The sequence below is a fragment of the Cynocephalus volans genome, chromosome 1 (assembly GCF_027409185.1).
Source record: "Cynocephalus volans isolate mCynVol1 chromosome 1, mCynVol1.pri, whole genome shotgun sequence".
Taxonomy (NCBI): Eukaryota; Metazoa; Chordata; class Mammalia; order Dermoptera; family Cynocephalidae; genus Cynocephalus; species Cynocephalus volans.
The window spans coordinates 18,768,398-19,201,309 of NC_084460.1; the positions used below are offsets into that span (position 1 = coordinate 18,768,398).

The window sequence follows — 432,912 nt, forward strand, 5'->3', positions numbered from 1 at the left end:
TCGGACCCCAGAGCAGCAAGGGGACACAAGCCACGGCTCCAGCGAGGGTCACCTGGAGGTCTGGAGCCCCGGCGGCTGCCGCTGTGCGGTTACTCCCGGGTGACTGTGTGGACGCGCGCAGATGGGGGACGCCTCCGGCCGCGCATTCGGGGCCAGCTGGGGCTCCTGGGGGCCTGGCGCTGATGGATCGTCTCATTTCCCGGCTTGATGGGCCGGAACCTGGCATGGCCGGGCTGGCGGGGAGAGAGGGTGGGCGCCGAGACCCAGCCGGGTGGGCGGCTCTTGGACCTGGGATTTGGGTTGGGACGGGAGGTATGTATCTTAAAGAAAAATCCCGAATCCCCTCCGAACGCGAGGTTATCCCTTCTTCCGTCTTCTGTTCCGGGCACACGCGCTGCACCCCCTGTCTCGGTAGACTGCGGGGCTGTGAGTGCGGTGGCGGTTCCCAGGAGCGACCCGTGCGGCGCAGTCCCCGCGCCTGGCGCCGCGGCGTCCATCGCACCGGGCCTGCCACTTGGCATCGTTGCCCGCGGGAGGCTTCGGGAAAACAGGACTCGCCCTTCGAATGCCCGGAAAGAGCCCTAAGGGAGGCATGAAATCCGGAAAGAAAGAAAGAAAAAAAGAAAAAGCCCTCCCTCCGTTCTCCATTCCGGGTCCATCTAAAGTCCTCTGTTGTCATCGCGCCGCGGACGGGGAACTTGGGCTCCCGTACGGTGCTCGCCTGGAGCGCAGAGGCGCGGCCCAGCGAAGCGCCAGCTCCGTGCGCCCGCCCTGGCTGCCGCATCACCCAGGATGGAAGAAGACAGAGGGACCGAGGTTGGGTCGGGGCACCGGTGAGGGAGGGTCGTGGAAGGGTGTGTGGGAAATGCATACTGAACCGCTTAAGTCCCATGAGTGCGACTCTCCAGCCAATCCAAGAAAGCCGTGCGCCCCGGGCAGGGCAGCCTGCTTGTCCCAGTCCCAGCACCTTGCCTGGGGCTCGGACGGGGAGTACGAGGGGTCGAAACTCCCAGGAAGGAGCCCAAAGTTGAGCTGAAGTGAGAGAAGAGCAGCTGAGCTGGAGAAGGGTGGGGTCACGAGGGGTTTCTGCTTCTGCTCCATAACTGTGGGTTTCTTTCTTTCAGCTTCCCGGAATCTTCCTCCAGGTCTGGGGAACTCGAATTCCAACTCTGCTCCAAGACGTTCATCCTAGGTTGGGCCTTGGTGAGCGCTAAGTGCATCAGGCCTGGTGCCTCAAGGAATTCCTAATCTGGGTGTGCACCTTGACAGAATACACCTGCCCAGGCCTGGACAGCCAGGAAACCTGCAGCTTTATAGAGAGCCAGGAAATAACACATGATTCAAATGCGCAGCCCAGGGCACAGAGTGTCGCTCTTGGACTAGTAGCATCAGGGTCACCTGTAGACTGCAGAATTTCAGGCCCACTTAGCCCTACTGTATCAGAGCTTTAAAAGATATCCAGCGGACTTGTGCCAGTTTAGGTTGGAGAAGACCTGGCCTAGTTTAGAGAGCCTAAGTTTAGCCATTGCCAACCTGTTCAACCTTGTGTTTCCCAGCCTCCTTTTCATCATCGTCCAACGGGAGTTGTTTTGGAGGTCCTGGGGAGCTCTTAGGCACTCCTGGACACACTTCAGACCAATGAATTTAGAATCTCTAGTTAGTGAAGCCCAGGCTTTAAGTGTCTCCAGGTGATTTTAATGGCAACCGAAAATGACTAGTGTAGAAATATGCACTTTACAGATTAGTTGGGATTAGCTGAGATAAATCCTGGGCTCTATGCAAGACAATACTCACAATGGTTAAAGCCACATGACTCTGTAGCCCTATTCATTCTGACTCCAGTGTATTTGGCCTTGAGCCAACAATTACCCTTGCTGTGCCTCAGTATTCTTATCTGTAATGGAGTGATAATAGTGCCTATCACAATGAATGTTGTGAGGATTTAGAATCAAATTCAATAAAGGTTAGTTAACAAGCCAAATACCTCGATCTCTCATTTTAAGCCAAATGGCAGAGGGGCCTGACTAATTTATCTCACTTCATCCATTCCCTCTCCTCCCAAGCAGCCCTTTCCAGAGCATAACACCTTGTTTTTGCTTCAATAGTCATGTCTATTTTTCAATGTTTTCAGCATAAGAACCAATATTTTAAATCACTTAGCAATTCAGTAAACTTGATCTTCTACGAGGCTTGATTTTGCCACTTCCAGTAATTCCAGTCCCAGTCCATCAGTTTTAGAAGCGCTAGTGTGAAGTGTGCTCTTAGCTCTGTGCCTTACCAGGGCAGCCACATGGGGAGCTGATTTTGCAGGTTTGGGCTCGGGCCGAGTATTTGCCTATCTAACAAGTTCCCAGGTAATGTTGATGTTTCCAGTCAGAGGGGACCACATTTTGAGAACCACAGTGCCTCATGAATGGTTGACTCAGAGTATCTCAGAAATCTCGACAGCAGCACTGTCCAAGAGAAATGTAAGGTGTCACAAGCTGGACCAGAGTGGCAATCTGCATTTGTTGGGTATCTTGTCTTAGCATTCAAGCCCTTTGATGCATTATGGAATACTACTCTGCCATAAAAGGGAATAAAATTCTCCTATTTTCTTTTTTTTTTTTTTTAAAGATGACCGGTAAGGGGATCTAAACCCTTGGCTTGGTGTTGTCAGCACCACGCTCAGCCAGTGAGCAAACCGGCCATCACTATATAGGATCTGAACCCGTGGCCTTGGTGTTATCAGCACCACACTCTACCGAGTGAGCCACGGGCCGGCCTAAATTCTCCTATTTTCAACAACATGGATGAGCCTGGAGAAACTTATGGTGAATGAAATAAGTTTAGCACAGAAGGATAAATACCACATGTCCTCACTCATAAGTGGGAGCTAAGAGAGAAAGAAGGAAAGAAAGACCACAGTGGTGTGTTGAACTTGGAAAGGGAGAGAACATACCCTGGGATACAAAGTAAAGTGGGGGTTACTGGGTGGGAGGCATGGGGTACAAATGTAATTCTTGGTAATGGGCATGCTGCCAGTATGGATCTGGCCTTCACATCTTGGGCACGAGGGGTGACAATCAGCTTTGTATCTTATGAATATTCATAATCAATAAAAAAATAAAAGTAAACATTAATAGCAGGATATGTAACCTTTAGGGTAGCAGCCCAGTTTCTGGATCCCATCTTTTAATAATGTCCTGTGTATGACCTGCAATGTAAAGTACGTTGGCAGTTGGAGATTTGATAAAAGATCAAGATCTGAAAAGAATATAGTAGATGAACTTCTCACAGCCAAGTAGTTCAACCCAATTGCTGCTAAAAGGCTGCTATTACTTCCCTCCAAGAGAATGAAATTTGAAATAGGCCTTGACAGGAGAATAAATGAACACAGGCACTGCTCCTTCTTATGTGGCTACAATACATTTCACACACTTGTTACTGTATCTTCACAGTATTATATTATGGTTATTTTTCTGTTTTCTCTGCTAGTTGAGAACTCCTTAAGGGTAAAGACCACATCTGATGCATCCCCAACACCTAACGCAAGGCCTGGAACACCACAGATGCAAAATAGTGTTTCCTGAATTTACACTTTATCACAGTACTTTGTTATTTTCAGGAGTCACTAATGTCAGCATGCACACGAAGTTAAAATGCTTTGTAATCATCACGTTTTAAGAGTATCACTGCATTATTTTCTTAGTCTGTTTTCTGCAGCTATAACAGAATATCAGACACTGGGTAATTTATAAAGAAAAAATATTTATTTGGCACACAATTCTGGAGGCTGGGAAGTCCAAGGGGCTGCATCCTGCAAGGGCCTTCTTGCTGCATCTTGCCATGTCAGAAAGTAAAAAAGCAAGCAAGCACACAAGACAGAGAGAGAGTGGGAACCAAAGTCATCCTTTTATCAGAAGCCCACTCCCGTGATAATGACACCAATCCATTCGTGAGGGCTCTTTAATCACCTCTTAGAAGTCCCACATCTTAATACTGTCACAATCGCAATTAAATTTCAACATGAGTTTTGGAGAGAACATTCAAACCATAGCATTTACCAATGGTTGAGGTCCATTATAGAAACATTTATGGGTATTATCAGACAGCAATCTAAGCTCTGTTCTAAATAGGCTAACAAGACACTGGGCATTTTCCTTACCCTTGGACCTTTCCCTTGCTATTCCTTCTACCTGGAATGATTTTCCCACACTCTCCTCTCCATATCCCCATGACTCTGTCACTCGCTCCCTCAGGTCTGTCTTCAAATGTCACCTTCTCAGTGAGGCCTTTCCTGGCCATCCTATTTCAAGTGATACTCTCTCTCCCCTCTCCCCCCACAGCTAGACTCCCCATCCTCTCTCCAGGCTTTTTGGGTTTTTTTTTTTTCTCCTTATAATATATCACTTTTTAATAGTCTTTATTTCATAAAATCTAAGGTGTCACGTTATTGTAAGACACAACCTTATTTTATGTACTATTAAGAACATAAAACTTGCTATCAATTAAACCATGGCATGCCATGGATTAAGACTCATTCAGAGTGTCAAAAGATAAAAAAAACCTACATGGCTTAGAATTGATAAAATGCATTATTTACATTATTTATTGTCTGAGCCTTTTTAGTAGAATAAAAATTTCAATCATTTTTTAACTTCTGATTCTCCAGTGCTTTAAAGCACAATAGGTATTTAAAATTTTGTTAAATGTGGGAGGATAAAATTCATATCTTCAGGAGTGAGACCAGAGTTCAAGTAAACAGTTATGAAGCAATGTAATAAATGCTCAAACAGAAGATAGCAGAAAGTTTTCTTTAGAAGCAGAGAAGGGCATGTCTCCCTCAGCCTAGCTGGGTAGGGCCTCTCAGGAGAGGTGATGACCATGCTGATTTAGAAGGATGTAAGAAGCAGACTCTGTAGAGCAGGACTTTCAAGCAGCAGAAGAAACAACACCTAAGCTCAGGGATATAAAAGTATGAAAATTTAGGAGAACTGGAGGTTATTCCTTATGACTAAAATGTGCATTGCATCTAAAGCAGTGATTCTCTAACTTGGGTTAGCAGCAGAATCACCTAGAGGGCTTGTTGAAATAGATATTGTTGCCCACAGGGATTCTGATTCATTAGGACTGTAGTGCCACAGAAGCATTTGCTATTTGTCTTTTATTTTCTGAACCCTTGATGTTTATGTTATCAGCAGTGAACTCGAACCAACTGAGCTATTCTAATAGGTTTGTAGGTGATGCTGATGCTGCAGGTCCAAGGACCACACTTTAAGACTGGTCTAGAGGGAGGAGGCTGGATGATTGGGGAGGGGACCACTCATTTCAGCTCGTGTCCTATTGCATGCTCAGCGTTGGTGCACAAGCTGAGGTGAGGCATGGAGACAACTGGGGGCAGAGGGCAGCAAGGGGCTTTGAATATCCTCAGTACAGTGTCCAATAAACAGAGTCCAGAGATTTTTCTATAGAGTCCCAAGTCCAGGGGGAAGTAAGTACCTTTCCTTGTGCCTGAAGTTGCCCTCTTATTCCTTAATGGAGCCTGTTATAGATGAAACGTGTATTTGGTCTCTTTTAATCTTATCATGGGAAGAGGCTATATAGTTCATTTTCTGTCCCTGAGACTGGGTAATGTATAAAGAAAACAAAATATACTTCTTACCTTTTTGGAGGCTGGGAAGTCCAAGGTCCATCAGGCACATTTGATGAGGACCTTCTCCTTGGTGGGAACTATACAGAGTCCCGAGTGATGCAGGGCATCACAGAATGAGGGCTTGGTGAGAGTTCTTGTTAACTGCTCACTTTCTCTCCTCATAAAGCCACCAGTCCACATCCATGATAACCCATTAAACAAGTAACCCATTACTCCATGAATGGATTAATCCATTCATAAGAGCATAGTCTTCATGATCCAATCACCTCTTAAAGGCCCTACCTTTTAACACCACCACACTGAGAATCGAGCCCCCACATGAGCTTTGGAGGGGACAAACATTCAACCTATAGGAGAAGCCAGGAAGGTGTAAAAAGCGATTTTGACAAAGGCTGGCTAAGAAGTTGCAAAAAATGAATGTTCTGAAAATCAAAAGTTGATGCCAGACAAAAGTTATGGAGCTGTTTTAAGTACTGATCTAGAATTAGTGGGTAGCACAGCTGGAAGGTGAAAGGACAAGTCGACACCAGTTGACGATCCACTGGAGAGAGCTCGTTTATTAGGCGGCACACACACATGTATATAGGGCTTTTAGGGAAGGCTGATTGGCTTAAAATACAATCCCTACGTAGCATACCGCATGGGGCTTGGGGTGAGCTGATTGGTGTGTGATTTGTGCCGGCGGGAAGGAGAGGGGTCTTTTAGTTTCAACCAGCGCCATGATGGGGAGTGGCCAAGAAGGACTTATGTGATCAGGGTGTGATCCCTTGGGACATTTGGGTTCTTACATTCCTCAGTGTGATCCCTTGGGGCATTTGGGTTCTTACAGAAGGAGCTATAGAGAAGAACTTCTCCAGCCCAATTATTGTTCTGATGAAGAAACTGAGGCCTGAAGGGATTAAGTGCTGGGATACAACTCCCCTGCTTCCAGCTCTTATGTCGCCATGAGTAAAAGTGAAAACAGGGCTCAGAACTCATTGTGCTACTGGCAAGATGTCCCCTATTCTTACCTGCTCCTCAACACTCAGCCTCACTCCCACCATCAGGAAACTATGGAGACTACTCTCATGTGTCTTTTATCCCTATCTATGTCAGGGACCCCAGGGGCCCAGGTCCTCAGCTGTTCCATATACAGCTCTGAAAGTCCCCATCAGGATATCATCTCCCACCCCTCCTAGCTTCTGAAATTCCCAGTCAGTCATCAGCAAAATTCCCTAAATTGCCAAGCTCTTCTCTGCAAATACCCCCACACCTGCTTGCTCTAACTCGGATCTGGATCTCAGATGAGGACACTGCTTTCTGTGCAGCCCTCTCCAGAGGAAGCTGTTACCTCCTCAACTCCTCCTGCTGGGTCTGAAGGTGGGTGTGTGTCCCCCCTGTTCCACATTGCTGTTTTCTCAGACTATTTTCTTCTTCCTCCTCCCAAAGCCCCCACTCTCCCAGCTTTGAATTTGATGTCATCAGGCTGTCCCTCCACTATTCTTTCTTGCACAACTACTATTGTACTATGACCACCACCCCAACGCCGGGTCACTACTCATTCTCTGCATATGTTGGCTGCTGACTCACTGTCATTCTCTGTAATAGTCCTCCTCTTCTTCCTCCTCTTGGTGGTTTCTGTATCCCTAGAGATGACTTTCTAACACCATGGCCTCTAGTTCCTCAAGATCCTCTTCACTAATGGTCTTGTCTTACCTCCTACCCCAGCCGCTTACTCTGTGGTCTGATTTCATTCCAATCACTGCTCCATTTCTCTGCTTCTCTTTATAGCATGGCTCTTTGAAATAATCACCTACACTCCCTGTCTCCCTGTTCTCTCCTCCCATTCTCTTGACCCATTCAGTTGGGCTTTCAGTCCCACACTCCACCCAAGCTTGTCTTGTTCAGGTGTGATGGTCTTTGATATGTCAAGTTGGTTATGATACCAGCACCCAGGTCTTGCTGCTCTTCGCTCAGAAATAAAAGACTCGTCAGTCCCAAATGTTGGTGCTAGGCAGGAAGTTTATTATCAGATGTCTGAAGAAACAGACTACAACTGTCTCCCCACTTTAGGGTTTCAGGGGGGTTTTAAAAGAGAACTGAGGGAATGGAATGTGGGAAATAAAAGCAGGAGTGAGGGGGACATGCAAGGGGCCAGGTGCAATCTCACCAGGATTCGTCTAGTTTCTGCTCCTGTCCTTGCTAATATCTCAGGTCCTGCTGGAGGGGTGGAGTCAGCATAGCTTCGCTGATGTCTTCCTTGGTATCTCAGGGTCTGGATAGTATGTGCAAGTCTGCAGCTTCATGCTGGTTGGAAACCGACTTTACATTTTTGTAAATAACATCATCTTGCCCCATAACCAAGCTTCAAAATATCAAATAGCCATGAAAAACAGGGGACTCAGAGAAATGAATGGTGAGAAAAAAAAAAACTGTCCTTTAAAAATCTTTTAGAACCCATGAGGTTTTAGGTCCAAACATGGCTTCAGTCCTGCTCACTCCAACAGTTAGGGGAGATTATTTAATCGAACAGTAATTTGTGTGACTTTTTCTTCTTTTAATGGCTGATTTTCTGTCATTATTTCAACCTAAAGCCTGTTCAGTATAAGCCAGAGCTCAGTTTTCATTTAGTTACTTTCAGAAAATCTTTATCTAATGAGTGGTGTTTTTTTTGTGAATTTCCCATGTGTCATAAAAATGAGGCCAGTTCCTTATTAAATAAGGCTTTTCAAACATCTGATTCTGTTACGCGCAGTGCATGTCGTTTCTTTATTATGTGATGCTTAGTATAACTTAAAAACCCTATATTATTATGTAACACATATGTGCTACATCTGTTCTCCTGTTCATTCAATAATATACACTTTTTATATATTTTTTTTTTTTGTATTCAGAGAATGAGGTGTATAATCTAGACGTTATTGTAAACATATCTTGTAGTCGTGATTGAAGTAAGGGAGGGAAATATTTTAGATAATCTTGGAGCAAGGGAGATATTTTAAGATATCAAGGGAGATGTTTTAGATGATCTGGTGGGCTTCATCAAATCAGTTGAACATCTTAAGAGCAGAGCTGAGGATTCCCTAGCATAGAAGACAATCTGCCTATGGACATGAGCTTCAGCTTGTGTCTGATAATTCTGGCCTTTCTGATGGCTTGTCCTATGCAATTTGTACTTACCTACCTAGCCCCCATGATCACATAAACCAATTCCTTGCAATAAATCTCTTAATAGATATTTCCTACTGGTTCTTCTTTTCTGGTTGAACCCAAACTGTTACATGAAGTTATTATTGGTTTCCAAGTTGCCAAATTCAATGAACAAATTCTCAGGTCTTATGTGACCTGTCAGCTGAATTTGAGACATTCAATTATCCCCTCATCCTGGAAGCCCTTTGTCCATTGGCTTCCAGAACACTGCACTCTCTGGTGTTTCTCATGGACCCCTGGCTTCTCCACAGCTCTCTTTGGTGGTTCTTCTTCACCTGTCCTGACTTTTAAGGTTGGAATGCCCAGTCCTTAAACCTCTTCTGTTATTGGGCCCAAGTCTGGCTGCTTGCCTCAAACAAAAACCCTGGTTTGGCTTGCCAAAATCTGTTACCCCAGGGCATTCAGCTCCTGGCTTAGGCTTGTCAAAATCTTGTTACCAAACCCAAGTCTGGCTGCCTGCCCCAAACAAAAACAAACAACTCCAAAATCAAATGTTGGTGAAGATGGAAGTCAGCTTTTATTCAGTAATACAGGTGACCTGAGGAGAGATGTTAGGCTAACCCATCTTTCTGGTAAACTTGAAGGAAAATGGCCAGATTGAAGCCATCTCCAAGACTCAGATTTACTGAGGGGTTTTGAAAGAGGGGGCTGAGGGAATAGAACGTGGGAAATGGAAAGCAGGAATGAGGGGAATGTGAGCTGTGAGAGCTCCACGCAAGGAGCCAGCTGCAAGGTCTTACCAAGAATCCATCTGACTTCTGCTCCTGTCCTTGGTGCTATCTCAGGGTCCTGCTGGAAGGGTGGAGTCAGCATAGCCTTATTGATGTCTTCCTTGTTTTCTCAGGATCTGGAGAGTATGTGTCTCCTTGCAAGTCTGCAGCTCCAGGCTGACTGGAAAACAACTTCACATTTATGTAAATAATGTCGTCTGACACCATAACCAAGGTCCAAAATATCAAATAACCATAGGAAAAGAGGGAACTCAAAGGAATGCATGCCAAGAATAAACTGGGTCCTTTAACATTTTCTGCAGCCCAGGAGGTTTTAGGTCCCAACATGGCTTCAGTCCTGCTCATTCCAACACTTCTATTCTCTTCCTATTGTTCTGTCTGGCTGAACCCATAGCTGGAGTTGCCCCCAAAGTAGCAGCAGGTAGAGATCCTGCAAGGGACTGTTCCGAACTGTTCTGAGATGGGATTCCAGGGATTGAAACACTAAATGCCAAGATGATCGGCACAAAGAACTTATTATGAGAACTTACATACGGGCAGTGGGGAGCTGCAGCTTGCTTGCGATGGACAGTGAGACAAGAGTTGTTCTACCCACGTATGTTCACAATGAGGGCCTTGGAATATGCAGTTTATATGAGAGTTAAGGAATTTGGCTCCAGGGCTAGTTTCTATGTGTTTAATCTTTCAGCATTTCAGGCAACAACCTAAACAAGTTTATCAGTACTTGGGCATGTTCAAGGTCCCAGGTTGGGTTTAAGCCTTCAGGGGAAAATATGCAGCTGGCGAGGTCACAGAGTGGTCAGGACATAGAAAGAAAGTTGGGGGGGATACTGGGGGCCTACATTCTGCACTCACTTAGTTCGCTGTGTCATTCAGTTTTGTTTCTTTAAACGTGTATGTTCATGATCTCAAATGTTTGCTTCGGGTATACTTAAGTGCTTACCCACATCCCCACTGGGATATATAAATATATTTAGAACTTAATGTATCTGTGATGGTTAATTTTATGTGTCAACTTGGGTAAGCCGTGGTGCTCAGATGTTTGGTCAAGCACCAGATTAGATGTTGCTGTGAAGGTGGTTTTTAGATGTGATTAACATTTATATCAGTAGATTTGAATAAAGCAGATTACCCTCTATAATATGGGTGGGTCTTATCTAATCAGTTGAGCCTTAAGTGAAAAGACTGAGGTTCCTCAAGGAAGAAGAGCTTCTGCCTCCAGACTGCCTTCAGACTTCAGCTACAAAGTCAGCTCTTCCCTGGGTCTCTAGTCTGTTGGCCTGCCCTGCAGATTTTGCACTTGCCAACCTGCATAACTGTGTGAGCCAATTCCTTAAAATAAATTTATCTCTCTCTCTCTTTCCATATGTGTAAGTATGCATGTATTTGTGTATGTACACACACACACATATTCTATTGGTTCTGTTTCTCTGGTGAACTCTTATACAATGTCCAAAACCAAATTCCTGATGTTCTCTCTTCCCCCCTCAAAAACTCCTGCTTCTTCTCGACCTTCCCGTCACTGTTAGCAGCAACTCCAGCTGCTGAGACCAAAAGCTTCTAGACCACCTCCTCCCACTCCCTTGTATCCCACATCCGATCCATCAGCAAATGCTGGCATCTCTCCTTCAAACTAGATCCACGTTTTCACCACTTCTTACCATCTTCATTGCTCCCTCCCTGGTCTATGCCACCCTTATCTCTCTTCGAGTTAAAAACCTCCTAAGATTGGGGCGAGCAGGACTGAAGCCATGTTGGCTAAAACCACATGGGCTGTAGAAAAATTTTTAAAGAGCAGTGTTTTTCTTGGCATGCATTTCTCTGAGTTCCCTCTTTCCCCATGGTTATTTGATATTTTGACCCTTGGTTATGGGTCAAGGTGACATTATTTACATAAATGTAAAGTTGTTTTCTAGCCAGCCTGAAGCTGCAGACTTCTGTGTACTACACAGACCCTGAGATAACAGCAAGGACGGAAGCAGAAATCAGACAGAGGAGCACTGGTGAGAATTTGCACCTGGCCCCTCGTACATCCCCCTCCCTCCTGCTTTTCATCTCCCGTGTTCCATTCCCTCAGCCCCTCCTCAAAAACCCCTCGACAAATGTGAGTCTTGGAGATGGCTTTAGTCTGGCCATTCTCCTGCAGGTTTACCAGGAGCCTGACATCTCTCCTGAGGTCAGTATTCCTGAATAAAAAGCTGACTTCCATTTCCACCAACATTTGTCTTTTGAATGGTTTGTTTTTGAAACTGGCCAGGCAGTCACCCCTGTGCCCTGTAACACTAATTAGCCCCCTGCTTCTGCCTTGGCCCTCCCAGGGCCTTTTCTTCATGTGGGAACAAGTGATTCTCCAGTGCAAACAAGACTTTGTCACTCCTTCCTCAAAACTCTGCAACAGTTTCCCATTTCATTTGGATGAAAACACAAAGCTACAAGGCATATGATGTGGCCACCACTGTCACTTCCACAATCCCTCAAGCCCTGCACCCTGCTCACATTCTGGATGAGCTCCAGCCTCAGGCCCTTTGTTCTTGCTCCTCTCTCTGCTGGAAATGTTCATCAGTAAGATTAAGTTTGATTGAGAAAGATGGAAAAATCCAAAATAACTGGCTTAAAAAAGTTAGCAGTTTATTTCTGTTAAAGAAGAGTCCAGGGATCATCGCTCCATGATTGGTTGGCTGTTCCATGTCCTCAGAAACTCGGGCTTCTTCAACCTGGCAAGACATTTATTCTCCATGACCCGTCATGGTCCAACAAGCACAAAGAAGCACAAGGTGTGGGAGGAAAGGGGCCAACAGAGAGACAACTGCTGTCTTTTAAGAATGCTCATCCAATCTTCCATTGGACACTTGCCCTGACATCCCATTGCTCAGAATGTCATCACATGGTCATACATGGCTTCAAGGGAGCCTGGGAAATATAGTATTTATTCTGAGAAGCCACGAACTTAACTGAAATTCAGAAGGTTCTTTTCCTGAAGAAGATGGGCAGGATAGTGGGGGAAGCACTAACAGTCTCTATACAAGCATTTTTAGAATGACAAAGATGCCCACTGTGGATAGAGCAGAGCAGAGAAAGGCAAAGTAGTATGAGATTAGATTGGAGAGGTGGGTAGGATGGGAGATTATTTCTAAAGTTGGCTGCAAAAAATCCCTACCTTTCTTGTATATTAATGTCAGTCCTGTTATCAAGAGATGGGTCTGTTTTTCCTGCTCTTGAGTCTGGGCTGACTTTGTGACTTGCTTTGATCAATTGACTGTAGTGGATGTGATGCTGTGTGTTTTGGCTCAGCCTTTAAGAATCCTGGCAGCTTCCTTTGCTTTCTTCTTGAGATTCTGCTTCCAGGTAATGAAGCTTAAACTTGAATACTAAATGCTGAGAGACTATGTGGAGAGGGAGAGGCCCAGGCAGCCATCCTGGCTGAAACCTGACATGTTAGGAAAGCCACGTTGGTCATTCCAGCCCCAGCTGGGTTCCCAACCAAGTAACCCCAGTCAATAGCAAATGGATCAGGAGAATGAGCCAGCTGAGTCCAGCCAACCCAGAGCACCATGAGAAATAAATTATTGGTGCTTCAAGCACTAAGTTTTGGAATAGTTTGTTATGTAACAGTAGATAACTGAAATAGCAGGGGCCAGATCATGTGAAGGTGTATAGGCCTGGGAAAGGAGTTTACCTTTTATTTTTAGTGCAGAGGGAAGCATTAGAGAATTTTAAGCAGATGAGCAACACAATCTGATTTATACTTCAGGAGGATCACTCTGCTACTGTGTGGAGAAAGGGCTGTAGGTTGGGCTTAAGAGTGGAGGACAAGGAAAGCAGGACGCTGTCTCAGTAGTCAAAGTGGGAGATGCCAGCAGCTACAACCAGGGTGGGAGCTGAGGAGTATTGAGAAGTCGGTCCATTCCAGAAATATTTTGGAAGAAGAACTAGTCATACATCTTTATTGGTTATACCAGGGAGACAAGAGAAAGTGAGGAATCAAAGATTATTCTTAGAATTTTACCCTAAGGCTGGGAAGCTGGTAATGCCATTAATAACTGAAATACAGAAGAGTGGGCTAAAAAATAAAAAAACAAAACAAAACAAAAATACCCGCAGGAGTTCTAATTTCTATAAGTTTGAAATGCCTATTAGATAACCAATGGCAGGTGTAAGTGTATTTGAATATCAGTAAGGAGGACATTGCTGGGTGTGTCAACTTGGAAGTCTGATTACTAAGTATCCTTCTTGCTACTTCAAGGTCGGGCTGTGTTGCTTTGCCCTGCAGCTTACAGCGAGGTCCACTTTAACCTGCAAATGCAAAATATTAGTGAACCCAAATATTAGACTTTCACATTGAAAAAGTAAATTTAGAAAAGCATTGTCTTTGAGACAGAGTCTCATGGTTGTCTTGGCACCTGGCATGCATAGCTGGTGGATTTGGGATGATTCATCCCAAGATTGTTCATGACCCACTTATAGGCTGTTTCTTGCATTATAAACCCTTTGAAATCTGGAAGGCTGGCTGGATTCCATTTCAATGGGAAACACTACTATCTTTTTTTTAATCATAAAAAAAAACAAAACCCACAACCCAGTCACACCTCTAAAGGTTTTGTTTTTACTAAAATATAGCACATATTATAGTATCTGTGCATCTTTGTTTTCTGTCCTACTTGTTAAAATATTTACAATGGGAAACAAAGATCCAGATCGGATTAGCTCTCATTGATTTTGATAATCAGTTTTCATTATTCAAAAGTAACTTACTGTGGATTATTTTGGGCTTTTGTTGTTGTTGTTTACATTTCTTGCCAGTAGAATCCATGCCAAGGATAGGCAGTGAATGAGAAAAGAGGGAGCAAAACACTCTCAATAGTTTTTCCTGATTGAATAATCCATTAAGCAAACTTTAAGTCTCATCTTTTGCATGACATTGAGGAGTCTACCATCTAATAGAAACATTGAGACACATACATGGACATCTGGTACATTTTGGCATCTGGAAGTACCATTTCTTTCTTTCTTTTTTTTTTTTTTAAGCAAAATAAGCCAAATTTGAACGTCCTCCCCAATGCCACTAATTCTCCCAGGTTGAGGGAAGCCCTGTGCAGCAGATGCTCTTGGTGCCCCACTCACACTCCTTTGCCCCACCCACCACGTGGCTTTAACATACCAGCTTGTCCATGCCTATGGCTTCCTACCTCAAGCACTTCCCATGAAGCTGGAAGTGCTGGCGAGTTACTACCGTCAAGAGCAGCTCTCACCCAGCAAGAAGAAAATGTTGGAGGATAAATGCCCCTTGTCTTCACCCCTGGTGAAATAGTTCTGAAGTGCATGCTGCACTGTTCCTCAGAGTCCCCAGCCGGATTGAACCATTGCCCACAGAAGTAATATCTTTCATAATCATACCTTCATTGATTGACCCTTACCCTGTAATATCACACACTGTTTCCTGGGATTATGGCCCAAATAAAATACTTGTACTCAAATTCTTGTCTGAGGGTCTGCTTTTTGGAGAACACACGTGGAGGCATGCAGAATTGTTTAATCATCTTCTTCAGAAACACACAACAACACTAGGGTTTGCAAAACTCTGGGCAGTGTGGAAGGTGCCCACTCCACATCCCAAGGGTCAGTGTTGTCATCGTTTCTTGTCCAGGCCAGCAAGGACATGAGCTTCATGTCCAAAGCAGCCTTCTCTTTTGGCATCTCCCTTCCTTCTATAAAGACTTGTACAGCAGCAGAAACTGAGACTCATAAACAGTCTACAGCCCTCCCATCTTAGGTTCTGCCACTTCCTGTGTCTTTCAAGGCTCCAAGGACCCTTTATCACTTCTCCTCCCCAAAAGCTGGACAGCTGAGTTCTGGCCACTCTACTCCATCCTCTTTAGATTTAGATTTTTAAATTCTACTGAACTCTTTTTTGATTGACATTATTTCAATGAAATTTAATTAATGTTGGGAATGGGTGAGGTTTATCCAGTTCTGATATTGTCAACAAATAAATGCTTCCAAGGCGGGGGTAATATCCTTCTGCATTGTTTTCATAGCACCTCATGTGGTAGTGCACATAAATTCATTTGTAATAGCGCCAAAAGCAGAGAGCTTGTTATTTGTTCTTTACTGTGTTGAGTGCTGTGCCATGGGATCCAACCAAATCATCTCTCATTTGAAGAAGAAATGATAAAGACTACACTAACAGGTTGCCATGACAATTAAATGACATTGTGTCTTTGGTAATGTGCTTTGTTCACAGTAATTGTAAAATGTCAGGTTGTATTGTAGTCACAGTATTCAGGTAAAAGATAAGATGATCTCTGTCACAGTGTGGTGGCTCTGTAGAGAAGAGAAATTTGGACACTGGAGAATAAACAGCTTCTGTTCTTTAACCTCCCACTGTGTGGCTTTGTGACCTTGAATTCAATACCTTTAAAATGGTGATAATTTTCTCAACTTGCCTACAGCATGGATAGAGATTGTTAAATGCCATAAACATGCTAGATTTAACTTTAATATTTGGGGATCAGTGCTAGGGATGTGTGTGTGTGTGTGTGTGTGTGTGTGTGTGTGTGTGTGTATGTGTGTATTTAGGCAGAAATCAAAAATGACCCCTAATATTCCTGCCCCCTTTTACATATACTCGGTATAATCTCTTCACTTTGAGTGTAGACAGGATTGTGAATATGCTGGATTTCCCTTCTTCGATCAGGTTATATTACTCGACAAAGTTGGAAAAATTTTGCAGATATAATTAAGGTCTTGACTTTGAGCTAATCAAAAGAAAGATTATCTTGGGTGGGCGTAACCTAACTGAGTGAGTCCTGAAAAGGGAATGGACCCTTCCTGGAAGAATTGTGATTAAAAAGAGTCTGCTGGCCTTGAAAAAGTAAGCTGCCATATTGTAAAAAGAATCTGTATGTAGGACTGTGTGGCAAGGAACTGTAGGCAGCTTCTAGGAGCTGAGCCCTACCCCTGACCAAAAGCCAGCATGGGAGTGGGGACCTGAGTCCTGGAACTGCAAGAAACTGAATTCTGCAAATAACCACTTGGATCTGGAAGAGGATCCTGAGCCTCAGATGAGAACACTGCCCAGCGACACTTTATTTCAGCCTTGTGAGATTCTGAGCTGAGAATCCAGCCATGCTGTGCCCAGGCTTCTGATCTTCAGAACTGTGAGATAATAAATGGGTTTGTGGTCATTTGTTAAGCAGCAATAGAAGACTGGTACAGTGTGCACTTACAGTCTAAATGAGGTGATGAGAGTAAGCATGTAAGAGTAAAGAACAAAAGGAAATCGAGAACTATTTGCTAACAGATGTGGTCTGGATCCTAAGTTCTGCATCCCATTTGGAGAAGGGCAGAATGAGCAAGGCAGTGGCAAGTTGGAAGTTTCATGGATGGGAGATTTCTAAAGTCCACCTTCTCTCATGGAAGAAAGAAGAGAAGGAATTTCCTTGGAGAAGATGGGACCGGGGTATGGGAAGTTTGTGCCTCAACATGGCATGAGGTCATAAAGACAAAGGAAGGAGAGTATTTCCAGAGTGAGGCAACGGTGGACTGTGTCAAACACTGCTGAGAAGTTGGGATGAGCAGGTAGAAGAGACCCACAGGATTTGGCTAGGTGAAGGTCATCCATGTCTTGAGCAATGCATCGAGGGAGTTTGAAAGTGAGTTTGCCTCCACGTTTACAATTCACTGATATTTGACAGATATGCCAAAACAATTTACTAGGGAATGTACAATCTTTTGAGCAAATGGTGCTAATACAACTAGCTATTCATATGCAAAAGAATGGAGTTGGACCTTCACCTTAAACGATATACAAAAATGAATTCAAAATGTGTCTTGGACACAAGTGGTGATGGTCAGCTTTGTATCTCATGAATATGCATAACGAACAAAATAAATAAATAAATGAATAAATGAGCAAACAAACAAACAAATAAATTTATTTGTACTCCAAATGTGGGGAAAAAAATGGTTGAAGGATCTAAATGTAAGAGCTAAAACTATAAAACTCTCAGAAGAAAACAAGCATAACTCTTAGTGACTTTGGATTAAGCAGTGGATTGTTACATATGCTACCAAAACCACATGTAACAAAAGCAGAATATGACAGATTGGACTTCATCAAAATTAAAAACTTTTATGCTTCAAAGTACATCAAGAAAGTGAAAACACAGAATGGGAGAAATTTTTGCAAATCATATATCCGGGAAAGGACTAGTACCTAAAAATGTGTAAAGAACTCCTACAAGTCAGTAATAAGAAGACAAATAACCCAGATTAAAAATGAGCAAAGGCTCTGAATAGGCATTTCTCCAAAAAATATATACATATGGCTAATAAGCACGTAATAGATGCTTCATATCATTAATCCTCAGGAAAATGCAAGTCAAAATCATAATGAGAAAGTGCCACACATGTGCGCGTGTACGTGCACACATGCTGGGTTGACTACAATATGAAAGACACATAACAAGTGTTGGCAAAGATGTAGAGAAATCAGAATCCTCATACACTGCTGGTGGGAATGTAAAATGATGCATCCACTTTGGGAAGCAGTCTGGCAGTTCCTCAAAGGTTAAACATAGAGTTACCAAGTGACACAGCAATTCTACTCCGAGGTATACACACAAAGGAAATGAAAACATACGTAGACAGAAAAACTTGTACATGAATGTCCATAGCAGCATTATTCATAATTGCCCCCAACTGGAGACATCTCAAATGTCTATCAAGTTATAAATGGATAAATAAAATGTGGTATCTTCCTTTAAAGTTTAGTATATTGAAAAATTCTTCTCTCCAAAGAATAATATGTTATAATACTGAATGAATATTAGATAATATCTAATGAACATTATTAAACATCTTATCGAGATGAACTTTACTAACCAATAATTAATAATACATCAACTCAATTCACTTGTTTTCAAAAATTGAAAATGTGGGCTGGCCAGTTAGCTCATTTGGTTAGAGCATGGTGCTGATAACACTAAGGTCAAGGGTTCAGATCCCCATACTGGCTAGCTGCCACAAAACAAAACAATAACAAAAATTTAAAATCATATCTTCATCTGCCATGCAAAAATAATGAAGTGATATGATTTAATAATTCCTAAAAGGGAATTTATAGATTACGTATTACTGTGAGGAGGAGTTCTGCCAAAAAGGCAATAAACACAGCCATGAATGATCTTTAAAAATACCACACATGGAACATTTAGGATATCTCTGGAACTGCACACTCTTTGCATTCAAAAGCTCATTTAATTTTCACAGCAGCCCAATGAGGTAGGTGGCATTATGCCCATTTTACAGTTGGAAAGGCTCAGATTCAGTGAGATTGAGTAGCATGGTTGAAGTCTGCAGCTAGTAAATAGCAGAGTTAGGATTTAAACCCTGGTCAGTGTGATCCCACATCAGACAGTTCTGTGCCACACTGACCTCTACAGGTAGAAAGTTACATCTATATTAATTTTATCCATCTCTACTTTGCTTTCCACTGTACTTAATGTTACTGCAGAATCTTGGGGACTATTGCGGTTCAATTTATTTATCTTATAGTTTCTATTTAGTCTGACAGCTGTCTCCTTTTCTAAGTGAATCTTTCTGTTGTTTTCCTTGGGTGTGTCAGTTCCTGTCCCTTGTCAGAGTCTCTCTCTTAATTAGTCTTGTATTGGTTCAAGTTATTTCCCATTCCTGACTTGGAGAGCGGGCATAGAAAAAGCTGGAAGGGAGAAATAAAGAGAACAGATTCTGCATTAGAATCTCTGCCTCCCTCGCTTAACACAGGCTTTCCAGTTCTTTCTATCTATGAGAGGTGTGGAGTAGTCTCTCCCTAGAGGAGAAATTCTTGCTGTTTTGATTTTATACTCAGAACTCTTCTAGATAATTATGCCTCTTAGCTGGCTCCCACTTAGCAGCAGGCTGCAGAGGTAAGCTCTGTTACTTTGGCATCAGATCCTACCAATCTTCTGAATGTGTATATGCATTTTTGTATACTAAATTACATTTTAATTTTTCCCCAATCTACTTTATACCAGGGGCAGTTATCTGTTTTCCTATATATTTTTAAAACATGGTTTTAATCAAGATATATGAAGGGCCTTCAAAAAGTTCATGGAAAATGTGTATTATGAAAAAACTATGCATGGATTGCAATGTATCTTTTTTCACCAAAACAAACTTATACTAACTTGTTATAACACGTCTGAACAGGATCTAGTTTGAGGCACTAAGAAGGATTATAAGATATCAGCTTGAAAAGAGCCCCTATCAGAGCAATGTGAATTCTGCTAAAATTGAAGCAGGAACAAACATCACATTTATGGTGAAGCTTGGGTAGAAGAATGCTAGAATCACTAATCCTTCATGAAAAGTTTATGGGGACAATGCACCAATGAAATCAGCAGTTTTCAAATGAATCATCACTCATTTTAAGAAGGGATGAGGTGATGTTGAAGATGAAGACCACAGCAGCAGACCATCCATATCAATTCGTGAGGAAAAAAATAATCTTGTTCATGCTCTAATTGGAGAAGACTGATGATTAACAGCAGAAACAGTAACCAGCACCGTAGACACCTCAACTGGTTCAGCTTACACAATCCTGACTATGAAGTTACAGTTGAGCAAATTTTTTGCTCTGTGGCTGCCAAAACTGTTGTGCCCAGATCAGCTGCAGAGAAGAGCAGAGCTTTCAATGGAAATTTCTAACAGATGGGGTCATGATCCTGAGGCACTTCTTCAAAGAACTGTAAAAGGAGACGAAACATGGCTTTATCAGTATGATGCTGAAGACAGTCAAAGCAAAAGTAGATTGGTCAAGAGCAAAGGTCATGGCAACAGTTTTGGGGGATGCTCAAGGCATATTGCTTGTTGACTTTGTGGAGGGCCAAGAATGATAATGTCTTCTTCTTATGAGAGTGTTTTGAGAAAGTTAACTAAAGCTTTAGCAGAAAAATGCCCCGGAAATCTTCACCAGAGAGTCTTTCCCCACCAGGACAATGTTCCTGCTCATTCTTCTCATCAAACAAGGGCAATTTTGTGAGAGTTTCTGTAGGAAATCATTAAGCATCCACCCTTACAGTCCTGATTCAGCTCCTTCTGACTTCTTTTTGCTTCCTAATCTTAAAAATATTTAAAGGGCACCCATTTTTCTTCTTAAATGCTGTTATTCTTGCTTACAAAAGTATCTTGAACTTGATAGAGCTTATGTTGAGAAATAAAGTTTATATTTTTTTGTTTTTATCTTTTAATTCCATTTTCCATGAACTTTTTGAAGTCACCTCATACACACACAATAAGGTACACAAATCATAAATGTATAGCCTGATCAATGTTTATCTATGTAAACACCCATGCACCCTCCACCAAGCTCAAGTTATAGACCAGCAGTTCTGAAAATCTTTGGTCTTAGGACTCCTTCACTCTTACATTTTTAAGAATCTAAAAGAGTTCTTTCTTATGTGAATTATACCTGTAAATATTACTATGTTAGAAATTGGGACAGAAATTTCAAAATACTTATCAATTTGGTAAAGATAATAATGAACCCATCAAATGTTAACATATAACTAATGTATTATTAATTTAAATAACATATTTTTTTAAAAAACTGTATTTTCTAAAAATTGGTGAGAAGAGTGTCATTGTTTTACATTGTTGCAAATATCTTTAATGTTTGGCTTCATAGAGGTCATCTGAATTCTGGTATCTTTTTCTTCCTTCAGTCTGTAATGATATATGATCTTCATTGACCTATAAAGACAATATGGCCTCCCACAGAGATGAACTTGGAAATTTAAGAGGACCTCATAGACCCTCTGACAGGCTCTTGGGGACACAATGGCCCATCCAGGGGTACTTCGTGCACACTTTGAGAGCCATGTCTATTGACCATTCCCACTGTCCCAGAAGTTTTCCTCCAAGGGAACCACTAATCTGACCTCCTCCTTCAAAATTAGCATGGCCTTTTCTCGGTCTTCACGTATATGAAATCATAAGGTAAGCACTTTTGGGTGTTCCATTGTGCAAAGATACCATGTTTTTTTAATCCATCCTCCTATTGGTACACATGTGAGTTATTTCTAGTTTTTTTACTATTACAAATGAAGAACATGTTTTTTGGCGAACACATACACTCATTTCTTATGGATCGGAATTGCTGGGATATAAGATAGGCAGATGTTTGGTGTAATAGACTTTCAAGCCTTAGAAAATATTTTTCCTTGCTGAATTTTATTTCGAAATACATTATTTAGCATAATTATTTAACATTTCTCCTATTATTATCTAATCTATGCCTGTAAATTTTTCTTTTTAAGTTGTTGCTTTAAAGTCATATATTTACATTGCTAGACTACTTGATGACAAGACCCATGTCCTCTATTTTATGCAATTGGACAGAGTATGGTAAAGTAATTCCCCATTTATCTGAATGTCTTCCATTTTTTTTGGCAACTTTAGTCTAGGACCCATGACTCAAACAAACAAATCCAAAAGCAACTAATGTACATCAGCAGCCAAGGCTGGGACATGATGTAATTTGATTGACCAAGGAGCCCAAAAGAGGGAGAAAGAAGGTTTAAAAATAAGAAAAAAAATGAAAAAGAGGGGAGAGGAGGGAATGGTAAGTAAAAGAAGAAGAAGGTGTTTGTCAAAAGACAAAGCTACTTGAAAGCATCAGCAGTCCAGGTTGGAAGTGAACAGATCCTCAGAAGTTTATGAAAGACAAGACCTGGGCACAATGAGATGCAAGAGACATCAGACATGAGGTTTAGTAGTCCAGGATCACTCAATGGAAGAGAAAACCACTTCCCATTTATATCAGTGAGTCCAGTGGCTGTTTTTTGTTTCTCTGTTTTATTTGAAGTGCAGTCTCCAGGGCTCTGAGATGGGACTGTTTTATCCTCTTCTTATTCTCAGGGCTTGGCTGTATCAGTTAGTTACTGCTGCATAACAAACCATCCTAAAACTCGGTGGCTTACAACAATGTCCATTTACTATTTCTCATGAGTTTACAGGTTGGCAGGGTGGTTCCACTGCTCTGGGAAGGGCTAGGCTGATCTCAGCTGCATGCACATGCATCAGCCATCAGCTAGTGGGATAGACAAGATGACTCAACTCTCCACAATCTCCCACATCTGCGAGCAGTCCAGCCTTCACTTGTTCTCATGGCAGTGGTAGAGATCCAAGGGGAAGAAACAAAAATGTGCCTCTGTTGTCAAGTTTGTTGCTATCCCATTGGCTAAAGCAAATTACATGGTCAAGCTCACAGTCAGACCAGGAGGGCAATACCAAAGAACACGGGAACAGGAAGGCATGAAAAACTGGGGCCATGAATGAAATCTATCTACCGCATGGCTAATGCCTAAAGCTACAATTCCAGATAATTTTTATAAATAGTGAATTACTAGGAATAACTAGTTGAAAGTTATTCTGGTTCTAGAGAACTAGAGTAGGTTCCTAACAAGTATTTGATCAATGAATAAATAAAGTCAGTTAAATGCTGAAAACATGTCCAATATAACCATTTGTGTGGCTAATTAAGGTAGAATAAGTGAATCTATAATATGGTGTTACAGCCTGTGGAATTCAATATGCTGCATTATGAACCCTAAACCCTATCAGAAATACCAAGTTTTTTCTATGTAAAAGCAAAAGATAGAAGTGTAAAAAGCTGTGTGTGAATTTTGAGAAAATTAAACACATGCATTGCTTGAAAATGGTAAGCAATACGCATGTTGATGGATCTTTATGGTCAAATTCTACTCCCCCACCCCCTCTTGTTTTCAGTACATTCTGATTCACTTACAGCTGTTGGGTCATGGTGTGAGTGATTAGGTATGCAATATTAAATGGGCCTCCTTTGGAAAAATCTTCCAAATTTTACCCTGGTGGAGACTCAAAAATTTCCAGGGTGAACCACCTCAGGGACTGCCCCTTACTGCGAAATCACTAGAAAGTAATGTTAGGAGAGGAGAGAAATGGGAGACGCATTACATCATTTATCGAAGTAAGCGCAGACACCCTATTTTTTCTTTTAATGTAAAGCAAGATGCTGCTGTTTTTAAACATCTCCCCACTTCCTCCCCTAATATCTTTTCATTATTTTCACCTATGGAGCAGAATGCTTTTCATAAAATATTATTAAAGAAGATGGCTCATAAATACTCATCCCCAAGGCACTACCTTGGATTTATTATGAAATTAAAGATGGGATTATTAAAGCGTGGGCTTGAGAGTCTGTTAAATGCAAAACATCAAGGGGAAGTTGTACGAAAGTGTGGTCTTCTGTTAAATTTACACAAGTGATAATGAAGGAGAAGCTAGTTAGGATTTGGAATAAGGCATCCGTAAAATAACCTCAACAATGAAATAATACAGGTAATCCCTCATCTCTCTCCACAATCATTCTTAAGGCTGATATGTCCACACTGTTAAGTGCTTGAGGGCCATTGTGATAGTCGTACTATTTTAAAAGGGTACTAACAATAAGCATCAAGAAAAATTGTTTTTCTTGGAATTGAGAAGACACAGAAAAACAGCTTATTTTAGCCTTTCATTCAGGTTTTTAAAGACATTTCCTGCCCAAGGGACCACACAGACAGTTACAATTCCTTCCTTTTATCTCGCAGAAAATAATTTAGTCATTTGGTAGTTACTGACTACTTGTTCTTTAAAAAGCAAATGAACAAAGCCTGAAAAGAAATTTGTCTGGACTGGTAAGAAAGTCTTATGCTTAAATAGCTTTTAAAGTATAAATGGACAAATTAAGAAGGGAAGATTATCTCTTGCTTAGGAGAACTAGAGAGTTTTTTGGAGGTGGCATTTTTGGAAGTTGGTTTAAGGACTGATGGACACCACTACGTAATATGGCTAGAAAAGATGTGTGCTACGTGCAGGTGAACAGAGAATAGTGATAAATTCAGATTGGCTGGGTGAGAAGGCAGGTTGAGGCCAGAAACTGAATGCTGCTATCAGTAATTTCAACAGTCTTGTTTAGGTAGTGGATAGGGATTCCATATTTACAAGCAGAATGGTGATATGGTTAGAGCCGTCATTTGGGGAGACTAATCTGGTTGTAGAAAGGATTTGAAGGGCAAAGAAATTGAACAGGAAGTTTAAAATTCTGGATGTTAAGGAATGAGAGAAGTTGTAAGGGAGGAGAGGGAAGCTTCTGAGACAGGGTAGAATTCATAAGTTTTATCAACAGATTGGGTGCGGGAGTAAATGAGATGGAGCAGAAAAAGATAGCCCCAAGGCTTAGCACTGGTTATGGACTATTAAAATAAATGGGGAGGACAGATGGAGGAAGAGCCTCTATTCTGTATTAATTACATACAATGTGCACATAGGCCATTTATTTAACTCTTGCCAATCTGAAAGGAAGAACCAGAGCTTGGCTAAAGTTACAGTTTCTTTCCCTTTTTGAATTGCTTTCCAAGAAGCTTATTGCTAAATTTGAAACCCAAATGCAGAATTGCTCTTTAGGTTTTCTGATAAAATAATTCTTTTGTGCCCTATCTTTAAAATTGCCCCCCTCCCCCAGTCCCAAGTCTTGGTGTTTGAGGAGCTTGTGTAATATTTTTGGAATACTACATATTTCATGAGTTCCAAGATGCACATTTTTTTTTCACATTTTAACATCCCTAAAATTGAAATGTGTTTTAACAGTTAATGGTGCAGGTTACCATCAATGGTGCCTTAGATTTGATGAAACACTTCCTGATATGTTTTCCTATCTTGGCAATCCGGCTCTTTTTCCATGAGGCTTTTTATGCTCCCCAAAGGGGAAGAGCAATCTCCTTAGGAAAGGAGCAGTACAGTACTACATGTGTATTCCAGTCAGTCAGAACAGGCAGTTGAATATCCTTCCTAGGCTGACAAGAAGATAAAGGTAAGGATCAACACTCAAGTGTCCTGGCTCCCAATGTGTAACAAAAAAACCTAGGGGTGAGAGAAGCAAGATGTAGGAGAAACCTAGAGAATCTTGGGGCCCAGAATAAAGCAGGCTCACTTCTTGCCTCTTGGAGCACAGTTCTAGAAAATTCAAGCCTCCTGGATTTCAAAGCCTCTGTGGAATTGAAACAACATGGCACTAGTAGCTAAAAAATGATCAAAGGATGATGGATGGACCTGAGCTGGCACCTCTGGTCTCCCCATAACCCAAAAAGGTCCAGAAAATCTGCATATCCCAGAAGAATGGTGAAATAAACTGAGGCCAGGATGAGGACTTGGCTGAGCAGAGACCTGAACCCTGGGGTGGAAGGGCCTGCTTTGCAGGGCTGCAGTAGAAGGCGGTTAGGACCAGTTCAACAGCAGGAGACCTGATGCTCCTCCCAATTGCCAGAAGGACACAGGAGCTTCTCTGAATATCCACATGACCTCTGGGGAAAGAAGCTAGGAGGCCTCCTGAGTGGGGTGGGATTTGACTCTAAAGTAACTGAGTATGTCCCTGAAAGCTTTTCGTTAAGCTTAAAGACAGAGTTATTTTAGTTGGCAAGATTTTTTTCTTCATAACAGGTGAGAATGCAGGATTTGAATGCAATTTGAATTTAATAATAGCAAGTAAAAGACATCTTTTTGTTGTACCTTTGAGCTGTGTGTACATTTTAAACCCCTACAATGGGTCCTTTGTGGTTGTGGGGGAGGGTTGTAAGATGTCTCAAATACTGAAAGTAATGTGGAATAAAGAGAAAAGTAGTTCAGGATATAGCACTGGAAAATATATTTATGGTGCTAAAAGAGGATAAAAAGCCAAAGAAGAAATGATCAGAAAATGAGAAAACTAGTCATACCTCTCAAAAGTAGAGACAAGAAGAGGCAGGTGATGGATTCAGTCAAGTGTTACAGAATGTGAGCTTAGTTGAGCTCTTGGAAGAAGCCATTTGATTTGATAAAGAGAAGCCATTCAGAATCTTTGAAAATTGCCAGTCAAAAATGTGGTGATATTAATCATTTTTTTTCATGGGAAGGCAGTTCAAATCAAAATATGAGTAAAAGAAAAACAAGTACATTACATTTGGGAATCAACCAGAGTCTGTATATTTTGTGTTATTTCAGGGAGAAACACGTTGACAGCATGAATATGGCCCCTCTGAAAATAATGAAGAGATCATTTGTGAAAAAGGCAAAAAGTTTACTATAAAGCATCTTGAGAGCGAATACTCTGACGAGCGTTAAATGTATTTTAATTTTTTATTAGAGAAGTTGGAAGTTTAATTTCAATATTGATGGTATCATTTTCTCTGCTTTGTTCAGAGGAACACACAGAATCAGTTTGTACAAGCATATACAGCAGTTCCGTTGGTGTTTTGTGTCATAAAATCAGTAATCTGTACTTCTAGACTACCAGGTCACCATGCGCTCCTCACGGCTTCGGTGGCACGGCTCAGTTCCCAGCGCGATACTTTTCCATGCTCTGTGACACAACTACAGCAGGCTTGAAGACCATGCAGATTAACATTGTAGCAAATTGTTTTGATATTTAACAGACATAAAAAGGTTATTTCCTCATATGAAATTCTGAAAATCTGCATAAATATTTCTGTGTAAAATTAAATTAGTTATGTATTTTTTTCAAACTAGAAGTATCAAGAATGCCCACATAATTCATATACACATATATATATAGATTTTTTCATTATGCTAAAAGTCTTGACAGTCAAATTATATTCTGTGCCATATATGTATTTAACCAGTATTTATTTGGCATTAGGCTAACTGCGTTTGTATGGGTTAGTCTTAATTGGTGCTTGTGCATCATGCAAACATAGTGCTAGTATTCCTGTTTACTAATCTTGTCATGTGGCAATACTTGGATGATTTTGCTCTATAACAGTGTGAATTAAGGAGTATAAATAAGTTACACATGGTCACATTTACAAACGTTTTCCAATAAGCACTTCACAATCTTTATGGTGTAATAGTGAACTGTAGTTATCTGGAATTTGCAGAAGCAATTCCTATAAAGGAACATCAGATGTAAACGTTCTTAAACGTGCCTAACAGAGTTCCCCTTTGAGCACTGATGAGTTTTGGCACAGGTACATGGTTCTGTTCTATTTTTCTATTGTTCTAATAATTTTCACAACTTTTATAGGAAATTAGCTTCTTATGGCATGGTAGAGACATGGCACTTACTGATGAGGTAACTTAGATGTAGAAAAATTCTGCAAAATTATTTTTCTAGCAGACCACCACTTCTGCTAATGAATTTGCGGGAGTTTTTTGTTTGCTTGTTTGTTTTTTCCTAGTGCATGCACTTGCCGTGAAATTGCTAATGCACTGTGTTTGCTGCAGCTCAAACATGTCCTAATGCATGACAAAGCAGAGTTGATAACACCAAGCTCATGGACTTGTGATGGTGTTTTACAGCATGTTTAAGTTGTATTATCAGTGGTGAAACTCTGTCTTACTGAATAGTAACTTTTTGTGGATTTGTAGGTACTTTTGGTTGGCCAAGGAAATTCAATATTCAAACTGTTAAACTGAAGTATGTAAGTCATCCCAAGTCTCTGTGGTTTCAGGTAACATCTTGTCTACACATAAAACACAAAAGAAAACAGCTTTCGTCTATGGCGTTTGTGTTTGGAAGTTTGGGAGTGATCTTCTGATACTTTGCGGTTTTGCTGTGTCAGTTTGCATTTTGGAGTTTCATACTACTGTTGCTGGTCTGCGGTCCATCTCGGCTTCCAATTTCACCATCTGCTGCACCTCCTTCGCCTACAACATCAGAAACATGGCCTTACATGTTGAAATCCTCTCCTGAAGGCACTTACCAACCCTGGCCTCTCTCCTCCCATGAATCTGATGCTCTCATTATAGCCTTGCTACTCAAAGTGTGGTCGGTCCATTGACCAGTCACATCAGCATTGTCTGGGACTGTCTTAGAAATGCAGGATCTTGGAGTCAACCCCAGACCTACTGAATCAGAATCTGCACTGTTAACGAGCTCCCCTGGAAATTTTTATGCTCTTTAAAGTTTGAGAAGGATTGGTCTACACAGTACCAGGAAAACCACTTGAAAAGAGGTTGAGCCAATCACTTGATACTTGGACTATGTCACATCAAACTAATTTAGTTTCTAGAGACTGACATGCTGATTTGACTTTGAGAATAAGTTCTGCTTATGTACAATTTATCCCCCAAATACCCCATAATTTAATTAAAAGTAATTCCCCAAGAATGTAATTAATGGAGAATTTAAGGTGAGAGCATATTACATTGGTTCGGCTGGAGTGTCTTACAAATGAGATGTTACAGAAATATGTAGGGGTTCCAGGAATCCAGTTGTCCAAATTCTATCCCTGTGGGCTTACTTCACTAGGGTAATTCATTTTTTACAGACTACGAGGAAGTAAGTGATGGTGAATTTAGTCTCATAAATTAAGATTGTCACTAAGATAACCAGCTGGTTGAAGAGGTTGAAAGGGGTCCAATGGGAGTAGGGTCTGGTGACAATTACTTTGCAACCTAGGGAAAATCAAATAGTTTATTTCAACTTTTGCTTTCCAACTGATAGCCTGGATGCTTTTGCCCAACCCAGCACATGTATATTTTGGATGAATAAGTAAAGAAAGCACCCCTTTCCTTTTTTTAGGACATACCACTTTGAAATAAAAAGCACTTAAAAATGGAAACATGATGTATAAAGATATAAGTCAGAGGAAGATTTGAAGTGCTCTGATGTCACTCTTCATGATTGCTTAGGTATTCCAACTAAATGGAAGGTCAATGTGAGGGTTTGGTCAGCTCTATAGATCATATTAGAAGCATCTAAATCTCTCAAATGAAGTCCTGTGACAAAATTAGTTTAACTCACGAACCATATAGTGATTTTCTTCTTATTATTATTTTTATGTTGTGACTTAATTTCATTTTACTGAGATGGATATAATAACACCATCTTCCTGTGTAAATTTGGGATGGATTTCCTCTATCCAGATATACATATATATATATTTTTATGCCTAAAGTAGAGCAATACTCTAATAGAGAAATGAAGAAATGGAGAAAAATATACAAACATGAAACTATGACACAAACAGTATTCGTAAGAGAGGACAGTGAAACATTATCAGCACTGGAAATTAAATACTTCCATGTTCAGTAAACAGTAGTAAAAGACTCCATACACTTCTCTCCCTTTAGCATTTAAAGACAATGTTGCACACAGTTTAGAAGTAAGAATTATATGACATTAAAAGATTATTCCAAGAGCTTTTATGAGCAGGGTGACCATTCATTCCCATTTGCCTGGGACAATTCCAATTTATTCCTGTAGCCCAGGCTACGAGGAACAGTGCTCCCCTTCCCTCTCAAAACTATCCTGGTTTGGACAATAAATTATATGGTCACCTTACTTATGAGAGGTGACTAGGGTCCTTGACAGACTGGACTTAGCAGAGAATGTGACAGGAGTCACTATATAACGTTTCTATATGCAGACCCTACTTTCTGTCATTAAAAACCACCAACAACTCTTAGTGGGGTACTTTAAAAATGACTGGAGTCATATGAACATTTGTGAATGATCTGACTCTGTGACCCAGTCTCAGCTGTGGTCAGTCCACATGACACAACTGTACATCACTCTTGTGTTTGATGTCTGGGTATGTCTTCATTACCAGGATCTGTTTCCCAGATCTGCAGTTGAAAATGCTGGCTAAAAATGCCATCAGAAATAATTCTCTAAAGATTTGGGGTATTTTGGTTTGAATATTACATCAAAAATCCAAGGATGAAATAGTCAAGCTTTAAAATCCAAACCCTTAAGATATTTGTTAGTTATGACCAGATGTGAATCATAAATGGGAACTGCACCGAGAATGTGGATGTAGTCGAGAAGGAAAGCAACGTCTTGCTTTGAGAGTTTCAGTCCTACCTTGCGTTTGGGACACTGCATGACAGGATTTCAAAAGCTGTTTGTACAAAAATAGTAATGTCAAAATTGAGTCATACATACAAAACAAAGAAAATAAATGAATATCGAAGTGAATTTGAAAAATGAATGCAAAACCATATACAGAAAAGCAAAAAGCTAAGAATAAAACATGTACATGCCCATCAGTGACAAACTTCCCCCAAGTTGATCTCAACAGAAAAAAAAAAAAAAAAAAAGAACAAAACAAGCAACCGATGCCTATCAGCCCAGATAGCACCTCTCTTCTGTGGCAGCAAGTGGAGAACCCGACTTCTAGCAAAACCTTTTGCCTTTCTTTATTAAAATGATAAGATTGATGACAAAAATCAATTTTTAAGACTTGAGTGTGACAGTAATGGAGTTGTTAATGTTTGAAATGGTACATGTCAAGACGGATGAGATACTGTGTAGCTGGGAGGTCTATGGGAAAGCTGAAGTTGGAAAAAAATCCTGACCTTCAGAGTTTTAAGTGAATAATTGCCTGACCAAGTAGACAAAGCCATAAAGTGGCTTACGAAGGAGATACAGGCTTAGGATCCAGAAACATGTTGACACTTGAGTTGTTTCTGCCAGTTGCCTCAACACTGGTCTAGTTAATAAGTAGATAATCCCATGGTTTTCTCTTGGGGTGAGGGTGAGGGTTGTAGGAGTTTACAGGAGTAGGGTCACAGGAAAGCACTAAGAAACCTTAAAGAGGAATATTATGGGAGAATGTTTAAATTAATTTATCTTTGGCTTAGAAATGGAAAAAGAAGTCTTGGGGTTTCACAATCATCTGGGAGATTGTTCTAGAAGTTTGGAATTGTCTGGAGACTGGAATCAGTTTTTGCTAACAAAATGTTTAATTGGCTATGAAGGGAGCCAGGTCTGGTCTTGTATGAGGGAAGAAATGGAGTCACTCTATCTTTTGCATTGTGCCTATGATAGGGTTTTACCGCTCAGAGTAACTGTGAATTGAGAGCTTTCTGACCTTTAAATTCCAAAAAATATATGTACTAGAAAGATCTGGGATTGAATTTGTTATTGAACATGCCATATTTGTGTAGGCAACTTAACGCAGAAATTCAAGTCCAAATTCTACATTTGCCAGAAGCATCAATATGATATCTTGAATTTCTTTTCCTTGAATTTTATTAAATCTTCATCAGCTCTCAAGTCTTTTCATGTTCTGTAGTTTCCTTAGCTTTTGTGACTCAAAGTATCAGTTGTGGGTGGTAGACATTATTCGTGACACATTATAAGACATTATATGAATTTTTGGAACAAAAAGCCAGCATCTTCCCAACATGCTCCAATTGACACAGCTATATCTAATCTAGTATTTTAATGCAAGAACTCCGGTGTGGTTTGAATTACCCATCTATTAGCATAAAAGCTCAAAGTGATTTTTTTTCATACTTTGGCTCTGAAACTAGAAACACTAGACAACTGTATTCTCTAGCTCTGGTATACACCACTATTGTAGTGATGAGTAATTTTTAGCACATTTAAAGTCTTTAGTCACACTTGTTGCTAAGCAACACAATAATTTCTAAGTAGTTTCTTAATTTAGTTAACTAAAACATAACTGTGCCTTACCTTTCATTGTGCCCTCCTTCTAAGGAGGATTTAACAAAAAACAACCTTCTTATCCCCATCCATCCCTGAATCCCTGAAGTGGATTCTAAGGCTTTGGAGACAGTGGCTTTACCCTTTCATATTCCCATTCTCCCCCCCCCCCCCAGGAACACTTCCTGAGAAGTGCTTTAAGAGCAAAAACATAAGGTAGGTAGCTTTTACCAGAATGTAATATGTCTATGAGTTGGTGAATGAGTTGAACCTAAGGGAAAATAAACATGTACTGTTCCCCTTGGGGTTCAGTGGACTGTTCATGAATAGGAGCATTTAGCTGACAAGTAAATGTGAAACATAACTCAGAAGTATATTAATGAATAACATTTCTGTCCACCAAAAAGTAAAAAATCTGAAGCCAGAAGTTGGATTTATTTGTTACCCAATTGCAATAATACAAAAAAAAAAAAAAAAAAAAAAAAGATTTTATGGTTTTATTTTACTTTCTCAAAGTTACTTTTTAGTGTAATTCCTATTTAAGTATTCTTCAATGGAAACCACTTACTCTGAAAAAAATATAGCTTAAATAGGACTGCTTTACAGATGGGAGGAAACAGGGAAGAACAAGGTAGTACAAGAATATATTTCATCAAAACCTCTTTATAGCTTCTAAATTGAAGTAAACTACCTAGAAATAGCAACTTTCAAAGGAACTACACCTAAACAGTGAAATCTGAACTGAGAAAGACTGAAATTTAAACTACTACTGAGGCTCATGTTGCCATATAAGCTACCAGTATTTTATCAAGTTGAAATGACAGTGTTGGAAGGCTGATGGCTGTAGCCCATTTGGGATGGAGCCCACTCTGCTATGTGGCAGGTAAAAATACACTTATCTTGGTGTTGGTGAGGCCCAATGGCCCTCCTAAACAGTTGGAGTTTGGATAACTCTTTATTTGTATGTATTTCTTTACTTAATATTTTTTCTTGCTGAGTATGGTATCCACTCATGTTGAGTGGTTTGTAGAGTTATGGAGGCTCATGACTTTTGATCCCACTTGTAAGCTCTAGGAAGCTTTTATACCTTCATTTGTAGATTGAAGTTGAAAATAAGTGTTTTCTCTCATTTGCTTTTAAATATAATATCACTTGCCTGTAGGTTGCAAATTATAAAACTCTAAATGAAAATAGAGAAATATTTTTGTAACTTCTCTTTTTCTCATCTTTCACTTTTAATAATGTCATTCTTAGAATCTTCATAATATATTTAAATGTTGACTTTTTATTCTTTTTTTCCCTATAGCCACATTGCTCTCCTGCTCCAAAAAAGGTACTGTCTGTTCTTTTCAGATGAAATGGAGAAAATACAGTAATAGGCAGCAAATCCTTTCAGCCACCTTTCCATTACACTATCAGGCCACTGGCTTTGGTACAAGGGTCACTATGAGCTATGGCATTTGCGTCCTGAAGCTGGCTGGCTGCCTACATCTTTTTACGTATTTTAAGTAAAATACCTGCTCATTCTGTTTCTCTAGGAATTCTAGGTGTTCAAGCTGGACTTTTTTCAACTGATCCATTTCTTTGGACTGCTTCATTGCGAGCTGCCAAAAACAGAAAAAAAAATTCTGATAAACTTTAGGTTGTAATCTTAAAATTTATGGATGAGAGATGACTTGTAACTTTATAATTTAAATGAGGAAGATCATAATTTTAAAAAAGAAAGAAAAACAGCCTGAAAACTGGGAATTCTTACTGGGGAGATCTTTCCTGCTAAAATCTTAGCAAATAACAGAGGATTTATGCAAGACCAAAACTTAGTCTTATTTTTTGAATAAAATGATGCCAAATAATTCCCTTAAAGATTTTAGTGAGAGATTACTTAGCTTCCAGGGAGCAAAGAAGAGAAGCTGGAATGTTTAATGTACACAAAAATCAAATTAAGCAAATTAGCTGGATGTCTGGTACCTAAGCATGAGTCATTGTTTATAGCTTTTAAAAAGAAGAATGCCAAGAAAATTAAAAAGTACTTACTCTCTTTCTTTCTTCCAGAAACTTTTTAGTGTTGCAGCTGTTTAACTCCCTGACTCGCCTAAAAGTAATGGGTACAAATAACAGTTGGCATGACATTGACTGGAATTAATATTATAGCAAATAAGAAAGTTACATTCCATTACATTATCTGGATGGGATTATTTCTCCTTTTCCCTAATTTTTATTGCAGCATCTTTCAAGCATATAACGTATAGATAAAAATATAAAAAACACTTGTGTACATATTACTTAGATTGACCAGTATTAATGTCTTGCCATGTTTATCCCATATTTTTAAAGGAAATAAATTATTACAGATATAATCAAAACCCCCTTTGTACTCTTCCTGATTCCATCTCCCTCCTTCCTCTCTCCTCAGAGGTAATCATTATTCCAAATTCGGTGTGGACCTTCTCATCTATGTTTTAATATTTTCATCTACATATGAGTGTGTCCATGTGTGATATAGAGTCGTCCATCAGAGTATCTGGGGGATTGGTTCCAAGACCCCTACAGTGTACACCAAAATCCGTGGATACTCAAGTCCGTGGTCAATCCTCTTGGAACCTGTGTATATGAAAACTTGGCCCTCCGCATACATGGGTTCTGCATCCCACAGGTATTGTATTTTCAATCTGAGGTTGGTTGAAAAATCCTGCATGTAAGTGGATCCATGCAGTTGAAACCTATGTTGCTCAAGTGTCAACTGTATATATAACTGCTTCTCAAACTTTCCTGTGCATATAAATCACCTGGAAATACTATCATGTATGCAGATTGCTGGGCCCACTTCCACGAGTTTGATTCAATGGATCTGGAGTGAGCCCAAGATTCTGCATTTCTAACAAGCTCCCATGTGAGGCTGATGCTGCAAGTATTGCTTTATGTGTTTTCAAAATTTACCCAAATAGTAACATATTCTTTTTATAACTTATCCCTTAGTTTCACGTTTGAGAGATATATCTGAGTTTCAGCCTACTCCATTATTTTCATCTGCTGTGTTTTTCCATTTATGAACAGACTACAGTATTTCCATTTACCATTAATGAAAAGTAGGTTGTTTCCAAATAATGCTACAGCGATCCGGTGCTTAGGGCCCTGCAATGCTTGGCACAGTGTCTGTGGAATACATAAATGAATGAATGAAGTTTGGTACATATCTTCTTGTGCATACAGACAAATATGTCTCTAGGGTGCACACTAGACTTGCCAGTTGGTGAAGTATGAACAGCGTCATCTTATTGGTGAGGTGGCATGTTTTTCATGACTGAATAGACCTATAACTGGTTGAATTTCTGTAATAGTTGCAAGCTTGCTCAGGTTTTCTCTATTTTCATCCGTTTTAAATATTTACATTTTTCTAGGGAATTTTCCATTCCATTTCCATCTAACCTTCCATATTCATTGGCGATATTTACAGTAGCCTTGGCTTTTAGAAATGTTTATAGGGCTGGCCCCCTGGCTCACTCAGGAGAGTGTGGCGCTGGTAGCGCCGAGGCCGTGGGTTCGGATCCTGTATTGGGATGGCCGGTGCGCTCACTGGCTGAGCGTGGTGCAGACCACACCGTGCCGAGGGTTGCGATCACCTTACCGGTCAAAAAAAAAAAAAAAAAGTTTATAGTCTCTGTAGTTATTTCTCCTTTTCATTCCTATTATCACTAATTTTTACTTTCTTTCTTTCTTCTTGATCAGTCTTACTGGAAGTTTACTGATTTTAGTATTTTTCTCAAACAACAAGTTCTGTTTTTGTGGATGTTTCACTCTGTTTTTCTAATTTTATACCCTTTTTATTTGAGTGGTTAGCTCATAAATTTTCACGTCTTTTAAAAAATATATACACCTAGGTTATAATTTTCACTGTAAATATCACTAAAAATACCTTCTACATACATTGATAGTGTTTGAATTGTCATTCAGTTATAAATAGTGTGTAATTTCTGTTAAAATGTCTTCTATGATCCAAGAATAGATGTATGCTTCTCAGTTTCTATATGTATTTCTTAGTGCTATGATAAATTAATTTTATTTCTCAGTAGTTTGATAAAGTGGACACACATAGCATACACACAGTGTGTGGGTTTAGAAGGCTAACTAATCATATGGCATAAAAAATTACTTTTTTAATAAAACAGCCATTTGTAGATGTCTTGAGACCACCTATCAATGAATACAAAGTTATAATAAGTACATTAAGTCAAAATAAGAAAAATAAATGTAAAAACCCCTTGCTAATTAAGTTAACAGTATCTCAGAATTAAAGATAATTTGACCTCAAACTGAAGTCCACTTTACAACATATTTGAAAAAAATGATTGAAAGCTATTTAATAATTAGCACATTCATCATGTTGAATTCTATATTTCACTTTGGATAGTCCAAAATAGTTCAAATTAATGAAATTTATCATGGCTGGAATATTTGATGTTTTGAGCTGAAGACAGTGTCATTTTCATGTATATAAGGCCCTTAAAAAAGTTTCTTATCTGAGAATAACATCCAGAGAATTGCACTTTTTAAAAATATACAAGACCCAGAGAGATACTACAATATGATGGTGCAAATAAGCATCTATTAAAATGATTAATAATCTCCCTAGAGACTTCTTTTTGTGAGGCACAAATAACACTCCATGCTGGTTGGAAAATGTTTTGGCCAAAGTATGGAAAAGGCAATTCGTTTATAGGTCAAAAATACTGTGGAATTCCACATCCCATTGGTGGCCCACGATTTCCAAACAGTATTTAACCCAACAAAATTTCAGCACTAAAAATTGTGCTGGATGGTGTGATGCTTTCTATTTGATCATATCTTGATTTTAACTTTACTGTTAAATAATTGAAATGCATTTTAAAAGTCAGTGACATCAAGGTAGTTGGACAGCAGTCCTGCTGTGTTCAAAACAAGGAGGAAACACCAGGTATCCAGTGAGCGTCTGCAGAGGGCCAGGTAGCCGGCGGTCGAAGCCTGGATGCTCTATTTTGTAGCTGCAAGTCCTCTCATGCTCAGTCTATGGTTAAGGGAGAGATCAGTGACCTGAAGCCGTAAACTTCATGTTCATGTTTTAACCCTAAGAACTAATCTTCACTTTACTCTTTATTTTGTGGGGCATAAAACAGTCTTTCTGTGGGACATGACTTCAGCTGGAGGGCCACCTTCTAGCCAGGTATTATTCTTCTGAGGGAAGGAACCCTGCTGTCCCTAACTACTGGTGAGCTAACCTGGGCTCTTGGTTATGAAGCTGAAAGCATTTGATTGTCAGAGGCTTCCAGAGCTGGACAGTGAGCATTTGTGATCCCAGGGAATCAAGTGCTGTTAACTCCTTTTCTTGGGTAACATGACCACTGATGCCTTCTTAGATCCCCTTTACCAGCAATGGCTGAAGGGCTTGCACCTGGCACCTTCTCTGGAAGCCACACAAATCTTACTGCCAATCCCAGACAGCCAATGACTGACTAACACAGAAATATAAAAGCTAGACACCCTTGCCTCAAAGAGGGAAAAATCCACAGTGCAATTTATACTCCAGAGCTTGGGATCAGGCTAAAGAGAAACGCTGTCTGAGACTAAATCCTTGCTCAGGCCTTGCCCTGGCCCCATCTTGCTTCCTCCACTCCCCTTCTCTGAAGATCCCTTCCTCAGTACATGACAGGCACCTGAATTCCTGTCTTGGTCTGTTTCCAGAAAACCCATATAACACAAAGACAGACCAGAAAAACTAGGTGGGGTCTTTTAAGATGAGCCTTGGTGTCAAGGACTGCTTGAACACATCAAGGGAAGGAAACTGCCTTCCTCATTCATTCAGAACCATTGCTACCATTCAGAACTGACCCATCCAGAATGGGCTCACACCTGAGCAGGAGAGATGTTTGCAGATGACCCAACGGAATGTGGGAAGGATGTTTTGGAATTACCTCGATTATGATGTCACATTTTAGACAATTTTGTCTGTAAATGAGCACATATATATTTAATGTAAATTTATTTTTCTGGTGGTAGTAAACAATCAGAAAACTTTGGAAACTACTATAGCAATAATAATAAATCTTCCTAGCAGCCATGATAGCAGAATTCTTACTCAAAGCCCACACAAGTGCTTTTATATCTCAGATGTAGGTGTGTGTGTGTATACACAGATAAACATTGTTGAGACTATGTCCCCAAGTCCATGCCATAATCCCACAGTGAACATTCTCAGACTTACCTCTCCCGTTCTGCTTTATTCTTGATAGATTTATCTTGGCTAATGGCTTTGCTGTTTTCCATAGAAATCTTAGCCTGGTGTGCTCGCATTTCCTTGCTTTCCCTGTGTATTAAAAATGAACAAACAAATGAGGGGGTCACGGAGAGTTAGTGTTTAATGGGTACAGAGTTTCGTTTGGGGAGGACGGAAAAGTTCTGGAGATGGGTGGTGGTGATGGGTACACTTAATGCCATACACTCAAAAATGCTTATAATTCTGTATTATGTACATTTAACCATAATTTTAAAAAACAAAAAAACAAAAAAACAAATCCCATATGTAACAGCAGGACTAGGTTCATTTATGGTTTTTTCATTACTGAGCTCACTGTGTTATTTTGTATTTTGGAAAAAGGAAGCAAAGAGCTCCAGCTCATGCAGATGCTGATCCCAGAGGGGCACTGGGCCACCTAGTGGTGAAGTAACAGTGATGGCTTGTGAAGAAATGATTTTGTCCATAAAAGGATTTCCAGCTTTGCTCTACTTTATTTGGGACCAGACGGGCTGGAAGAAAGAGGATGTTCTAACACTGACAGGTGACTTTCCTGTTTCTGACAACCCACGGGAATGAAAGGGACTAAATGGTTTCAAGTAAACAGAGAAAGAAGTAGCAAAAAGTATGCTCACAGGTGACGTATCACTGTGTTCAAATGCATGTGTGTGCATGTGTACATGATAAATACTGATATCTTTATTTATGTGTACATTAGAGGCATAAAATTTAGCATACTGAGATGAATATGATCAACAAAGAATTTTTTCTGGAACTATGGAGCTTTCCTTAAAGCACTGCCTGGAAAAGAGTACTGAAGGAGTCGTGTTACCTAATTACATTTGCTAGCTCTATATCAAAAGGGGTGAACAGTGCTGAAATGTGGAGATCTTCAGTCAGTTACCCTAGAGCCACAGAAGTAGGAATACTTAAAGAAACTCTGGACCCAAGTGTAGATGATTAGAAATCTTGATTCTCATTTGATTTTTAGAATAGGGTTTTGAAGTAAATGCCTGTATGAGACAAAAGTCCTCAATTAGGAGACAACAGTCTACAGATAGCGTGGCAACAGCCCACCTATTCACCTCTAATCACTGCTTAGGTATGGGATTGTATACGTCAATGATTTTAGAACTAACAGGTGGTTGTCATACAGATCTTGTTAAGAGACTTTAAAAATTGCTGAAGGGAAAGATGTGAAAAAAATGTTTGCTAGGGGCAAGTTGTCTGTTGGTGGAAACTTTAGAGATAATTATACTTAGATTTTACCATAGGAATACAACTTTTGCTTAAATCATTTAAAGAGAGGTTATATTTTAGATAATGATCACAGTTTGATCAACTTAGCTTTTCACAAATTGTACTTTGGAATGTCACATTGTTAATTTTACTGTTACTAGTTTCCATTGTTTAAGCTATACTTAGCCATAGATAACTTTTGTCACACTGCCTTGTCTTTGTGTCCTTTTGAAATGATTGTATCAACTGATTTTTCTTGTGAAACTTCCTTGTCTTTACAATAAAAAACAGAAGCTGGGCCGAGCCCGTGGCGCACTTGGTAGAGTGCGGCGCTGGGAGCGCTGCGACACTCCCACCACGGGTTCGGATCCTATATAGGACTGGCCGAGTGCCGGTCACGAAAAGGACAAAAAAAAAAAAAAAAAAAAACAGAAGCTAACTTTGAATCGGGGCTGTACCCAGTTTTCTCCTTCTAACGGAGGAGTTGCTGAGGTGCAGTCCCCTTGGGCTTCTCATTGCATTCTTGGTCCTTTGAGTAATCCTTTTTTCATCTCTGTTAGTGAGAAGTGTAAGACCCAAGAAAGCCACTCTCAAATTTTACTTATTAGTAAATTGACCATTTCTTCATTCATCCATATTCATTCATTCCTTCCATCAACCAACACTTTCCATGACCAAATTGCTGACAAGTGTTAAGAAAGCAAGGATTTTAAACCAAGAACAACAGCTGTGATGGTAAAAAAGGAAACACAACCACCACTTGAGAAAAAGCTTAAACACTGCTGTTGCTTTGGAAAATGCTCCTGCCATGGCTTTATTTTTTAAGGTAAATTAGTAACTAGGTTATGGTCTCTTCAAATGACTTCCTAACCAAGGCAAGAATTAGTTTACTTTGTTTTTTTCTTTCAGACAATGCATACTGTTGTGGGCTAATACACTCTTTATTCAAAAAAATTTTTGATTAGAAAAATGTCTTATTCTGTGAAATATCTTTGGATCAGAGTAGATACCTAAAATCTGGTATTGTAGCTTGGGTCAAAGGCAGAATGATGAACTTTCTGCATACTGAATCTAAGGAAAAAACAAAAAGACAACTGCTAATCCTATAGAACTAAACAGAATGCTTTAAAACACATGAGGTGTAGGACATTATCCAGCAGGAAAGATAGCATGGTTTATCATTTAGTTGCCTCATATGAGAATTTGGAAATATGGAAAAAACAATTAATGTTCTTATGGCAATATCTATCACTCCAAAGTAAGACTGGTAATTTGGGCATGCAAACAGATAATTTAAGAAGTTGGCATTTAAAAAGTTTTTTGTTTGATTTATTTGTGTAATGCTTCTATTTCCTTCTCTTTTGTGTGTGTCAATAGACCCTAACTGTGGCATATAGTAGGCACTAAGTAGGAAGCAGGCAAGCTGCAACCAAGCTGGGATGAAAAGACATAATTAATATAAACTCTCTGCTGCCCAGGGAAAAGTCCAGCTCATCATTTGCAGTTTTTCAAATACAATATTCACTTTGCTCAAGTGAGAAGAGGTTAAAATATACGATACTTTGCTGTTTCTCGGTCAGGCCTGTCTTTCAAAAATTCATAGGAGTCCTTATACTGTAAAGAAGGGAAAAGAAGGCTCTCTCCACAGCTAGCTAGTGAATGATCAGAACTGAATCACTCTAGGAGTTGAACTGGTTGGTCTTTATCTTCCTCTGCATCTTCTCTCCTAAGAGACTACAGATCATTTTTCAAAGGTCAGTTCCAGCCCTACCATTGTGTCATATGCTACTTCTAATTTGACTTAACTTTTCATGTGAATGTAATATCTTGCCAACACCTGTAAGCCTTCTGATAGCAGAGGTCATTTCTTTTACAGTTCATCTTGCTTACATTAATTGTATGATAAGATACACACACACACACACACACACACACACACACATACATGAGCTTAATATTATGTCGATTTGATTTTATTTATTACCTTGGCTCACACATCACACAAAATCAGGCTTTTTAAAAAACCAGGAGTTTACTCTGGGGATGGATGACTCTCCTACCGGTCGTGGGACAGTTTAAGCTGCTGGGTCTGCTGCTCGTGGGCGCTGATTAGTAGCTTTTTCAGCAGCTCGCACTGCTGGCTCAGGTGCAGGTCCCGGATTTCTTGCTCCTCAGCACTGTGGGTGTTGATCATCTCTGACCACTCCTTTGTGTGTTGTGCCACAATCTCTTTGACCTGTTCGGGGAAAGGGGGATAGTGCCACCTGGAGTCCTGACAGGGCAGGAATTAACTGAAAGCACTATATTATTCGTGCATTTCTGACCCCTCCCACCAATTTACTTGGCAAATCAGTAGATGTCTATAACCTACAAAAAAATCATATGTATGAATCAATGGGAATCAGGAGGTCATTACTTATTAAAATAAATTAATCACTTTGGCTCCAAATATTTAATCATAACCTGTTATTTCACTGCCTAACTTGCCCACACTCTGGTTAGTCGGGCCCTTGGGCCATTTTCCTGATTACATCAGAATTCTCCTCATCACCTTGTGCTTTTCTGGCTTTACTTCCATAAGGCCACAGGTCTCAATAGAGAGCTGTGCATTCTCTTATTCCTGGATTGTGCCTTATTGCATCAATCCTAATAGATGCTGGGGTAGAAAGTCCTCCCCTCCCAGTATCCACACTCTTTGCAATGTGAGTTTGCAGCTCCTCTTGCCAAGAGCTAGAGTTCATTTCTCCATCTCCTTGAATCTGGCTGACTTGTGACTTGCTTTAGCCCATGAGACAGTCGCAAATGGGATGCAAGCAGAGCATCATGTTTGCTATGCTTGGAACCCAGAGGCTACCCTGTGACTAAGTCTGGGCTAGGCTGCTGGAGGTTAAGAGTCACGTAGGAAAAAACAACCAGCAGCCAGCCAGCCACCAGATACATGAATGAGGCCATCAAAGTCCAGCTGACTGCAGATACAAGAGAGAGACCAGCCAAAATCAGTAGAAGAACCACCCAGTAGAGTACAGCCCAAATTTCTGACCCACTGAATTGTGAGCTAATAAATGGTGGCTGTTTTAAGGCACTAAATTCTGGCATAGTTTATTATGCAACAAAAGCAAACCGATACTGTTACCAAGGTTCCTTCTTTCCTATTATGCAAAGCATCTAAAAATCATGACATGTTGCACAAGCATTAGTTCTCAAACATGCCAGTTAAGAAGAGAGTGGGGACAACTCTCAAAGACACATGGCTTACTGCCCATAGAGAGTTCATGCCATACAAAATATGTAAGGCCAAGAACTTTATCTTGAACAGCTTGGCTGGTCCATGTACATGGCAAGGTCATTGGGCTGGACGACAGAGCTGCATATAAACATATGGAAGCTGGCTGGTTTGAACAAAGGCTGTAGTTGGGAGCTTACTTTAAGAGTTTTGTTTTTTGTTTTTTTTTTTAAACTATTGTTGCTGGAAGAATTGTTTGTGTTCTTGACTGGGACTTAGCGCTTAGTTCTCCAAATGCCCACAAACTTAATTAAGATTTCTCGAGCTCCTACTTTCTCCTGTCTTTGGGTAAATGTGAGTAAGAGGGCTCATCCCTTAGAATACCAAGTCTTGACTTTTTCTCACCTTGATTTTTTCTTTGCCACAGCAAAGTTAGGATAGAGTAAGTATCAAACAGTTACTCAACCCCCAGTTTGGGTGTTTTTCTGGCATGGTTAATATTACTTCTATAGGGAAGAATATTCTGTATTTTATACAGTATTTCCTGTGAGTCTCTTTATTTATTATATCACTTGATGCCTCTAAGGCAGACAACGTAAATATTATTAGCATATTTCTAAAGACAAGACAAAAAATAGGTTCCATAAAATGGCTCTTCCAAAAGCCAGTGAGTCATGGGCAAACATGAACCCTCAAATCTCCTGACTTCTCAGAGCAGCCCCAGGTTACTGTCATTTCTGATTTATACTAGGAACTCCTTCTAAAACTTTACAAAGTGTCTTCTGCAAGTCATTGCTATAAAAATGGGCATTTTCTTACCTTAGATTTGTGATCTGATGTCAGTGTCTGAATTTTAATTTCTGTTTCTTTTTTCATTTCGAGACAATTACTTCCCCTGAAAATGGAAAGTTAAAAATGCATGCCAGAAATTAGATATCTTCCCATTCCTATGGGCCCCTGCTACACGGCTTTCTGATGAAGACAACAGATTCATCAAACGTGGGATGCCACAGCTCACTGGGCAACATCAGATTTTCTGGTAATAGACTCACACCTTACAAAATATTTTCTGTATCATGATGGCTCAATTCAATCACAACACAAGGAAACACTTTGGACCTAACAATTATTTCATTGTTAAGCGTCTGTTGTCAGAGTTTCCATTTTGGTTCCTATTTTTCCTCAAGCTATTTTTTTATTCAATAAAATATTATTTGGGATGAAAACTGGAAAATAGGTCCTCAGCCTTGAACTGAATTTTTAATTCTTCTGTTTTGGTTGTAAAGCCAGATTTTTGTATTTTAAACATGCCAAGGAGGGAGAAAATAGCATTTCTTGGCATCACAGGGTAATTTTTGCCTCTTATTCTGTTGTAAATAGGAAATATATAATAGGCAATTGCCCAGCGACCATTACAGCTTATTTCAGTGATTATGTTTTCCTTCTGGAAGATCCACAGCACTGCTGAAACAAGAACAGGTTTCTGCATATGTGCTCTGGTTTATTACAGCCCAAGTCAGAATGCTTCATTATATTACTAATTTAGAGCTCCTCTGAAAGAAACATTACTCTAAAAATGCTAGGTCTCTCATCAAACCGATCACTTCTCAATGGCTGGCACTGAGCATGTTTCTTCTCTATTCTGTTTTTTAGTGAGCTTGTAGCTGAAATAGTCCTCTGGCTTAATTCTAGCCAGGATCTTTCACCATAAATACAATGATAGGTTTTATTCAGTAGTCTTATCTGTTGGCCTAAGCTAAGGACTCCTGGGATATATTGAAAATCAAGAGTGCATTTTTTTCTTCTAGCACATCAACATTACTACTTATTTTCTGACTGTGCAAAATAATTTCTGTAATTTTGAATTTTCCCAGCTTTATCTTGTCCTCCCTCTCCCTCATTCATTTCTCCCCATCACCTTACAGCTACTTCAGTGGAAAACACATGCGACACAAAACAGCTGGAGAGCACTTGAATAAAATTTCTCTTTTCCACTTCAATCATCCATCCCCTTCAGTTGAGTTGGTAAGAATAAAAGGAAACCTTTTATTTGTTTTAGAAATGGATCCTGCTTAAGAAATCCCCAAGGACTGTAGCCAGTTTCCCTTTTCACTGACTTTTTAGCAACTTGGTTGGAGTAAGAATTCTAGGCAATCTTGATAGCACGGTTAGTATTAACCATGAGAAACTCTCCTCAGATATGGCTGAACAGAAGGAAGTATTTGATGTCAGATTTTGGAGTAACTGTTAATATATTGTTAAAACATCAATTGCTTAAAGTATTTGGAAAATTCTCTCTGTGGAGAGCCTGAAGGTAGTGTTGAGTCTAACAGTACAGACTCAGGAAGAACTCTGTAGGTTAGAATTTTTCAGTCTTATCTACACTTAAGATAAAATAAGGCTTTATTTGCTGAGAGACCTGTGAGTTTGCTCAATAGCCTGAGTAAGGGGCTAAGTTTCTCACCAGGAACAACTTACAATAACTACCCTTCTGACCCCACTTTACCTTTGAGAGTAAAAATAACAATGAGGTAAATATATCTTTTATCCATTCTTGATTTCTAAATGTAGCACTTACGATTTATTGATTTAGAAAATTGTAATGTTTTTAGCAAAGAAACTTACTCTATGGTGCTTGAGTCTGAAATCTCCTAAGTAAATATTTTTGGTTTGGTTAAAAACATGGAAAGAAAATTTCAATGCAGCCATCCACGAAAATACATAGAACATTTTTTTGAAGAGGTGACTTGTGAATAAAAATCTTATTCTTTTTTTTTTTTTTAAATTTTATTTTGTCGATATACATTGTGGCTGATTATTGCTCCCCATCACCAAAACCTCCCTCCCTTCTCCCTCCCCCCTCCCCCCCAACAATGTCCTTTCTGTTTGCTTGTCGTATCAACTTCAAATAATTGTGGTTGTTATATCTTCTTCCCCCCCCCCCCCCCGGTTTGTGTGTGTGTGTGTCTGTGTGTGTGTGTGTGTGTGTGTGCGAATTTATTTATTTATTTTTCCTGTGGGTCTCTCTTTTTTTTTTTTTTAATTTTATTTTGTCGATATACATTGTAGCTGATTAATGCTCCCCATCACCAAAACCTCCCTCCCTTCTCCCTCCCCCCCTCCCCCCCAACAATGTCCTTTCTGTTTGCTTGTTGTATCAACTTCAAATAATTGTGGTTGTTATATCTTCTTCCCTCCCCCCCCGATTTGTGTGTGTGTGTGTGTATGTGTGTGTGTGAATTTATATATTAATGTTTAGCTCCCTCCAATAAGTGAGAACATGTGGTATTTCTCTTTCTGTGCCTGACTTGTTTCACTTAATATAATTCTCTCAAGGTCCATCCATGTTGTTGCAAATGGCAGTATTTCATTCGTTTTTATAGCTGAGTAGTATTCCATTGTGTAGATGTACCACATTTTCCGTATCCACTCATCTGATGATGGGCATTTGGGCTGGTTCCAACTCTTGGCTATTGTAAAGAGTGCTGCGATGAACATTGGGGAACAGGTATACCTTCGACTTGATGATTTCCATTCCTCTGGGTATATTCCCAACAGTGGGATGGCTGGGTCGTATGGTAGATCTATTTGCAATTGTTTAAGGAACCTCCATACCATTTTCCATAGAGGCTGCACCATTTTGCAGTCCCACCAACAATGTATGAGAGTTCCTTTTTCTCCGCAGCCTCGCCAGCATTTATCGTTCATAGTCTTTTGGATTTTAGCCATCCTAACTGGGGTTAGATGGTATCTCAGTGTGGTTTTGATTTGCATTTCCCGGATGCTGAGTGATGTTGAGCATTTTTTCATATGTCTGTTGGCCATTTGGATATCTTCCTTAGAGAAATGCCTACTTAGCTTTTTTGCCCATTTTTTAATTGGGTTGCTTGTTTTCTTCTTGTAAAGTTGTTTGAGTTCCTTATATATTCTGGATATTAATCCTTTGTCAGATATATATTTTGCAAATATTTTCTCCCACTCTGTTGGTTGTCTTTTAACTCTTTTAATTGTTTCTTTTGCTGTGCAGAAGCTTTTTAGTTTGATATAATCCCATTTGTTTATTTTTCCTTTGGTTGCCCGTGCTTTTGGGGTCATATTCATGAAGTCTGTGCCCAGTCCTATTTCCTGAAGTGTTTCTCCTATGTTTTCTTTAAGAAGTTTTATTGTTTCAGGGTGTATATTTAAATCCTTAATCCATTTTGAGTTGATTTTAGTATACGGTGAGAGGTTTGGATCTAGTTTCATTCTCCTGCATATGGATATCCAGTTATCCCAGCACCATTTGCTGAAGAGGCAGTCCCTTCCCCAGTGAATAGGCTTGGTGCCTTTGTCAAAGATCAGCTGACAGTAAGTGTGTGGGTTGACTTCTGGATTCTCTATTCTATTCCATTGGTCAGTGTGTCTGTTTTTATGCCAGTACCATACTGTTTTGGTTATTATAGCTTTGTAGTATAGCTTAAAGTCAGGTAGTGTTATGCCTCCAGCTTTATTTTTTTTGCTGAGCATTGCTTTGGCTATGCGTGGTCTTTTATTGTTCCATATAAATGTCTGGATAGTTTTTTCCATTTCTGAGAAAAATGTCTTTGGAATTTTGATGGGGATTACATTGAATTTGTATATCACTTTGGGTAGTATGGACATTTTCACTATGTTGATTCTTCCAATCCAAGAGCATGGGATATCTTTCCATCTTCTTGTATCCTCTCTAATTTCTCTCAGCAGTGGTTTGTAGTTCTCATTATAGAGATTTTTCACCTCCTTGGTTAACTCAATTCCTAAGTATTTTATTTTTTTGGTGACTATTGTAAATGGGCAGGCTTTCTTGATTTCTCTTTCTGCATGTTCACTATTGGAGAAAAGAAATGCTACTGATTTTTGTGTGTTGATTTTGTATCCTGCTACTGTGCTGAAATCATTTATCAATTCCAGTAGTTTTTTTGTAGAGGTTTTAGGCTGTTCGATATATAGGATCATGTCATCTGCAAACAGGGAGTTTGACTTCATCTTTTCCAATCTGAATGCCCTTTATTTCCTTCTCTTCTCTGATTGCTCTGGCTAGTACTTCCAACACTATGTTGAATAGGAGTGGTGAGAGTGGGCATCCTTGTCTAGTTCCTGTTCTTAAAGGAAAAGCTTTCAGCTTTTCCCCATTCAGGATGATATTGGCAGTGGGTTTGGCATATATGGCTTTAATTATGTTGAGATACTTTCCCTCTATACCTAACTTATAGAGGGTCTTTGTCATGAATGAGTGCTGAACTTTATCAAATGCTTTTTCAGCATCTATAGAGATGATCATATGGTCCTTGTGTTTGAGTTTATTCACATGGTGTATCACATTTATTGATTTGCGTATGTTGAACCAACCTTGCATCCCTGGGATGAATCCCACTTGATCGTGATGAATAATTTTACGTATGTGTTGCTGTATTCTGTTTGCTAGTAATTTAGTGAGGAGTTTTGCATCTATATTCATCAAGGATATTGGCCTGTAGTTTTCTTTTTTGGTTATATCTTTACCTGGTTTTGGTATCAGGATGATGTTTGCTTCATAGAATGAGTTTGGGAGATTTGCGTCCGTTTCAATCTTTTGGAATAGTTTGTAAAGAATCGGTGTCAATTCCTCTTTGAATGTTTGGTAAAATTCTGCTGTGAATCCATCTGGTCCTGGGCTTTTCTTTGTTGGGAGCCTTCTGATAACACCTTCAATCTCCTTTATTGTTATTGGTCTGTTCAAATTTTCTACGTCTTCACGGTTCAGTTTTGGGAGCTTGTGTGTGTCCAGAAATTTATCCATTTCCTCCAGATTTTCAAATTTGTTGGCGTATAGTTGTTTATAGTAGTCTCGAATGATTCCTTGTATTTCAGATGAATCAGTTGTAATATCGCCTTTTTCATTTCTAATTTTTGTTATTTGAGTCTTCTCTCCTTTTTTTTGTTAGCCATGCTAATGGTTTGTCAATTTTATTTATCTTTTCAAAAAACCAAGAAGACATAACAATCATAAATATGTATGCACCCAATGTTGGAGCAGCCAGATTTATAAAACAAACTCTATTAGACCTAAAGAAGGAAATAGACACTAATACCATAATAGCAGGGGACCTGAACACCCCACTGTCAATATTAGACAGATCATCTAGGCAAAGAATCAGTAGAGAAACACAAGATCTAAACAAGACTCTAGACCAATTGGAACTGGCAGATATCTACAGAACATTCCACCCAACAACCTCAGAATATTCATTTTTCTCATCAGCACATGGATCATTCTCCAGGATAGATCACATATTAGGTCACAAATCAAGTCTCAATAAATTCAAAAAAATTGGAATTATCCCATGTATCTTCTCAGGCCACAATGGATTAAAACTAGAAATTAATAACAAACGAACCTCTGGAAACTATACAAACACATGGAAATTAAACAGCATTCTACTTAATGACATATGGGTCCAAGAAGAAATCAAGCAGGAAATCAAAAAATTTATTGAAACTAATGAAAACAATGATACATCATACCAAAACCTGTGGGATACTGCAAAAGCAGTATTGAGGGGAAAATTTATTGCATTAAACGCTCACTTCAGAAGAATAGAAAGATGGCAAGTGAACAAACTAACACTTCACCTTAAAGAACTAGAAAAACAAGAACAATCCAAACCTAAAGTTAGCAGACGGAAAGAAATCATTAAGATCAGAGCAGAACTGAATGAAATTGAAAACCAAAAAACAATTCAAAAGATCAACGAATCAAAAAGTTGGTTTTTTAAAAATCTTATTCTTGAAGAGTACCATACAGTTGTCAAAATCTGCTTCCTAAAAACATGGTGTTAGGGTCTATGTCTACTATGCTCTTTCAACATTTTGGTCTAAAATGTAATTAAGTGGGAAAAAATTATTTACCAAAAAAAAAAAAAAAAAATACCAAAGCTGCTGAGGTGGTCAGAAGTCTGGAAGAGTCATGGCTCCTTAAAATGATTATTACCATCGATATTGCCACACGAGCCATGAAATGCGTTGCTGAGCTTTGCCTGGCTCACTCATGTAAAATACTTAACAAAATGTCAAAGTAATGGGCAATGTTTCTGCCTCAGTGGTACAGTGAAAACGATGGGGAAAATAAAGGGCAGACTGTACTGGCACGTAATAGCAAATGCTCAATAGTTACTGCCTGGTTTATATTTTTCTGAAAAAAATGTCACTTTAAAAATGAAGCAATCTCTCAAATAGTGAGGACTGAGATCAGGGTGGGTGTATGTAATTACCCACCATTTATTCCTCAAGCAAATTACATTGGTTTCACGTCATGAAACTGGATCTTGGGACCTGAAATTTCAGCAATAAGAAAGGATGTCCAAGAAAATTAACAAATTTAATCTGTTCTGTTTTCACAGCCTTAGTTTTCTAGGTATATCTTGAGTGAATGTCCAAACAAAAAACAAAAAACAAGTAGGAAAATGATGTACTTCCTTCATCCTTTTCTCTTCTCTCACACTAAAGGCTGTGGAAGGTTAGAGGAAATCAACAGGGATTTAAGAAAGGAGATAAAAACCAGAGAGAATACAGTGAAGGAGGACAAAGCTAGGCCAAAAGATAATTTCTCAGATAAATAGAATATATGCACAGTCTCACATATCTTCCCCAAGATATTTTTTAATTATAAAGAGAAAAGCAGTAACTGTGCAGTGCAAAACTGGTCAGATACCACCTTAGCCAAAAGATTCAGGTTAACATCACCAACAATGAGACACACAAACATTAACATCACGTACCCCCAAAATCATGTGCTCAGAAGGAAGCAGCTTCACTTCTGTGGTGTGCTTACCTAAAATGCATAACCTCACTGTAATCATGAGAAAATATCAGACTAAACCAAAAGAAGACACATCCTACAAAATAACTGACTGGTAATCTTCAAATGTAAAAAAGTGATGAAAGACAGGAAGAAATGGAGGAATCATCAGAGGCTGGAGGAGATTGGCAAGACAACTAAATGTAATGTGTGATTCTAGAGTGGATCCAAGAACAGAAAAAGAGCATTAGTGGAAAAACTGATAAAATTTGAAAAAGCACTGTAGTTAGTTAATGGGATTATACCAATGTCAATTTCCTGGTTTGATAACTGCACTACAGTTACATGAGATATTAACATTTAGGGATGGTGAGTTAAGGGTATAAGGGGAACTCTCTGTACTATTTTTGCAAGTTTTCTGTAAGTTTAAAGTTATTTCAAAATAAAAAGTTACCATCTATTCTTACAGTGGGAAAGTATTTTTTTTCAATTATTTGTGGCTAATATTTCTTTTTCATATTAGAACTAATTACAATGAATTAAAGGATTTCAGTACATCTGATGAGAACCTTCCCTAAACCTTAAATAACTGGACTCCCTGACCTGTTATGGTATTAGACCGTTTGAAATAAGTGAGTCTCTTATTTTCCAAGAATAATTTTTAATGATGAAAACTGAGTCAACACTGAGTTCTCTCTTGGCCTAAAAAGGCAGCTGACTCATTCAAAAAGACAAGATATAAAAATGGAGAAAAGCTTCAGAAGGAAATAAACAGTATTACCCCTTCTTCTTCATTGCCTTCTCTAGGATCTTCTCATGCGTCGACTTCTCTTTGTCGTACTGCGCCACGATTTTGTCAACTTGCGTGCAATGTAACTTCTGCATGGTACTGTGCTCCTGAACAAGAAGAAGGTGCAGCTAAGAATTGGGCTTTTAGTGTAGCTGATAAATTTTACACTATTTTGGGCTAGCATAATTTTCACCAGCTTTCCCAGAGTCTTTGTTTGGAAAGTCAAGGAGTAACCGAGCCTGAGAACTATGCAGACTTCTTATCCAAGGGCATCCCCAACAAGGGCCTCTCTAGCCTCAGTCTAATGAACATGCCCACCTCAAAAGGCATCCCTGCTCAAGTGTGGGCAGTGCCAATCATCCCCAAGTCCTTTCTTCTATACATATAAAGGTACTTTAAAAAGATTGTGGAAAAATAGAATTAAATGATAATATACATCTTATGACAAACTTTTTGAAGTACCCTTGTATATCTCCATAGAGTTTCCAGCCATTCATCTTTGTTCTGCTGTCTGAGACACCTAGTCAGTCTACTGCCCCTTCTACACATTGGTCCTCAAACACTCAAATTCAGCCACCGTATTTCTTCTCTTTTACATGCTAAATACAGATGCTTCTCACCTTATGATGGGGTTATGTCCTGATAAACCCACTGTTAGTTAAAAAATATTGTAAGCTGAAAATGCATTTAATATACCTAACGTACTGAACATCATAGCTTGGCCTAGCCTACTTAAAATGTGCTTAGAACACTTATGTCAGCCTATAGTTGGGCAAAATCCTCTAACACAAAGCCTATTTTATAATAAAGTGTTGAAAATCTCATGTAATTTATTACATGATGAACCTGAAGTGAAAAACAGCAATGGTTGTGCGGGTGCTCGAAGTATGGTTTCTACTGAATTCCTACTGATTTTGCACCATTGAAAGTCAAAAATTGTAAGTCAGGACTATCTGTATAACTTCATCATATGACATAATTTCTAAGTACCTGGCACATTTTGGAACATCTCGAATACCATCATTACCCAACATAAATATAGTCATTACCAAAGTGTGTGCACCTTTGTGTTATAAACACATTTTAGAGCTTCTGCAATGTGGCATTGGGTTAAGAACATGGGTTCCTCATCTCAAATCATCTACCCTCTCAGCATCTCCTCATCTTTCTATTTGGGATAGTGATACTTCATAAGTCTGTTAGGATTAAAAGTAAATCTAATATAAATCATATTTCAAGTGCCTATTATACATTATTCAAAATACAGGGACATACAAACCTGTTTATACTATTTAATAACCATGATAATACATAGAGAGTGACTTGGGATAAGGGACACCACTCAGATTAATTAAATCAATAAACCTTTCCTCCAAGATTTCTATATGGCCCAGGAAGAGAGTAACACACTGAGGTATACTTGAATGTGTTTAACTTTTCTTGCAATGTCTTGGAGGAAGAAAAACCCTACTAAAATGCCCTACTCCTAATCTTCTTGCTAAGGTTTAGAAGGTATCATGCTTGGCTAGCACATGTGTTAATTTTCCTGGGCAAATCAATGAGGGGCTTTCTGTAGGTCTCAATTAAAACATATTAGAGGTGCCACATCCCTATGTCTCTTGCAAATAACATTGAAAGGACGGTAGAGAAGACCATTTCTTTAAATATTCTAGTGTAGCACAGAACAAGTAGAGGCTTTAAGCCTTGGAAATAAGCTGACACAGATTATTTCTTAAGAAAATGTTCTGGTGAACCTTATTAACACAGTAAGATATGAGGACTGAAGCTGTTTGTACCATAAAGTTGCTTGTGATGGATTCAACTCTATGAGATAACACTCTACAAGGGCAGGGAAAGTCTTTGTTTACCAGTACCTGGTATAATGTAGGAGCTTAATAAATATTTGCTGCATGAATAAAAAATTAGCATAGGAAAGGAGCCAGAAGACTTGGATTCTGGTCCCAGCTCAGTCAGTAATCACCCAAGCGGTCTCATGTAACATATATATATATATCTTTATAGGCCTCAATTTCTTTATTAAAAAATTGAACAAAATATCTTTGCCAACCTAATTCAGGCAGTGGTTATGAGCTGCAAAGTTACCCAAATGTATGTAGAAATTTGAAAAATTAGAAGCATATGGAATTAAAATTATTACAGTCAATACAAATAACAAGAAAGCTGGTCTTGTAAAACTGTCTGTGTTTCTCTCTGTGATCAAAAAACTCCATTCCTACATGGTAGGCAGTAACTACTGAAGTGTTGGATAATTTGGTTCCTAGACTTCACCTCTCCTTTCAGAAAGGAAGGGGAATCCTAATTATTGATCTCCATTTGACTCCTGTCAAACCTCAGCTTCCTGTTCTATAAAATTAAGGGGTCAAAAAATGCTCTCTAAGCCCATTTTAGCTCAAAGCCTATAACTGATTTTATTCTTTTGGTCCCTAATTAAATAAAGAGATGTTATGGAAGAAACATAATTTTTTTCATTAATTCAGGTCGAGTACCAAAATTAAATGTGTTTATTTTAAGTCAATCTTAATTGGGACTTTTATTTGAAAAATGCATAGTTTTTGGCAGAATTTATATATGTTTCATATCCAAATTAAGAGTAACTTCAGCTTCTTTTGGGAAAAATTGCTGTTGCAATTCATTTTTATGACTATGGGAATGAATGATCACAGCACAGATGGTGCTGAAAATCTGAGTAAATCATGTTTTCCCAGCATGTAACTCTGAGATTAGCAACGGGCTGACTGGCGGCTGCTGTGTTTTTGTCTCTTTCTACTTTCCAATGGAGTTATAGGTCTATTCTTGAAGTCTTAATATGAATTACCATTGATAAGTTTAACAGCAGCCATGGTGTTATCAGCTAAATTGTTTGCATAGCAAAGAGCAAACTGTCCATTGGTAACTACTAAAATGTCAATTTTCAGTAGGTTTCTTAGGCATTTTATTTGACTCATTTAATGGTGCTGCAAACTAATAGCCCAAGGACTGCATCCAGCCCACAGATAGAGTTTTTATTTTATCCATCTATCCATCTATCCATCTATCTATCTATCTATCTATCTATCTATCTATCTATCTATCTATCTATCTATCTATCTATCTATCTATCTATTGGACTACATGGTATTTCAAGAAGAGACTGAATTAGAGGCTAATATTAAAAGATCAGGAACTTAAAAAACGATTTGAATTTTATGATTTTCCTTTAGGGAACACAGCTGGCTGTTATATTCTTGAGGCACCCATGGTGGGAGCTGAGTCTGACTTGTCCTTTGGACATTTTTCTGGAGTCTATTCGTGGCCAATTTCCCTCTGTTACTTTCTGCTTGGCTTCTATAAGCGTTTGAGTTGTCATTCTTCTTCTGACATGTTACTGGGGATATTTATCCAACTTTGGGTTTTAAATGTTTTGCTCTAGAGATTTGACCACAATGGACCAATAAAAGCATGCCTGTGTCTTACTGAAAGTAACCCCAGCTCTGGATCCTGATGAGTTGTGTGCTAGGGTGGGAATCACTGTTGCTTAGTTTGGCTTTTATGTGTCTCATCGAACGGACACTGGAAAACCATTCCTCTAGTTTCCATTTCAAATTGAAGAGGTTGTTCTAGAAAGTGAGAGACAAATAGAAGTCTGTGTGCAGCTGCATTCAGAGGGTCAAAACCAATGGACCATCACCATTTTCCAAAAATAGGCATTTTTATCAAGTGTCTTCACTGCATTTGGCGTTCAACTGGTCATTACCCCTATCTTCTCAATGTCCTAACAGCAGATCATACACCTATTTCTATGGCTCTCTTTTGCAAACAGCAGATCCTTATATGCTCACCACTAGTTCTTTTCCTCCTTTAATTTACCCTTGGAAATAAGCTGTCTTTTGAACTGTACATTTCTTTCTTAAACCACTGAGATTTAGTTCATGAATTCTCTGCTTCCCTGTAGGTCTGAAAAGTGGAATTATTTATCTAGGCTGATAAGTAAGAGCTGAGATCTCCCTGCAGTCACTGAATATGAAATAAGTATTGGTCCCTGCTCTTAGCTACCAAGTGCCAAGGCTGGGCCATGGGCACAGAAGGAAAGGAGAGTACAGCCCAGGCTACCTTCCCTTCTCAGTAGGCAATTTTATAATGCAAGGCTTTCGTGTGGTAAACCTTAGCCCCATCTTAGGTGACTTCAGAATTGTTATGAAAGAGTTATAGATGTTGTTTCACAGAAAGGATGGGAATTTATTCTCACTACTGCTTGTCAACAGGGTAAAACCTCTGTTTCCTTAAGGAGGCTTGATCTGCGTCTTGCGGAGAATTGGTAGGGTTTCCACTAAGGGGCTGAGGATTAGTAAAGAGTGCTAAATAATGTTCTAAAGAAAGAGTTCTCAAAATTTAGTACACACAGGAGAGGAGCTTATCTAAAATGTATTTCCAAGATCTCTCCTTGGAAATTATAACTAAGTCTCAGGTGGGCACAAGAATATGCATTTTTATGAAACCTCCAGCTCTTGGCCCAATGATTATAGGAAAAACCAGTCCTGAAGGAAGCCAAGATATTTGTACACTGACAAGCACATGAATGCTCTTAAAAACTTGTTACTGAGACCATCAAGAAGAAGATGTATGGAGAGAAGAAAAACTGGTGTGGGAAAACTCAGAGCCAGCTGAGGACAGTAGTTAAGAGCTTGGGTTCAGATTCGGACTGAATCTGGTTCAAATCCTGGCTCCACCATTTAAAAACTGGGTGATTTAGTCAGGTTGTGTTTCTTTCAAGTGTAAAGGATCTCATCTGTCAAATGGTTGGTTGATTGTTTCCAAAAATGGCTGCAATTATTCCCCTTTTTGTATCCACCCTGATTTGTAAGTGACATTGTCACCTGTCAAGAGGCAGAGTCATCTCCTGAATCTGGGCCGGACTTATGACTTGCTTTTGCCAACAGAATGAGGTGGAAGTGATGGTGTGTCAATTCTGAGCTGAGCCCTTAAGGAACCTTTTGATTCCTGCTTGGTCTCTTGGGACCTGTGCCATGTGAACACACCTGGACTAGCCTGCCCAGAGATGAGAGACTACATCAAGCAGAGAACATGGTTTAGCAGAGGTCTCCCTGAATCAGACAGCCCCCCTTTCTGTCCACTACCTGCCAAACTGGCAGTGACAGCAGATGTGTGAGTGAATCCAGCTGAATCCAGCCTAAACTGCTGGCCCACAAAATTGTGAGCTAAATAAATGGTGGTTGTATTAAGTCATTACATTTCAGGGTGGTTTGTTACCCAGCAAAAGCTAACTGATGTATGTTAGTGTAATTATAGTACTCCTTTATATAATTGCTACCTTGGGCCGAGCCCGTGGCGCACTCGGGAGAGTGTGGCGCTGGGAGCGCGGAGACGCTCCCGCCGCGGTTTCGGATCCTATATAGGAATGGCTGGTGCACTCACTGGCTGAGTGCCGGTCACGAAAAAGACAAAAAAAAAAAAAAAAAAAAAAAAACTAAGGAGTATATAATTGCTACCAGAATACCTAAGGATAAATGCTAACCATCAAAATATATTAGCTAGCATTACATTACCATTGGTGTTGATAGAAACATTAGTGTTAGGATAAACAAGGTCAAATGGAGACCAGGCACTAAGTGTGCACAGTGCTAACAGGTTCACCACATTCTTCTACCTCCTTCACCTTTTTCATTTTTCAGTTTTAAAGACAAGCATGTTAGCGGAACAGGTGTTGACATATATTAGACAAGTAAATATTCATATATATTCCTCATCTTAGAAGTTAGCTCAGGGCCGGCCCGTGGCTCACTCGGGAGAGTGCGGTGCTCAGAACACCAAGGCCTCGGGTTCGGATCCCATATACGGATGGCCGGTTCGCTCACTGGCTGAGCGTGGTGCTGACAACACCAAGTCAAGGGTTAAGATCCCCTTACCGGTCATCTTTTAAAAAAAAAAAAAAAAAAAAAAAAAAAAAAAAAAAAGAAGTTAGCTCAGATAAGACAGTGAAAAATATGAGAGTACTTCAGAAGATTTGTGGAGAAGTAGAATTAAAAGATAATACAAATCTTTCCGTAAACTTTTTGAAGTGCACTAATATCAGGGAAATATTATAGATTAAAAAATTACAGAATATCTACAGACAGAAAGGCCTAAATATTACAAAATTATTTGTAAAGCACTTGAACAATTAAAGTAGACAAGAAGCTTCCTTCTCTTTTCTTTTTTTTTTTAATAAAAGTAGGCGATGTGGTGAGCTGTAAAGGATATCGTGATAAGAGGAGGCAAACAGGGCTTGTAAATCAGCATTAATCAGTTGCATTACTCTGGGCAAGGGACTCACCTCTCTGAGTTTTGTTTTATTCATATCTAAATTGTGGAGAGTATTATTTAGGTTTCAGGAATATTGTGAGGATTTGAGAATGTATATAAAATGTGTGACACAAAAGTGCCACTAAATAAATGTTAGCCTTATTAGCAGTAGTAGTTTTATATAAAAGACTCTAGAATTCAGGTTTCATAAATTATATTCTCAAAGCAGGCCGAATAAAAAAGCTGGTCTCCCGTGTACTTAATGTGGGAGAAGGAATTCATTCCTTAGCTTATAATCACATACTTGTGACGAGAACTTCTGAAGTGCATGAGAATATGAAAAACAAGCAGCAAAATGCAGTCCCCTGCTCAGAAATACTCCTGAAAAGCAATAGGTAAGTACTACATATTTTACTATGGCACTTTAGCTCTGTTACTCGACTTAAGAGATTTTAAAGGCTAACACTTCCTCCAGAAAATGCACACTTAAACTGTTATGAAAGTCCACACAAATTCAGACAGTGAGATTTAGGGTGATTTAAAAATCTTCTTTTAGGTGCTATTATAACGTGGAGTCTCCTAGAAACTCAGGATTATTTTCTGCAAATGAAACCAACAATTTATTTGGCCATATGGGATTTACTGGTTATTGAATGATATGAAAATTTCTCTGCCAACCAGAGAGAAAACTGAATAAAACACAAGGCATCTTGAGTTGGAAGGGAAGATCTGAAAAGCCACCTCTAAACTGTCTCACAGAATAATCGTTTCCCATCTTTGCTGCTTTTCTGATTAAGCAGACAGGCAAGTTACTTGACCTGAATCATTTTGGACTCGAAGGTTTAGCAAATAAATCAACAGACAGCTCTGCTCAGTATGGTGCAGGTGACATTCTAAAGAACCTAGGAGCATCCTTCCTTAGTAACTGCCCAGGTAACCAGTGTATCAACACCATCCAAAGTAGACAGAGGTTTTCCTTAATGTCCCATATGCTGTCCCTGCATTTGATGCGGTGAGGGGAACTTGCTTACTCAGTGAATCACCCAATGTCCTACACAGAATAATACAGTAAGAAGAGTACAGGGTCTGGACTCAGACGATTTGGGTTCAAATATCAGCTCTGCTGCTCCCTAACTCTGGGATATTAGTTAAATTGCTTAACCTCACTAACTCTTAATTTCCTCACATTCAAAGTAGTGACTGAAAAAGAATTTACCTTACAGATTAGAGAGCACTAAATGAGACAATACATGTAAAGCGCTGAGCACAGCATCTGGAAATTACTGAGCATGCAAAAATTCTAGCTGCTATTATTGTTTTTGTTGTTATCAGTCACAATATATTTCCTGGTCATGCCTCAAGGAAATATCACATGAGGCCCCAAAATTTATGTTTCCAACTAGCCCAAAGGCCAATGAGGTGTCTGCTCAATGACAGAAATCCAATTTAAAAGCAAGGAAAATCTGATAGATAATGCCGTGGCATATGGGCACCAATTCATTCCTAATAACTAAAGTCTTTTAAATTGCATTTTCTGTTATTTCTTTTTCTATCTCTTTTTCTGTTGCCTTTGCATATTCCAGCTTGTTGCCAATAACCAACAAACTTGACATCCCTACTATGAAATAGCTCTGTCTCCACTAGCTCCATTAGGCCACGTAAGGAATTCCACTGAATGTAATCATGAAACTTAGGAACAGTCTTTGAAGTGACCTCTGTACCAGCAAATCCACTGAGCCATCAGGTCAATACTACAGGGAACACTACTGGGCCAAGATTAGGCCCGGCTTGTCAAAGGAGCACAAACTGTTAAAGAAATGAAAGGGTTCCAGGGCAGGCTCTTTGCATCTTAATATCTGTAGTGCTTCAAAGGTACATGGCCCAAGCCCAGCTCTGCAGGACGTGCCTTGGTTTGATGCTTGGGTTAGAGTATAAAGAAGTGGGAATGCAAGACTACTTTAAAAGAACTCACACATCCTTTCAAACTGAGAAATTAAGTTTCTCTTGCTCTCACTACCCTTAATGGAAGACACCACTATCCTTCCAGCAGCAGCAGTTGTTACACATCTCAGGGAGGAAAGAGGTTGTACCTTTTTCTCGTTTCCCTGTGAAGGGAGACTGGAAAGAAGGACGTTCTTTGAGTGCTGTGAGTTTTTCAACAGACAGGAGAATTCCTGGGGCCATCTCCTATTATTCTCTAAAATTTGCAACTAGCTCTTATAATTTCTTGCAATCACTATCAAAAAAAAGACCACTTGTTATGGGTAAAAAGGAAAAATAAATATATTTCAGAAGTAGGCCACTGGGCAGGATTTACATAACGGGGGAAAACGGAGAAGCATTCTTTCTCTAGGTGCCATGGGTGGGAAGTTCAGAGCTTGCCAGCATCTCCCTGTGTGGCAAACTATCTGACAGTGACTCACAGAACTTAGGTAACCAGTGGCGAAGATCGTGAACTGGTCTTCAATAGTCAGTCTATGGCCCAATATTTTATATAAAGTCATATTATTAGTGAAACAATTTTTAAATTGGTGAAGCTTTACTATGCTTTTGAAATAATTGTTAGAAATGCAGACTGCAAATCAGTGACAACCAATCCCAAATGGATTCTACTTTTTATTTTCATTACTAACCGGTTAAAATGAAGGTACTGCTGTCCAGTTGGCTGGTATTAGCTTCTAAGTAGGGTTTTTGGCTGTGAATGAGTCATCAGCACAAAACACAAAATAGTAGCTTTAGGTTTACATCGAGAGCTAAAAGTAAAAAACAAAAGAGCAAACACAATTACACACACTACACAAAAACACCGTACCTTTGCATGTTTCTTCTTTAAAGAGTTTAGCTCTTTCTGTTGTTTCTTTAAATGCTTCAAGTAAGCCTGTGGAGGAAAAAAGAGGATCCAAAATAAGTTTTTTGTAGTCATAATGATTACAGAAACAAAAATACACTGTTTCCATCAATATGCATAATACAAAAGAGGTTGCAAAATGATCAAGAAATTTTACCTTCATCTGCTTTAAATCTTCTATCCTCACCTGAGGGATAAGTTCAATACCTAACAACAACAACAAAAAGTTCAGGTCGCTGTGTACATTAAAAATTAGAGACAATAACTGATAATACAAAATTCCCAGTTTCAAAATCTTATCTAAAGACTCTGAAGCAGCTTTACATGTAATGTTATGATATGAACATCTTAAATTCCTATTGCAAAGCAATTAACCAGACAATGAAATGCTTAGTGTCTTACATTCCCTACAAGCAGAGCCTGAGAAGGGGATTCATGTGCACATGATTTATTGAAGGCAAACCCTCAGGAGAAACCTCCGAGGGAGCGAGAAAAGCAGGATGGGGCAGAGGAAGAAGGTAGGGTGGATTTCTAGCTGAAATCCACCCTCAGCCTGATCCAACAGGGAGCTCCTTAGCAGAAATGATCCCCAAGAGTTGTTCTACCTTGATGAAAGAAGGCTGGGCTTTTGTAACCCTGCACAGCTTCAGAGGTTTTACAAAACTTTTCAGGCATTTCTAGGCAAGGGAACTCCCCTGGCCTCAGGGCAATTCTCTGGAGAAGGAGAAGCTGTAATTCCCACTGGACCAAAACTCATAGCAGCTGGGGGATGGGGCAGTGACCCCCATCAAGGGGATCTGATCAGGCACACAGCACCTATTACAGTTACTGTTATCTTTGTATTTCAAGGCATGTCATACCAGTCAACTAACTCCCAGCTCTATTCCCAACTTAATCATCATCAAAGTACAAAATATTTTTTTCAGCTTCTCTCTTTTACCAGATCTTTAAGCAATTTGATATTCCGTACAGCAATGCCTTTAACATACAGAAAATAATGAAATCAAATCATTATATAACAGGATGCTACAGTAATAGACCAAATCATTCTGCCATGTGAGTTATGCTAGGTGTTGTCATGGCAACCCCAGTTGTAGAAGAATCCCCAAACAGGTTCTGTTTGCCTGCAGATTTTCATCTTAGGCAAACAAATGAATGTGCACTCTGTACTATAAATGATTTCTATTAGAATCCCAAAGGCTAGATATGATATATTCAAGAGATAAGCATCAAACCCCAGGCTCTTGTTTTTCAGTTTTATTCATTTTAAGATTTGCGCATCCAGTGTGAGGGTGGAAAGGCCCCAGAAGGAGAGTTTTGGCTGAGAGAAATAAGTACTGTGATCTACAAGATTTTAGGATCATGGTGTGAAAGGTATATGGGGTTCTTCTCTGATCTCTTGAGTCTGAAGTCACAGCTGCCTCCCTGCTTTATTGCAGACTGTGAGTGGGAGGCCGTGTAGGGCAGGAGATCGACTCCTGGCATGGCTAAGACCTCCCTACCTGTGGGAGCTCTGTTCTCTAGTCTGTAAAATGAACATACAAGATTCAGGGGACACGAAGGGTCCTCCAGAGATCAAGCAAATATTAATAGCTTGACCCGGACTGATGGGACTTCCTTTTTTTTGTTTTGTTTTGTTTTTTTTGTCTTAGTTTGACAAAATCTTGATTAACAGGAACCTAAGAAAACATAAACCTCTCTCAATCACCTGATTTTGTATTTTCAGAGAAAGACACAAATAACTTGTAAAACTTTTGGTTCCTATATGTGATTTAATTAGAAAACCCCCCACACTGCAGCACAGGAACTTGTTCTCGCTTAGTTCCATTGATATGCCTAGTGTGTCTAATGAAACTTTGAGTGATAATGGAAATATTCCATGTGTGAGCTGCCCAGTTGACAGCCACTAGCTACACGTGGCTCTGGAGCACTGGAAATGTGACTCGTGTGACTGAGGCACTCAAGGTTTAATTTTATGTTTAAATTAAATTAAATAAATTTAACTAGCCACATGTGGCTAGTGCCTGCTATCGCAGCTATAGCACAGTGCAGGTCTACACATTTTCCTGGTATTTCTGTAGACTTAAGAAGCACATTTTGGGCTCCAAACACTCTGGCTCATTGAAGTTTCACTACATAAAGTTTTTGTTCTTAACACAGCTTCTTAAAAATAACTTCTTTTCTCTCAAATCCTAATTTGGAGATTAACTAGGAGCTGAGTTTTCTTAATCCCTTTTCTTAAAATCAAAAAGAAAATCAAGCAGCATTGGAGCAGTCACTGCTGTTTGGCTGCATGTCTAGGAGACATAGTTTAGAACCTTGTGAATCTGACCTCATGGATGTTTGTGGCAAACACTGTCCACTCCACCCACACACCAAGCCCTCTCCACGCCAGCTGTTCTAAGTGACTTCCCTTGCCAGCACCTGCCTTTCCTTGCCTGAGGACTTTCTCTGTCCTCCAGAACATGCTTTCCTACCCTTTAGTCAATCTAGAATTGATGGGGAATTTATCCCTCTCACAGGAACTCTCAACAAAAGACTGAGTGGAGTCAGGGTATAAATTCCCCAGCTCCTTCAACCCTCTAGGAGAATACCCCTGAGGCATGTGTCCAATACCAGCCTCCAGGGTTTCTCCAGGGGCGTTAAGTTTCAGGTGCCTCACAACTGGCTTGAAAACACTCAGATTGTTGTCTGGCTCACATGTTTGGAGTTCAGTTTGCATACTCTTCCAGCTCCACTGCCATGGGAACAAGCCCAAGCTAGCCTAATGCAAGATGAGCGTCCACTCGGAAGAGTCACTTGTCCCAGTCAATGACATCTTAGATCCAACTAAAGCCAAGTGAACCCCAAACGTGAGAAGGAGCACAGCTAACATTAGCAGAGTTTCCTATCTACCCCACTGATACTAACCCAGCCATAACCAGAAAATCCACCCAGACAACCTCATGAGGAATAGTAGATGCTTACTTATTTAAGTCATTGCTCTTGGGGTTGCTTGTTATACAGCAATAGCCAAATGATGCAGTCTCCCATCCTTTGGTCCCAGACCATACACACATGACAATCTCAGGCTTGAGACCCCCTAAACTCTACTTTGTCTGTACTTGTTGCTGAACTTCTGAACACTGCTGAAGAAGTAATGAAATCAAGTGACAGCAATTTAATTCATGCCACCAACCCTCACCTGGGTCCTATTTGTTGTGAAGCAGATCTCCCCCTTATTTCTTGTGGATTGTTCTATTCCAGCCAGGGACAACTCCAAAACTTTTTCATATTCCTACTTTTCAATTCTGCCTCCACCTTTCTCACCAGAGGACAGTCGCCTATCCAACTTCTCAGTTCAGATGCAATCTATCTGTGATACGCTACAAAAATGACCACAATTTCTTTCCCTGCTCATGAAGAGGTAGAATCTATTTCTTTAACCCTTGAATATGGGTTAGTCTTGTGACTTGCTTTGGCCAATGGGACAGTAGCAGAAGCTGGAAAAGGGCTGCTCTTGAAACTCTGGGATACCATACGAACAAGTCTGCTTAGGCTTCTGGATGATGTGGGGACAACTTGCCCAATGACAGACATGTAAGTAAGGTCATCCCACATCTAGCTTCCAGTTGACCCACCAGCTGACCACAGCTGCATGAGCAAGAGACAGAGATCAGCCAAGACAGCTCAGACCAAACAACCCAATGAAGCATGATCTCAGTAAACAGTGGATATTTTAAATACTAAAATTTGAGGTTATTCATTATGCAGTATAAGCTAACTGATACATCATCTGCCAGAATTCTTCCTTTCCACCCTGAGAAACTTCTTTTCACTAATCCTTCTTCCGGACTCAGACAGAGCATCTCTCTTCCTTCCCTATGCAGCAGGATTTCACCCTTTCTCTTGATTCTGTTCTTCCTCAGAGCCTTGTTTCACTACATATACCTCTCTTCCACTTTCCTCTGGTTTCTCTTCATTAATTCATACAACATGCTACTACCCTCCAAACAAACATTTTATGTCTTAAATCATTACATTTTTCTAACTAAGTTTCTACCCTCATCCTCCAAGCATCCCTGGTTCAACAGTAATTTCGTAGTCCTACCTTATCTGGACCTGTCTACAACACCTTCACAAAATGAGCTCTTCTTGTAACATAGACTTCTCCTTTTTTCTTTCTTTTCTACATTTGTTCTGTCCTTCTCATTATTCTTATCTCTTTATCTCTTTCTGTTCCTCCTTCTTTCTCCCAACCTACCATAGATCTGCGTTCACAGGTTTCTGTCCAGATGTATCAGAAACAGCTTGAAGTCAATGATGTCTAGGACCAGAATCATCTACCTTACCAAAACCAGTTCCTCCTCTCAACTCTTTTACTTCTCTCAATGGCACCATCCATCTCTGGACCTGTCCTTGAAGTCTCAGGGTTACCACTGAGCCTTTTTTCACTGAGGCTTATATCCAGGCTCCCAACTTATTTCTAGCCTTCCTTCCCTTTCTTCCTTCCTTTTGACTACCTCTAGCTTAAACCATGCCCTCCTTGCCAGTATCATTCATTTGTGAAAGTTTCAGAATCAAAAGGAGTAGCTTGTGTTAAAACAAACAAACAAACAAACAAACAAAAAAACCTTTTTTTTTTTTTGGCAGCTGGCCAGTATGGAGATCTGAACCAATCCCAGGACCAGATGACGTCACTGCTGAATGCTACCAAACATTTAAAGAAGTATTAATACCAATTCTTTTCAAACTTTTCTAAAAATTGAAGAGGAAGGAACACTTCCAAAGTCATTTTACATGGTCAGTGTTACCCTTATACCATAACTGGAAAAAGACAAAACAAAAACAACAAAAAGAAAACTACAGATCAATACCCCTAATGAACACAGATGTGAAAATCCTCAACAAAATACTAGAAAACAGAATCCAGCAGCACATTAAAAAAATCACACAACATGATCAAGTGGGATTCATCCCAGGGATGCAAGGATGGTTCAACATACACAAATCTATAAATGTGATACATCATATCAACAGAACAAACAACAAAAATATGATCATTTCAATAGATGCAGAAAAGGCATTTGATAGAACCAAAACTCCTTCATGATTTCATGATAAAAACACTCAACAAATTAGATACAGAAGGAATGTACCCCAACACAATAAAGACCGTATATGACAAATGCCCAGCCAATATCATACTAATGGACAAAAATTGAAGGCTTTTCCTTTAAGCGCAAAAACGAAACAAGGATGCCCACTTTCCCCACTCTTATTTGACATAGTACTAGAAGTGGTAGCCAGTGCAATAAGGCAAGAGAAAGCAATAAAGGGCATTCAAATCAGAAAGAAGGAAGTCAAACTATCCCTATTTGCAGATGACATAATCTTATACATAGAAAATCCTCAAGATTCCACCAAAAAATTAATAGAACTAATAAATAAATTCAATACATAGCAGGATACAAGATCAACACACAAAAATCAATAGCCTTCCTAGTCACCAATAATGCAATAGCCAATGAAGAAATTGGGAAAGTAATCCCATTCACAATAGCTACCCAAAAATGAAATATCTAGAAGTAAATTTAGTCAAGGAAGTAAAAGAATTCTACAATGAAACTATAAAACACTGGCAAAAAAAAAATTTAAGAGGACACAAATAAATGGAAAGATTTCCCATGTTCATGGGTTGGAAGAATTAACATCATAACATGCTAATATTACCCAAAGCAATCTACACATTCAATGCAATCCCTACCAAAATACCTATGATATTCTTCACAGAAATAGAAAAAAAATCTTAAAATTTGTATGGAACCACAACAGACCTCATATAACTAAAGCAATCTTGAACAAAAAGAACAAAGTTGGAGGCATCACACTCCCTCACTTCAAAATATACTATAAAGCTATAGTAACCAAAACAACATGGTACTGGCATAAAAACAGACCAACTGACCAATGGAATTGAATAGAAAGCCCCCAAATAAACCCAAACACTCATAGTCAAGTGATTTCCAACAAAGATGACAAAAATATACAGAGGGGAAAGGACAGCCTCTTCAATAAATGGTGATGTGAAAACTGGATATTCACATACAAAAGATTGAAACTAGACCCCTATCTCTCACCATACACAAAAATCAACTCAAAATGGATCAAAGACCTAAATTTAAGACCTGAAACTATGAAACGACTAGAAGAAAACAGAGGGGAAATGCTAATGAAATGGGAGTGGACAGCACTTTTCTGATTGAGGTTATAAAGGCACAGACAACTAAAGCAAAAATACGTAAATGGGACTACATCAAACTAAGAAGCTTCTGCACAGCAAGGGACACTATCATCAAAATGAAGATTGACAACCTGCAGAATGGGAAAAAGTGCAAACTATACATCAGACAGGGGGCTAATATCCAGAATATATAAGGAACTTAACTCAACAGCAGAAAACCAAATAACCTAATTTTTAAAAATTGGCAAAGGACCTGAACAGACATTTTCAAGAGAAGACATACAAATGACCAACAGGCACATGTAAGAATGTGCCATAATTTTAGTATATATTTTAGTTTATGGCATATTAGTGTTCCATAATCACTAATCATCAGGGAAATACAAATTAAAACCATAATGAGATATCATCTCACTCTTGTTATAATGGCTACTATCAACAAGACAAAAAATAGTAAATGTTGGCAAGGATGCGGAGAAAAAGGAAATCTGCTACATTGCTGGTGGGAGTGTAAATTGGTACAGCCACTGTAGAAAACAGTATGGAGGTTCCTCAGAAGACTAAAAATAGATCTACCCTACAACCCACCTATACCGCTACTAGGTATATACTCAAAGGAAATGAAATCAATATATCAAAAAGACACCTGCACTCCCATGTTTGTTGTAGCACTGTTCACAATAGCTAAGCAATGGAATGAACCTAAATGTACATCAATGGATTAATGGATGAAAAACTGTGGTATATATAAAGAACAAAATACTACTCAGCTATTAAAAAAAAAATAAGATACCCTATCATTCACAATAACATTGATAGAACTGGAAACCATTATGTTAAGTGAAATAAGTCAAGTACAAAAAAACAAACACTGCATGCTATCATTCATATGTGGAATCTAAAAAAAAAAAAAAGTGGTTCTCACAGAAGTAGCGAGTAGAATAATGGTTATCCACGGCTGGGAGGGGTGGGAGGTAGAGAGGAGGAAAAGTAGTAAACTAATGGGTTCAAAACTATTCTATCTACCCTCAGTGAATCCTTGTTCAGTATATGCATGTATTGAAGCAAGATAATGTATCCCACAAATGTGTACAAGTAAATATTAAATATTTTGAATAAAGAAAAGAAAAAATCCCTGACAAGTACACACAGAGAAAGGCCATGAACTGGGGACTGCTCATACATAAATGCATGATAACAAGAACTATCACAAAGGACTCTGCAAAACCACAATCTTGCACAAAGGTCATCACAATCTTACACAAAAAATTTCTGGAAGGGCATCTACCCAGTAACTTTCTGTCTAACCTCAGATGGTGTCACCTCTGTTATTGATCTTTGTAGCCAAGGATAATAATTCCAAAACAATTATGTAATTCTCCATCATTTTTCCTTTAAAACTCTTTGTCTTTACCCCCCTGAATATGCACATAGTTCACTATGGCATGCATATGTCCACTGCAATGTTTTATTCCCAATTAAACTCATCACTCTTTTAGTGAGTCTCTGTTTGTTATTTAGGTTAACACATTTATCAACCACTTACTTCCTAAGAAAAGAGACTGCTAGATCTTTACTAAGCATGGTTCCAGGGACACATTGATGATGAGGTGTGGTCTCACCTGCCATAACATCTTTCCCTGGATGTTAACAATTTATAAATATAATGTGATGACTGCTATAATAGAAGCATGAATGTCATAATTTTTAACTGGCCCTTAGCATCCCCCCCTTTCAATAGATTTTTCTGCCAAGACTATATAAATTTTCTTAAAATACTCCTTTGATTGTCATTTCCCCATTGCCTTCTCAGGGTGATCTCAATCCTTCCCAGACCAGGAAAAGTGAACTACTTGCCCCTACCTCTCACCATTGCCCTACCCCCCTTCCCTACATGTACATTGCTTCTTATGATGTTTCCTCCCAGGCTGCCTTCCTTGGGCTCCTCCACCTTCTCTTCCTGATCAAGTCATACCTGTGTTTCAAGGCCCAGCTCAATTGAGATCTCATCCCTGAGTCTTCTCCTGGACTTTGTTGGAAAGGATGCCCTGCCCCCTCCTGTTTCTGAGTAGCCAGCCCTCACTGTACACTACCTGGACCAGCCATTGTGTGGGAGCCTGTCCTGTCTTGCCCGCCCAGTCATGTGAGGTCCCTGAAGGTAAGTAGGCATTTCTCAGGGAATCTAGTACTGTGACTTAGAGTAGGCTTCCAAGTCTCCTGAATAAAATGCTAAAATGAAAAAGTGTGTAGACCCTTTCTCAGGGCATCTGCTGAAGAGACAAGAGGAAAGTGATAGCTGCCTGGTGCCTTCAAATGCAGCTCTGTTTAGAACCAGGGGTGAGGAAGCTCTAATCACAGCATGTTCCTTTCTGGAACAAGGATCACTTTTGTCTTTTGTGAGCTGGTCACACCACATTGTTTTTCAGGCCACTTAATGCACTGTAATTACTAATGTCTTTATGTTCTAGCGGGTGTGATATAAGAACTAACTAAACATGAACTCTTCCATTTTCCACTGTGTCTCTGTCTGAGTGGCTAATGATAACAACAACAATAATACCAGGGCTGGCATGGAATGCCCGAAGCCTGATTATTACCTTGCTTCATGTTTGTTCCAGGGAAGAAAAGACAAACAGCTGTGGGCAAAGTACAAATTGGGCTACTTTTGTGCAGTCTCATTTTCCAATTTGTTTCACAAAGCTCAATGCATACTTAGTTTCCTGCTAAATTACTATGCTTCTTTGGTTTGGAAAAGCCAGTCTTACCTTAAACTGCAGCACTGTGTGCACTAAGTGCATGAACAACTTAATTTCCTTATGCTGAGGACACTGAATTCACTGAATGAGAACTATATATACTGAATAAAAAACCATTAGGAGAAAGAAAAGTTCTTATTATAGTAAGATGAGTGAGTTTAGTAAATGACTCATGGTTAAGAAGAATATTTAAAATATTTAATTACCAGTATGGGATGGGTGACATCCAATGAGAACGAATTCCCGGCCAGTTGGAATGAAAGCCAACTTTATTTATATATTTTTATTCATGAAAATTGTCAATTTATTCTGGAACTGTTCAATTTCCCCTTGATAGGTTAGGCTGAACACATTAACATTCATTGTGATATATTAAATATAGATAGAAGTCTAAATTTTGTTAAAAAGGCATTTTAATACTTAACATCCCCCCCCTGTTTTTTGTGAAGAACTTTATTAATTTATTTATTTTAGAGCCAAACTGGCTTTTTTTTTTAAGGAAAAATGACAAACTAATTTTAATTTGCATTTTTTTTTTTTTGTTTTCTGTTTTATTATTACATGAAGTAAATCTTTTTTTGTGACCTTTTACCAACTTTTCCCTAACCACTCCCCTCCCGTTTTCCCACCTCTGGTAGCCTCAGTTCCATTTTCTCCTTTTGAAATTTCAAGGAATTATTGCGATTGCTGTATCTTTTTTCTTTATTTTCATTTCATTTCATTTCTTTTCTTTTCTTTTTTCAGCTCCCACTTACGACTGAGGGCATGCAGTATTTCTCTTTCTGTACCGGGCTTATTTCATGTTACATAATTTTCTTTTCTTTTCTTTTCTTTTTTTTTTTTTTTTTGTCGTTTCTTCGTGACCGGCACTCAGCCAGTGAGTGCACTGGTCAGTCCTATATAGGATCCGGACCCGCGGCGGGAGCGTTGCCGCGCTGCCAGCGCAGCACTCTACCAAGTGCGCCACGGGCTCGGCCCATGTTACATAATTTTCCCTAATTTTGTCCAAGTTGCTGCAAATGGCAGAATTTCATTTCTTTTTATGGCATCGTTGTGTATATATACCACATTTTCCATATCCAGTTGTAAGCTGATGGACATTTTGGTTGGTTCCAATTCTTAGCTATTGCAAATAGAGGTGTGATGAACATGGTGGGAGTGCAGGTATCCCTCTGACATGATGATTTCCATTCCTTTGGATATACACCCAGCAGTGAGATTGCTGGATCATATGGCAGTTCTATCTGTAATTGTTCAAGGAACCTCCATACTGTTTTCCATAATGGCTGCACTAATTTACAGTCCCAATAACAGTGTGGGAGGGGTCCCCTTTCTCCTCATCAGCATTTGTTATTCTCTGTCTTTTTGATACTGTCCAGTCCAACTGGCAAGAGATGATATCTCAATGTGGTTTTAATTTGCAATTCCCTGATACTTAATGACATTGAGCATTTTTTTGTGTGTCTCTTGGCCATCTGTATATCTTCCTTTGAGAAATGCCTATTCCACACTTTTGCCCATTTTTAAGCAAGTTACTTGCTTTTTTTACTGTTAAGTTGTTTCAGTTCCTTGTATATTCTGGATATTAATCCCTTGTCAGATGCATAGTTTACACATATTTTCTCCCATTCTGTAGGTTGTCTTTTCACTGTTAATTGTTTCTTTTCCTGTGCAGAAGCTTCTTGTTTCGATATAATCCCATTTGTTTATTTTTTCTTTTGTTGCCTTTGATTTTGAGGTCTTGTTCATAAAGTGTTTGCCTGGTCTTACTTCCTGAAGTGTTTCTCCTATGTTTTCTTTCAGTAGTTTTATAGTTTTGGGTCTTATATATAAGTCTGTAATTCATTTTGAGTTGATTTTGGTATATGGAAAAAGGTACAAGTCTAGTTTCATTTTTCTACATATTGATGTCCAGTTTTCCCAACACAAATTATTGAAGAGGCAGTCCTTTCCCCAATGTATGCTATGGTTCCTCTTGTCAAATATCAGTTGGGTGCAAGTACATGGATTGATTTCTGGGTTCTCTTCCATTGGTTCCACTGGTCTGAGTGTCTATTTTTTTGCCAGTACCATGCTGTTCTAGTTACTATCAATCTGAAGTATAATTTGAAGTCACGTAGTGTAATGCCTCTGGCTTTATTTTTTTGTTCAGGTTTGCTTTGGCTATACAGGGCCTTTTGTTGTTCCATATGAATATTAGGATACAGTAATTCTCAAATACCAGACCCTATAGAGCAGACTGAGAAGAAATTCCAAGCAACTATCTTAAGGAAACTCAAGGAGATAAGAGAAGACTCAGATAACATAATGAAATGAGAAAAAAATAATCCAGGATATGAAGGAGGAAATTTACAAAGAGATTAATGCCTTAAAAAAGAATGTAACAGAATCATGAAACTGAAAGATTCATTCAGCAAAATAAAAAATACAAGCAAGAGCTTAAGCAGCAGGCTAGAAAAAGCAGAAGAAATAATTCCTGATATCAAATATAGCCTTTTTGACATAACCCAGGTGGACAAAAAAGAAAAAAAAGAATTTAAAAAAATGAAGAAAATCTAAGAGAGCTAGTACACAACCTTAAGTGAACAAACATTCAAATCATGGGTGTTTGAGAAGGGAAGCAGAAACAAAAAGGCATTGAAAACCTGTTCAACAAAATAATAATGGAAAACTTCCCAGGTATAGGAAATGACACGAACCTTCAGATCCAAGAGGCTCAAACAGATTCAACCTAAGAAGATCTTCTCCAAGACACATTATAGTCAAACTGGCAAAGCTCAAAGACAAAGAAAGAATCCTAAAAGCAGCAAAAGAAAAGAATCAAGTCACCTGTAAGGGAAACCCTATCAGACTAATAGCAGACTTCTCAACAGAAACTCTACAGACCAGAAGACAATGGATGATATATTCAAAATAATAAAAGAAAAAACCCGCCAGCCGAGAATATTATACCCAGCAAAGCTATTCTTCATAAATGAGGGAGATAGTGTATTTTCTAGACAAGCAAAAACTGCAGGACTTCACTATCACACAACCAGCCCTACAAGAAATTCCCCAGGGAATCCTGCATCTGGAATCCAAAATGGATAATCCCTACCATGAATACATTAGAAGGAACAAAACCCACTGGTAGAACAAAAATGCAAAGGAGAGAAACTAAATCTTACCACCTCAAAAAACCAACAAACATCAAAGACAATCAATAAAAGGGGACGAAAGGAACAAAAGATATTTAAAACATCCAAACAAAAATTGATAAAATGCCAGGAGTAAGATAATACCTCTAAACAACAACACTAAATGTAAATGGATTAAACTCTCACTGAAAAGACACAGACTGATGGACTGGATTAAAAAGCTAGATCCAACTATATGCTGTCTTCAGGAGACTCACCTCTCCTGTAAAGCCACACAGACTAATAGTGAAGGGATGTAAAAAGATATACTATGCAAATGGAAACCCAAAATGAGGAGAAGTAGCTATTCTTATATTGGATAAAATAGAGTTTAAACCAGAAACCATAAAAAGAGTTAAAGAAGGCTATCATACAATAATAATGAGACATATCAAGCAAAAAGACCTAACAATCATAAATATACATGGACCCAACACTGGAGCACTCAGATATATAAAGCAAATACTATTAGGCCTAAAGAAAGAGATAGATTCCAATATGATAACAGTAGGAGACCTGAATACCACTCTCTCAGCACTGGGCAGATCATCTAGGCAACAATTCAACAGAGAAACACAGGATTTAAACCACTCTTTAGACCAATTGGACCTGGCAGATATCTACAGAACATTTCATCCAACAATTATAGAATATACTGTCTTCTCATCAGCACACAGAACATTCTCCAGAATAGACCACATGTGAGATCACATATCAAGTCTTGACAAATTTAAAAATATTGAAATCATTTCAAGAATCTTTTTGGACCATATGGATTAAAACTAAATATCAATAACAAGCAAAACTCAGGAACTATACAAATGCATGGATATTAAACATGTTCCTGAATGACCTATGGGTCAAAGAAGAAATTAAGCAGGAAATCAAAAAATTTCTTGAAACTTACTAAAATAAAAACACATCATACCAAAACCTGTGGGATACTGCAAAAGTAGTACTAAGAGGGAAATTTAGTGCAATAAAAACTTACATCAAAAGAATAGAAAGATTTCAAATAACCTAATGTTGCACCTCAAAGAACTTTTAAAAACAAGAACAATCAATCCCAAAATAGACAGAAAGAAATAATTAAGATCAGAGCAGAACTAAATGAAACAGAGATCCCAAAAACAACATAAAAGACCAATGAAAACAAAAAATTGGTTTTTTGAGAAGATAAACAAAATGACAAGTGGTTAGCTATGCTAACTAAAAAAAGAAGAAAGAAGACTCAAAAAAAGCCAGAAACAAAAAAGGAGACATTACAAACAATAACAGAAATACAATCATTAGAGACTATTATAAAAAAACTATCTGCCAACAAATTTGAAAACCTGGAGGAAATGAATAAATTGTTGGACACATACAAACTACAAAGACTCAAACAAGAAGAGACAGAAAACCTGAGCAGACTAATAACAAGCAACAAGACTGAAGCAGTAATCAGTAGTCTCCCAAGAAAGAAAATCCAGGACCAGACGGCTTTACTGCTGAATTCAACCAGACCTCTAATGAGGAATTAATACCAATTCTCTTCAAACTGTTCCAAAAAATTGAAACAGAGGCCATTCTCCCAAACACATTCTGTGAGGTCAGCATCACCTGATACCAAAACCAGACAAAGATACAACAAAAAAAGAAATCTACAGGTCAATATCTCTGATGAACATAGATAAAAAATACTTAATAAAATATTAGTAATCAGAATACAGCAACATATCAAAAAAATAACACACCATGATCATGTGGGATTCATCATAGGGATATAAGGATGGTTCAACATATGCAAGTCAGTAAATGTGATACATCACATCAGTAAAATCAAAGAAAAAAACCATATAATTATCTCAACTGATGCTGAAAAAGCATTTGACAAAATTCAACATTGCTTTATGATAAAGACACTCAGCAAATTAGGTATAGAAAGAATCTCAACACAACAAAAGCCATATATAACAAACCAGTACCATCATGAATAGGGAAAAGCTGAAAGCATTTTCTTTGAGAATGGGAACAAGAGAAGGATGCCCACTCTCACCACTCTTATTTAACACAGCTGTGGAAGTTCTAGCCAGAGCAATTAGGCAAGAGAAAGTAATAAAGGGCATCCAACTTGGAAAAGAAGAAATCAAATTGTCCTGTTTGCAGATGACATGATTGTATATATAGAAAAACCTAAAGACTCCACCAAAAAACCTCTTAGAGCTGGTAAATTCAGTAAAGCTGCAGGATATAAAATCAATATACAAAAGTCACTAGCTTTTCTATACACCAACAATAAATTAGCAGAAAAAGAAATCAAGACTCTACCAAAAAACTCTTAGAGCTGATAAGTGATTTCAGGAAAGTTGCAGGATACAAAATCAATATCACAAAATCAGCAGCGTTTTTATACTCCAATAATGAACTAGTAGAAAAAGAAATCAAGAAAGCAAAAACGTTTACAATAGTCACCAAAAAAATAAAATACCTAGAAATCAATTTAAACAAGGAGGTGAAAGATCTTTACAATGAGAACTATAAATCACTGTTGAAAGAATTAAAGTGAACACAAAAAAATGGAAAGACATTCCATGCTCTTGGATTGGAAGAATAAACATTGTGAAAATGTCCATACTACCCAAAGCAATCTACAGATTCAATGCAATCCTCATGAAAATACGAATCACATTCTTTGCAGAAATTGAAAGCCAATTTTAAATAATCAGCAGAGTTGTTTCCCTACATTTCTGCTAAATATTAGCACACAGGACACATCATTCTTTGTAATGACACTTTTTGGGATCTTTGTTTCATCCACAGGTAACCACATGGAATTGACCTTCAAGTGCTCATGTGATAATTTTACAAATAAATGAACCATGGATGCTAAATATCTACATATGGGGCTAAATTATCAATAAGGGGATTTAGAAATGTCTAAATAGTCAAGACTCTTACGGTTCATGAGTCTATTCCCTGTCCAGATAAGTGCTTGTGGCAGTATGCGGAAGAGAGTGGGGATAAGGTAGCAAAATAACTGTGTGAGAGGTCTTTTTTTTTTCCCCACAAAAAGCACTGAATTTAAATATTTTCTAAAACTATGTGTATGGTACTCCATGTAATTAAGGTGCAGGGGTTCTAGCAGATGAAACACAAATGTGGACTCTCTATTAAACACTCAGGGAAATGAAGCAGTTCGATCATCAAGAAAACATGCTGCTTTTGAGTTTTATGGGGCAATGAAAATTGGCAAAATAAACAATTCTAAATACCTTCATAATCATCATGTTGAAGGGATACCTGTACTCCCATGTTTACTGAAGCACTATTTACAATAGCCAAGAGTTGGAACCAGCCCAAATGTCCATCATCAGATGACTGGATAAGGAAACTGTTGTATATCTACACAATGGAATACTACTCTGCTATAAAAAAAGAGTAAAATACTACCATTCACAACAACATGGATGGATGGACTTAGAAAAAATTATATTGAGTGAAATAAGTCAGGCACAGAAAGAGAAATACCACATGTTCTCACTTATTTGTGGGAGCTGAAAATAAATAAATAAATCATATACAAACAAACAGTGGGGGGATGGGGTGGGGAAGAAGACACAATAATCACAATTCCTTGAACTTGCTAAGACAAGTGAACAGATATGATGTTGATGGGTGGGAGGGGGGAGAGGGAAAGCGGAAAGAGGAATCAGTAAAGGGACATGAAAATCAACTACACTGTATATTGATAAGTTAAAATAATGATAAAAAAAAAGACTGAACAGGGAAGGAGCCCAGTGACTCTCCCTTACCTTTCTTGGTTTCCATGCCAGATGCCAGTGCAGCTGTGGTGGTTGGTCTCAGCTCAGAGCTACTCTGAGGGGTCATGTTTGCTTTGGCAGTATTGGCCTTTCCTTTCTTGTCATTCTTGGAAGTGTCACTAGGCACATCAGCTATGTCACTCTGGGACAGAAACATTTACATTGACCCAAACGAATGCCACTCAAGGTCAAATATCTTGCAGACTCTTTATTTTACTGAATCCAGTCTCTACCACTCAACCTCTCCAATTCCCTTTCCCAGACTTCCACTCTCTGAAAGAATCTTTGCCTGGAAGGAGCAAAAATTATGTGGGTGCCTTGGGCTCAAGGCAAAGGATCAAGCCAAGGAAAGACGATCCATCTCCTGAACAAGTGGAGTGTATACCTTTTCTTTTCCTAGCTACTGGAGAGATTGCTTGCTGCTTCCACTCCAAACTGAGGAGTTTGGTAAAGGGAACATTTAAAAACAAAGAAACAAACAACACAAGTGTGCAATGGAATGGGAGAAGGTTGGGATGCAAACTGGTAAAAAGTGAAGAAACAATAATAAATGCCACTTTCATTAATTCGCTGAACTGGGTTAGTTGATATTTCAGTGTATCACAAAAACATCCTACAAAAACTTACCTACAAGAATCATGGATGTTTTCCATTTCATTTCCAATGGGGCAGAGGTTCCCAGATTTGAGTTAAGCCCCTGGTGATGAAGTGGGGTTTTCTGATGGTGGTCACATTTTATTAAATATGCTACACTCTTGAAGACCCTTGGCACTTTGGTTGAACTGATAAACTCAACTTTAAAAACTCTCTTTAAACTTACTATATTAATTTATTACTTTATCTTGGTTTTGAAATCACTGTTTGACAACCAAACTTCCCCAACTCAGATGTCTTTAATCAATCATTTCTACTTACAGTTTCAATGCCCATAGCTCTCATTTGGTCTGCTCTTTTTTCTGTAATTGAAAGAAATTTCTTTGGATCTGATAAAGCATCCACAATATCTGGAAAAAGAAATCAATGAGCTGTTAATTCTCTGTTTTACTAAAAATATCCAAGAATATCTAGCTAATAAACTCTCCATACTCCTGGACACCTCTTACGCTTTTTGTTAAGCATTTTCTCCTAGGACATAAGACTCAGTGAGGAAACTACAGTTAGTTGCAGAAAACCAGAAACAAGGCAAGGGTCAAAAACCAGATGATTTTCTCTTGTTTTCACCTTAATTCTTCCCCAAATAAAGAAGACAGCATGGCAGGGCAAACCAAGTGAACTGCCTTGGGTTCATGACTCTTCATTTAATTGGGTGACTTTGAGCAGTTGATGAATGTTCTCAGCCTGAGTTTCTTCATCTGAAAATTAGGGCAGATACTAGCTACTCTGCCATGTTATTGTGATAATCCAGAGATGATGAACAGTAAAAGTACTCGAAGCATAGTAGGTGCCACCAGCACTAAGTCTTATATTTAGATACAAAAGGCTAAAGCATATTTAAAGCCAATTTTGGCTCCGTGGTAGATAAAATACTTCTCCAGTGTTTTCTCAGCTACAACTTGCACTTAAAAAACAGTAAAATTTCATCTTTTGTACTGTTTGAAGAGTTCCAAGTGCTTTCAGAGTTTCATATAATTTTGCACAATTAACCAATATTACAGAAAAAAATAATTATTCTCATCAACTTAAAACACTACATAATTTACAAATTTTAAAAATTGTGCCAGTTTATAAATTTTTCCCTAGCAGAATCACCTTCCTCGTTATATTCTTAAGATAATTTTTCTCAGAACACAGGACACATACTTCTTTTTTCTTTTCTATTTTATGTGATAGAAGATAACATATGCACATAAGTAAACATTCAAATACGTAAAACAAAAAGTTAAAACTTCCTCTCCTGCCAATCCTACACCTGACAGGTAACTGTTAACCATTTTTTTGCATCCTTTTAGATATTTTTTAGATTCCAAATGGGTTCATAATTTTCTGCATCAAATTAAGAAAAAAATTGGGGGAGGGGGAAAGGAGGAATTGGTAAAGAGACATGAAAATCAACAATATAGATCTACCATATTAATTATAAGAGCTAACTAAATATTACATTTTCTGAGTGGTGATAATTTCTTTAACCAGTACCCTATTGATAAGCAGTTGGAGACTTTCCAGTTCTTTGCTATTAAAATATTGTTGTAGTAAATGTCCTTGAACATTTCATAGCATACCTTTGTATATGTTCATGGGATAAATTCATAGAAGTTAGAATGATGGGTAAGGGTATTTGTTTTATGGTAGTTATTGCCTCAAAAATGCCATATATTCTCTTCAGGCCCCTAAACTGATTGTATGTCACCAAAGATAAACAAGTGATTATTTCCTAACAGTCTAGCCCTCACTAAAATGTACCAATGGGATTGAATATTAGGCAAAATTTATATATCAATTTGGGAGGCTTAGAACAGGTAGAGGTAGGTCTTTCCCAATTATAAAATCAATAAAGCAAGGCATTGAAGAATGAAATGATCCATAATCCTTCCATCTTAACTAAACTACTTCCATTTTTGTATATTCTTGTGTAATTTTTTCATATAAGTACATAAATTGCATCAGGAAGTCCTGATATTATACCCCAGGAATGGCATTTTAATTAAGGATGTTCTTCCTCTGGAAGTATCTGATGTAAGAAACAGCCAACTATCTTCATAAAGTGGTTAGAAAGCAACCCTGTTCTGACGCTGGGTGGTGTGAACAAGAAACACTTCCCCCATCCCCCACCCCTGTGACATATCTTTAATTGTGGAGAATCCTAACATTTATAAAGCAAATGTATTTCACAGTGCCTAGCTTCCAAAGCCCAGTTTCAGGTATAGCCTAACTTTTTAAAATTACACATAGAAATCTTAAGCTTGCAAAAGACAGGAAACTTTCCCCAGGCTAAAGTCTCTGTTGTAGATAAAGAACTGTAACACAGCAAAATTGCTGGCTCCAAGGGCAGATGTCCTTGGTGCAACCAAACCTAATGATTGTTGCAATGACAATTATCTTACTGTTCTTTTGTAACTACCTATGTTCCTTTTCTGTAACTTTCCTGCCTGAAGAATAAATACAGAGAGACGACCAGAGTTCGGTGTTAATTTTCTGAGGAGGAATGCCTCTCTCTTGAGGGTTCCTGGAAATTAACCCCTTCAGGGCTTCTCACTGCTCAGAAGAAATGGGCTTTGAATAACCCTTTGCATCTCCATCACCCTGGGGGAGAGGTGACATTTAATCATAGGGAAGACCAGAAAGGGAAATGGGCAAATAAACAAAGGGTCATTCCTCTTTGCTTGGGTAAAATAGCATAGATGCAGAAAAAGAGATGAAATCTACAGTTATAGAAGCAATGATATGCACTTATCACTGAAGTGCTGAGAGGAATGAAGTGCTGAGAGGCCCATGAAACACAGCTCCTAGTGACATTTAAACACAATGCTAATGCTCCACCTATTCCAGAAGTGTAGACTCAACTCTCTTATTTGCTTTCCTCCCTACCATTTAGTAACAATAGAAGGAATACAAAAGAAAACCCACCCAAAGCAACAGAGAGGTGGGAAAAAAAGAAATACCAACACATTTAATTGTCATTAGCCCTGGAACTCTTTCTTGTCACCAGGAGCAGTGGCTAACAGTGATAAAGCTGTGCAATGGGCAACACCATCATCAGTGGTGTTTGCACCTACAGATAAAGCAGCAAAGTCAAGCCTAGTAGTCCCAGTCTCTGGATTTGACAAAGGAAGAATGTCGCTTAGCCCCCAGCCTACTACTTCTATCTGGTGTATGAGTATGGGAGTAAAAGATAGAACTGTTTCTCTTTACATAATATTGAAAAAAAATTAAATTGAGGCTTTTTGATTCATTCTCAGTCATCTCTCTCCTATATGTAACCATTTTTTTCAAGTCAAAATTTAGTCTCCAACAGTTAAGAGATTTCATTGCTGTTTTTCAGCCCGACCTGCTTAGAAACAGAACTATGAGTTCAGAAGCTCATCTTTGCCCTGTTATTTCTTTGAGTGTTTGGGGAGTTATTATAGTATAGTAATGAGAAGCAACCACACTGAAATTCCTGCTTCTGCTCCCTGAAGGGCAAGGAAGGGAAACAGAGAACTACTGCAAGTGGAAGAGAGACGGTAGGAATAATGGGCTCGAGACCTAGCTCATGCCGGGAGGGAACTGGGCAGCCCAGAGTCCAAAGTCTCTAAAGACCACCAGATGCAAGGGGGTAGACTAATTATGAACAATTGCAAAAGAAGCAAATGTTCTCATCAGTGGGATTCATCATCATATGATGACCTCACAGAACAGGACCCCAATAAATAGGTGTCCAGAAGCTCCTATAAACACCCAAGCCCTACCTAAGGAATCATCTGAACTTGGAAAAGCCTTAGGAACACTTTTCTTGTTTCTATAAAATGATGCCACCCACCTGACATTACTGACATTTAAAATACATTTAAAAATCACATAGAACACAGAGTTGTTGGTACTTAATGACAATCATGGTAATGTTATTAAGTATTAGAATTCTGAAATGTCTTAGCACAGGATTAAGAGATTTTTCTGAAGATGAGGAATTGCTTATGACACAATCATTTACTATGGCATTTTACAGAAACCAAAGGGTAAGTTAGGGAGAAGAAAATACTATAACCAATAGAATTTTCTTTAGCTTGTTAAAAATGAATAGAAATTTAAAAATTAATGGAGGGGTTTCTGTGGGTGGGCATTGTTCCAAGAGCTCATCTGATCCTCACCTATGAGGAGGGGACCACTGTTATGCTGTGCTGCAATGAGAACACTGAAAGGTGAAAAGTTATGCATAAGTCATGCGAAGTCAGACAACCAGTAGTCAGTGTTTTTATGTACCTGCTAGGTGGCTGCAAAGAAACAGCATGCTATTAGCCAGAAATAGACAGTTTTTGAATCCCCAACCATTACTTACATAGTAATTTATCTAGATGTCAGAATGTACTTGAGACCACTTTGGAAATTATTAGAGAGATCTTTCAAGGAAATTAAAATTTGATTTAAAAAATTGCCTAAGAAAAAGAGGAACAACCCAATTTAAAAAAAAACGATAAAAAACAAAGGATGCTAGAGGGGATTTTTTAGGAAAAGGAATACAAGTGGCCAAGAGACATATGAAAATATGTTCAACCTGATTCATAATTATAAATATGCAAATTGAAATGATGAGGTCCCATTTCCACCCTTACTGACAAAAATTAAGAATTTTTTAGAAGCCAAAATTGGCTATTGTGAGTGAGAATGGGCAGCCTGTGTATAAGTGTGAGAGCACATATAGATCCAATCTAAAAGGCTAGATAGAAACAGTGGTATAGCCACCTAATGGAATACTATACGATCTTTAAAAAGAATAAAAAAGCCTTTTATGCACTGACATGAAATGTTCTCCATGATATATTATCCCTTTTGGTTAAATTTAAAAGCATGTGTATATACACACACATGTGTATGTGTATAGATAAATACACACACTTTATATTTATGTATGTACATACTTAGATATACATACCTATATATGCAGTATGTTTTATAACCTTCTATTGTTTTAAGACATTCATTTTATTTTACATTAAATTACATTACAATAGTCCCCCCTTATTCGTGGTTTTGCTTTCCACAGTTTCAGTTACCCACAGTCAACTGTGGACTGAAAATATTAAATAAAAAATTTCAAAACTAAACAATTTATAAGTTTTAAATTGCACGTTGTTCTGTTTAGCTTGATGAGATCTTGTGCCGCTGTCCAGTTCCATCCTATCTGGGCCATGAAAAATCCCTTTGTCCAGCATATCCATGTGGCATACACTCCCCACCTGTTAGTCACTTACCTGTTTCAGTTATCAAATTGAACAAATGTACTATATGTACGGTTCGGTACCATCCACAATTTCAGGCATTCACTGAGGGTCTTGGAATGCATCCCCACTAGGTAAGGATGAACTACTGTATAAGACATTACTTTATTTAAAAATGTTATCAAGAATTATCTAGATAGCAGGCTTACAGGAAGGGTTGCTTTATTTCTTTATTCACTTCTGAGTTTGAAACAAATATTGACTTAAAACATTTCTCTACTTGTTATTTTCATATTACCTTGCAAATACAATTAAATTTGTTCTTTAAAATCTGATTAAAGAAATTAATAATTATTAGTATTTGGTGAACTATAAGAGTTGGGACTTAATCATATTAACATGATTAAGACATAAGAGGGCTTACTGGATCCAAACTTGGGGAGTGATTTTGGACAATCTGACCCACCTTGGAAGAAGATATAATTTGCCAAATTATTTAGTACCCTGAAAATGTGAATATTTTCTTTAAGGTGCCAAAATTATTCAATAGGAACCCTTGAGGGTAAGCTACATGACTTTTTCCATTTTACATCTTTTACACAGGCCATTCATAAAGTAGGTACTAAACAATAATGGTTAAATAAATCTTTTCCTGTGAGAAAAAACCACATTTTTAAAAATGAATACATCAATAAAATACTATTTTTCCTGATTAAACTAATAACTGTTAAAAAAATTATATCTCAAACATTGCTGATGGGTTATTTCACAATCTGTATCTAAAGCTTTCAATACATACATATTCCTTTATTTAACAAATCCACTTCAAAGAATTCATCTTCAGGAAATGATCATGAATATTTCCAAAGCTTTACATTTAGGGTTCTCAGATGCATGCAATGTTGTTTATAAGAAATAAAAATGGAAATGACCTCAATGTCTATCAATAACTAAATTATAATATACAGAAAATGGAATCCTATGTGGCTGATAAAAAGATGAAAATATTTCATGTGAGAAAATATGATATGAGAAAATATTCTCCTTTAAGTGAAAAAAAAAGAAATTAGGATTTCAAATAAGTATGCATAGTAATATCCAATTTTATTAAAAATGGAATAGAGAAAAGAAATGAGATCAGAAGTAAACAATAGTCCTCTCTGTGCAGGGGATTTATGGGTGACCCTTATTTTATTCTTTCTGCTGCCAGAATCTCTCTCTGATACATATTTTGGCTACCCTACCATTTACAGAATAAACCTGCTACATACCTGTGGACCAAAGTAACGAAGACACATTATCTTTCTTTAGCTAAATAAACATCTGATGACGTATACTGACAACGTCCTTTCTTCTTCCTAGGAAATGCTGGAGAGTGATTGTGCAGTTTCACTTTGAACTTGTTCCTACAGAATCAACTGAAAACATCTATATTCTGGGAAACATGATCTCTATAGATTTCCTACCCCACTGGTTCAGCACATAATCACTCAGATCCAAATGTAGGTTAGTTTAACAGATAAAATATGAACATATCATATAAGTGAAGAGGCTGTACAGAAGATCAGAAATTTAGAAAAAGACAGTTCTGGTTGTGTTTTTTTGTCATCTTCAGGTAAGACCCGTACACCTCATAATGTCTGCCCTCGGTTTCTTCGCATATAAAAGAGACGACCAGATAATTCTGAATAAACTGTCTTTGAATGTCAAATCTGAGATTGACATCAACTGCACACAGTACAGAAATGTCAAATTCTTCTGATAAAAAGTAAGCAACCACAATGACATGCTAAAAAGAACACTTGCAGGACTATTATTAAAGACATTAATTTGGATCCATACTTGAATGTTGACATTGGTAATAAACTACATTATAAATTCCGATATTTCTTCAGCACAGATCTACATATCGCCCACATCCCTTCTGAACAATTTCACATTTTTAGACTCTTTATGTAAAGTGCTTGGCACAAAGTTCAGCAAACAATTTCATTCCCTTTTCTATTCAAATGGCTTATTGCCCAGGAATGAATTACAGAGTTTCACTTGAAATTTAACTCATGCATAGACAAAACTTTTAAATCTTCCACCACATGGGTTTATACAACTATTTCTAAAATGTGCTAGGTATTTATTTCATGCTCCCTGCTTCCTAAGCCCCAGTATGTGGAACACGATTTAATTCACGGGCTGATGTCCTGTGGCCATCCCTGTGCTGCAGTGCAGGCAGGTGTCTGGTTTGCACATGCTGCAGCTCCTGCACATGCTTACGGTCTGCAATCTCCTTTTCTGATCCACTTACCCAGTCCCACAGCACCCCCTCCAGCCTGCTTTATGGGTTCTTCTGTTACTGGATGTTGTAGCTGCTAACGTGCTTGTTTTTATGAAAAATGAAGAGGAAGGAGGACAGAGTCTTTACTTTGCATTTTGTGACTGAAAAATCCTCATAGCTTAATTTACTTTTTGAACCTGTAATCAGGTTGTTAAAGTTGAGGATTAATTGCAGAAAATCTGCCTTCCAGAGAAGTATAAGTTACTAAAAACAAAAAATAAAATAACACCATATTCCACATACCAAATAGTGATGTGTTTCCTGTATACTGCAGGAATTATATCTGTATCTACAGACACACACCCCACCAACACCCATGCGCATACACATTTTTGAGCCTTGCTACGTCACATACTGTAAAGATGAGGTCTTGACAAGAATGCTGCGGAGGAAGGTAGTATTATCTTTACTTCCCACGTGAGGAAATGAGGGGGTTGAGAGGTTACATCATGATCCCGAAGTCGCCCAGCCAGCAGTGGAGAGTTAGGATTTGAGTCCTTCATCAATTTGATGCAGTCACTCTGCCATACCGTTTTCTTATGGTTCGACAGATGAGAATATAGGGGATCTTTGTTTTCTTTAAATGTTCTTGGCTTAGTTGGGGGTTATAAAAAGTTAACATGTTTGGGTGTAAGCAAAATCCTATGACTTAATTTAGCTTTTGATTTCTTCTACTGAGTCCCTTAAAGCCAATGCGGATTGATGACTGGGATTTTTTATGATATTGAACTCTCTTGTGGATTTGGAAGACAATTCAGGAATGTTGATAGCTGAGATCAATTTAAATCTTTTAGTGATGCAAATTGATAACACTTCTATGGTTTCACACTTCTAGTGTCTTTTCCCCACTTTGATTGCCAGTATAAAGTACATCCTGTACAAAACATACTTGTAAAAATTGATAAACAACATAAGATTACAGTATTTTAAAATAAGAAAGGACTTGAAAGATAATTGAGCCTTGCCCTTTCATTTCCCATTATGAAACCTGAAGTTACTATTTATCCTTAATTTCTTCAAGGCTACTAGTGTTTGCAGCACTGGCAGGAATAGACATTATTATTATTATTTGAAGTATGGGCAAAATGTTTTGTAATTTAGAACAAAATTTATATCATATTCTGTACCTAGATGTTTATCTTACCTCCAAATCCATCAGGCACATATGTTTTAAGAACAATATTGCAGAAAATTGTTGGCAGTGATAATGGTTTATTGCCCTCATTTCGAAGGGAAATGTGTCGATAGCCTGCTTGGAGACCATCCAGTGGAAGGATCCTCTGGCCAATCAGCCTGTTGTTGTCATCATACACGGCTATTCTCAAGACAGCCAGGTCTGGCAGGATCACCTGCAAGCAAACAGCAGGGCTTTTCACCGAGTTTTGTAATGCAGCTCCCAAGCACCAAGGCTCTAGGAATCTGGACCAGATCCATACTACTCTTAAATGCTCCTTCATGGTAAAAATAAGCCCATAACCAATTTGTACTCCTAAAGTGTATGGTATAAGTTACAATGCCCAAGACATTGAGAAAGGCAAATGGAATAGTTTTCCTGGAAATTGCCTAATCAAAAATGTTAAATGAAATAGATGTTAAAGATTACTACTCCAACCGTTCATCTTTCTCTGTCCCTACCCATAGAATTGGTGAGCAAATGGAGACCCTGAGAAATAAAGTGACTTTCCTTAATCTTGGAGACTGTCAGTGACAGAGTGGGATCTGGGAAAGAGGGATCCTGACTCCTAATCCTGTGACCTGTCTACTACCTGGGCTGCATCTGACATCCAGCTCTGCCTGTTTTTAAGAATATAGAAAGTGTATTTGAAGAAATGTTTCATGTATAAAAGACAATTGATATGTAAATTTGGATTCTCCTTGTTTCCTGCACTCAGTTTTCAACACATTTTGGGATATTAAACAGAGTAATATGGGGCAGCTCGAAATATTAATACACTTTGATCCCAAGACATCTACTCCTGCCAATAAGATGGGTTGGCTATTTACAACTGGAAGTTATGATTTAATTCCAACTTCGTGAAGATGAGGAGGAGATATCAAGCAACAATTCAGTCAACGTGCCTCACTCGTGTTCCTCACGCAGTGATCAGGGGCCTTAGGCTTTGCCACCTTTACCTTGGGAGATTAGTGCAAAAACAAACAAACAAACAAACAAACAAAAAACCCAACCATAATAACTGGAAAGAAAACAAAGCTAAAGAACTTGATATCAATGAAAGGCAATTTGACTTCTGAAGAACAGGGAAGGATACAGAATTGGCATCTTGTTTCTGGAGCCAGAAATATTACATATAAAAATCAAGATGGGTATCGTGTTACTCAGCAAAAACAAAGAACGCCTGAGTCAACTTTCAGAATTTCTAAGAATGTGTGATGTGAGGGGCTGCTCATTATGCCAAAGAACACTAGCCATACCAGCAACAGATCGAGCTATGACAAATTGGAAAAACCAGGGAAGAAAAAGAAGACAAATCACAGCTGTGTAAGCGATTCACACCACATCCTCACAAAAGTAGACAGAGTGATGTTGGGGTTGGTGTGGTAATGGTATTCACATCACAGGGGGAACCTAAGTTTCAAAATGGCTTGTTTTATCAAACCTACGTTGATCTCCCTTAATTTGGTTTCTGTAAGACAGTTACTCTATTCTGAAAAGGATAATCCCTACTTTGTTAAGAAGCCAATTATCTGTGTCTCATGACAAATAAACGGAGCAGAGGGGCGGAGTTTCAAGATGGCGGCGGCTGCGGCGGCTGGCGCGGAGTAGCTGAGGTGGAAAAGGTGGCCACTGGGCCTCAGGCAGCCGGGAAACTTGTGGACCTTCCTCTGGCCATCTCTTAAGGGAGGACTGCTGCTGCTGGCCGGTCGTGGGGGCTCAACGCCACTTTGCCCCCGGGAGGAGAGGCTGCTTCATTTACAGGCAACAGCTTTGAAGTGTGCAGCAGGAAAAGAACTGATTCTTAGCTGCAAAAGCAAGTCTTGAAACAGGGAACACGGCGCCAGGGCTGCGGTGGATGCAGCCAGGATCCCGGAGGCCGGGGCCGCGCTGAAGGCGGCCAGCTGCCCTATTCAGGATTCGAGGTTTCAGGCCGGCATTAAAGAAGATTCCTGGGAGCGCCCGAGCGGCGCCGCGACTGAACAGCCCGAGGCGGCAGCGCCGAGAACACGGAAGGCAACAAACCAGAGACAGAGCGAGCGCCCGACCTGGCACAGCACTGTGAGTGATCCCTGGCACAGCTCTGTTCGGGGGGTGGATGCCCACGCGGCTCCCGCCTGCACCACCAGGCCACTCACTGCCAAGGTGCTGCCTCCATTTTCCCAGGTGCGGGCAGCTCCGCCCTGCTCGGCCATCACTGAGCCCATTTGCTTGGCCTGGCGCGGGGCTTTCCGGACCCTGCGGGCCGACCTCCTCTCCCACTCCCTCCGCGGTTCTCTGGCAGGGCTGGGGGTGTGGGGCGTCCTGACCAGTTTTGGGAGGGCTAGGAAGTAGGGGCAGGCCGACTGTCACTCCACCACACCCTGGACTCCGCCCCGGTAAACTTCCTGTTACTGGGAGGCAGATACCATCTCTGCGACCACCAGTTTGGAAAAAAGCCTAACGAATTTCTGGTTGGGAATAGTGTGGTAGGAGAGTTCCCAGGTCCGCTTGAACCTGCCGGAGAGCAGGCTGCAGGCGGGCACTAGACTCGGTTTATACCGGGGGGATACAAAGGTGAACAAGACCCGAGAAAGATCTACACAGTGCTACAAAGGCACCCAGAGAGACCGGTCGTCTGTGCCTAGCAGAAACCTGGTAGACTTCCTGGGCGAGGCGGTGCTGAGCAGGGTCTTGAAGGCCCAGCTGATAGACGAGGGGTGCAGAAGACACGCCCCAGCCCAGCACAGTGTGCACAGAGGGGGGAGACGTGCGGCCAGGGAGGCGGAGACTCGACAGGAACCACACACCCGGTGGGGTCACCACTGCACGATCTAACAGCCTGGGCCAGAGCACACGGAACGGGGAGAAGTCCTGTACAGAAAGCGAAAGCTCAACAGAGATCACACACCCTGTGGTACGTGATCCACCAGCCCAGCAGAGTACAAGCTGACCAGAAAGGTGGCTCCCCGGAGAAGCCCAAGACCCGAGGCAACCACACACACAAGACACTAGAGGCCAACTGAGCAGTCACGGCGGGAGCCATACCAAATTGGCAACCACAGCAACATCCTAGTTAGTCATTAGTCTTAAACCGGTGGACTGTGAAACCCCCTGCAACAATGAATAAACACCAAAAAAAAGACACCAGAAATACAAAAAATCAAGAAAGTACACCACCAAAAGTTAATAAATCTCATACTCTAGATCCTATAGAACAAGCCCTTGAAATAACTGACAAGGAATTTCGAGTGATAATTCTAAGGAAACTGAATGAGATACAAGAAAACTCAGCTAGACATCATGATGAAATGAGGAAAAGTATACAGGATCTGAAAGAGGAAATATACAAGGAAATCAATTTCCTGAAAAAAAATGTAGCAGAACTTGCTGAACTGAAGAAGTTATTCAGCGAAATAAAAAACACAACGGAGAGTTTAACCAGCAGGCTTGTCGAAGTTGAAGAGAGAACCTCTGAACTTGAAGATGGGCTGTTTGAAATAACACAAGCAGACAAAAAGAAAGAAAAAAGAATCAAGGACATGGAAGAAAATCTGAGAGAGATATCAGACAACCTCAAGCGCTCAAATATCCGAGTCATGGGTATTCCAGAAGGGGAGGAAAATGGAGATTCCATTGAAAACATATTCAACAAAATAGTGGCAGAAAACTTCCCAGGTATAGGAAAAATCACTGATCTTCAGATCCAGGAAGCTCAACGATCTCCAAACGTATTCAACCCAAAAAGGCCTTCTCCAAGACATGTCATAGTCAAATTGGCAAAACTCAGAGACAAAGAGAGAATCTTAAAAGCTGCAAGAGAGAAGCGTCAAATCACCTATAAGGGAGCCCCAATCAGGTTAACATCAGACTTTTCATCACAAACCCTAAAAGCTAGAAAGGAATGGGATGATATTTTCAAAATACTAAAAGACAAAGATTGCCAGCCAAGAATACTCTACCCTGCAAGGCTATCCTTCTGAAATGAGGGGCAAATAGTATATTTCTCAGACAAACAAAAACTGCGGGAGTTCACTACCACAAGACCACCCTTACAAGAAATCCTCAAGGGAGTACTGGGTTTGGTTCCTGAAAAATAACTACCACTGCCATAAAAACCCAAGAAAAATCAAAACCCGCTAGTACAATAAAAATGGCATTCATGAAGAGAAAACAAGCTAACAAAAACACTATCTACAACCTAAGGAACCAACAAACAAAGAAACCAAACAGTAAATCAGAAAGCAAGGAACAAAAGACACCTAAGACAACCAAACAACCAATAAAATGCTAGGAATAAATCAACACCTTTCAATAACAACTCTTAATGTTAAAGGCTTAAATTCCCCAATTAAAAGACACAGACTGGCTGACTGGATCAAAAAGCAGGACCCAACTATATGCTGCCTACAAGAGACCCAACTCACCCATAAAGATTCACACAGACTAAGAGTGAAAGGATGGAAAAAGATTTACCATGCAAACAGAAAAGAAAAACGAGCTGGAGTGGCTATTCTTATATCTGACAAAATAGACTTTAAACTAAAAACCATAAAAAGAGACAATGAGGGACACTACTTAATGATAAAAGGACGGATCCATCAAGAAGACATAACAATCATAAATATGTACGCACCCAATGTTGGAGCAGCCAGATTTATAAAACAAACTCTATTAGACCTAAAGAAGGAAATAGACACTAATACCATAATAGCAGGGGACCTGAACACTCCACTGTCAATATTAGACAGATCATCTAGGCAAAGAATCAGTAGAGAAACACAAGATCTAAACAAGACTCTAGACCAATTGGAATTGGCAGATATCTACAGAACATTCCACCCAACAACCTCAGAATATTCATTCTTCTCATCAGCACATGGATCATTCTCCAGGATAGATCACATATTAGGTCACAAATCAAGTCTCAATAAATTCAAAAAAATTGCAATTATCCCATGTATCTTCTCAGACCACAATGGATTAAAACTAGAAATTAATAACAAACAAAACTCTGGAAACTATACAAACACATGGAAATTAAACAGCATTCTACTTAATGACATATGGGTCCAAGAAGAAATCAAGCAGGAAATCAAAAAGTTTATTGAAACTAATGAAAACAATGATACATCATACCAAAACCTGTGGGATACTGCAAAAGCAGTATTGAGGGGAAAATTTATTGCATTAAATGCTCACTTCAGAAGAATGGAAAGATGGCAAGTGAACAACCTAACACTTCACCTTAAAGAACTAGAAAAACAAGAACAATCCAATCCTAAAGTTAGCAGACGGAAAGAAATCATTAAGATCAGAGCAGAACTGAATGAAATTGAAAACCAAAAAACAATTCAAAAGATCAACGAATCAAAAAGTTGGTTTTTTGAAAAGATAAATAAAATTGACAAACCATTAGCATGGCTAACAAAAAAAAGAAGAGAGAAGACTCAAATAACAAAAATTAGAAATGAAAAAGGCGATATTACAACTGATTCATCTGAAATACAAGGAATCATTCGAGACTACTATAAACAACTATACGCCAACAAATTTGAAAATCTGGAGGAAATGGATAAATTTCTGGACACACACAAGCTCCCAAAACTGAACCGTGAAGACGTAGAAAATTTGAACAGACCAATAACAATAAAGGAGATTGAAGCTGTTATCAGAAGGCTCCCAACAAAGAAAAGCCCAGGACCAGATGGATTCACAGCAGAATTTTACCAAACATTCAAAGAGGAATTGACACCGATTCTTTACAAACTATTCCAAAAGATTGAAACGGACGCAAATCTCCCAAACTCATTCTATGAAGCAAACATCATCCTGATACCAAAACCAGGTAAAGATATAACCAAAAAAGAAAACTACAGGCCGATATCCTTGATGAATATAGATGCAAAAATCCTCACTAAAATACTAGCAAACAGAATACAGCAACACATACGAAAAATTATTCATCACAATCAAGTGGGATTCATCCCAGGGATGCAAGGTTGGTTCAACATACGCAAATCAATAAATGTGATACACCATATTAATAAACTCAAACACAAGGACCATATGATCATCTCTATAGATGCTGAAAAAGCATTTGATAAAGTTCAGCACTCATTCATGACAAAGACCCTCTATAAGTTAGGTATAGAGGGAAAGTATCTCAACATAATTAAAGCCATATATGCCAAACCCACTGCCAATATCATCCTGAATGGGGAAAAGCTGAAAGCTTTTCCTTTAAGAACAGGCACTAGACAAGGATGCCCACTCTCACCACTCCTATTCAACATAGTGTTGGAAGTACTAGCCAGAGCAATCAGAGAAGAGAAGGAAATAAAGGGCATCCAGATTGGAAAAGATGAAGTCAAACTGTCCCTGTTTGCAGATGACATGATCCTATATATCGAACAGCCTAAAACCTCTACAAAAAAACTCTTGGAATTGATAAATGATTTCAGCACAGTAGCAGGATACAAAATCAACACACAAAAATCAGTAGCATTTCTTTTCTCCAATAGTGAACATGCAGAAGGAGAAATCAAGAAAGCCTGCCCATTTACAATAGCCACCAAAAAAATAAAATACTTAGGAATTGAGTTAACCAAGGAGGTGAAAAATCTCTATAATGAGAACTACAAACCACTGCTGAGAGAAATTAGAGAGGATACAAGAAGATGGAAAGATATTCCATGCTCTTGGATTGGAAGAATCAACATAGTGAAAATGTCCATACTACCCAAAGTGATATACAAATTCAATGCAATCCCCATCAAAATTCCAAAGACATTTTTCTCAGAAATGGAAAAAACTATTCAGACATTTATATGGAACAATAAAAGACCACGAATAGCCAAAGCAATGCTCAGCAAAAAAAATAAAGCTGGAGGCATAACACTACCTGACTTTAAGCTATACTACAAAGCTATAATAACCAAAACAGTATGGTCCTGGCATAAAAACAGACACACTGACCAATGGAATAGAATAGAGAATCCAGAAATCAACCCACACACTTACTGCCATCTGATCTTTGACAAAGGCACCAAGCCTATTCACTGGGGAAGGGACTGCCTCTTCAGCAAGTGGTGCTGGGATAACTGGATATCGATATGCAGGAGAATGAAACTAGATCCATACCTCTCACCGTATACTAAAATCAACTCAAAATGGATTAAGGATTTAAATATACACCCTGAGACAATAAAACTTCTTAAAGAAAACAGAGGGGAAACACTTCAGGAAATGGGACTGGGCTCAGACTTCATGAATACGACCCCAAAAGCACGGGCAACCAAAGGACAAATAAACAAATGGGATTATATCAAACTAAAAAGCTTCTGCACAGCAAAAGAAACAATTAAAAGAGTTAAAAGACAACCAACAGAGTGGGAGAAAATATTTGCAAAATATACATCTGACAAAGGATTAATATCCAGAATATATAAGGAACTCAAACAACTTTACAAGAAGAAAACAAGCAACCCAATTAAAAAATGGGCAAAAGAGCTAAGTAGGCATTTCTCTAAGGAAGATATCCAAATGGCCAACAGACATATGAAAAAATGCTCAACATCACTCAGCATCCGGGAAATGCAAATCAAAACCACATTGAGATACCATCTAACCCCAGTTAGGATGGCTAAAATCCAAAAGACTATGAACGATAAATGCTGGCGAGGCTGCGGAGAAAAAGGAACTCTCATACATTGTTGGTGGGACTGCAAAATGGTGCAGCCTCTATGGAAAATGGTATGGAGGTTCCTTAAACAATTGCAAATAGATCTACCATACGACCCAGCCATCCCACTGTTGGGAATATACCCAGAGGAATGGAAATCATCAAGTCAAAGGTATACCTGTTCCCCAATGTTCATCGCAGCACTCTTTACAATAGCCAAGAGTTGGAACCAGCCCAAATGCCCATCATCAGATGAGTGGATACGGAAAATGTGGTACATCTACACAATGGAATACTACTCAGCTATAAAAACGAATGAAATACTGCCATTTGCAACAACATGGATGGACCTCGAGAGAATTATATTAAGTGAAACAAGTCAGGCACAGAAAGAGAAATACCACATGTTCTCACTTATTGGAGGGAGCTAAAAATTAATATATAAATTCACACACACACATACACACATACACACACAAACCGGGGGGGGGGGGGAAGAAGATATAACAACCACAATTATTTGAAGTTGATACAACAAACAAACAGAAAGGACATGGTTGGGGGGGAGGGGGGGGAGGGAGAAGGGAGGGAGGTTTTGGTGATGGGGAGCATTAATCAGCTACAATGTATATCGACAAAATAAAATTTAAAAAAAAATAAATAAAAAAAAATAAATAAATAAACGGAGCAGAACCACCTAGAAAATCTGTGCCTAAAGGAGCAGCAAGAAATCATTTTGGCCAAAAAAAGGAGAAAAATGGACATTCTTGGAAACAGCACTGCCAATGTGTGGATTTTTCAAAGCACCTTCAATTGACAAAAAAGAAACGAAGGGGAAAATGATTAAGAGATTACAAACTGAATATTAGAGAGAACGTCTGATTGCTCTTAGGATCCAGCACACAGTACTGGGAGAAAAGGATAAAACGCCAAAAACAGTACATGAAGCACAGAATCTGTAAGTAATAACAGGTGCTGCACTTTCCTGGCGGGACCGGGAAATACTGACTCACCCATGTAATGACATTTATTGACCTTAGTTTGGGGTGCAGCATTTTACCTGACCTCTTGGCTAAAGGAACAGTGCAAGCTACCAGCTACTGCCAGGGCAGGGAAGAACTCACCATGTAGGATGGTGTCCACAATAGAGGACATAATCTAAGTGCATACTTACTGCAAACCTGGAGCTTGGGCTTTGCCACGTAGAAGTTGGGCTCCTCCAAGGATGAAAGGAGGACCAAAACCAAACAGTGCAAACAGAAACAACAATCGTATAATAGCTACTGAAGTCATCCATCAGAAGAAGGGGAAAAGAGACATTGCGAGTTGAGTAACTGTCCCTCTATCATGTAGTGTCTATACACTAAAACACGGCCCCGAGTTAGCAGAGTGAGTTGGAGACACTGAAAATGTCCTACCTTCCGAAACACAAATGATTCTTCATTGTAAACTGGATTGAGTCCATTATTCATAACCATGCGAGTTCGGAATTCCTTACGTATTGTGTCAGTTGGCAGTCCATACATATCCACTTCTACATATGTGCCAATTTTCTTATCTGATAAAAATTGACCTGATATGACCTGCAGCAACACAGAAACAGGGCGAGAGAGAAGTGTAATCATCAGAATAATCAGGAAGTAAGAAATTCTGTTTATTGGGGGAATTTCAATTATCTGTGGAAATAATGTATTTATTTCCTTTTAAACCAAAACATTATTGAGCAACTACTATATATAAAAAAAAATTGTTCTAGGCAGAGGTTCTACCTTCTAGAACTGTCTAGAAAAAGAACAAGAAAAAATATACTTGAATCATATAATGAAAAGAAATAGTGTTTACAGCATCTTCATCTCACCTAAGTGCCTGCACTTATAAAATAAAATGATGAATTCAGACCTAAGATCCCTTCATAGCTGTGAAATTCTATCACATTGTACTTATTACTGAATTATTTTAAAAGTCTGTGAAAGAGACACACAGTAAGAAAAGGATTGCTAGAATTTGCCAGTTATTCTTTACTGACGTTAACATTCATCAGCTATGACAGTGTTATATATTTGCAAAGACCAGTGTTAAATTATATCTACTATAAAGCTACAGAAAGACTATTTTTCATTTTCTTTCCAAATGACTGTAACAATTTATTAGTTTTTTTCACAATATCTAAAGCTAATAATTTTGAAACAACTTTTTTGAGGTACAATCGATATACAATAAAGTGTACATATTTAAAGTGTACAGTTAGGTCAGTTTTGATATAAGAGCACATCTGTGAAGCTATCACCACAGTTAAGGTAATAAATGTTTCCATCTTCCCCCAAAGTTTCTTTATGCCCTTTTACAAATCCATCCCTCCTTCCATCTCTCTCTAGAGGCAACCATTGATTTACTATCTGTCACTACAGCTTGCCTTTTGTAGAATTTCGTATAAATTGAATCATATAGTAGGTACTTTTTTGATGATGTCTTTCATCAAAATAGCTAATAACTTTATGAGTGACATAAAAGTGTCTCGTAAGAAAAAAGAGGGCATTTAAAGTCAAAGTTGAGAGCAACACATGGATCTTTCAATCTGACGTTAAATGTTTTAGTAGTGATTTCTTTCCAGGATCATTTGCATTCACATTTCTACTACTCCATGATGAGGAAGGCCCTCACCTGCACTGAGCACGTAGCTGCAATAACCCCGTCAACAGGTGTCTCAGAGAAGGGATCGAATGTTCGATCAGGCCGCCTCATGAAATCTGGTTTGAGAAGGTACCTGCCAGAACAAAAGCATAGGAGGAGTTTATTTTACTAAAGACTAAAATAGCTTTTACAAAGACTAAAATACTCAGTATCTGAATCGCTGAATACTTCCTTTTCCCCATCTGTGATTTAGAAGCTAGGCTTTTAGGCATAGGGTCCTAAGGATTGACGAGAACGTGCCTGCCCTTTTGGATAATCCTAAAGAGCATCAGTGAAGAAAGAACGTTCTCTAGATTCCAGGATCAGTGACACTAGTAATTCCTGATACTGTCATATTTTCTTGAGCTTTTTTGTGCCATTGGTCTCCTTTAGAGATGTCCTCTTACATGCATAAAATAAAGTATAAACAAAAACAATGAAAAATCAATTATATTAGCAAGTTATCAAAATATGGAAAATACATGTAATAGTCTCAATATTTATTATCATTTTATTAATTCATTGAATTATGAGATTTAATGGTAAATCTGATGATGACCATAATTTCAAAGTACTAATGTGCATAAAAATATTTTGACAGATCTAAAACAAAAGTAATGAAATATGAAAATGTCTTTGATTTATATTATGAGAGTCACAGGCACCCCTAATATTACTGTGAATTACTGTTTACATTCATAATTTTAAAAATGTAAAATTTCAGTTATAGGTAGGTGAAAATAAAGGCTGATTATTTCCAGATTTCTAGTAAAGGCGATTAGGCAAAAAAAAATATACATAAAACAAGACATCAGATTGTAAAGAAAGAAGTATAAATATTTTAAATCACAGATGACATATCTTGTACACAGAAAATCTTAAGGAATGCACTAAAAAACTATTAGAACTAATAAATGAGTTCAGCACAATTGCAGAATACAAGATCAATACATAAAAATTAAATTGTATTTCTATACACCAGCAATGAACAATCCAAAAATGAAATTAAGAAAAAAATTCCACTTATAATAGCATCAAAAAGAATAAAGTATTTAGAAATAAATTTAACAAAATAAGTGCAATACTTTGAAAACTACAAAACATTGCTGAAAAAAATTAAAGATCTAAATAAATGAAAAGACATCTTGTATTCATGGGTTGGAATACAATCGTTTAGATGGCAATACTTCCCAAATTAATATACAAATTTATTGTAATCCCCATAAAAATCCCAGCTGGCTTCTTTGTAGATATTGACAAGCTGATCCTAAAATTTACATGGAAACTTAACAGACCAAGAATAGGCAAAACAATCTTAAAATATAAGAACGAAGTTGAAGGTCTCACACTTCTCAATTTCAAAACTTATTACAAAGCAACAGCAATCAAGACAGTCTAGTACTACAGGACAGACATATAAATCAATGAGATAGAATTGAAAGTCCAGAAATAAATCCATGTATCTAGGGCCAAATTGATTTTTGGCAAGAATGCCAAGAACATTCAATTGGTCTTTTAAAAAATGGTGCTAGAACAACTGGATGGGCCTCATGCAAACATAACAAAACAAAACAAAAAACCGACCCTTATCTCATACTATATACAAAAATGAACTCAAAACGCATCACAGAACTAAATGTAAGAGCCCAAACTATAAAATTCCTAAAAGAAAACATAGGAACAAATCTTCATGACTTTGGATTTGGCAATTGATTCTTAGATGTAATACCAAAAGCACAAGCAACAAGAGAAAAAATAGACAAATTGGACTTTCTCATAAAAACTTTGTGTTTCAAAGGACACTATCAAGGAAGTGAAAACACAAGCCACAGAATGGGAGAAAATATTTGCAAATCATATATCTGATAAGAAGCTTGTATCTAGAATATATAAATAACAACCCAGTTTTTAAAATGGGCAAATAATCTGAATAGACATTTCTCCAAATAAGATAAACGGCCAATAAGCACATGAAAAGATTCTTAACATTAGTCACGACAGAAATGTGAATCAAAACCATATATACCACACACACACACACACACACACACACACACACACACACACACTGTCTCTCTCTAGGATAGCTTTAATCAAAAATTCAGATAACTGTAGTGTTGACAAGGATGTGGAAAAACTGGAACCTTCATACATTGCTGGTAAAAGTGTATCCACTTTGAAAAACAGTCTGGCAGTTCTTCAAAGAGGTAAACATAGTTACCAATTCCACTCTTATGTACATACACAGTACAGATGAAAACACTGTCTACACAAAACTTGCACACGAACGTTCACAGCAGCATTAATCATAATACCGAAAGATGGAAATAACCCAAACGTCCACTGATGGATGAATGGATACACAAAATGTGGTATATCCATACAGTGGAAAGTTATTCTGCAATAAAAAGTAATGAAGCACTGGTACGTGCTACAACATGAATGAACCTTGAAAACATTATGCTAAGTGAAAGAAGTCAGTCATAAAAGATCATTATATGAATCTATTTACATGAAATATGTAGAACAGGCAAATATATAGAGACAGAGAATGATCAGTGGTTTCTTAAGGCTGGAGGTAGGAGGTACTTGAGATGATAGCTAAAGGATATGGATTTTCTTTTGGAGGTGATGGAAATGTTCTGCAATGTACCCCAACTACACAATGTCTGTCCCTTATGCCCACTGGGCAGTAGTGGTCATGTAATCACACCTTGGATTCCATAACTTCCCTGAAACTGGTGTAAAAAGTCTTCATCTCTCTAAAACAAATAAAAACCCATTTTTTTTATTTATCAGAATTGAGTATAACCAGAGATAGAAAAAAATCCACAATAATATGAGCAGTATATAAAGGAAAATAAAAGCACTTCTTACAAAACTATAGGTTTTTTAAAAATTTATTTACTTTTTTGCTTCCAATATTTGCCAATATTTATTTATTTATTTATTTAAATGTTTTGTCTTGTTTTTTTATTGGTTATGAATATTCATAGGGTACAAAGCAAATTGGTACCACTTGTGCCTAAGATGTAATGGTCAGATCCATACTGGCAGCATGTAAAATAATTAAAATTGAGGGGAATAAAAGTTCTCACTTTCTTTCTGACTATAACTTGCAAGAATTTTGAGTCTAGATGATGTCAAATTTATTATTATCTTTAAAAACACAACCAAAAAGGGATCCTGAGGCATGATATTTTTCCTTAAAGGGAAGTTTAATGGCTTGTGTTCTAGTTGTGACAAAATTACCATTCATTGTTTTCAAAGTCTGAACAGAAACAAATTATTTAAAAAGTAACCCCACATTTGATAACCCCAGAAAGTACCCTGAAGGACGACACTGGTTATTTGATCAAGTATAGAGTTTCCAGAATTTTTCAAATATTAAAGATGATTTTGAGCATTCTTCTGTCTCCAAGAGAATGAAACTCAAAATATTAATACAAAAGCTATCTAACATGCAGAAGAGATTGTTTTCTCTATTCAGAGTTTTAAGATTTGGGTTTTTTTTGTGGCTCGTGTTAGCAACAGGATTAGAAAATATGATAATACAGCAGAAGCTAAAGAGTTAGGATGGAAGGTAGATGGGTAGCTACGGTATGACACACACTTCTCTAATGGCAGCCCACCAGCCTTGCTGGGGGGGGGTGACTGGCGTAGACCATGAAGGGAGGTCACGAAGGATGTTCTGGCTCTCACAGAGGGGCAGCATTTAGATTCTAGTTGCGTGAAGTGAGGGATTCTGCCTCCTGAGGGAGGCAGGGACTCTGAGATGCATACAGCACCCGAGTCGTCTTTCCAGGGCAGAGTCTCCTTGAGCAGTTGCTGTCCAGAGACACAGCATTCCAACATTCTCCCTGCCATTTCTTCAGGGACAGGAGCCCTTTCTCACCCACCAAAAAATGAGGAACATGATACTGAAGATGTCTCAGTGTCAAAACATCCTTCATAGTCCTTCCTTTCGGATCTGCTTAGAAGAAAACTACTGTGTGAAAGAAGGAATTGATCCAAACTAGAAATGTCACCAGAAAAGGGCAAGAAACCTAACCCAATTCTCCAAAGCAGGCAGGCTTCGGGCTTCAGTGAAATGAGTTCATTTTGTTTACTCAAAAAGAATAAAACAGAGTATGTAGAAGTTTGACAGGTCTGGGATACTGGAATAGGACACTCAACAGGCTTGTCTTTTTTTTTTATTGAAACATAATTTATGGTACATATCTATGGGGTATTGCGCTGAATATCAATACCTGTGTGCAATATCTGATGCTCAAATCAGGATTAGTACATTCAAAATTACACAATGTAATCATTTTTTGTGGCCTTTTACCAGTTTCTCATAACCCCCCACCCTCCTCCCGGTGACCTTGGTTCCATTCTCTCCTTTGGAAAGTTCAACGAATTATTCTGATTGTTGTAATTTTCTTTCTTCCTTTCGATCTGAGCTCGAGGCAGCCTCAGGAAGTGGCAGAGGCTGCCACTCACATAACTGGTGGCCGTAAAGGCCCAGGGCCCGGGCACTGACGGGGAGCTGAAGGCGGATACTGGTGGGTGCTGGCGCTGGTTTCTTGCATGTGTGCCTTGCACAGCTGCACAGGGCCCTGACCTTGGAACTTAGAAGGGCCTCATGCTAAGTTCCGTGCTTTGCACCACCATTTCAAAATTCTCCAAATTCTCCATACTTCATTTTCATTTTGCATTAGGCCTTGCAAATTATGTAGCCAGTCCTGTCTGGTGCTTTTGGTACAGGAAATGAACTCATTCCAGGCATCCAGGTCTGTGTGGGGGCCATGGGCATAGGCCAAAGCCTTTGGCAAGGGAGGGACCCAAGGATTATGTGTGGACTTTGCAGGGCCTTGGAAGGCAAAAGAGGGAAAGAGGAAGGGTCTTCAGCCAGGAAGGTGGACAAGAGCCACAAGAATTAGAATATGGGGGTCCTAAGGAAGTACATCCTATTTCATCAATCTTTTAAAAAAATTTTTCAGTGCTTATTTTATTTTTTAATTTTTTAAATTTATTTTTTATTAACATATTCATTGTTACAAATCATACTTATTCTTTATGCCCCTTATCTAATCTTCCCTCTTCACCGTCCCTATTTCATCCATCTTAAGATGCCATTGATTGCTAATCACACTATAACTTTTATTTACCAGCAACAAAGCAAAACGGCTGCTGATTACAACTGTAAGATGCCACGGATGATAAGTCACATTCAAATTTGAGAATGTTATATAAGTGTGTGCCTTTGAATTATAAAATATCATGCTATGTCAATATCAATCATACAATTTCCTATGAAAGCCTGAAAAGATTTATTAGTTTATTCTATTTTGTTTCGTAAGGATTAGAGAAATGCCTTTCATTTCTCCATCTTTAAACATGAACCTGTTATAAACTACTGCTTACATTCCTGGTAAAACTCACACATATGGGGCCAATAGTGTGGCCTCCAAAAAGATCAGCCCACGGAGCAGAGAGGGTATTCCCAGGCGGGTTTCTGATGTTTTGTTACTGTTGCTAGATCCTGGGAGTGTTTGTGTGCTTTGCACACTGGTGTTCTATATAAAACAGCTATTGTTTGCTATGCTGGAACTAAAAGGCACAGAATGCCTCTTTACAGAAACACAGTCCTCAGAAACAGCCCACAAGGATTTTTTAAAAAGTCCCTGTAGGTGGGCAGAAAATGACAAAGGTAACACAGTGAGAGGCATGCAGTGTCCCATGACTTTGCGACCTGGACCCGTGCTCCTGCCCCCGGCTCCTGCGCGATAGAACCGTGCTACTGAGCCCCGGCACTGTGCTCCTGCACCCCGGCACCGTGCTCCTGCACCCAGGACTTGTGCTCCTGCGCCCTGTTCTTGTGTGTTGCTGGCCCCCAAGGGGCACATTAGCATAGGAGAGGATGATTTCTTCTCTTCTCTGTTGGTGACAGCCTTTGCCTTAAGCTGGGTGTGGGGAAAAAGGAATCAAGGGACACAAGACTGAACAATACCATCAGTGCCTCAAGTTGGGCTGTGCCACTGCACGGTGTATTTTTAACCCTCTCTGGTGGCTTGTATGCTTTTGGTCACATGGCCTCAAACTCATCAGCACAGAATTCGGGCTACAGTAGCATCACTGCCCTTTTTTCGGAAGGTATTTCACATTACACGAATGCACTTAAAATGAACAGTTGTGCAGAGTTAGATGCTGACCATACTAACGATGGCAATGCAGAAACTCCTCAAAAGAAACGCAGAACATACAGAACTCTGTTGGGACCTTTTTAATCTAGAAACAGTTCTTCCTGCATCATGACAGTATGCCAGGATCAGCTGTCGGTGATCCTGAGGTTTGCATGGAAAGTCATTTAAGTACATTGTCACTGGGCCACTTGCAGTGTTCCTAGAAGTGAGCACAGCCAGCCCTGGCAGGTCTTGTGGGAACCACAAGTGCTGCAGCTGCCGCCCAGGCTCCTTTTGTTGGCCGCTGGTGGGTACACATGGATCGAGCCCTGGACCTTGGTGTTATCAGCACCAGCTCTAACCACCTGAACCAACCAGCCAGCCACCTAGGCTTCTTAAAGGCCCATTTTCAGCACAGTGTTCATTGAATTTTGCATGGTCTTTGTGTGTGACCAATAACGTCTTTAAGCTTTTCTTAAATCTCCCTTTTGCATAGATTTGCAGTTCCTACAGTACTTCCACACTCACTCACTCATTCAACACTACTGAACTGTCACAACTATTAAAGGAAAAATTTATCCAAAGTAAAGATGGGAAGGCACATTTTATTCAAGGGGGTCATGGTGATAGGTATAGGGCCTCAATTCTGACTCCAATGAGGACAAGTGGGGATTTATTGCCAAGGAGCAGGGTGAAGGGTGAGTGGATGGAAACTTACTAAGGGGAAACGTCAAGGATAAGGGGTTTCTGGCTAACCTGACTTGATAGCATTATTGCTAAAGTCAGGCCAGGTGATAAGATATCCAGAGGGGCCAGATACCAAGGGTGGGGGATTTTCCCTAAAACTGACTTAGCAGGATTTTTGGTCAAAACAGTTTCTACAAGGATAGAGAGGAAGGGCCAAGGTTGGGCCTAGTGAAAAAGAACTTGGTTATAGTCAAAGGAAAGAGTCTTTGTCAATTCCCCTTCATGTTCAAGGAAAGAGACATTCTTCTTTCCTTTGAACGAAACCCCCATGTGGCAGGTGTTACTGTCGTCATTCTATCACGCAGAGAATCGAGGCTCAGAGCCTAACATACCCGCCCAAGGCAGCAGAGCTGGTACTCTAAGAAGCGGGATTCAACCTCAGGTCTGTGGACTCCCAGCCTCTGGGGCTTCACCGCCTGAGCCCACCACTGGGGGTCTATCAAGCCATTAATGTGCAAAATCTCCTGGTTCTGAACACCTGGCATTAAACAACAAAACAGCTTAAACAAAATTCTGAATATGTGTTTGGCCCTTTTCTTCCTAACAGTATAATTTTTATTTCTTTCAAAGCACACAGCAGAGGAAGCTGTTGTGTATATGCTCAGCTATGCATGTGGTGGGTGATTCATGTGACAGGGCAGTCACTCACGTGTGTAGTCACACTGGCAGGGAATCAGCCGTCAGGCAGGCAGAGGTAGGGAGTGCGTGCTTTGAAGAATCATACCTAACACACAATGGCTAAAAAATTGTATCTTGACCAGCTATCTTCAGTGATGAAAATTAAGATATCCAACCAGAGGAACCACCATGAAATGAAGTACTTCCTTACAGTAGCATTACGGGATGGGACGGATCCATCCACTAGATTAGTCTAGAGGCCTTTGGACTGTGGTCTGGGATTATTTACTTGTAGTGTTGTTTGGGGACAGATGGGTGGGGAAAAAATGGACACGCACCTTTTTCATCTCTATAGAATCCTAACTTTGTATTTCATTTAACCTTTTAGCATTTCAGTGGATTAACATTTCCTATTTCACTTCTTGGTTCACAGATTTTAAAGAGTGTTATGTAGGTAAACTAGAATGACATTCATTGCATTATTCTTTGATAACTGTTATTACAAGATATACAAAAGGATAAACAGATGATGAAGGTGTATTCCCAGCTGAAATAAATTCAATTTGACACCCACAACTTCATTATATATGAAATTAACTTCATTCCTATGTTTTTCCTAGGGAAAATACACATATTTAATGTCTGTGTTTCCAGTTAATGTCCAAATGAGCAGAGATCATTACCTGTACTGATATAAACATCTCCACTATTAAAGTGAGAGACTTAAAGTCTAGAGTGTATATGATAAACTGCTTAACTTCTGGTTAAAAAAAAAATCTTGCTTAGTAAAACGCAGATGTGAAGAATGTATATTTGCAAATATAATCTATCTAGTAATTTCGTTTGTTTCTAACCTATCCCTCAAATCCAGCATAAATTCAGCAGCCCCTAATTAAAAATGACATGGTTTCATTATAGCTGTAGCATGGAGTTCTGAAACTAGGTGACAATAGTTTAAAACACATTACTCACCCGCACGATCCATTATACTCAAATTTTCCCTGATTCAATTGCATCGCTAAATCTGTCAAGAGACAAAAATAATTTAGAATCCTGTCTCCCTGGACAAAGAAGATACTAATGGGGTGATTTTAAGCAATGGAAATCAGATACTGCTCCTAGGCCCAAAGGCCCTTTTTAACACCATGAGATACCACTAGTTCTATTTAAGGCATGCAACTCTCTTCCATGTTGAAATGACCTTGTGGTTAATTTAAATTAAACATAAAATGTGTTTTCATAAAGATCATGCTAGGATTGCTTTAAAAAGCGGATTCAGTATATATGAGTCATATGATTGTTCAGTTAGTGTTGAGAATAAAGATGTCCAACCTGCTATACAATTGGAGAGCAGGTGCCTCATGATTCCAGAGGAAGGGGACACCAGAGATACCCAGTAGGGCCAGCGTGAATATAACACCCAATAAAAAAAAATAAAAAATGAACTAAGTAAGTATCACGTAAAAACTGGTGGCTCATTCCCAGTGTGAGACTTTACAGAGAATTCTTCTAGTGAGATATACACTGGCAGGGCATGGCTTATGATTTTTCTCTTGCACGTGTACACAATCTTCTTTCTTCTCATCAGCAAATGAAATGGGGAAAATGATAGATTTTTTCCTTCTTTTTAAAAATGTTATGGCTAAACCTAGCATAGAATAAAACATAGGCTGGCCTGGTGAATAAACTGTGTTATGATCATTTGATCTACAGAACGGACTCACTGACAACCGAGAATACAACCTAACCCCTTTTTAAGGAAGTAAAATCAGCAGTGCCTTTTTATTGTATTGGTAACTAGTCTAATCTGGCAAGGACTGTGGGGACACCATGCAGAATGATGACCCCAGTGGGATGTTCTGGTCACTGAGGGGACTCCACCAAGGGGTGGGAAATACAGTCAGCTCGTGCTTATGCCAAAGGGATGAATGTCAGAGGAACTTTCAATCAGTTCAGATAATAGGAACAAAGTGGACAGGAATTCTCAAAGTATGGTGGATAGACCAGAAAAGGAAAAGGTCCCAAATTGGGAAACATTAGAAGTACCTTCATATAGCAAAGGACTGAAGAACAAAGGGTTTTTGTTTTTTAGGTTTTATTTTGTTTGACCAATTTTAAGAACCACGTTAATCAACTGTTACAGGGAATAGGCTTTGCAGCATATTTCTATCGATTTTGCTATCTCTCATCTTAACTCTTAAGCAAACCTCAAAAACTTAAACAATTTGTTTATGTATTTCTAAAAAATTCATTCTCTTTTCAGAAAAAAAAAGAATAATTATATATTGGAAACGCACTTTTGAATACACTTGGGAAAACCAAGTTATATATTAGTATTTCTAAGAATATATTACTCCTTATACACCATTTTAGTGGAGTTTGCTCCAAAATATTCTGTACTTTTGTGGTGAGGTGCCACTGTGTTACTGATATTTGCTGAATGTTCACAGTGGTCAGGGTACATCAAAAGAGAAATGAGTAGTTACTGTATAAAGATATTCAAATCCTTCTCACTTAATTCTGCCTCTGGAAATCAAGAAAACAAGTTTGATCCAAGAAGAAGAACAATTAGAAATATTTCAGAATAGGGGATAATGTTTAGCAGAAGAGTCATGGCATTTATGAAAGGAATTTAAATCAAAACATTTTATTTTCTACCATTGTTTTACTGCTCTATTTTGGGTTTTTAATTTCTCACCATTATATAAATACAACACATTGTTTTGCCATATGTCTGCTTCCCTTAAAAAATGCCCACAGACAACTGATGGCAACTGCTTTGCACCATCCTGTCAAAGCGTTCTCATGGAATTTGGGGTCACTGGACATCAGTTCCTACCTGGGGTTTGATAGTTCAGTGAAACCATCTGGCAGCCAGCGTTCCAGAAAATCTGAGGCATGTAATTACTGGAATCGACTCGGCCTCCCTTGGGGTAAATGCGACTCATTTGCCGTTTGTTATAACTGTGTAATTTATTAAGGAAAACAGAAAAAATCGTTCTACAGCAGAGATAAATAAACAGAGCTAAAACAAAGGTCTAGGCCAACAATGACAAACATGTAGACAACACAGAGCAAATTTCACATTTATAAATGATTAAGAGGAAAAAAAATCACAATTCACGTGTGGGTTATAAAAACAATTCCCATTTGGGCAGATTGTCACAGCTGCCGTGATCTTTCACACATATTCTATTAGCTCTACAAACTTATTTATATATTAGCCATTAATCTATTTCAGACTCCTGCCAAACCAAAAGCACACTCACTCCACTTGATACATTAGGATACTTTACAAATTCAATCGCATGTGTCTTCAAGTAGCCAAGACCCACCGATTCATTAAAAGAAGACATGTTATAATGAATGTTGCGTTCTGTAAAAGAAAAGCAAAGATGCACTCAGAAACCCTGCCATCAAACCCTCACAGAAAGACAAGCAATAAACATAATTACATCCTGAATCACTAGGCTTTGGAGGCCAATGTTACATTATCCTGTCAGTAGCTCCTGTTTCATTAACATCCTGTGGATGGAGACTGCTGACTTTAAAAAAAAAAAGTGTGCTGGATTAAATTTGAAATCCCTAAACAAATTATGTGTACCCCAATTGCCATGGCCACCCTTGAAATATGTATTTTTGATGATGATGATGATGATGGCTTCTCACCCCAGAAATAATTATGAAAGGTTTTTAAACACTTCATGTTTTTGAAGACCGGCTTTTGATTAAAAGAAGTATTCTAAAAGCACGCAGAGCACCAACAAATCCATAGTCTCCAGAGCCCCCCAGTGGATGATGTGGGGAATGACAATGCAATGTCACCACATGCCAAGGACACGTGGCTGTTATGGTCTGTGAAACAAAAATAAGGTGAGGTGGAACTGTCCCCATGCCCAGAAAAGAAAATGGCAACAAGCCAGATCAGAGCTCATCAGCACAATAAAAGAAAAGCAGACAAAAAAGGCTATTGCATTTAACCTTTGGGGTTACCTTCAGCCACATGGAAACCTTGAAACTTTACGGGCTGTGCGTAGTTGATCATTGTGGACAAATACGGGTGGATATTAGTGGTAGCACCTACATATTTATAAGATGCCATCCACGCCTGCTCATCTTCTACAGTGACCAGGCCCTACAAGCACAATGAAGAGAACGTGCATGTCGATGACTTCAGCGGGACTCAGATACATGCTGCAAACTTCCTTACTAAAGATCATTTGACACATAAATGAAAGAACAAGAGATTTTGCTTCCTCCGTTATGCTAAAGGATAATTTAAAAAGTTAATGACTATTCTAGTTCCAAATAATGCAAAAGGAGATAATCATAAAATATTAAGCTTATTCTTACATTTTTAAGACAGCTCTTGATTTGCAAAGGACTTCAAAATATTTAAGAAACCATAGTGGGCCTCTCATATGTACAGCGAGTATTATCATTCATATTTTCACAATTTGAGGCATAAAGGCAAAAACGTGACTCTAAAACTTTAGTGTGCATTAGAGTCACCTACAGTGCTTGTTAAAACACAGATTCCTGGGCTCCATCTTCAGAGTTTCTGATGAAATGAGTCTGGGATGAGGTCCCAGAATGTGCATTTCTATCACTAGCTAGTTCCCAAGTGCTAATGATGCGGCTGGTCTGGGGATCACAGTTCGCAGGAGCACTGCTCTAGAATTTAAGCCACATACATAAGTGGTTTATTGTATTTTGAAAAAGGCACTCAATCTTAAAATAATCTGATAACTTGCTACATAGGACATATTGAAATTGGCACTACTTTCCACAGAGGGAAGAAAACCAAGTTATTTTAATTTATTTCTTGATAAATCAGAACAAAAGCAACCACAAAAATAATGCCTTCAAAAGTGATCAACATTTTGTTGAAAACTTCAAAAAGCTAAATTTCCTGCATAGAGTGAATCTACATGGACAAATTGCTTAATCATGTAGTGTAATCCACGAGGAAAAAAATGATTGGACCATGTGTTTGTCTTAACTGATGACTTAACCTGAGCATTGTAAATCATCAAACTGATTTCGCCAATAAAAGCCTGAGATAAATAATCAAATAATGTAACTTATTTTTACATTGATCATTTTTTCATATGTCCCAACACACTCTTTCCCCCAAATAAGGTCTGTTCCTTCCTTGTGTGTTTCATGATAATAAATAATGTCACTACTCTCTGTTCGGCACCAGGATGAATTTTTGCACGTACAACCTCCTCACTGTCAAGATGCTTAGTGAAGATTAGAGTCCTATCCACTGACCACCTGAGAAACCTAAAGCTTCAAGGATTAAAATAATTTAGCTAATAAATGACAGTGACCAAATTCAGTCAATCTGTGCACTGTTGATTCCAATACCTTATAAAATTCTAGTATAAGAGAAGAGTGTACTCCTAAACATTTTTGGAGAGGACTATGATCAGATTTATCTATAATTCTTTCAAATTTAATATTTAAATAGTAAGAAGATAGGGTCTCACTCCAAATAAGGCAGGGCCCCACAGACAGTAAGGCAGTATTTTCTGAAGATCTGAAGTGTGAGATACAAGGCAAATTTTTGCCTGTGACTGTCATCAGTCTCACTATTGTGTAATAAATAAACCATACACATTTACTAAAAAAGGCCACCTTGATCACCATGAAGAACTTTAAAGAGGATAAAAAAAACTGAAAATGTAACTTTACTTTCCTTACAGTAAGGCCGATATCTAATAACATCAAATAAGAATCCTAGAAGGTATACAGTGTGAAATTAACTAATGATCTTCCAGAATGTCATTGTAATCGGAACAAACATCATCTTTCTGTTATGCTGTAATATGAATTTAATGACCTCTTAGGCCATTTTTATTTTCAAACTCATTATGCTAATGATTATGTAACCCTATTCTAGGAATGAAATCTCTAATTCCATCTAAGAAAATGCCTTACTGCATTAAACATCTACTTTTAGAGAAATTGTTCCCACCTGCCCTAGTTTTGTGATTTTTACCAGGATTTAATCATTTTATCACTATGATTAATTCTTTCCTTTGAAGACTCTTATAATTAGATGCCTCAAGCATGTAAATATTATACCTACAAACGGTAAGCCTGACATTCCATGGGCCAGAGGAGAGAGCTTATCAACAACACTGAGGACACAATGTTCCATTTTAGAGGTCACATATGGGTGTCTGGTAATAAAAACAAAATGCACGAGAGAATTATTTTGTTACCTTTTTGTTGTTTTCATGTTCAAGGTCATCAGTGGCCTAAATTAGAAAAAGAAAATACTTTGGTTATTTTCTAAGGGGCAAAATTCCAAATTTATTAGTCATAAATATCTAAATATTTAAATAAATATCAGCTTGTTATTCTATTTTTGTTAAGACAGGAAATTATTGATGGCATAAAACCATGGATGACAGCAAGTACTGAAAAGATGTGATGGCCTGTTTTATACACCAGAAAAGCAAATTTTAATGCTATTTCTCTCCTTTGTTGATGGTCTTTGCCTATTGAGATGTTTCATTGTAATTATTTAATTAGTGATTTAGTCATGGTGCTTAGGAAATAAATAATCAATGTGGCACCTCCCCTGATATGTACGGAGAGTAGCAAGCATCAACGGCTACCCTTCAGTAATTCAACATTCACGTCTGCGTATCTGCTATGCACTGAATGTGTCCCCCTCCCTCACCCCACCAATTCATGTGTTGTAAACCAAATCCCCAATGCCACAGTATTTGGAGATGGGGCCTTTGGGAGGTAACTGGCTTACGAATGGGATTAGAGCCCTGTAAGAAGAGATGAGAGAGCTTGCTTCCTCTCTCTCTCTCTCCACCATGTGAGGACATAACCAGAAGGAGAATCCTCTCCAGGAACCCACTGTCTCCAGCATTGTGAGAAATAAATTTCTGTTGTAAGAAATATATTTCTGTTAATAAATTTCTGTTGTTAGCTTAAACAACAGAATGTTGAACTGAACAACAACATTCAGTTTACAGTAGTTTTGTGATAGCAGCCCAAATTGATTAAGTATTGACAAAGGCTTTATGGAGCAAAGCAGCATTCTTGAGTCTTACTTAGTAAGTAATCTGATGTTCTAAAAGTAGTCACAATTCCCTATGTCAGAAAAGATAGGATACAATGGCAATATTCCTTTGGCTTTGCTCTCCCATCTTCCTACCACCCAGTGCACCCACCTACCTGTGTCTTTGTCCACTGCCTTCACTGACAAAGTATCCCTGCTCCCATCGCATCATCATGATCCCATCCACTCTCACTTTCTCAAGGAATTCCCGGGCAGTCATCCCTTCTCTCTCCTGCAAGACTAAGCTCTCTCTCTTCTACTGCACCATTTGCAACAGTTTGCAAACACACTCCAGATTGATTCATCCTAAAAATAACACTCCCTTGACTTCTCAGGTTCCCTTTAGCTACCAGCCTGTCTCTTGTTCCCCTTCACAGCAAAACTTCTCAAAAGCACAGTCTCTACTCATTCATATCGACCTGCCCCAGTGCCCACCTGCCCCAAGCACTCCACCAAAACTTCTCTTCAAGGTCACCAATGACCTCCATGCTATCAATCCAGTGGACACTCAAGTCTCTCAGCAGCACTCCACAGTCAACCACTCCTTCTGTTGACACCGTTCTCTTGGCTTCCTCGGTGTCATTGCCTGACTCCCTCCTACTTCTTTGCCCATACTTTCCTCTTGTTTTCTGGCTCCTCTCCTGTGAACCCACCTTTAACTGGGGCTCCACTTGGGCCTTCTTTTCCACCTCTCCTCCTGAATCATCTCCATTATTTCCATGATCTCCTGAACTCCCAGTTTATATCTCTAGCTTAACCTGTCTTCTAGATAAGGTGATGATGATGCTAGTGTGATGATAATCACGATGATGATGAAAACAATGACACAGACACAACTAATACTTTATAGGGATTGTGCCAGGCACCATTCTAAAGTCCTTATATATTATAGCCCACCCACTCTTCACAGTGACCCAATGAAATAATTGTTATTATCTTCACTTTATGGAAGAGGAAACGAAGGCACAGAGAGCTTAAGTAACTTACCCATGGTTAGACAGTTAGGAAATAAACCCAGAGAATCAGATGTCAGTGCTATATAAACACCTGCTTGGCACCTTCCCTTGAATCTCTCTGGGCATCTCAAATAGCTTGTCCCATTTAAAGCTTCTGAGTTCTTTCCTTCTCTTCCAGTCCTCCACTCCAGTAACAAGTGCCACTGTCTATGCAGTTCCTCATGCAGGGACTCTACAGTGTCATTTACTTCTTCTCTCTCCCTCACTCCCCACATTGAATCCAGCAGGAAGTTGAGCCATTTTTTGTCCCTCCGTATATTTTGAAACTATTCAGTGCTCTGCTTCTACTGTCCAGTTTCACAATTGGGGACTCTTGTCCTAACTGCTCTGCCTGCTCCCACTCTTGTTTCCTCCTAGTTTCCATATGGTAACCACAGTAATCTTTTAAAACTCCTCTCAGTCTACTTTGTCCCCCTCTTAAAGAAAGTTTTTCAATGGCTCCACATTTCACTTAAATTAAAATTTGAATTTCTCACAATGGCTACCAAAGTCCTGTGTCATCTGTGCCCACCTACCTGCCCCATCTCTCTTGTTTCGCTCTCCCCTCATTCAACCCACGCTACCCACACTGTCTCTGTTGCTGCTGTTGAAGCCCCTCGCATGGTAAGTCATTCCTCTGTCTCTGTGCATGGCTGATTCCTCTTTCCCTTTTGCTTCTGGTTTCCTTATTTCCTCCATCTCATTATTCTCCTTTTTAGCACTCATTTTCATTTTCCTAATAGTGCTTATTGCAAGTTGTAATTATGTAATTATTTGAATGTTTAGCTATTTGCTGTCTGTTTCCCACACCCTTCCCTAAACTATAGGGGACTATAAGTGGACAAAGGGCAGAAAGCAAGTGTGTTTTGATCCTTGTAGATCATTATGACTGAGACTGTGCCTGACAAATAGTAGGTGCATAATAATTATTTTTCTTGGCTGAATGGTTGGAAATAGTCTTACGCTTACTCTATATTAGGAGGGAGAACTCTAACTAGTAGGACTGGTTCTCTAATGAGGGATTGACTTGGGATGTTCAGGCGTCATTTTTCTGATAATTTCAACAGGCTACCTTTAGTCACTGGGATGCTGCTGTTGTCTCTCCTCCCACCTAAAATAATGCAACAAATGACAGCATTTACAGGACACTGGCCAAATGGGTAGTGGTCAACACGGGGCATGACTAATGAGCAACTTTGATGTCCTTTTTAACTTGCTATTGTGTGTGCATCAAGTTCTGGTCACCCAGGAGAGATTTTTATCCTAAGCAATTTAGAAGGGGAATTACAGGCCACTACATTCTCTTGTGATTGTCAATTTCCAAAATTTCATTAATACAAGGGTACTTCAAAACGTTCATGGAAAGATTTGTATTATTATTTAATTCTATTTTTCCACGAACTTTTTGAAGTACCATAGTAACAACTGCCAGCTCTTGCGATTCATGAAAAAAAAAGGGACACAAAGACTCTGACCTTCTTGACGCTGTTTGCAACAGCTTCCTTGTGACCCAGGTCATCAGCAGAAAGTTCATTTCCAAATTTGAATTCAGGGTGAGCTTCCTCTTCTTGGTCAGCTGTGTGAAAGGTACAAGGAAAATCCATGAAGCCAAATTACTGCCAAGGAGACAGACCTTGCTCGTAAGCTTGAGTAGAACATGAGCACTCTTAGACAAAAAGGACGCTAAAAGAAAATGCGGTCATTTAAATACGCACATTTTTCCAAGTAAAGCTCTCACTAAACTCTTCAGTATTGAAGGCCAAGAAACACATCTTTTTATTTATTGTTTCTCCTGAATCTAACATGACGTTTGACATGCCTGATGCTTAATAAACTTTCTTTAAGTGAATGGCTACTTCCATCCAGTATGCTAACTAAAAATTAAAGCTTCAAACACCTGAGGAATATCTGTGACTCAGAAAAGAGCATTTTGATCTTTCATGACACTTAAAGAAAACAGAAAGATACAAGAAAAGAAAATACACTGGATAACTTTGAAAGAGACTAAAGTGTCTACTTGAATTTTATGAGCACTAATGACTTGTTACCTGGAGTGGTGTGATATAAAAAAGAAAGACCTTGGAAGGACTGTACTGCTCCTGCAAATCATTTGTTAAACCTAGCTTAGGTTTAAAAGACTCAGACTTATTTGTCAGGCTCATGCTAGGAGGGGAGCTGGACGTGGATGCTAAATAAAGCTGGTACCCCAGGAGCACAGCCCAAGCTGAGAGAGGAGGCACAGACATACTCTGTCCATTGGTTCAGGAAAATGACAAGAACTCTGGTATCTTCCCAAAGTGTTGGTGAAAAAAGGATCACGTGTTAGAACATGAGCCACATGCTGGGGTGAGATCTGGAGTCACACAATCACCATTTACAGTAACTCCCAGATGAAGAATTTGCCTCAAATCTCTCCAGGATCAGAAGAAACCCAAAGGCCTTAGGACAAGGCCCACACAAATCCACACTCACAACACAAGGTAGGAGGAACCTTATTGCTAAACAAAAAACAAAACAGTGAAATAATTTCTGAGAATGAGCTTACAAGTAGGGAGGTGAGCAGATCCATAGGAAAAAGAGATTTTTTATATTTTATTTATTTATTTATTCTTGAATTGGAATTTGGCATTTTAATTATTATTTTTATTTTCTTTCTTTTTTATTGATTATGAATATTCATGCGATACAAAGCTGGTTGTCACCTCTCATGCCCAAGATGTGAAGGCCAGATTCATACTGCAGCATGCCCATTACCACAAATTATGTTTGTACCCCCTTTCTTCCACCCAATTATCTTCAACAAAAAGCATGTTTAAAATATGTAAAGGAGAATGCAAGAATGGAAGTAAGCAAAAAACTATTTCACTGATTCTAAGATGCATTTCTTTCTCATTTTAATATTTCTGATGTAATGTGTCTTTCAATTGATGGTATTTTATAATTAATTGGAACTATTTTTCTTTCTTAGTCATAAGAAGAAGTGGTGTTTTTCATCTTAGATTCGGAATTTCTTGAGAGATTACTTTTTACAAGGTACTATTCCAGGCATGAGACGAGGGTGGCAGTAAGAAACAGACACCCTCCTCTTTGGAGCTGATATTCTGATGAGAGGATATTCTGGAGGCAGATGGTTAAAAAGCAAAGAACCCGGGGACCAGGCCACGGCTCACTCGGGAGAGTGTGGTGCTGATAACACCAAGGCCATGGGTTCGGATCCCATATAGGGATGGCCGGTTGCTCACTGGGTGAGCGTGGTGCTGACAACACCAAGTCAAGGGTTAAGATCCCCTTACCGGTCATCTTTAAAAAAAAACAAAAAACAAGGAAAAAAAAAACCAAAGAACCCTCCCCCAAAACAAACAAACAAACAAAACACCTGACAGTAAGTAGGTCATATAAGCCTTGGGCAGGAGAAAAAGGATTTGAAGAGCTGAAATAAGTCTTAAAATAATCTACTCCAGTGTCTGACATAGCTGAGGAAATAGACAGAGAGATATGATCTGACTCATCTGAGGTCACAGAGCAAGATATGGACCTGCATGTCTCCTGATTCTTAGCACAATGCTCTTTCTGCAACATTAGGTTTCCATGACCTGCAGTCTGTAATCAAGATTTGGAAACCTTCCATTTCATATATGTCTAGCCTCACCTGCCCAACCAGATGTAAACTACTTGAAGGCAAGGGGTGTACCCCATACAAGAGGTAGAGACTTACAACTACTTTAAAAGAGCTGTATGAACACACGTTATCATCTCCAGAGTATGCACACGTGCACAGACACACTCACGACCACATACAATTTTGGTTCCCACTGCTCTTCCTAGTCCTGGCAGCCACATGTCCTTCCAAATCTAAACCCAGCCTAGTGACTGGGAGCATGCTTTCACTGCCCGAGAGCCTCTGCTGTTTTCCTCAGCCTCCAGGCAGGCCTGCCCTCTTGTAATGCCTGGTTTCCCCTGGGCTGTTGTGTTGATGTATTTCAATTAGACTCTAGTCCCACATGTATAGTAAGACCATACTTTGACAACAAGGTAATTACAGACAACTGGTTGACCAGAACTAAAGCCAAGTATTCCTGAGGAAACCTAAGGATCATATACATAACTGGTAGAGTACTCTGTGTCTTTAAAGAGAAATTCAGGTGGACGATTCTGTCCTCAGGTACTTTCCTGCTTGTATACTATCTCGTGTGGTTATTTTTGTCAAAATATAGTCAAAGTCTCAAGAATATTTTGGAATAACATGGGAGTCACTAGAGGCAAATATTTTTCAGCCTGGAGGAATAATTCTGTATAGAAGGCGGGAAAGTAGCCTTAAGAATAATATGTGGAATCATTCCAACCCTCATTTTACATTGCTGCATGTTCAGGAAATATCATATTTTTTACTTTTATCAGTTATATTCTTTCTACTTCTTAAAAAAATATTTTAACAACCATTTTGCATATTGTGTTCTCTTCATATTCCCGTATATTACAGGGCAATACTGCAAGGTACAAAAAGACTTGACCCTGGAGCCAAGCAATTCTGGAATTAAATCTTAATGCCATTGCTTACCAGCTGTGGGATCATGTGCAAAATATATCACCTCTCTAAGCTTCAGTTTCTTCATTTGAAAAATGGGTGTAACAATACCTATTTCATTGAGCCGTATGAAGATTACACAAGGCAGTGATGTAAGCTGCCTGGTCCACAGTTGGTACAACCATGGTAGTAGTTATTATCATGAATATTTTTTCTTGTTAATTTATTCCATTTTGTCTGCAGTGCACTTTACCAGATTATAGTATCACTAATGCCTTACAGGCTTTTTAAAATTTGTTTTATTTTAATTTATCAATATACAATGTAAATGATTTTCATGTCCCTTTACCAATTCCCTTTCCCCCCTCCCCACCATCAACATCATATCTGTTCACTTGTCTTAACAAGTTCAAGGAATTGTTGTGATCATTGTATCTTCTTCCCCCGCCCCCATTAATTTATTTGTATATTTACTTACAGCTCCCACAAATAAGTGAGAACATGTGGTATTTCTCTTTCTGTGCGTGGCTTATTTCACTTAATATAATTTTCTCTAAGTCCATCCATGTTGCTGCAAACCAGCCCAGATGTCCATCATCAGATGAGTGGATAAGGAAAATGTGGTATATCTACACAATGGAATACTTACTCTGCTATAAAAAAGAATGAAATACTACCATTCGCAGCATTATATGCTTTTGATCACTATTTATGAAACTTAACCTAAATTAAGGAACTGATCTTAATATATTCTTCTTTTTGCATTTTAGGAGTATTTTGTTGATCTTCTGAAATATACTTCTTTCAATACTTTATTCTCAAATCTTGTTTATATCTATTATTTGTAAAAATGTAAAATAATATAATAGGCATGTGGTTGACTGTATTTTCCAAAGACAGCTGCAACAATATCTGCCTTCCTCTGTTTTCTTCTACAATGTGACCTTGTCATTCACCCACCCTCTTGAACTTGGGGGGACCTTAAGACTGCTTTGATGAATAAAATATAGAGAGAGTGATGCTGTGCCAGTTCCAGGCATAGCTCTTAAGTGATTTAGCAGATTCTGCTTTCTGCCTCTCAGGACACTGGCTCTTAGATTCTCCATCTAGGAACTTTGCCACTATGCTGTGAGAAGCCCAAAATCACACAGAGAGGCCACAGGGGGGTGCTCTGGCCAGTAGGCCCAGCTGAGCTCCCAGCAGCCAGCCAGCATCAACTGCCAGCCATGGGAGTGAACCATCCTGGAAAACCCATCCAATTCAGCCTTCAGATGACTCTAGACGCAGATGTCATCTGCCAGCAATTGCATGAGAAACCCAAGAGAGGACTACCAACCTGAGCCCAGATGACCCACAGGACTATGAGAGATGATAACAAAGTACCATTTTAAACCTCTAAATTTCGGGATGGTTTTTCATACAGTAACAGATAACCATAACAGACATCAATTGAATGATACTAGATATCTTTGTCTTCCCAGACCCTCCCTGCCACATAAAACATATCAAAGTAAGACATTATGACTTTTCTCTGGGAGTAGAGTCAAACCCATGGTTTGGACATGCAACTGAGTCACTCATGAAGTCTGTTCTACCTTTAGGAGTCTTTATTAAGGAGTCATGAATAAAATTAGTTAATTCTCACAGCTTTCAGGTTTTTACCTATATGTCTAACTTTCTTAAAATCGTATTTCAGATGTTTGGATAATAAATGAAGAGTTTCTCGTAAGTATTTCTAAATTATGTAGCTCAAAGCCATTATATAAATCCAAAGCACCCTCTAAACAATACAAATCCAAGCCAGTTTGTTAATCATTTCTCATGATACACAATGAACAAATAATCTAAAAACATCCCCAAATTCTGAAATGACCCATTTAAAACCAAACATGCTTATGGTTACATGGCCAAAGTAAAATAGAAGGTAATGGCAAATATTCAAATATTTTAAGCAAGGCTGCCTTTGCTGAAATATCTACCCGTATAGCTAATTCTGGTGAGCTGGTTATTTGAGGGAAGTTGAACTTGAAATTTTAACACTGGCTTTGAGCTTCCAGTTCACTTTGTACATACAAACCAATCATTTACCTGAGGTTCTCTTACCCTTACATTCCTTGCCTTACTATCATCATTAACAAAACTGAAGTTCATGTTTTTGTTTATAGGAAAGGATTACAAGATATTCTTTTTCTACCAGCCCCTGCCTACTACAGCAAGTGCTTCAAGGATTCTCTGGCTGTGAATTTCTGCTGAACAGCTGAATGCACAACAGGAAAGGAGATGACTCCGCCACTAAAATCTAATGCCTGGGTAGTTGGAAGTAATAATGTTTGGAAAAATACTAAAAATACAAAAGATTAAGGTTGATCCATGAATACATCACCTGACTGTAAAAATTAAAATGTCCTTATTATATAAGTGGGTCCACGGAGAGACATTCATGTTTTTCTTATTTTAAAAAGTATTTTTGCAACAGTAACTTACAAACAACAACTCACCACTTTCTATCTCCTCTTCATTATCGTCTTCCAAGATGTTAGCTGGGGCAGCGGATTCTCCAGCTTCCATCATGCTTTTCAAAGCTTCAAGCTGTTCTGTTATTAAAAACAAGCAAGAAGGAGATAGAGACAGATGTCAGATCACTTACAAAACCTGGGCTCTATGATCAACATAAAGCCATTATGAAGAAAAAAATGAAAAGAGAAAGGAAGTATGTTGTTGAGGCAAGTACTGGCCAAGTTCCTAAGGTTCAGCAGTGGTCACAGTCTCACCCGTTCCTGGTGGTTTGGGCTTTGTAAAGAATGGTTAGCGACCACATTGCAGACACATGATGAAGAACTACTGGCACATGAGCAAATTGCCCCAAATTCTGGTCACCAGATTTGAGAGGGCTAGATAAGAAAAGCCCACAATTTGGAGGATCTGGCACAGATCAAGGTTTATGAACAATTACGGTGAAGTGATAGTAAAGAGAAATACATGTACATTGGAGATCAACAAAACTTCAGGAAAAATGTATTTGCAACTAATGTAACCTGGATTATTATCCTAATAAATGAAAAGTTCTTATAAGTTATTAAGATAAAGACAAACAAAATTTTTTAAATGAGAAAACATGTAGAGATAAATCACAGATAATAATACATCAAAGAAACTAGTTATCAAAAACATACAAATAGAAAAATTAAGGTATTATTTTTCTTCTGTTAATTGGACACACATATAAAAGACGGCCAACAGTCAGCATTAAGGATTTTGCTGGGAAACAGGCACTCTCATATATTATTGGAGAGAGTGTAAATTGGCACAAATTTTCTCAAAGTATCACAGATATATCACAATATAAAATATGTACATGCTTTGGCCAAATAACTCTACTTGTACTGACTGATTCCAAGGAGAAGGTGGCACAAATGCAGAAAATGAACACTCAAGCATGTTTATCATTGTTGCTTTTATAAAAGTGAAAATGGAACTTGGGACTGAATTATACTAAAATGAGTATATATATTTCTATGTAAAATATAATAAATTCTCTTTAGTGTTCTATTCATTGGAATTAAAGTTAGTAAATAGATCTATATTCTTTTTTTTGTTTGTTTGTTTGTTTGTTTGTTTTTGTCTTTTTGTGACCGGTAAGGGAATCGCAACCCTTGGCTTGGTGTCGCCCGAACCGGGCTCAGCCAGTGAGCACACCGGTCATTCCTATATAGGATCCGAACCCGCGGTGGGAGCGCCGCTGCGCTCCCAAGTGCTGCACTCTCCCGAGTGCGCCACGGGGCCGGCCCCATAGATCTATATTCTACTGGATATAAATATACTTAACTGGTAGACGTTAAAAAATTATTAAATTAGTATAGTTAACAATCTCAGTACTGCTAAAAATGTATGTATATGTCTAAACACATACATGTGTATACTCATGTCTACAGTACATGGATATATGTGTATAATAGATAATTTAGTACTATTTTATTATTTTGTTATATTTTTCCTTGTTTTAATTTTCCTATGATATTATTGTTTTTGTAACAAAAATAAACTGTCTTCAACTTAACTCTTAAATTTTCATTTAGAATAGTTGGAGAAAAAAAGTACAGTCATACCAATATTTGATACCACTAATTTGATGAACTGAAGATACTCTGAAAGAAAATTTTTTCAAAGAAAACATCCTGAGAGAATAAAGGGAAAAGTGTCTATATAAAATTTGTCTCTCGATCTCAATTCACATACACACACGTTCATATTTACCTAGGATTCCTAGCTATAAATGGTCACACGGGCAAACTGCAAAGGGAAGCTTTTAAAGAGGACTTTAGAGTGCATAAAATTATAAAGTGATTGTTCCTTGTATCTTGAGAAATCCTAAAATGCTTCTTCAACTTTCTTTTCATTTTTCCTTGAGACCCCCACACCCCCAAATTCTGGTATATGAATATGTGAACATGCTTTTCCCACTGCAAGAACGAGTTGATAAGGAAACTAAATTTAAATGGAAATGTGGCAACTTTGCTCTGAGAAATACATTACAAACATCACCACTACATTCTTTCCTCCCCAAATCAGTGGTTTAAAAATAAATTTCATTCTAGACAGCTGAAGTATCCAAACACATTATATAGGCTACTAATATATATATATATATATATATATAGTATATTTGACTTACTTTTTTCAACTTCAGGTTTCAGCCGTTTATTTTTGATGAGTATTTTTCTTTTGAGGTCATTGGGAGATGGCAAGGTTCTGCCTGGTTCGAGCTAGAGGTATATAGAAAGAGCTGAATTAATGATGACTTGGGCTTCTCCATTCTCTTTGCCATCCCAGGTAAGCCTGGCAGGCCTGAGAGTTATGCAATCCAATATCCACTAGATGACAAGACAGTTATATGTTTTCATTCCCCAACTCAAATTAGCTCACCATATTCCAACAACTTTGCCTTAGACTAATGCTGCAAACCTAATGTTTGCACCTTAGGTATCCGGTAAAATACAAGGGATCATTGTGACAACTTGGGTCAGAATTAGCTTTCCTGGGTTAGAGGCTCCCCAGATCCCCCCAACTGTCAGGCTGTATGCTCAGTAGGTTGATCCAAGGTCAATTCACTTGCCTGGATTTATATCTGCAAAGGAGGTGTCCTTTGATGCTACTACCTGTGATCCATAGACAGATCTGTCCTATAACTAGTGGACCATTCCCCATCCCTGACACATCCACACGTATACTTACCCATCCAACTTTCCACGCATCCCTTCATTTTCAAAACTGATTTTATACTACTTATTACGTGCTAGGCACTGTGCTTTCCTAGCACTGTGTATGTCTTGCCTCAAATGAAACCTGAAATTGCTGAAATGCTGCTTCCTGCAGGCAGCTGGTATAACTAGTCTATTCCCCAAAATGTCTCTTGTACACCTACAACAAATATTCAGTGTTTCACAGACCATCTTCTTTTCTAATTGTGTGTTTATATTTGTGTCCTGTTCCCATCACTGCCCTGCCGTCCAAGATTGAAAGCTCTTTAGTTCAGGGAGCAGGTCGTACTGCCACTTGTATTACCTGTGCTTCCCTTAACTCCTTTCATGTATGTTAACATCACTTCACTAAGAATACAATGGTCTTTCCACAAAAGCAAGCACCTTAACTCTACCAGAAAAATAAACGGAGGGCCTAGGTAAAAAATAAACAAAGTAAATCAGGAATATTTCTGAGTTTGGATTCCTTTAGACTCAGTCTCTGAGATAAGAATTATTGCACCAGTAGTTTACCTGGGAGGTAGACTCAGGGAACATCAAAAGAGGAGTGGGAAAGTGAGGAAAAGAAGCTGGGCACCAATCAAAGGTGTGTTACAGAGCAAGTTATCACTGTGGGCAGCTATAGCTCAATCCTTCCGGGGAACCCTGGGAGACACAGGAGAACAGGTGCTCAGTTACCCCACTACCAGCATGGTGGAGCATGGGGTGGGGATGTTAGTTGTCTGGCACTTCTGGCCTGTCTTTCACATGTGGGCAGAGGAGGCTCCAGTGACCAGAGCTCACTCTCAGGCAGAAAGTTGCAAGTGCTGCAGCTGAAAGTTGGGCCAGTGTGCAGGGAACCAGGAAGCGATGCAAAGATACAGGCAGGGCACCTGCAGCAAAGGTAGGCTGAAGAGAGTCAGGAGTTGAGAGCAAAGGAGGCAAATACCCTTGTCTCCCATGTTCTTTTCATTGTTAAACCACCCAAAGTATTCACATGTAGCACAAAGCACCTTCCTCATGTCGGTTACTGTGACGTTCTTCCACTACCTCCTGCTACCATGTTTGGGCTTGTCAGGAGCTGCCTGTCAACAGCGGGGTAAACTATTTTACTACCATACAGTGTTCTGCACTCTAATTTCATTGGCTATTGTGCTACTTATAACATCCGTGACAGTGGACCTCTTGGAGGTCATGGATTCCTACAAAAATGTGATGAACTCTCTGGAATGATTATATACAAGAGATTGTATTCAATTAGAATGAATTCATTGATCCCATAAAGCCTACCTGTGGGCTATAGGTTAATATCCTTTGCTTTCTGAAGAAATTAGCAGGTATAGAATGAAGTTCAAAATGTATATATAACATTACTGTAGTGGATTGAATTATGTCCCCCCAAACTCACTGAAAGCTTGAATTGCGTCCCCCAAGTTTTATGTATTGGAAACTTGGTCCCCACTGTGACTGTTAAGAGGGTAGGAAATCCTGTTATGGTAATTGAAAAGTGGGGCCTTGAAGAGGTGACTAGACTGTATGACCAGGCAGTAGTGAATGGATTAATAATGGTGGTCAGGGGCATGGTTTGGAGGGCTTTAAAAAGAGAGTGAATGAGGAGGTTAGTCTCTCTCTGCTCTCTCTGCTGTGCCATTTCAAAATATGATATCCTTTGTCACTGAAGTCACCACCAAGACCCTCAACAGATGTGTTCCCTGGACTTTGGATGTCCCAGCCTCTGAAACTGTATGCAGTAAGTTTCGTTTTCTTTATAAATCACCCAGTTGCAGGTATTTTGTTATAAGCAACAGAAACGGACGAATACAATTGCCAAAGTACTTATTTTGAAGTTGGGAACTTGAACTTCAGGATCCTGTGACTTCCGTCTAGGGCACTTTCCATTGCAACAGGCTCCCATGGGTTCTGAACCCTGGATGCACATTTGATCAACATAGAGGACTTTTAAAAAACACCATGCTCAGGCCCAACTCTAGATCAATTAAATCAGTCTGAGTGGGGGCCCTAGCATAGGTGTTTCTAACAGTTCTCCCAGGTGATTCTAACATGTAACTAAAGTTGAGAACAACTGTGGAATCTAGACTCAGCCTGAGTATCAAATTTTAGGATTGAGATCTGAAAAACCATATGACCCCAAGATCTTCCATATTAAATTGAACCAGATGTTTATTTTATGTCTCTCTCTACATCCTTCTGAAGCATAATGAAAGTTTTCTGTACCAAAGAATTTAAATAAATACAAAGATCTTCAGCATTAGTCCTCCAGTACTACTTGACCCTTCAGAAATGAATTTCAAAACAAATCCATTCATACTAGAAATATGGTTTGCTAAAAATACTTACTGGATGCGATTCAAGTGCTTGTTTCAACAGGAGATCCCCAAATAGATCTTCACAGTATTTGGACATCTTGTACTGTTGATATTTGCTGAGAGAAAGAAGTGGCATTTGTAAATTCAAACATCTAATGGATCCAAGAATAAGAAACACCCATTCCTGGGCAATTAGACTCCCACTCTGCAAAATACACCAGTGTCCTCTTAACATTAACATGACACATAGCTCTAAATACCACAAACTTTAACTGATGTAATTTAAAAAGGAGTAGTTTCTGCCCCAAAACTATGAGTTGGTAAGAAGAAAAAAATATCTCTCAAGTTAACAAAGTATGATTTCAAATATAATGCCAAATCTTCCAACTCAAGGGAACTTTAAGCAAGCTGTGCCAACCTCTGACCTCTAGTTTACAGCAAGCATTTCTAAAACACATTAAGACACCTGTTTTATTTTTTTGCTAGAGGTTCCGGGGTAGTGGTGGGTATTTGTTTGTTTTTGGTTTTTTCATAAGACTACGTCTTTATCAGAGAATTATTTTGTACTTAGGACTTCACAAAACAAACTATTCAGTTATTAAAAAGGATGTAGAATTGGTAAAGGGACATGAAAACCAACTACATTGTACATTGATAAGATTTTTTTTAAAAAGGGATGTACAGCAGGAGTAGGGAGCAGGAGTCAGGAAACAACAACACTTCTAGACTGGGAATCGAATGAGTCATTATACCTGCAGTGATTTTCAAAGGAGAGAATTACAGGATATTCTGATGTGACAAATGCCGTTTCCTTGATGGCCTGAATTACATCCTTTAAAGATAAAGAATGTTAATGAGAGAAAAGAGCAAAAAATTTAAGGCACCTGAAACTATTCAGAAACGTTCAGAAAATCCATTCTGGTGAATCACATCTGGAGAACCCATCTAGTGTAATACCTCGACAGGTTGAGTTCCCTCTGGTTAGACCCTGGATGCAGTTAATGATTAATGACAATTTTTTTCAGAGCAGTCTTTTACTTCTCTAGAATTACGGTGCTATCAATTTACAAGAGATTTAGTCTACATGGCACGTCGGTTCCTTACTTGATAATCTGCCAAGCCAGGAGTTCAGAGTTCATGTTTCTCCTTAAAGAGCAGGCAAGCTTTGGGCACAGTGATTTCACTACAAACCACTCTTTGACTCCTCCACCTCATGGAGAAAGGTGTTGGTAATAATTTAAGGACTGTTGGAAGCTTTTATTGACTTTCCTCTGGGAATCAGTCTTGGGCTGCATTCCATTCATTCGACGTAGAGTCCTATGTACTGATGTTACATCTGCAATATCCCTTGTTTCATATTAGCCTGGCAAAGAGGGGATAGTCCAGGAGGGGGTTCTGCTCGGTCAAGGAACATTTGAGGTAGAGCAGGGAGGTGCTCTGGGTCCCCTTCTCTGTAAGGTAGAGCTTGATGGCTTGAAACAAATTCTGATATGCATGAAGTGTTACGGGTATAGGGGCTAGGCATCTGTGTTTTTGAAAATACCCCTGGTGATTTTTCACATGTAGGTAGAGAACTGTTGCTCCAGATGTTGTAATATCTATCCTGAGTCACACCAAACTGGCAGAGACCGATGTATCTGACCTACTGGCCAACCGCAGAATTTCATTTTTTTGACTTGTCTTTTGGCAGAATATCATGGGCCTATTGGGGAGTGCTCTAAGAAACCAGCCTTCAAATCCGGCTTGAGGCACCAAAAGACCATTACTGAGATGCCTGTTTGTAAAACTTAAGACTCCTCTTATGAAGATCCTTAAGACAATTTCCCACTGGTGTCAGTACTGGGAAAAACTGTGCTTCTCTGGACCAACTGCTTTGTTTGTATATTATGAATCCTGTGAATCATTATGTTTCTCTACCTGTGCCGAATTCTAGAAAGTCTGGAGTCCACTTTGTGATATGGCTTGCAAGTTTATAGGATTTCTTGACAAGTATTCATAAACTCGAACCACATTAACTCACTCTCTTATTCTTACAGGCTCTATTTACAATCTATTTTATTTTCTGTATTCTACTTATTTTATGCCACCTTGAAGTCCTTCAGGAATACTGCAAAGTAAGGAAGCAAATAAGTAGATAAGGAAATGAAAGACTGTTAAATAAGTAAAACTAAGTAGACTCTGCCAGAGAAACCTCATTATGTAACACAGTCACCACTTGAAAGGAGGAAAAATAGCATGAAGGGGACATTAAGTGCAGAAGACTTTTGTTTTGATTTTCTCCTCAAAAGTGAAAGAAGGAACATGAAGGTAAAATGCTTGAGACAATAAATAATTCCTTTTCTCTCCTGCATCTCCCTATTTCCTGCATTTTCACAATAATCTGGAAAAGGCTGTGGCTGTGTAATTTTAAAAGTTACCTTAAAAAGGATATCTGTACACATTGCTTTTCCATGAGTTATTATTGGTTCTTGGTCTTCGCCTTTTCCATCCCAACAGTCAAGTTCAACACATCTAGAAACAGAGTGAAATTACAGTATTGGACTCTTACAATAAAATACTGTGTCTAAATTAATGAAAAAACATTAAAGTAAGTTGTTTTCTTACAGAACAGAAAGTTGAGTGCATTAAGTAAGCTGATTATTTCGTGGTGTACATGGGTTAAAAGCACATCATACCCTGCATCATGTTGGTATCATCAAAAAGGGACTGAGTGAGATTAAAAGATACTTAAGATATATAATGAGGATCATGGTTCTGGATGAAATCTTACCTGGGACAAAGCTGCAATAAAGGACAATTTGGGGACAACTGGGTAAATGTGAATGTGGACTAGGTTTTAGATAACATTAAAAATTATTTTTAAAAATTTTGTTAGGTGGACTAATGTTACTTTGGCTATACTTAAAAAATTTGTGTATTATTTCAGTGCGTCATACTCAAGTATTCAGAGGAAGCATGTGAATAGAAGTAGTGGTGCAGTTAATTTCTTTTAAAGTATCTCCATATACAAAAAAAAGTGAGCTAAAAAAATATTGTTTAATTGGTATCCAAGAAAAAAGTCATAATGTAACTATATTATTTTTCATTTTCAGCATTTTTGCCATATTTTAAATCTCAAATATTGTCCAGTTTATGTAGAAAGAAAACCATTTTCAGCACCGCACTCTCCCGAGTGAGCCACGGGCCGGCCCCTAGAAAGAAAACCATTTTTAATAACCTCTGTTCTCAGAGAACTAAATTATTGAAATTTTAACATAATTTTAAAGCTAAATTTGCAAGTGCCAATAACCAAGAGAAAACTTAACATGACTTCTTAAAATATGCATGTTTTCTTTTTTGCAATTTTTGGGGTATATTTTAAATTCACAGTAAAAAAAAAAAAAAAAAATCTTTTGACCCACAGGAGAGCTCTAGACCTTCCTGGAAGAGATATTGTCCCTCCTTTCTTGAGGTTAAATGACCATCACAATCAATTAAAGAGAATGGCTCTGATTACTACATCTTATCTCGAAGAGAAAAGTAAATCAAAGAATATCATATACAAAAAACACATTGCCATGTTGTTTCTGACCTGCAACCAGCCAGGAGAACCTGTTTGTACATTTCTACTGAAGACTTCCCGCCAAACTGCCGGCCCGTAAGATAGGTGTTATGAGAAGAGCTGATGAAGTAGTGAGCCAGAGGATGGTCCATTTCTTGGTAAAGTTCTAAACGATCTAGGAAGACTGGGGCATTTTCATCTGACATCAGATATCTGCAAAACCCATCACTTGATATGAGGCCTAGGGGAAAAAGAACATCTTAGTAGCACTTGCAGCTCTGAAGACGCACATCTCGTTTTATTCATGGAAGCTGAGGCAGTTTACACAGTAAGAGTAAAAACTTCTTTAGTCTCTTTCCCAAGGACTTTCATATTTCAGAACTTGAATGAAATAATAGAGTCGCACGCTGTAAGTAGCACAATGCATTCCAAAAACAGGTGCATTCTGCTTTTGTACCCTTCATGGTAGAAGTACATAGCTCCCTAAGTTCAGAAGCTAAGGTGACCAGGGTCAAGGGGACCGTTATCTAGTTCTGCTTCTGCCACTCACTCCTTACGCTCCTGAGTCAAGTGGGAAAAAGTACTGGCCCTGCCTGCTTTCCAGGATCGTCATGAATGGTAAATAAGAATACATATGACAGGTGCTCTTTAAAAAATGGAAAATGTATTAATTGTAAGGCATTATTGCTGTCACTGGATTAAAGAAGGGTTTTTTCTCAGAGATGCTGGCATCTCTGACTTTAAACAATTGAATTTTCCTGTTTTATCTAAAAGTCAGAGTATGGGAGTGGTGAGAAGAGTATATATAGTGGTCACTGAAGTGTGGCCCCAAGAGCCACCGTTCATTTCAATCACACCTTTCTGATTTGGGGTAACTGCAGGAGAGGCCAAATACTTACGCATCTTCTGCTCTATCAACCATTGACAATCTCAGCTTTTTGCTTTTTTATTTAAGCATTTACAAATTCTGAACTGATTTCAAGCTTACAGAAAAGTAAGATGATAGCATAATAAGTAGTGAGCCTACACCCCAACTTTGTCAGATCTTAACATTTTGCCTTATTTGTGTTACATTTTTTAAAGGAATACATAATCACAGATGCCACTGAAGCACCCTTTGTACCCCAGCTCAATTCCATTCCATTCCATCTTTCAACTGCTGCATAGACCACCACTACCCTAGCTTTTGTGTTTAACAGGCCCATAATGGTTTGGCAACTTCAGTGCATATGCATTTATCCAAACAATATATAGTTGAAATGTTTTCAAATTTGTAGAAAAGCTATCCCACTGAGTGCATTTGCAAATTGTTATTTTTACTCTGTATTTTCTTGGGACATATAGAGTTGATATATATAGCTCTTCTTCATTTATTTCTTAGTGTATGTATAGTAGTCCATATATGAATATGTCATAATTTATCCATTATTCTGTTGATGAATATTTAGGTCATTTCTACTACAATAAACATTTGTGTACTTCTGTCCTTGGGTACATTCATTCATTCTAAGATGAAGTATTTCTTGAGGTACTGGGATAGACATAGTGTTAGAAGAAATAGACAAGCCCTGCTTTCATGAAACTCGTATATTATCAGCAAGAGAAACAAATAAACAAACAAATAAATATAATGTTATGAAAGTGCTAGAAGGACAAAGAAAGCAGGAAGGAAGGTGATAAAGAGTGACCAAGATGCTGTGTTAGACATGTGACAAGTAAAAGCCCTTCTGAGGAGGTCACATACCCGCATGGGAAGCAAGCCACATGTACACCGGGGGACCCCACTCCAGGTAGAAGGTTCAGCAAGTGCAAAGACCTTGATGCAGGAGTGTGTGTGCCAAGTACACTCAATGACAACAAGACAGAGTGAGTGACCAAGGAGAAAAATAGCTGGAAACAAGGTTGCAGAGGTAGTCAAAGGCTACAACAGTTGGTCTTTAGTCCTCACTAAGTTCTTTGGATTTTATTCTGTGTTTGAAAGCCTTTGGAGGGTTTTGAAGAGTGGAATAAGATGATTGGATTTGGTTTTGTGCATAAATTGTAGGGCACTGAGTAGAAAGAAGACGACCTGTGAGAAGTCAACTGGCATTGTCCAGGGAGAGAAAATGTAGTCTTGGAAAGTCTAGTAAGGGTGGAGATGGTGATAAGTCATTTTGGGGGATTTATTTTGATCTTTTAGATTTTGCTGATGGATCAGATGTAATATGAAAGAATGAAACAAGTCCAGAATGATTCTAAGGATTTTGACTTGAAAAGGTGGATGAATAATGGTACCATTTTATAGGATGGGAAAGGGACAAGTCTGGAGGTGGGAAGAATCTAAACATGTACATGAATACTAGAAATGCCCATTCGACATCCAAATTGAGAGTTCTACTACAGGTCTGTAATTTAAGTTGGAGGTTAAGAATGGAGATTTTAATACAAAAGTCATATGCATATAGAGGAAACTTAAAGCCATTGGCCTAGATGAGCTCACCTAAGGAGGGAATACATACGGAGCAGAGGTCTGAGGACTGAGCTCTGTGCCACTCTGACATCCAGAGTTTAGGAAATGTATGAGAGATTCTCTCATACACACCTAGAAGTGGAAACGCCTGGCTGTGTGAGAGGCACATTTTGCCCTTTACAAACTACTGCCAGTCAAGGTGGCTGCACCAATTTACACTCCCACCAGAAGTTTATAAGAAGGCCTTCTGCACTGCGTTCTCACCCATACTTGACAATGACAATTTTAAAATTTTTGTCATTTGTGAAGTGGTGAAGCTACACTTTTTAGATGTGTCAATGGTAATTTCATAGACTTTTGGGTCGTAGAAGGACTTTAGAAATAACCAAGGACACACCCCCATACAACTTTTATCACACTGCCAAGGAATTGCTGAGTCACTTGTCTTTCTCCTTAAACAGATCACAATTGCCTGCAAGGCAGGGGGCATATCTTATTCAGTTTTGAATTTCCAGCATCTGTCACAGTGGTGGCACCCCAAAAGCCCTCTATAAAAGTTAAGGAACAAAGGGAGGAAAGAGAAATACTGCAGCTCCCTTTGCTTTAATCACATGCAATGTGGAATAAATTACGATGTCCAGAATATTGATAGAGAGGTAAGCAATGAAGCACTCTTGCTGAAATTAGGTGTCTCAGGCCCTAGCAGAAAGTGTCAATATATGACTACAACCAAGTTAGAAAACTGTTGGTCTTGGAAAAACATCAGTGGTGATGGTTGTGGGGTATGGAGGGCCAGGCACACCTATACACAGATTCTATGTGGATCCAGAGACTGTAGAAACCTTTCAGCCACTTTTTTCACAAAGAAAAAAGAATCCCCATTCTAAAGAAGAGGAAACTGAGGCCATGAGATTCGTGGGCACATGGGACAGATAGAACTTGAACCTGGATCTTCTTTCATTCTCCACTGAGACATAAGGACAGAGGCTTCAGCTCACGTACCCCTGCACTCCCCATGCAGTTTATGGCAGCAACATCCCTCCCACCATCTGCAGGTGCTTTCCCACTGCTACAGGACTGATGGATCTTAAAATCCCTCTCCATGCCTTTCCTCTGACAAACACTTGAATGGACAACGCATTATTTCCAAAGTTTCAATGAAAAGGGCAAAGGTCCAGAAATGCCAACAATTTGCTAAAGTGATTCATGACTATTTAATTTCATATCAATTGTATTTATCTTCCATACCAGAGGTCAAATAAGGGGTAAAAGGGCGCACCAAATCATATGTTAAATTTATTTGGCTCGACAAAACAAAAGGGAGAAAAAGAAGGTATGCATTTTTATGTGACAAAAATTCTTTTCAAAGACTGTAAAAATTGGCATTTTTACATTTTAAGCAATATGCATTACTATAATATAAGAAAATACCTGGGGAAAATATCACTATACTGTGTTTAATAACAATAAATTTAACAGTATACTTCAGGCAGCATGGACTAATTCTACTGCAAGGTGAAATTTATACTAACTTAAGAGCAGGGAATAAAAATCAGTCATCAATCCCTGGCTCTAGGGAGCTCCAAAGCATTTACAGACACCTTTAACTAAAAATCCAAGAGATTTAAAACTTGCATATTTTCTAGTTTTAAAGAAAAAAAATTCTTTTTTTTTTTCATTTTTATTACCTTTCTTCTTCAAGTCTTCATCAGGTTCATACATTTCAATGATCTGCATTGCCCTTTTAGCATCATAAAATGGAAATAAAATTTCATTCAGTCGAGGATCTCGTTGATGCTATGATGAGAAAATAACTCCATTTAGGTTGACATTTCTTGCTCTTGAGGCATCAAACATGACTAAGGATACAATTTCTAAAACAAGATCTATCTAGACTATCATGTTTATAATTACAAAGATAGGATTTCACTGCCTTCCTGTCCTTCTCTCTAAAATATACTTCAAAAAAGTCCAAACTTGGGAGTGTTTTGTTGGTTCCTCTCACTGAACTAGAGAGAGAGAGAAAATACATTTTTCTCTTTCAAAAGTTGAAGGATACGTAATAGAGTGTGCATGTCACTTGCATTGTCTTCTAGTTCCCATGCCACAGGTAAGCCATTTGGCATACATGTCTATAAAAACTGAGGTCAAAATATTCTTTTAAAAAAGAAAAAACCAATCCCCCCAAATAGTTCAAATAAGTAAATAGATAACATACTAATTTAAGTGACCCCGCAAATCTCAAAAAACAATAATTACAAAATCTCTTAGCAAACATCATTTCATTTTCATTAATATCTTTCTACATCAATGAAAGATTTCTTGGGCACTCTGCAAACTTCATTTTCTTGAGTAAATATTTTTCAAAATGAACCAATTATAAAGATGAAAATTAGTCAGCACAAGGATATTTACAAGCTATAAACAATATAAAGTCTGTATTTGAATACTGGTAGTTCAGAAATGTCTTTTTCACTATGAAATGTAACTCAGTTTGCTCTGAGAAAACTCTCTGGGCAGATAGTATGTGAATGATTAGACCCTTAGAAGGTTGGTGACATCATGGTTTTCAAATCGGCACCTAAGGCGCCCCTAGTACTAATGCTGCTCCTGCAGCGATGTCATTCTGACTTCACAGCAATGGTGAAGAGTCCAATTTACTAACTGATTCAGCTTCAGTCTTGGGTGTGTGTGTTTGTATGTGTTTGTCTAGTGTATTTGGAGGTAGTGGGTCCATTCAAATGTTGTTCACTGTGGATTAGAGGACTGCACTGTGTCTCTGGTCATTCCTCAAATAAATAAATAAATAAAGCAAACTTCAGTGTAATAATGACTGATAAGCAGATGTGAGCAAAACCTGGTCAATAAACAGGACCTCGGCAAAAACTCTTTACCCAAATATATGCACAGACTTTGAAAAACATTATCGGAAAGGTATTTAAGAAGCAATTGTTAAAAGTTCATATGGATTTCCCTTCCCCATTTGTTTTGGAATGATCATTTGAAAAGTGGGCTCTACACAGAACAAATGCCTTTGGCCAAAAAAACACTGGATGTAACTTCCTAAGCATATGTGACTTAGCCTTTTCTGGTTCCCCTCTGCTCCCCCACCGAGTTAAGAGTGTTAACTCATAAGAAATCAATAGCTTTTTGTCAATTTATCCCAATGAAGCATGCTTCTGTTGTAATCTAAGAAATTATGGCTCACAACAGCTCACATCCATGCATATGCTCAAGGGGAAACTGCTGTATTAATAACAAGTCTTGAGTCCATACAGAACAAAAAAGTATGGGATACGCAGAGAAATTGAAACTGTGAGGTGGACCATGGAATGCCAGGCAAGTGAAGGCATGCTACACCTTTTTCCGGAAACGGATGCCAACATGCAATAGAACCCACTATGCCAGGGAACAAGGATCTCCAACCCCAGTGAAAACGCACTGTTTTAAAAACAAAGAAACTCTTTCTAGGCACATTCCTTCTTCTGTCTGCATAAATAACATCATGGAAGAAGATGGATGTGGGATGAAAAAGGTCCTTTTCAGACCCCAGCACAGTTAATGTTCATAGTTGGCCACTATGTTTCTCTTCCTTATTAGAATTAAGTCTTTCGATTTAAAGATATGCTCATTGGTAAGTATTCTGAACTCATGAAGGTGATGAGGCAAATCCATATGAATTAAACAGTGAGAAGAAGAAGGGATTCAGCTAAAGGGGAAAGAAGAGATAAAGTTAGAGAAAGGAGGAAAGAGAATTCAGACATTTTTATGTGTTTTGTTTACATTCACATAAGTGTATATTCTAACATGGTGTGTCTTGAAGTGTGGTCTGTGGATGGCAGCATCTGCAACACTTGGGAGCTCGTGAGAAACGCAGATTATTGGGCTCTTCCCTAGACTTACCGACTCTGATTCTCTGAGATGAAACCAGAGAATCTGTGTTTTAAGATGACTTCCAGGTGATTCTGATGTGCTCAAGTTTAAGAAGCACAGCACTGACCCATAACGGTATGCATTTTAACATATTTGCATATTGATTTTAAAAAGTACTTAAGTCCTACAAGGAAAGAAGAATGCTAATCATTTGTTCTCCCAATTCAACCTCATTAAAATGTAGTTAGAGGTTGTGGCATTCATTAGACCATCCTGCCTATAAGAAGCAATTAGCCAGGAAAACCAAATCCTAAAATGGATGTATCCTAATCCTCCATTTTGAAAATTACGTTCTCAGCAAATAAGCATTAAGCACAGACAACATAAAATTACATCTGTCTTTGTATCTGCTCCACTAGATAATACAATCTTTTGCTTTCTCAAAAATTTTCACATTTAGCATGGTGCAATCTGGATAATAAAAAGACAAGGAAACCAATAGTGAGGTGTGCATGAGAGTCACAAAACTAATTTTTATATGAAAAAACAATGAGGAGAAAGATCAGGTCCAGCTAATCTCAGAGGAATATGGTTGCAGAAGAGTTCCACCTAGACACAAGCACAGGGAGGCAAATGCTTCACAGCTCTGAGGGACTGGCAGTTTTCAGTCAGGATTTGGGGAAACAATGTACCAAGGATTTCCCTCCATGGTACCCAGTGCTTTGTAAAATAAGATTCTAAATAGCTTCCAAAAAAACAGGTCACAGAACTGTGCAAAGTAAATGAGGAGAACATGGACCGGACTCCAAGGTGATGTCCTTACTCTTACTGAGAAAAGGCATCAACTGGCATCAATAAAAGTAGCACTGAGAAATATGGATGTTGACATAATTAATATTAAAAGAGAGACACAAAAGGGAAAGGCATAAACGGCAAGAGTAAGCCTACTCATAAGACTAAATTCCTCCTTCTCTCTCTTTTCCTATGAACTAAAGAATAAGGATATTGTAAAAGGAAAAGGAAAAAAGGAAAGAGATTGTGGGCCCTTTCTTAGATAAAAATAAAAAGAAATAAAAATAAAAATAAATAAAAAATTTTTAAAAACTTTAAAAATCAGATTTAGCCTTACTGGGATCAGGGATCATATTATATGTGCGAGGTGGGAGAAAGATAACCAGCAGCAATAAAACTCATCTTTGGTTACTGTGGCCAGCTGAGACCTTTTCCCTCTTTTCCTATTTTAACCTTCTTCTCTTGCCCTCCACACGTCTCCCATTTCTGCAGGTCCTTAGTTGTTATCATCTTTGTAAGAAGTCAAACAGAGAATGAAGGTACACCTAAAATCAATTTAGCTTTTCATTAGGAAGAGGGAAAGAGAGGTGAAACTAGCCGAAGTCCAGAGATTTTAATCAGTCCTGCCACATAGGAGCAAATGAGTTGGAAGCACTATGTAACCACGTGGCAACTCAAAGTGAGTGCCTCTGCTAGCTCTCCTATGGTCTAATTTGCTATTTCTATAATTTAGGCAAAGGTTTCCCTCTTTTCTTCAGATGACAGCAAGAGACATGGCTCTGGCAAAATTTTAGATCTGAGTGGCTGATATCTATGACTAAATTCTTTACCGAGAATAACAGAATGTATATCCTGCTCTCATGTTCTTCCCACTCACATTAAGCATCCCAAGGAGGAATCCAGTAATCCACTAGGACAATGCTTCACAAATTTCAGTGTGCAGACAAATCACCTGGAGATCTTGTTAAAGGCAGATTTCAAGTCAGCAGGTCCGGGAGGACCTGAATTTCTGCATTTCTAACAAGCTCCCAGGGGATGCTGATACTGCTGGTCCACGGATCACACTTTGGGGACGAACGACTAAGGAGAGAAGAGAAGCAGAGAGAAGGCAGGTCTCAAACTATTACTGAAAAGCTAGTAAGTGTTGATGGCATGGGTAGGGAGGGGGTGGTACATGGTGACCAAGGCAGTAAACGGCTAATAGTCTCTCCTCTCCTCCCAGCCTCCTGGAGATACACATTAGGACCCCAAATGGAACATTTCATAGGAACCATAAAAGGATTTACAAGTTGGAAGGTGGTGGAAGCCAGCATGGTTTTTGCTAATATAAGTGGGATTTTTTTCCTTTTACCTATTCTAATTGGTTAATGCTCATGTACATGTGTCTAGTCTATTGGTTTTTGCTTTGCAGATTGTATCTCTGGTTACCTTGCTGAACCCTCTTATTAATTCAAAGGGTTTTTCAGTGTATTGTTTTGGTATCAGGCTAGACAATCAATATATGCAAATAATGAGACTAGGGCCTTGTCCTTTCCAGTGTTCATGGTACTTGTTTAGTTTTCTTTCTTATTGCATGATCCAGGGTTTCCAATGCGACGTTGAATGCTCTCTTGCTGAGACTACATGGTTAAGGCATTTTGAAAATGTTTAGGTCCTTTGTGTTCCAATGCCTATTCCTTTCTGGAGTGAGCTCTCTCTGTCTCCTTTCATTATGGGTTTTGAAGTCCCTCTGCTTAAGGGATGTTTTTGATTTCGGAGAAATGAGAGGGGCAAGGGTAGGACTCAAAAGAGGGGTACAAAGACCTGGTAGAATGTTTTCCAGGTTTGACAAATCTTGTTCAAGGGGATATTTAAATTTTTGTCTAGTCCTTCCAGTTGAGTTCACTAGGATAGAAAAGAGATTAAGGGTACAAAGTTTGGTTCAAAATAAAGGCTGTACATATACTTTCTTGGACTGTCTTATAGTCTATGATGTAAAGAAATCCAGAATCATACTGATTCCATCAGTCTCACTCAATAAGTACTTTCATGTTAATGAGAAGCCAAATAGAAGGAAACATAAAAAAGAAATGAATACTAGTATCTACTGTAATAGTGATGGATTAAATCTTGACAAATAAGTATTTTACGAAAGAATTTGGATGGCAGAGCAAGAAAGTATGGGTAATTGTATTTTTTTTAAATTAAATGTCATGTCTTAGACTAATAAGAATTACAAGAGTGACCTTTGGGTAGGTCAACAAAAACAGCCCAAAAAAGGAAATGCATCAGATAATAGTGTATGAACGCACTATCTATCCTCAGGGCTTAAGAATTGTTTCTTTCTTTGAACAGTGCAATGCAGAATTAAGGTCTCAGTAATGTTTAATAGATGGCGAGGTGCCAGCTTCATTCCAAAGCACATGAGAGGCCTTATTTTAGAAAGTGCCATATTGAGCATGCGGTAGACTTTCTCCTCTTCACTAAACTGTCTTCTCTCCTTAGTTGGAAGCAGAATTCTTGCCCATCACACCAAACTTAAGATGATTGATGAACCAAAGTGCATGAAGAAGCTGAGGGAAATTAAACAAAACAAAAAACAAAGGGTAGAAGAGAGGGAAGGGGTTAGGGAAACAAACAAAGCAAGGCGCTTTAACTTCTGAGCAAGGGTGGCATAATAATGTGGATAATATCTGGGTAAAGATTATGAACACAGTATCTGAGTGACTAAAAACTACCAGAGTGGAAAAACTTGAAATGTTGTCAAGTAAAATAAATATCGTACTGTACTGAAAGGATTATTTAAAAGTGGAGGCATCTGTGTGGATATATGACGTACCTTCCCTTTCTAGCATCAGTGCACTTAGACTTCAGTTAACGTAGTTTCCAAAGTGCAACCCTATGAATTGAAATCCACTTTTCCTCACAAGGAAAGAAAAGAGAAGACCTTTGCAAAGATGTGGTTTGCATACAGTAAGTGGCAAATAACAGTCTGCATTTTGTCTTTTCTTAAGGCAACACCTTTTGTCTGGCATGGTGCTGTCTTTTCTAAAATTTTCTCTTTATATGGTGTAGTGATAAACTTACATTAGTTTGAAACAAAAATATATGGTCCATCCCTCACTTAAATTCTTATTATTGGGTTCAAAAAAAGAGCAAATTTTCCTTTTTAGATCAACAAGAGCCTTAATGGATTTCGCTGAAAATACTTTTATTGTTCATGTAAAGAAAAAAGAAGTGCATCTTAGTTGTAATAATAGTTGCAATCTCTACTTGTTATAAACTATTTTTCTCTTGTGCTTAACCAAATTTTGTTTGGGTTGTTAAGTAAATTCTAAAATTACCTCCGAGCTTGTTATAAAAATAAAAAAATAAAAATTTAACCTGCAATCCAATTGGCCTAATACTCACTATATTTTCACCCAGGATCTCAAGTGTTTTGCTTGTTGTCAAAACATTCTATTTGAACCTACATTTTTCTTTTACATGCAATCCATTAAAAGACAAAAATAAAGCTTTCCAGTCCATGCAAAGGTATGAGATAAAGTTAGCAATGGAGAATCTAACTACAGCATGGCAAACTCAGTCCATTCTCTTTCTATTTAATGAGATCAGTAGAAAAAAAAATAGCTTAAATACCATCTTGCAAAAACATAAAGACACATTTAATTAAATGAATATATTATAAAATTCACACATACACACAGAACCAGAGCTACACATCACAGCAAGAAACCAACATAAAATAGTGTGCAAAGCCAATGCATCGGAAGCACATGGACACATGGGGCAGCAGCTGATTTTTGCACCTGGTAAAGCCATAATGGAAAGATCAGCAGGTCAGAAGCAAAGTGACTAAGGGCATATGATCTGGACATGCAATGAGGACACTGGAGGAGGTAAGCCACTGCACACAGACTTTATGGAGTTAATGTATGAAAAAGCTTACTTCATTTAGAAAGCTCACTAATTGGTCTACCGTTAAATAATCAGTTTTGTCTCCATTGCTGAAAAGAAATTTATTAGAAAAAGTAAGTTTTTGTATATGATACTACAGTAGGTACGATTTACATGTTGACATTTGCTGATGATAATTCTAAACTTATTTTCTAACCCTGAAATAGTGGTGAATTCTCAAAATGGCCAGAGACTGTTTGTAAGGGTAAAAAACCCAACAACAACAAAGGAAAGAAAACACTCCCGCTAGGTCACAGAAAACATCTGCAATTCTTCTTTAGCATCATCGAAAGACATTATTTCAAAAACAACATGTAAGTCATCCATTTGTAATAACTGGAATGAATGAACTTTTCAACAACATATTAACATTCCAAACTGAATCTAGTTAGTTCACATAATGGGTTAATACCTAAAGGAGCAGGTTAAAATTATAGGTAGTTAGTAAAGCCAATGCAAGGGGGGAAAAGTTCCAGGTGCTGCAACTAACTTACGTAAAAGTTTCTCAAAAACTGAGTGAACTTTTACACTGATAAACTAAGGGGTGAAAATGTAATGCTGACTAGATATTCCTAGATACTACCAACATACTATATTAAAATATTATGACAAAACTGCTTTAAAAATCTAAAAGGACAATAATATTTATATGATACTTTCTCATAAATAAAACTTACATTTTTTTAAAAAGATCTTCTATGTCTGTTCGAGGACAAATCTTTTGTGTCAGTTCATAGAACTTTTCATAAGTAAATGCTGCAGGCTCAATTTCATCATTCTGTGAAGAATAAAAGAGTGTCATTGATTGATATCATAGCACTGTTTTCCTCTGTGGAGGGTGAGATCTACAGGGTCATGAAGCAAGGTGATGGTCACTTGGAATCCCAGGGCCTCCGTCTCTAATTCTTGCTGATAGAAGCCAGGAGGCCACCTTCCAGGCACGGCCAGGCTATCCTGCTAGAACACAGCACATGTAAATGAGCATTTCTAGTTCTCATGCAGCCATGGTTCATGTGTGCAAACATTTGGCTACAGCTGAGCTTCTCTGGGAAACACCCCAAAGGACAAACAGAGAAACATTTCCTCTATCTCTCTTAGAGGGAGAAAAGTAAGTGACAGAGTTTAGATATGTTGTCCCCCAAAGCTCATGTCAAAATCCGATCCCCAACATGGCAGTACTGGAAGCTGTTCAGGTCATGGGCAGGCAGATTCCTCATGAATAGATTAACACCCTCTGGGGCAGGGGTGGGGGGCTGGTGGGGACTCTATGAGTTCCTGTGAGAACTGGTTGTTTAAAGGAACATGACACCTCCCCCTTTCTCTCTCTTGCTTCCTCTGGCCATATTATCTGCTTTTACCTGCAGGTTCGTCTTCCGTTTTTATGCCATGAGTAGAAGGAACCTGAGGCCCATGCCAGATGCAGCTGTCCCAGAATCATGAGCCAAATAAACCCCTTTTCTTTATAAATGACCCAGTTTCACATATTCTTATAGCAACACAAAAACGGACTCATAAAGTAAGTGCCTGCCTAAAGGATGTGGAATAAATCAAGCCCAATGTTTATGATTATTTTGTGAATTTTCACAAGACCACATAAAGGGGCTTAGGATGACCATATAAGATTTTACTTTTCATACTGAAATTTATATTTCAAATAGGACTTGTTAAAGCAGGTACAGGCTTAAATCTTTCTTGCAGTCAACACATCAATTTTCATTGTTTTAAATCTGAAGGGCAATGAACACAAATGTTCTGGGGAGAGAAGATTCATAAAATATTGCACAGGCATCTTGAAGAATTAAATTTATTAGTTAATTATTCGTGCTGACATTGTGCTTGGTTGGGGAAGTGTTGACAGATTTCTCTAAGATAAGCTCCATAAGCAGCCTGTAAAAGAGCAGCCTGGCTTTCATTTCCTTTTCTAGATAAAGTTGACAAAAATCATTTTGAAGTGAATTATTTGAATTTTAAAACACTTGGGTTAAAATGCCCAGAAAACAAAAGGAAGAAAGGAAGGAGAATGAACAGAAAATTAACTGTACTATCTGTCACTGAATCTAATTCTGAATCTAATTGAGATCAGTTTAATATCAATAATCTAGTTTATTACATATGAAACCATAAATAAACAAAATGGTTTTAGAAACACATGATTAAGTTAATGAATACCTTTCCACTGGGAAGACCTAATTCCTTGAGTGCTTGAAAGATCACCTTTTCTGTTTTCCCCGATGCAAAGGTTCTGGTAATGCTAGGGCAGAAAGGAAACAAAGAAAAATTCAAGTTACTGTCTAATCTGTTTTCTCTGCCACAAAGAGCAAAGTAATATCGGGGATGGTGGGACTAAGGGAAAAGAAGAAGAATGGAGAATAAAATTAATTTTCATTTGTAGGTGTTTTTTCATTTTCCAAACTAGCTCCTCCAATGACCTTCTGGTTACCAGAGCTGGTTATGCTAGTGATTCTACTTGATTCTAAGACAAGTGGTTCCCTTCTGTGCTCCAAAAACAAGGGAATCTGTATGGGGTGGGGGGAGGGAGATACATGCTGTTAGAGAAAAGCAATGATACATTTTGGTCCTACCAAATTACTTCCTTAGGAGAAAGGAATGTGGCAGGTGGGACAGTTGCTCTAGCATAAAACCTCATATTGACTCTATCAAGGCTTGGGGGAAATTAGGAGACCAGCAGAACTCAGCCCATGCCTGCGACTGCCCTTAATCTGGCTTTCACACTTTCTACAGTTGACATACCTTATCAGACAGGTTTTGTTTTTGCTTTCAAGGTAAGCACACTTGAGCCACTATGAAATGTCAGCTGCTTCAAGGATTAGGAACTTTATTATGAAAGTGGTAGGTTGGGGGGGTGGTGGTAAGGGAAAAAATTATCCAATGTTTCAACAAGATCTTGGCACTACTCTGAGACATAGTATTTTTGAAATGCCTTTTAACTGGTATGGGGAGCATCAAGGCCAGTCAAATGGATAACACCTATTAATAAGCATGTTTCCTGGTGTTCATAAAAGTAGGAAAGAGAGACTCCCCGTACAAATGCGTTGCTGACACTCAACATGAAAGCTATCTAGGAGAGGACTGAGTACCCTGGAACCCCATCCTTGGCTCTCAGCCATGCCTTAGCCACCAAAGGAGACTTCATTTACTCCCTGATTGGAAGCCCAGATAATTTGTTGCCATGATAATTTAAACTATAAATCCAGAAGTCCGGCCTTGACTTGAAGATAAAGCTTACTTTTGTCTTTTGGCTTTGGAATACCTCCTCTGTAAGCACCAGACGATTTTTAACACCATCTCATGCCCGATCTTTTCATATATTCTGCCATTCGTGTTAAGTGGAAAGCAAGCTCCCAATGTAGGCATGACAGCCAGTTAATCTTGAGGAGTGGGAAAAAGCACCACTACGACTACAGGGTACGACTTCCCAAAATATACTGGGAAGAAGGAACTTTAGGTAAATGAATTATTATGTGTTCATTCAAAGCTTTATTGTTTCGTGCTAAGTCCAAGAATACTTCAATAAGTACATTTTTAAGAGTTCATGAGACAATTGTATTCAAATACAAGGAGGCCTATGAATTCTCTTTAACAAATTTTACAGCATGGCAGAGACAAGTGTATGATGTCACATAAACTGGTTAACAGGTTTCTAGTAGACAAGGTGCTATGTCTTTATTTTCTCACTTCTCAAGATTCCATGCAATTTTATACATTGAATTTGGATGAAATACAATTTATCTGATCTTTTTAATTTAGGGGAAAATAGCTATTCAGTGGTTTTTTTTTTTTTTTTTTTTTTAAGTGTGTCTTAACAGGAGAACTACAGACCCTGGCAGGATATGGGATATCTGGCATCTGTAATCAGGAGGAAAATCTTTGCGTAGCAATCTCAGAGGTATCCCAGTTAACTCAAGCCTCTGTTAGGTTTGGACAGGCCTGGTATAATGAGATGAAAACTGATGGACATGTTCATAAATACAGCAGGTATGGAGCCTGAGCCCTTCTGTTGAAACAGAACCTGTGTGCCAGTAAGAAGGGAAGAATGTATAGGAATAGAATCTTTTGGCTAGGGCTTGGCCAAGTGTAAAAAATAGGAATCAGTACCAGAATGTCTCAGGAGGCAGAGAGAGGGGAGAGGGGCTTCACTTTTCAGGCCGATCTTTTCATGAGGGGGCTTGGGCTGGGCAACCTCACCACAGACGTGCTCACCTCATTCTAAAACTGACCAAACCCAGAATAGAAAATGCGAGCACGGAAGTCAGACCATTTTCCTGGGGTGGTGTCTTTCTTTCCTTTGTTCTAGGCACCTTTCAGAATCATTCTCCTCGGGCCTTAAAATGGATTTGCTCAGGGTTGGGGTGGGGTGTAGAGTGAAGGTGAATTCCTTGTTTCCAGCAGGATACCAGTTAACCAGGACCCTGAGAGAAACACACTTATCACAGGCTGGGGACATTTCAGGCAACATCATGGAGGTGTTTCATGGGAACACAGAGTGTTTATAAAGGAACTGTGATTTATTCAACTTTTTATATATAGCCCCATACCCACAATGTTCAGCTTAGTGCTACATAGCCAACAGGTGCTCAATGGGTTTTTGTTGAATCAAAATAAACTGCCAACCCCTCCCCCCCAAAATGCTACATAAGGAAATACACTTGAGTTGTGTCCAGTCCTGTTAGTGTCCTGGTTAAATATTCCAGGGGACTTTGCAGGTGACGAAGACAGCAATGATCCTAGAAACTAAGGGAGTCCCACTCTTTGCTTGCCTGCACTGGGTCTACAATTTACCCAGCGGCTTTAACACCACAGTCACAGAGGACTCCTGAGGTGAAGAGATGAGGCTCCTGCCCCAGTGGGATCCCACCCTCCTGAAAGGCTGCTGGGCCTTCAGGACATGGATGGATGATGTAGAAGTTGGGCTGCCATGGCCATACCTGGCCGTAATTTCAGCCTTCTATAACACAACCGTCTCCTCCAGTCCCTGCCTACAACCTTTGCCAGGCTACCCATTTTCCAATTCTCTAGCCATTGGTCCCACCCCAGGTGACACGGGGTGGGAGATGGCAAAAAGAAAGAGTGACTTTCAAAGCTTCAGTCTGAGTGGGAGGATAAACTGAGCATGAGTTCATAGGTGTGAGAGAAGGACAGACTGCATAAGATTATGTACATACAAAGAAAAGAGAAGCGGGAGTAAGGAGTGAGACTTTCTTCATTTGTCATTCCTGCAACCTGCCCACCCCACCCCTGCTATTAAGTTTTGGGTTAATGCTAAAGAGCAGGGGCCATTCCCAAGCTACATGATGGCTATGAAGCCAGATCCCTTTTAACTACTTTATGCACACTATACTAACAGTTTCCATTTTTAAATCTCCAGAATGAGAGTGATGCAATAACATTTTAAAAGTGTTTACTCTTCATATCCATTAAAACATTCTGAACAATTTCTTTCTTTTTTTTTTTTTTGTCTTTTTGTGACCGGTAAGGGGATTGCAACCCTTGGCTTGGTGTCATCTGCACGGCGCTCAGCCAGTGAGTGCACGGGCCATTCCTATATAGGATCCGAACCCGCAGCAGGAGCACCGCTGCACTCCCAAGCGCCGCACTCTCCCGAGTGCGCCACGGGGCCGGCCCCTGAACAATTTCCACCTAACCCTCGGCAGCTCATCCACCAAAAGAGTTATCTGGTTTTGGGGGGTTGGTATCTATTCTCCATCAACTCTAACAAACTACTCCTAAATCATAGATGTCTTGTTTCAAACACCTGTTAATACTTGCAAACACCAAAGAGTTCAGGTCAAAGAGAACTAAAGACGACAAAATATCTAGGCTATTTCTATAAAAAAACTGGTAGTACTTTTGTATGTGAACATGCTGGATAAAGATCACTGGAATCAGAAAAGGCTTTGAAGGCTGTACGACTATGTGTTGATTAGTGAGATCCATACAAATGAAGCCAGAACTGTTAGGTAGAAGTGCCTGGATCACAATCTATGTGCTTCTACTTGGTCTATTTCCTGAATCTTATCTTAGTAGCAAAAGCAGGACAATAAGGCATGTAAAAACAGGTCCAATTTACATTTCTGTTCTTCACACTGCTATCTGTGCTCTCCAAAGTTTGGATTTTTTATTTCAATACTGATTTTAAATAAAAATGCACTGTATATTTCACAATGACTGTAGAATGCAGAGATACATTAAAATAATCGTCCTGCTATTGCTTAACTGAGCAAAGGTTTTGAATAAAATAAGGAACAGTGTAAAGTGTCTTTGCCAACAATCATCAGTCAAGGGTGCTAACAGGGGTTTTTTGAACTTCTAAAGTAGGTGTAAAATTGACCTGTTAGTAAGTTATTAAATAAAAGCAGGGAATCCAGTACATAGATTTATAAAGACCCCAACAAATGCCTGAGGCCTATGACCTGGTAAGTCCTCAATACAAGGTTAAGTAAAAAGAATACTGCCCAAGGTCATCTTCTATGCTTATATTTTCTCATGAATATTTCAGTCATGCCACCTGGGTACTTTCAGTTCACGATTGTCAGAATACATGGAATTAGGAAAAGTAATGACTTCTAGGACAACTCTGTTAAATGTGAAAAGAGAAATGTCAAGGGAGTACGAAGACACTCTCATAGGGATGCAGAATGGAAGCTTCAGAGCAGAATAAAGCCACTGGGCAGGGAGAGAGGCAAAGAAGATTCAGAAATGGCCAAGAGTGACCAGGATGCCACTGCCCAAGTGCAACTACACAGGGGTATGCACTTGGTGACCTGTTTGCCTCATCTCTGAAGGATAGATCGGTTCTAAGACAGGATTCTACCCAGTAGTTCTGGGGTTTTTTTGTTGTTCTTTGTCAGTTTGTTTCTTTGCTAAAGTGGCATCTAGAGAAGACACAGACATGAACTTGAGTCTGGAGAAGCCTAAAAGAATGAGTAGGCATCTGGGGAACCCACGTGTGATGCAGATTGTGGGCTTAGGTTCATGCACCCTAATACACTCCTGGTTTTAGGTAGAGAGCAGATGCTCTGGGGTCCAGCCCAGCTTCCGGAATTTCCATAAACGTTTACACAAACACCAACCAAAAAGATCCTGGAAGTTGGTAAGAGTAACCATCACTACTATGGCAAGTTTCCAGCTGTACCTACAGACCATTAGCAAACCCTAAAATCTGAAAGAAAGTAAGGGATGCATGAGAAATCCTCAGAGGGTGAAATCTGTCATCACAAGCATTAAAGAACACATGTGGAGGATGTATCTGGTTCTTGTTCCCTTCATTCTTGATTCCACCAAAGCCTTACTCCTTTTTTGTTTTCTTTGTCACTGTTATCTGGGGCAGGGCAAGGGAGGAAGTGGTGGCTCTGAAGAATGGTAGTGTCAGTTACAGTACACCTAGAGAATAGGCAGCAAGGAGCCAGAGAAGGAGCCCCATTGCCCTGAGCACCAGAGCAGCAAAGCCCAGAACGAGAACACACTGTCCAGAGGCACTTTCCAAGACACAGTCCACACACGTCCATGTTAGTACACAATATAAAGTTCTTCATGCTCAGCTAGTAGTTGCTCAGGGTAAGCAGGTAAAAGAAATTTAAATCCTAAGAACTCACTTCTTTGAATTTTTTTTTTTAATAATGCTATATTTTCAGATATTCCTTAATTTATCAAATGCTCCCTACTCTAAGGAAAAATGCAGCTTTACTTCCATAAGTGATTTTTATGAATCAAATATAGTATTTGGCAAAGTAATTCAAGCTAAGCTTCTAGAAATATCTTTAAGACAATTAACACACAAGTACTCGTGAAGGGCTCTCTCTTTGGTTTGTGTCATGAGGATTGATGCAGGGCATAGATGGCAGACAGAAATGATTTACTTACCTTCTAACAGGGATTTTACCATTTGTGTTGGTCATAAACGCCAATTTCATCCAGCTGGAAAACAATAGCAACAGCATTGTTTTAATGTTTCTTAGAAACAGCTTCAATTCGGTTACGTACTTTAAAAGAAAGTTAATCCAAACAAAGAACATGTATTCTGAAAGTCAGAGACAATTATGTCCTATAAGATGAATCCAGAGTTATCAGACTTAGCAAATAAAAATATATAACTCTCAGACAAATCTGAATTTCCGATAAAGAACAGATAATTTCTTACTGTAAGTATTCTAATTATTGCATAGGACATACTTAATACTAAAATATTGTTACTTATCTGAAATTCAAATTTAACTAAGAGTCCTATGTGTTTTCTGGCAACCCTGGATGAATTAAAAAATTGGGTGCCTGCATTGAGCAAAACACATCATCAATACTTATTTGTGATTGGTCCTGCTTTCGATTATTGCTCCTTAGTAATATATGACAGTGACAGAAAATGAAACTGCACGGTGACACCAGCCAGCATTATCTTGAGGACCTATGAGGACTCATCACTCCCAGCTCCCATGCTGCAAAGTGCAGGTCACATGGATTCCTTCATTTCCTACGGTAAAAGAAGTTCATCAACTCAAATGGTGGTGAGCAATTCCTTATGTTCCCCAGGACTTCAGAATACATGGGACTCAGAACACTGATCTGTACTTTGGAGGTAGGACGGCCCTTAGTTAATGACTCCCATTCTCATTGTTTGCAGTCAATAATATCCTAACAGCACAAAGAACATGATGATTTGGTAAAGTTTCTGTCTTAAGTCAAGGTTCCTAGAAGCACAAGTGACTACTTATTAAGGGGATGTCTTCAGGATACAGGGAGTGAGGAAAGTGGATTGGGCAGGGAAATCATTAAGTAAAGTTGTGGTCTTGGCTGAAGCTTTAACCTGATCTCATGTGATCTTCACCAGACTTGGTGGCAATAGCGCTGGCCTTTTGTACTCTGTTTCAGCCCATCATTGGCTGTGGGCTTTCCCCCATAAGCGGGGGAGGAGTATAATCTCCCAGGCACGGAGGTTCCCCTTCAGTAGAGGACAGTTCTCTGGAGAAGCTGGCAGGTCTGGGACCTTGGTGAGGCCACCCTCACAGCAGCAGGTGGCTGGGTGAACACCATGAGATCTGGTATCCAGATACAGGTATTTGGGTCACTCAGGTATAAGCAAGCATTCCCAAAGTCTTGGATCCTTTGGGACTATCAGTGCCTGAAGTAATGCCATTAAAATATCTACTGGGGTTCTCTTTAAGAAGACATGCCACAGCAACTGCAGAGGAAAAGGAAAAGCAGCTGCATAACAAACAGGAATACACAAGACTAAATAATTTTCCTCCACTAAGCACAGTAATAGAAAACTAGAGGGATACCATAAAAATTAAGATAACTGGTACTGAATGAAGAATGACTGGGAGCCAGGCACTGGGCTAGGTGCTTTCCAATTTCATCTGCATTGTAGTTTTGATTGACAGATGAGGACAGTGAGGCACAAGGCTAAGCATTTGCTGAGGGTCACCCAACGCAACAACTACTAAGTGACGAAGCTGGGACTTGGGATCCAGAGCCCACACTCTTCAGCACCTGCCAAACCGACCAGGAGGCAAGGAACAAAAGTGCCTAAAGGACTGACCTCTTGGCCACAAGTCATCCACTCTTGGTGCTGGGCCTGTATTTGAGAACTGCAGGCTTATCCTGCACTGTCTCCATGTGGCCCGTCAGGACCTCAGAACTGCCTTGCGATGGCCCTGTGAAGGCAGGCAGCCTCATGCCTTCAAGGATCACTGCTTTTCACATAGGCTGATGTTTGACTTTGACTAGGATTTCTACTTGGATAACTTTCAATGTCACCTTGAAACGTTAACTTGGGCAGGATTAGTGAGTGGGGAGGGGTAGTGAGAAATCAGTTAATGGGCACAAAATAAGTAGTCAGGAAAAATAAGTTCTGTTGTACAGTTGAGCTAGGCACCTATAATTAACATTAATTTACTGTGTGTTATCAAATGGCTAGAAAAGAAGAAATCAAATGTCCTCATCACAAAAAGATGATTAAGTTTTGTAATGTTGAATATGCTGGTTATCCTGATTTGATTATCCCGTGTTATATACAGGTATTGATATTTGACACAAATATGAATAATCAATTATGTTTCAATTTAAAAAAAAATCTAACCCTAGCAATGGGTGCTTCTGCAAGCACTTTTCCTGGCCAGGCTCCCCATTTCTCAGTTTCATGTGGTGGAGAATCAAGCTACCCCCACTGACTAGATACAGCCCCAGGCGTGCAGAGCTATCTATCAGAAGACTCAGTCTGGGGTCACAAAAGCCAGAGCTCACAACCCAGAGCGTATGGGGTGACAGGTGCCAGCACTGTTTGGCCATTAACTATTCCTTTCATGTAAGTTTCAGTCTGTGGGTTCATCATGCATTCCCTGCCAGGACTCCTCCGAGGTTAGGAGCATGGAGGAAAAGGCAAGCAGGAATGTGCCTGACCGTATGCTTAGCCTTCACCTCTGAATCTGACCATTTGCTTGATAACTGCTCAGAACAGAAGGTGATGCAAACTCACTGTTTCTTGAGGCATGTCATTGGACTGACGTTGTTGGCCCTGAAGTTGTGTATGATTGATCTCAGGCCTTCTACCCATTGCTGGAAGAGAAAAAAAAAGTTCTTGGTGAGCATTTGGCAGGAGCCAAATACGGTGTGCTTTAATTAGATAGCCTGTTTCCATTTTGTGTAATAAAAACATAGACTCTTCTTCCATCTCCTTCCTGCCGCACAGCCATCTATATTTTGCATGCTCATATTTTATCCTTTGACAAACAGCTTTCATTCTTTCCATGAACATAAACATGGCATCTATAGTGCCATTAAACACTGGGTTGCCACAAAGGAATGCTACCCACTGATTGACTTATTAAGCTTTCTATTTGCAGCCTTTTTATTTATTTCACTTATTTACTTTTTGGCAGCTGGCCAGTACAGGGATCCAAACCTTCAACCTTGGTGTTGCGACACCACACTCTAACCAACTGAGCTAACCAGGCAGCCCTATTTGCAGCCTTTTAAAAATATAAGACCTTTTTCAGTTGCTGGCAAACTTAGTTATTTCTAGGCAACATTATACAATACATGATGACATATTTGGCTTTAGAGGATAATGCACTCATTAATTTTCATTAATTTTATGGTGTGATTCCTTCAATTTAAGCGTTTGTTACATATCTTACTTGCCTGTGTTTTCCAGCAAAGCCTTAAAAAGTAAAACATTCCTTGATTGCCAAGGTACACAAACAGCAATGGGTTCACATAATTTCTGTGTAAGAACTTGGACCTCAGTTGTAGTTCATACCATCATTTCATGGATTTACAAGGAAAAGTGAAGAAAGATTGTACATGGCAGTAAAGGAATTTTGGTTTCTAAAAGGGCATTTTATTAGAAAAAGCTAGTCCATGAGTTAAGGCCAACTCTATCCTAGGGTCCAATAACTGATGCCAATGAATCCATAAAAGAATCACACCCTTTGCAAAATGCTTTGTAGCAAATTGATACCGTGGGTTAAACAAAACTATGGCTCACACACAAGCTGATTCCATAACTTCTTAGGTTAATAGCCTGACTGCTTAGGTTTATGGCTAAGTGCTTTTGGAAGGGAAAATATTTTGGGGATAGTAATATAGATGTAAACTCTACCTTCACTGTCCAGTATGGCAGCCACTAGCCACATATGGCTATTTAAATTTAGATTGAACAAATATAAAATTCAGTATCTCAGTTGCACTAGTCACACTGAAAGGAAACTTAGCCAGAGAACAGCCATCTTTGGGGTAACTAGAACCAAGCAGAAAATTTTAGTTAGCCATTAACTTGGGAACTGATAATCATCAATTCCTTGAGGTTAGCAGAGGAATTGAGAAATTGACCATATGACTGAAACTGCGCGGAGATGAAATCAGGCCTCAAAAGGATCCTTCTCAAAAGTTTATTTCTGTTTTTCTCCCATTACACCCTCTTACGCTGATTTACTTTAGATGTTGTGCACCTATAATTAAGGATTGAAACTAAGTTTTCTTGGTTTTTTTTTTTTTTTTTTTTTTTTTTTACCTCTCCAATCAACTGCAAACAAAGGAAATCCAAAAGAAAGGCAAAACACCCTAGCCGATTATTAACTCACCTTCTTGCTTAAAGGAAAATTGCATCCACATTGTTTAGAGGTACAAGTCAGGTATCTTTATGTTCCAGTGATGCTTTACTGAGGTTATTGTCTCTGAGTTCTCCCTAAGAGATAAGGATTCCAACCCCGAAAAAACATCAAGGCTTGAAGCTGACCAGTCCACCAACTATAGACTCCATGATACCAAAGTACCCATTGTCCATCATGGGACCCTCACATCTGACTCAGGGTCCTCTGATAATCCCATGACCAGCCTCCCATATTTCCTGCAGAACAAAACCCTTACCTCACCTTCCCACCTCTTCCTCTTTATAAATCCCAAAACAGGTATCAGAAGGTATGATGACTTTAGCCTGGTCATCCCCCAGATGCTGGTTATCTGAATAAACCTTCCAATCCTTGTACCAACTTTTGGACTTTCTAGTCATTTGGTCAGTGTGAGAGGGCAAGCCACAAGTGCTCAAAAGCCAGCATGGAGCTGATGGCTACCATACTGGATGGTGCACATAGAAAACATGTCCATCATCACAGAAGGTTCTATCAGACAGCACTACACAGCATTACCAGGTGTAACACCATCAAGCAACTTAATCCCTGCAAGGGCCAGAGGTGATGACTGCGTTCCAGCAGGGTATGTTTTTGTTTTTGTTTTGTTTTGTATTTTTGCTATGTAATATTTCCTCTAATTTTAATTGTGGTAAAATAAGCATAACATAAAAGTTACCATCTAAAACATTTTTAAGTGAAGAATTCATTGGCATTAAGTACATGCAGATGGTTGTGCAACTATTATGGTCATTCATCTTGCGGAACTCAAACTCTGCACTTTAAACAATAACTCACCGTTCCTCCCTCCCCTCAGCTCTTGGTAACCACCATTCTGCTTTCTGTCTATGATTTTGACTATTTCTAGGTACCCCACATAAGTGAAATCATACAGGTTTTGTCCTTTTGTAATTGACTTAATTCACTTAGCATAGTATACTCAGGGTTCATCCATGTTGCAGCCCGTATGAAATTTCCCTGCCTTTAAAAGGCTGAACAATATTCCATTACATGTGCATACCAAATGTTGTTTACCCATTCATCTCGCCATGGACCTTTGGGCTGCTTCCACTCCTTGGCTATTGTGAATAATGCTGCTATGAACACTGGTGTAAAAATATCTTCTGTCTTCAATCCTTTTGGATAAAGACCCAGAAGTGAAATTACTGGATCATTTGGTAATTCTATTTTTAATGTTTTGAGGAACCACCATACTGTTTTCCATGATGTCTGTACCATTTTGTATTCCCACCTATAAAAAGGGGTTCCAATGTTCCAAATCCTCACCAACACGTGCTATTTTCTGGGGTGGGGGGGGGTTGTTTTGTTTTATTTTTATAGCAGAGTTTTTACTGCCTCTCTGTGCTCCAGTCATACCTAATAGACTTCTGAGGGAAGACCGAGGAGCTACAGGAGGTAAATTTCCTTTTACAACTAGCAAAGGCCGTTTCCTGAGAACCGCAAATAGCATCGAAAGCCTCAGCAAGCATGATGGTGGAGTGGGGATTCTGAAGGAGGAGGGAGAAAAGACATAGGAACATTGAAGAAGCACCTCATTTATTTTTCATCGTCAGACGACACTTCCTCTGTCAGGCTAAATGTGGACTATCACTCCCTGGGGATTATCAAATATCCTGTTATTGGCCTAACAACCCACAGACCCACAAAGAGTTTCCCAAGACACAGGCAGAAAAAGCACAAATGATTTGCTTGGCATTCACTGGGAAGCATTTCCTCAGCCTGAAACCTTGTGACGTGGCAAAGTCCATAGTTTCCTAGGGCAAAAAAGTGGACAGTTTCTGCCACTGTTCACTGGCTTTTTTTAGGTCATTCTAATTTAGCTGTTTTTAAAAGTAAATTACAGAGCTGGTGGGCTTGGAGGAGGCTTAAACAACACACAGCCATCTTTTGAAAAATATAATGCTGGTGCACAATATTGTTTATTGTGATGGGAAGGTCACTAAGAGTGACCTTTGAGGTCATCACTCCAGTGACAAAGGCCATACTTCAGTTAGTAGGAAATACTACCAGAATCCTCCCTCAGAAGGCCTACGGGCACTGGGAGGAAAGGTTTCTGCTTTTTTCTCCTTCTGATGATAAAAGTGAGGTCAAAGGACTTGCCCAAGGTCACAGAGCAGCTGGCGTAGGGCAGAGGGCTAATGAGAACTCTGTGGTCAGTCCTGCAGGTTGGAGAGTCTCACCCAAGGGCTTGCCCACACTTCTCCCTCCATGACATGGAAAAGGTCCCTTCAGACCTTTCTTTCTCTCTATTATCACTCAGGTAAAGTACACTTAGCATAACAAGGCCAAAGTACTGTAGAAAAAAATGTTAATGCTTCTATGTCTTGTTTCGTTGTTTTTTTAACATAAAGTAGATAAAATGCCAGCAGGTGTCAGTAGAGTCCTAGAATTTTGTTGGAAAATTATGCCAGGAGTGAACTAGATGTCTGTCCACTTCTTTGACCATTCTCAGATTAACAGAGCAAACTAACAAACAAACAAATATAACTTAAATATGTCTTTTGAATTGCTGAAAATAAGCTTGTTAGGGAATGGTTTATGTAATGCTCTGGACGTCCATCTTTGAGCCTGGGGCTGCATGCTTCTAGAAGGATCATCCCCTGACACTAGTTGAGCACATCACTGGCTCCATGGTGACATGCTCTGGAGATGTTTCCTTCCATACCAATTGCCTTCCTTCTGGCTTGGGCATCCTGAGTGCACACATGTAGCCTGGGTGCCAGGGAACTAGACCGTCACAGGAGGGAATTGGTTCTGATGTCCAGATCGGCATGGTTTTCCCACTTCCCCAGCATGTTGTAATTGTTACTGGTCTCTCGTTTTTTCATCTTTTCCAACTTTTTCTAAATTAACTTAAAGCTTATTTCCGTCTTTCAAAGGAAAAGGAGGAAAAAAATATTTTTTAAGAGGGTCTTGAGGGCTTGTGCTGGATCATTTGGGAAGGAAGGAGAGGAAGAGGAGCTGTCTTTAATTCTCTTGCAGGAATATTTGACTTCTCTGGATCTCCTTAAACTTACTTTCTCCCTGCAGGCAGTGTCTGACTTCCAGGCAAGTGTTTGTACCTTACTCTTATCTATCTCCTTTGCTCCCAGAACACGAGAACTATCATGGGCAAAATAATCTCTTTCCCATGAAAAAAATGTAGAGAGACATAGATATAACAAAACAAAACTGAAAAGATATATGAACTTTCACTGAGCATATATCTCACTTTTTTCCTTAAAAACATTGGTTCTGGTTTTTTCTTCCAGGTTATGGAAGCAGTATTTAAATGCCTTTTGTGGGAAAGTGTAAAGCAAAGAAGTATGCAGCAAAAAGGAAACAACATCCCAAATCTCATTATTTGTATTGAGACAGCCAATGTCAAGATTTTGCTATCTGCCCTTCTAATTTTTTTCTATGCACGTATTGCAAAATAACCAGTCCCATTTTTATTCAGTCAGCACCACTTCATGCAGAGTGCTTTTTCCTTCAACTCAATATTATCTCTAGATTTTGTTCCAGAAGTACTTTTTTTTAGTCTTTAGTCCTAGAGGCATATCATCAATGCAAAAAAGAACAGAGACCCTGTGATACTCTCCACATTTGCTAGGTAATTTTCTCCAAAGGGATGACTGAGTAGCGTCCTCAATCTTTTGGTGTTTGGCTCTCTGTTTACAAAGAGGAGATTAAGTGGATGTGATGAAGGCTAAGACAGCTTAAAAGTTACCTAGGAGCCTACAGCATCAGGATCACCTGGGAAGTTGTTACAATGCAAATGATCAGGCACCACCCACCGAGTCAGGCTCTAAGGATGGGAAACAGGAATCTGTATATTAATGAGCTTTTTGGGTGATTCTTTTGCAAATTCTCATTTGTTTAAGAATCACAGTTCTAAACCCATACTACTCAAAGGGGTAGCTCTTACACTAACAGCATCAATATCCTCTGAGGGCTTGTTAGAAATGCAGGGTCTCAGGTCTCATCCCAGACCCAATGAATCAGGACTTATATTTTAACATGATCCCCAGGTAACTCCTGTGCACATGACAGTTTGAGAAGCACAGTCTACAAGAGTGGCCCCTCCCAACTTGGGGGTGTCCTTCCATTGCCCACCTAGGAAGATCTGGGTTTGACTTCTGTCTTAGTGTGTTTAGGCTGTTATAACAAAATATGAACTAGGTGGCTTATAAACAACAGAAATGTATTGCTCACAGTTCCGGAGGCTGGGAAGTCCAAGATCAAGGTGCTGACAGATTTGATGTCTGGTGAGGGACCTCTTCCTGGTTCACAGATGTCACCTTCTAGCTGTGTCCCCACATGTTGGAAAGAGAGTGAGGGGCCTTTCTTATAAGGGCACTAATCCTATTCATGAGGGTGAGGCCCTCATGTCCTAATCACTTTCCAAAGGCCCCATCTCTTAATACCATCATCTTGGAGATTAGGATTTTGACATAAATTTTGATAGGACACAAACATTGAAACCACAGCAGTTTCCCAAGAGAGCAGATGTTGCCTAGAATGCCCTGGAAAAAGAGCCCCACAGTTCCTGACTGGCTGGCTCTTTGTTTTTGTCATATCTCACCCCACCTGGGCTGAACAAATCTGTGTTCACTAGAATGGAAATTCTGACCTGCACATTTAGGGGACTGAAGTTCACATTTCTTGTAGGTGGAAATTAGAGGAGGCAAGATGCTACAGGCAGTGCTTCCATCTTTCCTATGTCTGAGCTGTGAGAATAATCAATGAATGGGGCCAACAGAAATATTTAATTTCTTGGTACCTGCAACTCATAAATCTTGATCCATGCAGTTGTTTTATAGGTAAATGGGGATAAGAAAAATCAGGGCATATTTCAATCTCAAGGTGCCTAAATGCTCTATCAATTAGTTTTCATCTGCTCAAATAATATGTCAGGAATTTATATAATTTGAAACACAACTTTTGACTCCTCTCTACTGTGAGTTCTGGTGAGAATAAAGGGAATTCAAGAAGGGAAACAGAGACTTTTCCATGCTCTTGGAGCAAATTATGTAGGTTTTTAAGTAAAGATTTCCATGGGGTATAATCTTATCTAAGGCAAGATTCTTTATAAGGTGCTTAGAACATAAAATTGTAGCATTTCACAAATCTCCAGATGAATAGTATTCAGTGCAGTAACTACACCTTAATATTAGACTAGAAATTTAGTTTTAGGAAGGCATTTGAGCTTTAGACTGCTACAAAATACAGCCAGTGGCTCAGACTGTAAAATAAATGTGGATAGAACATCAACATGTTTTCTCTTAAAAAGGTCTATAAAAGCATGGTGAATGAAATCATTTCGTTTCAATTACAAGAAAGGATTGGTTGGCATTAAGTTGTCAGTATTTAAATTTGAGGGCAGGATAAGGGGAAGAGATTTCCAGCTGGTACACTATTAAAGGAAAACTATGTGGTTAGCACCTAGGGACTAGATTAGTAGTTCCCAGCACCTGTTATATTTAGAATCACCTTTCAGAAGCCTGGGTCCCGCCCCTAGAGATTCTGATTAACAACTGGAGTGTGCTTTTGCCATCAATCTACTTTTTAAACACTGCAGATAATTCCAGTGTGAAGCTACAATTGAGAACCATTGAACTAGATGATGTGAGCTAAATCTGGTTTAGGCAAGTGTTTCTCAAACTTCAATGTCCATTGAGATCACAGAGGGGAGTTAAAGGACAGATTTTGATTCAGGCATCTGTGCTGAGATTCTGCATTTCTAAAAAGCTTCCAAGAGATATCATGTAGGCATGTGGGCTAGCTTGATTCTTGTGATCTCTTCATGCAAGGATAGTAGGGCTTGTACATTGTTTACAGACAAATCATGAATCTTGAACATCACTAAGAAGTCCAGAAAGGAAAAAGCAATATGGTGTCCCAGAACGTCAGCTTGAGCATCACATAGGAGCTTATCAGAAATGCCAAACCTACAGAAGCAACAACTCTAGGGGTGGGGCTGAGTAATCTGCATTCTACCAAGTCCTCCAGGTGACTCTGATGCAACAATCACTGCAGCATGCTAGTATAAGTGCATTTGGTGCTAATGAGAGAAAAAGATAATTGAAGAGGATATTTAGGTGGCCACTGGACAATAGGCTTGTCTTATTTTTAATCCATTTTACTGAGGTATAATTTATATATAATGAGTGACCTTTAGACTTTTGATTCAAGTTTTTCAAATGCTTATTAATCTCAAATGCTTAGGGTGAGTACTACCAATTGGGGTGCTTTTCAATTTTCCTCACTGGATTAAAATTTTGGATTAAAATTCACACCCCACCCCCCACACACACCCCTCTCGCTGTATGTGCTGAAGTATTTTAAAGAAAGTTGCAGGCATTATAAAAGCAGTGAAGGCAGCCATAGGGAGGTTGGCTGAGAGGCTGTTTCACACCCACAGGAAACCCAGGAGCTGCTGGTTTCCAGGATCTCATCAGGCAGCAGGGAGATGGCCCTGAGGTTGCCTGGGAGAGGTAATAGCTCCTCCTGCTTGAGAGTGTCCTGATCTGGAAGGCCTGGGCTTCCTGGGAGAACACTTACTAAATAATTTAGTACAGAAACCCAACTGAGATCCACTTCCCAGAATTGGGGAACACGATCAGAACATGACTGAGGCCACTACATGTCCAGGCATCAGACCTGAGGACAAAGGCTGGAGCAACTGGAGGCTGAGGCCAGCGTTCCCAAAGTCTTGTGTCCCCTGGGCATTCAGCCCATGTCTAAGGCCCAGGAATGATAAAATCCCAGGGGTAGAGGCAGACAGTGGAGAAGCTAGTGATACAGGCAGGACTTGAGAAATAACACTAACATCTTATCCTTCAAATGTACTTATTTAAGATGCTAAATCCATCCTAAAATTCACTGGGAGCAGAACTACCGATGTTTGTTTGCATATCACAGATCCACTTCTAAATCATGTTAAGAAGAAAAAATGAAAGAATGTCTCTCTTTCATGAAAACGACTTTCTCCTTGTTCTACCAAGGAGAGAGAAGTGCAGCTACTAAGTGTACTAAGTGTTAGTCTCGCAAAATACTGATGTCATTGTTGGAAACTCCCGCATGCCCATGAGACAAGAGGGCAAACAGGCAGACTGTGTAACAGAGGTGATAGTGAGAACAAACCAGGCAAAAAAACCTGAAATTCACTGTAACCGTTGCTGCAAGAAATAAGAGTACGAGATAACACAGACAGTGAGGAATTTCATGCATAATAAACGAGCTAAGCTGCCATCCTAGAGAAGTCCAATTGATAAACCCAGGATGAAAGTTTTAACTAATGAGCCTACTATGATAATGACCCATGACAGACTACTTCTGCAACTGGTGGCCAAACAGCAACAGTAGTTTTGCCAAGTCAGTAGAGAGACAACCTAACAGTAATCTCAAAAGCCCTTGGGAAGTCAATAATAATTCTTGTAAAAATTTCAGATTCTGAAAGAGAAGAATTGGGGGGCTGGGGGTGGAAAGACAGAGCATCTGGGGCCTTTCTTTCTTGACATGGTCTGAATGTCTTCCAGATAATACAAATTTTTCATGTGTTATTCTCTGTCCACAGAATGAAGGTGACAGAAGTTAAAGGAGGAACATATTAAGTGCCATCTGATTCTCCAGCCACCTTCAGAGCATGGTGAATGAGTATTTGGGCAGGAAACAAGCTGCCATCTATGAGTATGGGTGGCTGTGTTTGGAAGATAGAATTGGATGGGCCCGGATAATATTTGCACATTCCTGGGCAAAATTAGTTTAGTCACTCACAGATAGTCAAAACAGTCTGTCAGCCTGGCTGTTATGACAACCATACTGGGTAGTTAGGTCCAAAATGACCTCAAATAGTCACAAGAAAGGAGAGGACACCCATGCTGTTCTTGGTCATCACTCAGAAGCTGAAGTGTCAAATTCCCATCCCAAATGGGTTTCTGCTCATTAGCATTCCTAAGAGACAATTTTTTTATCGCCCAAGCCTGGTTCTATAAATACTCTGAAACAATGTCCTACTGAATCTATAGAATCTTGTCCCAAATAACTGCATCTAACTCCAAATATTTACTACAATATATATAATGTTATGCACAAAACATTCAGGAGGAAGAAGACATAGACATACATAAATTTGGTATATATTAATGATTTATATTTCCTTGTGATATACTAACTTTAGATAAGCAATATATGATGTTCTTCAGTGCCTCAAATTTCACACAGTAACTACATTCCTACAAACCTCAGAAATTGTTCAAAAAGAAAATGAGATACTTGGTGGTTTATTTTATGTAACACTTATTTGGCATCCATATAGAGAGCTGCAAAATAATAAAGAGTTTTTAAATTTTGAGAAAATCAAGCGCATCATCCTATGTCAGTAAGAGATTATCAGTTTTTTAAAAGTGTATTTTTGGTCACAAATGTCAAATTTGCAAAATCCTAGTGGTAAGCACTAGAAACAGTTGGTAAATTAAAAGGTGTTCGTAAAATTGTTTCTTTGGTTGATGACCTGTATGCACAATCCCCAAGGTCATATTCCTCCTGACATGTACCAGTAGACAACATTAGGAATTAAGTTATGCCAAAATAAACAGTATTTCAACCTGCAGACAAGGCTGCCTGCTGAGTCTCTGATAAATATAACCAATCAAAGAGCCTCTGGCTGACTCCTATCTGGGCAGCATCAACCTGTTTAGTTCAGGAAAACCAAATCTATAGGTAATCCGGTGAACTCAATAAGACTTACAATGTAAGAGGTACTAAAAATCTAAATCAGAGGGCTTGAGTTTCATTATCTTACTCTCTTTCCTTTAAGGAAAAGTCCTACCCACACACATCAAAAAAAAGTGTGGGGAGATGGTATGGAGAGAGGGAAGGAAGAAAAATGGTGGTAGGAAAACAGGAACAATAAATAAAATATTTATGATAAAGACACATTAATGAATGCCTAGATTACATCACTGTGTTGACATTTCTGGAAAAATATTGGTCTGAATAATGCCTCTATGACATCATTTGCTGACTATTTCCTCTAAAACAGAAGTTCTGAAAGATTTTAATTGGTGTCCCTTCAATAGAAAAAAAAGGCTTAGGAAACAGCTGAACAGCGCCCCCTCTCGGTGAGATTCACATAAGAATGATAATACTTCTGAAAGTGCTACAGGAAAGACACCTGTCTAAGCAAGGCTTTCTCATGCTTGTGAATATTTAACCAGGGAACCCTTTATCCTGGAATGTGGACTTTTCTGAAGAATCTGTTTTGCAGACCACCAATTTGGGAAGTGCTGCTCAATGACCACATCTCCCACAGATAATGACAATAAAACATTTACCTAAAAAGAACATTAAAATCATACAGGTAAAAGGAACTATTCCCACCCCAGTCTTCATACGGGTGAGAAAAATGAGTCAACTTGTGAGCTGCTGCGCAAGGCGGTGGTAGAATTCAGGATCTAGAGTAGACTTGCTGCTTGAGTTCAAAACTCCACTTACTGGCTGTGTGACCTTTAGCAAGTTATTCAAGCTCTCTGATCTATTTGGCAAGTTATTCAATCTCACTGTAAAGTGAGGACAATCATAATACCCATCCCATGGAGCTGTTGTGAGAATGAAATGAGATAATATATGTGAAGCATTTTGAACAGTGTCTAGCACACAATATAAACTAAAAAAAAATTGCTATGCTGTTGCTATTGTTATTATTATTGTTGTTGTTGTTATTATTAGGGGTCAGCAAAAGAGCCAGATAATAAACATTTTAGGCTTTAGGTGCCACATATGGTTCTTTGTTGTATAGTTTTTGTGTTTTTTTTAACAATTCTTCTAAAATGCAAAAGCCATTCTTACCTCACTGGTTATGCAAAATCGGGCCCAAGGCTGTGTTCAGTCCGTGGACCTCGCCCGCCAACCCCTGATTATAATTATTAAATTGCTTGCTCACATCATAGAGGTCATAGGCAACAGAGTCTCATGTAAGGCAAGATGTCCTACCCACCTCCTCAGCTATTCCATTTTTCAAGCATACCATATAGATGAGAAAACATGTAGGCCCGTGTTATGTATACATTATGTTTCCAATGCCAATTTTTGCTAACAGTAAAAACTAGAGTCACGTGGAAAATAGAGAAGCAATTTAAAGCTAGTGACATTTTTCTGTTCCAGGGGCCGAAAGGTGAAATCCAAACTTCACATCATGCTTCTGCTGCAATTAGAGTAATTCATTTTGCATTCCCTTGGTGGAGTCATTGGCTAACACTTGCAATTAGGGCAAAATGAGCGGCTCTAGGCTGGGCCTAGAATCTCTTCTTATGAAACCTGTCAAGTTCATAAAACACAATGGTGAGAGAGGTCCCAGGAATAAAAAACATGCCCCCCATGAAGACCATAGCATTCCAGACAGAAGTGCCCAGGAAGCTGGAAGATTCTAGAGAAGCAAGAGCTGAGAACACCAAGAAAATTCACCTCAAAGATCAGGGGGATTTACAATTACATTGAAGCCTGAGAAAAAGTTTTAAAGACTAGAAAAATGAGCATGATAAAATGCAGTATATTAAACTGTATAAACAGCATGAGCCTAACTGCATATAAAGGAAAATTGTGCACGTGCAAAACGTACATCTGACAAAGGATTAATATCCAGAATATACAAGGAACTCAAACAGCTTTACAACAAAAAAACAAGTAACCCAATTAAAAAATGGGCAAAAGAGCTAAATAGGTATTTCTCAAAGGAAGATATATGAATGGCCAACAGACATATGAAAGAATGCTCAACATCACTGAGCATTTGGGAAATACAAATCAAAACCACACTGATACCATCTCACCCCAGTTAGGATGGCTAATATCCAAAAGACTGTGAATGATAAATGCTGGCGAGGTTGCGGAGAAAAAGGAACTCTCATACACTGTTGGTGGGACTGCAAAATGGTGCAGCCTCTATGGAAAATGGTATGCAGTTTCCTCAAACAATTGCAGACAGATCTACCATACGACCCAGCTATCCCACTGCTGGGAATATACCCAGAGGAATGGAAATCATCAAGTCAAAGGTATACCTTGTTCCCCAATGTTCATTCAGCACTCTTTATAATAGCTAAGAGTTGGAACCAGCCCAAATGTCCATCATCAGATGAGTGGATGCAGAAAATGTGGTATATCTACACAATGGAATACTACTCAGCTATAAAAAAGAATGAAATACTGCCATTTGCAATGACATGGATGGACCTAGAGAGAATTATATTAACTGAAACAAGGCAGGCACAGAAAGAGAAATATCACATGTTCTCACTTATTTGTGGGAGCTAAAAATGAATAAATAAATACACAACCTGGGGGTGAGGGAAGAAGACACAACAATTACAATTCTTTGAAGTTGATACGCATAGCAAACAGATATGAGGTTGTTGGGGGGCGGGAGGGAGGTTTTGGTAAAGGGCCACAATAATCAACCACATTGTATATTGATAAAATAAAATAAATTCTTTTAAAAAAAAGACATTAAGGTAGTTGCCAGGACTGTGGGGAGGGGAGACGTGGAGTACTTAACGGGCACAGGGTTTCCTTTTGGTGTGATGGAAAAATTTTGAATCTAGAGTTGCACAATGTTGTGATGTACTAAATGGTATTGAACTGCTCACTTTAAAATGGTTAATTTCACGGTATGTGAATTTCACTTGAATTAAAAAAAAAAGACACAGGAGAGAGAATGCACTCTAGGGGATTTTTACTTTCTTCTTTTTACTCTTCTGTACTTTCTACATAGAATGCTGTGCAAATATGTGCTCTACCATGAGCAGTACTCCTTTTGCATTCACGAAACTCCAGCCAACAGTATAAAGACACACTGCCCAAGCAAATGTTTAAAACGACTTTGCCAGTATGGTCAGGGTAATTGCAGACGACTGGGAAGGTAAGCCGAGGCTCAAGGCTTCTTTCTCTCTTTGCCATTCTCACTGCTCTGAGGGGTCCTTACTATGTGACAATGCCCCCTTGAAAACAACAGCAAAAGCAAAACCTCTTCCAGTTCCAGTGTCTATGTTCCTGAAGACACATTTCGACAAAGAGCTTTACTTTAAGTAAGTCCAGTGCTAAAAAAAAAATGACAGTTAAAAATCCACATTTGACTCCTTAAGAAATAGCAGGTTTCAAAAGAAAACGAACAGAGACGTTTTCAGAATATCAAGGGGCTAGAGATGTGCCACATTGGGACAGTGAGGCCAGGGCTGGCCCTGCAGAGAAGCCCCTGAGGGTCCCAAGTAGTGTGTGATCTCCTCATTGTCCGATCCACAACAGGCCACATGACAAACAGGTTCCACAGAGAACATAGTTTTAAACAAACTCATTGTCCCTGCCCCTCTGACAAGTTAATCTCCGATTAACTGTATGATCCCAGTCAATCATACTTAAAGTCTGGTCCCTACCTTAGCTTCTTCTCTAACTTCACCCAGGACCAAACCTTGTGAATGGATTCCACATGCAAACATTTCTCAAGTCTTTCCTCCGTGGGTAACTGGTTGAATCAGAACTGCTGATTTTCTTGTATTTGCTCTAAATACCTCTCAAGTTTTAATGTGTAGGAGGTACATAGAGATCTTGTTCAAATGCAGGTTATGATTCAGCAGATCCAGGGTGGGGCCTCAGACCTTGCATTTTGAACCAGCTCCCAGGTAATATGACCCTGCTGGTCCCTGGCCAGACATTGAGTAGCATGGCTCTCCCCAACATGCTAGAACGATACATGAATCTTCTCACAATGTAAAGCTCATGTGGTACCTCTCCTCCAACACATGTCATGACCTTCCAAAACCTCAGTAGACTCTTCAGGATAGATTCCACAAGCCTCTTAGCTTGGCACTCCAAGCAAGCCACAGTCTTAGCCAAACTTTCCAATTTCTAAATAAAAAATGTTCACTGCAGTCTTCTCACTGGAGCCAACATTGTGGGCCCAACATTTCTCTGCTTCTACACCCTTGCTCACATCACATCCGAATGCCCATCTGCACAGCCTTCTCTCTTCTAGTGGACTGTCCGCTATGATTGGCAGACCCTGCCTTTTCTGGGTACAATGTCCCACTTCTCTTATGGAACAACTTTTTCCCCTCCCCTCTCCTCTCACAGAGCCTCCTATCCTGGTAGTTTGACTCCTGGCCTCAGGGATAGAAATGTGGTCCAGGTTAGGCTAATCTAGAGACTTCCATGTGTATACAGGCGTCTTGTGAAAACAACTAATCTGGACCCTCCTTGGCTCCTAGTACACTTTCATTTGTAAAGAAATGACTTAAGTCTTATAGGAAGGAGAAAGTGACTTCAAAGTCACATGGTACAATGAATGACGATAAAAAGACTAATATAGTTGGAATGATTTGCCCAAGTTTAGAAATCATCAAAAAATAATTCTTGGATGAATAGCAGAATGAAGGAGGAAATAAAGGAAAAAATGGGCATCTTCCTTTAAAATGCCAATAAGGTGAATATATTAAGTAAATATCAGCATTTACTTAGTGCAAGTGTGTTCATTTTGCATGCTGCCTGATGTCTGCAGCTGAGATTATAAATGATCTACAGACATGTTTGTCATTTGGGAAAGTTTTAAAAAATGAACTATTTATCAACATTTTCACATCAGGAGCTTTCATGTAAAAAATCCAGATGTTTAGTATCTCATGGAAAAAACATCAACAATAACCTAGGAACCTTGGGCCCATGTTTCAGTGGTTGGAAAACTGGTTGGAAGTAAGTGGATGCTGTCTCCCTCAAAAGTATACATGCACTCCAACTTGCCAAAGCCCACACCATCCCTTGTTTGTCTTTGCCTGCACTTTTTCATTATTCACATCATCTCCCTGGCTCTTACCGGCATCTGAGTTCACAAAATCTGGTGTAAAGAAACTATGGCTTTTGGTGATACACAGACAAAGAAATCACGCAGAGTTCAGAGACAGCCATCATGGATGAGGCACTGAGATGGTGGGTTTTGGGACAGATGGTCTTGCAATAGCAGAATGAGAACACAGAGAGCAAAAGGAGAGATGAAGGAGGTCTCCAGGGAGACTAGTTTTACCCACTTGCCCCGTACACTCACGGATGAACACAGCCCTCATAAAGCAGAGTCTGTTGGTGTCCAAATTCAACCCAGCAATAAAAACAACAATAAGCCCCATTATCTTGATTTGGCAGGAACAAAACATCTAGGAGTGATGGAGCATTTAAAGCTTAAGAATACACGCCCATTCATTTGCTCTGATTCATAGCCCTGACCTCGAGAAAGGTTTTTATGCCCCTCATTGATCAAAAAATAAGAAAACGCCAACTTTCATTCTTGGAAATATGAAAAAAACCAAAACACAAAAAACCTAACACACACACACACACACACACACACACACACACACACACACACACACAATTGGGCCACACACACACACACACACACACACACACACACACACACACACAATTGGGCCTCAAAAAATGTGTGAGGCAATGTGGTAAAGAAACTTTAATCAGTTAGTATACTGGGGTCTGGATGATCAACATTTACAACTGAGGGCCGATCCCGTGGCGCACTCGGGAGAGTGCGGCACTGGGAGCGCAGCAGTGCTCCCGCCGAGGGTTCAGATCCTATATAAGGATGGCCGGTGCGCTCACTGGCTGAGCGCGGTATGGCCGGTCACAAAAAGACAAAAAAAAAAAAAAACATTTACAACTGAGCTGCTGCAGCATTCAGCAGGCATTGGCTCAAGTTAAGTTCTTCCAGGCTTGCACAGGAAAAGCAGGATAGGAACACTGGTGATTGACCTTTCTCGCATGACAGTGGTTCTCAACTTGAGTGTGCATAAGAATCACCTGGAGGGCTAGTTAAAATTCAGGGATTTTGATTCAGTAGGACTGGGACAGGGCCTAGGAATCTACATCTCTAATAAGTTCCCACAAATTGCTGGAGCAATACTGCTGGTCCAGAGGACTACCCTTTGAGAACCACTGGTCTATATAACAATTAAAACTGCATTTCAAGAAATAGCACTAAATTTAGCATGGGGTGTTTTGAAAAACTTATTTCTAGGGCCATAGAAACTGATTTACCTTAATCACTCCTTTTGTGGTTCTTAGTGAATTCTAATCAATAGCTAGGCCAGAGGAATAGATAACTCTACAGGTCTACCAACGCACTGTAGTTAATCTGATAAACATTTGTGTTCAAAATAGTGGTGATTTTTGATCTAAGTCTATGGGTATGCTAAACCAATGGGTTTCAAACTTCACCTACCATCAGAAACCACCTATGTAGCTTGTTAAAACAGATTATGGTATATTTTCAAATGGCTAGAAGAGAGTAGTTTAAATGTACTCAGCACAAAAAATGATAAATGTTTGCTATGATGAATATGCTAATTACCCTGATTACTCCCAGAGTTTCAGATTCATTCAGCTGGGGCAGGACCTGAGAATTTGTATTTCTAAGAAGTCCTCAGGTGAAACTGAAGCCTCTGGTCTGATCCCTTGAGCAGCTCTGTACTTGACTACCAGAAGAGGAACTATGTACTTCGGGGGCGGAGAGGCTCTTCAGGATGTTAGCAAAGTTAGTAGTAGGTAGGGGCTGACTAAATAGAGAACTTGATTTTTTTTTTTTTTCAGCAAAACAAGGAATAAATCCCTTCTCCAAGAATTATTGCCGTAAGCCTTCCAAGTCAACATGATTCAAATTCAGCAAAGCACTTTAGACATACAACTGAATTTGTTAAAATATTTTATTAATTAATAAATTTCCTGAGTGTACCTTTTTGTATACCAAGAGAGCACATATTTTTTGTCATTTAATTTCTATTGTAGTTATTCACACACTTATTTGATGACTTGGTTACAAAGCATAATTTATGGAGTCTGCCAAATATTTACAACCTGCATAAAGTATAATGAGCAGTCTGGTAATTCTCTAAACTCAACCCCAATCTTTGCATTTTGAACCTCATGATAAGAGTGTATTTTTGTAGTCAAAGGAAAATTCATCTTGGTATAAAATAACAGACTTATTTTGGGGGATTTTAAATGAGGGTTGCATTTCAGTCTCATGCACAGTGACTGTGTGATTTCAGTTCACTGTGCAGCACCAGCTGTAACTTAATGAAAGACATCTGAACTCCCTTCAACTCACTAGAGACCAAAATCCTTCCCAGCTAGTTGCATTCCGAGGGAGAATAAAAATACATAACAAAAACTGGAGTTGCTTTTCTAACTAACTAAAGTTATTATAATGCTTTTTATTAAATTATTTGTATAGTTTATGGTAAAACAGTGGGCAAAGAGAGAAAAATGATTTAAGGAAAAAATGAGCTTTATTTAATTTAGAAAAAATGGGAAAAGGCCTTCCTCGTGTGGCTGCTTTTATTCTTAAATGTACACGCCATATAAGACTCCCTTATTAACCAAAGGCACTGAGGTTGGGGTAAAAGTAGCAACAATTTGTTAACAATTCTTTTTAACAGAGTGTTCTACAGGAGAGGAAATGAAAGTTAAATTTTCTAACTGGAACGACAGGAAGGAGTTAGGTAAGCAGGATATAATGATCCAAACTGGAAAGAGTCCAAGACACCAGGGTCAAAGCCTCCAGTCTTGTCATGGATTCTCAGAAGCAGCAGCAGCAGCAGCAACTCCGTTATATCCTGAAAAGAGATTCTAAAAATAACACCACGGGATCCCAGATCTTTTTGTTCCCTTTAGACTATCATTGAATCACATTTTCTCAGTCTTCTGATCAAAAGATCATTTTCTTACCTTTTCTTACAGCTAAACTGAACAAAATTGAGAGGTGCAACATTAAGGGTTATACATATTTACCAACTGGGTAAGAATTTTTTTTAATTAGTCAACATAAATACCTCTATAAAACAAGTATTTATTGAGAATTTACTAAATGTTGGGCACTGACTGTTCTAGATGTTGGGGACACAGTTGTGAACAAAGCATTGCCCTCTGGCAGACGGAAGAAGCGAATAAATGAATGTATGGTATGCAGACAGTGATAAGTGCTATGAAGAAAACTCAAGAAGGATAAGTACCTAGGAAGCACCGCAGGGTGGCAAGATGCAGGAGCTCCTGCTAAGGTGATATTCCAGCAGAGACCCGAGGAATAAGAGAGAGGAAGCTCTGCATGGAACTGGGCAAAGAGTGTGTTCCACGCAGAGGGAAAAGCCAATGCAAAGTCCCTGAGGCTGGAAGGAAGCAAAAAAGAGGAAAGGGAGAGATGAAGGCAGAAAGGGGAAGGGAGGTGAGGATGGTACCTTATAGGGCCTTGGAGGGGCCTGAGCAGCAGAGTGATGTATCTGAATTACATTTTTCAAAATTTCCTCCAGGTGCTATTTTGAGAATAGACTAAAAGGGCAAGGCCAAGGCACAGAAAGCAGTTAGAAGCCTCTTGTTGCACCACAGGGGAGAAATATATTAGCCTGGACCATGATGCAGTGATGGTGGTGGTGAGAAGCAGATGGATTGAGCTAAGAGTGTTTGCTAATGAACTCACATAGGACATGAGAGGAAGGTGTTCGTGGTCTCAGCAACTCAGAGGGTAGAGCTGAGACAAAGACTTTAGGAGGGTCAGACAAGAAGGGTGAAAGATTTGGTTTGGGACTTAAGTTTAAGACACTATTTAGTAGAAAAGAAAAGTACATAGAACTGGAAAATCTAATAGGCAGAGTGGCAAGGCAAGCTTATTCACTCTTTAAGCAGAGAGGGCAGCTGAAGAAAACACAAGCTGAGCTACAAGATGTCTTTTATCCTCTTTCACTGCAAAAAGCACAATCTTATTTTCAGAGTCACATGCACTAGAAAATATTTTGTATTTATTGGAAACCTCAACTTTCAGAAACTCAAATTTCATATAAAATTTTATTGACTCTTAAAATACCCATTTGAAATAAGAAGAAAAAGTATCAGAGTCCCTCTTTGAGAAGTGGGAGGACAAAGAAGGTCAAATGGCTTGCTCAAAGTCACGAAGGGCTCCTCTATGGGCAACTTGCTTCTCCATGCACAGTACATTAAGTTGGAAGTTGGCCCCTCTGCCTAGATTAGATGTTTGGTTAAGTGAGTTCTTCAAAATGATCACATTGCAAGTGTGACAAGAGCCCAGGAATTAAGAATAGACTCAAGAATTTCATAGGATGAATACTCAAAAGCAAGCTCTAATAGAAACTCTCTTAACTTACACCTCACTGGTCAGGCTGAGAGTCATCAAGTGTTCATAAGACAAGCAAAACACACTGACCACAGCAGGGCTGAACTCCCACAGTTAGGAAGCCACTTTCCAGTATATTGGACCCTTTGCTCTCAGCTCCCGTGCCCACAACGAGTTAGTTATGTTTGTTTGCAAACCTGTTTATGTCAGGTGTAATAAAAAATTACAGAAACCAACGAAATACTCTTGTGCAAAGATGGTTGTTCTTTCTTTAGTTGAATATTTAAGGAAGGTTTCTTTAAAGGCAAGCTGCTAAATTTTTTTTTCTCAAACTCTGTATGGACAAGATAACTAAAAAATTAGAGAAAGAAGCCATATAACTAGCATTCTGCATTCAGTTGCACTGTGCTCCACTTTAAAGAAATCAAAATGGTTATCTGAAATGTTACATTAGTGGGGAGGTGTAGGCAAAAAATACATAAACCACAATCAGCAGACCCATACATGAAGAAAAGGCTTTGGCCCTAACATTAAAAGATTGGACAACAACTGAACAGCATTTATATGGTTTAAAATAAAGTGTTTAAAATATGTATGTATTGATTTAAAAAGTGAATACTTGCCCTAATGACTTTTGTAATAAACTGACCAGGAATATGGCTTCTCTTTACATGGCCTAAGAGGACTTAGTGCATTTTATGACTCATGATTCTAGACTCCTTTGTAGTACTCACATTTGACTGGAACCATTATCTGAATCACAAATGTCATTTCAGGTATGCTGGGAGATCTCCACATTTCTCACTGGCCTGATTTAGTTTATGAATTCTGCCATCATTTTGACCTGAGATAATTACAACTGTTTGTATTTTGTATAAATCTTCTCACTCTGATGGCTTGTGTGTTCTATTATGGATGGTAACAAATACAGAAGAATAGGAATAAAATGGTGGTGACAGAGAAAATACTATCGATGCTGGGGGTGAGAAATATTGTGATCTGGATTAATATAGTTAAGTTTTGAAATCAGGAAGTGGTACACACATATACCACATACACACATATCTGGTGAAAAAAATTACTCAATATCTTCTTCTCCAAGTGTCAATCAACCAAAAAGGACATGCTCTAATAATCATAGACAATGAGATTCATATTTGTATATTATAATATTAATTGAAATATAAAATTCTAATAGCTCCCAGAAGCTGAAACACTTAGTTTCTTCAATAAGATCAGGCTTAAATGGTATTGATGTTGAATTGAAAATCCAGTATAGAATTATTTTACAGTCCTTACTTGTCTGGCTAGCTGCTCTTAAATTTCAGTGGAAATGCTAAAAAAATCTTATCCCGAATCTTATCTCTAAGTATACATCTCCTCCATCTCCTACCCCTCAAACATATACATATACACTACCTACTCATGAGTATATGTTTTAGAACATGGTTCTTAAAACGGGCCAAGACTGACAGTAATCAAATTGTGGAAGGCCGTTTTGGGATTTACCAAGTTGAGCCATCTTCCCAGGACTGTACTTGCTCAGGGCATGACGTGGGGTGGACATCATCATGTAGGCGATCAGAAAGCCTGAGTTTTAGGCTAGACGCTGGTCTCAGCTGCTGTGTGGTCTTAGAGTTCCTTTATCTCTCTGGCTTCATTTTCCTCATCTGAAAAATGAGGAAGTAGGAAGCCCTTCCTAAGATCCATTGCCAGCTCTAAATTTCTGTGGCTCTGAGATCCTAACAGCGAGCATATATCCACGGCTTTCAGTGAGAAAGACATACAATAAGCACTGTCCATGTCATAACTCAGGTAATCTTTGCAACATTCCTAACAGCAGATATTTTTGTACCATTCCCATTTTACAGATGAAGAAAATGAGGCTCAGAGAGGTAAGTTGTGTGTCCATGTCACACAGCTGATAAGTGGAAGAGCAAAGATTAGCACCCAGGCACCTGGCTCCAAGCCCAGATTCTTGAGCTCAGTCTGAGTCATGCTGTGTCTTGTAATATGAATTGACAATACAAGCTGACAAAAACCAGAAAACACAGGTCTACAGAACTTTTTGCAAACATTCAGGTAGCTAAATATCTGCATCTGACTAACAAGGCTTCTTCTTTGTAGGTAGTCAGGATGGATTTCTAGGATCGAATGCTTCCATGGCAAATGGCAACAGAAAAGCCCTCTGTAGCAAATATGCAGGTTTGAACTATAAGAAGCAGGAACAATGCTTATTTAGTTCAGGCTTAAAGAACCCATTCAAACTAGGTGTTGATGGGAACAGAGTAATGAAAGAATGTGAAGGCACTGCAAAATCTGTTGTTTTAAAGAGAGGTGACTTGGAACAACAGTACAAAATCAACCAAACCACCAAAATAAGGATAGAACCAAAGGCTCTTACGTGACACAGAACATACATTCCTGGCTCCAAAGCCACAAGGCAGGGAGCGTCTCAAACTTCACCACATATGTAAGTCACCTGAGGGCTCTGTTAAAAGTGAGCGTTCTGGATCAGTCCATCTAGGTGGGCCTGACTCTAATGTGAAATGAGCTGCCAGGTGAAGCCTATGCTGCTGGCATGGGGACCATACTTTGTGAGTGAGGGTGAAAGAGCCTTGATGGTCTAGGAGGCAGCAGAGTTCAATTCTGCCACCAGTTAGCTCTGCATCTACGGTTTAATTTTTTAATCTCAGTGTCCTCAAATGATCTCACCTGCACATATCCTCCTGGCTCTAAAATTTGATATTTCTTTTTTTTTTTTTTTTGACCTGTAAGGGGATCGCAACGCACGGCACTGTGTTGTTGGCACCATGCTTAGCCAGTGAGCGCACGGGCCATCCCTATATAGGATCCAAACCCACGGCCTCGGCGCTACCAGCGCCGCACTCTCCCGAGTGAGCCACAGGGCCGGCCCTAAAATTTGATATTTCTAATGATGCCTTTCTCACTTAACCCTATGCTGAACTTCTGCTGATAGAATTAATGGGAAAATGAAATGTCCTCCTTCCCCTCAACCCTACATCTGTGCCATGGGAGAGTAATGGCTCAGTCCTCTTCATGGATATTAAAGAAAGATAATGGGAGCCCTGTTCAGAGGTAAAACCACCCTGAAAACCAATGATTTGCCAAAAAAAGATTTAAGATTAAGGCTTTCTACTGCTTTGGCCAAAATCTCTTTGAGACTTGCTTGCCAGGGCAATGGTATGTTGAGTATGGTATTAAAAGATGGATCTTAACCCAATATTTTAATAACTTATGGGGGGAGGGTTTGGATTTCTTAACCATACAGACCTGCACTATTTAATATGGCAGCCATTAGCCACACGTAGCTACTGAGCACTTGAAAAGTGGCTAGTCAGATTTGAAAATACACACCAGAATTCCAAGACAGAATATAAAAAAAACAATGTAAAATATGTCACTGCTATGGTCTGAATGTCTGTCCTCTCCAAAGCTCATGTGGCAGCTTGATCCCCAATGTGGTAGTGTTGAGAGGTGGGGCCTTTGGGAGGTGACTCACCTTTGGGAAGTGAGGCCTATGCCTTCATGATGGGTTAACCCATTTATGGATTCATGGAATAATGGGTTAATGGTTAAATAGGGTAGCATGGGAGTGGCACTAGTGGCTTTATAAGAAGAGCAAGTAAGCACGTTAACAATCTAGCCCCTCTTGTCATGTGATGCACTCACTACCTCAGGACTATGCAGAGTCCCCACCAGGAAGAAGGTCCTCACCAGGTGTGCCCCCTCAACCTTGGATGCCCCAACCTCCAAAATTGTAGGCAATGAATTTCATTTCTTAATAAATTGCCCAGTTTCAGGTATTCCAAGTGACAGAAAACCAAGTAATACAGTCACTAATAAAATTGACATTGATGTCATGTTAAATATATTGACAATATTTTGGCTATATTGGGTTAAATAAAATATTTTACTGAAATTAACTTCACCTGTATTTTTTACTTTCAAAATGTGCTACAAGGAAAATTAAATTATATATGTTGGCTTGCATATATAATTTAAACTTCTGCTAGGTAGTACTGACTGACCTAGACCCTTGCTACTCAAACTGTGGTTTTCAGACAAGCAGCATCTACATCACCTGAGATGTTGTTAGAAAAGGAGTCGTGTCCCCACCTCAGATCTATTGAATCAGAATCTCCATTTCAACAAGATTCCAGAAGATTATTCCTGTACATTCAAGTTTGTGAAGTGCTGGGCTAGTTTTTCCCACAATGTATCTCAGTAGGTATTTAGGTTATTGGTCTACATGAGTGACATGCTAAAAGGGTATTGTGCTTGATGAATTTTCTATACAGACATGCTAGCAATGGAAATTTTTAAAAAATTACATTATCATACAATTCAAATTTATATATTAAAATTACATTCTACATAAAAATTACACATATGACGTATATACTTATAGGTGGGAAGAGAGGGAGGTCATTTAACTGAGGCTACCTTAGTTACTTCTGGATTTTCAGCCACCATGTAAGTGAAACTAATGTTCACCAGATCTGTACCACTGCAGACACAAACTATCCGCCCTTCCAGATCATTTTCTGATTTTCCAACAGCTTCAAGAGCAGCCAAAATTTTGAGATCCTGTTAGAGGTGTACATATAGAAAAAACATGTCAGATCATAGAGCACAGAGGAAGAAACGTGGTAAAAGGAAAAGCACATTTGATATAAAAATATACATAAGGGTAAATTTTTTTTTCTATCTAAAACGCCCAGATATCTAACATTATTCTAAAATCTGTAGAATTAAAATTTAGGACACTACATATTACTTGAAATTCCTTGGTAAGAAAGGTATTATAAAATTTTTTATTAGAAACCCAGCTGTAAGGGTCTTTGTTTAGGTTTTTGGTTGTCAGTATTAGAGGACATAGAATGCAGCAATGAGATAGGAAAGGCTCTGATTGGGGTTTGCTTGCGCCCACAAAGATCAAAGAGGCCTCTCACCAGAGGACAATCATGAAGGTTTCACATGAATCAACATGGCATTACCATGACCAGCAACCACAGGTTATTCTCAAAAAATGAGATTAAGTCTTTCAAGTAGCCTGGATACAAAGAGTACATTCATCTCTGGAAGTCATGACATCCTCAATTGGAATGAAGGCTGTGCAAGTTTACCCTAAATAGTAAATAAAATAGTGTCTTTGTTCTCCAAAGAACTTGGGAGGAAATGCCAACATATAGTTACACAGAAAATTTAACTAACATAAAAGAGGACAGCCTCATAAAAAAACAAAAAAACAAAGTCAGGAAGGTAATTTTGTTTTTAATAGTTAAATCCTGCAGGGTTATTATGATAAAGGGAATAAATACTGTCCTAGAATATTCTAGAATGAAACATCTTTTAAATTCCTAGCATCACTATGCAAATAGCTTCTTATTCAAACAAATCAATCACTGTGAAGAAGACTGATTTATGTGCTGGTTTTTTTTTTCTTTCAGAGGCAAACAGAGCCTTTTAGGTGAGCCAATGTCTGCATGCACAGGTGCACAAATATGGAACAATCCAAGCCATGTAAATTTCCACATCAACCACAGATGAGAATTGAATCACCATTTGATTAAAAAAAGGGGGAGGGAGGAGCTTATCAAATTAATTTCTGAGTTAAGGGAACTGTTTCTTTGATGCTGCTACCATGCAAGAGGCTTAGTTTTCAAGGGTAAGTCATATAACTAAAGATAACGCAATCCAAATCACCCAATGTTTACAGACGAGAAGATTTTTAAAATTGTCTGTTCTTAATTCCCAGCTGATGATTTTGGGGCAGTAACATGTTAAACAGCGTTCTGGAGGCCATTTCCAATCTAAGTAAATCTGCGTTTAGAAGAATGGCAAACACCAATCACGGGTACCTTCGGTATGGCTCCCAGCCGAATGCTGTTGATGAGGGAGCATTCTAGCACTTGTCCTTCCTGAAAAGAGAGAACACAACACAGCAATGAGCTTAAATTCTGCCGGACCTATGGCACAGACAACATGCTCAGCAAACATTTCCGACGATGAAGGCAGTGATGATTAGAGTGAGGGAGAAAAGGAAGTGAAAACCAAGTAACAATAATTATTTCCAATGACCAGAAATAATCAAGAGCCCAAACATTCTATTTCAAATATGTATATGAATGTAACTCTGAATAATTATTTATAAAATGCCATTACTTTTATACATATAATGTTGTTAATAATATCCTGTATCATTGAAGATATGTGTACATAAAATATTAAGTGGAAATAATGCTAACTTTTCTGTAACTCCAATTCTACGTTTCTTAAATTCAGTCCAAATGCTCATTAAATGTGTACATTGTGCCACACACCAAATTAAGTCCTAGGGCATAAGGAGATGAACACATTTCTCATGCATCTTTTAGATTTCAACTTGAGCATGTCTTCTGGGAAATCTTTCTAATTCCCAAGATTAAATCAGACTTATCTTGTAACAATCTAAAACTTCTCTTTCACAACACTCAATACACTCAATGACTTTGTAACTTTTTTTTTTTTAATTGCCTGACTTTGCTCCTAGACTGGAATCTATAAAAGCTAACATAACATCCTTGATCGCCAATGTGTCTCCAATGCCTGGCACATGGAAGCACGTCTTCAAAAATTTTGAATGAATGAAGTGTAGGGTCTTTGCCCTCAAGAGGCACTCAGTCTCCCTGTTGAGAAATCAAACGATATAAACCAGAAAGCAGAAGAAGAGCGTGCTGATCTTGTGCCATACCTTGCCTTCACTTTTCCAGGTCAGAAAGAAGCCAAATTCATCCACTTTGAAGAGGCAGTTGGGTTCAAACACGAAGGATTCCTGTTAAAAAGAAATGCGTTGATCTTCATGACTCATACCATTTTGAATCTGATAAAAATGCAAATATATTTGAGCCTCTAAAGAAGGGAAAATGAGAAATCACCCTTTTGCATCCTGATTCTAATAACCACATTTCTTATTATATTATGGAACTTTTTAATTTTGAAAAGTCTTTGCATTCATTTTTGCATTGAAAAATTGACCAATTTAATACAGCATCTTCCTCTGGAACAGGCTTAAGGACAAACCACACTGATGTTGTAAAGTTAATCGAGAAGAAATTTTCTCTAAGATCCTGGAAGAAGAGCTCCTGGAAGAAAGAAGGCTCCCAGGTTCCAGCCCACTGGTCTCCCTCCATATAAGCAGAACCATTGGCTATATCTAACATAACACCTGCATCATAACATAACATAAATGCCTATATCTAACATAAACTCAGGTGAAAAATTTTTTTTTAGAGACACGGTTTTTTGGTTTTTGTTTTGTTTTTGCCTGTACAATTCAGCATTCAGATGTTTACTCAGAAAATTGCTGAGATTTTTGCTTTTATATCCAACCTCATTTGTTGTCTTGTAAAGCAGGCCTTGAGCAGCACTTTCAGCTATTCAAACTGCAGTCCTTGGACCAGCAGCATCAGCATCACTTGGAAGACTGACTGAATTGCAGAATTTAGGGCCCCAGCCCAGATGGACTGATTCAGAGTCTTTGGGGATGGGGCCCAGCAATCTGTGGTCCAACAAGCCCTCCAGGTGATTCTAATGCACACCAAAGTTTAAGAACCACTGCTGTAGACTTTGATATCAGAAACTCAGTGAAAACTACAGAATCAAAGTTTGAATCAAGAAGGAAGGTTAGTCAAACTCAGGGCATCAGAGCAGCCAAAGTATTCCTGATCGTTAGTAAGAGAGAACCAATTATGCTTAGGAACCCCAGGACAATTCTATGTCAACAAGAGAAAAAGGGTGTTCAGGAAATGAACCCAGATGTCCTATGCCTTCCATTTGCAATACACCAAGACATGGCATCCACACTTCAACAAATCTACATGCTCTTTCTATCATCAAAAGAAACTGTCCTCCTAGATCATTGCAATGCCAGCTATTAGGAACCAGCCTGGCAAACATGGACCAAGGCAGTGACTTAAATAAACAGTAATTACAGGATTAAGATTTTAAGGGTAGTTCAGAATTAGTTTCACCTGTCAAAATTTGTCCTTCTAAATTCCAGGAAGCAGAAACATTAATCAAGGTAAATCCAATGTGAAGACCTGGGAGCCCTGAAGCCAGCCCTCAAATTATCTGGGTGGTTTTATGGCAGATGAAGAATTGTCATATGTATACCAACTCAGTACCAGACGTATGCGAGGCATTGTAGACACAGCAATGACTAAGACAAAAGAAGGGGCCTTGTGTGACCTTTGCCTCTGGGGTCAAAGTCCAGTTCCACCATTTATTATGTACCTTCTCCAAGAAAGAGCCTTTCTAAGTCTCAGAATCCTTGTCTAATAAATGAAAGTATTTACACCTATCTTTTGGTTTTGTTGTGAGAATTAAATGAGATAGTGAATGTGAAACACATAGAATTCAGCAAGTAGTAGCTCCTACCAATAATGTAAGGTCCAAATCCATAATAGTGGTAGCAAATTACTAACAACATGGAATTGCCAATATGTGACATTTTTTGAGCCCTCAAAATGACATTTTTGGACAATTCAACCTTTTAGAAAAAGCTTGACCTGGAAGTTGATTTTTTGCAGGTGGCCAGTATTAAAGTTGATAATTTAAGTGGTCATGCCAGGCAGAGAAAGCAGCATTTGCAAAGACATGTGGTCTTGACCTGACACTGAGGACTTCTGAGCTGTCTGATGTGGTTAGAACACCTTGAGAAAGTGGCAGGGGATGGCAGGGGACACAAAAATAAGAGCCAGGTCATTGGAAGCGTCCTGTATGCCACACAAAAGGCATTAGACTTTACTCAAGAGGCCAAGGGGAGTCTTTTATTGTTCCTGATTAAGAAATGAGAATTATCAATGAATCAAGACATGAGGATTAACATATTTTAGAATATTTCCCAAGCAATATTGTGATGATGATAAAGAATTCTAGTGCACAGCTTTCAAAAGTATGTCCTAAAATGGTGTTTACAGAGTAGACGCACAATGAATCAGCTACCATCACTATTTATGCACACCATATTATCACCTAATTCCAAACAAGGATTTGAGATGACCCAAGAATAGTTTTCCAATTTATTTTGTGGCTGAACTTTCACTTCCTTGACCACCTTAACAACAGTGATTTTTTTTCCTTCCTTCCCCTCTGGGTGCCCCCAGACCTTGTCATCACCACCTTGAAATTTTGATCCCTAACGTCCCCTTGGACCATTTCATATGATCCACCTAGACCCTAGCTCTGGAGTCCTCACTGTCCTTTATTACTTAACTTATTTGCAGCCTCCTGCCAGTCTCTCACTATCCATCAGACTCCTCCTGCTTTTACTTCCATCCTTGTCTAGCTTATTTCCACAGTCCAATATTAAAATCACTCCTTCATCAATGCTTTCAACTCCCCTATCTCATTTTCTGTTCTGCTGGACAAAAAACCAAGTCCGTCCTATCCATGTTTTATCACTCAACTTGATGAAGAAAATCACAAAATAAAATTGTCTGCCTTTAGTTTAAACTCAACATTATAAACCTCAAGTGGATAGTCAACAGCGACTTTCAATCTTATATATATATATATATTTTTAATAGGTTCTCCACTCTTTGAGAGGACTATTTCACTGCTTTTTCTAAAACTTGTTTACTTCTAGCAATTACAGTGCTCCACTGAGTAAGGAGATGCATCAGCTGCAACGCCTCCTCCTTCCCTACTCACGAAGCATGCTTTTTCCTATCAAAGGTCAACTCCCCCACTTCTGCTCTGGACTCAATCCTCTTCCACCGACACCAAAACTTCAATCCTTTATCACCATCCAACACACATTATCTTTTTTTTTCCTTTCCTTTTCTATTCAATCATTCCTATCAGTGTACAAATATGTTCTAGTAGTTCCTACTTCTACTTTCACGTACTACCCCATGTCTCTGATCCCCTTGGGCATATCTTGAAAAGTCTGTCTACATTCACTGTCTCCACTCTCTCTCTTCCATACCATCTTTGACCAACTCCATCTGGCTTCTGTTTCTTTCACTTTCTAAAACTTCTCTGGCCAGTTCATCATGCTGCCAAATGCACAGTGCACATTCCTTTCCTCACTGATTTGATCTCTGAGGAGTTGACTATTCCCTCCTTCCTGAAACACTCTCCAATTCTGATATCCCTGCCTTTTAATGTCATTAATGTCATTTCCTGCCTTTTCTTTCTGCATCCACCTTCTACATGTTCTCCAGTATTTGGTTCTGGGAATTCTCATTTCTACTTTGTTCCTAAATCTCATTTAATCTCATAGCTTCAATACCATCTGTTTGCTGATGTCCCCACATTTATAATTGCAGTCCAGTCCTCTGTGAGCTCCAAACTCAGACATTTAACTCCCTGCTTGACATCTCCACTTGAGTGTCTCAAAATTAACATGTCCATAACTGAATTCTTTATTCCCTACCTTCTCTCCTAGCTTCTCCATCACAAGACTTCCTTAGTTCAATAAACGTCACTAGCATCTACTCACTTAATAAAACTAAAATTCATCCTTGACTTTCCCTCATCCCTTCCCCTCTCCTCCACTAACAAATCTACTTCCATAGCATTTTCCAAATATGCCCACTTTACTCCATCTCCATCACCACCATTTGGTCCAAACCATTATCATTATGGATTGACCTTCCCACTTGTACTCTGTCTTCCCACAGTGGCCAGATTGATTCTTTAAATAAGTTCATTAAAACCATTCAATAGATTCCCATTATATTTAGTATAAAATCTCAACTCCTTACCATGGCCTAAAAGGTCCTGGACAATCTGGGTCCTTCAGACCTTATCTCATGCACTCTCTGCTCTTCAATTTCCTTCTGTTCTCTACAACCATCAGAGCTCTTATCCTGGAACCCCTCATCCTCTCTCCAGCCTCAGGGCCTTTGCACTTGCAGTTCCTCCTGCCCAGAAGTCTCTTTTCCTGCCTTTAGTATAACTGACTCCTCTTCATCCTGCAGGCTTTGCCTTAATTATGCCCTCTTCAGAGAGGCTTTCCCTGATAAAGATCCATGATCTTTATCATGTCTCTTTATTTTCTATGATAGTATCTTGATTATTTCCTTGCTAACACTGATAAGTCTATAATTATTTCATTTCTTTGCTTCCTGACTTATTGACTGGCTCCTACACCAGAATATAACCTTCCTAAGGGCAAAGTCCTTGAAGCAGTGTTGTTCACTTTTGTGTTCCTGGCACCTCGCCCATCAATAGTACCCTAAAACTAATTCATGAACTAAAAAATGAATGATCAAATGATTTCTTTTTCAGATAAAATATTTTGCAGCAGGCCAATATGTAAAACAGATAAACTGGAAGTTGCTCAATTTGAGAGGTTGTGCCGGGCACAGAACCCATCAGGGTCAAAACTTGGAGGGTTTCTATGAACAGAAGTATGAACACACAGGGTCTTCAAAAAGCTCATGAAACAATTCATATTTCACCTTTTAATTCTATTTTCCATGAACTTGTTGAGAGGCTGTCTGCATGGAGGAAGGGGTACCTTTTTCTAATCCATATCAATTCATCTTAAAGGTTAGGGGTGGCTTTGAGGTATCTCCTGGGGATTCCCATTGGATCAGGAGCAACAATTGAATGCTGCTACAAAGAAATTATTTTCAAAATAGGATAAGAAATCTGGGTAAGGAGAAAAATAATAAGATAGAAGAGTAAAATAAGGAGAGAGTACAATGTAGCTTTCAGAAAGGCGGGTCATAATGTCGTACACGGTCAGAATTGAAAGCCAATTTGGCCCTGAGCTCCCCATCAACAAAAGCAAAAAAAAGCATCTTTACCAGGTGCTCACACAGTTCATGAGATAAAAACATATCAGGTGTTAGGAGAAGCAAATGCCAGAATAGAAATTGTCCAGAGGGACCTCATAAAGATGCCCTGACTGATGCTAAAGACAAGGTTCACAAGGAGGCCTACATAAGCGCATCAGCTGTAGCTGAAAGCTTCTCCAACCAAATACTTTCAAAGTACCCGTGAAAAATCAGACAGTAGATCTGAAGATTATGTAGCAATCAGTTGAAAGGACCTAAAACACAACCTATTTAGGTTTCTCTCCACCTCCCACTAGCAAACATAAGAACCCAGTCTTCTGGTGAGTAAAGACACAGAATCTCTGTTCTTTATGCCCTAACAGTTTTAAATTTCACATGGATACCTCCTGACCAGAACTTGGGCTGCAGCTCCCTGACCAGGCCCAGGCAATAATATCCTAAATCCTGTTGTCAGGAAATTTCTCCTCCAGATCTGGGCACTGCAGGAGAGATTGCAAAAGGAGGCTGGGCTCTTTCTCTTTTGCAAATCTGTTTGTTTTGCAGATAACAAATGGTAATAGAACTTTCTGGTAGAGAAACAGACCATATAGAACTCTTCCAGGGGGCCCAGAATTTTAATTCTCATATGACTCAGTTAAAATCTGTCATAGTCACACCTTAGGACATGGTAGCTTATTCAACCCAACTCTTTCCTTAGGCCACTGGGAGAGAAGGGCTGAAAGGGACAGGAATTCTTTTGTGCACGTTATTTGTGAAAGGCAAGAAGAATCACTTTTGCTGGGATTGCTATTGCTAGAAGCTATTTATGGCTCAGGATCCCTGCTCTGAGGGGCTTGTGCCCCGACAGGCTCACAGACACACTTACCTATCTCATCGAGTATGCAGTATATTTTTAAGATGTGTGTTATTTTTTAGCATATTTTTTCCCCAAAACAGGCTGTTGCAACATTATTCAATATCACAACCTATCTTTCAAAGATCCAAGTTACTAACTTAGATAAAAAATATTTTTCCTTTCTTTCAATTTTAAAAGTTATTCTGTTAAATATAATTTTATCCCCCCTTTTTTTCTTATAAGGAATGGAAGGGAACTCAGCAGATTGAATACTCTGATTGAAGAGGAGGAAAGTTTTTGGGTGGAGGATCCAGATAATTTTATTTCAGTTGTGATTTGTGATTATTTCTTACTTTCTCCCTCCTGCCCTCTCTCCCACCATCATTTCCTAAATTAATTGCAAATGTTTATATCTTTCTACTGTGGGGTTTGCATCTCCAAATAGGGTATAGTCAAGTCTTATCACCAGCTAGGGACAGCTATTTTGGATTAGCTAATACAAGCTTTAACTCCACTTTATTTAAACATTAGCTGTTCAGGGGCTCTTTTGTGTTTATAACTGGATGGGTAGATTAGGATGTAGAGCGGAGTGAAACATAGTGAGGGCTTTCACATTCCATGCCAGTCTTTTGCAGACCAGTTCACAGGAGGTGGCACTCCACAGTGGTTCTGGGACCCAGGCCTTGCAGTTAATAGCTGCTGGGCTTGAATGCCAGTGTCCTCAGCAGGCACCTGCTGGAGAATCTTGATGGTCATGCTGCTTAACCTCACCTAGCACTTCTCCTACCTGAAAATTGGGAAAATTGGGAAAACTGATACCAACCTCACAGGCTCTCAGAGAATTAAAGATGAGAAAGTCTAAGTACCTGGGACAAGGTAAATGCTGAATAAATGGTAGTAATTATGAGAAAACGTTTCCATTTAATTTAGGGCCATTGTGCAAGGCATTTTACAAATACTATCTCACTCAAGTCTCATGCCAGTTCTGCAAGGTTTCAGACTAGGTCAACATTGTCTGACAGATTTGCCATGATGATGGAAATGCACCTTATGAACACTGCCCAACATGGTCATCATGAGCCACATAATGTACGAAGCACTGGAAATATGGGAAGTGCAACAGAGATGCTGAATGCTTAATTTCAATTAATTTTCATTTAAATAGCCACATGTGGTTAGTGGTTATCATATCGGACAATGCAGTTTTAGATAGAAGGGGAAAAAAACATTCAGAAGAGAGTAAATTCTTCAAAGTCACTGTGAATAGGCAACAAATCTGGAATTCAAAACAAATTTTCTAATTCCAAAGCCTGTGACTGTTCCACTCCATCAACCTTGATCAAGGAGGTCCCCTCCGCCTGTCACCAACAGACTGATGGATTGTCAGTAAACGAACACTGCCTAGGTAGACTCCACCTTTGGGTACACATGGGGCTCACCCACCTTGTTTCCTGGTCCAATAAAAACTGGGAGGAAGCAAAATGGACCTTGTCAGGGTGGAGAGAAACAAGTGAAGTCTGAGTTAGGATGAAGTCACTGGGGATCTTAACCAATTTAAATCACATTATAACCTGTTGCTACCAAAAAAGATGTTATAAGCCAGGGAGGCTCCTGGGTGGGGCCTTCAGACTGGAAATGCAGTGGAGTCTGGTTTAAAATACAGATCTTGGAAGCTCAGAGACCAAGAGATGCTTCATGGCCTTTTGTTTCTGCTCTTTATTCCAGAGCAATCTCCTAAACCCTGTATGTAGCAGGTCCTTTTTGATTCTGCAGAAACACTTCCTTTCTCAGATAGAATCACAAACTTTTATTTTTTCAAGTTAAATAAACTAAAACCCTAGGTGATGACATTCTGCCCTGAGAATGATTTATGGACTTCTATAAAAGATGGGCAAGTATTTCCCCCTGGAAGGATCCAAAACGTTCATTCCATTTGTTAATCTCCCTTCTAATTTACAAGATCCCATGAGATAACTATGCTGAGCTTTCAGCTGACACTCCACATGAGCAGTAGGAGGGCACTGGCCGTGGCTGCCCCAGCACAGACCTTTGTTACACGCTATCACCTTGTGAAGAAATCCGTCAGATGACACAAGAGCACTTGCAGCATTTGGCCTCCTTCCCTGGGCCTTTGATTCTCTGGACAGATGTTCTTATTGGATTAAGTTGTTTAAATTTATTTTTTTATTTTATTCTTTTAAATTTATTTATTTTTTAATATTGTTTTTTTACATTCTAAGATGTTGCAGAGCAGTTAGGGGGAGAAGGAGAGGGGAAGGGAAAAGGAAATAGGGTGGGAGTAGAAAGTGGGGGCATGGTCAAGGCCTGTGGCAACCCCCTCATTCTGGCAGGGGAGACCAGGGAGGGGGTTCTGCCTGTAGCTCAGTGGTCATCACTGGGCTGGTTCTAGGTGTCAGTGGAGCGTGACTGAAGCTCTTGGCCCCCCCACCACCCTGGCTTGGGAGCCCAGGGTGCTTCCTGTGGTGGCCTGGTGGTCATTGCTGGGCTAGATGTGGTCATCACTGGGCTGGGTGTGGTCGACAGGGTAGAGTGGCTGAGGCCCACAGCTCTTCCCCCTCCCTGGCTTGGGAGCCCAGGGGGTTTCTAGTCCTTCTAGGTTTTATAGGAGTTCTTTACTGGTGTTTGACCTTTACTAGTTAACATCAGACTTGTCTCTGATCTGTGGGTATTTTGTTTTTTCTTTCAGTTCTGTGTTGGATTATTTGCTGTTCCCATCACTTATACTCTGCACTGGAACTAATTTGTTGTCCTTTGCTTACTTCTAAAATGGAGGAACTTCCTGTGGGGACCAGCACTTGAGCCCTGTGGTTGAGCCAAATTGCTGCTTTGCTGCTGATTCCCTGGGGAAGGCTTTTGTGCACCTCAGGTTTTAATGGCTGACCATGTATGTATTTCTGGGAATTGTGAGGTCTGGTACACCTGGGTTGTGTGGAAACTCTGGTCTGGGCCTGAGTTGTTTAGCAAAGTGCACCCCTGCATTTCTGTATTCATGACCAGTCTATACTGAGTTGACCTGCATTGACTGGGAGGCAGATCACCTGTCCTTGCTGTGTCCCAATGTTCCCACGGTGGGCCTGTATCCCTCACCACCTGAACTACAAACACTTCCTATGGGGCAGGCCCTGCACTGTTCCCTTGTGATAACTCACTGGCCTCTGAGTGGCTCCTTTTTTCAGTTGTCTGTGGCTCCTTGATCCTATGTGGGTCCTTGGGAATCCTGTTAGTGGTCTTGCTGGCCTGGGGGCTACCAAGGCCCTCTTCTCCCCTGCCGCCTCCAAACAACTTCACAGGAAGGGCACAGCTGCAGCTTTTGCCAGCTATTGCTCCTTGCGCTCACCAGCTCCAGCCTTGAAGTGGCAGGGGCTCAAAACAGTAGGAGCACTCCTTTCTTTCTCTCATCATGGCTTCTCCTGCTATCATGACCTCTGTAGGTCTCTCCTCCTCTTCCCCTGAGCTCTAGCAGCCCTAGATTGGCTGTTGTTGCTTTTAATAGTTGTAAGTTGGTTGATTTGTGGGAGAGAGTGACATTGGGGACTGTCTATAACACCATCTTGACTGGAAGCCCAAGTTGTTTAAATTTAATATAGACCTTTTCCCTTTCACCAGTAACATGCTCAACCAGAACTCAACAGAGAGATACAGTTCTAGTTTCCTGATATGCAACCCAAAAGGTTTGCAGTACATAGTAATATGCCTACTATTACTAGGTAATATACACAGTGGTACTAAATAACAGCCAACCCTCTAAGCACTTTGTATACATTAACGTGTAATCCTCCCAATATCACTATAATTATTAATCCCATTTTACAGATGAGAACATTGAGGTATGGATATTAAGTGTCTTGGCCAATATCATACACCTGCTTTGAGGCTGATAAGCAAGAGAGTGACATTGTTAGAGACTGGGCCCAGGTAACCGCTCACCAGTCATATCTAAAGGAGGCTTTGCTCCTCTCCTTGTCACTGAATGCCAACAACCATCATTAAGGGTCAGATGGGGTTCTCAAATGTTTTAGCTCTAATTACTACATTTCTTGAGGAATGTGAATCCCATCAACTTGTGAATCCCACCAACTGTACAACTAAAAAACCATACAACTGAAATGTCCTGTATCTATTACAGGCTTTTTATAAGGGAGTACTTTTTTCATTACCTCATACATTTTGTAAAATTTTTTCTCAGATCCTAGTACCAAGAAAAACTCCTTTCCTACTGCTCTGCTGCTGTCCTTGCAACATAATGGACACCATGAATCCCACGACCACTTCTCTTCCCCACATTGCTCTGGCCACCAGGAACACCAGAAGCAAATCTGAGGCTCACTTCTTTCAACTGTATGGAACATTTTTGCTGCCGGTAGAGTTGCTGCTTTAATTTAACGAACTTTCCTATGTTCATGTTTTTCTCTTTAGCCTAAATCCCTGTTCCATTAATTATCTGGTGGTATGTATTTCTGTGTTACAGCTTTCTTTCACAGGTGACAGAAACATATAGGCATAAAAACCATTTCATGAGCTCCAGAAACAACTGGGCATTTTACATGAGGTTTACGATCACACCGACCTAATCCACGTGGGGTTGATTAGACATTCATTTCTTCATCTCTGAAAACAGAGACGACAACATCAACCATAATACCTATCTCGCAGGTCATCTCTAGGCATTAGAGTGCTTGATACATACTCTGAACCAAATAAATTATTATTGATTATTAATATAACATCAGAGCAATAATTATTAATATTTCCAGTATTGATTATTATTAATAATCAAAGAAAAAAATGAGGTAAATGCCACTATCCCTACATTACAGATGAGAAAACTGATCCTAACTGAGGTTAGGTGAGTCACCAAAGAGGACACACATAGTATACAATATGGGCAATACAGCTACATTTTGACAGAGAATCCATTTCTGTTATGTGGCTCTTCATACAGAGCAATGGTCCTAGTGTGTGTTTATTTCTACTGATCTTGAATACAAGTCCTGGCATACTGGCAACCTAGAGTTTTTGCACTGTTGTTGCATCAGACTCACTGCAAGTTTGGTTTCTGCAAAGGAGGTCAGCTTGCATGTGTTCTCCCTCTGCCTGGGTCATTTCCTCTGCCCAACCAGCCTCAGTCTACCTTCAGGCCAGTGGCTGCTGGCACACAAGTCAGCAAACATGGTGATAGAGTTTGGACGTGTTGTCCCCCCCAAACTCATGTGGAAACCTGATCCCCAATGTGGCAGTATTAGGAGCTGTTTGAGTCATCAGGGTGGATTCCTCATGAATGGATTAATGCTCTCTGGGGGCGGGTAGTGAGTGAGTTCTTGCTCTATTAGTTCCCACGAGAGCTAGTTGTTTAAAAGACCCTGGCACCTCCCCCCTCTCTCTCTTGCTTCTTCTTGCCATGTGATCTGCTTGTACCCACTGGCTGCCTGCTGCTTTCTGACATGAGTAGAAGCAGCCTGAGGCCCATGTCAGATGCAGCTGTCAAAGAATCGCAAGCCAAATAAACCTCTGTTCTTTATAAATTACCCAGCCTCAGGTATTGTTATAGCAACACAGAAACAGACTGATACTCAGTTTTAGTTTTCTGACCCTGTCATGGGCAAGTCGGGGTGCAGTAACCTCAACAGAACATTCCAGGGTGGAGAGCTCCTACCCTGTGCCTCCCTGATGTGGCAGATCACACCCTCAGCCGGTTGGAGGGCATCCAGTGAGTTAGTTATTCCGCAAGTTCTAGAGGTGACAGACCTGCTGTCTGACCTGCATTCTAAATTGCACAGAAACAGAAATGAAAATGCCTCTCCCTCAATAACCAACCATGAGCAATTAAAGTGTTCATTTTAGCAATGACTGTGAGGTACATTGAACACTTATACTGGAATCAAGTGGCAAGACGTAATCCACTGCTCTCATTTTGTTCTTACCTCAGAAACAACATCTGCCTTCTAAGAGACCTGGCTTGGAAAAGTCAATGAAGGCTATTAAGAAGCAACAAGAGGAAGGTAAATCTCCTTTCCTGATTTTTCACATGATATTTTTAAAAGCAACTGAAATTTGGCCTGATGGTGCTTAACAGGGTGCTATAGTCTGAATATTTCTGTCTCCCCCACGTTCATATGTTGAAATCCTAACTCCAAAAGTGACGGTATTGGGGCAGGGGAGGGTGGTCTTCAGGAGGGGAATGGGATTAATGCCCTTATAAAAGAGGTCAGTGGGATGCATTAGTCTCCTACACAGCAAGCAGATGCCACCTATGAAATGCTCCCTCACCAGACACTGGATCTGCCGGCACCCTAATCTTGGACTTCCTTGTCTCCAGCACTGTGAGAAACCAATTTATTGTTCATGGCTATCTGGCGTATGGTAATTTGTTACAGCAGCTTGAATGGCACTAAGAAACAAGGACTCAGAAATGTCCTGGAGGCTGAGCCCGTGGCGCACTCGGGAGAGTGTGGCGCTGGGAGCGTGGCAACGTTCCTGCCGCGGGTCCGGATCCTATATAGGAATGACCGGTGCACTCACTGAGTGCCAGTCACGAAAACGACAAAAAAAATAAAATAAAATAAAATAAAAAACAAGTAAATAAAAAAAAAAAAAAAAGAAATGTCCTGGGCTCTGTAAGAATCTGGTCAGCTCAACTACAGTTTGAATCTGGGGGAGGAAGGAAGGAAGCACTCAGATTAGCTACGCAAGAGAGGCTAAGCAGTTTCTGACTGCTTACTCTATAGTCATCAATAGCTATGGATTCCCACCGTCTCTTTTACTTCAGGATAAAGCTGCTAAATCTTTGAAACTTGATCTGGAAGGCCAGCCAATTTGAGATGCCAGACTCTGTATCTGTCTCTCTTTGTCCTCTCTCTTCCTGAAACGTCTCTGATGTGGGCATTTTGAGGTGAAATCTGGATGCTCAGATTCTGAGAGGGCTCTTGCACTGTGGCAGGACACTGGGATGGGCTCCCTGATTCCTGCTGGAGAACACTTGAAGAAATTCTTCTTAATACATTCAATAACTACCTCTGAGCTTGCAGACGGAAGAGAAAGTCAACAAAGCGTGTCTTCAAGAGAGAGGAGTATGTGGTCATTCAAAGTAACTTTCTTGGGTAGGAAAACTGTCACATGAGTCAAAACAGTTGCCTTAGCAACTAAACTAAGGAAAAATTAAAGAGGACCAGCTTATTCAGAGCTATGAAGACTAAGAAATAGGATTTGTAATAAATATTTACAACAAATATTAAAAGCACATATCTCACCCCTCCCCCCCCAAAAATTCTAAAAATGACAGGAGATGTGCTTTGCAGACAGACGTGCTTGAAATATGACCTCAAGCTGATAAATCCTTCTTTTTAGTAAAGCATTTCTAATTGGAACACAATTAGTTTCAGAATAACGAATTACACTGAGCAAGTGATTAAAATTACAGCAATATAGAATAGAAGACATATCTAAAAAGGCAGGGCTGGTAAAATACATTTTAAACTATTGGTATGTGGAGATGATAGTGTTGAACAGAGTCATTAAGAGGAAAGGAATCTCAAATGACTTTCATGGAACTTCCCCCTGTGAATGGATGCACTTCCTATTTAAATAATGCAGCTTTTCAAAATGGTTTTCTTCACAATAGCTGCATATGTCACTCCCTTTCCTCTGTGGTCTTCTGAAATAGCTTATAACTGGGCTCAAAGATACACAGTCCCCACTGGCTCTTAGGGCCCATGCTGGCTCTATCACTTTTTATTGTGAGTAACAGAAGTGCATCACAATTACTAGAACATCACACAAAAACCCCTGCTACCACTCAGAAAATTCTGCAGTGAGCACAGAGTTGGCCTCAGAAAATGGCAGCAGAGTCCCGAAGGCTTAGCATGTGATCCTTGTACACTGCTGAGAAGGCTGCTGTATCAGCTGGACCTTCTGAAAACAGACACCAATAGAGAAGTGGAAATGCAGAAGATGTATTAGGGCAAATGCCTGTGAAAGAGAAAGGGGAGACTGGCAAAGACAGCCTCCAACCCACCTATGAGAGGAGAGGAGGGAGGAAGGAGGACTGGAGATGAAGGGTCGCAGACTGCAGTGCAGTTCTGAGAAATCACTGCCAGGTGGACCAGAGCCCCAAAGCAAAGAACAGCCACCAGAGCAGCCTCATGTGGGGCAGGAGGGGCAGGCTCTAGTATCTCTGCCACGTTCAGTCTTTGGCTGGGAGCCTCAGCTCAACACTGCAGGAGCGCTGAAGACGCTGCAGTGGGAGGCTGTCATGCCTAGCGGCAGGTTTCTCTTGAAGGGAGATTTAAGTGACACACATCATGGCCGTCACAGGTAGTATCTTTTGCTAACCCTTTCTCCAGATCCCCAAATAGGATCTCCAATTCCAGTTCCTTAGGACCTTTAAAATTCCTTAAAAATTAGGAACCATTCAAGTAACAATCAAGTTGACTTTCAGATATATAACTAAGGAATTGTTGGGTCATGGTAGGTTCTTATTAAGTATCTGCTGAGTGATGAATGAATTCCCTACTGGGGATATAATAGTAAATAAAAATGAAGTCTCTGCTCTCAGGGTTTATGTTCTAGTGGGATTTTGGCAATGAACAAAAAGTAAGTAAATATTAGGTAGTGATAACTGTGAAGATAAAAAAAATCCAGAAGGGTGAGGGGCCTGTGTGTGTAGGTAAATAAGAGGACCGTGCAGGCATCTTGGAGAAAATGACATCTGAGCAGGACCTGAATGAAGAGAGGAAGTGGTGACATCTGGAGGAGAGCAGTCCACAGCAGAAACAGCAAGTGCAAAGGACCTGAGGTCGGAGCATGCCTGGAATGTTCAGGGAACATCAATGGGACAGTGAAGTGGTAGATCATGTAGGGAACTGAGAGGCCACAGAAAGAACTTTGGAAATTATCTGGAATAAGTCAAAAAATCACAGAAGGTTTAAACCAGAAGAAGCGCATACTCTGACTAACATTCTGAAAAGATTCATCTTACTTATTCCTCAAAATGGCGATGCAACGTAGGTATTGTTGCTCCCATTCTTCAGAAAGGAAAGCTGTGATTCAGCACTTAGTGGGCTTAAGACTGACTCCTGGTCATATCTTGTGAGTAGCAATGTCAAAATTGAACCTATTTCTGTTTAACTCCAGACTTGTGCCTTTAACCAACTATGGCATTTCAAGCTTTTGGAAAGAGCTCTTTGGCAAAGATTACACCCTAAATACCACTTAGTACAAAAACCCTTTATTTGTAAACAATATCCTGGCAACGTGGCTTTGGTGAGCATTCAAAAACTAGGCTCCTTTTTGCATCTCGCCAAAGTTAAGAGGATCACCAGCCTTTTTTGATAGGTAGGAGAAGAAATCCACAGCAGATGAACAGTGGAGACACCAGCAAAACTGTCTTCAGGGAACTTTCACAACATTGGCTCCCCTGGTTCTCAGGCTTTCGGATTTGGACTTGAACCACACAACTGGCTTTCCTTGGCCTCCAACTTTTAGACAGAAAATCATGTGACTACTCCGCCTCCATAATCACACAAGACAATCCTTCATAATAAATTTCTTTCTCTATATCTATGTATTTTTTTATTATGTTGGTTCTGTTGCTCTGGAGAACTCTAACACAAGCCTCTCTCTAAAACAACCAAAAACAAGTAACAATAATAAAAACATTTTCTAATAATTTTTAAAAACAGAAAATTTACTCACATGAAATAGCACAGGTTTAAAGAAATGCACTTTTATTACTCAAGAAGGAATTTCAAAATCATTCCCTTTAAAATATGCTGTATATTTCACCTGACAGTTCATCCGTCCACACTTGAATGAACTCTATTAATTCAGTGGCTAGGCCCCATGCAATTCCAACGAGAATGTGCGAAGAGAACGAAGCCAGTCCGTTCTCTGGGCCTCTTCAGCATCAGCCCAGAGATTCATACGGCTGCACTCATCAACCCTAATTAAAAGGATTCCCTGGCTACTGTGTACCTGTTCACCTGCAGCACACAGACATGGCTTGAAATAGCTATACTGAGCATTTTCCTTTTTACACTGCAGGTTGATAAGAAGCAATAGAGAATCCAGTAGTGTAATTCTAGACTGTGAGTCTGAACTAAATTCTTTAGCATAGCACAGCAATACACGAGAGACCTAAGAAACTCCTCCTCTAGTTCCTCATATTTTAACTTTATTGACTCACCGTTAACACATTTTCTTCCTGTTTTGTATTGTTTTGCTTCCACATGCTCCTTCTAAATCTAACACCATGCTAGATTTCCTTTTTTGGTTTACCAATGGATGCATCTCATGTCTTCCCATGAGCAAGCTGTCCTTCCTGTACCCTTGAACCATGGAGCTCAACTATCAGAATTTTCCATGAGACTGATTCAGATGCTATTTCATGGACTTCTATTCCTCCAGGAAACAGGGTTATCTTCTACTTTTGTGAAGAAATGAAGAAAAGCAAGCCCAAAGAAACTTCATGGAGAGGAAAGAAACATAAAAATGAGAAGAGCAATCAAAACAAAAAAAGCATCTTAGAAAGACGAGCAGTTTGAAACTTCTTAAAGAAAACATAGGAGAAACACTTCAGGAAATAGGACTGGGCACAGACTTCATGAATACGACCCCAAAAGCACGGGCAACCAAAGGAAAAATAAACAAATGGGATTATATCAAACTAAAAAGCTTCTGCACAGCAAAAGAAACAATTAACAGAGTTAAAAGACAACCAACAGAGTGGAAGAAAATATTTGCAAAATATACATCTGACAAAGGATTAATATCCAGAATATATAAGGAACTCAAACAACTTTACAAGAAGAAAACAAGCAACCCAATTAAAAAATGGGCAAAAGAGCTAAGTAGGCATTTCTCTAAGGAAGATATACAAATGGCCAACAGTCATATGAAAAAATGCTCAACATCACTCAGCATCCAGGAAATGCAAATCAAAACCACATTGAGATACCATCTAACCCCTGTTAGGATGGCTAAAATCCAAAAGACCCTGAACGATAAATGCTGGCGAGGTTGCGGAGAAAAAGGAACTCTCATACATTGTTGGTGGGACTGCAAAATGGTGCAGCCTCTATGGAAAATGTTATGGAGGTTCCTCAAACAATTGCAGATAGATCTACCATATGACCCAGCTATCCCACTGTTGGGAATATACCCAGAGGAATGGAAATCATCAAGTCGAAGGTATACCTGTTCCCCAATGTTCATCGCAGCACTCTTTACAATAGCCAAGAGTTGGAACCAGCCCAAATGTCCATCATCAGATGAGTGGATAAGGAAAATGTGGTACATCTACACAATGGAATACTACTCAGGTATAAAAACGAATGAAATACTGCCATTTGCAACAACATGGATGGACCTCGAGAGAATTATATTAAGTGAAACAAGTCAGGCACAGAAAGAGGCATACCACATGTTCTCACTTATTGGTGGGAGCTAAAAATTAATATATAAATTCACACACACACACACAAAACCGGGGGGGGGGGAGAAGATATAACAACCACAATTACTTGAAGTTGATATGACAAGCAAACAGAAAGGACATTGTTGGGGGGTAGGGGGGAGGGAGAAGGGAGGGAGGTTTTGGTGATGGGGAGCAATAATCAGCCACAATGTATATCGACAAAATAAAACTTAAAAAATAAAAAATAAATAAATAAATAAATAAATAAATAAAATAATAATAAAAAAAAAAAGAAAGACGAGCAGTTTGTTATAAAGCAAAAGCTGATACAATTATCAAGAAAAGGAAAAGAAATAGAAGATGACTAAATTAAAAATATACTAACACAGTCATAAGAGAAAATGGGGAACTAACAGTAATTAACTGAAACTGAAATCATTTCATCATTATCATCAAAACTAATTTGTTGCTCATTTCTACGTGGCATCATTTGTCCTTTAAGCTAGGTGTTGCAAACTATAACCCATGGGTCAAATCTAGTCTGCCACCAGTTTCTAAAAATAGAATTTTATTGGAACATAGCCCATTCATCTATTTACATATTGTTTACGTTCTACATCAGCTTTTGTGCTACTGCAAAAAATGTTGAGTAGCCGTGACAGAGACTATATGGCTGGCAAAACCTAAAATGTTTAATATCTGGTTCTTTACAGAAAAAGTATGTTGATCCCAATAGTATGTCTTTTCAACATGAGATGATCTACTGCACAGAGAGCACCCAAGGCAACTGTGTTTGCTTGTAAAGAGGGCCACAATCCTTGACCCCTCCCTGTATCCACGCCCTTGCAATGTGACTTTTCATCTTCCATTGAGTCATGGAATGGACCTCCCCACCCAAGTCTAGGCTGGACTTACAACTTGCTGTGGATTATAGAATGAGGCAGAAATTTGCTGTACCCAAGAAAGAATCAGCCCCACCCGCTTGCAAGCAGATGTCAGACCAGGTAGGGTGGAGATGAGACAGTACCCAGTTGACTCAGCAAACACCTCAGTGTGTCCACCTGAGCCTAGCCCAGACTGCTGATGCCCAGAATCATGCACCACACAAGTGGGTGCTGTCTTAAATCACTAAGCTTTGGAGTGGTTTGTTGAGCTGCAAAAGTTGATGCGATTACTGACCAACCACTGAGTCTTTTTACACCCTGTCTCTTCACAGTCCTAATTCACGCCCTTTCCTTTCAGGTCTCATTGCTTTGTTCCCGATCTGATGCCATGTTTCCTAGTGGAATGATGAACCAGGCTCATTCTTGTCCTCTGTGCCTCCCTGTTACTTTACCTTCCAGTCAGTCGAGCATAAAGGCTGGTAATTCCTCCTTGGGAAATTGTATCTGATCACTCCAGTACTTTTAAATTTCTCCATTCTCTAAATTCTTGGACACCTGACTGTACAGCTTAGCCCTCTTTGGTATATCTCTCATTTAACATGTATATTTTCATTGCTCCGATCAAGTCATACCTTCCTTTTCACCAAAAGTGTCTCTTTCTTCCTCTAGCTCACACACTAAGAGGCAGCTGGGGATACAGGTAGACCAGTATACTTTGTGATCTGAAGTTGCTGTTCTAATACTACCTGAAAGTAAAGGAGCAAATGTCTATTGGGGATCTATGTGGTAAAAACCCAGGTTTATCCTGGACTTCTGTTAATTAACTAACCCATCACTCTGAGTTAAGGTAGAGAATCAAAAGTGGGAGAAGTTAAAAGCCACTTACTACTAGAAACTTTAGGATTTGGTTATTAGAAGACTGATTATTAATGCTAAGCACTGACTAATAACAGCTCTTTGCAGCCTGCAACAATGTTCATTGAGTTATTGGCCAAACATTTTATTTACTCTGGGTAAGCACAATAAGACAGACGTGGTCTCAACAGTGGTGGAATCTTCACTCTGAAGAGGCATACAAACACACTGGGTACTGGTACTATCCTACTAGGATCTTTGGGTGTAGGTATATCATTCCCATTTCAGGCCAGACTGAAGCTCAGTCAGACAGATGAAGAGATGTGCTCAAGGTCATAACTTGTAAATGTCAGGGTCAAGGCTCAAACCACAGTCTTTTGTCTTCAAGTCCACTTACTTTCTGGAACTTTCCAAACCATACGGATCTTTCCTTGAACATCTCATGCTTGGATGACAATGACCTCTGAGCTTTAGGGGCACAAGAGCCCAGAAAACATTATTAGCACTGTTATTTCATAAGCTTGTCTAGAAGAAGGAACAGGTCTGGGTGTTTTTGCAAAAACCTGGCTGATGTTAGCTCTTACTGCTTTGGGTTGCGCCATGCCAGTGTTCAGGCCAACTGGTGTAGTGCCAAGGGGCTTGGCCACAGCTTTCTTACCACGTGAGGAAGATGCCACATGGCTGTGATGACAAGAAAGGTGACTGAAAGCCAGTGGGTGCAGAATCACAGGTGAAAAACAATACTCTTCACCCCCACCTGCCTTAACATCCCCTATTTTCTAGCACAGCAATGTCAAGAAAATTGCTTGTGGAGACATAGCCAGTAGGAGGAAGGATAAAGACTCCAGCTCACCTTTCTTAAAGTCCTGGTGTTCTCGAATCCTTTGCTCCCGCTCTCACCCTGCCATAAAACATTCTCCTTATAGCTACAAGAGTTGCTGTTTCCAAAACGTAAATCAGATCATGTTAGTACTTGCTGAGAATGGCTTTTTAAAAATTTTGTTTAAGTACATACATTGACCTTCAAGCTTATGCAAAAGGGAAGGTCTCAGGAGAGTCTGGATGGGAGAGTTTGAAGTGAAAAGGGAGCCAAACAACTCAGGATGAGAAGAGACTGCACTTTTCAGTTTTTTTTTCCTTTGGCTTGCGAGGGAGAATTTTATAATTTTTTAAAAATAGTTTGGGAAGAGGCATCTGGAAAAGAGAAAAAGAGTGAATTGGAAAAGGACTCTGGGGGAGCAATTAAAAAAAGAAAAGAAGAGAAATGGAAACATGCATCTTGGTGGAGGAATGGGACAAAAGAAGACAAAGCAAGATACCCTTCGGCTGGGCTGGCTAATGAAATCTACTCAGCGTGATCTCTGATGTTTAATCTTCAAGTGTGTCCTGCTGTGTGCTGCAGTGCTCCTCTGCTGCTGCCACATCTTCAGTACGTCTGTTTCATACAACATCCTGGGTTTCTGGGACTTGATGATATAATGGGTTTAGGGAGCGAAATAAATCGGGAGCAAGCAACAGGCCTGAACGCTGAGACTCTTGGGAGGGGATGAATCACCACCAAGAGGTGTAAGCACCTAAGAATTCCACGAGTAAGAAGGATTGGAGAGGACCCTGATCTGCCAGGGTACAGGGTCTTCATGCCTCTAATATGGATATTAAAGGAAAGTCAGGAGATTGGTTGAGCCAGAAACATTTGGGTCACTTGTGTTTTTAAAAGCACTGCCATTTCTCTCTACAAGAGATAAATCTCTATTTTAAAGATTTAATATTAGGCACTGTTTAGGAAACAAAATATATTTTGCATTTAAGTAATTTATAAGACAAAGTTAGAAAAAAAAACCAGATTTAGAAATGGCATGGCAATATCAGACGCTACAACACAGGTTGCTAAGTTATGTACTTTCTGAAATGTTGGCTCCCTCAAATTAATTCAAATTAATTCCTCAGTAATGCAGAAATAATAAAAATAAAGCTTAAACGCAGTTACACTTATATTTATTGACAAAATAATAGATATTTTTAAAACTGTGGCTATTAAACATTTTTTCTCCTGTCCTAGTAAGGGCTTCCACTGCTTAAAATACTTCCCTGCTTTCTGTAAGCAAATACGCAGAACATCATTTAATGCTTACCCGGTATTTCAAGTCATCATGATAACACTAGCTATCACAGGTGCTGAGAGCATTTACACCCCTTTGCTATGACATTTTGGGGATGCTTAGGTTTTGTTTTCTCTTATTCCTCTTCCTCCCACTGGCTGACAGCTGTCACCACTCACCACTGTTCATGCACGAACTGTAAAAACAGACCTTTTCTACTTACATTTTGTTGCTTTAAGTATTTTAATGGCTGTGCTTCCAAAGAACTGAGTCTTATAGTATTAGAAAATAATAAGAAAAACTGGCTGTCATTCAGCTTGAAGTTCTACTTGGCTTTCTGTTTGATATGTTATTATGAAGAGACATGTTTACTTTATAAAGTTAAAACTTTTTTGCTATAGATCCTAGTAAAATAGCATTCAAGAAAGTTGAAAGCTTAGTAAGACTGTATTTAATACTTGTTCCAGATTTCTTTCCTTCTAGCTTTACTTTGTTTTCAGAGGAACCCAAAAGAAAAACAAATGCCTTTAGATCAGCATTTGCTAAATATGCATTTTGATGATTAATAACCAAAGAAAATCATCATGAGAAATAAAAAGGACTCAAATGATGATGAAGCTCCAGTTCATCAAGTCACATTTCACTTTATTTATTGAAAAAAGGACTTTTTTCTCCAATACATTTTCGCTTACATGACAGTAAGGGAGATACTCAGCCAGTGATTACATTTAATCTCTTCAAAACGACCTCTTTTGAATTATTAGAAGTCATGCAGTATTTTTTAATTATACTGTAGCATTCCAGAGCCTGGAAAATTGCCTTAGAAAACTGTAAATCTTTTGGGATGCTCTAGCAGATTCAGGGGGAGATGTAACTCACTAGCACGTAATAAAAGACAATGACCATTGGTGGGTTCAGGACAAGCTACCCCAAAATATAGCACCTTGGCTTTTGAGACAATAGCAGAGGCAGAAAGATCACTCTCACCTTCCTCTCACCCCTTCTCCCCTGAAGCAGGTCATAAAACCTAGATGACCTTCCTTTCAAGTATCATAAGAACCTCATTCCAGAGGGGTCCTCCCTATACCTGGAGAAAAGAAATGTCCTTATCTATGAAGACACAGGGACACACAGAAGAATCAGAGCAAACAGGGCTTGCTAAATTCCCTCCAGTTATTACTGTTGGATCATACTCCCAGCTTTGTCTAATCATACTTCTAAATGACTGCCCACTCTCCACCAAACCTAAGCATAAAAATACACAGATTTCCTTGTTTCTTTGGGTCTTTATTCCTGAAGGTTCCCATGCTATGTAAAACTTATATTAAATAAATTTGTATGCTTTTCTCTTGTCGATCTGTGCTATGTTAAAGGGGTCTCAGCTATTATCTAGCAATGGGTGGAAAAAATACGTTTTCCTCCACTATTCCATTGTCCTGGTGACACTGTTCAAACTAGACTAGGCTTACCTGGAGGATGACTTCGATATGCATCTAAGTTAGTCCTTAGCCTTCTCTGCCAAGTTACATAAATTGCGTAACAGTAGTCAGTTACAATAACTTACTTTGTTAGATTAGATGTGAACTACAGAAAATTGTTGATAATAATTTTTTATTTAAAAGATGAAAATTTCATATAGTTTATCTTAATATTTTTGAAACTGTTGAAACTCAAATCCCCACACAGTTCTCAAGAATTACTAAGTCTTCTCACCATTTTCATTATCAAAAAAAAAAAAAAAAAAATACACATAAGAACAAAACCAGACTCAGTTGGAATGATTGTATCTAAAATCCTTTTTGATGCTAGACATCTTCAATGAGTTTGACAGTTGTAGGCATTCTGCTAGTCCCTACAGAGAGAAAGACAAGTAAAATATAGCTCTTGACTTCAAGAAATTCAGAGTAAAGTAGGAGAGGCAGAAACAATAAATAAAATATGAAGGCAGTGTAATATATGCAAGGGCAGATTAGTGATGTGATGACACAAAGGAGTTAACACCTCTTACTGAAGGGGTCAAGGAAGGTATCAACAGATCTAGAGATTTCTTGTCTGGGTTCTGAAGGATGAGTAGGAGTTCACCAAACAGTAGAAACATGTGCATTTCAGGAAGAGGAAGCAGCATATATAATGCACGTAATAGAACAATTTATGGGGGAAATTGTAAGTGGTTTGCTATAGCTAAAGCAGAGGGTGTGTGTAGGAAACTGGTGGGAAATGAGGCTGTAGTAATTAGGCAAGAGCCAAATTATGGAAGGCCTTGTATTTCATTCTGAGTAGTTTCCTTTTTTCTACAGTGGAAAGTCATGGAAGAATTTTAAATAAAGGAGGAATAGGACCTGATTTACATTTTTAAAAGATAATTCTACGATCTCAACTAGTGAGAGAAAAGCAAAACAAATAGAAAAAAAGAGTAGAAGAAAACTGCCAGAGAATTAACAATGGTTGCCTCTAGGTGGAGGAATATCATTTCATTTCTTCTTACAGCAGAATGCAGTCAGCTATTGTTTCCTGGAAGTGGTACTCACAAATATGAATAGCTGCCATTTCAGTATTTTAATTCAGTACAAGGAACAGTGACCACATTTGGGCCCATCCTTTGTCTTTCTCAATTTTGTTTACTGAAAAAACTATGTTCTATAAATTCAGAGAGTACTAAAATACACACTTTGGAAAAATCAAGTCAACAAGTACTAAGTCACATCAACGGACAGAAGACCTCATGAAAAGGTAGTTTGTGCATCTGACAATCTGAAACTCTGGGAGGGCTGGCCAATTGGCCACTACACACATTTCACTGATTTTGAAGGGAACCAACTCTGACTAAGAATAAAGTGTTAATAAGTTTTACATTTTACTTTGCCTTAGAGACAATGTCAGTTTTGCCACACACCCTTCCCCAAGTCACCTCAAATTCAGGAAATATAGAAAAACAATGCATTTACAATGCAAATGCGGCTTCAATCACCTACCCAGTCCTTCTGGACAGATTGGTGGCTCAAAGCCCCTGCTCCACAGAAACTCTGGAGCCATTACCACCTTACTAGGGCACAGACAATAAATGATAGAAGCAGAGGCATGCAAAGTTTTGGTCAAATGAGTCCGTATAAATAAAATGAGAAAAGCAAATGACTGGCACGAAGTCCAATCACTATTACATTTAGAACAAATAAAAAGTTTTATGTGGAAAGCCTGCCAGAAACACTTCATTTAGCAAAAACTGTTACTACATGAAACCCATCTGTAATAGCAGAATAATAATAGCAACCACCTTATAAGGCTGTTGTGAGAAATTAAACAAATAATACACATAAAGTGCTTAGAAGGTTGTTTGTTACACAGTAAGCACTCAATAATTTACAGTATCATTATAATTATTATTATATCCCATAACTTGCCTCTTTCCAACTATTCAAACTTATAAATCTCAAAGATGTTCTTATGTCAAAATATTTACTCAACATTGTAATTAAAATCAAATAATTATTAGAATGTTTTGAAAGAAAAGATTAATAACACTTCTTTACCTCTTCATATCTGTCAAAAACTGCACCTTCTTGCAAAAAGGAAGGAACTTCCTTCTGCCAGTTAAATTCATAAGGTTTGGCCATAATTATATTCAAGACCTAAAAATGAAAAAGAATATCTCATTATTATACAAAATTTTTTTAAAAAGTGAGGATCAAAGGTTAATTACTTTGTGTTTACATTCTTGCAAAAGCTTTTCTTTAAATATGTGGAATAAGTCCATAAATTGTCTTCCTTTTTTCTTCTCCCCTTCATCTGACCCCCAACTTGCCTTCTCCTTGTCTGTAAACCTTGAGAGATACCATCATCAAGAAATACAAGAGGGGATCATTTGGGAAGCTTCCCTGCCCTTTCCAAATCTTCAAAAATAACAAGACGTAAATATATTTTAAAAATCGGATCGCATCAGATAAAAGAGGAAAACCATAGACCATAGAGGCCTGCTTGAAACAGCAAGCAGTTCTAGGGGCACTACAAGCCTGAAGGCAAACACGTGGGCAGGAGGAGTCCACAGGGTGATAAATTACAGAACCAAGTAGGAGTAGACAGAATTTTGCATAGCTCTTGGACTTCTCTTTAGCACCTTGTCAGCCTCTCCCCGCTTTACCCCTTTGTCTTCCAGCCCTTGGGCCATGTAGAGAACAACAGAATATCTACTTTCTAGCACTGGCAGCAAGTATGACATTCAAAGAGAGGCTGGGCGTTGTTCAGGGAGACTCTCTGCACCTAGGAAGAACTGGGTGTGCCTTTTACCGACCCTTCTTAGCAGCATGCAATACCTGCAAGCAGAACATCTTAAATAAAAGTGGGCACACAACCAAGAATCACCTAATCATCTAAGCAGTGATAAGAAGGTGGAATACAGATGCTTAAAACTCTAGACACTAGGAGAAATATAGAAGCATGGATGCTAAAAATTTAAGAATTCCCTATAGAAAATTAAAAATGGAAAATATTACTTCCAAATGATTAGTGGGGAGAAAATAGAAAAAGCAACTTGAGCCTCATTTAAAAAGGAAACAGAGAAAGAGTGGGAAGGGGGGGGGAAAGGAACACATTATAAGTGGAAAACACAAAATAAAATGACCACATATCCCTAAACACAATAGACATGGATTGGTTACATTCACTTATAAAAGAAAGAGGTTTTCATTTTAGGTACAATTATGGTTGTTTACAGAAATATTTATAAAATAATAACTTTCAGAAGTTTGAAAATGATGGGATAAAAAAGATACAACGAAATACATGTTAAGAAGGAAAGGGAAGAGGTGTCACAATAATTGAACAAGACAGACTTCAAGGGAAAAAGCAAAGAGACAAAGTGATAAATCATATTGACTGCCATCAACATTTAAGCATGCGACCACACAGCATCAAAGCATACGTTGAAAAACTGATTAAATACAAAGAGAAATTAACATAGTCACACACACACCAGGAGACAATGATTCTCAGAAATTAATGGAAACAGAAGACAAGAAAGTGAGAATATTAATTTAAAAAGAAGAAAGAACATTGAGGATTTAAATATATCACACTTAATAATTTAACAGAAACAATTTAAATAATTCAAGATATCATAATTTAAATAACAGTACTTAATGAGTTAATTCTCTCTCTAAATATGCATCTCCTTTCTTCTTTCCCTCTTTTGTACCCAGCTCCCCACAGCATGTAACAATCTTAAAATCTGATCATGATTAGGTCATAGAGAAAATCTCAGCATTTTTCAAAAGGCAGAAAATACGGTGGCCATGCTCAGTGACCACAACTAGGAAACTTATAGATTAATGGCAGAGAGCACATAATATCTACATTAAACACAAACACACATCTAAATAATTCTTGAGTTAACCCGAAATTATAAACTTTTTAGAAACAAAAGATCACAGCATTATATACCAAAACCTAGATGTATAGGATGCAACCAAAAAGAGTAAACAGTGCTCAGTAAAAGCAAAATTTAATTGCTTTCTGAATGTCCATAATTAGATATATATTTGGCAAGTACTGGGGGCAAGGGAGAGAGACAGAGAGAAAGAGATTTAGGTGGGTAAGTGGGAGGGAGGGGAGACAGCATGAACTCACAACATTTACAAGGAAAGGTGGGATGTAATTACAGTGAAGGAATGTGAAAATTGTAAGAGAATATCATGTATAACTTCAACCAAAATATTTAAAAGCCTAAATAAAGTGAACATTTCTCAAAATTAAAAAAAATTTTGGCTTAAATTAGTACAGCCATTATAGAAAAAACTATAGAGTTTCCTCAAAAAACTAAAAGTAGAATTACCTTAAGATCCAGCAATCTCACTTCTGGATATTTACCCAAAAGATTTGAATGTTATATCGAAGAGACATCTACACTCCCATGTTCACTGCAGCATTATTCACAATAGCCAAGATATGGAATCAACCTAAATGTCCATCAATGGATGAATGAATCAAGAAAATGTGATATATATGCACAATGGAATACTATTTAGCCTTAAAAAGGAAGGCTTTCTGTCATTTGCAACAATATGGATGGAACTGGAGAACTTTATGCTAAATGAAATAAACTAAAACATTTGAGCTAATAGAGGCAGAGAGTGGAATGGTGGTTATCAGGGGCTGCAGGGTGGGGAAATGAGATGATAGTTAAATAGTTCAAAGCTTCACTTAGACAGAAGGAATACATTTGATTTTCTATTTTTGAAGATGTATTGCATGGTGTGGTGAATGTAGTATGCACGCTGAACACCCACATAAACAAAGAGCCACCACCCAAGGCAGCTTAGAAACAAGCTTCTAGAGCAGATAATGTACATTCATGCTACATTCATGCCTTCTATGCTATAAAACAGATCTGTTAAAAAAAACAAAAACAAAAAGCTGCAGACTCTCTCAATAACCAAATACATGAAAGACAGATTAAAAGGTGAGCAAGACATTGCTCCTCTGCAGACCTTTATGTGTTATCATCATCTCACTCCCGGAAACCATCTCTTTCAGTTTTTCCATTTGCTTTCATTTAAAAGGGAATAGCAATATGAGGCTTCTGATATAAAACTCTTATACAAAAAGCAAAAATGAAAAGAAAGCTTCTATCAACTTTCATCATCATTCATTGGTTTAACTCTGGTTCTCCCAGGATGACCCTACGTACTCAGTACATGATGTTTCTCAGACCTCACTGCTATCCTCACTACTAAAATACTCATCTCTACCTTGGGTTAACTTCATCGTAATGGTAGCACTGTGTGAAGGACTTTGGGAGGGGTGTGGTGTAGGAAGGAGGAGACTAATTTTGACCTTAATCTCTAAGATCTGCAGTTGAGGTGGGAGCTATTTTCACTGTTTATTTTATTTTATTTTTATTTATTTATTTTTTTTTTAGAGCTTTGGGGTGCAGTACAAAGTAAGAGTCATTTTGGCAAAATGATATTGGAGTGTCCCAAATTTTCCCAATTTTACACTGCGGGGTGGGAGGGAGCTCTTCTCTGTGCTGTTTCTGAAATACTTCCTAGGGCCTGGCATTAGGGGCAGTGGCTGGCTTATTTTGCATGGATGGTACAACTATGACCTCCGGACTAGAACACATTGACCTAGCCAATCATGTTTGATGACAGTTTGATCCGGGTAATTGATTTAAAAATGGGAACAAACTGTAGTCCAACTGACTGCAGAAAAAGTTAAAGGGACAAACTCTTACTTCTTTTTAAAGACATGGAAAGGGGGAACTGGCCACTCTAACTATACCCTTTCCACAGTCATCTCAAATCCCCCCCACAGCTAAGTGATTAAAAAACAACTTTCGCTGTGTCATGCCAAAGGTTGCTTTCCTCAAATTCTTCAGCTTGCCTTCCAAGGCCTCACTTAAAAGATACTTTAAGGTTTGATTGCCTCCTTCACTTCCTGGAACAGCTCCACCTCATCATACAGAGCCCACAGGAAAGGGTACACTTTCTCCTTGAAGAGCATGGGAAGTGAAAGGAGAAATTTACACAGTTAAAAGAACTGATAGATAATACTGGCACCTTTTCCAGTGTAAACCTTGAACAGTTCCTGGAAGGAGGCCAGTGGGCTTTTAAATAGTCTCATTGTTTCTAAATTCTTATGCAACTGGAACAGATTAGCTATTCTACTGGCTGCAGAGGAAAAACTCCCTGGATTGCAGAGAGCTTAGTAAGGAGGGGACAAGAGAGGAAGGAATCCTCGAAGGCCTTATTTCACAAGAAGTGGCAAAAAGCTCCTTCTAAAGAAGATGAAGAGAAACTGGAAGAGTTAAAGAAGTACAAGGGGGCTGAGGTGGGCTGTTGGGGGAACAAATATTCAAGAGGACACGTACATTACCCATGAAAACGGCCTCCCGTCCATCTAGTTAGGGTGAAGCAAGGAAGAGCCGCTATTTGTTTTTTTGGCCTACTCTGCCAAAGTTTTTTTATTTCTATCTGTGAACAAATTGAATTCATTTGAAAAAGCATTTGTTTCCACTTGAGAACGTATAGCTTTCAAGTGAGTAAAAATGCAACACGATTAAGTTATGAATTTTCTTAGAGTAACTTTTATCTTTTATCTTCAAACTTACAACAAAATTGTTTCATAATAAATTAATCCCTTCTCTATCCAACCATACAAATCCCATTAAATCAAATAACCCATGACCTTAAATGACTCTACAATGAGAACAACCAAGGTTGTATTCTAGAACAGAGTTGTGATAGAATTTCCACTGAGCAAAAATAAGTTAGTTGAATATATCAAACGTGACAGTGTCATGCTCTTCAATCTTTAAGTTAGATACTCATATTTCTAAAAACAGATCAACAGCTATCATTAGATCATCCAGAGCTTTTAATAAAATGCTTTACTTCAAGTAAAAATCTAATTTGACACTGACACATTGCATCATTAACCATAATTTTCTCCATTTGCTAAAAATACTTCCATTGTCATCAAGCCATTAAATAATCTTCTCAAAAAGAATGTAAGGAGTGCAGGACTAAGACAACGTTAATAGGCAATACTGTTGAAGCTTAGGGATAAGGGCATTCTTGTATACTTTGGGGACGAAATTTGAAATTCATTTTTATAGCCTTGAAATGTCCATACTCTTTGATCTTAGTAATTCTACCTCTAGGATTTATACTAAGTAAATGTATGCAAAATCTATGTACAAAGATACTGTTGTGCTGTTTATGGTAGAAAAATATTGGCCTTATATTAGCATCACTAAGCAAATGGTTAAATATGAGGTTATTTCAAAAAGTTCATAGAAAGATTTGCATTATCTTTCAGTTCTATATTTCCAAGAACTTTTTGAAGTACCCTCATACACTATAGTATCTAAATATTCTGTGCCCATTAAAAATAATGCTTAAAGAAATAGTTATTTGCTTTACAATAGGAAATTTAGGAGAGTTTTAAAAAATATTCATGACTCTGGTCAAGCAAACGCAAATGCTCTCAACATATTGTTAAACAAATAAAAAGCAGGTAATAAAATTGTATGCAAGTATGATCCGAATTTTTATGTTATATACATATTGCTTACACACACACACTCCCTTTAATTACACAGGAAAAAAACTAGCAAGACATATACCAAAACACAAACAGTAGTTACATCTGGGTGATGACATTTTAAGTGATTTTTAAATTTTCTTTAATATTTTTCTGTATTTTAAAATATTTATAATAACTATAATTCTTATTTTTAGGAAAAAAATATTCTCTAAAGTAAAGGGAGGATAACATTAAAAAACTTAAAATCAGTTTTTAAATAATGCCTATGTTTCCAACAGAATTCCTGGCAAGAACAAATAGCAGGGAGAGACTAATAAATGAAGCTGCAAAACATTCTCTTTTCCCTTTCAGGATTTAAAACCTTGACTACATCAAGAGCCTTCACACATACCAGTTATTCACTACTTGGTAAGGAGTTACTTAAGAATACTGACAAAAAAAAAAAAAAAAAAAAAACTTGAATATAAACTCTAAAACCTCTCCTATACTCATATTTGGAAATAAAACTGATTATGGTGATGCGGGATTTAGTCTTCAACTAATTATGGACTATAATAAGAAACCTAAAGCCTTTGCCATGACTAATTTATTATAAAGCACCGCTGATTCAAAATAATTTCCTGAAGTTTATAAAAAACACAAATTAAATAGGAATAAAATAAGAACAGAAAACAAACATCCATTGTTTGTCTCTATCTCCCCCATGTCAATATTAATCATAATTAAGAGAGGCAACTGTACCTTTCCTAAAATTTAATAATTAAGAGAAAGAATAAAAATATTAAAATGACTTGCATTTATAAATTTATTAGATGACATTTGTGATCATCTTATGAACTTCATTACATGAGGATTTCACAAAACATGTCTAAAACATTCTTAGTTACCTGGGTCATTTAGAGAACCAGCTTAATTTGAATATAATGAAAAACTATTAACATATTACAGGGGAGAAAAAGTAATATGTTTCCTCCTCCCCTCACAAAGTTCATGCCTGTGAACCTCCCATAACAAAAGAAAGATTAACAAGAGAAAAGCATACAAATTTTTTTATTGCAAGTTTTATGTGACATGGAGTCTTGAGAAATGAAGACCCAAAGACATGGGGAAAACAATTTTTCTTCTTAGGTTTGATGAAGAGAGGACAGTCATGAGGAAATGGGACTGGACAAGAGGGGGTGGGATCTAACGGTAACAAGCCAGCGGGGAGTTTAGCAAGGCCTGCTTGTTCTTGGCTCTCTGTCTCTTCATTTCTTTTTTCCGATTATAAGGCAGGACACCTTGTACATGAGGATCTCTCAGGGGAAAAGGGAGGGAGAAGATCAGAGAGTGACCTTCCTGCTTCTGTTGTTTTCTCAATTTCCTTCTGCTTAAAATACTCAGTATGCCAAGGTGCCATACTTGGGGTACTGTGTTCTGAGCCTGTCAATATAGTTCAGTCTGCAATGATCAACTGTCAAAGAAATTAGCATACAGTAAAGCTCAGTAGCTTCCTAGTAGAAGAACTAATCTGTTTCAAAAGATTGTTTGCTTGTAGTAATTCCCTTGGGAATGAGCCCCTGAGATCTTCAAGAACATGTTAAGTAGCTGAAATTGTATTAAAAATAGTTATCCACAACTCGGGTTTTCTGGACCAGTAATCCAATGATCCCACACTGTTCACCTCCTCTCTGGAAGTTCAGTCCCTTTGAAGGGTGCAGGCAAAGGCTTAAGTTAGGGAGCAGTAATGGTAATTCAGTGGCAGGGGTTGAGAGTATCTGTGGCCTTTCTATGTGTGATGTCTTCTGAAGTATCACATTCCGAGATGCTTAGTAAATCCATCCCTGGCTTAACAGCATTTTGATCTTTCAGAAATAGAAGACACCATTTGCATATTAATCATGTTTATAGTAGTGAATTACAGAAGTGGCTGCTAAAAAAACTTTTGTTTACTAGGATGCAAGATATAGCAACCTTTAATGATAAATATGTATGTGTGTGTTTATATATATATTACATATATATATATATTTGATATGTGTGTGTGTTTATGTGCATCTGTGTGTGTATGTATGTTTGTGTGTGCAGTAGGAGCTTGGTGGAAAAATATATAATTTAACTGGGTTTTTCTCTGACTTCAGGAATAAGAAACCCGTTTTGGTAGGACTTTTTTTTTAAAACATATTATTAATATTCTGCAGAGAAAAGGCATCTTCTTTCTTATCTTTATGCCTATGAAATAACGTAGTTCTGTTCTTACTGCCTAAGGGAGTACAGCCAACAGTAGAAGGTATTTTATTACTACTGAGTATTTAACACAAACAGAATTAACTTCAACAGCCCTGAGAAATACAAAAGCCCTGGGAGATAACACAATTAGTTAATCTTGGGATACTTGTAAATGAAAGACCGGATGGTAATATTTTTCCCTCTCTCAAAAGTAGAACTTGTCACTGTTTTCAAGGACAGAACTAACAGAATATGTGGATGTGTACCGTTTACCACGCACAAAAACAATAGCTTCTCCCTTGTTACTAGGTGTTAGCCATATGCAACAACGTTCAGGGAGAGCTCAGCCTTCTCACTCCCATGACAGGGGTTCTGATAAGATCTGAGGAAATAGAAAACAAAATGGCAGCATTAACAGATTAAGTAAAGTTTCAGGTAGAAGTCACAAATAGATTACTCAATACTGGTCTCTCTTGAATTCTTGGATCTTGTTTCAAGGTGTTCTTTACCCAGGGCTTCCTGGCCAGAGAGGAGACTTTGTTCTTGGCAAGCCCAGGGATTCCAGGGTGGGGACCATAAGAATGGCGACTTGGATTGACCTCTCCCTCAGCTTTGGTTTCTTCTTAACTGGAAAACCTTTTGAGCTACTGGTGGTAGGCTCTAGATAGCCAAGGTGGAGACTCAAGCCAGGAGCATATGGGAAAGACCAGAGAAGGCAGAGGTCTCATGGGTTTTGCCTTAGAGTAGCAGTTCTCAAAGTGTGGTACCCAGACATCAAACATCACCTGGGAACTTCTTAGAAATGCACAGTCTCAGGCTGCACCCAGACCTTCTGAATCAGAAATTTTGGGGGTGGGTCAGAAATCCATGGTAAGTCTAGCTGTCCAAGTGATTCTAAATGTAAGCTAAAGTTTGAGAACAGTCTTAGATCAAGTCTTCACCAAAAAGGAAAAAATAGGGATGGAGGTTGGGGCAGGAAAGAGTCTTTTAATCATCTGTGGCTCAGGCCAGTTCATCAGGTAGAGACGGGCAAGACATTTGGGGTTAAAGCTCAGGTAAGTAATAAAAGTAGTCCATTTGTCTAGAATGAATACTTCTGAGAGGAAAATCAAGGGTATGGAAAATCAAGGGTATGGAGACTCTGGGTGCTGGTACTTGTTTTCCAACCAAGATTAAAAGCAGACACTAAGGGCCTGAGGTAAAAGGATAATTTCCTCAACCATTCCTTTCAAGCCTCACTCTTAAGGGTTAAGTCTGAAGAAACCAGTTAAGGATGACAAGCAACTTAACAAAAGTAAATAAAGGGTGACTGAGTCATAACCTCCCAGCCAACACAACATCTATTTAATCTGCAATGTGGACACTGCAGTCACTTCACAAGTAACTTCAAGCAGTGCCCTCTTTTGGCACAAACCTTCATGGCCTCCATTAACTAGAAGTTATGAATGCTAATATTTCTCCTAAGAATTCAGAAAGAAAATATCATGTAAAGGATCCAACCAGCAAAATCCATCTTTAAAGAGCCTCAATTAACCAATAAGTTGAGGAGGAAGAGTATGTTAAAACATGAGGGTCCTAAAAGAAACATGCCCTCAGCTGCACTGGAAAGCAGAAATGGCATCTCTCACCACTTTTCCCTTTACATTTTCTCTCTGAATTGATCAGACTTGATTCACTGCCCTGAATACCGAGCCTTTTGCACAGTTCTCTTCCCTTCTCATTGCTGAACCTCTCTCCTAAACTAGGTTAGTTACTGGTTGTCCTTTATAGATATCCTTTAAAGAAACTGTTAGTACCACTCCTGTATTTTCACTTAACGCGCTATACTACATTGTAAACAGCTATTTGTTTATCTATATCTTCACTATATGGTGAACTTTGTGAAGACCAGGATCTTCTTCCCTATTACAGTGTCCAGCATATAGCAGGAACTCAGTAAACAGTGAATGGAAGGATGAATGAATGAACATCTTTGTCTAAGGAGGTGCTTCCAACCAAACCTAAAAAGAAACCAGGCTGAAAAGATAATAAACTTTTCTCCTGTTATCCAAATGCACATCTCAGTGCCATCTTTTTGTGTACCTATTCTCCGTCCAGGATCTTGAAACTGTCTTCAGTCTTTTGTTCCCAATTCATACTCTGCTGCCTGGCTGGAACCCAGACTATAGAACAGGTTTCAGTTCAGCAGCCTGATTGGGCCTATGAATAACTTCTGGGCTGCATTCCCAACCACACCTGTACCCCAGCTCAGACCTCTGACCACTGACTCCTAGTGAGTACTGCTCAGATTGGCACCAGGGTCCTTGAGGACAGGACTATACCCTGGGCATGTCCTCCTCTTTAAAGGTGACTTCCCGGGCTGTTGATAAGGTCTTCCTCTCTCTTATGCCCAGCCCTCTGTACTTTGCCCTTCATTTGCCCTTGGACTCACTACCACAATTATTAGGCAAAACATCACCAATGTGAATCATACTTGTCAAGAGAGAAAGCGCTTTGTAGAGGCCTGATTTTGCCTTAATTATTAGACTATTTCAAAGGAAATATTTTTTATTTTATCTTTGCTTGAATAATCTACCTTAAGGTTGCCTCAGGCATGAATAGTAAGTTTGAGGATTGCAAGATGGGACTTCCCAAAAACAGGGAAATGACTTTGGGTAGAAGCAGGCACAAATTCAAGGGCTCAAAGGTTCCTTTATTTTAAAAACTATTTTCTTATTAAAATAAACATACAGACACAATGCACTTTTAAATTTAATCAAGATTCCTTGTATTTAGACATTCTCCAAGCTATTTTATAAATAGGTCTTTGCTATTATTATGCAGAAGTCATAAGATGAGGATAAAGTTATAAGACGAATCATATTGGAACTGAGTCCAAACCATGTAAGGAGAAAATAAAATATTTCTCCTTAGGTTTTTGAGCTAAAAGATATCCAATATTAACAGTCTTCATATGTACATGCACACAGGGATACTTCCATACGACCTGAAAATACCTTTGGTCAAAGAGATATAACTTAAAGAAGCCTCAAATCTCACACAAAATAAGTTATCTCCTTATCTGTTCAAAATTGTTCCACCTGAAGTCTTCAAAGGCTTAAAACTAAGGACAGAAACAGAACTAATAAAATAGGGATTGTGAGAAAAAATTATACAGAATTTAAGGTTTGGGGGGGTTGATTTAATTTTACTCAATCCATGAAAATTCTTTTAAAAAATATCCCCAAATCTTTCTTCCTCCTTCTTTTTAATGCACCCAAATGCAATCAGCCTAAAAAGAAAAAGAAGGAAAATCAGTCAGTCCAAAAAGAAAACGAAGCAAAATCCTTATTCATGGAGTGTTATCTTTTCTGACCCCCACACCCACCCCACCTGGTTTGATATTATTAATTAACTAGTATTTAAAATGAAGGCAGGAAACTTACTTTGTGAATTGGTTTAAGTGAGTGAGAGTGCACATAAAAACTAAGTGCAAATATTAGATGCTGGCTTTGGCTCTGTGTAACAGACCAGCGGGGTGACTAAAATTGAGTCTATTTCATTCACTTCCGAAATGCCAGCACCAATGTTTACACAACTTGAAATAAGTCTTCTAATGTGACATTACAAACGTGAATTAGAAGGATTGAAATTTTATGGTTCTGTAAGTAATTCAGCCACACCTTTAAAAAATGGGTCTGACTTTAATTATACGTTATACTGTTCCCACAATTAATATGACCTCTATAGCCTGCTGAAATGGAAACAGAGAAGCAATCGGAGATAGGTGCTTGGATTCCAGTCCCAGCTCTGTCCCAATTAGTTGTATGACCTTGAGAAGGCCTCTTAAAACTTCCTTTTCTGTAAAATACAGAGGCTGAAGCAGTCATTTCTCTGATCCCTTCTAGCTCAGATTAATTTGATCAAACATTATTTGGGCTCCTACTAAATGCAGATGTTATTTAAGAACCATATTTGTCCTTCCTGAAATACATTTTATTTCCTAAAATAAAAGCCACATTCAGAATGGGTCTAAGTAAGATTTAAAACAATGCATTACTATTGTGTATTGAAAAGCAACTGACAGTAATGACATGGTGGCATTTCTAGAACAACTTTTCAGTATCAAAGCACACTTTCAAGATGCCAAACCCTTGCCCAATTCTCGTAAGGTCAACAGCCTTCAAATAATTGTCCCTTTCATAAGATCTGTGCTTTTATCGGATTATTTTAAAACATGTTTGCTTCCATTGCTTATATAGAAACTAGAAAACATCCCTCATTCTAACAAGGCCCAGAGGCAATGGGAAGGATATCAGAGGTCAGAGAGTTGGATGTGAAGTGGTTCCCAAGAGTTCACATAGTATTTTATTTTAGCAAATGTCTAACTTCTAATTCAAGCCATAAGCTCAGGCTGGGAAAAAGAGCAAAAATGGAGCTTCTTTAACTAAATTCTCTTCCTGTTGTTAGACAAGTCCTTGGATCTGCCAAGTGTCAGTACTAATAAGCAAAGTTATCAAAAACATCTTTGGTCTTTGTGTCTGCAATCAATTATCTTCTTTCTTCAAGTTTAGGATTTCATTTGACATATCCTAAAATGCTTCAAGACTGCAGGCAAGTTTCAAAGGCACACCAGAAAGAAGTCAATGGCCTGACCTGGGATCAGGAAGATGACATTCTCATTAGACAAAAGAAGGTGGACTTTCTGAAGTAATAAGAAATGAAAGTCGACTCTGTCACTACTCAGCTCTAAATGTTTACGTGTTCCTTACTGACCCGCCAAGCTTCTTGAGGCTCTCCCAATAAGGACACCCAACACTGATGTCATGTTTTAATTTTATGAAGTAGTTTTATATATTTTCATTAAGTTAGAAATCATAACCCAAAGTGGCAAAACATGGAAGTAAAGCTCAGAAAGTTTACAGTCCCTTAAATCTGACAGAACTAGAACTTAAACTTTTTGACTCCATACTTTCACTGTCTGATCAAAAGTTCCTTAAAACACTCTGAAGACATGGCCTCAGACTGAAATGATGGAAAGTCATCTTTTTCTGACAAGGGGTGGGTAACCAAAAATAAGGATTGCGTTAATAGAGGAGAGGCCCATATTATTATTGCTATCCAATTTCCTATTTCAAAATTACCTGAGAACAGAGATCCTTACAATATCAGTATCAAAATCAGGAAATATTTTATTTTATAAGAAAGAAAACTGGATCCAAGTTTCTTTTAACACCTTTATAAAATAATTGTTTGCCCCAGCCTGGGGGAGTGTGTGCTGACCAGAAAGGCGGGTGCCCCAAAGAGGCCCGAGACCTGCAGCAACCACACACCCCATGGCAAAAGCACAACTTAGCAGGTAGGCACCGCCACTCCCAGATCCCCCCAGCCCAGTCGAGTGCGTGCCAACCAGAGAGGCCACCCTGGAGGGGCCCAAAACCTGCAGCAACCACACACCCCAAGGCACTCACGTGGGAACACGTGGGTATCACTGCTGGACTCCCAGCCCAGTCCAATCCCCACAGCCCAGAGAGGCCTAAACCTTCCACCCACAGGCACTGAGGCAGCTGTGCCAAATTGGCAGTCCCAGTAGGATCCTAACCAGACAATAGCGTCAAATTAGTTGGCTGTGAAATCCCTTACCACAATGACTAAAAACCAAGAGAAAGATACCAGAAATATGAAAAATCTAGAAATTACACCACTAAAGGGTAATAACTCTCAAGCTCTAGATCCTATAGAACAAGAAGCCCTTGAAATGACTGACAAGGAATTTCAAGCGATAATTCTAAGGAAACTAAATAACATACAAGAAAATTCAGCTAGACAATACAATGAAATGAAGAAAACTATACAGGACCTAAATGAAGAAATGTACAAGGTCATCAATGACCTGAAAAAGAATGTAGCAGAACTTCCCTAGCTGAAGTACTCATTCAACAAAATAAAAAACCCAACAGAGAGTTTAACCAGCAGGCTTGCAGAAGCAGAAGAGAGAACTTCTGACCTTGAAGATGGGCTGTTTAAAATAACACAGGCAGACAAAAAGAAAGAAAAAATAATTAAAAACATTGAAGAAAATCTAAGAGAGATACCAGGCAACATTAAGAGCTCAAATATCCGAGCCATGGGTATTCCAGAAGGGGAGGAAAAAGAAGGTTGCATTGAAAACACATTCAACAAAATAGTGACAGAAAACTTCCCAGGTATAGGAAAAATCACAGATCTTCAGATTCAGGAAACTCAAAGAAGCCCAAACATATTCAACCCAAAAAGGTCTTCTCCAAGACATGTTATAGTCAAATTGTCAAAACTCAAAGATGAAGAGAGAATCTTAAAAGTTGCAAGAGAGACACGTCACGTCACCTATAAGGGAAACCCAATCAGACTAACATCAGACTTTTCATTACAAACCATAAAAGCAAGAAAGGAATGGGGTCATATATTCAAAATATTAAAAGATGGAGACTGCCAGCCAAGAATACTCTACCCCACAAGGCTATCCTCCAAAAACGAAGGGCAAATAGTATATTTCTTGAACAAACAAAAATTGCGAGAGTCAGTACCACACGACCACCCTTACAAGAAATTCTCAAGACAGGACTGGGTTTGGTACCTGAAAAATAACTACCACTGCCATAAAAACTCAAAAAAATCAAAGCCCACTAGTAAAATAAAAATGCCAACAATGAAGAGAAAAAAAAAAAGCTTATCTACAACCCAAGAAACCAACAAATACAGAAGACAAACAGTAAATCAGAAAGAAAGGAACAAAAGACACTTAAGACATCCAAACAAAAATCAGTAAACTGCTAGGAGTAAATCAACACTTCTCAATAACAACTCTTAATGTAAAAGGCTTAAATTCCCCAATCAAAAGACACAGACTGCCTGACTGGATTAAAAAGGAGGACCCAACTATATGCTGTCTTCAAGAGACCCACCTCACCCATAAAGACTCACATAGACTAAGAGTGAAAGGATGGAAAAAGATTTACCATGCAAACAGAAATGAAAAACAAGCTGGAGTAGCTATTTTTATGTCTGACAAAATAGACTTTAAACCAAAAACCATAAAAAGAGATAATGAGGGCCACTACATAATGATAAAAGAATTCATCCATCAAAAAGATGTAACAATCATAAATATACACACACCCAATGTTGGAGCAGCCAGATTTATAAAGCAAACTCTATTAGACCTAAAGAAGGAAATAGACACCAAAACCATAATAGCAGGGGACCTGAACACCCCACTATCAATATTAGATACATCATCTAAGCAAAGAATCAGCAGAGAAACACAAGATCTAAACAACACTCTAGACTAATGGGACTTGGTAGATATCTACAGAACATTCGATCCAACTACCTCAGAATATTCATTCTTCTCATCAGCACATGGATCATTCTCCAGGATAGGTCACAAATCAAGTCTCAATAAACTCAAAAAAATTGGAATTATCCCATGTAATATTTCAGACCACAATGGACTAAAATTAGAAATCAATAACAAATGAAATTCTGGAAACTATTCAAACACGTGGACATTAAATACCATTCTACTTAATGACATATGGGTCCAAGAAGAAATCAAATAGGAAATCGAAAAATTTATTGAAAGTAATGAAAACAATGATACATCAAACGAAAACCTGTGGGATACTGCAAAAGCAGTACTAAAGGGGAAATTTATTGCATTAAATGCTTACTTCAGAAGAATGGAAAGATGGCAAGTGAACAACCTAATACTTCACCTTAAAGAACTAAAAAGACAAGAACAATCCAAACCCAAAGTTATCAGATGGAAAGAAATCATTAAGATCAGAGCAGAACTTAATGAAATTGAAACCCCAAAAATGACACAAAAGATCAATGAAACAAAAAGTTGGTTTTTTTAAAAGATAAATAAAATTGACAAACCATTAGAAGGCTAACTAAAAAAAAGAAGAGAGAAGACCCAAATAACAAAAGTTAGAAATGAAAAAGGCGATATTACAACTGATACCTCAGAAATACAAAAAATCATTGAGATTACTATAAACTCTATGCCAACAAATTTGAAAATCGGGAGGAAATGGATAAATTTCTGGACACACTAAAACACCAAAACTGAGCCAAGATGACGCAGAATATCTGAACAGACCAATAACAATAAAAGAGATTGAAGCTTTAATCAGAAGGCTCCCAACAAAGAAAAGCCCAGGACCAGATGGATTCACAGCAGAATTCTACCAAGCATTCAAAGAAGAATTGACACCAATTCTCTACAAACTATTCCAAAAGTTTGAAACAGAGGCAATTCTCCCAAACTCATTCTATGAATCAAACATCACCCTGATACCAAAACCAGGTAAAGACACAACTAAAAAAGAAAACTATGGGCCGATATCCTTGATGAAGATAGATGCAAATATCTCAATAAAATACTAGCTAACAGAATACAGCAACACATACGAAAAATTATTCATCATGATCAAGTGGGATTCATCCCAGGGATGCAAGGTTGTTTCAACATACACAGATCAATAAATGTGATACATCATATCAATAAAATCAGACACAAGGACCATATGATCATCTCTATACATGCTGAAAAAGCATTTGATAAAATTCAACATTCATTCATGATAAAGACTCTCTACAAGTTAGATATAGATGGAAAGTATCTCAAAAGAATTAAAGCCATATATGATAAACCCATTGCCAATATCATCCTGAACGGGGAAAAGCTGAAAGCTTTTCCTTTAAGAACAGGAACTAGACAAGGATGCCCACTGTCACCACTCCTATTCAACATAGTGTTGGAAGTACTAGCCAGAGCAATCTGAGAAGAGAAGGAAATAAAGGGCATCCAGATTGAAAAAGATGAAATCAAACTATCCCTGTTTGCAGATGACATAATCCTATGTATCGAATAGCCTAAGGGCTCTACAAAAACACTCTTGGAGTTGATAAAAGATTTCAGCAAATTTGCAGGATACAAAATCAACACACAAAAATCAGTAGCATTTCTATTCTCCAATAGTGAACATGCAGAAAGAGAAATCAAGAAAGCTTGCCCATTTACAATAGCCACCAAAAGAATAAAATACTTAGGAATAGCATTAACCAAGGATGTGAAAAATCTCTATAATGAGAACTACAAACCACTGCTGAGAGAAATTAAAGAGGACACAAGAAGATGGAAAGATATCCCATGCTCTTGGATGGGAAGAATCAACATAGAGAAAATGTCCATACTACTCAAAGTGATATACAAATTCAATGCAATCCCCATCAAAATTTCAATGATATTTTCTCAGAAATGGAAAAAACTATCAGGAATTTATGTGGAGTAACAAAAGACCATGTATAGCCAAAGCAATTCTGAGCAAAAAAAATAAAGTAGAAGGCATAACACTACCTGACTTTAAACTATACTACAAAGCCATAATAACCAAAACAGCATGGTACTGGTATAAAAACAGACACACAGATCAATGGAATAGAATAGAGAATCCAGAAATCAACCCACACACCTACAGTCATCTGGTCTTTGACAAAGGCACCAAGCCTACACACTGGGGAAGAGACTGCCTCTTCAGCAAATGGTGCTGGGATAACTGGATATCCATATACAGGAGAATGAAACTAGACACATACCTTTTGCCAGAAACCAAAACTACTCAAAATGGATGAAAGAATTAAATATACACCCTGAAACAATAAAACTTCCTAAAGAAAACATAGGAGAAACACTCCAGGAAGTGGGACTGGGCACAGACTTCATGAATATGACCCCAAAAGCATGGGCAACTAAAGGAAAAATAAACAAATGGGATTATATCAAACTAAAAAGCTTCTGCACAGCAAAAGAAACAATTAACAAAGTTAAAAGACAACCAACAGAGTGGGAGAAAATATCTGAAAAATATACATCTGACACAGGATTAATATCCAGAATATACAAGGAACTCAAACAGCTTTACAACAAAAAAACAAGTAACCCAATTAAAAAATGGGCAAAAGAGCTAAATAGGCATTTCTCAAAGGAAGATATATGAATGGCCAACAGCACATGAAAAAATGCTCAACATCTCTCAGCATTCGGGAAATGCAAATCAAAACCACACTGAGATACCATCTCACCCCAGTTAGGAATGACTAATATCCAAAAGACTGAATGATAAATGCTGGTGACGCTACGGAGAAAAAGGAACTTTCATATACTACTGGTGGGACTGCACAATAGTGCAGCCTCTATGGAAAATGGTATGGAGGTTCCTCAAACAATTGCAGATAGATCTACCATATGACCCAGCTATGCCACTGCTGGGAATATACCCAGAGGAATGGAAATCATTAAGTCGAAGGTATACCTGTTCTGTAATGATTATTGCAGCACTATTTACAATAGCTAAGAGTTGGAACTAGCCCAAATGTCCATCATCAGTTGAGTGGATATGGAAAATGTGGTATATCTACACAATGGAATACTACTCTGGTATAAAAAAGAATTAAATACTGCCATTAGCAACGACATGGATGGACCTAGAGAAAATTATATTAAGTGAAACGAGTCAGGTACAGAAAGAGAAATATCACATGTTCTCACTTATTTGTGGGAGCTAAAAATAAGTAAATAAATACACAATTAAACTGGGGGGGAGGGAAGAAGACACAACAATCACAGTTCTATGAAGTTGTTAGGACAAATGAACAGATATGGGTTGTTAGGAGGGAGGGGGAGACAGAGGAGGGAGGGAGGTTTTGATAATGGGCCACAATAATCAACCACATTGTATATTGATAAAATAAAATAAAATTTAAAATAAAATAGAATTCTAAAAAATAATAATAACTGTTCACTTTTAAAAGATCACTGTGTCTTGGGGAGAGAATCAAGATGGCCGAATAGATGGTCCCCTACACAATCACTCCCTACCACAATCAACCAATTTACAATTAAAAAAGCAACAACTGTAAAGCTGGGGCCACTAGAGCTCAGGGGAAGAGGAGGAGAGACCTACAGCACTCATAAAAGTGGGAGAAGCTGCAATGAGAGAAAGAAGGGACCACTCGGACTGTTTTGAGCCCCAGCCATTTCAAGGCTAGCGCTGGTGAACACACAGAGCAAGAGCTGGCAAAACCGCAGCTGTGCCCTTTGTGTGAAGTTGCATGGAGACTGCAGGGGAGAGGAGGGCCCTGGTGGACCCAAGGCCAGCAAAACCACTGATAGGGTTCCCATGGACCCACATAGAAGTAAGGAGTTCATAGACAACTGAAAAATAGGAGCCACTCAAGCCAGTAAGTCACTGCAACGGACTATCATAAGGGACTGGTGCACAGCCCACCCCATGGGAAGTGTTTCGAGTGCAGGCTGTGGGGGAAATGAACCCATCAGGGGAACACTGGGGCACAGTATGGACAGCTGGTCTGCCCTCCAATCAGCACAGGACCAGTCAGTGGAGACTGGTCAGGAATATAGAACTGCAGGGGATGCAGTCTGCTGAAAAGACGCAGGCCCAGACCAGAATTTCTACACAATGCAGGAGTATCAGAACTTATAAGACCAGGAAGTGCATAAAAGGTCAACAATTTCAACATGAGCTGTACAGAAAGCCTTTCCCAGGGTATCAGCATCAAAGCAGCAATTTAGCTCAATGACAGGTCTCAACGGATCCCCATGGGAAGTTTCCCCATTTGAGAAGTAAGCAAAGGACACCACATTTGTTCCAGTGCAGAGTTTAAGTGGTGGGGGTAGCTGACAGTCAACACAGAACTGAAAGAAAATACAAAAAATCCACAGATCAGAGACATAGTTCTGATATTAACCAGTAAAGTCTAATACCACAAAAGAAAAGCTATAAAACCTAGAAGAGCCAGAAGACCCTGGACTCCCAAGTTGTAGCAGCGGGGAGAGGTGGGAAGCCGATAGCCTCAGCTACACTCCCCTGATGTCTGCATCCAGCCTGTGATATCCACCCACTTCCAGAAGCCCCCCAGGCTCCTGAGCTGGGGTGGGGGAGGGGTGCCAAGGGCCTTAGCCATACGGCCTGACATTTGCATCTAGCCCAGAGACAAATGAACCACCAGCCGTCAGAAACCCCCCAGGCTCCCAAAGCCAGAGCCAGGGGTGCGGGGTGGGGGGGGCCCTCAGCCATGACCCCCTACCCTCTACAACCAGACCAGTGAAGGAGCTGGCTGTGGGCCAGCCCCACCCCCCTCCACCTCTGTATTCCTCCCCCTTTCCCCTCCCCTTCCCACTGCTCCACAACAATATTTTTGAATGTAAAAAATAATAATAAATATTTTTTAAAATATAATAAAAATTTAAAAAATCAAATGGAAAAATGAAGAGAAAAAAACATATAAAAGATCATTGTGTTTTTAATTCTAAGTTTTGTTTTTAAAGTATTCTAAATGTGATAAAGAAAATTTAGTTTTATAAAAATGTCAGGATCTAGCCACTTGGTCCATGACACTAACATGTTTACAATGCTATTTGGGAAATATCTGTAGTGGGCATTTTACCAAAATTTATGTGGTTGTCTTTATTTAACAAAGGTGAAATCACAAGCGTGATTAAGCCATTATATATGTTTTTATTTTTACTCTGACCTATTTGAAACCAACCCTCAAGGTAAAATAGGAAATGAAATGGGATTCAATTATGACCATTACATGAATGATGTTAAATCAGGTTTTGTGGATAAAATATATACTATCACTAAGTTAGTTATTGTGCCCTGAAGTTTTAAAGAGAAGGCTTATAATTAATGTCTATTTTGGACACCTATGTCATATCCTCTCATGGCTAATTTTCCTTAAAAATGAAAACAAACATTGCTTGATATCAGCATTTCCTAACTATCAGCTTCCCCAAAATATGTTAAAATACGGAATCTACCTCAAATACTCCGTTCAAAATGCTTTTTTGAGTAGCTGGACATATTAGTCTTCAAAACCCATGTCTTCATCTTGGTCCCGATCTTTCTTAACCTCTCCAGAATTTAACTCCCACTTCAGCTTGTACTCTGCTGATCCTCTTTCCACATGTGGCTTGTCCCCTCCCCTCCTCCTGTCCTTTATCTTCTTTTGCTCTAGATATTCTCCCTCCCATGGCAATCCTGTGGTATCAGCATTCTCCACTCCTTTCCAGAACTCCACTCCCTCGTTTTCAGCAGCTTCCAGAGACATCTCCACCAGTGCTCTTTCCAGTACTTCAGATGTCCAAATATGCCCTGAGTTGAGCTTACAGCTACAAAAGGACTGCCTGGAAGAATGGGTCAAATGATCAAGATCCATATAAAAGTGAATACTACAAAAAAAAAAATCCAGGACAAAGGACACTATCCTTTTTATGTGAAAAACATGTGAACTTTCAGTGAACTCCAGCCTTAACAAGTTTATGGTGAAGAGACAGTTGTTAAAACAATGCAGCCCTAAGGAGAACCTTGATCAAGGGCTATAACAACCTCAGCAGACCTTCAGATACTAGCATTGCTTAGGTAGTCTGTACGTTTCTGTGCCACAATTTTAAGAAGTGTATCAACAAAATACAGGGCTGGTGAGGGACATGAAAGATGCCTCAGTTAAGCAACAGTTGATAAAAGAAGATTCTAGGGATTTCGGAGTGCATCTGAGCTCTTTCCTGTAAGGAGGTAGGAATAGAAGCCAAGAAACCTTAGGTAGGCTGGGAAGGGTGCCACTGCCCTGCTGGTGGAGCTGTGGTGGAACTGCATCCTTGAACTGCCTGTCCAAAAGCCGCCTATGCCCATTCTAACCCATGGGCTAGGGAAACACAGGTGCTTGCATATATTTGAAAATCACCCACGTGGAAGGGAGAGTAGGATATTTCACAGAGTAGATGCTTCTATTCACTTAAGGATTTTGACATCCCTTTTCTCCCAGAGGTTATAAAGGGACTGTTGCACTGGGTAAGAGATGGGATTAAATGCCCCTCTAATGTCTTTTCAGAAAATAAAGCTGGGATAGTGCATGTCACTAGGACAATATCAGCCTCTTTCCAAGTTTGTCTGACTCAAGTCTAAACATTCCCTCAGGTCAGATATGCAGTAAAATGCATTCTGATGTTTATTCTGCATAAGAATATGAATTAAAATTCAAGTTAGATACAGAGCAATTGATTATTTGGGGAATATCTGTCCAGTTTTTGCATTTGCAAATAATCTTGGAGCTAATAAAAACCATAACTTTCTACTCCTTACACAGCTATCATCTCCTCTTTGATTTGTGGACTTGAAAGAGACTTTTGAAAGAGACAAGCCAAAAAGGAGACCACAAAAGGCAGTTCGGAAAACAATGATTCACACTGACTACACTTCCTAAGACTTTTTTCTACACTAAATTAGAACTGACAAAAGATATTATGAAGTTATGGGCTTCAGGTTTTGGTCATTTTTGGTCATCTGCATGCCAGTCTGTGGGAAACAAAGAATTTCAATTTCAGGATATCAGCTAACATTTTAATTTTGGGAAGTTGCTTGTTGTCTGCCAAGCATTCATTATTTTATTTTATAAACTGGATATTTTTTCCGACTCAACACTTGTTATAAACCATTGTACACTGCTTTGCTGCTAAACAGCTGCTACAGGCCACTTCCCAAATGGCATTTTTAAAATTAAATACCATATCTGAAACTTACAGGTAAAATTTTCTATCATGTTCATTCTAATAGCCCCCACACGTTTAAAAGAAGTTATCAAGACAACAGCCACCTCAGCTGAAATTAAATGACACTAATTGCAAAAGGAAAACATCTTTGAAAATTGTCTATTCTCTAGTTTAAAATATAGAAGTTACTGTTGCTTGGCTTAAGGGCAAAAAAAAAAAAAAAAAAAAAAAAACCAAGCGATCTGAAGAAATGAGATATAAGATAAACCATGAAATGCAGATAAGTCATGCATATTCTTGTTCAAGAAAGTTCCCATCTCTTTTGCAGTTTATATCACAAAGTAATTTTATTAAGGTTATATGGAAAGGTCACTATTGCATTTCCATAATATTAAAATGCATACAGAAATACCCCATGAGCCTGAAATATTAGTTCAAGACTAAGTTTATTAAGGTTTTGGCATGACTCAATATTAACTTTCTCCAAATATTACAACCATTTTCAAATTAGATAAGCAGTGGGATATAAAACTGTGGCTCATAAAAAATAAAATCAGGAAAAAGGCATCAATGCATATAAGTTCTTAGAGATTAACTTTAAATATACTCTAAAATTGTGAGGCAGCTTATCATAACATTTCATTCTGTACTGGCCCTTTCATTAACAAAAAGAATCAGACAGAAACATGGTTAAGGTCTCTGTAGCATGTATTGAAGTAAACTGATACTTTTAAGACAAATTCTAATTCAAGTGCCAGTAATAACTTTAATTATCTTCACAATTTCTTCTGTCTCCTAATCCCATCATCTATGAGTTGAGTAATGATTAAATAAGGAAATGCCTGGTATGTCTTTGCCTGAATCTGCTCAGTCTGCTGTCCTTAGCTCATCTACTCTAGGAATGTTGTAGAATTTATCTTATATAATTGGAGAGCAGAAACATGCTATTTGGCAATGCGTGATATTATTGTCATAATTTTTAAAAAATAAAATCTTCATTTTTAACAAGCATGCTGGAAAATTATGATGCTCCCTTAAAAGAAAAGCACTACCTCAAGTTCACAGAGCAACCACAATCTCACCAGATCCCCCCATAAATAGAACATTCTTTGACTCATAGACTTGATACCTAGTAAAAAATTGAAGAAGTTGCTTAGCACAGCCAAGTGCACAGAAAGATGACCATGGAAGCCTTCCTGGATTGTTGACCATACATATATCAGGGAACAGAAAGTCTGTACATAGGCACTGAAGGTTCTTGAAAATTCCCTCCCACCAGACCTCAGGTCATCTTCTCCTTGTTTAGTTCTCTGCAGATTTTAACAGTTTATTATAATCTTCTATCCATGAAGTCATACTTAGGATGACTTCTTTGGCATGGTTTTAAAAAACTCCAATTGCATTTTGTGATTATATTTTAAACTAGATGTAGTACCTCAGGATACTCATATGTTCTTATTTCTCTGCAAAGCAGTATGTCACATTTCAATGCTCCAGTGATTGCCACAGAGCCGGAATTTCCTCTCTTGGCCACATGGAATAAAATGCTGGTCCTCAACTATTCTTAGACAATGGACATGAAGGCTTTAGGCCCAAAGAAATGGATGCTAAGAATGCAAAACTAGAAGCCTAGGAGACTTCCCTAATTGCTAACTTAAACTTAAATTTGTCACTTCCACCATACCCATAACACATATGCTAAATAAGGACTCACTTCTTCAACAAAACTTTTACAAAGAAACTATAAAGGTTTATAGGTGGAGAAAAACCCCAAATGTGTTAATTATATTTTCAGCCTGTTTGACTACTGATTAATTACCCAACTGTAGGCATCTACATCCCAGAAATAAAAAGTAAATAAAGAAAAAAATCCCCGAACTCCTAAATTCCAGGCTAATTTCAAATACCAATGAATCCACATATTTACACAAGATACCTCACTATTCCATGAGACACATGGATTTAGTGGCAAAAGTGCACTGAGCGCAAAGGACTAATTCCAAGACCTGCTTCAACCAATGTACTGTAAAACCAAAAGAAAACCCCACAAACCATATTTCAAGGAGTTCCCATGTCTGAAAACAGACATGCTTACAATGTCACTTTGCAGGAGGCTTCCAAAGTAGAAGAGATGATATACATAGAAATGTTCTTAGCACAAGCCCCGGCTCCCTACACATCTATGAAATTGTTCTATTTCACAATAGACACTGATGTTATTTTAGTAACTGTTGCATTCTAACCTTTGCAATCCAGTGCTAGGCTTGGCCTTGGCCAGACACCACAGAACTGGTCTGGACACTCATTAGCTAGATGAAGCCACACTTACTCTTGGTCTCTAGTTTCACAGTCTGTGGAATGAATTAGAAGAGATGCTCCAAAAAGCTCTTCCAGAATTGAAAACATCTTTTTCCTTTTTGTTTATGGCCCTACAGCATGTTTTGCTGATCACACATTTTCAAGCTTCTGACCAGGGAAGCTACTTATTGCGTCACACAGAGTGACAAACATTCTCTGTGATATTAATTTATTTACCTACTTTACTGACAAAGAGGAACCTCAGAAACCAGGTCTATACTGCAGTAATAAATAAGCATGTACACAGCATATCAACTAATTATAAAAGAGACACCATAAATGGACTTCTACATTCCCAATGAATGCCAAAGAAGTCATCCTAATTCTAGTAGCACGAGAACGATACTATGCCAAAGGGGGCAGGAATCAGGCTTTATTTACTGAAGGCCACTGCAAGCAAAAATAATAAATTTTTTCTTTGACTGAACAATGAACACTCCAGCCCAATATTAGTCACATAAAACCTATAGGTCAGCTATAATCAAATTATCTTGAAAATAAACGAATGTGGTCATAACAAGGCAGGTTTGGCTTGATTAAAATAATGCCATTATCAACTGACTATAATCTCATTTTTTCAAAGACCAAAAATTCCTAAATTGCTTATATTTATTACAATGTTACTTTTGTAATAAATTTTTAAAAAATTATTACTACCACATTTACACAGAGAGCTCCATGTTCTTCATAGTTTTCTTTACAAGAAAACGAGTCAGTGAAAAAGAAAATATCTTCATGCAGGTTATTTTATCATGCTGAAAGTCAGTGTTCTCCCCTCTGCGTGGTCCTATTTATTGCCTTGTGACATCGAGGCCACTATAATTTAAATAACTGCTTTTTCTTTTTTATTTATAACATATAGTTAGTTGGGCTTTACCAAATCAACTTAAGCAGTGCTATCTAGACCTGGTCTAAAAACTAATCTTTTCAAGGACCTGAATTATGATCAAAGCAACACAAAAATATGGGACACATTTTTTAAAGGATTATATCTGGTGAAATGGCAAGAATTACCCAGCAAGAGCTATACAGTCTATTTGTCTTCAACCTATTTGTCTATTTCTTGTGGAAGAACATATTTTAACACATGTCAGAATGCCATTGTATATCTTTTCATAGCTATTGATGATTTGCTATCAAACCTTAATCTCAGAAGTTGATTTCTCACAGGGGGAAACAAGGTGAGAAACCTGTTTAATGTTGAAAGAGAGGAAGAAAAAAGATTATAGGACAGAAACACATTTCTCCCGCCCCCTCTCTCTCCCCAAACCCATAGAACTCTTGATACCCTGGGTTCTTTATTCTTTACTTTTATGATTCCACATCTTCCTTGGGATATGAGCCAGTCTGTACAATGCACTAGATGGCCTTAGGTTATCTAGCCTCATACCTCCCTTCCCTCATCCCCTGTTCCTTTCCCATGCTTCCCTGACTCTAACCACATGAACTTTCTCCTGTACCTTACAGAGGCCATTCAGAATTCATAAACTCAGGGCATTTGCATACATGAATCCCTCAGTTTAGACTGTTTGTCCCTAGATATCTGCATGGGTCACCTCCTGCAAATCAAAGTTTAAATGTCACCACAGAGGCCCTTCCTGGCCATTCATTACAAAATAGCATCCCACCACTACCAGGATCTCTCCTTCTTCTTACCTACTCTATTTTTCTACTTATCACACACCAATATTTAATATCTAATATTTTATATATTTTGTTTATTTTTTTATATCCCTCTGAGTAGCAACTTTATATATTCTGTTTTATGCTGTGTCCTTGTCACAAAAGCAAGATGCATGACACATAGTTGGTACTCAATACAGAGTTGTATAGAATGAATGAATGCCTCTCTCCTTCGACTTTTTTTCAGTAAAGGAATTGACAGAGAAATCCATAATGACAGTGGCCTGAAGTGTTGGTGACCCAAAGAGAAAAAACAATTAAATGGAACATTAAAATACATAATACGTAGGGAACAAACTAGGACATTAGGATTAAACATAGCCTCTTTCTTCTTTGTCAAGGGATTATTTATTATTATTTCATTGTGTCCCTGATAGACTAGACACTATATAGAATTCAGTAGTGTATAAGGCACAGACCCCACACTAAGGAACTCAAATCCAGCAGAGCAGAAGAGGTGAATAGACGATTCAACAAAAGCAATATATCATTTTACAAGAATTTAGACACAAGAAAGATGACCCATGCCTAGGGGAGACAAGGGCAGGAAGGCTCCCTGGAAAGAACCTTTTGGCTAGGCCTTAAAAGGTCAGGATTCTTATTAAGTGATATGCAGCATATAATGTTTGAGAGCACGGACCAGCAGGCAGTAGACAAGACGTCATTTTGCTTCTGAAAATTTAAACCACTTCATACAACCTTCCCGCCTCCCCCAATTCCCTGCCTATTAGAAGACCAGCCTCCAATCACATCATGAAGGTAAAAGATGGAAAATCAAGGTGTCTTTGAATATGGCTCACTCTCAAAGGCCTGATTGGATTATGTTAAGGGTAAATAAGTGAGCATTACCTTTGGTGTTTGAAACAAATGCAAGACCTAAATGCACAGAAGGATTTATTTCCTCACCACCCCACTTTGCCTCTGTCCTCAGTGGGGGCCATATAACTACGTCCAGCCAATGGGCTCTTCTGGGCTGAAACATTTACTGTTCCTTCTTCAGGTATAATCAACCATTTCCAAAAATAGTAACAAAGTCTTCCCCTCCATGTATCATGTTCTTTTGCAAGGTGACTCTGCAGTTTCTCCCATCACATGGATCTTGGATATGGGTTTAGGCACATGACTTGCTTTGATGCATACCAGAGCACTTGCACATTGGGGCTTTCTTGCTTGCTTCTTTTTAGAACCCTGACACTACATTGTTTAAAAGGCTGAGAAGGCCTACTGGAAGATGAGAGGACATGTGGAGAGAAGCCTCAGTCAATCCTGTCACCCAACTAAGGCCCCAAATATGTGACAGTGGCCATTCTAGATCATCCATCCCTAGATGAGCCAGCCCAGAAAAGCCACCCAACCAACACACAGAATTGTGAAAAATAAAACATGATTGGTTTTTAAATCTACAAAATTTGGGGGTCATCTGTTACACCACAAAAGCTAACTGATACACCTCCTACAATAGGGATAAATGGGATGAGAGTTCTCTGCACAGCTCTAGTGAGTAAGAAGACATTCTGATTGTGTTATATGATTTATTAAAGATTAGTAAGGAGATAGAGGGAAGAAAGAAAATATATAAAAAAAAGGAAAGGGAGTAATTAGAAACTAGCAAAGCAATCTAGGGTAGGAGTATGAGAGTATAATCAAATTAGAGTCAGTTATCTGTGACTATTTCAAGCAAGAACGTAAAACTGTAACATCACTTCTCTGAATGACACTAATTGAACACAAACACATCCACTTTACTATGAGCAACATGACAAAGAAAGATCTGTATCTTACCCATCTTTGAATCTCCAAATCCAGTGTGTAGCATAGTGCCTGGTACTTTAACAGGTAATCAGAGAATCTTTGACGGCATGAATAATTGAATAAGAAAAGGCATGACTTGATCATCGCACCATGTGGTAAGCTGTGTGCCTACATTTCATCCTATATACCTTTTGATGTCAGGGTTTATATTCTCCCTAATTATTCTTATTGATAGCTCCTCTTCTCTTCAGAGGCACGAGTAAGGCAAAGATTATGTGGTACATAAGAACCACGAGGCTCTGAATGAGGCCATCTGGATTTTTTAATTGCAGTTTATCACAGGCAATGTAATAATAGCCATTTGCAACATTTAGCTGTATTCTTCACTTCTGGATTTTTTTTTTTTTAACTTGGATGGCTGATATTGTTAGGAAATTGATATCCAGATAAATAAAGTAGTCATGTAATATTTATTTTAATTTTAGAGTGTGCTTAACGCTTCAATGCCATTTTTTTTCTGAGTAAACTCAATAAGGAAGAAAGACATCAGCCATCTAACCATAGACAGTTTTCCAGGGAACCTAAACTTTATCTCATTCCCAATTCAATTTTGCAAAATCATTGAGCTCCACATTTCAAACTAAACAGAGACTATCATTTTAAATATAAGAACCTAGACTTCATGGGCAAATTTGGTTAACAAAATATTAAGTGACAAACATAAGAGTAAAACGTTTTAGAATTCAGTTGTATTTACAAATCTATTTAGCTTCACAGTTCAGTTGAGTTACTTTCAAACTCTCCTAGACTTCAGTGTTTTCATTCCATCGTTTTAACCTAATATAAGGTTAAATGAATTTTTTAAAATATGCTAATATGCCCAGCCTACAGACTGGCTCATAGCAAGAAAAATACTGTTCTAAAAGTTTATATTAGATGCATAATATCACTCGCTAACTCACAGATTATTAATAGTAACATTTTTAAGTATTTAACTTTACTTCCAATACTGTATTCTAAAGTGTTCTCTCACATCTAATCTGTATAAAGACTCTGTGTGATAGGTGCTATTATTGGATCTGTTTGCAGATAGGGAAACTCAGGCCTCAAGCAATTAAATCACTCATCCAAAGTCATAAAGCTATTAGATGGTAAAGCCAATATTTGAATGAAGACAGCCTCATTCAGAGTTGGTACACTTAATATGAAATTTTGCTTTATCTGAAAAATTTAATACAACTGTTCTTTTAAAAAGTGAATATCCTAAGAAAGTTTGAAGCATGATTTAACATGAGAAATTCCAGGGAAAATTTCAAAACAGCATCTATTATGTAAAACATGGTATATCTCTACCTTTTTTTTTTTTGGTCCCGCGGAACAGATGTTTCTTTGCCCTAAGCTAAGAGTCTCCTTCCTGTCTCCTTCCTCTGCTGAACCATAACACAAGTACACCTCCAGGCGCTGTTATTATGAACACATGTTCAGCATACAAAAACCACATATCTGATATCCCACCTTCTGCTGGGATTTATGATGGATTTAATAGCTGAATTTATTGCAGCATGCTCAGTAAGGACCAGTGTTTCCTTCTAATTCAATTATCTCCTCTTAGAGTGAAATTTTGTGAAGGGTGAAGGAAAGATGGGACTAAAGACAACAAGAGCCATGAAAACAGGCTAGACTCGCAGAATACAATGGGTAAGTCACACACATGGGCAAGGCAGGCATGAGTTTTCCTGTCATTTTTCTTCCTAAGCAATTCATGCCTTCCTGGTTGCTAACTCCAATTAACAGGGGATGAAAAACCCACTGAAATTAGGACAGAGACTCCCCACTTCGTCCCTGCCCTCCCCTCTCCCTTGCCCATTCCATCTTTCAGGTGGAAAGGAGGTGCAGAATATCTTTGCGCTTTGATACTCCTGCCTCCTCTTCTTTCTCAACGTGGAAATCCAATGCAAAAAGCCAGTGTTTTGGACCTTTACTCACAATCAAAATATCCCCAGGAAATGGGAGGAGTACCAAAGGGCTTCCAAATTCAATAAATCTTCCTTTGGGCCAAGTCAGTGGCCCACTCAGATCAAACTTCTCAGGGGACATGACCTAAGCAGCTAATTAATCTTTATCCCTAGAAACTCCATAGCCCCTTCTTCTAGTCAGAGGGCTGCTTTTTGTGCACAGTAGACTCTTGGCACTTTCTGGCTCCTAGAAATTGAACAAGTCAGTCCCCGTGTCAGCTTATCATAAGTGCCTTGGCTTTCCCATCTACAAAGTACAAAAGGGGTTAGCTGGCCAACAGCAGTCTGTTTGCAGCAGTGAAAAACATGGAACACCCGAAACTGCCAACAACAGAATGGGATAAAGTCAACTGTGACAAAGCCCCATGGAACAGAACAAGGCCACTAAATGTGATGCTTTCAAAGATCTTTTATAACCTGGGTAAATGGTCTTATTATTTTAAATGAAAAGGTAGAATGCAATACATGATTTCAACTATTCAAAAAGATGCACAGAAACAAAACTCAAAAAATTTGCAAGAAAATATTCAAATGTGAGCCAGTAGTTTCATTTGGGAGACAGTTTCTTGCCAAGTTTTTTCATTCTATACTTTTATGTCCTTTCTAAATTTTTTTAATGATCATATCTTACTTGAATTTTAAAAAACATACTGCAATTTTCATAAGAGATTATCAAAATGATGATGAACTCTTTGGAAGCTGCTTGGTAAGTCAGTTGTTGATCCCTCTGAACTAGCTTTCATATCTCAAATTTCAGCTGAATTTCTTGCTAAGTCATTCTTGTCTGTATTTGCCCTGTGGTTTTCTCTGCCTAAAATGAATTTCTCATCCACCTTATATTCCCACATTACAATCCTATCCTTTGAAGTCTGCCTCAAAAGTTACTCCTCCCTTAAAGTTTTCTCTAATTCTCTCTTCCCTAGAGTACCATACCTCTCCAAGGCAATGAACATTTTCATCTAAAACTATAATTATTTCAAATTCATGTCCAAGCCTGAAAGAATTTTAAATGCATGTATTCAACTTTGTATATCCTGCACATTTGCACACAGAAAGCACTCAATAAATATTTGGAGATAAAAGAATATAGATAAAACATACAGATAAAGGAATAAATTGGCAAATGAATTATTTAATTTTAGGTTTAATTTTGTCAGCACCACGCTCACCCAGTGAGCTAAATGGCCATCCATATATGGGATCCGAACCCGTGGCCTTGGTGTAAGGTTTAATTTTGTAATCTGTCTTTCCTTAGAGATTTTTCCTATTCTTTAACCAAATAACACGCCCCAAATTTTGGCTACAGTTTCATGAAGTTATTAGATCTCTTGCTCAACTGAGGCTGTCCAGCATACGAATATATCTGTCTTGCTTAGACGCAACCACCTAGAAAGGAAATATAGTAAAGCTTTTAATAAAATACTAGATGGGGGACTCCATGAGGGCAGTACCCGTGAATCTCTCATTTTTGTATCCTACTGGCACATAGTAAATTCTCAGTAGATGTTTGCTAAACAAATGAAAAAAAATGAATGAATGAACAGGCATCACGTAAGGGAGATGACATGCTGTCATCGTGGCACATATGGACAATGTTCATTTTGCCTGTCAGCTGCCAGCGGGCACTCACAGCAATTACTACAACAGATGGCACTGGAACCTCAGTTCTCATTTCTGCTAGCTGGGAGATCCTATGCAGTTGTGAGCTGGAGAGAGTGATACCCACCTGAAAAGTCCTTCGTGATCTGAGATAAAGGCATGCTGAAGGCTGAGCACAGTGCCCAGGAATGAGCTGTGTCATGAAAAGCAGCTGTAATTGTTATGAGAGAGCCTGCTGGAGTAACCATGGGTGAGTTAATAAGCAAGCTAATTACATTTTTCTAAAATGTAATTTTGGAATTTTATAAATATATTTTCTGTGCTTCTCTTGAGTAAAAGTACTTGCAAACTTAGAATAACTCAGTTTCTGGATGTCCTGTCTAAGGAATATATACCCTAAGCAATGTTTCTATAAATCAAATCCTGCCTGGAAACCTTGCCAATGGAACATCAATACCAATTCTTCTCCAATTTGACTGTAACAAAATGCACTAGCATTAAGAATGGCAAACCCCTTCCTTGATTTACAGAGTATTTATTTTTGTAGTAGAAGGTTACTGACAGGTAGTAAAGTCTTGCAGTTCACAAGCCATCCCTCCCACCCACCATGGGTTGATAAAGAGTTGTAACTGGGAGATTCCATGCAACTAGAATTCTCTCTGTTCTGACCTGGAACGAGTTTCAGTTCTCAGTATTCAAATCTCCATGAAAACAAGATGGAAACATCCCTGCTCAGTGGTTTGTGAAATTTAATTGAATAAAAATAGCATAAAGTTACCTTCTAAGGCAATAGGCATGTTGTCAGGCTACACATGGTCATATACTAAGACCAAGGGGTACTGTTCCTGATTTGTTTATTCTAAGGACACAGAGCAAAACGATTGAGAGAACAAAAGTTTCGGGAAATAGTTTTGCTGTTTAACAACAGTAGTGCCTGGTCTGTGTGTCCCTTAAACTGTGGACTTCAGGCTCCACTGCTCCTAGACAGGAAGGCTGCCCAAGGCCATCTGTCGGGGCATTTGGGGCCCTCTGGTAATTATTCCCCCTCCCTACCCTCATCCAGGACATGGTACCCTAAACCACATTATCATCATGAGATTCACAAGGGAACTGGTTTCACCAGAAGAAAGACCCTCCCTGACATTCATCAACTATTAAGACTCTAACCAGCAGTTGTCCTTTTGTAACTGCAGTGCAAGGTTACAGTTGATAAACTGGTAAATGGACTACTGTAAGAAATTTGTAATTGGAGGTCAGATGGCTTGATACTGTGCCTCTTTAATCTAGTTTTGCCCTAACTACATACTGTGGCAGGGAAACTTAGCTGAGGCGAAGAACTCAATACTCTTAGGTTTTCAGGGAAAGAAACAAAGCTGCTCTTTTTAGAAAATCAAGTCATTGTCCACAGACTGAAACAGTAAAGTTCTCTTTTCCTCTGTTTTGCTCAGACCTGTTTGGCTTATCTATGGAAACAGCTCATGCTTTTCAAAAAATGGGCTGAGCAGCCTTTCAATATTATGTTGCTAAGTAGTTCTCTCTAGGTTAAGCATGGTTATTCTTCACAAAGGCTGAAATTTTACTTAAGTGGTTATACCCTGTGACTAACATACAGTGAACCCACTTCTCACAGGTAGAAAGAGGATGACGGTCACACAACAGGATCGGGTTGAGAAGTTGGCTAGCGGGAACTCGGTCCAGAGCTTCTCATCTCAGACTCTACTGCACAAGCAGATTACCTGGGGATCCTGTTAAAATGACCAGCTTTACCGAGCAGGTCTGGGGTGGGGACTGAAATTGCACATTTCTGACAAGGTCCTTGGTGACCTCCACGCTGCCAGTCTATGTGCCATATTTTGAGTAGAAAAGAATCAACTGTAATTTGAACCTTCCTTTCTGAGATTCCTTATTATCAAAGGACTAGACTAATCCTGGCACAGTAAGCCAGAGGCAGGGATAATGTGTGTGGTATGTTCGGAAGAGAGAGCAGGGCCTAGGAACAAGACAGAACCACCCAGCTGGAGTTTTGGCTCCACCATTTAACAGCCTCAAGACCTTTGGTAAATCCTTGATCTCAATTCTTTGCTTTGTTAAATGAAACAAATAATCCCTCTCTCACAAAGCAGGGGAGAATAAAAAGTATAAATTTGTACACAGAGACTTGACTCTAACAGGAACTCATGACCTATTGTTTTCTGACAGCTCAGAGAAATCCATGTATTCCTCCTCTTCTGAGGCCCATTCCTGGCTACACTTCCCAGCCTCCCTTGCTATAGCCGTGTATTTATTTATAGCACATACCATGTGTGTATGTATACAGACACCTATGTGTGCATGTGTATGTGAGTGTGTGTGTGTGTGTGTATACATGCACACGCAGTATATAGGTATATATAGCTGTGTGAGTGAGTCTTGGACTACGAAATGTGCGTGGAAGTGATAAGCATCACATCTAGTCACGGCCCATAAAATCCTCCCACGCACATTCATGCCTTGAAATCATCCCCAGGGTGAACTTGGAAGCTACCTGTTAAAGATGACAGAGCTTTCATCAGCCTGGATCCCTAAATAACTGAATACATATGGCAGCCCCACCAACCCCTTTACCTGCCGAGTATTGTTAGATGAGCAAAAAATAAACTTGAACCATATTTGAGCCATTACAGATTTGGGATCCTCTTTGTTACAGTGGCTAGCCTATCGAGGTAACCTTTTCACACTCCTTTCACAAACTGCAGTGTATTGGTTAAAAGCATAAACTTTAAAATCAGAACAGCTAGGTCCAAATTCACCTCCCTCCTTTTCTTGTACAGTGCTGGACAAGTATGCTTAGACGTATTTCCCAAACTCACTTTCCTCGTCTGTGGAAAAAATGATAATATCATTGCTCATCTCTTGGGAAGGTCATGAGATAATGAAAGTTAGCACTTTATACCTAAGACAAAGTAAGCCCTCCAGAAACGGAAAGCTATCTTTCTTCTATTCAATGGGCCTCTCATGGATAGGGTCCCATTTGATAATATGCCACCTGCTTCCTGACCAGGTAATGCTGTTTCATAAGAAATACCGTAAGTCATTGTTCATGTGGTTGTCGAAACCAGTATTTCCCACTGTATGGTAAAATTTTAAAGAGCTTCCATTGCGTTCAAAGAGTTTCAAACTGGAAGAATTTTTTTCAAGCATCTTAAGCATGGTTTTATCTTTCTTACACTAGAATGAAACAATTACAAAACTAAAAAGGGGAAAGAGAAAAGGGACCAAATAATTAGTATGGATTTTTTCAAAATTTTAAATAAGGCAGGATTTTACCATTTGAAAACCTAAGTTGTATTAAAAAAGCAAGACTGTCAGATAATGAGGGATATTTATATGATATATTTATGTGCTCTCTTGAGCCATGGATATCAGCCAGTAGAGAAATCCTCAAAAGAAGCACAGCTTCTGTTCCCAATTATCCCATTATCAGAAACAAAGGGTAGGAAAAATGGACAAGGCTTGGTTTTCACAGGACAGAAGCTATTTTTCTCTTCAACACTATGGCATGTTTAAGGATAGAATTTCCCATTATAAAAATGCATTACCCAAAGCAAATGGAAATAATTTTGCTCTTCCCAACCACACACATGAAGGCTCATATGTACATGCAATTTCAAACAGGTGCTTACATGTATAAACAGACAGGGTCAGAATCTGATTAACTGGGGGGTAAAAGTCATATTTCATATTAAAACCTAAGGAGTATGTTACACATTATGCCAGAGAAGACTAGCATAATTTCTTTTATACTGCTTTTGTATTAGATGGGATTAGCATGTTTTAGAGGGATTAGCACTGCTGTTCTTAAGAGGTTGCATGCATGAAAAGCTTACTGAAAGAATCTGCCACCGCAAATAGCATGAACCCAAGAAACTATAGCATTACATACAAAGGAAAGTCAAGTGGACCAGCAGTCCACAGAAACTACGTAAATTGGTTCCTCTAACATTTAACTTGCCCTTTCCTTCTGATAGAAAAAAGAACTGTAAGAACAATAAAATGACGGCTTGGAGCAGGAACCATGAAATTCAGATTTTATTCTTTAAAATACTGTAAATGTGACTCCTGTCTCTAACTCCTCTCTCCTGTCCATCCAATCAATGATGAAGTCTTGTGAGTCTACCCCCTGGATCTCTCTGGAACCTACCCCCTTCCTTGTCCCCACCTAAGTGGAGTCTTCATCACCCCTTTTCTGGGCTGCTGCAAAGCCTCCTAGCTAACTTTGTACCTGCAGTCTTCTGCCTACCCTTTCTTCCATTCTCTACACAGAGCCTCAACTAAACTTTTCTAAAATGTAAGTTTGATCATGTCATTTGATTAAAACCCTCCAGTGGCTCACTACCTTCCACAAGATAAAAACCCACATTTAGTAACATTGCTTAACAAAGACTTACATAATCTGGCTCTAGCATCACACTTTCATCATCTACCCCCAACACACACAAACACACACTCACACACACACACTCACATTCACACTCTCTCTCTCTTCAACCATAATGACAACTTCAGTATATAATACACCATCCAAACAGAATACTCTTATACCCTCCTTTTTCTTCCTCTTCAGTTGAATAATCCATACCCCGTCATCCATGATCTGACAAAATGTACCAACTCTGGGAAGCCTTCTCTAACCCACAACTCTGGTTGGTGGGCTCATTTGAAATTCCCTCCTTTTCCCATCTGACCAGTAGACTCCAGTTCATACAACCATGGGCTCCGGAGACAGACTGCCTGGATTCAAATCCAAGGCACACCTTTTATAACTGTGTGATCTCTAGCAAGTTACTTAACTTCTCTATGCCTCAGTTTCCTCATTTGTAAAATGGAAATAATCAAACTGCCTACTTCAACAGGACTGTTTTGAAGATTAAAGGTATCAATACACAAATGACTTAGAAGAGTGTCTGACCTCAAATGCTCAAAGCATTTTAGGCAGAAGTAATAATAAAAGTGGTAGTGGCACCATTCTATATTCAATCTGTAGGTCTTTTACCCTTGATTGTATACTTTGCAAAGGCAGGTATCCCTCCTGCGTGGTACTTGACCTATTTCAAACATGCAATACACTGTTTTTTTATTTAATACATACTGACGATTAAAACCGATCAAATATTTCCATCTTCCTGAAGAGTTTTCAGCTTCCTCTGAATTACATGAGCATATTTCTTCCCATGTAACTTTAATGTCTTTTCCATAAACAAAATACAGAAAGTGCCTGCTGTGTATCTGACACTGTGCTAGGTACCAAGAGAGGCACAATGAAATCAGGAAAAAAAAAAAAAAAATCACTGTAACCAGAAGTTCACAAGGTAAGTCAAGTCTACCACTAACAGTGAACAAACTGTGAGGCCTTTTTCATTAGACCAAAGAACAAGCTGACTGTGCTTGATATCAACCAAGACCATCTTTTTATTTTAAGGATATGCTCACTGTGAAATCTGCCACACCTACTCACCTTCAGGACAGAACACAATCAAAAACAATTTGATTAGTGGCCCCAAGGGCAGAGCTTCTATAGCTTATTTGCTCTGCATGGAAGAACCTAGCAAGTATGACTTGCCACAAGAAATGTACTTAGAAAATGATAAGACAATGTCCAGGCTTACATTTAATGTGGTGGTGGGTGGAGTGGATGGGGGAAGAGAGGGGAGTGGAAGGAGATGGGGGAGAGAGACAGACCCTTGATAGTCTAAGTTGGAGACCTGCAGCTATGGTGATAACCATAACAGCATGTAAAGCATTAGTAATGCGTCACCTTGGATTTCTGATTAACGGTCAGCATCCCCATTAGCAGAGTATGTCTACTAAAGCACGTGTAATGTTTTAGGTACAAGGCCCTGATCTGATTCAGTTTCATCAAATCATTTTCAAATGATATAGCAGAACCATATTGCAACAAAGGTCTCTTTTAAGAAGGTATTTATACTTTCTTAATCATGGTACCTTGAGATCTTCTTAATCAGAGGTTAAACAATGTCCCTCTAAAATCCAATATGTACAACTCTAAAAGCTCCAACTAATGTAGTTAGTCTGGTTAAATGTGACTTCTGACTCCAGGTGCAAGCGTTGTAAAGACTTCCACTGCATTTGCTATTTTGGTAACCCTCCTTAAAAGACTCTCAATGTTTCTAATTAGTAAACTCATTAATCTACAAAACATTGCATGCAAGGATGTATTATTTACTCATACCTTGCATTGTTCAGAAATGACTTACGGAGGTAAGTAATATGGATAAGAAGGTATCTTAATTATAGAAGCACTTAATTATAGACACCTAATTATATGTATACAAAATAGCACTGACAGAATCAATGTCTTCTAAATGACGTCAGGATTAAATGCAAAGGAAAAGCTGAAACACAGAAGTTGTAAGCATAGACTTTATTTCCAGACAGTCCTGGGTTTTTAAAGTTCTTCTTGAATGAGCTATATGAATCTTGGGAAAGACACCTAACTGCTTTCACACTTAGCTTCCTTAACTGTTAAATGTTGATGATAATGCTACCTACCTGATAAGACTGTGAGATACCAAACGTAATATGCAGGATGTCCAGGACAGAGTAAGCAGGAGCAAACTTCTTGATTTATTCACCCCTGACCATTCAGCTGAGCCTGAGAAAGTACAGCATTGTCAAGGTTTGCTTTCAAATAAGATAAAGTGGACAACCAAGAAACTTGAGATGATGAAAAATCACAGACCCCTTCAGGAAACAGATGGGGAATAAGTCCTCAAGGGTTGGATGTATCCAAAGCTGGAAAATTACATTCTGCCCAATAAGGCCTTTAGGAACCTGAAACTGCAAGATGTTTTCTGAGCTGTTGGCTAGCAGTGCTTTCTCTCAGTGTAAATGATAAAGTAATTTCTGCAATGAATCATCAAAATATGCAGAAATTTGTCTAACAGTAAGGCTGTCTGTGTGAGGGGCAAAAATGATTCCATTTTTTCAAATGAAAATTTAAGTGGCCTTTGGTGATCTTTTGGTTCTAGTCTGGACCAGATCAACAAATAATTCATTTAAAAAGTATTTCTATATTTTAAAAAATTCATTGACAGGTTATAAATGGGCACGTGCTGTATTCTGGATTACCTGCTTGATCTAAACACTAATCCAAATCCAAGAATGGAAAGAATTCTATTTATTGAGATCTGTCTAATTATCATGCTCCTATTCAGGAATCACAATTAGACTACATATCCTGATTAACTGTCAATAAAAATGACTTAGTTTGAAGCATCCAGGAAAGGGAAGACATTTACATTCTCCACTTTTTTTTTTATTGTAAGTAGGAGAGAAAATGAGGTTCATAATATGTATGCTATATAAAAAATAGACAGAGATTTTGAATAAAAGAAAATATGTGATACTCTCAAAATGCAAGTCATGAAAGGTATATACACCATGGAATACTACTCAGCAATAAAAAATAAATGGATTATCTATGCAAGCAACAACATAGATGAAACTCAGATGCATTCCATTAATGTCAGATTCAATACACGCCATATGATTTCCCTAAATGACATTCTGGAAAAGTCAAAGCTAGTAGTGATGGAGAAGAAATCTGTGGTTACCAGGAGGTATGGATGGGGAGGGAGCTTGAATACAAACAGGCAGCACACAAGAATTTTTTGCAGTGATGGAACTATTCTGTACTCTAATGATGCTAGTGGTTATATGACTCAATGCATTTGTCAAAGCTCATATAACTTATATAAAAAATATGAATTTTACTGTCTGCAAATTTAAAAATATATTTTTAAAAGGAATAAATGTAATTTATTGTTTAGTGAGGCTTAATCTTAACATTATTTTAAATTGTCGTACACAGGTGGTTTATCTTGAATTTTAGGGACTTCATTAATAAAATCCCAGGAGAACCTGTTTTTACCATACTATATACTGTGGATTGTCTATGTATACCTCCATTCCACCCTTCCTTGTTTGGGGAAGTCAGAAAGCTAAACACTAATTTCCAAGACTCCTTTGCATACAGGTTTTACCAATTAGAAGCACTTAAATATTTGACAGGCAGTAGCCATCTTCATGCTGCTAGTGCTCCTGGCAATCAAGTTTTGAAAGATACAGGTTTTAGAGGAAGTTGCAACAAGAACAGCAATGGTGGTGTGCCCCCAAATTCAAAAGTACAGTGGTGGCTATACCATGGCACATTCTCCAGCCTTTCAGGCATTTTGTAAGCACTCAATTCCCTGTATTAAATCCTTTCTGCTTGAAACATCTAGAGTGGTTTCTTTCCCCTGCCTTGATCTCTGTTGATATAAAAGCCAGTTTATTTATAAAATGGCCCCATGTCATGGTCCCTAAAGACAGGATTATTTCAAGGTTTCAGAAATGTTCAATTTATTCTGTTTTCAACCCACATACTTACAGCCAACTGATCTTTGACAAAGTCACCAAGAACATACATTGGGGAAAAGACTGCCTCTTCGATAAATAGTGCTGGGAACACTGGACATCACAAGCAGAAAAATGAAACTAGACTCATGCCCTTTGCCATCTACCAAAATCAACTAAAAATGGATTAAAGACTTAAAAATAAGACCCAAAACTATAAAACTCCTAAAAGAAAACAGAGGAAACACTTCAGGAAGTAGGATTGGGTAAAGACTTTATGAATAAAACCCCAAAATCAGAGGCAACATAAGAAAAAAATAAACAAATGGGATTATATCAAACTAAAAAGCTTCTGCACAGCAAAGGAAACAATTAACAGAGTGAAAAGACAACCTACAGAATGGGAGAAAATACTTGCAAACTATATATTTGACAGGGAATTAATATCCAAATATAAAAGGAACTCAAACAACTCAACAGTTAAAAAAAAAAAAAACCTGATTAAAAAACTGGCAAATGAGCTGAATAGGCATTTCTCAAAGGAAGATATACAAATGACAAATGGACACATGAAAACATGCTCAACATCACTCAGCATCAGGGAAACAAATCAATATTTGAGATATTGAGATATCATCTCATCCCACTTAGACGGGCTATTATCAAAAAGACAGCACAATAACAAATGCTGGTGAGGATGTGGATAAAGGGGAAACCTCCTACATTGTTGGTGGGACTGTACATTGGTGCAGCCACTATGGAACATGGCTTGGAGGTTCCTCAAACAACTACAAATAGAACTGTCATACAATCCAGCAATTCCATTGCTTGGCATATACCCAAAGGAATGGAAATCATCGTGTTGAAGGGATACCTGCACCCCCACGTTTATAACAGCTCTATTTACAATAGCCAAGAGTTAGAACCAAACTAAAACTGGATAAGGAAAATGTGGTATACATACACAATGGAATAGTACTCTGCCATAAAAAAGAATGAAATACTACCATTTGTATAATGTTGAGTATACTAATTATCCTGATTTGAGCATCACATATTGCACACAGGTATTGATATTCAACTCTGAACCCCACAGATATGTACAACGACTATGTTATAATTTTTTTTTAAAAGGTGAAAAAAATTTTTTAGATTTATAATTGCTTATTGGTGATGAATTGAACTGCTAACAAGAAAGGAACTTCTCTCGTATTTCACAATTGGATTACTTGGGTGTTTGAAGATTAATTTTTAAATGTGTGCAATAGAAACAAACAAAAATGTCCAATTTAAATTCAGCAATTTATGGCCAAAGTGAAACCACCTTTTGTTTTACTGGATTTTTCAGGACCGCTCAATCCTTGATCACTGTGTTGAATGATGACGAATGTTTAAGACATTATCCCTTAAGATTGACAGCTCCAGACTGATATGCCAATAATATCAACCCTAGCAGAATCAAGACTCTACTTCCCAGGTATCTCAAATAAAGTCTCAGAATTGATTTTGTTAATCCTGATGGGTCAGGTCTGGGTATCCTGTCCATTCCCAAACCAAAAGCATTCTATCCCTAGCTGTGGAAGGTCATAGTCCACGTCACTCCTGTAACTAACAAATGAAGACAGAGCATAAAACATTACCTACTGATCAACTATCAGAGTGTTCTTCAGAGGTTTTCTGTTGTTCATTACGTGTAAATTTTAAATGTATCTTTCCTTCTCTGTTAACAATTAACCAGATTAGTTAAACCTAAAGTAAATGCTGCAGACTTGTTTAAAGAAAAAATTCCCATGAGGTCTGGCAAGCATTGCCTGAAGTATTAGGATTAAGCCCCACTTTTGGATGCTTTTAGGGACTGAGCTGTCTGCACTTCTACATCTCTAGGGAGGATATGTGAGCAAATTCAATACGCTTATTCTCCTTGCTGAAATGCTACAACAGCAGCAGAGCATTTTGGACAAGGTATGTGACAAGGTTCAAAAGAGAAATGAGGATAAGTGTCATGGATGTGTGGCTGAAAATACCAAAACAGCAGGTACACAGTACATTTTCTCTAAAGCAATGAATAAGATGTGCATGTAGTTTAGGCTCTAGAGGAGTCAAAACGTTGGCCTAGGCTAATTACATGGTTTCTTTACCTGTAAAGCAGGGGTTGTCCTAGGCAGTCCCTTCCACCACTCCCCCTGCTATGTGTAAGAGCGCTCTTATGCCCATCTTAAAAACCTCCCCTCTCCTGTTCTCAGTTCCTGAGGTTCTCTCATGATACTGACTCCAGAAGGGAAGCCTGTGACCTGGGCTGTGATGACCCACAGGTAGGGATGGTATGCTCTTGGCTCAGGAATGGACAGAACACCCCATCTGACCAATCAGGATTGACAAGCTCAGTTCTAAGATTTATTTGAGATAAGTAGGAAGTACAGTCTTTTTCTCCTGCTACATTTGGTATTATGGGATATCAGCCTGGAGCTGTCAATGACTGGTAAGTGAAACCAAACTCATCAGAAGGCATGGGAGAGAGACAGAAACCAAGTATGATAAACTAAAAGAGACCCTAGACCCTGCTGTGCCTAAGGCACTTTTTCATCAACGTGAGACAAAAGTTACCCTTTTCTTGCTTAAAAGTCCTGGAGTCAACCTATTAGTCAATTTTATTTGTTGGTCTTATTTTGTCCTCAAAAGAGACTTTAATGAATTAAATGATTTACTGATTAACTAAAGGTTCATCTTCATTCCAAAATGTATATTTTTGTGTCTACTTTCATGTGTCTAAGCAAAGGTTCTTTAGCTTTCATGAGATTTTCAGATGAGTTATAACACCCTCCATCACACACACACCGAAAGGTCAAGAACTGCTTTTCCAGAGAGAAATAACTCAAAAATTCACTAAAAATTGCCCTTCTGTGGCACATTCTTGTCACAAATTAAACAAAACAAAATAAAACAAAAACCTTAATCAATTTCTACTTCTAAATAGAAAAAGTATATATGGAGTAATCATAGAATAAAAGAAAGGGAATAATTAACTGTGGAAGGTCACTATTTTAAGAGCTGTGGCTCTAGGAATTCTTCCTTTTGGAAGCACTACCCCAAATCATATCAAACATACTGAATGGCTCCCACAGCAAATGTTTTTATATAAGTCATAAAGATGATTTGAATTACAAGTTGATATAATATCATCATTGAAAAAATAGTTGATGAAATGTCGTATTTAGCATATATTTAATGAAATACTTAGTCATTTTAATGTTGTAGTTTTCTTCCAATATTTTGGAGTCAGTAAATCTTTTTTCAGATCTCCCATTTTTTGGAGAAGACTGAAAATTTCCTGGTACCTAAGAACTGTGACTAGAGTTCCTAAAGGATAACATAATTAAAAGGGTTAATTTTTAAAGTTGCTAAATAAGAATATGCACACAGTGTGCATGCTCCATTTTCATCTATTTTATAGTAAATTGGCCCTGTTCCGTTTGTGAAATCTCAGGTTGCCTATGCCTACCCTAAGGTAATCATTGCACTGGGCTAGTTCTTTATTGTTAATTTAGAAGGTTCTACTGTGGAATTATTGGATCCATAAGGAATTTTTCCCTTTTAAAAGGTAATTTTTCAATTTAATGTTAATATAATTTATAATTTGTTGCACTTACACATTAATCTTCTCTCTAATTTAAAATTTCACTGAGACCCAAGCAAATATACAGATGTAGCAATGAATCCAAACAAACAAAACTCAAAAAATAGCCCATCAGTATTCTACCCAGCTTCCATTATAGAGAAGTGGCTGTGGCCAAATACCAGAAAAAAAAAAATACATCAAAAAAATATTTTCAAGTACTATATGGAGTCAGACTGAAATGGAAGCTTTCAAGAGAGAAAAAGAAAAAAAACAGGTGAAAATATTAAACAATTTTCTTCAAAGAACTGGGGGAGGCTTAAAAGCCTCAACCAGGTAAAATACACTTAAAACAACAGCTACTATTAAATTGAAATAAGTGTGAAGCAAACAAAGGGAAAAAAATTTTTTTTCTGAATTTGATTACAGATGTGTGGGGATTATGGATAGGTACATATTATGAAGGTAAGGAAAAGATGACACTATGGTCTTCATGTTTTTATCCAGAACAGTACTTCTCAAACTTTACCCACAAATAAATTACCAAGAGATCTCCTTAAACAAGCAAACAAAAAAATGTAGGTTCTGGCTCAGTAGGCCTGGGGCAGGGACTGAGATTCTGCAATTCTCACAAATTCTCCACTGATATTGATATAAACAGTCAAGGGACCACACTTTGTGTAGCAAGGCTCTAGATTTCAGTATTTATATTTTTTACAGATTCCCCTTCAATTTGAATTATCTTGACAACATATCCATCCTCTTTTTTTCGATATTAAAAGGTTAGATATGGCTTCCGGTCAAGATGGCAGAATAGAAAGTCCCCAGTGTCACTCTCTCCCACAAATCAACCAATTTACCCTCCATCACAACAGAAAGCCACAAAAGCCAAGCTGAGGCTGCTAGAGCTCAGGGGAAGAGGAGAGACCTATGGAGGGCATGAAGGTGGGAGAAGCCATGATGAGAGAAAGAAAAAAAACACTCTGACCATTTTGTGCTGCAGCCACTTTAAGGCTGGAGCAGCTGAGTGCACGGAGCAGAAGCAAGCAAAAGCCTCAGCTGTGCTGTTCAGATGGAGTTGCTTGGAGGCGGCAGGGGAGAAGAGGGTCTTGGTGGCCCCCAGGACAGCAAGACCACTAATAGGGTTCCCATTGACCCACATAGGTGCGAGGATCCACAACAACTGAAAAAAAGGAGCCACTCAGAGGCCAGTGAGTCATCACAGGGGACCAGCACATGGCCCATCCCATGGGAAGTGTTTGCAGCATGGGTGGTGGGTGAGATGGGCCCACTGGGGGAACACCGGGGAACAGCAAAGACAGCTGACCAGCACCCCAATCAGCAAAGGACCACTCACAGGAGACTGATCAGGAATATAGAATTGCATGGGGTACAGTTTGATGAAAAGACTCAGGCCCAGACCAGAGTTTCTACATAACCTAGGTGCACTAGGTCTCTGGAGAGCCAGAAGTACCTATAAAGTCAACTGTTAAAACTTGAGCTGCACAAAAAGCCTTCCTTGGGGAATAAGCAGCAAAGCAGCAGTTTAGCTAAACCTCACAGCTCAAGTGCTGATCCACACAGGAAGTCCCCCCATTTTAGAAGTAAGAAAAGGACAAAAAATTAGTTCCAGCCCAGGCACACTGCCAGCACCTTGGGACCCACCCGGGAACCTGAGGCATGGAAACAGAGACCAGACCCTCTTCCAACAACCAGGTGCATCGCCAGCGCCTCGGAGCCCACCCAGGGACCTGAGGCACAGAGCCGGGGACCAGACACCACCATACTTCAGGGCATTCCCAGGGTCCTGAGGTATGCATCTGGGGACTGGACCCCCCCCCCCCACAACCAAGCACACCACCAGTGCCAAAGAACATCCCCAAAACACTGCCTCCATGTGGGTGGCCCACCACAGCCACCACAATAACCATGGCTGCCATGAAAATGGCTAGACGCAACAACCATCACACAGAAGGTCCACCAGCCACTAGAGTACATTCATACAAGAGGAGTCACCAGCAGAGACAAAGAAAAGAAGAGGATGTCTCTCTCCACAAAGCTCATTCCAGAGTGACAGAAGAAGCATCTGCTCTGTGATATTGGGGGACCTGAACATACCTCTCAGCATTGGACAGATCATCCAGGCAACAAATCAACAGAATAACCATTACACTTTCAGAAGGAAAGAAGAAATCTAGGGTAATTATAGGGGGAAGGGGGAAGGAAGAGGGGAATGGGGAGAACTGGACAAGGGGCATAAAGAATAAGTATGATTTGTAACAACATATATGCTAGTAATATTGATTTGATCAACATGTGTCAACATTGAACCCCCAAAATACGTATAATCAATTATGCTTAAATGAATGAATGAATGAATGAATAAATAAATAAATAAATAAATAAAAAGGCTATATGTATAGCAGGTGATTTCTCTTCACAATTTGTAAAAACAACACTTCTCAACTTTCTTTTTTCCAAGTATTGTTCTTTCATTGTTCCAAGTATAGAACAATGGTCCTCAAACTTGAGCATGCATCAGATTCTCTTGGAGGGCTGGTTAAAACAGATTGGTGGGTCTCATCCCCAAAGATTCATATTCAGAAAGTCTATGGCAGCACCTGAGAATCTGCATTTCTAACAAGCACTCAGGTGATGGTGATGCTGCTGGTCCAGGGACCATGCACTGTTTTAGTGCAGCCATCAAGAGCCATGCTGGAAGGTTCTATAAGAATTGATGCCAATGGCAAATCTTTAGCATCAGAGAATTATCAAGTATAGGAGCTTCAGAGGACCAGAGATTAACCTTTTCCAAAGCCCTCATTTTAGAGGTGAAGGGCTTGGGTACTGAGAAAGATTGGTTGTCTTCTCAGGGCCACAGAACTAGTTAGAGAAGGAAAGTAAGGACCAGAACTCTGTCGTTTTGTTGCTAATCCAGAAGTCCCGCCCCTATACCACACAATGGCTTGTCATCTTATTCATGTACTCCTGACTCTCTTACATATGGTTCCTAGTAATCCACCACAGTTTAGTCCTACCAATCATTCTCTTTATAGAAATAATCTCCAAGAAAGTGCTTCTCAGTGTGGCCCTAGGGCTTCCTCTATCAGAATTACAGTGGTACTTGGGCTTGCTTAAATACTCAGACTCTTAGAGTTCTCCCAAAACTGCTGAATTTGTTCTCCCACGGTGGTATCTGGAAATCTGCATTGGACAAGCGTATCCACCCATGCCCACCCATGTGACTATTTGATAAACAGGTCAATAAGATGTTGTGTCTCAACCTTGGCTGCACATTAGAATCCCAGGGGAAAGGAAAGGTTTAAAATTCCAAATGTCCAAACTACATCCAAAAGAAATTTCAGGAAGAGAATTCCTGCAAAGTAGAGTCAAAAAGTTATCTTTTTAGACTTCGAAGTTCAAAACGATATGGACTTCTGAATTGCTGCCAAGGATGTTCTAGTTGGTGAGTTTCTTGAGAGAGTCTATATTCTAAACAAGTTATCTAGCAATTTCTCCATAATCAAAAGGTATCGTTTAGCTCACAAAGAGGTTAAGCTTTATAAAAAGATGCCTTTGTAAAGGCTTTAAGAGTCTGGCCAGTTGGCTCAGTTGGCTAGAGTGTGACCTTCCAACACCAACGTCAAGGGTTTGGTTCCCCACACTGGCCAGCTGCAAAAATAAATAAGTAAATAAAATAAAGACTGTAGAAACTTGCAGAGGGGGATATAAAAACAGAGGTAATGTAGTGATTTAATACATAAGTGATTATCTCATACTTGCATTTGGGCAATGGTTTTCACACCTTTACTACTTTTCTTTTTCCTTTTCTCATCCCACCAATCACCCCTCCCATACCAACACAGAATGGGATGCATTAAGGTTATGGTTTGCACATCAGACAACAAAAGTGGTTTTCTCTCAAGCACAGGCAGCTCTCTCCAGCCTTGTCCTGCCCCCTAAATTTCCAGCAGAAACACCTTCAGAGGGAGATCGGTGAAGGCAGAAGAAGGCTCTTAGCTGAAAGGTCAGCCAAGACAATTTACCTGCCAGAGGGAAAGAGCAAGGCACCTGTAGAAGAAGCCATCTCAACAACCCTAATCTGTGGCTGGTTCCTAACTCTCTCCTCCCTTTAATCAGCATTTCTCAAATGTTAATACCCTACAATTACCAGGGGATCATGTTAACTCCCAGACTCTGATTCGACAAGTCTGGGGTAGGGCCTGAGATTCTGCATTTCTAACAAGCTCCCAAGTGATGCTAATGCTGCCAGTCTACAGACCACAGTTTCAATAGCAATGGACTAGATAGTATTTTTGGTGGAAAAGACAACACAGTGACAGTAAAAGATCAGGCCTCTGTCTCAGACCTGCTAAGATATCAAGGGCAGGGGCCCATTTTGGAGACTATATTGAGCCCATGACTCCCTTCTTTACAACTATGATCCGATCCCTATCCACAAGGGTATCAAGTGCACCTACATTTGTGCTGAGACCTTGTCCCTGGCCAGAGTGGATTGAACCAAGGACGAAAATATGCCCAAAGCTGAGCCAATCAGCTTCTTCCTTTCTTGAGTGTTTGGGACTGGACCTCAGGGATGCTACTTATGAATTGAGTGAACAGGGGATATAAATATCTGTGATAGTCACCCTATCTCATGTAGAAAGAGCCACAGGGACAGAGAAAAACAGCATCAGAGGAGCAAAGATAAGAGAGCACCTGAAAATCAGCTGCTGCCTGAATTCTTGAAAGTCAGTTCATATTCTCAGATCCTCCCCTCCTAACCCTGAGGTTCCTGGAGACAGCCCTGTTTTCTTTCAGTAAATTCCCTCTTATCTAGTTTAACCTAGCTTGAGAGAGTGCTTGCAAATTCCAATGCGAAGGGAATGCAGTTCCACTTTTCATCAGAGAATACACTGATATGTCAATCCAGAAGTTCTGGAAAACATCCTGTCCCAGATGTCAGGATCTTAAAATAGTTCACATCCATATCCAACAGTGGTGGGCAGCTTTCTTGGGCTTCCTGTGAAAAACCACGTGACCTTCTGCAAATCATTTAAAAAGAGACTTCATTCCCTCACGGGAATGAAGACACTGTCAACTCTTCAAACTCCTCCAATATTAAGACTCTGTTTACTTCAACCTACTTCCTTCCTTCCTACCTCCTTCCTACCTCTGTCAGTCTTCCATCTCTCCTCCCCATACAGGTGACTCCCACACCAGCCCATGGGACACAAGTGACTGGCCCACAGAAGGCGTCCAGGAGGTAGAGCTACAATTTTTAGAAATTTCCCCCTCCACTCACTCACTCACACACCTGACTACCTCTTCGATTCTCCGATCTTGCCTTATCACACTCTTTCCTATTACAGTCCTTGCAATGTCTCTGATCTTCCACTTTAAAAAAAAAATTAATGGTTCTCCTCAGATGGCACCAACTCCTGGATTCCCATATCCCATGAAGATCATTTCTTCCCCTACCCACCCCACCCCATTCATCCACTGAACCATAGAAGACACAAATCCACACCCCCGCTTCCCAGAATGACCACCACACCCAGTGTTTTATAACATATAGACTTGGCACAGGTGGCATTCACCATGATAATGCCGGTTTATGCCAAATGAGTCATTAATTAAAGGTAAACAACACAGCAAAGAGGAGCCTGCCTCCTCCAGACAAGGTCAGAATCTCAATTCATTTTTGTCCTAAGATACAAGCTTACAGCTCCACGTCACTTTGCATTAATGAAGTTTCTGCTTTTTCACCTACTGGTGGGTACAGAAATGAATAACCAGTCCGTTCTCATTAAAGATGTGTCCTTGGATATGTCTTCTACCTCCACAGGGAAAACATCCATTCACCTAATATTAACAGCTTAGGAAATCACTATTGATTATGACAAGGTAAACATTTCATTATCTTTTTACTTATAGGATCAGTTATACACTCAAAATTAAGTAGAGTAATAAATATGTTCAATCCCAACCACAATAAAAATGCAATATATTCATTACCAATTTAAACTCTTAGAATATTTTTATTGATTTCTCTAAAATAATCTATTGCTGAGACATTAAAACTATGCTTATAAAGAATATTCAATGCTATGAAAAAACACTCACAATATAATGTTCTTTGGGAAAGAACAATATACATACACAGTATATATCCCAAGTTTTTAAAATGGTGATATGTATATATCTAGAAACACTAGAAATAAATAACGAAATATTATTAGTGGTTATGTCTGCATGACAGGATTACAGTAAGTAATTTCTTCTTTGTAACTCTGACTTTTCTAAAATTTTAATACACATACACAAGTATGATTAGAAAAAAAGTAAACATTATCTATATATATAAACACATATATATATATTCAGTAAACAAAAAATGATTCATTCATTCCCTTTGCTTTGATTGTCCTGCTGGAAGCACGGTACATAAAAAGAATGTGCTCACTTGCTTCTTAAACCATGTTGGAAATGAAACTCACTGGAGGACTGCTGGATTCTTTAAAAATGCCTAAGACTGAAAGGACAGGGTAAGGGGTCGATTTTAAGGTTGGTTTGAAAGTGATAACACATGCCTCCCGGACTAATATATTTGGGGTGGGGGAAAAGAAAAATGATGGCTTAATTTTTGTGTGTGACTTATCCTCTTTTTTATTTCTACACATATTATGTCTTACCTTCTAAGGCAATGTGTTCTGTTCTAAGAAAGTCCTGACTGTTGGAACAGATGTCAATACTTATTTCCTTAAAAGATTTTTATTTGGAAAATACAAAAAAACCCATCAAAACTAAGTAAGCAAGATCATAATTCTATAATCATCTTTCTCTAAAAATTTATAAAACAAGAATATGGAGTCTCCTCCCTCTGCCCTTGCAATCAGACTTCTGAGACAGAAGCACCATTACCAGTTATTGCATACACAAATGTTCATGTATACATGTGCATACATCACACAAACGTATATGTGAATGTCAGCATATACAGGTGCATGTATATGTATAATTATAAAAAGATATATAAATATATATGATTTTTTAAAAATTAAAATGACATCAAGCTATACATATTTCTTTGCAGTCTGCATTTTTTTGGAACACGCAGAACACATTTCCCAAAGGGAACTGTTGAGCTAAATAGTACACACGTTCTAAAACTTAATACTGTCAAATTATCCAAACCGAAAAAAGGTATGCAAGATATCCTCCACTTAGAAACATCCTTAAGAAGAATATAATTATTTTTATTATTAAATTAGAATTAAAACACTCCAGTAAGAAACATCCTTAAGTAGAATATAATTATTTTTATTATTAAATTAGAATTAAAACACTCCAGTAGCTTGAAGAGAGAAGTGCATATAAACTCAGTGATTTTTTTTTTCTTTCTTAAACCGGCTGCTGGTTGAGAGTGTCTATTGTATTGTTATTCCTCACGTTATTCATATATTTTACAGATATCCTTTTGAAACTGCTCAATATGTAAAAAAATAATTTTCTAGGAGATATAAAAGGTATAAAACAAAAATCCTTCCACTCCCATGCACCCGTCTCCTTCCTCAATGGTATAAATACAGAAATCACTCTGATTTCAGTTCTTCTAGAGATTAGGGATTGTTCAATAGAAGTATAGTATAAGCCACATTTCTAATTTTAAATTTTCTTGTAGTCACTTAAAGACAATTAAAGGAAGGTAGTAAAACGATTTAACCAAACGTGTTTAAAATATTATCAGTTCAACATGCAATCAATATAAAAATTAAGGATATTTCACATTCTTTTTTTCATAGTAAGTCTTTGAAATCTGGTACATATTTTACACTTATAGCACACCTCAATTTGGACCAGCCACTTTTTAATGGCACAATAACCACATGTGGCTAGGGGCTATTATGTTGGAAAATATACCTATAGATAATATGGTCAAACCCCTATTTCTTGATTTGTCAACTTAAAATTATGATTTGACTTCACAGTAGCCATTCCCTCCTTTTCTTCTTCTCTCCATCTCTGCCAGTATTACTGTAATATTTTATTTTTCTACGGACTATTAGATATTTGTTTTTAAGCCTCTCTTTCATCCTTTATCAAACTGAGACAGTCTTTCTTATCTCCTTTCCTTGTAAAGTGATGGGTTAGGGTCCCTGTATTTTCCTTCACCTCTTTTCCCCTTCCTACCTCCCAACCAAACTATTACTTGTCCAGTAAACTATTACTTTCACACTGTCCAAGTTATATCACATTTTTTGCACATGGATTTTTAAAATAGGAAGACAAAAAACACTTACAATATAAAAATTATGTTATTCTCTGCAGAAACAAGTAGTGAGTATGAACACAGAGAGGCCATATAATAGTGTCACTGAACTTGTGCCGCTCAAAAAATATTAACAAAGAAAAACTGAGAGGGGTCCTACTTAAATACGGTAACTGTAACTGCTCACTAAGAACATTCTGTTTTATCACATTTTCTGTTCCAGAAATTTCATTTGCTTTTAGGATTTTGGAATTCCCTAAAAATCCTATTCTAATTTTGTCAGCTATTTTGTAAAAAGATTTGCCAAACAACTTTGCCTTGGAAAATTTTTTAAATTGCATTCCTTGGTTTAATTTATCTACCTGTTCTTGGAACCCTTATTTCCCTCTTTCGTTTTGATGAGCTTTATATTGCACTAATTCATTTAAGGTTAATGACCTGAGGGCGATCAAATGTCTTCGTTCTTATCTGAAAATGCATTTATTTTCCCTTCCTACTAAATTTGCAGTTTGGCTAGGAACAGAACTGCAGGTTCAAAATAATTTTCCCTCCAAACTACAAAGATATTCTCTTGTCAAACAGAAATGATCTTTGTGGTCAACTCCCCACCCCACTCCCTTTCTGGAACCTTTTAGCATCTTCCCCTTTTCCTTGGTATTCTGAAATATAAAAATGTGTTTAATTGCTGGTAATTCATACCCTTATTCTTACTCTTCCTACTTTGCATTCAAAGGGCTCTTGTGGTCTGAAGAGTTAAAGGATTCAAAAATGGTGTGTGTGTATCCTGTTCCCTCTACTTCAATTTTCTCTGTCCACACCCAGAAGATGCAGGACCACTTGGAATGATCCTCTAATGTCTCAACTTTTCACTCATGTTTTACAACTCTTGGTTCTTTTGGTCTGTTTTCTGGTAGGTTTCTTCATTTTTTTCTTTCAGTCATTTATACTATTTTTTTAAGTCAACAATTATACTTTTAATTTGCAAGAATTCCTCTTGCTCTTGAACTGTTCTTTTTCCATAGGAGTCTGCCCATAACTCCCTGATGATAAAATTTATAATTATTTTAAAGACTAATCTCTTCTCTGATTTATTTCTGTTTCTTCTGGCTCAGCTGGTAAGTTTGTTTATGTTGAGCCTTCTCTTTTAGCTGTCTACTTTTCCCAAATATATGTTGATTTTAATTTGCTCAATCATGTTAATGAATGATCTGGAAGCCAAAGAGGAATCCAGATCCAATATGTATTTACATGGCTTCTTAATTTCTACTCATCAAAATGAGGATCACTCAGTTTCTGGTCACCCTAGAAATAGTTTTCGGTCCCTTAAAACTTTCATCCCTTGGCTAAAATCCAAAAGACTCTGAACGATAAATGCTGGCGAGGTTGCGGAGAAAAAGGAACTCTCATACACTGTTGGTGGGACTGCAAAATGGTGCAGCCTCTATGGAAAATGGTATGGAGGTTCCTCAAACAATTGCAGATAGATCTACCATACGACCCAGCTATCCCACTGTTGGGAATATACCCAGAGGAATGGAAATCATTAAGTTGAAGGTATACCTGTTCCCCAATGTTTATCGCAGCACTCTTTACAATAGCCAAGAGTTGGAACCAGCCCAAATGTCCATCATCAGATGAGTGGATACGGAAAATGTGGTACATCTACACAATGGAATACTACTCAGCTATAAAAAAGAATGAAATACTGCCATTTGCAACAACGTGGATGGACCTTGAGAGAATTATATTAAGTGAAACAAGTCAGGCACAGAAAGAGAAATACCACATGTTCTCACTTATTGGTGGGAGCTAAAAATTAATATATAAATTCACACACACACACACACACACACACACACACACACACACAAAACCGGGGGGGGGGAGAAGATATAACAGCCACAATTACTTGAAGTTGATACGACAAGCAAACAGAAAGGACATTTTTGGGGTGAGGGGGGGAGGGAGTAGGGAGGGAGGTTTTGGTGATGGGGAGCAATAATCAGCCACAATGTATATCGACAAAATGAAATTAAAAAAAAAAAAAAAAAAAACAACTTTCATCCCTAAAAATCATGAACCATTTGGATTAAAAGTTAATATTTCTTACTGCAGTTTTCAAGACTATAGCAGATGAGGCTCTATTAGGTATTATTTTGGGGTCAGGATTTTTCTGACAGATAAAGGGTCATAGTTATACTTAATGGATGGTAAGGGCTACATTGAATTAATTCAGGTTACAGAATTCAGTTAAAAAAATTTCACTTACATTTAAAGTCTAAACAATAATGTATTTATTTTAATACTATTCCCCACTTGTGCCATTTTAAGAAAGCCTACTAAAGCAAAAAGACAAAATTGTGTAGGTACTTCTGTTTTTTCTTATTATGGTAGTCTAGGACAAAGAGTAAGTTAAATGCTCTGTTTCCAGAAAGAGAATAAATACTACTTCAGAGGAGAGGAAAGAAATCCCAAGATACACAACTAAGAACTGAAATGTTCTCTGCATGTCTTTCTAATTGCTTTTCTCTCAAACGGTATCAGATCCATATTTTAAGAAAGTTATTGAGTAACTAACTGTTCCTTCTTAAAGTACTCGAGTTCATAAAATCTTGCTCTAAGGAGCAGTCATCCTCCATCAGAACAAAGACTTGCTCACAAAGTTCAGTGTGCAACTTGCCCTGCATGTATTTCAACTTCGTTCTTTCCTTAAACCTTGCTAACCCACACACTGAAGAACACATCAAAACAAAGCTCTCCAAAACTAAAGTCCTCAGGAAAATACACTTCTGAAGACAACTCCCAGTTGACTATACATGCATATTATACAACATTTACATAAAAATGTGAATAATGTTATTTAATTTTTCAACTCAGATGGAAAGCAAGCTGCTGACACTGGGGATACTTAAAAAGATATGTTGCCCAGGGGAGATGATGATACAACTAAATATCTGTAATGAAATATAACAGCCACCAAAACAAGAACAGATGCCTCAGCAGATGGTGTGCAACTTGCTCACCCAACATCCTCTCTCCTGATTTTGGAGAGTAATGAAAATAAACTCAACTAAAAATACTTGCTTTCTGAGTCTTTCTTACAATTAGAGGTAGGCTTGTGACACAGTTTAGTCCGACAATAAGTATATTGAGATTTGGGGGTTCCTGCTTCTGTAATAAATACAATTGTCCCTGCTTCCTTCTCTTTCTTTCTGTTTGGAGTGTGCATGTGATACCTGGAGGTGCAGCACCTATACTGCAACAATGAGGCAATACGTGTAGGGATGAAGGCTTATCAATTAAGGATACTGGAGAATAAATATAGACAAAGGCTGGAGCCTTAAGGGAATCACTTAGTTCTTGAATCAGCTCTGGACCACCTACCTCTGACCTTCATCTCACATGGGACAAATATGAACCTATGTGTTTAAACACTTTGTGGCTCACATCATTCATCCTGATTAATGCATTAGCAAGATCTGAATCTTAGTCACACCTCTAGTCATCTGTATACAAGGACTTTAATGCTTAACTACAGTAAAGACAACTTTCTTCTCTATAAAACTTCCTTTAAATTTTAGATACATGCTCATGATCCCTTAGCAAAAACACCTGAGGTCTGACATGTTTCGAAATTCAGGAAGTACGTATCTGGTGCACTATGTAATAATTCAGGAAGTACGTATCTGGTGCACTATGTAATAGTCCCAAAAGATCCGGGCATCACCCTTTAGTATAAGGGTTGACAAACTATGGCCAGTGGGTCAAGCCCAACTTGCCACCTATTTTTGTAAATAAAGTTTTACTGGAACTCAGCCGCACCTTCATTTACATGATAAATGAAAGCTGTCTGTGGCAGCTTTCATGCTACAATGGCAGAGTTGAGTAGTTGGAACAGAGACAGTAAGGTCCACAGAGCCTATAATATTTACTATCTGGACATTTACATCAAAAGTTTGCTGATCCTTATCAAATACATAGATATTTACGGAGTGAAACTTATGGCTATTCACTCTAAGTAGAATAAATTGACTACATATAAACTTCCTCTGTTTCAGGAATAATTTTGCCACTAAATTTGTTCCAACATTAAAAAACTAAATTTTCCTAAAGTTTTAATGATTGCAGAATTATGGAAAAAGACACTAAGCATCTACAGTAGAGAGGAGGAAGAAGGAATTCTTTAGACTGGTCTAATCCACCATGGAGGGTTCAAGTCTCTGGCTGGTCCTTTAATGTCTGGGAGACCAGCATACCTAAAAAAATCTTGTTGACTGAGGGCCCTAACAAAGGAGAAGGCAGCATAATGCAGTGAAAAGAATACTGATGCTGATGAATAAGAACAACAATTTCTAATTCTACCATTCTGTTGACTTTGAGTCTACACTGATCTTCTCTGAGTCTCTGTTTTCAAATCTGTCAAATGGGACCAAAGTATTACGAACTCTGCCTAAGGCCACAGAGGATGGTGAGATTATTTATGAAAGTGCTATGAACAGGGCAAAGCACAACACACCCATGTATTATATATATTGTTGGGTAAATTAGATATACTGTATTTCACTACCCACACAGGCATAAATATATATTTCACTAGATATAATATGTATTTAATTATTAACTTTCCCTCTTTTACTGAAAAGAGTTTGACTGCAGAAGAGTCGAAATTTCTCTGGCCTTCCAAAATACGATGTGGTTCCTCAAGGGGATCTTAACCCTTGACTTGGTGCTGTCGGCACCACGCTCTCCCAAGGGAACTAACTGGGCATCCCTATATAGGGATCCAAACCCGTGGCCTTGGTGTTATCAGCACCACACTCTCCCAAGTGAGCCACAGGTCGGCCCAATATTTCTTAATTCTAATACTAGAGAGTTGACAGTACACTTTTACCGTTTTGCTGTTGTACACATACTTTGAGCCACACGGACCATAGTTCTAAGGGAACTTATCTGAATAGCTTTTGTGCCACCTATAATAAACATCCAAAAATTTCATGGGGACTTTACCATATTCATTTTTAATCTCAATATAAGTAATAAAGATGAATTATGTAAATATGATATATTTTTAATAAGACTTAATAATATTTGTAATCCTACATCACAAGTTTAACTTTCAAAAATTATATTTCCTAATCTGAGACATTTTTATCATAGAATCTAGACAGTTAAAACACTTAATTTTCAAATGTAAGCTGAAGAATTGATTTTGCTGGCTAGCTCTTATTTCTCCAAGCACTCAGTCTTCACATGCTTTTTAATATAATTTAGACCAAAAAGCATTCAAACTTTAATAATATTTCTAGAAACTGATAGAATTTCTCTTAAAATTTAGTTATTATCAAATAAATACATACTAATATACTGTTATCTTATTTATTACATGGCCTAAATGTTACACAGCCTAAATTTTAGAGAAGTCCTTTTATTAGATTTGACAGCAATTATTCTTTATAAAAATGTATCCTGTACAGAAGCTTCTCTACCAAGAAACAGGTTAGATTTCAAAAGGCTGTCGGCCAGTCCCTTTGTTCTTGAGCCCAAGGGACATGAACACCATCTCTTAGAGTGAGGCAGAGTGAACACACTTTTGTTCTAACATGGCTTTGTTTGTACTGATGAGAGCCTCTCCATTGAAGATTCCTAATAAAGGAGTTTTTATTTTTTTCAAGTATGTCCTGCTAAAGTTCCTTCCTGAGAAGAGAAACCTAGCACGTCTGGTTTGCAAAAGAAACATGTAAATTTACAATCCTATGTGCACATTCTGAGTCTCTAGGAACTCTGAGAAGTGCACATGGGCAGCTTACAATGTACCCAAATATGGTCATAAAATCACATCTAAGTTCAGGCTCATAGATTCAGATCTGCTTTACATGAACAGATTTCATGCCTACCTCATCTGAACTTATCATCAAGGAAAAGGCAAAACATCATAAGTAAAACAACTGCAGAATTATGAACACCTGAAGGAAATCAATACTGAAAATGCACAAGATGCCATCTGGAAGTGGAAGAAGTTAAGGCCACTGTGTACTAAACACTGATGCAGAGTCCAGCAACAAGAGAGGGACACACACTTTCACTGAGGCTGGAGTGGGTACGAGGAGCTAGAAGGAACTGGCAGTCCTTGATGGCCTTCCAGATTGGGTCTGAGTATGTATCAGCACACAGCAGGAGCCCAACTTGTCAGCTTCCTGGGAGAATGAGGAAGGTGGTCAATGGGGAAACAGCCAACTGGGAAGGAGAGGAAAGAGTTAGCAAGCGAGTAAATAAAGAAACCTCAAGAATGTGTGATTCCAGCAAGTACAGCAGATTCCAGCCAGACCCCTCACCCTGCTGGAAATGTCCATAGGCTAGAGGGAAGCAAGCATGGAAACCACTGTTGGTCACCCACCAAGAGCTTCCATTACAATATTGTTTGGGTGACAATGTGTCTGAGTTGAGAGGATGAGTCAGAATTGGTCTAGGCCAGTGGTTCTCAAACTTAGCTGTTGTATTCATCAGGATTCTCCAGAGAAACAGAGCCAAGAGGATAAAGAGAGATATACAGAAAGACATTTATTAAGAGGGATTGGTTCACACGACTATGGAGGCCAAGAAGTCCCACAATCTTCCTTCTCCAAGCTGGGGCCTGGGAAAGCCAGTGCAATTTTTATTAATTTAAATTTAAAATCTGATACTGATTTGGTTATTCAAAAACTGTTAATTATACCTGTAGTGATTTAGGTGTGTGAACACTTTTTCAATTGTGACTTTTATTAGATATAAATACAGAGCAAGTATATCTGATGAACATTTAGCATCTGAATTGAGATGTACAATAAACATAAAATGCAGACCTAATTTCAAAGATGTAGTATAAAATAAAGACTCTAAAACATTTCACTGATAGTTTTTGTATTTTGGTTACATGTTGAAATGACAATAGTAAGGATATATGGGTTAAATAAAATATACTAAAATTAATTTCACCTGTTTTTACTTTCTTAAAAAAAAAAAGTGGCCATTAGGAAATTTAAAATTATATATATAGCTAGCATTATATTTCTTTTAGACAGCATTTGTCAAAACCAAAGCTGAGACCTTTATTATTGCCAGGAATTTATTATTGCCAGGAATTGGCCTAATGGGTAGGTATGTAACAAAGACCTAGCTGATGACAAGTAAGAGGAAGTCTGCAAGCAGCCTTCTGAGCAAGAAATTATCCCTTAATTTAAAAAAAAAAAAGAGAGTCACATAAGAGCAAAGTCCTTTGCCTCTGGTTCTTTCCATTTTGTATTTAAATGCAGCTAGGAGAGAAGACCATGCATAGAGCTTTAGCAGCCATTATACCACCATGAGGAGATAATAGCCTGGGTCCTTGATGCCGCCACAGAGTTGCCAATCAAAATAGGACTCTCCACTTACAATTTTCTTCTTAGATAAACAATAAATGTTCTATGGTTTAAACTAGTGCTTCTTAAATTCATGTGTCTATGAATTACCTGGAGATCTTATTCAAACACAGATTTCCTTTCAGCAAATCTGGGTCAGGGCCTGAGATTCTGAATTTCTAACAAGCTCCCAGGTGATGTCTATATAGCTGATACAAAAACCACACTTTTTCGTTAGCAAGGGCTCAAACCAAAATTACAAAATGACAGGTATTCTACTATTTCTTCTGAAAGCACTCCTAATGGACACATGAGGCAAAGCCAACCTCTGTCCATTAACAATGGCTCCATTTTCATATCATGGTTGGAAATGTAATTAAGACTGGGGATCCAGGATCTAGGACTCTGTCCCATTCCCAAAAGATAACAGCTCTTACAGGAGCAAGAGGACAGAAAGCAAGGTTCCTGTGGTCATATGAGTTTAGAAGATGCTGAGGTAAAAAAAGTAAAAACACATTTCTCTACTGCTGGACATGCATAGTACTATGCTAGCACACTCTTTAATTTTGAAAGTATTGTTAATTATGAACTTGATTACAAAACATTTTTTTTTCACAGAGAATATTATTAGAGTAATGTGTCATGGAATGCATTCTGGAAAATGCTGCATTATTTAGATCATGAGCTAATAGAAAACATTGCGGACTACAAGTCATTATGACAGAGAAAATGTATTCTGCATGGTACTAAATGTATAAGAAGCATGGAGTTTGGGGTGAGGAAATCTAAATTCAAATTATTCACAGTGTTGCACATATCACATACCAGCTGTGTGGTGATGGACAAGCCACTTAGACACTGTGAGTTGAATTCCTCATCAGTAAGACAGGAAAATAATGCCTGCCTATATCACAGAACTATAGTAAGAATAACATGTCCTCGCATGTCTCAGAATGACGTTTCTTAGACGTGCAACAGAGTTAAAACTTTTTAATATATATTTAGAACTATACAAATGCAGCATGTGGTAAAATATATAACTCACATACCATCTTAAGATAATACTTGGGAGAAACTCTTGGCTTTCTGAACATGTTGGAGAATTCGTTCACTTTCCTCTACTCTTTAGAGTACTTCATAAAAAGTCTGCATGTTTTTGGAGGTGCCTGAAAGCCATAAAGCTCCTAGGGTTTTAGGAAGGCTTGTAGGTACCACACCTACAAGTGCAGCTGGCTCCCCAGCAGATCACTTAAAGGGCATCCATCCCATGGTGTGGCCACCAATTTCTAGAGCTTGTGGGTTCAGATCAAAGTACGTGACAGTAGGCTTCCCTGAGTTCATAAGGCTTCAAGGAACAGAATTACGGTAAGCAATAAGAAGTTGAAGGATGTTTTTAATGCTAAAATATTAAATTATAGTGAGAAAAATTAAGATAACTCTTAATGGGATCATACTCTCTGACCACTGAAATTATTCCCTTAGAGACAATGATGCACATGAAGAAACTATTCTCTTATGTGTTTAATGTTGATGATAATCTGTCAATTTTTGCCTGTTTCCTTCTTCTATACTTCTATAGTTGACCTCCCTCCCTTCTAACTGATGAGTTCTTTGGATAATACATTACATGGAATCATTCATTTGTTCAAAAAATATTTAGGTGGTTTTTTCAGTGTTGCTGTATACTGAGGAAAACAGAAATATATAGCATAGTTCTGTCTTTCCATAGGTTGAAATATAAAGGAGAGGTAAAGCATGCATGTGAATAATAGCAAGTTGAGACAGTGTTTCACTAAAACCTTATGAAAGGCACATAGATCATTACTGGTTTAGGGGATGTGGTAGCAGAATAATAGCTCCCTAAAGATGCCCATTTCCTAATGCCCAGGACCTGTAAATATGATGATACCTCAAAAAGTTCATGGAAAGATTTGTATTATCTTTCAATTAAATTTTTCCATGAACTTTTTGAAGTTCCCTCGTATGTTACGTTGCATCGCAAAGGGGATTGAGGATTGCAGATGGCATTAAGATTGCTAATCACCTGACCTTAAAACAGATTATGCTAGATTATCCAGGGGGACCCAATATAATCACAAAGATCATTAAATGGGGAAAGAAAAAGGAGGGAGAAGAGTAAGAAACAGATGATACTGTAAGAAAGACTCAATGGTAATGAAGATGGAAAAGGGCCACAAGCCAAGGAATGCAGGCAACCTCGAGAAGCTGGAAAAAACAGAGGAAACGAATCCTCTTCCAGAGCCCCCATAAAGGAATGCAGTCCTGTAGACCCCTTGATTTTAGCCCAGTGAGACCCATTTCAGACTTCTAACCTCTCAAACTGTAAGATGATAAATTTGGGTTGTCTTAAATCACTAACTCTGTAGTAATTTTTTACAGAACCAATAGGAAATTAACATAGAGGATCAGAGAAAACTTCATCAAGGAACTAGCCTTGAACTTGGTCCTTAAGGAATCTGAAGGCATATTGTGATACTCAGTAAATTTAAAATATATATATAGTTCTCAAAGTGTTAAAGGATCCACTAGGTCAGATTTAAATCTTCTGTTCAATGAAACAAAATAAATAAATAATACAGACTCTTTGTGTAATTTTTACTAAATTAATCTCACTTAAAAGGTGGTCAGCCCTTTTTACAGTCTAATATGTATAAGAGGTACCAAAATTATTAATGGAAAACTATGTACTGCACTGAGAACTTCAAGACATTACCACATTTATTCCTAATCTTACAAACTATCCCTTAATCCTATTCAAGTTAACTTGGTACAATACAAGATTTCCAAATTTGGTATTAGTTTCAACCAAATCAAAAACCCTCAAAGTCAAGAGGATTTTAGATGGCTTGGAAGACAGAAAACACAAATGTCAACCACATAAAAAGTGAACACAATTTTACACGAATTTTAATTACATTATACACACAAGAACAAGTACTTTGTGTATGTTTAGTGTATATACCTATGTACATACACATAGAAACAGTAATAGAGATACATAATATATATATATGTAATAAAGACATTCATCTTACTTTCATTACTAATAGAGCTAACAAGTCACTGATATAATTAGAAACATTGTTCACAGTACTGAAGTTCTCAGTGTTACAAGAACCATGCATTAATTTTGCTTGACTATATTGATAAATATTATGTTGTTGTAAGCCAGTGTTCTGCAAAATAAAGAAATGTATCATGGACTTTTTAAACTTAAAAATTTTTTAAAGAATAAATTTATAATTTCTGTATAATTTCTATTGAGAGGAAATGGAGGCTGCATTAACAATATCCTTCCCATTTTATCTCAGCCCACAGAAATCAGACTACAATACCATGTCCAGGAGTGGAAATCAGATCACCAGGTGCCTAGAGCACCTGCCTCCTCAGGACCAGGAGGTCTGGGGTGTGTTTTATAATTGCTCTATTCTGCAGCTTGTTTCTGATCACAAGCTGCCCCTTTGGAAGCTATATGCAAGCAAATTATTAATTCAGTATCATTAGGGAAATTATTCAACTAAGCAACTCAGTCCAACTCAACAACTGCCCAAGAGGGTTAGAAACAGAAATGTGTCCAAGTGGGTGGGCATGGGCCACAAGTTGTGGCAGTTTTAAAGCCAAACAAGGCCTTAGTTCTCACAATATGGAAGGAGATACAGAAGAGTTTTTATTTTCCATCTGCACTTGACAAGGGCTGTGTTATTATTTAAAAAGAGTTTATACAGTGTTTATAATTTCTCAGGTGCTATGATATACATACAAGTGTTCTGAAATTTCTTGTCTACCTATAACTTCATAACTATTTTAAAATATTTAATCAAACTTACATGGTGACAACTGGGCAACACAGTAACTTGTCTTAGAGCTATTTCTAAGACAAGCTTTTCAGGCTCTCCTAACCTGGGGTCTAGTGAATTCGGATGGTCAATGAACTAAGACAGGAATAAAGTTACATCTTTATTTACACTAACCTCTCATTAAAATCTACAGTTTTCTTCAATTATGGGCATAGGCAACAAACGACAGCAGTACTAATAGGAACTGTGCCTCTGTCACCACAGATATTTGAATGTCACATTACAGTTTTCAGAGTATCTTGATATGCTGTGTACTCTCATCACTGCTATTTTTTGGTTTTGGCAGCTGGCTGGTACAGGGATCGATAATACCCCGGACCTTGGTATTATCAGCAATATGCTCTAACCACTTAGCAAACCAGCCAGCCCCTCTCATCAACTACTTTGAAATGACAGTAGATAATGTGCCTACTGCTAGATATTATTTTATTCATTAATGCAAAGATGCACACACATTGCTGTATCACAATTCACAATACTTTGACAGCTATCATGCAATAGAATTGATTCCTTCAGTAATCCTATGTATTTTCTTTTATCCAGTAATAAACATTATTCTGAGAAGAAGGATTCATAGGCTTCTCCAGATGCCTTATAAGTCCAAGCACGAAACTATTAAGAACCCCTTCCTCCAAGCTAGAACAAGGAGTCAAATTACCCAATTTCAGATTCTGTAAAACTGAGTAACTGGGATCATATATGACAAGACAAGGCAATAAGAAATATTTCTCTCTTTTAACTCATTTATTCAGTCATGCAGAAAATATCAGAGCAAACCCTACCTTCAAAACACCATGGCAGATGCAGGAGAAGCAGAGATGACAAAAGCTATGCTGTCCTCAAGGAGCTCAAAGCCTCACAGAAAAAAGAAATATACAGACAACTGCACTCGGACAATTTTACTACAAGGGCATTAAGTGTTGGATTCAAGAACTAATATTTGAAATTGAACATCACTGAAAGTTTTTAGGCAGAAGTGACTTAAACTGAGTTTTTCTTTACGAGACTAATCTGGTATAGCAGTTTGTATACCTGCTGGAAGGAGACTGAGAAGAAGGAGGTGATTATAATAATTCCAACAAGAACTATTACGGGCCTGATGGAGTCAAGTGGCCAGAGAGAAACTGAACGGTGATTCAGAGTATGGGGCTATGTTGTTTCATGCATTTGGCTTCATCTGAGAAACAGAAATATAACAAGGAAATGTTCAACTGGACTAATTTAATACGGATTATGTATTAACGTAATTATTTAAAATGGTGTTTTCAACAGATTTGTATAATATAGGAAAATGTTCTGTCACATGAAGTGAAAAAGCATTATAGAAAATTATATAAATTTATAAGTATATGTAAACTATTGCAAAAATGTCATCCATTCTTTTTTTTATTCCTCCCTGTAGCTACACCTATATTAGTTTCCTGAGGCTGCTGTGACAAATCACCACAAACTGGGTGGCTTAAAAACAACACATATTTATTCTCTCTATTCTGGAGGCCAGAAGTCCAAACTCAAGGTGTTAGCCAGGCCACGCTTCCTACAGCGGCTCTGGGGAGATTCCATTTCTTGCCCCTTCCAGCTTCTGTTCAGGTGGAGGCACTCCTTGGATTGAGGTCAGATCAGTCCAATCTCCGCTTCTGTCTTCATGTCACCCTCTCCTTTTCTGTGGTTGTCTCCCAAATTCCCTTTGCCTCTCTAAGGATGCACGTGATTGAATTTAGGGCCCACCTGGCTAACCCAGGATCAACTCTTATTCTCGAAATCCTGAGCTCGAACACATCTTTTTCCAAGTAAGGTAACATTCACAAGTGCCAGACATTTGATATGGATTTCAGGGGCCATTTTTTGGACTACCTTGACACCTTTTGTCATGTGATTCTGTAGCTTCTCCCAGCAAAAAGTGTAGTCTACTTCCTCTGGGCTAACCTTGGGACTTGTTTTGGCCAAAATGCAGTAGAAATGACCTTGTGGAAATTCTTAGCCTAGGTCTCAAGAGACCTTTCCTACTTCTAGTCTTTTCCTCTCTCTTTCTCTGAATCTCTTGAAATCCTGCCTCCACCATGTAAACAGGCCTGGGCTACCCTTCTGGATGAGGACAGACACATGGGCCAGTTATCCTATCCCCAAACTACAACTGGCAAACTCCCAGAGGTGTAGAGGAGGAGGCGCCAACAAAGCCAATACATCAACTGACACAGACACATGACTGAGGCCAGCTGAGATCAATCAAGTCTGATCTGCTTCCTCAGAACTGCCCAGTGTCCCATGGACTCAAAAAGAATAATAAATTCTTAATGTTCTAAGCCACCAATATAAGTAATATACTGGGTTTTCTTTATGGAAAAAATAAACAACAGCCATCACTACTTACTGTCTGGATTCAAGCTCTATAAGATTGAGTGTGTATCATTTTGTAAATTTTAAAGAGAACTCTATTTAAAGAATAAGTTTAGGGCTGGCCCCATGGCTCACTCAGGAGTGTGTGGTGCTGGTAGCGCCAAGGCCGCGGGTTCGGTTCCTATATAGGGATGGCCGGTGTGCTCACTGGCTGAGCGTGGTGCAGACCACACCATGCCGAGAGTTGTGATCCCCTTACCAGTCAAAAAAAAAAAAAAAAAAAAAAGAATAAATTTAAACTTTTCAGGAAAACAACAACAAAAAATTTAACTATGCAAACACTCCTCATTTTATTGATCATGAAGTAAATATGGTACAGTCCTCAATAGACCGACTAAACTGCTGTTCTAACAGGGGTTTTGGGTTATCATCAGATGCTTCAATCATGTGCAAACAAAAATTATGCATTGCACATGGCCAGTATTGCCTTTTTTGTTTCCTACAGAAGAAAGAAGATCAACTGATTTCCATCTCCAAAATTAAGCTTCTGAAAGTAACTAATCTCAATTGGATCCACAATTCTGATAAAAACTAGTCATCAGATTAAAATTTTTCCATGACTAAATTTTTGTCCTTACTAGCAGAACTAAATGGATTTAGAGTTCAAGTTTCTCAAAAATATTTTGGAAATGTCATTATGTTCTTTGTGACATTATATGGCATTCTTTTACAGCTTTTTAATTGAATTCAATTTGCAATGGGAAATGAAACCCAATTCTCCTGGGGGTTTCTGGAAGATGTGGGAAAGTTTATCTGCATAGAGAAAGAGAAATGATTCATAACTAAGAGGCAGTGATACCACAGAATAACATCCCTGTGAGCTTATGCCAACACCTCAAGATTTGGGGTCACAGAGAGGCACAGGACATTATTGCTTACAAGGGACAACCCTTCTCCCAATACATGACAAAGAACTGACCGTTCAACACCAGCTTTTGGCTGTAACATCTTCTGATGCCCAGGATACACAGAGAGATTCAAGTCTTTAATAATATAAAATAACATTTAATAAAGGCTATGTTCTAAGCACAGTTCTTAAATTTTATAAGAATAAGCTCAATTAAGCCTCATGACAACTCATGAGATATTAACTAATAATTAATAATTCCCATTTTGTAGGTGAGAAAACTGAGGCACAAAAGTAGCCTGAGGTCACACAGCTAGGAAGTGGCATAGCTGGGATTTAATCCATGTAGTCTGGTTCTAAAGCATCCTCTTAACAAGTCTGCTTTATTGACTCTCTTTTATATTCATGTTCTGACAAACCAACCTTCCAGATGAACTCAAGTTTGAAAAATAATCAAAAGACTGCAAATTTCAAAAAACAAGGATGCAAAAATTGCAAATTCAAACAATTTTAGAGAATTCATAAAGGACCTTGGGAAATCATCTCTTCCAACCTCCTGTTGGCAAACTCCTTGCTAAATTGCTCCTTCAGGTTGGAGGACTGGCTGCATTACAATCATATGAAATTTCCAGATGCATCTGACTACCTTTGAGAATCACAAAATCACTGAGAACCCCCACGAAGTCATATATTGACAGGAAGTCTTGCCTCTTCCTGACAAATTTCTTCCAGACAGCCATGACAGCTCAACAGTACTGCCTTTAAATAAAATCTTCTAAACTATTAATCTCACCAGTGTTCTCCCCTTTGGGTTCACCAAGTCAATTTCCTTAACTTTTCTTTCTAGAATTTCTATCCTAAAAATAATCTTGATTGTTCTTTGAACCTTTTGCAATTTTTCTACACCTCTTTCTAGGGTTGCCATGTAAAATACAGGACACCTGATTAAATTTGACTTTTGGATCAACACAAATAATGTTTTAGTATAAATATGTCCTAACTATTATGTGGGATATACCTATACAAAAAAAAAATAATAATTCGTTGATGATCTAAAATCCAAATATAACTAGTTGTCCTGTATTTTTATTTGTTAAATCTGTCTGGCTCTTCCACCTCATTTAAACCTGTCAAAACCACACACAATACTAGAAAAACTAATTCAGCTGTCTTAAAATCGAGCATGCATCAGAATCACCCGGAGGGCCACTAAAACACAGACTCCTGGATTCCACCCCCAGAGTTTCTGATTTGTGGGTCTCAGATGGGCTTGAGAATTTTCATTTCTAACAGGTTGCCAGGGGATGCAGACGCTGTTCATCTGTGGACTACACTTTAAGAACCACTACTCTAACTTCCTGATTTAGGTACAGCATGAGGAGAAAGCCCCTCCAGGTCTATAAAAGCTCCAGCTAAAATGCCTAAGCCCAGAGGAGAGAATGAGTCTCATCTGTGCCCACTGAACATACAAGTCCCTTTATCTCAATGCTACTAGTAAATCAGAAAATGCCTAAACTTAAGAAGGTCCAGCCATTGTTCATATTGGATTAGATCCCCCCAGATGGAATGGGCCTCTTTTTTTTTTTTTGTCTTTTTCGTGACCGGCACTCAGCCAGTGAGTGCACCAGCCATTCCTATATAGGATCCGAACCCGCCGCGGGAACGTTGCCGCGCTCCCAGCGCCGCACTCTCCCGAGTGCGCCACGGGCTCGGCCCCGGAATGGGCCTCTTTAAGGCTCAAAGGAATCACCACCCTGAGGCAAGCTTGTCAAGGGACCCTGAGCCATCCCTTTGTTTTCATCTGCCCCTGAGAGAACCTGCCCCTTGTCCCCAAGGAGAGTCTAACAGGGGTTCCCTCCCGAATCCCCTTGTTTAAAGCTGATCTCATCATGACTGTTCTGTTTTATTCTCTGAACTTTCTCCAAGCTGTAAGCCCTGGTGAGTCTCCCAGACACAATATTTGGTACAAGAGCCTGTGGCAGATCGCTTTGGTGCCTCCAACTAATAACCTCCCTGTGTCCTTGCCCTTTGTCCTGTAATCTTGAAGTCTTTTCACATCCTGAGTCTGGGACTGGCCTTGGGACCTGTGTTAGCCAACAGAATGAGGAAGCAGCAGGAGCCAGTCCTGTCTACGTTTAACAGGCCTTGCATGCCGCTTCTGCTTCTTGGAACCTGGCTCAGACACCATGAACAAGCCCAGCCTAACCTGACAGAGCATGAGAGACCACACGGAACAGAGTGGCGTCTTCCCAACTGAAGCTGCCCAAGACTGGCCAGCCCCAAGTGAACCACTAACTGACCACAATGCAGAAGAAGTCCAAATGAGCCGAGCCAAATAAGCAAAAATGTCCAGCTGACCCAGAAATCCGTGACCAAAACAAATGTTTATTGTTATAAACCAAGGTTCTGGAGTAAGGATTATGCAGCATTCCTGGGGCCCTAGATAACTGACATAGTGTCTGACATTCTGGTCGTACCTCAGCTTAATTCTCTGATTCTACTGACTTTATCAAGGCTGCCACCTGCCTGACTCCTACCAAGACCTGCTCTCTAAGAAAGGAGCTATCCTTATTTTGGCTCCTCTGAGGCATGCCATTGGCTTAAAGCAACCATCTCCATTGCTACTCTAAGGCACAGTCCTTGAATGTGTCTGTTGATTTATCCCACAACTGTCCTGATCTGGAAAATCAAATTGTCCAATCAGTGTTGGTCAATCAGTGTTGGACAACCATAATGGACAATTAGTGTTGATTTATATGAATCATAGTTCTTTCATTTCCTTTTCTTTTAAGGTTGGCCAATTTTGTTTGCCATTCTGCTTCTGGCTCGCTGACGCCTCTTACAGGGTTTTGAGTTTGTGTCTGTATGAGTGGATGTGTTGTTACTGCTTTGCCATGAGAGGAATAAAAGAATGATTGACAGACCGATTCACCAGTTCCAGCTTCTCTAACAGCAGGAAATGCAGAGGAGGTTTGTGAATGGGCAAGATGGATATGGAAGAGGGAAGAGAGGTGACAGTATTTACCCCAGCCATAGAATCATTACTGGTATCAAAGAATCAGAGACCCCTTTATTTAAGTAAGCAGTTCCTCTATAGTTAAACAATAAACTTAGACCCACCAGAAATTTTCTCCTAGTTAATTTTTCATTTACTTCTTATTTTGCTTCTATTTCTAAGAAAACTAAGCCTAAATTATTTTTTCCACAGGTATTATCTTTTATCCCATAAGTTTTTAAGAGAAGAAGAGAAATGGTGGAAGGAATGTAACTGATTCAATGATTAGATCAGATTTCTGTGAATCAAAACCATTCAATTCTCTGCTACCACGAGGAAACACAGTAACAAAGTTCAGACGTGTACAATGGTCCTCAGGGAACACAGCAAAGGCATACCTAAGTGGCTAGGGTTGTTGGGCTGAACTTATGTTTGTCTTCCCTTCTCTCCCTGCCTCCTTTTCCCCACAGTCCCCCAAATCCCCAGTGAAATGAAAGTAACTGGAATAAAGAAGAGAATGGACAGATAATCAAAGAGAAGAGAAAGGGTCAATAGCAAACAAGAATAGAAGATGGAGACAAACGATCAAGAACAAGCATGCTATCAGAGACCAAAGCAGGGAAAGCGGCAGACCAGAGTAGGTTAGAAGGGGGTCACTTGGGCTGGCACAGGGGATAGGAGAAAGAATCAAGCTTAGACACAGCACAGAAGACTTAATGGGTATGAAAAAAATCATATGCTAAAGGGCTGAGGGTATAAAGTTATTTACAATACACTGGGGTGGCAGAGAGAATGGAAGGGAAAACCGGGCAGAGGGGAGTAGAGGGAAATAGTATGGTTAAGGAAATTGTGAGATATATGTAACATTAAATATTATTGTGGGGGCTCAGAATACACTACCCCAAAATATGGCACCTTGGAGCTCACTCTCTGATCATCTCCCACTTTTCTTCCCTGAAGCATGATCAAAAAAAAAAAAAAAAAATTATCTGAGCTACCTCCCCTGAAAGTAGGTCATAAGACCCTCATGCAAGAGGGGTCCTACCCAGAGGCCAAGAAGAACCTGAACAGCCTTGCTGAGTTTCCCCCAGTTTGTCACCACGAGATCCTACCCTTTTGTCCTCCAATCATATTTCTGCGTGACTGTCCATAAAAATACACAGTTTTCCCTGGGTCTTTGGCTGTTCATTTCTGAAGGCTCCCACATCAGGTAAAGCTTTGGTTAAACAAATTTGTTATGCTGTTTGCTTGTTAACCTGTCTTTGTTATGGGGGTGTCGGCCATGAACATTGAGATGGGTAAGGAAAAGATATTACTTTTTCTTCTCTACAGTCATTGAAATCCAGTTTGTAATGAATATATAAGAACATGGGAAAACTATCATGATGTAAGATGTGAGGAAAAAAAAGGAAATGCTTGAATACCTGACAATATAAAAGTATGAGGACTATTGAAAGAAGTAGGAGCGAAAGGAAGAAACTTCAGGGGAAAAATAGTAGATTAAACACCACAACTCACATGGTGGGAGTCAAGACAGACTTACGAATGTGGAAGGAGAAAGAAACAGAAAATTAAGAATGCTCTTTAAACAGAGGCCACTAACAGAAGAAATATAAATAGTAATGTAAGTATCAAAAATCAAGGTTGTAGCTTATATGAGTTAAATATTTATTAATTAAACAAGTCAAAAGCTAATGTCCACAACTGATCAATTGAATATTGGAGAGCTAAAGATATAATTTAGGTTATAGCAATGGCCATCAGAAGATTTAAAAACAGAAATGGTTACAACAATTGTCTCCCAGGAATTAAGTGGAGGTATAGGAATTGATCAATTTCATTATATCTTCCATTATTACTTTTTTAATGTGCATACATTACTCGTATTAAAAAACTAAAATGTTACACGTTGTCTACTGAATGATTATTCAACATAGATATCCAGTTGGCTATCCAGAGAAACAGGAGAGCACTTTTTGAAATAAATCAGAAAGTCCCTCAAACACAATTCGATTATCTTTGAGTACCATCCTTTATAGCATGGAATACTACACTAAAAGCCTCAGTAATGAGGAACTGCTAACAATTTCCACTTTCCTTTTATGCCCTGGAAAATCATGTAGACAGGTACTGTGGTATCAAAATCAGTTGAGGCAATAGCCACCTAGAAATGTGGTGTTGCCTGGTGATGGTGTCATCTGTAGAAAGGACTCAAATTTGGAAACCAAAGGCCATGCTGTTGCCCAGAGTCCCTGCTCCGTGCTGAAGGACAGCAATGCCTCCATAGGGGTGAGGTGTCCTTCCAGGATATAGACTCCACCTCCTTATCCACAGCACACCCACAGCAGCCTGCATCCATCATCCACGCAGTAACCTCTCAGGCCATTGGCAAAAGACAACTTCTGCTATCAGAAACTATCTTCGAGGGTCATGAGCTATTTGCTTGTATTGAAGTGACAGCAGAAATCCTTAACAGCTGAATATTAAAATGGTATATATGCTGATGCTACAACCACTAGTGCCAAGTCCTTCCTACAATGGCCCCCGACACACGCACCTCTCAGCATCTCCTCTGAACGACTCCAGGAGCCTCCCTGCTGGTGTCCAAGCTCACTGTTTCCTATTTCCTAATCCCTAGCCCCTACTGCAGCCATCCCAGCAACGTAGTCATGGAAACCTGCATACCTCTACATGATTATTCACAGAGCACTGCTCTCCTCTGGCTACTCCTTTCCTTTCTTCATGAAAAACTTTCTTTGGCTCATCACTGCTTACCATACCACGTTCCAAGAGTGATCCAAGCAACACTAATTCCTCCATTTGCTCCTATTAAAAAAAAGTACCAAGAAAGAAAGAGAATCCCATGGAAAAACAATTTGGAAAACATTGCATACTATAACTCCCTTTGGGGGATTCACAATCTACATCAGAATACTTTGGGTTCTGGGAATCCTGTGGTAAAGAAAAGTGCCTGTGTTTAGTTCAGCATTTCACTTGTGTGCAAAACATCAATTAACACCACTTGGAATTCATTTTGTTGAGCAAACTTTGGAAACACTACTGGTTTGTGTCTTCAGAAGCTGTGTTCTATTGACATACTTCTCAAACTTGTGTGTGCAATGAGAACCACCTGGAGAACTTATGAAAACGCAGATTACTGACTCATCCCAGAGATTCTGAGGCATTAGATGGGGGGACCCAAGATTCAGCATCTCTGACAAGCTCCTTGGCGATGCTGCTGGTTCCTGGAAAAGACCTTGAGGAGCAGGCTCCTGCTAAAAAAGTCCAAACTCCTCAGCATGACATTCAGGGTTTTTCTCATTTTAACCAGATCCTCATCACACATCTTTTTTCCAATAACTTTCTCTTTGGTTATCTTATATTGCAACCCAAAGAACTGTCTTCTTTTCCCTATATCCTAGTGATTCTTCTCTGCCTCCATTATTTCCTTCTGTTCAAATTCTTCTTCCATCAAATCCAGGACAAACAGATGCTTGGCTGTCTCATTGTTTTTACCTAACTTCCACACTTCAGAAATTTCTATCCTGGTTTTTAATTGCTTATTTGCATTGCTTAACTCCTACTGTAGACTAGAAGCTGTAGGAAGGTATATTCTATCTCTGATTTATGTTAGTAGATGACAATCTGGCAGAATGCTTTATAAATTAGAAAGAATTCAATAAGCGTTTGATGAGTCACTAAACGCATGGCTAACAAAAGTGGCTAATCAGAATTAGGGGAGATCATTATCAATTTTAAATTGCAAGACAGGTGCACAAACCCTTTCTGTTTAAGTGAATTCTGCTAAATTCAGTTCAGAGAAAATCTACTAAGCACCTTTGAGGGCTCAGAAACAGGGCTGCCTCATATGTTTTTGCAGGTTGCTGACTGCACAACGTGAGCAATTGTATAGGCAGCCCAGGTTAGAAATATGAAAAAGTGGTCCTTAGTCACTACAAGCTAATAAAGACTAGGAAGCATGTACATGTGTGTGCATGTGCATGCGTGTGTGTGACATGCACATGGTCACTTACACACACACACATACATATACATGTTGATCTGGGAAGTGGTTATACGGATATATACACACATATAAGTCTAGTCTTGAACTAGAGTTTCTTGAACTAGAATTTTCCCGTATGTAAATTATACCGCAATAAATAAAACACAGTGGAGAAAAGTGAGAAAAATAAAGTATATAATACAGAAAAGCCCATGGTATTTTTGTCTGTTTGTTTTGTGGCAGCTTTAAGGTGATCCGAATTCTTGACATTGGTGTTATAACATGGCACTCTAACTTAGCTAACTGGCCAGCCTGCTCCATGTTTTAAAATTTCTTACTTTGTCTTTTTTTCATTCATTTCTCTTAAGATCTCTGGGAAAGTGCCACATTATTCCACAATCTGTATTATGTGTGACACAGTAAAGGTATCATTAAGATATTACTGAAGGAAATTACTAGAATAAAAACTATCACATAGGGGTCATGATGACATGTGAGCTGATATGTAACAAGAACAATCTGTATGCTGTTGGGTAAATAAAACATGTTTTCGTTGTCTGTTCCAAGGGGAAAAAAAGATCTTATTCTTTTGCTTCTTCCAGGCCAACATTCATCCAAAATCATATAACCTAAGCTGCCTTTGGAGGAAACAGCATTTAGCCATTGATCTCATCTGACATTGTTAGTTTCCATAGAAACTCTTGTAGAATGCTCCCGCTTGTCTGGAATAAGTGCCTCTCCCATCAATTCAAAATGAGTCCAGGAAAGCCCTGCCTCACTGCCTGATCTGACATCTCCCAGCCCTGTTCTGTCGCAGGACAGAAAAGCATTTAAGTCAGTGTCTGTTACCTTTATCAGAAGAGTTATCTCTATTATGGACACACAAATGAAAAATTAAACACTGCCTTGTGCAATTAGCCTTAGTCTAAATAGGCTGTTCCCTGCAGGACTCTTCTTACAAATGTTTCTGAGATTCATATTTGAAAAAAATTTTAAAAAACAAACAAAAAAATACAAAAATTACAAAAGGAAAAGCCGGGATATTAGAAAAGGAACGCTGTGTCATATCAATTTATATCATTACATAATTACCAGCAGCTTTATAGGGTAATATAGTTGTTTATGCTGGAAGGTTATTCTTCCTTGCTCTGGGAGGGGGAGGGTAATAGCAGCAAGAATTGCAGGCCTCGGAGGAAACACAGTCCTATAGGTCATTTAGACGTTGTTTCAGCCATTGTTTTATCCCTGCTAGTATATCTGCTCAGTGTGACCAGATTCTCCTGTGCAAACATTAAAACATCAAGAGACAAAATTAATCTATGGTGTAAGATGTCAAGAAAGAGGTTATCCTTAGGGAAAGGACAGTGACCAGAAGAGGTCATGCAGGGGATCCTGGGGTATCAGGAACGTCCTCTTTCTTTATCAGGTTACCTGGGTGCATTCACTTCCTGAAAATCCAAAGAGCTATCCACTCACAATTTGTGCACTTTTCTAAATGTATGTTAGTTACACTTCAATAAAGAGCTTTTATTAACAAACAAATAACAGATTAACCAAGGCATCTAGGCAACAGAGATATGTGGCCTGGAATAGATAAAGGCAATCACAGCCTGCTAAGTTTCCTGCTGAACTAAACCGGAAAGGTAAGTTAATAACAAGATCCAGACCACTCGTGATAGATGCCAAAAAACAGTGACTGTGGAGTCTAAATTACACTCATTCCTCTTCAGTAAGAGTTTGCTCATGTTGTATGTCTTGTCCAAGCCTTTCTCACTCACTTAATGATGTAAACCAGCTGGTGTTTGTAGGGGACATTTATGGGATTATCTGCCCAACAACCCACCTCCACGTCTGGGAACTTTGCCAACCAAGGCTGCTGGGTTTCACACAGGCCTCGCTATCCATGCTAGGCCATTTGTTGCCTCAAAGGACTTTGAAAAGCTGGATTGGGAAAGAAACCAGTCACCCTGGGTGCCTGATGCTACAATACATATAGTTTGTTGGCTGCTGGAAGTCATGTTTTCCAGTACAGGGAGAAGTCTGGTCCATAGAAATAAAGTCAGTTCACATCAACTACAATCAAAAGGATCTTAGACACTATTATATACTGTTCTGTAATAGTACGGATCAATACATTTAAACATGAATGGCTTAACAGAAGCAATGGTGAAATAAAAGACGCCTGACTTTTTAACTTCCAAAGGTATTTTTGTCTACCTAACATCAGTCACTTGTGCCTGTGTACATTTGCTTGCCATCATCACCAGCAACTGTACTTCCTTTCAAATTCACATACAAGCATCCCTTCCCTGCCCAATAATGTCTTCTCTATTAGTAGAACTCAAATTCCAACAATTACCAATCGCACTGAGATCTATGTTCCATCGACCTCTTTTGGCTTGCCCGACCTCTGCGTGTCCAAGTGACGTGTATGTTTGTATCTTCTCTTCCTAGGTGATTGCACATGGTCCCAAAGCTTTAAATGCCATTTCTATTTCCATTACTCACATCTCCATCCCTAGCTCTCAAATATCCATGTGCTCCAGACTCATATATCTAACTGCTCACTTGACATTTCCACTTGAATACTTAAAAAGCATATTAAACTTTAAAGCAGAACACTTGATATAAAAAAAAATCCATATTTTTCCTCTAGTCTTTCCCAATTCAGTAAATTTCACACCCATTGTTCAATTTGGCACCCTGGGAGTCATCCTCAGTGCCTCTTTTTACCTTACCATCTGTATCCAATTCATCTGCTATTGCCATGGCTTCCACAGTCATTCCCAAACCTGTCTATCTTCTCTCCATCACCACCTCTGACACCTGTGTCTCACTAAACCTTTTCTCTTGTGCTAATAGCAATAGACTCCTGACTGCCTCTTCTGCCTCCAATCTTGTCTCCAAACTCCACACCGCCCATTCATTTTCCACCACAAGAGTGATTTTCTAAAACACAAATCAGATCACATCTATCAATGAATCCTCATTCCTTTTAAAAACAAACAAGAGACATCAACGATAAAAAAATCTCCTTAGCAAGTTCTAAAGGAGACCACTCCTAGCTGCTGCCCACCTCTCTGACTTCATCTACCCCTTGCTCCCCACTCCCACCCCACCGCCAGCTGTCATTTGAACACACCAAGTTCATATCTGCCTTAGGACCTTTGCATTTGCTGTTCCCTCTGTCTAGAAAGTTCTGCCTCTCGTTCTTCACATACCTGGTTCTTTTTCATCATTTGGGCATCACTGTCACCTTTGCAGTACAATCTGCCTTGATCACAAATCCAAATGAACCATCTATCCCACCTTCGTCAGCCTCTATCATATTATCCCATTTTATTTTCTTAGTGCTTATCGCTACATGAAATTATCTTGTTCTTTCATGTTTTACTTCTTTATTATCTATCTCCCCCTACTAGAAAATATTCCTCTATAAAATCAGGGATGTGTCTGTTCATTGCTCTCTTCCCAATGCTTAGAACAGTGCGTGGTATATGGTAGACACTCAATAAATACTTGCTGAGTAAATGATAGACATAAAATACACTTAGAAAACTAACCAAGAGGGAAATATAAAATTTTTCTAGGTCAGCATCATTATCATTTAATATTAAAACATTAGAAAGATGAAATCTGAAACTCATTTCTGGATTATCAAAATAAAACTAAAATGAGATACATTTTAACCATCCCAAGCAGACTATAATTTGGCTAAAAAGTAAAACAAAATCTGCTTCCATTTTAATATCACCAGCCTTTGATGATATAAATCACTGTCTCTAGCACTCTGGGCCATTAGTGGCATCTGGGAATGAATAAACCCTTTGATGCTGAAAGAAAAGAACTTGCTCTTACTAAGTTACATCCAGCATTGAACTCAAATAAACATATGACAAAGATTTTTCTCTCAGCTTTATCTTTTAAAAAATCTGAGAGTAGACAGACCAAAATAGGATTTTAGCAGCAAATTCTGCAAAACTAAATTAGACACTTCCAAATAATTTTAAGGGACTGTTTTTCTCCTGTTCTTGTTTACTTTTGTCCCTCTCAGAACTCATATAGCATACATAAAATGTATACTCACTTTAACTCTCCGGTTCCTATCAAAGAGTAATATTTGACTGACGTTGACATAGAATCTGTGAACCATAAATCTAATCTTTACTCCTTTACATGTCATCAAATGACCTATTAACTGTACCCAGCTGTAGCTACCACAGTTCAACTATATAAGTGAAGTTTACACACTTCTGTTAAAGAGTTCCCAAAATTTGGTTTTAATTTAAAAGATTTTGGCTTAGTCACATGAGCCAGGTCTACAATATGATGACAATCGACAGTTTTCTTGCTCATTCTTGCCTGCTGTCTCTAACAATGGACAATTGAGAGACAAATAAGCGATCTCTAGTCTAAAAGTAGATTAAAGCTTTAATCTTGAATCAAATCTATGTTCCATTTTGATGATCATAAAAATTTCATGTTGCCCTAATATAATATCTTGTATTATGAAAAACATGGGCAATCACCCCCAAATTGCCAAAATTATTGAGGTATTTGTTATATAATAGAATGCACCCATGTGACTAACTCTACAATAAAGATATTGGAGCCTTTTCCATCAACTCCAAAATTCCTTCAGATCCATTTGCCATCACCCCCCTCCCCAAACACACACACACACACACACACACACACACACACACACACACACACACACACACACACACACGCATCAGCCGCTAGCAACTACTAATCTGCTTTCTGTCATTACAGATTTGATTTGTCTGTTCTAGAACATTCTATATATGAAATGACAGAATTTATCCTTTTATGTATGGTCTCTTTCATTCAGCAGAACATTTCCATTCTTTTCAGGAAAAAAAAAAAAACTTAGAAGGGAAATTGCTTGTGTCATACAGTAAGTCTATGTTGAACTTTATAAGAGTTTGCCATAATTTATAAGAATTTTATGTAAAAATACCAAAAAATTGGTTTATTTTTGCTTTCTAAATATAAAACTTTAATACTGAAATTTTCAGACTCTACACATCAGTGTCCTTTCTCTGCCCTGCAAGATGCTAATGTGTTCTTTATCTCCTTGAAAATTTAGTGCACTGCAGCCATCTCACAACGGAGTTAAGGAGCAGCTGCTATATGCAGCATTTTCCATATGACATATGAACTAACGAGAGGAAGGGCTCCCTTAACAGAGCCCCACATGGGTACCTAGGACTAGCAAATCTGGTGAGAAGGAGGTAATTCTCTGTAAGAGGATTTATATGCAGCATATCCTCCCATATAAGGTGTTATAGCTGAATATTCTCAAGCACCCTCCCTATACAACACCCCAGAGACCATGTTCTCCTGACCCCACTCTCCTGTCAGAGCTTCATGAAGCCTGACCCCATGAGATAATGGCTGGAGGTTTCCACCAGACCATCTCATGCACAGAGGTTATATTCTAAGTAGGTTAAGGAAAAAAAAAAACTGATCTATCAGCTAGAGCTTCCCCTCACTAGGACCTCTCCCAGTGATCTGGATAGACCAAGCCATCCAGAAAAGTAAGACACCCAGGGTTTGTAAGAAATGTTCTGATTAAACTATTTATCCCAATTTGGGAATAAAGAACTACCCTCTGTAAATAAACGCACTTTCATTCCTTTCCAGATTATTTTCTGATTTATGAGTACAGGCAAAATTTGTTATGAATATAAAATATAATAGCCACAGAACTTTTACAGTCAAATAATCCTTGTCTCCAATGCCATTCACCTGAAAAGCTCTGTTTCCCCACCTCTTGAATTTGGGCTGGCCTGTGACTTGCCTTGGTGAAGAGAATGTAGCTTAAGTGCTGGGGTGTCCTATTGCCATCTCACTCTCAGTACTTTGCTACTGTCATGTGAGCAAGTTCAAACCACCCTGCCAGAAGGTAAGAGACACTTGCAGGAGAAATGAGATATCCCAGACTACCAGCCCTAAGCATACTCAGCAGTTAACCAGAGCCACATAAGTGGACCCAATGGAGATCAAAAGAACTTCCCAGTCAAGGCCAGCACAGATTGCCAACCCACTGAATTGTGAGCTAAATGAATGGTTACTGTTTTAAGCCACTACATTTCGGGGATAGATTGTTATACACCAAAAGCTAACTGATACACTGATCAGCTAGGGAAATAGTTTCTTTCACATCCGTAGTCTACAGATTCCCCTCCTATAACTTTTCCTTATCCTCATGGCCCTGACCTTTGACTCACTCTTCTGGCTCTTACTTCTTACTTTCTCTATGTTCTCCTTTACCCCTATGCTGTCTGTTATGGTCTGATTTATGTCCTCTCCCCACCCCAATTTCATATACTCAAGCCTTAACCCCCAGCACCTCAGAATGTGATCGTATTTGGAGATACGACCTTTAAATTGGTGAATAAGTTAGAATGAGCCTGCTAGGGTGGCTCCTAATCCAATTGGATCAGTGTCCTTATAAGGAGAGGAAAACTGAACATTCAAACAGACACCAGGGATGTACAGTGCCAGAGAAAACATGATGTAAGGACACAGAGGGAAAGCAGCCATCTGCAAGCCAAGGAAGGAGGCCTCAGGAGAAACCACACCTGCCATCACCTTGATCTTGGGCTTCCGGCCTCCAGAACTGTGGGTTTAAGCCACCCAATCTGTAGCATTTTGTTATGGCAGCCCTAGCTGATTTTCATTGCCTGTGAGGGAAAAAAGTGTGATAATATTCCTAACAACTTTTTTCTCTGATAATCATTCTGGTAATTCCTTTCTTATTCTTCAAAAAAAGTTTTAAACACAAAGAACCCATATTTGTTGCAAAAAAAAATTTTTAGTGTACTTAAGGCAGCAAATAAAAAATAACCTTAGCACTTTTGGGGAAAACATATAAAATAAAGAGGTAAAACTTCCACCCCCAATGCTGCCCTGAGAAGGAACCCCTGTTAATGGTGTGGTATGTCTCCCTGCAGCGTACACCTTAATTATTGGCCTTTCCCACTGCATGGTAACCTCTGTGAAAGACACTGAGCACATGCAGGGGACATGCGCCGTTTTGCTGGCTGCACAGCATCCTAAAACCTTTCCTTTGCAGAATTTCTTAATCCATTTTAGCAGCTGAAAATGGCACTACTCATGCCTGTAACTGATCTGAAAGCACACACATCCAAGGAAAGGAGGGTTTTTTGTACCTGTTTAAAGGGATTTAATTGTTGTTAGTCCTTCTACTCCTGTAGGGAAACAAATTCTCACAGTAGATGAACAAGACAGTAGGTCGTTGTCCACAGTTCCTCCGGAAATCCTAGAAAAAAGGCTGCTCTATGGAGCAAACCTCTCAGAACCACCCCTTTGGTTTATTTAACAAAAATAATGGCTGTCATTTATTGAGCAGTTACTATCTTTTAGGCACTCTCTAAGAGCATGGGGTTTGTTTCATTTTGTTGTTGCTGTTGTTGTTTGCAACAGATGAGACATTTTATCCTCACAGTGATGTTGTTAAGCTCCTGCCAAACCTGGAAGACCAAGCTATTCTGACCTTAGAGGTGAGTTCTGGGTGGTCCCTGAGTCCAGCCTGGTGACATCTGTTGCCCCTCAGGGATCTGCTTATTGGAGTTCTCTCAGCAGCCCCTGGAGGGCTCCCACCTGGTCCTCCGCCCAGGGTGGGCTGCATTTCCAGAGGCTGCACTCTAGCCTTTACAGTGCCAGAAGGGCTCAGGAGCTCTAGGCTAATTGTCATCCCCACACCTCTTATACCAGCATAGGCCCCTGGCAGGAAAGCACCACCCTCACCTGCACACAAAGTAGGGTCTCAGCTTCAGGAGGCCCTGCATGGGCCCAGAAGTTAATCTCCTCTACCCTCCTATCTGGCCAAGGTGTTTTGTCCTAGCACATTTCTTCCTACCCTAATTAATTTGTCTAATCCAAGCAGTTCTCCCCTTATAGTTATTGGAGCTTTTCACTCAGTACTCTAGGTTCATGAGTGTCTACTATATACACACATAAACACACATATTCTAGCTGTATTTTAATGAGGATCAGCCAAAAAACATGTCTCTTTCTCACATCTTTTCATTGTCATGGTGTCCAGAGTTTAAAGTTGTTTTCTCCACCACCCCGCCCTTGCATCCTAGAAGCAATCTCTCAGCTTCCACTAGATAAGGACCTTAAGGACCATCTCGAAATACATAAAGAGCAGTTGCTGAGGATTCACAGCTAATAGTTCTTTCCAAAAGGAAAATCTCACATAGTCTCTGCTGCTCTCAAAGGAATGGACCAGAGATCAAACATACTGGAAACATATGTGACTCATCCCAGCAACTGATTCCAGCAAAGTCACCTGCCTTCCTGCTTGCTCTGTCTCACTATAATTCTGACTTCTTCCTGTTTTTGATGCCTGTATCACAGCATTCTTTTACATAAAAGAATGTTTGTAAAATTGTTCATGTAACTGAAGACGATAACTACTACAGTGAGACATATGCATATGTCAGAAGAATGTCCAGTTATCACTGCAAATGGGAAGGTCATACATTTGCTCTTTTCCAAAAGGCTCCTGGAACATGCCCCCTTAAGATTCTAATGAGCAGTTTTAACCTAGCAGCCTGTGCACTGACTTTGACTGTGCTTTGAATACCACCAATGCAGTTCTCATGGGGTTCCTAGGAAGTGCTTTTAAGCAAGAGAGGCCTTTGGGTTTTAGCATGCGTATAATAACCCCACATGCAACCACATGACCATGCACTGGGGTTGCTGATTTCTCCTGAGTGCGATACCATGGTTCAAGAATAACTACAAGATAAAATAATAAAAAAGCAGAAGGAGGAGGAGCCCCAATAGCCAAAATAATTCTGGAAAACAACAGAGTTGAAGGACTCACATTTCCCAAATTCAAAGCTTACTAAAAAGAGATAGTAATCAAAACAGTGTGGTGCCTGCATAAGGATAGGCATATAGAACAATGAAATTGTATTGACAGTCAAGAAATAAATCCATACATCTACAGCCAACTGATTTTTGACAAGGATGCCATGATTACTTAATGGAGAAAAAGTCTCTTCAATAACTGGTACTTGGATAACTGGATATCCAACATGCAAATGAATGAAGTTAGACCCTTACCTCGTATCATATTCAAAATGGATCAGTTACCTAAATATAAAAGCTAAAATCCATAAACCCTTAGAAGAAAACATAGGGGTAGATTTTAGGGTAAATCTTCATGACCTTGAATTCTTAAATATAAAAACAAAATATGAATGTATCTTAAATATGACAATGAAAGTGGGAAGAAAAGAAAAAATAGATAAATTTGACTTCATCAAAATTAAAAACTTTTGTGCATCAAAACACATTATCAAGAAAGTGAAAAGCCAACCTATGGAATGGGAGAAAATATCTGCAGGTCATATATCTGATAAGGATCAAGTACTTAGAATACATAAAGAACTCTTACAACTAATCCAACAACAAAAAGTCAAACAACCCACTTAAAAAATGGGCAAAGGATGTGAATAGAACATTTCTCCAAAGAAGATATACAACTGGCCAGTAGGCAAGTGAAAAGATGAACAACATCATTAGTCATTAGGGAATATAAATCAAAACCACAATGAGGTGTCATGCCTACTAGGAAGGCTTGAAAAAAAAAAAAGACAAAAAGAAACAGAAAATAACAAGTGTTGATGGGGATGGAGAGAAATTGGAACTCTTGTGCATTGCTGGTGGAAATGCAAAATAGTGCAGCCACTATGAGAAACAGTTGTGCAGTTCCTCAAAGAGTTAAACAGAGAAGTACTATATGACCCAGCAATTCCACTCCTGGGTAGATACCCCGAAGAACTGAAAACAAGGACTCAAACAAATCCATATACACACGTATTCGTAGTAACATTATGCACAATAGCCAACAGATGGAAACAGCCAAAGTCCATCAATGGATGAATGGATAAAAAAATTATGGTATATATACAATGGACATTATTATTCAGCTATAAAAACAAATGAAGGACTAGTACATGAATAAACCTTGAAAACATTATGCCTAGTGAAAGAAACCAGACACAAAAAGTTACGTATTGTATGACTCCACTTAAATGAAATATCCAAAGCAGGTAAACCCATAAGTTAAAAATGCTAATTGGTGGTTGCTAGGGGCTGGGGGAAAGGGAAAGTGGGCAGCAACTGTTTAATGGGTATTAAGATTTCTCTGGGGGTGATAAAAAAGTTTTGGAACTACATGGAGGTGATGGTTCCACATGATTGTGAATGTACGAAATGACACTGAGTTGCTCACTTTAAAATGGTTCATTTTTGTTATGTGAATTTCACTTCAGTTCAAAGCAAAAAAAAGCAAAAGAAAAAAGAAAAGACCAGGCAAAGCAAAACAGGTTTTCAAGTCAGACCGAAGCCCCTGTGAAAGGCAGAATGATCACCAGGAAAGGCATCAGAGCTGGTGAATGTGAATGGAGGGAAAAAGTAGGAAAGGGGTGAGCACATGAAAAGGAGGTGGTTCAGAGACAGAGATGGTCTTCCTAACAGAAGACAGCATTTCTACGCAGTCTAAAATCCACAGAAACATCCCAGAGGGCAGAGCGCCATTAGGTAGAAAGGCCCCATGTGAGGACAAAGTGGGACCTGGAGCTCCTCAATGCTGGTCCTTTGCAGACCTTTTATTCCTTCACATGTCTACAGAAGAAAGAGCAGAAGCCTACAGAGGAGGAGAAAAAGCGAGTTACTAGAAATCAGTTCTCAGCCTCATGAAACAGTCTTACTCTACATCAACATCAAGAGGAAAGAAAAGGAAAATGGGATGAAGATACTGAGTATTTACAGTCAGACAAGTCCTATATATGCAGCATCTCCTCGTCTATACTTCCAAAAACCAATGAAATAGGTGATACTTTGTTCATTTTACAGATGGGAAAGACAAGGCTCCAGTCTTGTGAGCTCAGATTCTCCCTACCTTATCATGGTGTTTCCAGCCAGGTCATAAGTTTAAAAAGTCGCCAGGAGCTACCATCTAGTTTTTCTGTAAACTTCTAATTGTTTGGGGGAAGTGGATTTGACTCCTATTTTTCTTTTAGCTCAAAAGGGCTCTTTTATATATCTCCAGTGCAAAAATGTATTGTATCCATCCAATTCTAGACCACTGTGTAAGTATTATTATCGGGGAATACAAAAAAAAAAAAAAAAAAACACACTACCATAGTATCAGTTTCTTGCAGCTTATTTTTCACAAGAAGATTGCTTTCTCCTGGCCACCTGAATGTACCCTGTAAAACCACAAGACTTCCAGCCATATGGGAAAGGTCAGGAGATCGTGTCCGCACTCCACTGGCAGAGACACTGGAGTCTTCCTCAAACTGGTCTCTTTCTGCTTTTGTGACACTTGATTTTCCCCACAGGCCACAAAATATGGAAAGGAAGGAAACAGCTGATCTGCGAGGTGGTTGCAGCCCAAGGTCACTGGCTGGTTCCTCTCCTGGGAGAGTTTATTTCAGTCCTCGGTCCTCAGCAAGCTGCCCTTTTCCACCTGAGGACAGCAAAGACAAGATGCCTGCTCCTCTTTGCATTTCATAAAAGTAGTTAAGGACTTTTCAAATGCAACAATTTCCACTGGCTTTAAACATGTTATTGATATATCAATAAATAAAAAATTTTTTAAAAGAACAGGGGAGCTATATTGAATTCACTTATTTTTTTTCCTCTCTCTTATGGAAACAGACCAAGCAAAGCAAACATTTCAATTACTGGGGGGAAATCTGTATTTCAGGTCTGGAAAAGATTCAGGGTGCCCAATTCAAAAGAGGGCATGTGGAACAGTAAGGGGACAAAAATCCGTCTTTGGAATAAGAAGTTCTTACTGTCACCAGCACAAGGGCCCTTGGGAAATAGCACAGAAAGCAATTTTAATATCACAATGACATCAACAGTAGGCTACTCACAAGCACTGTGTGAAAAGCCCAGTGAAAGAAACTATAAAACATAAGGGTAACAGCTAAAACTTTAGACTACTTTTTTATACTGGACTGTTAGATCTTTTCCAATTTCTTCAGACCTTGGGGGAAAAGTGAAGCTGGCACAAGTAATAATGCTCACATACCCTTTCTAAAGCAGGACTGAAAAACAGAACAAGCTTTAAGCATTTGCTAGAGTAGAAAACTGACATTTTGTTTTCAAATGTATCCACTACAACTTATGGTTAATGTTTCTCTAACATTTGATTTTTAAAAAAAGAAAAGTTGAAAGTTTACTTTTTTACAGTATATACACTCATACAGCATATGGGTACACCCATATACCTACTGCCTAGATTCTATACTTAACATTTTATTCTACCAGCTTTTTTGAATATCTAGTCCTTTACCCATCAGTCTATCTATTCATCAGCTTTTTTAAAAATGCAAACCACAGTAAATAAGTTGCGGAACTCAGTGTACTTGACTTAAACTCTTACACAGCTGGCACATTAACCTTTTCTAGCTGAAGGTTGTGACTCTGCAAGAGGAAGGAGGCAAAAAGAAAAGTAAGTGAATACTCCTTATGCATTTAGTTTCAGGGCCCAAGTTGAGGTAAAGATAAGACTCTGGCAAAGTACAGTGATCTTCCTTTGAAAACCAGGAAGAATAGTATTTGTCACAATGTTGACCTCAGCAACTGTTAGGAAAGTTCTCTCTCAAAGGTCATGGTATTGGCTCCACGACCTTCTTCACTCCTAATTAACTTGGGAAGAGAAACCCAGTTGGCCATGGAAAGCAAGAGAAGGAGCAACGGAGAGCCATCATAGAAATGTAAAGATTGTGAGAAAAACCCAGCAGTTGGCCAAAGTGGATGTTCTCTCTTCTGAAGAGGACATCCTTAGGTGGTAAAATCATGCCCTTTTGGTAAGAGGAGTATGGGGTTAAAAACTCTTCCTCCCCTTTGTTTTTGTTCTTTTGTCTCTCTCTCAATTCCTCCACACATCAGGAAAGGGAGGAGAATCTTTGGGGCTGGGGCAAGCCCACCACTTGGGAATGCCTCTAACAGTAAAGAAGTGAAGATAATGAAAAATAAAGGGGGGGCCAGGGTTGGCCAATAGGGGCCTAAGCAGAAGACTTTAGATTTTATTAAAGGCTACCCAACCCAGCTTACCAGGAAAGAGAAGAAAGGAGAGCCACCGTGCAGAAGTGTGCCCAGGAATGAACGCTGTGTTCATGCTATATAGCATCCCAGCGAACAGCTCATGGAGGCAAGATGCATACAGCAGCAGACAGGGTCGCTGTGGCAGATGGTATTTTTCCAAAAATAGCTGCAACATTCTCTTCATACAATGTGAATTTAACACTCCTCTCCCTGAGAGGTGGACTCTTAAGTCTCCTCACCTAGAAACTGATCAAGCTTTTGACTCATCTGGAACCAAAATAATGGGATGGAACTGATGAGGCACGACTTCCAAGGCCAAGTCATAAAGTGATGCTACTTCTACCTTGCCAGCGGGAATAATCACCCTGAAGCCCATGCAAGTAGCACCTGCCCTGAAACCACCATGCTATAAGGAAGCCCACAGCTGTCCATGAAGAGTGACCATGTGAATAAGCCCTGAGACTATGTGAAGAGAGAGAGAGATGCTGGGCCAGCCACCAGCTGCTCCAGCCTCTTGCTTCAGTCGCCATCTGTCTGCAACTGCATGAGGAGCACCAAGCCAAAAATGCACAGCCAAGCCCTTCCCAAAGTCCCAACCCACAGAACAAGTGAGGGGTAAAAAGGGAATTTCTGTTGTTTCAATCCACTACATTTCCAAGTGATTTTTTACACAACAGTAAATAACCAGAACAGATCCCAACTTATACACTGGATCATGGTAATACCTCATTTCACACAACGTAAAATCCAAGTCTGAGCACACTCCAGCTTCATGAGTTTACTTGCAAGTCCCCAAACTTTTCCAAAATCTCCCCCCAACACACCCTTTAAAATCTTTCTAAATTCCTCTTAAAATTTTTCTACATTCTACCCTGTTTAAGACACATATTCTTCCAAAAAGTGACCTTAGAATTCTTCACTCCTGAAGGTTATCAGTGACATCTTAGCTGCCAAACACAATTGTTTTAATCCTAACTCTTGCCTACAGGGCATTAAGTCCAAAAACAGAAGCAGCAATGGCACACCAAGGACAGAGCAGCTCACTTTCTTTGGACAGCAGTGCTGCCTTGCTTCTTTGCTGAATAGAGCAACCAAGCTGAGAGAGTCAGGAGCACAGATAAAGAGTCTTATCTCAAAGAGAGTAAAGCCTTTTACCAGAGTTTTTCTATAACATTCCAAAGTTGCACTGCTCAATAAAATGCTTCCTGCCAAATGTTACTTCTGAGCACTTGAAATATAGCTAGTCTGAATGGAGATTTGTTGTAAGTATAAAATACACACTAGAAGAACAAAATGTAAAATTTCAATAATGTTTATATTGATCAAATGTTGATATGATAATTTGGATAGGCTGGCCAAAATATATTATTAAAATTACTTTCACCTATAATCTTGGACTTTCCAGCCTTCAGCTTAGATTGCTATAAAGAGGCTCCAAGAAAATTTAAATTTTTATATGTTGTTCACATATTTCTATTGAATAGTGCTGGTCTAAGAAAAATGAAGGAGGACTTGTGGTTTTACAGCGTACATTTTGTGCTACACTGATTGAAAGGGAAACACCATATATTCCACTAAAAAAGTTTGTGAAGACAAAATACTTTTAAAGGCAAAGGTGAACTATTAGGAAATAAAAGATTGTTAAAAGAGATAAGAAAAAAATAATAAAGTGAATACATAATAAATTTATGCATGCCTGGATATGTTTCTAGCAAAAATAACTGACAATCATAAAATCACACGGTATCCTTTCCTCTTTTCTCAGGGCACTGAAATTATTATCCATGCTGGCATTCATCTAAAGAAAGCTTTAAAATTCCAGATTTTATTTTTCCAATGCTAATATATGTAGAGCTTCTGCTTGCTGGAAATTACCTAGGTATCTCCCAATGCTGCATTCACTTAAGAACTTAGATTTTCGAAGCAGTACCTCACTACATTCTCAAGGGAAGAAAATGAATTTTATACAGCTTCTGAAAGTGCTTAACTTAAACCAGCAAATGGCCTAAGGGACGAGAAATGTGCCTGCAGGAGTGAGGATGCGAGGGAGACGGCATGTTGCTTGGTAAAGCAGACTCTCTCAGCATCTTGCCCAGACACCATTGGGTCCCTTTAACTGTCCTGAACGCTTGCGCGCTTGTGGTGCTTTGCTTCTAACGAATGTCACCTACAAATTTCTTAAAGAGGAACACCCTTCAACCACCAGAGCTGCTTCACCTGCAGATGCATGGTGCTAAAGTGCTTGTAAGTTTGCTGCTCCTTTCTCACCTGCCCACAGCCAATGACTGATGCAGGAATGGGATAGCCCAGCTCCCTTGCCTTGAAGTGGAACAGTCTCCAGAGAGCAATTATGTCCCAGAGCTCCCCCAGGGATCAGGCTAGGGCAGGCACTGTGCTTGAGCCATCCCCCTGCTTGGTTTTTTCCCTTTCCCTTCTTTCCCCTCACTGACTAGTTTCTACTGGGAGCCCTGCCTTAATAAACCCCCTTAGGCAGAAACCCTCATCTCAGGTCTGCTTCTGGGGAGCTCAACTCAAGACTTGTGGCATGCATGAATGTGCTCTAAAAAAATGTGAAACCATAGGTTTCTGTATACTATGAATAAGAGCTTCTATAACACTCAAGAGTTTGAAATGACTGCAGTATCCACAGTATAATAAGCAAGAAGCATTATTGTTCCTAAAAAGCGTTTCAGCATCCATAGAATACAGGTCCTAAATGTAGAAAAAAGATGCTAATATCTGGCACCACATCTATGAGGGTACTTCAAAAAGTTTGTGGTAAAATAGAATTAAAAGATAACACAAATCTTTCCATGAACTTTTTGAAGACCCTTTGTGTGTTTGAGAGAAGTCAAGCTAGTGTGTAAGTCCTTAAGAGGTAAGAGGAAAGAGAAGTCGACATTCAAGTTTGGTGAGCTGCATACCTAACACTAATGCTGTAAATTCTGCATATAATCAATATTTGATAAAAACAATTTAAAATCATTCAGAAAGGAAAAAAGTACCCCCAACATTAGGTAGATTTTTCAGAAGAATAGTATATCTTCCAAACTAAAATACTACAGGGGAGAAGCTTTCAAGAGTTGCTTTCTTTTCATGAAACTTGAAAACAGCCTTTGGTTTGGGTAAACTAATAAATTCCTCTTTACCAAGAGTTACTCTGAAGCTAGCAATGCAAGGGTGAGAATAATTCACCCCAAAATAGTCATTTTGTTCTCTATATAAGTATTTTATATTTTAGGAGTTTACTGACTGACACTAATAGAAAGCTAACTGAATTTGACATAGATAAGCAGGACCTAAAATACACCTTCAGTCATGATAGGAATTAAAATATATTCTGAATGCCTACTGTGGATGCAAAAGGCCTGAAAACAAAGTGTGCAACTAATATACAGTCAGGGCTTCTCACTGTTGGAATCGCTGGAAAATAAAACAGGCATTTCAAGACAAAACCAGAGAAGTTCAGGTTCCAGGGTCTAGATGTTTCCAATTTTGAGTATGGGAAAATATTGTAAAAGAATCAGATTCCAGCTCAGTATTTTTAAAAAACAACTCATAATTCAAGATACCCAACAACTGAATAGTGCTAGAGTAGAGGCCAAATGTTTTTACTTTTAGGAGATGATGGAGGGAAATACAGAAGAATTATCTGTTTGGGAGGAAGGCAAGACTAACACAAAGATAACGACCAACAACCAGGTGACATTTGGGGCACCAAGTCCAACTGGGTCCTGTTGGGCATGGAGAATGAAAGAGGAGCCCACATATTATGTTTGCTGTCCCAGGACCTGGTGCCATCCAAAGTCTTTGTAAAATCAAAAGCACGACATTTATATCACTTAATATAGAGGAATTTCTTCTTTGAACTTAAAATATTTAACAAATAACTTCTGAGCTCTGTTGGGGGCTGTTTTTTGTTGTTGTTGTTTTTTTTTTTTGGACTCTTGAATTAAGTGTTTATATTCACTAAGCACATAATTCTTCATAAGAACCATTTATAATACAGCTGATGAAAAATGACCTATTTAAAGATAATACCACTATTATACGGGAAAAGCGGATAATCCAGAAAGATGTAATAAAGAGTAAAAAGCAGATGATATGTGTATGCTGATTTAAAGTCCCTATAAAATTATTCAGTCCCCCACCCACAACTCTGCTTGACTACTAAGACATGGTTTATGAGTCCCCCTTGAGGAGAAGTAAAATACAGTGCACTTGACTAAAAATAGGAACACTCAACAATAAATCTACTTTCTTGATATTCTCGTGTCATCATTAAACACTGATCACACGGAGGAGTGTTGGGTTCTGCGATCCTTCTCTCCCCTCACAGAAAGGCTGGAAAAAAAATCAGCCACAGGCACTGCCGGAAGATAATGAAGTATCTGTCATGATATGTAATACACTGAAGAAGAAAATCATTGATTTTAAGTGTTTGGGACCTGGAGTTCACCCTCCAGGGGCAACAGTAAAGTTGCTAGTTCATAAGAGCACCATAAAATGACTTGTTGTCCCTTAAAGGTAGAAATGATACATAGTACAAGTGTTTTTACTTATAACAGCAATTAGAAAATAGCAATTTGATTGAGGGGTCAGAAAATAAGTCTCTCATATTCACTAGGATTCTGGCTCTAGACTAATGCACTGGCAAGTTATAGTTTAGAAATAAAACAAATTGGCCAAATAAAGATATTTCTGGTTCCCATTTTAGCATTGCATTAAAGGTTCATAAAATAGAATGTTAGGGGATTAATGGAAGAATTTATTTATTATATACATCATCCCCATAGGTAGTTCCCCCAAAATGCAGGATCCTAGCTGACAATGAACACAGCTGTGATTTTTTACATCAGTGGAAATCTTCTTAACCAAATCTGCATAGGACTTAAAATAAGTCACACACATTTCTCTTGAGAATTGTAGAGAATAACTTCAAAATCATCTGATGCTTACTAAATGCGGGTGATACCATCACAAACAGCAAGTCCAAAATCTAGCAAGAGGGGAGGTTCCCAAGGTTGTAATGGAATTAAAAATCTTCAACTTAGAAAATGCTGGGAGAGGGCCGAGCCCGTGGCGCACTCGGGAGAGTGTGGTGCTGGGAGCACAGAGACGCTCCCGCCGCAGGTTCGGATCCTATATAGGAATGGCCGGTGCACTCACTGGCTGAGTACCAGTCATGAAAAAGACAAAAAAAAAAAAAAAAAAAGAAAATGCTGGGAGACTATGCATCATGCTCCTCCACATCAAGGAAAACGTCTGTGGATCAGTTTTGGAAGGCATTTCAGAAGGGCATCTGTGTGAATGGATGGATTCATTTTTCAGACTGAAAGTTCTTGACCCCCACAACTAGCAACTCTTCACCACAGGCTGCAGAGTACTCACCAGGCAGCTCTGGACCTACTGCAATTGATGTCCTCTTAGTCAAACTCTCAGCCGTCCTCTGTGAAGCAAGCAGACACAGACAAGAGAAAAATCAATGTGAAGGACTTTCAGAATTCTCGTGGAGAGAGACAGCTCTATGTACTTCAAAATCAGAATCTACAATATTTTTTAAAAACACGTCATAAAAACACATTACTAAATTAGTGATGTCAGCTGCAAACAGACAACAAAGACACACAGTCATCAAACAGAAAAATGACTGCTGCACCATCTACAGAGTTTGTACACTCTCTCTACAATGCAGCTCATCTACTACTCAACCTCTTAATCTATTAAAATAATTAAGCAGCAATTGAACAAAAAGGCTATCTAAAATCTTCTCAAAGTAAATATAATTGCCTTTTCCTGATTAACAGTAAAATGTCCTTAGATGAACTGTAATTGGAAGAAACCTTTCAAAGAAGCACAGTGCTGAATAGGAAAGCTTTACAATGCAATTTTATCTATCTACAAAAAGAGTCAATACTTTTTTTATGTATTTCTGTATTGTCTTTGTTAATAAGTTACTTATGCCAATTCCGGATTTGACATTGGAATTCTAGTTTGGCTGAAATTTAAATTTCAAGATATAGTGGGAAGAAAAAGTTCCAGGTGGTGAAAGAAATACATAGAAGTAAAAAGAAGCCCATTTGCGTGCGGGAAGAAGGTAGGGGCAGAAAAATTGGCAATCAAGACCTGGGAAAATGAAGTCTATAAAGTTTGAATTTGAATTTGTGAAGGTTATCATCTCTGAATGGACATATCTACAGCACAGTCCCTTAATAAGGTCCCATGTAGGCTGGTACATCCATACAAGACATGATCATGCAATAAAAAAGAAAGGAACAAATCTGGATCTATATATGGACAGACATGGAAACAAATTCTCAGGTCACAGTATTAATTTTAAAAAACTGAAGTAGTAGAGCAATACAAGTATTATGACCCGATTTTGTTAAAACAAACATCACTAATCTAAATGTAAACACACAGATATAAATATAGTTATATGCAAAGAATATATCTGCAGGGATAACAAGAAGCTCTTGAATGTGGCTGCCTCTGGGGAACCTGCACTAAGGGAAGGTTAAAAGGGGGGGGGCTTTGATTTTAATGTAACATTTAAACATTATGTAATATTTCACCATAAAATACATTACTTTTATAATTGAAATTAGAAAAAAAATTCAGTTCATTCCAAACTCTCTCTATAAAGAAACAACCCATTTTAAATATACAGAATTAGAGAATATACAGCATCATGTAGGCTGATTTAGTAAATATCTACTATGACCCAGCCTCTAAGCACTGATTGCATTATCATATGTAATCCACACTAAAACCCTAAAATGAATGTACTGTGACTATTCCCATTTTATAGAAGAGGAGACTGAGGAGTTGAGTGAATATTCAAGAATCACATGGAGCTGGCCTTCAAACCCAGCACCCTGACCCATGCTTAGCCCAGATGGTACTGTCTCCTCCATGGTATTTACTATATTTCCATTATTACATTTATATTTGTAATTATGTGTTAATATGAGACTGAAAATTGCATGAAGACAGGGATTATGTGGTATTTAAAACCATTTCCCCAGCACCTAGCTTAACACCTGGCAGATAGTAGGTGCTCAATAAATCTTTGCTGAATGGATGAATAATAATGTGAAGTTAAACTACGTAATTATTTTATGTCTCTTGGTGCTATAAAACAGGCTGAGTTCCAGAAAAACTCATTGGTTAATGGCCTTGCCATCCTATGCTCCTCATTTTGAGAAATCACTTGCTGCCCAAGTCTTTTTGTAATCAAGAATTAAAACCGGACACGTTTTTCCTCCCTTTCTCTAATTCCCTAGTGACTATTCAGCATAAAACTGCCACATTGGTCCATAAACCATTCTAATTCTGTACATAGCTAGAATATTGCAACATTTGAGAAAGCCAATGTTGAGATACTTAACTACAAAGAAGTTAAGCAGTATAAGCAGTTTGTTATGAACTATTCAGCTACTGGCATATCCTAGGCAAACTATTATAACTGACTTGGTGTTGTAGTAATATGTGAATGAAGCCCTCAACCCACCAACATTTTCACCAAAATATTATTATTCTGAGTGTTGAAGGGTATAAATGTAGTCTTTGGTAAAGGAAGGACTATGTGCACAAGAGTATGTGTATGTATGTGTGTGGGGGGGGTACACATGTGCACTGGGGTGTTTATGTATATCTCTCTGTGTGTTTTGGTTCTTCAAAAGAAGAAAGAGATTTTTCCAGAATATAGAAGGAAACCTAATAGTTAAACAAAACCTCCTTGGTGCTAGTGTAAACAAAAGCCATTTTTCATTCAACCAGGCTATTAAGAATGTTCATTGGGGGAAAATGGTCTATTCAACAAGTGGTACTGGAAAAACTGGATATCTACATGCAAAAGAGTGAGGGTAGACTCCTACCTCACACCATACACAAAAATTAGCTCAAAGTGGTCAAAGATATAAAGCTATAAAATTCCTTAAAATAAATATAACATAGGAGTAAATCTTTCTGACCTTGGGTTAGGTAAAGGTTTCTTTGATATGACACCAACATGACAAAGAACAAAAGAAAAAAACAGATAAATTGGACCTCTTTAAAAACTTTGATGCTTCAAAGTACACCAGTAAGAAAGTGAAAAGACAATCCACAGAAGAGAACATTTTTGCAAATCATTTATCTGATAAGGAATCTTTATCTAGAATGTGAGAACTCTAACAACTGAACAACAAAAAGACAAATAGCCCAATTTTTAAATTGGGCAAAAGATCTGAATTTCTCCAAAAAAAGATGTATAAATACATGAAAGGATGATCAACCATCAGGAAAATGCAAATCCAAACCACAATGAGATACTACTAGGAACAATAAAATCAAAAGACAGAAAATAACAAGCGTTGATAAGAATTTGGAGAAACTGGAATCCTCATACACTGCTGGTGGGAATGGAGTGAAGAAGCAGTTTTGGAAAACAATCTGGTTGTTCCTCAAATAGTTAAACATAAAGTTACCATATAACCCAGTGATTCCACTCCTAGGTATGTACCCAAGAGAAATAAAAATATATATCCACACAAAAAATTGTATGTAAGTTTTCATAGCAGCTCTATTCATAATATCCATCAGCTGATGAACAGATTAACAAAATGTGGTATATCCATACAATGGAATATTATTCAGCAATAAAAAAGATGTAAATCAGGTACATGTGACAATGTGGATGAACTTCAAAAAACATTATGCTAAGTGAAAGTAGCCAGTCACAAAAAACACCTATTTGTATGATCCCATGGAAATGAAATGCGCAGAACAGGCAAATCCACAGAGACAGAAAGTAGATTAGCAGCTTTCTAAGACTGGAGGAGCAGGGAAGACAGGGAGTGAACTGCTGATGAGCACAGGATTTCTTTTTGGGGTGATGAAAATGTTCCAAGAATAGATTGTGGTGATGGCTACACAATGCTGTGAATAAACTAAAAGCCACTAAACTGTACATTTTAAGTGGATAATTTTATGGCATGTAAATTATATTTCATTAAAGGCTGCATTTCAGTGAATTTGCCAGTGAATATTAGCTTTTTCTTTAAAATGATAAAACACATTCTCAAGAAAACATAGTAAGTGGTAAATATTTACATTTAAAAAAAATTTACTGTTGAGTTTCTCCATGGGATTCCCTGTGATGGGAATTACACAATTGTATTTTACCCTTACCAAAGAAGAGCAAATGTTTCCAAACCATAAGAAAGCACCATCTTTCTACAAATCACCACTAATGATGCCACAGTGTTTTGAGACAGAGTTTTATTTCAAAGCAAGGGTGAACTTTGGCCAAGGATGAAGTTTTTATTTCTCAGTAGGGGAAGAAACCTACAAATATTTGAGGGTGACAGCACCAGGTCTGTTTAGTGAATCTATACATTGAACACAAAAAACCAGCATTTAATGCCCTCTCCAAGATATTCAATTTTTAAATTTTGTTTACAAGTGAAGAATAGCAGGGCATGATTGAACCAAAACAGGGATCATTTCACTGTGACCTACTACCGAACATGGAAATTATTGTTTTGAAAGCAAATAGAATGTTAGAAAACAGTTGTGTCAGTGAGTTTATACAATGTAACAAACCACCTGAAACCTTTGTGGCTTAAATCAATAACCATTTATTTTGGTTCACCTGGTGATCTCAAGTTTGCAAGAATGGCAAGAAGGCAGGCCCCAATGTACAAGCACTTTCCAAAACTCTGCTTGTCACATTTGCTAATGTGTCATTGGGCAAAGTAAGTCGCATGGTCAAGCCCAAGGTCAAAGGCTGGAGAAGTCATCCCACCTCTTGTTGGGGCACTGCACATTGCAAAGATGTGGACTCAGGGAGGGGAAGACCTTTGTGGCCATTTTTACAAACAACCACAGCATTGTTCCCCAGATGGAACACATTCCCACTAATGGCCCATGGAGAGACACTTTATAGTTTATTATTAATGGTGCAGTTTATATGTCTTATCTTAAAAAACAGGTATCTTACAGTGGTATGTGAAGAGGTAATGTACGGTGCATGTACATTAGCACTTACCTTCTATTGATGAGAAATGGTTTCATTTTTCTATTGCCCATAGGTACATTACTATAGTTATAGTTATTTATAGCTATTCACCATAGTAACATTATGCACATGCACATTACTATTACATTCTTACTGGTAGATTACTACTACATTTTCTTTGTAGTTATTTACCACAGTTATATTTTGTTTTCAAGTAAATATATTTAAGTGGAAATGATAAGTAATAAATTCAGGTGAAACACAAATTTAGCCAAATCCATAAAAGTGACTCAGGAATAACCCGTTTAGAATTCACAATGTACAGTGTACAATGTAGTAGTAGTACAATGCTTCTCAAACTTTCACATCCATACAAATCACTACTGGTTGAAATGCAAATTCTGTTTGAGTATAAGTCAAGGTGGGGCCTGAAATTCTGCATCTCCAACAAGCTCCCAGGTGATGCTGCTGCTGCTTGGTTCCAGAGCACACTCTTTGACTAACAAGCACATGGAGAAGTGCAAGGGCCTGGCAATTAGCACAGCCCAGCACAATAATTTACCAGCTGCAGGGTCTCAGGCAACTCACTCCACATCTCCGAAACCACTCCCTTATCTGTTAACTACAGGTGATGGGTATTAGGGCTCATCTCAAAAGTCTGGGTAAGAGTGAAACACAAGGCACCCAGGCAACACACAAGGGATCAGATTCCTAATTTGTTCTCTTTTATAGTTTGATAACTTCCAAAAAAGCCCTCAAATGGAATAGTAGGTTAAAAAAGGAAAAATGGGTGGGCCAAAAGGACATCATGTTATCCCAAACGTATCATGTTACCACATTAAAAGTAATCAAATCTTACAAATAAGTTTCACCAATGCAATCATATTTGATATTTTCACATATAATATTGATATGTTTATATCTTCTCAGATTCACTCTACAGATATTTACTGAACACCTTGTGTGTGCCAGACACTGTTCTCGGCTTTGGGGATAGGGCAGTGAGCAAAACACACAAAACTGCAGGATTTCAGAGAGCTCACACCTCCAGTTCTCTCTCTGCCTCCCAAACTGCTCACACACACTCGCGTCCTCTGGGCTGCAGTACAGGAGATGCTGCTCACGGGCCTTATCTGGCCACATGTATGTGACATGACTCCACGGTGAGTGAGCTTTTAAAGTGTGAGCTGACTGAAAATTTTTTAAATGGTAGATTTCACATACATATCTGGACTGTCAGTTTCTCTTGGAAATCCGGATTGTTTAGCAACACTAGACCCAGAATGCCGCAGGTAATTCAGCCACAGCTGAGAGGCAGCCGTGCCTTCAGAGAAAGTCTGGATCTTCCCGTTACCCACAGCCCCAACCTCCGGAGCACTTCCTCTCTGCCAGCTCCCACACCTGCATTCTCCTCTTGCCCATCACTTGAGTTAGTGATTCCTAAATGAAAGGCCTGGTCAGCAACATTTATGAGCATGGAAGGAAGGGGATTCCACTTTCCTCTACTTTCCTTTGCCATCGGGAGGCAAATGCCCAGCAAGAGACCTATTTAGCCATTCATTTACCCCTCCCTAAAGCTAGAACTGCCAGTTTGTGAAACCATTTTAAACTCTGCCCAGAAAACTTACAGCTCCTGTATCTGTCATTTACTGTGGCTAACCACTTCTAAAACATAAAACTGGAGGCCCTTTATAGGAGCTTATTATGAGTTATTTTATGGATGTTTTTTTTTTCTCTAAATAATGGTAGTGGCATGGCAGTTACCAACCTACATTACTTCTGCCTGGTTTCCTTACAAATTGCCACACATAGTGACTTAAAACAACACACATTTATTAGCTCATAATTTTGTAAGTCAGAAGTTCATAGACAGTTGTTGGGTTCTCTGTTCAGCGTCTCACAAGGCTGAAATCAAGGAGGTGGCTAGGCTTTATTCCTTTCCGGAGGTTCTGAGGAATAATTCACTTCCAAGCTCAGCCAGGTTGTTGGACAACTTCATCTCCTTTTGGTTATATGGCTGAGGACCACTTCCTTGCTGGCTGTCAGCTGGGGGCAACTCTCAGTTTCTAGATGCCACCTAACACTCTTTGTCATATGGTCCCCACCATCTTCAGGACTAACAATGGAGAATAGCCTTTGCATGGAATTCCTCTCTCTATCTCTCTCTCTCTCTCTCTCTCTCTGAATCTCTCTCTTTGGTCACTTTTAGGGTCCACCAAGGACAAGCTATCATTTTTAAAGTCTACTGTGCCATGAAACATAACTTGGTCACAGCAGTGATATCCCATCACAGTCACAGTCCTGGGGATTATACAGGGTGTGTACACAAAGGGACGGGAGTCTTGGGGGCAATCTGAGAATTCTGCCTACTACACCTAACTTAGCATTCACCTGTCATCTATGTAGCTCAGGTGGGATATGAAGTTAGGTCACAAGGAAAACTAACTGGCCAGCAGAGAGGCAAATGAAAACGAAAACCAGAGGTCAATTTTTAACAAGTTTCCCATTCATCACTAGAGTAGTTAATGTTTTTGGGATTCCATTATCTAAGCCTAAGAATGCATGTATTCCACCAAATTCTAAATCTACATAAGATGTTTCTCTCCTTTATTTTAAACTAAACCTTATGAAACTAGATGTCTAGAAAATTGACATTCTTTAAAAAAAGTAAATACACAAGTACCTAGAAGGACAAAAAATTGGGAGGTTTTCTTTGTTTTATTATGACAGTATGTCCAAATAACATCATGGGCTGAAATTTTTAATTAAATTAGGTTATGTACATTTTCTACATAGCATCATCCAATTTAACTGCTCTTTTACTCAACTGACACGGTTACTTGGAAGCTACACAGAGGCAACACGTACATAACCACACTAATATTTAAAGTAAAACTTTACAGATAATTAAAAGCATGCTTAATACATCCACTAGTATATGGCACATTAGTTAAAATTTTTTTACATAAGAATACTATAATCTTTTTAAAAAATCCCTTCAAAAACATCACTTATCCAGTGTCACATGGCAATCAAGCAAAGGAGCATCAATTCAAACCTTGACCATCTAGCTCCAGGACCCTTCCTCTTAAGAACTACAACTGCCTGTACACCCATCTGTTCCTCCACACTGTGAAGTAGGGGCTATTTCTGAATTATACAGCCCAAGGTGATGACCAACCACATATGCATTGCATTCAAACAGATCTGGCTCATGTCCACAGCCAAGGAGTAAGTGGGACCTACAGACCCACAAAGGGGTATACTCATATTTCTGCAAACTGCATATAAATACCCTATGTACCAGCAGCAGCCTTGTTCAAGGAAGCCTATGAAGTCCTCTAAAAAAAGAAAATAATACAAGAATTCCTCTAACCCCCACGTCTTCATTCAGAACAGAAAAGAGGAAAAATGTAATTGATTCTTTCTTGTTTTTTGCTCCTTCCAAACCTCTTCCATTTTGAAATTTAGAGATTATGAAAAAATGGAAACATGGCAAAAGCTAACACTAGAAGCAAAAAAGAAAAACCACTAGACTCTCCTATTATAGAGAAGAAAGTGGGCCTTCCTCTAGGTAATGAGAAAGGAAAGATGTGCAGTTCAATAACCTCCAACCTTTTCCATCAATTCCACCAAGCCACAGAAGGGGCATCATGGCAGCATGTGTCACCAGCCATGGAAAGCACAGACTCCAAAATATCCATGATTAGGAGTTGAGTTAATAGGTCACTGGAGGGAGCTGGGGTGGGGAGTACAATATTCAATCTTGACATTTGTATTAAATGGAAATTTGCTTTCAATGATTCAATTCCACAACTAGGTTGGACAAGCCCATGTGTCAGATGACATTTACTCGGTGCTCTTTCCTCATATTTGCAGGGTGCTAACCAGGGACTGTTAATTAACATGCTAGAGCCCTCTGTATAAGGTGAAAGACGAGAACTGTCCTGTAATCAGGCCTCTTTATGTTCTCCTACAGTCAGTCTCAGCTCCAGTGTCCTATCAGTCACATAGCAGAGATCACAGAAATGTGCATTTATTTTGCCACAGAATCCTCCCTTTCACCTGATGCTTTCTGGTATTGCTTGTTTCAGGTCTTGGTTTTTACAGGGTTTTATTTTTTAGAACGTCTCATGCTACATAATTTGACTTTAAATAGCAATGCATTGCAGCCAGAACACTTATATGTTTGAGATGAAAATAAACTTCACGGTTCTTGGCTACTTGTGGCTGTCAATGATCCCTCAGAACATCCAAGCAGGGTCTCAGTTTCAGAAACCTGGATGTATGCCAACCCAGGTAATTATTCTCTGCCTACCTAATTTCCCCAGGCAATTTTAATTGAAACTGGTATTATCCTTTACCTCAGTTCTAATCTGCTCTGAAGTGTCCCTGTGTCCTGTTTCTTCCCTCCATCATAAGCTAACTGAGCTGGTTTCTTTTTGAGGCTTAAGTTGGAAGAAAAAAAAAAGTTTCTCAAGCTCCCAAGGGGGAAAATATCAGATAAATATAAGCCATTTAATTAGTCTCAAACCAGTGTGCTGAATACCATTGGCAGTGGTTACAAGATACCCTTCCTTGCTGCCTAGCCTTATGAAAAGTTTCTTTTGTGGATAGAAATACAAAGGTTTTCTTACTGAAAAACTGACCAAAAAAAGGCGGGGGCAGGGGGTAGGAGGAGGAGAGTGGTAGAGACACTGAGATGAATTTACTCCCCTGAAACAATTTTTTTTAAAAAAAGACACTGTTCCTTTGTTCATTTCCAAATAACCTGACTTACTCAGCAAAACAAAAATACACCATTTAACACAGGAATAGCTGAAGTTCAAGGAAAATGCAACAGAAATATGCTTTTTGATTACTTTCAACAAACATGCCCTTAAATCAATGCGGTCCAACAGACACACAATGAAAGCCTCAAATGTAAGGTACATATGTACTTTTAAAATTTCTAGGAGCACCATTAAAAAGATAAAAAGAAACATGGAATACTATTCAGCAATAAAATTGAAAAAACCATTGTTGACACGACTTGGATGAATCTCGAGGGAATTTTGCTGAGTGACACAAGTTCATCTCAAAATGTTACATAATATACGCTTCCACTTGTTTGACATGCTTGAAATGACAAAATTATACAGATGGTGAACAGATTAGTGATTCCCAGGGTTTAGGGAGGACAGGACAAAAGGGGATGGCTGTGGTTGTGGAAGGGCAGCACAAGGGATCCTTGGAATGGAGATCTTCTGTGTTTTGACTGTGGTGGTGTCATCCAAGGCTACACAGGCGATTAAATTGCATAGAACTAAACATACACACACACAAATGAGTGCATGTAAAACTGGTAAAATCTGAATAAGGTCAGTGGATTATATCAATGTCAACTTTGTGGTTGTGGTGTTGTACTGCAGTTTTATAAGATGTGGGGAAAACCAGGTAAAGGATATTCAGATCTCTCTGTATTATATTTTACAACTGCATAGGAGTCTGCAATAACCACATAATTAGAAGTTAAAAAACATGAATTTAATTCTAATAGTAGATTTTATTTAACCCAGTATATACAATATTTTCTCATATGATTCATATACATACAGGTAATCCATATAAAACTTATTGAGATAGTTTACATTCTTTTTTTTTTTTTTCTGCATTCTAAGTCTTTGGAATCCAGAGTGTAGTTTCCTTTAGCAGAATTCAACTCAAAATAACCATATTTCAAGTGTTCAATGGTCATACGTGGCTGTGGCTCCCAGTATGAGGCAGCAAAAGTACTTAACATCGATTCCCAAATACCCTCCAATGGCACATTCTCTCTATTATGACACATCTTCACTTTCTGAAAGTCTTACAGAACTGGTGCATAATGAAAGCCGTATAGGTTGGACAGTCACCAGAAAATATGGTCTCGACGGAGAACAGAATTTCATCAGTGCTACCAACTTGAATCTGCTTTGGACTAGACTTCTAATGATAAAAAATAGCAACTGATCTCTATTAAAGAGACTTCTAGTATCTTCTAAGAAATAATACCTAAGTAGAGTTTCAAGAAGTACGGTCTATAAACTGGGCTCAAAGACTAAGATTTTAATTATTTTTGAAACTTTGCAATTTTTTTTTCTGTTTGCTTTCCTATTTCTCTGCGGTGATTAGAAGTAGAATTATTAAAATAAGAAAGCCTTGTGGGTTTGCTCTTCAGAGCCATGGAACTGTGAAACTCAATTTTCTTCTACAGGCAGTCATGGGGGAGAAAGAAACAAGTGATCAAGCGTGTGATGGAAGCTTTAAAAAAATATATAAAATTAAGCCAAATCTCTTGGGACTCTGAATAGTAAAACAGGGAGCAGACCTGTTCAGGTCTGAGAAGAAGCTCCAAGGCTCAGTCTCAAAACACCAGTGCAATCTCCATCCCCCATTGCAAGTGAGAACAGATGAGAAAACACTATTCCCAAATGAAGGCTTGGGGACTATACAGAGAGCAGGTTTGGGAGTGAGAGAGAGACCTATCTTTGAGAATACAAGTCAATTAACCTCTCCTGGACCTAGTTTCCTTGTTTGTAAAGCAACAAAATTATCTACCTGGCTCGTTGTTGTGAAGTTAAATGGAATTATACTCAAAGAGTACCTATCACATTCCTGCAACCCAGAGTAACTATTCTATTACAGTCCTCTCCCTCTTTACTTCTGCACTCAAACAACTATGCATATAGAGAAAATCATCTATGCAAATTAAACTAAGAATAGTAACATGGGAAAATCAAGAGCTGTTGCTCTAGAATAATGCCAGATAGATAAATATTTCATTTTAATCTGTTGTGATTTATAATCTGCTGGTAGGAAGCTGGTTTCATGATCAATCTAAGTTTACAGCACTCTTAAGACAGCTGTATAGAAGCACTTTGATACACCTGAGAGGATCCGAAGTAGTCTACAAAAAAAAAAGAATGAAAACAAGCCTGGTTTCACCAGAAAATTGTGACCTCGAGAACCTTTCCATATTCACATTCTTTAGGAACATAAAATTTATGTTCCAGACAGCAAGTGAGAACAGAAAGAGTATGGTACAGCTTACAAGAATGAACTGCCCAATGCCTAAATTTCTCTTGTTATAAATGATATAAGTTTGGATTGGTATTTATGTTTCTTAGATAATTTTTTGCCACAGACAACTGGTCAACCATATGTTCCATGAGAAATTACATCATGAGCTGGTCCACTGGGGCCCAACACACTGGGGTACCAGCAATAAGATGGTTTTTATTGATGGAAATAAATTCTGCAAACCCTTCAAGGCCCAGAACACAGCAGCTGATGCCATGGCACTGAGACAGGTACTATATTGAACAGAAGGGCCCCACATGCACAGCCTGGAATAATCTGAATAAACAACAACCTGCTCTGATTCTGTTTCCTATTCATTTCTATTTGGTTTTATGGAAGAACTAGAGCAGCTGATTTATCTGCAATTCGAATGTGCAGGACAAGTTCCCAGTCTTTGTCAGCATCACTACCACTGAGCAAGGCTATCCAGCTGGGAAGGTCCCTCAGAGGATAATAGCTTCTGGGAGAATGGGGGAAGGATATCTGCCATTTCTACTTCTGACATCGGAGTCAAGTCCATCATGCCAAGAATAATACCTGAAGCAGGTAAAGTCACTCTTGGAAACCACAGCAACTATTGTAAAATAAAATGGAGAACGGAGATTGAGATGTGCGCTCACCCACCTAGGACATTCAGGCCTCATCAGTGTCTCAACTCACAGAGATAACTGATTTTAATGATCAAGATAATTAATCCTCTCTTTTTATTATTTTTTATTCACATATATTAAAATTCACTTTTTTCTGGTCTACATTTTCACAACACAATCAAGACATAAAACAGTTCCATTACCCTCAAAACTCTCTCAGGCTGACTCTTTATAGTCAGCCCATCCTCCCAATCTCACACAACCACTGATCTGTTTTCTATTCCTATAATGTTGCCCTTACTACATGTAGCCTTTCACATCTGACTCTGGCTTCTTTCACTTACTGTAATGTATTTTGCGATTATCTGTGTTGATGCATGCATCAATCGTTAGTTAATTTTTACTGCTGAGTAGTATCTCAGTGTATGGATGTAACACAGTGTGATTTTTCAATCCCTAGTTGAAAGACATCTAGGTTGTTTCCAGTTTCCGGTGATTGTAAATAAAGCTACTATAAACATTAGTGCATAGATTTTGGTTTAAACATAGTTTCCATCTCACTTGGGTAAATACCCACAAGTGGCAGTGCTGGGTTACATAAAGTGTATGTTTAATACTGTAAGAAATAGCCAAACTGTATTCCAAAGTGGCTGCACCATTTTGCATTCCCGCCAGCAATGTATGAGAATCCCAGCTGCTCTGCATCCTCACCCACCTGGTACTGTTCGTTCTTTTTTCTTCTTATTTTAGCCATACTCAGAGATGTGTGATGATACCTCACTGAAATTTAAAAATTATGAATCTTTGAGATCTGTTGGATTTCAGAGTACTACATATTTCTACCTTTAAATCAATTATATATTATTATTTCCCTTTTGGAGATGAGGCGACTAGCCCAAACAGTTAAGTAAATTCACACAGATATAACATGCAGAAGAAGATCTTCTGGTTCTAGAAGATATGGTCCTTCTACAAGTTTGTATACATGTACCTAATACCCATACATAATAATAATGTATCCATTATATTCATAATCACAACAGACTCCCATTTAACAATAGGAAATAATTCTAATACATCACAACTTTCATTTGTGTAAAAATATTAATTATTGATAATTCAAACATTTATGATTGTGTGCAAGGAGAGGGGTTAAAGTATAACGCCCTCCAAGTTGAGAAGGTACTTTGAGACTGAAGAAGGAAGTGGGCAGGACCATTCAGAGATATATAAAGATATTTACTAATGGGGATGACTTACACACAGGAAAGTTGCATGCAATGAGGAATTAGATGCCAGATGACAGCTCTACCACTCTGCATTTAGTCAAAATTGTTTTATAGCAAAAGCTCTGTTACTAAAACTAACTTTAAGGAAACAGGTTAAGAAAAATAAGTTGATAACAACATTCACCAGCTGTCCTGTAATCCATGAAGCAGGGGGAGTTATGTGATTTTAGTGCTCAGACCACTGACACCACCTGCTTTAATCAAACACTCACTCCCCAAAACCTGTTACTTTTACAGCTTGTCCTAATGTCAAGGTATATTGGTCAGTGAAACAAGGAATGAAGTTAAACAGAAGCCACCTTGGCAGGCAGGGCACAGAATGGTGTTGGTTTTGTTCACCCCCTAACAAAGTGTACGTGTACTATACACATGGATACATTTTATTATAAAGGCAGTTTGTCAAGCATATTGACAATTTAAATTTTATCACAAAGGGGGGGTTATCTAATATTTCAGAAAACTGATACTCAAAATTATACCAGCACATTACATATTTACACAAATCAATGATCCAATTAGAAATATTAGCTGTTCCAAGACATCTCCATTTTTCAACAATTTATTGACTCTTTACTCTGTTACTGTTTGTACTTTAAATTAAGAAAATACTAAATACATGGTTTGGAATTTTTACCATGTCTAATTGTTGTAATATTTACCCATGTTCTGCTGAAAATCATTTTATGCATTCTTTACCCGTTTCCATAGATGGAACAGGAAAATAAATGTCTTTCCATGAAAAATAGTTATTTCACTCATTCAACAAATATTTATTGCATCCCTAGCAAGCTACGGGGAGAAGTAGTGGTTAATATTTTAGATAGGAGCCTCAGGAAGGGTGTCTCTAATGAGCCAACATATGGACAAAGACCTGAGAGAAGTTAGACAGTAAGCGTTATGAAGATTGGGAGAAAGAGGATTCCAGGAAGAGGGACCAGCAGGTGCAAAGGCCCTGAGAGCAGTGTGTGTTTTGCAAAGTTAAAGTGACCAACTTAGCAGGAACACAGCAGAGTAAGCAAGGGGGGCACTGGAAGGAGACACAATTAGAAAGAGGAAAGGGAGCCAATTCATGCAAAGACATTGACTGGATGTGATTTTCAGCTAAAGGGGGAGCAATTAGAGCATTTTGAGCAGCACAATTACATTGTTTGACCAAAGTTTTAAAGGAATATTTTGCCTGCTGTTTGAAGAATAGACTGTAGCAGGGCAAGAGGAAGCAAAGAAACCAGTTGACATGTTACTATGAGAGTCCTGATGAGTGATGACAGGGGCTTGGTCGATGCTGGTCACAGCTGACATTGGGAAATGCTGTAGGATTCAGGACACATTTTGAACACAGAGGCAACAGCATTAGCTGATGGGCTGCAGTGAGAGTATAAGCAAAGGAAATGACTTCAAAGTTGAAAACTAGAATCGAAAAGGTTAAAGAAACAACAACCAGTCTGAAAAACAATGAATAGTTTTATTTTAACAAGGATCTTTAAGAAACTGAAACACAGCGACTAGCTGGCATCCAATTTTTGAAAGTCAAAGTGAAGACAGAAAACCGAGACTGACCTTTTCAATAACTAACTTTTGGAACATTTCCTGCCATCAGTGAAGGAAAGTCTTTGAGAATTCTGAATAAAGACCAAAATCAAAACACTATTCTCTCCCTTCTACTCTTAATGACTTTTATGTAATATTTCCTACTGGCTATTATGGGCTGGGTTTGGTAGGAATCATCCAGACGAATGATTAACAGCAGATAAACAGGTTGACTGAAATGTGAACAGATGAAGATGAGTGCAGTGAACAACGTGAACCAACACGCAGGAAGAGATAAGGCTCAAAACAAGTACATTATGATTTCAAAAGTTTCATATACTGTATCGACTGTCTGAAGTAATAAAAATTTGGACAACCTGGAGTTTGGAATACAATTTTTTGTTCATTTCTCTCAGAAAGTTAAGGATGCTATCAAGATCAAAACCATCTGTTATGAAAATAATCTAGTGTTTCAAGATTGTGAATAATGATTTTAAAGCAATTCAAGATAATTTTGAATTACAGAGGGACTGGAATTATAAACGGTACTGGACAACTTTCTCCTGGATTTCAGTGTCCTCACCATGTGAGATCCAAGAGTGAGAGAAACAGTCAGTGCTGTGCTAAGATGGTTCTCAGACACCAGCTGAGATGGGGACACTGAGAAAGCCACTTCGGAATAAAGTACGCAACATATTGTCCTTTAGGTTTATTCTCAAAGTTATCTTACACAGTGGTTCCACACCTTACAGGGTTTAATAAATGCTTACTGAATGGAAGAATGAAAGGAAGGAAGAGAGAGAGAGAGAAAGGAAGGAAGGAAGGAAGGGAGAGAGAGAGAGAGAGAGAGAGAGAGAAACTGTCCACTGTAAGAATGGGGCAGGACTGGAAGGTAAACACACCTCCATTTTCACATCCTTTTCTTCCCAAGGCAGGCCCAATATACTTCCCTAGTCATGATTCTGGGGCCTTGTCAAAGTAACTCGATGTTATTATCCTGTAAACTATACCATTAAAAGAAACAAAAGAAGAATACAGACTACTTTGAGATTTCTTAAGAAAATTAAAATACTTTAACATTTAGTAACACTTATTAATAGAGTCCCCTGGGTCATATATCTCCCTGCCCCCCACTCTCCATACCACATAAGAGTATAGACCAACCATACCTAAGCACCGCTGAAATCCTAAAGCTCACCCATGAAATCACAGGCCACATGATGCCACTCTCAAATTTGAAGATTCACCAAAAGTTGAATGAGGGTCAAAATAGCCCTCTACAAATTTCATGGATGGCCTTCCAAAAAGAGAAATAAAATGTTAAATTAAAATTCCAGAACACAGTGATAGGCTGGTGAATGAATTAATAGCCTGTTCTTCAATTCTGATTTATCAACATCCTACCCCCTCTATTCCTCATGATCAGAGTGCAATGTTAATCATTCCCATAGCTGGAACTGAGATAATGTAAGGACAAATGAGTAACCAAAAATATCCCATTAATATGACTACTCAGCCACATCACAGTACTCATTCCAAGTTGAAAACCATAATTCTATTTAATAGCACAAAGCCTTACATTTATTTGCATCTTACAAGTGATCATTCAAGAGACTGAAGCAGCTGGCTAAATCATCTCGACCTTATTTAATTTACTGTTCTCCTTTCACATTAGTTCTGCTGCAGAAATAGGACTGCAGTTCCTTTCCAATAACTCCCTGACAACTTAGAATCAAAATAATAAATTTACTTTGTTGATTCCCTATATTCCACAAAGAAGGAGAACCAGTAATTGTGATACCATCTAGTTGATGCAAACGTACCTTCTTTTATTTCTTCTATTTTTACAGCAAGATAAATGTTGACCAAAAGTACACAATGTGATTTTTCTTTTGTTTCAATGTCCTTTTATTATGTTTGTTTTGAGAGGGAGAAATGCATTTTAGAGACAGTTACCCCTAAGATAAAACATAAATTTTTAGATAATAGTCAGCAAATACTGACTTAGAACAAAGCGAAGATAAAGATGAGTACAAGTGATTTAAAAACTTTATCTTAGTTAGGACCCCAAGACTATACCTGGAGAGACATTAATGTGTTTGCCACAGGAATTCAGTTGATAACTTGTTCATGCAGGGTCCTTTTACTTAGAAAGGACAATAGACCACAGATCAGGAAGCTCCCCTAAGCCAGTACAAGGTTTTGTTTTATTTCTGTTTGGGGACAGGGGAGTTTAAAGATTTAAACCTCTCCAGGAAATTCCTAAATAGGTTGCAGGGCAGCCTTGACCAGTGCTGTCCAATAGAAATAAAATGTGAAAATATGTACAACTTTAAATTTTTTAGTTGCCACTTTAGAAAAAGTAAAATCAGGTAAAATAAATTTTTAATACATTTTCATTAACCCAATATATCCAAAATATTATTTCAACAAATATTCCACATACAAAAATTATTAATGAGATATTTTACATTATTTTTTTCATACTAAGTGTTTGAAATCTGGTGTGTATATTACACTTTTCAGGTACATCTCAACTTGGTCTGGCCACGTGTTGAATGCACAATAATCACATGCAGGACATGGCTCCCATGATGGACATCAGAAGCCCTAGTGCAGGACTGAGAAAGAATTTGTGGAATTGATTCATGGGTACTCAGTGAAGCATGGGTTAGCAATAACAAAGCCTCTCTGTTACAAAGTGATTGGAAGAAAGAGAATTGGAGGGGCCCACATAGTTCTTGACCTGGAAGCTTCTAGAAATTCTTAAGTTTTTACAATAACTTAACTCTCCTCTAATCATTAAAGCCCCAGGTGTTTTACCCATCAATTCAGTGTGCTGAGAGCTCTGTAAATAAATTCTTATTTTGTCACATTTGTGGAAAATATTAATTTACCAGTTTTCTTAATACTATGAGCATCTTGCTTTCTTGACATCTTATATTCTCTACAACTCCTTTACTTCTTGACATTTTGTGTTCCCTACAACCCCTGTGCTTTGTTGCTATACCCAACTGATGAAATTCAAGTTTAAATTCAATTCAGAACTCTAGTTTGCATCTTGAAATCTAATCATCTGTTATATTTCAAGATATTTTTCTAAAGTAACTCCTCCACTTACTGAGAACCTACCTACCAATATTCTGCTAGGCACTTCATGAACATCCCCTCCAGCTTACCAACAGTAGGCACGATTATGTTCATCACAACAGACTAAACTGATGCTAGAAGAGGTTAATAACCTGCTCAAAATCACACGAGTAGTTCTGGCCAGCCCTAACCTCCATGACTTTCCACAACCCATCTTTGCCTTGGTTGACTAAGGACTACCAATGTCCTTTTATTCCTAAATTATCCACGCAATGTCAGCATCTTTGCATAGGCTGAATTCCGAACACCAGTTCTAACTTTATTCCTCTGGAAACAGAAACCAGCAAGAAAACAACAACCATCTGTCACTACTGTGCCTGCAAGGAGCAGAGGAAAAACTCTTCTCCATACAAACTCCAAAATAAAGAATTTCTCTGAGTACCACCCACGTTACATAATCCTCCCACTCTAGTGTCCATTTAAATGCCCAGCAGTCATTTTAGTTGCAAATTAGAGGTCACCCCTAAATGTGACCCTCCTATTCCATTCCTGGGGCATTCTGATCCCCAAAGTCATTAGTGCAAACTTGTTTCAATTGCTTTTGACTCTGCCTACAAACAAATTTCTTTGTAGGGACCTCTGCTATTCCCAGCTTCTGCTCCCCTCACTTAGACTGTTGCTAAGCAGAAGAGAGTTCTGCTTCTGTCATCACTACCTGAAATTCTTCTGTAATCTCTACCAGTCCTTTCCTGAACATCAAGAGCTCCTTACTGCTTAAAACTGGAACCTCTGCTTTTTACACCCCTGAGCAACGCTAAGCAGCTCCTACGTGAGGTCATAAATAATGAACGCCCTTTAGTATGACTCCAAATTCAGTTTTTCAGAGGCTTCTGAGCTTTGAGGAACCCTCCCTAGATACTTGTGAGTTTGGGTAGAGAATTAGCAGTTTACATGTCCTTCTTCCCCATAACTCGCTATTTCATCCAATTATGGGAAGACAGCTGCCCAGTATTCATGTCAGTCTGAAAACAGTTATGTGCTTTTGAAAAGTTTTCAAGCTAACTTTACCTCCAAAATCTCCTTTTCTTCCAAAGCAGTCAACCCCTCCCCCAGGCACAGTTTTTCCCCCACAATCAAGCAAAGATAGATCCTAAAGTGAGTTGTCCAAGACTGTATTAGTAAGTGTTCTCCAGAGTAACAGAACCAATAGGATATATAGTGATATACATAAGAGAATATGTATTATAAGAATTAACACACATGGTTACGGATGCTGAGAAGTCCCACAATCTTCCAGCTACAAGCTGGAGAACCAGGAAAGTCAGTGGTGTAAGTCAATCTGAGCCCAAAGGCCTGAGAATGGGGGGCAAGGAGATGATGGTATAAGTCCCAGTCTGAATCAGCAAGCCCAGGAACCAGGAGCACCAGTGTCCAAAGGCAGGAGAAGAATTCACCCTTTCTCCACTATTTTGTTCTACTTAGGCCCTCAATGGATTGAATGATGCCCACTAGCATTGGTAAAGGTGATCTTCTTTACTCAGTCTAACAATTCAAATGCTAGTCTCTTCTAGAAACACCCTCACAGACACATCCAGAAATAATGTTTTAACAGCTTTCTGGGCATCCCTTAGCCCAGTCGGGTTGGCACATACAATTAAATCATCACAGAGACATCCCTCCTCAAAGGATGCCCATGGACCTCAGAAGATGCATGAGCGTCATCTGAAGCATGTTAGAAGTACAGAATCTGTATTTTAATCTCCAGGTGATTCATATCCACATTACAGTGGGACAAGAACAGACACAGCTGAAAAGAATCTGATGGTGACTTCCTAAATAACTGGACAGTTGAAGCAAACTGTAATTTTTCATTTAAATACTGTTATCCTAGAAATCTGTTGAGTTTTGTTTTTAAGCCATTTTTCTAGCCTAAAACTGGATTAAAATTAAACAGTTTCCATAGAAAAACCAACTTTCTTAATGTGGTCCTAGAATCTGGCCATCTCTTCACTTAGTGAAGTACAAGTTTACACTCTGTGATCCCACTGCTTACAGCAGAGAAAGAGGCATTAACTACCAAAAGATTTTTGCAAATGAGCACGAGGACAATGCATAAAATAACTTCCACATAAGCAAGCAAGCAAACAAACATGTTCTCATAATTAACAAGCCCTATGTATTTTCCTTTTATGATCACTGCAAATTCTATTAGAATGACTTATGAGAGATACAGCTTTATTAAATAACTGCATCAATTTGAATTGAAGTAAGGAAATGAGAAAATAGGTTGATTTTAAAGCTATCTGAAACTATGTTTTATGGAAAAACATAGCTAAAATTTCCTGAAAGTGGTTTTACGCTGGAAGTACATTTGTAAAACACAAACGTTTAATAGCAGTGCCTATGTATTGGTTACACAGAGAGTGATTTTGGAGTCATTTTATCATAAACAACACTTCTCCTCATGTTGTTGTTGCAACAAATAAATAAGAACCACATTTTTTCTAATGTGAAAATTTTATTTCACTTCACAATCCTACTCCAGCAGTTATTTCTTTACCTATATTCACTCAGTTGTTTAATAACATGAAGAAATACCAAGTTAACAATGGACATACACAAAAAGAATAATAGATAGCTTCCACTTTTCTTAAAAAGTAATTCATGCTTAAAAACACTATTTTCCATACTTTAAAGATAACTACTTTTCTTTTGAAAATTTTAAATTTAAAATTTCTGTTTATTAGAGGTCTATGACTAAGGAAAACCTAGAATATAGATGAAAAGATGCCACAATATTCAAAAAGAGATTGTCAAAACACAAGCAACCAGATAAACACAAACACCATCACAAAGTTGCAGCGTTTTCAAGAATATAAACAACATTCCCCAAAATCACAATATATGCCTCCCATTCTTGAAAGAAGAAAAAGAAAAGAAAGAAGACATAGGTCTTTGCTCAAATGTCACCTCTTCAGCCTCCCCCACTAACCTACCCAGAATGGCAGCCCCAACTCTGTCACTTCTCATCCCCTTGCCTTTAGCCTCACTAATCTCATACATAAGCACAGTTTTCTAGTGCAAGTGCTTGTGATTCTTTGCCTAGGAACTTTCTCTAGCACAAGAACTGTGTTCATTGTTAGAGAGGCAGCTCTCAATCAAGGATAGCTTGAAGTTAGTGGGTAAAGAACCAACCTTCGAGTCTTTCTATGGGACAATTCTGAGGCATATTCTACACTGTCTCCCAGAGGTTTCCAGTGGGATTATGCCCCATCTGGACACAGTGGTAACCTCTGTGAGAACACATCCTTTACTGGCTTTCTTCATTTCCTTCTCTCACTTCTCTACTTTCCTACCAGTATTTCCTGGGATGGCCTCTCCAAGAAATTGCTTATACTCAAATCTCTGTCATGGGGGCTGCTTCAAGGGGAACCCAAATTAATCTATCACCCATCTCCAGCTCCTAGCACAGTGTTCAGCACATGTAGGTGCTCAATAAATATCTGTTGAATGAAAGAACATTCATACTTACCCAAATTTTCATCTTGGTGGCACTGCTAATCAAGAGCATTTTGTGTCTCACCCTAAAGCTTGTTTTACATAAAGACGACTAGCCCTTGTTTCCACTAGAACATAGACTCTGAGAGGTGTCTGGAACCTGCATAGCCTCCTTTCGAGCAGCAGTGCTTAAACAAAATCAACAAAAATTAACAAAATTAACAGTGTAATGAATTACAACAGCCATTCCACTGCTGACAGCCCACAGTGGATCCCTCATCTAGAAATATGTTACTTCTTTGAAATCAATGGACAGAAGCTTCAACTCTCAAACCTGAAGCTGTAGCATGTAAAGAACTATCATGAGAGCACCTTTAAAATGTAACTCCTAACTGCCCTCCAGATGCAAAATCCTTGCACCTCTGTGGTTTCTCCTCAATGCTCTGAAGCCAAAAATCAGAACCAGCTCTTGGGATCAGGACCAGCTGCATAATTTGCAGGGCCCAATGACAGAGAAAAATGCAGGGCCCCTTGTTACTAAAAATTTCAAAATGGTGACAGCAAAGCATTAAACCAAACACAGGGCCTTTCTGAGTCCAGGACCCTATGCAACTACAGAGGTCACAAACCCACGAAGCTGGCCCTGCCAAGAACTCATCAAGGATAAACTATTAAAGACCTCCTAACACACCTCCCTTGGCACTGATTACTCTCAGAAAAAAGAGAAGCAGCAACATTCTGTTTTCTTTTAGGCTAAGCCATCACAAGGTTGTACACTGCATAACAGCAGAGAGATCTGTGGGCAGCTCTTCACAGCAGCTGGGCTCACACCACCTTCAAGCTTCCTAAACACCCCCTGAATCAATCATGGCGCACAGCTCCCTGCTGCCTGTTCAATGGTTCCCTCTGCTAACAACTCCGTGACTGCAATTACCTTGTTGAGTCCCACAGTTTAAACACACAATTATATAACTGAAAGAGACAGAGAACCTGCTTTTAGATGCCAGAGGATGCAAAAAGTCTCAGAATTTATTTTAAGAAAATCCATTCAGGTTAATCATTCAGGGGTCTGGTGGGGGCACAGGTAAAAAGTCAGAAGCGTTTGCCAGAAAAATAAAAGAGAAACAAAATGGCCTGCTAGGGTCTAACCTAAGCTCCAAGGATATGCATATTTGAGGAAACATAGAACAAAGTGGTTCATGGACAGGGCCATGACCATAGCAGACAAATGGTTTAATGCTGCCTATACCTGTGAAATGCTTAATACCATTCTGGAGGGAAGAGGAGATCCCTAAGAGAGTAACCCAGGATGTGTTTCCAAACGCGACTGACCACAGAACCATTGATTTGCTAGGTAGGGCTAGATATCAACAGGACAGACTTTGAGAAACAGCAACTTACAGCTCACTTAAAATCCAACTAACCACAAACCCCATTTACTGATTGTCTCAGTACATTCATCCTGCTATAACAAAATATCACAGGCTGGGTAATTTATAAATAATGGAAATTTATTTCTCACAGTTCTGGAGGCTGGGAGGTCCAAGATCAATGCACCAGACGATTTGGTGTCTGGTGAGGGCCTGCTCTCTCCTTCCAAGATGTCGTCTCGAACACTGTGTTCTCACATGGTGGAAAGGTAAAAAAGGTCCTAACTAGCTCCCTCCAGCCCTTTTATAAGGTTGCTAATCCCATTCATGAAAACTCCACCTTCAGGACTTAATCACCTCCTAAAGGCCCCACCTTCTAACACCATCACGTTGGAGTTTAAATTCCAAAATATGAATTTTGTAGGGACACCTACACCAAAACATAGCACTGATATTCCAGGTGATTTCTTTAACTATGCAGAATCCTTCCTAAGACTTATGTTTGTTTTCAATCCTGCTATAAAATACAAAAGAAATGACGGTGTCCATTTAAAATATAGTATTTAGCAAAACTGCATTTCATGAAAAATTACTGAATTAGCCTCTACTGGATATAAGATACTGTACTATTAACCCATGTTGGGGGGTTCTGGAACCGTACAGAATCACTTTAAAGTACACCATGGAGCTGGGATTAGGAGTGAGATATTTCTGGATTAAAATTCTGGTTTTGTTCTTTACATGTTGTGTGACTTTGGGCAATTAACTAACTTCCATGAGGTTCAGTGTCTTTTTATTGTAACAGTAGAAAAAACCCACCTCTCAGGGTTATTGTGAGAGAAAAAACAGAGAATGATCAATGTTCTTAAATAAAACATGTTCAAACCAAACTCTTAATGCCCCCCAGAGACCTGCATCCTCTCTGCTCATGCCCACATCCTTGTAGCTATTTTTGACTCCCTTTTTATACCTGGGATCCAGTCTGTCAGCAAATCCTGATGGCTCACCACTTAAAATATCCAAAATCTGATCACTCCTCACCAACCCCAACCAACCCCAGCCTGTTCCTAGGCACCCTCTCCTCTCACCTAGACTTTTATTAGTTTTCCTCCCTGCTCCCACCTTTGTCCCCCTTCAATCTATTCTCAACACAGCAGCCAGAGGACTCTCACAGCAGCCAGACACTAAATCTTCCAGTGACTTGATCTTGAACTTCCTAGTCTCTAGAACTATGAGAAATGAATTTCTGTTGTTTATAAATTACCCAGTCTGTGGTAGTTTGTTACAGCCGTTCAACTGGACCAGAGGCTTCTCAAATGAAAGAAGCACTACAAGGAACAAAGTCCTTATTTTGATCTAAAGCTGTGGTTCTTAACCAAGTGTGATTTTGCACCTAAGAAGACATTTAGCAATGTCTGGAGACATTTTCAGTTATCACAACTTGGGAGGTAGGGGGAGTGTAGGTGTTGAATATTTGTGTCCCCTCCAAAGTTCGTGTTGAAACTTAATCCCCAATGCAACAGTATGGAGAGGTGGGGCCTTTAAGAGATTATTAGCACCTTATAAACAGGCTAGAGAGAACCAGCTAGGCCCTTTTGCCTTTCCATCCCTTTTGCTCTCTGCCTTCTAGCATCAAGGTGTCTGAAGCAGGGAGCCTTCACAAGACACCAAATCTTCCGGTGACATGATCTTGAACTTCCTAGCCTCTAGAACTGTGAGAAATAAATTTCTGTTGTTTATAAATTACCCAGTCTGTGGTAGTTTGTTACAGCAGTTCAAATGGACCAAGACAGTATGTCACCACACTGGCATCTAGTAGGCAGAATCCAGGGATGCTGCTAAACTTCTTATAATGCACAGGACAGCACCCCACAACGAATAGTTACCCAACCAAATGTCACTAGTGCAAAGGCTGAGAAACTTGAACTGGTCTGAATCCCCCTCTACCTCTCTGAATCATCTAGCCCTATTTCCCAACCCTGTCCAAATTGAAGAATGGTGTCCTTACTGTCCCTCACACATGACAAGTGACTCCCACACAGGGCCATTGTTCCCTCTGCCTAGAATGCTCTTCCCGTGGTATCGGTAGCGCTCATTATTTCACCACCTTCAGGCCTCTGCCAATCACCTGGTTTTAAATTGCAATTCCCCTCACTCCTGCCCCCACATTCTCTGTCCCCTTTCCCCTGCTTCATTTTTCTGTCACACTATTACCACCTGGCCTACTTGTCACTTTACTTGTTTTTTGTCTGCCTCCACTCCCTGGAATGTATGCTCCATGAAAGTGAGAACTTGTTCCTGATTTATTTATATTATATACCAGGCATACAGCAGGCACTCAATAAATACTTGCTGAAATGAAGAAATGTATTAATGTTATCTTCTAAATATACCTGAATCGTGGTTGGGAGAAATCTTATGAGAGATTACTAGGGCCACATTTGTAACCTGTTTTGTAGCAAAACAGAGAGAGCTATAAAAATAATTCCAAATGCTCTCACAAAAAATACATGAAGGGTAGTAGGAGGAACCCGAACCACCTACCACTGAAACTTCATTGAATCACAATCTATGCGTATGAAGCATTAAACTACTGGATGATGTTTGATTACGCTAACTATGGTTTTCCAAATTAAAACTCAGTGTATGTTCTTGGAAAAGCACAGTTGTAATTTTCAGAAGGTAAAAGGAAAAAATATTTAAAAATCGGGGCAGTTCTAGAAACTCTGGGCTGTACAACTGTTTATTTCCAGAGTCCTTCCAAACAGTAACATTCCATGGATCTATGAAATACTTACTTAACCCATACACAGCAAAGTTTTACACATGGGGTTGGATACAACAATAAAAAGATGCTATCCTTACCCTCATCGGGTTTATAGTCTGGCATGGAAGTTAAGGTAATTGTGTTGTGGAACTGAACCGAAGCACACCATCAAAACAGAAAGCAGATGAGTTTCAGCATTAAAGGAGGAACACAGAAAGTATAATTGGTGTGCTTGGCAGGGGAATGCGTAAGTTTTGGAGCAGGAGGTAGCCCTGGTGATTCCTAAAGGGAGTGCATGAGGGGGCATGGTTGTGTTTTGGATGTGGCAAGTCCTGCAATTTGGCTGGAACAATGGTCACTATAGGGAAGTGGCAGGAAGCAAGAAAAAGGGCCATTGTGGCCAGAGCACAGAGTTCTGAGTGCCCAAGTCAACTAGCTCAGGTTTGATTTGAAAGGACAGGCAGAGGCCAAAAATATAAAGATCAGAGGCAGTAATGCAGTGATGGGTTTATTTCTCTGAGTTTTCCTGTACCTGCCCAGGAGGCAGCAGAGCTGGAAGGAAAGAAACTGATTCAGGTAAGTAAGTTGGGAAGAGAAGCATAAAATAACTCGTAATTCCAGCTAGACGTAGGAAGAACCTGGATGAAAGAGAACTGAGCCTAGTCTGTGCAAAGAGAGCCTGGGCCATCCATGGGAAAAAGGAGAGAGGCAGTGCTCACCTGGCACTGGACAAACGGCCTGAGTTTCCCATATTCCGAAAGCACAAAAATGGTCAGACAGGAAGGCCAAAAAGTGAGTGCAATGCACAGCATGACTTCAGAGACTATTCAAGCCACTTCATAAAGTTACAGTGCTCAATGTTTTTGTTTAGTTTATCAGTTGGTTTCAGAGGAATGGAATCACAGGAACATGATTATTTTTCCACAGATGTTAGAGTGTCCCTTTCCTGAAAAGAGCCTAGCCCCAATTAAAAACTTCTAAAAATCAAATGGAAGTTTCTAGAATGGGTTGGCAGAGGCTAATCTGTTGTGAACAGAACAAAACAATCTAAATGGGTTGTGACAAATAATATCTTTGTACAACTTTCTTTTGACTCATATTATGAGTGAATATGTAAAATGTAATGTCTGAAACCAATATAATAAGAACGGCTTTATGATTTATTAAATCTGATTTTAAAAACTGGCACCTGCAGTCAATGGACAATAAGAGTCAATCCATTACCCTTGCTTGAGCATTCATTTATTCATCAAATATTTATTGTTTTCTCACTATGCGTCAAGGCACCTATTCTAGGTACTTGGGACAGATCGGTAAGGAAAAGAAAACCCACCACCACCATCACACTTACATGGGGTCTTGTAGGGGGGTGGTGAGTAAATGCTAAACATAATAAATAATAAATTACATAGTAAGTTGCAAGGCGGTCGGTGCTATGGGGAAAAGCGGGGCACAGGGTAGGGGTTAATAAGAAGGCTGGGTTTATAATTAAGCAAAGACTTAAGGAGGTGAGGGAATTAGCCTTACAGATAAAAGTGGGGAAAGGAAGAACATTCCTAGAAGAAGAAACAGCCAAGGCAAAGACCCTGAGGGGAGAGCACACCTGTGTGTTTGAGGAATGACAAGGAAGCCAATGTCACGAAGCCAGAGATGCGGTCAGAGCTAAGAAGGCATCAGATCACATGGGCCATGGTAAAGACTCTGGCTTTTACTTGGGATGAGATAACGACCTGTTAGAAGTTTCTTCGTAGGGAGGCACAGGATCTGGCTTATGCTTAGCAGGTTACGCTGGGTACTGAGTAGAGAATAGACTACGGGGTGGGGAGGAAATGGGGGGAAACAAGCCTGGGAGAAAAGAGATGAGTAAACTGGGTGAAAGAGAAGGTGGTTGAGACCAGAATGGCAGTAATGGAATTGGTATGAAGAAAGTGCACAAATTTTGAAGGCAGAGCAGACAGGATTTGCCATGTGTGGGTAAGAGAGAAAGAAAGGAGTAAAGGTTGATTCCAAGAACAAGACTGAATAATATGCCTTTGCTAAATCTCAGTTTAAATACAAAAAATCTCTAGAAAATGTTATCACTCAGTCAAGCAGTAGGTTTCTGTTTAGCACCTGCTATTTAACAGGAGATTCCATCCCAGGGATTTTGTCCACAAAGGAGCAAAGAATTCATGGTCAGTAAGGTTCACCTAGGTGTGGCTCTGTCCCAACAGAAAAACTAGACTGGTTTGTAGTAGGGCAGGTATTACATAAATTAACATGTGCGACTGTCAGGATACAACTAATAAAAACATGACCTAGAGTTATGTGTTTTATATAAATAGATAGATAAATATACACATACGCGAGCAACAATATGTGAATTTACCTGATAGCCCACAAATTGGTCCAAAGTGACAGTGTTTCATTTCTTTAAAAGTTAACTAGTTGCATAAAACCGTTGCTTCCCAATCATAAAAATCAGGTTGGTTTTTGTTTTTGCTTGTTATTTTGAGGCAAGATGCTGGATCATGACCCTCAAATGGTTTCTTTCGATACTAATTTAAATTTCAAAACACAACATAAAATCCATGCTCATAGTAATTTTAACAATCTGACTCATTTCTAGAACTGAAGCAGCCATGGATGACTTCCCAAATATAGTGCCTTCAAGGATGTCACAATGTGGGGTCCACCAAGCTGGGAATGTTTCACCTAGAACTTTAAAGGAAATGCTTTCCTAAGGAGAACACATTCACCAAAAAAGCACTGTGAGCTCATTCTGAGCCAAATAAAGCAACCTACTGAAATGAGATAGAAAAAAATCCAACTGAAATAAAGCCACAGAAGAAGATAAAAGGTGTTGGTCGCTTTCCCATCTTTTTCCATCACCACAATACCAGGATGATTATGTTTGACAAAGGATTGCCTTCAGAATCATTGCAGAAAGTTCTGGGAGTTTAAGAGTCCATGCATAGAACAAGATGCCTTCTATCTTCAATTTCATTTCTTCTTTGAAACTTCCCATATTCTGGTACCTTCCAGTGGCTTTAGATGTTTTTAATTAATTTTTTGAAATCAGTTCCCTAATCCCCCTAATGTTGACCTCCTTTCTTTACCCCTGCCCCCCAAAAAAGTAGATGGGCACTCTTTTGGGATTCTGTACTGGTGTTATTCTAAGAAACTCAACTGAACAATTACTGTCTCATTTTGTTGTCTTACTGAGACTGCTATGGACTGAATATTTGTGGAGCCCACCCACAAATTCATACGTGGAAGCCCCAATCCCCAACATGATGGTAATTAGAGATGGGGTCTTTGGGAGGTTATCAGAATTAGAATACATCATGAGGGTGAGGTCATTATAATGGCATTAATGCCCTTACAAAAAAGAAGAGAAATAAACCTTCTGCTCTAGCCCCCCACCCTGGTGCCATGTGAGGACAAAATGAGAAGATGGATCTTTGCAAACCAGGAAGAGGGCCCTCACCAGAAACTGAATCTGCAGAAATCTTCATCTTAGACTTCTCAGCCTCCAGAACTGTGAGAAATAAATGTTGTTTGAGCCACTAAGTCTATAGCATTTTGTTAAAGTAGCCTGCTTAGGTTGAATGTTAAATTATTTTGTTAAAGTAGCCTGCTTGGGTTGAATGTTAAATTATTTCTCAAGTGCCCCACAAAAAGCATGTGCTGGAAACTTAATCCCCAATGCAACTGTGTTAAGAGGTGGGATCTTTGAGAGGCGATTAGGCCATGAGGGCTCTGCCCTCATGGATGGGTTATTCAATCTCTTGCTCTCTCTCAACCTCCTACCTTTTGCCATAGAATGTATGCAGCATAAAGGCCTTCACCAGATGCTACCCCCCACCCTACCTTGGGCTTCCCAGCCTCCAGAACCGTAAGAAATAAATCTCTGATTTTTATAAATTACCCAATCTCAGGTTATTGCAACACAAAATGGCTAAGACTCAGCCCTATCTAGGACAGAGACCCAGAAGACATAGAGAAAAAAACACATAAACAAATAGTCCTCAAAGAAATATTTTTAATTGTTGAGCATTATCAAGACTTACTCTGAGAATACACCTTGAATAGTGATCAATATAGCAAGAGAAAACGATGCTTGGTGCCCTGATTCTCTTCTGACAGACACCCCATGACACCTGCAGTCTGTTTGCAAAAATTAATTGGATCAGCACCAGCTTCTCATGAAGAGACTAAAGTCATGAATGGAATGAGTGCAGGAGAGCTGCACACAGTGCATGAGACCAAAGATGTCTGACAGCCGTCAACAAGTGACAACCGTTTGGACAACTCTGGTGGCCTCATCCTGGTTAGCTATTCAAAGCTTCTTCAAGGTCATAATTTCCAAAAAACTTTTCCAACAACACTGTCAAGCACAACATATGGCCCTAAAGCTTAACTGCCTTATTCACAGTAGACTTATCATCTCTACAAGTCTCACCCTAGCACTTGGCAAGTCCATGTCTGAGTAACAAGTTCAAGGGTATTTTTTTGATTATTTCTCAAGTGCTTAAATAATTTTGTTGGAACAAACTTTTCCAGGGTATTATAGCAACAGCTTATCCAGATGGAATCACATTCCAAATTCCTTTTTAATGAGATAAATAATCTCTTAAGAGTCTCTGAGCCCTTGCATGGACCCCATTAGAAGACTTTCATTTATGCCCAAGGGTATGTCTGAAGCCATTTTGAAAACCTGTAAGATAAAATCATATTTTCTTTGCATGTAACACAATGCCTTTCATGATTACCTGATGCAAGCTCACTTCCCATTTCCCACCCTTACCCAGCTACACCCTATTCCCTACACCAGCTTGGGAAACTGAATTATGAATAATGATTCTGTTTGCTTTCAAGAGGAACATGTGTCAAAAAGATTTCCTCCCTGGACTACTCTTTGACCCCTAGCCTGCTGCTATTTTAGACACAAGAGATGAGTCACCGAAATTTATACCAGCACCTTGCCCCTGGTTCAGTCCAATCCTGTGGGATTTGTTTGCTGTGTGATATAAATTAATAGCAGCAGTTTAGCTAGTCATCATATCTTTAGGATAAAATCTGTAAAACAAACCGCCCAACCATCTATTTTATTACCACACTCTAACAGCACTATTCAGCAATTCCAGCATTTTCATGTATATAGATAAGGTTATTTTTATTAATCTGCTCCTATCCCCTACTAACTGCTCTTTCTGAAAATTTCCCCAATTTTCTCCTCCCAACTCCAGGTATACAATTAGTCACTCTCTTCCCCTGCAGCATGTTAGATATTTTTCACCTTCTGTTTAGTATCACAGTGATATGTGTGTAAGTCTGGTCTTTCTGTCTCCATGGGGCCACATCCACTGGTTACCCCCTCATTTGATTTCTTATTTTGTTCCTTGGTCCTGACCACCCCTCCTGGAAAATCTCTCTTCCCTCACCACCAGTCCATCTCTGTTGCTCCCTATATGATCATTCTTGCTCAGTTTCCTCCATTTGAATGCCCTTGGCCCACTGCTTATATCAGAGGTTCTTAAACTTTGCCTGGTGTAATACCAGAGGTCACAGGCCCCAAATAAGGAGAGTTATCTCTTCCCAATGACAGAGGGAAAATTTATTTCATTAGAGTTTCTACTGTTTTTCTTAAAAGTTTGCTACCTGACTGTTAGTAATGACCAGCAAATGACTAAAGTAAACAAATATTAAGAAAAAAACACAGAAATCACATTTATAGTTTAAGGGTTTTGAGTATATGCTCACAAGTTGGAATTTTATATTATGTATAAATAAGATCTTATATTTTACTAGCATATGATATAATAAAATATATCCACATTTCTGTGTGTGTGTATACATATACACTTACATGGGTGCATCAACATAAATTTAAAGTTTCTTTCTATTTGTCTGACATCACAACATGTAAAAATGGCCCAGTGGAGGGCTGACCCCGTGGCTCACTCGGGAGAGTGCGGCGCTGGGAGAGTGGCGCTCCCGCCGTGGGTTCGGATCCTATATAGGGACGGCCGGTGAGCTCACTGGCTGAGCGAGGTGCAGGCGACACCAAGCCAAGGGGTTACGATCCCCTTACCGGTCACACACACACACACACACACACACACACACACACACACACAAAAAGGCCCAGTGGAAACACAGTGCTAGAGGGAATGCAAAATAATTCAACCCATTTTGGAAACCAATTTGGCAGTTTCTTATGCATATAAACATGCATCTACCATATGATCCAGCCATTCCAATCATTGATATTTACCCAAGAGAAATAAAAACATATCCACACAAAAATTTGTACAAAAATGTTCATAGGAACTTTACTCTTAATGCCTAAAACCAGAAATATACACAGGTCCACCAACAGGTAAATAAATTGTGGCATATATTTGCAATTGAATATTACTCAGTAATTTTTTTAAAAACTCCTGATACACATAACAAACATAGAGAAATCTCAAAAACATAACACTGAGAAAAAAAAAAGCCAGACAAAAGGTATACATGGTTTCATTTGTTTTAAATCCCAGAAAAAGCAAAAAGAACCTACAGTGACAGAAAACAGATTAATCGTTGCCTGTGGTCAAGAAATTGGGAGGTATGGACTGCAATGCGGTTCAAACAAGCTTTCTGGAATGACAGAAAGGTTCTATATTGTGATTGTGGTGGTGGTAACGCTGGTGTACACATCTGTTGAGACTCATAAAATGCAAAACAAACACTAAAAATAGATGCATGTAAAAAATATTGCATGTAAATTATCATACAATAAAGTTAGTATTTTTTAAGTGGCCCAGACTTCTCACCAAATTTGGAGACAATGTTAGGGCTAATCTGATTTGCCATAAATACAGGCTTATGTGGTAGACATGAAATTTACTTTGAATAATTCTGCAGGTGGCACAGATGGAGGGAATGACTCAAATTTTTTCTTTCATATAAAATAAGCTGGTGATTCCTTCTGAAGTTTTCAGTGGGTTGATAATATAACACTTGTTGAAATTGCCATTATTTTCTGGATGGGACATGGACCTATCTGAGACAGGAATAAACTGTTGGATTCCAGGATAAGATTTGTTTTTAGTTTGGCAAAACTTGAGCTTTAAGCCCTGTAGGTAGACCCTTCAGCTAAGAAGGACTATTTCTTCCTGATACCAATCCACAGATCACTACTTTCAAGGTAAAACAAGATGAATTTGCACAGTTTATTGGAATTGAGAATCTTCAAGAGCACCATTTATTGGAACTGAGAATATTCGAAGAGCATAGCTTATTGAAAGTGACAATCTGGAGACTGGGGCTAGTGAATGCATAAATTAATCTGAAGAATGAGACCTAGAAGAGTTAATCCTTTCCCATCCCTCTAGTGTGACAATACAATACACCAATGGTTAAACTTGATTGTACATCAGAATTTCCTGAAGAGCTTGTTAAAACACAGATTTCTGGGCCCCATCCCCAGAGCTTCTGATCCATCCAGTAGGTCTGGGTTGAGGCCTGATAATTTGAATTTCTAGCAAGTTCCCAGGTGATACTGATGCTAATGGCTTGGGGACCAAGCTTTGGGAACCAATGCTTTAACTCTGATCTTCTGAACCAATGCCCTCATATAGCTCTGGAACAACCATACCCATAAAGTAAGTTAAAAAGAAGTCTAATTAATTTATTTCACTAGCTACACAATCAGTACTAATAACAATAAAAAGTTCAAAAAAAGAAAGTTTCATGATTTTTAGAAAAGAAGATGAACAAATTGTTTCTGCTTCAGATACTTTTGTGTATAGATGAGTTACTCTCAATTCTTAAATTACTAAGTAGCTTCTGTATTTCTGACATTAATTTTGCCACTCTTTTATCAGCAAAAATGAACAATGTACTGTGTCCTGCTGATAAATGACAGTCACAAGTTCAAAAGGTACATCATTTTCTATTGTCAAATGACAAAGACAAAGCTAAGGGAATTGTGAGGGAAAGACTAGAGGGTGAAAAAGAAAAAAATACATTAAAAATTGGAAAAACAAGGAAGAAAACCACAGATCTCAATAGAACCAGAAATCCCACAGGGAATAGGAATTAGGATTTGAAGAGATTAACGGTCAAGGTACCAAGAAGAAAAGAAGTAGCTTAATGTATAGGAAGTTTACTCTATAGACGAAATGAAAACCACAGTGTAAAAAGATCTTGAAATATAAAATATTGTCAGGTAAAATGGAAAAAGAAAAAGAAGAAGAAAAAAAAACCAAGCCAAGAAAGAAGAGCTGTTCATTTCTTGCAATTATTTAATACAGCATTTTTAAAAAACAAGATACACCAATATGTGGTCATTTATGAAGGTGGGGGGAAGAATCAATTTTACAAACATTTCCATCTTATTTGTTGGATAAATATGCAACTCCAGGGAAATAAAAATCAATTGCAGTTGTTCAACCCTCTAGATGTCTCAGCCTGAGGCAGTCAGATGCTCCACTGGAGGCGGAGTAGGTTGGGGGGGACTGGGGGTAGGTAAGCAGAACAATGCCCCTCCCTCCAGACACGTCCAGGTCCTAATCCCTGGAACCTGTGAATGTCACTTTACATGGCAAAAGAGATTTTGCAGACATGACAAAGTTAAGGATCTTGGGGAGATGATCCTGGATTATCTCGGTGGGCCCTATGCAATCACGAAGGTCCTTAAAAATGAAAGAGGGAGACAGGAGGATCAAAGAACATATGACAATGGCAACAAGAGGTCACAGTGATGCAGTCACGAGCTACTGAACTCAGGAAGCCTCCAGAAAGTCACCTGCAGATTCTGCCCTAGAACCAGGAGAAAAAACACAGCTCTACACACCTACTTTAGACTATGGACCTCCAGAATGATAAGATAGTAAATAAATCTTCATTGTTTTAAGCTACTAAATCTTTAGCAGTTTGTTACAGCAGCAACAGGAAACTAACACAGGGGTCTTGAGGATGCTGGGTTGAACTAGAGAGCATGTGCCTCCTCTAACGGGAAAACACAGGCCCAGGTTTTGCCAGATCTGATCTGTTTGGAGATGAGGCAAATCTGTTTGCATAAAGTTGGCAATGAGTAACTCAGTGCAGGATCCACAAAGTATGACCACAACATTGACTGTTGCTCTTTACCTTCCTTACTGGGTAGGTCCAATCATGTGATGTATCTGGACCAAAGACAAAGGATGAATAAACCAATGGACTGGCTTTTTCTGGTTTAGTGCTCCACCCCAGACCACGGACCACATCAAAGATGACGAAGCCAAGAGCTCAGCTGTTGACAGAGCTCCTAGATGTCTGGCGAAGATGCACTGCAAGCAAAGTATGGTCCCACATGTGTTCTCAAGTCGTTCGGAAGCTGAACTTCAGCGTGTTAGATTTTTTTCTTACATTTTAGGTCATCAGTGGGGCCAAACTGCTTTACGGAGTCAGTCTGGACAATAAAATTATTTTAGAAAAACAATTTGCTCTTTGCAGATGAAAGGAACTATTACAATGCTAAATGTTAAACTACTACTGAAACATATCCAGACGCATGGAAATTACTTTTAAAAATGAAGACAGAAAACTTCAAATTATTTTGCCTTAATGTAATCTTTCTGTTAATTCTATTCTTAGGGCAAGTTGATAGAAGAAGGGGAAAATGAGGTTCATTGCATTTGCAGAGACAAGAGGGCTCTCTTAATACTCAGGCAATCAGCCAACAATATCTATTGAATGAAGGCTCTCCAAAACACTAAACAAGGAAAGGTTAGAAAAAGCAAAAGAAGTATAAGAGTTCTTGCACAGAGGATTTTACACTGTCACTGGGAATATGTGCGAAGGCTAATATACAAAACAATTAGAGATTAATAAGCAGTCTTTATCTGCACTGAAGAATGATGCCAAAAGGCTTATAAGCCAATATAATATGTACACAGGAAAGGGAGATAATGGTCATGAATTCGACTTACGGCAGTCAGGAAACCTTCAGAAAGGTTAGATTTTTATGCTGAGCCTTCAAGAATAAAGAAGTTGTCTGTAGAAAAAAGGGCAAGATATCCCACTAGAAAAAGGATTGGCTTGGTGACATCTTTCCTGTCCTGGACTTTGAAATTTTCAGTTGAAGCTGAAAATACAATGAAACCTACATAAACGGTAGCCCTTTGTTATATGATGAATTTATAATCAATGCAACCACTCCACAAGATATGAGAGAAGATTAATTGATATTTCTTCCTATTCCATTGGGGCTTAAAATTATGAGAGGGGGAAATAGTCAGCATTTCCCATAACTCTCTATTTTGTTACATAATACACGATTGTATAAATAAATGCAGTATGTGCCTCCAATTACATTATCAGATGAAATATTTAAATAAGTAGAAGTCTTAGATACTGCTGTAACCCAGTAGAAAGCTGCTTAGATTTTATAACCTTAATTTATTTTCTTAAAACATGATTCTCTGAGTTATTTTTATCAGAATTGATTTTGGCAAGTGTTTGCAAAAATTGCTCTGTCCTCTCCTTTCAGAGAAAAGCAACTACAAACTAAGTAGTTTGGAAAACAAGAAGAGAGTAAATATGCATGTAGGATTTCTGTTTTCTGGACTATAGGTAGTTAGCCATACATTAGCCCTAACAAAATATAGCCAGTCTCTGGTTTTAATTTTTGAATAGGTAACTGTTGAGTACTCGTTCTGTGCTTTTTAAAAACTACTGGATATTTTTGTTGAGTTTGTTCTGTGCTTTAAAAACTACTGGGATATTTTCTTGCATTCTTTTATGAGTAAGAAAACATAACTTTCTATTAATGATATACCTTTGAAAATCACTATAAATTTCTATGTAGTATTCCAAAGGAAGACTGTAAAAGAAGCTTCTGAGTATCAACCATATAGTATCTATCTAACTCCAAGTTATACTGAACGGAGTTTTCTCAGCGAAAATAGCTGAATAAACTCTTACTAAATTGGTACCCCCTAAGAAAGCATCTACATGTAAATAAAAGTTGAGGGAGCTGTGTGGATTTTCAGACGATAAGTCGCATCATCCATTAAAGTATGTTAAAGTGACTGGTGAAGGGCCGAGCCCGTGGCGCACTCGGTAGAGTGCTGCGCTGGGAGCGCGGCGACGCTCCCGCTGCGGGTTCGGATCCTATATAGGAATGACCGGTGCACTCACTGGCTGAGTGCTGGTCACGAAAAAACGACAAAAAATAAATAAATAAATAAAAATAAAGTGACTGGTGAAAAGAAGCAAACCACAAAAGGGAGTTTTATGACACTTTCAAAGAACTCAATCTGAGCACGTTAGAGCTCCAGAACAACTTACGGTGCTGGCGTAACTCATTTGTTTTGCCCTGTCCTTTCTGCTGTGCTAGTTTCTTGCTAGATATTCAAAAACGGCTTCTATATGACCTAAGAAATTGTCGGAAATTTTCACTTTCTAGCTACAGGTCATTCTGAGAGCCTGGCATTTCAAGCAAGTTGCTTTCTGGATAGTGGTTTTGCACAGCTCCATGCATCCATGTCAAGGCAGATCCAAATCAATGCCAGTCCTCTGTGAAGTACTCGAAGGTAAAGGTGACTAACATGGACTGTCATGAATCATAATCTTTAGTTCGTGAGACAGAGTTTTTTGTTTCTGAAGAGGCAGTGCAAACCAACTTATATTTCAGGCTAAATTATGGGGTGAACACATCCTCAGATACAATCTTCACAGAAAACAGCTTCCTGACAGAAGGATTTCTCTATCCAGAGAAACCAAGCGTGTCAGCCCAAAGAACCTCTTAGAACACAGTTACTTCCAGGTCTCTGCATCTTTGTTTATATTATCTTACCAACTATCAAGGAAAATGTTATAAGAATCAATAAAGTCATTGGCAAGTATCTGTACTAAGTAAAAACCAGATGTTCTAAGCTGCTCTTGTTAAAACTTTAATTTTTGTCAGAAACAAGAACACCACTAATTAGTCAAAACTAAATATTAATTTGTTAGAGTTGTACAATGTTTTCCTAAGTATATAAGTAACTTGCATTAATTTTAAAGAAATAAACTGATCACAAATCACTAAGTGTGATCAATAAGTCCTTCTTTGAGGAGATTCACAAAAGAACATGAAGGTTGGAAAAAGGCATGAGGGAACTTTTTCAGGTGATGGTAAATTTCTTTATCTTGTTGGGGGATTAATTTACACAGGTCCATCCATTTGTCAAAGTCCAATTTATGTCCAAGTAAGGATGTGTCCATTTCATTGTATATAAATTTCATAAAAAGTGTCAATAAATATTGAACTCTAGTAATAATAAGCATGCTGAATCTGCAAACTGATGCTTGCAGTTTATTTTAAAATGCATCAAAAATAAGACGGTGAGAGATGGGTAAAGGAATAAGTGGGTGGACAAAGAGGTGACAAAGAAAATAGGGTGACGGTGCAATATAGGTAGTGAATATATAGTTGTTCACCGTAAAACTTTCAAATTACTATGTTTAAGATTTTCGTAAACAACATTGGGGAAAAAAAATAAAATAGGAAAGGAATCACTGAAGAGCTCGGAGTGTCACACTGCCACCTCACTGCCCACTTCCTTCCTTGTGGGAGTTCACATTGTAATCCAGGACTCTGGCAGAATATTTAAGTTGAAAATTCAAGGCATAAATCTAACAAGCTGAGACTTGGAGGGTTTTTACAAAAATCACCTGCCTGAAACTTTGGAAAACTGTGTGTTAAGTGAGAGGGAAGAAGCAGCTCCCCACAGATAAAGCTTCTATATTTAAATTCACAGTGAGCTAAAGTGGGGCACCTGCAAGACAGGTTGGGCAGAAGACACCATAGAGGCTCAGGTGCAGAACACAAATCAAACCCAACACACATAAAAGGCTCTTGATGGGTAGGAAGTGCTGGCGACAGAAGGAGCAGATGAGTCCTTGGTGGTTATGGCAATGGCAAAGGGAGACATGCTGACAGGCGAAAGGCATGGCTGCCAATGATAATGAGTCCTGGAAGAGACAGCTATGGAAGCTCATCAGAACTTACGATCCTGTACATTCCTTCCAGGGAAAACCACAGATCACACATCATCATTTATATCAGCCACGAAGGGGCCAGCCTCTATGACTAGTCTGTTCACCACAATCACATTCTCAGTCACGTGCTTTGCACTCTGACTGCCTGGTATGGATAGACAATGTCCATTAAGTTAAACTAATAGTCTGAGCAGTTATCTGTTATCTGATGGTGTAGCTCCTTGTTAGTCAAAATGTAGTCTCTGAACCAGTAGCATCAGCAGCACCTGGGAGCTTGTTAGAAATGCACAATCTCACCCCACGCCAGCTGCGTAAGAATATTCAGTTCACAAAATCACAAATGATTCACAGACACACTAAAGTGGGAAAAGCGGTGGAGTGATCTAACAACAAGCCTAGAGACAGAGCAAGCACAACTTAAGTCTTCTCTATAGCAGCTTTATCTTTAGCTTTATTTTTTGCAGGTGTAGGTGAGCAATATTAAGCTTTGTACACCTTGTCTCCTATAAGCACCTTCCCCTGACAACTTCTCCACAATGCTTCAGTCCTAGTCTCTGTCTGTATAAAAGGACTTCACCCTGAAGCCCTTGGAGAGTCTTTAAAAATAAAACACTGTTGAACCTGTTCTGAAAGTTTTGGGAGGTTTCAAATTCTCCACTGTGTATGGAAATATTCTGTATATCTTTAAAGAGTGGATCGCTTTGCATGTAATTGCTCTTTCATGTAAAAAGTGTACAGAATATTTTCTTTCTCTGAAAGATAACGATCAAAGGAGTCCTCAGGCCACTGTCCCTGTTATGGCTGTAGGACACAGCTGTGAAAGATCTTCACACATCCTTAAAAATAGCCGCAGACTGTTGCATTGTATTCATGTATAATCTCTCTAAAATAAGTTTATTCTAGTGAACAGATTTTGTTTACTTCGGTCATTATAATAAAGACTGTTTTAGTCTCAAATATCTGTGGCTAGTTAGGATTCACACAAAACTAAAGGTTTCACCTCTTCTTTCATAATTATAAATGTTTTTAAAGATACTAAGATAGTCTTAACTAAAAAAACACTACACAACTATTAAATATTTTTCTAAAGCCATTTGAAGCCAATTATTCTGTACTAAGCAAATTTCGTGCTTCAGGATCATGTCTTTGTCCATGAATTATGTGCAATATTACAGGAAAAACTGTTTTTAGAAACATGATTACCAAATACACAAACCAACTTTCTAAGTTATTAATTTCCACTCTCTTATTTCAGGAAGAAATTTACATAATGGCTGATTAACTTTCCAAGACAAGGAATAAGTACATTTTCAAGACAATAAGTATCAAGTATATTTTCATTCTCACTTCTTATTTAGAAGAGACTTTTTCAAAAATAATCATTTTGCCTATTTTAATACTATGTACTTGAACAAAAAAAAATGGCAAATCAAAATAAAACATTGAAATATATCCCATACTTTCATTACTAATTATGAAAAACAAAAATGAAGCAGCCTTTTATAGGAATGCATGCATGATGAAAAAAATGTTAAACATCTGTGCTTTATTGCATTATATTTAAGTATTCACAGAAAGTATTATCAAGAGACTGGTTACTTTTTTTAATAGACCTTATTTTTTATTGCAGTTTTTATTCACAGCTAAATTTGAACAGAAGGTATACAGAGATTTTCCATACACGTACACATGGTTAATTTTTAAAATAAAATAAGTGCTAAATAACACACACAAAAAAAATCCTACCAGCCAAGCAAATCGCACCAATATATGTATGCCTTATTGAAAAAATCTATTTGAGTTACAGTTAGGTGTAGAAAATTTTATAAAAAGAAACATTAAAATAAATCTATAACTAATGCTAGAATTACCACAAAATGATAATGTCTAATATACTTTGTTGGCTTTTGTCTTAGATTTCTATTTACAAAATCTAAAGAAAAAAATCAATAATCAGTAAATAAAAGTCTTCAATTAAGTTTGGGTGTTCCAAGCAATTTAAAGACAGAAATATTTTCTTTCCGACCACTACATATACCTATATCTGCTTACCTTCAGGAACCAGGAAAATAAAATTGTGATAGCCCTTCTACAAGCTATACAAACCACAAACTTACCAAAATAGCTTCCCCTATTGTAAATCTTAGTTTCTACTCAAAAAGCCATTTTTCAAAATGCTCTCTTACCTGATTTAAACTTCACCCAGTCAGAGGCAGGCTCTGGAGAGCATGCCTGAGGCAGGTGGAGAACTTCAGGGGCAACCACAGTCCTTGGATAAGCTCACTCTTTCCAGAAGGGGAGACAGGAGCAAGAGACTGGGGATGAGCAGATACAGGCAGGGCTGTAATACTGGTCCTCACACACAAAGTCCCACCCCTCAGCCACAAATTGAGAGGCTGGACAAACAGTGCCCACAGCCACAACAAAACATCCAGACAAAGTGGCCAGGAGAGACTCTTTCAACTATTCTAAGCAGAAGAACAAATATAGCAAATGCTTTTTACAGGCATATTGCCGAGCAACACTGCCCGGGAATGAGTAAGAGGCCCCAAACGTAACAAAAGTGCCACTTGTCAGAGGTTGGGTGTTCATAATTTGAGGCCTGCATCTGAACTCTTCCTTAAAACAGATCTTTGGTTTTTCTATAATGAAGAATACAAAAAGTTCAAGAAATAAACCTAAAGGAAAGCACACCTGATTGCCCACAATTCAGGAAATGTAATTTAGTTACAAGCTGCTCAGAATCTTTGTCTCAACCTCCCCAAGCTGCCACTTTTTGTTCATTTCCTTCCTTTATATTTTCAGAGTTCAAGAAAGGAAATAATAATGTTTAAACTTTTAAGTTACCAGTAGCACCAATATAAAGAAAAATAAATAGGAACTAATGTCTAAAGAGAAGTCTGGAGATTATTTTCCGTGCATCGACAGTAAAATGCTGAGACTTTTGTCCTATAAATACACCTGTAGAGAATTTTAATTCTACATCAAATTAACATGCTAACATGCCACACACACACACACACACACACACACACACACACACACACACACACACACTTATACAGAAGCCCCCAGATTTACCCATCCACTAGTGCTAGCATTAGAATAAAAAATTCAGCATTTCCCAAAATGTGACAGAGAATGTAAAATGTTCTGCAAAACAAGGTTCCAGGGTGAAGTTTTAGGATGGCCAACCTACACTAAAATACATGAAATTCTGTATTGCAAAATTTCTCCAGGCTTTTAATATGTTCATATTCTCATGAATCTAATAGAATAGATATTTTATGTTTTATTTCCCAAACTTATCTAATTACAGAACCCTTTATTTGAGGGGCATCCAGAGAGAACTGTACTTTGTAAGACAGGTTTGGGAAATGCTAATAACTCTAGATTCTATTTGCCAACTTTTAATCCATCAACCCGACACTGTGACTAGTTTCAAAGTGCTTAGAAAAGTCATTAAATTATTAGGCTCTCCATCTGTCCCAACTGGCACTAATCTCTGTGAAATTACAGTGTGATCAATTTCTAGATTTCTCACTACTATAAAGCTAAATCTGTTTTTTCAAGCAGAAGCAAGTGGAATGGAAGCATACTACATAGTTATTTCATGGTTTTCTATTATATTCCTTGCATTAAACTTGAGGGGCAGCTCGGTGCCTACCCTTAAGAAGCTGAACATCTTGTTTAAACCTCTGCAGCTGCTATTGTGGGTATATGGCTATACTGTGGTCACCCATTGGCCCTCAAAAGCTGAATGTCAGATCTCAGAGATAAACATTCAGCCAGTGTATCCTACAGAGTGGGCACCTGAGACAAAATACTGAGGCCAGGCCAGCAGTAACCATTAAAAACGCCATACAAACACAATACTATTTGCATCTATATGTACACATTTTAACCACTTTTCCACAAGTAGTCTCAAGAGGAAGAAACTGAGTCAGGGCATCTCCAGCAAGCCACGGGTAATATCTGACACCCACCTTAAACACTTCTGTTTATCACAAGTCCTAAACCCTCACAACCCCAGAAATCCTTGGACAGTCTATTGTTCTTATTTATATGAAGAACTGAGTTTTCAGGATAGAGCCACTGGAATAGGCTTGTGCTTTACAGCTGCTCCATCAAGATATTTAAGTCAACACTACACCCACATGCATCCACCTGACCTCAAGAGCAAATTATTCCCCAGAAGTTATTTTTCCTGATCACATCCTCTAAAAGATTGAGATCTTTCTAAAAGGAGTTACATTCTTCTAATAATAAAATATTTAATGTAATTTCAAAATTATGTCTTTAATTCATAAATATAGATTCTAAAGAATAAACAGAATCATAACTATAATATTTCATTGAAGAGACTACTATCTTATGTTGAGAAAAAAACTGTACTTAAAAAATTATTCAGAAGACATGAGACGGTACGATGTTGGACACACAGTTGAATTTCCCTGAACCTTAGCTTCTTCATCTGCTAAATAGCAATAAAATCACTTCCCTCACTAGGGATCATGAAAATCAAAAGAGAAAAATGCAAACTCCAAACCTTGAGGCAAATATAGAACACACATCATAATACTATGATATCTCAAGGAGATGTTCTTTCAGCCACTATTTACTGAGGGCTTGCATGTTACAAAAAGCAGGGAGAAAACAGAGTCACTGTTTACTATGAAGAAGATGAAGCTGTGTCTCATAATAAATGAACAAGGTCTTAGATGCCTTAAAAATTGTGAAAGTAACACAAGTTTATTGAAAAGTTCAGACCACAAAAGGCATAAAGTTCAAAGTAAAAACTTCATCCACCTTTCATATTAATTGCAACCACTGCTGAGTTTTAGTTTACATTTGCCTGTAATCACTTTTAGATGACTCATTCAAAATATAGTTTCCTTCTAATAAATGAGTTTATCTCATTTACGTTCTGGTTTCTAATAACCAGGTGATTCATCTTAATTCTATTAGTTCATATTTTTATGCCTTCTGGTTTGATATTTTCTTTTGTTCTGCTTTTTTTGCAGCAATTTCTTTAAATATGAAATGGAAGACAAGCAATCACGGTATACCGAATGTAATCAAAATATTATAAATCTTGATAATATAATAAATGATAAGTATATAATCACAAGATTGGAGGACATGGAAGGAAGTATGCATGTGGTATTTTTAAAATTTTTCATATCTGAGAGTCACTAGGTAGTATCTAAAGCTAATAAATCTATAAACATGAGATTTTATTATATCACTTATTCACATTTGTAATAACTTATTACCACAAAAAAGTAGAAAACACACTATAAACCTAAATTATAGAAAGAAAAAGAAAAAAAAGAGAAAGAACACATGGAAGTTATTGCATAATCTAGGAAACAGCTAGAAACAAAGCTCTGCTTCCCCAGGGAAGATCTAGGCTCAAACTCTGTTCCAAATGAGGACTCTCTGCTTTGGCCCTGCAGAGCCTCCATCTGCTGGGACTCTAAGAGAGACATATTTTGATTTTCCTCAGATTTGCTCCAAATATCACCAAATTTGGCAGATACTCTTCAGAGGCTTAATATTTGGGGTTTAGCCATTTCCTACTTTTAGTGAAGATTTCTCCCCCACATTTAGGTTTGTTTTGTTTTGTTTTGTTTTGTTTTCCATCTCTGCAGTTTCAGGGAAGAGAACAGACACTTTTACTCAAATTACTTTAACAGAACTCCCCACCTCCCAACTTGTTCTATGTTTCTTACTATTTTCTATCATTCTTCAGTTGATCTGCTTCTACACTGCCTCCCTCTGGCAGCCTCTCCCTTTCCAATGTCTTGGTGCTAAAATCAGTGATATGGTAAGCCAGCTTGCATGGCCAGCAAAAGACAATTGTGTGCATTTCTTCTCATCTCCAGGTTCAAATTGACCACAGTGGGAGTATTTACACCACAGAAATTGGCAAACAATGTAAACCAAGCTTCTTTTCCCTCCTCCATCCATAGCTAGTTATTAAAGACTTAACAGCACACTACTGGAAAGTTCTTTAAAGTTGTGTGTAATGTAAGAATATAAATATTTTTGCTGAGAAAGAGAGCTTTTTAAAATTAATTAGTACAGACAGCTTCATGTATTTGACACTGCACCTCCACAAGATGCCCTGGTGTTATAATAGTTAAATACGACAGGACCACAAACATGAATGGAAGCTGTGTTTACAGAGTAAATGCCATCCTTTCCAATTCCCTTAAGTATATTTATACAGCATCTTTTTCCCTAGTAGCTATAAATAGTATATCAAATCCATTTTTTGACTCTTATTACCAAGGAACTTGAGAAAGTATCAGCATACTCATTTACTATGACGTGACAAACAAGAAAACTTTTAGGTACAGGCAGATCTCTGCCTGACTCCCTTCTTTCTCTCCCCTATACCCTGAAAGCACACAAAAATCACCACACTTTTTGCTTCCTTTTTCCCCAAAAGTCTATGGATTAAAGACCAAAACAATTATTTAATAGTGCCCTTGATCCTGTCAGCCTTGCAAAAGATTGATTTTAAAGCTGACAACCCAGTACACTCAGGGTAAAATCAACTCATTGTTCCAGGGAACAAAGGACAAACTAACAGAACATAATTTTAAAGCGTGGCAATGACATTCTAATAAACAATGGCAATTCAGTTCGCCTAGATCACCCACTTAATGAATCATAAAACAAAAAGATTTGACAGAAAGGAAAAAGAACACTGAAGAAATATACAAAAAAAAGTTAAATATCATAAAACTAATATGCTCATCAATGTTCCCCGAACTCTTCATACTCACTGCACTGAACATCTTTTATTTTATCACTGATTATCAGCATTAATAAATTCTATCAATATTACCCATGTTATTGAATTGTATTTTATTCATATCATATTTTATTTATTGTATTTTATTTATGTCAGTAAAAAGTAAAAAAGGTAGTTATCTTTAAAGTTAGAACATAATCCACAGAACAATAAAAATGCTTCTTAAATTCTTTTGTCTAAACATGCTATTCTACTCCAAGAAAAAAAATAAAATATATACAAAGCCCAATAAAGCAATTGGGAAGTATTCAGAAGACATAACTTCATTTTTGTCTCTTCATTTAGAGTCAGTAAGATAACATTTATTACATGGAATACGACTGTGAGCTGGCAATGCTTTCTGCTGCAAGTCAGACTTTCCTATCATCACCAGTTGGACTCGGTGTTCAACATCCTGGTTGTAAAACAAGCTGGACAGCTCAACATAGTAATTAAAAGCATCAGGCTGGATTTGGACACTCCTGGGTTGGCATCAGAGCTATTTGATTTTGGACGAGTTACTTAAGCTCTCTAAGGTTCAGTTTTCTCATCTCTAAAAACGGGAAAAAAATACCCACCTCACAGGATCACTGAAAATATTAAAATAAGAAAATCTACCTAAAACACTTAACATATCACCTGGTACATAGTAAGTACTCAATAAATGGACAATAGCTACTATTACCGCTTTTGCACAGTATGCGACCACTCAGATGCTCACCCACTCAGGGAGTTCACCGGTGGGGTCTTGCAATCACAGTAGTTTAGACCAGAGTTTCTCAAACTTTAATGTACACACAAATCACCTGGGGATGTTGCTAAAAATGCATTCTGTGAGTCAGAAGGTTTGCTGTGGGGCCTGAGGCTCTGTATTTCTAATAAGCTCCCAAGTGATGCTAATTTTAATGGTGTGAGAACCACGCTTTCAGGATCAAGCATTTGGACCCCCTGGATTCTCTCCCCGCATTACCACTGTTCCCCCTTATCCAGCACACCCAGGCATATTGGCTAAAACTCAAAACACTGAATCCACGATCCAATATTACCTTCCCTGTAAAACTGGAACTCTTCCTTTAAAAATGGTAAAAACTATGACCACGTGGGATAACTGCTAAATACAGAATACAATTATAAGAAAGGAAAGGAATCGCTGAACCTGTGGAAAGAACTTGGGTTTTTAAATCAAATAGGCCTGGGTTCAAACCACAGCCCCATTATGTACTAGTTGTTTTTGTGGCTTTGGGTTAATTAAAAACCCTATAAACTTCAGTTTCCTTATTTGTAAAATGGGGATAATAGTATCTATCTCAAATAACAGCTACCTCAAAACTAACATTTATATGTCTATCACATGGCTTCCCACATCTAGGTGCTGAGAAGATGTCAGCTGTCTTTCTGCTTCAGACTTCTCTGTTTTCTTACATTACTTGCCAGCACAACTCTGACTTACTTTCTGCTTTCCCTCAACTTGGATGCCCTTTTCCTCTCTAGCAAACTATCAACTTGGATGCCCTTTTCCTCTCTAGCAAACTATCTGAAGACCCGCCACTACTAAAAGTCCTTTTCATGCTATTTCAAGCTGCCAGCATTAGAAATTTCCCAAGAGAAAGAAACTTATTTCCTAGTATGTTCTACTAATCCTCGAGACCTGGGGTCTGGAAGAAAACTACCTGTTTTCCCCATGGCTTCTCTCTATTCTAAAACTTTGCAGGTGCTCTCTTCTCACATAGACACACAGGAAAAGAGAAGATTCATCTCCATCTTTGTTTCTGCCTTTAAAAGAGCCTTAACTATCTTTTTCAATCAGGGAAACCATTGTTGTGGAAAACCAGCCACTCTGTGTTCTTTTTCAGTCCCCAGAAATGAAATTGATTCTACTTCTTAAGGAAACTATAAAACACACACACACGTGCGCATGCACACACACACACAAACACATGCACGTATTATTGTGGCTTCCTGTCACCAAGCAAAAATTATAACATACCAAAAACATCAGTTGCCCAATTTAACTCAATTCTCTCATTTATTCAACACTTATTTACTGAGTGCCCACCGTGCACCCAGCCCTGTGTCAGGTACCAGCTGTACACTGTCAGTAAACAGACATGGTCACGCCTTTGAGAATCTAACTATCCCAGCCTTCTCTAATCTTATTCCCAAAGCCAGGACACACTTCCAGCTAGTTGTGGTTTCCAAAACCTAGCCCAGGACAGATTAGGATAACTATAGTCAGAACCAAAAAAAAACACAACAAAACTGTTAGAGATCGACCCTGGCCACAAATCTATTAACCAGATGAAATGCAACATGCCCCCACCAGATAAAACCTGCAAATGAAGGTGGTCTCTATTATGCCACACAGTGGGGAACCCAGTTCACCATGCTGTTCTGGCTAATGCAGCAGCAGCCCTTTGGACACACAGGTCCTGCGGCAGCTTTAGTGTGGAGAGATGTTTAATTTGTCTTCCTACATTATGACTACCTCTTCTCCCTAACCATGGGCAGTTAAATAGACCTAAAATCTGTCAGAAGCCTCTGAAATTCACTAGCACACTGAACAGCAGGTGGCTGTAATAATTTCGCCAGCCATGTAAACCACGTTTAATGTCATGCCACCTATTTTCTTCAGCTATAATATTTAATATTAATACTTAATATTTAACTACAATATTTAAAAATAGAAATAGGAATACCGAGCAAGATAAAGTGAGTTTCATTCACCATACTTAAGTCTGTTAAAATTCTTGTCAAGCTGAGTTCTCTCCATTCCCGGGCTTGCTGTGTTTGGAGAGGCCATTGCTAACGTAATCATCATGATTAAGAATTTATATAATATAAAAGACATCAGAAAAATGTAATCAGAATATGGGGAAATTATGTGATCAGTTAATCAGTAAAACATTCAGATGCAGATGAATTTACTGTTCACTTTGATGATTATTAATTATGTCCATGAACTGCTTTTTCAGAGGCCTGGGAATTACGAGGAAGATGCCTCTCTTCACAAGGAAACACTTGAAATCTCATCACAGGAAAACACGCTAAATCTCAACATTTATTTTAAACAGGACGATGAAAAGACACCTTTCACTTTTTGTACCATTATCAATATACACAAGTACTTCAAAAATCTGTGTAAAAAGAGAATTAAGAGATAATACAATCTTTCCATGAACTTTTTGAAGACCATTTGTATAATAATTCTGTATTAATCACAGATATTGTATACATACAGAGAATGTCATCTTGGGAAAAAAGAAAAAGACACTATTCCCAGTGATCTCCAACATGTACTTGACAGAGCTTAAAGCTCAACCAATGGGTATGTGTCAAGGATAAAGCAAGGAATAATTTAAGGCCATTTTCTACATAGTCTGATTTAAAATTCAGGAGTAACCACACCTTCTTAGATAATAACCTGGATAAAAATCACCCACAGTCATTTCCACAAAACAACCTAAAAGGCTCTTCCAGGGACCAGATAAAGTAGTGAGTGACCTTAGGGTTAATGATTCAGACAAGAGCTTTACTTGAATTGGCTAAATAATACAGGCCTGAATTCATTTAAACATTCCTCTGCTTCACGTTCCCTAAGATAATTCTGAAGGATAGTACACCATCTCCATATTTCAGACAAGTGATTCCCAGAGTGTAGGAGCCACTAACACAGATAAACTGCAAGGTGATTTTAAGAGGTTTACACATTCCACAAGCAATAACACAGAATCCCCTAGTAGGAAGGTTGGACCTCTCACTCTGACCTGATTACATCAAACAGAGTCTCAGCTTTGTAAGAACAGTCTTTTTTTTGTAATTGATTATGCATATTTACAGGGTACAAAGCTGACTCACTACTTGTGTCCCCACCCAATTAATCCCCGACCTCCCTCCCCCGACACTCACTCCCCTCCTCAACACTAGGTCTGTTCTCTCCCTCTGCAAGTCCAACACACTACTGTGGTCTTTCTTCCTTCCTTCTTTCTCTCTTAGCTCCCACTTAAGAGTGAGGACATGAGGTATTTCAACCCACTCTACCACATGCGCACAATACGGCAGGCCTCTGACTCAGGTTTTCTGGCAGACAGTGATATCTACTTAGGATTGAATAACACTACCTGGTTTTGACTTCTTAATTTTTATTGGATATCTACTGTTTGTGGCACATAATGGTTTTCCATTTAAGGGAAAAAAGAAAAAGGTTCACTTTTTAAACACAAATTGGGCCCCAACTTATGATGGTTCCTTAACAATTTTTCAACTTCACGATGACGAGAAATTGCTATGCATTCAGTAGAAACTGTACTTTGAGTACCCATACTACCATTCTGTTTTTCACTTTCAGTATAGTACTCAATAAATTACATGGGATATTCAACACTTTATTATAAAATAGGCTTTGTGTTAGATAATTTTGTCCAACTGTAGGCTAATGTAAGTGTTCTGAGCACATTTAAGGTAGACTAGGTTAAGATATGATGTTCAGTAGGTTAGGTGTATTAAATGCATTTTCAACTTATGATATTTTCAACTTACAATTGGTTTATCAGGATGTAATCCCATCCTAAGTTGAGGAGCATCTATACATTTATTTGTGGTAAACAAAAAGGTAAGAAACATTAAATAATAATTAGAAGTGGAATACAGTCACGGCAAAAAGCATGCAGGTGGTATCAGAATGACTGATATTTGGGAAACACTGCTCTAAAATATTTGTAGCATAGCAATTAAAACAGCCTGTGTTTGAATACACAGGTTACTGTGAGGATAAATGGGTTATTACAGGTAAAGTGCTAAAATGGATACCTGGCATACAGCAAGAATTCAATATACATTTATTTGTTACCAGTAAAATTACCAGTATTTTATAAATATATCTAGCTAAATAATTAGACTCATATAGTCAAACTCGACTCTGGCTGGTGAATTACAGCATAAAGTGAAGAGATGACTTTATGGATTCTTGAGTTGAAGATGAAAGCTCTTTCTTTTTTGTTTTGGTTTGTTTTTTAACTAAAAATCAACCAATTGAGGAGTATTTTAAACCCATGTAACCCCCACCTCCTAGGAAGCAGAAAATCAAGGGCCCTATCTTGAATTCTATATTAGAATCTCCTTCCCTCCCACTTAAAGGTCCCAATATTTTAATTACTAAGCGAGGCTGCCATTCCTTACCCATATGACACCAACCAAAACCTATTTACAACCAAGCACGAGTCTCCGAAGATATTTTAACATTCTGCTGAATTCATGCAGCATCCCAAGAATCGCTGTTTCTTGAATGTTACCAAGTAAATGACTTTTTATTTAAATTATAGCCACTTTACATGCAATGGCTTTTTAAAAATCTGCTTGAATAACAAAGGCAAATGGGCATCTCTTATCTATCTTTATGATCTCTTTATGATTTTTCTCTGCCCTTGGCTTCCAGGGAAATTCCTCCATTTGTTCACGTAGCTTCATTTGAGCACCTTGAATGAACCATAAAACACAGTGGGAAAGTCACTTTATATTAATACCATGTGCCTTCTTCACTCCTCTCCATTTAATGGGCATCATGGACTAAAACAGGAAAGGACAGAGGAGGAACTCTGCGTGGTGACATGGATAGTGATCCACAAAGTTCAGACAATCTCTGTGTCCACTCTCTGTGGGCTTCCTGAACAATAAACTTGCGCTGATCCCTCTAGTCCTATTACTTATCAGCTCCACTAGAACCTAACTAAAGGGAGGGAGGGATGGAAAGAGGGAGGAAAGAAAGAAAAAAAGAAACAACCCTGGAACTAACATGCAGGAAAATGGTTAATAATGAAATTAATGCTGACTGCAAATGTAACCTTCAAGAAGTGCAGAGCCCGGTAATCCCTCCAAGAACAGATAATACAATCTGATTGCTTCTGAATGTCAAATGTACCTGCAAGAAATGGCTATGTAAATAGCCACAACAGGCTATGTACTAAGAATCTAATTTCTTAAATCTAAGTCATTGTCCCCCAGTCACTGTCTCAATTCTGTCGAAAGTAGACCTTTACTTCTCTCATTTTTCAAAGGATCATATACAGTACTCACACCTACAGAGGCAGTTCTTTGGCATGAATACGAGACAGGACTGTGGTGCCAGGCTGCCTGGGTGCAAACCTCGAATGTGTGCAACAGTGGCACGTTGGTTCACGTTTTTGTGCCTCAGTTCCATCATCTAAGAATGAGACTGTAATAGCACCTTCCTCACAGCGTTGTTGAGAACTGGAACCCTGCACATGAACAGTGCCATGACAGTGTCGGATAAATATTACGAGTAGTGGTCATATGTGATCCTTACATGGCTTCTTGAAAACACTGAAATAGGTATTGTCATGTGCCCATTTTATGGATTAGGAGACTTCCCATTTCCAAGAGTCATAACATGCCCAACATTAAAGAGCTTATCAACTAAAACATAACATCAAATCTTCCCCTCTGCACTGCCTGAAACAAACAGGAGATTAAGAACAAAAGTACCCATGGCAGATGACTGAAGGAGCACAGAGAATATACACATAAAGGTCTTCCTAATGACTTCCATAATTTTTTAAAGTGTTGATAACTTATTCTGATATTGTATAGTATGTACAAACAGAACAATTTAACAGATTAAAACAAGGAGAAATCAACCCATAAACAGAGTCTCCATTTATGATGTTTGCTTTTGGCTGGCTCAAAATATTCTCTTCTTATTTGTGACTTATTCTTGATATTGTTTTTATTAATCTTATGTGTTCTGGAGGCACTTCCCTAAAGAGGAACAGCAAAGTAGGCACCATTTAGTGATGGTCTACTAGGTTACATTTATGCCACGCATCTGACTCCTTGGCAGTTTACCTAAAGTACAAAGGAAATGGGGTGATACTCTTGTCCCAAAAATAGCAAGCAATATCAGGGAGCCCATCTTCTCAAAAGTCTTACCCACCAGCTGGTGATTTGACTGAGCTTTGGGGATTCTAACATACTGAGGCAGGTAAAAACAACAGATTTAATTCTATCAACACAGCTGCCATCACAGTTCAATGAATAGAAACATTGACTGGGTATGTTTGTGAATAGAGAAGAAGGAGAAAAGGATCGGGCATCCACACATTAAGCTTTTTCCTCCTGAGATGCTGTAGATCCATTGCTAACATGGCCCCAATTCTCTACTTCTTCAGCTTTCCATACCTTTTGCAATGTGACTTTGCAGCTCCTATCAACAAAGGATTGAGTCTGTATCCCCAACTTGAATCTAGGCTGCCCTTGAGACTTGCTTTGGCAAAAGTTAGGCTGTGTTAATTCTGAGCCTTGGCCTCAAATGGCCTCAAACACTTCCTTTCTTTCTCTCGGACAATGAGACCACCATAAGAAGCCTGGGCTAGCTTGCTAGAGGATGAGAGACCACATGGAGAAAATCCCAGGGTCCCAAATGATATCATCCTAGACCCCAGCCCCAGCTACACCCAAGCAGGTGAGCATGCCCAGCCAAAATCAGCAGAGCCACCTTCCAACCCAGGGCTGATCACATATTTGACCTTAAAGTTTGGTTGATAAGCTCTTTAATGTTGGGTTTGTTCTGACTCTTAGAAACATGCAGTCTCCTCATCCATAAAATGGGCCCGTGGCAATACCTATCTCAGTGTTTTCAGAATCACCCCAGCCAAGGCCACAAGAACCTCCCAGCCAACCCAGGGACTTATGAGCAATAATAAAGTCTTACTGTTTTAAGGTATTGAACTTTGAGGTGATTTTTACACAGTGATAGATAACTGATACAGACACTTTTCTCTCCATCCTTATGTTGGGCATGTGAGGTTTCCCTTTTATTGATGAACACCTTCACTTACCAAACTAGGTTCCTGAAGATGTTGCTTCCTTGAAGTGTTAACTGGTTATACATGAGGGAAAAAGGTGATCATATAAATATGGAAATGTCGTTCTAACCCCTAGACTTTGCTAAGATCTGACACAGTGCTTGGTATATGGTGATTAATATCTGTTGAATGACATGAAAAAAGTGTGCGTCTCTGAACCATTATTTCCTCCAGCAAAGGAGGCTAGAGCAAAGCATGTCTGGGAGCTATGTGTATTCATCATGCACATCGACCCACTGAAGACTCTAAAGATTATTAAGATAACACACACCAACAAAATTCACTTTCTAATGTTAACTCCAACATTCAAAATTTTTGGAGGTGGCTTTAACATTATGATCCCAAATGTAGCAAAAACTGCCAGTTATCACTCAATATCCATTTTCCTCTTTGTCTTCAGGAAGAAAGTCCCAATTTTATTCAGGCAGTGTGCCCAATGAAAGGCTATATGTTGTAGGCTCTCTTGAAGCTAGGTATGACCATGTAGCCAAATACCATTCAATAAAATAAAAAATGGAAGTGCAATATGGAACTTCCAGGAAGACTGCAGAAATTGAATAAGCTGCCTCTACTAAGAGCTCCTTTCTTCTAATTCCTTCCTGCTACATATCTGGACTGTAAACATAATGACCTGAGTGACTGGTGGAAAATGGATAGTGGCACAGAAAGATGGGAACCTGGGCTCCTGATCATATCATGAAATCATGGCGTACCTAACTGTGAATTTCTTTTCCGTGACCTTACATCTTAAGTCACTGTTATTTTACATTTTGTTATAGTCAAAACTAACCGTAACTAACACATCAAAGAAAAAGGGCTCTTCAGAACACACTTAGGAATCCCTGATCTTACAGCTGCCTAGACTTCTCATCAGTACCATGTAGCCTATTTTTTAAAAAAAATATTTTCCTAAAGAACAAGAGGTGTAACTTTCATCTTGATATAAAGAAATAGTGACTGGGTTTACACTGTGCTCCTAAAACAATGCTGAACACCTAATGACCTAAATGCTCACCTTGCTAGTGGGTCTTTAGCTGATTATAATAATCTCTTCCTGATAAAAAGAAGAAAGCCAAACATAAGGAAGAAGAAATACCAAGTGAATTCTCTCTATGCACCTGCTCCTCCCCTTACTGTATCACTCACTGAATGAAATGTACCTGGGCTTCCCATTTTGACTTTTCCTCATAGCTCTTTAAGCATCCAATTATAAAGAAATTTATTTGTTTAGGTTTTCTTCCTCAGGGAAATCTAGAAATCAAGTCACTTTGCCAACAAGGCCAGGGAAACAAATCACTTGTGTTGTGACTGAGCCATAAGGCTCCCATCATAAACACAAGCACAGCCTGCACAGCTTTGCTCTCACAAAGCCATTTGGGGGAAGATTTTTATGGCAACAGCTGAAATGTTTCTACCAAAACAACACCTACACTCTGCTAGAGTTATTTTCGGAGGAGAAGGTTTCCCCTACTGCTGTTTAAATCGTTCAAACGTGTAGTTAAAAGCATAGGCTCGCAGTGAGTCTGTCAGCCCCCGCGTGAGAACTCCTCTGCCACTTCTTGGCTGGGTGACCTGGGGCAGGTCACTTAACCTTGCTGACCTCAGTCCCCATCATAAAATGGGAATCTCAGCATCACAGAGAATCATCCTGAGAACTGATGAGACAATTCATATTTAGCACCATGGCTACAAAGTAACTGTTCAAAAAACTGAGAGCTGTATTAATTTATGGCAAATTTGATGATAAATCCCTTGGATACCTTGGGGAATAAAGATATAAGAACCTATGGGTAAGCCTATTAAAGACACCACATTAAAAGTATTATAAAAGTGCAAATGGGCTTAACAGTATATATGTAAAAGCCATGAAATCCCTTTTATCCACAGACCACTTAACTCTGCTTTTCCTCAGCTCTCTAGGACAGGATTTTGGAAAGGTCAGTAAAAGCTCTCAGAATAGCTAACCTAGACATCATAAAGTCCATTTACTGGAACTTCTATACTTAATTCATTAATAGTGATACTTAATTCTGTTGTGCAGCCACCCAGTGCTGGGCACCGAGAGAGACACTTCTCACAGATTAACTATTTATCATTTACACTACACTCCTGGAGATGTGTTGTGGACATAGTGATGCGATGCCCAAACCCCACTTTAGGACTGAAGAACTAATTTCCCTGCTACTGAGAATGATGCAGACAGAATGACCAGAGCTGTCAACTCTCTCTGGAAAATTGCCCTCCGCTGGAGAAAGCTGCTTCATGTAAGCTCAAGCATTTCCAATGGTTAGTCTCAGTGAATAAAGTCCCAGTCTACCTCAGAGCTCCCTGGGGTGGCTGACCAAGGCTTCTGTTAAGACCACGTCACAGCTCAACTTCTCCCTCTGCCCAAACCTGAGTCTGTTCTTTCCCCTCCACGGGTGTTGATCTCCAGAGTACTCCAGGATAAACCTCTGCATGGTAATCTTCCTTTGGGAGTTTACTTCCTGGGAAACCCAAACTGAGGCAACATAGGTACTGAAATTACTTTCATTTCTTAGATGAAAATATCTCAGAGAGGTTAAGAAACTTGCCCAGAGTCACACAGCCAATGAACGGTGTGGCTAGGATTAGGAGCCAAGCATTCCGACATGGGAACTAAATCACTCTGCTCTGCTGCTCAGTTGAGTTTGATCTCCATGTCCGATCAAATAAACCAGGTAACTTGGACATTGTCCTCACAGTAAACTGCAAGAAGCAAACTGGAAGGGGAGAAAGTTGCAAGAGAAGGCGACCTCCAACTGTTATCACCAAAGTCAACCACAAAAAAGAAACTCCTCTATGTCTTTCAAACCAAGGGACTGGCTACAGACATGATAGAATGCCTGAGAGACCACAGAGGGAACAGTGAGGCAGCTCAGAGACTTGCAACTGTGGAGAGCTGCTAGCTTCCCTAACAAGAGGAATAGCAGGAGGATGTGGTGTTATCAGAGCCCAGAGGCTGGGGCCAACTGACAGGCCAGGACAACTGCACAGGCTGCTGTGGACAAAGGGGAAGTCTGTTGAGAGCAGAAGCAATGCAAGAGACGCAGCTGTTCTTAGAGAAACCAGAGAGGTGGGGAGAGACACCCTGGCCTCTCCCTCTTCCTGTCCTCCAGCTTTCCACCAGTGCTCTCTGTTGGCCAAACCTACCTGCAGGGCAAGGGAGCCTGGGAAGTGTAGTTGTCTGTAATATGTAGCAGAGCAGGAGAAGGTCACGGACTTGATCTAGAAACAAATCTGCATTTGAGCAGCCCCAAAATACAGCTGACCAACTGACAGTAAGGAAGTATAGAAAACAAACATTAAAAAAGCAGATCTGTCTAACGCAATTTAGTTTAATAACAGGTAGCCTACATACTCCAACAGCCCTACACAAACAATAACAGTAACAATACTTTACACTTGCATGGCTCTTTACAAGACATGGTACTATACAAGCGTTTTTTAAAAGTTCATGAAAAAATAGGATTAAAAAATAATATGAATGTTTCTATGAACTTTTGAAGTACCCTTGTATTACCGCACAGTTCAATAACTGATATCTAGAAAGGTGAGGTTGAGAAGTTTCAATTAAACTCTGTTTCGTAAATCAGGGAAATATGTCACATTGCAGAAGTATTTCCACCATAAAAATAAGCTAGATTATTTGATAATGTATAAATGGGTAGAATTTCACATCAAAATCTTACCTATGTAGCACAAATTGTTCCCCACCACTGTCAGCTAAATTAGGTGTTAATGTATCTTCTATACTAGAAAACTAGATCTGCCTTCACAATTTTATCTGCTGTTTGGCAAGGTAGCAGCTAGAACACAAATTCTTTCCTCTCTTCCCAGAAGTCCTCTGTTGGCTTCCCTGATGCAGCAGAAATTCTTGAGGGTACGGAGAGAGCAGAGGAGAGACAAACTCTGAAAATAAAAATATATTACCAACGATCTCCAGTCACAGTATTCAGCAAGCACTCAATGTTTAACTATCCTTACCCTTTGCCCTTCCAAAGACATCTAGCAAGGTATGACTACTCTCTAGTCTTCCTATATTAAAAAGTATTTACATTACAGTCCCTTGCCAAGAAGAATGTAATTTGTTGATATATAAAGATTGCAAGTACTTTTCAGTCCCTCCTACCCCTCAACAAAGCTACTTTGAGGTAATTAAAACTCTAATGGCTTGACAGAGGATCTGAGTTTGAGGCTCAGCTTGCTCCCAGCTAGCTATGTGGATTTAAACAGGACAATTAACCTCTCTGGGCCTGTTTGCTTACTTCCAACGTGAGGCAACTTGAACTAGATGATGTCCACAATCCTTTTAGCTCCAAAAGGGATAATTCCACGGAAAGACAATAAAAGCCCTGTGCAGAACCAGCACAACTCTCTCTTCCTTGACATGACCCAGACATCTATTTGTGAGGCTGCTTATCAGAACGAAGTAGCACAGTCGATGGCCATGGCATTGGGAAAAGGCTGACCTCATTCCCTGCTCAGTTGACTGTGATCTTATCCAGCAATTCCTAAGTTGGGATCCAACATAATCTAATCATGTAAAGCACCCAGTTATCCTCCCTTGCTGTATCCACACCCTCTGCTGTGTAACTTGTCATGCCCTCCCACCCTGGCATTGACCTTGTGACTTCCTTTGGCCAATGGGATATTAGCAAACATGACACAAGCAAAGGCTTGAAAAGCACAGCACACCTGGGTTTTCTCTCATTCTTGCTCCTCTGCCATAGCCAGAAGAACATGCTAGGTCTAGAACATTTGAGATACATAGAGCAGAGATGAGTCACCCCAATCTTCCTAGCTAAAGCTACTGTAGATCAGCCAACAGCCAGTGGAGCCCCCAGACATGCAACCCAACCAAGCAGAGATCACATGAGCTGCCTGCCCAATCCACAGCTGACCACAGACACATGAGTGAGATCAGCTGAAATCAGCCAAGCCCAGATCAAGATCACCTGAACCCCCAAAACTTATAAAAATGCATTTTTATTCTTGTATTCTGCTCAAGTTTTGTGGTTGCTTGTTACACAGCATTACTGTGGCAACAGATAACTGATACATGTTCCTTTGAATACTAGTCCTCAGCAAGACCAGACTATAATGACTATTTCCAGAACAAAGGTTCCTTAGTGGTGAAACCAGTTTAGGACATTCTACGTGCCTTTACACACACTAGTGCTCTGAAGGCACTAGAAGCCCCACAATAAAGAAATCTATTCAGATTTGTCTAACCCATGTTTCCCATAACTCATTTTACCACAGACCCCAAGTGTGATTCCCTGATCAAATTCTCCCCCAGCCTTAGACCTCAACTCTGGGTTGAACCTCTACCCAACTTTCTTGCTAAGTAGGCCATGTGTTTTATTTTCTTTGCCAAGATGGTTAATAAAGGCTTCAAAAACAAGCAAACAAAACACCTTAAAAACACTGTGACATCACAAAAGCTTATACTCACACTGTTTATAACTGAAGGCTAATATGAAATGGAAGATGAATGTTCCACAAATATCTGAAATCCACACGTAGTTTAACTTCAACTTTCTTTCCTATTAAAACTTTAACAATAGTATAACGCTGACCTTGCCATTTCCGTCCTTATTTGTCAGAGGCTCCCCATTGCCATCATCCTGTCATTACCATTGAAAATATAATTAATTGGGAAGCCAGTAGGCTGAGATAGCTCTAGCACCTTGGTTCCTCATAAGCAAACCTAAAAGTAACTCAGTGTAAACAGTAAAAGAAAATTTACACTAAACCAATCAGAAACTGCCAACTAACCTCTCACTGGACATTTTCCACTTTAACCAATCAAACATTTTCCTTGTCCTGCTTCCTACAACATCTTATGAAAGTTCTCTCCTTGTCACCCTCAGTGGAGCCCTGAACGTTTACGTTCTTGTGCTGCCCAATTCATGAATTGCTGTCTGTCCGCTCAGATAAATTCTTTAAAATTTTAATATGCCTAAGTTTATCTTTTAATATGGTTTACAAGCAAGCCTTTCAAGATCTGGGCCCTGACTCCTTAGCCATCTCTTCTCCCTTCTACCCTACTCCTATTCCCATGCATACATGCGATCCACCCCAGACTACTTTCAATTCCACCAAATGGACCATGAGCTACTGCTCTGAAACTCTCCAGAGTTTGGCCATATCTGATGTGAACTTGAATTATGAGGCTTTGCCATAATATAAAATAAAAGCATTAACATGGTCTCACATTAATTTGAATTAATGTAAGGCCCCCATAACATTAAAATTCTTCAAGAATTATAGTTTTGATGCTGGCTGGGCCGAGGGAACTCTGTTTTCAGCGTGGCCACAGGGTGGCACCATATTAGCTGGTAAATGGAAATACCCACCATCTTTCGATAGAATCATTCTGAATTTGTAAGAACTTCAAAAATACAACCCTCACATAAAATGTGACCTCTAGAACATGGAATTTCTTCTGCTGGAAACTCTTCCTCACTCCTTACCCACACCTAAGCCTAAACACACATAGAGTTCATACAGCTAACTTCAATGCATCCTTGACGTATCTATCAGTTGAGACAGTACTTCTTCCTGAAGGCTTCCCCTGAAGCCCCCAAGAACAAGTTGCAAGACCCTCCCCTGATAGAATTTACCTAATATTAACATTCTTCCACTATAAATGCCTACTGTTTGGTCTAGGCTCCTTCATAAAAGAAATCCTTACTTAATCTATGTTAGGTGGCTCGCAGTAGATGATCAATGAATATCAGAAAAGTAGGTGAATGGATGGAAGAATAAATGGATAGATGGCTAGAGAAATGGACAAACAGGATGGGCCACGGAATACAACATGACTGATTTTTGCTGTACATTCTCTCCTTATCTTTTCACCTACCTAACCTCAAGGAAAGATAATTACAAACACTGGGCAACAGCAGAGGAAAGAAGAGGGGGAAAAAAATGAACCTTGATAATTATATCAGCTGGATAAGAGTGATCATTATAAATTTAGAATCAATGTAGATCCACATTTTTTTGAAGTGAAGGCACTTGTTAAAAACATAAAAGACAACCAGAAAAAAAAAGTAACAAGCAGTAGTGTCTTTCTTTTCCTAATCAGAAAAAAAAAAAAAAAAATCTGCTGAAGATACATCTTTTATTTTTTTGGAGGTAAACATTTTAACTCACTTGTTGAGACTGAAGGATTCACTCCAAGAATTGTGCTATGTAATGAATGTGACCCTCTCTCATGAAGCAAAGATGTGGTGAAGGACTTTCTTTAGAGTGCAATGGTTCTGATCTCCTGCTTCCCATCACAACACTCACCGGAGACATAGTTTTGTTCTCAGTCACTTTCTCAGTTAAAATGATAAAAAGTTCACTATCTCAGTTAAACCATGAGTTGTCCTCTTTAATGAGGACAGAAATGAGTGCAAACACAGCTAAGCCAAAAAAGTCTTTAAAATCAAAAGTCTTGGGAAACACTGGTGTCTCTTCTCACATGACTTTTGACCCTAGACTAAACACAAAATATACCTCTGGCACTTTTAGGCAGAGCTAAGAAAATACCTCTGCCGTTGATTTAAACATCCCCCCATCTGACGACAAGCAGTAGCCTTAGGAAATGTCATATGGATGATCTTTTGGTTTTCTATGTGTACAGCCTTATTCTCTGGGATTTAATTTTATTTGAACTTTCTTTTGACCCCTTAGCCACTATATTTGAAAACAAGAGTCATACAGTATTTTCACAAGCTAGAAAAACTCAAATTAAAAACAATTTTCTATGGATTGTTTTAACCCTAAAGTTAACCAAAGGCATAATCTACTGCTGATGTTTTTCAGGCTCCTTTGTGTTGTATTTCTCTACTGTCTGAACTCCTTTAAAGAGCCCCACCTAAAAATGTAGATAAGAACTGGGCCATTAGTTGTGTCACCAACAAACACATCAATGTCGGCAGCAGAAAACGCTGTGGTTTTCCCAAATATCAACCTTAAAGATGTGGTATAGACGGCTTCTCTGAGTAGTCCTGTCCTTTGGAAACTTGTCAAACTTTTAAGAATTCATTTCTGCCTCCTACAGCCAGTTTTTCTGCATGCATTCTTTCAAAAGACATCTGCATCCCCTGGGAAGAGATAAAAGTGATACCAAATAAAACAAAAAGCAAACTTCACAGGGAATTCTCAAGTAAATGCTCCCAAAGAAAGAGTAATTTCTTCACTTTTCTTCTTCTCTTTCTCTCTTTAACTCTCCTACAAAGTTAAATACCTCTAGGTTGTTTATTCTTTTTATTTATAAAAGCATCCACCAGGTAACCAAATCAAGATCCCTTTTGCAGAAGGAAGCCCAGTCAGCTAATCCTCTGATACTATGAACACTAACCAGGGGGCTCCTGCAAAGCACAACCACATCTACCTTAGGTTTTGTGCCAATGCTGTTCCTTAATTGGCCATGAATAGTTACAGTTAGCCCCAGCAATTTCTGTACCCTGTATAGTATAATCTCCTAAAACATCAGCTGAGAATTTAAAGGCAAAATTTTAAAATAGCATCCAATTAATAATTGTAGTAAATAATGAAAGAATTGCCAAACTTCTGTGTGATTTCTGAAGCCCAAAGTGGAGGCTCAGCTAAATGAGCCAAAATTATTCTTCATCACCCCTCCCTTCCATCATTTGTTAAGTGTTCCATTTAGTAATAAAACTTTCTGGAACTAGATGATGCAAAATGTTAGGATTTTATATTTCGAGTTCCACTCATTTATCAACATTTATTGGGCACTGACTATGCCTGAATATCAACATAAAAAGTATTGACAGCTGATCTTAGAGAAGTCATAATTCCACTCAAAATGCTAACCGAATCTGTTCCATTCATTCAACCATTGCTTCCTGAGTACCTGGCACCATTCTAGGCATTGAGGACACCATAGTGCAAAAGATAGACAGAAATCTCTGCTCTCATGGAACTTCCATTCCAGAGGGGGAGATTGACAACACAAACAAGTAAATGGTCTGGATATTAGAAGATACTAAAGGCTACAGAGGAAAAAAGCTAAAGTAGGGAAAGGGAATTGGAGGTCAAGTCACAGGGATGGCAATGTCAAAACAGGAGGATAAAGGAATGTCCCAACTGGCAAAGATTCAAAGGAGGTGAGGGAACAAGTCCTATAGATATAGGGAAGAAAGTTTTCCAGGCAAAGAGAAAATGTTCAAAGGCCCTGGGGGGAGACATGCCTAGCATGTGTGGGGAACAGCAGCTGGCAAGGTGGCTAGCATGGACTGAACAGGGCAGAGACTAGTAACAGATGAAGCCAGAGATAAGAAGGAAGGGATCATGCCATGCCCTGAAAACCCTTGGCTTATGCTTTGAATGAGGTGGGAAGCCATTGCAGGCTAGGAACAGAGTGACATGATCTGACTAATATTTTATAAGGATCACTCCGGCTGCAGTGTTAAGACCAGATAGTAGGTAGGTGAGTGTGTGCAAGGGGAGACCAGCTAGAAGGCTACTGCAGAGCCCAGACAAAGGAGGAGGATGACAACCAGAAGGTAGTGATGAATATAATACTTAATTAATACTGTAAACTGTTTAAATTTGGGATTTGTTTTGAATGTAGAAAAAATAGAATTTACTGATGAACTGAATATCAGTGCATGAAGGTAGATTTTTTTTTTTTTACTTCCCTGTGTAAAATGCCCAGTAAAACTCTAAATTTGTGTTCACTGTGTTTATTTAGCCCAACTGCATCTGATGATGCATTAATTTATGTCTCCAGCCTTTATCTTTTAACCAACTCACAGTTATCTACCATGCTTCCAAGATATTTCATCCCTCTGGTCCACTTGACCTTAGCATGACCATTTATTTCCAACCGTGGTATTGGTGATCATGAAAATAATTTTTCATTTACACAGGTTCTCAATTCCTTTGTTTCTTCCTCCTCTGTCTTCCCCTCTGTGATTCCAGACATAAAAATCTACCAGTTCTTCCTCTGAACTGTATTTTGTGCACTTCCTCTCTCTTAGTTTCTTTCGCCACTCCTCTGCTGCTGACCATAACAATCTCTCCGGTGGTCTCGCTGGCTCCAGCCTCTCCTTTATCAACACTGCCCTGCCAACCGCCTACGAAATAATGTCCAAAATCACAGGTTCTGTGATGTGACTTCCCTGTTCACAAGCATTCAGTCCTGGCACCTTGGCCTCCAAGGATCTCAGCCAGTGGCTTGCCACACCCCTGCACTCTCCAGCCTCCCTACCCTACCCTGCACACCTTCACTGCCTTTGCACCGTGAAAGGGCATTTTTGCTCATTCTCACACTTTAACTTTCATGCACGGGACTTTCCCTACTTAGAATGTCCTCTTCTTCAGCCTCTGTGCAACTTTTCCTAAATCTACTCATCTGTGGAAACCCAGCTCAAATTCTGCCCACCCCCACCCCACCCCATAAAACACCCCTGAATACTCCAGCCCCCTTCAGGTCCTACTATGCCCTCTTTATCTAACCCTTCCATTAGGACCTCACGTTATATGTACTTCAAGATCATGTACCAACTTCCACTCATTTTTATACCCTCCATTGAAACACATATAGAGTACTCAATACATATTAACTGAATTAAATTATTTCATTGAAATGAATGAACTGAAACAATATTGTCCCCCCATCTTCACTGCAATCTTAGAAAGTAAGGATTGAAAAACTCTAGAATTCAAAGAGTATAGAATCTTTGAACAAAACAGTCTCAGTATTTCCTACTCCATCTTTCTGTTTCCCTTCGGCCATTTTGATTCTTCTCCTAACTGTTTTTAGACAAATAGCATGTCACAGAAGAACTGGACAAAAAGTTATGGGTAGGGTTGTTTCATGGAGATTATGCTCACAGGCACATCATATTCCTAAATTGTAATCTAGCCCATCTTTGACTTAAAGTCAGACAAGATACTGTCTTCATGGGAGAGTAAACAGGAATGGAATGAGCAGTTCTGGCCTGACAGTCACAAAGTCTGGCCATCACTGAGATCACTGGGTATAGAGCTAGGGCCAAATGGTGGTGGAAAGAAAAAGAAAAAAAAGTTGTCTTTGAATCAGTTACTTATGGTCTATCTCCAGGCAGGAATTCCTCCTACATTTCAAAATACTATGCAGCCTCCACCATTATGTTCTTAATGACAGGACTTCTCAAGGTATCACCATTTGGGGGAGATCCCTAATAAACTATGTTCTCATATTCCCTACAACAGGGCTACTCTTCACTTCTCTCATCAAAATAAATATTCTCTCCCCTTGATCCCTTCTTCTTCAAGACAACTACCTCCATTTTGTGTGTGTGTGTATGTGTGTTTCAATTTATTTTTATTTACCTCCAATTTTTAACTCATGTAAATAACAAACACTTGCCAGTACCTAACCTGAGCCATGCACAGCCACTATGGCACTGAAGAAGATAGATGCATTCCTCTGCCTTCTAGGGCCTTCAGTAGGAAACGGACAGTGATCCAGTTGCCAAACAGGTATAAAGTTACCAAGTGTGATTAGAGTGATGAAGGAAACGGAGATGAACAGGAGATGAGACTTAATCCAGAGGGTTTCATGCTCCCCTCAGGAAGTGATATTTGAGCTGAGATTCAAAAGGTAAATTAGAACTTATCCAACAGACAGGGGCTGGGAGAGAGAAGAGAGCCTTCTTATCTCAGGGACACTGAAGGACACAGAGCAGAAAGCGGGGAGGTGCACTGGAGAAATAAAAAAAAAAAAGTGAAGCTGGAGAATGAGGGAGAGAACGGCTCAAGGAAAAGTTAGAAGACAGAAGATAAGTCAGGCAGAGCTCTCTGGGCCATGGAAAGGGAAGTTATCTGGAGCCTCAGAGGAATGGGCAGGCACTGAGAGTTCCTCTAAATAATCCTCAGTGTACCAATGTTCTCTACTTGTCTGCCACTGCCAACTGCGACATGGTTCTTTTGAGACAACACTTCCTGCCTCAGCCCCTCAAAGAAAACCCTTCGTCGCACAAGACTTGGCCCTCTCAACCATACATGACTGGATAACAGCAACCAATATGAGTGTCTCTGGGAGCATTTGAACTGAGGGACACAGAGGCTATAGACAATTGGTGATAAACACTTTACTAAAAGTTTCCATGAAGAATGGGAACTGAGAGACATGTTGGACATGTTGGGCCATGTCCAGGAAAAAAAAAAAAAATGTGACCATAAAGTTGTATGTCACTCTGCCTATTGAGGAGTCAAGTCTACTTCACTTCTCCTAGAAGGCAGCCCTGTCACTGCTTTGACCAAAAAATCCAGGAAGAGTGGTCATCCAGGACTCAACCACAGCCTTAAACGAACTGGTAAGTTCTGCTTTTGCATATTTGTAATGCTCCCTCTTGGAACCCAGCCCCCATGCTGTGAGAAGCCCACACTCATGGAGAGGGGACACCTGGAGGAGAAGTGAGGTGCTTCAGTTGACATCCTAGCTGAACTCCATCCTACAGCCACATCACCTGCTCACCATGTGAGTGAGTCATCTTGAGCATTCCAGCTCATCTGAACCCCCAGAGAATTGCAGTCCAGCCAACACCACGTAGAGCAGAAGAACTGCCCAGCTGAGCCCCGCCAGCCCATGGACTCACAAAGGATACTAAATGGTATTGGTTGTTTTAAGCCAGTAAGTTTTGAAGCAGATAAGAGAAGAATAAAACAGATATATGAAGAGACAGGGACTCCTTGCATGACAGGAAAAATAAGCTTAATTTAGACTTTGGCACTCTAGTTCCATGAGACCTCACCGGACTTTGTTCCTATCCCTGTAATTCAAAAGACTTTGAGTTTCTTGATAATAAAATGGGCTTTAGCATGACTGGTTTAAGGGTCTCCATTCACAAAGGCTCTGACTACGATACATGTATTATAGTCACATTTTGATCATGCCTCTGAAGAGGAATTCTTGTTTATCAGTGTCCACAACTGTGGTATTGATAAGACAGTCTTTACCAATTAGTCTTCCTTAGGATAGCAAGATTAATGACCCCTAAAGTTTTAGGGACTAGAATAATTAGAAGGAATAAGTCAAAGTATCACTTATGGTAGGGGTATCAGATATGTTTGGCTAGACAGGTGATTGTGAAATATGAATGCTAATATAATCATTAGTAATTGGAAAGGCAATCCACCATACTTCCAGGCAACCATCATATTTCCATATTTTAGGCAATTCCACAGTGATATTAAGTAATTGTATAGTGACAAGTTTTGTATAAGTACACACAAATCTGAACAAAGGCATGCATTGACAGAAGATACCAATGGGTCTATTTCCCCACTTTGAGATGTTCATGAATTAAAAGCATGTTTTGCTCAGTGTTTAGAACATTTGCTACATGAGATCTAGCAATATGTTTCCCATTAAAAGTCTAAAGATTCTTAAAGATATTGTTTTTGTTTTTTTTATACTCCTTTAATATTTTTAATGTGTGTGGAGTCTATTATTTTAAGTGATAATGAGTATTAAGGATTATGTTACTATTCTATACCCTGACCTCAAGTCCAGGCATTACTCCAAAATCTATCAGCATTTTAACTAAATCATATGCCTCACTAATTCTTCAAACAACCAGGAAGTGGCACAGCTTCTTTTATGCCATTCCCTCCCTCATCTCTATGATAAGCTCATTATCATCCTTCAAGACCCAACTCAATGTCACTTGTTCTTTGAAGCATTTTTCGTCACTCAACTGCCTCTCTGTCTTTTCTTGGCAGACTTAACTACATCCTCATTTAGACACACATAAAACTCTCTTCATACCTATAATGCTTTAAAATATTTATAATAATTATTTATTTAAACTTCTATTTTCTCAACTACGTTGTGATTTCCTTGAAAGTAATGATCAAATACTATTCAATATAGAGTTCATGGTGCTTAGCAAAGTGGTTGAACCACAATGAGTCCTCTGTAAATAGTGCAGAATGAGTGTTTCCTGTTGCTATAGTGCCTTATTCTAAGCAGCCTGAAATGCCTTTCACATCAGCTTTTTTTAAAAACTCAAAAAATGGATTATAACCTATTAAAGGGATGAGAAATATAAGGAATTGAGAGGAAAATACTTACTAAAATTAGGATATATGAGACAAATCTCTTAAATTTCCAGATGGATAGATCTATTTCACCCTTCAGTGTCCCTGAATTACATATTATTCCATTTTATAAAGTTAAATACATTATAATTGACTGCATAAATGGTGAAAATAAGGCAGAACTCCTAATTTTTAACTCACTACTCAAATACGGCTACCCACAGAGCAGAAATAAAAAACAGATTACTAACTGTACCCTTAGGCACCCCTCTGAAAATGTCTTCATTAATAAGTAGCCCTTCTTTTGTTAATCCACCCTACATACTGAGTGTCCTTAGGGCTCAAGGACAATCTACACTTCATTATCTTATATCTTCATAGCATCTCTAGATGTTTCATTTCATCCAATTCTGTCTAGAGAGACAAGGCCTCTGAGATGGTGTCTCAGTCAGGGTCCCAAGAGGAAATAGAAGGAACACATGAATAAGACAACCAAAGGATCTAATAAGGGGTTATTTACTAGGGAACAAGGTTTAGGGAACCAACAGGAGAAAGTGAACAGTCCTAGGCCTGAAGAAAAAAGAAGACAGAGCTACAGGAACCCACAAGAAGTAGCTGTAGCTACAGGAAAAGGCCTCCTGACAAAAGCTGGGGCTTCCGGGAGAGATACAGAGACAACCACGGCATAGTGGCAGGAAGAAACCTGCAGGAAAAACATCCTGACCTCTCCATTCTCCTCCCTCCAGTCTCCTCTAGAGCGAGCCTCCCAATGCCTGAACCCATTCAGAAGCCAGAGGGCAAGGAAGCCCACCAGGGGAGCAATTAATGCCCAGCCTCGGGACAGGAGCCAGCTGGCAAAAGTGGAGAGTGGCTCTGGAGGGGCAGACAGAACATCAAACACTGATGGTGTCAGATTCAATACTTATTTCTCGTATGGGAGAAATCCTTTTCATATGGGAGCACTAGGTGTACAAATGGAAAGATGAAGAAAGAGCCAAGGCAATGTGTTTGCCATATTGGAGTACAGAAATTTCCATTTCTTCCTGAGTGTGTGCGTGCCACCCTGATCCCTCCACATTCCCTCTGACTCAGTTCCCTAGCACACTCAAGAGGACTTACTCTGGGAACCAAGACTCTCCTGATGGAGGACTTTTCAGCTACAAGTGCTAAGAGTGAGGCTTCCAGGAGAAGTCCTCATGCAGTTACACAGGAATTGGGAAATAATTAGCTCATCTCCTCGCCTCTCCACTGGGACAACTCAGAAGCATATGCTACTCGTTGTCCAAAAGGTCCCCATCCTAGAGGAGCCTCAGTTGCCCATGGTGGAATCTGCTTATCAGCACACACTATATTGGCTGCCTTTCCATCTTTATTTCACTTCCCCAACTCCTCTACTGCTGCTTCCTGGGACCACCTCCCAAGTAAGCAACTTGCACTCTAATCCCAAGTAAGCTTTGGGAGAGGCCAACCTAAAGCAATGCATAAATAATAACCCACACCTTTGAAAACAGACTCGTAAAAGAAAGAGTGTAACAAACTGTGCCTACAATTTTTACTCTGCTCCAAAATAAAAATGTACTAATATCCTGATTACATGAATGTACTGATCTCAGAGTCAAAATGTTTTGACTTCTAGTTCCCAGCGTGGTTTTGGATTAGCTCTGTTAATTTCAGCAAATATCTCAATCTCCCCAGGCCTCAATTTTCTCATCTGTCAAATGAATTCAAATAAAAGGGCCTCTAAGTTTCTCGTCCATTTTAGAGTTTGCTGAAAATTTATAGCAGTAAAAAGGACATAAAGCATGCACCTCAGTGCTAAGACTGAAACAAAACTCCATTCTTCAGAATATGTTCTTAAACATAGATAATTCAGGAAAATCAAAAAGCACTTTTGTATCACCATAGAAAAAATCATTTTTAGAAATTAAGGATTTAACCTATCCACCAAGTAACTAGTAGATATTATTTTCAATCAAATTTCCTAGATTTGAAAGCATAAATATAATCAATTATTTTAAAACTCATAAATCTTGCATAAACATCTATGGCAATCTTCTTAACCTGTTTTAGAAAATACGTATAAAAAATCAAGACTGGGAAAAAAAGTTAAGATTGGAAATTTCTTATAAGTTAACACCCTGAAGACACAAATAGAGCCTCGCTTTGTAGCTCTGGTTCTGCTACAACTTCATATGCCTTCTTGGGCAAATCATTTCACCCCCTCATTCTCCACACCCAGCATAGCATCTCCAAGACAGATGGATCTAGGATATTCCATTAACAATGATCAACTGATGAATTAAGGAACTGCCCAGAGGCTTAGTGGCTTTTGGTTAATACATGCAAATTGATGGATTTTGTTTTTTGGGTTTGTTTGCTTGTTCAGCTTTATTGAGGTATACCTGACAAATAAAAATTGTATAAGGTGTACGACATGAAGCTTTGATATACAATACATTGTGAAGAAATGGGAGGGTTGCACTATCTATACCATCTAGACAAGCTCTTCCTACTCTAACATTCCTCCTTGAAATGAAGCAGAAAATAGTAACCTAAAATTCTACAACTTAAATATATTACTGTCTTGGAAGCTATTGCCTTCTGCCAAAAGCAGCCATTCCACAGCAGTGCTTACTTACGTACTCCGTGTCAAATGTTCTTGGATCCCAAACTTTCATAAACTGATTCTTAAAAATAAATAAATAAATAAATGCTGGACATGCAGTGTCAAGGAATAAATGAAACTTCTATTTCTAGCTCTCATACTTAAAATAATGGAAAAAAAATCATTCCAACCACCAGTCGTGAGCAAGACCATTCTGAAAGGTGATCAAGACCTCTTCTCAGTAATATTTGGAAACATATGGCAAGCAAACTTAAAGCATGTGGGGTAGGGGGAGGAAGCAGAGGTGGACATGGAGTGGGGAGATGATTAGAGGGGATTCAAAATTCTTTCACTTTTCCTCTTATCTAGTACATTCACAACAAACATCCCCATCTGTAACAAACCGAAAAACCTGAAAGTAACAATAAGCCTCTTGAAAGGACTATTTGGGACCATGGGGGCTCTTCCTACTTTTTCTCTCCTGCAAAAAGAACTCTGGGTATTGGAAACAGGAGGGGCAGAACAGGAACTAAGACAGAAGTCCTAATTTTGTATCTTTATGGGCACAGTTTCTAAAAAATAGTTTCCTTCCAACTTCCTCCAACATGAAGAAAGGTCAGAATGGTCAGATGTTTCTCTGTGATATTTCATCTGAGTTTCAGGGTCAAGAGGCAGAAGAATAGAAAAACATGAGTTCATATAATGTCACTTACCAAAAAATTAAATATTAAATTATCTTATTGCAATTATGAATTTGAACAGTTATAATGTTAATTTATTACTTATACTAAAATTATAAAATTGTTTACACTGAATTACCAAGAAGAAAATATGAAATTAACTTGTAAATGTTAACATAAATAGCTGTAATCTATCTAATTTTCTATATAAGTGGTTCTCCAAGTTGGATGCACAATAGAATTCCTGGGAAACTTTAAAAAATTCCAAAGCCCAGGACATACCCAAGTCCAATTATACCAACATCTCTAGGGTTTGGACACTAACAACAGTATTTTAGGAGGAGCCACCCAAGTGATAATGATGTACAGACATGACCGAGAACAACTGGTCTATATTACACTAAATTATTGTTAATGTGGTTTGGGACAAAAGACAGTGCCTTAAATCAGTCTTTCACTTGTCCAAAATGTTCCCCTGCCCTGGTCCTTACAGCTGAACATCTGGGGCAAAAAGCTTTGTCTCCCCACTCCCTGCATGTTGGAGGCTATCTCTCTGCTCCCTCAGGCACACCTGGAAGTTGATACTGACACCTGCTAAAGGGCTTAAGAGGCAAAGAAGACTGAGGAAGAACCACCTTAAAGTGCAGTGACATTAAAATCATGTGCAGCATGGAGGACTGGTGTCCACAGTGCCTTCACAAAAATGGTTCACCCACTGGCAAAAAGAAAAAGAACTTGCTGAGGGTGAGCCATGCACTGCCACCAATACATGTAGTTTCAGCCCCTCTTCTGAATGCAAACATTCATTCCTTCATTCAACATTTACTAACCACGTGGCTTGGTCTTAGCTCACCCTGAACTCACAAGTTTGTAGGGATAACAGATTTTAAAAAGTAATTGAAACTCAGTGTTATCAGAAAAATGGAAGTATTCACAAAGCAGGATAATAAAATCCACAGAGAATAATTACTTCTGGGGAAAGGGTATATATTTCAGACTGCAAGAACAACATAAGCAAAGACCTACAAAGGTGAGAAGATATGAAAACACAAAGCTGTTTGGCACTGCATAAGGAGCATCCATGAGAGGTATGAGGTCAGAAGTCAGAGGTGTGAGGTCAGAAAGGGCAGCAACCATGAGGAGTTTGGACCTTCCTCTACAGCAAGGTTTCTTAAAAGAGGCACTACTGACATTTTGGGCTGCGTAACCTTGTTGTGGGACTGTCCTGGCCATTGCAGGATGTTTAACAGCATCCCTGGCCTCTACTCACTAGGTAATAATAGTAAAGTTTATTATGTTAACCATCTTTACAATATGAAAATTTCCTAAAGTTGGCCTCTAGGTGGTGAAATTCCGGGTCACTGCTCTTTTCTTTATACTTCTCAGTATCTTTCATAACCTTAGTGAATAAGAGAATAATTACTTCTAAAGGTAACTTCCTTAAGTACACCCTTTGTGAAAATAAAAATATTGCATGCGTGACACTCAGTTGCAAAGGTGGAAGCAATGATCCCACAATTTAACAGCCACATACACACACATGCACCCATACATGCACACACGGTGCCCTTGCTCACTGTACTTTTAATGGCATTACAGCATTATGACATGCAGTCTCCTGTGAACCAAAACATGCAGAATTTCTCCTTGAAGAAAATACCTTTTGTATAGACCTTTTGAAGCAGGATATGGTTTCAGTTACCTTTTGCCATGTAACTAACCACGGCAAAACCGAATTACTTAAAACAATTAGTGCTCACAATTCATTGGATTGGCTGGGTTCAGCTGCGCAGTTTTGCTCCACATTGTATAGCCGAGGTCACTCAATAGGCTGCATGCAACTGGGAGCTCATGGGCTGCAACATTCAACGTAGCCTCTCATCCTTCAAGGTCTCTCTCCACATGGCCAAACATTGAATAGTCCAGTCTCAGCTTTTATATAGCATCAACGTTGGCTTCCAAGAACGAGCATTCCAAGAGGACAAGCCCTAATGTACAAGTGCTTACCTACCAAGCCTCTGCACACTAATGTCCCACTGACCAAAGTAAGTTATATGGCCAAGTCTAGAGTCAGTGAGGAGGAGAATATACAAGGGCATGCATGATGGGAGGCAGAGTTCACCGGGGTCACCAAACATAATAGTCTACCACAGTTGGAACAGAATTTCCTTGTACACCAGATTCTTTTGCCCGGGCCTTTTGAACTAGGCATCAATAATAGATTTATTAAAAATCAGTGACTACAGAAATGAAACAATCTATACAAATTAAAACTGACCACACACCTTAGTGCCTTCCTGAGGCCACCTCTTATTGTAGAAGTAGAAAAATTCAATCTCATCATTTCCTATTTTTCAGAGAAAAGTATTTTTCCCCTAAAGGACAGAAGTACGAATAACGAAAGATTTACTCATGAAAGATGGAGTAAGATAAGATTTTTAGATAAATTTGAAAATTTCATGATTAAAATATACTCACTGGATTAAAACAAACAGATCCAAATCTACTGTCAAATCCCTTCTTCCCAATTGTCTTCTTGGAGGAATTAATCTCCTTTGAAGAGCCAGATACAAACTTAGCAAATTGTGCTTTTAGTTTTTACGCATTGAAGACTATGAAAAAGCGATTGTCATACGTAAAATTATAATTTGCTTTAGTTAAACTAGTAGACGTTCACTTCAAGATTGCTTTAATTGCTTTAATGCGTACTGTTTACTATTTTACTATTCTTGCACATGTGGAGTATGAAGACACATTCCCCAGAAGGGAAAAGCATCTCAATTGTGACAACCCTCTAGCGGAGTAGTTAGGCACATCCCCAGAGTGACAGAGATGCCCAAGAAAATAATGGGTGTCCGTTGGAATGGTTTTATCTCGTGGGCGGATGCACTGCTTTCCAACTGACCTACCCTCAGACATGACCGATGAGGAGGTCCTTCCTAGTTCTAATCTCATTGATGAAGGGTGAGCTCGTAAATGAATCTGACATGTTTCAAACAACAGTAAGTTTGGAAGATTAATTTGGGCCACTCAATATTCAGACAGAGTTCAGAAGACTTGGAACTAGCAGAGTACCTTCTACTGAGAATTACAAATAAAATGCATTTGCAGTTATTTTTCAAAATGGCTCCAATAAATGTCTTTGGTGAACGAGGTGTAATAATAGCATCTGGAACTGTGTGGGACTCAATGAATATTTGTCAAATGAATAAAATAAAATATAATGGGGCAGGGGAAAGTGACCTTAGCGATCCAGTCCAATGATTTTCTATGTGTTCTTGGTAAAAATGGTGGGGGGTAGGAGGCACAAGGGAGGTGGGGAGCTAAGTACTGCTTTATATGTTGGGCATTCATATAAATAAAATTTACTTCTGCTATTTTAAAAAATCTACTGATACGGACCTATCCCAACACCCTCCTCTTATGAATAAGAAAACAGAGGCTCAGAGTAGTTAAATAACTAAACCAACATGATAAGTGAAGAGTAGCAGTGCCACAACCAGACCTCAGGTCCAGAGGAAAAGGTCAGCATAGACTGTTGATCCTCATTATTCACGATTCCTGGATTTGCAAATTCACCTACTTGTGAAAATATATTTTTAACCAAAAAATCAATACTCCAATACTCGCAGCACTTTCACCATTTCTGGCAGACATGAACAGAGAGGCAAAAAATTTGAGGCTCCTGATGCACACATTCCCAGCTGAGGTTGAATAAGGCTCTGCTCTGCCTTCTTGTCTTAGCTTTCATGCTATAAACAAGTCTACTTTTTGTGGTATCTTTAGTGTCATATACTTTGCAATTTTGTGTTTTGGGGTTTTTGGGGGGTTTGTTTGTTTGGTGATTCTGCTGTTTAAAATGGCCCTAAGATTAGTGCTGAAGTTCTGTCTAATGTTCTTAACTGCAGGAAAACTGTAATGTGCCTTATGGAGTAAATACATGTGTTAAATACCTTAGATAAAAGAGCCTCCCATATTCCCTGAATGCCTTAGTTTTTCTCATAGCCAATGACATGAGAGCTTTACCAACTATGTAGGGATTTAGCATTAATCATTTAATCGGAAATCTTTTAGTAGTATGGGAAATGTTACCTAATTTGATAGCCATAGAAAGAAAAGGAGGGAGGGATGGGAGAGAGAGATTACTTAATCAGTTGATAAATCAATTGATTGGTCAATAGATGGATAGAAAGATTAACAGAAAGAAGTGACCCTTCTCAGGTATCTCCATCACAAAGCTGATCTGCACCAGAGTAGAAAATCAGTTATTTCTCCTTGAACCATAAAAAAATGTCAAGACATGTTGTTAATACCACCCCTAAGCATCCTCTAATTTAATGTAATGCTGCTACATGCCGGCCCGGAGACCCGCAGTTGAAGGAAAAGCAAGAGGCTTAGACAGGATGAACTGCCCTCCTGCCACTGCCCACCCCACCACACAAGAAAACCCTCAGAGATTCTTTTCAAAATAAGGAGTTGACTTTATTTTCTCATTCTAAATTACCCCTCCTATATTTGGATGGACATAATTAACATGACAGGCTGTGTTAGAACAGAGAAACAATGACCAAGTGTGCTTTGCTGCTTGGGCTTCACATTAATTTCTTGCTTCTCTGATTGCAAATTCACAATTGATCTTATTAAGATCTTTCTTATTCATAGTCAGAAACAGGATCATATTGATCCTGTTTCCTAAACAGGTGCCATTATGCAAAGCCAACAAAAAAGATTTCCAACCACCAACATTCAAGATCAGATAAGTTTGCTCCTAACACAGGGAAATAAACATGTGCAAATGTCATCCATGCGTTTCATGGGAAAACAATCCAAACACAGAAAACATCTGCTGTGATACTCTTTCAATGGCTTTAAGGAGGAAACACTTGCAGTGACATTACTGTCTGTTTTCAGTAGCTGAAACTGCTTTCTACTTTGAAAGTTATTCATTTGCTGTAAATCAGCTAGACGACACATCAATTAAAGTAATTTATTTTCTAAACTATAAAGAGGAGGATGTAAGCAGACATTCTGAAGTGTGCCTGCATCTACCACATTGTCATACAGATAGTTAAAGATTTATTTTTGGTTTGGGTTGTAGTTAGCTGCAGTCTTCAGAAACACACACATTTTCCCTTTGAAATCACCAGCCTAAGACTTACCCTCTGCAGTTTTGCAGCAGCTGTTTTAAACAGGGTCAGTACATAGATATTCTAACTAGACACTACATTAAAAACTCCCAAACATCAATGAACGTTCACACTTTGCTAGAAGCCGGACTCCCCCAAAGACACTGAAGCAGAGCTCTGACTTACATTGCTGGCTGCACTGCACTCTCATTTTTAGTTGCAAGTCTAACAGGAAACAATCTGTTTCCAAGCTTGTTGCTAAATACATAATTTTTTATATTAAAAATACAATACACAGAGAATGTCCAAATGAGCCAAGAACAACAAAAGGGAACAACCAAGAGGAGCCCGGGAGGCTAAACATGGTAGCAAAAGCAAGAAACAAGCTTCTATTTATAGAAAACGACTATCTTAACCAACAAGAAACCTACTTGTTTATAAAACTGTTTTTCTTCTTTCTTTGGGATCTTGCTTCATGTACGGTAATTAAATTAGGAGAATATGCCGTTGAGATAGTACAGAGGCCAAAAGAGAGCTTTGAAAATATATTTCACATATGAAATGTTACAACGAGTTTTAAATGCTGATGTAAACAAGTTTAATTGTCTTCTTGAATATCCAGCTGAACAGGGTGGGAAGACAGACGTACATAAAACTAACAGTCCACCACAAATATCCAAATCTCACTGTTGTCCTCCACCGACAGAATATCCCTAGCTGTAAACAGGTATTCACAGTGTATCTTCTCAACTCCTAGTTTGTGTTCCCCCTTAAGCATACTCTAGGTCAGAATTTGAGAGCAAGCATTTATTGGGAGGTGATTCCAGGAAATACCAGTAAGAGAGTGGGGAAATGAGCCAGGAAAGGAAGCCAGTATGGGGAGTAACATAAAGCAAGTTTCCACTGTGGGTGACCGGGGTCTGATCCCATTGGAGTACTCTTGGAGATGTGCAGAACACAAGTCTCAGAGGCAAGTGACCTGGGGTAGTTACACATTGATTCCTACCTCAATTCAGGGGTAGGGCACTGACTTTTCAGCCCACACATGAATAGAGTACATAGCCAGAGAAAACCCTCCAGTAAAGAGACATAGGTGCAGGCAGTTAGAAATTGGCATAAAGATGGTAAGTAACAAAACAGGGATGGGAAGAGATATTGCACATCCCTGTTCACAGCAGCATTATTCACAATAGCCAGATGATGGAAGTAACCTAAGGGTCCATCAATAAATGGATAAACAAAATGTGGTATGCACATACACTGGAATATTATTCATCCTTAGAAAGGAAGGAAATTCTGACACCATATGGATGAACACTGAGGACATTATACTAAGAGAAATAAGCCAGTCACAAAAAGGACAAATACTATATGATGCCACTTATATGAGGAACCTAGAATAGTCAATTTTATAGAGACAGAAATTAGAATGGTGGTTGCCAATGGCTGGGGGAGGGAGGAATGGGGTGTTATTGTTCAGTGGATACAGAGTTTCAGTATTGCAAATGAAAAAGTTCTGGAAATGAATGGTGATGATGGCTGCACAGCAATGTGACTGCACCTAATGCCACTGAACTGTTCACTTAAAAATGGTTAAGATGGAAAATGTTATGTGCATTTTATCACAATAACAAAAAAGGTAAGTGCCGAGAGTGATGTGGGCAGGGCACCTAAAGTGTCTATTCTAACAACCCACTCGAAGACCTACCTCAAAGATCTTCCAAGAGATCAGGTGCTATAGGTTAAATGTGCCCCCTGAAGACTCATGTATTGGAAATTTAATCTACATTGCTACAGTAGTAAGAGGGTGGAAAATCCTATTATTGTAATTAAAAGGTGAGGCCTTTAAGAGGTGATTAGATTGTGAGGACTGTACCCTCATGAATGGATTAATTCATTGATGGTTTAATGGGTGGTTATGGGAGTGGTTATGATGGCTTTAAAAGGAGAGCAAGTGAGCAGGTCAGCTCTCTTGCTCAGCCATTTACCATGTGACACTCTGCATCACTGTAGAGTCACCTCCCAGAATAAGGCCCTCACCAGATGTGTTCCCTGAACTTTGAACTTCCCAGCCTCCAAAACTGTAAGAAATAAATTCTATTGCTTTATAAATTACCTAGTTTCAGGTATTCTATTATAAGCAACAGAAATGAACTAATACATCAGGTGAAGCAAAAGAGGCCTAAGGGGTACCATCAATAGAGATTTGAGGAGGGGAACTACTCTACCTAATAAATTTATTCACTTTTTTCAGATTATAAAACTAACATATGATCAATGATGAAATTTAGAAGATACATAAAAATAAAAAGAAGAAAGTTTAAATGACCTGCAATCTCATCACAGGGTTGGCTCCCTCAGGATGAGCAGTATGGCGTGCCAAGTGCAGAAAGACCACTTCTGCACAACCTCAGCTGCTCGCTAGAAGGCAGTGCAGCCGACAGCGCTGGACCACCAGCCCTCTGCATCTCATTCTCCCCACAGGTTAATGGCAGGCTTGTGCCATGTCATTGCGTACCTTGCTTCTTAAAGTGCAGTCCATGGAACCAGCAGCATTGCCTGGGAGCTTGTTAGAAATGTAAAGTCTCAGCCCCCACTCCAGACCTGATAAATCAGAACCTGCAATTTAACAAGATGCCTGGATGATGCCAGTGCACCTTAGAGTTTGAGAAGCGGTGCCCTAACACAGCCTTCTACTACTGTCTGTGATTTCTGAAAAAGGTTAGAGGTGCTAAACCTTTAGATCGTTGGTGTTAAATCTTCCACTTCCTGTCCTGGAAAACAGTCCCCCTGTCTAGCTTCAAAATGAGGAAAATACAGTGTCTGTCACAGAACAGATGCTATATAAGCATGTGACAACATTGTTAGTTATTAGCATTACCAATAATGTCATCTGACAGAAAACAAGTGGAAGGTGACAGCAAAGTAGGAAATTTTCATTAAAATAATAAATTTTATGGGGGGAGGGAGGAGAGGGAGGAGGGAGGGAGGTTTTGGTAAGGGGCAACAATAATCAACCACAATGTATATCGACAAAATAAAAGTTTAAATAAATAAATAAATAAAAATAAAAAAATTAAACTATCCTTAAAAATAATAATAATAATAAATTTTATTTTATCATGCTGCAATAGAAAAAAATCTATCATAAGGCAAGAATAAAATGGTTTTCTACCAAGACTGAATGCTTCTTTTGTAATGCAGTTCTGTATTCTTAGTTTTTTCTCAGACCTCCAAAAAAAAAAAAAAAAAAGCAAATGAAACAACATGTTGAAACTTGCTCTGACCCTCTTGCATTTCCAAGGCTGCTAGTTTGTTATGCTTAATATGTTTTTTTTCTTCGTTTCATACCAACATTGTAAGCAACAATAGGACTTTGTTGGCCTGTGCAATGATGCAATTATAAGTGCATTAGCCCTCTCACCCACAATAAGAATTTGACTTCAGAAACAAAATTATAAAATTCTCCACTAAAGTAACATGTGGTCACAGCACACAGTTTGTTAAATTTGGGAAATACTACTGACTTTTGCTTGAATTTGAAACTTTGAAAATATGGAGGAAAGAGTGAAGGAGGCTAAGGAAAGGAAAACAAATTGAGTTACAAAGTAACCATATAATATTTTTAAACTTAGCACATATCAAGAGCCTTAACATGATTATTCTTTGATCAAGTAATTCCGCTACTAGAAGTTTATCCTAAGGAGGTGCAAAAACATGTATTTTCAGTCAGTGATATTCCACACAGCCTTGCCTATAAGAGCAGTTTTTTTTAAAAAAGGAAAAAATTAGTTTATAGTACTGAACAACCAGTTATAAATAAACTTTGTTAATTCACAGATAAGTAGAGTGTGTCATTCAAAATAATGTTTATTTAGAAGTATGTGTGATACCACAAAAAATGTTCATACTATATTTTTTAATTTAAAAAAGTATAGATACTATAACCCCATTGCTATCTCTACTTTTACACACACACAAACACACACAAACACTTGTCCCTTTTCCTGTTCTTAATTCTTTTCCCAGCATTCATCACCAACAGACAGGTAGTGCCCTATATGTTAATGCCCATCCCCCCCCCAAGAACAAAGTAAACTTCAGGAAAAGTTGGGATTGTTCTGTTCACCACTATGTTCTCACTGCCTCAATTGTGCCTTGCACATAGTAGGCAAGAAACAAACAAATGATCTGAGAAATGAATGAAGGACTGAATATAATTAACTGTATGTGCATACGTGTACAGCGACAGACACAAGACACTAGAAGGTATTCCCCAGACTATCAATAGTGGCTATGGCTGGGTGGTGAAAATACACATGCTTTTATTTTCTTCTTATGCTGATCTATAGTTTTTAAATTTTGTACTATGAATCTCTTCTAAAAAGAATATAAACCCCTTTTCAAATGTGCATGTGTACATTTGTGTGTGTGTGTGTGTGTGTGTGTGTGTGTGTGTGTGTGTGTGTGTGTGTGTGTGTGTGTGTGGAGAGAGAGAGACCCTTAAATTTGGTTATCTAATAGGAATATCACTCATTCCCCAAATTTCCAAGTCATACTTTGGAAAAATGAAACACTATTTTACTGTCCACCTCAGGTGAACAAAATGAAATCATGAAATATGTAACAAGTGGTTTAACAAAAAACAACACAAGAAATCCATTTTGCTTCTCACCCACACACTTTCTTTAAATCCCATACCAAGCACAAAATCATAGTACAGGGCTGGCCAGTTAGCTCAGTTGGTTAGAGTACAGCCCTGTAACACCAAGGTCAAAGATTCAGTTCCCTGTTCTGGCTAGAATCAAAAAAAAAAAAAAAATCAGACAGTACAGTCTTAGATGCACTGTTCTTTCTTTCACGAAAAATAAGTTGTTTGTGTTATGAATTATATGTTGCATGTTGCAATTAGACTGCAAAATGACAATTCACAGGTATCACAATAGGTATCCTATTGTTTCATTTTGATTACATTAAACCAGCGATTGCTCCAGAAGGCAGCAAAACTGGATCACAATGTTCTCATTGGTCTGAAAGCAGAATTGCCATCAAGAGACAAAGCTGGTGAATGGATCAAATCAAGTGCATCAGAGGCATTCAGAGCACATCCCTGGATATAAATTAATCGGGCCGGCCTTAACATTATAAAGCATCTATTGGGGGAGGCTTCAAATGTAACAGATTTCCTGGGTAATTTTCAACGCTTCTATTTTTTGTTCTTATAAGTAATATAACACATTGTAATTAAGAAATTTTTAAAAATCCAATTCAGAGGATATAAAAAATTGTTTATTACAAAGATAGTACTATCAACTAACACAACAAAAGAAAGTTCAAATAAGATGATACATGCAAATATAGGTCTCCATATGAAACAGAATGTTAAAAAGAATCAGAAGTATTTCTCTCTTGGGAATGTCCAAGGGAATTTGTGAACTGGTCATAGCACCAATACCCACTTTGACCATCCAGTACTTTAGACCTCACATCAACTCACTCTCTACCTTTTTTCTCTTTATCTTTAATTGATTCCTAAATATTTCCTTTCGTGCACTGTATACAGAGTGTCAAATGACTACAATCATGTTGCTTAATGATGGAGTACATTCTAAGAAATGCACCATTTAGGCAATCTCATCCTTGTGCGAACATCATAGAGTGAACGAGGGTACTTCAAAAAGTTCGTGGAAAATAGGATGAAAAGATAATACAAATCTTTCCACAAACTTTTTGATGTACACTCATAGTTACACAAACCTAGATGGTATAGCCTACTACACACTTAAGCTATATGGTATAGTCTTACAGCTCCTAGGCTACAAACCTATATAGCACGTTACTTTAGGCAACTGTAACACAGTGCTAAGTATTTGAGTATCTACCCTCATCTAAATGTAGAAAAAATACAGTATTACAATCTCACAATCTTATGGGACCACCCTTGCACATGCAGCTGGCCCGTCAACCCAAACATCATTACACAGTACATGACTATATTCCATAAAAGAAGTATTTTCTTTGTTTATTTACCTTAATTCACCAATCCCACTGTGATACTTACCTCTTAAAAATGTATGACAATTTTTTAAACGATTCCTTTTTTAATACTCTAAACCAGAGGATGGCAAACTATATAGCCTACAGGCCAAATCAGGCCTGCCATCTGCCATTTACTTTTGTAGAGCCTATGAGCTCAGATTGGTATTTACATATTTAAATCATTGGAAAATCAAAAAAAAAAAAAAAGAAGAAGAAGATTTCATGATGCATCTTAACCATATGAAATTCAAATGTCTGTGTTCATAATAAAGATTTGTTGGAACTCAGTCACACCCATTCATTCAGGTATTGTTGATGGCTGTTTTCATGCTACAATACTGAATAGCTGCAGCAAAAAGTATAAAGCCCACAAAGCCAAAAATACTTACTTTCTGGCCTTTTACAGAAAAAGTTTACCAACTTCTGCTCATAATAGCTACATATAATGTCATAGCTACATGCAATGGAGATTTATAGATTCCTGTGTTACACTACTTTATGTATACTATTTGAAAGAAATGAAGTACTTTATATAGGAAAATCTACCATCTGGGTTTGCCATCCACCTACCTACCTTTTTACCTACCTATCTATCTTTGTAAAAGTCTGGAGGAAAGATCTGGAGAAATACTCACCAAACTGTTAATTATGACTACTTCTTGGGATTAATATGAGATTGAAGAGAGAGAGTGGAATTCAACAAAATCTTTACTTTTTACTCACCTACTTTGTTTTATTCTATCAATATACATTACTTTTGTGTTAAAAAAGAAAAAAATGAAATTTAAGACAAACTTTAAACAGTTGAAATATCAAAAAAAAAACTGAATTTCTAAAAGTTTCTTAATAGAATGATCATTTAGAATTGGCACATTCAAAGCAAAAAGTAAGTTTAACTATGAAAAAAAATGTAAAACATTACTGTTAGGCCATATTAACAAGCTGTAGTAAAGTATGTTAAAAGGCAAACATTGTCCAGAAATTAATGATAAACAGGTCATGAAGAATATACATTTTTGATTGATTGGAGCTTCACTGAGTCACATACAAAGACAAGGTACATTTAAATATCTCCAATTTCTATCCTTCTCCTTACTCCAAAGTGTCAGTTGAAACTAATTCATTGCATGTTTAATAAAGAAATACTGATCCATAACACTTGGTTTTAAACAAACATTTTTCCCCATCTGTATTGTAAGGACATAAAAATCGTGCAGCCATATGCTCAAGACTGCAACATTTTTACTGTTTCTTATTTTTTTTTAATGTCCATTAAAATCTTTCAGAGACCAGACACTGCATCCAGACAAGGGTATGATGCAGTAGATCCTCATCAAACCACTACATTTATAATTCAATCCCTCCACATTTATAAATGGTGGCTTTTAAACTGCAAGCCCAATGGTCCCTTTAACTACACTTAGATGCACAATAATTGACAGCTCATTACGACAAGTGGTCTCAAGAGTGAAGCATTAGAGCTAATAGTCTATAAATACTTTAGTCTCCAAACTTGGGCCAACATTAAGTAAAACTGGTCTTTTCCTCACAGGTATTTGATTTTTAAGTGCCTGCATCAAACAAAATTAATCTCCTTATTTCTGTTGTTTGAAATACTGCATATTTAAATCAAGGGTGCACACCTAATTAATCTATGCTTTCTTGTGAAATACACTATGATGGAGCAATTTTGAAATACCCACATCTTGAAAAGGAGCAAAAATAATTTTAAAGCCATGCAATGAAAAACACCTACACATCCAGTAACAGAAGATTCCTGAAATAAGTTGTAGTCTTCTATGATTTAAAAGTATGCAACCAACCATTAAAAGCCATGTTTAAAACAAAATTATGTAAGAAGGAATCAAAGTACAATGTTAAGAGAAAAAAGGATAAAAATTGCATGTCCGATATATTCCTAGTTATATCAAAAAAATTGCAAATATATTTTATGTGTAATACATATATAATATTAAGTTACAGTGATGTTTTTGTGTGTGGTAGACCGACAGTGATCCACATTTTTATGTTTTCCTGAATTTTCAGAATTATCTATAATAAGCACTATTTTATAACCCGAAAAAAATTAAAATATACATAATGTTCCTTCATCTCTATTCCTGTTGGTACATATCAAAAATTACCACTAAATATTAAACTAGATAGTCCATCCACAAACAGGGAAAGGGCTGGCCAGTTAGCTCAGCTGGGAAGAGCACAGCCTTCGTAACACCAAGGTCAAAGGTTCAGATCCCCATAACAGCCAGCCGCCAAAAAACAAACACACACACAGACACACACAAACAGGGAAACTGAAGAACATGCCTCATGTTTAACTGACAAAAACAAAATATTTAAATAAATTTCTATTTAAAAATTCTGGGAAAAACAAAGCTGCTGGTGATAATAAAAATTGAAAACTCTAATATTTTATACCTATTATTGCCAACTTTTAGACCTAAAAGACATAAATCTGGTGTCAGGAATAGCCTTAAATATGATCAGCTTAATATAAATAACTGGAAAAAAACTGAAATCATTTCCATAATTACAAACATTGCATTTCTAAGACTGATGTCAGAGCTGCCTGTGTTGGACACATTTCATCCAAAACTCTGCATTAAAGTGCTGTTTCCACTGAAGTGTCATTGTTGCATTCCACAGGAAAACAAAACAACTTTCCCTAAAGGATTTCAGAATATTCTAGTAGCACATTTTCACAGTGTGTTCAACAACTGACCTAGTTGTGCTGGGAAACTGTAAACAAGCCACTTCCTACATTTAGACCAGACATAAGCTGGTCCAAGCCTGGGGAACACGTATTCATGACAGACACTACTGAAGTTAATGGGAAGAGAAACGACAGCTCAGAATAGACAGTTCACAGAAATGATGAGAAATTAGGGCAAAACAGAGGGAACAGGTGAAGCGACACATAAGAGGAGCCCAGAACCCTGTGGAGAAGCCAGAAACAGGAAGAGAAGATTCTGACTGTCATGGGTTGTGGTTACCAAGCATTTGTCCCCATGCTGGGAGATGCCAAGTGCTCACTGAATATGGTGGGTGCACACTCAAGTGGATTGATACCACACTGCCTTCTGGAAACTTATGGGCAGGGTCTCTGAAGGTGTGTGGATAATTCCCTACAAAGGTAAAAACTTTGAGAACTTCCAGAGAGTTCTAAAGAGCCAAGAGATGGTCAAGACAGGCAGATCATTCTGGTGAGGGCAGGGCTGAGGGTCTGGCATGGACAAGGCTTCAGGAAGACAGCACTGGAGCCAAGAGCAGTGGCAGGTGCACACAGTGAGGCAACAGGCAGCTCAGATGGGGGAGCACAGCAGCCAGGGGGAAACCTACAGAAACAGAGCAGTTCGTGTTGTTTAGTGACCAGCTGGTTTGGGGAAGGCACATAAGGCCAGCAGAGAGGATGAGCCTCCTGACGGCCTAGGTAAGGAATTTTGGCTTTATTTTTGCCAGACAATGGAAAACCACGAAGACTTCAGAGGATACTATGGGACAGAACAGTGTTCCTGGAAGATGAATGAGTGGAGGTGAGCTTGGGACGAGAGAGGGCAGTAGAACATGAGGAAACCGGGGAGGAGGCAAATGAAACACGGCAGTGAGACGTAATATTGACGCTGAAAATGGAGCCAAGGGAGAGCAGATGACAGAGATTCGGGAAGTATAACCAAATGCAACTGGTAATTACTGTCCCTTGGGATTGCAGGAGATTGGCTCCAGTATACCTGCCATGCACACAGACACCAAAATCCAAGGATGCTCAGGTCCCTTATACTCAGCTATCTGGATCCGCAGGTTCTGCATCTGAGGATTCAACCAACCAAAGATCGAAAATACAGTCTAGCCCTCTTCATCCTGATGTGGAACCCGTGGATCCGGGGGGGCCAAGTGTACTCACTAGGAAGACAGAGAGAAAGGGAGATGGCTAGATGTCTCTGAGAGAAAGAAAGAAAGAAGGGAAGTCAGATGAAATGGGAATTTTGGGATAAGATATCCACGGAAGACCCTGAATTCCTCCTAAACCTCCTTTTAATCTGGCATGGCTGTCTGCATTATCGATCATTCACGGAGGCTGTAAACAGTAGGCATTCAGCAGAGCCCTGTGCCCAGTCAGCTTGCTCACTTCCATCAGGCAGAGTGGCCTTCACCTAGGGAAAGCAAGGAGGACACCCTTCCTAGGGCAGCACGCACAGCTCTGTTGCAGGGGCAAAATAATTAGCACAGATGCCAGCGGCAGACAGCCTGCCAAAGCAGATTACTGAAAGAAAGGGGAACCGCCAGGTCATGTGTCCCACAGGCTGGCATCACCCCACTCTCAACAGAGTCTGCAAACACACTCTGAGCTTCTTAGAGGTACATCATCTGATCTCCCTAATAAGCTGTCATGCGCTGAAAGATTCAGATAAAGAATTTTTACATCGCCTAAGGCAGCAGTGTGGTTTGTGTTCTTATAATTGGTTTGGTGGCAAAGAAATCTCCTTAGGAAACATTACAAGATGAGTTATAAAACCTACTATACTGAGTAAACACTAACAGATGATAATTAAAGATTTGTTGCCAACGAATCTTTAATTATCATCAACTCATTATGCAGACATTAACCTTGACAAATTAATAAAGGTGAAGTAATAAACTTGTGGGTTTACATAATTTCAATAGTTTCAAATCACAGAGAATGTATAGACATAGATGTTGATAGAATCATTTAAATGGGCTCCTTTTCATCCTTCTTAAAATTATATAGTAAAATTGTTACGGAGTGACTAGGTTTTTCACTTTTTTTCCTTTCCCTTTTTACACTTTAAGGGAGCTAAGATAGGTTCCAAGCTATTAAACTATTTGTGATGTACAAGTCATCATCATAATTGGGGGCACACTTTCTTTTGACCTTTACAAAACTTTCATTTCCCAAATGTGACAGATAAGAAGTGCTTTTATAGCACCAATAAAGATTTTTTCCTATGGGAACTTGCCAATTATAAGTTGCAAACGAAGGAAAGACAATATTGGATATCCGCTTAGAATCTCAATGCACCTAAAATACAGCTGGAAAATTTAAGAATCATGCTTACAGGATAATTCAGGTGAGCTAAGACTCAGCAATCTAGAGAAAAACACATTAAAATAGTGCAAGGGCACATACTTGCTCCCCTTAGCACCTCAACATGATACTATGTTCCCATAAAATGTGTTTAATAAAATGTGATTGGAGGGTCCACAATTGCGTATGCTACTATTAGTCTGAATCTAAGTTTTTAAATATTAATAAAAGTCCGACTGGGGAAAATTAGTCCATTGTACACACAGCTATTTCGATAACACAAACAACCTGCAATAGTTAGGCACCAAGTACTTACCAACTCACCAGACTTCAGATATCTTGAGTACTCTTTTTCATTTTTCTCATACTCTTAGCCTAGTATGAGGCATAGCATATCTGAGTATTAATAAAGATGACACTGATCTAAAACTATACAGATACCACAATAATGTTTCAGTAAAGGATATGTGCTAACACCTCACTTTTCTCTAATAATAAATCATCCTTTATGAGATCCTGATTTTACTCTTAATTTAATTAAGGTTTTCATTACTCATGCATGCTAAAGTTAATTCAATTATTTATTCATCTGTCCATCCATTCATCAAGCATCTATTGATTTCTTCCAATGTCTCAGGCATTCTTCTAGTCCTCCACTGTCCTATATGGTAGCCATGAGTCAGTTTCATGTGCCTTCTGAGCATTTGAAATGTGACTCACCCAAACTGAGGTGTGCTTACACGTAAATTACACACCGGATTTTGAAGACTTAATCTAAAAAAAAAAAAAAAAAGGAATATAAAGTATCTCATAATAATTTTTATACTGATTACCTGTGAAAGTAATAATATTTTAAATATTAATATGTCCTTTTTCTTTTTACTTTTTAATATACTATTGGATAATTTGATATATGGTGACAATCAAAACTTTAGACAAACCTTTTTTTTGAGGACCTGACATTGTACTGGAAGAAGCTAATGATAAACAAAGAAATAATTAATCTTATATTATTTTGTAATTTAAGATATTAAAAATTATCTTAAGAAATAAGAAAATAAGGCAGGGTAAAAAAAAAAAAAACGTGACCAAAAAGGGATATTTTAGATAAGGTAGCCATGGAAGTCTCCTGGGGGCAGGCGACATCCAAACAGGAAATACGACTGATGAGTCATAGAAAGACTAGTCAGGGTGCTAGTCAGGGACTGTAGGTGCAGAGGCCCTGAGGTAGGAATGAGGTGGGCAAGTTTGAACGACAGCAAGAAGGCCACTGCAGCTGAGGCACAGTGAGAACAAAACGAGAGAAGATTAGAAGGCAGAAAAGAGACAGACTACACAAGACCGAAGTCCTGGTGAAACGTCTAGGCTAAATTCTACATCTAAAAGAAAGCCACTGGAGGATTGTCAGCAGGGGAATCACATGATCTGATTTAAATATTTGAAGATCACCCTGCCTGCTGTGTGGAGGGTTGGTTAAAGAGGTATAAAACAGACGCAAGAAATCAGCCAGAAGACTCCCACAACATTCCACATAAGATTTCCATCACTCAGAATCAGTGTGGTTGAAATGATGCCCTCTTATATACTACTGGTGATATGCGAAAGGAGTCAATGCTTTCTGCAAAACGATCTGGCAAACGCGTATCCTAGGCTGTAAAAATACATTCACACCCTTTGACAGAAATTACAAAAATGTATCCTAATAAAATAATCGGGAAGATGGAAAAATAACATGTACAAAGGTATGTACTACAATTATATTTAAATAGAAGATGCCAGGAACTTCCCATATGTTAAACAGCAAATTAAATGATGGATGAAATATTACATAGCTATTAAATTACAAGTATGAAAACCAAGTAACTGCAGTTAATAGAATTCTCTACATAGGAAATCCAAGAGAATCTGTAGACAAACTATTGGAACTCATGGGAGTTTAGCAAGAACGCAGAAAAAGATGAGACGTTCAAAAGTCAACACTTCCATATACACTAACTACAACCAATTAGAAGATGTATTTTTAAAAAATTCACATTCACAATAACAAAAACACTAAGGTATGCAGAAATAAGTTGAATAAAAAAACATGCAAGATGTTGTAGAAAAAATAAACAATTATCTTGATGGACATACAGACATCCTAAATCAATAGTCAGAGCCAGCATATCCATAGGTGGGTAGACTCAATATGTTAAAGATGTTCACCCCCTGATCTATAAATTCCATATTTACATTTTTAGAATACACAACAGTAAGGTTGTATGTGTCTGTGCACACACATATATCTTATACAGACATATAAACATATTATACATACACAGACATGTAAACGAACATAGCCATGAGATAAGAGTATAAAAATATAAACAGAAAATAAAAATAGAATCTTGAGAAGAGGAGATAATTCTGGGGAGTGAGAAACAAAGTGGAGTGAGGGAAACTGAATTGGGCACTAATATATTTGTAATTTAAAATTTCCTTTCATAAAAAATTTGAAGCCATACACCAACACATACGCACACACCTGGAGCACCACATCAGAAATGCTAATTTTATCATTATAGGTCAAGAATGATACAAAATTGTATATATACTCACATTTTTAACTGAAAATACATGTGGCCAATATGGGGAACTGGAAATGCACAAAAACGATATTGGCTTTTAAGTTAGAGTACTAAGATTATGAATGATTTTTTTTTTCTATTTTGTTTTATTTTTTTCTATCTTGTTATATTACTTTAAAAGTGGGATTTAATGTCTGATAAAGAAAGCATATTATAAATCTGAAAAAGACCAAATTTAAAGCCTAAAATCATCCTAAAATATGTAATTTAGGATATACTTCATTAATACTAAATGACTTGTCACCTGCAAGTGTTCACTATGATTAAGGAGAATCAAGCCCACCAGTAATTCAAATTAACTGAGTAAATTCACATTAATTAAACTAAATTTACGTTTTAATTATACTATAAGAAATTTTTTAAATATTCTATTATTCATAGAGCATTACAGTGTGGAAGCATTTTTATTATTAAATGAAACGTAATTTTGGGAGAGTCATATATGTGTTACACCTAGAAATACCTCATTTATCTAAATAAGAACAATTTCTTTACACTTCACTTCAATTTCTGTGAGAACCATCAGCACTGTTCTGGTTTCAATTTATTACTTGAGGATTTACAAAATGGATAAAATAAGGTTTATGGAAATTTTTAAATAGTCTATAGATTCACTATTCTCAGCATAGAAACTAGCCATTAGAATAAGATTCACTTAGTAAAATAAGGAAGTAGCTAAAGGGAAAAAATATATAAGATAAAGTCCTTCACCTGTGTTCAGACAAAATAAGATCCACAAAGGATAATGTTTGCAGACCTAATCCCTCAATAAGTATGGCAGTAAGGAAGGAGATATTGTGGCCAGTTATCCTGTGAAGTTCACAGTCATCGGGATGGATATACCACCAAACACTGGCAACCAAAGATTGAAGTCACAACTCACCTCCAGGCAACAGAACGATGCACAGGCCCTTAAACGTGAGGTCAGTCAAGGCCATCAGAAGGAAGTGTGTCCTTTTACAGCAGCGTGCTTAGACAAGAAGAAATGTCATTACTCAGTCATCTTAGAAAGCTATGTTAATTCTCCCCAGGTGCCACAAAATGGTTCCAGGAAGCTGCCTTTGATGGGGGTAGAGGAGTTGCTGACAACTGGCAACTGCTCTAAGCTGCTTCTCCCCTGGATGCACGAACAGAACTTGATACTCTTCCCCTGCTTAACGCTGCATTAGAGTCATCACTCACTTCCTTGTAAGAGTAAAGAGAAAGGGGAAGTCTGGCGTTTAAAATAAATCCCAATGCTAGTATTTAACACTTCCTCTAAATGCAGTGAGCTCAGAATGACTATCAGTCACCCTCCCTGATATGCTCAGTATTCATGTTCACCTCTAACCCTCTACCTGTGCTGTTTCTTTCCTTTTCTGGCTTCGCCTTCAGATGCTACACAAATCAGGTCACTGCCTAGTTCAAAACTCAACATTGTCATTATCTTCCTTTCTCTTCCTAGCATCTGCACCACCCATCTGAACACCTTATTAATCACAATCCTGAGACAGTCCAAAATCATCTAGTTAGAAATGTATGCCTCCAACAGGAGTAAGTCCCTCCAGGTTAGATATCACATTTTGAGCAAAAATCACATGGTGAGCTTGATCCAGATATGCCTCTTTTGACGCTGCTGCACGCAACACAATGCTTGGTATATATGCCTGACTCAATTTGTTTGGCCTTCTATTAATGGGAACACCAAATGACTGGAATTGCACATTAATGCAATCTTGAAAATGACCTGGGGACATTGAAAACTGTTCAGAATCAAATGGAAGTTTAATTATGTGGCATTATTTTATCAATTTGGTGTATTAGATTATTTAGCAATTTAGCAATTTGGATTATAAACAACTAATAAAATTTAACATTTTAACAATTTTGGTTATTAGGAAACTAATGATTCCCCACAAAGGTAATTAAAGTGTCTCTAGTAATATGTGATTTTCTCTAATACATAAATTCCCTGTATTTCCCGACCAAGATAAAAGCTGTCTATTTGGATGTTCCTACCTATTAAATAACTGAAAAGAAATAATAAAATGATAACACTTCACAAGGAAGACAGCAAGCAACCTTAGAATGTACACTACACATCCTGCCTGCACTTCACACAATCAGAACATAGAGTTCTCTTTCCCAATTGCCAGTGAGGTCCTCAAAGAATGTTCTCTTGGGGGGCTGCCAGTGTTTTTTCTGTGTTGCTATCTGAGAAAGCGTTCTGGGAGGTGCCCATGAGCTAAAGCAGCAGAGGGTTCCAACTCTAAAACATTTAAGGCATTTTAATTTTTATTACAATTTAAACCATGTAAGCACAGCCCTCAGAAAAAGGAAAACCTGATTACTAAACTTTACTTTTCCTTGAATGAATCCATTAGTTTTCTTCTAAGTACACGCCATCGGATTGTGCCTTGCATCTCACAGAAATTGATGGCAAGGCACACAGTACCACTATTCCCCCCACACACCACTGCCCTGCAAACCTTACAATGTGTCCTTTTAGCTGCTTAGGAAGCTGACATAAGGTTTTTCAGCAGACAATTCCTTCAGCAAGGCCTGCCTTTGTGGAAAAAGAAAAACCTTATACTTAGCACACTGAAAAGCTGAATTAAAAAAAAAAAAAAAAGGAGGAGGAAATTGTTATAATTATAAGGAGAGCTTTTGCATGCAAATTCAGTTTTCCTTGAAGAAATGTGCATACTCTCTATAAGGAATCCCCAGGCCAAAAGTACACATTATGCTCTTCAGCTCCAGTCTTTAAAAGCAATACAATTACATAGAGAACAGTCTATAAACGTACTCCAGCCTGGCCCAGACCAGCTATTTACAAAAGAAAGTTCATCGCAAAGTGGTTTATAATATTTCAAAGTTACCTTGTCAATGCCAAAGGATTTGACAGTTATCAATGGGGCTGAGACAACCAAGAGTAGGGTACTCGTTTTAACAGGTCTCTGAAATTTATCTAAACCCTTCTTCATAAAGATAAGTACATTTTAAAAGGCTTTCTCCTGGAATTGGTAACACTTCGAACTAGAAAATAAAAATTAGTCACAATTATTGTAAAATGCTAAGATTCAAGGATATTTTTGTAATAACAGAAATAAAGACCATTTGGGCCATTTTAATTTGGTCTAAATGCAACACAAATATGTGTTTGCCTTTAATTATAGAAAAACATATTAGATAACCAATTTTAAAGAAAAGATTATAGCAATACTTCCCATTAGTGGACTTTAAGCAATGTTAAATACACATTTCTATCAACTTCATAGTGGAAAAATACATTGAGGAGGCAATATACCAGTCTGGATGAAAGCAATTATTTCTGTGAGGAAGAAAATCCCTAAGTTTCTATGAGAGTTAGTTGGAGCAGGCCATTCTTCTCAAAGAGGCTATTTTTATAACACAAAAAATAAAACACTCTATTCTTAAATAAGCTGCCCACCAATAGGAGAAAATTATTCACTTGCATTAAAAGAAGGCTGTTTTTGTCAGGCCTTTCCAAAGGAACAAATTAGCAGTGGCTTTGAGAACCGTGAATCCACAAGCTTCAACAGCAGTTGTCCAAAATTAAAGGTTTGTCAGAATGGGTAGGGGAAGGCAGAAACTAAATGAGTATAAACATTTTATACCTCAGAACCTTTCAATATTATCCCAAAGGGCTGAAATGATCTGTCACCTGGGTCAGGCCCCAACTTTATAAATGGAACTTTTATAAATGGAATATTTTCAAAAAGAACAATGAGGGAAAGCTATTTTTTGAAAACTATTTTTTGAAATGGTAAACTTTCATAATATATTAAGTGGAAAAGAGAGGATACAAATGCATGAGGCCTCGGTTTTATAAAACAAGCAGAAACTAAATGAAACCCACATTGCTGTCTGCACACCACCACCATACAATGTTAGCAGGTACGTTCCCAAAGCTGGTTCCATGTCCAACACTTCTAGAGCTATGCCCAACATACCTGCCCAGGTAGAGAAGTCACAGAGCACTTTGAGGAGGTTTAGTCCTGAGGAGGGTGTCTGTGACAAAGCTAAGTCTAACATTGTCCAATTTTGCATTTTCCAAACATGGGTGCCATGGAAAGTTTTCCCAGCCCACCTCCCTTTCTTGCAACACCTATTACCATTCTTAGCAACTCCCCTTGAAAACAGTTTGTTAAGCATAAATCGAATGACTGCTTAATGAATACAGGTAATGATAGAGACTGACAAAGGACCAGCAAAAATGACAGTAAAATATCAAAAGTGGTGAACTGTGGGTTGTGGGATTTCAGATTATATTAATTCTCCAAATTTTCTACAACAAACATGTATTACTTTCACCACTGGAAAAAAGTGTAATGCTTTAGGATGATGAAAGTGCCCTACTGTCCAACTTTATTTATTTTAAACCATTCACTGGTGAAAAGTACATTTGGTATTCCAAATGCTTACATACTAAGCTGGAAAAAGTAGAAAGATCTAGCAATCTGCAGATTGCCACATGTAAAGCAACTGTAAAAGACCAGCTATAAAAGAAATGTAGTCAGCTTAAATACCGTTCTCAGATTTCTGGTGGCCTATGAAAATAAATGAAGCAAGGGGTCCAGCCCTGGCAAAAGATGAAGGACAACCTCAGCCTCGCTAATTTCTCGTTTATTCTCAGATGCCAACCATTACACGACAGCTCAGGAGAAATTTAAAATGTGCACAGATAATGTAAACACTACTTAGTCTCTTTATTTTCCCCCACACAAGATAGTGTAAATAGAGGAGAAATCATAACTTGAAGGACATTCCTATGTATCTGAGACAATAACGTATATATCAATTGAAAGATGTTTCAATCCCAGGTTTGAAAGCTTCGAGTTCATTAAAATAAATGCTAATCAGCGTAAATATTCTTTTCAATCACAAATACATTTTTGCCTATCTTCTTCAACTGTAATTTTTATCACATGTTTTTTTAAAAAAATCACAATTGCAAACCATATGATTGAAAGGCTACATGTTAGCCTTGAACAGTGTATTCATTTTTTATGCTGGTTCAAAATGTTCTACAAATTAATATACTGTAAAAACTAGTTGAGTGCTATTCAGTGAAATACCCAAATAGAAACGCTGCTAACTTTCTCTGTTGAAACTTGTCCATAAGCTTGAGCAAGGGATGTACAGACATAAGGCCTGGAAGAAAGCTGAACTTGACTTCACACCCACCACTTCCAATATAGAGGCCCACACTGGTTAACTGGCTCATTCCAGGTCACACTGCTACTTAGGGACAACACAAAGCTAGATGACAATTTCCAGAAGACTAAGATTTTGCAGCCATAACTGAAAACTCCCTGAGTTAATTAAGACAATGACTGCATTTCAGCCCTGGCGAGAACAAAGAAATAATATTTATGTGAGAACAAACTTACTCCATCTGTGCCTGGCACACGAATCTTTCCCTTCACTGTACTAGGCTTGCACTTTAACTTGTTCTGCCTGTTTTCCAAATAACTCTTGACTGATGCTGGAAAAAAATCCTCCTGTTATTTTATCTGAGCCCAGCTTTCATAATTTGATAAGCACCAGAACATGTGTATTGTGGGTATGTTGTGGGGCTGGGGGAGGCTTATGAAATCAAGAAGCAATTATTTTAGCCCATTGTAAAAAAAAAAAAAAAGCAATAATTTTATTTCCCAAACTCATGCATTAAGACCCCCACATGAATTCCCTACTAGCGGAAACGGTGATTTTTTTTTCTTTCCAAATAGGGAAATTTCTAAATTTGTATTTTAACCTTTTATTTTAATATTTTTATTAATATTTTCTAGAGAAAGGACCAGAGTGTGATCTTTTTTTAACAAATCAACATCCTAAAGAAGAAACTCTGGCACTACTACTGTATTCTTGTAGTACCACCATTATATGAATATGTATTCCTTCAGACCCCAAAACACAAATTCATGCCTTTGTTCTGAAGTGGATCATGATATATTGTTTTAAGTATCAGGAAAACTATTCATCTACATAAAATGTATACATTTTCAAGTCTGCTCAGGCTTAAGCTATTGTTAAAAGCAGCTACCATTTTGGGGGGGACTTCTTACATTTCTTGGACTCAATAAAGAATCAGGCACCTGGTTTTTCTTATGCAACTACTTCAAGTATCCCTTCCTTCTTTTCTCCCTTTCTGTCTGTCTGTCTCTGTCTCTCTATCCTGAAATTGACTTTACTTTCTCAGTATGCTTTTCTCCCAAAGATATTCCAAGTTTGGCCAGCTGCATCTGCACCAAACAGCTTTATAATTAAATTAAACTATCTGACAGGACATGTAAAAATTGTCTTTCAGTAATTTCAGTTTATTTTTCTTTCTTTCTTTTTTGGCTGCTATATCCAATTTTAATGGTAGGGTATATATTTGGCATTCCTGACAACAAAATAAGAAGACAGTGTTCCTTTTGAATTCTTAAAATAATGATAATTAGTATCATCATCATCATCATCATTTCCATGCTTTGCAATTCACACATCAACAAGAATTGAAGTTGATGTGTTGTGTTGGTCAAATTTTTGTACCAGCACCCTGTGCAGTCAAGTCTCAGTCCTCATCTTCTTTGACAGCCTTCTGATTACTCCTCCCTCCATGAAACTCTTGTCAATTGGCATCCAAGAGACCAGACACCCTTGGTTTTCCTCCTACTTCATTAGCTCTCTCTTATTCCTGATCTCTAATATTAATTCCTTCTAATGTCCCTGCCCTTTAAGAACAAGTGCCACGGGACTCAGACCTCAGACCTCTTTGCTTCCCATCTGCATTCACATCTTTAGTGACCTCGCTCAGTCTCACAAATCCCATATTTACACATATTCAGCCCCAGACCTCTCTTCTGAATTCCAGATCCATATATCCAACTATCAATTATATCTATTTTCACTTACACATCTAATAGGAATCACAAATTTTACAGATCCGAAACCAACTCCCAATTCAAATGTCTCGTAATGTAGTCTTCCTCATTTTAGTAAATAGCAACTCTATCCTTCCAGTTGCCCAGGCTCAAAACCTTAAAATCCCCCTCATCACCTCTCCCTTTCTTATACCCTACGTGGGATCCATAAGTAAATACTATTGACTGTACCTTCAAACACATCAAGACTCTGACCCCTTCAAACCACCTCAACCCCTCCCACCCTTGTTCAAACCACTATCACCCATCTTCTCTGGTTATCACAATTACCTCCTATCTGATTCTCCTACTTCTGGACTCACCCCTTACAGTCTAGTCTAAACTCAGCAGCCAAAGTGAGTCTTCTCAAATATGTGATACCATATCACTCTTGGGCTCAACACCCTCCAGTGGCTCCCCGCTTCACTCAGAGTAGGAGCTGAAGTCTTTACAGTAGCCTATGAGACACTCCATAGCCTGACCTCGACTTCCACTCAATCTCCCAGCACTCTCCCCCTTGCTCAGGCCAGCCACACCGGCCTCCCTGCTCTTCTTCAGATACACTCGGCTCATTTCTGCCTTAGGATGTTTCATTTGCCATCCCCCATCCACAACAGCCTGGGGAAGTCTCCCTCCAGATGACACATAATCCTCCCTTCACCTTAGGGCCTGACTCAAAGACCACCTTCTCAAGGTGCCTTTCTGTCCATGCTTTCTAAAATTACAATACACCCTATGCTTCCTATTCCTTATTTTCTATGTAATAATCATCAGTAAGTATACACTACAATGTTGATTATATATTGTTCTGTCTTCCCCAGTGGAGTGCAACACCAAGTTGGGCTCTTAACTTTTTATTCACTTCTGAAGCCCCAGCTCCTGGAACAGTGCCATACCTGAAGTAGATCTGAAATTGTCAAACAGTGGACAAATGCTCCTCTATAACCTGTTCTGTTTTATTCACAAAAGGTCATGGTCATCTTTCCACAAAAATAAATGCATATTTAATGCAAAGGTGCAGGAACAAGAATGGCCATAGTGGGTAATAGTTGCAGCTGGGTGAGGTTGTATGGGGATTCTTCTGTGTATACTTGAAATTTTCTATAATAAAAAAATGTAATATACCTTTGCTTAACTATTTGTAATGACTACATAGTATTCCACAGTCTGACTCTACCATAACTATTTAACCATTACTCCACTGTAGGATATTTGGGTTCCACCTTTTTCTATATCACTGAAAGTGCTAGAATAAATAATCTTATATAACTAATTACAGCTTTACAATAAATTTCTAGAAACAGAAGAGTTTGCACATTAAAAATTTTATACCTACTGCCAATCTTCTCTTCAGAAATTTTAAACCAATTTATGCACCCTAATGGGAGCTCATTAAAGCAGCACTACTCAAAGAGCAGTCCAAAGAATGGTGCCCAAATGTAAACTGTTACTGTCCACAATGACAGGTCTAGAAATTGGCAGTAAACATTTAGAAACATCTGTGACAATTTGACAGAGTGATTTTATGTCTTATGAACATTTTATATGTGTGTGTGGGTGCACATATATATAGATAGATGTGTATGTATTTTCCTAAGGTTTTACTTTGCATATTTTTCATTTGCTTATTCTGGCTTATTTTTACAAACATGTCAGTCAAAAACAGACTGGGAGAAAATAGCCTTTCACAGCAGTTTAAGAAAAACTGCATTATTTGCTTCCCCACACCATCACCAACTGCAGAGAGTTTATGTTTGTTTTCATTTTATTTGCCATTTCAGTTACTGAGAAATCATACACCACTATTGTTTTAATGTGCATCTTTGATTACTAGCAGATTTGCCCATCTTTTCATGTTTGCTGGTCCCATATTCATTACTTCATGAATTACCTGTTTAAATCTTCCCCACGACTCTATTGACATGTTCGTCTTACTGATAAGATTGTAAGAGCTTATTTTAAAAGCTCTTTGTACCTTATATCAGCTCTTTGTTGATCATACAGTTTGCAAATATTTTCCCAGTATATATTGTCTCTTTCAAACAAGTTGAGATGGTTTTCTACTATACCAAAACTTAAAAAAAAAAAAAAAGATTTAAAACGTTGTATGTAGTAGCACTTTTTTCTATCTTTTCCTTCATGGTTTCTACTTAGAGATGCCTTCTCCCCTCTCCCTACCCCCAGCAAGATTGTAAAAATATCTACCCATTGATTTTGCTCATACATTTACCGCTTACCGTGTTACATTTATAATTTTGACTTCCAGAATTATTTTTGCAGGAGCAGTGTGGTAGGGATCCTGCTCTGTTTTCCAGATGACTAGGCAGGTGTCCCGACACCTTTTATTGAATAATTCATCTTTTTCCTATCAATCTGAAATACCAACCTAATCATATACTAAATTACCATGCATATGTATCTAAAAATAGATTATCTGTATTTTATTCAGTAATGTATCCTTGTATTAATACCACTGTTCAATCATCTTTGGCTTATAACATTCTTTAATATTTCAGATGGCAGTGTCCCTGATAAATATTTCTTATAATACTGAGAGTTGACAGGTTCATTCTTCCAGATGAAATTCAGAATCATTTGTCAAGTTCCCCAATTTTGGTAGGAATTGTATTGAGTATATAATCTAATTGGACTAAACTGATATTTTTGTATTACTGTACTGAATCTGGCTTTCCAAGAACAAGGTATCTTTCTCCACTGATTTAAAACTTATTTTATGTCCTACAATCGAGTTTTTCAGCTTTCCTCACTTAGTTCCTACACATTTCTAGGTAAGTTACTTTCAACTTTTGTATGGTTATATTGTTATAGGAAATGGAATCTCTTTTTAATAATATTTTTCTAACATTTATGTTGGTGTTTAAATCAATCAATTTGCACTTAGTTAGTTTGTAGCCAACCAGCAACCTTAATCAACAATCATAGCACTTCTAATAGGCTTTCAGGTAAATCTAAACATACTCTGTTAGTGCCATTCATACCCTTATTCAATCATTTAAAAAATAATCAAGAACTTGTTACAGGTATCTCAATATAATGCAATTGAAGATTAATATCATATCAAAAATATGGACCCCCTCTAACAGACATAAAATTTAGTATAGTATATAAAACACATGGACACACATATATTATTGTATAAGACAGAAATTGGGACATCTTTAAAAGGGATACAGTTAAAATGTGCTGTGGGAGACAGCAGGACATATTATAGAAGGATGGAGAGCTTAAGGAAAACTTCACTTGACAGGCAGCATTTATTTTTAGCACAGAATGTTAGGATGTGAAGAGATCAAAGTAATAATATTCTAGGGGAAAAAAATCATATAATCAAAGGCAAAAGGAGAAAAAGCCCAGACAAACTTAGGCTAAAACACAGAGTATAATGAAGAAGGATTAGGGTAAACCAATAAATGGATCATTCTGTATCCAAGATTAACTTGCTTATTTGGCACACATGGGGAGCTATGGGATGAATGGAATCTGGGGACAGGATGCAAACATGGGGCAGTCTGGGGGTGAGAAGAACTGAGGCACAGACAGTATGATAGTTTAAAACCTGGCCCCCAAGTTCTTTGGCATTTCTCCAATTGAGAGGTGGGGGTCTATGTCCCCTCTCCTTGAATCTGGGCTTTGTGACTGACTGAATAAAATAATCGAGTAGAAGTGACACTGGACCAGTTCCCAGGCCTAGACCTTAAGAAAATGGCAACTTTCACATCCTATCTCTTGGGGCACTCACTCATGCAACTCAGCCACCATGCTGTAAGGAAGCCCAAGCAGTCCATTGAGAGCCCACATGGAGATAAACTGAGGTCCCTAGTTCTTGGCTCCCAGCCAACTGCTGGCACCAATTTGCCAGGCATGTGAGTGAATCATCTCAAAATTGGGTCCTGTGGCACCCAGTCAAAATATCCCAGCTGATTCCACAAGTAGCAGACAAATCTTCTCTGCTGCACCCTACCCTCACTGCAGATTCATGAGTGTTGCTGTTTTAAGCACTTAGTTGTGGGGTAGTTTGTTTCACAGCAATAGTAAGTGGGACAGAGGTCAATATAAAGGCTCTCACAAAAGTTGAGATGGATGAGAGAAATGATGTGAAAAGTGGCTGTGAGAATGGGAGAAACAGGTTAGATGCCAGTAATATTCTAAAAGTATAATCAATAGGAAGATTGCAGCCTAAAATTAAAATTTAGCCTCTTAGTTATTTCTCTGAATAAGAATTAACAAGACAGAAATATTGAAGTAGCACACTGCAGTAGATTAGAATATTTTAAAGCAAACTCCCTCTCATTGCCCACCCCCACACTCTCCACTGGAAGAGCATACTTTCCTGCCACATTGACACTGAACTTGACATGGGACCTGCTTTGTCAATGGTATGTGAGCTGAAATGACAGTGAGTCAGCTCCAAGTATAGAATAATAACGTAATTTTTTTTCTTACCTTTGATTTCTTACTACAGCCATACATGTTGAATGGGAAGGTGATTTTCTGGTCCAAAGTAGTAAATGTGATGAAACTAGAGATACCCTAAAGACAAACTTTAGGGATTAAGCGTAGAACAACAGTTCTCAAAGTGTGGTGCCCAAGACCATTTCAGAGGCCCAAGAGATTGCATTAGTCCATTTCTGTTGCTTATAACAAAATACTTGGAACTGGGTAATTCATAAAGAAAACAAAATTATTGCTTACCATTTCGGAGGCTGGGAAGTCCAAAGTCCAGCAATGCAGGGGTCTCACATGGCAGAAAATGGCAGAGAAAGGGACATGCTCTCCTTTTAAAGCCCTCAGAACCACGCCATGACCATCATTATTAGCCCATTCACTAGGGCATGGTCTTCACAATCAAATCACCTCTTCAAAGCCCCACCTTTCAATTACCATAATAGGATTTCCTACCCTCAACAGTTATAGTGGGAATTAAGCTTCTAATATATGAGCTTTGGGGGACACAATTCAATCAATCCACAGCAGAGGTCACAACTATTTTCATAATGGCTCTGAGACATTATCTGCCTTTTTCACTCTCATTCTCTCACAAGTTAGGAGTTTTCCAGAGGCTTTATCATGTTTGATATCTCAGTAGACTGACAGCAGAAGCAAATAAGAGAATCCTGATATCGTCTATTAAGCCAGACATTAAAGAGATTTGTAAAAATATTAAACGGTGCCACTCTACACCAAAATTTTGTTGTTTTGAAAAAGAGTAGTTCTTCATTTTAAAATTGTTATTTATATTAACATGTAATGGGTTTATTACTATTATTTAAAATAAATTAACTAAGAAATAAATAGTTTTTAATGTTCCCATTTTACTTTTTAATATGGCAAATATTTGTGATATAGGCCACATAAACAAAAGCTGTTTAAGACCCTGAACAATTTTTAACAGTGTAAAGGTTCTGAGACCAAAACATCTGAGATACACCCCATACTGTGGCACAGAGTATACACCAACGTACTAAAAGGTACAATGCAAGACAGACATGAACAAGAGTGGATGCAGTAGGGATGAGTTAGGGGAGATCCTACAAGAACAAGTTTTAGGCTAAATATCATCATCATCTTCATAATTTAGATGAAACTGACAGCCATGTGGCACCTTTGCACAAACTTTTTTCTTTGTACACTAAGTCAACAGAAGTAAACTGTTAACCTAAGCCATTAATTGTTTTTATATTAAATATTTCCACCCAAAGGACTCAAAACATTTCAAATATATCAGCACACATAAAATCTCCATTAATAAACTCAAATACACAATTGCTATTTCCACATTTTAGAAGAGGAAAATGTTACTAGTTAATACACAGTAAACTAAAATGCAAAACATTAAATCCCTAATTCCTCATCTCTGCCAAAAAACCATTGATATATCATGCCAAAAGCAAAATGGGTAATATTTTGAGCCAGCACATTTGAGACTTTTGAATGAGAATCGAATACCCTCTCCCTCTTTTAATTTAAGATGATTTCATACAATCCTTTCTCTCCATTTTTACTTTCTGCCTCTGCAGCCTACATAAAACCCTGAAGCTTGGGAAATGTTCTCTAATAAGACTAAGATTTTCTATACATTCATGAAGCAAAATTAGTCACTGAACTTGGATACTCAGCTACTGCAATCTTCCTGGTGACCCAAGAGGATTAAAAACTCAGTCAACATGCTGAATTTTACAGAACTGGCCAATTGTTTTTTGAGCGAGAGCTCTCCTTTAACTCTTAGGTTTATCCGCAAAGAGTATGAGGCCATATATGGAAACGCGTGCCATAACTTCTTCAATAGTCTTGTCATAATCATGCATAAGCTATGAGACGCTCAAGGCAGGAAGAAGGTTCCAGAGAATGGGCAACTAAAAAAGGAAAAATGTCAGCTACTAACTGATAAGAAGAAATAATGAGATTTACGTAACGGAATGAGGGTGTGCAAGGGTAATGTCAGCTTCTGTACAAACAGATCTAAAAGTACATAAAGCGTCTACACAAAAGAAGTTTTTTTTGTTGTTGGTTTGTTTGTTTTCTGGTGGTTGGCTGGTACAGGGATCAAACCCTGGACCTTGGTGTTATTAGCACCATGCTCTAACCAATTGAGCTAACTGGCCAGCCCCAGAAGTTTACTTCCCTCTCTCTTGCTCACAGAATTTATGCTCCATCTTCCTATGTATAGAGTTATTACTGGGAAAGACTGCAAATATAACCATCAAACACTTTCTATTCAGGAACAACTGGTGTTCCTGGCTAGTGAAGAGCCTTCCATCATGCAAGGATTTAGACCCTCAGTCCTATCTCCTACTATCCACGCATAGTCACCTGCCAAAGGAAGAAGGAAGATAGGGCATGGGGTTTAGAAACCTTACCCCAGATCTGACACGCATTCTCTGCCCACATTCTGTGGGTGAGAACAAATCAGGGGGCTCACCTAGATATAACTGAAGGGTGCTCTGTCAGTCCCCCTGGTTGGACAGCTGCTTCACCACAGTTCCTCCTTTCTATAGAAGGCTGAGCACAAGTTAAGACAGAGAGCTGGCACCTCTGTCCCTGGGGCGATGATCCCACTGCCAGCCAAGCCTCTTGACACGTATCATAGAATGTGAAGAAATAAGCCCAACAGATTTCACCTCAAAGTGAAGAGATTTCACCTCAAAGGTGGCCAGCCTACTCATGTCAAAATCACGCTTGCGATGAGGAATCTCCCAATGGGCGACATGTGCAGCATTCCGGAGAAGAAGCTATGGTAGTGTAGAGATGGCACAGGCGGTCACACAGCTGCTGTGTGCACCAAAGTGGGGAAACAGCACACAGCAAGGACAGACAACCTGCTTAAGGACTCAAAACATGACATAAGACAACCTGCGAGTTGTTCTGGTCTGGAAAATAAACACAACAGGCAAATTGACCTAGCTGGTAAAAAATCAGAAATACAGTGATCATTCACAGGCAATAGTTTTGATTAGATTCTGAGTGTAAGAAACAGAGTTATAAACACAAGTCTCTACCAAAAAAAAAAAAAAAAAAAAAGAGTTGCTCCATTACTAAACCAAAATAGGATGTCTGAAATTCTGATATATATAGTCTCTCATTAAAGGATGTTCCTTTCCATAAAAGAATGTCAGGGTATCTTACTTGGGTTGCACCTAATTTAAGGAATCACTGATGTGTGGTTTCTCTTGATGTTTTCAAAATTATCCTGTTATTATTCCTATTATTCCATGTGGAGGCGTATGTCCACTGGAATAGGGGAAGCTGTTTTCCTTGGTATTTACACATATGGAGAAGTTGTTTTCCTTGATATTTCTCTCTTGTTCTCTATAGTCGACCCTGTCACACCTACTACACCAGTGGCACTGGTTACCACAGCCAGTGCTGGGACACTGCCACCCTGCTGCTGCTTGCACAGGTGGCCAGAATTCTAAACCATCGTCGGCTTCTCTGAGTCATCACTCCAGAGCCCAGTCCTAGGCTTGGCAAACCTCAAGTCCCACAGTGCTCCCACTAGCTGGCAGAGGTCAGGAAAAACACAAAAGTGGGCATTTCTGTTTGGAAAGTTAAGAGGAACAGGGCACTCTCACCCACCCAGCTTCATACAATCATGGTTTCCCCCCAATTCAGGAAAGGATTCGGATGTTAGGCAGCCCTAATTGTGATAAATGTCTACCATACCACAATAAAACATTAACTCAAACTGGCACGCAGAATCCTGCTGCTTGTCATGGGATCTGGGCTGTCACAAGAGGGAAGAGAACTGGAAAATTATGGGGAAAACAATTTTCCTTTCCACACACGCACTAGGAACTCATGTCCACAAAACCTCCCACAATTCTACGTGGCAAAGAAGGCTTTGTCTTCTCCACTCAGTTCCAGGACCCCAGGGGCAAAGGGACAAGCAGAAGCTGTGCAGTAGTAGTACTACCTATAGAGTAGTCCTCGCAATGACAATTGTCCCCAGCACTGACTAAAAGAACTTTCTGTGACAATGGGAATGTTCTATGTACTATCTATCCAGTATGTAGCCTCTAGCCACAGGTGGCTCCCAAGCACTTGAATTGTGGCAACTGCAAATGATGAACTCAATTTTTTATTTTCTTAATTTAAATTTAAATAAGCATATGTGGTTAATTTTAAATGACCACATGTGGCTACTAGCTATCATATTAAAAAATACATCTAAAGCAATCCAGCATATTAAAACAATTGACTCTTTAAAGTTTTTTAAAGGAAGTTCCTCCATTTCCTACAGTAACCCAATCTAATATCTAGTGAAACAAACATGTGGGTATTTCTGACTTGTTAAAAAACATGGCGGCCCTGTCTTGGTTGATTCATGGGTTCAATCTTAACCTGATTCAGATACCTTCCCTATGTTCTAGGGCAACAATTCTCAACTTCTTTGATTATGAGGACCTGTTTTTAATGTCAAAATAAATAATTAGCTATTTATAATAGTTGTTCTTTAAATCCTGTGGGTTAAGAAATTACTTTATAGTAAAAAGCTCTTCCTAATTCAATAACACTTTATGTTCATGTATATTTCCTCACAGCAGCAGCTATATAGTTGTAAAATAGTCATATACATAAACATGGGAGACATTACTTATTTAACACATGAGCAATTCTTGAAATTACCAGGGACAACAGGATTTTTACAATACTCCACAGCCTTTTGCACTCTGGCCCCACACAGGTAAAGAGCCCTTGTCTAAAGCCTGTGCCCCTAAGTGTCCAACTTTCTGGCAGATATATGGTCTTTATTCCCCAGAGGGGCTTTGGATTGGTGTTGGAGGAATGAGAAAAAAACAACTTTCCTGTGCTTAGAAGTCTAATTTTTTTAGTGTATATCTGGTAGCAGATGTATAATGTAAAATATTTCTGCTTGAGTTAAGTCCAATTATAATTACAGCTTCAAAGAAGGTCAAGACCCAATAATTTGAGTTTTCTAAAAGTATATTTTTGTAACCCAACATTTATATCATGCTCATCAGCTCTTTATCGATCATCGTTTTATCAAAAATTATCCTCTCTCCACGTGTGATTAATTCATGTTTCTGTATCTCATCTTTGAAGCCAAAATCTGAAGAAATATTTGAGGGAAAAAAAGCAAACATTTACTTAATAATCTTGCAATTGTTTCACTGTAAGTAATCCGTACACAGCAGATTTTTAAGTCCAATTTTGAAACAAATTAGTGTCAATCTCTCTGTTTGGTGTCTCTTCAAGTACGCTCTTGCAGCACACTCTTGTACTGTTCATGTTGGAAAGGCTGAGTTTATACTGGTGGTTCAATTTCTCTTAAATAGGCCAAATATTTCATCCCAGTTTCAATTCCTCTATTTTCAATTCAGGGATTAGAATGCATGTTTGTTTTCTATGCTAGATTTCCAATGATCTAGTACCTGTCATAATTTTCCCTTTTTGTAATTTAGAGGTGGGTGATTTATAAGTAAAATGTGGGCAACTACTTTGGAAGCTCTGTCAGAGAGGAGAACTGAGCCATGCCCAGGGTGGGGATGGCTGTGAGCTGGACAAGTAATTGAAAGCTGAAGGTGAAAAGTCACTCTTGTGAGGCTGACAGAAGAACAAGGAAAGAAACCATCAGCATCACAAATCTGTGATTATATATAAAATGCAGGAGGAATGTTGCCACATCCTAACTTCTCTGCCCAGAAATTATCTAAGAGCTAAAATCTTACAATCTGAGAGCAAACTAGAGGGTAACATTGAAGGATAACAGCACAACGTCCAGTTTGACCACTGTGATCTTTGAACACCCCCAAAATCTGATGGGATCTTGTGGTTTGGAGTGACAGCCCCCTTTGACCCACCACAGCACATAAACCTAGAGCTTTCTCACAGGTACTTCTCTGGACATACAGCTCTCATCAGAATCAGAGTCCCTAAGTATACCTTTCAGAACAGGAGAGCTGACAGATGTCAGGTGCTAGACTAGTAGGAACTCACTCCATGAAATTTAGAAACCTCTTGGAGACTCTGTATAGATTACAAAAAGAAGCAATACACTCAAGAATGCCCATGACCTTGTCACAGCTGATAAAGTACCAAGGAAATTGCAATCTATGCTCTGAAAAGAAAAAAAAAAATCTCACAGAAAAAAATGAAAGATAAGACAATTTTTCCTAGCCACAGACCATTTTATACTTCCATACTCTCTGGGCTTCCTAGAAAGAAGTCACCCACTGAAAATAGAGGAACATATTTCATCAAGATGTGTTGGAATGAGTCTATTCCAATAGAAAAATATATCTACTGAGACATTCACTTATTACACATCACATACATTGACTGCTGTAGACATCAACGATTCTCTCAAAATAGTCATTCTTTAAAAAGCCTGGCAAACTAAAATATTGAATTTAGAAAGCCAAATCTGAGGATCTAATTCAATTCACAACAGCATGTGTTAACGGCAGAAAAATTTGCTTTTCCATTAAACAGTCTGGTTTGTAATTTATTCAAAATAAAAAAACTTTTAAGTCACAAATTAATTCTAAAAAGCCTATCTTTTTAAGAAAGATCACATTTCAGGATTCCACATCGCAGAAAAACCATCTTTTCCTTTGGAGAAAAACAGAAGACTATCCACTAGCAACAGAATGTAGCGAAGGTGAATTTTAAGACCTGCTATAAAGATTTCATCATGTTGTAACTTCATTTACAATAGCAAACGAAAGGAAATCTTTAAATTAGACATAAAATATTTCTTCACTTCTATGTAAATGAAACACTTCAAAGATTTTGATTCCACTTTTTTGATTTCTAAGGACCAAATGGATAAAATCCAATGGAAAATGAATAAAAACAAATGGAAATTTTTCAAAATTAGAATTAAAGCATTTACTTCACATCTATCCCAATGACACATTTTCAAACATTGCGTTTAATTCCATGAAGTCATTGTATAAATGAAGAAGCAAATGGATAAAACTCTTTTTACTTTCCCAGTGGGAAAATGAGGTGAAGAGGTTGTAATGGGCCATGCAGGTGACAGAAGGTAAGAGAACCATAAACTACGACCTCCTTCTGTTGAATTTTTTGTTGTTGTTCTAGCCAATAAGCTATATTTATGAAATCTAATTTTCTTTACTAAGATTTCCAGATCAAGAAAAATACATAAAGGAAATTAAATCAAAATAGAATCCCTCTGATTTTATTCTACATTTATTACTTTCAATAAGCCACTGACTTAGAAACCTCCCAGTCTCCAATAAATACTAAATATGACTTTTCTATTCAAAATTACTTGTTGATGTAGATTAAATTATTTTAATATTTTAACTTTTTATACTAAAGCCCAAATAAGGAAGTAAATGGTTTAGTTTAATATAAGTTAAACATCCATTACTATAAACTGTGTCTAGTCATATCTAATTAAAATGGCCCATGGAATAATGTCCACAAGAATGTACTTCTTACTCTGACCCCAATATGTTGGGTCCATCTATAAAGTAATTTAACTTCCAAAATGGGGATAATGATGTATAGATTCAGAAACAATGACTGAGATTCTCACCCAAAAGAGCTCCAAGGATTTGAAATGACTGCCAATGCATAAATCCAAGGAGACCACACTCCGGAGGATTCACTCCCACACATAGACAGCAAACAAGGATTCCTATATTAGCTTGTACTTGCTTCAGTTGCCACCTTCTTTTCAGAAAATAAAAAATCCTTTTTTAAACTTTAAATAAGAAATTTTCACATCTTACTGAAAGAAAGGAGTGTGAATTTTGCAACTACTACCATGCCTGCAAGTTTGAGTTCCACCCTCTGGGCCATGCTTAGCTCCAGAATCTCTTGCCTTCAAAGCAACACCAGTTCTCCACATGGACTCACCAATGTATGCCAGAAGCTGGGGCCTTTCTTCTCCTGCTTTTCATTGCTTCAAATGTTAGCTAGTATGACTTTGGCCTCTCACTGCCAATATAGTTTAATTAGGGTAATAGCCACCCATCTTATTTTCTGAAATTACAGCTGCAGGTAAGTTTTGTTAATAGAAGAAAGTTAAGAGAGATTGATCTGTATGGAATCGAGGGTCATCACACACACACTGAGCCAAATCATAATCAATGCCATGGTACTAACTGAGATAGGGCCACTTATAGATCTTTAGTTCATAACTGCCCAACCAGGGACTGGCTGGTTAGCTCAGATGGTTAAAGCATGGTGCTGATAACACCAACGGCCCAGGCAGGGTTCAATCCCTGTATGAACCGGCTGCAAAAAAAAAAAAGAATCCATAAGAGCCAACCAGAAATAACATGACATCTAGGATCATCTTCAAAAAACAATCCAGCTAGGGTCCAGATGGAGAGGCGTAACGGATGAAACGAAAGTGACCGTGAGTCTTTGGAAGTTTAACAATGAACACATAAAGGTTTATTGGGATATTTGCTCTGCTTCTACGTATACTTTAACTTTCCTATAATTAAAAAGTTTTTCAAATGGTCATCCAATGAAAATTAGGAGCAAAAATATAAAAAGAAAGAAAGGCACAGATCATAAATATGACAACTGCTCTGGTTTTCAAACACTCCCCAACAAAAAAGTGAAAAACACAAGAAAAATTTAAAAATCAAACATCACACTAGGGAAAATGAACAGCTTGTAGTTACGGTTTTTTAAACATCATAATAATGGCTTTGAAGCTTTATTTCACTATTTCAAAAGCCAAAGAAGTATATATTTACTTGCAATAAAGTTTCTTTTTACTATTATTATTTCAAGTATCTCTGCTTTGAATTAAGTGATATCAACAAAGAAACATCCAGCTGGCTGGTTAACACAGTTGGTTAGAGCACAGTCTTGTAACATCAACATCAAGAGTTCAGATCTCCATACTGGCTAGGTGCCAAAAATAAAAGAAAAAACATAGAAAGACTGGTTATATCATGCTTGTCAGAAATTATTGGTAGTTAAAAATGTCTTTAATTAATATAAGTGGGGAAATAGATGATTTAGAGTTAATATCTATGTGACCTGTTTCATGAACAAAAATCTTTCTAAATAAGAGGTCAGAGAGGAAACAAACAAACAAAATGCTTCACCAGTGCAAGCTTTGGGACCACAGATATATACTATTAGACCTGCAACCTGCTTATGCTAGCTGAATAATATGTGACTTATCCTTACAGCCTCAGAATTTGTTTTACTGCCCCTGCCAGACACCACTACTGGAAACTTGACCCTTCACATAAAGGAAAAGGCAGGATTAGAGAGGTCTGAGAGCTGCCGGGCCCACAGGCCCCAAGACACCCACGCCAGAGCAGGTAGGCACCGCTGCAGGACTCCCAGCCCAGGTCAGTGTGTGCCACCCAGAGAGGACACAGAGAGGCCTGAGAGCTGCCAGGCCCAAGCACCCCGAGGCACCCGCGGTGGAGCAGGTAGGCACTGCTGTGGGACTCCCAGCCCCAGGGAAGCCCAAGAGATGCCAGGGAAACACACCTTCAGGCATCCATGCCAGAGCAAGGAGGCACCACCACGGGACTTCCAGCCCAGGCCAGTCCCTGCGGCCCAGAGAGGCCTGAACCTCCCAGGCACCTGTGCCAAATTGGAAGTCCCTGCAGCATCCTAGCCAGATATTAGGGTCAAACAAGTGGACTGTGAAATCCCCTGCCACAATGACTAAACACCAAAGGAAAGATACAAGAAATATGAAAAATCAAGAAAGTAAGCCAACACCAAAGGATAATAATAACTCTCAAGCTCTAGATCCTACAGAATAGGAAGTCCTTGAAATGACTGACAAGGAATTTCGAGGAACAACTCTAAGGAAACCAAATGAGATACAAGAAAACTTGGTTAGACAACACAATTAAATGAGAAAAAGTATACAGGACTTGAAAGAAGTAACATACAAAGAAATCGATGCCCTGAAAAAGAATGAAGCAGAGCTCGTGGAGCTGAAAAATTCATTCCATGAAATGAAAAACACAACAGAGTTTAACCAGCAGGCTAGAACAAGAAGAAGAGAGAATTTCTGAACTTGAGGAAGGGCTGTTTGAAATAACAGGCAGACAAAAAAAAAAAAGAAAGAAAGAAAGAAAGAAAAACATTGAAGAACATCTAGGAGGGATAACAAACAACCTTAAGTGCTTAAATATCTGAATCATGGGTATTCCAGAAGGGGAGGAAAAGGAAATGGCATTGAAAACATATTCAACAAAATAGTAGCAGAAAACTTCCTGGTATAGGGAAAGACACAGATCTTCAGATTCAGGAGGCTCAAAGATCCCCAAACATATTGAACGCAAAAACATCCTCTCCAAGACACCTTACAGTCAAATTGGAAAAACTCGAAGACAAAGAAGAATCTTAAAAGCTGCAACAGAGAAGCATCAAGTTTCATCAGAAACCCTAAAAGCAAGAGAAGAATGGGATGATATATTCAAAATACTAAAAGACAAAGATTGCCAGCCAAGAATACTTTACCCCGCAAGGCTTTCCTTCCCAAATGAAACACAAATAGGATATTTCTCAGACAAACAAAAACTGCAGGAGTTCACTAGCACATGACCAGCCTTACAAGAAATTCTCAAGGGAGTACTGGGTTTGGTAACTGAATAACAAGTACCATTGCTATAAATACTCAAGAAAAAATAAAACCCACTAGTAAAATAAAAAGGCTAACAATAAAGAGAAAAAATAATATATCTACCACCCTAAGAAACCAATAAATATGGAAGGCTAACAGAAAATCAGAAAAAAAGGAACAAAAGATACTTAAGACATCTAAGCAAAAATCAGTAAAATGCTAGGAGTAAATAAATACCTTTCAATAATAACTCTAAATGTAAAAGGATTAAATTCTCCAATCAAAAGACATGTGACAGACTGGATTAAAAAGGTGGATGCAACTATATGCTGCCTTCAAGAGAGTCACCTTAACTGTAAAGACACACATAGATTAAGAGTGAAAGAATGGAAAAAGATATACCACGCAAACAGAAATGAAAAATGAGCTGGAGTAGCTATTCTTATATCAGACAAAATAGACTTTAAACCAAAAACCATAAAAAGAGAAGGCCTTTAGAAGGCCACTGTATAATGATAAAAGGATTTATCCATCAAGAAGACATAACAATCATAAATAAATACACACCCAACATCAGAGCAGCCAGATTTATAAAGTAAACACTATTAGACCCAAAGAATGAGACAGACACTAATACCATGATAGCAGGGGACTTGAACACCCCACTCTCAATACTGGACAGATCATCTATGCAAAGAATCAGCAGAGAAACACAAGATCTAAACAACACTTTAGACAAAGTGGACTTGGCAGATATCTACAGAACATTCCATCCAATTACCTCAGAATATTCATTCTTCTCATCTGCACACGGAACATGCTCCAGGATAGATCACATGTTAGGTCACAAATCAAGTCTCAACAAATTCAAAAAAATTGGAATTATTCCATGTATTTTTTCAGATCACAATGGATTAAAATTAGAAATCAATAACAAATGAAACTCTGGAAACTATACAAACACATGGAAACTAAACAGCATTCTACTTAATGATATATGGGTCCAAGAAGAAATTAAACAGGAAATCAAAACATTTATTGAAACTAATGAAAATAACAATACATCATACCAAAACCTGTGGGATACTGCAAAAGCCGTACTAAGGGGGAAATTTACTGCACTAAATGCTTACTTCAGAAGAACAGAAAGATGGCAAGTAAACCACCTAACACTTCACCTTAAAGAACTAGAAAAACAAGAACAATCCAAATGCAAAATTAGCAGACAGAAAGAAATAATTAAGATCAGAGCAGAACTGAATGAAATAGAAACCCAAAAAATGATACAAAGGATCAATGAATCAAAAAGTTGGTTTTTTGAAAAGATAAATAAAATTGACAAACCATTAGCAGGGCTAACTAAAAAAAAGAAGAGAGAAGACCTAAATAACAAAAGTTAGAAATGAAAAAGGTGATATTACAACTGATACCTCAGAAATACAAGAAATCATTGAGATTACGATAAACAACTGTATGCCAACAAATTTCAAAATCTGGAGGAAATGGTAAATTTCTGGACACATTCAAACTACCAAAACTGAGCCAAGAAGATGTAGAAAATCTGAACAGACCAACAACAATAAAAGAGATTAAAGCTATTATCAGAAGAAAGCAACAAAGAAAAGCTCAGGACAAGATGAGTTCACTGCAGAATACTACTAAACCTTCAAAGAGGAATTGATATCAATTCTCTACAAACTATTCCAAAAGATTGAAAGAGAGGCCATTCTCCCAAACATATTCTATGAAGCAAACACCACCCTGATACCAAAACCAGACAAAGATACAACAAAAAAAAGAAAACTACAGGCCAATATCCTTGATGAATACAGATGCAAAAATCCTCAAAAAAATACTAGCTAACAGACTACAGCAACACATACACAAAATTATACACCATGATCAAGTGGGATTCATCCCAGGCATGCAAGGTTGGTTCAATGTATGCAAATCAATAAATGTGATACACCACATCAGTAAAATCAAAGAAAAAGACCATATATCATCTCTATAGACACTGAAAAAGCATTTGACAAAATTCAACATTCATTCATGATAAAGACTCTCTACAAGTTAGGTATAGATGGAAAGTATCTCAACATCATTAAAGCCATATATAAGCCCACTGTCAATATCATCTTGAATGGGGAAAAGATGAAAGCTTTTTCCTTAAGAACAGGAACTAGACAAGGATGCCCACTTTCATCACTCCTATTCAACATAGTGTTGGAAGAACTAGTCAGAGCAATCAGAGAAGAGAAGGAAATAAAGGGCATCCAATGGGAAAAGATGAAGTCAAACTGTACCTGTTTGCAGATGATATGATCCTATATATAGAACAGCCTAAAGATTCTACACAAAAACTCTAAGGGTTGATAAATTATTTCAGCAAAGTTGCAAGATACAAAATCAACACACAAAAATCAGTAGCATTTCTATACTTCAACAGTGAACATGCAGATAAACAAATCAAGAAAGCTAGCCCATTTACAATAGCTACCAAAAAAAAAAATTGGGAATAAAGTTAACCAAGAATGTGAAAAATCTCCACAAAGAGAACTACAAACCACTGTTGAGAGAAATTAAAGAGGACACAAGAAGATGGAAAGATATCCCATGCTCTTGGACTGAAAGAATCAACATTGTGAAAATGTGTGTATTACCCAAAGTGATCTACAAATTCAATGCAATCCCCATCAAAATTCCAGTGAGATTTTTCTCAGAAATGGAAAAAACTATCCAGACATTTCTATGAATAAAAAAGGACCATGAATAGCCAAAGCAATTCTGAGAAAAAAAAAATAAAGCTGGAGGCATAACACTACCTGGCTTTAAACAATATTACAAAGCTATAATAACAAAAACAGCATGGTACTGGCATAAAAACAGACACACAGATCAATGGAATAGAATAGAGAACCCAATACTCAACACACAGACTTACAGCCATCTGATCTTTGGCAAAGGCACCAAGTCTACACACTGGGGAAGAGAGTGCCTTTTCAGCAAAGGTGCTGAGAAAACTGGATATCCATATGCAGGAGAATGAAACTAGACCCATACCTCTTACCATATACCAAAATCATTTCAAAATGGATTAAAGAATTAAATATACATCCTGAAACAATAAAGATCCTTAAAGAAAACATAGGGGAAACACTCCAGGAAGTAGGATTGGGTACAGACTTCATGAATACAACCCCAAAAGCATGGGAAACCAAAGGAAAAATAAATAAATGGGATTATATCAAACTAAAAAGCTTCTGCAGAGCAAAAGAAACAATTAACAGAGTTAAAAGACAACCAACAGAGTGGGAGAAAATATTTGCAAAATATACATCTTACAAAAGATTAATATCCAGAATATAAAAGGAACTCCAACAACGTTACAACAAAAAAACAAGTAACACAACTAAAAATTGGGCAAAGGAGCTGAACAGACATTTCTCAAAGGAATATATATGAATGAACAACAGACACATGAAAAAACGCTCAGCATCACTCAGCATTCAGGAAATGCAAATCAAAACCACACTGAGATACCATCTCACTCCACTTAGGATGGCTAATATCCAAAAGACTGAGAATATAAATGCTGGCGAGGGTGTAGAGAAAAAGGAACCCTCCTACACTGTTGATGGAACTACAAAATGGTGCAGCCTTTATGGAAAATGGTTTGGAGGTTCTTCAAACAATTACAGATAGATCTACCATATGACCCAGCTATTCCACTGCTGGGAATATACCCAGTGGAATGGAAATCATCATGTTGAAGGAATAACTGTACTCCAGTGTTTATTGCAGCACTGTTTACAATAGCCAAGAGTTGGAACCAGCCCAAATGTCCAACATCAGATGAGTGTATATAGAAAATGTGGTATACCTACACAATGGAATACTACTCTGCTATAAAAAAGAATGAAATACTACCATTCACAGCAACATGGATGGACTTAGAAAAAAATTATATTAAGTAAATTAAGTCAGGCACAGAAAGAGAAATACCACATGTTCTCAGTTATTTGGGGGAAGTTAAAATCAATAAATAAATACACAAACAAATTGGGGGGTGGGGAAGAAGACACAACAATCACAATTCCTTGAACTTGTTAAGACAAGTGAACAGATGCTGATGGGTGGGAGGGGGAAGAAGGAAGAGGGACGGAGGAATCAGTAAAGGGACATGAAAATCAACTGCATTGTATATTGATAAAATAAAATTTAATTTAAAAAAATTATTTAAAAAGGGAAGATTTATATCATGGTTTGGGGAAAGATCATGTGTAAACCTGTGCCAAGCCCGCTTCAAAGATGAAGCACATGCAAGAACAAATTTGGGTTCCCTCTTAACAAAATACACTTAAGACCCAATACTAAATCCTAACATGAGATCTGATAACTCAAAAAAAATGTACTTGGAGGTTTTCTATTGTATTTTTGAAGTTTTCCTTGCCTACAACAATCTGTTTCCTTTCTAATAAAGAAAAAATGCCAAAATCCAAAAAGGAAATTTGTCTGACTTAACAGGTAAGCATACAAAAGCTAGAAAAGGGAGGATTAAGGGAAAACCAAAAGAACTCAGTCTTATGAGGTAGGCTTCCAAATTTATCAGTAAAAGGATCACGGGTCAGAGAAGGAAGTATGTGGATAAAAATTATGAATGAGTTATACAACAAAGTTCAGCTAAACAAAATTCATTTATTTTCAATTTCAAAATCACAGTTCCAGCAATTTACTACATGAGCTAAGAGAAACTTCCATTAGCCTACACCCACACTTAGTTTTCATTCATGCAGCCATAATTTGAGATTTAGTTTTTATTAAATTGGGAATGGTATATCATAAGGTCTTATGCATTTAATAAATATTTGTCAAACAAACTGATACATACCAAATCATGACATCTATGACTAAAGCCTTTAGAAATGTCAAAAATAAAATTCCCAAGTGTGGGGGTCATAGCTATTTGTCTTTCTAGCACTCATAAACTTGACTTTATTCTGGGAGGCAACATATCAGGGTAAAATAATTTATTTCTCCAGACTCCCTTGCAGCTACGAGTAACCATGTGTCACAGTTTTGACCAATGAGATGCAAGAGAGAGGGCTCTGAGAAAGCTCATTCTTATGATATAAATATGTCCCCTTCCCGCTTTCCTGGGAATAGCTGCTGGGAGGTGCAGAGCCATCTCACATCCATGAAAACAAAAGCCAGACCATAAGGAGTGGATAGAAAGACAGAAAGAAACTGGTTCTCTGAGGGCATTGCTGAGATGCTACACCTGCCCAAAATGCTCAGATTCCTAAGCCTGCATTTCACGATAGGTGTATGTGACAAACTTCTTTGAGTTTAATCTGCTGTTTTCTATAATTCACAGCCAAAAATACTCTGATGAACAGCAGATACAATTTATCTTTCCCCCTTCTGTGTTCTCAGAAGTTCCTCCTATCTCAACTAACTGTGATGCTCCATCTAACTGTCTGATAATACAGTTACATCATGATTGCTGACCTCATCAACAGTTTCTACTAGTCAACAAAAGGATGTCCCAGACTAAAAGGCCAACAAGCTTGAGGGAGAACAAGAAAACCATCAGAAATAACAGGCCACATCATTTCACTCTACCAAGCCACACTGTGCCTTCCTGTGGACCCCTACACTCTCATATTAAGGATGCAAAAGATAATGACAAAAAAGAGAGCAACGCTATTCCAACAACAAAAGAAATGGGGAATTTTCTAATATAAAATAGTCTTCAAAACCCATATGTCTCAACAAACAAAAGTAAATATTTAGAGGCATGGCTAGGCTAAACATCAAAAATGAAACATCACTAAGAAACAGAAAACAAGAACACAAGGATATCTTTTGAGGGCTCATCTGCTTCTATAGGGCCTCAGGAATGTACCTTCCATGGAACTTAAAATTCTGCAGTAATTTCTCTCTTATCTCTCTCATCTCTCTTGATACAACATAAACTCCTAGAGCTCAGTAAACTGGCATGTGACATGTATTCACAAATCCTGAATGTATGAATGAGCAAAAACCACATACAGATCACCTTACCAAGAGACTTTATGAAAAGTATGCAATCCTCAAAAGGAAAAAATATCTGCAAGCATCACTTCTTAGAAATATAATAAAGACTTGTATGAACTGTTCCAATGACCCAGCCTGACACTTTTAATGGTTAAATGTCTACAGAAACAAAAGGAAAGAACAACACTTAGGAAGTAGCTATTGTAAGCCAGGTGATGTGCTAGGTACTTTATCTCTAATATTTCATTTACTCTTCACAGTTCCCCAGTTAGTCACTAGTGTCTCCCCTTTCAGATGAGGACAAGCTCAGGGGAAACTATGGAGCTCACCTAAGGTCACATACCTTGTAAAAGGCAGACTTGATAGTCAAGGAAGGTCAGCTCTCACTTTTCTGCTATACCATGCTGCTTCCTCACTTTGGTCTTTATTAAAATATTATTTATAAACTGTACATATACATTAGCTGAGTGAACATTCACAAGAGCCTTCAGTTTCTGGCCTCAAAAGTATATGCAAATTGTATATTGTAACCTCAAAAACAATTACTATTTGCCCCATCATAAGCCAGAAGTGGTTCTGCATGACTCAGATAATGACTTTCTTTAGCTCATCTTAGAGCCGTAAATAGTTACAAAGGTTCTACATACCTATGGCATTTTTTTTTAAGCCACCATGTACTTGTATCACCTGGAAATGATAAAAAAAAATCAACCTATGAGTCCATGGATTCAGCTTTTCTCAGAAATCAGATAGCCTCTTCCATGTATGGCACACACAAACACTACCGCTCTCCTTCCATGTTTAGAGAAAACATGAAACCAAGACCCTGGAGACCCTGGTCCCTAGGTTGGCTTACAAATAAAACCACTGTTTCTATGCATACAACATATCAGATCAGTTGAAGCAGTTTAAAAAAAAGGACTCATTTACACCAAAAGGGGAAAAAAATCCACTGTAGAAAGAAAAAAAAAGAGAGAATGCATATTGCAATAGACTCCTAACACTTTTCATTGAATAAATAATACCTCTTTGAAACTGATGAAACCTTTAATGAAAATATTTATCCAGTAAACATCTTAGTGAAATAAACTGTTATGACTCCAAAGAAATCTAATTTAACAACTTCATAAATTCTCATGGAGAAGAAATAGACTCACCACCCCCGAAACATTTGGTAATTATTTTTACACAATATGTGCACATTCTATGATGTGCTTGCATGAAAGGAAAAGTGAGCTGCAGCGTATTAGCCTAAACTTAAGCTTCTCTGTGCTGCCATGTCAGTTTAACCTTTCCAGCAATTTTGTAACAACATGGAGTATTCTGCAAGTCATCATTTCTATCATGACAGCTATCTAATAACTGTTTGAAAAAAAAAAGAAATTGAAAATGTGTTAGAAGCCAAACTTACTTTGGGCTAGCTATTAGGTGATGAAGCATGTTTCCACTTTTTTCTCCCTCTTTCTATCATCGATTATTTTAAGATTTTCCATATACAGATCTTTGAAAAAAATCACAATTTATTATATGGATATTGAGTTTTTTTCCAAATAATTGTTCGATTCTCTTAAGGAAGATAAGCATATCCTTTTTTCTGATAACCTATTTCAATACTTTCCCATGATACAAAAAAAGTATTCTCAATTAAATAATACTATATTACTCAGTTTTTCTTCTATAAAGTTATTTTTCAATTTGTACAACCTTCACCAAAGGCCAATGACTTTAGAAGGCAAGCTTCATAAAGAAAGAAATAGGAAGAAGATGCTTTCACAAAGACAATATCTGGCAATAATTAAAGTAGAATTCTATATTCAACTTTTCCTTTTTAAATCTCTGGTTCAAAACTCCAAGCTTTCTAGCAAATTAGGACTCTTTTATAAATGCTTACCTTGTTTAAAGTATACCTGGAAAAATAGGCCAAAAGCATTTATATTCCCCCTTGCATTTGACCCCACAATCAGACACTGCCCCATTTACAAAATGAAATATAGAGGTCCACATTAAAAAACTGCCATAAGCAACTCCAAAGCTAGAACTAAAAACAGGGTTAAGTGTTAAAATACCTCTTTGTTATGAACCATCTAACCTTCCTTATTTCTTTTTCTACATCTTAAAATAATTCTTAACAACTGACAAAGACTCCAAAAGTTATATAAAAATCCAGCATACGAATAAAGTTTGAGGAGTTAGATTTAGCAGATTTCTGATTATATTGGATACAACCTTGGTATAGTTTCCTACATACAAAGTCTAGCCATGAAAGGAATTCTTACTATTTTTTAACAGAAAAATAAGTGAACTGGTTAAATATAGATCAAAGGAAGTTCCGCCATAAAAAGACCAATTTTTAATCACTCGAAAAAAAATGTGTCGATAAATAAAAAGCAATCTGTGTTTCTTACTCTGGCCTACACTGGTTATCTATTATGAGTATAGTAAGGATACTTCTGCCACCTTTGTTGTACTTTTCAGTTACTCTCCAATATTTTTAGAATGATCATGTATTACTTTTATAATCTCCAAAGTTATTTTTAAAAATCTTAGACACTAATGAGCTATAATATCCTTTTTATTTACATAAAGCACTATTTGTAATACACAATACACATTAACGTCTTTTTTAAAATATACAGATAATTAACTCTAGATAAAATTAAATTTATACTTCTAAAATGACTTCTTATCATATAGTCACCTACAGATTCTGGTATAAAGCCATATTAAATGTTTTAAGGTTATTTTCTACTTCAAAATAAGTTAACTGATGAACTAATACACACATTTTTGTATTCATCTGTATCTGCTCCAAAAATTAAGGAAAATTACTTGGTTCTTGTTCCAAACCATTCTTCTTTAACTGTGCTATTTATTCTTTTCCAACTTATAAGATATATTTTTTATATTTTGTATGTTATATTACACCATATGACAAGTCTTTTCCTAACAACTATATTGGGACTTTAAAATTATATGTTTATGTCTAAATATATACACAGAAGTATATATACACATTCATCATATAAACATACATATATATATACTTAGGTACACACATACGCACACATTTATATGATATATACAAAAATAAAATACGAGTAAATATATACAAACATATATATATACATTATGCATACACATAAATCTCATATATATATGATCTGCACAGTTTAAAGATTTTCAGCAGAGGTATCTGTCAACCTAGTTTCGGGTTTTATTCACCTCAGGCAACCTCACCAACTGGTTTGACTGAGCTAACAATAGTTTTAAATTATATTTTTTCCACTTAAGTGACCAATTGTTCAATCAAATCAGTAAAGAATGTTCCAGACTAGAAACGTCATTCCTCTTATTATACTGGTCACTCTCACCCTCCCAAGAGACCAGTATCCTGCAATCACCATGAGTTGATTCACTAAGCATTTATTTGGTACTTAGTATTTTTCATTACTGTGAAGGAAGAAGATTATAGCGTGCAGCAGTTCATAAGTTATAAATAAAGCTGAAAGTTTAACTATGAATCTTCCTACTGAGCCAATAATCTCTAAATTCTTTTAAAGAGAAATAGAATGTGAACTCTCCTGTTGTGTCAAATTTTCGGCTGAAGTCTCATTGCTGAAGACAATGTGCTGAAGTCCCTTCACATGCGCACAGGACTTGCTATACACAGCCAAACCAGTCTAGAGGTCACCCCCAGAGTCTACGTATAAGACGTTGCATGGCAGAAGACTCTTCTTCAAAGAAAATGCAATGGTTCCCTATCCTTTCCTCTCTACTAGCTCAAACCAAGTACTCTCCCACCAAAAAATTTTTAAAAACCTCATAAACTGGGACAATCTGTGATGAGAAAGGCTGCTATTCTATTCCTGGAGTGGATGCTTGCCTCAATTCAGAAAACTCTTAGCCTGCTTTGTGGAACACGAGTGAGGTTGGAGCCCCTGAACCTAGGTGATGTTCCTGTAGTAACAGAACAAGGCAACAGAGCCTCAGTAAAAGTGGAAACAGGCTATGCTTCCGAGTCTGATGGTGCTAAGATGTAAGTTTTATTGTGAACTGAGTGAATATCATGGAAGGTAGTCAGGTTTGAGTGATCCTGAAAGGTCTTCGCCCATTGGCTGCCTGGACAAGGGACACTCTAGTGATGTACCACTGGAAGACAGGAGGTGAAGGTCATACGTAGTCATCCAGGGACTGCACTGCCCACATCAAATAATGGCATGATGCCAATGGACCATGCAAGGGATCTCTAGAAAATACATCAGGGAGTTTAAGAGAAAGAACTGGCCATAAAAACAAACTGCACCTGCGAAGTGCATCAGCCTTGGCCCCTTTTCTGTCCCCCTGACAACTCTGGAGGAGCCACAGACAGTGGGTAGGAGATACAGAGAAGATAGTTAAACTAGAAATTACTTTTCCTCTTTATTGCTGATCACTAGGCTGGGGGTCAGGCCTGAGGATGGAAAAGGGGAAAAGCTATAAACTGGATGGGAGAATGGAAGTCTTGATTTACACTGTAGTACGGTTTTCTAATATTTGAAAATTAGGTTGTTCCAATACTTTAAATGATTCAAAAGGTATGGGTTCTGCCAAAAATATCATCCAAAATAAAGGAGGAAGAAGAATAAAGATTGTCTTACTAAGTGTGACATCTTCAACAAACCAGTTACTCTAAGTATCCAACCTAAACAAGATTTTTTTCATAAAGTCTGAAAGAAAACTGAAAAAATATAGAAAATCAAAGTACAAATTTAATATGCCTCATAAAACTTTAACTCCAGACTATAACCTTATCAAATGTAAATGGACTAAACATTCCATTCAAACAGCAATGATGGTCAGAATGAGTTTTTTAAAAAAGCAAAAATCAACTATATGCTCACTGCAAAGAGACGCACTTTAAATAGAAACATACAAATTGGTTGGCAGGACAGAAAAAGTTTTACCATGCAAATGATAAGCAAAAGAAACCTTAACTGTCTATATTAATAAGACAAAAGACACTTCAGCACAGAGTATTACTAGAGACAAAGAGGAACACTTAATGATGATAAAAGGGTAAATCTGAAAGAGTTCTATAAGCCTAAGCCCTTCACTTAAGAGATAAGAAAACAGACAGCTAAGGTGACATGACTCGCTCAAGGACATTTAGTCAGCTAGGGCAATGGCCAATTCCCTTTTCAGAGACTTTTTCATATTACCAGTGCCCTTAATATGAGCTTATTCAACACGATAGAAACCAGCCTGTTTGGTCAAACCTATCAACTTAGTAGCTAGGCATAGACAGCCCTGAAGGGGAAGACCACACAGAATGGGATAAAAGGGAGGAGTCTTGAGTAGGGTCTGGATCCAGATTCAAGATCTTGCTAATGATGTGGCCCTGAACAAATTACCCAAATGGGCCTCAGTTTCCTTATATGTAGGATAAGGATATTGCCACCTATTTCATAGGACAGATGTAAAAAATGATGATGAGGAGGAAAAGGTAAATAACTTGCTCAAGGTCACTCAGCTCATCAGTGGCAAAGCTGGGACCCCACAATACACACTCATACCCATTTAGATAAACTTCCTCCCAAATGAGAGTGCTTGGTGGGGTTCCGGACCTTTACGAGACACTTGAAAAATGTTGGTTTCCTTCCCAATACACTGATGCTGTACTTGAGACCAACTTTAAAAAGGTATTTTCTATGTGAGTGAGATCCTCAGCTATAAAATACATCCTTTTCCATCTAGATAAATGGGTTTCAGATGATCACTTGTTCTTGTCACTATGGCTTTGCCTCACATTTCATAAAGTCGTAAGGTCAAAGTCAGCAAAGCAGGCAGGGTGAAAATTTCAATGATTATTGAATTCATATTACCTCTTTTACTCCAAACTGAGTCATGCAATGGAAACATTTTAAAATATCCCTCAAAAAAAAAAGTTTAAACATATCATTTTATTTGTTCAAAGTAAAAAACAGCCATTCCTCTGTTTTGTGGTTATAATAACCAAAGAGTCACATCCTCAGAAGTTTGGTGAAGGACTGTTCAGAAAATGAACTGCTTCCCATGGGTACATCTGAGCTATCCAAGGCCAATCCCTGTATAAAATGTACAAGTACCCTGACAATTTTCTGCATTATTTTTATTATGTAATTGAGTATGTTATAGGAATAGATATTTACCATCATTCTGGGCTTTATCTTTTCAGAGTCTAGCTGACTATCCTACATGTCAGGTTGCAACCAAGGTCAATATATTTTCAACCCAGGAAAGTAGGTGTCAGTGAGGTAGATAATGCCCATTTATGCTGCCTTACATAACCACATGAAATTTAAGAGTAAGACAAAACTTGATAATTAATGTTAAAAAATGCATTGCTTAGATACCAATTTTAGAAACAGCAGAATGCATACAAATCCAAAATAGGATGTACAAAACTATGAAACAAGAAAGAGAAGTAAAATAACAGCATGTGGCCAGTGTCCTCATCTTACATATTAATTTTAGGACACATTTAGGAGCCTACTGTGTGCTAGCTACTGTACAAATCTCACTTAAAACTTGAGAATAAGTTATGACTGCTTGAAAGAGCCAAACAGCTCATAATTAATTTACTGAAATAAATTCAAATGACCATGTCATCTCATGTGAATTACTGGAATTTCATGCACATATGTAAAGGAATCTAGACATCTTAAAATTCTGAACACATTCTACATTATAGGTATGTCAGGTCCTGGTTAGAGTATCTAAACAAAATATATCATACCTACGCAGTCAAATTTTTGCATGATTTAACTAATAAAATAGCAATATACTGTTTAAAAAGCTCACTCATATAGCAATGATACTGTAAAAAAGAAAAATTCATATATTCATTTGTTATTTAAAGCATTTTGATATAATGCTTTCTATTCAAGAGGACTTTATATCCAACCTTTATATTCAAGAATGTGCTAAATGTAAGTCATTCAGCAGGTATGTTCTTGCTTTATAATCTCAATTCCACAAACTTTTAATTTCCAGATCAGTGATAAATTTACAAAGGAATTAATAAATAAAATAACTCATTCATAGCACCTCAATTGTGCTTGGATTTTTTTTTCCTGACAGGCACCAAATCAAGCAAAACACTACATTGGACTTAATAAGAGTCTTATGACAATTTACTCTCCACACAAAAAATACTACAAAAAGAAAGCACCAACTAACTAAAGAGAAATTAAAATACTTCCTGGATTATTGTTACAGTGTTCAAAAAAAAGAGTCAAAATCATTTTTATTTTGTTCTAGAAAATTAATTAAGGGCTTAGATTAATAGCAGACAAATTCAACAAGTACAAATTACTCATCAAATTATAAATTAGGCAATGATCAAGCTCCTAATTATAAAAAGATTTAAGTTCATTTAACATAAAATGTTCCAATTCTAAGCCTTCTTTAAAAAGTATGTGAAACTTACAGAGAAAAAAATGAAGAAATAGATAGACTAAAAGAAATACATGACTTACCTAATCCCTGCCTATAAAGAAATTAATTCTTATGAAAGCTCAGGGAAAGCAAAAACCCTGTAAACTGAGCCAACTAGAGATAAAGATCATGTCTGAAATTAGGAATAAATACCAAAATCATTATTTTGAAATGATAAAAAAGCATAGATGTTTTCATTTATTTTTTATAATTAATCTAACTTAACCATTCTGTTTTCCTAAATATTGCCAAGTACATTCCTTTACATAATTTATTAAACAAGCAAGTATAAAGTACCTGATATGTGCTAAATACTGTACTAGCTGAATGAGAAAACAGAGATAGGCAACTTCAGCCTGAGGGAGCTCAGTGTGAGTGTGTGTGTGTGTGTATGAATGTGTGTGTGTGTGCACACGTGTGTGGGTATACATAGGTGGAACACTGAAAATTAAACAAGTAAACAGAAAAAGCATAAGGTCATAAGTGCTATGGGAACAGCACCCAAAAAAAAATAAATAATATAACTAATAACTCATATCATTTATATTATTTTGGCATGAAGTACTTTAGTTTGTTTTGGTTTCCATATCAATAGGACTGCTGTTAGCTGCATGTAAAAGAAATTCCACCATATTAGTTTGCTAGTGCTGCCATAACAAAATACCACAGACTACATGACTCAAACAACAGAAATTTAACTTTTCACAGTTCTGGAGGCTGGGAGTTCAAGATCAACATGCAGCAGGTGTGGTTTCTCCTGAGGCCTCTCCCCTTGGCTTGAAGACTGCCACCTCTTCACTATGTCCTCACATGGCCTTTCCTCTGTACACAAGCAGCCGCAGATGTAGCCATACAGATTCAGGTTGACCTTATTTTGAAGCCTGTCTGTACCACTGATCAACCATGTGACCTTGAGTAAATGCTTTAATCATTCAGTTTTCTTAGTATCAAATGGTGATAATTATACCTAACCTGCAGAATTGCTGAGAGAATAAAAAAGGCACACTGCCTAAGCCTAAAGGACACTGGAATTTTGGCCTGGTCTTAAAGCATACTAGGAAATCACAACATTATAAAATATTGAAAAACCACCCGGTAAAGACTCAAAAACATCAAAGGACTGACTCCATTTCTTCACAGCATGGCTTTTATGTATCCCATTCCACCGTGTGGCTTGAGCACCTGTTGTCTCCAAATGTGCCTCGCAGCTTTGTGTTTGTACGTTTGTGTATCTTCTTTTCTCTGAGGGTCTCACACCGTGCATGAGGGTAGGTAGGAAGCAGTGATTTTACTAGCACCTGCGTTCTCTGCATCATATCCTTTCTGTAATAAAGAGGCAGGAATTTTTCTTGTGATATTCTAGTCCAGAACTCTGTTGAGAAATGAGGTATACCTTCCAGGTAATTAATGCCTTCACCTCTCCAACAAAGCCGGGAGCCCCTTGGTTCCGTAAAAAGTAGGACATTTCCGGAAGGTTTTCAAAAGGCAACTGCTGCTTTTAATCAAGGAGTGGATTCCTCCTGGTTATCAATCTTTATAGAAAACCTCTTGGTCTGCCATGTTAATAAAATTCAAGCCGAGAAAATAAAAATTAACATGTAACAGAATGGTTCAGGAGAGCCTGGTTCTAGCATAATCACTTTCAGGATACGAATTAATATCATATTAATACCAAATCATCTTGTGCTTTTAAATTTCCTCCTTTCCCTTTGGTAGCTGCACAGGAAATCCCTGTATGTTACTTATGACAAATGGAAAGGATATTTAACCAGTGACTTTGAAATTCTTTCAAAAGGAATGAAAAATGGACAGAATGAGGCCAGGCTTAAGATTCTCAGAGGGCCTCACAGGTCCAGGAAGTTTCTAAATAAAAGGATATATTCTCTATCGGTATCTCCAAGTGCTATCCTGAAGTATTTTCTGAGCATCTGCAACAACTAAAATATAATATCCCTACATGTCTCCACTGAAATTTGCTTAAAGATATATCTAATAATTAATGTATATAGCCAGCACTTTTTCAACCCAAAGATAAAAGAAATTTGCTAAATCAAAAAGATACCAATTATGAAGAAGAAACCTCTTAAACACTATTAACTCTCCAAGCTTGAGGAGGGGGACCCAGTTAAGAATGTCAAAGTCAGTCTTTTCACAGAATTCAAACCAATAGAAATAAAATACTCCCTCCTGATTTTGGAACTATGGAAGATGCCCTTACAAAAACAACATTCAGCAGAATATTTTCCTTCAATTAATTAATAGCTTTCTTATTTTCTCTGTTTGGCACTGGTATATTCGCAGGTCATTTTGAAAATAAAATGCTACAAGAAAATAAATATAAAGCGTTTTAGATTATCAAGAGTCCCACTTAATAAAATAATCTGATTAAATAAATGCTTTTTTCCTTTACATTTCCAGCCAAGTTTGAAATAAGGAAATTTTTCTGATTTAGGGTTATAACACACAGTAAGAAAAATAAGCATAACTTGACTAAAATTGAACTTATAAAACAGAAAAAACAATGTGAGAGTTTGCCCACTAGGAATAAATGATATAGTATCCTCTGGATCTATACACTATTATATTACAATATCAAGATTTCTGTTAGCAAAAACATGAATACAGAGTTTTCAAATTACTGATCATCTTTCCAAATTGACCTTTCTGCTGCTTTTCAGCGACCAGTGTAAATAACCATGGAATAATTTTTCCTCTGAAATAAGTCTACAGATGTTGTCACTTTATTAAAAATAGCATCTCTTTTGCTTATTCATCAGATTGCTTTCATAATTTACCCAATCTACAGACTTTGTAATAATGGCATTTAGTTATTCATTCATCTAAGTGACATTCATTTAATCACTAATACGCACCAGATTCTTCCATTCCCCAAGAGAATCATGCTGTGGCTAAAATTTGCAAAGCATTGAACAGGAGGACTGAGCTGAGGCACCCAACCTGAAATGAAGCTTAAATCAAGGAAAGCTTTGAGAAGATGACAACCGTGCAAGGTCTACGAAAGCCTGCAGGATTCAACTAGTTAAAGAATGGGATTGGGTGCAAAGTCAGCAAAGGCACAGTGGCAACAATCTTTGCGTTCTTGGTTTTTAATAAAGCTTAGCATAGGTGATGCAAATAAAGGAGTTAAAACTTCATTGCAGAGGTCAGGCCATGGATGCCTCACATTTAGCAAATTCAGGAAAAAAATTAATCCTAAAAGCAATAGGGAGCTGTTGAAGTATTTTAGAGGTAATGTTATAATAAGATTTGCTTTGTGCAAATTACTTTAGCTAAGTGTAAAGAATGAAGTCGAGGGGCAAAGCTGTAAACTTATAAAGTAACCGTCTATCTCCTCCACTAAACTGAGGGCAAGAGCTGCAGCTCCTCACTGTTACAGCACCTGATGCTCACTCAACAGACAACAGAATACATGAATGGTGAAATGAACAAGAAAGAGGGAGAGATGGGGAGATTGACTGAAAGGTTCTTGGAACAATTAAGGCATGAAATGATGAGGACATAAATGCAGACAACAGCAATAGGAATGGAGAAGACAGAAATGAGAGATATTAATGGGGTAGACTCAACAAATGAATGACTTGTTTCACAAAGATTTAGAACCTGGATGAGAAACAGGTTTGGAATGAAGTTGAGGACTTCTGTTCTGGACACTTTCATTTGAAAGTACCCATAGGACTTCAATGACAAGATCACTAGCAGACAATGGTATATATCTGGAGCTCAGACAAGAGAGTTCAGGGATAGAAGATTCTTCCGTGAACAGGAGGATGTAAAAATGGTAGAAGTGAATGAGTATCTCATACAGAAATAGTTTACAGAGTGAGAAGAATCAAGACCAATGTAAAGACCTCCAGAGAATACCATTTTAAGGGCTGGGTGGTAGAAGAGGCACTTATGAAGCTCTGTCTGTAATATACAAAAATAGTGTGCAACAGAACAGCAAGCCTTTGGAATCAGAAAGTCTGTAAGGGTAAAAGCAAAAATGAAGCAACCTAGTGCAAGTCCTTCAGGTTGGAGAGGTGATATGATTTCCCCAGAGTCACCACCTCTGGAAACATGTATAATAGGAGCTGCTAATAGCTAGGGCCATGGTTTCTTATGCCTTAAAATTTGGAGGTAAGAAGAGATGAACTCTGATGTTCCTTCCAGCAGTATGATTTTATGATTGTAATGAAGTTTCGTTGCTTGTTCTTTCAAGACAAGTACAAAAACCAAACATAGCAGTCTTCACCTTTTTAAACAACAGAGCCAAGAAAGAAAGAGAATAAATGAACCTGAAATCTCGGAGTCTTACTGCCATGCTGAACAAATGGGAAAATACAGCTTGTTAGTTTCTACTCAGCGATGCTAATGATTCCATTAAAATGACTTCTTTGAAGGAAAATTACTGTTAATAACCTTAATTTCCTCCTAGTTTCTTCCCCCAGGTACCTGACATTTTAAATAAAATATTTTCGTGAAATATTAAAAGCAGAGGAATTATATCTTAAGCTATCCAACTCCATGCTGACAGACTTTATGAATCCCTTCTTCCTCTCCTATCTATAAGCCTACACTTTTGGTTCATCAGATAAACACATAAAGTTTCCCATTCTATGCATTTCCAAAGAAACACAATCCATTCCAAATGAAACTTTAAAATTTTTTTTTAAATGTTACTCTAAGGCCTACCACAAATCTTACTGATAACAGCCACGTGGCACTGTGGAACCTACCCAACTTCAATTTAAATTTAATCACTGTGGCTGCAGTTTTATTTTCTTTGTCCACAAAACCAGACCACAGGCGCTTTCCACCCTGGCCTGACCTCTCGCCCATGCACACCTCTGTTATACAAGGGCAAGTGGGTAGGGTCTGCATATGCCTCCCCAGACCCATTCACCAACCTTTTCCACTCCCACACTCCTCTCCCTTGCCCTCTAGCTTCTGTCTGGGTTCAGTTAAAGGAAAGTCCCACCAGAGTTTGGGGGGTAGGAGGAAAGTAAGGTAGATATACGTATTCCCCTGTTATCTCTCTGCAGGGATATTCTAGACTGACTGTGTTCCTCTACAAAGGGACATAGCTCTTGTGGAACAGCCCTTCTTGCCTGTCCTTGGAGTAGGAATAGTTCCCCATCATTGCTAGGTCCCTCTTTAGCATTCACCCTGATTGTGTTCTTTATACCTGCCCACACCTTCTAAAGGATCCCTTTATTAAGCCCTCTTCAAAGGATTTGGTTTACACATGCCAGCTGTTCCACAGAAGGGCCCTGAATGACACAGGTTTAAAGAGTGACCAGGTGGTGCCCGCCACTGTGCTTTCACAGACATTATCAAAGGAAATTGTCTGCAAACTGTGAAACACTGTAACGTTTCCATAAGCAAAACCTAGCACAGACTTCCTTGAATATGCAAGGTTTCAATGCCAAGGAAATGTGACTGAATCCTACCATATTTCTACAATTCGCAGTATGCTGGAAAAATAAACATGCAGAAGGCATACAATCAGAATCTGAGTGTCATTGCCAACCTAACCAGAATTTTTCTTAAAAATGGATATCTGGAGTAACAGATGAAAGAACTGAATCCATCTAAAACAGAAACAGATTTCATTTTCCTGCCATTTATCCAAATCAAGATTTACTAACCCTAAAACTATGATACTTTAAGGTGATTCCAAGTTTTTCAGGGGATGTTGTAAAATTCTGAAAATTAGCTAATAATTCACTTCATATTACTGATAACAATTAAGTTATCAAAGTCATCTCTTCTGAAAAAGGCTGGGAATCTGTGGCCTAGATTTTCTGTATTTTTCCCCAATATCTCTCTAAATGTAAATACACTTTCTAATTTATATAGCCCTTTATCTACATATTATTTCTAAAAACCATGGAACTTAACTTCAGGTATCTATTAAATAACAAAACTCAATAAAATAGCATTATCTCTGAAACTTCTAATTCTCTAAGTAGAAGATAAATGGAATTCTTAAATAATTAAGTAATTGAAAGTCTAAAGCTACAAATACACCTGGACAGTATGTTTAGCAATGAAATTAATTTTATTTTACCAGGTTAATATCAACCTCTGGTGTGTCTGTGTTGGCTGTACAACACCTCACTTCTCTGACCACATTTTCAAAGGTGCTTCTGACATGTCTCTGCTGGGAGGGGTCTAGAGTTTCAGAGCTAACCAAACTGATCAGAAAACAGATTTTCAACTCACTGACTCTATATCTCTTTATTAAGTAGTTTTTACATCAGTCTCTTAATTGATAAATTCTTTTTGACTAAGTATTATATTTTCAAGGAATTTTAAGGACATAAACTATTTCTAAAGTAGTTTCCTGGTATACTGTATATAAGTGAAATCTAACTGAATTAGTAAAGTAGTGTAACAATGTGGGACATGCTTCAATTAGAGGATATGTACAGCTGCATTATTTGAGGTTCCATGAGACAGGAATTCCATGGGGACCTTTTTTAAAGGCAATTTTCAGCGCTCTCTCAAAATTTAAAATGTGCATACCCTTTTGATCAAATAGTTCTGTTTCTAGGAATGTGGCTATAAGAAACTCTCAAACATGTATACAAAGACCTGTGAACAAAGATCCTTAGTCTGTCAGTTTGCAGGCTGGCTGGTTAGCTCGGTTGATGAGAGCATACTGTTACAACACCAACATCAATGGTTCAGATCCCCGAACAAGCCAGCTTCCAAAAAAAAAAAAAAATTCAGTTTAGAAGAACGGCTAAAGTATGGAACATCACCCATCATACCAAATTTTATGCAATGTTAGAACAAACAAGGTAACTAGTATACTGACATGGAAAGATCTCCATGACATACAGTTAAGTGGACAAAAGCATGTCACAGAAAAATGTATACAGTATGATCCAGTTTACATAATAAGAAAAAGGCAAGTATATACTTGTATACTTATACAAGTACATGTAAATGCACAGAAAAAGGAGAGGAAAGAAGTACTCTAAACTGCTACCAATGGTTATATCTGGGGATGCGTGTAGGTGGGAAAGAGTACTTTACATCCTGCTTCTGTATTTCTGCATTGTCATTTCAAATGGAACATATTAATGTATCATTCACACCATTTTGAAAACCAATGAAAACAAAAAATTTTTAGAAATTCTAGAGAGGGCTTTGGTGATTTGTCCAATGCACCTGCGATACGAGAGAAACCCATCTCCCAGGAACTGAGTTTCCATTTGATCCACTTGTGGTCTCTTGCTTAAGAGTGAAAAGGAAAATGAGGGCTGTTAAGTGGGTTGTACTTTGAAACTCTAACCTGCAGAAACAGATCTACATTCTTTATGTTCAGGACAAATACAGCAACTACCAGGTTAGCAGAAGGGACATCTTGGGACAGCTGAGAGTTCATATCAGTGACAAAAGCAAGAGAACCTCCACGGAAGCCCCCCATTTCTCTACACTCAAGCGTTTTTATTTTAAAGGAGCACCATGAAATAGGAGAGAAAATCATGTCCTGCCACCCTCAACTTTGTATATTTGCTAACCTTTGGGGAAAATGAGGGAGAGAAAAAACTGTCAGAAATTCAGAACTGAAATCTATGCACACTGGAAATAAATGGCTATAACAATCTTCGTAAGAAATTTAACCTTCCCTCGCCAGCAAAAAAAAAAAAAAAAAAAGCATAACTACTGATATTTTCTAGTACACTGTGTTTCCAAGCATTTACAGTTAACAAAGGTTCAAAATGGGAGCTCTTGGGCTGAATTCGTTCCACAAACCTGTTTTGTTTGGCCGCACCATGGGCTGACACATCTGTTTTTATTTTAATTTTCAAACATTTTAAAATGAGAAGATTTCACACTCCAAATAAATCTGTATTTAATTCTTCTCTTGAAAATGTAGAGGTGTTCACAACCCTAAGCCCCAGGCCACCTGGCAGAAATCCATCAGACTTGCGTGGCAGCTGCTCCCTGAGAAGGGGCACAGCAGGGCTCCAGGATAGACATAAGCCTAACCACTCCCTAAAATCTCTGACACCCGGTCAGCTGCTCTCGGGCATGCTACTTACCTGGCCCTTGGTGGAACTGGAGTGCACAACACCCTCACTGAAATCGTGAAGAACGTCACCAGCTAAAAACTGACCCTCCAGAAAATTAAAATTATTTTTTTAGGCTACCCCAAAGTAACATTTAGTTACCTCCCTCTCCAGACTTCTGGCCCACACAACTGCAGAAACAAAAGCAACTAGAATTGGATGAGGACATGTAGCTTTATCCTCAACTTCCTATTTCAATCCCATGTTCACAGCAGGGCTGCCGGAGAAGCTTATGTCATATCTTAGCCCAGTCACTTAAAATAAGTGTCACAAAACTTTTTCTTACAACAAAACTTTCTGCAGCACATACCACCTTAATGGCAAGTAACATAGTACAGGGGTTAGAAGTTAGAGTTCTGGTGTCAGCCTACCTGGACTTCAATCCCAACTCTTACTCCCGGGGGTGATTAACTTAACTTCTCCAAGCCTCAGTTTCCTCAAATGTAAACTGAAGATACTATCAGTACCCACCAAAAAAGGCTGCTGGGAGGATTTAATGAAGTGACACCTTTTAAGAGCTCAACAAATGTCTGCTGTTTTGTTATTTTATTTTGTTGTTATTATTACTATGTAAAGCAGAGAAGCTGAGTGCTCCCACTGAAGCCCCATGGGAAAACAGGAGCCATGAAACCTCCCCCTAAATATCAGAGATCCCTAAATTCTTCTAGTAGATGTCTCTCTCCTTCCAGGCCTAAATGGCTTACTGTGGTCTTTTTAAAAAGCTTCGTTGGAGACACAAATGCCCTGGGGATAGCATCTGGTTCACCAAGTTATACTGCAAAACCCCACAGTCACAGAACTTTGAGGCTGTTAATGCTGACCTAATGTAAGGTTAGGTCCCTCTGTCCAAATACAGTCACAGGTTTAGTTAGGTGAGTCCAAAGGAAGAAGGAAGATCTGGCACTTCACAATGGTCCTGTGGGGTGACTGGAACCTTCTGTACTTGCAGGTTGGCAGAGCAAGTGTCCGTTACAAGTTTTATAGGAATGTTCTCAGCCTGCTTTGTATGGATAGGTTAATGCCATTTCCCCTATGGAGAACAAGAGGAGTGAGCAATAATACTAGTAGCATTAGTAGAAGGGGCAGTAGCAGTTGTAGCGGCAGCAGTGACACAGTGCCCTGCATCATTCATAGTGCAGTGCCAGGCACTTTTGCCATATAGAGCTATTCTCCTCATTTTGTAGATGGGACAACTGAGGCCCAGGGACACATAGCTAATACAGGACATCATTCAGGATTCAAGCTCAGGTCGGCCTGAAGGTCTCACCAACTCTACATTGCTGAAAGCAAAACCACAGCGCAATCCCCCACCCACCTACCCACCCACCCAGCAGCATCTGAAAGGGAGCATTCTTAGAGTAGATGTTCTTCACCTTGTGTGGGTCACGGACCCCCTTTGCAATCTGGTGAATCCCATAGACCCTTCTCAGCAGAATATCTTTAAATGCATAAAATTAAGTGAACAGAAACCAATTATACCAAAATATACTTATCAAAATAATAATTTTTTAAATGAACACACAAAATAATATAGTCAGCCCCGCATCCATGGGTTCAGCATCCAGGGATTCGACGAACCATGGGTCAAAAATATTGGGGGGGATTGCATCTGCACTGAACATGTACTTTTTTTTTTCTTGTCGTTATTCCCTAAACAATATAGTATAACAACTATTTACATGGCATTTACATCGTATTAGGTATTACAAGTAATCTAGAGATGATTTAAGGTACACCGGAGGAGTGTGCATAGGTGATAAGCAAATGCTACACCATTTTATATCAGGGACTTGAGCATCCTTGGATTTTGGTATCTGCACAGAGTCCTGGAACCAATCCCCCAAGGACACCAAGGGACAACTGTATGTGATTCTTTTCAACCCACTAAATGCCAAGATCTAGCAGTGGGTAATACTTATCCTAATTTTCACTTGGAAGTAAGTGAAAATAAAGATGGAACTCATTTGCCAGTTACATTCATGGACCCACCAAATTTCATCCTCAGACTTCGATGGGGTATACCAAAGGTGAAAAACTGCTGTTCTGGGGGAGAAAAGGAGATGTCAAATGTAAAATCAGTGGTCTGTGTTCTCTTCTCTCTGGATGAACTGCTCATAATTAATTACTTTGAGTTTACTTTTCCTGTTTCTGAGGAAATGGCTACTTCAATCCATTCATGTCAGGGAGCCAAAAACATCCTTTAATTGTTGAGGAGAAAAAGAATGCTTTAGAAGGGCGATGTATGTTAAAGCAACGATTTGTCTGGCCCAAAGGTGCTTCAGTAGCTAGAGGTGGAATTTCCCAACCCTCTGCACACTAGGGAATTATGGGAGAAGAGCTGTGAAGGAGACTCCCAATTAAGGGAGAGGATAACACTATCTTGTGGTCACATGCTGTGCAACATTGTTATTGAAGGTTTTATAAGTAGTAGGGGAGACAGGTGTTCAGAGAAAAACCTTCTGATTTATGTCCCTTTCAACTATTTTGACTCCATAAAGTGAAAGAAATTATAAGCAGATGGAGTTCACACAGGGATAATAAAAACTTTGCTGGTCATTCATCCCTTGAACATAACGACCTCCTAGCTGAGATTTGGAAGGTAGGGTATTATCACTTTCATCTCCTCTAGGAACCTGAGTATCACCTTCATCATATGAAAAACATCCAAAGGTATAAGCTTCTAGCCAGACTTCTAGAAAATGCAATTTGGGGGTAGTTGTTGCAATCGAGTGAAATGTTCCTTGCAAATAAAGGTGATTCTGGGGTGATTTTATTTTATTTTTTTTTTTGCAAGCAGGCTTAATTCCAACAAAGACAATGCAGACTTCTCATTCCTCCACTCAGTAATGCATTATCACCCAAGTCTACTTTCACGGGCAGTGAAATAAACTTGTTCTTATAGTTGCTTAGCTAAAGAATCACAGCCCCTGAACACGCAAAACCTTTATATCATTCTAAGGCACAAGTAGATAAATAATACTACAACTTGAGGAAGTATTTCTACTTTAAAGGGTGAGGCTTTATCAATAGAAAAACTATTCAATAGGAAAACAAATACTAAGGAAAGAAAGAAAGACCTATATACAAGGTTATTCTAGTTCCCGAATATGATAGGGAAATAGGAAAATGTGAAATGGACAGCACTGAGAATCAAGCAGTATCCTCGCAAACACAGTTATCATCTGACCACCAACAGCAAAACCACAGAAAGCCACTGCTGCTACCCAATAACAATGAAAAGCTATATTTATTTCTCGATAGGTGGGTAAGTCTTTTTGAAAGATAACTAGTATGGCCTACATGTTCATACTACAAGGTGAAAATCAACTATTTTAAAAACTTCAGTCTGGACATGAAACACCAACTGTGATTATTAAAGCGTCTCCATTAGTCCTTGACCTCATTCTGCATATCAAACACAGAAATTCTTGGTTTTACGGGGACTCACTGTGATACACAGTTTATTAAAAACCTGGATCATTGGTGCTAATAAACATGTTATTTCATTCTTACTTTATAAGTGGGCATAAACAATAATTCAGTTACGATCTGCTAAATAATTTTAAGTTTCAAAGAATATTTATACTTTCCCAAAAATATCTGAGTTCACTATTAAGGGCATTTGTGGAGAACATGAGAAATACGAAATCTTTCTTTCCCATGACTATATTACCTAAGTGCTCTGATCCAGAAAGATAAAATTTATTCTCAAGATGAGACTTTAAATTTTTTTTTTAAAAAGCAGCTCTTTACTAATGTAATTTTTTAAATAATCTACAAAAATTGTTTATTAATTCTGATATTTGAGTTTGCTGGCTACATCTGAAAAACCAGGGATGAAAATACAGACACTAAATCCAAAAGCTAACTTCACTTATATCACATCCTTTCACAAATTAGCATGCCAATGTGATCGATTCAAGGAAAACAGCACAGTAGCACTAAAGCTCGATTTCACCTGGATCTTATTTGAAAGGGGGGGTAGGGATAAATAGTAGCTCTTAGTCATCATTTCAATTCTCAATAAATCAAACCTCAAAATGGATTTAGTAATATCCTAGGAAAATACTATGATCACTGTGATTGCCAAATATAATTGCCCCATGTTGCCAAAATCAGCAACATACATTAATCTGAAGACAGTTGGGTATATTCTTGAGAAAGGCAAAATAGCATCCTACAGGCACTGTAGACTGGTCTCTGCTGGAGACAAAACATTTCAGGGATGATAAAGATTTTAAAAATCCACTTCTGCAAAAGCTTTTGAGTAACCCTCAACATTTTTTAAACTTCCATATTTCACTGTCTCGTAAGGCAAAAAAAAAATACTGCCTCAAGATTTGAGGACATGTGAGTAGTTTTAACATCACTCACATTTTCAGGCACACAAATACAAAACTTCCAAGAGTATTTTAGAACAAGGCTCTTCTGTGTGGGTGTGCATTTGTAAAATAAAGGTAGAATTATTCCGACAAATGTAAATGTGCACCTAGTCATCAAGTGGAGTCTTTCAAATTCTGTTTTGACAGTTACTTGTAGAACAGTATTTTCACAAGTGATTAATTCAGAGCTGGGTAGTGATATCATCAAATTGAAATCAAAACTAAGTTCGGATGGTTGGGTAATAATATAGTTGAAGGGAATGTAATCAGTAATCTAATACATGGTACCTTTCGATATGTCAAAATAAGTTACATTCGAAGGGTTAACTAGTTCCCGCTGCAAAAGTCTCATGTACATAAAAATGCCAATTAAAAATGCTATTCCATTTAAAAAGTGAATTTTAATGAAAACAGGTGTTCCCCCAAGATGGCAATCATTTATTAAACTTCCACAGTTCAAAAAGAAGATGACATAATAGATCGATACACCAGATGAAAAATATGCTAGACTGTCCTATGAAAAATACAGCATTCTAGATTACATAACACAGACAGACAGGGATTGCACCACATGCCCCTGCTGAGCTAGATGTTTGTCTTCTGTATGATTCTATAACTTAGGCCATTGAAGTTTGAAGAGTACAAAACATTAGGTTCTCAGTTCAGCCACACATTTTTGAAACCAACAGTCTTGAAAACACTAAAAGAATAAAGTTAAAATTTTACATAAACACACTCACACACACAATTTTTCTATTAAAAAATACAGTTCTTCAAACACTTTCTTAACCTCCTTGGAGACTGCGCAGGTAAAGTCACCAGTTGCTTTTCTTGGTCATGTTTACTTTATAAATGTGATCTCTTTAAAGGGGAAATTCAATTCCATTTTGAGATGTTATACAGCTCCCTATGTTTCGATACCATTATCACCAACTAAACAGAATTATTAAACAGCTATCTCCACACACCCATAACTTAAATTTACAGACCACCATATATCGCATTTATGATAAAAAATGGCGACCTTCCATGAATGTTTTGGCCAATATCAAATTTCAAACATGTGCTTTTGAACAGTAGCTAGAATCACTCCAAAAAAAAAAGGGGGGGGGGAGTGGGGTCATCTCTCAGATAAATGCATACTTATGGAAACATAATGGGCATTTACTTTTCTCCCTAGAAAAAATGCTAGTTTTATGATTCTAGATAAAGTTGCACTTAGACACAATTGGAAAACGGAGAATTTCACGCTTCCATATTTCGATTCACTTCTACAAAGTCTACACTCAGAAGTATTGTATTATATACACAGGGTCTAACTGGTGAAGGAAAAAGCAACTTTAAAATTCTGAAAATAAGGCAACCTTAAGTCTCCTTTATTCATATGCTTTTAGGAGGCCCGAACACTGCGCCCAAAGAGTGCTGAGCCTGTCAACGTTGTTTTAAGTGGAAATGGTCAATCACGTCTATGATTTCCCCAGAAGAGGGAAGATCCACACGCATCCACATTTTACATGCGTTGCACGGCACCAACTATTTCCAACCCAAATAATCATATACACGTCGAGCCGAGCTATTTCCAGCCCAGAAGCGGGTGAACGTCTGGAGAGAGTCTGAGGAAACCCAGCGGGCTATGACTACAGGGGAAGGGGGGTGGCGGCGGGGTCCCCTGCCTCCCGCGCGCGCAGGACGCCTCTCACCCCGCACCTGCACGGGTCCCCCGGCTGGGCATCCGGGTGCGCGCGCGCGCGCCTCCGGGACGCACCCGCCGAAAGCAAACAAGCCCCGCGAGCCGGGGGCGGGCGGGAGCATCCTCGGGCGGGACCCGAAATGCCTTCTCTTACCTGTCACTTTGCTTGGAGCCGCTGCCGGGGATTCGGCCACGGCCGCCGCCTGGAGACCCCGTGTGTGCGCGCGTGTGTGTGCGCGCGTGTGCGTGTGTGTGAGAGAGCTTGTTTGCGGTGCGGCTCACTTACTGCTCCCGGCGCCACCAACCCCCTCCCCGCCATATAGCGCCGCCGCCGAGCCCCCTCCCGGCGCGCCCCAGTCCCGCCCTCCCGCCTGCCTCCGCCCCCCAGCCCCCGGCCTCCCCGCCGCGCGGTCCTCACCTCAGCCGAGGGCGGGGGTCTCCGCTGTCGCTCCCGGCGAGCCCACGGGGCAGCGCCGACCCGCTCCGCCCGCCCGCCCGCCGGGCTCTGCGTGACCCCGGCTCCGAGCCCCGCCGCCTCTCGGTGGCCCTCCGCTCCCTCCTCCCCAGCCCCCGAGCCGCCCTCCTCGTCCTCGCCTCCCGGCTCCAGAGCCCGAGCTGTCGCCTCGCAGTCCCAACCTGCCCAGGCTACGGAGCATGCCCAGTGCGGCGCGCCCCGGCTGGGCTGGGGGTGGGCAGGGGCCCGGCCGGCCGCCCGGCTGCCGCGAGCCGGCGGGGTGGGAAGGGGACGCCGGGCCCGCCGGGGGCGCAGCTGGCGGGCGGGGGGCCGGGGGCCGAGGCGGGTGGAGGGCAACGCCGGGAGAAGGTGGGTGGGGCGTCCGGGGAAGCCGCCCCTCTGAGCGTTCCTCGGGGGTCTCCCCGGCAGCCACCCGCTGCACGGGCGTCCTGCCTAGGGGTCGGGGGTGCACTGTGTGGCGCCGGCAGCAGAACCGGGTGGGGATAGGGGAGTGGCACACCAGTCCTAAGGGGGACCCGCAGCCCGCCACGGGCCATGGGCCAGGGCTGGGGGTAAAGTGTGGAAGGGGCTCAGGACTGGCGAAAACTGGTGTCCCAAAGCATCTGGCCAGGGGGAGGTGGGTGCTTATTTGTTTATTTTGTTTACTAAACACATGAAGCGCTTACAATACGTCAGGCACTATTCTAAACGCTTTTTATTCATTTATCCTGTAAGACAATCTTCCAAAGCAAGTAGTACTATTTCTTTTTTTTTTTTTTTTTTCCCTAAGGCTTAAACTGAGCTAGAGAGATTTTAAGTGGTTCCAAAAAGTCTTCCCCTAAGTGCAACCTCACACATGCAAACCCCCCAGACTTTGGTCCC

At 38.6% G+C, this 432,912-nt stretch overlaps 1 protein-coding gene across 1 annotated transcript; it reads right to left on the bottom strand.

The window, feature by feature from the left end:
• Positions 1-27,345: 27,345 nt before the first annotated feature.
• PLCB4 (phospholipase C beta 4) lies at positions 27,346-432,068 on the bottom strand. Its single transcript, XM_063092112.1, has 39 exons — positions 431,995-432,068; positions 292,218-292,275; positions 200,195-200,293; positions 175,505-175,585; positions 174,633-174,692; positions 173,215-173,358; positions 148,919-148,998; positions 146,311-146,364; positions 140,599-140,680; positions 139,107-139,207; positions 138,422-138,479; positions 131,517-131,625; positions 127,410-127,620; positions 126,256-126,349; positions 124,591-124,670; positions 123,870-123,954; positions 120,947-121,037; positions 118,773-118,868; positions 113,225-113,325; positions 109,898-109,933; positions 107,658-107,799; positions 106,956-107,040; positions 106,504-106,628; positions 104,637-104,688; positions 96,124-96,226; positions 94,881-95,045; positions 85,770-85,974; positions 77,357-77,445; positions 76,433-76,583; positions 60,641-60,690; positions 60,448-60,513; positions 51,327-51,442; positions 43,570-43,645; positions 41,588-41,763; positions 38,259-38,360; positions 34,058-34,115; positions 33,541-33,627; positions 30,437-30,473; positions 27,346-28,275 (listed from the first exon to the last, which is right to left on the bottom strand). Exons 3-39 carry the CDS (start codon positions 200,276-200,278, stop codon positions 28,187-28,189), a joined length of 3,621 nt encoding a protein of 1,206 aa, XP_062948182.1. The 5' UTR covers positions 200,279-200,293; positions 292,218-292,275; positions 431,995-432,068; the 3' UTR covers positions 27,346-28,186.
• Positions 432,069-432,912: the final 844 nt, after the last annotated feature.

What these genes read in the sequence shown, in the direction of transcription:
- PLCB4 (XM_063092112.1), bottom strand. Translation starts at nt 200,278, where the DNA reads ATGGCCAAACCTTATGAATTTAACTGGCAGAAGGAAGTTCCTTCCTTT. An exon ending in GAGTATAATGGATCGTGCGG is followed by an intron (nt 96,227 to 104,636) that starts GTGAGTAATGTG and finishes TTGTTCTGGCAG; the next exon opens with GTACCTTCTCAAACCAGATT. An exon ending in GAGCTATGGGCATTGAAACT is followed by an intron (nt 76,584 to 77,356) that starts GTAAGTAGAAAT and finishes TTTCTGTCCCAG; the next exon opens with AGTGACATAGCTGATGTGCC.